At 43.7% G+C, this 544531-nt stretch overlaps 10 protein-coding genes across 22 annotated transcripts; 4 read left to right on the top strand and 6 right to left on the bottom strand.

Moving 5' to 3' along the window:
* Window positions 1–10825: 10825 nt before the first annotated feature.
* On the bottom strand, window positions 10826–34669 carry MGARP (mitochondria localized glutamic acid rich protein; the record flags this gene model as incomplete). Its single annotated transcript, XM_082315258.1, has 6 exons — window positions 34479–34669; window positions 32700–32803; window positions 31510–31612; window positions 26674–26907; window positions 11575–11751; window positions 10826–10875 (listed from the first exon to the last, which is right to left on the bottom strand). The coding sequence occupies exons 1-6, from the start codon at window positions 34561–34563 to the stop codon at window positions 10826–10828; spliced, it is 753 nt and encodes a 250-aa protein (XP_082171384.1). The 5' UTR covers window positions 34564–34669.
* Window positions 34670–36364: 1695 nt separating this feature from the next.
* Window positions 36365–39125, bottom strand: NDUFC1 (NADH:ubiquinone oxidoreductase subunit C1; the record flags this gene model as incomplete). 2 transcript variants are annotated; one of them, XM_082314804.1, is made up of 4 exons in its annotated part: window positions 39036–39125; window positions 38197–38300; window positions 37293–37375; window positions 36365–36520 (listed from the first exon to the last, which is right to left on the bottom strand). In XM_082314804.1, coding segments are annotated over exons 1-4 (249 nt in total). In that variant the 5' UTR covers window positions 39097–39125. The 2 variants fall into 2 exon arrangements, with proteins under 2 accessions (XP_082170930.1, XP_082170931.1); XM_082314805.1 differs by lacking the exon at window positions 36365–36520 and having other exon boundaries at window positions 37292–37375.
* A 293-nt stretch (window positions 39126–39418) lies between these two features.
* On the top strand, window positions 39419–83783 carry NAA15 (N-alpha-acetyltransferase 15, NatA auxiliary subunit). 3 transcript variants are annotated; one of them, XR_014228557.1, is made up of 22 exons: window positions 39419–39589; window positions 53341–53425; window positions 54276–54380; window positions 55101–55258; window positions 57859–57993; window positions 58164–58317; window positions 60695–60814; window positions 61501–61596; window positions 61733–61839; window positions 62259–62331; window positions 64175–64344; window positions 65023–65175; window positions 67348–67476; window positions 69094–69307; window positions 70485–70690; window positions 70983–71018; window positions 72836–72944; window positions 73524–73622; window positions 74375–74518; window positions 75473–75570; window positions 78430–81362; window positions 82022–83782. XR_014228557.1 is itself a non-coding variant. In XM_082315671.1 (21 exons), exons 1-21 carry the CDS (start codon window positions 39536–39538, stop codon window positions 78628–78630), a joined length of 2646 nt encoding a protein of 881 aa, XP_082171797.1. In that variant the 5' UTR covers window positions 39419–39535; the 3' UTR covers window positions 78631–83783. The 3 variants fall into 3 exon arrangements, 2 of the variants coding, with proteins under 2 accessions (XP_082171797.1, XP_082171798.1); XM_082315671.1 differs by having other exon boundaries at window positions 78430–83783; XM_082315672.1 differs by lacking the exon at window positions 70983–71018 and having other exon boundaries at window positions 39421–39589; window positions 70485–70678; window positions 78430–83782.
* Window positions 83784–95750: 11967 nt separating this feature from the next.
* RAB33B (RAB33B, member RAS oncogene family) lies at window positions 95751–104457 on the top strand. Its single transcript, XM_082315681.1, has 2 exons — window positions 95751–96147; window positions 101969–104457. Exons 1-2 carry the CDS (start codon window positions 95911–95913, stop codon window positions 102410–102412), a joined length of 681 nt encoding a protein of 226 aa, XP_082171807.1. The 5' UTR covers window positions 95751–95910; the 3' UTR covers window positions 102413–104457.
* An 11519-nt stretch (window positions 104458–115976) lies between these two features.
* On the bottom strand, window positions 115977–121362 carry LOC309592340 (uncharacterized protein). Its single transcript, XM_082315601.1, has 7 exons — window positions 121290–121362; window positions 120424–120659; window positions 119448–119507; window positions 118640–118771; window positions 117393–117539; window positions 116514–116574; window positions 115977–116330 (listed from the first exon to the last, which is right to left on the bottom strand). Exons 2-7 carry the CDS (start codon window positions 120586–120588, stop codon window positions 116227–116229), a joined length of 669 nt encoding a protein of 222 aa, XP_082171727.1. The 5' UTR covers window positions 120589–120659; window positions 121290–121362; the 3' UTR covers window positions 115977–116226.
* Window positions 121363–122673: 1311 nt separating this feature from the next.
* Window positions 122674–145968, bottom strand: SETD7 (SET domain containing 7, histone lysine methyltransferase). 8 transcript variants are annotated; one of them, XR_014228609.1, is made up of 9 exons: window positions 145864–145968; window positions 140614–140743; window positions 135581–135782; window positions 133515–133704; window positions 131763–131844; window positions 130385–130502; window positions 129935–130092; window positions 124225–128936; window positions 122674–123817 (listed from the first exon to the last, which is right to left on the bottom strand). XR_014228609.1 is itself a non-coding variant. In XM_082316014.1 (8 exons), the coding sequence occupies exons 1-8, from the start codon at window positions 145901–145903 to the stop codon at window positions 128756–128758; spliced, it is 1101 nt and encodes a 366-aa protein (XP_082172140.1). In that variant the 5' UTR covers window positions 145904–145968; the 3' UTR covers window positions 123828–128755. The 8 variants fall into 8 exon arrangements, 2 of the variants coding, with proteins under 2 accessions (XP_082172140.1, XP_082172141.1); XR_014228610.1 differs by lacking the exon at window positions 122674–123817 and having other exon boundaries at window positions 123828–124376; window positions 125364–128936; XR_014228611.1 differs by lacking the exon at window positions 122674–123817 and having other exon boundaries at window positions 123828–124711; window positions 125364–128936.
* Window positions 145969–170708: 24740 nt separating this feature from the next.
* MGST2 (microsomal glutathione S-transferase 2) lies at window positions 170709–182073 on the top strand (the record flags this gene model as incomplete). The annotated part of the gene is made up of 5 exons (XM_082316548.1): window positions 170709–170766; window positions 175772–175871; window positions 177076–177146; window positions 179062–179143; window positions 181941–182073. The coding sequence occupies 5 exons, from the start codon at window positions 170709–170711 to the stop codon at window positions 182071–182073; spliced, it is 444 nt and encodes a 147-aa protein (XP_082172674.1).
* Window positions 182074–187134: 5061 nt separating this feature from the next.
* On the bottom strand, window positions 187135–433918 carry MAML3 (mastermind like transcriptional coactivator 3). 2 transcript variants are annotated; one of them, XM_082315075.1, is made up of 5 exons: window positions 433463–433918; window positions 277809–279296; window positions 194887–195126; window positions 192630–192714; window positions 187135–189276 (listed from the first exon to the last, which is right to left on the bottom strand). In XM_082315075.1, exons 1-5 carry the CDS (start codon window positions 433898–433900, stop codon window positions 188285–188287), a joined length of 3243 nt encoding a protein of 1080 aa, XP_082171201.1. In that variant the 5' UTR covers window positions 433901–433918; the 3' UTR covers window positions 187135–188284. The 2 variants fall into 2 exon arrangements, with proteins under 2 accessions (XP_082171201.1, XP_082171200.1); XM_082315074.1 differs by having other exon boundaries at window positions 192630–192717.
* A 69498-nt stretch (window positions 433919–503416) lies between these two features.
* SCOC (short coiled-coil protein) lies at window positions 503417–507348 on the top strand. 2 transcript variants are annotated; one of them, XM_082315235.1, is made up of 4 exons: window positions 503417–503499; window positions 504157–504228; window positions 504332–504415; window positions 504984–507348. In XM_082315235.1, the coding sequence occupies exons 2-4, from the start codon at window positions 504207–504209 to the stop codon at window positions 505124–505126; spliced, it is 249 nt and encodes an 82-aa protein (XP_082171361.1). In that variant the 5' UTR covers window positions 503417–503499; window positions 504157–504206; the 3' UTR covers window positions 505127–507348. The 2 variants fall into 2 exon arrangements, with proteins under 2 accessions (XP_082171361.1, XP_082171362.1); XM_082315236.1 differs by having other exon boundaries at window positions 503445–503499; window positions 504154–504228.
* A 2079-nt stretch (window positions 507349–509427) lies between these two features.
* On the bottom strand, window positions 509428–537802 carry CLGN (calmegin). Its single transcript, XM_082315233.1, has 16 exons — window positions 537766–537802; window positions 535534–535712; window positions 534532–534602; window positions 531335–531393; window positions 528161–528302; window positions 527252–527333; window positions 523905–524097; window positions 521833–522022; window positions 521096–521209; window positions 520331–520487; window positions 518849–519064; window positions 517156–517275; window positions 516830–516974; window positions 514806–514883; window positions 512080–512192; window positions 509428–510350 (listed from the first exon to the last, which is right to left on the bottom strand). Exons 2-16 carry the CDS (start codon window positions 535693–535695, stop codon window positions 510270–510272), a joined length of 1923 nt encoding a protein of 640 aa, XP_082171359.1. The 5' UTR covers window positions 535696–535712; window positions 537766–537802; the 3' UTR covers window positions 509428–510269.
* Window positions 537803–544531: the final 6729 nt, after the last annotated feature.

Raw genomic sequence — 544531 nt, forward strand, 5'->3', positions numbered from 1 at the left:
GACCCAGAAGTATGACCCAGAAGAAATGACCAAGAAATGACCCAGAAGAAATACGGGAGTGAAGGTCCCACGACCCTTCTGTCAGTCAGTCCATTCTGTAAATCGTTATTAATGAAGTAGCAGTAACTCTACAGGTGTAATTAGGGGTTTTTTCCTTCCTAGGATAAACTTGCAGAGCATAGTCTGTTTTTTGAAAACTCTAGAGATAGAGCCACAGTGAAAACTATTGATAATTTCTAAAATAAAAAAAAAGTCAATAATTTGGGGGGTTTTGCTTGGATTTTTTTTTTTTTTCATTTTTACATGAACTTTTGATAGACTCCATATTGTGCTTAGAGAGTCATAGAAAAGCATCCCATTTTTGCCATGCAGTATTCCAACATCACTAAACTAAGCTACATTTTAGCCTAAGGAAACAAGCTTTATTGAGACCTAGCTACCCATGCGTCCATCCATCTCTCTATCATTCCTTTCCCTTTGACATTATTTGCCAATTTCAGCTCGATTTTATGAAAGGGTAGAGATCTCAAAGATTAAGTTCCTACAGATTTCAAGAATGCAAGTATCGGAGCAGGGGAGACCGACACCAGTGTCTGTCCCCACCAGAAAGCAGCTGGTTTTTGTGCTGACCCACAGCAGCCAGTTGGTGTATCAACACACACATGGCTGTGTGCCGGCTACAGCAATGCTATTTCTTAGCTGACTTGCGTTCTCCCCCGCTAAAAAAGAAGGCGTTTGAGGTATATGGAGATGCAGTGGAAAACTGGTGGCACTATGGGATTAGAAGACATGAGGGAGGCCTGATGGGGCAGCAGCAAAAGGATCGCACGGACCGCAGAGGATACAGCGGGGATTGCAGAGATAAAGACGACAAGGGAACTTCCATATAGACCACAAATCCATGGTGAACCAAGCGTTACAGTGGAGCTTGCTTTGTATACACCTATGGGAAAAGGCATCCTAATGGAAGGCCTGCTTTGTCTCAGGTACATACCGTGTTACCCTTTAATTGTAAACCTATAAACTCAGAACTTTCAAGGAAGCTCTAAGCATAAAATTATCCAAATTAAAGATAGTCTGTAGAAATCAAACCCAAAACCCTATGCTTGCGAAAACTAACAGTTGGATTCTAGGATACGCATGTGTCAGCCTGCTACAAGGGATGTAACTGGCTGCTGCTTTACACATTACTGAAGCTGTCTCTGCCAGCAGGAAGGAAATTCCTGATGGGCTGTTTGGGATGGATATTTTGTTGTATGTATTTGTCCCAAAAGCGATCGCTTCACTAGCACAGCTCCAAAACATTCGAATGGTCTTGCTTTCATGTAAGATGATGTCTAAGACCCTACTGAGCCCTCACAGGAAAAAAAAGTATTACATTGCGAGCTGAGAGCTCAAAGATTATTGCTGGTGGAAAAATGTCACTCAGAACGGTGAGAAGCGGGAGCGGTCTGGACAGCATCCTATCCTTGAGTCGCTGTACCCCAGTGCAGAGCAGACACAAAAGTCAGGAGACCAGTTCCTCATCTATCCCGCCAATGGAGTTTCATGCGGTGGACCAAGTTGGACAGCTCCAAAATGGAGAAGTTCTGTTTTGACACGCTACTGATAACTGGAACGGATCTTTAGTACCAGTCCCAGGCAACTGCAGGTAGCGACACCGCAAATGCTGAGTCCAGAAAGGGTCACTGGGTATCTATTTCATATATGACAAAGTGACAAATGTTTCCCCAAGTCCTATAATACTCTGTGCAAAAGGCACACAAAAATGACAGACAAGTAGTGGAGGATAGCAGCAGTGCTTTAAATCCCTGCCGCTGCAAGGTGCTGGTCCGATGACCAGTCGATCCTAGAAAGCAAATTGGTGTCCACGCTTTACAGCGGCAGGCATCCCACCTCCCACAGCCACTCCTGCCTGCAGGGCAGCGGGGAATACGCCTTCCTGACCCCAGCCCGGGGATCAGGTTGGCTTGGCATGCACAAGCAAGGCTCAGCAGCTTTTGGAGTTATTTTTGCAGGGATATGGAACCTAATTTGAGGTCTGTAGATCTGATGATTCACATATTTCTATTGCCAAGCATAAATACCAGATAAATAAAGGTTCTACCTGTGAAGAATTCCAGATCTGACAGCTTTAAGGCAAGGTTTCAGACTTCTTGTTGCCCGCGAATGCAAGGTTTCTGTGCTATGAAGACACACGGCTAGCGTCAGCTTAACTCAAACTTACTTAAACTTCCTATCTACCCCTTGATTTTGTTCATGCTCTAGGCTACTAAAGCAGCTTATATTTTACAGTAAAGCCTTTAAATTGCATGTAATCCTAATCTTTTCTGAATCATTCTGTCTCCTGTATAATTGTCCTTAATGGCATACAAGTTCAAAGAAAATAAAATAAAACCTCAAACCAAAAGCCAAACACACACCCTCCTTTCCTTACAACTGCAATGCTACTTTGCTTGTAAAGTAGGTAGGCACAAGAAGCTTCTGATCCTCAGCATTGCAGGGGCTGTAATGCCACTAATTACGGGGGAGTTATGCGATTAGAGCAGGGGAGCAACGCAATGCTGAAACAAGCCTGTCAGGGGCAGGATTTTACCCTTGAATAAATTTGTGTTGCTTTTAAGAAAGAAGGAATTACACGGATATAAAGGAGGAAAGTCTATAGCAGTTTGGTGCTGTATGTTAGATATATTTTAAAATGTAGCAGTTGCAATATTTTAGGCAAAAGAATCTAAGTTACAGTAAGTGTGAAAGAGGACTTTACCTCATTTTCACTCAAAAAATACATGGAACGTACATGGCATGTTGATTTTCTTCATTTAGACATAGCAGAAAGCAGAACGCTCACACAGGACCCTTCTGATACAGGAAAACCCTTTGGAAACTGTCGTGTTTTGCGAGAAGAAATTTCTTACGGAGACTACCCAGTTTGTTTTCAACTGTTTTGCTTTAAAGAAAAAAAAAACAATTGTCCTTAAAGACAAATTTATCTTTCATAGCATATTATTTCAGCACTGGAAACTCCTTTTCATTTAGGAATACCCAAGCTCTGCAATTAGTAAATGTTTTCATGTGGACGGTGCCGCAGTGAGGATCTCAGAACTGGTACAGAAGACAAGATTCTGAGCAGATATATGCTGAAAGCAAACGGGCAGGGCGTGGAAATCAAGCCATTAAGGTTTTTCTCATAAAGTAACAACTTCAAACACTTCAAAGTCTTTCTCTCTTTGTTTATAACCAGGACTGAATACTTAGTGTAACCTCCTTCTACTGCTGATGCTTGTAATAAGTGAAAAGGGGCAAGACCACAGTGATTTTGATTTTATAGAACGTCATTCATCATTTAAATGGAAACAAAGACATTCACATCCAGCCTCATTGTGTTCCCATTGGCAAGAACTGTCAAGCCTTGAACAGTTACTCCAGGTTTGGCTCCTCCCGTATTATAACAGCCTCGGCACCAAATACTTTGCATTGGAAATTAGACACTTACTACAACAGTGGAATGAAAAGGATCTGTATGATTTGGATTTTCTCCAAACCACAATTAAACTTCAAAAAAAAAATCAAGCCAATTTTCTCCGGGGGGGGGGAGCATACATTATTCATTTCTTCCCGTATTGTTTAGCTCCAGGTTTTGTGGATGGGGGATTCTTTCTCTGTTCTAGGTTTTAGCAATCATACTGCTTTTGATTTAGTGCCCTCTTCTGCTTGATAATGTGAGTGCACGTTGCCCAATGGTCAATTATTCTCAATTAGCCCTCACTGGAGAATAACATTTCCCAGTAACTACTGAGGAAGAAAATAGCCTCATGCAGGAAGAAAGAAGCCAGAAAAAAAAAAAAATCACATTATGGGAAGGTGATCAATGAATCTCCACAGACCTCAGTAATTTAATTTAATTACAGAGAGGGAAAGGGAAAGCGGAAATATGATCTTGGTACATATTACTGTCTCTCCTCTTTCACTTATTCTCTATATTTTCCCCTTTAATTTAATAGGTTTGCATACTGCCGTCAATGCAAAACTGAGAAGACAAAGTACGGGCAGCTGAACTTCCTGAGATGAAACATGGAAACTATAGCAATGTATAACACTTTTCCTAGGGCACAAGCAGAGCTCACACATATATCTTTTGAAGGATCATTAAGTCATGAAGGCTTAAAATAAGGAAAATGATTTATCACTAAACAAACAAGATTTTTAGGTAATTAAGAGACACTGAATCTGCACATGAAGCTGATAGAAATAATTAACAGACCACATGAAGAAGAGTATTCTGTTCCACAGAAGCTTCCCATTTGTTTGTTATACAGGAGCAGTTGAACATCAATTGCAAACAGCCTTTCAGAGCTTGCTAAAGCCATCATTTGAGTTTGATAACATGTCAAGAGGACGCGGAGAACATTTGCAGATAGCTAAACCACTAAGCAAATCATGCCATTTCAACAACCCGTTTAATTACCTGTAGTTCACGCAAATGGCAGGAACAACTCCAGCACAGAAACCTCCAGGTTTAGCCCTTCTTCCCATCCCAATAAAGCTGGAGGAGGCAACATCTCCCGCCGCAGCCCAAACAAAGGAGTAAAGACCAGAATGCAGGATAATCCAGTTTCCCACGACGACGTTTGACACCTGTTGCTCCGGGATAGACTTTATTTCCACCAGCCTGCACGCCTTCCATCTTCTGCAGCAGGTTTGCAGGGCAAGAGCAAAACATACAACCAAGAAATACCTTTCCTAAGAGCAGAACTGTCTGCGTGGCAACGGGGACAGCACGCTGTAGAAATGAGCTAATCCATGGGCAGCAGACCAAGGGACACTAGCTCCTATGTCCTTTCGCACAAAACGCCTTCTGTCCCTGCCTGTCTCCCCCCACCCCATCCGTGCCTGTGCCCTCTGAGCTCTCCTCCTGCAGCGCTGCTGGCTCGGTCTTTCACCCCCTAACCACCAGCAGAGAGGAAACAGCGTCTGCAGAAGCTGATTATGGCCACCAAAGTGCTGCTCAGCTGCATCATATATGTGCATTTGCTCATCTGCTGGTAAACACAACAAAATAAGCTACCGATCTCCTCAGTCATCACTCAGCTGCTAGGACCTTTATGTCCTTCCCACCTTTCTGGTAAAACAGAAGTTGGGGTTGGTTCAAAATTTATGAGGGAGAGGCAAGGAGAGAGACCAACAGGTGGAAAAAAAAGCACAGCCTCAGTTCTTGGCTTGGTTTGGGTTTGTTGGGGTTTTGTGGGTTGTTTTTCTTCCAGAAAAACAGATAAAAAACAGTATTTAATTACATCATCTAAGCTTGCTTCACAGGCAAAAGAAATCTTGGTTAAAGTATTTCACTCTCAGATTTTCCACATTTTGAGTACCAACTCGCAGCTTGAATGATCTTTTTAAGTAACTGTCTTATGTTTTTAAGAAGCAAATGAAAATAAAAATTGAAATTCTACGTTGACAACACGGGCAAAGAGTAAAACTGAAACTGTTAAATGGACTTCATCTGTCTCCAGCCTTTCAGCTAGATGAATTGCTGCTAGCAGCACCAGGCTGTCATCCTTCACGTGAACTAGGGCCAGAGGGAGGCGAAACGCTTTGCCAGCTGGTGTCACAGATACTTGCTGGCTGCAGAGGTGCAAGTTGCAGTTTGGACAAATTTGTGAATCTCAGGTTTTGCTCTGAGCTTTGAAGTATATTGTCAAGAACAAACCCTTTCGCCCCCTTCTCCTTTAGTCTTGTGTTATGTCTGCTCTCTGCTGTGATCTTGTTCCCCTCGATGAGCAAATACTCTTTCACCATTTTCTACGGTTCATCACAGCTTTTGTGTAGCAACTCAAAAATTCACTTTTCTGGAGGTGAAGGACAGAAAGATATTCAGCTGTGTGGTAATTAGGCTCCATACTAACATGACTGATACAAGTGATCGATGATGGCTAGGGACCACCCAAACCAGTGAGACAAAGAATTTCTGACGAAGCAACAAGGCATTCTGCATGCGGTTATTGGCTGTTTATTTTGAAGAGCAGCCCTCTGCGAATTGCCAAATATCTCTGTTGTTAATCTAGGATAACCAAGTGCTGAAGCAGACCACGCTGTGCTACATGTCATCATGGCTAGAGTTTATAATATATTCCTAGTTCCTTTGGCTTTCAGGAGTAGTGTCTTTTTTTTTTTTTTTTTAAAAAGGGATCTCTGACATGAAGCATATGTACAGGCTATTCTGGGGCTCTTACATTTTTTGAAATCAGAAAGATTAAAAGCTTTGGAAAGCACACCATAGGTTGTGCTTCAATTCTTCGGGCACCTGTTCCAAAGGACGAGTATATTTTGCCATGCACCAGAGCAGTTCCAGAGATAAAGGGACATTCTGCAAAGCCTACAATTTCAGAAACCCTACTGCCAGCTGCAGAAATTAGAAACAGTTTATTTCACTGGGAATTAGTGAAAATGATAAAATGGAACATTTAAGAGTGTGCATCCATCATAGGATGTTTAATCTAGCAGATAAATAAAGATAGACTCTCATCCAACAAAATATCAGTCTAAGACTTTTATTCCAGTAGCTTTGTCTACAAAAATTGCTTTTAATCACAGTGGCTTTATCCTTTAAGCAGAAGACTGTGGTATGGCTTCTTGAAGCTCGGGAGCCTGATTTTGCCTCTGCCTTATTCCAGTTATTCCTAAGCAGGTACAGGGGCAGTAGGCTGTATTTTTGTTGGAATGCCATTATAATTTGCTTTACGATGGGGGAAGGAGCATGTGTGGCTTTGTGCCATGGGCAGGAATGTCATAATGCTGTAATTTCCCTTTCAACATTTTTCCAAAGTTCTGCTTGAAGAGAAAGCAGCCAGATACACCTTATGATTCATACTTTCTATGTAAATTCTGTGTAATATACCTTATTTGGGTCTGATTTAGAATTACTGCCATTCTGTGATCGCTGTGATGCTTTTTAACTGGTGGGGGTCCCAGTAAAAGTTTTGTAGTAGATGTACACTCATGCACACGCACATAGCGCCATGGAGGGTTAGGAGAACAGCATCATGCAGACCCATTATTCATTATAGATTTTTTCATTATTAAGATAATACTAACATGACAAGGTTATCCAGCTTACTGTTCTTTATTAGTCCTTAAGAATCCTTGTCCATTTGAACACCTGTGGCATAGCCTTCCATGGGAATTTTGCTGGCCATCTGCGAGTGCTCGGGACAGGCGCTTTACCATAGCCTAAATTGCTCGTGATTTGTACTAGTGTTCTCTCAAACCTCCGTGTTGTTATGCCACCGCTGCACGTCACTGCTAAGACAGAACAACACAGAAAGACACAGCAAGCTGAATAAGGTTTGGTAGAAAGGCGGCCCAGCACCCCCAAGGTAGGAGCCACCACTTCAATCAATGATGATAACTTCAACTGGTGTTACTTTGATTTTCATGCTGTAAAGTACCTATTCCTACTACTTGCAAATGGGTTTTGTTCTGAAAGCAGGAGCCTTAAAAAGGTTTACTCCTGGATATTATTGTGCAAGGAAGGGTAGCATCTAAAATATTTATGCAGGGGGAATATTAGGTCTTGTACAGCCAAATGTCCTATGCTTACAATTGCAAATCCAAACTTGGGAGCAAACAAGGTTGTTATTTTCCCCGTGACCCAATTTAAAAATACTACCCGGTAATTTTTATAAGATTTTTAACTTGGTTAAAACCTTTTACTTACATTTTAGCATGGAATGTTACAACGGTATTATTACGCACCACAGTTTGGACCAGAAGTAAGAAATCAATGTACGTAACAAGACAACAAAGACCGAGAACGAGTTCACCTGACGTGGTTTCAGTTAAGTCTACTGCTTCTTTTAGCACGTGCATTTATTACATGCTGGGTGGTGCTTTGACAGCTATTACTGGGTGCTACTTTCTAAAGCAGAGATGTTAATCACAGAAGCGTCTCTCTAACCAACTTAAATCGTATTAGGTTGTCTGTTGCAGCAATGACTACTGGTCCTAACGAGCAGCGTGTGGTATCGCAAACTGCACAATGTCTTTTATGTCTCCAAGGAAGAGTATGAGGTTTCACACAGGAATCAGCGGGTTGATTGCCACAAATATTTCCATTAAACTTTTCAAAGGCTTCAGCACTGCTTACTGGCAAAAAGAAAAAAGAATCTGGTTTAGGAGGAAGCAACAATACATGATGTTTAGCAACAGACTTGATTCATCAGGTCTTTTTCTTTGCAAACGTTCAAAGCACGCTGTAAATTTGACTGCAGGTTATCAGTTAAGTGAATTACAGCATGTAAACGCTATTGCTGCGTAAATCATGCTTATCTGATGGCTTGTGAAAACTTGCTCTGCTACCACCAACAAAGCCCGATTTCAAGGAATCCCTCCTCTTCAGCCGTGTTGCTCAGGTATAAATGAATTCCCCTGCATGCTGGACGCGTTCCACTAAGCCTTACTTCTACAAATTGTTACTTGCTGAAATGTAAGCATGAGGTAAACCAATTGTGTTTGCTGAGATTACTGATATAAGAAGCTTCATAGCAGTGTGAATTTGGGGCCAACAGCCACAGACAGAAGAATTGCTGTGCTCTGGAAAGAAAGGGGAATAACAGTATATTCTTACTCAGGCATGCTCTCAGCATCAATTCGAGGCTTCATCTGGGGATTTCATCCATTCTATCCCTTCACCGAATAATCAGTATTTTTTAAAAAAGTGAACCAGATACTAATTTGATTCTCACATCAACATTCTTTTGATTTTTTTTTTTTTTTTGCTTTGAATTCCCCCAAAAGTATGATTTGTTTTAATGCAAACTGAAAGTTAAGGTCCATACCCTAAAGTGCTTACAATCAAAGCATACACTAAAAAAAGAATTAGTTGTTTCCTAACTGAGAATGCATTGTGGCTCTGGACTTGTAAATTGGAAAACATCAGCCTGGCTTTCAATCCAGTGGCAATCTTCCAGCTCTAAGTAGTAAAAAGTTTGATAAACATTTGGTTTTGGGGTGTTTTTTTTGGTTTTTTGGTTTTGTTTCCCCCCCCCCCCCCCCCCCCCAAGAAGACTGGATCGGAATGTACTAAGAGACCTTTTTTTTTTTTTGTAACCTTGTGATGCTATATTCATAAAAAGACTTTTTTTTTTTTTTTTTTTTTGTCCAAAAGAGCCCAAGCAGTTTAAGCAGAATTCCGTGGATGCATATTCTGGTAGCAGATTCATCTGTTTTTCACCTATTTTCAATTTGTTCATCATCAAAGGTGTTTCCTGCAGCTTGCCTTCCCTCCCACTCCCCCCCCTTCAGTTACTGTCATTAATGGCCTTCATTAATTGAGTTGGATGTATTGGGCATTTGTTGTCTAAATCAAAATCTGGAATAACAATGCAACAATTTTTAGGGTTGCAAGATGTTTACAGGGAAAAAGAGAGATTCCTAACTCTATTGCTTTCTCTGTATCACTGCATCTACGTGTCCCCGAGCGGAGAGAATTTCTTGGTAACTTATTTTTCTGATGTGATATTCTCAGATGCCCTTAGCTTTCACTTTGAGCAAAAATAACAGCTCGGAGAGGCACACGCTTGCAACTCTTCTGCACGTCTCACCCACGTTCATTAAATAGCTGTTCCCTTCACACCATTACTCCCAGTAAAACACAAAAATTCTATTTGGTAGAGGAATATATCTTAACACTAGCATTTTGTAAACTATTTTATAATTGTGGGATTGGCTTTGCTTTAATTTTTTTTCTTAGTTTCAAATGCTAAAACAACACGGAAAAAGACCATGCAGTTTAAGAACAATGTTTACCTTTTATGACAAGAAGATAAGAGGCATTATCTTATTTTATATTGCAGTGGATGATGGAATAAGCAAATGTGCATTTGCAAAGGACTCAGAACATAATGATAAGGTTGGATAAGCGTATTTAGAACATACGTTTTGAGGATACAATGAAAAATAACTTTCTTTGCTCTGTTTCCTTCTCCTCTTGCACTGCTGCTCCAAGAATTAGTGTATGAACTGTTAACTAGCAGCAAATAATTTTGAGAATTCCTGACCTGGGAGGTTTATTTGCTTAACTTTCAGTTTTTTCAATTCTAGTTAATATCTCTTCTCCCAAGATTCGTGTTCATATTGCAACCAAACTTTTTTTTCCCTCAGCTTTCTATCACCATCCTACAGTCCATTTTGGAAAGGGGAGTCACAGGAATAGCAAAATAGTAAGAATATTGTGGGCAACTTTTTTAATACTATAAAATAATAAAGCCAACTGAGCAAGATACTAGCAAAATTGTAAGAATACTATATTCAATATTTTTCATCAGCACAAACTAAAAGTGCAGAGAGATTAATCGTGAAAAAATGTCTTTAAAAAAAACAGTCCAGAAGGTTACAACTTCACCATGTTTACACTGAGGGTAACAAGAGAAGAGTTCGCCTGTGTAGGGCAATAATCCAGAAGTCCAGTATCTATATGATTTAAATCAATGTCCAAAGAACACTTTTTGCCTAGAAGAAAGCTACAACTCTTGGGTCTTCATCCAGTTTGCACGGGGCTAAGATAAAGCCATAAATAAATACCCAGCATGACAATTGATGTAGAAAAGCTTTGCTCCCTAGCCTCTAAAAGATGCCCACAACGGTTCCCAAACAAGAAGAAAAACTTCAGTTAGGTTCTTTTTTTGCAGTGTACTTGTTGGGAGCAGAAATACAAGTTCACCATCAGAGCGCACGTGCAGGCTTACCACATGCTGCAATTGCCACTAACTGAGAAAAAAAAGGAAGGAGAGGAGCGGGAAACCACGTGCTGCCGTCGTACTGTGTACCTTTAGGGTTCCTTAGCAACTTCTTCAGGTGTTGTCTTCTCCTCCACAGAAACTGAAAACGGAGACAAAACACCAATGAGAAACATTGGAAACAACTTATTCGATGACAAATAGTCAAGTAAGTTGTTTCCTTTAGTCCAAAGGATCCTTTGGACTCAAGGGACACACTTTACAAAGTCGTATTAGGTATACAGACATTTTTCCTTTTAGCTTTTTAATTCTAATTGTAAAAGAGTTTAGAGGCCAAACTTCCAAACTCCTTTGAAAATCTCCGCAGTGATAATTTTAACGCACATTTTTCTTTGCATTTAATTCTATCGTTCAACTTCAATAGCAATATAAGATCACTTACAGCTTCATTGAAACACCGTAAGGTTTATAAATATCACATGCTCTATATTTTTCTTTACAGCAACATAATTTAAGAAAATCAATCTTTCAAGTTAGGTCAGATGTTAAAAAAACTGTGTTACATCACGTGCAGCACAAGGGAGAATTTCTTGTTCTTAATGAACTTTACATCTAGCCACTTAGCAGGGCCCTGAGCTCAAAACACCCCCGCAATCCAATTTAGTAATACCTATTTCTACTGCACAGCATATCATTTCAAAATTAAATTTTCTGCTAACACTACGATGCCAAACACAGTCATCGCTAGCAGCCACATTGCGTCACTTGAGTTCTGCATGCTCTTGCACCTAGTTCAGTGCAAACAGCTACTCCTGCTTTTCAGAGACAAAACATTTCAGACGCAGCTGTACTCTTGCACCTTCTGAAGTTTGCCCCGACTCCTCAGCATCAGCGTCCTGGCTCCTTGAGGATGTGTCGGTAATCTCTTGAGCTGCTGAGGCTACTCCTTCCTTGCCACTGTCTAAGTTTTCCTCGTGGGCAGAAGAAGCTGCAACATCCAAGACTTCACTCACCGTTTCTATGAATCAAATTAGAGAGATAATTGTCTTGTCTTTCCATTCACCGGCACAAATGAGGGCGAGCAGTCAAGGCTCGCAAAGCATGAGGTACCTGCCTAACGTACACGTTTGAAGTAACTGAAGACAACAGGATCTATCAGATGAATAAATTTTATCATGCAAATAAAAGTTTGCAAGTGGAATTCCAGGGAAAGTCTGGCTCTTCCCAACCCTGGGGCAGAAAACTATAAACATGAGCTATTTTTCATGTCTTTAGACAAAGGTGAGTATTCTCTAACATGTATTTTCCCTTGCAGATACCCTAATTTTATTTTCTGATTTCTGTCAAACCATTAACGATGGGCAAGATACTAATGGTAAAGTTTCTATGGAAATAATCCTAGTCTGATCCACACCGTAGGACATTACGCATGCACTCCACATAACCTTGCAAAGACGTCATGGGTAGTTTTAATGCAGAAATATCCTAACATCAGGCTGAAGATTCAGGCTGTGATTCCCATGTAGCATGATTGCCAACTAGCCGTTTTTCAATACTCCTTGAGGATAAAGCAATCTATCTGTATAAAAAGTCTGTAATAGGCAATACATTTATATATAGATACACTCTGCAGGGATACTGAACACATCATCCAGTTACACGTTAAATTTTACTTGAGTAAATTCTCTCTTACCGTGTTCTTCTAACCTTCCTGCTGGAGGTCTCCATCATCACACACCATAACTGCTCGGCAGGACAAGGTTTGCAGGGACTTTGTTGTTACAAATTGTGTCCTATACTAAGCTACACGTGTGTGAAATACAGCTAACTAAACAACTTCATTAGAAGTTCAATAAATGCAGTAAATAGGAGTTTTATAGAGCTAGCATCCCATGCCTTTTTCCAAATGTCAGCTTGCAGCTATTTAAATACAGCATATTCTGAACGTCAACTATTTCACTTTATTTTGCAGAATACTGACTGAATTTAAGAAGCAACAGAAAAAAAAAATCAGGAACTGCTACCTTTGTCTTTATAGGGAACAGCTATGCAATAAAAATAGTACATTTGAAATTCAGAACATTAGTTATTTTATAGCTAGCATCACTTGATATAATACAATATATTTGCTGTGGTGACAAGCTGCTGTTTTTGAGTTTGTAACATCAAACATTCAGCTTATATTACCAAAAACTGGCTCTCTGGCTTATAGTAGTTCATCTTGCTAATTTTTGTTTATTTCTTGTGATGTTTCAGTGTTTTAATTTCTTTGCACTAAGAAGAGTAGATCAGTCAGCAAGTTGAGGGAGCAACATGGACTTTCCTGCTTCTCGATAAAACCTTATTTCCTTTGAATGGGAATTGTGTTTATTTGTCACCTACAGGAATACCTCCCTTGAAAACAACCGTTAACACTTATACCACTTGTACTGAACGATTCGTCTCTGGTCTGAAGTATTCTTTATGGCTATCAGAAAGGCAATCTACTGCAACAAAATATGGATTCCTCCCAATGCGTCCAGCCAGGTCTCTGCGGAGTAGCTGTGACTCCCTAAAATACAAAGGGCTTTGTTGCGACAGGCATCGCGCTTTTGAAAAGCTATGTCTGTACCTGCGAGTAATCGCCCTCGGTTACTGCAGAAAGCTCCAGCTGGTACTTTATTTCAAGTGGCTTTCACATTCGTTCCTTGAGCGCACATGGTTAGAGTTTCACAGGAGCCGTCCCCCGGTGAAGTGCTCTTTTCCAGGAGAGAAAGCCGGCAGGAGCCGGGGGTCCAAGCGCGCTTGCTCATGGCAGCTTGCAGCGGGTCATTATCCGTGCCCGAAGGCATTCTCTCCAGCAAAGATTCAGGCTGGCCCACGAAGATCATTTTGGCATCCTTTCTTTGGCCTGTTGCAACTACAGCAAGCTATCTAAGTGTCTTTTGGTGCTTCGAGCATCATGGAAATAAGAACCAGTCTATAACCATGAAAGCTATTTTGAGCATTAATCTGACATACCGAAACAAATCTCGGTGTATTTTTTGGTGGTTTGCGCACAGCTCGGTCTTGGAAGAAATGCTCTGTATCCCGCTCAGAAGGTCAACACGTTTTTCTCTGTCCTCGGGAACGGCTGTGATCCCAGGGCAGCGCCAGCCGAACGACGGCCGGGCACGCGGAGAACGCGCCCCCCGCCTCCGTCAGAACGGGGGCGGCCGCACGGCCCCTTCTCTGCGGGGAGCAGCAGGCACGCTGCCGAGTCCCTCGCACCCTCTCCTCCCGATCGGCTGGTAGCACAAAGCAGTACACAGTGTAGGAGCTTCTCCTTTTTGTTTCCCTGGATGTTAAAGTTAACCTCAGTGCTATTTTTTCTCCACTTTTTTTTTTTCCAATGCGTATGCTTTTAGTATTTTTTCAGTCCAGCTTAATCTCTTGCAGTTATTCTATGTAAAATCCTGCAGTAACACCCTGTTTCATAAAAGACATTTTAATCTGTGCCTGGTACAATGATGACTCATCTTCCATAATCCCTGGAAGAAGGATTTTACTTTTCTGTCTGTTCAATTATTGCAAAGTTGTTAATAAGCCTGTTGTGAAACTCTATGGCAATTAATAGATGTAATTGAAATCACTTCTAACTTTTGTTAGTTCAAATACTAAAACATTTAAGCTGCTTTATTTTTTCAAAACAGAGCGGTAGAGGAGTCACAGCATCTTAATTGGTTCTGTGTTGTTTTCTCAGTGATGATCAGTTTGAAATTCTGAAGTGCCCGTCTTTCCTTCTGCCGTGATGACTAGGACCCATTTTGTCTATTCATGCCAGCTTGCTTACAATTTCTACAGGCTTTAACTGAACAAAATAATCTGCATTGTGCAACTGCTTCTCTGCAATGAAGACACATGGTATTTAAGTGCTTTTCGTATTATGTTTTCCACTGAATGCCCAGCTGCTTTATTATCGATATTACACAATACTACTTCAGCTCCTTCACATCTTTAACAAAACACCCCTCTTGCAGCACTCCAGTCAAACTGGTCGCAGCCAAATGATGATTCACCCTGACCCATACAATTTAAAATCTGCCAAAAATGAGAATGTTCTTGATTTTTTTTTAGTTTCTTCTTATATTCACAAAAGTGGGGTTGGTTGGTTTTTTTCTTAATTCTGTAGGAGGGAAAACAACCCCCACATCATTCATCAATAGCACTGGAGTTAAATGGTTTCATAATTTTACTGTTTCATGGAGTGTTTGGTGTGTCGTGTCCCCTCCTAATCTTAGTAGGATATATTACTCTGCAGAAGCTATACACTTCACAGTTTCATACAAGGTATTATACTGGTTAGCAAAATCTCAGCCTTTGTGTATAGTATTAGCTATTTTTTTCTGAAAAATTGATATTTATTTTTCCTTATGCTTCTTCACCAGGCATTTGCCAATTTTAAATTTTCCCCTGGGATAAGTAGCTAAGTCCCAGTATCAGTGGCTACAGTTTTCTTCCATTTGCTAGGCATTGGTATATACTATTGCACTTACAGATCTGAATTAGGAGCTTAACTTTCTTGCGATTTCAACAAAAAATAATATAAAAGAACGTCAAGCCTCAGAGAAATCAAACTAATCACGTTCACTACCTGTAGGCAAGGGGTTAGGCTTTGCGTGTTGCATCAACCGCTGTTCTGAAAGCATTCAAAGGGATTGTAACATACCGAGGATTTTGAGGACAAACGGCCTCAGGCCAGTTAGACCCCTGACATATTTCCACTATGCAACCATCAGTACATAAGTCAACATCTTTGTAATATCCGCTGCTTACGTGTAACACTGAGCCCTAACAAAAATATCGCCTCCTTCTGCCCAGGATAGCTTTATGCACGCTCATAAAGCGTCTTTCGCTCCTCTGCTTTAGGAGGTAACCATTTTGAGCAGAAATACGTCCTTCCCAACTGCACACGCAGGAACAGAACATGACAGGGGAAGCACCAGCAGCACATTGCATATGCACCAAACACAATACCAAACCATTTATGTTACGAAAACGCATCTGTTTTGAGTTGAGTAAATACAGAAAAGGAAATTGATTTTACAGACAAAAGGAAATTAGGTTTTTGGTTTTAAATTTTTTTTTAAATAAGGCAGCAGCATTAGGAAGCTCCAGTAACTTATTAGCACGATACCCAACATCAAGTTCCACCTAGAAATACAATTTTTAGGAAACTATCCCTATAATTTCAGTGAATGAAAAAAAAAAAAAGCTGCTTCCTGTATAAAGTAATTATTCCTGCAGTCTTTAAAGGCACAATTTTTACTCTTACAAGGGCTAAAGCTGCAGCTCTGAGAGCGCAGAACTCTACAATTCTGTGCATTCACAGTAGAATGGAAAACAAATCCAGGGCGCTTCTGAATCCTCATGATCGCCAACTGAATTGTCGGAATTTAGCGAGCTCAGCATTCCCCCAGCGAACAGGGAAGCACGATAAGCAGGGACTTGCTGTGTGACTGACTCATCTTTGCTCCAGCTAATAACAAAAAAATAAATAAAACCATACACAGATTGACTTTCTCCTGCTCATAATAAAAACGCGCAACACAAAACCCCACACACGGGGACTGACTTTCAGAACCCAGATCCTACTGCTTGAATGGCCTCTTCCCCCAAAGCTTTCAAGCACTTAAAACAAGCTTTCCAACTTTCCTGAGGGATTTTTTTTATGCAGAATCAGCCTGGATTTTTGTCTGGGATGCAAAGCTCTAGTCTGAAATTAAACAGGCGCACGCTGGCAGTCATGTCCTACCACCTGGGAAACAACACGCTATAGGATGATCTTGAAGCAGGCAAGTGAGAGGGAGGTATGGAGCGAATTGAGTTGGCACTGATCATGATAAGCGGAATCTGAAATCTGCCAAGAACTTGGTTCTTGCAAGAATTTTTGTCGAAGATACTGTTTCTGATAGTATTTCTACAGGGCATATATTGTCAGGCTTTAGGGGTCAGCGTTCACAAAGCTGGATTTTCCAAGCTGCGTTTCATACCACGTACCGCGCGCGAGAGCTAACAAAGCAAACCACCAAGTGTCCAGTACGTATGCATTATTGCATGTGTCAGGTGTCATTGACCACAATTCCTGAAGAAAGCAATAGGATAGATGGGATCAAGAAGAAGAAACACATAGTTGACTTTACTCATTCCACACATCTCAGTAATGTCAGCATTGCCAAGAGGGGTAAGCAGATGAGTTGGGAGTGAGAAGTTCTGCTCCTCCATCTAAGCAAGCTTGGACTACTCTGGGAGCAAGGTACACCTTCCTCTGTTACACCACCGAGGTTTCTTTAGTGCTAATTTAAACCACTGCTTTTAAAGCTTAGAGCAGCCCTTCAAAAAAATCAGCCACTTTAAAGTGAGGGTTAGGTCTTCACACTTCCACTGAAGTAGCAGCTACTTAGCAACTAATTGTTAAGAAAACAAACAAAACTTATTTTACATACAGAAATAAATTATTCTAAAAAAGAAAGAGCTGCTTTCCTCCTTCCTCCTGCAGGTGAAGCACTTCACCTTGTGAAAGAAATGCATCTTTCTCTTAACATGTAAAAACAGAGGAAGCTGTCTCTCACAGAGCAGCATTAAACGAAGGAAAAGTCCACATTTTTTAAAAAAGCATGGGGGCACTCAGAATGCAGAATTTCACTCCTACAGCAAAAGTTTTACCACCTTTGGCAAGTCAGCTGAGCACTGCTGCAAATGCTCTCCTGCTTCGGAGTGCTTTTGTGTTGAAACTTTTTTATTACTTTTAATATCCATTGACACCAATTCATACATGACTGATACAAATTGCCTGCAGGCATAATTAAACTAACTTGTATGTTATATTTTTAAATCTTACTGGACTTTAATCTTTTACCTTGTATTTTTAAGTGGCTTTGTAAGTATGTTTTCCTTATTTACAATACATAAGGAGAAGATAGCTGTTCCAGATTTTAAAACGAAAGCTATATTCAATTTTTTCCTTGCTCAGGGAGAGGTGGGGACTTTTTCCCCCCCACAATGGAAGTTTCACAACAAGACCATACAAGATAGTCACAGCCTTTCTCAGGAGTACAGCCTATATTTTTTCCCCCAGTTTTGCATTTCCCTACTAATATATTTTAAATGATCATATTTTGCTTCTAATCCTAATCCTTTGATTAATTTTAAAAGTGATAGTTCCAGTTAGAAACAACAACAACAAAAAAATCTGAACAGGCACTCATTTCCTGCAATTTTTAAAGATATTTAAAAGTACACTTTTCTGAGCGAAGCATTTCACTTAAAGCCGTTCATATCATGAATTTTTTTTTTTTTAAGCAGTCAGGATGAGGCTGGTATCTGTAATGCAGAATGTCAGGTTCAATTACTTTTAAAAATATTCTTTGCAGAAGAATTTGGCTTTATAGAACTAAAATAATACAAGTTAGCCAGCATAATACAAATGGAATCTGCCTGGAGCGCACGAACCAAAGCTGGAGTACAAAAAAAGGCTTTGATATTTCAAGCTCCCTATCACATAACCAATGTCACACACTAATTCCAAGGGGGGGGGGGGGGGGGGGCAAGAGTCAAATTTAATTGTGAAAACAATTTCACTCAGTCTTTTAGAGAACTACTCATACTAGGATGTGATGCTTCCATTTACACAAAGCTTCTCCTCAGTAAGGTCCACTGAGGGTCTCGGGGTGTCCCCTGAAATGTTAGGGTAGGCAGAGCAAAAAACTCCCCATTCCTTTCCATAGTTTAAAGACCCGCTAACAGAAAGCTGACAGTGGAGTAGAATTCACTTTTAAAAAGTTAAATTCTGCCATGTTTGAAAAGAATTCACGCAGGACTACTTGAAATGCTCTCTCTCTGCTCACTGGCCTTTTGTTCAGTGACCGTTTAACATTATAATCAGCTACAGTAAGTTATCCATCTCTTCGGAAAGGGAAAACACCCAACACTTAAACATTTGGCTTAAAAAGGAAAAAAAAAAAAAAATCTGCTGGACAGTTAACCACAGACCAATGCCTCTCTCCGACACCGAATTCAGCAGTTGAGCTTCCGACAGGAAAAAATAAACTTCACAGCTCTACGTGCTAAACCGAATCAGGGAACTACCAATTATTTAGAAAAGCACTGATTATTTTCCAGTCTGACCAGTTCCTTGAATGCACAGGAGAGGAACCAGTGGCTGGCGACTGCCGAAGCCCACATTGCTCCCAAGAAATTGTTTGCGGAACTGCCCTGGCGCGACCACCCTGCTGTCTGGGCACGGCGCAAAGGCAGCCCCAGCCTTCCCGACCTAGCGATACCTCGCGACAGCCCACGGGCATCAGGAGTTTTCTCCCTTTGGCATCTCAGCTATTCCATAAGTTAAACTCCAACCAGAGGCTCAGAGCCCAAGGTCTTTGAGAAACTGATGAACAAAGGAAGGCTGGGATTCCTAATAATCCTGCCACTACAATATGATATCATATGACCGCTTTTTCTTTTTGCAAGCCATCCATAAGTAACCCAGATAAAAACCCATGAGGTCCAGCTGAAAGCCTAAACCACGGCGTTATGAAGCACATTTTTAAGAAAAAAAATTTTTTCTTCACTCCATACAGCAAGAAAAGAAACAACTTCATTCAACCAAATATTTCACAGGCTGGCTGCAGCTAACGTACATCACTAGCTCCTAAGTAAACCCTCATTAGTTCATACTAATGACCAGAAGACTCAGTTCAAGAGAGATTATTCTACAACGTATGGTTAAAAAAAAGATTCAGAGATGCCTGTAATGGTCAGAATAAAAGCACAACAGTGCATATCACATTAATCCAGAATAGTTTATAATACCTCATATAATTTCAAGTATATAATTTTATATTCTGTAACAAGGATTTGTAGCAATGAGAAGCAATGTACATTGTGTTTGGTTGGTTGTTTTAAACATCTAGCCACTGACTGGAATGGATCATGAGGAAAACTAGTGCAAGTTAACATAAACAGCATATATGAAAATGCACTAATTGCTTCGTGTGTGAAATCCTTCAGAAGTTCTAAAAAAGCTTTTAATTAAAAAGCTAGGCATTTTCTTTAACACTCTTCATACAAAGTCATGCACCAAGTTCTACCCACTTGCATTGTTTTCAAAGGAGCAACGAAAGTTCAGCATGCTGGTTTTTAAAAAGGATGTTTCTCTCTGCAGTGAGAAACGCTGCCCAAAAATTAATATAAAAATCCCCATCGTTATCATTCTGGTTTGAACTGCCGCCACAGGAGAACAGATAGGAGTCCCTGTTGCCATTTTCTCTAAAGCAGGAAACTAATAGTACTACTCCTCATCCTGTATTTACAGGAGATTTTCGCAGGTAATACTACCTAAGGTAAAGTAAATGCTAACAGGTTTTGTTGAACAAAGTGAGTTCTTGATTTCCAATTTAGAGAAACAAAGTTATTTTAGGATTTTTTTTTTTTTTTTAAGTCTTGACAATGAGCTATAAATATTTTATTAGTAAAAAGCAGTAAGTCAATTTTCTCCTTAGCGGTGACAATGATTTAGGCATTATTCACTTTATGTCCTTTTACTAGCTTTCATCTTTTTTTAAGAAGCAACTTGTGCCCTTGTTCTACAATAGACAAATGGGAAGACAGTTATTTTATGTCATTCTCCCCCACTGACTTGTTTGCACTTGTAGCTGGGAAGTTCTGGGTTTTTTTCCAAGTTACTGGAATCTTCCCCCCCAGCCCAGTGCATGCTGTAAAACTCTTTTCAGCTAGGGTGTTGAAAACCAAACAGTCTCCCCATTTACCAACTTGTGTCTTCAGATGCTCACAACTTCTACAGAAGTCTTTTCTAAATATTGTTCACATTCTTCCTACAGAGGCTTTCCATTTACGCTATGACGACTCACCTACAAGCTCAGTTTCATGAAGGAAAAACATGAGGAAGAGAGAAGAGACTAGCAGCCACTGTATGGCAATCACAGAGAGAAATGCAGCAGCCCAAGGGACAGAAGAAAGTGATAACTGTGAAGCAGAAATACTGAACAGACATTCCACAGATATGGATGCTTCCCCAGTAGGACAATATTCACCTAATTCAACTTTCTAGAGCCTAATTTAGCTATCAGTCCACTATAATCAATGAAGGGAAAATAATCCTCTAAAAGGAGATTCAGAATAGAAAGCCTTTATTACAGCTGGTAATTAAGCAGAGATTTTGTCAGATGATATGAATACTTTCCCTGATTCTGTCTTCTGTTACACCAATCCACACCCAGGGACTCATTTCACGCAATGACGTTATACATATGAAAATGGCAGATAGTAGGCCTCTTATGAGATGTTTCTGATCTACACAAGCGAGGTTGAGAAGAGAAAAAAAAAAAGTGTAGTTATTTTCATGAAGTCCAACTGTGAACAAGTGGCATAATCATAAGGGATGAGGTCGGTCCAGCCCTACGCACGCTGCATCTTACCCCAACGCCTAAGGCTGTGAACAGCCGCAGGTTGCGCCGCTTATCCTCCTTCCTCCATCTCCATGTATTTGTTTTACTGAGCAACGTCGTTCTGAAAGCCTCTGAATAAGTGTGAGCAATTGCAAATTACTTTGAGGACTTTTCAGCAATCTTCAAAATACTCCCAGCGTCAGAGCATTTGAATACGCATCCAGAGTTTGGTAACTTACCAAGGAAAACCGCTGTACCCTGATCACGTCGGGTGTTTCTGTCTGCTTGGCATCATTGCGCGATCGCGTCAGCAAAAGTCCTGTCCAGAAAGCAGTAACTCCTGTCCAGTGCCGCCTGCGTTTGTTTCTCTAGGCTGCAGACAACTGGCATTGTAATGCCGTTCGAAGCTTACCGTGGAAAACACTGGCACATTCACATGCTAATCCTCCCCAAACCTAGTTCCTCACTCCAACAACATTTGAAATAACAGAGAAGAGACCACATCCTTCAATACTTACAAAATTAGAAAAGAACCTATGCTACAGAAGTCTGGAGTCCAAGAAAGCACAGTTTTAGGCTAATTGCTTTTGCTGTTCCAGTTGATAATGCCAAAACCTCAAGCCTCAATACTAGAGTTGGAAAAAAGTTTATAGCGGCAATCCAAGAACTAAGTCACAGATGCAATAACACTGCCTAATCCAAATAGCAGCTTGCCAATTTGTGCATTTTATATCATTTGTTCTATCTAAAGAAAAATTGATCTTAATTTATGGTGCTCGGACACAGAGCACACTAGAAGGAGAACAGCAGGAAACTTTGCAGTATCAGGCAGTAACCAAGAGTGAGAGCACAACAGCTTGAGTAATAAAAAGGTACAGAAAACTGGAATTTAGAGGAAGCGAAAACCTTGGGAACAGAGTTACATGGCACAGTACTGTTTTTGGCAACAGTATTTCACAGAATTCCAGATACCAGTAATGGGTTGTAAATTGCTTACATTGAGGCAAGGAGAAAATTCCAGCCAGGTACAACTGTAATTCACTTTCTGAAATTGAAATTATCCTGATTAAGTACCTACCTCCAAGGTTCGGATTTTTTTGTTTGTTTGGGGTTTTTTTGCACATCCACGTATAATCGCACATCCACGTTATCTGTATACATACATACGTATGTATACTGGAGCTGGAGACAAACGTCCATTGGCACCTTGCACTTCCAAACACATTACAGAAAGCCTTATAGATTAAGAGAAACAATTGCATTTGAAAAAACAGAGGTTTACTGGTAATGATAAAAATACTTGCACCTTCATCTGCAGAAGTAACATCAAGCTACCAACAAAACTAATAAAAGTTATTTAAATAAGTATTCTTTTTTCAAACTAAGCTTGCATTTCCCTTGGCAGTTCTGAAAGAAAGAATTCTCTACCTCAGTAAAAGCATAGAGACAATTTTTTTTTCCTCTAAATGGAGACAACACAAACGATGAAGATGGTTAAATACAAAACTGAAGGGTATTTCCAGAAGGATTTTAATTATAAAATTATTTTTTTAAACACACAAATAGCTGTTGACTGCAGGTAAACACTGAACAAAGTGGTGCATGGAGAGCAGAGAACTTTTGACTCAAAATACCATCTTCTTCTATTTTAAGCATTATGCCAATGGAAACTAGCTTGCACGTAGCGTGAAGGAAAGGGCTGAGGTGACCTGGCGGCAGGAGCCTCTGCAGCCTCCCAGGGCAGGACTCCGGTTACAGGGCAGTCACAGGGGGACAGCCCCAGCGGGGGAACCTCGCGTGAACTGCCTCCGAGATCCACAGGGCCCACCCTTGACTTTGGCACGCCCGTTACAAACAGTTATTTATAATAGTCTTCACTGGTGACCAGTGGCATGAGAGAACTGTGCTCAGAAGCAAGTTTTAACATCGCAGAAACATCAAAGAGATCAGGCAACACTACACCAGGCAGAACACTCCCTTGCTTTAGAAACTAGTAATTACCGAGGGAAAGTACATCTGCTGCTGCTTGATATGAAATGCTTTAGCTAATACGCGATATCCTGATTAGAGGTTGGACGGAAGATGGCTGAAACAACATGCAGAAGTTTCTCAACAATTTTATGTCCCACAGGTTCGTTTCTGCCAGCTTTACCACACAGCAAATAACCACTGCAGCAAGATTTGACAAAGGACACCTGAAACGACCCTCAGAATCCCTTATATCAAGGTAACAGAAGCGTTGTTCTAGTGCTGTTTTCTTTGGTATGCTGCCAGAGAAAACAGATCTAAGAAAGCAGTCATTTCTAAACAGCACATCCACTTCCAGTCAACACCAGCAGTAACTAACAGTGACAAGTCATATTTCCTCTTACAAAACAGTGACCACTAACTACATGAAGTCACCACATCTAGAATTAGATCCTCAGACTTAATCCACTTATGGACAAGGTTTTTCAGGGAAGATCCTAGCTGCTTCCTCTTCAATAGAGTGGCAGGAGTATTTACTATACAGAAGATCCTACCCTATCCAACAATTAACAAATATTCCTAGACAAGCATTGTGAAAGGAATATCCAACCACTTCTAGACACAAGCAAGTGCCCACTCCTTAAAGTGAAATTTTGCAATTGCTCTGTAGAGCAACAGAGGTAAACACTGCAAGACATTTTAAAACATCTTACATCTCTTAACAGCTCTAATTCACTAACTTTAACATATACCAGACTACTTCCTTTCTTAATGAAATGGTCTAAATATTCATAGAATCATACAATGGTTTGGGTTGGACCTTAAAGATCGTCTGGTTCCAACCCCCCGCCATGGGCAGGGACACCTTCCACTAGGCCAGGTTGCTCAAAGCCCCGTCCAACCTGGCCCTGAACGCTTCCAGGGATGGGGCATCCACAGCTCCTCTGGGCAACCTGTGCCAGGGCCTCACCACCCTCACAGTGAAGAGTTTCTTCCTTATATCTAGTCTCAATCTGCCCTCTTTCAGTTTCAAGCCATTCCCCCTTGTCCTATCACTACCTGCCCTTGTAAAAAGTCCCTCTCCAGCTTTCTTGCAGGGCCCCTTCAGGTACTGGAAGGCTGCTGTAAGGTCTCCCCGGAGCCTTCTCTTCTCCAGGCTGAGCAACCCCGGCTCTCCCAGCCTGTCCTCATAGCAGAGGTGCTCCAGCCCTCTGATCATCTTCGTGGCCCTCCTCTGGACTCGCTCCAACAGGTCCATGTCCTTCTTATGTTGGGGGCCCCAGAGCTGAACGCAGCACTCCAGGTGGGACCTCACGAGAGCGGAGTAGAGAAGGAGAATCACCTCCCTGGACCTGCTGGCCACGCTTCTTTTGATGCAGCCCAGGTTGGCTTTCTGGGCTGCGAGCGTGCACTGCCAGGTCACGCTGAGCTTCTCATCAACCAACACCCCCAAGCCTTTCTCCTCAGGGCTGCTCTCAATCCATTCTTCGCCCAGCCTGTATTTGTGCTTGGGATTGCCCCAACCCATGTGCAGGACCTTGCACCTGGCTTTGTTGAACTTCACGAGGTTCGCACGGGCCCACCACCTCTCCAGCCTGTCAAGGTCCCTCTGGATGGCATCTCTTCCCTCCAGCGTGTCGACTGTGCCACACAGATTGGTGTCGTCGGCAAACTTGCTGAGGGTGCGCTCAGTCCCACTGTCCATGTCACCGACAAACACATTAAACAGTGCCGGTCCCAATACCGACGCCACTCGTCACTGGTCTCCACTTGGACATTGAGCTGCTGACTGCAACTCTTGGAGTGCGACGATCCAGCCAATTCCTTATCCACCAAGTGGTCCATCTGTCAAATCCATGTCTCTCCAATTTAGAGACAAGGATGTCGTGTGGGACAGCGTCAAATGCTTTGCACAAGTCCAGGTAGATGGCGTCAGTTGCTCTTCCCTTATCCACCAACACTGTAACCCCGTCGTAGAAGGCCACCACATTTGTCATAGAAATGGAAATTTTTAAGGCTCTAGGTATTTTAACTACTGCCTTATAAATATCTTTATATGTAAACAGTAATAGTCACTACAAATACACGTACTTATTAGCTGTATTACTTTAACAGATTGGACCAAGTATTGTTTTACAATGTTATTTGTAATGGATCGTTTTGCAGACAAGCGCAGGAGCTATTCACACATGAATTAAAATCCCATTCATACCTAGACCTTTCACAAAAGTCAGCCATTTGAAGTGCTGCACCATTTCTCAAGTTCCTTTGTTAAAAAGGCAACTAAGATGCACCCATTTCTTACTGGAGTCACCAAGGAAAAAGGCAAAAACAATTCTGGAATCTGCTAATACCTTTCAAGGTACTATGATAACCTCCCATGGACTAGCAGTCAAAACATTTTTAATCTCAGTTTGACCTGTGTTTTAGATATAACCTCTCAAGTAGATGCTTGTTTTCTCAAAGTAAGTCAAACAGGTGTGCAGTGAAGATTCCACGTTTAAATGAAGCTGAAAACTGCTTCAGTGGTTTTCATACTTGCTACAGCCACGCTGAAGTCTTCCCTTCCAAAGCAAGAATTAGAATGAAGTTTCTCTTTCGTGATAGGCTGGCAAGTTTTCTGTTGATGTTGCTGTTGGTTGGTTTGTTTTTTTAAATGAAGACACCAGATGCAAATGTTTGCTGCTTTCCTATCCACGGAGAAACTGCAATTGCTTTATGTGTGTCCCTTCCCATTTCAGCTGAACAAATCAAGAGGTATGAAGATAAGCCATCCCTCTATCCTTACAGGTTAGCAATAAAAAAAAAAAAATAATAAAAAAAAAAATTGCTAAAAAAAATCATGTTAAATTATAATCCTGTATTTTGTGCAACTTATGGATAGGTTTGCATTTGCATTATTGCCATTTTTTTTAAATTACAGTAAACCAAAATATTTCAAACAACCTGACAGTTCAAAATACTGAGTATGTAGCCACTAATTGATTTAAGTGTTTACTACCAATTGGATGTTTTATTGAATTCTGAGATTTTTAGCCTAGTATATCCTTAACGCTGAGATCATGACGTTTTGGTTGCTATGCAAGATTCTGTTCAAGTTACATTGACAGAACAGCTATAATTATTGAGCGTGACTATCTTAGGAATGGCCAGCGAAATAAAGTGTTTATATTCCTTCACAAATCCTTAAGAACCAGGTCACTGAAACAACTGCTTAACCGATCATATTACACGCTCACTTTAATGTAAGATCTGAAAGAAGAGAAATAGAACGGGGCAGTAAAATAAACTTTTCATTCTACTAGTTTTAGAATGAAAAGGGTTTTAGAACTCCAGTGCCACAGGCAGCATGCTTTTAGAGACACTGATTTAATAAACTTAATTACCTTATGCTCATGATATGTCAAGGTAACACCTGAATTAGTTTCCACTGCAGGACAAACTCCATTAGGAATACTGATGCTTGCTCTTAATGTTCTGTAGTAAGAGGCAGAGTTTTAGAACCCACAACACACACACACACCCCAAAACCGCATTCATAAGTTAACCTTGCACTGCAGCAGCTTCTGAATTAGCAGCAACTTCCAAATTAGCAGCAGCTTCCTGCTGGGCTTCCTCCACAGCAGGGGATGCCTCTGGAGCCGGTAAGTCATTCTCCCCTCCAGTGCCTAGGGATACCCCAGCACTCTCATCCTGTGCTGCAGGTCCGGCAGCAGCTGCTGCACCAGCCTCTTCCGTGGCTGTCTCTGCTTCAGGGACTTCAGCTGTCTCTTCTTCACCACCTTTTAAGGATTTATTTAATACAATAAAGAGAGTAAAGCGCATGCATGCAACACAAATTCACCAACTACTTTTTACCATCATCCTCATTTAAATTTAAAATGGGAAGCTAAGCTTTGGGATCCGAATTTACAAAGTCAAGAAATCGATAATTAATCCCCCCATGTTGTCTTATCTGGCACTAAAAGAGATGTTTACAAGATGAGGAAACCATATTCTTAATTACCGAGTTTCATAACTGCTTCAGTGTAATACAAAAAGAAACTGTGGCTTCAAGCAAGTGACTGCAAGAGGTGAGAGTGCAGGGAAGGATAAAAAAAGGACGCTACCAAGTGTTGCTTCAAACCCGCTCTGCTGAAAGGGCCAGTGATAATGCACTCATGGGCGTCACAGGGAACAGGATTCTTCTCCCATTCACACCCAGCAGTGGAGTTACCACACTGGGAATAAGACATTTGCTACCATACTTAGAAGCTCTTAAGGAGTTTATTATCCATCAGGCTCACAGCTTAGAAGCACTGCAACCCACGGTGTGGCTTCAGTTTGCACAGGGCTGTTTTCAAGGTGGCTAATTTGGCTGGCGATAGCTACGATAACGCCAAGCCCAACAAGTGAGCAGTTCTCAGATGGGTTTTGTGCCACCTCTTAGCTCTACGCTGCCACAGGTACTCTGCTATCCCTACTTACGCTGCTTTCTTTAAAGCCATACTGAATGCACTGTGACGGCTGCAAGAGCCCTAGCACTCAAGTAAGAAAGGTAAGGTCTGCAGGGCAGAATAAAACGGGGACCCTTACTGAAACTAGGTGTATATAAGTAAGAAAATAACTTGCTAATTTTAAGTGGTCAGACTCACTTCACTGAAGATATGACCACTTATGACTGACCATTTTTGTTTTACAAGTCCCAGCTGTCTTTTAAAGACTTGTCTACACTGCTGTGGGTCGGACTCTTCAGAATCTGAAAAACCCAGTGTTTCCCAACCGTGCGTTACTCCAAATTCAGCTGAGATGAGTCATTAAAAACTAACAGCACAAAGTAACAAAGATGCACAATCAGCATGCAAACATGCACTAAGATCAAGTTAACAAAAGAAAGTTATATACCAAGTGTTCATTCCAAGTTTACCACTAGAACCAACTCACCATGTGAAAAAATACAACTGGAAATAAAGTTTGTAATACAGTGTAAACTAAGTGAGAATAGAAAGGAAAGAGCTTAAAGAGACATAGTCAGAATTTATTTTATTCTTTTATATCTATTTAAAATGTAAACAGATCAATTTTCATTCTTGGTTTTTCTTATGCTAGTGCAAGCCTATCTTTTTTTGTTCAGGTTTAAACACAAGTCTACGCATTGCTCAGTAAAAATCAAAGCTTTGTATTATGCACCCTGACCATGTCCCTTTAAGAGAATGCTATATTTCAAAAAAGCCTAAATTGATGACACAAAGAACAGACTAACAGCCAAGCTCAGCATTCAGTACACTTTATTGGACAGTCAAATATAGAGTGCATTCATTCAGAACAGCCAGCTTCTCAATCTCAGAACTGCCTTCTACAAAGCAGATTCAGTAATAAGCTCAATATGGTTTGGCCTTGCAAACATAGGTAGTTCTCTTAAAGTCTCACAAGTATGGAGTTTTACAATAGAAGGTATAAAGTCATCCCAAGGTAGGCTGCAAGGTACGCAATGGTGAACGACTGTCCTTTGTTTGTATTTAACTTCCTCGGGTTTGGAAAGAGATTTCCCTTGTATTTTAGTCTGGAAAGTGCAAAAGCAGAGTATAGATTAGAAAGGTTGAATCAGCTTGCATCAAGTTAAAAAGAAAAGTCATTGCTAAAAAAGAAGGAAATCAGGAACAAGTTTAAAGGAGACACATGCAAATGGAAGACAAAACTCAGTATTTGCTAAATAAGCAAGTAGAATGTTCTGCAAGGTAAGCATCATTTTACAGTTCAAATGATGTCCCAGATTTCCTACTGCTACTTTGAGTCAGGCCTCTGCCAGGGGCTTTTTTAAATCCCTCCCTAAATTTGAGAGTAGCTTTCAGTTAAGAAGAGCTACAGAAAACTTGCTACTAGATCTTTTTTAAAAGCTCTGAGATTGTTAATTAAAATACCGTTAAGTATCATTTCAACCCTCTAATAAACAAACAAGCATAGAATAGCATTTGATTGTTTCTCTTGTTTTGACAGCCTCGTTTGCTACATGCAGGTCTTTATAACAGACATTTTGGGTTTGGGCACAAGGGGAGAATTGTCCTCAGGGTGAGAAACCATGAAAATAATTTGTATCATCAGGAGAGTCTCTCTCTGATCAGCTGCTCCCTAGTACTAAGTTCTTCTCTTGCCATAGGACATGTAGCATATACGCCATGAATGTGCTATTAGGCACGCTGCTTTTCTATCCACCACTTCATATTGTTATCAGCGCTGTTTTATAGCATATTTTAAGCTTGATTTTATGTGACCCTAAAAAATATTAGATTACTTTGAGAACAGAGTTTTTTAATCGCTTTTATCAGCAATGCTTACTGTGAAAAGGTGTAAGGACTAACTGAATCTAAAGAATGCATGGGGAAAGAAGCTGCAGTGGCACTTCTGGGAAAAGCAGTACTATGGTAACACTCTGTGACAAGATACACACAAAAATATCACTACACAGGGAACAGGAAAAAAAAAAAGGAGAGGAAGAGAGACATTTAATTCTTTTGAGAAAGCACACAGAGGATTCCATAGGAAAAGTAAGAGCAGAAACCTCTTTTGGGAGGATACAGTTGGAACGAAGAAGGATTTACAAAAGAGCTGATTCAACAGTAATTTTGTATTGTGAATTGGAATTAGCTACTCAAAAGTCCAATTAAAATCTCTGGGTTGAGCATTTATTCAGAAGTCCAATATAGAAAATAATACAGGAAACAAGTTTCAACTGTGTTCACTGTACGGCCTCAGAAATGTTTTGGACTTCTTAGTATCGAAAATAAGGCAGGCAGCAATCATCTGCCATTGGTTGTGACACTCATGTAAATTACTAAGCAGCGCCAAGGCATCGGATTATGGGATGCCTGGAGAGTACCCACAGTCAGAATTAAGTAAATTACAGAGCACCGAGTACTCTTACCCCAGTCTCAGGCCACACAGGTATAGCCTTCAGTGGGTCAATAGCACCACTGGCTCTGCGGGTATCCCACTCAAACATTTTGGTGGACTAGGGTTAAAACTCAGTACCTTGCAGAAATGAACCTTCAGAGAAAAGAGGGAATATACTGACATCGTTTTGAGTGCCCTGGAAGGTTTGCTTAATGCTTTCACACCTACCATGTTCTTCTGACTATGTTAGTCAGAACGCAACACGTGTAACCCCTGTTTCGTCGCTGAACAGCAGACGACTAGGTCACTAGGAAAAAACATCTCCTTTGGTCCTGGTTAGATTTTTTATTTTAGGGACAAGGAAGGATTGCATTAAAATTGCAGCCGAATTCTCAGCACTTAAAGAATCAAGTTTAAAAATTGTATTGCTTCCAGCTGCTTAAGAGAAAGGAAATTAAGATGTTTTACCATTTTAAGTCTTCAAATCTGTAATTTTAAAGTTCTAAAACTAAAGGATGTGCTGTGGAACTTCAAAACTGACAACTTCAAATAAACAATTTTAGAGGCAGACAATTCAAAGCATGTTCTCACATTGAAAACAAAATTTAAACTCGGCATACTTCAAATCTATTCTTTCTGTGCATGCAAATATATTAAATCAATTCTCTAGATGTCAGCATCAGAAAAAATAAGTAACAGCTTCAAGTGTTACGGCTTCATTAATTTCTTTCTTTTTTTAAATAACAACTAAATAAAAACATAAAGATCCTAAGAAGTCATTTTTTCTAATTGCTTTTCCTAGCAAGGCCATGCTTGCCAAAGTTCTGTCTTTTATACTAATGCCACCATAACACTAATTGATGTAGACAGAGACAACATTCCATTACAAGTATTTGAACTAACATGGTCTAATTATTTAAGCATGAAGAGCTAAGTAAGGATTTGCCATACATTTAGGTGGTGTCTGCTTTTCATTTAATCTTAAATTAAAACGGACAAAATCAAAGTTGTGGGACAAGAAATTAGTCCGATTTACAATATTTTTTTAAAAAGTAAGTTTTTTTTCCCCTATTGAACTGTGTTCCCTGATGACATGTGGCCTGGAGCCAAACTGTTGACTGAGAAAAAGATATTATCTCTTTCCCCCCCAACAAACAAAATAATAAAACTGATTTTGACAGCATTATGCATTTAGTCAAGTTTCATTAAGCTTCCAGTAAATCAAATGCAAATACCCAATATGCAATTAATGGTTCACCCATCAACTCTTTCCACCCAAAGAGACTCCTGCAGGTTGATCACAGGCCAGATTCACTGCCTAAACATTAAATCCATTCCCAAAATCTGTGCAGAAGTAGCTTTGTAACAGAACACTGCACAACCACCTTTGCCTTTACTCCCAGTCACAGAGCTCAGACAAGGACTTGGACAGGGTTAAGGCCTGATTAGACAATCTAGAAATCTGTTCCAGATCCTCGCGTAGCCGGGGAACAAGAGAGAAGAGCTCAACTCACCCTTGCTTGACCAAGGCTTGTTTTTCCGCCCCTCAGCTCTCTCATGAAGAATATTCATATGTTCAATATACCTGCTGCGAGATGAACTGACTACTCTGTAGGCCTGAAAGGAAATTATACCCGAACTTACTGCTACGTCCGTACAAAGTTACCAAAGAATAAGAGGGGAGAGGGAGAGAAGGGTTTTTAAGCAAGTGCTACCGCTCATCTTAAAAGGCATATCAAATTAGGATAAGCAAGGTTAAAAAAAAAATTTGAAAATCTATTTTGCTATACTAACTTTTTCATACATTTCATATTTCTCCACCGTTAGAAAGCAAATACAATATACCATGCTTTCAAAGTGCCGCAGTGTTTCAGGAACTGGACACAGTATTTTAAAAGACAATTACAGTCAGACTGGTTTTTTTTTAAAAAAAAAAAAAAAAAAACAACAACAAACACCTATGGTAAAAAGGTGACAGCAAAAGAATTTATTACTCCTCCAGATAAGCAATCACACAAGTTTAATATTTTGAACAAGTAGAAGTTACTTACCATTCAAGAGGATTATTGTGTACCTCTCTGGCCTGTGCTAGTCACTATCTCACTATCTGAAATCTTGCGGGGGTGGAAGGAAGCTACGAAATGCAGGCTTTAGGGATGTAAAGCACAGAGTCTGACATATTTAGATGCAGGGAAGAGAATGATTACCAAAAAGCTTGACAAAATTAGGTGTTTACAAAACTTTAACATGCTTTTTCTAAGTAATTAATATTCTTATCTTTCTTTGTGTCCCAATTAACAAGGTTCATGATCTTCCCTTTGTGGCTTCAGACAGCTTACTTCACATCTGTCTTGCCCGCTTTGATATATTCTTAATGTTTGTGGCTGACAAGAAGAGGCAAGGGGTTAGAGGCAGGTGCCTTACTCCGTCTTCGGACACATTCATTTTACATAGTTTTAAAGATGTTTTCCACTGAGAATGACAACAGCACTAGGTATCGAAGTAACAGTAAAACAGGCAAGCAGCAGCCATTCAGTTCCCTAGCTCTCTTGAACTGATTTTTAAGTTAGACTGTATTCAATTCTATGCTACAACAGCCACATTCTATTGATGGTTTGCATCTCGACCATATTCTTTAACCCAGAACACACCTTATACCACACCAACTCAGAAAGCACAAACGGCTCCATTCCCAAACACTTACATAAAATAAACCACCAAAAGCAGCAACACCAGCAAGGAGGTAGTAAATCATGTTCTCTCCAGAAGAGCCAGGAACACTCCCAGACGACATCTGGCGAAGGGGTGCTATAAAAACCATTATTGAAATTGATGTAAAGCGCTGCCAAAATATGATCACAAAATAGAATGACAGAATCTGAACTTCGTATGGGAAAGGATGATTTTAAAAGATGTAACAAAACAGAGAGGTACAGCTTAGCCATGTTTATTACGACTGAGTAACACAGGGCACGGTGCCTGACTGAACGAGGTACATGGCTGAGCTCTTCCTAAGAGTATAAGGTTTTCTATGAACTACGCTGTCTGCCTATCAGCTTCCAAGTACTGGATGCATTCTATATAGACTAAGGAACTACCTAAGGAATGGGGGGGGGGGGGGGGGGAAGGAATGTAAAAAGAGTTCCTGCCTAAGGTACGTAAAAGAATTAATCTGTCCTTATTCAGTCTTGCTGCAGTCACGATCAGCAGAGGTAACAAATCCTCTTCAGATTAATAACAGAGCGCTTTAAGAAAAAGCCTTTTCCTTTGAATTCACATTCTTTCATTCTCAAATAGACTGCAAAAACATTTAGATACATGCCCATAACCCATAACCTCAAGTACTGGCCAACAGGGCAGACAGGCAGGGTTACACAATTTTATCCCTGATCGAGTACATATTCACTATAATAGCAGTGTTAGCCATTTGTTTTTGTTCACCGTTTCTGTAGTTTTGATGCTTGCTATAGCCTTGGATTCTTCGGTACGTTTCAAAAAGAGACCCACGAAAAACACGCGTAATTCTGTTCGCCAACAAAGCTTTCAGCTGAATTTCGTGACTTCATCTCAGATGAGTAGCGCAGATGAGAAAGGGTGCTCATCAAACACAAAATGGCTCTGAGCATTGCAATCGGTAGCTGCAAAAATAGTCTCAACCTCAAAATATTGCCATCGTGCGCCAGATTATGTTTAGCATCATCTGTCTCATGACACACTTTTCAGACTCCTCTTCAATCGTCAGGCATCCTAATGGGTCTTCTTACATTTACACATACGGTCTGTGGTAGTTTCTCATGAGTACCTTCTTCTTAAAGGCTGCACGTTATAGGCAGGAGAGCCCTCTGTGAGCCTGCCATCATCCAACACGGCCGGAAGATTTTTTTGCTACCGGTTACACAATTCCTGATGCACCAAAAGCCATGGCTGCAACACACCAGGCTGATTTCACGCTCCCTCCCACTGCTAACAGACCGCTGAGGAAACCATTGCTTGGACGACCCACCTGAGGGGCTTTTTATATTTTCTGTTGCGGGGTGGAAGTGCAGGCTCGCTGCGGGAGGGGGGTTACACCTGCCCGCCACCCAGTCTGCTTCCACGGAGCGGGGCGGGAGGGGAGGCACGGCCCCGCCGCAGCCGCCTCTCCCAAGGGCGAGCCGCCCCGGGGAGCACGGTCCGGCTCCGCGGCGGCAGGGGCTCCCCGCCGGAGGTTCGGAGGCAGCCGGCTCCCGCTCCGCGGCGGCGGGGGTGACCGAGCAGCCGTACCCGGCTCCCGCCCGCCCCCTCACACCGCGGACGAACGCTGTAACGGACCGCGCCAACGGCCGCGCCGCGCGCCCGCCGCCGCACCCCTCGGCCCGCGACCTTCGCGCGTCCCCGCCGCCTCGCCCTCGCCCTCCCCGGCCCGGCCCGCCCCGCGCGTCCCCCGCCGTCCCCGTGACCTCTACCCGGCCCCGGGTCGAGCTCCGCGGCGGCCCCCGCGTACCACGCTGCTTGAGGCGGCTCGCAGCAGAGGGAGCCCTGCTGAGGCGAGAGGCCAGCGCCTGCGAGGCGGCCCTGCAGAGATACATGGCGGCGGCGGGAGCCGGGGAGCGGAGCGGGCGCGGCGGGCGGGCTGCCGGACAGCGCGGGGCTGCGGCCGCGGCGGAGGACACCGATGCTCCCCGCGTCCCCTGCGCGGCGGGGCGGGGCCACCGCGGGGAGGGCGGGGCCGGCGCCAGCCCCGCCCCCGACCACGTGCCGGCGCACCTGGCGCCCGCCCGCCGGCGGCGTCCCGGGAAGCGCAGCCCCGGGCGCGGAGGAGGGAGGGCGCTTCCTTCCTTCCCGGACCGCGACGGCAGGGGCGGCCGAAAACGGAAAAGCGCCAGGATACGAGCAGAGATACCAGGGACTGCGTTTGCCGAGGAGCGGGGGGAAAGGTGGTGAGGAGCACGTTACTGCTCCGCTAAAAGAGAGCTCTCCAAGCGCGCTCCTTTGCCGACAGTTCCTGGAGGGAGATCTGCAGACACCAACTGACTTTACGGCAAAGGGCACTCGGGTTGAGCACTAGGGCAAAGGAGCTGCAGGGCCGTAGTGAAACGCCTGAGGGAGCAAACGGCCGCTGCGGGATCGCGTCCTCTCTCTCGGGGCGTCGCAGGGTCGGAGCCGTGCAGCTGTCCTCCCCCGTCCTCACACCGTCGCCCCGTTACGCCTCCCTTCTCTACACACAGCTTTGATGCTCCCTCCGTGATTATTTAATGCCACGTTCCGCCGATTGTCGTGATCCCACTTTTCTGTCCTTCGTCCTTGACCGACCTTGACGCACGAAGGGAAGGCGAAGGCGTAGGCGCTGAGCAGGCAGCCGACGCCGGCTGCGCGGTCTCACCACCGAGGCTGGGGGCTCGTGTCGGGCAGCGAGCGATTCCAAAAACGCAGGCGGGGAAGGCCAGCCTCTCCGCCAGGACACGTGCGGGAGCCGTGGGTAAGGCACGGCACGCACTCCTCCTCTGCTGCCCTGAACAAACCCCGCAGAACCGGCACCATCCCCTCAGCTGCCCGCAGGGAATAGATCCTTGGGGAATAGATCCTTGGGGAATAGCAGGGCGTGGCCCCATCCATGGCAAGCCTCCAAGAGCTGTAAGACAGAAAAGCCGTGCCTGACAGAACCAATGTCATGGCCGCTGAGGAAGGGGCAGACCAACGAGCTGCAGGTCAGTTAAAGGGTCTCCAAGATTGAAGACCGACCTTTCGTCCTCGCTTTCTGAAAATCCAGAATACGTTTCCACGTCGCATGCAGTAGCAAAAGCAAAGCAAACTTCCTGGCAAGGATAAAGACCCACACAGAATTTAAAGGTTGGCGACCTCTGATTTTTGTCATCTCTGACTAAGCTTCATTTCTGCTAGGGCGAAGAAAAACAAACAAACAAAAAAAACCAGTCCAGACCACAAAGGACTGAAGAACAACAGCACTCAAGGAACTAGATCAAGCTTGCCAACAGATGTGTAACTTTAATTATGGCATCTCTGAGTAACTATGTCAAACTTTGAAAGTCTACCCGGTCAAGACTGAGTTGAAAGCTGCTTCTTTGATGTGTGAAGTAGCAAACGCACATTTTGGCATTTGTACAGATTCCTTTTATTAGGTTTCCCATAAATCCCATTCTTATATTTGCTTATCGCTTATTTTATAAATTTAGCAATGAAAATGATGGCAGGGCAAGAGCACACTTCTGGAATATTTGCTGAACTTTCCCTGAACCAATGTCTAATTTTATAATATACCTTCTGAATAAAGAGAGTTTTGAAAATAACGTTGATAAACTATGAAACAGAAATGCCACATAAAACAAATTTCAAGACTAGTAGAATGAAATATAAAGAGCAAGAAAAGTCTTTGTAAGTTTGTTCCAGACTTCATAATTTATTTCATAATTCTGCACAGGAAATGTATGAACATTTAAGTTTTTAGACACTGTGTACTTCTGCTATACTCATTTATTTGCAGGTCAACTGGTGATCATGTTACTTCTTACTGAGTATATCGTCAACCTAAGGAAGAGGAAAAAAAAAGTCTCAGCAACAAGGAAAACAGATACAACGAATACGATTAGAAACATCTCACAACATTCTGTATTTTTAGCTGGAGAGGAATATTTATCGGAAAAATAATCACAGCACTACAAGTTTTTCTATACCTAGTTTAAGCAATTCTTTCATGTGGCACACTAATTGCTCTGAGGCCAAAATCCCCAATAGCATTTTTAGCTGGCAGAAACACATTTATGTGTTTTACATTAAAAAGGACACCTACCACATACAATTTGCACTATAATGCAAGTGTACAGGCATTGACTTTATATCATTCTTATGTGTAATATACAAGTGAAACTTAGAAAAATGTTTCCCACTGTAGGCCTATTAAAATAAAAAAAAAAAAAAAAAAAAAAGAGACAAAAGATAAGCTATTTTTAGTGACCTTGATCTCCTTGCCACTAAAGGACTTGTAAGGTATTCTCTTTGCAACCTAAACTTATTACAGACACTATAACAGATGTGTTATTTTCCAAAAGTTTGCATGTCCAAGGCAGAAAGCTGGCAGTGAATATGCACACAAATGAATATATGAAAATATAAATCAGTCACCTTATCACTTCAAAACTGGGAATGAGTTAGAAGAATAGCAAAAGCCAAGATGTAAAGTTTTAAGGAAAATAAGGGAAGAAGATAAGTCAGTCCAATATCTTGATTGCTAACAGAAGTTAGCAGATCTGCAGAATTTGCGTTCAGCTAAGTCAAAAAGCACCTGTATGTACATACTTACTATGAACATCCTGTACACTTATGTTGTCTCTCTTCTTTTCTTCTTTCATATTCCATTACATCTTCATTATGCTGCTTGAAAAGCTACAAAATAGCAGTATATGATAAACCGCTATACAATGTGCAGCTGGAACCAGAGAACAAAAAGATTTCTACAGAATATAAAATTCCTATTATCGGAACGCAAACCAATACATAACTGGGACAATACAGAGTAAATTATCTGTAAATTATCAATTGTCCAGCAAGGCATTTTTTCCACACCTTTCTCAAACATTTTCTGCTGGCTGACTGAGGGGGGGAGGTTCCTACTGTCAATCAATCCACCACCACCCCAAAAATGGTGAAAACCCTAAAGGGAATCCACCCCAGCCTGAAAAGTGTTGTCATCATGGGAGTGCTGTTTATCCTGCACATTTCTTCATGAGAGGTACTACACCCTGCTTGCTTTATCAACATCAAGCCTGTGAGTTCTCTGAAATAGGGAACATCTTACATCTGTGTTTTGCTCAGGAAAAGGGGGTCTTAATTGCCTACAGCTGAAAAATGAGAACACATTAGTAGTCTGACAAACACAACATTATTTAGGCACATCTCTAGGCCTTTCATTTTTTTTTTTTTTTAAGATCCATTGGGGAAAATAATGTTAAAGCTTTAAACCAACAGGCTTGAAGAATTAATTCATCTGTTGCGGCTGTTTTAAGTTTGCAACAGTGAGAAGCTTACTAAGTTGTTCATTTTTATAAAGAAAAGCACAACACAGATTTGGGAAAACATAACTAATCAATGTATCGTGCTTCAGTCTTGACACCTGCTATAACCATCCATTACCCCAATCAACTGAGTAGGTTGTAGTCATGGTTTGAGAACAGTTAAGTTCAACAAAATCAAATGAAAACACTTACGAGAACCCACAAGGCAGCACTGGTGCTAAAAGCCAAGCCAACTCCAAGCCAATTCGGTTGGTCATAATTACGTTTTTTTGCAACAAATGCAGAACGAGTAAAAGCTAAAAAGGCAGAAAATTACAAATGTGTTAACGTTTCTCAGGTTGAGACTACCACGTCAATTACTGACATTCATACAATCGGGGGAAAAACCCCAAAGAAACCAACAACAACAAACCCAAACAAATCCAATGATCGTGTATAAGTGGTCCCCGTAGCATTGCTCTAGCTCACCTATTTGTACATAGACTGCAGCATGCGTTCCCTGATCCGAGGGAGAGGAGAGAGGGGATGGGGCGCTGCCAACAGTGCAAAGCAGGGCCTTTTCCCCCTTTCCTCTGGCCACAAAAAACATCTTTTGCTTGCCCTACCGCCTCTGACCGTCCCCTGCAGAAAGCCCCCGTCCCCAGGCTCTCCCCGCCGGCCCACCCCCGCCCCACCGAGGCCACCCCCCGGCACAGCCTTCCTCAGGGGGGCGGGAACGGCGGGTCCTCCCCCCGGCCTGCAAGCAGCACCAACTTAGCATCGAAAAATAATAATACATGGCCAATTGGTTTGGATTTAAAAAATGAAAAGAGGAAAATTGTCACCGCGGCTTGCTTTAATTGCGAGGAGCGCTCCAGCCAACGGGGACGCCGCCGCCCCCCCCCGGCGCTCGGTCAGCGGGCAGGCCCGGGGACACCGCCGCAGCCCGCGAACGCCCGACGCCCCCGGGGCGGAGGACGCCATGCTCGCCTAAACCAAAGCGGCCTCCCCCAAGTCACGGCGAGCCAAGCCCCGCCGCCGCTGCCGCTCACCGAGGCTGGGCGCTGCCGCCACCAGCCGCAAGCCCTTCGTCCCCCTCAGGGCGGCCGCCATCTTGTCGGCGCAGCCGGTGGGGGCGAGGGCGGGACGGCGGCGGCGCGGGGTCGCGGCGCATGCGCGCAGGCCGCCGTGACCCGGCTGGGGAAGCCCTCGGCGGTGGCCATTTTGGCGGCGCCTCTCTCCGGCCTGCTCAGTTACCACGTGAGCCGCCGCCCGGGGCTCGGCGCGGCGCGGGGCGGCCCGGCGGCGCAGACGGCGGCCGGCCGGGAGCGGGGCGGGGGCCGGGCCCGCGGCCGGCGAGAGCGCGGCGGTTTGAGGGAGGGCGGGCGGGGGGTGGGGAGGCGGCGGCGGCAGCAGGCAGGCTCCGGCGGGGAGGGCTCCCGGTAGCGGCGACCGAGCAGCGGGGACGGGACGCGGCCCGCCCGCCCACCCCCCTCCCCGGAGCCCCTCGGCGGCGCCGGAGCCAGCGGCGGGAGCGGGAGCGGCGGGGAGGATGCCGTCGGTCAGCCTGCCGCCCAAGGAGAACGCGCTCTTCAAGCGCATCCTGGTGAGTGGCGGGGCGGGAGGCCCGGGCTGGGCCGCGGAGCGGGGAGGGGGGGGGAAGGCGGCGGCGGCGGCCGCTGTCCCGGTTCGTTCCCCGGGCTGGCGGGGAGCGGAGCTCCGGTGCCGCCCCGCGGGCCCGGCGCCACCGCCCCGGCCCTTGCGGCGCCCCGGCCGCCGGCTCCTTCCTGCCGGGGCAGGCCGGGCCGAGGGGCGCCTGTCACCCGCGCCCTGTCCCGCCCGGGCGCGGCCCCGCGGCCGGAGCAGCGCCGGGGGCAGCCCCGTCTCCCCGCTCGCCCACCCGAGCCCGTCCCCGCTGCCGGGCAGGGCCGTGGCCGGGCCCGAAGGGGCTGCCCCGCGTCCCGGAGAGGCTCTCCGGCGGCTCCGTGAAAACACCGCCCTGGCCGCTTCCTTCACCGGCTTGCTCTCCGCAGCCGCTCTGCTGAATCGTCCTCCCTTCCCTTCCTTTTCCCTTTCCTTTTCCTTTTTTTTAATAACTCAGGTTTTTGCCGTAGAGAGTAACCAGATTTGTTGGTCGGTGGGGAAGATGGCTTTCAAAGGAGGAAGTGGAGAAAGATGAAGGTGTTGAAGTCTTTCCGAAGTTTAACTTACAGCTAACTCTTGTTAAAGTTTGACGGTCAAATTTTCTGGGCGGCAACTGGCATATGGATGAAAGAAACTGCAGGGGAATTTAGGCAATAGACCTGCTTTTTAGAATGAGTTTAAGATAGCGTGCAGACCGAATACCACCAAAGTGTGCACAATTCAATTACGTCTTCAGGAACTTGTTTCACCTTTGGTGCGGTGTTGCAGGAACCTTGTGCTTCTGAGGACTTGGGATGAATTGAAAATGACAGAATTATGTTAATGAGCAACTTCAGTGGATTTATTTAGAAGATTCTGTTATCTGGGTCAAGCACTATGTTTTTTTTTTTTTCTCTCAAAAGGGTCAGTTTTGTCTAAAAATCTTCTGTCTTCTTTCAAAGAGCCTTAGACTACTATTTTGGATCCTTCCAGAGGTCAAGTAAGATGAGTACTGTAGTCCTCTTGGACTAACAGCACTCTTACAGTTCTGTAAACTTCTTCTACTTAAGGGGGGGGAGGGAGATGTGTGTAATCTTCTGTCATTTCTTTTCTTAAAATATTTTGTGAAAATGAAATAAATCTAGAACTAGAAATCCCTATATACAGGCATCTCATCGTGAGACATGCAGCTTCAGTTAGGGTTAAAAAGTAGATACAGTGAACTGTAAAGCTTATTTCTACTTGGAAAGATTCTGTCCTGCTTGGGAGTTCATGTGGCCTTGTTCTCGGTATGTAATTTTTGTTGTGTTATGAGCTGGGAAAGTAGTAGCCTTGTTGCTTGCTCACCCGTCTTCCTTCGCATTGAGGATGGCTTGTATGGTTACAAGACAAACTGAATCAAGGAGCCTGTCTGTGTTTAAAACTAACTGGTTTTTGGTTTTGTTTTGTTGTTTGTTTGTTTGTTTGTTTTTTGGGGCTTGATGCATGGCTGTCTGTGTATTTGTGTGGAGGGCAGGAACAAGGGAAGAGTAAGTTTCTTTGGAGAAAATGCTGGCTCAGCGCATGTGAGTTGGATAAAGCTTTGCAACTTGGTTCAGGTCAGAAAAGAGAAAGATGTACTCCAGTCCAAGCAGATTTCTGTAGACTGAAGTAATTTTAATTTTGTCTTTTTTTTAAATGAAAATCTGTAATAAAAATACAAGAGTTTCAGGTACTGCGTAGGCTAAAAATTATTCTGGCATTTTGATGTCTTCCTGTATCTTGCAGGGATGAGCCTGTGATGTGTAGTCTAGTATTAAGACTGCCCTGTGATTAGTTGTCTTTGTAACACATGGTGAATAGAAAAAGCTTGAAGGTGGTTTTTATCACACTAAAAATTTGGCTAATGAGCTACTTGTCTTCCTCGTTACGGATAATGACCCTACTTTGTGAAGTTTTGATTATGTCTTTGACTTGAATTAGTGAGACGTCTTTTAGAAAGTCCCATTTATCAATGCAAGTCCAAAGAAACATTACTTCCCTGCTCCTTTGCCTTCACTCGAGCTCTCTTCCTGCAGCCTCTCCTTGGTCTACGGCTCCTTTTCAGGAGACTGTAACCCTTCATTATGCCGTATCCTCTGCCGCCTCTTCCTTTGGCCTATGGGTGGCTGAACAGCAGGTCACTGGAGCAGGCTCCCCAGGGGAGTGGTCATGGCACCAAGCCTGTCAGAGTTCAAGGAGTGTCTGGACAACACTCTTAGTCATATGGTTTAGTTTTAGGTAGCCCTGTGAGGAGCAGGGAGTTGGACTTGATGATCCTTACGGGTCCCTTCCAACTTGAGATATTCTGTGGTTGTAAGAGGAGCTTGAGTCTGCCTGGGCAGCGGGCTCCCCGACGGGACCTCCGAGCCCCCAGCCAGCTAACAAGGACGTCTGATTGTCCGTCTGTGGGTCGGCACATGCTGTCTCCTGGCCCGGGCAGACTACGGAGTTGTTCTGTTGAGCATGCCTGGATGAGACTTTTTTTCAGCAGATGCTTTGGGAACCAGCCCAAGTGGTACTGAAAGGATGCATTACCCTTCAAATAGATAATTACTGGTACACAAGCTGTTTACAGAAAAATAAAATCATTCACATTCTGATTTTCACGGAGGTAGTAAACACAGGAGTTAAGTAGGTAACAGCCTTGTATTTTTGTAAGTGAAGCATAAAATGAAGAAAAGCAAACTGATTTTGTGTGTGTTTTAGGTTCCTGAGGCCTCATTTCTTTGCCATTTTTAAGAAGTATGCTTGTAACACAAACATTAGATGTTAAGGTCTTGTGGAAAACTACACTAAGCCACCCAGCTTTCCCTAGGGAAAGGCAATAATTAGCTTTCAGAGTTTGGGGGTTTTTGTTTCTTTTGCAGTAAACAGCTTACATGATAAGTAAATTTCTTTTGTGTATGGATTTGCTTGCAAGCCAGCATTTCCACCTAACTGACAAATTCTGAGTTCAGAAGCATGTGCACTTTGCCTTTGCATGTTGCAACACACTAACTAGACTAACCTCTTCTAGTCACTTTACAGGTATGTGGAGGTTCTAATGAAACATTTTTCCATTTGAAAGGCGTTTTACAGTTTAGTATTTCTGTAGTACAAAGGGAAAGGAATCTGCATGATTAGTTTGAATAAAAAAACACCCACAGGATTATCGATCACCATTCCACTTAAACTTGCGCTTCCATTAGAAAGAAAGTTTCTAGCTCATATTGTTCTTATAGCTTTAACTATTTGCTGTTAAGGCTGCAGGTGGATATTCCTGTTCTTCTGCTCAAAGGTTCTGTGGAATTTAGAAGAAAAGTGGATATCCACATTTTTCTCTATTCATTTTTGATCCATTCAAACATTTAAAATGAATTGAGTATGTATCAGTCTTTTGGACGCACATAATCTCTGAGCAGCCCAGAGATTACTTAAGAAGAATTCAGGTGGAGACAGAGGAAAGGGTAGTATAACAAACAGGAGTTGAAGGAATGGAGAAGTTGACTCTTCGGCACCCAGAAGGCTGGATGCACTGTGAAGTAATGGAAAAAGCAGTTTACTCAATTGCCACCCCCCCCCTCACTAGCAAGTATAAAACTAGTATTTGTAGGAAGTAGGATTGACTGATTTTTTTTTTTTTTTAATATAACTAATGAACGTTCCTGGCATTTTGCCAGCTTGTTCAGCCACTGTATCTGGTCAGGTACGAGTCATCAAATATGTTCAGTTTTATTTCACAAATCCCAAAGACAATATTCAAATAACTTTTGTATGTAGAAGTTAAATAAATTGAAAATACATTGAAGAAATATTAAATACGAAGCTGTTAGAGGTGCCATATATTACGTGTAAGAGTTTTTCAGTTCCTGTAAGCAGCAGAGGATAAAGTTCTTGGAGTCATGATGTTCTGGCAGAGTAAGATGGTGCAAATACTTCTGACCAAAACTAGTCTAGGCGTCTTAGCCTCTAGCTGAATATGGTTTGATCAGGGAGAAAAAAGTCCAAGTATTTAAGAAGTGAAACATCATTGTATTTTATGATGCAAACAAACAATTCAAGTGAGGAACTAAGTGCGTTCAGGCCTTGTTTAAATAGTTTTACTGATTTATAACTCTAGTACATACTGTAGAAGTAGCATACTGAAGAAGCAAGGTGCCGTGCTGGTCTGGGCTTGTGTATGTTGCATTGTATGCAGATCAGAGTTTCTCAGTTTGTTCAGGACTGATGATTATCTGTGGTCTTCATGATGTCTGGAGAGCCACACATCTTCCATCTCTGCATCAGTTACCTTATGTGCTAGGCAGGCTTGGTTAGGCATGGCCAGAACCTGTGTCCCCCAGCAGGGCGTTACAATAACCAAGGTGTCTGCTGCAAGAGAGGGGGATTTGAATTTCGCCTTCAGTTTGTCATTTCTACGGTAACACTGCTGTGCCTGAGGGTATTTAACTTTGAGCTGGTCTCCTTCCTTTCCATGCTGGCTTTGACAAGTGTTCTACTAAAAGATATAGGAACTTCCTAATGATAAACAAGCCTGTTGAACAGTGTCTCTTCAATGGCTCTGCTGTAAATATGCCAAGTCCCTCCTGCTGGGCCATCTTCCTGTTTCTTCATTCCAGAATCTGCTCCCTGTCCCTCCACTTTCAAACTAGACAGACCTGTGCTGCTCCTTTACTAATACTTGCACCAGCACCAGTCCTTTAAAAATAATATTCTGTCTCGTAGAAGTTCAGGTGCTGGCTTTAAGGTTGCTGAGGTGGCAGACTTGGAAATGTCCTCTTAAGTGATCTTGATTCAGGATTGAAGACTGATTTCCAGAATTTCTTTTTTATCAGTAACCAAATAAATTAGCACATTTTGTATGCAATTATTGTTGCATTTGCATGACTGTACAGTAATCAAGCATGCTCACCACTGGAGTTTCGCCACATACTATCTCATCTGAAACATGGAATTGCTAACAAGGCTTTTCCAATATCTTGGCTGTTGAGAGGTCAGTCGCTTGTTTGTCTTTTGCCAAAAGGAATACCCTGCTTGGCTTTGCCAGAAGTAGTAGGAAAAATTGTGTCTTGGTTGAAACGTTGGAATGGAAGTGAAGAACAGACCTGCTGCTTAAAGCAGTGTCATTGTTCTTGTTTTTCAGCAATATTTCTCAAACTTGCTGAAGAAATTAATTGCTGTTTGAGACTCTAGGATACCATTAAAGAATCACTTGAGTAATACTGCTGTTAGTAAAGCCTGTTTACCAAATTAGGCCATTTGTTGTCATTGGGGCTGTCAGAAATTGTAGAAACAGGAGTCCCTGCTGTAAATTTCTGAGGAGCAGCATAGTTTTGTTCCTTACCCGTTTCAGTTATGAAAATAAAAGGCTTTATTAATAGAAGGGCATCCTAATTTCTTCACGGTTGTAAGATCATAGCCAGTCTTCTGTTGTTGTCGCTATAGATACTCTTAGCTGAACCCAAAGTGGTTTTTGTAATGATCTGAAACTAATCTTACTTGGGGCAATGGACTTGATCCAGCTTATATGGTACTGCCCTTTATTTTGGTTAGAATTTGATCAAGTTGTGTTTATTCCTGTTCTTCAAAGGTTTTCTTAATGAATTTTGGCTCATTGCACTTTCTGGGCATCTCGCGTTTAAATCTCTTGTCCACAGCGGCACTGTGTCAATGTAGCAAGAGTGGTGATAAGGAGTTACGTCTTTTCTGATTTTGCCAATAGGGGACTTAGAGAAAATGAACAATTATTCATTGCCACCCTTAAAACTGAGGTCAGTGAGATTTGTTACAAGGATTTCTGTTTGCTTCTATGGTACAACACAATCAAGTTAGCAAACTTTGTAATGTTGAAGAACAACCTTTCTTATCTTACTAACCACATATAACTATTTCGTAATGGCTGAATGCTACAAGACAACATCTCGCATACCTCAAGAGCTAAGGGTGAAGAGTACTCTGGACATGGGTAGACAACGTCAGTAGCCTCATCCCGTGTCTTGGGCTATGTTGTGAGATACAGCTGAGTTAAAATGTCCATTTAAGTCCAGAACAACCTATTGTGTGGGCTCCTTTAGCCCTTTTCATGCCATATTTTGGAATTTTAATTGATCTACTTAGTTGTTTCAGATGATCGTTAACACCAAATATATCCTATCCATACTGGATCTTTTGGGAGGTACAGTCAGTTTCATGCTAAATTCAGAGGTGAAGCCTGAATATAGGAGTTCTGGGGTAATGGACAGAAGTCAGCTGATCTTGGTTGACATGGGCAAATTCATGGTAATTCTCCTCAAGAAGAAGAGATTAAAGTAAGCAAGTAGTGGCCAACAGAACAGATGTTGAATAATGGATTTTTCAGCAAGAGTCTTGCTTCTGTGAGTGAGGATTTCTAGTTTTACTTCTAGAAGAGCTGTAACTATTTGTCAGCAGCTGTTTCCAGCCAAATTTTGTCAAACACAGGAATGAGGCCAATTCAAAAGCATAGACATAGCATAGATCCCCCCCCTCGGTATTAAATAAAAAGGTACACCTACTTCTTTTCTTCCTAACTAATTTCAGTTTCAACTTGTTCTGTTCCTATGGTTATACTCTAGCAAGCAAGGCTAGTTATGAAGGTGTGGGTCACTTCCAAAAAGTAAGGCAAGCTGTGCAGGAGGAGGATTTCTTAGTCCCTTAAATTAGGCAATTGCTGAAGCTGTTTCTTATATGGAACAGTTTCGTTCATTAACACCACAGAGCAATGGAAAAGGATGATTGGTTTCAATCTGACAGCAAAAAATTATGCAAGTTTGCCCCAGAGTTTTTCAGCATTGACGTATCTGTAAGGTTTGTGTTGGTTTTTTTCAGTCCTTGGGTTTATACATCTTGTATTTGTCATGAAACTGAGTCAGTGTGGTGGAAGCTTTTGCCTGGAGCTGTTGAGCTGTTTGATATGGTTAGTGCTCAAAAGACCCACTAATTTATGGTGAGTGGTTGCTCCTAATGCTTCCAACTTTCAGAATCTTCTTTACTACATTTAGCTTGAATTAGTGCACCTTAGTGACTTGACCTGATCTAGTCTAGCTGTAGAGAGAGTAACTGTGCTGGAAAACAGCCTTGAGCTGCACAGCGCCTGGACTTGCTATCTTTTAAGTTGCTGCGTCTGAACTGTGCTGGAAGAAACAGATAGCATCGGAGTGGCAGACATGCATATCATGCATTGTAAGTGCACACCTTAGCTTATGCTAAGGCCAAGTATGCTAACACTTTCTGCTGCCAAAGGTGTTACGGCATTGTAGTTGCCAGCATTGCTATGTGATGCCGCAAGTGGTGTTCATGGCTGCCACTGGGAGAAACTGCGGAGTCCCCTAAGGAGCGCATTGCTGTAGTTGAAAGGAATTGTCCACCTTTGTTCTGCTCAAGCCTCACAAACCCTCAGGGAAGAGGATAGCAGAGTGTTGAATCCCTGAATTGTTCTGTCAGAGCAGCCTGTTCTCCATTGCACTTTCTCCTGGGGACTTCCCAACAGAAGTAAAAAATTTACCTATGCCCATGTGCAGATTGGTTGTCCTATCTGGTAACTCTCGTATATGATGGGGAATAGTCTGCAATATATTGCCTCTTATGATGACACGGGCTGTGCCACTTGCTGAGGAGGAGAAGCTAAGTACAGTGGACTAGTGATGAGAGGTTAAGGTTGCATCTCCAGGGCCTCTTGGGGCAGAATCCAGTTTTGGTACTCATTCGGTGAAGAAAGTCATATTCTTTGGTTAGTCCATCATAGCATTGACTAAATTAGGATGCTTGCTTTAACAGAGTTGCTGTCAGTGAGAAGTGATTTCCTGTGGGGTTTTTGGTGGTATTTTTGGGTTTTGTTTGTTTGTGTTTTTAAGTATTGGAGTCTGCATTTCTTTTAATTCAATTAATTTGCAGATACTGGACTTTAAAAAATTGGTGTTAAGTTGGAGTTAGAAGTATGACCTGGCAAAATACGTAATCTTAGAAGAGAAAACAGCTAAAAGTTCTTCATACTGTTGTTTTGTTTGTTTGTTTGTTTGCAAAATTCTGTCTTTTTAATAGAAATTGCACACTGTTTTTACTGTTACCGCTCAAAGGGCATGCGATCCCATCCCACACACTTGGGTCTGCTATATCCTTTTTACTCTCACCCTACTCTTTCTTATGACCAGCTGTGCTGGTCCAAGTAAGAATAAAAAGAAAGCAGTCAGTAACACCCCAGTGCTCCTGTTTGTGAGTGCGGGGAGCAAATGGTACCTTCTTTGCTTTGGTGCTTATTCTTGAGGAAAAACTTCTGGTTTTGCATGCTTCCAGCTAAGAAGACAAAAGGCAGCTTCTCCTTTATGTTGTTCTCCTATGACTATCTTCAGCTTGCTCATGAGACATATCTTCAGCTTGCTCATGAGGCACTTTTGGGTCTGCTTCTCACCTGTTTAATCAGCTGCAAAATCCAGCCTGGATGGGCTCTTGTGAGACTTTTTTTTTTTCCTACTGCAAAGTGGTTTTTAAATGCTCTTGAATCAGCTAGATTGGACATACCCATCTTCTTAAATGTCCCTGCTAGAAAGGTGGTTTTCTGCTTTCTGTGTTTTGATCTAGGTGATTCTTTGCTTAGGTTCATACCTGGTGGCAGTAGATTCACTGTGCTATGAAGCTTCTAGTAAGACCCATGGTAACTCCTGGCATTATACTGAGTTAGAGCTGTTGTTAACTATTGATGTTACTGAACATACAGGACACTAATCTGCGGTGTAGTGATTATCAGATGTCTTACAAATAGCAAATTTAAGTTGGGATGGCTATTAAATTATTTACTTTAGTTATTAAATGCTTGCAAGGCATGAAGACTGCTTTGTGATAAAGAGGATTCGCACTCCTGGAAGTGAATATGTGCAAAATATTTGATGCGTAATGGCAGAATCTGGTCTACCATGTGCTGTGTATTTGATGCTGAGATGCATACCCGCATGTCAAAATGCTGCACTTGACTATTATCCTTGCTTTTTAGTTGGAAACATAAGTACTTGACCATTAAAATGTCTATTTTGAGAGGGAAGGAATATGTCAGAGGTATAATGTACTGCCTGCTTACAGGTAGCAAACAATTAGAGAGCCGACTTGTGTACATTTCAAACTTACAGCTGTAAAAGTTCTAAAGTGCGCTTGTGAAAATGTATTTGTTTATACAATATATAAAGAAAACAATGCTGAATTAAGTTTGGATGAAAGTCATCTCTCTGCTCTTGTCAGCAGCTCTTAGGCTAAGTGCAACTATAATCAGTAGCACGGCCCTTGTATATACCCTTGTGGGTAAGCGGAGTAGTTGCTTAAGAATCCAAGTCAGTCTTATTTGCTAGCCATAGGTTTGATAACAAGGTTTAGAAGGTAGATGCACAAGAGAGGGAAGATTCAAAACTGGAAAACTGGGGTGAGAGGGAAACAAACTCCATCTGACAGCTGTCTACATGTAGGTAAGCTGTAAATAGTGAAGTCTTTTCACCTTTCTTTATGGCAGCCATCAAGGAAGAAACGCGGAGGAATTCATTCACACTTGGCATGCTGAGCCTGTGTATGTGTAAGACACCTGCTGATCGAAGACTGATTCTGCACAGATGCCCTGATACAGTTTAGGGATCTGGGCACCAGAACATGAGCCTTCGTTGCACCTCAGACTCAGGATTCTAGAGAATATGGGCTAGCTCTGTTCCTTATAATTTCACTGCCAGTCTCTGTCTACTAATCGCCGTGCATTCAAATCCACTGAATAAATACTTGGTGGGGGGGGAGCAGTGCAAATGCAAATTCTCTCCTACCTGCTAATGTCTTGCATGATTTTGAAGGAGTCGTACTCTGTCTGCCTCATCTTACTAACTCTTTGTAGAATCATATTAAAGCAGGTGCTATTTCCTTGCTATAAATATAGAAAATTAGTTAAAGGGTGTAAAAAGAATCTTGGTGTGTTTGGAGTAGGCTGTAGTTCTGGCCACAGCATGTATAGAAAAGCTTTTTAGATATCTTAAAACATCTGGTAACTTATTAAAGGAAAGGCTTTGAAGGGCAGCAAATGCGTAATAGAGATTCAATGCTGATGGAGACTCAGATTCTTTTCTTTTAAAGCCCTAGCCTTAACCTTACTTTTTAGAAGTTTAGCTTTTATGTTTTCTCTTTGCATGATGTCACAAGCCAAAGCTGGAGCGGTTGTCTGTCAAGCATCACAAGCAGGCTTTGACTGCTGGCTTTGGAAGCATATATGCGCAGGAGTTTAGCTTAGAAGAGGCAACTGTGCTCTTTCAGCGGTCTCTGGAACAGAGAATTATGTTACTTCTGCAGACCAGCTGTCCCAAAGTAAGGGTCGGAGGCCTGGGGATGACTACTACAAGCTATTCATCTGGGAGGAAACAAACTACCCAGAAGATGAACATTTCTGCTTCCAGCAAGCCTATGTCTTTATGTCCTAAGAATACTTGAGATGTCACCATTCCTGCTTCTGTGTTATTCTTTTTTTTTAATTATTTGTTTTTATTACTCGTTCTGGTTCTTTATTCTCTTCTTACTCAGAAACTACTGGCTCCCTTAAGGATTGTCTCTCCCAGGCTGTGTGTTACTCATGCTCATCTTTCCTTGTGTTATTCTTTTTCTTCTTCCTTTCCCCTTTTCAATTTTTACTGTCTCCTTTTTCTTAAAATATTTTTCTTTCATGTTTCTGTTCCTTGAAGCCACAGATTCACCAAGGTTTGTACCAGCCGTGGTGGCATAAGCTGCATTCCTGACTTCCTTCTCTCTCATTCACAACTTTATTTAAGCTTGTTAGTCCGTAACCTCTTCAGAGAGGGAGACAAGTATATGCATGGCTTCAAGTAGTGGAATCTCAGTGATGCTGTTGGACCCACTTTGATGAAACAGTCTCCTTTTGTGAAGAAGGACAAAACGTGACCTCGATTTCATTTGTTCCCTTCCTTCCACTGTTGAAAACATACAATGTGTACATAGAATACATACATAGAATAAGGAAACTCATAAAATGACACAATTTGGAATGTTTCCATTAACAGAATGAAATAGGCTCGAAGTATTAACCTGGAAGGTTGGAGAAATTGTATATAGGAAATCACTCAAACTTGTCTTGATGTAGAAACACCTGAAAATGGAGACCTATGATACTTCGCTGAGGGATATATGCAGCTATGGCTAGTTCTTCATTTGGTACTTCGGGTGATACAAGTACATGATCAGTTCCTGATAATTTATTGGTCCTACCCAATGTTCTCTGGGTTGATGGGAACCTTTCAGTAGATGTAAGTGGATATAAACTTGTAAATTTTTCCTCCTTGCAGCCTAAAGGGAGAATTTGTTACAATTCTCAGTGAGTTTACTCTGTTATAAAGTACCTTGCATCGTAAATTCTGTATTACTCTGAGAAGAATCTATGTGCAAATATTTCCTGTCTCTAGCCTATATACCATCTTGGCTGACTTTCCTTCGACTTCAAGGTGAAAGACTGGTTGTTAGAGTATGTAAAATGGAACTGTTTAGAGATAAGATTTCATGTTCATAGCCAGCATCTGAGCAGCTGCACTTAAAGGCAAATTGCGAAACCTGAAAGTACCCCTTCTGCTTGTGACAGTGCCTTAGTTACACTGGAGATGTTCTTAAGTTCCTGTGGCTGCAGCACTTTTGTGACAGGTTTTGCTGCTTTCACGCCTACCTAGGTGGGAGCAAATGGTGGTTCAGCTTTCAGGGAGGAGGCCTGGGCGGTAACTTTTATGACTGATGATTTCAATTTTTAAAAAAAAAAAGGGGGGGGGCTTGATCCTGTTGTGTTGTCACCTGTAAGCTCTGTGTCAGCTCTGACCAGTGGCTGATTAAAGTGACTCAGCCAGCTACTTGAAAGCAGGTAATGACTAAAAGGTGTAAATAATAACCAGTCAAATTTAAAAAGAAAAAAAAAAGACACCTATACAGTTTTCCTCTTACCTAACCCTTAATCTTCCTTTGCTAGGTGGTTGCTGTGCTAACTTTTCCTGTCCTTGGTGACAGAGGGAGTTGGCTTTTGGAAGTGTTCAAAGTCAAGGTTGGACAGGGCTTTGAGCAGCCTGATGTAGTCAGAGATGTCCCTGCCCATGGAAGGGGCATTGTACTAGATGATCTTTGAAGGTCCCTTCCAATACAAACCACTCTATTACTCTTTTGTTGATACATTCCTCTTTGAGTCCATCTTGCTTTGGATGCTCTCTCTTCCTTCTCCTCCTCCTCTTTCCGTTCCCACGATTCCCTGTCTCCAAAGGGTGGTGACAGGATAGGGGGAGCAAGATCCTTGGTTTGTGATGCCTCTTGGTCTTCAGCCTTGATATTTCAGCTTTAGTCCCTATAAAATAATACATCCACTTAGTGGTATACCAGGTTTTTTACACCTTTGAAGTTTCTTGTCGGTGTTTTCATCTGCTTTGGAAGAGAAAACTGCACACTAAACAGCACCTTTCATGATGCAAAAGCAACGTAAAGCAGAGGAGTTGAGGTAGATATGCCATTTTCTTTTTTAAGCATTTCCATAACATTCATGTAACTTTTTAAAGCTTTATTTTTAGAACTTTCTGCTTGATGGAAAAAACGGTTTGTTGGGTCTGCCTCTCCTAACTTTTTTTTGATGAGAGTGCTTAGAGGACAAACGGTGTCCATACATAGTTAATTTGGAGCAGATGGAGGAAAGGTGGAATTCTGAACAACAACTTATTTAGGATGACTTGAAAACTGTCGGCTCTTACCCGGTTGTACACTCCCGTCAGCCATCCTGCCACCAGAACTGGTCAACGAGAGTCAGTGAGATCCTGTTCTGAATGACTTCCTAGTTACCATAGGATTTGGGAGTAAAGAAACGTGTGTTTCTTTACTCTTATACTCAAGTCAGGGCATTGGCATTACAGTAAAATGAAACCTAAGATATTCTTCGCATTTGCTTAAGTGACTTAAAGTGTATGAATTGGTGTTTACAACGTTACTTCTTCCTCCTTTGGCTTCTATTTAAAGATTAGCACAGGGAGTGGATTGACAGAAGTAAAATACTAAAACCGGTTTTAAAAGTTCGTGCTGTGTGCCATTTCGAATTGCAGTTGCCTTGCATAATGAAATGAGATTCATACACAAGCAAATTGTTAAGAGTTGGATTTAATAAAACTGTAGAGGAATGTTTTAATTTGCAGTATGGAAAGATACTGTTAGTGTATACTAATTTTGAAAGTTTGTACGTATACGATATATGTGGCATTCAAATTGATCAGAAGAGGTTGCTTTTAGAGATAGTTTAAGCCAAGTTCCAATTATTTCATTTTCTTTCCTGCCTGTATGGTTGTTGGAGGTTGTCTTGTGGTGTTTCTGTGAAAGATAATTGAGCCAAAGTGAGCTGCATGCTTACTAAGATACGTTATGACATAAGGTTTGCTTTTATTTTAAAGGAAAGTCGAATCTCTGTAGGCACTTACGCTTCCTGTGGTATCTTATCTGAGAAATTGCTGTATGATAATGTGTCTTCAGTTATACATTTAAATTTGTGTTCTTACTAACATATACTATTTTTTTCTGCTGATGGAAAGAATTTTTAATCACAGGAAGCTCATTAAAGACAGTTCATTAAAATATTAGTGCATTTTCTAAAAGCCCTAGCACTGATGCTTAATTTTGGGGGTGCAGAAAGACTTTCACTCTAAATTTTTTAAATAAATGTACTCTGTTCTTCTTCAACAGAGGTGTTACGAACATAAGCAGTATAGAAATGGGCTGAAGTTCTGTAAACAGATCCTTTCTAACCCAAAGTTTGCAGAACATGGAGGTAAGTTTTCAAATGGCATGTACTCTCTTTTTTCCCTATAGTTTAGGACAGAGTAAAAATTTGTAAGTTTTATAAATATTTATAGCACTTTATTGTTAACCTTTTGCCCATAAAGCAGTAAGAGAATCCAGAAACCTGCACCATGTTAAGCAGTTATTGTTGGTTAAGATTTGTAATTTTAAAGACTGGTCTTACCAGTAGTTAGTAGTCATAGCTTGCCATTCTTTATCTTTGTGCTGCAAGTCTAATATTCATTATAGCATGGTGCAAGTTTCTTAATACAAGCATACATTGCTTAAATCAGTTTTCAGGGGAAATTGTTATTCACTGATGTAGAAGTGCAAGACAAAATGAAGAGATCGAACATTGTTCAGCACTGTGTGTCTCTCAGCTCTGTGGTCTGCTACTTTTTCTGAAAGAATAGTCTTATTGTAAAAGAAGTAGTAGTCCCTTGCCATATTTTCGATTGGTTATTACTACTGAGTTGAGAGTTTCTTTCCACTGTCCAGAAATGCTTTTTTTTTTTTTTCTTTGCCAACTAGTTTGGCATGGGTCGATGTGTGGAAGTCTGTGTTGTAAATAAATACTTGAGTAGCTATAATGCTTCTTTACAGTAAAAAAAATACTTATCTTCAAAATGTTTGTAGAGCAGACAGGTTTTAGTGCCTTTAAAATAAAATGCTGCTTCACTTTTTGGTGAATAATCTGCCAGTATAGTTTTCAGTGTAAAAAAAGAATGCAAAATCTTGATGCCGCTGAGTCTAAATTTGCCTTTATACTATATTTAGAGTTGCTATACTAAGCTTAAAAATCTATGAAAATGAATAACTGATACTTTTTTTTTTTTTAGAAACCTTGGCAATGAAAGGACTAACATTAAATTGTCTAGGGAAGAAAGAAGAAGCTTATGAACTTGTGCGTAGAGGCCTAAGGAATGACTTGAAGAGTCATGTCTGTATCCTTTTTGAAATAGGGCTTTCGCTTATGAATGGAAATGTTTGTTTCTACAACTACTTAATTTATAGAATTGCAACAAAAGCAGTACCATTTGGCTTCAGACTGGAAGTTCAGAATTTTAAATTTTGTTTCCAATACATAAGAATATTTTGTCTAAGCTATCCAAAGGGCGGATGCTTTGCAGCTATCCTTGCAGTCACGGTTAGCTCAAATATTATTCTGGCTTGCATGGTATTTTTTTTAATCTTTAAGCTGCAACTCAACTTGTGGTGGGCTGAACTAGGCATTTAAGCATGTGGTTTGCTTTAAACACATTAGTAGTTGCCATTACATTGATAAGGACTTGTCATATACTTAAATGCAGGAAGTGTAAGCACTTCAGTTGTCTAATATAAACCCTTACTCAAAAATGTGTTTGAGTAAGCCTGATAGTCTTTTCAGAGATCCTGTTACTTGATTTCCTCCCCCAATATGCAAAAAGTACAGTTTACAGCATATTATATGCACCCTATACGTGTAACTGGCAAACAGTTCTCTGTCTTCAGTTTGCAAGCAGTTTCTTTGCACAGCTGAGGAAAAGAACTGTAAGGATTGTAATAATGTTACTGTCCGTTTATAAAATGGCTTAAGAGCTTTTTACCAGCTGTTCTGTCACTGACATGTTGGGTCTGTTTTCTCCCTGCTCAAATTCAGTAGAATCCTTGACAGAGTTTTCTAGGTTGGCATGTGTATGGCCTTCTTCAGAGGTCAGACAAGAAGTATGACGAAGCTATCAAATGCTATAGAAATGCACTGAAATGGGACAAAGACAATCTTCAAATCTTGAGAGATCTTTCTCTGCTACAGATTCAAATGAGGGATCTTGAAGGTTACAGGGTAAGTATACATACTGCTTCTAGGGAACTGCAGCAAAGGTGTGAAATCAGTGGTAAATGACACTTAAAAAATATACAGAGTTATATCCAGAGTGTTAAAACTGTGTGCTACTCAATACTCATGAAAGTAAAAGCAGATGTGCTACTGAGGAATTTCTATAATGTATACAGATTGAATGGCATATTAAATGATTCTTTTTCAGCTCAGTGCAGAATTGTTTGCTCTTATTTTTTTTAATGCTGTATAATCCAGCTGTAGACAATCCCCAGTCTTTTTATTATTTTCTTGGAAGGATTCCTGCAGGTAAAAGGCAATGTGTTCAGAACATGACTGTTATTCAGGTAAAGGGGTTTCTATTTTTTAATAACTTTTTACCATATATACCTCCTTTAAATCTGGTCACCAGTTTTCTCTTGACAGTGGGTAACAATACAAAGCAAGCAGTATGCTGCATGAAACATCCTATTTTGCTTCCCAGCCAACCTGGGCTTTAGTGACAGCTCCTTGAGTCCAAATATTTCCTTACATTTCCTGTGAGCTGTAAGATTGTAGATCAGAACTCTTGAATATTCCTCCTCTTTCTTGATTTAATACTCAAAATGTTTAGATTACTATCTTGTTTTCTTCTCTTTATTTTGTAGTAAAGCTGAACGCAGTTTGGTAACTTAAATTGGAACCATCTTTCTGCCCGTTACTGCAGCACCCAGTTATTTGCTGCCTGGCATCAGGTGTCTATATTTGCCATGTGAGATGTTTCATGCTAACTAACCATTACGAGAGGTGGTAGCGTCTCAGCTGTGATACTTCTGTAAAGAGGAATACAAACTTTCTATTGTCTTCTCTACAAATGCTACTCCTAATGTAGTTGGATTTTTTTTCCTGCCTTCTTGAATTGCGAGCTGATGTCTAGCTTGCCAATACCTTCATTTCTTAAAAAGTAGCAGCTTCTGTTTAGTATGTGTATTGCAGAGATGTTTGTGTGGTTCAGCTTAAGTCGTAGTTGCTGCCCATGATCAATGTATGGCTCACTTAGGGTTAGACAGAACAATGACTATAGAAGATTTGTTTGTTTCTTACTGTGCCATCCAGGGAAAGATGTCAATAGTTACCCGAAGTATTTATAATTCAAACATTAATTAATTGGAAAAAATGGCTTAATTCCTCCTGAATTACATTTTTGTGCCTGGAAACTTGTCTGTTTTTCAGCTGATGTAGACTGGTGTAATAAGGTATTCCTTGTCTGTACAAAAAAAAAACCAACCAAACAAACAAAAAAACAAAAACAAAACAAAAAAAAACACAAACCAAAAAACCTTTTAGATTTTTACCTGAGAGACTTTGGATAATATTTTATGTCAGGTTTTCATCTTTTCAGGTTTTCCTTGCACCTTTTAAGTTGTGGTTGTTAAAACACATTATTTGGTCTCTTCATAGATTATTTCCTTTTCAAATTAGGGTAATGTTAGTATGCTAAGAACAAGTTTTGTTCTCAGAGCCGTGTGGAACCATCAGCTAACATAGGTCCTCAGTGAACTTATTTCCGAGTTAGAACACTTCTTAATCACTGGGGTTTTTTTAATATTAGTGATTTAGAAATTTGACTCCTCTGTTGCTAAGACAAGATAACCAAAAGTTCGCATAGTGCCAAAATTCATTGCAAATGTACGTTCTCTTGGCCTCTGGATAAATGTGAATACAAATGCATAATTGCTAAATGTACAAGGAACACGTGGTTATAGAATGCATTAAGGATTAAATGTTAATGTGTGTAGAAGCCAGGAATTCATGATTGATCGTATGCTAGTTTCTGAAGAATGTGAATTTACTCTCAAAACCAGATATAAGGTTGGGGAGGGTGTTTTTTTTTCTTCTTTGCTTTGACTTCCACCCTCTCCTACTTTATAATATTTTGAGTGATCTTCATTCTAATCAAACTGCTGTAACTAGTTTTAGTTCTTTGTTAACCCCTGCTTCTGACTGGGCTTTTTTCATAGGCAGTAACTTTTTTCCTTTATTTTAAATTACTTGAAGATGCCTTTCAGGAGTCTGTAATAAAACAAGTAATAACTTTTCCCTCAGATTAAAACAGCGTGATACCAAGCAAATCTGTTGCATCTTCCAACTGTAATTATCTTCTTGCCAAAGAATAGGGATGCACTTGCATGACCTATTTTGCCTAACAACACTTGTAATAATTTAATACTTATGTACTTCCAAGGTGAATTGGAAACACCAGTGTATAGTAAATGTTCCTGCATCTCAAAGCAAAGTGTCCTTAATTGCATTCCGTTCATAAGCGGTAAGACAGGAAAAGCACGTCTGTCATATATTAACAAAGTTAGTCTGACTCATCAGTATTCAATTGGACGTGATGTGTTATTTTGTGTGTGGTGGTTTTTGGTTTTTTTATTCAGTCAAGACCATCATAGTGTTTTAAAGTTTATTCTTTCTTTTGGTTCAAAAAAAGTACATTTGCATACAGAAAACTAATTTTTAGTGACATTCCTTAAATATTAGAATACTGAAGACAGAGTATTGCATAATGGATTCTACAGAGCATCAGAATAAAGTCAGGAAAATTAGTAGCTACTTTTTTGCAGGAAACAAGATACCAGTTGCTTCAGCTCCGACCTGCACAGCGAGCATCATGGATTGGTTATGCTATTGCTTACCATCTGTTGGAAGACTATGAAATGGCAGCAAAAATTTTAGAGGAATTTAGGAAGACACAGCAGGTAAGAGGAAAACATGAAATTCCTGTGTGGATTGCTGCTTAAGCAAAAAATAAAACACTGCTTCCTTTCATGATGTGAAAACTTTATGCAGTTTCTTTAGTCAGATGAATTAAATCCCAAATGCATTCTGGCAGGCTAAATTTCCTCATGTGTCTTGCTTTCCTATGTAGACATCACCTGATAAAGTAGACTATGAGTACAGCGAACTGCTGCTGTATCAAAATCAAGTACTTCGGGAGGCAGGACTATATAAAGAAGCCTTGGAGCATCTTTGTACCTACGAAAAGCAGATCTGTGATAAACTGGCTGTTGAAGAAACGAAAGGTAATTACTTTTTTGAAGGTACATTTAAACACATAATATACAATGGAATGCCTGTGTTGTTAGCTTTTCCCATCTTTTGGAACTTCGTCTTTGATTTGGTTTTAGATTAATTTATTTAATTCTGCTGTGGTAAAGGACTGCTGGTCTTGCAGCTGTTCGGTGCCTATCATACTCTTCTCCCAGGTTGATAAGACATCAATAGAGTACAGACATACTGTTCTGAAATGTTTGAGCTGATGGGCGTTTCAGACGGATGATCCTGAGTTGATGTCCTGAAATCCTCTTTGGGTAGTATACCCAGACCCATGCTGTTATAGCTTTGATAGTGGTCCTGACAGGGCGACCACTTGCTGAAAGGGCAGAATCATCTTTGGCAAAGTAGGCGGCTTTTAATTATACTCGGTCACTCTCGCAGTATATGGAAACAGGCCCTTTAGCTGAGCAACCCAACGTAGGCTTCTGTTATTGTATTATTATAATCCTAGTGTATAATATTATAACAGAGCAATATAATACTGTATCTTATATTCCATAGCTGGAATTGCAGAGTGATAGAAGTTCATTCTTACAGCTCTACTAACTGTTGCACTTTTTCAAAGCATGCTTTGTTCCTCTTCTGCTTGATGCTTGTACAGTCCTTCTGTGAAACTTCCAATCCTTTGAAGGTGCTGTTTGTTCACGGCCCACACTGGAATCTATTTGGACGATTGCTTGAAGCAAAGAGAAGAAATCTTTTTACTCTATAATATTATTCATGTAGATGATGTAGCTAGCCCTATTCCTGCTAACGGTAATCTCACTGTCTTGCAAAAAGAACTTAGGAATTGAGTAGTGACGATATTATGGAAGATTATGGATCTTCCTCAAGGAAGATGATTGCAAGTGACTTTCCACTGTTGCTGAATATGTTACTTGGTTTACATATAAGTAGAAATGGATGTAGGGGATTACACTATCACAGACTATTTTTCAGACGTAGTAGCAGGAGTTTTGCTTTTGCGGGTGGGGGTGGTTTTTTATGACTTATTTTTTATCTGAAAGATCTTTTGACATACTACGTGTTCTTAAGATTTTGATGAAGGTCCAAGGCTGGTACTGAAATAGGATTTTCAAACAGGACTTCACCAAAAAACCCCAACCAAAACCAAACAAACTCAAAACACAAAACGTGTTAGCAAGTTACCAGAAAAAAGGACAGAAATACTCTTTGCAGTCTGTGTGCTTTCAACAGGGTACAACTGATTAATTTTTTTGGGCACAGCTCCTGTTGTGTTGTTAGATCTAGCTTAGCTGCTGTGCATACTACAGAAAAGCCTGGTAATAAATGAGTTTGTCTACGAATTTTAGGTGCGTGAGCAAAAGCCATTGTGGATGAAGTACAACTGAGAAGCACTGAAAATAGTATTGGCATTTGCCACCGTTAGATAAAAATTACAACTTTCACCTCAGAGAAAGAATTTAGGTTTATTTTCCAGATTCTGTCATTCTCAGTGAGGGAACTATTGATGTTTTCCCTGGCATTAGATACTTCATGTATGTAGTCTTCAGGTTATCCTATCTGTGGGAAGTGGCATCTCTTGACAAAATTACATGTCAGTTGCATGATGTAGGGAAGAAGAGAGGTAACGCTGACTCGCATTTTTGTCTTGAAACCGGATGAGAAAATCTTAGCTTAATATAGAATTACACTGTATCACCTCTGGTGTGTAATGTTTTAGTGCCTAACATTTGCCAATAGCAAAGCTTTGTAAAATATGGTTTCCCATTGTGAAACGGGAACAACTCCAGCATCAGCAAAGATGCTCTATACAGTTGTTAGATCTAGACTTTACTTTTAACAGTTGTATCTTGTAATGAAGTATCATTAAAAGGAAACTTGCTTGCAGAATCTTGAATTCATTAATCAGATCAATAGCTTGATATAAAACATTGAAGTTAGTTTTATGAAATACTGGACTGAAGAACCATTCTTTTATTTGCAGCTCTGCAATTTCAATTTGGTATTCAAGATGCTCTATACATGAAATACCGTGTACTGCTTTTAATTGCCTTCTGTAGTAAAAACTGCGCTTAAAGTAACCAGTCACTTCAGTAAGTGAGGAAAAAAAAAAAACACGTGCATCTTGCTTTTAACATTAAATTTTCAAGTAAGTTTCAAGAGTTACTGGCTGACTTGTAGAATCTTATTGTAATTGCACCTATTGTCAAAGTAAAAGCATATCTGTCAGCTAGTTTGTGATGCCACTGTGATAATTTTTTCTAAGAAATTAGAATCTACATGGAGTTAAGTCATCTAATCTTTTACTGTAGAGTGATTAATATTTCCCTGCTTCAGTACCTTGTTACCTTAATTTAAAACTTCTTGGATTTCACACAGGAGAACTCCTGCTTCAGCTTGGCAGACTTGAAGAAGCGGTTGAAGTCTACAAAGGCCTGCAAGAAAGAAATCCGGAAAACTGGGCCTACTACAAAGGCCTAGAAAAGGCGCTTAAACCAGGTAATGATTTGATATGTTGTAGTAAATCAGCTGTTCCTGCACATTTGGAATTTATATATTTATCAAAAACTTTTATTGCTTTAAATAATAAAACTATTATTTAAAAACATCCCCATTTAAGTTTTGCTTTTTAGTCATAGTGTGTACATACTGTCATAATGTTTTGGTTTGGTTGTTTTTTTAAGAAGGGCTGGAAGTATTTCTTGTATTGTTGTTTCCATGTCTTATTTAAAACCAAAGCAACAAAAAAATGCAGTAGTCTTTGTGCATGGTTGAAAGAAGAAAGTTATTTATTAGAAGACAATTTTGATTTAGAATTTTTCTTTTACTGTCTCTGTTAGCGTAATCTTATGCTGTAGGTAATACAGGTTTGGGAAAAAAAGGCATGATTCTCCTGAGTGGTTTCTTTTTTCAACTTTTTAGTGGGAACCCTTTTTTAAGATGAGAGATAAGCAGTTAGTTTTACACTGCTGGAAGAGGAATTTACAGATACTGAATACCTGAAATCATTTAGCATGGCAGTTTTAAAAAGAATAAAACGGCAATTAGTGTTCTTTAGGAAGTATATAGCCATTAGTTGCTATATATTCTGATGCTTTTTTTAACCAGATATAAATCACTCCCCACCCCCTCTTCCCTTCTTGTCAAAAGGGAAGGAAAAAGTAAACTGTAAAATTCTGTTCCAGCTAACATGATGGAGAGGCTAAAGATCTATGAAGAGGCCTGGACTAAATACCCAAGGGGACTAGTTCCAAGAAGATTACCATTAAACTTTTTGTCAGGTAGGTGCGTTTTTGCTGAGCAGGTAGTGATCAACACTCATGTTTCTTAGATACTAATGTTTTAACAGCATAAACAGTTTGCAATTGACGAGTAATGCGTGGTAAAACAAAATCAACAGGTCTTTTTCCTCTCAAGGTGAAAAGTTTAAGGAATGTCTGGACAAGTTTCTAAGGATGAACTTCAGCAAAGGTTGCCCACCAGTCTTCAATACTTTGAGGTCATTATATAAAGACAAGGAGAAGGTAGGTTTTCCCCCCACTTTTTACATGATCTACCTCATAGCTGTGATGCGTTAAAGAGACAAAGAAAAAGTTTTTTCTTCAGTGCTCACTCCATCAGCACTGTTGTATATTATGGCCTAGTATATCTAGAAAAAGTCAAGTACAAGCATACATAGCCTTGTGCCAAGTTGGTAAATGTAGAAAGCTAAGATTTACTTAATTATAAGCTGCATAAGTATTAACCAAGGGAGGCTTGGTCTTAATTTGTTAAAAAGAGAGGTGAGATTGAGTGCATTCCCATGTGTATTGTAATTCAGGATATCGCAGAGTTCTCTTACCAAAAATAACTAGTTTGGGTAGCACCAAGTAGTTCAAGTTGAAATGAAATACCATCTTGCCCACAGATTTTTTTTTTTTCCTGTCTTGTCTTGCATGTGTAGGTGGCAATCATAGAAGAGCTCGTGATAGGTTATGAAACCTCTCTAAGAAGCTGCAGGTTATTTAACCCAAATGGTGAGTGCTAATACTGGCGTACTTCATGGAAGTAGTGCCTGGTGTGACCATTCAGAGGCAGGGAATCAGTGGGGACTAAAGAAAATGAGATGATGGGGCTTTTTCTTGCCCACACACCCCCAGAACTGAACCATAGCTATCCTTAGAATGGATTTAAGCTGTCAAATATAAAGTCTGTACTCAAAATCTAGTCACTTGTTCTAAAAGTTTTGCTGGATCCACAAATTTGATCATCTCTCTGCGGTTTTGAGTTCAAGTACTCAGTTTTCAAGGCTTGAGTTTATCATTGTCCAGGAAACTGAAATTTGAAAGCTATGTTAAATCTTTAATTGCAGAAATGTCAAACAAAAAGAAATTGATGCTGATAGCACAGTCTTCAGGGGTAAGGGATTTTGGAGCTTTTGGTGGGGTCTGGGTTTTGTGTTCTTGGGGGTTTTGTTTGAGAGTTAAAAAACATTTTCCAGGTTTTGACTGACTACTGTTTTGTTGTGAGGTATGGTTCTACATGTATTGAATCCAGCCTTCGTAGTTTCCTCTCTGGTAGCTTTATGATGTTTTTTCAGTCGTCTGCCCAACCACTTTGTAACAGAAAGTCTCTAAGAAAAACTTTTCTGCATAGAACATCAAGAGAGGATAGTCTTGACATTCTGGTAGATGGATTATAATGGTGTAATAATCAAGATAGCATGAAAGACAATATACGTTAAAACTTTACAGGATAATCCTAAGTATTAAAGACACTTTTACTGAAGTCATAACCAGTTATTTTGCTGCTTTGCAGAAACATTAATGCAATACTTCATTATGAAATTCTCATCTAAGTTGCCTGTTATACTTTTCCCTTGAACTTAATGCTATAGGCTACAATATAGCCACTCAATACCTGCTTGAATTTGTCCAAGCCTTTCAAGCACATTTGTGCTTTTCTGGTTTAAGGAAAATGGCTTACTGTTATTTCAGCTCAATTCAGTATTTGCTTTGATATCGAATTTCATTCAAATAAACAATTTTCTGCTACCTTAAAGTGATCAAATGCATATAATTGCAAGGTTAAGTTATACCATAAACTGAAGAACCAGAACCTTTTGGCAGGACTAGAACCCCCACACCCTTTTTTTCCCCTGCAAGGTGCTATGCTTCATAGTCAAAAATGAGCTGTTAAGACTTCAGTAGTATCTTGGATTTCAACCAGAGCTCTCAAAACTCTTTCAAACAGAGCTCTCAAACTTTCAGGCTTTCAAAACTGACTTGTGTATAGGAATGTTTTCTAGGATACGTTTAGGCCAACAGTTATGATAAATGTATCAAAGGTAGAAACAGAAAAACTTTTTAAAGTTAGGGTTTGGAACAGACAGCCTGTTTTGTTTAAAAATATTCAAGTCTATGGGTTGAAAACACGTAAATGCTGAATGTGCTGAAATCCTTCATGTTGTTAATGTGCAACACTTGTGTTTAGCAGGACTCTTTGCTATACCCTGCATCTAAAACAGTTTTAAATAAGAACTCTACATCATGCGCTAAGCTGCATTAAGGGACGAGTTGGAACAAAATGGAACTCCCTTTGGACCTGCTAACTCACATTTCCTTTCCCTTAAAACCACAGTATTAGAAGAATTAGAACCACAGAGAAGAGAACAGTATATGCTCAGGTCTTGTCAAAACATAGACTTAAAAGTTAACGGACTTACCTACACCCACGTGTTTGAAAACACTCCCATGTCTGTTGTGACAGCCTGATACAGAGTCAGAATTAACTTCAGTGGCTATATTTATAGCATTCTGCTTCTGGCATGTTGTTGTAATAAACCTAACAAAACAACTCCCTCCATTTTTCTCTCTCCAGATGACGGTAAAGAAGAACCTCCAACCACTTTACTCTGGGTCCAATATTATTTGGCTCAACATTATGATAAAATTGGACAGCCATCCCTGGCTCTAGAATATATAAATGCTGCTATAGAAAGTACTCCCACTTTGATAGAACTCTTCCTTGTGAAAGCAAAAATCTATAAGGTAGGTTTGGCTTGTTCTTAGTGACCAGAGGTTATTCATTAGTTATGATGGAAGACTTTTACATATGCTTATACTTTCCTGTAATGTTTTTGATGTGAACAGTGAAGTGTTAAGCTTGTATTAAGCAAGACACATGAATAATCGGTGGAAAATTACTTGGTGATTTTTAGTGAGTTTCTAGATAAAGGTGTCATTTGGCTACTTGGGTTTTTTAGTGCACGTGAATAAGCCCCTGTGAAGATTTTAAGTTAATAAAGAACAAGTATACTGCAAAATGCGAATTCTCAGTTGACAATTACATTTTATATTAAAAATCACACTAATAAATTTAGTTGATGTTTTAAATGTTTTCCACCTGTTTGTATCCCGCCCCCCACTTTTTTTTAACTACTTGGAAACAATTTCTCAACTACACTATGGTATTGGTATCGGAATGGGATTATCCAAAGTGTCCTTCAAGCGTTTTCAGGAAGAACGTCTAGTGCCGAAAGACCTGTAATTCCATAATGAGGGAAAGTAACTTTTCAGCTTTTTTTTCTTTAAGGGTCTGTTGCTTCCCTGAAGAAAGCTATTTATTAAAAAATGTCTAGAAAATAACTAACTATATTAAACAGCGAGTAGGTAAAATATGCATGGTGTATAATTACTGAATCTAACTTGAATTTCTATCTCTTTAAGCATGCTGGAAATATTAAAGAAGCTGCAAGGTGGATGGATGAGGCTCAAGCTTTGGACACAGCAGACAGATTTATCAACTCCAAATGTGCAAAATATATGTTGAAAGCAAACTCTATTAAAGAAGCAGAAGAAATGTGTTCTAAGTTTACGAGGGTTTGTTGCATTTAACTATAGCTCTTTTGAATAATGTGGGTCTAATCCCTTGTGGAATAACTTTTTGTGTTAACTTTCCGCTCACCTTTACTATAATCTTTAAGTTCTGTTTCAGGGCAACTATGATTGCTTGCTTCACTAATGGTAGTCAGTACGGGGGTTTGAATTAATCTTGGATAAGCATGATTCCATAGTATTAAGTGAAAACTCTAAAGCTTGGATTTGATAATTTTTGCCAGGTAGGAAAAACACAGCGTGCCTGTTTTAGAGATAATTACTTTGAAAAAAAAAGTTCTGAGAAGTCTTTGGGTTTAACGTTGATTCTGTAGGATCCTTAAAGCTGCCCATGTCTCTCTTCCCCCCACTTTCTTTCTTCTCCCTAATGGTAGTAAGTTAGAGAATTCAGACTTTCCTTTAATACAATTTCTGTGTGGCTACTGGGTGAGAGTCTTTGAGATGTCTTCCTTTTGTGAACAAGCTTTCATCCCTAAGGCCATGTTTAACAGTAACGAAGGAAAGCTGCATATTATGTCTTTTTTTTTTTTTTTTTGGTGGCTGCTTACCCATGACCAATTAGCTGGAATAAAAAGTTTGCATTTTGCCGATTGCTTAATTTCATGCATGAGTTTTTGTCCCTGCAGTAACCTATTCTGATAAGTTTGATGATCTCACAGGTTAGTTACTTTTTAAATTGACTTCTCTTGCTGTGATTCTTTTATAACTGAAAGTCAAAACAGCTCAATGCAGTCTTTCCAGAATATTTGGCAAATGATAGTTTTAGAGTACTGGCAATATCATTTATGTGTTGTCAGTGGGAGGCAGGCAACAAGCTATTGGGACCTACCTGCAGAAGTAATCCATTTTTGTTTGTTGTCCCATTTTTCTCTTCTCTCTTGAAGAGCAGGAAAAACCTGCAGTAAGGTAGGTTGAACAGGGATGTATTTATAGGGCAAAAGCTGAAGGATTTTTGTGAAATGGAGGCTATGTGCAGACAAACACGGAGGGAGGGGGAGTTCTGTTTTATGTAAGCTCAATAGCTTTGTGTGGAGTTTTTGATGCAAAACTGCTATCAGTCTAGGTTAATTGACCTCTCTCAATGCTTTAAGCAGCTTTAAGACGATGTCAAAAAAGCAAGCATACCAGTTGCCCAAAACTGAACTCTAAAAATATAATTTGATCATGTTCTGTGTAATCTTTTTTCATCTCCTTTTGATCTTATGTCTAGTGCTCAAATACAAGCTTCTTAATTAAGAAACAATAATTAAAGAAGACCTAAATTAAGCATAGTGAAAATGGAACTAACAATATTTCTGATTTTTAGCTGCCTAAATCAGACTGGTTTGAAGACTGCCTTTGCCTCTCATTTGGGGCATTGTCCTTACCCTTCCATTTGAATATTATCTGTCATTTTCCCAGCTTTGGCTCTTGGCTGATTCTTGAATAGCCTGGTTTTTGCAAGATCGGTGTAAAGTCAGAATGACTGCATCCACCCCAAGTAGCTGACTTTGACATTAAGCTTGAAAGGTGTATAAGTTCTACAGATCTACGCAAGTATATATAAATACCAGATTTGAAACACAGCTGTAATCGCTTTTTCTGAATCAGAAGGTGTCAAAGCTACCAGTATTCCTTTGCTTTGCTACTGCTTTCTAGCACTGATCACCTAAGAAATAACCTATTACTTCTGTCAGTTACTACACTTAGCTCAATCAGCAGGTCCGTGGAAGACACGGATGGCAGTTTTAGTTTAAAAAAAAAAAAATCCTGCAGGTGTCAGTGTCATGCCACATGCTAGAACTTTTCTGCCATTTTTCTTCATGCTGCAATGTGCTATTTGTGCACACAATATTAAAAACACTGAATTAATGTCTCTCCTATGCCAAAGATGAGGAACTGTCACAGTTAAATGGTCACTACCTGGATATTCATTGCATATTTTTGACTCTTCCGATAAGTGGAACATAGAGGAATTTTTTTTTTTTTTTTTTTAATTAATGAACAAAGCAAGTCCATCTTAACTGTGGCATTTCTGACTTTCAGGACTCCAGTTTTGACATTTAGCATCCTTTTGATAGCCTCTTTATTTGTGCTTTTAATTAGAACAAGGTAAAAGAAATGGCAGTTAACAAATTGAATGAGGCTTTTTTTTTATAATGCTGTTTTTCCTTTTAGGAAGGAACCTCGGCAGTAGAGAACTTGAATGAAATGCAGTGCATGTGGTTTCAGACAGAATGTGCGCAAGCTTATAAAGCAATGAACAAATTTGGAGAAGCACTTAAGAAATGCCACGAAATTGAGAGAGTATGTATCTAGTTAAACTGCCTAGGTTGGAAAACACTACTTAAGTTTACTGTGCTAATATGTTTCCTTTCTGAGCAGTAAGAGTATGCTTCATGTAGCTTCAGGAGAGATTTTGTTTCATGTTGGCTACTGGCGAGTTGATTAAATCACATTTTCTCCTAAAAATGCCATTGTAAACTGTGTATTGTAAATAGATTCTACAAACTCATTTGAACATCCAGGAAAGTACAGAAAACTCTCAGAAATAATCTTATTTTTGGCAGGGTACATAAAAATAGGTATTTGGGTACAAACCAAACGTATGCGTGCTTTTAAGTCCAAAAAGAACATGACTGAGCTGACAAGCCCAGCCTTAAAGTAAAGGAAAGGTGTCACCTTGGTTATTGTTAAGCCACTGTATTTTAGAGGGAGAGAATAAATGTAAAAAAAGATCAAAAATATTTATTGTCTTCTCCTTTAAAAAAAAATACTAAGCTGCAGTTTAAAAGAAGCTATTAGAAATATAAAGACAGAGTAGGAGCAAATAATCTGCTTTTAAAAGAAAAGGAGTTTATTGTGGAGATTACTAAGGCAGCTCTCTAGGGTCTCTGTTGTTTGATATATCAATAAATGATCACAGAAAGGGAGTGAACAGTGCAAGGACAACACTTGCACTGTCTCAGTACTAAATGATAAAATGGCACATGAAACATAATGTTCAAGAGTGTAGTTGGTGAAGGAGGGACAAGAAGAATTCTTTGCCTATGCATAACTAGTAAAAGGTCTTACATGAGTTATTGCTGCTCAGGAAAGAAATCCTGGAACCGTTATAGACACTGCTGCAAAAACTTCTGTGTTGGTGTGGAGCAGCAGTCAGAAGGACAGTGTTGGGAATTAAGTGACGAGAGAAGTAGTACTTTTCTTCCATTATATAAATCTGTTGTACTGTTTACCTCTGAGTATCGCATCTCCTTAAAAATATGCTAGTAAGATACGTGTCATGGAGTAACTTCGACATGAAGAGATTGCAATTAGCTTGTCATGCTTACTATTTTATCCTCAGCTTTGACAAGCAACAACTGAGTTTAGGATGAAGTTGTATGAGATCATAAGTACATGGAGAAGTTGAAGAGGGGAATGACTTTTCACTGCTTCTCAAACAAAAACAAGGGGACATCAGGTGACAATAAGGAAAGCAGATCTTGAACAAAAGGAAGTACTTTCTCACACCACATGTGATTTAAGTGTGGAATTCATTGCCACAGTGTTTAATGGAAGTCAAAATTACACTCTTGCCTGAAAAAGAGGAGTTCATAGAAGAAAAATTCTTCAAGTGCTGTTTAAATACAACGAATGTAGGACCTTTGTCCCTTAAGCTGCAAATTGTCAGAGAGTAGTTACTGTTAAGAGATTGTGAAACGAGTGAATTTTCGTTCTGACTTAAGATGCCTTCTGTTCTTTTCACAATGACTTTGTTTTTGGAGGGTTTTGTTAACTCAAATTTCTAAAAGTTAGGGTGTATTTGTTAAACAGCAGGCTTTTACTAAATTATTCCTTTGGGGAGAGTGTATTAAAAAAGTCAAAGTCAGTATCCGATTGTTAATACTTGCTAAATAGTGTTATGTTATGTTGTGTTAGCATTTTGTAGAAATCACGGATGACCAGTTTGACTTTCACACTTACTGTATGAGGAAGATTACCCTTAGGTCTTATGTGGACTTGTTAAAACTAGAAGATGTACTTCGACAACATCCGTTCTACTTCAAAGCAGCACGAATTGCCATAGAGATATATTTGAAACTTCATGATAATCCCTTAACAGATGAAAATAAAGAACACGAGGCTGATACAGGTATTCAACCCTCAGGATTTATTAAATATGTAGTTTCACTAGTTAGTGGATATTTTATGAATATTCAGCATTCTTATGGTTGTCAACTGTAGTAGCCAAAAATGAGTTTTGTCACAACTCAAAGTAGGCAAATCGTAACTTGGCCTGTGTGTAAAAGTAGATGTTCTACTGAAAGTTAAACTAATGCATGTTTTTATTTTGTTTGTTATAAAACAATGATGGTTTTTGTAGTGACAGTTGTAATTCTTAAGTGAAAACATGTTTGTGTTATGAAATGGCTGAGAAAACATGGAATTCACATGGGTGTTGGTCCATGAAATAACAGATTGAAGCAGGTGTGCTTCTTTCTGAGCATTTTATCAGTATGCAAAAATTTGACTAGATAGCAACTTCAATTTTATCATCTCTTGCTTCTGATGTAAAAATAATGTTCAAATCCATCAACTTTTTTTTTTCCCCCCTCTAATCTCTGATTGGAGAGCAATTTAAGTGATTATGGCATGGGGCACCTCAAATGGTATGAATAGAGGCTATTGAATCCTTCAAGGGCAATTTGTCAAGTTGTAATATTTCTCATCTCCATTGATTTGGGTGGCTTCAGGTTCCAATTAAGACAAGTAGAAGTGTAATAGAATTTCTTGTAGCCACTTTCTGGTATGTTTTTAATTAATTCTCCAAGCTTTAATTGGAGGGAGGAGAGGATCTGAATATGAATCAAATGTAAGATGTTTGTAGGGCATTAAAAGCAAAGCTGGAATTGTCTGGGCCAAAGTGCGACTATTTCACCTTATTTTTGTTAAACTGTTTAATTACTACATTAAACATAACTTGAGCTTTGTAATGCCTAAGGAATACATCAATGTGTATCGGTGTGCACTTTTACTCCTGGCACTGGATTTGTGGAGTCATGCAGTAATTACTTTGTCCCGCCTTCAGCACGTTATACTATTGTTCTAATTTCTGTTGCCCTGATTTCACAAAGGAATTCGTGAATTATGAAGCAGCAGCATAGACTGTAAAATAATCTATCAATAGTAAATAGGCTTTTACAAATGTAATGGCAGCATTACTAGTTAGTAGATATGGTTTAAAAAAGATGATGGTATCTGACAACTGATTGAGACTGTTTAATATTAGACATCAACATTGTCTGGTTTTGCCCTTTGCGTGTGTACAGCGAATATGTCTGACAAGGAGCTAAAGAAGCTACGAAATAAGCAGAGAAGAGCGCAAAAGAAAGCACAGCTGGAGGAGGAGAAGAAGAATGCTGAGAAAGAGAAGCAACAGAGGAATCAGAAAAAGAAGAAAGATGATGATGATGAAGAAATCGGAGGACCGAAAGAAGAACTTATCCCTGAGAAATTGGCAAAGGTGCTTACTAATGTAATAATAAAGTCATAGAAATTTCTAGAAAAGTTACAGTGAGCACACGTGCAATTTGAAAGCCATCCAGATAACTTGTTTATTTTTTGTATGGCTTCTCTTCACAGGCGGCATTTTAAAGAGAATTATTTTCTAAGAATAGTTTGTTGGATATACTGTCAGTAATGTGATGAAATCACAGCTTTTCTGCCTAGTTCTCAAAGGCAGCAATTGAAGTTGTAGACGTTTGCTACAGGTGGAATTATCTTCATGTGTGTATTGCACTAACTTGTTGATTATACCCTATTTCTAGTTGATCGGATGGAAGTCTTTCTATTCTGTATGTAAGGTGATTATCATTCACTCTTTATGTCCCATAATATTTTTTATTTGTTAAGCATAGACAACCTATGAAAGAGGAGACATTGAAACACTGAATGCTTTAACAGCATTTGTTTGCATTTGTTTTGAATGGGGGGGGGAGGGAAGATAAAGAAGCTGTTTGGAAATAGTAATAGACTAGACTGAGATGGATTTTGAGATCTGGATTAAGAACTGTAGAGAGATATATAGGGGAGGTGACCCAGAAGACTATTCTTGTGCTAAAAGTTGTACCTGTAAGGAGCAGGAAAACACTTGAAAAATGTAGGGAAAGATAATGAAAAACTATATATGTATGACTGGAAAAATTAATTTGTAGTAATAGTAGTATAGTATCCAAGTACTGATAGATGCGGTATTCGGTATTTTCCCATTACATGTATAATGAATATTACTGGCTCTTGAAGAGGATATTTGAAAGCTGAGACAGTGAACTTCACTCTGTAGCCAGGAAGCAAGTGACTTAAAAAACTTGACTAGGTATTTAAGAATATTGTTGGTATTCCCATTGTTTAGTTCACTGGTTGCAAGAAGCAGCACTCTAATTGCAGTGCTAGTTAAGAATGAAATAGTCGCAATGGCATGTATTGAATTTGAGTTCTGGGGTAGAGGGATGTCATAGGATATCCCAGGAAAATCTAGACAGTTCCCAAGATTATAGGGAATAGTTGCAGCTGTATAATGCATTCCTTTGGCAAATCTTCCCTAATTATTTTCCAGATTTAATATCAGAATCATGATATAGACACTTCCAAATTCAGTTGGTTCCTCGTACCAGAAGACCATTTCTGACATAGTTGGTCACTTGCAAACAGTTTTCCTGAAACAGTTGACCCTAGACTTCTTTGCATATGTAGCTTTGGCATTAAAGGCATAGCTTTGAAATCTGCTTTATTATGGGTTCCAAATAGTTCAAGTGTGAAGTTGTGACTGATGTATGCAAACTCATAGCAGCACATAAAATGATACAATTTTTAAATGAAAATTGGTGTAGTATATGGTTAGCAGGAATTCCATAAGTGTCCATCATTGTCTTCAACTCTGTTATTTGCAATGAAGTGTACTGATTCAACATTACTAAATTATGATTGACAGGCAACAATTAAATTTTGTCTGGTTCTTAGAGAGTAGCTTACGCTCATAAAAACATAAATATGAAGGACAAGAGAGAGTTCTTGTTTGAATTATCCCTAACCTCTAGATGCAAGAGACCTGTCTGTAAAGAATCCTTGCATGGAATTAATTTGTATTAAAGCTGTCCATTTACTGGATTATGCTAAGACCAGGAGACCGTGATCAATATCTAGTTACTTCAAGCCTGCTGTTAGTATCTTGGCTGGGAATGTCACCATGACCTGGCAGCTTTCAGGAACCTGTCTGAAGCTCACATGAACAGACTCTGTCATGGGCATAAAATAGTTGTTTATCAGTATCTCAGGCCCATGCGTGTAGGTTGGCATGGGGAGCCATACTGCGCATTACAATGCAGGTTCAGCTGCAGCTGTGTTTACTACTGATATATGACAGCAGGCAAAGACTTGGATCTCTATAGGAAAACGTGATTTGTAACCATCACATAGCAATTTTTTAGACTTGACAGTCATGTTTAGACACTAATATTGAGTGAAAGATGCAAAATTTGTATCAGAAGAGGTTCTAAGCATCTTATGTATTGCCTTATGAAAGTAACTCTTTGATATAACTCAAATAGCCAATTCTGTTGTTGTAGAGTTACTAGGTTTAAACTTTGTGACTTAGTTGTGTGTCACTTCCTTGAATCTGTAGGTTGAAGCACCTTTGGAAGAAGCCATTAAATTTTTAACACCCCTGAAGAATTTAGTGAAGAACAAAATAGAGACACATCTTTTTGCCTTCGAGATTTATTTTCGAAAAGGTAGGTGAGAAAACTAATGAAAGAACAATTTGCAATGTATATTAGAATGTAAGCAAAAATTATTGATGAGGTAGGAGGAGATGGTCCCTATTGAGACACACAACTTTTCATTGGACCGACACCCCAGCCATGAGCAGTCTGTGAAAAAACAAGTTTGAACATTTGAAAATTATCCACTTTCTTTGCTGTATTTAAATCTGTAAGCAATGAGCCTGTAGTTAATTCTCCCAGCTTGCATTTGGCCTAGTTATTTGTTTGTATCTATAGTTCCCAGAACTACACACTAAAGAAGAGGTATACAGTTGCTAATGAGAACTGGTCTTTTGAAACACTTCGCTTTTGAATTCTTGTATCAGTTAAATATTATGCTTTAAGAACTTATGTTCAAATTTACTTCCTAGTTTAACAGGCTTGATTCACTGGTTAAATAAATGCATGTTAGAAAAAATGGCTATTGCAGTACACTCAGCTTTAATTTCTTCTGATCATTCTAATTTCAAACACTAAATACTCCTGCAACATAATGCAGTGAGTTCCAGCCACAGGTTTCTGACCATTTGCCAACACTTTCTTTTCCAGAGAAGTTCCTTCTGATGCTTCAGTCTGTGAAGAGAGCCTTTGCTATTGATTCGAGTCATCCTTGGCTTCATGAGTGTATGATTCATCTCTTCAGCAGTGGTATGTATCTGTTTGATATGACTTCACTGTACATGCTTCCAGGTGATGCCTAACCTGCATACAGTCCTTGGTTTTTTTGTTGTTGTTGTTTATAGACTGTTAGCACAATTAATTAAAAATATTTAATACACATATTAGAAAGATTTTTAAACAACTGATTCATGCAAAAATTGAGTATGTTTATTATGACTGCAGCTGGATTTAGTAGTTATTCCGACAAGTATTAGTAAGTCTTTTTAAGACTAAGTAGTATGGTGAACCCCTGAAAGAGGGAGTGAGTGAAGAAATGGAAACTGCAGAGTGAGGAATCTGGCTTTTCTGCAGGCAGCCTGTGTCGGCGTGCGAGGAGAAGGCTTGGAATTATGTCCTTTTTGTTAGAAGGTTGGAAGGATTCTCTCTCGTCCCTTGCCCCAGAGGTCACCCTTCCTGTTGAAGGCTACAGACTGGATATGTTTAAGAACAGAGTTCTATGATCTCAGTCTTTGAGCCTAATAGATTTTAATCAGTAAGGGGGAGAGTGTATTGGAGTAAAAAGGCTTTGGCTTTTTCTAAGCACCAGAAAACTGTCACAGTTAAGCTTTTTCCAACCAGATCCACTTATTTACCTTTTTGAATTTCATGCATCTTCCTTTGAGATTTTTTTCAATTATATTAATAATGTAAACATGACAAATATTAAAATAAATGCATAAAGTAGATGTTACTGTGGTTACCTGTACTCACCTCTGTTAACGTCTTTTCCAATTCAATAGTATCTGAAAGTAAGGATCTGCCTGATGCAGTTAGAACAGTGTTAAACCAAGAAATGAATCGGCTTTTTGGAGCAACTAATCCAAAGAACTTCAATGAAGCTTTCCTTAAAAAGAACTATGACTCACTACCACATAGGTTATCAGGTATTTTGCCTTTATCCTTTTTCTGCCCTGCTTCTGTATTTTCTGTCCTTATCTAGCAGTGGCATCTCAGTATCAGCACCAGTGATGTAAAAATCACTCTTTCCATCGGGAATGCTTTTTTCCACTCGGTTTGTGTTTTTGTGACAACATGACCACCAGGTTGTCTGTGTTTTTCTTTAATTTTTTCTTTACGCTGCTAAAATACAAATTTTTGGCCCTCTCTGCCCCGTTTTCGTTTCTGATGCATGCTGAATGTATCATAAGACTGTAACTGTAATGCATCTATGCAATAGTTCGTATGAGCTATGGTACGTGAAGTAGTATTTACGAGTTGCAAAGTTTTTTTTGATACATGTATTTGAAGAGGCTGGCTGCCAAGAGAAACGTGCTGAGTGCTCAGCAAGCCAGGTAACACGCAGAGCTATTGGTATGCCTAACAAGAGGTGCTTAGATGGTGCTGGTTACCTGTTAGGAAGGGCTGTCTGTCTGTAGTGACCATGTTGCAGAGGGTGCCACATGGGAGGCGGGGTGTAAACCGCCCAGGGGAGCGGCATTACTGTTGTGGCTCAGTCTGGGCTCAGACCTGGCCACAAAAAGCAGTGAGTTTGCTCTCACATCTTTTCTGGCATCAAGTCCCTTCAACTACATCTGTACCATGGGACTTGGAACTGTCCTGGTTGTGTCCTGACACCATATTATAACAAGAGCTCTGTGTTGTGCCACAGTTTCTGCGTGAAGGAGATGCGAGCAGTGGTGCTGGAGGGAACTGCGGTGTATTGCAGCAGGTCTGATTTGTTACCTTCACTGCCTGGGATTCCACGGCACACTGCAAAATGTTCCTACCCTGCAGTATAGACAGTGCCTGTTTGTTCTAATGCTTTGTCTAGCTTATGTTTGTATGTAAGATGTCTTTGGTCATCCACTGAGTGATGAAGCTTATTTTTCCTCCTGTAGCTGCCAAAATGATGTACTATTTAGATCCTTCCAGTCAGAAAAGGGCAGTGGAGCTGGCAATGACCCTGGATGAATCCCTCATTAACAGAAATCTTCAGGTAACAGATATTTCTAAATCGTAAACAACTTCTGGTATATCTATGGAAGCTTTATGCAAATTATGGAGGTAAGAGGGAGCTGAAACGGTTGCTGTGCCTTATGGTAAGGGGGTTGTGTTGTCACGTGAGAGAAAGGGGTATCAGGTTCATCCGGACTGAAGTGTTTAATGTCCTTTTTGCACATTTAGATTAATTTAGTTTTGTCATAATATGAAAATAGCTAGCTAGCAGCAGAAACTGTTATTGCTGCAGGTAATGGGAAAGCTTATTAAACACAAGAGAATTCACATGGCAAAAGATGCTACAGCTCCCCAATAAGACAAGACTGTGGTCTGTCCGAGCTTTACCTGTTACACAGGCGACTGTTCACAAGAAAAAGATTGATTTAGTGGCTCAGACTCCATGAAAGTTTTCCATATTCCTCCCCCTGCAAGCTGTGTGAATTATCTTGGTTTTATAAAAGGTGCATATGTGTATTTTGGCCTTAGTACGTAGTTAAGTAAAAAGCTTACCAAATTTTGAAATTGTGCTCTATTTTGGTGGTCATGGAATAATCTCCCTGTGCCACCGCTACCATTCCCCTTTCCTCGCTCCCCCACCTTCATCTGGGAAGGCTATCAGTTCTGACTTGCAATTCAAAGTATTCAAGAGAAGGTAATTGTTTTTTAGTATCTTCAAATGTTACTTACAAAGAATTAATAAGCATTTTTTTTTTTCTTCCGATGACCGCACACAACCTTACCTGACAAAGCGGAGTAGGAATAAAATGTCCTTTCTTTTTTCTAGTCTTTTCTAAACTATTTCTGTATCCCAGTCAAACCGTTTCCTTTGGCACCACTGTGAGAGTGTCTAGCACATTTAATTAAGTATTAGAGAGATTCCTTGGCAAGCTGTGCAAACTTTAGGACATTTTGTTTCTCTCGGTTCCCCTGGCACTTTATTTCTTAATTGTGCTCTTTATCTATCTGGGGACTCGAGAATTTTTTAGATCTATTTCAAGTAAAATTGGTGAACTTCCTAGTAAAATTATTCTTTTGTGAGCAAAAATCAACATTTTCCAAAAAACATCCCTTTGGAAATATACTGGGTTCAATGGAACTTTTAATGGGAAGGATTTTAAGTTCACAATAGAACTTTTGGACAAAACGGGGGGGGGGGGAAGAGACAAGAAAAGACAATTTGCCATGGTTTATAAACTTGCGTAGGATGTTAAAGATTCAGAACCTTTCTCTAGCTGATCTGGTTATGGGACACAAACTCATGTCTCTTATATCCTAAGTACATATTTAGCAGTTTTCATAAACTGTTTTCTTGTTTGTTTGGTTGGTTTTTGTGTGTGTTATGTTTGAGTAATCTCAAAGAGTTTAAAATAGATTATCAATAGATTTAGAAAACAAAAATTGAATTGCTTTCAACAGCATTCTTTTTGCCTTGTAGCTGTGTTTTTTGCCTGAGAGTGGGATTCTGGGAATTGGACTAGGGAAAGATTCAAATGTAACCAAAAATGCTTGGTTGTTTTAGAGGTGTTACCTTGGTAGGACTACAAGAAGCATTTACTGACTCAGCAGTGTATAAAGATGATATATGCAGCATTGTGATAAAACTGAAAAAGCTCAATTTAAGCATTCTTGGTGCCAACATAAAGTAAGAGTTGGAGTTCTGCTGAACTTTTAGATGGGAAATTGAAAGTGCCCTCAAAAAAAAAAAAAAGAGGATCTGAAGGAGTGTAGGCATTTGTTGAAAGGCATTCTCGTGTGCAAAGAGATCAAATTTATTACATTTCATTTTAGTAAAGACCAGATGTCTCAGGGCACGTTGCAGGCATAAATCTAGATATATTTGACCTTCTGTGGATGCCAGTGTCACAAAGAGCAAATGTGAGGAACAGGGGTTGTTGAAGAGAACTTCATAACCCCGTAGCAGGAGGACAGAGCAGTTAATCTCAATACACAGAACAAATAACAGCTCTAGTAAATGTCAGAGGAGTGGAAAAAGACTAGCATACGCGACATGGACGGATGTTAAATGCTGGTGGGCTTTAGTGAAGCTCACTAGGTCTGTTTCTCATGTTTGGAATGCAAGTTGAAAAAACCAGGAAATCTCCTTTTGCTCTTCTAAACCATGAACGCAAATGGATATGAAACTGCAGATATATCTGAAGGATGGGATAATATCTGAGTAATTTGGGTCCGTTCACTAGTTACAGGCACGCTTCAGTAAGTCACATATCCTTAAATGTAAAAATGTTCGGTTGTTTTTTTTTTTTTTTCCCCTACCAGAAATGTTTTCACATCTAATTATGGTTATTCAGCTGATGCTATTTTTACATTTTAATTATATTCCACAACTCTTCCAATTCTATCTGAAAGCATGTTCACAAAAGTCATTATTAGGAAATTATAGTATATATTCTGGATTTCTTGTTTTTATTTGCGAATGCTAAAATTCAAATGCATGTTGTGTATTGCTGAAATGTTCAGTGTATCCCAAGATTGTGGGGGCGGGAACCACAAACCCAAGAAACACAGTTGCAAGTAAGCCTGGTTCTTGGTTTCCAACTAGTAAGAATCAATTTTTTTTTTTAGGAAAGTAAGGAACAGGTGACAAATGAGTATTTTCATTTTCAGTCGAGATTTCTAGCTGGTTTTAAAATCCCTTTTTAAACTGCATTATTTCGAATCAGACTACACTGGTATTTCATGCTGTGTCTAGTTAAAAAAATGTCCATTTGATACTGATAGAAACCTGAAAACAATACTTGGGAGTTTGTTTTCTTTGTGGTATTGTATTTCTGGTTTGTGAGTGTTCAGATGAATGTTGAAGAAACCGTAACACTTCTTTATTTTTCTCTTTAATTAGACTTGTATGGAGGTATTAGAAGCTTTATGTGACGGTAGCCTTGGAGACTGTAAAGAAGCATCTGAAACTTACAGAGCAAATTGTCATAAGCTTTTCCCTTATGCTTTGGCTTTCATGCCCCCTGGATATGAAGAGGATATGAAGATCACAGTTAATGGAGATAGTTCTGCAGAACCTGAAGAACTGGCCAATGAAATATGAACAACTTTATTGGAAAAAAATGACATTGGACCATATCTGGTGTATAATATTTTTGTCACGCACCTGCTGAATTGTTCTAACTTACACAGAGAACAGAAGGAAAAAAAAATGTTGCCTTCAAATAGTTTTACTTTTTTTTTATCCTGCTGACAAAGTATATATATAAAATATCTAACATATTACTGGATATAGGTTGTTCGGTTTCTTAAAAATTAAAAGCTGCTAAAATTGAAGAAAAAAAACCCCTTCTCCGTACCTACCCATGTTTTTAAACTAATTTATATGAAATCTGGAGGCGTATAGCCCTCAGAGCAGGTGTGTGGCAGAAATATTACTTTAAATTTGTCTTGTGAGATTACTGTTATCTCAGACAGCAAAAATGCTGTTTTAGCACTGGATTCTTTCACTGAGCACAAAGAGTTGTTGGGGCTTTAGCATCTGACTGATTTTGATACGGGGATGATTCTGTCCATAGGAATGCAATGTGAATCAGAATATACAGAGAAACCTGCAACATACGTGTTATGTTGTGGATGCTGGGACATACGGATATCGAGCAGAATTAAGAAACATAGTGTGTTCAATACGCTTGTTGTGTCTCTGAAATTCACTGTACACGATCAGTTTGGTGTTCTTGCACCACAGTTTTTAAACTGAAGGAACCAGTTAAAACTCTCTCTCTCTTTGAATTAAACTTGGGGGGTGGGGTGGGGAGAATCAACTTTGCTGTTCTTGAGATGAACCTATCAGCATAGGTTGGCCAAACTTTTTAAAACTGTAATGCAAGAACCAAATAAAATTATGCACTGTGATGTGGCACCAACTAATTAGAAAGATAGCATGCATTTTCACGTAGAGTGAAAACAAAATGAGAACATACTATGGCTTGAAGTTGCAAAGAGGAGAACTCCTGACTACCATTTTGACTGATCAAGAGACTAATAGTTTAAAACCTCAGCAGGCCTTGTTCACGTTATGCAGAAAAAAAAAAAAAGTGCTGCAGTTTAGATACCTCTGGAACTTTTCCACAGTGTCACAGGTTTGTAATACTTGAAGCCCTACATTTCTAAGAATATATTTCTTGCTCAGTTGTTTCAGGCAAGCCCAAGACTTTGTAACTTTTAAGGGGCCCAAGATTTTTTTTCAATAACAGACCAGCTTCTTATTCCTGCAGTTACAGATGTAATTTCCTTTGTCAAACATGAGGTACCAAATATAATGCAATAAAACGTTTTGAAAAACAATTGTGTGAATATTTAAACCAATCTCTGTTGTACTTTGAAAATGAATGGGGTTCACTAGAGTGCAGCTCAGGGTTGGCTTACTGTGCTGTCCAGTTACGCTAATAATGTCACTGCTGATGGGTGGTTGTTGAGTATAAAGTGCAAATGCATTATATGTAAATACTGAATGTCTGGGAAGTCCTATAACACAGAATGCTTTACTACTTGGCTTTTAAGTTCCACCAGTGTTACGTCGAATTTTATTTTCCAAGTCGAGCTTTAGTCTACAAGTCTACTGTGTTAATATAGATAAGTGCTCAAATGTTTTTTTTTATAGGCTCTTCATATAAAACAGAGCAGAAAATAAACTACAGCTTATAAAGTGAGTGCCTTCTTTGCTGCAGGAGTTCAGTTACAGAGTATCTGTCGTGTGGATACACAGCCTTCCTCTTCCACATCATGGAATTCAGTGATTGACACGTACAGTTAAGAAATCCAGGAAGACTTAATGGGTTTGTAGTTTTCTAACAGTCAGAAGAACAGTGTTTTGTTTCTTGTATATTCAGCACCACTTTCTTTTCATGGTTAGACTATCCTTGTGTATGTTTGCAGTGTAGTTCATGTCGGAAATGTAAGTTGTATTGCTATATCTGTATATTTAATCTGCTGGGCTTTTAGGGACTAGAATACCTGTAGAGCCTTTAATTGACTCTGGTATTTATGTCTAGATCTCAGTCTTTTCTGCAGCCTGAGATACTTGGACTGCATGTCTTCTGCAACTACTGAAGATGGTTCAATCTTGCCTACACAAGCTATGAGCTTTTGGCCTTGCCTCAGAGTATTGCTGCCGTTTTCTTGGCTTCTGATGCTTAGCTGGAGGCAGATGAGTGCTCACTCTTTTTAACAGATTGTGAATTGCATCAAGCAATGTTTTGTTTTGTTTTTTTTTTCTTCAAATTCTGTTTTTTGGGTGCTGCCTATAAATGGGATTATTTCCTTTACGTTTTCACTGCCTGTTTTTGTGTTGAAATAGATGAACTAAAAGCAAGAAGTTACTTGTTCTCTTTCATTATGCAAGTGGGAAAGGATATTTCTGTGGGCCTTCCAGAAGCCTCCATCTACACATCTATTGTGATTTCCCCAAAGGCACTTCTTCGTAACCTTGCCAAAAGGCATCCGTAGCGCTTCAGAGGTGATGCTTTTGGATTAAAGAGGTTCCTTGTCCCCTTCCAGAAGACTGCAGTCCCAGGACATGAAACTAAGTCGAGAGTTTACCTGAAGAAGAAGGTTCTTTATTTGGCAAAGGAATTGCTAATCCATCTTCGCATCTCTCCTGTTAGATGCAATGCTAACTTCTGAGGAAGAGTTTTTAAGAGCTGGAAACAAAGTTACAATCCGATGCCATGAGTCTTGCGGAGTAGTAGCACAGAGTGCCATGCTACAGTGAAAACTTTCCTTTGCATGCCAAGATCCAAAATTGTGATCGTTGGTGCTTGGCTGCCAAAGCAGGTGAGCAGGGATTGCAGTCATGGGCAGAGTGACCTAGAATGTTGGCTTACTAATGACATGATTTGGTTCGATTCTTCATGATTTTCACTGGAGAAAGATGTTTTCACCATCAGTGAGCCACTGGTGATGACATACATATGCCATGGATATCTTTCCTGGGGGGAAAAAAGTGAAACAACAAAATATCCCTAGATAGAGACCGTAGATGGTGCAAATGCACATTGCATGAAGCAATGCCAGAGTCGGAAGTGGACTTAAATTGTAAGTAACTGAAAGTGGTTTTTTGCCCCAAGATGATAGGTGAGGTACTCACTCCTTCCATTTGGAGACCAGAGCACTCAGAAGTGGTATGTGTGAACTAACAGGTAAAATAGTCTCAAAATGATCTATTCAGTAACTTATTTCTTTGCATCTTAAATGCCTTAAAAGCCTCTATATTCTTCTACAGTTATGACTTTTTTCAGTAGAGGTCTTAATATTTCCATGTTCACAGGGGAGGAGTCGTGTTCTGAATACAGAAGGAAGTTTGTCGCTCAGTTTTTCTCCTAGCGTAGGGAGAAAATTCCAAGTTTCCCAGGGAGCTCTTTAGGGCTAGATGAGGTACGTATAATTAGCCTATTAAGTCTTTCTTTAGCGTTTGCTTTGGTTTGTTTTTCCAGGTCTGGAGGTGCTCCAGCTGTACAGTAGACCCTGGAAGGTCTTGGTGTAGCACCTTACTCTTCAGCCAGATTGAATTGTCAGTGTCTTCATAGGAAGGAAACACCGATGAGCGTAGGGTGAAATCAGGCCTGAGAAACCAGAGGTGCAAATACAATTTCAGTATCACGTGAGCAAGTTCCAATAAGAAAGCTTACGATCTTTGTCTAACGTGATGCCTTTGAGGGTTCGAGCAATGGTGCCACCGTTCCTGCAGTGCTAGCATCCCCTATGCCACAGTTGTGCTTTGAACGTGTGCCACTAACGCGAACGAAAGCACTTGATACAATAATCCAGTTCAATATACCTGAATTAAAATGATTTTATTTTTCCCTTTTCACGATTGCTTTAAATGTTTTTGCAAGTGTTTTGTACTGGGTAGCTAGCTGGCTTTGAAATCTTTCCCCTGTCTTTTCCCCCTAAGAAAGTTTGCTCTAAAAATGCAGTTTGTACCTAAGTGGTAATGTAAAATAGCTCAAACTATGTGGAAGTAAAAGTCATGCTTGTCTGATAACATACTGCTTTGGGATTCTGTGGAGGAAAATGATGCAAACGTAGTGTAATAAGGCAGTCATATCAGTAAGGAATTGAGCGGTCTATAAGCTCGTTAATGAAAGTTAAAGTTCTAGGTGGAGGAAAATGGTTGCTGAGCTTGGGGAAAGACTCTCGCTTCCAGGAGTGTTCCAGATGTGAACTGCTCTTGGGTGTGGCGAGGAGCAAAGGGCGTACACTTTTACGAATCTCATGGTCATGTTGTCATGATTATATTTCCTAGAAATTAAAGCTGCAGTCTACAAACACCAGTTCTAATGCCTGTTTCAGGCAGAGACTCTTCCCAAGAGCATACAGCCCGCAGTGAGAATGGCAAGGAGCAACTGATAGAGCAGCTCGGCAAAAAGAGACTGAAGTGAGTTATAAGGAGGTGGCATAATAGAAATTCCATTTTAGATTAAATATAAAATAGCTTTTTTTAATTACTAGAAGGATTACTGAAGCTGTAAATACTATAAATGCAGTCTTCCCATGCCAGGGAAGCTGTCAACGTGTATTACTTTGAGTGGTACAAGCAAATAGTAGTACGTTCACAAAGATTCTAGCTTTGTATGTTGGTCTTCAAGTAAATCATGGTAGAAAACTCGCAGGACAAAGATTGTCCAGTTTACAAGGGACCATATCAAAGGGTTTGTAAGAATATTGCGAGAGAAATATTACTAGAAAATGCAAAGCATCTTGGAATAGCTTTCCTAAGATGTTGTTTTAATTGAAAATGTTACATCTGCTAACTGTTCGTGACAAAAGACAAAAAAGTACTTTTACAAAATATTTCTGCCTGGCACTGCCCATTCAATATCTACCTCTACTAGTCCTAGTCTAGTTCAGCTACTGCATAATTTTAGCCATTTAGCATATAACATGAAAAAGTGTCATTTACCTGGTTGGTGAACAAATGTATGATGATGGATAACGTTTAGTTTTAAACTGTAATGCAATAAAACCACAAACTTAGTGAAAGTCCTGTTGTTGGTTCAGTGCAGCAGCATATTTATTGCTTCATTGCTGATCCGTTCAAAAAGATCTTAATTATGAACTCCACCAAGTTACTTGCAATTGTACTGGGATTTGCTTTCCCTTCCAGCCTTCCTAACTGGTTAACAATGTTGTACTGTGTTTTTACGCTCTTCTCTGGTGGTAGCAAATATCAAAACTGGCAGGAAGTCAATCAATGAATAAAAATGCTGAGTTCTGTTTGTAAATGAGTACTAGTGTTTCCTTGTAGGGGTCAGCATCCTCCTCAGATGCCTACCAGCTTTGTAATGAACAATCCCTTTGCTCTTCCGGGCTACAAAGAGCCAATATGGGGATTTGGGAACCGCTCTTCCTGAATAAAGGGGTTTGAGAGGCAAGCTGAATGAAGAAGCATTTGCTATTTTCCTCTGTTTTCCTCAGATCTGGTTGGGGGGCGGGGGGGGGGTGAATAATAAATCTCAGTAGCCTTCTCTTCCCCACCCATAAGCCCACAAAGCTTTCCTGACCCAGCATCCCCGGATGTCTCGTGGTTTTAAGCAGTCAGCAGAAAAAATAATATGGTAATGCTGACAAATTGGAGCAAAAGTAACTAGCTAGCAGCTGACATAGCGTTATAATAACCTAGAGTGTGTTGTGAGCTTGACAGTTAGGATTACCTGGAAAAAATTGTTTGTTAACTCCTGTACGTAATGAATAACAGTTCTGATTAACACTGTCAGCAGTGAGCCCAAAGGGCTCCAGCAGCTTGCAGGTTCTGTATTTTGTGGGTGGGGGGTGAGATACTGAAGTGATTACAGCGCTATCCTCACATTCACCCCTTTGGATGTCAAAGGGGGGCTTGTTGCAGTAAGGGTTGCTTTGCACAGATCGTACCCTACCAAAAAGCAGCATCCCCTAAAAAAAGAGCATCCCTTCCTTATCAATGTCCTCAGCAATTTGATTTTTCTGTTGTGAGAGGGGAGGGGCACTGATGCTGGGTAACTGCCTGCCCTGAACTTTTCATGCTTTCAAACTTCACCCTTCCATTTCTGGGAACAGCACCTCGTGATTTGCCTACAAGAGGACTTAAAGCGCAGATGATTTATGAGGAGCCAAGGCAGTCTGGCAGTTCATACGTTATTTTATCTGCATAAATCTGTCAGGACTGACTTTTCATCAGTACCCCTCCATTCCATCAGGCATAAAGGATCTTCCTACCTTGTCATTACGCTTCTGGGAACTGTTCTGGAGGTCCCACGCGCAGCAGCAGAAAGACAACACCTCTCTGCGGTCACTCTGTCCCTCAGAACGCTGGAGGGATGCATGCTCGTTGCCTAGCGAGTCCCCTTCCTGCAGCTACCAAACCTCACCAGATGCTACTGGAGGTAAATACTGTTCTAAAAACAAAGAAAAACCAGCTGATCAACTCATTGTACAGTTGGCAAAGCAATGTCAGGGTTCTGCTCTCTTTATTTTAATTCTATTTTTTAAATACTATGTACAAAAGTAATGTTCTCATTCGGATTGCGTGACTTCTGCAACGCCTGAACTGTTGGGAAGCAGGAGAAGGAAGAACCCCGCTTGGTCTACAGCTGTGCCGCAGATGAAGCAGCCAGTGGTACTCCAAAACTGGACTCGGCTGCTACTTTATTCACATCTTGCCTTCGTGCGGGTAACCCAAGGGATGTGTAAATGCCCTTTGTTTAGGGGAAAGTAAAGGGTGCATAAAGATGGGGCTGTTGAGTGGGTCATGCAGTACGACTGGCGCTTCCATGGTAAGTAAGTGCAAGTCCTGGGTTTGTGAGGGCTTTTTCAGGACTTGGCAGCGCTTGGCATTTTTCTCCTGACCTTCTCAAAACCAAGAGCCATCGCTCCATTCTTCTCAGAGCCCCGCAGAGATGTCCTCTCAGCCCCTGAGAGCAGGAACAGCTGTTTCACTGGATATACTTTGTGCGATTTTATCAAAAAAAAAACATAAAACCAGACACTCTTCATAATGTATTAAACTGCTTTTATTATTTATAGGCTAATTTTTCTTGCAGTTGTCCTTCTCATCTAGAAGCATTTTTATAAAGTTTTAGGGAAATGTTGGCTTCTGGCTGTTTACATCATGCATTTCAAGCATTTTTTTTTTTTTTTTCTCATAGGAATCACCTATAATAATTCATAATTCTGCATCTCACTTCACTTACAATATCAATAAATGTCTTCATGAAATGTAACTGGAAAATATTTTTTTATGCATTTGAGCTGGGAAAACAATCTTTGCTTTATTGCAGAGTTGACTTGTTTGTGCTTTTGGATTCCTATGTTGTCCCTGGATGAGCATCTTTCCCCCACGTGCCCTTTACCTTCTGTTTAACATCCCAGGACCCTGAGGGTGGGGGATGGTTACCCCTTTCAATTAGATTTTGATACTGTTTGGCAAAACTGGGCTGAGACTTCTTTATCCTGCCGTACGTTATGTACAGCAGCATCAGGGGCTGTCCTGAGCCACCTCGCCTCCCGCCAACCCTCCCCATGCAACAGTTCAAATGCAGCAGGCCTGGCCCCTACCCTACCACCTCTTTCCCAAATTCCCTGATGCTCCAAACTAAAATACAGAAAGCAAATGGGGAGAGAGAAAATACGATTTTTAGCTGCTGTCACTCTCAGTCAAAAAAGTTCCCTTTTTCACGCAATCTGGCTTTGCTTAGCTTTCTTCCCCCGGCTAGGTGAGCCTGAAGCACTTTCAAACTGGGTAAACCCACTGCCTCTCCTTCTGCCTTTTGTGCCAGCCCCAGTGCGTGACCATGTCTCAAAAGCCCGCGCCAGCTGGCGAGGCTACCGTGAATCGCGGGGAGAGCGAGTCTTGTTCAGCGCCCTGATTGCCACTGTCTTTTCACATAGTTTTATTCTGTGTTTTCCACTGCAATCAAAGCCACGGAGGGAGAGGGAGCTGGGAATAGCGTGCAGACCGGAGAAGAGTTTAGGCGACAAGGGCGCAGCTGACTCTCATCCCTCCAGCTCCCTCTGCCGCCGGGGTTGCTGGAGATCTGCCTCCCGGGGGGATGATGCCCTTGGAATCGCTGCAGGATGCAGTATGTGTGGGTACGGGAAAATCTCCACCAGCAGAGAGCACAAAAGGATGTGCGAGGCACCGCTTTTCAGACAAAAATATGAATGAACAACTTGAGAGCGCACCAAATCTTCTGGCTTGGTTGCATTGAAAAGGACAACCGAGAGTGAAGCCGCTCTGCCTTTTACACGTTATTGACAGGTATGTAAAAATGCATACCTGCTACGTGAATAACGTATGGGGACCTAAATTTACCCTTCCATAAAACCCTGAAAGAGAAGGGAATGATGGAAAAGCCTGGCGCCGCAGCTAGGTTAAAACTGAGGCAGCAAAGTGATCTGAGAGCGGGGCTGAGAGTCCTACGTCTGCAGGCACGGGCTGTTGCTGAGTGTTAAGAAAGGGCAGAAGAAAGACTGATGCCACTGGAATAAATACAAGTAGAAACTCTGAATACAGTAAGAAACTTAAAAATCTGATAGCAGAAGGGACATCTTAGCAAAACACTGGGAAAACACACTTTTTGCCTCGTACCTGTGTTAACAATATTATCAGATGCATGGGCTCCATCTGTTTTGGAGGTTTTTTTGCTTTTTCTATACACATAAATTATCCTTCCTCGTGAGATCATAGTATTTTCAATAGCACAAGTTCATTACAGTATCTGCTTTCTAATATCCTTTCATCTGTAGCCCTCTTAAAAAGCAGATTTGTGTGGCTGACACCTTGAAGACTGATGTTCTTTGAGAGGAGATGTCCTTGCGGCAGCATTTCAGCGCAGCTGTGGAACCACGGTACTGGTGAAGAACCAGGTTAGTCATCACAGCCCGCTGGGAATTTCCAGCCGCTGCACGGAAACCAATGATTGATGCTAGTTGCAATGTTTTGGGTTTTTGGGGGGCAGGAGGAGAGCAGAGGAAGGGTTTGCTGTTTATAAAGGTCATGCTGATTTTATTGGAACCCCCAATCTTATTCTTGCTGAAAACAAAACGGATGTTGCTGATGTAAGTGGGATTTTGCCAAAAGGGACCGAAGTGGGGACACTTCCCAGTTTCGTTCATAGGTGGGATTTTTTTATTCAATGTTTTCATTAAAACGGGAGTAGGACTATGTCCTTGATAACAAATGAGAGCCTGGGAAAAGAAAGAAGAAAGCTTATTCTTGTAGAAATAAGTAACAAAACCACCCTCTGATATGATACTATTTAAAGAAAAACCTGTTGCCGGAAAATAAAATGCATAATATATCCTTGCACCAAACAAAGCCTTGAGGCTCAAGGTCTTCGATCTGGAGCTTACACATGTGGGCAAATCGTTGGCAGAGCACAGTACAACTGGATTTATTTGCTGCCCCAGAATGATTTATCAGAGGCTGTGGTGCAGACAGGTAAATATAGAAGCTTCGTGACATTTGATGAACCTTTCTGCAGCGCTGCTTTGGGACACGCAGAAGGCCCTTGAGCACAGCATGTACAATTGCAGGGAGGGAAAGCAGGGACATGGCTTTTTGTTGAACACACACTTGGCGGATCAGATCGCTTCAGAACAGCTTCGCTGTCCGCTGGCGCTGTCTGCACCCCTGCTGTCGGGATGCTCCCTGTTAGGTTTTCTGGTCCTCCGGGGGTGAGTCAGCCCAACGAGGCGGAGGGCTCGTTGTCTTGATGTCTCGGCAGCGTTGGTACAGGTTTGGGATGTGCGGAGAGCCCGTGTTTCAGTGATAAGCTCTTGACGCGGAAGCGATTCGGTTATCACCTCAGCTACCCAGATAGGCCAAATGGCTCGTTATGTCAGTCACTGTCATCCCAGAGCTGCACGACGTTACGTTTCCGTACAGCCCAAATGGCCGAGCAGCGTTGCAAGCACTGCAGGCGCAGTCCCGCAGCCGTTCCAGCTCCTGTGAGCAGGGACGTCAAGCGGCTGCTCCTGTAAAGCTATCGCTCATAAAGCGGCGGGTGCTGCCTTTAGCACTCAGGGTCCAGTTTTTCTCTGCCCGCGTTTGGCAGGGGATTCTCACGGCAGGGGATGTGAGGTTCCTGTCACACACAGACTGATGTTATGTCCAGTGGAGGAGGCCTATTGTTATCATCCAGACAGCCTAAAACATACACTGATCTGCACGTTAAAGCCACAACCTCTCATCAGGTACGCAATGAGAATAAAATCCAAGCACAAGCCAGAAATGGAAAATTTTAATTTCCTTAAAGCTTTTAGTTTTATAGTTTTGACAAGAACAAGGGTGCAGAAGTGAATGAGAAAGTCACATTCCAGTAACTGGCAGTAAAAGCAGCTGCATCAAAACTTTATTTCAATGCAAAGATAGATGAGACGTTTGGCTTTGTGATTTCAACAGGGTGTGTTTAATACTTGCTTGTTCAGTCTGCTTTAAGAACCTGACATACAGGGTCCTTAAATCCTGTCTCCTAAAAAGCTGTCCTTTGTTGCTGCAACATCTCTGCCATCTGTATTTTATCATAAAGAAACACGTTAATGGGAGGTCAAGCTCTTCTTAGACTTGCAGAGTCAGGTCTTGCAATAGCAGAACTTTTCCTCACAAAAAACCACAGGACTTTTCCCTGCAAAAAAGGAGGACGCGAGGCCTCGCACAAAAGGACAAAGCCCCCAGAGGAATTCAGAAGTCAGAGGTACAGTATCTCTGCAGAAACATTGAAAGCATTTTTAAACTGCCTGTCATTAAACTACCAGGATCAAAAGGACACGTACCTGGAAACTTTTTGATCCCTTCAGAAAATAACAAGCAACATGAGACAGTCTTAGACTTACACTTTTTTCCTAATTTGCTCCTTAACTTAGAACCCAGGAGATGTAATTTTTAGATATTGAACAGTGTGCATTTTCATGGGATTGACAAGTTAAAATATGTCTTCAAGGGAAGACAGAAATAACTATTCTTGAAATGCTGAGCAAGTCCAGAGACTTGCAACTATTTTCAGAATCCCTTTCCTTAGAAACTTCTACATCTGCTAAATAAAAATAACTGTGAACTCAGGCTCTTGTACATTCATTCACTGAACACATCCAAAGAGCATATTAAAAGTACTTGTCCTTGCAAAAGACGAAAAACAAAAGCTTTTTTCAAATGCTTATATAGCAAGAAGCTTTTTTAGTTTATTCTGTTACTATAAATAAATTCAACTATATTTGCTGGTCTCCAAATATATTAGAAAGGAACATCCAGAAATAGTCAGTGCTGGATGAAATGTAATGATTTAATCAACATCTTTATCCCTACGTATATCAGAAGTGATGAAATTTCCAGTATTACACTGAAACAGCTCATATAAATGTGACTTAAGCCAAGATTCTCCTGAGATCTCCCTGCATGGGAGTTACTCCCTTAGCCATCATTTTTTAACCTAATTAAGAAGATGTGGCCTTGTAGCCTACCGTTTCACGGCTGAGGACCTCCAAGGAATTGTATGATCCTCCTTCTCTTTAAGAGAATTTGCAAAGCAATACTGCACCTCCAGCTTTCTCTGACCGCAGCCCTGCATTTGCCAGAGCGAGGAGCACCTTGGCCGACGGGGATTTCCAGGAGTGCAGTTCCACCCGCTGCAGTGCTAACCCAGCGGCTGCACCCGCAGATGGGGCGCACTGGGAAACAGGAGAGCGATTGGGAAGATGTTAACTGACCTTTTTCCTCTAGCATTGAAAACATCTCTCAAAATTTTGGAAAGTGCTGTTCTGGCTCGTATTTGGAAAACACTGTAACCTAGCACATTTTATTCAGGACTGGCTTTCTCTGCTGAAAAAGGGCTGTGTACTTCACCTCAGGGCAAGCAAGTGGCATAAAATATCCCGAGGTAGAAAAAGACAGTGAAAAGAGAATACCTCAGTTACAGTGGATCAGAGTTGCTGAGGCATCGGTTATTTACCTTGCTGTAGCATTAAAAGACAGGGCTTTATTGATGATTTTTTTTTTTTTTTTACTTCAGAATAACTCCCGTGCACGTGTTCCTCTAAGATAAGCACCTTTCACAGTGAGAAGCCATTACAGAAGATGCATGAATCCCATCCAAATACCAGTGTGAATGTTCCCTACAAAGAAAGCTGGAAAGAAATTTTACGAAGTACCGACAATTTTCACTGTTTATTGACTTTTCACTCTTCTTTGGAGTTCAGTGTCACATGAGTTAATTTTTTTTCTTTGTTACACTTAAAAAGCAAGAGTGACCTAGTTCAGTGTACTTCTGACTTAACCATAGTGAGAATTTCTGTGTAAGAGCTGCATGGATTGATGCAGCTATTAAAAATCCTATAAAAATCCTTCAAGCTATTAAGTGGATTTGTAAGCTGCTCTTATGTACGCACTGCAAAATAATCATCCTTCAAAAAGAGAACTCTATACATACTTTAAGTTCAAAAGGTGCTTTAAAAACAAATAGATTTTCTACTTGACAGCTGTTGGTAGAGCACTTTAAATCAGTTAGAGGATCAACTTTAGAATAAGTTTTAAGATAATTTTTAATTTACAGGTGAAGCGTGTGAGGAATATTTGTTCTCATACAAAGGCAGACTTTCAACAGAACAGTTTTGATGCGATTTCTGTTTGTGAAATCCCTCACCGTGGATCAGCAGAAGTCATGAGGGTGTAAAACCAGGCTCTCTTTGCCCCTTGTTCTTGTAGTCTTCCCTGATGCTTCCTCTTCCCACAGCAGGCAGGAGAGCAGACTAGCTGGATTTTTGCTCCAGCCAAGCTGCAACAGTTATAACTGTCATACCAAAACAACGCTGCATCAGTTTTGCATGGGTTTATGTACCCGAAAGTCAGCAGGCCACAAACTTAAAGCAGTCGTTTACATTGAGTCTCTTCATATGTAATCTAGTTTCACACTGCTCAGGCTATACCTGACAGAAACATAGCTTGTCCTCCTGTTGAGCGACTGCCAGATGGGCTCAATGACGTGTACTGAAGGCCGTTGGGCTGGAGAATGGAAAGTTTTGACCTTCACCGTTAGCGGATGTGTAGCCCACCCAGCATACATGCAGTTTCTGTTATCCTTCAGCTGAAAGGTGTGGCTAGCAATTAATTCTTGACCACTGCGGGACAGGTGTCTCTCAGCCTCGACTGGATTTGAAAACGGTGCGTGTTCTGCCTGCTGTTCTGTCGGACGGGACCTTGGGATTTCTGGTCCAGCTGGCAGAGCGCGCAGGATAGAGCAGCTCCGTGAGGAGACAGAGGGAGGTCCGCACTAACTGCCAGCCGCCCTGCTTGGGGCATTTACCCGGTATGTGAGACCCTGCGTCAAGTCCCCATGACGGGACTGAAAACTGAAATTAGCTTTTCCGGATCTGATGCACGTCAGCCATCGCGTATTCCTGCTTTCCTGCTCTGGGTCTGACCAGCCGTGCCATTTTGAATCACAGAACACTCTCCTGGGAAAATTTTAGTCACTGAAAATACACTCCCATGAAAAAATTCAATTTTGGCAAACTGGAATTTTGTCCTGTATGCAACTTAGAGATCTAAGCAATTCCTACACAGCTTAGGAATTCTGGCTGAAACTGTGAAGTTTGCACATGTCTGCCCATGTAAATCACGGACCTTTCCATCTCCATCTTACCACAGTTCAGAAGGGCAGTGGCATCTGGCCACCGAGTGCAGAACAGAGGCAGTGACTGCTGTCCTCTCGATGGGAAGCCACCTTCTCCCAAAACTCTTGCTCTGGAGGGACAGCTTTACTGGAGAAAGGAGGAACGGGTGGGATGGGTGAAGTCGCCTCATGTCAAATCTCTGATTTTTTTACTGATTTGTTAAGGCTGATCAGGAAGTCTCATGACTGGAGTAATAGGGAAGTTCAAAAAGGACAGTTAACACCCCCACATGTGCTGTTACTAGCTCAAGCTAAAGCAAGCCGCTGCAAGAAAAGCAGGCAAATACTGACCACCACCAAGAAACCTTAAGCAAATGAGGAGCTTCATTAACTGCACTCAGGATTTTATTTTGACCCCTGGAAGAACTGTGTATTCTTTTAAGTAAAGCGTACTTTACTCTTTGAGTAAAGAGTACTTTCTGTACTCAGAAACCCTGAGCAAAATCTTTACATGTTGTCCGTATCTGGGACAACATTTAAACTCTGCCCAGCCCACGCTAGTGAAGGGTTTTCAGAAGCTGGATTCCCCTAGGATAGTCACTCTCCAACGGGAAGCGTTGGCAGACGATGACTCTCAGAAGGTATTTACTCCAAGTCCGTTCTTTCAGGGGCCAGCTGTGTTCCAGAGCATCCCCATGAAGGTGGTTCTGCCTGTCTTAAGGGTTGACAAAACAGAAACTAGGGTGGCTGTTGACAGTATTGAGGGGCAAATTCACGGGCTAGGTGTTGGGGGTGTCAGTGTAAAACTAGCAGAGCACAAAAATTGAACGACTAAGAATGCCTTCTGCCACTAGATGGTGTATCGATTCTGCCATTTAAAGAGTCTTAGCTGTTGAAACAAAAGATGTTCAGAGCTGTTGAAGAGCTCAGATCTAATTATAACTCACTTTGGCCCTCTTGGCATAACCCAGATCAAACTCGGTTAAATAAGCTGTTGGCAGACCCTACCAAACAGCTGTTTAAACTCTCCTTTTAGCATGCTAGCCAGAGCCCAAACCAGAGCATCCCCCACTAGAATCAGGATTTCTCTACTTCTTTAACCATCAGGCTACAGAGATATGCTTGCTCGTGCTCCCCTTCCTCAGCCAAACATATTTTGCATTCTGGCTGCAAAAGGGAGCAATTCTGCAGAAGGGACAGCAAGGACTCAAGGGTGGCACAACCTCCTCGCTTTCCTTTAATCTTACTTTCACAGCAGAACAAAATTACTCCTCTTCTTTGGCAGAATAAATTATTTGACAGCATAAATGAAGGCATCTTGTCCCAGAAGAGGACTACAGGGTGGAGGCACTTCTCTACAGTCTTCCATTTGGTTGGTCCAAGGGAAGGGGAAAGGGGAATAACAAGAACTAAGATCTAAACACTCTCCAGACTGCTGAAATTGACTGTACTAAGCCGCTCCTTCTCGGTGCACAAGGTTTCCATATGGTCTCTCTTTTTTTTACATTACACTGAGGTGAGCACTATAACTAAAGTTGCTCTGAACTCAGGGCATTTTTTTTTTTTACTCTAGCCTATTGTTTTTGTATATAAGCAATGACAGGCTGCTCAAAGCACTATCCTTAACGACATGACAGTTGCTCTACAGGGAGCAATGATCCAAGGACCATTTCTTATTTGTGCAGGCAGAAGCCCCAAAGGGTCGGAAGCACGTGTAACGGGATAAAGAGGAGGACTCTCAATTGCTATTATTAGGTATCTGATCCAAACCTTAGGAATCCTGGCTCAGCTATCAGCTTGCAGGCCAGAGCCACCTAGGGTAACAGTTCTCTCAATTACTGCAATCTACATTTGCTTTTCAGTGTAGGGGTTAAACTCTTTAAAAAAACTTTTGCTGGTGGGCATTGCTCAAACTTGATGTCTACGTGCTACCTCTCTCCTAGGTTGGTGCCCTTGGTGAGTTTATTAACAGATTCTTAAGGCAATGCCGTACTTCCCTTCTTACTGTGAGATATGTCAGTCGCCTTCGGTCCAAGTGGCTCTCTGTCAGGGATGAACTTGCTGCCGCTTCGTTACTGTAAATGATAGCAGAGCGGTCAGGCTGGAGCACAGCAATGGCGCAGGGGTTGGCCAAGACCCGCTGCCCCCTCTCTGCCCCGCAGCACACACGCAGCCTCAACAAGCTGCCCGCCAAGCACACAGGCAGGCTGCCCCGCAGCAACCTTGGGCCTGGGGAACCGTGAGGTCCAGCAGCGCCCGAGCGGCCTGGGCTGCCCGCATCACACCATGTGCCACGAGCCGACGCACAAAATGATCACACAAAGTTTCCCCCACGGTTAAAACCGAACCCCTCGTGACCTCAGCCTTCCTCTTCTTCGGGTAGGAAGCGCAACGCTACAGGCTTGGGGAGGAGAGGCTGGAGAGCTGCCCGACGGAAAAGGACCTGGGGGTGCTGGTCGACAGCATGAGTGTGCTCAGGTGGCCAAGGCGGCCAATGGCATCCTGGCTTGTATCAGGAGTAGTGTGGCCAGCAGGACCAGGGAGGTGATAGTGCCCCTGTACTCGGCACTGGTGAGGCTGCACCTCGAATCCTGTGTTCAGTTTTGGGCCGCTTGCTACAAGAAGGACATGGAGGTGCTGGAGCGTGGCCAGAGGAGGGCAACGAAGCTGGTGAAGGGTCTGGAGCACAAGTCTTATGATGAGGAGCGGCTGAGGGATCTGGGGTTGTTCAGCCTGGAGAAGAGGAGGCTGAGGGGAGACCTTATCCCTCTCTACAACTACCTGAAAGGAAGCTGTAGCGAGGTGGGGGTCGGTCTCTTCTCCCCAGTAACAAGCGATAGGACGAGAGAAAATGGCCTCAAGCTGCGCCAGGGGAGGTTTAGGTTGGATATTGGGAAAAACTTCTTCACCGACAGGGCAGTCAGGCACTGGCACAGGCTGCCCAGGGAAGTGGTTGTGTCCCCATCCCTGGAGGTATTTAAAAGACGGGCAGATGTGGTGCTTAGGGACACGGTTTAGTGCCGGACTCGGCAGCGCTGGGTTAACGGTTGACTCGATGATCTTAAGGGTCTTTTCCAACCTAAACGATTCCATGGTTGTTATTTCGGGCACTCCAGTTAGGCCTCTCGTCCGTCTGTATTCGTCATCAACGCGAACACTTCACACGCCCCCCGGCGGAGACGCTCCCCGGGCACCGGAGGGAAGGGCAGGCCGCTCCCGCTTCCCCCACGGGCGGCCGGCCGGGTGTGCGGGGCCGCCCCGCGTCCCACGCCCGGTGGGTGCCCGAGCCACCGCCACGGAAGAGCCGCCCCCGCTCGCCCGCCGCCCCGAGCAGCGCGGCCCCGCTTCCCGCCCGCCGCCTCAGGGACCGAGCCCCGGCGCGCGGCTCCCCCCGGCGGCCGCCGCCGCCGCCGCTCGCGCCCGCCGACCCCGCGCGGGCCCGGGGATTGGCGGAGAGGGGCGGGCAGCGCCGCGCTCTCGCGAGATCTCCCCGCGCGGCCGCTCCCACCCGGTGGGCGGGACCAGCCGGGGCGGGCCGGGCCGTGACGTGTCGGGGCGCCGCGCTACCGGCGGCGCGCGCTGTGGGCAGTCGTTTCTCCCCCGGGGCGGCGGTTAACGGACGGCGGGGCGCGCGCCCGTCCGCCGCGCGGGAGGGAGGAGCAGGAGGAGGAGGAGGAGAGCGGGGCGGTCGCGGTCGCGTCCCCGGCCCCGAGGCGGTCCGCCCCGGGCCCCCCGGAGCGATGATGGCCGCGGCGGCCGACCTGGAGTCCTCGCTGGAGCTGAGCCTGACGGGCAGCGGCGGGCTGCCCCCCGCCCGCTCCCGCATCTTCAAGATCATCGTCATCGGGGACTCCAACGTGGGGAAGACGTGCCTCACCTACCGCTTCTGCGCCGGCCGCTTCCCCCAGCGCACCGAGGCCACCATCGGCGTGGACTTCCGCGAGCGCGCCGTCACCATCGACGGCGAGCGCATCAAGGTACCGCCGGCGCCGGGACGGGGGCTCGCCGCCCTCCCCGCCCCGCCGCGCTCGGCCCTGCGAGCCCCCGGGCAAGGCCGCCGGCGCTGGGAGCGCTGCCCGCCGCGGCCTGGTGCGGGCCTCCCTCCGCCCTGAGGGCCGCCGCCGGCGGCCCGGCCGCTCTGGGCCTTGCCCGGCCCGGGGGGCAGCCGCCGGGCCCCGACCCAGCTGCTGACAGGAGGGAGCGGCCGGGGCCTGGTGCAGGGCTCCGGCATGGCAGGTGTGGTGCTGCACGGTAGGGTTCCTGGGCTCTCCTGTCACCCTTCCGCACCCCAGCAGTTCCACTGTGTCACATTGCCGGTAGCCTCGGCTGTATCTGCTCCGCAACTTTGTTTAAAACTATTTTGCCTTGCTCCTGTTGGAAATTTAATTACTCTGTAGGTTTCTGTGATGATGAAAAATTCCTACCGTAGGCCAAACCTTTGCGCAGCTTTTGGCAGGTGTTAATCAATAATTTCTCCTTAAAGTGGACTTCTAGGTAGATCTCTTACGTACCAGGCTTTTAGTGTTGGCTGTGCCTGTTACCAGCAGCTTGTTGCCTCCCAGAAATTCTGCTTCTGTGTTTATCAAGGATCACGCTTAATTGGCGTAACCTTCGAGTCCCCAAAGCTATACTTTAAAAATGTCCCGTTAAGAAACTGAGCATTGTTCAGGAGTGAACTGCTGCATCAGCGATAGCAACGATGTGTTACAACTTTCACTTTTTTTTTTTTTTTTTTTTTTTTTAGGATTCTGTTAAGATTGCTGCATGTTTAGGCAAATGTGGTACAGAACTGGACAGTGACAGGTTGGATACCGAGCTTACATTTAACTGTTGTTTTTTACTCTGATGATAGGTTTAGCTAAAGCTTAGTCTTACAAAACTAAATTTGGCAAAAAATTGGATGGGAGGAGAAAAATGCTCTTTTGCCTTCTTTGTACCGTAAAGCAAATTTTAAAAGTATATTAAAAATACCTCATCTGCCCGGTAGATACATAAATGCTAGTGGTGATCCTAACAGTCATTTGCAGATTAGACTACTGGCTGCTTACAAATGCAGTTTGTTTACTAGGAGTAACATGGTTTTAAACGGAATCCTACAGTTTGTTTCTATGAGCAAAGTTTAATAATATGTAGAAAAAGGGAGTAACAGTAGTCTTGGAATTGTACTTTTGCATTTATTATCACCAGGCTTTGTAATTACAGCTTACAGTCATGTAGCTGAAAGCTGTGGTTTTTCCTTGCTTACTTACTGATTAAAGAAATTGCAGAGGGAATATAAGTCCATTTGCTTTCCTTCTCTTGGTTTTTTTTCAACTCATATCCTTCTGTTTAACTGAAAAAGAAAAATGAGTAGGAGTCTTTGTTACTCTTTTTCTTTATAAAACCACTGAACAGCACTGCTTTGGCTGATAGCTGAGATTCTGTACTCTCTGGTCTGTTGCTGTCCATGACAGAGGAGAGAACCCACTGAGGGATATCTTCTTGCCAGCACCATCTTATTGACTGGCATTTTCACCACTTCTGGATTATGCCCAGCCTTTGTTGGAGAGAAGTGAAGCAGAATATAGCCTAATCCACAGTTCTGAGATGCTTCACATATAGGTTATTGTGGCATTTTGTTATATATGTTGTGGTAGGTTGTTTTGCTGCGTTCTTGAGAATATTACCTGTTGAATATATCAGTTCTGGTTGAGGGAGGCGGAGAACTGAAGGAGGCTCTTCTGAGACACGTTGTTTTCTGGGAAGTTCTGTTTCAGCTTTAAAAGGAATAAACTTTATCATTATGGGCAGGACTCTAGCTCTTAGGGGGATGCTCCGTGTCGTCAAGTATGCACTGATTTTTGGGTTTTGCCACCTCCTCTCACTCCTCTTCACCTTTCTTGCTTGTAGCAGTGAGCTCCAGCAGTGCCTGTTGAACCAGGAAAGAGAGAAGCTCAGATGAACCAGGACTCACTTCTGTTCTTGCTGTGCCTTGAAGGGCTTGCTGAGCAGAGGAGTTTTTCCTCTTGCGTTGAAGGAGATTATGAAGTAGTGTCTTCTTTTTCTCTCTTCTCCCTTCCCCCAGCCAGCTGGATGGTCATTCTTGTGCTGCTACAGTACTGAGCATTTCCCTCGCAGCTGGAAAAATGCTGTGTCACTGGCAGGAACACAAGCACAGTTCTTCTTGCCGGGGGTCTCCCACAGAGGAATTGTGTAGAATTCCAAGAGACAAGTGTATTCCTTTATAGCGTGTACAGTAGGCTAACAGCTTCATATGAAACACCGATGCCTAGATGTGATGAATAAATTAAAATTTTCAACAAAGGAATTTTTTGCATTCTAAATTTTCCTCTTCCTAAATTGATCCAAGCATTGAAAATCGAAGAAAACAATGATGATGTCACTCTTTACTGACCTACATTAAAAGAGCAAAGGATGCAAATGAAATTCAAAGAAGTCCAAACATCATGTTCTGTACCTTTGAGCTCTTCAGGTTTTTTTCCCACATCTTGTAAAAGGAGACATAGTTTACCATTTTATCTTTATTAAAGGCCAGTTATGTTTTTACCAGTGTGTTATAAACCATGCATGCTAAGGGAGTCCTTGTTTAGAAAACAACCTTTCTGGATCCACAGAAAGGAGTCAGAAAGTGGGAGGTGATAGCTGAGTCAATTTATTTAAGTACCATTTGTCTTTCCTAGGGAGTCTGACAAAGTGATTCTGTCCAGTTTTATTAGCTGAATTATGCTGTTAAACCAAGTTTTCAAATCACACATTTTAAAGGGCTGTTATAAAAAAATGTGCTCCCTTGAAGATGGATGGTATTGAACTAATAATGAAACAGTAATCTTAATGTTAATTCATCAATGCACATCTACTAAAGAGAACATTTTCAGTGTTGTTTTTCAGTAGAGCAAATATTGGGGGGGGGGGGGGGGCGCAGAAGTGGGATGGTCTCGTCAAGTTTACCTGGTAAGAGGAAAAAACAAACTTCTAAAGTGTGACATTTTCAATCTTGGTGAAGGATTTGCCTCTCAGTGCAAATGATTCCATGCCAAGAATATTAACATTTTAAATTTGAGATAATACCCTTCAAGCTTGAAAGCTGCATGTAAATAAAATTTAGGAGGAACTGTAATTTAACCTTAACTTGGAAGATACGTAAACCTTTGATTTAATTTTCCCTTCTCTACCCAAGGCTGGCAGTACACTTGCGGATCTGTGCTTGACTGAAGCATGACTGATTTCTGCTCTGTGAATGAGGTGGGGAGAGAAGTATAAGCTCACGGCTGCCTGTGAAAATGAGCTCTCTCTTTAAGTTAATTTGATATAGATTCCAAGATTATCTGTAGTGATTCCTTACCATGTTGTCTGAACATAAGGATTACTTCAGTCTGTGCTTCTCTCTTCTCTCTTTAATTTGTCAAATTCCAAATTAATGAAAATTTCCCATGAGTCTCCTGACTTCATAATGTTTTATCAGTACATAGAACTAGAAGTATCTCTCATCTGGGTAGGTGAATGATTCTTACCCAAACTTAGGTGCCTATATTTAATCTGATTGTCTAGGCTCCCTTAACAGACCACGGAGATGCAGTCAATTGTGTTTAGAGCATAATACCACTGGCAAAAAGCGGGTATTTGCTCTAAACTGAGATGGATTGCAACTGACTACTGTTTTCTGCGATCAGAGGCTAGGGTGACTTGCCTTGCTTTTCTTAATAATCTTAATGACCCTTTTAGAAGCAGCACATGGATCTTTGTAAGTCTGTGGATCAGAAGCTGCAGATAACTGGACTAGACTACAGAAGCCAAGCTGTTCTGATCTTCTCATGTAAATTCTCAGTTCCCTGATGAAACCGGTAACTGCCATTTCCACCTGCTCCAAACCGAGTTTTTCTCGAGGATGAGTAACCCGGGTTGAACATAACATTGCAGAAAAAGTCACACCATCCTGAAATATCACTAACTCTTTTTCCTTCACTCTATCACACTAGCGATTCATAACATCCTGTGATTGACTCGTGTATCTGGATCGTCATCTGTTTTAATAATTTCCAAACTGATGAATCCTGCGCTTATAGGAAAAGTCTTTATTATTAGTCACTGTTATCACGACTTTGCATTTGCTTCTGTTCAGTTTCACCCTATTTCTACTGTTCCAGCATTCAAAAACAAAATGTATGTGATACTGTAATCCTCCTCTCTCAGTGATGCATCTTAGCTTCTTGCCATCAGCAAATTTCCCTGGCACTTGGCTTTCCTTTTTTTCATATCAAAGTCATTGGTAAAAATGGTAAACAAGGCAACTTTCAAGACACTTGCAATTTCTAAATAAGTTTTACTGAAACGTTTGGATCAAAGGAATGCATAACTATGGTAATGGGAGAACAATTTCATCAAGGGAAGATATCGGCTGTACCTTTCATGGGAACAGATTGAATTTTAAATTTGCCTTCCTTGTTTACAGAACATTTAATATTCCTTGAATTCTGACTCTGAAGAAAAACTCCCCTTTCATTTCCAGAGAGGAAACGTTTCTTTCTGACATTTCCTGCTCAGAAGTTAAAAGCTGAAGTACTAGTCAGACTGCCTCAGCCGTCAGGGATCAGCTGTACAGGACAGACAGGAACCTAGGACTCAGCTTTGACCCAAGAAATCGAATGTTGTCTTTCCGTGTTAACACCCTCAGGAAGGTGTGTGTGATAGAGCCGCACACTGGTTTATTTCTTACAGCATGCAGTTAACCTAGCATTGTAGGTGAACGGGCTCTGACTGCTATATATCGCAGTCCCACGTCTCCTGGAGAGCAAGTTTGTTAAAAATATCAGTGTGTCCAATAAGTGCACAATTCCGTAGCGTACTCTACGCATCTGAGGGCTCCATGCTTCCATTATACCAGTATGAGAGATGCATTTAAAATTTTTATTAGTTGTTGCTTAAATCTGCTTGTGCTTCAAGGCTTGTTTTCTCTCATTTTAATCTGGACCTGAGAAGTTTGAAAGCATTTCAGTTCTTCTGAATGTTTTTTTATCTGTTACACTGACTAGGCTTCAAACAAATATATTCAGTCTATTTGGGATAGAATGATGCGTACCTGGAAACAATAGTAGCGTGTTAAACTAACAAGAGGTTTATGCTTGTGTTTGTGGGGGTTTTTTTGGTTTTTATTTTTTTGTTCCTTTTATGCATGCTTTGATACTACAAACCACAGTGTGGTCCTAGCTTAGTCATTAAATAAGCTTAAGTTAGAGGTTTGTCACAGGAGGGTTTGATTCCAATAGATAAACTGCAGGGAAAGGTTTCTTTGTCCTGTTTTTGGTGGCGGTGTTATTTGCACATGGTTTGATTTCTTCCTACTTTCATATAGTACCACAATAGGCAGTTAACTTCATGCTAAGAACAAAACTTTGGGGAAGATAACGTTATTATTTTTGGCAATAAAAAACCCATGTCAGCCAAGACTTGTGCTGTGAAATACATGTTGGTCTTTTGAAATAACAGTGCTATTGCCAGGACTTCAGGATTTTTTTTTCAAATCTTACAGAATGCATCCTCCAATAAACTTTCAGAAATTCATATTTGTGCTCAAGTTGCATCATCATTTCTTCCTGGCTTCAATTGTGAGCAGCTTTGAAAGCAAAAGTTTCTGAAACTGTGTAAAAGCAACAGTTTTCTTCAGCACAAACTTTTCAGTATGATTAATTCAGAAGAGTGGATTTCAGTGATCGTGTGACTTCCTTAGCTACAGGTAATTTGTATTAGTTTCCAACATGAGTAATAAAACATTTTTTTCTCTCACTGTCTTTCTCTTTTCAGATCCAGCTATGGGATACGGCAGGCCAAGAGCGCTTCAGAAAGAGCATGGTGCAGCATTATTACCGGAATGTACATGCTGTTGTGTTTGTATACGATATGACAAACATTGCCAGTTTTCACAGTCTGCCATCATGGATAGAGGAATGCAAACAACACCTTCTTGCCAATGATATACCACGGATTCTTGTTGGAAATAAGTGTGACCTGAGGAGTGCTATTCAGGTACCTACGGACTTGGCCCAGAAGTTTGCTGATACTCACAGTATGCCATTATTTGAAACCTCTGCCAAAAACCCCAATGACAATGACCATGTGGAGGCCATATTTATGACACTGGCTCACAAGCTTAAAAGTCACAAGCCACTAATGCTTAGTCAACCCCCAGATCGCAATGAAATACATATAAAGCCTGAACCAAAACCTGCCATGTCCTGCTGGTGTTAAATCATACTATTATCAGCTGTCGCCTTGTCTTGTTTGCAAATGCTTCAAAATTATGATCTTGGCAAAGTTCCAGGTTTTGGTAGCAATTTTAGGGAATCTCTTTGGCACTTTAATGTGGGTTATTTGTTGTTTTTTTTTTTCTGGTGTAGATGTGCCCATCTCATGTTCTTGCACTTTGTAATTGTACTTTCTGAATTACTGAAGTTTCACTATAAATACACGGGAAAGTGAACTTTCAAGTGAAGTTTTGACAAAGCAATTCTACTTGAGCTCTTGCTGCCTGAGGTTGTTTTCATCGCTTGTGGTAAGGTTATACATAGTAAGCCAGTTTACTAACATTTTTGGTTGCTACTTGCATTGGAGTAATGTAGGAGAAAAAGTGTTTTGTGACAGCCAGACAGCTTGATTTTTGGGTCAGTGAGTGGGGAGGTTTTTGGTATATGAAGGAATATTTGGTGATTGCTAGCAAATTGCTAAGCACGTACCTTTTTATTTTAAAAAGAAAAACCAGGGCTGTCAGATAAAGTTTGGGCTGTCAGTGTAGGTGCAAACTGCTAGCTTTTGGCCTGTCATTCCACTGTAAACTTCATCTGTTTCTTCATGGCAATGGTAAGAGAATTGACAAACTTGTCCCTACCTCTAGACAATTATTTGCTACTTAAAACTTCATTGATTTTTCATAATTAGCATGTAAAACTAAACTATGCATTCCTTCTTATGGAAAGTACTGTAGCACAGGATTTGGGGTAAATTTGGGACTATAACTGGTCATAACTTCTCTGACTTTACTGAAACTTCAGTGAGGACTTATTTCTAAAGATGCTGTATTTGAGTTCAGTGTCCCAGGGTAAGTAAAAACACTTAAGTACATAAAAGATTGAGTGAAGTTGGCAAAAGCGTACTGGTTTTCAGAGATAGGGGTTTCGGAGGTTTAGTGATGATGAATGCTTTTTGAAAAAGCTTTTTACAACCAACTTGATATTTTACGGATGGAAATGCTTAGGACACAGTGTTAGGAATATGGGACTTCCTTAAAATACTTATGAATACAAAAAAAATTAGATCTTGAAATATGGAGAAAATCTGCCAAATGCATCATCATCTCTTACAGATTTTTGAGCTAAAATCTGCTTGTGTAACGTCATGGCTGTATGCGGGGCATCCTTGGCATTGCTAATGTGAGTTAGTGGTGGGTCAGATGAGGGAAATTACTCCTCTAGAACCATCTTCTTTTGTGCTCTCATAACGGCAACCATGTTATTTCAGTTCTGTCTGAAGGTCAAGTTTCATAATAAAAATGGTGCTAGGTTGCACGTAATTACATAAAGTGAAATGTAAGCCACAGAATGCAATCTATGACTTCATTCATATGCCATGTCAAACAATGTTTTGTGACTTAGTTTTTAAAGGAATTGAAGTAAAAATGAAGGGTTTTTTTGATTTGTAATGTGTGATGCTGACTGGAAACTAAACGGAAGGGCCAGTTCAGAAGCTGCCACCCTAGTGATCACATTAGAAACAAATTATTGAAACAAGATAACTAATATTATTTAAACTATTACAATTAATAAGATGTAATTCTGTTGCAAGTTATACTGACAAAAGAAAAATGCATTGAGTTTTTTCTGGATTTAGAAAGAGCATTCCATTTGGTCTAATATGATTAAGATGTTTAAAAAGAATCTAAACAAAAGGTAAGACTTTTCCTGTATAAAGCTGCTACAACTGTGACAGTAATTTTGTTTAGGAAACATTTGTAGAAGGGAACTTTCGTATTCGCTCTGAACCTTACATAACTAGAATTTGGTTTACAGTCCTTTCAGAAACAATCAGCTTTTTAACACTAGTGTCCTTAATTATTTTTTAAGAAAAGGATTGATCTTAAATTTATGTGTATACTATTGTAAATAAATACGGTTTACAGTCCTCTTGGACGATTTGTTTTTCACTCATGTCCTTAATCCTTTTTCTCAAAAAGATCCATCTTAACTATTCATATAATAAGTATGTCAGCAAACATTCTTTTTTTTTTTTTTTTTTTTTTTTTTTAATAAAAAAGACAGAATGAAGAGTTCCAAAGTCAGTCAGGTTGGGGGTTGAGGTAAGGAAATTATGTAGCTACAATGTTACTGTTAAATTTGATATCAGACATCTGCCAATCTGTTAAGCTTTATTTGAGTTATTCACAACCTGTAAATAAGGGCCCTCATGTCATTAAAATTGTGTGGAAACAGTGTCTTAAGTATGTAATTTAATCTTCAGCACAAAGCATGTTTTAATGGTTCTGCCCTAAAGGTAACGTGGTCATTAACGCAGGATTCAGTGTGCTTCCTGGCTTTCGGTGGTAATGTTCTGCCCACAAAATTGATGTCAAAAGTACTGAACACTTCGTATATGTATTTTCACTTTACCAAATTGTAAAGTTGGGTTATTTTGTATGTGTTGGGGGGAGGGCAAGACACAATCCCAGAAACCTAATAAACTGGCTTTGCCACAAACTGTTATCAGTTGTTCTCAATAATTATACTAGGCATGATGATATAATTTCTTATGGTAAAATCCATAAAAAAAAACTGTAAGGGAGAAAAAGAGTTTCTAGTTTCTCTATGTGTGGGTGACAATTTTGTGAAAGACTGTCACAATACTTGGACTACTGTCAGTGCTTTCTTGTGATGGCTCTGCGTTGTTTTGGAGCATCTGAAGCACCCACCTGATGATTCAGAGGCATGTTCAGGATTTATTTTAGATTCCAGAAGAATGGGAAGTGATGCAACAGTTATAAAATGAGGAATTACTGACCCTTGAATACATGTCAAGGAGGAGTCTTCTCCGTTACTCTTCTCTTAGTCTCACCTCATGTTCAGAAATAAAAGCTCCTAACCTCACGTCCAGGTGGGACGACATTGTTATCTCAAAAGGCCGTCTTGCATGTTTCCACAGGTGTACACATGCAGATGTGTGCACTCACACGCACACGGAGCAAGGCTTCAATTCCAATTAAGCTGGCTTTTTGGTAAGTATCATAGCCCTTTCCCCACAAAGGAACTCTCAAATCATTTGTGTTATAGACAGTTTCACTACTGTCCTATTTATGCTCCTCTTCTAGTTCCATACTCACTAGCGTATTAAAAACAAAAAGGTAAAACACCTTCTAGAGATTATTAGCATCTTTAAGTGTGATTGCAGTCATCAGTGCTCACACAGGCGGTTAATGCTACTGAACGATGAGAAGAACGTGTCTGTTGACTGTGTATACCTTCTGCTCTTGGACCCTGGGAAGGACCAGAAGGGACCTTGGTAGGCCATCAACAGTGCGATGCAGCTGTGAGCCCTTGTCCTAGATTGACACCAGCTGTTTCATCAAACTGCTTAGGAACGAAGCAACTTTCAACTCAGGAAGGCAAGAGGCTGACAAACTCTAGATGTGTCCTGGTATTCACACATATACTTGCTGCGCATTCGGGTTTTCTTGTTGGGTGGGTTTTTGTTTTTTTTATGTCTCATCTCGTGCCTTCACCATGACACTATAGCTAAGAAGCATCAAAATACATGGGGGTTTTTATGTGTGCTGTAATCTCCTCAAAGCAAAAAATTATGATCCCGTAAAGGGTCTAAAGTACATAGTCATTAAAGAATTTGAAAGCCAGAATAGCTCCAACCATTTTTTTCCAGCTTTATAAACCAATAATTTTAAAAGACAGCTTTCCAGATGCAGTGAGAATAGATGAGGACCCCTAATGAAAGTAATATCTGTCACTTTAATCTTATTTCATCTCTAAAACATGGCTTAATGGTCTAAAAATCAGTTAAACTCCGACTGTGATGAGGAGGAGTCATGTGGGAGTCCATACACGAGCGGAGGGGGAGGCAGCCCTGCCTCCTGCTCCCTCGCTGACCTTTACCGCCTTCATCTCTGACTCACGGAGGGCTTCCCCACCTGGAACCGGCAAAACGGGACAGCAGAAAAAACATCAGTAACTGTGTTCCCTCAAACACCGCCGCGCTGCATCATAAAGACAAAACTGATCAGTGTAACGCTTGCCTGTGGCTTTGATCACTCGCGGGCCAAAAATTGCTGGTTTTGTCTTTGTCGCCCGTAGCACTCGATCATGCGCTGGGAGGGCAGCGCCTCCATTTTGCAGCTGGTCATAGAGCCTTGTTACCTGATTCATCCTGTCTGACGCAGCGTAGTTGTCATTTAAATTGAATCCTGCACTAATATTTTCCCTGACTGATCATCTACTAACTTGCCGCTTTTATAAAATTCATTGGAAAACATATGCCCAGTTCCCTCTTGGTGAATATTTTCACTTCCACCAGACTATATACTTCTAATGGTCTTTTTTTTTGTCAGAGTCCTGCTTTCAAGGCCATTGACCAATGTTCCGTAACGTCTCGATTCCCAGATAAAAAGTAGATCCACACATCTTTTTAAAGCAATAGCAATGTTACTTTTAAAACGTCAGTCTGGTTTTACATGCAAATCAACACAAAACCTACATATAATCTTAAATCTAAAGTTGCAGATAACATTAGAAATGGGCATTATTGTAGGACTCACAAAAACACGCTGTTTTGAGTCCGAGGAGGGTTTTTTTTCTCCCCCCCCATCTGCTGACGCTGGACGCCCGCAGGAGGCCTCTCGCTCCTCCGGCTGCAGGGCGCCGTCAGCCCGGGCCGCGAGGCGACATTGAGCGGGAAAGAACGGCTGCTGCTTTCCAGCGGCGGCCTGGGCCTGGCTGGGCTCGGCACGGCCTCCCCGCTGCAAAACCGGCCTCGCGGAGGCCGACACCTATTGAAGCACTCGCTGAAGGCAGCTCCTTGTAGTTCAGGGCGGTATTTCCAGAGCCCAAAGGAAGGCACGTAAAAGCTGCTAGCCAGCCAGGGACGCTGACTGAGGTGCGTGATCCTGCGCCATATTACCTACATGTACTGTTTTCTGCCATTGCTGAATCACCTCTGGTTAATGAGAACCTTGAATGACAGAATACTTAGCTTATCATTTAAAATGAATGAAAAGCAAATTTCCCAGCAATACCAATGATCATTTCGAGAAACTCATACTCCTCTCCCCGTCCCGCCCTTCTCACCCCTGAAAAACAACCTGGAATTGATGCAATGTGAGCGAGGCCTGGGGACTGATGCATAGTGGTGACCATTGACCAGAGATGTGGCAACTAAGAGCCAGAACGTCACCTAGAGTCTCAGGGTAAGGAGGCTGCGTATCGTACGCGCTGTTTGAGTCTACCTTAGTACCAGCAGAAGCGGTGCAGGCTTGGGCCGCGCTCACCGCCGTGGAAAAGGCTGTTCAGCGCCTCCAGCTATGGCAGCGATAGCAGCTCGGCCTGCCCTCAGCTCGGAAAGCGGCCCAGCAGACAGGCACCCGGCATTTAACAACTGGCATGCTGCACTCCCCCTCTCCCCACCCCTTTTTTTTGTTGTTTTTTTTTGGGTAGCAGAAATTGCAACTCACTTTACTATATCAGGTGTATGCGAGCTGGTATTGCCAGTATCAAACATTCAAAAAGAAGTCGCCTGTTCTCTCTTCCCCAGAATTAATTATAATAAGAAAGGCTTTGAAATAAATGGGCCATTGGGGGGGGTGGGGGGGGGAGAAGGCAAGGGGGTGCCTGTTTTGGATTCCTGTCTGCTTGTATCTTATTTTGAAAGCTGTAGGGTGCACTTGGGTCTTACGGTCTGTGTTGCCATCAAAAGATGGAGTTCAAAACCAGACTTTGCTTACACAGTTAAAAGCAACAACCACCACCCTACCAGAATCTTCAGGCAGTTACTAGCTCCCAGAGAATCAAGGCAAAGCAACTATCTTTGACAACACTGAAGAGCTCAAGGGGCTTCTCTCTTCTTTTATCTGCCCATCATAATCCAGCTTTCTGTACAGTCAATTCACGTCAGGGCCTGGTTTAAAACAACTAACACTCTTTCTTTAGAGCGCTGCAAAGAGCCTGCAGTGCGAGCTGAAAGCAGCAGCCCTGTCTCTGAGAGTAAAAGCAGTACATTAGATAGTCAGATCTTCATTTTGGAAGATAATGGTGGGGTTTTTTCATTCTACTAATACTAATATTTTTCAGTAGGAGGTATACAGAGTGTCAATTTAAAAAAAAAAAAAGATAAGCATTGTAGTTCTAACAGCTTATAAGCTCCTTTTTAAATAGGCTTTCTGTTTCAGATGCCGTCAAACCCCTGAAAAAAACGGAGAAGTGTTGCATAGATATGCCCATAAGCACACAAAATCACAATGACAAAATCACAACAACGTGGAGCCTACGGAGCCTGTGTGATTAGAGCCTGTATTTTTTTCATACACACGTGCACACACACACACACACACACACACAGAGGTATTAAATAAAAGGAAAGAGGCAACTAGTGTGAATGTGAGCATATGAAAAGTAAGAGTCATAAGACCATGATCTTAGCTCAGTACTTCCTTTTTTTGATTATTTTTTACTGTTTGCATTGCCTCTTTGAGAAGGTCACAGGCAGAAAAAAGGCTCTGTTATGAGGCAATGTGGTAAACTCCCTCTTAATGACTATTTTTAGTTATTTATTTTTAAAAACATCATACTGTGCTTCTAAATCACGCGTCGTAAAGCAGAGGCTGTGTTTGAAGACCATTTTTCCTCTCCCGTGGCCAGGTGGGAGGTCTGAGTCTCGGCCGTCACTTTGAGTGCAGACCCCTGGAGCTGGAGAGGCTTTCCTTCAGCTCCCTTGTGTTCCCCCCCCCTGTGTGGCAGCAGGCTAATGTCGGGACATCGGTAATGTGCAGGCTGCTCAATGCACTTTAAACCCCTATCTTCAGCCTTCATTGACGGGGGGGGAAATCAACCAAAGCTTAGTCCTGCCAAGTGAAGCTGGCAGAAGACCTTGCCCTTACGCTCATTCCTATGCATTTGTTTGGGTGGGGTTTTTTTTTTGCTTTTGGCCAGTAAAGCGTGGCTGGCTGTGCTCTCCAGCCCCTGCCCACCCTGGGGACACCCCTAAGCTGATGCCCTCCCCGAGGCTGGGGCAGGCCGGCTCGGCTCCTGGGCCGTTGTAGAAAGGTGGAGGTGCGGGCTGACGTTCTTGACTGCTCGTAAGTAAAAGCCTGGTCACCCCCACGCTCCTCACACCCACCCCTGTGCAGGAAAACAAACGGCTCAGGGGTGCTGCTGTTCTTGTCCTTTGCAGTCCCCCGTCCCCCGGTGCCTTGCTTAGTCCAGGAAGGGCACACAATGAGAAAAAGATTAAACTGACCCTAAAATACATGCAACAGCTTTCCAATTTACTTCAAGATATTTTTAACCCACTCATAAATCAGAGGCAATGAAGGGCTCCTGGCTTCAGCAACTAAAGATTCAGCTGCAGATAAAAAAACATTTGCTAATCAGAGGGGGCTTTCAAGTTCCTGTATGTGATTATTCATCCTCATTACTACCATGAAGTACTAACTTCAATACCGAGCTAATATCTGAGTCACTGTGCTGCTGCTGTTAAAAAGCACAACGTTGGCAGCCCTTGTGATGGGCTTCTAAGGCTTGCAGTAGTTGTGCTTTTCTCAAATTGCGTCTGAAGTGAAATAACTCATTTCAAAAGTATCAGCTTTCATTAAATAGGTATATTTCATTTTATGCATGGTGATAGATAATGATATATAAATATATATAAGATATACATTCTATAGATATAAAATGATGACCCAAAAATATGTATAGTCACCTTTTTTTTTTTTTTTTTTTTTTTTTTGCATCATAAGCATGCATACTCTGGCAACGTAATGCGACACTTTGTGGGGGCCGCGTTGTACACAATTACAAATTTTTGTTATGGCAGTGAGGTGACTGCGTGGTACATGACACTCGTGGGAGTCCAGCGCTAGCAGCTGCTTTAAAGCTCCAGCTCTCGGGCTTTATGGGCAAAGGGCTGTTTGACTTCACCATCCCTGGAAGTATTTAAAAGATGGGTAGATGTGACACTTAGGGACACGGTTTAGTGGTGGACTTGGCAGTGCTGGGTTAACAGTTGGACTTGATGATCTTAAAGGTCTTTTCCAACCTAGACCATTCTGTGATTCCATGTAGCACAGACTTTGGTCAATTAGAGTTGCTAGGCTGTCTACCCAAGGCAAAATAAGAGACACAGAAGAGACTCCTTTGAGATAAGGTTAGGGCAAAGAACTTGGCAAATCCTAAATCAGGCTCATGGTTAGTGGGTGGGGGGAAAGGGCTTAACAATATTTGCATGTCCTGTTTCAGTATAAACACTATATATACAGCAACTAATAATGATTTAAAAAAACGTGATGAGTGTATTTAAAAACATGCAGTGGATGGAAGTCAGAAGATGAAACATGAAATATAAACCAAAGTAATTTTTTTTTTAATTAAGACGACATATAAATGTCATGGCAATTAAAGAGAACGTACATATTTCTGGTAGTACTGAAGCTACAACTATAGTTACAGCTTTAACTAACAAAAAAAAAAAGGCATTACTGCAACAGCTCTGAAGGTGCAGGTGAAGCTATGTAGTTTTATAGTGTGTTTCAGTTAGATTGACCTGAAGAGGTGCAGGACACAGCAGTTGCTGTCTTTACAGAAAAGCTGCTAGGGAAGGCTGGGAAATGCTGTTTGCTTTGCTGGGCTTTCCCTCCTCAAGTTAACAGTTAAGTCCAAGGACTTTCCCCCATACTTACATGATGGAGAATCACAGAATCATAGAAAATATCAAGTAGGAAGGGACCCATAAGGATCAAGAAATCACGCAGACTGGCTCCAAAAAGTATATGCCATGCTCCAGTTATATTAGGTGTGTTTTCTGCTGACTATAAAAAAAAAGAAAAGAAAACCTTTCTCCTTTCAGCTGCAGGCCAATACCCCTTTCTGTTTTCAGAACATATCTGTATTTTGATCAATTACTACTCCTCCTGTCCTTTCCCAGCTCTTTGAAGGCTCTTCAGTATCCTGCTTTTACCTAGCGGCTGGCAGTACGCTTCCGTGGATCGCAGGTTGCTGGATGAAAAGGAAGCAGCCAGGGAGCCTGATGCAAGAAACTGTGGCACCAGAGCCACGGAGACTGAGCAAAGGCTTTGGGGAGAAACTCTTGATTTATCAAGCCAGGTAATTTTTCTGCTGTAACTAGTACCCTTGTGGAGTAAATGGCTTATATATTTTCTTTAATGAGCAGGAACTATGTATTCTTGGAGTCACTCCCCACACAAAATATTTTAGGCCAGTTCATCTACCTATAGTTAAGTTTGACTTAAATTTCTAAGTACTTCATGCTAGAACAGGCAGGGCTACAGAGCACGCAGAGCTGTGATTTTTATCCCCGGGCTTCTCGCTGCCTTTTGTTAGCAAAGGGGAAAGAGATTTGTGCCCAGCAAAGATGACTGCTTGCTGCTGCCCTGGCCCCGAGCAGCCCAGCAGCACAGGGGAGGAACTGCACCAACCGTATCTACCTGGAGCTTGCAAACTGCCTTAGAGATGGGGAGTGGTGGGGCTAAACCAGCGTGTTGGTAGCAAACAGCGTCCAGCGCACACCACATCGTTCTGAAACCATTAATATTACTCAATGAGGCTGAGAAAAAAGCAAAATGGTCCTGTCAGAGAATGCGATATAAGCGTTGGATTACAAGACTGGAAGCGAAGTTACAAAAAAAAAAAAAAAATATCCCAAGCAAGCTAGTTGTCAAAAACATACCTGAAATGGTTCTCTGATCCTCACCATGATGAAGACCCCTCCTCTTCCCCTCCTCCCTAGCACCTTCTAGCCCTTTCTGTGGCAGAAACGGCTTCAGCAAATACTTTGCCCTTAGTTAAACATTAACTCACAGAACCTGTTTCCCTGATTAACCTGATTATGCCCTGTGATTAACTCTGGCCACTGCTAATGGAGAGGCTGGCAGCCTTCGGTTTTATAGCCCGGGGATTTTGTGCACCTTGTTCTGTGCGTCGGGGAATAGGGTAACATTTGGCTAAGCTTACCCAAGATAGAAAAATGTTTTTGGACGTAAATGCCTCATCTTTGACTTAATACAAATAATGCTAACACAAGGTGAGCACAAAGTGCTTGGTGTCTGTGTAATTTTGTTGTGCGGGTCCACATAACCAGGGTCCGTAACCCACATCAAAAGCAAGGTGCTGGTGTCCTGCCTGCTGGCTGCTCAGGTTAGATCGACAATTTCCAACACACCCAAGAAAAGAGCTGGATGTTTGGCCTCAAGGAGATCTGAGGCATGTTTGCATCTATCATTCCTCTTCAAAATGACAAGATATTTCCATTTCTTAGTGCTGAAGCATAAGGGGTGTGTGTGAGTAAGGTGCAGCACCCGTGTGCAGGGTGTTTTGGTGCAGAACAAGCTCTGGGCTCAGGTGGAACCTGGAATGTCTGTTTTTTCCCTTGGGCTTCGCTTGCTTTATTCCGCCGGCACGGTGCTGAGGTGTACCCGCTGCTACAACCACCCCTCGACACAGACTGCCATGGGCCTTTGGCCACCCCGAAGGGGAAATCTTGCAGTGCTGGGAAGGAACAGGGAAGTCGGCTCAGTTCCTGGGATCTTGCCAAGGAGGAAAAGTCTGTGGGGAACAAATGACGAGGCTGTTTCTATTGGAGGTGCTATGGATGTGTGTTTGCATAAGAAATAAAAATCCGTCTGACTTCCATCAGCGAAAGCTGGGGGGTGACGCAAACCATGAAATGTCCCTGGAGATACGGGCAGGCTCTGGGAAGGCACCGTAACTAGCATGTGGAACGGGCTACTAAATATAGCACTGGAAGCTGCAATCAGGAATATATCTTCTGCAATGCTAACCAATTAGAGGGAGTGACATTAAACTGGTATACAGTTTCCACCAATTTCCATATTGCAGCTGTTTCTTTTCCAGAAACTCTCCTTTTGTAGAAAGAACTGTTGAAATTGTGTGTCTATATGTGATCTTAGGTGCAGGTATTGCGATAGCGGTGCTGCGATTGCACCACTGGAACGACTGCAAAAAGAAACATGGCCACCAAGGGCTTTATAGCTGCTGCTGAATCAATTACATACATTTTTATTTAGAAATAGCATAGACCATACTCCTCTTTTACACACTCATTTCACAGCCAAAGGAGTACCTGCCACACTGGCAGAGGTCTGCCTGTCACTAAGTGCCGCTGATCGACCGCTTTCAAAGCTGGCCGGGAGGAATGGACTGGGCCCTCGGAAACAGCGCTGCATTCGAACAAGGAGTAGTGATGTGTATCCTCCACGTGCTCGCGATAAAATCGAATTGCTCTGTTCGACCAGCAGTCGAATGCTGTTGAATTACACTCAGTATGTACCATCTCATACTGTAATGACTAGTTACAGAAGAGTATTTCTGGATGGGACCGTAGCTCCCACCCAGAAACGATGCAGTGGCTGAGCAGTGTATTTTAGCAACAAACTGCTTCTAGCAAGTTTCTCCTTTCAAAGGCACAATCTGGTTTAGACTAAAGGAGAATGAAAGCCACACCGCTTTTAGCTATTAGCAATCACAATAACCTCTCAGGGAGTCTTATTTTCTTTTAATGTATGAGAACTGCAGTTTATGTTAATCAAGGAGAAAACCCCCAACATTTCATTGCAGACTGTGTGGAGTTATGCCAGAAGCACCTGAGGATGGGGAAAGCAGTCACGCTCGGTGCTTTGATGCTTGCTGACAGGTACTATATCAGAGAAAAAGGCACAGCATCACTTTTTGAATTACAATGTTTGAGTTAGTTACTTTAATACAGTAATGCAAACATTAATACCTTCAAATGGACATCTGCAATGACACTGGCTGTGTTTTGGTTGGCATATGCAAACACATGAAGGTATTTAGAGCCAAAGCCAGAAAGAATTTGGCTACTGTGGCATGTAGTCAAACCTGCAGTTGCCAGAACAGGACCTGCAGCCCTGAGTTAAGCCGCTGGCCTGAGCACCGAGGGATGGGGGCAGCTCCCCCGGCCGACGCCGGGCAGCAGAGGAAGCGATGTGTGACCAGAGGAGGGCTGCGGAGGGAGGCCGGTGGTTAGGGCTGCTCTCTTGGTCCGAGTACCTTTCTTTATAAGCCCAGCCATTAGTAATCTTAATGGTTCAAGTCAGTAACGGAGACATTTGGTAAGCACCTTACGTACAAAGGGGTGCCAGAGTCCCCTAGGACTTCCTCAATATGCAGCTTAGGGTATTTTTCTGTCCGAGATTACAACAAAAGGTGTAAAACATCTTCATATATGAACTCTTCAAAATTTGAAGATGTTTAGTCCTAGGAAATTTACAAATAATTCAATAAAAACTAGCTGTCCATCTCTGCACCTCACCAACCCCAAGAAACTACAAAATTGGACAGGATTTGCTAACTTGCATATGCCAGGATTAACTGCATACCGTAATGCTAATTTTTGATGATGTAGTTGTGGCAAGCTGTTCTGGAACCAAGGGCATTTTATGTGCATGTGTGGTAAGCACAGACTCAGAAGACTGCTTGGCATTTTGTCTGTACAGTGCTTTCATCAGGTGAAGGTCTTCATTTAGGTGTCAGAGTCCCTTTACTAGTGTTATGAAAAAGACTTCAGTTTCTAGGAAAAAAAAAATCAAGAACAATTTAATTCCCTCTTCTCCTGGGAAGAGGAAAGGCACATTATATGCTGCAATAAGAAAAATCTTATCTGAGATCATTCCTGGAGTTACATGCCTGATGGTGGGCATGACTTATCCTACTACTCACACCACTTTCTCAAGATGGGAACTTACTTTCCAAGCCCTGTTCAAATGATCGTGCTGTGTTGATTGACACAGTGGGATAAGTAATCTACCACTTCATGCTCAAGGCCTGCAGGCAGGACATTCACTTGACAGGCACCTCAAAGCCTACCTGCAAGTGAATCGTAAAGTAGATATGGGAATTTTATGCAGCTCAGGAGATGATGGAAGCTGACTAGAAGCTGTAGTTCCTTGGTCTAGAGGACCAAGAGGTCCTCTAGAGAATCTCCAACAGAGGACCTCAGTCTAATTCTGTAATAAATTTTAGCAGAATGGGCCCCAAAATAAGCATTTTTTAAAACTTTCAGTCTCCGAAGTTGAAATAGAAAAACCTGAACTGAATTCAGAGTATCTAAGTTACTCTGTAAGGGGAGCCACCGCAACTCCAGTTCCTACTGCACTCTAGCATTACACTTCAGCACTAAAACTAATTGTACCGACATATGTACACCCCACAGAATCCACATTTTGACAGAGGTACCTGAATGGCATTGGCAGGGCTTCATACCATAGACTTCACCTGCCCCCATCCCTGCCAAGAAGAAAAGGAAAAGCACTCTGAAGCTCAGTAATGAAGTGGGTCCTTCATTATCCTTCACCCACTATCATATCATCCACATAATTCATTGGGCAAGGGGGAGAAATCGAGACAGCAGTTGGAGGGCGGAAATACTCCACAACCAGTTTCTTTTAAAAATGAATTGTATTTAGTATTTGACTGCCTAAGGCTAGCACTGCTAGACAAATTGCATAATGAATTCTAGTGGAATAAAACACGATTTAAGTACAAAAGCTGGAGAAAAAAATGCTTGCGCTTTCCAGAGGCAATGAGGTATTTTAACTATACAAAATCTGAAGGTCCAAAAAGTTCTGTAGATCCTCCCCTTTGCACTGTCATCTTTGCTGAACGTTGGGCATTCAATAGTTCTTTCTGTGTGTGTTTTTCAAAAGGCCAAGGAAAAGTGCATGACCATCTTTGAAGATGAAGAACTTCTTACATCTGTCTTGCCACCTTTTCAGACTAGGAGCTTTAAAATGTTCAACCACTTTTTCAAGCCATTCTAATATATGGTGGAGGTTTGGATGCGTCTTCCTCTGCATCCAAGTCCTGGGCTGGAAACCGATCTGGGAAGTTAAAAATTCTGTCCCCAGGGCCTGTGTGGAAACAGAGAGGAAACAATTAAACCTGGTCTAGACACTTGCACAAAATCCCAAGTTCCTTTTGGCTGGCAGTATTTTGGTTATCAGGCTTCTGGCCTGGGATGTAAAGCTTATTCATGATGTTCCTTCCCCATCCCTGGCGAATATCCAAATACACGGAGGGAAAGAGTTACTCACTTTGTACGGCGCAAACCATCTCCACAGCCTGATTTTGGTCCTCACTAGGTTGCAACCATTCCTATGAATGAAACAACGCCATCAAAAACCTCATCTGTGAGTTTGTTCAAGGAGATATACCTGAACTCATTTTAAAAGTCTGTGTAGTCCACTCCTCCTAACAAGTTTTAGTTTGCAAGTTTAAAGCAGCCTCACATTACACACTCAGTATCTTTAGTCAAGAACAGCTGCCTTGTAACCTGTACCCATTAATTCCTTACCAAATGAGACGGTCGGATGTACACATTTAATACAGCATCAGAATTACTTTAGTGGAGAAGTAGCTGATATTTACCGAGCTCACTTAGCAGAGACACGTGGCGTGTGCCCCACCACTTGAGGCAGAGTCTTCATAAATTAGCAGTAAAATGTGGTGCGTCGTCTCCCGTACACTTCACACTTGGTATGGGGGTATTTTTATTATTGAATTTGTAGTTCTAGGGATAAGGCATCCTGGTGTGTAAGCACCAGGAAGTCTCTGAAATGCTGTACCAGGGGCAATCGTTGGTTTAAGGGTGAGAGAAGAAGGAGCAGTTGTTGAGGAGAGCAGGAATTCGTAGGAAATAGGACAACAGTAGCTTGACCACTAATGGTTTGGAAAATAGAGATAACTTACGCTATGTCTTAGACAAGACTGTAAATAAGAGGGAGGTAGTAAAAGGAAAAATACAAAAAGTATAAAACCCTTCTAACATCCACTTAATTTCTTAGAATTAGCCCTGATGACTGAGGTAGAGCTGAGGTTAGGTTTACAGAAGAAAAACACATCTTCTTCCCAGTTTCTCCCCCTCCTACCCACACTCAGTACAAATAAATGGGTGCCCTGGGCTCCTCACTCACCATCCCAGTCACGCTATCGTAGCACGAGCAACGTGGAAGACTCCGGCATCCCAAGTAAGCCATCACCAGCACAACAAAAGCACTGCAGAGAGATGCAGCTAGCATGGCTACGTTAGCACCCTTGACTACTTTATTAAGTACGAACTTCTGCAAGCAGAAAAAGAAATGTTAAAGCCATATTCAAAAAGTGAAGCTCTCCACCAAAACATATTGTAATGACTGCAAGAATGCTGCGATTGCATCGTAGGAGATAGACTGATTCAGAGTCAGTGTTATTTAACACTTTTCTTCCTGTGCTCTGAAAAACAAGCCAAGTGTGAACCTCAAATAGGAAAAGAGCAAGCAGTAAAATAAGGTTTCTGATTAAATATAAGATGCTATGCAGCAGCATCAGGTTTGGAAGTAGCTTTAACAACGAGCAGAAACCCAAGGAATGGCTGCTTCTCTTCACACTGAATATGAGAAATATCTTCTTCCTGTACTGCACCTTAGCAGCCTGACATTTCAATTTGTCCTGTAATAAACTAATGGAACAGCTTCATCTACCTGGAATGTCTTCATCCCCACAGGGAGCCATTGCTTGTACTGGGTTTGAGGTACAAAAGGGCTAACTCATTCCTTCTTTTCAGCTTTACTCTGGAGGGTACACTTGAAATAATACCCAGTTTTAACCAGCTGACCTGTAACTGCTGTAACTTTATTACCGGAGGTGCATGCTGGAAAGGATTCAAGCCTAGCAATTGCTGCCTCAGACCAGGCCAGGGATACAGCCAGCACCTACCCCTTTTCCTGAGCAGCACCATGATTTTTCCCTGGCGCAACCCAAACCCTTTTGCACTCAGCAGCAGCAGAAAACCCAACTGTGTTGTGTTTAGGTGTATAAGCAGCGTGCACGCCTCCGGGGACGAGCTGTTACTCTCAAGCAGCTGCTTCTCAACGGGCATCCAGGCGAGCCGAGCGTTAGTTTACATAGCCACCGATAACTAGGCATGCTGCAGCAGCAGCGAATGGCAGGAGCTAGCTATAAAATGTCTAAATGTCTATCTAGCCCTGCATGGGTTTTGTGGTTTTCAGCACCTAACTGTAGACTTACACAAATTTTTGTAAACAAGTGCCCTGCTGCCTGCGCCATTTCAAACTAATTTAGGCACCCTGGAAGTCTGGTTTTGTTTACCAGTCGTGCCTAGTAATGTTTGCAGATTAAGACAGTCATGTTCCCTAGTAATAAGCATAATATCAATACTTACAGTATGGATAACATGGACTGGGGCAGAACTCAGGTCCTCCTCTTCACCATAGTTCAGTGTGAGGGAGCTATAAATGATTACGATGAGGATAGCAACATAAGAGATTATGGAGGCAACTATCAGCACATTCACCTAGACAGAGACATTAAAGGAGAAAAAGAAGGGGAGCAGGAATTAAAACTATCCTCTGTCAAATCCACGCAATTAATATAGACAAAATGTACTAGCAAGCATTGTAGGTACTAGCCTTTGACCTCCCGTAATGCTAAAAAGTACCCGGTAGCAACAGTCACTTGGAAGCCAAACACAGACCAGTAAAGGTTTCCACAATACCAAACTTCTGAGCTAAAACTGCGTCCCAAATCTTAGCCACAGGTGCTACCTGGACCCAAAGACTCTGTTCTTAGAGATCTCTTACTTATAAACAGTATCTCCCCTTCGAGTTTACTCGAAGAAGGCTGGAGAGACCTGCCCAGGAAATGCAAGTCAATTAGCTTGTTTCTTATTTTGGTGTACACAATTTTTAATAACAGGAAGGAACACCAAAAGAAACGCGGTCAAAAGCAAGCATTTTTACAGATTTTTGCTTGTTATTATTAGAGCCAGAGCTTGTCTGCTGCAGCAGAAAGCAAGGTAACGCTGCATCCTCCTTTTGCCTAGGAATGGAGCAGCTTTTATGAAGATAACTCAAGGAAATAAGCTTTCAATCCTGCAGTAAGACAGCCAGCCCATTCCCTACCAAAACCGCTTTTCATTGCCCCGACAATATTTTGCCCCCACCCCAGACACACACCCACCCCAGGCTTACGAGAACTGGATTCTTCCTCTGAGAGGAAAACAAAGCCAGGATGCCTGGGACTCCCATCACCTGCAGAGCACAAAAGGAGTTGGTAACTGGGAGACAAGTATCAGATTCGGCAGATAAACTGCTACAGAGCAGATGAAAAGCCCTCATTTTCAAGGTTTAGATCAGAGTAACTGTTGGGTCAGAAATGGAAAGAGAATAGCTGATTTCTTCTGTTTTCCCCTGCAGCATCTCCTGCGGGCAGGACACGGTGTGAAATGCATCTTGCCCACTCGCTACCCCCACGGCAGCAGGCAGCAATCCTCCGACTGGCTTTACGGCTCTGGCCAAATAATAAAACTGCTTCAATAAGTCGGCTTAAAGTGCTTAAAATGCACGCTGCTTTCCCAAGTCCTTATGCATCTTGTAGATAGAAGAAAGATACTACTGAAAGGAGACGGGCAGCCTCTGGATGGAAGAGAGCGCTTCAGTCCAGCTGCCTTGCGGCACGGCTCGCCGGGGTACGAACAGTAACGTCAGGGTACTGAAGGCCAGGGAGCGAGGATGCCCGCCGCCCGCTCCTCATTGCAGGACAGAGAATTGGCGGCACCGTGCTGGGGGACACAGATCATCACCCAGATGTTCATCTACCTGACGTGAGGATGAAGGGTTCCCCTCCTCATCTTCGGTGGCCTCTCTGTGGTCACTACGCTTCTGCAAAAAACCCCGTCAATTGCCACTATGCCCCATTTTCTACATTATCCAGTGGAAATGTATTTTATTTAGCTTCTTCAGAGGGAAGTCTGCTTGCACTCTCCTGCCTACACCACGATAAGGAAACTTTTATTATCTGGGTTCAAAGCAGGAAACCAGGGAAGAGCTGGCAAGAAGTCCTGGCCTCCCTCCCACCCCCAAGCTGAGTACTAGCAGGTAGCCATGGGGAAAAAAAACAAAAAAACAAACCAGAAAACAAAGCATAGAAAATATAGTGCAACTTTACCATCCCAGCCCAAACGGGAGCTCTGGTTTTGCCCAGCTGAGACTCCGTTCTGAAGACGCCGTCTATGAAGCCGCTGACGACGCACACGGTGCTGAAGGCTATCTGGAACAGCCCCAGCACGACCATGTTCCTCTGGTCAAAGATGAAATAGCGATAGCGATCCATTCTGCTTTGATTCACACATCAATCCCCCACAGGCGCAGACTGGACAGCTGCGAAGGGGAGGACAGCTCGTCCTAGGCAGAGGAGAGAAGGGACAGGAGCATCGGCGCTCAGGGACCTGTGGCACGGCAGGACCACACGTCCACCAGGAGTACAGAGTTCATCTCCTTCGTGACCGGCAGCAGCGAAAGCGAGCAAAGGTGAGCCGTCTTCGGAGAAATCCCTCAGTGCTGCTAGGCAGGTGCCCGGGACGCCTTTTCTGATGTCTCTGCACAGAGATGTGGCATCTCCGCCGCAGACCCCACTGCTAACCCTTTTCCTTCGGGCCTTCTGCTGCCTCGAAAAGGCGCGGGGGTCTGCCTGGGTTGCGCCCCTCTGAGCAGACAAGCTCTGCACCCGGCCGGGCCGCAGCCGATGCCCCCGCGGCAAGGCAGGCCGGCCGGCCGGCCGCCGGGAGCCCCGCGGGCGGGCCGCAGCCGGCAGGGCCGGCGCCTCCGACCGGCCTGCCGGCCCCTCCGACCCGCCTGCCCGCCTGGCTGCCGCCCTTCGCCGGGCGCCCCGGGGGCCGCTCCCGCCCGCCCGCCGCAGCCACCGAGGCGACCGGCCCGGCTCCCACCGCCCGGGACCCGGCCCGCCCCGCCGCCCGCTCCCCCCCGCCGCCGCCGCCAGGAAGGGCCGCGCCCGGACCCCCGCCGCCCCCTCACCTGCGGCGGGCGGCCCGGCGGCACCCGGCCCGGCCGGCACTCACCGGCGCTGCTCCGCCGCGGCGGCCCCGGGCGCCCCGCCCGGCCGAGCCGGGCAGGTACGGGGAAAGCTCCGGCTCCGCCTCCGGGGGGGGGAAAAGTTCCTCCGGCTGCCCCGGGCCCGCCCGGCGAAGGGCTTCGGGCCCCGCGGCACGGCGGCCCCCGCAGAGCTGCCGGGAACGGGGCGGTGCCACCCCTTTTCTACAGAATTTTACCTTTTTTTTGCTGCCGCCTTAAGCGCCGCTTCACGTCACAGCTGTGCACGATACCTGAAGCGGGGGAAGCCCTCTCTGTGCTGTTGGGGACCGGTTCGGTCAGGGGGATAGGCAAGGGCCCCTCCGGCACACGGGTGCCCTCTCTCCCTTGGAAAGCAAGCACAAGAACCCACCCAAGCGCCTCCAGCCAAATCCAGCCCCAACAAGCACTGCACTAAAGCGTGCCTACCCTTCAAAGGTTTTTAAGGAATCAATTAATAGGTTAGCTATCTTTAAATAAACCCACAGCACCTCCCTGGTGCGAGCAAAGGATTGTAACACCAGCCCAGGACTGGCACGCAGCCAGGCTGGGCGAAGCCAGCCCACCGCAGCATCCCCAAACCGAGCGTCGTCTTCCACACGGCTTGATTTGAAGTCAATGCAAATACATAGCAAGCACTCCTCCTTTCACACTTAGGACTGTGAAGGTTCAATGGGCAACGCCAGCCCTGTAGAGAGAGGAGAGCACAGCTTTCGCACGCCTACGCCCAGCACACGGGCACCAGAGGCTGGGAGTCACCCCGGCAATGGCAGAGAGCACAGAGGCACCCAAGGGCTGAGGAAGGCAGGGCAGGCACCGAAGGGCTGCCCCTCTCCTCGCCGCTCGCCCAGTGGGATGCGTACAGCGAGCTAGGAGACAGAGCAAAAGGTTACCTGCCCAGAAGGCCCCGCTGCTGCTTGCTGCCATGCCTTCCTCCTGCCTCGGCATAGGCAACGGCAAGAGAAAAACATACCAGTGCACATTCACAGGTTTTAAAGTACAACTGTTAAGGATGCTTTGGCACACACAGGCCGGATGTTCTTCCACACCACACCACACCTAAAGCCCGTGTTAAGTGCATTGAAAAGAGAGAAGCGAATAACAAAACCGGCAGAGATGCCAGGAAAAGAAAAAGGCAGCAGCGTCAGGAGTGTTCTGCTATTAATATCATGTGGCCTAGAAGTCTGTTAACTCTGTTAACAGCCTAGAAGTCTGTTAACAGATCCTGCTCCCGTGCATCAGCAACCATGCAGTACACAAGCAAGGGGGAGAGATCAGAGGATGCCCAAAACCGTGACACACAAATAACAAGGAGAGACGACAGTTCTGTTGAATATTTTAATATCTGCATTGCCTTCATAGCGCAATTAAAGCAATCTTTAAAATTCACTTATTACAAATGTTTGTCAAGTCTATTTTTCCCCAGAAACATTTTTCTTGCTTCCTTGCACATACACCCAAACACACTATAAAAACCTCATTCATAACATCAAAGGAAGGGCAATCATCCTTCATGTAAACATCTTTCTTAGAGTTATCCATTTTTTAAAAGTCATGAATAAACCTACAGATGTTCAGTAAGGCTCATAGTTCGAGTACAAATGTCATAAAACACCTATCAAGTACTGTATACAAGGTAAATACTCCGGGGTTAACTGTTAGCACACGTATAAGCTTACCCCAAGGATTATTCTTTAGCACTTAGTTCTTCAGAACAGAGACACCCAGTAATTATGGGCTGAAGAGTATTAAAATAGCAGAAGGCCCAGCAGAAACTGTTAAGTAATACACAATTTTAGTCTGGATCTTAGCTCAAGAGTTAAATTCAGTACAGTTACAGTAGGAAAAGTTTTCTAGGAGGAAATCTGCAGAAAGGAGGGATGGGTCCGTTTGTACAATATCATGGAGGGACAAGCTGAGAGGTATGTCCTGAAGATGTGACTGGCCTTGCTATTGCAATTATTTATGACAGCTGTGTGTAATGCTGCATAAATACTTTCCCAAATAGCAGAAACGACCATTTGTAATTGTAAAGATCATTTGTTGCATCTCCCCTTTAAAAAAAAAAATTATCTACTTATTGGTAACCAATTACACTTGCATCTTACAAAAAGACATCCTTTTAAATTTGGTTTAGATCTTACTGGAACTTTTTTTCTTAAATATTCATTCTACCATGAAAATATTTCATACAAACATCATTTTACATACAAATATGTTAAAACTTGTGAAGGGGGTCTTCCCACACTCATGATTTTATGGCTTGAACATTTAATTGCTTAGAATTTTTGTATATATATATTTCTTCTGGAAAAAAAAACAGTAGTTACAGTAGAACTGGTAGAGAAAGAGGGCAGGAGCTTCAATTGCCTGAAGACAGAAGAGCGCCAAGAGGAGGGTCCATTCAACAGATAGTGACCTTAGTGTTCAAAACCTTTGATCTGGGGCAAGTAAACATGCACTCAATCTTGCACCTTTTTTAAAAAAAAAAAAAAAAAAAAATAGTCCCGTATAAGACTGCTTAGAAATGCTTTGTCCAAAAATATAGTTCTCATGTTTCCAGCACAGAAAGCAAAAGGAACAAGTCCTCCTCGGGGCGCAGGGGGGCCTGAAGCCCGCTCACACCCACAGGTGAAGCTGCTCCCACGCCTGCGCTCCTCGCCCAAACGCTCTCGGCGTATGACAGTGCGGTACGTGAGGAAGAGGCGTCTAATGCAGCACCCCAGCATATAAGGAGACACTTCAGCAACATTGTTTTCAAAGCAACTGGGGTTTTTTTAAGTGCTTGGAGGTGAATTCCTCAGGCACCCGCAGCTCCAGCAATTCTGCTGTGCCAGAGGAAAACAAAGCAGCAGATAACCGGCTCTGTACAACTCCTTACCTCATCGCGACGACAGCATTTTCCAAAAAGACTATCAAATTGAGTGAAGGATAGAAGTCACAGGGGTCTCTGGGACAGGAGCGACACCGCACAGTTCCTGGCACAACCAAAGTGGTGAGCACTGGTTTCGACTGAAGGACAAGGGCAGCCAACTGGGAAGGAAACAGGAAAGTGGCGATTTCCACCACTTCTCAGTTTCTCGTACCAGATGGGATACGTTGGCTACTCTGCTCCTCCAGTGCCTGGCAGAGGGTGAGAAATCCCCAACGGCGCTCTCGCTTCCACACCAGCAACGTACTACAACAGCCCCGGGAAAGAAACCACAACCGCGGCCAACCGCGTGCAAGACTGCAAGCTCCGCAGCCGAAAAGGCTGAACTAAGGAGAAGGCTCCCTAGTCGCTCCCGAAACACGCAGCCTCACAAGGCCGAGCAACTGGCCTCCCAAAGGTCTCGAAACCTGCGCGAGTCGCCCAGGAGCTGCAGCATCTGGGAAAAATCACGGGCCATCCTAGTGGGTAGTGTTGCAACTGTGGAAAAAGTCAAAAAGCTATCACAGCTCTCACTGTGATTGCTGAAGAGTCATATCCATGTATTTCCTTTGACTTTTTCAACAGTTAAGACTTACATGTATTTATGTAGGTTAAGGGTTTTTTAATTACTACCAAAAAAAAAAAGGAAAAAAGCCTTTTCAGATTTGTGAAGGAAAAATCAGGTATTTTAGTAGATCCCAAAAAGTCAAATTATAGGACAAGACTCAACTTGAGACATACCCCCCCCCCCAGGCCTGAGCCCTTTTCCCTCTTATCCAGAGGAGTGACCCAGCAGCAGGTAGCTCTCAGCTGTAACTTCTCATGCTCTCTTGTAACCAAGATTAACTGCTTCTCCAGAAAATTAAGCTTCTGTATTCTTGGTGACAAAACATAGTGCTGCTGTAGCAGGAAGATCCATTTAAGGGGGGTTTTTTGGGGGGTTGTTTTTTTTTTTTTTTTCTTTTTTTAAAGAGACACAATCAGCAGCCTCTAATACAGGCTGATACAGGCTCCTTCTCATAAAGGAGCTCGGGTAACAACCCTACCATCACAGAGGAGCCACATGCAGCACTGCAGACCAAAGGCAGATGTTGGGAACTGATCTGTACCTGAAAAAAAAACAGGAATTCCAGGTTCTCTTATACCATTCTTTAGTCACAGCGGGTACTCCGAGAGCCAACTGCTCACCCAGGCCCAGCTGACAGGCACCAGCTCTTCTTCCAGTTTCTGTGCCGGCAGGACAGGTCTTTGGCCAGACTCTGAGAAGTGGAGCTTCTTTACTTATTGCACATTCACCAATAGTCAGCTGCATTCAACAGACTCAAACGGATCGCTTTGCAAAATGACTGCTTCCTTTGCTCCAAATTAAAACCACGTTTTGGTGTGGGTCTCGTGTTACTACTGATAAATAGTTTTGCTAAGCTGGTCTCGCTGTCTAGTGAGCCCCAGAAGCTGAGCTGCAATACGTTGACCATGTTAAGGCATTATTTGGAGTTCTGTAACTAACCTGTGTTTGAACCTGTGGTTGCCAACGCACACCTCTCAAAAACCTCTGAAGGACACACTGAGCCCTGAGCCCTTTTGCTACTCAGTGGTAACCATCCCAACCATCTCCACTCTAACACACCACAAAGAAAAAGAAAACAAAGAATTAAAAGGCTTGGTCCTGAATCAAGCCAAAGCAGCTTTATAATCACAACTTTTATAGAAGGTCGGTCACTGAAGAAGGGATCTATAGGAGGACCAATAGATTTTAACAGAGCAGAGAGGAAAAGGACAGTAGAGCTAACAGAGACGATAGCCACAGTTGTGGCATACTACCAGGCTACAAGCATACACAAGAGCAAGAGAATCTGCTTGGCTGTCATCAAATTAACAGCTTTTGAGAACACACAGAGGATACCTCCATGCCTTTTTTTCCCTAGAATTTTCCTATTTCAGGATGCAACCTTCAAACCTGATGTGCAAAGAGCACCTATCTTGTACTTATCTCAAAAATCAGGCAACATGAAGACTGACAAATCCATTAAAACATAAGCAACTCCACACAAAGAGGAGATAGCAGAGGAATCGAAGACTGATCAGGAATAAAGCCAAAGGAGCTCTAGAGATCAGAACATTTTACGCACGATTCTCTAGCGGGCACAAAGAGGCCAGCAGTCCAAAGCAGGTTATCAAGACCGTGGAAGGAGTTACCGTCCATTCACAGCAGGGTTCAGTCACATTATCTTCCCTCTCCTCTTCCCTGCACTTAAACACAAGCCTCAACTTTGCGAACTTCATGGTCCTGGCAGAATAACCCACAAGATGCACACAACAGCTTCCTACCAGAGAGGCACGCTTTTCTGCAAACAGCTGAAACAGCAGTGATCTAAAATAATGACCTGTGGGCAGGTACGGAAAGATCAAGACATGCATATTTTCTTTTTGAGGTTCATTTGCTGAAGCTCTGCTGCCAATCGGCCTTTGACAGCTCTCCCTCACCTGCGAGGCTCTGTTCTGTCTCTGCACACTCAGCTGAGTCCCTGAGCTGTCACCTCTGCCAGCCACCTGCCTTGGACGAGAAGCGGAGCTGCGGCCTGAGTCTCCAGCGCGAGGAGATGGATGGTGTCAAAGCTCACATTCAGATCGCTGCTGGAAGAGTGTCAAAAAGCCCTGAGCCTACTTGCCCCCCCCCCTCCCCAGCACATGCACAGAGTAGCTTTTGTGCAAGCTGAAATGGTGAGGTGCTGAAAAAGGTTTGTGATCAGTCGCAGGGAGTAAACAGAGCCCCAAGTTAGAGAGGTTCTTATTAATAATTCCTAACTTTGCACAGGTACCAAAGCAAGGATTCTCAGACTGCACAAAGCAGCAACCTCGTCCTTCTACTTGCAGGTACCAACCCAACACATTCTCCATGTCTGGCTCTCCAGACAGCCAGACACCTCCAACCGTTCAAGCAACCAACCAAAACGTGTTGCAATAGAAAGGTAGGTCTGATTTCCCAATCGTTTATGTTACATATATACAAACTTTTTTTAAAACTACAAATATTTAAAGAAAGTGTTGCAAATGCATTTGAGTTTTTCCTAAGCTGCTAAACCCTAAAGAGAGCATCGGGGTCCCAGAAGGGCTCCAGTATCCAGGCCGAGATGATACATTATTTCTCTCTTATACAGCATTAGGCAAGACCAGTACAGTATCTGAAAAAATGCACAACAAATTTCCCTATCCCTGAAAAACCCCAGAACACAGCCCTGCCGATGAATATTCACAAGCCCTCGCTGTTGGCTGCAACAAAGCTATGGATTGACTGCTGTTTCTAAATATGAGCGGTGAGTGATGTTTTTACATTCATTGTTTGTCTTTCAAAAAACAATCTTTTCACATTATTTTTTTAATCTTATTTTGATATCTCATACTATATTAATTTACTGTGTCTTAAACCAGTACTACTAAAAGACGGCTACAAGGCTATATCCTCTGTCAACTGAACACATACAAAAGATACAGCTCTCCTTACCCAAGTACTACAGCCTGCCCTCAAATACATACACCTCCTTTAAGGGAATTCACCCGAGGTGCAAGCACCTCGTTGCTAGAATTTCTGCCTTGAGAACTGGCCGCTTTAACAGGTGAAATACGCAAACCAACTCATGGACACTAATGCAAGTAATGTGCTTGCCTTCCAGAACCTGTACTTTTGAAAGTCCTTCCAAAAGTGAATCCGTTTTCTCCTTTCAGAAAATCTTCATGCAAAGAACAGTTTCATTTGCGTGTCATAATCATAAATTAAATAAAATAAGCCAGCCGTAAAGGCTAGATAAATATTAGGTTTGGACATGTTGCTATACTATTTAGAGAGCCACAGAGACCAACACACAGCACTCTCACATACACACACAAGCCTTTCCACTAGTTAGAAAGGATTTTCTCCTGCAAAAGAGGATTTGTAGAAAGAACAACGTTCAGACAAGAGGAAAGGGGAGTTAAAACCCAGCCTCCTATATGCTAATAAATAAACTGCTCTATTGCAAGATTCAGATCAAAGGTTTAAAAAGGCAAAATTATGCTACTATTAGAGAATATCAAAATATTACTGTTATCATCACAAGTGGCATATATGCAAAATGCAGTTGCACAATAATGCCTAGGCAGATAGAGAGCAACACTAAGTCTGCCGACTAAAAGTGAACGATATACCCATTTTAGTTTTCTGTCTAGTCTTTTGGCATCTTTGCATATGGTGCAAAAGCAGAAGCTACCAAAGAATATCACGTCTCGTATAGAATATTAAATAATTTCTCCAGATAAGACTGGTGCAACGCTAGCTAATTTTAAATCTGCTATGAGTAACACAGTCAAACCTAGTTAGTATGCAAGAAACTTATCTCTTAACACAGAATGCAAAGTTATGATGCAACAGCATGAACAATCCCTGGTTGTCCAGTTTTCAGTATAAAGGTAGTGCATAGATCCAAGTTTCTATTTCAGTTTGCTGAACGGAGAAGGAGCTCCCATTTCACTTTTGCTGGGCAGCCTGGAAAGCTTTCAGTTCCAGCTGGTACCACTCCGGTGCTTCTGGCCCGTTTTGCCCAACGGGGTTGTGATCGTATCCGTAAGCCACTGTTAATTCTTCATCCTTCTCCACAGCCCTGATGGTACGGATACACTTGATAGGCCCAAAACGAGGATGAACAAACCTAGACAAAGAATAAACACCTTTGCTAGGCTTAGCTGTCAATTCACAGACTCTGTTAGCCCCTTTTATCGTTTCAGAAGTCACTCGCAGTTCAGAGTAATCTCACATAATCTGATCTCAGATGAGTAGATTGCTTTGAGTCAATCTGATGAAGACTTAAGTTATAAGGGCAAAAACATCGACATGTTAAAACAGCTTTGTGTAGCTCTATTACTTGAAATTTTTCAACAGTCCTGCAACATTGCTCATTTGTAATAAATAAATAAATAAATAAAACAAAGTTAATCACTGCCACATGCCTTGGGCTTGCAGAGGTAAACATGTGCACAACAGGAAAACAGTAGAGATTATGAGAGACTGGAGAGCATGGGAAATTGCTCATCTTAATGTCCTCAGTACAGGTTACCTACCAAAAAAATCATAACGCACTTCTGTACATCCTTTTCCAGGGTTCCACAGTAAAGGGAACTGCCTTATTTAATGAAGGAAAACTATTTCCTACATATGTATCTCCACAGTTCTGTTTATTTGTACATTGGTATGAAAATATTTATACCCTCGAGCATACAAAGTTTTAGTGCTCTGCACCAACTGCAGAGCAGCAAGATGCTTATTTTTTGAGTTTCAGAAATGACAGCACATTTGATGGTGCTGGTCAAGCATCTGTAGTTCAGCAAATATGGTGCAGTCCTAGCCAAGCTAGGATTTAGAGAGCTGTGCTGATGCATTTTAGAATCAAGAGGCAGCTCCTCAAGCTCATGACAAAATTAACACACATTGTAAACTTCAAGATACTCCATGGTGTAAGTCTCGAGGAACATCAAGCACCCACAATGCCAGCCAGTTTCCAACTCAGCCCAGGTGAGCAGGAACTCCTTCAGTGCCTGGCCCATTACTCCCAGCCCTACCGGCTGCTCCTCATTCGGCTGCCCAAAAACACCCGGTGAGCCCAGACTGCCGGGCTGCAGCTCCCACTCCGAAACACGGGCCTCTACTTACGGGTCATAGATGCAGTTAGGAGTGAAAGAATGGTTGGCCTTATGCCCCAGCGAGGCACAGTACTTGGCGGCGTGGTTGTAGGGCTCTGGCACGTCTATGACTGTTTCGTCGTCCAGGGATATTGTATTTCCATTGAGGGCCCAGTCTCTGCTGTCTACCTAGTTTGCAAGGCAAAAATCCAGTGTGTGTGTGGAGGGGTCAACACTGACAGCAGTTTGAAAGCAAACATTCAAATATATGCAACTAAAGCTTTTCCTGTAAGTCATTAAGAAGAAAACCAAAACCAACCACCACTTTTTTTAATGTATACATAGGTGAACATGCACTTTCTTCAATTAAACTCCATCATATTAAATCTTAAGGGTGGGAAGGAGGGGGTGTAAAATCCTACTGTAAGAAGATTTCAGAAGGAGCAATGAAAATTCAGACTGACTTTTTTCTCTCCTTTACCTCCTGGTGTGTAATTCGCACTCCGTTGTAAAAGGACATAACTGTACTGGCTTCTGCTGCTATTTTCGAAAATAATCCTTCTCCAGCACTGGAAATGAGAGAGACATCAACATACACCCTACAAGGGAAAAGGGCATGGAATTAGTGATCGGCTACAGTTTTCATTTTCAAGAAGTATTATCACAACACTACTGGCATAAAGACCAATAGCTCAATATAATAACAACACTAATAACAACACTAATAATAATAATAATAATAATAATAATAATAATAATAATAATAATAATAATAATAATAATAACAACAATAACAATAATAATAATAATAATTCAAAACCTCCAAATGCACCCGCTTCTCCTTCCTCTCCTCCATATGTTCTCTCTATTTTGGCAAAATACAGATTTGGTGGGAAGTGGGGGCTGACTTTTGATCTATTGATCTATTATTGATCTACTAGTTTGAATTTTTTTTTTTTTTTTTTTTAAAGTGCCAACCTACTATTACTCCTCAATGATGGCTTTGACTCAGGAACACCCTCAATAATATACCAGAATCCCAGAGGTCCCCACTAAGCTGAGGTTGCTGGTGTATACATGCACAGATTATTACTTCACTGAGCAAGAGTTTTCAAAGTGAAGCTCTAGATCTTCAAGCACTTAATGCAAATTAATGCCAGCATTTTACTAATCACTTTTTTAGACATTTGGAAGTATCAGAAAAGGACTACAATCAAGATATCTACAGAGCAAGGCCTCTTAAAAGTCTAGGTAAAAAGTGTAATTGTGGAATAGCCACGGAAGAGATATCACTGACTGACTATGGTAAGACAATTGCTGAGGAACGTGTTTTGACATTACAGGGTTGTCACAAACAGTATCTCACTTTCCTCCAGCTTGATGATTTACTCTTGCCACTTTGCTACATCCGTAGGGAGAGGAGAAGACTTTGTACAACGCGTGCATCCAGCGAGACACACTGAATGCAGCACACTACAAACTGAAGCTAGTTACACATCTAGAAAATAGGGAACAGCGTACTTTTTCACTCAGAATACTGTAGATGTGGGCTATTAGTAGAGTTCAGGACTTGAGCGAACACGTCTTTGAAATGCTAAGAAATTATCCCAGTTTAATCTCTTTAAAAAAGTATTGCTATGTTCTAACCACTAGAGTGCAATTTTATCATGCGAATCAGAAAGAAATTCAATCAAGTCAAACACTGACTGATGTACAGTAATGGGTTCCATTTCACAAACCCTTACACGCTATTCTTTTTAAATTTTAAATGAGAAAAGGTTTGCAAAATTAGGCCCTAAGTATGTAACAGCAAAGAAATATGGACAATATTGAAAGAGGGGAGAAGAAAAACAGCTTACCTCTCTGACTCATAAGGATCAGGAAGAAGTGCATTTGTAGAAATGCAGGATGAAGTAGATTTGTCAAAACTGTATACTGGGCCTAAAAAAACCAGAAATCAACAAAGGAAATAAACTAATTGGCAGTACTGAAAGCATGCAACCTTTAACTTAATCAAGACATTCAAAAATTAAATTTTAATGACTGCAAGAAATGAATGTTATGCTTCCAAAAAAAGGAATTAAACAGAACTGCACCTGTAAAAGGTCTTCTGTGAGATACTGTTTCTTGATTATTTTTTCCCCTCAACATACTCGAGCAGCAGTATTACCACAAAAAGATGATATATATGTTCTTCAAACTACCAACTTTTAAAGGAGGACTGGACAGTCTTTCAAAACTTACCCTCCCAGAGTCTCTAATTAAAATTACGAAGTAAAGCAAAATTTAAAAGTGTATATTCAATAACACATTAATTATAAAAAATCTTGGACTATTTCAAATAGGAAATGTTTTCTAGCCCAAATGCTGAAGAGACTTCAGCCAGAAGATAATGTTCAGTAATCACACTTGCTACAGTCATTTATTTCCTGCCATTAATAAGCAACTCAGCGGTACAGCTCTAATTATATTCTTACATCCCTGTACAATCAACTGCCAGAGGACTATCTGGGAGATAGGTTAAGATGCAGGTGGAAACGAGATAGGAAAAAAAACCCAAAAGGCAATATTACAAAATCTGATAAAAGGCCATTGCCCCTGGTGTCCAAGATCTGTTCTGGCTGAAGGCAGCTTCCTCCAGAGCGTAACTGAATCCTATTTACAAAGCACAACTGTACCCTCTCAGAAGATATGTTTTAAGTTAAATTTTGATTTGCTATCACAACTGAGAGATTTAAGAAAATGAAAAGTCACGTGCATTTGCTTCTCAACCCCTTTTCACTGAGTTTTATGTTCTTATTTCATATTGAGTGAGACAATCTTTGCTGGCAAAACAGTAAATGTGTTAGCATAGTCCCTGCTTATTACTCATAGCCCTGTCCGCAACTTAACCCACCCGCCTCCGAAACACCACATACACCTTAGAGCAACAAAACCACTCCAGAACTACAGGCCCAAGCCACCACGGCCCTGGAGAAGCAGCACGGCTACACGGGTCGAGGACACCACCCTGACCCTAACCATTTCATAGCCACTTTCTAGCCGCAGGACTAGGCGGGCTGAAGGGTGCTGGTGAATCAGACTGTTATACAACAACTGAATCTAGTTCACCGATTCCAACCCCTGTGTCCTCTCAGCCCCGTGACGCAAGTGCCAGAATATTCAGTGCTCACATTCGCTTGCAGAAACCCAACTGACAGAGCTACAACCAAACCACAGCCTCCCTCTCCGCTCTTTGTGATTTCACTAACAAAACAAAGCCTGTAACTGCACCAGCATTAACACCGTTAAGCAGGTTTTCATGCTGGCACAGGTGGCAATGGCGTGCGTGACAAGCAGGGCTGTGCCCGTGAGCATGGGAGAGAAGGGCTGTGACATGCAGTTCAGCCGCACCGCCGCATGGGTCGCTTCCCATTTGTGCCCAGAGCAAAGGGATCGCTCCACCTGCCTTTCTGTCCAACTTTATAATTTAGAAAAAGGTCTTCTCGCTAACAGACATTCTTATCGCAGTCAGCCTTTAGAGTCTCCAATGGGGAACATTACAGAAACCGAGCTGTCTGCAACGAAGGGCTGGTAGCGAGAATACAAGTTTCTGTGTTAGCTGAACTTACTGCCTGGTACTACTTCAAACTGAGGTTTCCCATCCTCTACAGATGTCAGAGTTGCCAGTTTTGCTTCTATCATTTCTCCATCTATGAACCTTCCAGAATATGCAGTCTTTCCATCAGGGTAGACATAGGCTATTTTCTCTCCGGTCATCTCCCCTTCTTCATTCACTTCTCCCACAAGGCTGCCTCCATCCTGAAAGCACGGGCAAGAAAGAACAGGCAGAGCATTCAGTCACACTTTACCATCTTCAGTAAATGAAAAAGATTTTTACCAACTTTTTAAAGAAGCAACCTAAGCTACAGTAAGTTTGGATGCGAGTTCATGAAAATGAGCGAGAAACAGACACATGAAGAAGCTGGGTGAAGTCATTCCAGTCAGGATAAAACTAATAAAAGAAATGAACGGGGTTTTCTACGTTGTTTGAAATAGGCAAAACCCAAGGTCTTTCCTTCCACGTGACACAGATACCGAGTTTCAATTAGCAAAATTTTTATGTGAACAGTCTGTGAACCAGGGCCCAAAGCCATACACAAACTTTGTCTGAATTTTCTCAGTATGATACTGTGCTGGAGGAAAGAAAAACTTAAAACGCAACCCTGCTCACTGCTAATTCATAGTACGTCAAAAAACTTGAGCCTAATAAGAAAAAAAAAAGATAAAGATTTGCTGGACAACTGGAGAGTTTCTCTGTCCCAGCATCCCCCTATGATGTTGGGTGGTATTTGACAAGAACAACTGTTTGCTGAAAGCCATCATCACCAACACGCTTCCTCTCTAAGCATCACACATTTTAGCCCTGGGCTTTGCCATCTGTGATTTGCCTGCAAGTCCGGTTAGGTCTATTTATGGAATTGCAGAATGAGATGCATAGATTAGCACAGGTCTAACGACTTCAGGTGTTTATTTCAAAAAGGACAAGGAGACATCTTCAAGTAATGCCCTGGAGTACAAACAGCAGACGTGATGTGGAAACAGGCTGATTTAGATCAAGATCACTGTGCACAGACTCTATTTCAGAGTGGCGCCATTTTGCTCAACTCCAAGGATAAAAGAGCTTCATACCGTAGCAAGGAACAGTGAACCTTAAGTGTGGGTAAAAATTTGTGCACATAGCATCATGCAGAGAACCATGCATAAACGATTGCTTCCGTGGCAAAGGTTTTTTTGAAACACCTTGCATCCTTTAGTCTGGCAAGATGATAATGATAAACAGCCTCTAAACAGCCACATTTCCAGGAGGTACTGCAACACTTTGTCAGCTGGAAGATGAAACAGGAGACATGTGATCTGAAGGGTCAGCTGTGTGTATTTTATACTGAAAAACTGCTACTTGTTTGGCTACCTACACCAAGCATTTGTTGATTCTAACACACATGCTTAATGGCAAGAGTGAAAACCAGTAAATAAAATGAACAGCCAACGGCGAGCATTTGAAATCAATCTGCAACTGAAGTATGTGCAATACGTAGCACAGAAATAGACTGGGTTTTGACCAGCAGTTTAATTACATGCAGGTGTTTCCTCCACCTCAGTACAAGGTAAAGACTGAAAGGTTCAAGTCTAGAGTGTTGTGTAAGAATAGGAATTAAAATTTTAAAAAAGTTACATCCGATTTGTTGGGGGAAGCCAGACTACACAACATACTCTGCAGAAGTGGACAAAGTCTCCCCTCCTAGTTAAATAAGAGCAGCAGGTTGCAACAGCTTGCACGGCTCCGATGCTCCCCACCTGCAGTCAGCACTACAAAGCGGCAAGATCACCAGCCCAGCCTTCCCAAGGCGACACATATAAATGCACTTCCAAGGGGCTGGGTTCCCTGGAAGATTAAAATAGTGGAGGCATCTCACAGCCTTGCTGAATCCTGTCTACTGGGCAAACATTCAACACTGAAAAAGTTTAACTGTACGTTGGATTATCCAAAATGAGAATGCACAGAACTTCCACCCTGATTTGTGTGTGTTGACTTTTGGATAGCTGGGTCACAGTGGATATTTGTTTCAGCTGGGGAGAACAGAAAGATACATAATGCTGCTATTCTGCAATAGAGAGAGCAGGTGGTGAGGCTTACCGGGTAATAAATCCAACAAACTCCATGTCGAATGTTGTCTTTATACTGCCCTTTGAATATCAGCCGCCCATCGCTGTCGTACTCCTGTGCTGGTCCGTTCAGCTCTCCATCCACGTATGTGCCATGAAGGACCACTCCATCCTCGTAAGTGTAGATTCCCTGGCCTTGCAGGGCATCATCAACATAGTACCCTTCCAGGGTGCTGGTAAAGAGAGAAAGAAAACAGCAGTGGAAGACTATTCACCTCTCCAAGAGGTGAGCCCAAAGCCTCGACACAAGGCACGGCACAAGCCTGCTCCTCTCTTCATCGTTCTACATATTACTGAGGCTGAGGGGAAACCTTCAAGAAAGTCAGGTCCTAGGAGGAGGTAACTGGCAACACCTGGTTTGCTATTACTGAGTACCCTACAACCCTCCCCAAAACATACACCACCACTGCAACAATCACAGCTTTTCTGCATTTTTTCGGTGGCCTCGCTCCAAGAGCTCAGGCTGTCACAGGGCAGAGCTATGCGCAGGCGGACCGAAAGGCATGTCGAAAGGCTCGCCGGCGGCTGCCGGGGCTCTCTGGCTGGGACACCGCTTCCAGCATCTCTCCTCCATCCCCCGCCAGGCATCACTATCCCCCACTCTGATGTGTTTGCTAGTTTCAACCAAATTTGAAGGGGGCAAGGGGAAGGGGAGTACAAAAGTAAACCTGACTTCTCTGGAAAGCCAAGATGAAAAGCAGAAACTTTTTTCCACAGGCCTCCAAAGGCAGAGAACAACTTACACCGTCCTTTCACCAGGGTGCGCTGCATGGGCACAGCATTATTCATCTAAATTACATTGCTGAGCTTTTTTTATAGGCTGGGGTAGCAAATTACAGCAGGAAATGGATGCTCGTGGTCAGAGAAGAAATTATTGCTCAAGCAGGCTACTCTCACATTAGGATTTTCTACCTCCTACGTTTGGGTCTTTACTGACATCTCTCTGGTGAGAAAAAATTGAACCGCCATACAGGTGGACCGCAAAAGGGCACAAACTGCAACCTGCTACCAGTTCAGTGTGAGCTCTCTAGCGATACACTTAGCAGCAATCTGTACTGGATTTGCCAAAAGCACTGTCATTTTTCATGTATTTCTATTAAAATGGAACAGAGCTTGTCAAACAGAACTAGTGCTGTGCTTGGATTTGAACAAAGAAACATTTCACTTCAGTTTTGTCTCACAAACCCTTTAGAAGGTGAGCAATAATATCTTGCAATCTGCTTCGCATCCTCTCCTAGAAAAGGCTCCCGAGAGAAACTACAAAGAATGAAAGCATAACGGTAAAAGAGGACCTACTCAGCTATTTCTTTCTCAGGTTAGAACTAGCACAAGGAAAGATGAACTGTTTAGCTTTTACCCCAGCATATTTAGCAAACAGCCAGGTGTAGTACATATACTTTGACTGCATAATTCTTTTTCTGATGCAGACATCTAAGGTATCAGCCCAAACAGCGCCTGGGAGCACGTGACTCTACATGTTTTACAAAGCGTTACAGAACGGATTTTTAAGAGTTGCAGAAGGAATGTTTTCTCAGAATTAACTTTCTGGTTTCTAAAGCTTCACTTTCTGTTTTTAGTTAACTTTGACAAGCTGGCTGAGGTTTCCATGGGAAAATACACTACAGTAAAAGCCTCAACGCAAACCAGATGCAGAGCAGGAAGGGGTAGGAAAGCTGGTTTACTTTTAAATCGGATGAATTTCTTGATCCAGGTTACTACAGAGCTGCACAGACAGCTACAGCACAGGGAAGGAGCAGAGCAGATGAGGGAACCACCAGAAATCTGTGCGCTAACTCGGCTACAAACGACACCGCTTTCTCCCCTAGTTTATCACAGGTCACCAGATTTGAATTTCATTGTAGCTGACAACACACACAGAGTCCACACGTAGGATTACTCTTTAAAAGAGGGAGCCACCCCCAGTTTATGTAATGAAACAGACCAAAAAACCTTCTTGCTACCTTTAATGGTATTAGTTGAAGTTAACAAGTTGCTAAATTACAACAGTGCTTTAGCACTGGAAAAAATATATTTTCTTTTACTGTAACTCAAATCTCTACGTTTTCTTTCATTGTCTTAAGCTCCAAAGCTTAAGCTCCATCTTTTTCCATGCTTGTATCATCTAAGGAAATCAAAAAGACAGACATGGAGTGAGTTCTTCAGGTATCTTTCAACCTTGCCTAAAAAGTCAGGTTCTCTAAAACTTTTATATTTTTCACAGTTTTTGAGTTATTTCCACCCCGCTCCCCCTTCTCTCTTTCTCTTTTTAAACTGTATGGTGTCTGCAGCCAGACACGATAGTTGCAACTAAGACCTCACCTGAGGAATAAATAGCTTGTGTCTTGCATAAACAAGATCTTGTTAATACGAACCCTGAGCTAGCCTGCATTTCTCCAGTTTGCTTCTCAGATTATCATATTTGTGACAATGTAAAGTTTTACTAAAGTCAAGATTTATCAGATGTACTGTCTTCCCATTATCCACCAGGCCTAGAGAGGATCTAGGATATCCACTACCTAAAAAATAAACCAGTGATAACAGTTGGGGTGTGTGTGTGAAATACTGACTGCAATATCCTTTCAGGTATTAAGTTGTATCGACAGACCCCGATCCATTCATCCCTCCCTCTCTGATCTCCCACCTTTCCCTCTATATGGGAACATTGGAAAGTTTTTCTTAAAAATAATACTGTTCTCTACTGTGTTCTGGGAGATGTCAGGTTAGAAGAGTTTCTAGTTAAGGGAGAAGAGCAGCTGCAGCTCTGTGCCAAGCACGGCTCTCATGCTCGCAGTTATTGCGTAAAGTGTTTTGCAAAGTGCACTCCAGCAAACGTTAGCACCAGCGAAAGCTCAAGTACACGATCCAAAATGGGGAGTGTGCCAGAGGTGAGACTTCTCTCTGAAAGAATAGGTTGGGGTTTGTTGCATTTTTGAAGGGGGAGGAAAAAACAACTGATATTTCATTCCAGGTTTCTACTCCCTTAAATAATCAACAGGAAGGAGGCGGCTGTTCCAGTAAAGGGAAAAGTTTTCACTGAGGCAAACAAGGCAGCCCGGCAGCCAATCCTATTTCCCAACACTCAAAAAACGAGAACGCTTACACTGCTGCCAGTCCAGTGCCTGAGAGGACTCAGCGACTCCCAAACGACAGACCTGCAGCAGTTTAGCTGTCAGCCCTTACCAGCAGCCCGTGAGGGAAACGGATCCAGGAACGCTGAAACCAGCGTAAATTAACTGCACTGCCGCACACAATGCTGCAAGGGGAGAGGTGTTCTGAGACATTTTGGGGATTCATTTCTCTTCATAAACACTCCGCCTTGCCCACGGCACAGTTAAAGGAAACCGCGTGTCCTGGTTTATGCCAGGTCGTTCTTCCTGCAACACGTCACGACACCTGAACCATCCACTTCAGACGGCAACTTACTGGTGCCAGCTGGGCATAGCTAGGTAAATTGCAACATCTTTACTAACTAGTCCCTGCTCGGTTTAGGCTGCTTTAGCTGAATGAAAATCAGCTTAGGGCAGTTCATAAAAATATCCCATTTTCCAAAACCACATTACAGGCTATTTTTGTCTATTTTCGTTTTGCTAGTTCCTGAAGTCATACAGTAGCCAACTGTTCCATTTTTTTAAGGGTTATGAAAATTAAAAAAAAAAAAAAAAAAAAAGGAATTGGCAACACTGAAGTGGTACAGAAAAGACTCAGCAGCAGCCTGAGTTTTCCCACAGAGCACTGCCTGTACCCTGGATTACTTGGAGGAGCCGCCCTACAAACAAAATAGTGGGTCAGTTTCTCTGACTGTACAACCAGCAACTGCTCTGCTGAGATCATCGGCAAGCACAGAAGCGTTATGTACGTGTGTCCATAGAGACGCTGTCTGCCAACTTAAAAAAAAAGGCTATTTTAGAGAGGTCAGCTGCTGGGCAGTACTGATTTTCAGTTACTCATACAAGATTTAATAAGCCCATTACCAACAACACTGGGGATTTTTCTTCATCCAGGCTTGGAGGCCTGATCAGTTTCTGCGTAACTGAATAAATATATTATCTTTCTCATGAAAAAAACCCCACAATCCCCAGTACGAAGCAATTGCAAAGGCAAGTACAGACAAGGAGCTGACTCACTGAGGCAGCACAATACCTCCGCTCCTGCTCAGAAGTTCGCTGAGCAGGAGGAGAGTAGACCCGGCACGACTGTCAGTTTAACGGCTGCTATTCATAGTGCCACTGACAGCTGCAAAACCGTGAAGAATCGTGTCATTTTATACATCTGCTGCTCCTTTGGAGGAAGTTCTGAGCAACTGCAGTGAGAAATGCTGCAGTTGGGGGAAGACATACGAGGTGTTCATAATGAAGACCTGAGAAGAAAACACATGCATAGGCACAGACTAGCCCAATTCCCAGTGGAGAGGGGAAATTATAAGGGCTTTTCTGAAAATAAATCAGGCCACAAGCAACTTGCAGATTAGGTACAGTTGGGAACAAAACCATATCTAACTCGGTCCTTTAACCACTAAACAATTTCCAAGACCAAGCAGAGGGTGAGCCCCTCTGCCAAGGTCCTATGCCTGTGCACAAGGTCTGGCAAAGGGAGCTCCCAGTCCAGCTGCAGCCTCTGTATAGGGCTATAACACAAAGAATTCCACCTGCAGTTATGAACTTGAACTTTGTAGTCCAAGTCGTCGTCAGCATGGTTTCCGATACCTCTGGACCACCTCCCCGTTCTCACAGTCTCCAATTAGTTCATGACTTCACAGTGCTAAAAGAGCTCACACCGCGGCATTCTCCCACCAGGAAACAACTCCAGGCGTCACGTTACATACAAAGCCCCCAAGCCCACAAAGGTACGGCTACAGCAGCAGTACAGAAAACTTTCCAGCTACAGTTTTTAACGAGAAACTTCACCCAGAAACTCAGCAGCATACAATCAATGCAGCTTAGTTTTATACCACTGCAAGCAGGAGGCAGAATATAGAAGAAAAAAAATCAAAGAGTCAGTGTCTACCTTCCATCAAAAAAGAAGAACTTGCCACGGCCATTCTTTTCTCCATGCACAAAGTTTCCTTCAAATCTGTCTGTCGACGAATAGGTGACTGTACAGAATCCATGTGGCAACCCATCATCATCTAGATGCCCTGAAATAAAATCCAGACAAAGAGCAAAAGAACACATTAAACATTATACAAAAATTGCGAACCTGTTCTGATTATGTAGACGCTTGAAATGCAGTAGCTCCTAGTAGAAAACAGTAAGCTGCATCAAAACATTTCTGTCAGGAACAGCGATCAGAGATTCAGTACAACTGAAGTCTGTACTTGTGTAACATACTTCGCTTAAAATAAAAAATGAAGAGGGTCAGGATAAAAGAAAAGGGATGATGAGAAACAGGAGAGAGAAGAATAAGCAAAAAGACAAGTTTCTAAAAGAAACAAGGTTCGTACTATTCTAACTCGTGTTAATACACGCCTTCAAAAATATAGTAATTCTTTATCTAAAATATGTATTTCCTGGTGAGAACGGAATAGATTTCAATCCACTGAGTAAGAAAAGGTTTGGGTTTTTCTTTTGATAAATACATGTCTTGCAACAATGTGGGTGTGCCACCTCGTAGCTGTATCCACAGAAATTTAAAGAAATAAAACCGTGTAATATCTATAATACTATGCCCTTGCAATATGTCAGTCAACTTGCTATTTCGTATTTTAAATGCTGCTCTCCAGTGCTTTTCTGATGTGTTCGCATTACATCCCCCCATCCCATTCCCTTTCCTAGCCGTATCAGTTTTCATCATTACAGCTGTTACACATGGGGAAAGCCAAGGGGCAACACGCTTGGATCCTCACCTGCAGGGGTCTGTATTTTACAGAATACAACTGGCCAACTCTGGTTAAGTTAAAGCATAATAAGGCTCCTATGGTACCTCTATCTGCCTCTTCAAAGCCAAAAGAAAATGGAAGAAGTGTGTTTTAAACAATTGTTATTGTCGAGTTTACCTATGTGAACTGGGAGTCCTTAGCACTGCGCTAGAAGAACATTGCTCCGACTGCAGAATGAAGATGCTCAAGCTCAGCAGGGCTGCTTTCAGCACAGAGATACACCAGCTGCGGGTGTAACAAGCTCCTGTCGTGACATTTTAGCAGGTATAAATTTTGCATGAAAACTGACGAATAAATAAAAGCTAGCGTATATTTATGTTCTTCCACCTTTCTAAATAAAAACATGCCTCTGGTCCCCCCAGTTTCTTGGTGAGGCATACAAAGCCTATTAGAGATGAGAGACAGCACACGCATCCACTTCTACGGGCTTTGGGTCAAGCTCTTCCCTGACCAAATTTGCCCTAAACCAAAAAGGTTCAACACACACATGGAAAGGCAGAAACAAACTCCAGCATGAGGGGGGGGCAATTACAGCCCAGGCTGACGCAGGCAACAAGAGGCACTTCAGTATTCCCAAACCTCGAGTCCTATGCCCAGAGAGAAAACAAGCTGTGCAGACAGCAGCGGGAAAAGCCAGCCACCCGTGTGGCTTCAGAAGTCCTCTCCTAGAGGCACATGACCTGCCCTAGCCTTTTAATACCAGAATTATTGACAGAAGAATGCCATCCAGCACAGGATACTTTGTCAGGATATATTTCCAAACTTTCGTCTATCTCAAAGTAAATTTCATTAAAAAAAAAAAAAAAAAAGAGAGGCAAAGATAGAAGAAGGAAAAAAAAGAGCTCAAAGTAACCAAGTAAGGCTGCGCAGGTTTATTACCTATCTCCTGCACTTGTCACATTGGGTATGGAAATGCACCTAGAAAGAAGGTGTACAGGAGAACATACCGGTGAGACATCTGAACTCATCCAAGAGCCAAGATTCCCTCCTTCACCCTCCCCACGTGTGCTCCCCCAAGTCTCTCTCGCACCTGCTCTGGCACCTGCCTGGCACCCTCCGCCAGCAGCGCAACTCATGAAGTTGGCAGAAAATTCCTCCCTTCCTTGCGTTGCTGCTGGTTCGGGCGGCTGAGCCCGCACCCCGCCACCACGGCAGGGCTGGGAGCCCACCTGCCCCTCTCAGGGGCAGCAACCCACCTTGCTTCCAGTTCAGCCACCTCACAAAACTTAAAAATTAAAGTTCCCGGTCCAAGCTAGATTGAAAACAGTTTAAAAAGTTAATAAAACCCATCAGACACTGCTTACTGTCCAAGCTGAGAGAAGTAACAGAGTAAAAAGAGAGCAAAAGTAGGGGGGTAAAAAAGCTACATCACTAAAGGCTTCTAATAACTTTGAAGAGGAACCCTTTAAAACAGAAAGGGCAGCGTGCTGCTCTTTCCAAACAGAAGAAAGGCTTTTTTTTCCTCCCATTCAGTCACGACACCCCTTTTTGTAGAAAGGAAAAGTTTTAGCAGTTACATCAATTTAACTAAAAGGTCAGTGAAATTTCTGATGTGAACACCTCTTTTGGAACAAAACCAACTATGTCAACATTTATGGTGTTAATTAAAGGCTTCAGTTTTATCAATATTGGAAGGGTATACTGGTGTAAGTTAACAAACCCTAAACGCTACACTACCAGTTTTCCCCTCACTATAGGAGCAAAACTTTTATAAAACACTTGGATTAAAAAAAAATATATTGACAGTATTGGTACATTATACTATTTAAAAAAAAAAAAGGCACACAAACAAAACGTTGCTACTTTGTTCTCTGTGACTATTCAGTTTTGTCAAAATTTTGCTGGAATGCAAAGCCCAACACAAAAGCTGCCATGCTTACACACAGCACGCACGTCAGGACTTTTGCACGGTAGGATACAGACTATCCCAGAGATTTAAATGGTCAGCTTTGATCCGATGGCCTCTATAGAGAGTCTTAATCTCAGCCACAGTACAAAGAATCCAATTCTTCTAATATGCTAGAGATTTTCCCCTACTGGAAAAAAAAAAAATATCCCCCACCCCAACAGAACAAGAGACATTCAGTCTCTCTTAGTCAATAGGGGATAAAAAGCAATTTCAAGTTTAATTACATAGATGAAACTTTTCCTGTATGGCTGAGGCCTGAGGCTCTAATTCTGTTTCAGATGAAGTCAATGGAAAAAATCCTCATTATTTCAGTGAGAGCAAAGCACGGTGTGTTCCACTTCCCTTTCTCACCTCTCTCCTCCATTTGTGAAAACAACCCCAAAATGCCTAAACATACTTTTAAATTATCGTAAAACCTCACTTTTGTTACTTCTTTAAGGGTCTCTCAAGATCTCCTCTTAAGCTCAGACCACGAACTTTTCAAGAAAAGGACTTACACTAATAGGGGCTAGTTCACAACGCAGCATGATGGGGCCACTTACCAAAAACGGTGATGTATACAAACCGAAGATAAAAGCCCTTTACTGTCAGTATTACTATTACTTAACAGAAGACACGCAGTGTGCATCATCAATAAAAGATTCTGGCCACCAAGATGCCAGATGGATGTTTTAGGAATAACAACAATAAACCAACACCACCACGACCACCCCCCAAAAAAGTGCTGTTTTCTGTCGTATTTCTAACTTCCTTTGGGTAAGTGCAACAACACCCAGCCATCCTATTCACCCCCAAACAGCACCCTGCTTCCGTGTCACTCAGAAAAACACATACTTTCATATACGCTGCTGAATAACATATGCTTTAAAGAATTGTTTCCTTAGCCCACAGAAACGCTAAGCAAATCCACGATACGGCAAGAACGCGTTACCCGTGACATGAGGACCAAAACTACGGCTCTCTGCCAAAGACACAGTTGTAATCCATAGATCTGAGGAGCGGGGAGGAGAGGAAGGGGAAGAGACACATCTATTGGGGCACAGGGCGCACCCCACCCACAGCACCCTGCGGCTGAAGGCTCTCGCTCCCCTCACAACCACGTTTTACACAACAAGGCTTCTCTTTGGCTGTGTTCCCACATACCTAGACAATAAATCCAGATCCTAGCAGCAGCTGCTTAGCTCGCATCTGTCGTTAAACTAAGCTGCCGCGCTCGATGCCTTCTCCGGAGAGACGTGCTGCGAGGCCTAATCCTCCGGCCGCGAGACACAAACAGCCCGCCACCGAACGACGGGAATTACCGGCATCTCCTCACGGGCGGCTCCTCACTCTGTGCGCTTCATCCCAACAGCTGAAAAATCCAGGATTGCCCTTTCTGGCAGGGCCGTGCCCGGCCAGGAGCCCCGGGGAGGAGGCGCCTTGGCGTCCCGCGGGCACGCCTGGCCCCGGAGCGGCGGAGGCAAACCCGCACCGCGCCCCGGGGCGCCCGGCGGGACGACGGCGTGCTGCTGAGCCGCCTCGCTGCCCGCCGAGGTTTCCATGAGCAATGCCCTCCGGAGGCGTCTGCCTCGGTTTTAAAACTCTTTTAAGGGGGTTAGTTCTGCACTCAGACAAGGGTAGCGAAGGAGAGGGTGCGCGTTGCCTGTGGGACGGGCCTTCCCGCTGCAACGCGGGCGGCGCGGCTCCAGCTCGGCTGCCCACATGCGCGACCGCAGTTTCTTCCTCCGGTTGCCGCTGCCTTTTCCCTGTTCCACTGGCACTGAGGCGACTGCCGCCTCAGGAGCGGCTGCCCCTCGCTCCCTTACCGAGGGCAGGCGCACCCTGACGGACCGGCCGTCCCCGACGGAGCCGGCCAGGCGCCGGGGGGAAGCGCTGCTCCTCCGCAAGCCTCGCCGCCGCGCTGACGGGCACGGCCTCCCGGGGCAGCCGGTCTGCAGCCTGCAGGGCGCCGCGGGGGGGACGGGGCCGCGGGAGAGGCGCGCCGCGGGGCGGCGGCCCGCCGTGCGAGCCGCGGGCGGCACCGGCTGCCCGGGGCGGAGGGCGCGGGCTGGGGGCCGCCGGGGGCCGCGGCGGCAGCGGCAACGCGCGGTGACGCTGCGGCAGCCGAGGTGCGCCGACGGCGCGGGGCCGCTGCCGGCTGCCCGTAGCCAACCCCCGCCCGGCCCCGCCGCGCTGCCGCAGCCGAAGCGGCGGCCCCGGACCGGCGCCAGGCCCGGCCCCGCGACACGGCGCTGCCCGCCGCTACCGGCGGCACACACCCCCCCGCCGGCCGCACACCGCCACGTGCGCAGCGGCGGCGCGGCCGTTGCATAAGCCCGCTGATGTCATGCGCTGCCGCCGGCCCCGGCCGCCCCGCTCGGGCCGCCGCCGGCCCGCGCCCCCCGCTCCTCCTCCCCGGCACCGCCCGGCGCCCGCGGGGCCGCCTTCCCCCCGCGTCCCGCCGGCGCCCCCCCGGCCCCGGGGCAGGTACCTTCCACGGTCTCCTCCAGCGTCTCCTCGTCGCTGTCCATGGCGGCGGCGGCGGCGGCGGCGGGCGGGGCGCAGCCGCGGTAACACGGGCGGGCGCGCGCGCGCCGCCCCGCCTCTCCCCCCGCCCCGAGGGAGGGCTCGCGCCGTGGCCCCGCCCCTCCCCGAGCCGGGAGGGGCGGGGCCGCGGGCGGGGCCGCGGAGCGGCGCTCCCGGGGGAGGGGTCAAGGCGGAGACGCCCCGCCCCGCTACAAAATGGCGGCCGGGGAGGGGGGCGGCGGGGAGAGCGGGGGGAAATCGCTCAATTTCTGGTGGGGAAAGTTCCTAACGTGGCACAAAGCGGCACAGCCGGCAGGGACATCCCAGCCCATCCGGCGCTGGGCCCCCGGAGAACTCCGTCTTGTGCAGGGCGAGCACAGCACCCCCGGACGGCTGCTCCAAATCCGCCTGTCTACAGTTCACCTCAGAAAGTACACCTCCCTGTGGACCCCTCACAGGCACCATGGCACCCCTTCTCCCTCCCCACACCGAGAACCACCCTTGTCTGCTGCTCTTGACGTGGAGGGATTTAACTGCCGAAACACACGGGCTCTTGGATTTCAGTTTTGCAGGAAGGGTGACCACCCCAAGCAGGGGGTGCAATCTGTGGGCTCTTACCCGGCGGCCGTGAGGACGGTGCTCTATCGCCACACGCCTCAGCGTACGGCAGGGACCTCAGGCTCCGCCGCAGCTCGGCAATACGCAGGAATCACCTTAAAGGAAAGTCAGAGTGTTTCTAGGTCTTCCAGCCGGCTGTCTTGGGACCGCAGGAGGTATCTCCTTCATCCTACCGGAGACGAGACGGTCGGGGGCTGCGGCATGTGCTCTGCGAGGGCAGGCTGAGGGAACGGGCCTTCTTCAGTCGGGAGAGGAGACCCAGCAGCGCTTACAGCAGCGCTACCGAGAAAACAGGCCCTTCACAGTGGTGGGAGGACAAGAGACGTACTGAAAACAAGAGAGGTTCAGACATGACATAAGGAGGTGCTTGCTCCCCGTCGGGACAGCCGCGCAGCGCAGCAGGCTGCCCGGAGAGGCTGTGCGGTCTCCATCCTCGGGGACGTTTAAAAACTGACGAGATACAAGCCCCGAGCAGCCTGGTCTGACCTCTGAGCTGACTCTGCCGTGAGCAGCAGGTTGGAGTGGCGACCTCCCGAGGTCCCTTCCCACCTGAAGGACTTGGTGAGTCTACGCTGCGTCAGCCACGTGCTGCCGGGCAGCGCTGCTGATGTCAGGGACGACATCATGCCAGGAAAACAGGACAGCTACAGCTTAGCGAAACCAAGTAATTAGATATGTCTGCAGAAAGAGAGTTTGGAAATCTTTAAACAGGAGAATAATGAGGTTAGTATTTGACCTAATTGACATGAGAACTTACAAAATATTCATCTCAAGAGCTTTGGAGAGGATTTGAGTAATACAGAAAGCTTGAGCAGAGCAGAAGGGCTTCCTTCTGTATCATAGGTGGTTACCTTAACTAAAGGACAGTCAGTTTTGCTGTTTAGGAGAGAGGATTTGTGATTTAAAGCCCATATACTTAAAACAATTCTGATCTCAACGCACCGAAAAGGAAACTGAGGCATGAGAACAAGGCATAGCCATTATTTTCCTTAGATCTGCAGGTTTACTGTGCTCAAGCACGGTATCTCCGTGCTTGAGCACAATAGGAACCCCTATACAATAGATGTGTTTTGTTTCACTAACTGTGAGTCCCCAAACAGATTAACTGATACTCAGCGCGTACGTAGTGTTGGGGTTATCAAAGGTGATGTGCTTCAGCTACGAACATATCTGGTGAGCAGAAAGGAGACGAGGCTATGGGCTGGGAGCTGGAACATGTGGTAGGTACCCTTTTCACTAAGAGATAAGAAGTGTTCAGAAAGTACAACAGAAAGCAAGGAAACGGGCACTGCTGTGACCTACACACACAAATAAAAAAGCGCAGATCAACAGTACCTTTAAAGATGGTAGTGTGGTGGGTGCTCACCTGCAGAAGCTCATCAGGATGTGGGATAGCAGCATTCATACTAAAAGCACACCCTCTTCCCCTACATTTTGCCAAAAAAATCACACAGTAAAAATGCTGCGGTTACAAGTTCTCCAAATAAAAGAAATACCCCTCCAAGTGCGATGTGCCCTGCTCTATATAGAAGCTATTCTCCTGCCTTTAACTACATAACCACAGACTCTTTTTTTCCAGCGGGCCCGTGCCCTGCTGTATAATTACGGTGCTGCTGTTTGCCCTGTTCATTCCACATACAGCCTCAGGCCTTGCTTATTCTATTTACTATCTTCCACTGCATACAAGGGTAACACTTATGAGAGCTTCTGCTCTTCTCCCTCCATGGTACCCAGCGTCGTCACACATTAATCAATTTATTTTTGCAGCATAGCAATGGCACTACGCATGTTATCACTTCTACAGTAGGAGAACTAAGAGACTCAGGCTAAAACTATTAAAGTGTCTGGTAAATATCAAGTACTGGATTGTTGTCAAGAGTTCTTAGCATTACACAGCATTTCACATGTTCAAAGCATAATTTCCATTAACTTCAAGTACAGCTATAAGAACAGCATAGCAATGCTAAATGAAAATGATGGTAAACACACTGTTCTGGCATTTCCTGGTGGATATTAAGAAGTGGGGAAAAATTTGACATCAAACTAGAAAAAAACTCAACTAGCACCATTACCCAGAGCCAGGCTGCTGCATGAGAGCTCAGCCATCTGCCAAGCTATTCCCAAGTGTCCCTTGTGCAGCAGAAAACAAGCGGTGATCAGCTGCGAACAGTTTGGTTCAGCCAACGTGCCCACCACAGGAGCAATCCCAAGCAAATGCTCAGTAGGCTGCGGCGTTTAGGGGTCTCATCAGTTTAGACTTCATCGCTTGTTTTGCCAGACTGCGGAGGCACCTCTAGGCTGGTGTTCAGCTTTCTTAACTGTCTAAACAGACAAGCAGACATGTTGGGACGCACAGTACGTCTTCACATCATTAAGCATTGCTCAAGTTTGTTCCAGCTGCTAGGAGCTGGTTGCCGCTTTTATTTTCTTCTGAGCATGGGCCTGATGCTGCCTTGCCATCCTTAAATGTTAGCTCTGCATCCAACAGTCTAATCTTATTATTGTTTATGCAATCCCTTGCCTTACCTATTAATTAATGCCAACCTCTGCGAGGAAAAAAAAGCCTAAATCTCCTTGCACTACTCTGACTGTGGTAAGGATCCTTTGGAAACAAGCACGTGATCATATCGTGAAAGAGAGCAGCAAAACACACAGAATAAGGTGATGAGGTTGGACTTGCAATCTTTGTTCCTTTACTTCTTTTGTGTTTCAGTTTGGAAGAGCAGTAACATTCTCTTTTAACATAAGTTCATAAGACTCCTAATTAAAACAACAAAAAGTATCACAGCGACTCCTAACTCTGTTCCTAAGGTGACGGAATTAAGGTAGGAGCTGGTAGCATCAGGACATTGTCACGCATGGGGAGGAGATGGTGGGGCGAGGAGGAGTGACTGTTTTGCAAAGGGGCCTTGGAGCTGTTTGCTGAGATTTGGGCTCTCTAAGGAGATTTTTGGAAGGAAGGGGTTTTTGTTGATTTAAAGTCTCTGCTCATCCCCTATGGTCTGCCCTGCTGCCCCTTCCTTACAGCTTTCCCCCTCTTTCTCTTCTTCTGGTTCTTTTCCCTTCCCTCGGTACCGAGCCCTGCCTGCATGCCCTTCTCGGCTGCCCCTTTTGCCTCATGCAGCCTAAGCAGAGCTCAGGTGCAGCCTACCACCTTGTAACAAATGGGTTTTGTCATCTCTAAGTAGGACAAGCTTTATTAAGATAGAAAAGGGAATGACCGCTTCCTAAAACTACTTGAAATGCTGAAATAAGAAATAACCCTTTCAGCACTCCAGGCTATTGCTTACTTAATCTGCAATGCTATGTCTTTACGAGATACTCTTGTTTTTTTGAAGGACAGTACTTGAAGGCTTAAATCGAGGCACAGTGGGTTGTTCTTTGGTGATTCCTGAACTGTGAACAATGTTCCTTCAGACATTTGTAACACAGCAATGGCTTCTCTAACACATGAAAAATCTGCCTCTCTATAACAAAGCAGCAATATAATTCATTAATCCAATTTACATTCAAAACACTCTCATTTTATTCTTACTGCTGAAGTTGGTTATCACTGCTCCTTTGTCAGACGAGACAAAGCAGCTGTGGCTGATATTTCTGGCCAGGGCTGTAACAGCTTGGGTATCTGCTGAGGGGCTCTAGCATTATGAATCTGCTAAAGTTGCAATGTCAGCACATGTAGAGGCAACCATTTGTGTCCAGTTTTTGTAGGAGGCTCCCAAATTCGAGGCTGCTGTGGATGGTCAGGCCCTCGGGGCTGTCTGGGTGCGAACACCTTGGGACGACGGGTTTTCCTGGATGGCTGGACAGTTTTCTCCAGTCTCTCTGCAGTGGGAGAGTCGGAGTTACCCCAAATAAGGCCATAAAAAACTGGGCTTTTAAAACCCCAGAGCCTGGATAGGTCGGGAAGTATCTTATCAAACCCAGGGACACCCAAGGCTCCCACTGGGATGAAAGCACACCTGATTTTTTTTGGTGTAGCTGATCTAGCTCAAGCCAGGCCTTACTGACGTAGGGAAGACTGACTGGTTCAAACTGCAAGCTGTGGACTCTGCCCACAGGACACTGACTGAGAAGCTGGGCAGCAAAAAGCATGTGTACAGCCTGGGATCATGTCCAGCCTCATTGTCAAGTCACAGGGGACTTGCAAGTGGATTTCTTTCAATTTCTACTCCCAAGACTTCCCTTTTGTATACAAGGGGGGGAAAGAATCACTGAGCCTAAGGAAAAGTAAAAGATTCGCTCTGCAGCCTAGCAATACTGAGACACACTCAGATCTGGAAGAGACAAGTTTGTGTTCAAGTTGTTTATCCTGAATGAATATTGAATTATTTCCTTGGGAGTGTTTCACTTGATAGGAGAGACTGGCAAAGCATCATCCTGAATGCCCATTTTTCAAGACACTTCTTTACAGCTAGGTTAATGGTGGTTGGGCTGCTTATTCATGAAACTGAGGCTCTCTGGGGATAATTTACAACAACTCTTGCCTCCCCCATGTCTTACTGGCTACTGTAGGTAGTTTATGGGGTTCAGTGAATGCCATTTGCAGGTCCGAACTGTATGAGCAGCCTGAGCTCACTAACTTGAAGAATTTATGTGGGTGATTCCCTGTCAATAGGTTGTATTGCTTCCCATCGATGGAGAAATCCAGAGAATGGATGCTAGGGGAAGAAATATATATATACATTCTCAAATTCTTTCATCATAATATCATAGCATGCACAAGCTATGCTCAAGGCTCGGACTGTATAGATGAATACCCTGCAGGGTAGAGAATTTGTGCCTCATACTGCGTATAGAGCCAAATAGCATTCTTCCTGGCTGCTCATCAGTATGAACAGAAGACTTCCCTCTGTAATTGAGTGCTCTACAAAAGATTACTGTGTTTAAGTGACACTCCTGAGCAGGTGGCCTGTGGTTCCTAGTACCAACAGTATGCCTCTTTTCTCTATGGTTTCTTACTGAATGCATCAAATAATAAATTCATCTGAGATGGTTACGGAGGGTATCAGAATTTTTCTCTTCTGTATTTCAGTTCTCTCTTTCCTTGGAGATGGTGGAGGAATAAGGCAGATAAATCTCACATTACTACAAAAACCTGAGTTGCTCTTGAGATTCTTCTTTCCTTGAGTTTCTTTCCAACAAAAAGTGCCTGCATCTTGCTATATCCCAGCCATTTGCCTGCCTGTAACAAAACCTCTAAACTCAGTATTGGAAACACAGAGAAGTGTTCACATTAAGTAATGGAGTAAATGGTGAGGAAAGTTTCCAGTGCAAAGCTGCGTTTGAACTTTTAGACCATAAATTGTCATGATGGCTCATCAGTAGAGGAAGTCTTGTGTAACAGATAAGGTTTCCTTGGTGTGTGCATTTCTTACTGTCCCCTTCCCTAACATTTGAAATTACCTCTCATGCCTAAGATTGGAGACATTTATCATATTTCCCAGGCTTTTGAATATACTCATTACCTAGAAGCCATTCTGTTTTCTAAATCAAATTCTATCCTAATCTAGTGGCTGAAGAGGCTCTGCATCCGCCAGATGATGTAAACAAACCACAGCATGTTGTCAGTAATGACATTCAAGCTATACTCTGTTCTTTTGTTCAGTCTGGGAAACTTGCGGTAAGTTTTCACAGGCTACAAGAGTTTAGATGGGAGCAAAACAAGGAATAAGGTAGATGGAAGTGCAGGAAACCTGGTGGAGAGTTCTCTCCCAAAGACAAGGAACGGATGTGTCTTTCTCTCTCCACAGCATCACTTTACTAAGTTCACCGATGGGTTCATGCATCTGATTTACATTGCAGCAAATTGTCCCATGTCTAGGCTTTTGAGAGAGGTAAAGCAAAAGGCAATGGGGGAGCACATGCACCTGAAATTTTGGTAACAACCTTGTTTGAATCCAGTCTCCTCATCAGCCAAATAATTAGTGGCTGGCTCCACATAGTGGTTTCTCATGTAATTCCACTGTGTAGGGGGTTGGTATTTGGTATTTTCTCTCCCAAAATAGCATTGCATTACTTTTCCAGTGAGGTGCCATTTGCAAGCCTGAACAGTCTCACAGCCTTTGCAAGCCTCTGAACAGTACAACAGTGAAAGCTGGCTGGAGTCCTTCTGGCCACTGCCAGTCCCACTTGTGGCTGGAGAGATGAGGGATTAGAAAGATGGTTGTGTTCTCATGCACATCGCTGAGTGTGATACCAGGTGTCTGCAGAGATAGGGATAGCATATCAGTGGGTGAGTTTGCCCTCTATTACCTTAAGGGTGCGCTGAGATTTCTTAAAAAAAAATTAGCAGAGATGTATGAAAATATTATACCAACCCAAGTAAGTGTCTGTCACTTAAAAAGTAACCACGCACATCCCACAACCTTGGCTTAGAGGCTTTATGGCAGACAAGTTTTTGACATATGGTTATAGAAAAGTACTCTGCCAGTCAGAACTCTTACTTCATTTCCCCCTCTGCAGCCTTCTTCCTGGTAGGAAAAAATCTCACAAAAGTTTAAAAACCTTTTTTCTGATGAAGCTGTCTTATTTTCCTCAACTCTCAGCTATTTATCAGTGGTCTGAGACATACAAACTTATCCCTCATGCTCCTTCAGTCCTGCAAGCATGACTGATTATATCGAGCATTTCTCTGTGTGTCAAAGAGAGCGTACATGCTGATGAGATGTAGCCGTTTACCTGGCCTTTTAGGGTGCCACAATGCCAAAGACACTCCGGTGAAACATCTTTCAGAGGCCAACCTACCTATCCCCTCATTCAACTCATCTTTAAAAAATGAGCCATTTTTAAAGCAGAGGACTAAAAGGAGAAGGAAAAGGCACATGCCCGTTTTTATTCCCAGCTTCTAGCTTTGCAGGTGACCCTTTTTCTGCACAGCACCTGCCTGTTGCTCAGCCAAAGCCTGAGTTGCTGAAAGGGCTGCAGTGCAGCTCCATACACAGCTGGCTAGAGTTGGATCCCAGAGCTTCAGAAGAATCCTCTGGCAAAGCAAAAAGGCCAAAGGGACTCTCAGATCTTGCTGTTTGATTGATTGTTTGTTTTTTACAAAGTCCTTGCCAATATTTATTTGCCCATCTGAAAGTAAGGATTAATTTTCAGCACTGAGTGAGGATTTTTAAAGCTATGACAAGTCTGCTAAAAGTATCTCATTTCAGAAGAAGTGGTGGTGAACGAGATGTTTTACTGTGAAGCCCTTGTTAGCGTGTGTGCTGTGCACAGCTGTGTGATTTTGTATCACTTTGTTAAGCGATGACCCCCCGTGCTACTCAGCGGCTTTGATTTCAGTTGCGTAAGCGTCTGTGTCAGCCTGAGAGGAAGCCAAGCTGATCCACACAAATAATGCTGGACTTGTGTACTGTAAAAAGCATGACTAAACTCTAATCAGAAACTTTCTGACACTTGTTAACAACAAGATGGGTTCCCGTCTGCTTCCAATTTTGCAATCTGTTCTCTCTGCAGGATGTGTGGGGTTAACGTATAGCTTTCCATTAAAACATGATTCAATAACTGGTACCAATCATTGTTTCTGGGAACCATATGTGCTTCTGGGACCAGCCAGTGAGAATGGGGACTCTGATGCTCCTTTGAAGGTGCCAGCACATCCAACTCCAGCTGCTGAGTCTTCAGCTTACGGCACTGACAAACTCTCTTCTTGCACTGAATGTCCTGCTGTTTCTAGTAAGCTCTGTCTCACGATGCAGTGCCCGCAAGTCTGTAGATGCAGTGAGTAGGCTCTTCCTTGGCCTGTCTCTGCATGGACCAGTTGTAAAAATAAACAAGGTGATGCACAGGTGTTTAAGAGGGCAGTGGGGGAAAAGAGAGAAGAGTGAGAAAAAAAGACTCCTCCTTCCTGAGGATATATATATATATATAATGTATAAAGGCAAACTCAGTAAAGATCTGATGGGGTAGGACAAAATCTTGTCTGACTACATCGTGTTAACACTTGCCCTCTTGAGACCCAGGTGACGGTTTGGTTGGCACAGCAAGACCACGGTACGGACACAACCACTGTGTACGCACGTGGCCACGGAGCGGGACCTCGGGGTCTGAGACGTGAGGAATCGTAGCTGCCAACAGATAATGCAGCAAGCAACAGAATGGCAACCTGATGTCACACAGGATGAATAACGGACATGGTTAATGTGTACATGTGCACATGCATCTGGCTACTACTCTTTTAAGCTCTTATCGCTACCACAGTGATTTTTGATAATCTGCCTCAGTTGAGAAGCAGATGGGGATGCTTAGCACTTGCATTTTCTATTGATAGAAGTAACATGCCCTAAGTGTGTGCATGAAACATCCCAAACATCTATTCCTACAGCAAACCAGGTTTTTATAACCCCATCTTTTTAAAGACGGCTAACGTTAAAGGTTGTATACTCAGTTGCGCCACTATTTAATTCCGTCCAAGTTTCATAGAATGCAGGTTTGCAGTCTTAAGCTTTCTATCTCTACATATGTCCCTCACTTTTCACTGATTTTCAACAGGACCACTCTTACCAGAAACTAGTCTGACTTGCTAACAAACGAGAAAGAAAGACGAGGTTCAGTATAGTGCAACATTCACTCTCTAATCGCATCTTTTCAATTCATTGAAACAGAGGCTATGCAGACCTCAACAAACCAAAAATAATTTCTTCCAGATATTTCTATAGGCATGGCTAGCATTTAGAATGGTATTGCCAGAGGAAGCTAAGAACATGTATGTTTTTATTTAATCTTTGGTCTACAAATCTATGTTAAAATGCACAAGAAAGTCTAATGTATACATACATAAGTACTGCGATAGGTGTGTTGGCAAAATGCAGCCGTGAATCCGCATGGTCGTCAGCTGCAGCTGGGTACACCGAGTTCGTGTGAAAAGCTGGATTTGTTCTAGTCACCAGGAGGCTGGTTATGTGGGATACCGCTTTGTGGTAACTTAAACTCTCCACGCTGTTGTTGAAAACGTGCCTCAACAACACACAACCTATTTGGCATCGTATGTTAGTCGGCACTGGTATTGCCCTCCTATTGCTCATGCTCCTAGGCAGGTAAGGTCTTTGAGCCAACTCCTTCACACCAACCGGCCTTGGGCAGAGTTTTCCCTGGCAGTTTTTTCCTTCAGTATACACAAGCCTTCTTTTGAAATTCTCAGGGCTGTTCTGACATTGAGCGAACCCACAGTTAATGTTAGATCAGCTATCCCCTGCAATGGCAGAAAATTAAAGCCACTGCTGTGGAACAGCTGTGCACACTACTTGCTTTCAAACATGGCTGAGAGCACTTGCTACTTTTTTCTTAATAGCGATGCCTCCAAATGTATGCTGCCAATGTAGTAGTGAATGTTTTGTGCACCCATCTAGTGCTGACAGAAGGGCTGCATTCTGAGCAGTTTGCACAGGGAGACATGCAATTCTGTCAGTACAGCCATCAAAATAAGCAAGTCCTCTGTTCAGAGTGCCCATATCTTGTTAGCAAGGACATCCACACATCCACCTGCACAGAGACAGTGCTCCAAATAACTCAAAATTTGGGTCAACTCTCAATTAAAAATGTAGATGTTGAATCTCTTTCTTCCTCTGAAATGCCAGGTTGGCGATATCACTGGACCTGAGGGCAGACAAAATGCTCCTTTGACAAAGGATTTATTCTTGGCTGTGTGACAGACACCCTAGGGAGCCTGCTACAAGTCATTTCAGGCAACGCTTTCCATAACATTTTGCCCTGGCTCAGGTCTAGTTACTGTCATTGACTTCCGCCTGAGCAGGAGTAGACCACTTCTAGTTACTTCTGAAAAGCCTGCGCTTAATCCCCTTGCAAGCCTGACTGAAGCCTTGAGCTTCATGTGCTTCTCACTGACTGTAAAGCTACTCTCCCTCTCTTTCTCTCCATACCTCACACGTGCCATAGATGTGAAGATGTGGGATCCCATCCACATACCTGCTTTGAAGCGAAATTAACGTTTGTAAAGCATTAAGATCCTCAGTTATATAAATCTGAAGTATTGCTAGTAGCTTGGAGCTTCTGTGGCTGCAGACCTATCAAAAGAGCGCAGAACGATGGGGTGGGCAGGTGCACGCTCAGGGAGATGCCTGCCTCTGCTGAGTTTTCACCCGCTGCCTCTTTTATCTTGGTCAGTCCCGTTCCATTAGCTGCCCGTTACCGTGCGCTAAGCCAAGTGCCACGCTGATATATACCCTACCATTCAGAAAGCTTAGGGCCAGCCTTGGTAATTCTGTTGGCCAGTGCTTCGGGGAAAACTGGCAGTATAACTCATCAAATGAACTGAGTCATTCTCCATGCACTTCCTAGAAGGATTATGACCGATGGTAATTGCTTGTAATGAACAGGCGCCCATCTTTTCCAAAAGATTAACTTCCATTACATGGGGGTGAGGTAATCCGCACAGGTTTATGTCATACTCCCTGCTTATGCCCAGCTCAATTTTAAGATGGATCTCCTTCCTCAAAAAAGCTCATAAAATGCCTAGCTCTTGTCTTTATTTCTAAAGCCCCAGTGGTTTTGTTAGACAGATGCATGGCTACAGCAAAAGGTTATTTCATGTACAAAATGCAAAGCAACAGGCTTGATAGCCCTCGGAGCAGGGAGAGGGCTCTGTTGGCAAGGAAGGAAGCTGCTCTGGGGAGCGGAGGCAAGAGGCCTCTGTGCCATTACAAAGGCCACTGCACAAATATGGGGGAATTGCAAACCCTGATCGTGCATGAGGGATAAATTAATGCACAGCCTAGCTTGTTCTGGCTATCCTTCCTCCTGAGCACTGCCCTGATACACGCAAGGACAAATGTTCTTTGATGCACCCATCTTGGGTCGGATCTGCTAACATAAACCAGGAAGGCTGGCGTAACTCCTGAAGCTCCTGATCACCTTATTCGGATGCTGAAAGCCGGCAGCTACCGCACATTCACATACTCACTGCCATCTCTCCTGCAGTGTCCCACAGAGTGGAGGCTGGAGCACAACTCTTGGCTTGCTTTTGCAATCCTATATGGCATTCCCAGCAGAGGAAAGGGCAGGAATAAGAAGCAACCAGCGCTGGCCACAGGCGCAGAGAGGCTGTAGATGTAGTGCGCGGATGTTCAGTGCCGCTGGAGGCAGTTACTAACGGCTGCAGACCTGCATGCCCAAGCAGCTTATCAAATTATACTTGGGCCTACATCCCCCTCAGTAATCAAGGCTCTGCTGGTGGTTCCAATTACAAACTCTCTTTATCACAGGTTAATAACTAAGCTGTAAGCGCTCAGTCTATGGCAGCACACTGTGGCAGCAAAGTCTTGGAGCGTGTTGTTCTTAAAGCATGTGTTATTTCTATGGTTTTTTTTTTGAAGAACAGAGACTGAAAATAGTAAGGGAAACAATTAAAAAACACAATAGTACGCTCAGAAGCTCACTAGGCTCATAAGATGGAAATCTGACCTGCTTTATGGAAGTTATTTCAGTAATTTTGCATTTTTAATTTCAAAATGTTATTTATCATTCACCAACCCGTTGCTGTGTATTTCAGTGTTGTTATATGCTTCCCTGTTATCATGATGTAAAGTCCGACGAAGAACAAAAGTGGATAAGCTGTCACATGTTGCCATTTCTATTGAGTCGAGATTTGAAAAGCATCTACGTGTTTATCAGGCAGACTGGCTTTCAAATACCAAGTAAGGTGACCCATCTTGCCCCCCAGCCTCCCTCTCGCTTCCCGGCTGGTTTGTGCCTTCACTCACACGAGCCCTGGCAGGCAGAGGACAGAAGTTGCGCGCCAGCATATGCAAGTGGTTGTGATTATTTCAGCAACCTGTTTTCCTAACAGGCGTTCGGGGCCATCGCTTTTCCATCCCGAGAGATTAAGCGTGGAAGGTGACACAAGGCATTTCTGCAGCCACGCAGACACACACAGGCACACAAGTGTAATTCTCGGCCGTAAGGATGAGGACTAAAGTATTTAAAGGATCAACCTAATAAGCTTTGGAGATTCCCTAAGTTATAGTGTCTCTACAACATGCTTATTTTTCCACTCCTAGGAAGTGGTGTAGCAATTACAGAGAGAGGTTTGTATTCAAAGTAGTGAACACAGACTTCAGTTTGTGCTAAATCTCAGTAATTGCCTAAAATATTTAATAGGAATAAAATAACATTAGTGTTTTGCAGCTGGATTCAATAATAGCAGTGGCATCTAATTAGTTCCCGTCACCAGAGGGCATTGGAGGACAAGCTGATTTTTAGAAAGCACCGGCCCTATCCCTTCAGTTAAACCAGTGAATATTAATGATGCCAGTGAGCCTGAGACCTCCCTCTTGTTGGTACAGAACGAGCAACTCTGGCACAAGCAAACAGGGAGCGGGGCCCTGGGTTTTCCCCATGCAGAGCCGCAGGCTAAGGGCCATCTCCTCACTTGTTCCCCTGCAGCTGTGCACCCATCTGAGGACAAGCTTGAGCACAAATCAGGAACCTGACTAAATGGTGCTTCAGAGATCGCCATGCAGCCAAGTCACAAGTGTGTTGGGATGGCTCTTGAGGTACCAACCACTCACCAACAAAAAAATGCCAATATTGGCAATCAGCCTCTTGGGTCCCCAAGTACGGTGCAGTGGGTTATTTCAGAAGACAAGAGTGCAAGAGAGGCAAACAAAGCGCCCGGTGACCTTCCTCCTGGAAGGAGCTGAGCAAGGGGTTGGGGGGCAAATTTGAACTATCAGTCCGTGGCTCCCCAGCCCAGGCCAGCTGTCTTGTAACACACCTACAGCGTACATGGAGGTTACAAGGTCCTTCTAGGCTCCAGCAGTTTCCTTCTAATTCCTAGTCTAATTAATGAAATTAATTTCTATGTTAAATACAGGCTCAGAGGTTTACAGCAGGAGAGGATTTTCTTACACTGCCTCACTTGACTGAAGGGTACCTCTTCAGATTAGCAAGGGAATAAAATCAATCTGAGCCTGGAAACAGCATGACAAGTACTCACTTTGTCTGGTGCCAAAAAGGCAAATATATTTCAGTTAGCAGAAAGAGATATCATCCATTAGAATCAAACAACGAGGCTTTCTATGTGTTAGGAACACTTTGCTTTTAAATGGGAGGGAGCAGGCCAAGTGGCCCTGGTCTCTTATCACCGTAAAATAGCGATGCTCATTTATAAACTACGACTGTGGCAAATTTATGCCCCGTGTCAGATCCCCAAGGCTATGAGATCATTGACTTCAATTAGAGAGTGAATTCTGCTGTGTAACAGTCAAAGGCCTTTAAGTCTAAGGCAGGGGTTCTTGTGCTTTTCAAGCAGGGTCAGCAAAACACCCTAATAATAATGTTCCAGGTTATATCAGGCAATGGTTTAATCTGGATCATATTCTACTACTTTGTTTTTCCTTTAGATGTGTATTTTTTTTATTCCAGTTCTCACTTCACTTCATTCTTGCAATGTGCTAGGCAACTGCAACAGTCAAGTGAAAGAGGGAAAGCAATGGGATGTATTAATTTATTTGCTGGTTTAGATGTAAAGCCTTGTCAACTATACAAAATACAATAATCAATGTATGGACCTTTCCAGCTCATCACATATTCCAAAGGTAGCATGTATACATTGCCAAAAATGCCAAAACTCATTCATTTCTCTTTAAAAGCCAGGTGGTCTCCAAAAAATGAGTACCTAAAGTTGTCACATTGACATTGTTGTGGATCACAGGAAAGAAAAGGAACTGCCTTAAAGCCCTTATAGAGAATGCTTCCAAGTTCTCCATGAAGTTTAAAATAAAGAGGATCTGACATGAATTCATGACTTGGGTTGATACTGGCACGTGCCTCAAAATAAAATGCATCCCATTCTCTGTCCTCTATAAATTGCTCTATTCTTCTCAAAGCTTATAATCTGGAAAGACACAATGTCTCATGAGCACTACAACCTTAAATTTTTTATACAATCAATAGAACAGACTCAAAATTATAAAAAGCAGGGATTAAACAAAGCAATGTATCTGTTGGGTTACCTGTTTTTTGCACTGATCTGAACACTTTCACTAGTGTGCTTTTAGCAGGAAAAGTATTTCAAGAAAGGCCAGATTTTAATTTATTTTGAAACTTAATTTTTGCATTTTAAGCCAAGTTAAAATAAATTTCTTCTCTGAGTAGAAGTAGTATTTTAATTTCAAAATAGAAAAATGCTTGGAATATTAATCTTTTTTGCCCATTAAAGAGTTGACCTTCTGCTCCCCTTTGGGGAAATGTGGGATTTAAAGCGACAGGTAAAACCAGAACCAAAATCTTAAAATAATACTAAGTTAGCAAATGCCAAAAATGAAATTTTGATTAAGAAATAAAACCACAATAATGCCCATAGGAAATTAAAAAGGGATAAACTTCCAAAATTACCTAAAATGCTTTTGCTTACTTTTGAATTAGCATAAATCATGAATACTACTGAAACAACACAACTTGAAGTATATTCCAATATTCTCTGCCCGTGGTCATGCTGTGCTTATTTCAGGCTATGAGTATTTTATAAGAGAACACTGCTTATACAGTCGTGCCCACGTATGGTAATGCACACATAGCTCTATCCACCAGGGAAACTAAGTGCAATTTATATGTTGATGCTCTTGAAAGTTAAGCTAGTGGAAATGCTACTTCCCTACCTGTAACTCCAGATTTTGGCAGGTAGGCATTCCCCAACCATTTTATTTATCGCTCTATTTATTTTCTCCAGTCATTTTTCTTTTAGAGTACCCGAGCAAGGCTTCCTAAAGGAACAGTACCAGTCAGAGAAAATGGACCAAAACTTGCCTTTGGGTCCTCCTCTAGGGCAACGCTGCCTGCTTCCCTCAGCTCCTCAGCGCTTACAAAATACACCTGCACTAACTCCTGTGTGCTGATGCTTTCCCACAGCTTCAGCAAAGGACCCGCATCCTCTCATCTCCTCTTTGCTCCCTTTTCATTTTGAGATGCAGGTGAGGGAAATTCCAACATTCTCCTTGCAAGCAGCAAGGAAAACCTCTGTGCACTTCCATTGTCTCCGTGGGCGCTTCAATAACTTGTGGAAGCAGTAAACCAGTCTTGTGAGATGGGTCAGCTTGACCACTTGGGCTCTTCCTGGTCAGAAATAGCAGCTAATGCATGGAGCACTTGTGCGCAGCTCCCACGCGTCCTCACAGGAGATACCTTTCTTCTGGCAAGTGGGGCAGGCGGGATCGTAGAGGAGAATGTTATCAAACAGACTGGGGGCTTACAAGTCTGTCTGGGGGTGGTGACAAATTTTGAGAGCAGGAAGCAAATTTGCCATTGACAGACTTTTGATTCCTTCTTGCTTGGTCCTTTCTATAACACATGCTGACAACGTGTTGTCGCTCCAAAGTTGTCACAGTGCCTGCGTCATGGGCAAGGACTGCATTGCATAAGGCACCGGTAAGCAAAGGAGAGCAAGGACAGGAGCAGTTTGCACATGCTATTAGTTACACAAAGAAGAACCAGGCTGCTGAAATCCGAGGAAGTGAAGTATATTACGCTGATTAGGAATAGGCAGAAATGGGACATGTTATATTTCATATCGACACAACACATCATGTGCAGTTTCCCACAAGCATCCTCTTCCTCATCAGGAAAATAACTAATGGATTTTAGGAGCTGAGGGGGCTTTTTCTGTCAGAGGGATGTGAGAGTGCTTGGAATGGAAGGAAATACGATTGCCATGTGCAGCAGGGAGAAGTGTTACACACTCATGTCAGAGGCCCCGGATCTCAATGGAAGATATTTATAACTCTGCCTCTGAAGAAGATTAAAGTAGTTCTTATGCTGAGAAAGGGAACAAAAAGCGTTACCTAAAAATAAACGTCCCAAGTCAATGCCACCTATTTCTACATTCCCTGTTTCAGAGCTGGCTAAATGAACTATATCGAGAAACATGTGGGTTGTTCAAAGAGTAACAAGGCCATTCTGGAATGGGAATGGCCTTTACTCTCAAACTCTGCTAATTTATCAGCAGTTTTCCGTACGCTACAATATCACCTCTCACTGAGTTGAGAAAGGCAATTCAGTCAGCACAAGGATGTTAGCTGATGCAGACAGTGACCAGGGTAAGGTGACTGAGGAAAGTACGCATTAATTGCACTCCCACATTACTCGGTTTAACTCCTGCTAGCCTCCATGTGAGCATTACCAGGTTATGCTTTGAGCTGACACTCCTTCCCCACTTCTGTTTCCACCAGAAAACCCAGAGGGGTTTTCAAGCTGAAGACGACTGAAAACTACCTCTGACTGGGCTATGCTCATTCAAGAATTTCAAAGCACTCTCCAAATGACTTTGCAGAGTCCCACAAAACTCCTGATTTGTAAACTGTGGCACCCACCTGGGGTGCAGAGCCACCGTTGAGTAGGTGGGAGCCACCGTTGAGTAGGTGGAGCCGGGCAGCGCTCTCAGATCTCTGTCTGACTATGGAGCAGTCTGTGCTTAGAAGGGGTGCAAAGTAAAAGAAACAAACAAAAAAGCATGAACAATATACTTTATTCCCCATCACTGTAGATTCAGGAAGGAAATGGCTGACAGTGGGTCATTACTGCAGATCACTTCTCTCCTGGTTTGGTTTCAGAGAACTCCCTCCTAAGCAAGCAGCCCATCTAGGCACAGTGAGCCTGATTTGGAGCTCGTTTTCTTTCTCTGAGGAACAGCTGGGCCGTAGCATCCTCATCCTTCTCTACTGGTGCAATCCCACAGAAATGCAAGCTGCCCCCTCCTTGCAGGTATACCTCTCTTTTGTAGCACCTTAGCACTCGGCCTTCATTTCTATAAAGGTCTTCGTTTCAAGTCTTCATTCTATAAAGCCCTTTCAAAAAGGCTGTCCTTAATAACCCCTGCTGTGGGAAAACTGGATTTTGAAGTGGATTCAGAGTCTCCATCTAAGAGCTTTTAGACCAAGACTTTCATTTGTCTCTACTCAGCACGAAGGTAAGGAGCAGACGTAGAGCAGGCGATATGCCTTAGAGCTGCGGTCAGAAACCATCTCTGCATTCAATTCCAACAGATCAGAAATATACAAACAATAACGAAATATGCAATCTAAATAGTATAGTGGCAAACTAGCGAACCAACCCTGTATGCACGCATCCACTGTAATGTCAGCTCAGTCGGTCAGTCCAAAGAAGAGCTGCATGAGAAAAAAATTTACAACCCCATCTTTTTTAACTCTGCTGTACGTTGGAGATGGCTTTTGTGCTCCTGCGCAGCTTGGGCCCTGGTGAGGTGGACATTCCTGTTCTGGGTCAGCTCCTGTTGCTGCTTGTTGCGCTGACGCTGTGTGACAAGCACCTGCTGAACCAAACCGTCTCTCTTGTTTGCCAGCTAGCTACGTGCAGGCAGCCTTAGCTCCCAAAGAGGTAATTTCTTCAAGTAAAGGAGAGGCTTCTACTCGGGAAATTAAAAGGGTTCCTCCGGCTGAGATAGCAGAGGGCACACACCGGTAGTTCTGGCATACCCCAGCAGAGGGCAATGGCAGATGTACATATGCATCTGTCACTGCAGAGCACCCCTAAGATACAAAACAAAGTTCTCCCCTGATCTTGTCACAAGCTAGGGAGTCAGACCCGACTAACGAATGGAATAAAACCTATCTAGGGCTGAATCAAGGCCCAGCAGAAGATCCGGCAGCACATAACTAGCCAGCAGCACAAACCAAGCTTTCCAGATCTGGCCTGAGTGACAAAAGTCTATCAAGTAAGGAAAGGCCTCAGCAGGATTTTCATTGTAAGATCAGAAAACACATGTGCTCTGGCTTTCTTGCTGTGATCTTTTAGAGAAAACAGATAAGTGAAGCTATATTGCTTCTTTGGCACATCCACAAATGCAAACTGGAAAGACTAAGCTGGAAGTGGTTAGTGTGGAGGAGGAAAGGGCAAACAGATAAAGCGGAGACTCAGACATCAGCAAAAACCCTGGCTGCTTTATCTCTGTTCATGGAAATGTTTTCATTTTGAAATATTAGTGTTAGCCGTAATGTCCTTTTGAAAGGGGCAGAAAGCAATTCAGAGCAGAATTTGTTAAACGTACGCATACCTAAAAATGAGAGCCACAATTTGAGGCAGTTAAGCTGGACTGTCTTACATTGGATTTTTGCACTTCTGAGTATAAAACCTTGGACATCTCAGTTTGGGGCTGAAAGACAGAAACGTCCAGAACCAGCAGCCACTTCAGAAAACACCAATAAGATTGTATGTCACGTGCACTGAAATGCCGTGACCATTCATTAATTATGCAGGTGTGCCACAAAAGCATGTAAGAATATCTATTTTGACCAAGGAAGGATGTGAAGAAATGTTTACAAATCCTTTCACGGCAATAGCCATAAATAACAAGTAAACAGCGATGGGAGCAACTGCTGCTGTAATATTGCTGTCATTTGTTGTGCGTGCATCAGCAGGCCCTGCGAGGGGAAATGACTGTCGGAGGAGAGAGAAATATGTTGCCAAGCAACACGAGACCCCAGCCGGTGGACCCCCTCCCCTGCCCGGGACCAGACAAAGCTTCCCGGGCCTCCTGGCTTTAATGTACAACCAGTCCGAAAGCTAAGCCAGCATCCGTCGGGAAGAGTGGACATGGGTGGAGTGAGGGAGCACGAGAAGGGATGAGAGCAGAGCCTCTAACTGGTGAGGAGAGGCTGTGGAGACCAAGAGAAGAAATGGCAATCACACCGGAGAGGGATACAGAAAGGAGCTGAGCTGAGACAGAAGCCAAGCCAGGATGGAGTGGCCGACCTGGGAGTGCGGCTGATCCGACAGTGCTTGGATCAAACCCCACTCCAGCATGGAAGGGCTGGACCTGACTGGGGCTGCCCTGGCTGGAGAGTTGGAGAAGCACGGTAGAAGGAAGATACTCTTCAGGGTTTTCTTTTCTTTTCAAAACATGCCCGTGTAAATATGGCAGTCACAATATCAGCTGCTTACATTATTTTTCTTCTACGTCCCTGCACGCTCTACGACCTGCCAGAGGGGAGGAGGGTGCAGAGTCTGGAATTCAAAGGTGGCAGCCAGGTACCTGCTCTGGTTCCTGTCTCTGCCATTAACCCCCTCTGCTAGCACGGCCAAGTCACACAAGACTTTCAAGTGAATCTCAGGGAATCGGGCATCCCACCTGATAGAAATTTGGGAGCAGCTGAATGCGTAACTGCAGCAGGCAACTTGGAAAACTGTCAGTTTTTCAATTATGACAATGACTGGGGCTGCTACATTCCCCTGGTAGCTGGGGTCAAGCAAGCATCACTCTGACATCGAGAGCCAACATTTACCAATAGCGTCTCTGAAAAGTTGAAGATGCAGGCAATAAATAATGGCACACAGTTGTGACTGTCTGTAACGCAAGTCGCGCTGCAGAGCTGGCCAGGCTGCAGGGCCGGGCTCACCAGCTACCTGAGCAAATGCTAAGATCTGCCTTATCACCTAAAGGCATTGGATAAGGCTGAACATGAGCACAATTTACCTCCTGCTTCCTAAACATAGCTGATTTCCACAAAGATGAAATTAAACTTCCTTCTGTATGGATGAAAAGACTCCCTCGAGCTGAAGTGGTTCACTAATTAAAATAGCTCTTTGTCCAAGGTTAGCAAGTTAAAAAATAGTTGCCACAAATCTACTAGGCGTTGTGAAGGGTGACAAGAGACGTACAACCAACACGTCTTCAAATCTCTTGCTGAATCTCCATTAATCCCCTGCCTTCCAGGTATCAGAGCAGTCATGCTGGCCTGGGGATCTGCCTCCAGTTGGTCAATAGCAACAGGAAAATCTTTAAACCTCCTTTTGATCCAGACCTAAGTCATGCAGGATCTGCATCTCGCAGACCAGCCCTCGGTTCTCCCAAGACTACCTGCTGCAAACCGGCGATACCGTACGCAGAGCCAGTGGGACTGCGTGATGCAGGAAGTATTCTAACGTCTGGAAGCACCGCTGCCTCCCAGCTCCCATCACTTATTAATGAGTTGTTATTCATTGCTGAAATGCTGCCAATTTGTATCAGACAGGCAGTCAGGCAAGATGATCACATTGGTCCACAGCAGCTTTAGCCTGTGAGTGAGGCAGGGAGCGTGAGCCACGCTGATTTCCACGGGGTGAAGAATCTGGGAGAGCTGCTTCTAATCTTCAGGCGTAATCACATGCACTGACAAAAGAAAAGTGACTTTCCCTAACTCTCTCCTCAGACACTGTGTGACTGCAAAGCCCACCACATCCCGTCTCCAGGCTGGTAGCTTTTGCTGCACACATTAAACCTCTCACAAGGAAAGTCAAAGGAAAGAATGGGAAATAGCTTTGTATACCACATTTCCTCCTCCTCCTCTGCTGAATGGGAGAGGCAGGGTTTGCAGAATTCCCTTCTTGTGTTAGGCTGTACCTCTTCTCTGGAGATTTACCGCTTGTTCCAGAAACATTCAGGTTAGGAGGAGGAGGAGGAGGTCTGAGACATGGGAGGTGAGGAATATTCAGCCTCTACCCGCTTGTATGCCCCAGGTATTCCCTGATCCCCATACACACACACCTTTTTTGCATGGCAGTGCAGATGTGCTTGTATGTGCACCATTTTCCTGAACGGGTTCTGATAATCTCTCCCAAGCCATTGTACTTCTGAGCTCCTCATAGCTGAGAGCAGGTGAAGATATTTTAAGAAAAAAGAATACGTTTTTTAACAGAAAAAGACTGTTTTAACAAAAAACAACCACACACTGTAATTACATGAAGGTACTTCTTGTAATAATCTAGAGTCCTCTTTTTGCTGTTACTTTGAAAGCCTGCCATGATTACAATGGAATATTATGCAAGACTGGCACAGTTTATGTTTCATAAACATATGTAAAAATATATTATGCTCTATCCAATCCAGAATTGCATCCCAGATATGTTCTTGCAATGTCCAAATTAAAAAAAAAAGTAATGATACCCAAAGGCCATAAGGAAATCCAAGAGGCCTGTGGGCATGCAGGAATTTATGTGCATATAGCAACTCACATTAACACTGATGGGAGTTAAAGCACATCAATCTTTTGTACACCCAAATGAGAACACCATGAACCAATTCTTTCCTGACTTATATCCAGTATTGATGGAGGTGACATAAGGCTGCAGAAGGTGCAGATCGAGGAAGAATCCAAACCTCTGGCTACTACTGTATTTAATCCTTTTAAATCTGCTCTGCCACCACCATCAAAAATAGTCTGATCTCATGCCACCAGTGTCCAGAGGATGGGGATGGAAAACGAGGATCTGTTTTATCATTTGGTAACACTACCACAAAGCAGGGGACTCTGAACAACCAGACCTTAAAATGAACTGGATAAAATGGAGTGTTCATCCTTCCTCTGAGGCCCCACACAAAGTATATATGAAACAACAGCAGACATGGGTTACAACTGCTATTTAGGGCGTAGAAATAGGAACATTTGGAGGAATAAACGTATTTTCTTCCTCTTTCACCTGTTTCATAGTTCTGATAAATTTAAAGCCTGAGTATGACCCAGTCCAACAGAGGCCCGTGTTCTTTGTAATATATTGTTGAAAAGCAGAGTAAATTAATAAACCGCAGAGCTCACTACTGTTACTGCTGTAGCTAAACTGCTTTTGATACATGAGCTAGCCTCATACATTGTAATAGTCATGATTTACCCTATAAACGTTTCCAGTGAAATATATGAGAGTTCAGATATGTTTTCCCTTCCAGCCAGAGGAGCCTCTCTGTTCTTCAGAGCCTGTCTCCTAGAAGGTGTTTAAAAATAAAAGATGCTGCATTGCCGCTTGTGACTGGCCTTTAAGAAGTTACACCCCTGCATAGACCGAACACTGCCCTTTGCAGCTCTTCCAGAGACAAAAACTGAGCAGCTTTGACAGTGTAACTCCATTAAAAGAGCTTATTTGATCAGTCTGGCTTCATGCTTAAACTGCTTTTGGTCTCACTACCCCCACCATCTGCTTTCTCGTGACAGCAGTTCTGCCACCCTGCTGGGATTTGCCTTCACTGCTGGTCAACAGGAGCTTCTCTACAGAGAGAAGAGCCAGCCTCTTTGGGAAGGCCTGCCAGGGACGCACAGGTCAGCCAGATGCAGGACCACTAATTTGCCTTAAATTCTGGGGCTACGCAGACTCCCAGCTCTGATATACAGCTGCTGCCTGAAACTAGCAACTCCTGTCCCTACCCAATGCCTCAGTTTCCCCTGCTGTAAATTACAGTTAGAGAAACTTGTTTTCCCTGTAGAGCACACATACAACATACGGTGCAGGAATAAAATACCACTGCTTCCAAATGGGAAGGACCTAAGTCTGGTAAGATACCACCAGTATCTCTGACTTCACATTACATTTCACTGCGCAGAGCCTCTGCTCTTGCTTTGGAGACAGCTGCAGAAAACACATGCATTTACAACAGCAGAGATAAGGAAAGCACATATGAAATACATGCAAGTGAAGGAAATCCAAAATCAAATTACATTCATTGGGAGCAAGCTGAGAAGTCAGCCACAGACAAGCTGTCAAAATGTCCTGACATAAGTGGAGAAACCTCTTGGTTGATCCTGCTGTCTATTTATGTATTGGGGCTCATACAAATCAGGAAAGCTCTGTGCATCTGAGGTACTACTGTATTTCCACAATCATAAATAAACCCAACCTTGTTTTGTATATGATCTGAATTCCTGTTCTGGGTTACACAGGGAGGAAGCGTAACGCTAGATCAAGTTGCCTGTGGACTATGTATGGCCAAAAGCATTATAAATCTATAGGCAACTACAAACTCTCTGCTACCAGTGGAAAGCGAACAGAGTTTTAAGCAGACTCTAGCTCAGGCATAGTGGACATGTAACTTCTAATATTTCTGTAGATTTAGCCCCCTGCCCTAGATTGTATTCCTGCCTACTTTTAAGTCAATCTTTGTTGGATTTTGCTTGTCCATTGCCGTTTCGAAATTCACATCCTTTGAATGAAGTCAGAAAAAAAAACATGACTTCAATGTCAGCTGGCCTTAAAACGTTTAGCCCATGTGGTTTTAATTTCTCAAATGACCAGCTCTGTCAGAGTTTTCCTTCCCTTCCCTGTATCAGCAGGGTGACAATGTTTTGAACACTTCTGAGCCAGCCCCTAAAAGCATAGACAAATGATGTGGTCTGAAAGCCAACCCATACTACAAGAACCGCAATTAAAGTGCATAAATCAGCAATTAAAGAGTTACTAAGCACAAACATCCAACCACTCTTTTTACAGTATATCTACTCTTCCAATCTTTAGAAAGAACAATATACTGAATTAACGCCCAAGAAATAACCTTTTAAAATTTGGCAAGGTTAAATAACTGATTTAAAGTCCTTTTTATATTAGCCTTTAAAATTAGCAAATTTGACTATAGTCAATGAAATACCCCACTTTAACATCAGCTGGGGACAAAGTGGATAGATAATCCTGGCATTGCAACAAACATTACACTGGTTTTCTTCCAGTGGTCTTATGGGATCATAAAGGCTAACGACATTAAGCTTCCCGTTAGTTAGGGCTAGCTGATGAAAAAATGTTCCTTGAGAGAATCTCTCCCAGTTTTAGGACTAGGCATAAGCTCTAGGAAGTGTACTCCAGGCAGGGAAATGAGGGGAGATCTTTCTTTCTTTCTCGGTTGTTTTACCCTTTGAACTATCCTGAACAATTCCTTTCTGCATGCTGACCGCTTGTGAAGTGGCTGTCATGTCATCCGTCAGAGCCGAAGCTGGACATGTTCCGCAAAACCCGCGAACCAAGCGTAGGGACAGTACAAAGCTCCGCTCTCCCCTCGCATCGCCTGCACCTGCTGCTTTCGAGGGGTGCTGCTAGTGATGGATGCAGACCTCGCCACGCTAGACCCTGTACAAGCACAGAATAAAAAGTCTTCGCCCCCAAAGAGATTGCAACTAAAATCTAAGACCTAAAAGAACAGCTGAATCCCCAGAGGCGGGAAAGGCTGGGTTTTGTTCTCTCTGCGCTTTCACACAGGCAAGAGGCAGGCAGGGCTGGCTGACTGTAGTTGAACATTTTCAGGAATGAAAAATGGCCATAATTTTGCACTCTTCTTTTAAAAAGTTAGGCTGCTTTATTTCCAGGGCAGACCTTTGTTGCAATGCTGAAAAGCACTATAATTCTCCCACCTGTTGTTTTTCCCTATTGCTCGCTCAAGCTCGCTCTCCTGTACGCACATCCTGCTCGCACACGGAAGCTGCTGGGAACATGGCCGGTGATTTAATTCTGCTTGCGGCTGTCTCTCTTCTTTCCGCCTTCCAGCAATGTAAGATCTGTGGGGTTGCGTGGCTGGGGCTTGGGGAGGTTGCCACCGGTTCTGAAGTACTGGAAATTATTTTATGATAAACTGGCTGCTCTGTAACTTCAACTTCTGAGACCTCCTAAGAGTTTTCTCACCGGAGCACTGTTTACCCTCTCTGCAGTCTGAGAGGGAGTTGGCTCAGTGGGACAGATTACTTTTCCCTGTGGGAGAAAGTAGTTTGTTTTCAATTCTATTTTGTTTGCTGACTTTTTGGAATCATACTATTGTGAGAGCTTGTAACTAGCTGTAAAGTTACCCCAAAGCCACATCATGTCTTGGTTTTGATTCTTATTTAGGCACACATACAAGCGAAAACCTCAGAAGTGAGAGTAAATTTGTGAAATCAAATACACTAATGCTGGACTGAAAGCGCTGTAAAAACTGTTTCCTGAAACAGATATATATACTAAGTATTTGAAATGAAAGAAGAAAGCAAACCTTTACACCAGGCAGCAATAATATGAGATATTCCATATTATGTCCTCATCATTACATTTCTTTAAGATCTAAATGGATTTATGTTATCTCCTGCTGATATGCCTCTGAGATTCAAGGACTAGGGAAAGAAGTGGGTACGTCTGAGATGCTCTTTTTGCTGTGTATCAGTCTAAAACTGCAGTAGCATTTTTAATGCTTGTCATTATTTTCTCTGAAATATGTTGATTCATATAGCTGTGCTTACACCAGGAAACAAGATACATTTTGAAGGCATTTGTGCTATACTAGTATGAGATTAAGAGCAAGTGAAAAATAATCACTCTGCCTTTTTTTTCAAGTATCTATAGCACTGCCAACTTATCTAGCAACCTATCTATGTGGCTTGATTGTTTGTTTATTTGTTCTTAAAGCCTCAACTACTGAAATAACATTTGTACCCAGCAGAAAAAAAGCTTGAGAATGTGACCCTTCCAGGTTAAAAAAAGCCCAACACAACAGAAGGCAAATAAAAAGCACCTAAAATTTACATTCTCTCTTTCTGTCATCAGACAGCTACAACATACTCTTGTGATCTTCACAGACCATTTCTATCTGGTGGCAATATTTACCATCAACTTCTGTGAAAGTTCAACTTGCCTGCCTTGATTTTTAATGTAAAAGTGTGAAGAATTAAAAACAAACAAACAAACATACAGTACCCGCAAAAGTACTGCAGTTTGAAATCTCAAGAAATTGTACAGGTACTGAAACTGGAAAGGGAGGGGGAACATACCTATGTTCTTCCTTGTGATGGTTAGTCCATATTAGTTAATCTTAGTTAAAATCACAGAAAAGACCAGATAACCTGGGTTTTAATTTACACTGGCAGTCTGACATTAAGCCCAAAGAGAAACCTGCATAAGAATCTGATCTGCTGATCCGATTTAAATCAGCACAGCTTGGTTTACTTTCAGCATGCTTTCTAGCATGGGTAAACCAACTCAGATTAATGTATGGGAGTTCAAATAAGCGTTGTGAAACGGGCACCATAAGCATGTGTTACAGCCAGTTCACGCAAGGGGAGTCACCCAGCGTGTGACCGCTTGCTGTGAACAAAATACACACAACATACACATCTGTTCTGTTTATTCTGCTGAGCCTCTGGTCCTGAGTTAGGAAGGTGCTAATGGGCAATAGGACCTCCCTGAAGAGGTGCAGGATGTCAGGTTTCACTTAGCAATCCATCAGAGGTACAAGATTTAGTGCCTCAGAACTGTAAGTTATTCAAGGAATCAGGTCAGTCAAAGATTAAGCTGTGCAAGAAATGCTCTAGGGTAGAAAGAAAGAGCAGAAACAATGCAGAAAGTGGTTTCCAGTCATGAATCCAGTTTTAAGCAGGTGAGATTTGCTTGAGACATTAGTGTCTTGTAGACTGATGGGAAAACAAGGGAATCCAATGAAAGGACAGAGGGAATCCCAGTCATTGATCTAGGAGAGAACAGGAAGACAGGAGTCCCACTGCTCCTCTATTTTGAATTATCTCTCTGAACTAGCACCTTTTAAAATCACTCTTAGTAATTCCAGGACCCGGCAAGACATTATTAAAAAGATTTGATTTTTTTTTTAAATGTTGTTAGGCCAGGCCATGCAAATTAACATGCACTATCATACACTGCAATACAAGTAACAGCTTCTTTACAGGCTTTTTAACAGAGTAATGTCCCTTGAAAGCCTGCTTCATCCCATATTTTCAGAGTAAAGATATTAACTCAGTAACCATAAATGCCACCTGAAGATGAAAGCAAAAAAAGGCAAACAAAGGCAAGTCAAGCGTACTTTTTAACTACCTCAGTCATGTAATTTAGCCTGTGAGAATTGCACAACTTGATACAGGGGGAAGAAAAGGCTACGAAAATCTTTACTTACTCCTGCTGCAATGCTTTCTGGAGTCCTCACGACAGCACCTCCAGTGGGTGGGGCAGAAGAGCTCTCCCATTGCTTTAGTATTTACTTTAGCCCTTGTTAAACCATAATCACAAAACTTAAATCTGGAGTTACATTGCTACTTTCCATTCACCAGAAAGGAACTAAAAGGCAAGTCCTATGCAGTTAACAAAAAATACAGTAATTATTCCTCTCCTGAGCTCTTTTCAAGTCCCTGGTTGGTACCTGTCTTGTTCTGCACACCGGGCTCACCTTTTCTTTTAAGGTGACAGACATGACTCTAGTTCTGTTACGCAGTGCCACAGCTTGGTTTTCATTGGCATATATAAGCCCACTTGTCCCTAATTGAAGCAAAGTTCCCATCAATCACAGTGGAAGCCACTAAAGAAGTGGATTTCATGATGGTCGGCCCTATTATCGTATGATCACAACCTGTTTCTGCGTTCGGTTAACCAGAGTCACCCATGTGCAAATCTTTGCCCCTCAAACTAGAGCCTTGCTGACCAAGCAATATCAAGGGCAAACTGCGTTACAGTTGAGGCCAGGATTATACCATGGCCTTGGCGATTTGCTTTGGTTAATTGTACTGAACAAACAAGAACGATTTGGCCCCTACGGTGCCTTAATCTTCTTATTTCCCCCAGTAAGTTTACTTTGTCCAGCATCCATTCAAGGCTTTTTTTTTTTTTCAACTGATTTGGATGCAATGAGCTGCCTTGGCTTGCATTAATTCTTCAGCAGAAAAAAAAAACTGGTCCCAGACTGGTTGTAGGCATCGAATGGGTCGGTGCGGCCAGAAAATGAGGAACGCATTGCTGCCTAAAAACGCCATAGCACAAAACACTGTGGCTCAGCTACCACTTTGACTGATAAGCCAGGCAGGATTTGCCAGCACATAGCATTTGTCATAAAAAATAGATAACTGTGAGGGCGACAGAAGTTAAAAAGCAACTTTTCAGTTAAGTTTTCCAGGAAAATATTTCTCAGAGGTAATCCTTGCACTTCCACAAGTTTCAGTCTCCCTGAAGCATGTTCCCTAAACCCTCCCCGCTACCATTCTTCCCTTCTGAAAGGGCTGCAAGGTGGCAAATAACAGATGAATCACCAGGCATGACACGAGCTGCGTGGGTGGGAGTGGAGGCGGTCTTGCTGGATGCAAATACAATGAAAGGTCCTGTAAACCTGCCTTACGGAGAGGTAGCTGAGATGCTCTGACTAGTCTCTGGAGAGAAAGGTTAAGATGCCGCCCGTAATTACTTATACGGGGAGAAGACAGATGGGAAAACACTTTTTTTGGGAAAAGGCTTTGGCCACAAGGCTAAGGTATAAGGGGTGCACAGGGCAGCACCACTCATATCTCTAGCTGTATTTTAATGCCACTGCTCCCAGAAGGGAGGACGGGAGGTATGCTCTAGGCTTGCCCCTTAGACAAGTCTTGTTAGTGAGCTCAGGTGGGTGCCTGGTTTCTGGATCCAGGTGAAGTTTGGGTACAAGGTAGATAGCGAGCTTCTCGTACAGGGTGGCTATGACAGCCAGAAAAATAATTCCAGGTACCCAGAGAGTTTTAAAGTCAAACAGGGTGATGCCCAATAGCTCTGCTGCATACAGAAAATTGCTGTCTGTGTATTGCCTTTTGTCCTTGAGAGCTTCTGTTCAACTGTTAGGGAGAGACTTCTGCAATGAGGAGATCAGTAAAATGAGGTATACATATACACGTCAGAAGTGATCCTAGAAATGGAGGTCAGAAGCGCAGAGATAGCGTTCGATTGGTTTGGGGTTTTTTGGTAAGCAACTGATGTTTAGTCACTGTACAGTAAGTAACCTCTCTTTTTCGTGGCACTGCATCAGTTCTAAAAAATGCCTTTTACAAGACAGGTAAGTGCTATCAGCTCCAGTTCAGTGGAGGTGGGAACAGGATAGGTCCTCCAACAGATAGCTCTCAGAGCTCTCCAGCAGATGAGGTGGAGAGCAGCGAACAGGCTACAGCCTCCGCAGTTGCAGCTCTCCGCTCTTTCCAACTTACTGAATTCTGAGAGTCCGAGACAATAACAAAAGATGGAAAAGCATGCGCTATAAGAGATGGGTAAATAACTTTAAAAAGGTGGCTACCAGATTTTCATTTCCAAAGACTGTAATGCTGCCCCACACTCCAAAGCATCGTAGCTCTTAGCGTCACTAAACCAAAATGACCGCGTGCTATTCAAGCAAGTAGGGAAGTGGCCTCCCTCAGGGCAGTTTGGTCACTGAGGTGCTGCTAAGGCAGCGCGCTGCCACTGTGGTGTGGCTAGACCGCTCCTAGGCTGTGCAGGTCTAGGATTCAGGTGAGGCGGAGGGATATTTAAGTCATAGCTAGTGTAGCAAATGCAAAAAGAGGATGAATGTATTTCTGAAATGGCAATTTTTCCTCTTCCTCATGCGTAAGTCACTCTTGAAGATAAGATCTAAACTCTTGTAGGGAAAAACTAGTTTATCTAATATTGGTCTCTTTCTGTCAAACGAAATGGAAAGAGCTGAAGAACAATTATGTCTCTTTAAAAAATTACTGACGTGTTAGGGATGCAACTGAGCTGAGGAACTGTAATTCGTGAGCCCTTATTTTTGCTTACAGGTTATTTTGCTCGGCTGGTGGGGAAATCAAGAATGAAGCACAAAGTCATGCCCCCAGCAGTCACTGGAGCTCCAGAATTTGACAGAACATTCCGTGCACAGTAAGTCCGGAGATCATTAAGATGGTGGCAATGAATAACAATTCAGTCCAGAAGAGAAGCAAAAACATTATCTTAAAGCGCTATCTTTTCTTTGCATTCTTTGCTCAAAAAAAAAAAAGAAAAATAATGAACAACTCGCTCTTCAAATGGTTCAGCTATTATTTTAATGATAATGAGGTAAGTTCAGCTCACTTAAAACAGTCACTGCTCAAATTCTGATCAAACTAGGCAATCAGATTACCCAAACCTAAGTCAGGGCTGAGAGCTAATTGACTGTAACTTAGAGAATTCAGATGTTCTGGATCTAGCAAGTTGTGCTGTCAGTTCTCGGACTATGGCTAACACCAAACACGTGGAACACACGAGCACAGAAACTCTCTGTCGGCACAGCGGATAATGGTGGAATAGCCTGTCTAAAAAGACAGCATTTTCCTAAAGGGCTTCAGTTTGTGATTAGCTAATGACCCTATGCAAAAGTATTCATATTTATTTCAAACAATCCCATCTGCTGTAACTGTAATTGTAGTGGATAACAATAACGAGACATAGCATACATTAGACAACATATTAGATAACAGAATATGTTAGCTATAGAAGAATGCCTGATTCATTAAAAAGAAATTCGTTCAGAACAACCAAGAAAAGATATCCAAAGAAAATATTGGTGGGAAAACTGATGACATCCACAAATAAAGATGTTATGGTCCTCACCATAAGATCTATCGTGTGCTGTCTGTGCCTGACAGCACTTCATAAAGGCAGTTGGCCTCAGCAGGGCAATCCAAGCTGCCTACGCACAGCTCTCTGCTTCCTCTTGCAGTCCCAGGAACGCTGACCCACAAAACTTGCATACCGAGCATGGAGATAAGTGATTAACATCACATCCATGTGCTGGCGTTCCTGCCTCTCTCTGCTGCACAGGCACTTGATTTAGGATTATTTGTCCTATTTATTTCCATGTAGTTGGGATCCAGATCCTTGTCTAAGTTTAAATACCAGGCAAATATTTGAAATAGTTTGTATTTGGGATTACAAAGAAGAGAATTTTTAAGAGCGCCTAATGCTGGCTTGACTGTGCTCCCACTGAATTCGACAGCATTAACTTTAGTGGCAACTAAATGAGGCCAAAGCCGATTCCCCTTGAAAACCCCACCCATAGTTCTTTTCCTTTCCAGACTAATGTTCTTTCAAATTTATTCTGCAGACAAAACTGTGTGGAGTTTTACCCAATATTCCTGACTGTCCTCTGGACTGCGGGATGGTTTTTTAACCAAGGTAAACACTTTTCATTTTTATTTTGGACTGAGAAGTTTTACATAACTTTTTAAAACACTTTAGTTTTATCAGGAGGTGACTGTAGACATCTTTTTCCTTTCTTTTAATTGCATTACCTTAGCATAGCCTTCCTAGAAGAACGCTCAGTGACACTGAAATCCCCACTTAGTCATGGCATTTCACTAGCCCCACCAGCTTTCACCTCTCTCTGCAAACCAAGGAGCCAGTACATGGCATATTTATCATACATTCAGTAGATTTGCAGGGTGAATCATTCAGAAAAGCCGCTCCCAGGTGCTTCCCACTAACAATTATTTGCACATTACGGGACAATTCTCACAGGACATCAAGCGTAGCTATCATCCCTGGGGAGGAGGCAGCCTGAAAAGACTCAGGTCAGAGCACTCATACCTGTGGCTGGACCCCTGGCTGATGGAGATGGAGCTGGAGCTCAAGCAGCAAACCTTTGGGCTTTTACATCCCAGACGGGCGAGACCGCCACTGGGCTACGACTTGTTTGTTCTGGGACATAGCACTGAGCACTGAAGCACAGTCATAACTGCGGTGTCTCCAGCCAGTATTGTAGATATTGTACTTCAGGTATGCAGCGGGGACTCGGGAAAATCTATTATGTTTTCTCAGCCACCTAGCAGGGGGGCATTTTTTGGCCACATGTTCTGAACTCAGACGCCACAGAGCTTTCATACCTCTCGCTCTGTTGGACTTTCCAAGGTGGGTGTGATGTCTCCTAACAGTGATGGGGTGGACTCTCATAGAACTAGAACTTGTGACAGAGCCTAATTTTTGCATTCTGCTTTTTTAGCCCTTCCCCAGCTGATGTTTTAGAAGCATGAATTCTGTGGGCTGGAGAAAGGATAACTAACTCATGCCCACTATACCTCTTCTTCCTGAACAACTAGCTTTCTTCTCCATTTTCTGTTTGCTCCAAACCAGTAATTTTGCTTTGGGGCTCTCTTAGAGCCAGAGTCCCATCTCTACTGCAAATCCAATGTAAACCCAAAGTAGCACCACATCACAAAGTAGCACCACAGTCAACACATTGGATACGAGATAGTACACGTGCTTATAGACAGACACTTGAACTGAGGAAAATCACAGTTGCTAACCAGCAACACAGACATGTGCTGCCATATGTAAGAAAAGAAGGATTATGCTAACCTTTTCGTTAAGTCACTTTTTCAGCTGAGCATCTCCCATAGGTATGTTTACACGAGTTAATCCAGAACGCAGCAAAAGCCGTCCTCTGTAATGCTCACTTGCACAGTTTGAAAGAACACAAAATTATCCAGCTTAGTCCTGGATAATACAACTGACCTACGCACCCTGCTCCATCTATCAAATGGAGGTGACTTTATACTCTTCCCAGAGGGAGGTCAGAAAGCTAACTTCACTACAGCTTTCTCTCATGTCCTTGGATAAAAGCTGCTATATAAATGCAAAGCAGGTTATTAACAACATAAATAAGATTCTCTTTCCAAAACAAACACTCCCCTTTAGCATGAACTGCCATAACAATACAAAATGACAGCGCTGGGTCAAGCCACAGTGCTCCAACCCACTACCCCGTCTCTGGGATAACCACCAAACTGGGGGAGCTACAGATTCCTGTCCGTTCTTGAGATCTCCTTTTCAGGGAATGCTTTTAGATTTTTTTGGACAGTCCTATGCCCACCCCTATCTGTAAACCCATATCAAGAGCCTCCTGTAGTGCATGTTTAAGAATACATATATCTCTTTTGAATGATTCTTTCCCAAGATAACTTCCCAGGGTGTGGGTAGCTATGAAAATCCCCAGAGCTATACAACCAGAAAACGTAACTAAAGCGTCTGTCTACGATCCTCATTTTTCAGTTTTCTAACTGTTTTTCCCCCCCATTAATCTTTTCTTTCTTAGAATTAGCTTCCTTTCTGGGTGTGTTGTACATGTTTGCCCGCTACAAGTACTTCCATGGTTACGTGCAGTCTGTGAAAGGAAGGTAAGGAGTTACCAGCTGAATGCAGGTTGAACGCTGCAGGCTGTGGTCTGAAGCTGGGCTGAGAGCCAAGGACTGGCAGTGAAAAGTGACTATAATTGAATGCAACATGTGTAAAGTGTCAGCAAGAGGCCTGAGGCGGAAACCCGCAGGGAAGGGGGCTGGCTGTTACAGCAGAAGCCTAGGTTAACCTGTGCACGTGCTACAGGTCACGAGAGAGAAAAGGTTTGATGCTCACCTGGTGGGTGCCTGCTTTGAGCTGAGCATATTGGCAACCAGACTCGGAGAGGCCTGAGAACAGCAGCACAGTTTTGCAGCTCAGGACTGCTGTAGGATGGGAGACTGCTCAGGCAGGGCTTGCACAGTGCCTGCCTGCCTGCTGTTTGCATTTTTGCTCCGTTTGCCACATTATGACCTTTACTCTAGCCATACAAAATGTGCTAAAGGAAGCAAGCAAATCTAGCCTTGTAGGCTGATGAACTTTCACCACACAGATAAGAGAACACGGCTTCAGATAAGCATGCGTTAATGAATGTTAAGTGCAGAGCATCTTGTAACATGAATTCTGCTTCAACAAACATGCACGCTTGCAAAACACCCCTCCACTATAAACACTCAAACACACAGTTTATTTCTTGTTTCACTGAAGCCACTGTACTATCTTCTGTGTCCTGACCTAAGGCTCCTCTCCCAGCACACACATCAGTCATAAAACGAAAATAGCATGATATATGCTTGTCATAAAATTAGAAGACTCGGGATGTATATTTCTAGAGGAACATACAGAACAACCAGGTTATTTTGTAGTGAATAATCCTGCAGCAGCAAAAGACTGTACTACAGGGCTATTTTTCATAGCTTGTATACTGATATTACCATTCTCCTTCACACTACAGTCTCCACTAGTCCTTTACCCTCTTTGGAAGAGCTGTTGCTTAAGAGAAGGGAGAGGCTATGTATTCCAGAGCAAATATATGGAGATAATTTTATATTTTCCAATAAGGGATGCAATAATTCAAATGATGCAATGAACACCAACCAAAAGACTAGCAACTATTAGGGAAGTTTGGGGAGCAAAACCATGTAAATAAATGAACAAGCAGAGCATAACAGACTTTAATCAACAAACTAAAAAGTCCTTTGTTCAAGAAATGTGTCCCTTGCTTTACTTCAGTACTCTGAGACCAATAGATTCAGCTTCTCGAGGAAGCCTAAGAACAGTGGCTGGCTTTAAAGTTAGACAGAGCTTTATACTCTGGTGAGACTCCAATTTCTTTGCGTTGAACAGAGGGCGCCAAGAGTCAGCCTGGCAGCCCTAGAGAACGGCTTTGCTCACAAGCCCTGCCTCCGCAGGCCTGGCTGGTGCGAACCTCCAGTGCCCGCTTCAGCTAGCGACAGGGCAGCACACGTCAGGCGTGCGGAACCCGGCCCCAAAATGTACAACAAGCCTCCAGCAGGCCTAGTAGCGAGAAGGTAATTAATCTTCGCACTGATTCTCAACCGTAATCACCGACTACAGCCGTGCTAGTTATAAAGACAAACCTGGTCCACGTGCTCGAAGGGCTAGTTACGACATATACTCGTACACTACATGAATTGCAGTTCAGATTCACCAAGGCTGGATTTTCTTAAGAACACAACAGGAACATGCACCTTCTACTTCGTTTCTGTGCTGGAGAGGCCTTTGCAAGAGAGCTGTATCCCTCACCTTTCCCTCCAGCTGGCTCTGACAGATACTTAAAGGCTAAGCTAAAGACTTCTCATGCTCTCCTGAAATTGAGGAAATCTCATACTTCACCATTTCGAAATCTGCATCTAGACGTGGAACGCCCAGAAAGGCTACTTATCTGAAGTCTTTAGGCACCAGTGAGATCCTCAGGCTCCCCACACCCCCAGCGGTGCCCGAGAACCTAACCTCTTCAGCTTCTGTGGGTATAGGGATAGGTAGCTATAAATCAAAGGCTGACAAGCTCCTCAGAAGGCCGCTCTCCAATGCTAACACGATGGGATTCTCCAAAGAGACCTTTTGTTGCTCGCTTTGCTGGCAGGGGCCAACCCAGCAGCAGCTCCCAGAATACGCCTGTCAGACCAGAGTCTGCACCAAGGCAGCTCAGAACAGTCCCAGGAGAGCGTGCATGGAGGGGAAGCTCCCTCCTCACATGTGCCCAAAAAGCGAGCTCTGTGTTTCAGAGCTGAAGGGCTCTCCCAGCCTTTTCTGTGGGGAGCTTTCCATTTTCCACAAATAAAATAACCTAACCCTTTCCCATTCCCAGCAAGTGCCCTAATCGCTGATTTTTCAAGATTGACGCTCTTCCTTTCCGGTCCAAAAATCCATCTCGAGTCAAAGTGATAACCAGCAGCAGCCCGCCCAGCCCAGCGCAGAGTACCTGGCCAACAGTGCGGATGGAAGAGACATGCACGCCTCTCCCTCGGCCCCCAAGGCTTCTCTCCCACACTCCTACACCCAGAGTTGCAGTGAGGTGCTCAGGCTTGTCTGAGGCTTTACCTACAGGTCTTCGTGTCACGGGATGAGGTAGCTTCATCCTGGAGCAAGTTCCTAACTTCCATGTGAATATTTAGAAACACTGGGGGAGAGTTTTCCCATGGAGAGGATATTAGGAATCTCTCTTCTCCCTAGCAAAAGTCACGTGCGGGAATGGTTTATTACCAAAACGCCCCAAGGTAGCGTTGCAGCAGAGATCCTTTCCGATTCCACTTCTTAACTGGTGTGGACAAGCAGTTTCACTATAAACACACCGTGTACAGCTCATAACAGTATTTTTCTGCTTTCCACTTCTAGGTTAACAGGTTTTTATTTGAATGTGATAATTCTGATTTGCTTGATAACCCTGGGTGCAGCTGGGATTGTGAACAGCTTTCTGGATGAATACCTGGACTTCAGCATTATGAAGAAACTACATAAATTATTCTGAAGACTGGGTTGTTTTTTTTAAATAAATAAATAACATGGACGCTTTCCCTGAACACCAAAAAGATTGTAAGCTGCATGTGAATAAAGCATCAGAGCTCTTTCCTAACAGCCCGTTGCAATGTAAAATGCATGTTTTTCCTGAGCTGTTTACGCTTTCTCCTGTCCCTACGCTCTTGAAAAAGAGTCAGTAGGACAGAATGTGATGTCACATCTGCATTTGCAATTAAATGTTCTGTTGTCCCGTACAGTATTGTAAACCCTAAACAAATTACATCAAACTAAAACCATTAATTCACTAAGTAATTTAGTTGCAGCTGGCACTGCAAGCGTCAGCCCATCTTACCCAATGTCCTTCAGCTTTGCCAACGCCTCTGTAGTCTTCTTCACTCCTCTCCATTTCCCCCAGCAGCGCCATCCGTTCTGCACCCAGGTAAAAACACGCTTCAACGCAATACGCTGCTGCGAGGTCCCAGTTTTCCAAGTACATGCAATCCCGCTGCAGGAGGCTGTTTAAGCATCTATGGAAACACTGCTTTCTTCAGGAAAACACTGAAAGCTGCACTTGACCCTACGTTTCTGTGAAGGCCTTTTGATTTTCTACGCGTGTTTACAGTTCAACACCCGCTGAAACGCTCTTCTTGTAGAAGCGGGGCCCTCCTGTAGGCAGATCCCGGTCCTCACACAAAGCTCTCAAAGACAGGCTGTACCCACAGCGCGGCACTTGCGAGAGGGAGAGCCGGCCCGGACAAAAAGGCGGCGCAGATGCTCGTCTAACAATTGGGTCCCCTGCATTGTCTCCCGCCAAGGCACAGATGGCCGGGCTGTGGGAAAGACGAGACAAACGTCCCAGCATGGCCACAGCTCTGGGAATCATAAAATGCCAATGAAAAGCAAACTAGGAAAACAGTTTTCTGCTAAAAGGGGGGAAAAGTCACGGCTTAGCACCATCAGCTCAAAGTATGCCGATGCTCAGTTTAAACTACGTAGGAGAACAGCGAAGCAAGGCCATGCCTGACTATTTTGGTAGCTCCTGATAATTCAAATTATTTAAGACAATGCTGAATACACTCACGCTAGCTAGGGCCAGCAGGCAGAAATTTTCCTTGTCATGCCCCTGAAGACAAGATTTGGCCAAAAATACTGCACGTTTATATAATGAACATGCTTACGGTCTTTCTAAGAGTGTACTGAGGTTGATAACCTGAGCACAAAATAATTGAGTGTTGGATCAGGTTCGTAATAAACTTTCATATGAAAAAGGTGGACGCATTGCGTGTGCAGAAGTTAGCTTGTGATTAAAAGGCACAACTTAGCGCCTGCAGGTGGCAAAGGCTGAAACGGCATTTGAAACAATAAAATGAAACAAGCGCAAAGGTGCAAGAGTCGGGTCCGAGGGGACCGAGGGGAAAAGGCTGCTGAGGGGAAAAGGACAGATCGTGATGGTGAACAGGCTGGAGCTGACGCAGCTGCGGAAAGGGCAACTCCCTGGCACTTGCCTCCAGGGAGAGAGTGCAACGGGGCCGGATTTAACAACTACAGAAACCACCGGGAACTCTTCCACTCACTTTTCCTTCTGTGGGCTGGCAGGCAGAAAATCCACCTGCCCACCTGCCAGCGATGCCTTCAGACCGCCGGGGGCAGCAGGAAGTGCTGCCAGCAGACAAAAACCAAGACAAAGGTCCAAACCACGTAACAAGCTTGACATACACACTAGAGGAGGCCCAAAGGTTGCTAACTGTGTTCAAAAACAGGTCTTTGCCTCTGAAGTTACTCCATTCCAAGCTTACCTGTTGTAGCGGTCTGTCTGGCACGCGTATAGATAGCTTCCCATACGGCGTTGACTCCACAGAAAGGGATAAACTGCTGTCGCATGGGGACAATTTCACATGCCAAAAAATGCGGGTGTGAGGCTGCAGAGCATCACCCAGCAGCAGAGCGCTAGGGGATAAACACGAACCGAACATTTTAGGAGCTGCACCAGCTAACGACAGGGCAGAAGTAGGCCTAGAGCTGAGGACGCCACCGGTGTTCTGCGTCACTGCTTTTTCCCCAGTTAGCCAGGACAGAATGTCTGTGATTGAAAAGCGTTAAGGACTGACTCATCTATCATTAAAAACAAAATACACCTGTAACAGATGGATGCTGTCAGTGTCAGTATTTAGTTTAACTGTAGTGAGACCCGCGCCACCTCCTGCCTGCTGATGGAGGAGTCAGCACCAGGCTGCATGCTCAGCATCCACTGCGAGCTGATGCAAACGCTCATCTGTCGGTCACGATCAGAAACGACGATGGTCCCCGCGGCAGCTTCAAAGCCAGTCAGTACCTAGGGGCCTCTTGCTGAAAGCATCTTTTCTCAGCAAGCCCTCTGCCAGCACGTGCGGAGGAGTAACTCTGGCCAGCTGCTCCGAGCTGGGCCAGTCTCCTTCCCTGTGCCCCGTTATCCACATTTGGAACGGTAAAGGGCTGACATCACGGAGAGAAGGGGAAACTCACCTTAAAGGCTGTATGTGGAGCCAAGCCACACCGACGTCCCCAGCAGCAAGCTGTGCAAACAGGTCCGATGTCCGATCCCCCACGACTCCCCAGTAGGCTGGAAGCACGGAGAAATCGGTGTCAAGCCTCGAAGGCTACGTGGCGTGCGTATCTTGAACAGGTCGTATAAATTCAACGAGTCTACATGTACTTTCCAAAAGGCTTCTGACAACACAACTCTCATGCTGTAGGAGTAGTAGTAGGTGACAGGGAATTACTCCAAGCGTGCCTCTTCACGCTTCCCCAGTTTCCCCATCTCTTCTTTCCAACTTCTACAACCAACCCCACATCTCCCTTCTTCCACCCCACCTCGCCTCCCCAGATCTCAGCCACAGCACCCCTACATCCCGGGCTCTCCATCTTGTGTCCCCCCCGAAAGCCCTTCCCTACTCCCTACTTTTGCTCCCGACACAGAATAAACACAAAAGTTTGGAGCTGTAACACCCCGACTCCGGCCGGGCCATGCAGAAATCCGCGGGCCGAAACCAGGCCTGAAGCCGGCTTCCCTCCTCCCGCTGGAAGATCACCCACCGAGGCGCGGGAGTGGGGCGAGAGATGATCCTATAAACCAGCCCGGTATATGACTCAGATAACCATCTTTTATTTGTTTTTTGTTTTTGTTTTGTTTTGTTTTCTTTAAAAGTGGTATGTTAACATCAGGTCTTTTTCTACATTTTCAGAGCTCTGTACAGGTCTTAAAAGGAAATAAGCAATGCTTAATGTACAAAGTAAAAACAGAAAACTAGAAAAATCTGAATAAAATGGAGCAAGTTGCTGTCAGGGATACAGTACCAATTAGTAAATAGACGTCATCTGAAGTGCAATACCACTGCAGTAAGGATGAGTTAAGGAATGAAATAAAAATACTCTATTTTAAACAAACAGTATATATATATATTTTTATATGTATATATTTTACAGATAGTAGACCCAGTGATATCTGTAGAATTGTAAAAACATATTTACAAATAACTTTTTTTTTTAACATTACATATACATCAGCACCATAGTAAGAAAGAAAAAAACCAACCCCAAATCTATTAAAATCTACCTCTCTAGTACTTGGTCCCAGTACGGAGTATTTGGAGGAAGCTTTACAAAGACAACAGAGACTCGGTCTTCATCACCATTTATTCACCAAAGCCCGCATCTCCCTCACGCGCACGGACTGGCACGTGGCCGCCGCGTGGTGGCTGCATGTTTCTGAACCCTCATTGCCCAGCTCTGCGTTGGCAGGCGACCCCCCCGGTCCCTCGCACCCCAGAAAGGGACGCTGTGCCGTCCCCCGCGCCCCGGCGCGGCTCTGTCCTGCGGGGCAGGACGGGTACGTGCCACACCAGCTCCTCGCTCCCTCGCCCTCGCGCAGAGGCACACGTGTGCGCGACGCCCTCCTCCCTTCAGGGTACCGTTTCTCTCCTTGTTTGCCTGTCCCTTCCATTCAGGCTAGTCCGACCAAGAGCCGCTTACCCGCAAGACGGACCGAAAACTTCGGCTGGTGCTCTCTTTCACTGAATTAGGGCCCAACCCGGCTCCTGCTGAAGCAGCGGACGGGCAAACCCCTATCGTCTTCAGTAGGAACTGGAATAGGTCCTTGCGCTGTATTTTAAAAAGGGGTTAGGCTAAAAGAGATGTAACTAAAGCATCTTTTAAAAAATTAGCAGTCAGGGCAAGCTGGATTGATAGCTCGCCTTAACCAGCTAGTCCATGTTAAAAACGCAGCTTGTCCTGCCTATGTGATACCATTTAAAAGTGATACGCCCCCTCGTCTAGGTAGGCCCTGCGAGGGAACCGTAACGGGGTGCTGAGATGGTGCCAGGCCCATTTTGCTCCCACTGCTTAATGTGATGCATATCTGTGCTCCATAGGGAAAGGCGAGACTTAAAAATGCAAGGTACCGAGCTCCTCAGCTCCTGTGGATTTCAGCGCTGAGCACCTCGCATCGCCGGGCCCAAGGAGAGCAGCGCAGGAGGAGGTAATTGGTGGCTGCGTAGCTGGTACTGGTAGTTGTTTGTACACTAGAGACACTTCTGCTACAGAGCACCTCTTACGGCTCACAGAGGCCAGCATTCGGCCAGAAGTTCCCAAACTTTTTGGACTGTGGCTCATGTTAACATTTTTTATGCACCACTATATACCCTGACAAGCAGCTCTCAGCTGGAAACACTAAAAAGGTGACAGGTTTTGGAGAGCAGCTTACCTCAGCCTCCAACTGCAGCTTGGGAACCGCTGCTTTAGACATTCAGAACAGCTGGCATCTCAATATTGTGCAAGACACATCACAACTTCATTACAGCGCAGCTCAGGGCTGGTCCACGCAGTAGAGAGAGTGATACGGCGCTATTACCTAAAAGCTTATTTGGGCAGACCCCAGGTTTGTAATAACTACATCAATTATTTTACCCATTCATGAATGATCTTTACAGTAGTCCTTCATTGGTTCCCGTTCTTCAAATACTGCCGTGAATTTTATTCCAGCAAACCAGAGAGATTAGACCAAACATCTGTTTAAAACTGAAGACCAGGTTGCATATAACATCACATCGAGAGCCCAGACGCTCCAGGGTAATACTATCTGCCCACCTTGCACTTTTCAAGAGGAGAGGAGAAACTCACTCTGCGTGCCAAACCCTCCCTGGACGTTTTCTCACGCCTGTTTTCTCTCCCCTGCCTGCCGCTTTGTGGCGGTTGTTGCTCACCTGAAAAAAAGTGCAGCCAGCTCACCTTGCTTTGCCCTGAAGGACAGGAGGGGAAGGAAGTGACCTGAAAACCTACTGGGGAGGAAGGAGAGAGAAGGACCCGCTTAGGACCTCTGCTGATGTCTCTTGGTACCTCTTAGCCCTTTGACACCGTTCGGAGCTGCTGTTCTGCACCCCCGGGCAGCAGATACGTGCCAAAGTGCTCCGACAGGGACGTCCCAAGGGGACTAAAGAGCTCAGTAAGTTAACCCACGCAACTGAGCCGTCCCCAGCAGCAGTCCCATAATCAAACTGTCCTCACCGCACTGCCAAATTTATGGTCCCCTACACTTTTATTGGACTTTTATCACTCACGCGGTGAAAATGGTGACCTCCCTGTGACTGTTTAGGTTTGTCACGCGTGTCCTGCACGTTCCCTTGCGACAGCCTGCAGCCGGCCCTGCAGGCCTGGCCGTGGCTCACTGAGACCTTGCTTACCCTCGGGGTTGAGCCCGTTTCTGACCAGGGCCTGTGCAATCGCCCGCAGACGTCTCTAGGCTTTGCTCCCGGCTGTTTTCATCTGCTCCCCTGAAAGCTGCAGTGTTGACAGTTAGGTGAGGTGGGAGATATCGGGACCACCCCACACCACTGTGCAATGAAGCCTCGTTTCAGTGGGGAAAGACCAAATTTTCCCAACCAGAGGCATCACCTGGCTTTTCCAGTTTCCCCATCCTGCCCCACACAGACACACAGTGGGTGCTGCCACACAACGGAGATTGCTTGGTGGAAGTCTTGGGATGCCGATGTTTTCATCGTCCCCCAAATCTTCCAAAGTTGGCTACAGATCAGCTCAGTTTGCACGATTAAAAACAAAAGGAAACAAAATAACCCCAAACCAAACCAATTCAAACAAAAACCCAACAATCCAAGGATGGGGAGAACATCCAACCCTCTCTTTTCTTTTTTCAAACGTAACAACCAAAGCTCCAGACTACACAAGCCCGTTCACTGGGGGTTTCCAAACAACTCATCAAGTTCTTGTATCCACTCATCCCCTGGTCCGCTCTTAATGATGGAGTCCACAAGGTCGGCGCCCTCTGCTAAACTGGAGAATGACCCCCCTGCTCCTTCATTACTGTAGTTGTAAGACATGTCCTGAGTGGGATTCCTCTCGTAGGCCTGGCCTTGGCTGCTCTGAGCAAAGTTGCCACCTGGCATTTGCTGCGTCGGAGGCTGACTAAAGCCAGACATCGTGGGGACCCCTTGGCTTATTGCAGGCATTACCATCGGCCTGGCCTGGCTGGCTCCTTGTTGCCCAGGTAGCGGCTGCATCAACTGCCTCCCCATCGCTGGGTTCAGGGCTCTTACTGTTCCACTCGTGTCCACAACCGTCTGATTAAGCCCCTGTGGGAAATGTTGCTTGGACAGCCGCGGCTGCCCAGACTGCATGGGGTACGTTGTGCCGTTGTTGAAGGGCCCCATTTCACTGCTAGTCCTTCCAGGTATACCTTGTAAGCCTCGCTGCGGCCAGCTTTGCGTTCCTTGAGGGACAGTCCCCATCAGGTTTTGAAGTCGTGGCGCTTGTGGCCTGGGTAAGACCTGGCCCACAGGTCCTTTCATCTGCTGCTGATGCTGGGGAAGAGCAGAGTTTACCAGCATGTTCTGACCAAAACTGCCAACCATTCCCACCGCTTGTCCAGAGGCAGGCTGCCTCGTTCCCTGGCCTGCGTTATGTGCCATGTTCATGCCACTTTGGTTTGGGTGCTGCAACATTTGGCTCATCCCTGTGCTCATACTGTACATTCCCGGCTGGCTGGAAGAGGCGTTGCTGTAAGGAGCCATGCCCATGTCTGACTGGCCTGCGGTCGTGGGCAGCGTGCTCGGGTTCTGGGAGGGACCCATTGCCATCATGCTCGCATTCTGGGCCATCATCCGGGATGTCCTCATGCTCTGGAGTGCTGCTTGGTTTCTCACAGCTGCTATATCCTGGGGAGAACCTACACCGAAAAGGGAGGAAGGTAAGAAAAAGCCACAAACCTGTAAATCTTAATTAACACGTCTTTGCATAAGAGAGAATCTGTAGGAGCCTTCTGCATCACAGTAGGATTTCAGATTGCTGTGCTTTCTGAGTGAATAAATTACGGTTTCAGGTGAAGGTGAGCAGAGAGCTCGAAGGTTATCCACCCTTGGCAGATGCGCTTGCTGCCTAACGTTAGTTGCGGTTCAGAGATGACGCGTTCCCCACCTCGCTCTGGCTGCAGCCTCTGTCCTGACCTGCCAAGGCCCCTCTCCTTGAAGGTGAGAGTCAACACAGCTCACGTGCTACCCTAAACAGGAATCGCCGATCGTGCGATGCATTCAATTTGCGAAGCGGGACACCGTTCAGCAGAGAATACCATCGATGCAGATGAGCAGCCTGATTTCCCTTAAGGCCTAAAACGAGGCTGGCAAGGTTGAAAGGCCAATGATTTACTCACTAAGTAATTCTCAATTATGACAATTTTGGGATGCGTACCCAAAGGGATTCATGGCTTCAGGTTCTTGAAGAATCGAGGCAACACGCTTGCATGCGTGATGCATGATTACAGCCGTGGTTGCCTCCCTGACAATAACCTACTCGGGTACCTAAGCTAGACAGCCACAGGAGCTGCAGGGCTAAAACAGGCCTGCCTTTCTCCTACTTTGCTAGGACCAGAGATGAAATTTTTCAGAAGTGACCTGGGAGTCAAAGTCCCCTTTCAAAAGTAAACGTGAGTCTTTCTTTTTGTGTGTATTTTTTTCCCCAGGACCAGTGACAATGTGCACCCTCCTCCATGAAAAAAAATAGTCCCCAAGACTTCAAAGTTGCACAGGCACTGTGATTCAGTAGCACTTTTCTTCTTCAGATAAGCTAATGCAGCTTCTAGCAAGCAAATGCGAAAGCTTCCACTGGTCTTCTGCAATGGCAGCAAAGCAGCTGAACTTGTTTACCATTTGAAGCTCTCTTTTAAATACCTCCATTGTCTTTCAAAAGTAAGCCTTGAAAATGGAAATGTCAGGCTCAGAAGGCCAATCAATTTTTTAATAGCTCAGGAGGCATAAATGAATGGATTTTCTATATCATTGTTACTGATTAAGTCTATGGAAAGAAGAAAAACTGTTTTTTGTGGACATTTAAAGCAGGGAGAGTGTATTAGTGAATCAATATTATAAGCACATTTTACTCCACCTTAGGCCAGTGATGGGAAACCAGAAAATCCTAACCTTGTTAAATTCCACACCGTGGCAGATAACCGAACCATGCTTTTGTCTTCCTCTCAGGGCTGGGGGAAGCTATCGATTTCTGGGAAGCCAATATGCTTCTGAATTTACTATTTTTATTTAAAAACAATTACCGGAGCTCTGATTATGCCATGGCTTCATTGTGGTTTTGAGTCACTACCATACCGAACTAAACACAGTACTCGGCAGGTGAAGCTCCGAAAGTATGAGGCACACAACTACTCCCGGCTCAAACACTATTATATGCAAGATGTAAATATAAAACGGTTGCTTTAGGAGTCGAGAACTGTACAACAAAATCTGAATGTTCCTAAATCAGCCCCTAGCTGTTGTCCCTCAGCGGCAGACAACATACCTGGACATCCGTGGAGAACGGAGAATACTGGGCCCTGTTACTCACGTTGGCTTGGTTTCCCGAAGAAATGGGGATGAATAAAGGCAGTGCCATTTCTATAGCTTTGCACGTAGCGCAGAGGAGGGCTACATCTCCTTTTTGCTGCAGCAGGACAAGCCTCTGGAGGATGCTTTTAGCTCCAACATATAGATAAATGAAATGTTTTGTAGCATGAAGAGAGACCATCTGGATCTCACTTAAACAGGGCAAATATAGTGGCAGCGTTTACTTTATCCATGCTATCAAACCCTTTTCTTAATGATCGGCACTGGGGTCCCCTTGATTTTTCTTAATTTAGATCACCTCCTTCCACGATTAGAAGCAGTCTTTTTTTACAATGACTCCAGCAAGTGCTTAAGATACAGATAATCTTAAAAATTTACTTAATGCATCTTTAGCTATTTTTTAATTGAAAATAGCAGTTGAAAACCTCCAAAGGGGTCACTGCCAGCAAGTGGTTCACATACTACTTTTGTTAACTACCATGCTTAGCATAAGAGACAGGAGAGCAGACAAGGAGTAGTTAAAAGAGAGATACAACAGGTTTTAAGATTTTGGGCCACCTTCTGGTCTCATTTACGCATAACCCACTGCACTGGATTACATTCTTGTGACTAAATAGGAAAAATGGTGAAATATTTATATTTAAATTAGCTCATTTATGAAAATTAATTCCTTGCTCTGTCAGATTAGCCTAAACTCTCTTCTCCATTTCTTTTAAATAATACATACGAAGGCAAGGTTTCAAAGAAGCATTAACGCAGAAAGACTTTGCGTGTGCATCTCAATGCATGGCAGTGCGCACACATACCTTTTGATTTTGCACATGAATTATTGGGGGAACAAAATCATTTCATACAGAATTTATGCTGCCAAGGATAAAAATGAGAAGGCGATTAGAAGGAGCCACCCTGATATATACCAGCAGATCTGGCTGCCTGTTCCCTTCCTGGCTATGAGCACTGCAATATGCTTGCCTCCCTTGCTTTCTGCTGCAGTTATGTGACGCTGTCATGAATATACAGCGCAAGTGCACGTTCGGTTCATGTCTATTTAGAATCCATGGTTAGCGAAGACATTCAGCTGATGCTTTGCGCCTAAAAAAGCTCAGAATTAACTTCTTTTCCTAAGCCAAAATGATTGTACTTGCATTCTTCAGTTATCTGCGAGCACATCGAAATAATACTTGCTTTTTTTGAGATCATTAAAAAATCTCCATTTACGTCTCAGATATTTCACTGTGTTTCCCACACCTGACATTTATCAGTCACTTCTCCAGATAAGGATGACCTCTCTGAAATTCTCTGCTCATCAAATTAGATAAAGTGGGGAATAAAGAGGAGTAAACCCAAGATACAGTGAGAGACACTAGCTGAGAAAAAAAAGCATAATGAGAGTGGAGGCAAACAAGATAAATCCATAGAATCCAGATGTCAAAGAGGCAAAACAAATGTCAAATAAAAAAATGCAGCTTTCGCTGAGGGGAGCAGAAAGGAAATTAGAAACTTAACTAAACACACAAATCTGGGCATTCCCCTTTGGTAAAACATGCGGTATGGGCAAGCGTGCAACAGCCCGTCTTCCTCTTCTGGCACACTGCTTAAACTCTGGCCTTCATGAAACGCATGAACTTTCACGTGCCCGCTACAGGGGCATACGTTGACTCCAATATAGGAAAAAGAATTTGACATTTACCTTGGAACTGATTGACCTGTTGCACTGGATACGGGCTCCGCTGTTGCTGCAGATGCTGCCGAGGCAAATGTGACTGCTGCTGCAACTGCTGAAAATGAACGAGGGAAAGAAAGCAGAAGAGAAAAAGGTGATTAATTAATTAGCGAGCTGAGACAGGGGCTGGCGGCAAAAGTACTGCAGCAGAACTGCAGCGTTTCTTATCTAGCCAGCTGTTCTGGAGAGACAAGTCATCTGAAGAGTCCTCCTGAGAGCACTTGGGCTACTCAGCACATGGACTCCTTTTGGTTCAAAAAGGAATACGCACTGAGGCTAACATCGTTTCTCCTTACTTAGAACCACTTCATCTTGACCTCTACAGTGTGAACTTAACTCTCTTCTGACAGCTGAAAGGAGAGGGAGGGATGCGAAATCACTTTGCTCATCTAAGCCTAAAGGCAACTGCAGCCACGCACTCTTTCCTTCCCCCAGCCCTGCCGAGGTCTAGGGGTTTGTGTTCCTGGTACAAGACTTTCCTCCACCTCTGCACTCAAAACACTCAGCTGCATCCTGAGCTGATCACTGCGGCCTAGGGCCATTCCCGAGCCAAAACAGAAACGGCTACTGAGGCACAGTTCCTCTTGTGCTTCAGGGAATGATATCTGGGGAGCAGGTGACTGCAAAATGCCTCCCTCCCTTGACCCAGCCCACACTGCTCCTCTGTGGTCATTTTTTTATGAACACTCATGCACCTAAACCAGAATCAAGGGCTGATGATAAAAACAAAGGGTGTGTTTACCAGAGCTTTCAAAGCCTAGGGTATGCTCGACTAAGCGCTTACTGAAAGGACGTGTCTTGGTGCTTCATCTGCAGCTGTACAAACACTCTGCCCAAAAACATGATGCGTAACAAAGGCATGAGAACAGCAAAGATGGGAAAGAAGCAAGTACTAATCCCTGTGTTCATAAATACGCGTTACAAACTATCAAAAAGATAAAGGGAACCTCGTTAGGGACAAACCACCCAAAAGCTAGGAGCCTGAGGACTGTGACTTTGTCACTTCTCATCTATGCCAGCACACTTGACAGCCTCAGCCTTGTGGTTTTGCAACCCTTTTAGGCTTGCCTTCAGCAGCCAGGTCAGTGAGTGGCTCTTGGGTTTACACACTTGAATTAGCCTAATCCACGACGGGGGAACATTCCTGCATCCTCGCTCTTCCTCACTTGTTCACCCCTGAACCAATTTACGCATCTTTGTCCTGAATGTTTCCAGGAGCATCCTTCCTCTTCGTTGGGGGTGAATTTTTCTCTTTCTCAGAAGGACCATGAGAAGAGGGGAAGGCTATCAGTATTTCTGTGGTTATACTACATGCACGAGTTCTAACACAAATTAAAGCAGACCCCAGGTCTTAAACTGTATTTCCCCAGCCAGAGAGGTGAAGCCAAGCTTAAAGCAACTACTGACCTATCAGAACGTTATTTAGGTAACGTTAAGGGGGTGCAAGTTTAAACTTGGGTATGAGCTTATAGGAACTGAACAGTGTGACTTTCCACCGACTTTCCCCTAGGTTGCTTTTAAACTACAGCTAAGTTAAACACGCATAAGACGTCACCATTCAGACTGGGTAATTTAACATCCGTATCGCAAAGCCCGAGAGCTCCAGAAGCCAGGTGACAGGCTCCAACGCAGCAGTTCCACACTGCCACTGCGAGAGGTGGTTTTACTCTTCTCCCACTTCAGCGTCTGGTTCCCGCCTTGATGCTGCCTCTCCCTTGTGCCAACGTACTTGCTCGTACTGGTACGTGATAAACCAGGTTAAGGGATTGATCTGGGCAAATGCTAACTTTTTTTCTTTGCTAGGTTACTGCTAACCCACGTCAGTTCTTTGTCCCAGATCACTGCACGGCTGTACGTAGCTTTTGCCAGTGCAAGACCATAGCCAGAGGTAGGGGAGAGCACCAGCAACTGTAACTGTAGCAGAGCCTGCTTCTGCCAGCACAAATGCACCACGAGATACCAGGTTAAGAGCTAACTTTTCCAGTGTCTAAAATCCCATGCGACTGGCAAGCCCACCGCTGGGAACGTGGGTAATATTTGCCAAGCTAATGGTAAGACTGAGGCAGATGCCTCTTCTTTGATAACCGTTGCTGAAACATCACGATAGGAACCACAGAGAGGGAATTATCAAATATAAAAGGAAGGGCTGGCGTTGCACTGCCTCTAGCGCTCATGCTCTCGTACCAGCGCGCACTGCAGTGCCTGAGACAAACGGATACTGTACCTGCTCTGCTAGGATCTGCTGCTGCTGCTGCCTTTGCTCTCTTAGAAACTGCTTCTGCTGCTCTATCACGTGGAGCTGGGCTCTCTGCTCGATCAGCATCTGCTTCATGATGGCCGCCTGAGGTTGGTTTCCTAGGAAGGGACCCCCGGAGCTTGTGCCTGTGACCACGCTGCTGGAGCCCGGTGGGACAGAAGGCTGCATAGGCCCCGTGGTCCGAGACAATCCCACCTGATGCTGCTCCTGTGCAAAGAGAGAGAGAGGGCCTCGTTACTCGGGGTGCTGCATGGGCAAGGACCATCGTGGATCATTAACAAGAAGCGTTGAGTCTGCGGGTGAAGAGTGGAGCTTGAAGAAAGTACGAGTCCTTGGAAAGATGCTTGTGGCTTGTGACCAAGCCATGGGCTGTTCCCCACGGGCAGCAGGCAGCAGGTTCCTCTTTTCTCCTGGAGTTCAAAGCCCCCTCAGATAAAGCGAGAGCACTTTACAAATCATTAGTAATAAAATAACAAAGTTGCATACTAGGTTTATTTTTATTTGGGATACGTAACTTTGGAGTCGTGTTTTTCCAAACTTTCCCTCCCTCATTGTGGAGATGAGAAATATATTTTCTCTCCATTTCCCTTTCTCCACGGCGGCAGTTTCACACAGTCCTCTGGACTGAGGAGGCGAGGTTTTCGGCGCACACAAGGAATAGCGGGAGCCGGCAGCATTCACTGCAGCAGAATCTCAGGATTTAGTCACATCGTGTGTTTATTTAAGATTTCCGTCCCGCAGCAAGAGAGCAAAAGCATGCAGCTGAAAGGACGCGGGGCACGCGACGCCACCGACGCCTTTCCCTAAACCCACCCCGCTTTCTCCTTCTGTCTGTAACCCAGCCTGCTGCCCTGCAGTGCTGGGGAAACCCAGCGACAGAAGGCCCGGGGGGGCGACTCTCAAAGCTCCCCTCTCCGCCGGCCCTGCCCCAGGCGCAGCCGCTGGCCCGGGCCCTGACCTCGGCGGCTGCCGCCCTGCGCGGGAGGCGGCGGCCACCGGCGCCGGCGCCGCCGCCGCCCGCCGGCAGGTGTCGCTGCCCGCCCGCCGCCCGGCCCGCACGGCGCGGGCACGGCGCTGCCGGCGGAGCGGGACGCGCGGCCCCGGGCGGGACGGGAGCGCGGCCGCGCTGCCGGGGCCGGAGGCGCAGCGCCGAGCTGCCCTGGGCCGGGCTCGGCCGGCGCGGGGGAGCCGCGGCCCCGGGGGACAGCCCGCCCTCGCCCGCCGCACCCGGCTCTCCCGGCCGCCGGAGCGGTGAGCAACGCCGTGGTTATGGCTCCGGCTGGCCGGGGTGAGCGCGGCGGGGGGCTGCTGGCTTGGCAGCACCGGCCTCAACCTTTGCTCCTTAGAACCTCTGCAGTTGTTTTACAGAGACGGGTGCTCATTCAGAAACACTAACTGGAGGGAAAGGACCTACATCCCTTTAGGATCCCTTGCGCAAAGCATGCCGGGGCGAGATCTAGGTTCATCTGCTTCCTTGACGGTTCGAGTTATGTCAATGACGGTATGATCGGGAACGTATAGAAAAGTAATCTTACGACACCCACCTCAACCCAGTCAATGAAAGGGTTAAGATCAATGCTGGAGTGTAGCTTGGGAAATTAGGATCAGCCTTTCTGCACGAAGGTCAGGTTTTCAAGGACCCTTCTGAGGAAATAACAAGAAAACACCATTTGTCCGCACCTCTGTTTTGCACAGATATTCCCTGAAGGGCTCTCTGCTGAAAGGCAGCGCTCCGATATTTAGGTTCTTTCTCTTTTTAACATCTGTCCTGGTTTCAAAGTTCCCTCCCCGCTCCCGCCTCACGCTGCCCTTCACGACCTGGTCAAGCGCGGTCCCTGCAGGGCGAGGGCTGTGGCAGCTGCCGAGGCTTCCCGCAGCCCGGGTCGGGAAACCCACCCGCCCCGATCCCTCGCTGCCCTCGCACCGAGCCCCTTCGCCCACCCCTGTCCGTGAGCCCCCGCTTTCTCTGCTTGGGGGGGACACAGGCACCAGCTGTCTCCAGCAGAGCTGACGGTAAAGGCTTTTTCCTACCACCCCCTGGCCCTCCCCCTACTTCTGATGAAGTCATCAAGCTACAGATTGCATAACTGATGCACAGGACTATCTTGTGTTATACTGGGAGATGGGCCAACTGCTTCCATTTATAGACAAAAGCAACGCCGCACTGCCAAATAATGGAGCCTTTGCTGCAGCCGCTATGGGGGAAAAGAAAAGGGGGGGAAACCCGGGAGCCAAAGGGCACGCCGTGAGTGACGCCACTGGGAGCCTCCTCCGCCCGGCCCCAGCGCGCGCCTGCCTTTGGGGCTGCAGCCCCAGTCCTCGCTCGGCCGCCTTCGAAACAATCTCATACAGAGCTACTGTCCTGGCTCTTTGGCGCACACGGGCAGGGCCAAGGGACGCGTTGTTCACCCATCGGCAGTGCCGCGGACGGCACTCTGCTCTGTATCGTGTTACGTTATGAGTTAATTCCAGAGTCTGAAAAGGAAGAAAGCTTTGAAAGGAGCCCCGCCAGCTGAGATGAGCCCCCTGCGCTGCGCAGCAGCTGGAGGAAATACAAAGATTAGCACCAAGGTGTTACTTCCAGCGTTGTGTGTTCTGCTGGTTTTGGCTGGGGTAGAGTTAATTTTCTTCATAGTAGCTAGTATGGGGCTGTGTGTTGGATTTGTGCTGGAAACAGTGCTGATAACACAGGGGTGATTTAGTTCCTGCTGAGCAGTGCTTACACAGAGTCAAGGCCTTCTCTGCCTCTCACCCCACCCCAGCAGCGAGCAGGCTGGGGGTGCGCAAGGAGTTGGGAGGGGACACGGCTGGGACAGCTGACCCCAACTGACCAAAGGGCTATTCCGTACCATATGGTGTCATGCCCAGCATAGAAAGCTGGGGGAAGAAGGAGGAAGGGGGGTACATTTGGAATGATGGCGTTTGTGTTCCCAAGTAACCGTTACGTGTGATGGAGCCCTGCCTTCCTGGAGCTGGCTGCACACCTGCCTGCCCATGGGAAGTGGTGAATGAATTCCTCGTTTTGCTTTGCTTGCGTGCGTGGCTTTTGCTTTCCCTATGAAACTGTCTTTACCTCAACCCACGAGTTTTCTCACTTTTACTCTTCCGATTCTCTCCCCCACCCACCGGGGGGGAGCGAGCGAGCAGCTGTGTAGGGCTTAGTTGCCGGCTGGGGTTAAACCACGACATGTGTTTAGTCATTTTGAGGTACAAGAATTTACCTACTCATAGTGAAAACTTTCTGTTTCCAGTATTAATAACAGGTTTAAAGCCAGGCCTTCTTCATCAAGCCAGAACACCACCCTCCCCCCAGAATATTTCTTCTCCTTTCCAATTTTTTTGGCGAAAGCTCTTTGCAACCAATGATGAAAGGCCCCGCTGACATCACCAGGAGCAGCCCTGGGTTGCGTGTCCCAAAAACAGGAGCATAGCCCAGGCAAAAGGTCTCTGCAGGCAGGAAAACGCTCCCTAGCACCTGGGAGCAGGGCTCTGTACCAGGAGCACCCCTGCAGCCTGGCACTGCTGCTGTTAACCTCCGAGGAGGGGTTGTACGGCCCTGCCCAGTCCTGGCAGCGACACGGGGCCCCGTGGGCTTCTGGCCACGGGTGTGCACACCCACCCTCCTTCCCGTGTTCCCTCTGGAGGTGCGGCACGGAGGTGAAGCCTGGAAGTGGGCTGGGGGGTACACGCGTGTGGCAGGGAACTGCTGATGAAAGAAGCAACGCTGGGCTCTACGTGGCTGCCTCTTACAAACCATGCCTGCTCCAGGCCCAGATGCAGTCTCACCACAGGAGCCGAACACCAAGTCGAGCGACTCAGGCTAAGTGCAGCGCTTGCACAGTTACAGAGCTTCAAAACCAAACTAATCCAAGCTTCACTGACAATGCTCTTTGCTCCCATGCTGCCTCCCAGCTCCCTCATCCCCCTACTGCACCCTGAGCCTTCCTCTGCTCCTAGACCTCCCGCTCCTCCTCCTCATTCCCTGCCATCCCTTTCTCCTTCCTACACCCTCTGCCCTGCCTCTGCCTTTTCCTTTCCCCGCCAACCGGTACTGCTGCTTCTTCACTCTCCAGACACCCTCATCAGCACCCCAGCTAACCGGCTGCACGTCACCTCCACAGCTGACAGCGCCCATGCCCACAGCCTGACTCACCGGGTGACTCAGGCTGCCACCGCTCCGGCGGGATCCCCCGGGGATCCGCAGCAGCAAGGGGACAACCCAGCTCCTTCCCCCAGGGCCCTGTGCGCGTGTGGGGGTGCCCTGTACGGGTGTAGGCATGTAGTCCTTGAAAGAGTGACAAGATGTCCTGGAATGGGAAACACGAGCTCTATTCTCAGCCTGTCTCTCATCAGCCTGTTACATCTGGGAAGATGGTACTGTGTGACTTCTGAGTTTCACTCTGGCTATTTTCAACACCACCCAAAGCCACCGTGTGCTACGCGCAGGCTGCAAACAGCTCGCCCCTGATAACGGCGGCTCGTGCAGAGTTACACGCGCTCCAGCCGGGAACAGGGAAGCTGCAGCTCTGCCGCGAGGTCCCCACCGAGGGGCCGGTTACGCCAGGGCAAACGGTGCCGAGGCCTCTTCCCCTGACTCGGCCGTGCCGCAGAGCGGGCTCAAACGCGTGTGCGGGCCCTGGCTAAGCCTCCCAGGGACCCTGCCGGGACCCCTCCTCTCTCTGCATCCTCAGCCACCCGCTTTTAAAGCGGCCCAGGGACAGAATCGAGTGCTCAGCCCCTGGGAGCAAAACGAGGTATTGGAAGAGCCAAGCTGCCATTCAGTGGAGCCAAAAAAGAGGTGCAATTTCCAAAAGGTCAGCATAACACGTCTGGGCAGGTTTTTATAGGTGCAGAGCACTCAGTAAGATGAACTTCTGTAGGGATCTGGCTGCTTAGTTAACACCTACTTGGGAGTTGCCATCTGTTGATAATCTGATCCTTAGTTAAGCAATAGGAGCATAAATCCTGTGTCCTCCCAGTGTATTTCCAGGGATCTACCAGAGTGAGGGGATCCTCCGCAGGAGTTCAGGGGTGATGTGTATGCATATATGTACAGTTATGCACATTAAACATAAGTGACTTCAAAAAGAGAACGAAGGGGAGCGGAAAAGGTATTTTCCTCTTTGTCTCAAATCTTGTATGCGTCTTCCTTATCATGCAGTGAATTATTCCTTCCGCATGCCATTCAATCTCCCAACTACAGCTAAAAGCCATCACACCATTTTCTTTCAGAACAAGCAGAACGACCACCAGCTGATGCCCCGAGAGCGGGGCAGCTGGGTGCGGGTAAGCACAGGCAGGGACCGGCCAAGCCTACTCATCTGCCCTCCCTGCACAGCCTGATGATCAGAGCCCACGGACAGGGTGAGCTGGCTCTGCTCCTGCTGAAGGCCAGGGCGGCAGAGCGGGACCCCAGGGAAAAGGGGGCTGATCCAGGCAACAATCGACGGAGGACGGGTATTCCACATCTGGGAACAAAGCGTTTCCCAAAAAGCTGAGGGAAGCAGAGACTTGAAAGCAGGGTCTTAATGTGCCAAACGGACAATCAGACGTGAGCTGGCTGTGCCGTTCTGTGGGATGTGAACTAATGCAATCCCTGAATATACAAAGAGCGGAAGAGCAAACAGAAGCCAGGAGGTGGCTTATCCTGCATACTGCATTAGAAGAACGATACTAGAAAAATGTATACAATCAGACATCTACATTTTAGAGTCAGAGCAGAAAAGGAAGCCACAAAAATGATTTGAGGCAGAAAGCGCCTGTCAGTGAGTGACTTAAAGAGCTCAATCCATTTAGCTTACCACAAAGAAAACTGAGAGGTGCTTTGACCATAGCGTATAAAAATACCTTCACGAGGGAAGGAATCCTTTAAAGAGTTCTTTTATCCAGTGAAGAAGGCAAAACCAGATACAAGGGCTGGAAGCTGAAGACAGATTCACATCAGAAAGAAGAATCAAATTTTACACTAGGATTTTCATTACCCATCAGAAATGGCAGATCTCCACGTTTCGATGCCTTCAAGGATGACAGCCTTTCTGGACAAACACAACTTAGCGGTGCGATTGAATGGCCTGTGATAGAACAGCTCTGCCCGCCCTTACCTCTGCACGGCTCTGAGCCGCGGCTCCCGGGCACCGGCAGAGGTGACCGGCCCTCCCGCGCCAGGCTGACAGGCACCGCTCCTTTAGCGGGGGGCTCTTAGGTACGCGGGTGTGTACCTATAGATGTTAAAAAAGGGGTCTCCAACCTATTACTGGGATCAAAAATATTACTCCATTTGCATATGCTATGTCACAGTAAAACATCATCTCTACCCAGTGTTGTCAGAGCAGCCTGAAAGCACGTTCCTGTATTCCCCCAGAAATATTTCTATACAATTCCTTGTAATGTTGTTACTTATTGTGTCTGGCAGGGATCTTAATCCCTCTCTCTAAATCAGGCTGCCCAAACCAAAGCCACCTTTTGCAGAATGGTACCATCTGACAGACTACGGGAATTACAAACCCATTCATTTCGGACTTTTTTTTTTTTTTTGCCTTGACAGAGCCAGCGTCCAGGACGAAGGGACGGAACATGCCGGTGTACGGCTCCGACTCCGGCAGCAGGCTCTGCGGAGCAGATTGCTTCACCTATTTCCTCTGTCACCTAGCCTCAGGGAGGGGCTACGAACCTCTCCTCTCTCCCCGGCCCCGGTTGCCATGGTCTTTCATAGAGCATCTGAGCGAACAAGATCCCTCTGACGTTTGACACCAGACCTCTGCGTGCAGCCAATTTGTTTTCCTTTCACCTCCCTTCGCCTGCATCTCTCCTCCCTGTGTTTTCGATACAGTTTATTCTTTCCACAGAACAAACAGGATCTGTCAGACTATTCTGTGTATTTTTGTTTGTTCATCACAGGGACTAATTCCTTCATTTCTGGTGACGAAGTAGGTAACAAAGGGTTCTAAAATGAGCAACTGTTTTTCTAATACCATTTAAGAGCTAAAAACCCATCAGAAGTCCATCTCAAATACTGCGAGGCAGAAGGGGTCGTCGTTTTACCGGGTGGCACCAGAAGCCCTGCCACCCCATGCACCCACCGCTGCTTCGGCACAGCGGTTTGACTCCGCGCATCCCGAGCGGTGCTGGTGGGATTCAGAAACGCAGCGTTTCAACAGAATGCTACTGAACTTCAACCAGCACGATTAAAACAGGCTCATTGCCTCTTTTGCAAATAACAACTCCGGCGTTTTCTCCCCTCCCCCAAGAAAGAAACCTTTGCAGGGGAAATCACTCCTGCTTTTCAGTTTCGTTTCTCCGCAGTTTCACCAGCTAGTTCCAAGGTACGGAGCAGAACGATATAATGGTGGGGTTTGTGCGCTGAGGAAGAACCGTTCCTTTATCTCAAATAACCAGTTTCCTTGTAATTGCCATTTTTTATTGGTCTTATTATTTTTAGGAGAAAAAAATGGATCAACCCAAATTAAACCCAAAATAGCTTTTTTACATAGATCTCTTAAAGAAAGGGACAAATAAGTATACAAATATAAAAATATTTGTTAAGTGTAAAATTAAGATGAGCTCTTCTTATTTGCTCTAATGAGTTATAAGTCCTGGCTCAAGCAGAGCCTCTGGCAAGGCTATGGTTAGCCCCTAGTACCCGCTTGGTCACCTATGGGACATGAACCTCACAGCCCAGGGCAAGTCCCCGTGGGCATGCCCATACAGGCTGTGTACGGCAGGGGCTAGTGACTGTGCTACCAGCTGGCCCAGAGGAGCTGAGACCTGAGCAGGCACAGAGCCCTTGCAACTCTCACGCTCCCACGCAGCCCTGGCCAGGGGAATGAATCCGCCCGCTCTGCAGTCTCACCTGCTCTTGAGCCGTTTGCACCAGTGTTCATGCTCCAGTGAAACGGTATTTTACATAATTTTCTTGCAGGAGTGAACTAATGGGGTTAATCAAGCCATTAATTTGACCCGCAGAGGGAACGGCTGCACAGACAAGTTTCTGTGCGGCAAGCCCGGGTGTGGTTTTACAGCGCATCGGTTACTCAGAGGTTACTCCCACGTACAGCTCCCGCCCTGCAGGAACCTGGAGCAGCCCTCCGTTCCCTGAGGAGCAGCCACCTGGCATTAGTGGCTCGGGGCAAGAGGCCTGAGGGGGCTGCCGACGTGCCGCAAAGCCAGCCCCTAGCTGGCCTCTTGGCACCGTCCCCGCAGCCGTGTTCTCCAACACCTTCCCGCAGCACCGATTTCTGAGCTCCAGCCCCTGAGCAGGGAAGGAGGGCGAGGATTTGAAGAAACACCAAGTGCCCAACCTTATATTTTATGCATATTATGAAGGCTGTAATTACTCCCCTCAAAGACTGCTGCGTGAAGCTGTGCCATCATGGCATTTCACAGCGCGCCCTACCACTCTGAAAGCAAGCAGCAACCTTCGGGGAGCAAAAGGCGGGAGGAGAGAGTTGAAAAGCCAGCCCACACGTTAGCTTTTCCACACCCTGTCCTCGCTGCCTTCTACCACAGGCATGGCTGAGGACTTTCCAAGGTACAAATCAGGCCACCCCGGAGGGGCTGCGACCGCCCTCTCGGTGCCAGCTTGGCCCCGTCTTGTCAAATTTCCCGGGGCTTTGGAAGCTGGTCTGGGAGCAAAGCGGAGCGAGAACCGAGCTCACGGAGGCGGCTGGACCCCCAAGCCGGTGCCTGTTAGAAACTCTCCTGCTAAAGGTTTTAGCTTTCATCAATGCGCCGTTCGAGTCCATCCTGGAGCAGGAGGGAGGAAAGCTAATGTGAAGCGTAAGGATAATCACGGCTAGAGAGCCCCCGGGAAGGGGGAGAGAAGAAAAATGGAAGATGAAAGCAGGCAAATGGTTTAAACAAACAGTCGCACAGGGCCACTGAAAAGGGGGAACAGAGGGAAAATGACACAATAAAAATAAATGCTATAAGAGAAAGAAAAGCTTCTAGCACACACAGGGAAAAATGTGGGGCCTGGAAAAAGCAAAAGTATGAGGAAAAGATGCTCTAATGGAGCTCTCTAGCAGCAAACACTAACCCATTACCAGGCAGCCCCTTTCCTTCTAATGGCCTGAGCCTGTACCACATTATCACCTTGTACCCCATGGAGTTCGCCGGTTGTTGAGGTATTTCACGGAGCCTGGCTCTAGCTCACGCCTGGCAGAAGCTGCCTGAAGTCTCCTGCAGACAATTGCAGAGTATTTTTTTTTTACTCTAGGTGAAATTTTGTTAAATTTCCCCTTGGTTGTTTTGTTTGAGCATAAACAAAAGGTATTTTTCACACTTAAGGGCGTTTTTCAGATCCTTTTTTCTGTGCTGTGATAAATGAAATCCCTTTCATTTTTAGAAATTCAAACTTGGCACTTGTGTTGCTCCTCAGCAAGCAGCATGTAATTTGCCAAGCCTGAAAGAATCCTGGCTGAGAAATAAACACAGTGGGCCATATGCTCTCCTTCCCATATGCAGAAGGCACCTTACCTCAAAAACTGGGATGAGGCTACAATTGCCCCATGCCGTTGCTTCTGCCAAGGCAAAAAAATAATCCACAGAAAAATTTAGAGCAAAGGTTTGGGGCTCTCCACAAAGTAGCCCTCTTTCCGCATGCCCCCAGGGACCTCCCCTGCACTGTCACCGGCTACATCGCTGGCTTCTGGCCCGGCAGAGATGCGGCGAGGGCTCGGGGAGCGCGTATGCCATGTCTCTGGTGCTCACAGTAAAGCTGCATTATCTTTATTGGTATTTCCTGGCCAGACTTGCTTTGCAAGTGAACAATCTGCAGAGCACAACTGTTCCTTTAATACTCCTCTTCTCTAGCTCGTTCACATCGTGCCCTCGTGGGAGGGAGGTCATACTCCAGAAGGACCCGGGTGAAGCGAGGACTTCTTTCTGCTCCGTGCCCATAAAAAACGCAGAGGGAGAGCGTGCCACGTACATGCGGTACCTCCGTTTTCTGCTGGGCTCTGGCAGAAAATGAGCGTGACTGATAAAAGCACCAAAGCAGACGTATTGGTGCGTATGAGGAATGGTCATCTGTACAAATTCATGCATTTATTCCATGATCTTCCCCTGTCTGACACCGACTTCAAAGAGTTGGAGTAACTCCCTCATCTTTGGTTACAGGCGCTTGTCTATGCAGCCTCTCTGCAGGTGGTATTTCAGTCTAAAATTGAGAGCCAAGTGTTTCCAAAAGGTAGGCGGCAAGACCAAGGGAAGTGGTCTTCCGCTGCAGCTGCCCACCAAAGCACATTATCTTTGCTGTGGTTTCAAATAACTAGCCGATGGTAAGCGGAGGTGGCTGGGATGGCACACCAGGTCCATGATTTCACGAGCTAGTTCTTTTAACATCCTTGAATCCAGGCTACCCAGATCACCTGCTCCCAGTACTTGAAACTCTTTTGATTTTTCTTCCACCTTGGACATGGTCTTTGTGTTTCCATGAGCCACCTGGCCTTTGTTTTGACATTCAATCTCACCAGCCCTAGTGAAAACTGAGACAAGGTATTTTGATTTGGGCTATGCCTAGGTTGTCTTTAACCTTGCCGTGCTCTTCACTGCATGGTTCCTCCCCGCTCTCTGAGGTTTCCTTCATTTATATGGCTAAGGAAAACTCTACTATTGAATTAATTTATTTTGCAAGGCCTAACTCAGCTCAGCCTTTGGCAGTACAGACTTTATCCCCAGACTTCCAGGTCTCTAAGGCATAGCTTCCTTTGCTGATCAAGCCCTTATTCCTGCCTTCTGAGGCTTTCTGGATATCATTGGTACCTCTTCTGAGACAATTACTTCTCTCTTAAACTTTAAACTTCCTTTTTTTGGTTTTTTTTTTTTTTTTTTTTTAACTTCCTCCACACCACGAATGCTTTTTTGCCTCCTTCTGTTTTGCCATCTTGCTAATGCACACTCATGTTCGCCAGCTTAACTATCCCTCACAGCTGCAATCCCAGCTGCCTTTTTGCAGCCTTGGACTGACTCCTCAAGCCCTGCCTTCTCCCGCCTTCACTGGAGATGGGTCTTCGCACAGGATTGTGTCGATCTCTCCCATGAGAGACTTAACAGAGCAAGACGCAATCTCCCTCTCCCCCCGCTTGCTTTCCTTCGCGTCCTGCCCGGCTCTCCCCTCCTGGCCACAGCGGCAGTGGCCTCATCAGTGGTCCCCTGCCCTTCTGCTTGTCCCGGCAACCTCGCTGCGTCCCGTCTTCTCATCTCTTTTGCCCCCATCTGCCTCCTTCTTCTTTGTATCTCGCTCTCCTCTCGCTCCCTCCCCTCACAGCACAAGCATGCTTTATCTTCATGCTTTTTAAAAAAAAAATCCAAACAACCCTTGACTCCAAGTGACTCTCCAGCTCTCACCCTATCTCTCTTCTCACTGTCATCTCTAAGCTTATCGAGTGTGCTGCCTATGATTTATATGATTTTAGTCTCCATCTCCAACATAGATGATTTTCCAAACAGGCTTTCACTTCTCGCCTGTCGCAGAAACCAATATCACAGAGTCTCTAATATCCTTTGTCTGGCTGCAGCTCTGCGCTATTACGCCAGGCTCGCTGCCACAGCCTGTCAGCTCCTTCGGCGCCGCTGACCACACTCCGCTGGAAATCTGGTCCTCCTTTCCCACTGCTCCTACTTGACTCCAGCACCCTCAGTTGCTTGCTCAGTGTTACTCGGACTAGTTCGTCGCCACTCACCCTCCCCACTTGCTGCCGTTCTGTGGGTCTGCATCCTCGTCCCTCATCTCCTTTCCCTCTCACTCAGATCTCTGAGCAAGCTGACTCTCCGTACACATTCAAGGACCTTCTCTACACCAGCAACTCACAGACCTACCTCTGTCCCTGGCCAGTTACCGTCTGGTCCGACTAAATTCATGCCCTGCCTCTGGGATCATCTTGTGGATATCTGTCAGCTCAAGCTCAAAGCAGGCTCGCATCCTACTCCCTAGGTCTCCTCTCCTTTCTGTTTCTTCAGTCCCCGTGGACACCACCATCACTTGGCTGTCACTCAGCCCATAACCTGGTTGTCATCTTTCCCTCAACCCTCCCTGCAGAGTCCCACAGCCAGGCTCTCATCGCCTTGCACCCTGACGGTTGCAATCTTACCCTGCTTGCAGATAGCCAGAGCACTGCTGCCCGGGCCGTTTTCTTTGCCTGTCATCTCGGCTGTGCCATCTCTCTCTTTGCAACCCTCTCTTGGCTTCCCCTTCTTTTGGATTTCAGCCCCCTCCCTTGCTCTCAAATCCAGCTGCAGCATATGCCACCTCACGTATCATCTCTCATTCATCGCTGAGACTTCCCATCACGACCCACTCTTTTCCACATATTGCATTTTAGCTGGAAGTGCCTTCACGCTTTTCTCCCTGCTGGATTTCATTTCGGGGAGGAGATTCTCAAAATCATACCAAGCTGACCCTGAACTCTGCCCCCAGTATAGTTACATTTGCAGAAATTCCTGTCTCCATGATGTCCAGCAGTCTCTTCTGTTTCCTTGTACTCCCTGGTGTGTTTGTCTCCCTGTGTTATCTCTTAGCTTACACTTAGGTTGGAAGTATTTAGGGGGAAGGAAATATATTTACATCCTGCATCTGCAGGGAGCCTAGCACCATGGCACTCCTAAACTGTGACTACGACTCAGAGGTGCTACCCACCATAGCGCAAGCAGTTACAAATACAACTTAAATCTGCGTACAGCTAAATATGCTATTTTATATTCTGTAGGTGCGAGAACACCAACATTTCCATGTGCCCTTGCTCCACTTCTTCTAAAGGACACAATATTAGGATGAGATACCGTATGCTGAAAAAGTCAGGAAATGCTAAGTTACAGTTCCCACGGCAATTGTAACTCAGCCTCATACGGTAAGGCACAAAGGTTATCACCGTATACAATAACAGAGGATGCTGAACACATGCAAAGTGACCAAATTACTGTCATGGCAGATAACCGGGTCTTTGAACTTCTGTGCAGGTAAAATCTTAGACATTTACTGGGCTTTTAGCACTTCATTCTAGAAATGTGGAGTCCCACACCCTATAAATAAAAGTCAAAATTATGTTGTATAGCAAGCAACCGGTCCCAGCAGTAGCTTGTAGCCCTCTTTGCAGAAACCCAGCTAATGGCAACAAGAAATATTTCCATTACTTTATGAGCTCTGGTAGCTGTCAACTGAGAGAGGGATCTGCCGATCAGAGAAATCTGGGAAGACATCAGTGTGTCAGAACAAGTGAAAAGACTTGACACAGAGGGCACATTTTTGTTGAGCAATTTGCATTAGCACTTCTGGACAAATTCTACATTTCACATGCAATTCACAAACCAACAGCAGCACTGCTAATTGGTGCAGTTGCCACTCAGCTGCGGTGCCTTGTTTGAGCTATCGCTAACGTGAAGGAAGACTACAGATTTCTTTTTGAAAAAATGCAGCAATTATTTTGCAGACTTTGAGTTGGGTCCCCCCTACCCCCACTTTCATCCTTATAATTTCATTATCTCAATATGTTAAAAAGAACCTGGAATAGAAAAATGCAAACCTCAGAAAAGCCCCCTTGAAGTTATTAAGAAAAAAAGACCTGTTTGCAAAGAATGACGCCCTTCATTAATATAACCGTTAGCCCTACTGTCACCGTGAATTTGACCGTGTCCCAGAGTGCCAATGCAAAGCTACATGTTGATCTGAAAAAATAACAGTAAGTGGCAGAGTACGGGTGACTCTGAAAATCCCAGCCACCAAACCAAGGCTGTGCTCTGCACGTATCTGCAATGCTGATGGGGATGACAGAATCTCTCTGTTTCCTCTTAGGTGGTATTAGAAGTTATTTAACTGAAAACAGGGCAGGTCTCTCATCCATCATTCTTCATCCTTTGTAAAACCGAGTCTCCTGAGGAAAGGAAAGAGCTCCCATACTGCAGCTTTCTATTACCGCTGCTCAAAATGCTCAGGCAGCTGCGGCTCGGCTGAAGGAAGGTTTGGCTGACTCCTTTTCATAAAGTTGGACGGCTATTTTTAGGCCATATTTCCTTTAGGCCCATACAGTGCAAAATCCAAAGGAGCTAATGGGATTGGCAGGTGCATAGATTATTGGTGACCTCCTCTAGCCCAGTGTTCACATTTCCTTACTGCATTTTTTTCATAATGTACAGTGAAAAAGGGAAAACCTGACAATTAAAGATCTTCCTAGCTAGCCTCGATACCTTTTATATTCAAATGCTCAATGAGAGACCAATGCACAATAGCTAAAGACGGAACGGCATGAGAAAAACTGTACAGATGCACCTAGATCTAAATAAATCTAAATCTGAAGAACTGAATTTTTAACACAGTATTTTGGTTTCATCTCTACAGACAAATACGTATCTGTAAAGTACTTCCATTCTGACCCTAATCTTTCTGCAGCTGCAAGAATCCCATCCCCTTTCTTGCTTCCCTTAAGATCTCCTTGGCCCCCTCCTACTAAGGGTCCAACCTCGCTGTTGTAGAAGTCACTAGCAGAAGCCGCATCTTATCCACGGCTCCCAGCTGTGCTCTCCTCGCAAAGAACAAGAGAAACTACAGTTAAGCTAGTGTAACTCCCAGTCCTGATCACGAGTGGGTCTGATCCTGGATACGGATGTCATTTCATTTGCTGCAGCGAAGCACAAACCAGACTGTTGGCCAAACTCCTGTAACACCTCTTGGTGGTGTAAATAACTCAGCTTGGGCTTCCCTCTGCCACACCCTGGGTTATAGGCACAGCAGTCACATTTCAGGGACTAAATCCTGATTTGCAGGCCCAGTTATTTTGAGCACGACTGCATAGTCTTCTTGGAAATTGGTGCTACGTACGCCCCCCGCTCCCCAGGCTGATTCAGTGGTATTCAGGGTACCAGGGGCTGGCTGGTAGCTGTGTGTGCCCCCTGTCCCGAATACGGGGCGCCCAGCACGGCCTCTGCAGGGCTGCTCCAGAGGGCACTTCCAGGGGCTCTCCTGTCTTGGCCGCCCTCTGAGCATCCCTCCACTATTCACCTGGTGAGGCATGAAAAAAGAGAGCCCCTGAAATCTCCAGGGATATGGGTTGCCTCCTTCCTTCCAGCTACTTTATCCTCTGCCTGTATTCAAAAAACAGAGCGCTAATACCCTCAAACCCTTCACAAAGAAAAGCAAATGGGGCTTCTGTGAAACCACAGGCTGTACTTCCCAACAGTAGAGCAGGGCTCCAATTTACCAACACACGGTGTGGCCGTCAGCTGTGATTCTACGAAAACTGCAGAAGATATCTTTGGACCTCTTAATATCTTATTTCTGACATATGGAGGGACTGGGGAGTTTGTAGCTTCCCACCAGCTTAAATATAATTCAGTACAAAACATCAAACAGATGCATTCAGCCCTTTGTAGACATATCATTACCTTATGTGTTCATGTAACGCACATCTGTAGCACATTGGCAGTACACCTAGTTAATGTGTGGGAGACTCCTAGGTTCAAAGCCTCCAGTGTTTCTTTTGTTCTCTAATGAATCCTTCTTTTGTTTAGCTCCCCCTCCCCTTACGTTGTAGCTGTAACTCTGTCATTAGCATCTTAAACATCTTTTCCTCCAAAACTAGCTACAACACTGCAATAAGCTGGGAACATACTAGGAAGCACCTAAATGAATCATGATTCTTTCTTAAGACGGGTTTAACAGGTCTGGGTCACTGTTTTCAGCAGCACTGTTGCTTAGTTAGCAAACTCGGTAATCAAATATTCCCTTAAAAACCAGGTGAGGTGAGATTCCTGTGCTATATTCCAGCTGGTAAGCTAGGTTCATAATGTTTCAAAAAAAAAGATGCATTCATGCCTACTAGGAGCATCACAATTTTTGTGAGCCTTTGCAGACCCACGTCTGCTTCTGTGTCCAAAAATCAAAGCATTCAGGCACCTCCATGGCAGCCCACTGAGAATGCTGAGCTGTTTCCTTTGTGTGGAAACATTTTGTTGAATTTTCACTGGGCTTCAACCTCATCACCCCAAACCTGATTTCCTAGATATTATGCATGGAAACGCACATGTAACACCGAGATATCATCTGCAACAGACTGGCAACTGTGGCGTCCACTAGATTCACTGTCCCTGCCAGTGCTGGCATCTTACTGGGCTTCACCAAAAGGGACCAGCTACCAACAAGTTCTGGGAAACGGGTAGCAGAAGATGCTGATAAGGAAAGGTTATCACAGCTAGGCACAAAGACAGAAAGACTTTACTCATGTTCCGACTGCCATTTGCCTGTGAATGAAATCACAGAATCATGGAATGCTTTGGGATGGAAGGGACCTTTAAAGGTCATCTAGTCCAACCCCCCTGCAATGGGCAGGTACACCTACAACTAGAGCAGGTTGCTCAGAGCCCCGTCCAACCTGGCCTTGAATGTTTCCAGGGATGGGGCATCTACCACCTCTCCAGGCAACCTGTTCCAGTGTTTCGCCGCCCTCATTGTAAAAAATTTCTTCCTTATATCTAGTCTAAATCTACCCTCTTTTAGTTTAAAACCATTACCCCTTGTCCTATTGCAACAGGCCCTGCTAAAATTTTGTCCCTATCTTTCTTCTAAGCCCCCTTTAAGTACTAAAAGGCTGCAATAAGGTCCCCCCGGAGTCTTCTCTTCTCTTCTCCAGGGTGAACAGCCCCAGCTCTCTCAGCCTTTCCTCATAGCAGAGGTGCTCCAGCCCTCTGATCATTTTTGTGGCCTCCTCTGGACCCGCTCCAAGTGCAGTGGGGGTTTTGCCTTGAGAAAAATGCCAGGCTAATATTCACTGAGTTACGGTGCTTTCAGTGGGCTGACTCCAGTTCTTTCCAAAGTTGTCACACCTCTTCTCCAAGACAGCTTAGGGACCGCTAGAGATGGCCAACGGTCAGGGTGTGATCTGGGGATCTGTGATCCTCTGTGAGAAACCCAGCGGCCAGGGAGGCAGGTCACACCACTGGCAGAGGCATCAGGACGTGCTTACACCTCACAGACATCTCCAGCGACCAAACCGCAGTGCTCACGCTTCCATGTACTGTCATCTGAATACTGTGCCACCTAGTACGACAGTTCAGCTTTATAAAAAGGTCTGTGATTCTTAGCCAGCACGGTGATATGTGCCTAACTTTGTCAGACAACTCCGAACTGGAACAGAATTGGCAGATTTCAGCATTCAGTTTGTCACTGCAAAAAAATCAGCTCCTTAACAAGCACAACACATTAGCAATGTGTATTGTTGCCCTATACTCATCAATTAGCTTTATTATCTTTATTTAACTGTAAGTGGCATGTTTTCTTTGCTGGCTTCTTTCCAAAATCATCTGTTACTCTGAGCTGAGGTAGTAGCATGTGTTCTCACTGCTTATGATGAGACATTTCTCTCTTAAAAAGCATAAACACACCACCACCTGAAGAATGGTGTAGTGATGATGCCCAGGAAAAAGACAACCATAAATAAAACTCATTCTTCCTCTCCCTGACTTTTCAGAAACAATTCCACAGCAAACTCCGGCTCCTTTGGCTAGCCACTAAAGTCAGCAAAGATGTGAGCCAAGGCAGAGCCTCAAGCCTTCAAAAGCTGCTGGGGGAAGTGGGGTAGGGAGCTCCTGGAGTGCCCCTGCCTGTCCGTGGTTCCTCCTCACAGCAGAGTGGGAACCTCTGTCCCGTAGCTCTCTGCAGTGACCGTCAGTGCCGCGACAGCCTCGGTTACAGATCACCTGGTGGCAACCTTCCTCTGCAAACCAAACAGCAAGCTCACACGGATCGACAGCCAGCTGCAGCTGCAGAAGAGGAAGGCCTGCTGCATCTTCAGCAGCTGCTGGACACAAGCACGTCTGCTTACGAGAGGAAATGACTGAAGATTTACAACAGCGAAAGCCAGGTATACAACCTGAAAGACTTCCCTGCCCTCAAAACATTTTCTTATGGCCTAAAAATACATCCTGTGTCTTATGCAAAATGAAGAGGAGCATGTTGACTGTTAACAGCCACATCCTAATAAAATCACCTCTAAGAATTCAGGAAGCAAAGATATTCCCGTTCCCAGGCTTGTACTCAGAAGAATCACTCCAGGCATGTGGCACCAGTTTGGCACTGGCACTAGGGAGAGAAACAAGCCAGTGTTGTGTGTCTCATTTACATGTTTTTACTGTTATTTTCCCTTAGACTGCTTAAAAATTAATTTTCTCTTCTTTCTTAAAGGCTGTGGCCATGCTTACTAGTACAAGTGAAAAGCTACAACATTTTTCTGAAGCCAAAGTCATCGCCCACGGGATGAAAACCTTCATCTGCAACGGACTCGGTAGTCAAAGCTGAGTGCAGAGCGCAGTGCTGCAACATAGGTCGTATGGTCTTTTCTACGGAAATACAAACAAGATTAGCGCAGAAAGAGGCCCAAAGATTATTTAAATGCCAAAACAAACTTAATTGCCTCATTAATTGAACTAGGCCCCACCTCCTTCAGAATAACTCGACCCGTTCAGCACTGGAAAAAACTCATGTTGACGCTGCCCTTGTTTGTTTGGCTGTGTGTCAGCCCGAGAGGGTATATTTAGCTTTAGCGCGCTTGCAGGATTGCATTTTGCAGCTCAACAGGAAATCTCTGGAGTCAAAGCTAAAGATATCACTGCACGCTCGGAAATTTACGGCCAGCTGTAAAAGTGGAGCTGTGGTGGTCAGAGTGCTCAACAGCCTTCTTTTAAATGAGCGAGGAGGCTGAATTAAACACTTCACTGTACTGAGTTCATGGCAGGCAGGGTGCACCCGCCGAGCTAAAAATAGCAATAGAGGAGGCTCTTCTCTTGCTGGGATAATACTGAATTGATACACGCCGTTCCCATTCCCAAGCTTGTGCTCACGAGTAGGTGGGAGGGGGAGAAATCTGAGGAGGGAGAGCTGGGGACCACAGGCACGTGAAGGGTTGCTGAAGGAGCACGGAGATCTCCTCCTCCTCTGAAGCTTTCAGAAATTTTAACAGTTGTCAGGTCCATTTCAAAAGAGAGAAATCGTAAAAGAGAACACATATCCAACACAGGTTTTTCTTCTCCATTAAAAAAATGTAGACACACGTTGTGGCACCGATTCCAGGGCAAGCGAAGAGACAGGGAATCCTTTTCTTTCAGTCTTGCCTGTCCTCAATGTTTCCAAGTGCCATTTTGCCTGATGCTCTCATGGCTCCTGAGCACGCCTCGCCAGCGCTGGGCGAGCAAGGCGCACCTCGGCTGCAGCCTCACCCAACGCCTCAGTCTCAGAGAAATATGTTACTCGGGGAAGAATTTACCGAGGTGACTTTTGTGCTAAAAGTTGAAACGGTTAAAAATTAACCTGAGTATGTAAACTCACACCTCCAAGGTCTCTCTCACAAAGTCAGTGGTGATATCCTGGTGGATGGCCCATGGTGCCAGCACACCGGGCGAGCACCTGAAGGGGCCTGTGGTACTGCGAGATGATGCCATCCGTGTGCCCGGACAAGTCATGCCGCCTTGCTTGCTTCGGTCACCCAGCAGGTGGCAAAAAGCAATCACCACCACAGAGACCCGGGGAAGACAAGGCCTCAGAGCAAACCGTGACTCGTGGGGAGCTGCTCTGCATCGTCTTGTTTGCATGGCCTAATCGTGCAAGCTTCATTTGTAAAGCATTTTTGTAAGGCATTTTGTGAAGCACTGGACCGTATTAACTCAGCGAAGTTCCGTGGTACACTGAAGGATCAGACCCTTCTACTTCACCACGGTTAAGGCATGAATATGACCCAGGACCATTCTCTACTGAGATAATGAAAAGGCAGGATGTAAAAACAGCTCTTGTTTTCTGTTAATAAGTGCTTTCTTTCTCTATCTTACCATTTTCTCTCAAGTGATGGCTAGCTGACTGTTTGCATTCCATCTCAGCTTTGGGAATGCTTTGTACAGTCCAAGTAATCCAAGTAAGCTGGAGCACCCCTCGCTTTGCGCAGTAACAGGACAGCTACTTATGTTTATGAAGCAAAATCAAAAAGGAGTAAATTAAACAAGCCGTCCCTCTTTGAAGAGCTCCTCGGGACACAAAGTGTTCTGTCAATAGCTGTGTAAGGAAGTACCGCAGCCTGAGTCTTGCATGCTGTTGATACCAAAAAAAGCAACTTTGTTAATCTAAATAAGATTAATCTGTTTTCTTTCAAGCAAAAAGCCGCAGGTGCCACCCTGCCTACAGCTGACTGCTCTCACCATAACAGACTAATTTCTTTGCCACCAGACGGGTCATTAACTGGTGGAGAGGGAGTAGGTAGGTGGATATAGTCTTAGGAAGCGTGCAGAATTTGTTTTTATTAACCCTACCCGGGAGAGGGCTAGTTGTAAGGCTGAGGTCTGGCAGCCTGATGCATTCACAATCCAGAGTTTGGACAAATCAGTCCCCTGCCTCATGCCTCAGCATCCCCACCCGTACAGCCAGAACGACGACGGTTCCTCTGATTTCACGAGACTGCCCTGACCCCAGCAAGGCAGCCGGGATCCAGGGAGCTACAGTGCCAGCATGCTCTAGTTACACCCTCAGAGAATACATTTTCTCCAAAAAAGCCCAGAATTGCATTCCTTGTCTGCATGCACCGAAACAAACCAACAGGCAAAAATCTAACTCAGAACAGAGCAAGGAAGGAAGGAAATTTCTCTATCCTATTTGAGTCCTGCTTCCTTTGAGCAAGGTTACTAAAAACACAGGTTAAGGAGCAGGCAGGAGAAGAGCAGGCTTCTTGGCTAAAAACGAGGGATTTGCTGTGGCTCAGGCAGTGCCAGCTCCTCTGGATCCTGAGACAAGCCTCTCCTTATTTCCAGAGCTGGGTGAGACGGAGCAGCAGCGCCCCGTGAATCTGTCATGGCTGTCGGGAGCTGACAGCTGTGCGCTCCCCCTTCAGCAAGCTGCTTCCTCTCCGTCAGGTGTAATTGGAGTGCTACACACCACCAGGCACACATTCGGCCCCTTCTACAGCGCCTTTGCGGTGCCAGAGCAAGGCTCGGTCGCTGTCGGAAGATTTAAGGGATGACGCTGAGACGGGGGCCGAGGCTGGCCGTGGCCGGCTGCTTTTGGCTGCTCCCGCAGCAGCGCTGCTTGCCGGAGGAGGCGCAGCGCTTCTCGAGCTGCGCCGGCGTGTTACACTACCAGCACTAGCCTTATTGCCGAATCCACTAAAGGAAGCAAAGTTCAGCAGTAAACAGGAGACTCCTCGGCAGGGAGAAACCCTGCAGATTTCCCACAAGTGGAAGAACTCGAGGAGGTGTGGAGCCCTTCTGGGCCGAGGCGCTGGTCCAGCCGCCTGAGCGCACGCTGGGGTAAAAGGCTGCTCAGCAGCGGGGTGGCTCTGCAGGATGGTGACAGCTCCGCAGAGCAACGCGCCGCGATCCCATAAACTTGCCGTGCCAAGTCACGACCTGACTGGCAGATGATGGGAGTCAAGGCACGGTCCCCCGAGTACACCCCAGATGCTTAGACTGCAAAACCGCTGCTTTGGTTAAGCTGTCTACTCTTTCTATTATGCGGTGTACTCTGAGCTAAAAGGCTCTTCTTGGATAATCCCGGCGTTTTAGAGCTTTACCGCCAGCAGTGCTCTCTAAGGGCACTGTTTAGAGAAGTGTCATGTACGAACGACAGAATCACAGAAGGCAGAGATGGAGAAGATCACCTAGCTTGCCTCTCAGCCTGTCCGGGGTTGCTCCCAGGAGGACTTTTTAGTCCAACACACAGGAATTACTGTAACGAGAGAATCTCACAGCACATCAATACTCCTTAACGAACAATGAAAAGCCTGGGAAGAGGAGGTGATCAAGAAGTTTGTGATATATGCCCGTCAGCAGACAGGTCCTTCTAGAGACGGCCTGGAGAGCGTTCTTGTTAAAAGCCAATTGGATGAGTGACATTTAAAAAAAAAAAAAAAAAAAAAAAGATACGTGTGTCACTTTTCACCAGCTTCCCCCTGGCTCAGTTCAGACAATTACAGCTTAACTACCAGGGTTAAGTTGAACCCTTCCACAATGTCAGAATATAAGACAGAGAGGGACACTGTCAACTTCTTCGGGTACTGAAATCTCATTTACGAGAAGGGAAGGCATTCTCTGTCAGCTCTTTCTTTCACATCTGAAAGAAGTAAGTCAAAGGAGTTACAAAGGAAAAATGTAGTGGGTGTTTTTCACAGTAGCCTTTACCTGTGGTCTTTCATTCTCATGGCTGCTGTGAGAGGAGCCTACTCAGAGGCTCTCTGGGGTAAAACTGTTTTGCCATTTGACAAAAGGGGAACAGTGCCTTCCCCACAAGCTGATAAGCTCCATTAGAAGTTTCCCAAGTGAGTTTCCAGCAGAGCCGCCCCCACACCACTCACAAGCCTGCCAGCTCCGTGCCCAAGGACAACACCTGCCCGTCGGTACAGACTGAACTGGCAGTGCCACCACCCTTGAAATCACATCCTTGCCCACGCAGCAAGGTGCTGCTTTACCACCCTCCCTGAAGCTGCCTCTTGGCACTAAGAGAGGGGAACTGAGAGCTTACCTTTAACCAAAAGGTGCCTACTCACAGGCACGAGATGCCTCTGAGTTTCATTGAGCTCTAAAGTGCTGTTGAGGTATGGCAAATGCCTCTCAATGGGAAGGTGAAAGATAGGTAAGAAAGTGGTCTGAAAGCTTCTGCAGCCTGGGAGTGAGATGCCCTTCTCACACTACTGAAGAGGCTAAGAAAGTAGTCAGGCTTCTGGTAACTTGTAACGTACCAACCAACACCAAGCTATAGGTACCGCTGGAAGATACAGCACCGTGGTGATCACTGCTTCTGCAAGAAGCTCTTGAAAGGACAGGATGCTCCTGGTTTCTGGAGTGCTGCAAATCTCAGTGCCGCAGCTCTCTCATATTTCAAAATCAAGAGCTGGTGTCTCCTTCCTCCACCAGACAGTTAAGGAGATAAAATAACACACCTGCAGTTGGTTTTGCTCCAGACTTAAAACTTTACATCTGCGGAGTACAGAAACTTCCTTAAAAATACAAGAGCTGAGGCGAGATGTTCAATCACCTGACTCCAGGAATCAAAGTCGTGGGACAAAAATCAACAGATAAAATCCCAAGGTGTGACAACGTTACCGCTCTGCTTATACATGGCCAGGTTCAGCAAGGGATAAACAGAACAGACACCGTTTTCTGTGAAGAAGCCTAGGAAGGCAGAACTTAAAGCAAAATGATGTAGAAAGCTATTAAATTTATTTCTAGCGTTGCCAACATAACTAAATGTTATGATGGCATTTAGTTATGTTTAGAAATGGAAGATAGGTTTTGTTGTTTGTTTAATACCATTTCTTAAGACTTTTTTCCCCGATGTTTCGGTAGTTATCTGGAGCACTAGAAGTCAAGAAATCCAAGATGCAGCCCTTCACTTGCCCAGAATCCACTATGGGATCCTGAACACATCTATACAATGGGGATAACGTTTCCAGTGTGTTGAGACACATGTGCAAAGTACTATTGCTGCTTCCTCATACATGTCATCACTTTCAGAACAAAGTTTGTTCTTGGACGCTTGCACAAAGACCATGCCAAAAGGAATGGACGTGCACGTACGCTTTCAAAAAACAGGCTTTGGCTTCCTGAAGGGAAAGTTTTTGTTGTTGTTTGGTTTTCAGCAAAGGCCTCTTTCCAAGGGCACAGGGAACCACCCTTCTGCAAAACAACAAATTACAAGTGTTTCCCTCAACCACACACGCGCTATGTGGAAACTTAAGAGGATTCATTTCGGAAAGCAGGGAGGGACTGCACCAAGCTCTGGGAGGAAGGTTTTATTTCTTTTGCTCATGTTTCTCATTGTTAAATGATCTGGCTCCCCTCTAGGCCGCGGTACACATAGCACAGCTTTAGCTTTAATTGCTGTCCACATGCATCTCTGCTTGCGAGGTTCACGTGGCTACCTCATTTCACGAAGCAAATCCCAGACTTCTCAGGCTGGTGTGAGACCCTAGAGGATGCGGCAGTCAGCAGTAGCCCTCCACGAAGAAATGGCGCTTGTGAGGAGTTTTACTGCTGTGTCCACTTCCGATGCAAAGAAAGGGAAGGGGCAGCCAGCTGAGGGAAGGGGGAAGAACAAATTTATACCTCCTGGGGCAGCAAAGCCACAGTAACCTTCTGTTCAAATCTTCTACAAGATGCTTCTTTATGCTGACTACTTTCCACCCACCCTCAACAGCTCCCTGTTTTAACACATGGCCCATCCTTGCCCTCTCCTACTTTCCGATATTAGCCTGCAGCAGCGCATAAAGTGCTCCGGGATTCTCAGCTGCAACACATTCCTTTTTTTTTTTTGAACAGAAACATCTGTTTTCAGGGCCTTAACATGTAGGCATGCACGTGGCCCTCTCCTTCACACCAGCTCTGCACTGGCATCTTGTCCACTGACCCGAATGAAATTTGTACTGTACAAACCAGTCTGGACAAAAGTCAACAATTTTAGGCACCAGAGATCTCAACCAGAATGAAGATGGCAAATGACCCAATAACACACAACTATTGCTGTCACCAAAAAGTCTTCACTTTCACCAAAAACACCTATCCCTTTTGATACACTGTGAAAATTGCTTAAGTAGGTTTCTGATGCTCAGCATTTTTAAATCTTCTGTACCAACAACTAACACCTTTTTCTGTAGCAAATGCAGTTTCCCAGAAGAGGCCATTTCAGAACTTGGGGTGCTGGGAGGGACAGGACAGCTCAAAGTCCTGTTGCAGTACTGGGGTCATCTCTGACCTGCCTGTTTTGAAATAAAAGTCTCACTCGTTATTCATGTTTGTGGACATCCTTAATCACTAGGTACAGTGTTAAGGCCTTTAAATAAGTACACGTCAGAAGACAGACCTGTGCAGCACTGTGGTCAGGCCGAGGTTACTGAAAGGTTCAGCAGCCAGAGTGGTTATGAAAAACAAGCACCAGCATTTATTTACAGATGCACATACCCACCGGTTTGATTTTATTTTCGTCCGCAGTGGGATCTTCCATCTAGATAGCCTTTGAAATATGAATCTGTAACTTTATTTTGGGGGACAGTCTTCAGAATCATTTGTTACCAAATGTCATGCTCTTGAGTTTATTTCAAGTACTGCTCCTTCACTGTGCTAAAATAATGAATAATAAATAATGGTGGCAGCAGCAGCAACAGCGGCAGCTGCAGAGAGACATCCAAACCCAATCCATACTACAAAAGGAAACAAGTCATATCTATTTCTCTCCTTCTCCTTTAATTTCTTTTCCCATTTTTTACCATGGATTCTGCTGTCATTATTGTCCACTTTATCTTTTGCTTCCCCTGCTTCTTTCTACCAAGGAGTGTGGAGGTCTCTAAGAGGCCGGAGGATTTCACATCAGCCCTCCGCTTATTTTAGGTACTGGCTGTTACTGGAATACGTAATTAAATCCTAACAACTGGGTAAGAAGAAGATGCCCCTACCCATCTTTGCTCTTGCTTTTCCATAGATCTTATGCCTTTTGGGCCCATCCTGGGTAGGGTAGATAAATGTCTCTTCAGATAAATGTTAGTCAGCATACCTACCCCACTGGACACCAATTTAGTTTATTATTCCTCCCTCTATCACCTCAGACACTGCTGAACTGGAAAGCACAAGTAAAACAGTGCCTGAAGGATGAACACACACGATGCCATCGGATTCCTCCTCCCGTGAGCCCTGGGTCTGTTCTTCAAAGTGCCCGGTCTGCTGACAAGTCGCTTTTCCTTGGCTAGTCACACAGGAAACCACCAAGGTTGCGTTGTGGTCTCTTCTGGCTGACTTATCCCTCACACCGCAATAGGACCAAATGGCTCCTACCAAGCTAATAAAAAACCCCGTCTACATGCACGTTAGAGCTCCGAGAAAGAATTACAGCCTGCGGAGGCAAGACAAAATACTTAATAGGTCTGAAGATGCTGGTGAAAAGAGCAAAGTAAAGTGTAAGAAAGATGTCTCCATCGGTGATCAGAGGCTGCTCCAGCCCTGAAAAACAGCCATCTATCTGCTTGCCCCCCTCCTCAAATTTCACTTAAAAAGTGAGTTTCAAGAGAATGGCTCAGCGGGGGCTTTTAGTGACCGAAATACTAAATCTGTGACTTTCATACAAGATGCAGGAACAGTCCTGTGTGATCTGTACGCTAGGCTGATTACCAGATCTTTGTTCCCTAAAACAGCCACGGTAAGGAGTGCTACAAAGCTCACATCTTGGAGGAAAATGGGAAATGATTCACTCTGACCACCTCCGACCACTAAACGGACACCGCTTGTGGCACCAAAAAGGCAATGTGCAATCTTGTTGGCTGGGAAAACAGTGACATTATTTCTAAACCGTGGCCTCACAAAGTGCTTTCACAGATGGGCAGAACTTGAACACAGAGTTTTACTTAAATACTGCGACTGGGTAAAAAGTTTCTTTTGAGACTTCTTTTCCCTGGAAAATTACCATTTCAACTGCAAAACATTCATCACAACAGGTTCCTGTTTTCAGGGGAAAAATTAATAACTTTTGCCAAATACTGGGGAAAAAAGTGCTTAGAAAAGAGAACACTTCAGACAAATCTTCCAATTTTCAGCAAAACACTTGCACATTTTTCAAGAAGAGTCACTGGTTTCTCCAGAAGAAAAAAACCTACACTCTATCCAGCAGTACACAATGCCAATTTTTGTCCAGTGACGCTCCCTTAAAGGCAACCTTCTGACCAGAGTCAGATGGATGGCTTTGTTGATGGCTCAGCATTTAACTTGATCACTGTATACAAAAACAAACAAACAAACAAACTACCCCTGCGCAAACTAAACAGCACATGCCGACCGCTTCTAGAAGGTACAGCTTCTTTGCAAAAGTTGATTCAATTTGCAACAGAAGTGGATCTGTTCTGTAACAATTTATGAATATTATAAGTTGACCTGATTATTGCAATGCTTACTATATGTATGTACTCATTTCATAAAGGCCACCAAAAAAAAGAAACCAGGAAGGAAACAAGTAGTCCTGACAAGCTATCCGTTCGTCATCCTGGGTCTGCTGAGAGAGAAAACTTGCACTATTAGCACTGAAGATCCTACCGCCTGCCTCTAGCCAGCTAAGAAACGGTTTGGAAAGGACTCCACACAAATCAGGTGAGAACAAGAAGAAAAACTAAGCAAGTTCAGAAAGGGACTCTACGAAAGAGAAAAGGACTTGCTGGGGGAAGAAGACTGGGGAGGACATCTGCTGGGATGTCCTGAAAAGTCTACCTAACGTACCATCTGCTGGGCAGGGAGATGTGCATGTACACCACTGATTTTAGATACTTTTTTATCTATAGGGTCTCTCCCTACTGTTAATTAACATAAGGGAAACTTTGCCACTGGCCACGTGCTCCTACGAGGAAGGACCAGATTTGTCCAAACTCAGCCCAGCCCAGATGACCACAAGACAGTATATAGCCTACAGCCCAGTGAAGACTAGGAGGGTGTCAGACATGAGTCTTGGGAAAGATAAAAGCTTGATGCTCAAGCCTTGCAAGACAGACTTGAGAGAGTCCAGGAGGGGAACAGAGGAGTTACTAGCTCTGTCGCTGCGCCAAGTCTCACTTGAGATTTGGACACTTCAAAGAGTTGAATTTCATGACAGTCTTCCACTTAATAAACGTACAGAATTAGTCTGAAGGACCTGGAGGAAGAGAGACACCAGATGCCTTCTGGGGCACATCAGGGGACCAGAGTCCTACCTTTGCCATTGCATGTGGCTTGCTTTGCACATTAGGACGGCTCATAGACATGGTTCCTTTTCTAGATACAGAACAGCATTATTTGTGAACTATATTTGTTACAATGACAGTAGTCTGGTATCTATGGTAAGTATTGATAATTTACCTTTTGAAGCCAACCAATGCAGACAATGAAAACACGTGTTATGCTACCCTTTGCTCTCCCACAAGCGCTTTTCTCTATAGACACATACACATGTGTGAAAATAAAGCAACAAAAATGCTCCTAAACTTGAATTTTTTAACAATTGAGCTAGGGGACTTGTCCAAGGGCACTGTATTTATCAGATCTAGGTTCCTGACAGGAAAATGCTGTAGCTGTTTGGTTTTTATTTAAAAAAAAAAAAAAAAAAAGTAACATGCCTGTGCAGTAGAAATTATAAAGACAGTCCTTCAGAGCAGACAGTGAGAGACCTGGCAGCTCTCTCTGGCTGTGTAGCTCAGTGTGACTAACACGACCAAATGTCAACACACGCTCCCTAAACCCTTGGCCGGACTAATCTAGCAGTAACTGTCCCTGGTGACGGGGAGTTTCTTAAATCAAAGTTCCAAGCAGCAACTTGATGGATGCGCTGCTCTAAGCGGTGTGGAGCACAGCCACGCTGGGCGAGCTGATAAACAGCCACGCGGCGCTGATTAGATCTGCCCGCTCCTCTCCCTCTCAGGACGCGGTGTCGCATTCAAGGTTCACATCCCAGGAACACGCTGCTGAGCCTAAGCCTGTACCGGCACCGGCTTCCTCCTGCCTGAAGCGAAGGGCTGTAAAAATCACTTTGCCTCCTCGTTTGCAGTCAGGCTCTGCTTTCCACTGCTGAACACCTACGTCCCTGCCTCCCGGCTTTCCACGGTGGGACATCCAAAATTGACAGGCATCTCTGCAAGCGGCGCAGAGGGGAGCAGCTCTCAGCTGCCACTAGCTACAATAGCCAGGGAGTGTTTGTCAGGGTGGCTGGTGGCAGACCTCTATATAACTGGAAGTGAATGGGGTTTCTGTGCGCCTTTCATGCCATTGTGTACAAGTGAAGTGCAGGACAATGAGAATGGAAACATTTTGCCTGTTGTTGACATCTAACTGCCTCCTGGAGGATACAGTCTCCACCAGACAGATGGCTAATTTCTTTACCCTAACCTCCTCCTACAGCACTCCAGTGTTAGTATGATGTTCTTCCCCTGGAGTGAAGCCCTAATTGCTGTCAAACGTTCAGAGACAAAAGTGGTGTCTACATATCATTCATGCAAGTGTTGTTACCAGGGTGTGAATTAAACAGCAGAAGCCACTTGTCAATTGACTCCAACGTCAGCCGTTTTGCTCAAACGCTGGCTCGCATTTTAAAGGATCAAGGTTGACAATTTTTATTTCAGCGCAGGCAGGGACCGCGTGCACCAGAAGACGCAGCATCTTTCACTGAAGGACCCTCAGCCGCTCTGCCTCCATCAGGCTTACAAAGGACGCAGGGTGCTCTTTCCCTGATCATTCAGAAATCCTCCCACTAAAGAAAAATGTTCATTTTCCTTTGTCCTCGCCAGCTAAAGCCAAGTGGCTGTTCAGCGTGAAATGGGCACTGAGCACAAAGCCAAGACATAGAGTTCCTCATTTGTCTCGTTCACACATAAGACATATTTTGGGACCGACGAACTTCTTGCTTGCTGGAGACGCGGCTGCCATTGAACAGACAGGTAATACTAATGGCCAGACGGTGACAGTCAGCTATTGGTAGGCTGATTGGATGCACATTCATCTTCAAATTATGTTGTGTGACAGCACAGGCTGCTGAACACCATTTTAACATGCAGAGTAACTCCTCAGGAGGCTCTTCATTATGCATTCAGTGGGCTATTTTCAGACTAAACAGCATGTCAGTGGCTGTGTTTATCCCTTTCCACCTGGGCAGAGGAAACAGTTCAATGTCCCTCCGGGGAATTAATATATATTACAACCCACACGTCGATTCTCCTCAACAGACAGAAATGGCCAGACATATTACATGTTTCCAGAAAATATTGAAGTCCTGACAATGAGGGATTGCTAGGGGAAAAAAATGCGTTCGAGCAGAGATCCTCCGTTAAAAGGAAGCCAAATTCCCAGGATCAGCACGAAACGCTCCCCGCCCGCACGGAGGTGTGCATGCACAAACATGCACACAGACACGCGCGGTCTCTCGCGCAACCGCTCCTGACAGCGCATCGCAAGAGGCGTGCTTTTCCTGTGTCTAAAATGGTGTTAGGAGGCATCGCGCCCGGATCCCCCGCAGCCGCGCGAGCTGCCCCGGCGAGCCGCGGGGCGAACCACATCAGTGTCCGCCCCGGGATGCTGCCGGCCGCTCCCGGGCTGAGCAGGCAGCATCTGCAATGAGGCTCAGGGGGGCCTTCCCTCTCTCTCTGTCTCCTTCCCAGCGTGATTTACTTCCACTTGCTGCGAATACTTCATCTTGTGCCCTTTAACAAATTCTGCTGGTGCCTTCCTGGGAATGGATTCATGCCCATGCCTGTAACTTCACAGCAGTGACTGAAGAATGTAAAAATCAGTATTCTTCCTCTTCTTTTTCTTCCCTTAACCCACATAGCTCTGACAAAAAATGTCACCTGCAAGAAGCTACTCTCCCCAAGCCTTGGGTAACACCTGGGACTGTTCCTGGACCTAGCAAGACGAACAAAGAGCAATAAAAATGTTAGGGGATGCCTGTGGTTTTCTTGCTAATAGAGCAGGGGTGGGGGGACCTGGCTGGAGATGGTGAGGGTGGGGACATCAGTGCCAGAGATAGGAGGGAGAAGGGTGGGAGGTGGCCCTCCACGAGGCCTTGTGGCAGGAGAGCGGTACCGGGGGCAGGCCTCCTTGGAGAGCTCATAGCCCAGCACAGACTTAGAGCTGCAGAGAGGTACCTGAGCCCCAAAGGCAAGACCTCAGGTCTCAGCCCACCTCAGTCCCACCAGGTCAGGCTCCTAGCAGGGATTCAAGCCAAGATGCTGACTCTGCCATTTATTTATTCCCAGACTTCAAAGTGGCTGCGCTACAGTACTGAGCCTTATCAAGTGTGGCGCAATCCAGGCTCAGAGCAGAGTGTGATCCAAACGGAGCCACTGCTAATTAAACACCTCTAATTAAACACAGAGACATGGCCGGTGGTTCTGGAAGTCCCTGAGCCGCAAACTGCCGAAAGCTCAGAGAGTCTCCTGGGGAAAAGCTCCACAGCCCTCTCCCTGCCCTCACGCTCCTCCCGAGGCATTGGCTCACACCCACGGTCCAGGACGGGATGCTGGGTCCATGGACTTGGGCTGGTCACCGTCGGGTCCTTAATGCCCCCCTCCCCATTTCCAGCAGCGCACGTGGGAGGGCAGTGAGGAGGGAAGTTACATGTGTTCAGCGAGCAGCCCTGACACAGGAGATCGCAAGGTCAGCAGCCCCCCCCCCCCCCCCCCCCCGCCGGAAAAACCTAAACCGAATTTGAAATGAAAGACTTGTTATTAAAATTGACATTTCTATGGTGCCTGCCCAGCTGATTAGAAGTAACAGCTGTGAAGCCAGCAGTGAAGAGGCCTGATATCCCAGAAGCTGCAAAAGCACTTTATATCCTGCTTCATTACTGATTTAACAGCCACAGAAAAAGATTTAGAGCCAAGTTTCTGCAGCCTGCGAGGGCCGCGCTGCTCTGTGTAACCACCTGCAGTGCCAGCTGCCGGGCCCCGGCCAAGGGTACATTTGTCACCCGTGTCCTGGGCCGGGGCAGATGCCGGGGATGCTCGTCCGAGCACCCGTGTGCACATGGTCCGGCAAGGGTCTGCTGGCAGCTGCAGAAGGTGGAGGCGATCCCCGGCTGCTCCGGGCTGGGCAGCAAAGGATGGAGGTGCTGCTGCTGGCGGCTCCTCGCAGGCAGGGGCAATCCTCCTCACAGTGATGGTAAAGCTCATTCAGGATGGCTTTCTGTGGCAGAGGAATATTGAATTCATTACACTGCAGGGAAAAACTGAGAGGTTAAAATAAAATGGCAGCAGGTGCATCTAATAAGATTACAAGGTCCCCCTGGGATGTGCTGGGAGAGCAGTTTCACTGTGTATTTTAAACCAGACTGTACTGTTGAAATCAACAGGATTTTAGTTGCAAAAGGCAAGCTAATTGGGAATTCAGTTCATGATTATTCAGGTATAAGGCATAACACAGCCAGAGATGTGCTCAAATAAAATCTGCTTGATCTAAACTAGGAAGAACAAAGTGGATGTACCTCATGAGTACAAATGTATGAGACCTGAGTATGGAGATACGGGTGGAAGTACACCTTACAGAGATTTCTGTACTGTCATTAAAAAGACATTCCTGTGAAAACAGAATGAAATATATTGTGCTAAAATACCATTTAGATTCTGAGGCTTTCTGCTTTAATACCTCACACAGCCTCAGAGGAGGGGCTAGAAGTGCCAGTATATCACCCTGAACTAACCAAGCTGTTCTCAGATCTGTAGCTTACAGATGACCTTATATAATGAACTGAAACAAACCTTAAACTTTATTTTACTATATCTGTAAAAAAATTAGAGACAAACTGTAATTCTGCCATGTTGCATCTAAACAGTACCTGTACAGCCACCTTTCAGACGTGCTCATAAGGCAGAACTGACAGCCTGAACGGAGGAGATGCTCCGAAGAACCTACACGACCCTTCAAATAAATCTCTGAATTCCTATTTGAGCCAATCAATCCAGCTCTCCAAGTGTCAGCTGGTAACACACACATCTGTCAGCATCCAAGTGCTGCAGTCACAGGGTAAGCTATATTCACAGCTGGAAACTTAGCTTAGCAATTGCTTACATTTAAGTAAAAGATAACCCTGGATTATGCATTTCACACAGCAGAGGTTAAAAACGAGACTGGGGCTTGGGTTAACGCCAGTACAATGTTTCTGCCTGACCCCCAGCACATGTGACATTGCCTGTAGTAATGTTTCCTCTCAGTTCCACATTCTGGGCTGTCCAGGAAAAATAATGGAGGGCCCCCACTGCAACTGGGACTCACCTGCACAGCCTGTAGATCCAAAAGGAGTCAGCTTTTACCATCAAAAATCCTATTCTATTCTCTGTGGGCAGCTTCCAGCTTCTGCCTGGGAGCATATGCTTGCTCACCTTTATATCATTACATTAGCTTGCATGTTGACAACTGCTATTAATGTCTACACAGGTATCTAGGCACCCTATGGGATCCTACCAGCACTTGGAAATCTTTACCTCTAGGGCTCAGGAACAGAAAGCATCTCAATTTCACCTGAAAAGATGGCAGTAAGGTAGACATTTCAGCTAGCGAAGTAGAAACAAATGTGTTTCTCAAACAAGCTCCAGCCGGGCCATTCCAAAATACCTGCAACATCAATAGCTGACTGGTAACAGACCTCTTGGTGGGTAATGGATAAGGAAGGCTATTCTCAACCTACTGAAGACCCAGCTTCCCAGGGGGCTTAAAGAGATGTGCCTGTTTCTGATCTGGCCCTAGAAATGGGCAAGGAGCTACTGAAATGCAACTGGCACCAGTGCAGGTTTTGCTCACTTCTGAGCGCGGGGCACACGTCCTGCCCTCTCTGCCAGCAAGCAGGCACCTGCCTCCAAATCCAGCTGCTCTGACTGAAAAGCACCCTCTCCCCCACGTGGTCCCTGCGCTGTTTCCCATTGCCTTCTAACGAGAAGTGACAACTCGCTCAACTCATCCAGTGCAGAAACTTGTGTAAGTGCTTTCTACTCCACTGCAGTCCAAATGAAAAGGGTTAAATAGTCCAAACGGCAAGCCTTTCCTAACCTGCTCCTTTTAGCTGAAGCAGGTCAGGGAATATTCACAAGAGCAGCGATGCCGGCACACTTGAGAGGAGCAATGAATTCTTCCAGTAACCGCAGCATAGTCATTGGCAGCCTGAGCTCCTACCTGTACCCTTCCCCGAAGTGGCAGGATTCAGCTAGACCAAACCATCTGAACCTCGATGTCTAGTTATGATGTGTAAGAAAGAGAGCTTAGCTTAATTTTAGATCTTGGGTAGAATAAGAGGAGTGGAAATGAGACAAATTTGCATATTTCTAAGTCTGGAGCATCTTTGACAGAGAAGAGAAACCACCACCACCTTCTTTTCTGAGTTACTTCTCAGGCATGAGCAGTTCTGGAAAACCTGCGAGGCTAGCCCTTGACTACACATGGTCCCTGGAAGTGATCAATGCCTGCTTCTCCTTCCCAAAAGAAACAAAAGCAGAAGGGGAATTATTTCTGGCACCTCAGAAATGGCACTGCTCACCCAAGACTATCCATCATAAGCGACGTGTGTACAACGTTGCATTAACCTCTTCAGTGCCACCCATCTATCACACCTACAATGCCTCTGTTATCTATTAATATTTTGTTGAAATCTCTCTACCCGTGCATTTCCTAGTGCATCCCTCACAGAAGTGTTGATGAGCACACTAGACCCCTAGTAAATTCTACAGGAAGATACGAAGAAGATTATTTTAAAATCAAGCAATTAATGAAACAACTTTATCATGATTCAGAAGCACTTCAAGGGGCTAGAAAGTTAACAGAAAGATAAGCACGTGTTTGACCGCAAAAAAGATGCAGATTCTTCTATACTTTCAACTGAGGTTTCCCAGAGCTGCGTTCACAAAGGACTACTGGTTTAGCTCCCTGGGAGGTACCAGGAGCACTGACCTGAGCAACCAGGGTCTCAAGCAGGAATCTGGTCCAATTTTCTGGACGGCCATCCTATGAAGCAGCTATCCCTGTATTCAGCAGATGTAGCAAATGAAGAAATAAACACCCAGCAGCTGGCCCTGGGGTTGCTGTTTGGAACCGCCAGGAGGAAGAGCTGGGCCCTTTCACCAGGCCATCTTCCGTTCTCCTCCGACTGGGGACTCCCGTGGTCCCTCACCCTCCGGCTTTCCCTCCAGTGAAATCAAAACCACCCCTGTGCCGTCAGTCAGAGCCGGAGAGGGATGCCGGTGACTACATGGCACAATATGGCACTCGGTGAGGCTCTTTGAGAGGCTGCATCAGGGAGCAGGGACAGCTCGCCTTCCCCTTCTTGCGCGGGGGCTGCTCACCCGTGCCAGCCCACAAGATCAATGAACCAGCTTGCAGTGTGGGAGCGCAGCTCTCGAGATGACGGCCCTCACTGAACAACACGAGGGCTTCATCACCTCCTCTGGCAAGTGCTTCAGTGCAGGAAATCATCCCTCCCCTATCACTCCACACGGGAACTGCCATTTTTTCCACCAAGTCTGAAGCTTCCTTAGAACTGAGACCCGCTGTGAAATAGGGTGCGGATGCAGATATTTTAATTCCATTTTATGATTCTTAACATCTTCACCTCAAAGGCAAGGTGCTTTTTAACTCTGGTTCATTTTTAAACAGCAGGAAATGTAGTTTAATATGTTTTTCAAAAGTGGTAAGAACAGAAAAGGAAAAAAATAGGCAATTGGGAGAATAAATGGAACAGGAAACTGAACGTTGTATCTGCAAAACAGTATGTACCTTTCATGCAGAGCCGATTAGCATGAGCCAAAGGGTTTAAGAAAGCAAGAAGTACGGCACTAGAGAGAGCAGGATGCCATTGCTAACACAAAGGTCTTTATCCCTAGCACTTCACGTCCCTTCTTCCTGACCCTTGGTCCTTTACATCTTTGTGTCCCAGTTTTCCTAAAAAGGAAACCACAACTGCTTCCTTCCTAATAATTAGGAGGACAACCCCCGGCACTGACTGGCACTGTTGGCACACCTACCGCTGACCGCAGCGGGGGATCGGGGCCAGAAGGGCTCCCCGAGCTTGGCCCTACCACGTAGGAAGCACGCTGAAATCCTTGTGCTTCCCTGCAGCATGCAAACTCACTCATCTTCAGTTTGACAGTCAGCTCTCAAACACTGATGGACGAAGCTGGGGCTGTGTCCATCCCACTGCACTTCCACAGCAGGCTACCTGTGTGGTAGGGAGAGCTTCGCTGCTGTAAAGCCTCTCTTGCACGGCTGCAGTCCATTAAGGCAAACTGCAATCTGTGCCAGTTCACCTTAATGTGCTGGGCTGTGAGCTATGGCAGCTCAGGAGCTGATTCAAAAATGATTAAGCTGCTCTCGCTGCAAGGGGAGCTACTTCAGGCCCAGGGGTGGATGACGGCTGGGCACAGCAACTTCCTCCGCTGCTGCACCATAACTCACAAACACCTGCGGGCCGAGGTCCTGAGAAGGAAGGAGGGTCACCGAGGGACTCCACGGGTCACGGTCTGTTTTAAGACAGACCCTGTCAGGTACATACGTGTGTATGGCACATGCATGTGCATGGCTGTGTGCCATCTCTTTGCGGTTTTGCTGCCATACGCCTTATCCCATTCCCACCCACATACAGGGCTTGTAGCCCATAAACTATTTTTTCCTCACTGTTGCAAATGCTTTTGTGTTCACCGCAACTTTTTAGAGAGAGGGAGGAAAGCTGTAGAGCATGGAAAGGGTAAACCGAAGAGGGAAGGGTGCTGCTGGCTCCGAGTGCCATACCCAGGGCCCGGCACTTTGGTACCTGGGAGCCAGCAGCCGGAGAGTACGCAGTGGGCACATGTTTATCCCCTCTTCTCAGCCCAGAGACTCTGCTGGAAACGGTGCAAGCAACTTGTCCGGGAGACTCCAGCTGCCAGTCAGCCACGCTGGCTGCACTCCTTTGTTTCTCGGTCTTTCTCTTTGGGCCCTGCACAGAGGGAGGCTGAAGCGTGTGCTCAGCAGCTGGGCTCCGTGCCCACAAAGAAAGAAGGGAAGGAGATGTCTGAAATACTGGAAGAGCAGCTTGGCTGCAGCAAGGAAACGAGATGTTGTCAGCTCTGGCGCCGCACTGGAAATGGAAGTGGGCTTCCCCTGTGGAGACCAGCGAAATAAGTGGGTGCCGCAGAATCAGATCGTGCAGGTTGTACTTCAAAACTAACAGGTATCGCTACTGAACAGCCCGTAACAGCAACACATGACTCACCAGCAAGGCAGCAGACAGGCTCACACAGAGAGCCAGCAGCACCCCTGTGAGATGCCAGCATGGGTCCCGCAGCAGCAGCTCTCCTGCCACCACGCAGCTCTGCTGCCCAGCTCACCTGTCCCCCCCGCACATAACCCAGGTTGTAGAGGCTGCTCTGGCCAGGCTCCGAGGGATGGTGGGCTCAGGAGAGAGGAGCCTGGCCCGCCGTGGCCCAGTGGCAGAGCAGGACACAAGCCAGACCTCCAGGCTGCCACTCTGGTCCTCTGTGCCCCTCGCCTTTAGCCCCCTTGTTCATACGTACTGGTTTTGCTTTATATATAATTTACATATTTATTCTTAGTTGCAGCTATGTCCCCAAAACTACTCAGACCACTGGGGTTCAATGAACGGTTAAGAAAAGATCATTTTGATAGCAGCAGTTACGGATATATATTAAATACAATAACAACTACACCCCACTGCTTCTATCATGAAAGCGAAGGGGTGAACTAAGAAGCGCCCTGTTCGTTTGGTTTGGGGCTGGTGGCTGCTCCTGTAGTGCTGCTTTGGAGCCCTGTTATTTTATTATCCCTGTCTTTATGACTGCCCAGGGAAAGAGCAATCGCAGCTTTGCGGCTTCCCGGAGCAGCTGTCCTCCTGCACCACTGCAGCCAGCAAGCTGACACCAGACCCCAGCACTATGCTTTTTATGGCCATTCCACTTCTAATTGGAGCGACAAGGAGCATGCAGAGTCATGCACCGACCCAAGGAGATATTAGCTAATTGAAATTGTGCCGCCAGTGCACTAAATGCGAGTCACTTAAATCAATCTCTTGCTTCTTCCTCTCACCTCCATCTCATTCTCTCCACCTTCCCCGTGCCTCCATCCTTCCCTCCCCCTCTCCTCCTCCTCATCCCCTCCTTTCCCCAAATCCCCCCTGTCTGACTCCTAATCCCTCCAGGGCGATTCAAGCAGGACCAACAACAAAGGGAAGGCGACAGGAAACCCTGTTATTTATCCTCTGCGGCACATTCTCCCCTTGGGCTTGCAGCACCCACCCCTGCTGCAGGTAGCTGCCCCCCAGGCCCGGGGGCGACGGTCCCTGCCAGCCAGGGTACCCGGGGTGCTGCGCAGTTGCAGCGGGCGCCTTCCCCCTCCCTGCACCGAAGAGGCACTCGTCTTTCTCAGAGCAATTACCACGAATGATTTATGTGGCCAGTCAAGAGGGCCTGCCAGGGTTCTTATTTCATCTCTGAAAAAAGGAACTCTGCTGGAATTTTATCAGGGAGCTTGGATTAAATTGACAGCTGCCTTTTGTTTTGTTTTTAAAGACCTTCCCTTCAGAGGCCGGCATTCTGCCTGGATCTGGGGGGAATCCAACACCACGCAAAGGGTACAAGCCCCTCCTGTAAGAGAAAAATCCATTTTCTTCTCTCCATATACATTTTAAGTGAGGCCGTTTTTAAGGAGCTGACATCTGAGAATGATCCCCACTCCCACCGACTCGAAACAGCATTTTATTTCACTTCACTGAAGCCACCAAGGCAACAGCTTTTCCTCCCCGGTACAAGTGTCTGTTAGGCTGACAGAGAGAAACGATGGAGTCTCCATCTCCACAAGAGCACAGTCACCGGATTCAGTTTAAAACGCTGCCAGCCCCACCACACACAAAGCCTCCCGCGTACCGTCCCGCGGCCAGGTGTGCAAACACACCGAGGCACACGGATGCACCAGGAGAGATGCGTGCAGGCAGGCAGGCGCGCTGGGAGACGCACATATTGAAAGCCGGGACTGCGCAGGGAGGCAGATGCCGGCACGTCGGCTGACTCGGAGAGACCCGCGCAGCCAGCAAGGCACATGCAGACATGCTGGGACACACCGGAGCAGAGCCCGTATGGAGCATGCAGGAAAACACAAGCTGAAGCAAGGCGCACACGCCAGAGACACGCCAACAGGCATGCAGCTACAGACAAAATCGGACAGCACAAAAACGCGCCGACAAAAGCAAACGCAAATGAAGAAGGCAGAGACAGACCCACAGACAGAGCTGATTAAAACTTCAGGCTCTGCCAACAGCGAGAGGTATTAATGAGTATTCAACAAAGTCAGCTGCCTCTTGCCTTCCTTTGCTTAGTGGCTGGTTCTTGCACACCCTTGGAATGTATTTGAAAACATTTGTTCTCTAGATAACACAATTTGGGCTTTGTATATATATTTGTGAGGCAAAGTCTAACACGAGGACGTAAAATTATTGAAGATGCCAGCGGAGATTACAGCATCAATGCTGAAAGGTCTAGATTTGCGTGTATTGCCTTAAAAACAATTCTGGTTTTGATACAAAGCAGCAGTCTTTCTCTGTACTGCAGGGTGGGAGGGGGGAGGAGAAGAGTATGTTAATTTTGTATAAAAAAATGTGAAAAAGATTACAAAATAGAGACGAGCAGTCCAATAACAACACTTAAAAGGTGACAGAAAGAGGATGCAGGGCGGTATAGTTCACACAAAGGAGAGGCGTGTCTCACTGCAAAGGACTCTGTCAACCTGAAAAATCCAGGCATTTCCCAGACACAAGTTTAAAGTATTTTCAACAAATTCACCTACCCAGATGCCTGCTCTAGCTTCTGGGTTTTTTTCTACTGACATTTTCATACTTTCAGATGATTCTCTGCCTGGCATCACTTCACAGAAAAGCTAAACATGCATTTGGGGGAACGAACCAACTACATAGAAAAACCACGGACAGCAACTACACGTGTGTGCTGCCAAGTGCATCAAGACATTAGACAGGAAAAAAAAGAAAAACCACTGTTTTCCCTTATACTTTCTCCTCTTGACACCTTAGGTTTTGCTATCAACAACAGTAACCCTAATCGATTTCAGAAGAAAAGACATTTTAAAGCCAGTGGGCATCCCTTTGAGATGCAAAACCTTTAAGATCCATTTGTTTCTTGCTACTCTGCCCACCCAAACGGCTGCGCACCCTCCGGGCACAGGCGCTAGAAGCGTGGCTCAGCAAGATAGGGCCAGACTCATCCAAGACCATCCTTCCTTTCAGAGACCTTTTTTGCTCTTCAGCTTCTACCAGAGATCCCCAGGCTGCTATAGCCACGTACTGCAATGCAAACTGTCTGCTGGGTCTACTTGCCTGGGTGCCTGCCTAGTTAGGGACACTCGGGAACACCCGGGCAAAACTGATTTTGTATTTCGATGCTCATAGAGCCAAGCATGTTAAACCCCCTGTGAATGCTCTTACGTGCAAAGAAAGTGGCCATGGAGCTGAAATTCTCCACGGTGGGCCCAGAATGAATCACAGCACTTAACGTTGAATCCAAAAAAGCTGCACTTTGTGTTGCTACTTCACATATTACAAAATGGCCATGTTTTCTTACTTACCTTCCTGCCTCCCATCACTACTTTTCCCCTAAGTGGGCATGTTTACAAAAGCTTAAGAGCTTCCAGCTCCTGTGCCTGGGCTTCACTCTCCAGCTACAGGCTTTCTGCCTGTCCCCGGGCAAACCTAGCGCTGGAGAAGCGATACGGAAAAAGGACGGAGAAAGCAAAAGAGAATACAGCCTCTCTGCAAAGTGGCAACACGCCTTTGTCAAGTCCCTGACTCAGCTGCGCCGGCTTCTCTAGCTTCCCAGTGGTATGGTAACAAACGGTGCAGCTACAGCTGTATGGTACGCTGGATGACGTGCAGATGCATCTTCTTCGGCTGTTGCTGGGGGGAAATAAAGGCCGACACAGGGAGGGCGTTCTTTGCGCTCGTAGAGGGAAGAGGAAAATAAAATCAATGTAAGAAGCCAGCGGAAGTTGACTGCTGTGGATCTGTCCCTTATCGCACTCTCAGTAAGTATGCTCGCCACACCAGGCCCTTTGGTCGGCCGCATGAGATGCTGGGAGCGCCGCTATCCCGGTCAAAGCAGCATACTCAGCAGTGGCACCTGAATCCTAGCCCTGCTCTCAAAGCTAACACAAGAGCAGTCGCATCTCAGAGCCTGTAATTAAGCACCTGAGGAAAAGTGGTGGATTTTTCTGAGCTCTCAGCATCTCTGAGTGATAAAGATATTGCTGCTCCCAGGACTCACATCCCTGACAAATCAGGCTACTTATAGAGAGCGAGCTATCTAACGTTGGAGACCTGTGTCTGAAAACACGGGTATCAGTCACCTGCTGCAGAACAGTTGCCACCGAAGCGTGCAGCTGGCAGGGGCATTCTGTTCTCCTCTTGAAGTCAGGGGTGAATGCTTCGGCATTCAAAGACCAAGCTAGCATCATCACCACCGATCTCTTAAAGATCTCACCAAGACCTGTCACTCCTCCCTGCCTCTGGTCACATCACTGGGATAAAAGGAGGAGAGCTGGATACTCCGTTAAACAAAGAGGGTTATGTTAATTTAATGCTAATTAGGTGCATCCATACAGCCCTGCTGTAGAATTACTTCCCTCTGCCCAGGCCTCCTCCATGCCGCAGGAAGGATGACAGGGGGAGGTGACAAGGGGAGCACAGCAAGGATGATGAGTATAATGCAGGGAGTCCAGCATCACCGAGAGAAAGAACGAACCCCTGTTACCTTCAGTGGGCTTTGCTCCGTTTGTGGCTCAGTCCCCTCCCAGTGCAAGCCTTTGCAAGGCTGCCAAGCTCTCAGCCCCAGAAATAGCATGTCAGGCAGCAGAAAAACCAGAGGGGAGGGGGAGATGCAGATAAAAATAGAGAGAAATGTTGATTGCATTGTTACTGCTTCAATTAAGCTCAGACACTTCAGCCTGATGAGTCAACAGCAATGACAAGAGGGCACAGAATACAAGAGCGACTGCAATGCAAAACCAGTTTACCAGTCCCATTAATGTGGAAGGCACTAAACTCCCAAACCAGCCACTTTGATAGGGAAAGGAGGAACAGCTCTGACATTGTCCCCTCCGCGCAAGTCTGACAACAGCAGCAGAAACAACAAAAAGGCACAGAGTTAATAATGACCGAGCAGCGAGAGCCGATGGCTCTGTAAAAGAGCGGCCCTCAACAGCCCAGCATGCAGCAGTGGGGCAGTAAAAGCGGGGCAGTAGAGGCCAGCTCGGCTTGTTCAAATGAAGCCATTGTATTCTCCAGGGGCTTAAATCACACTTGTGATGCTTTGTGTGTTTCTTCGGCGGCGGCGGCGGCAGGGAAGTAACAGATGGGTATAATTACAGGGACCAAGGCACAGTCCCCTCTCCACCACCCCGTGCGATGCACGTTTTCTCTACAGGAATAGACTGCCCTGTGCCCCCCAAGAGTGGGGGTGATCCTACCCCCTCCCCACACCATTGCTGCTGCTAGGAGCTGACAGAGCAGGGGTTTTGGTCAAGGCAGAGGTGCAAACGCAACATGTGCTGTGTGACGGGGAGGACCAGCAGCGCTACAGGAGGAGAGGTTTCCATGGGAGGGCACGGTGGTTGGGTGGGAGCAGCCGCCAGCTGCCCTGGTCGGTCCCTCTCTGTGGCTCCGAGCGGCAAAGGACAGGCATGGGGCTGAGGCAGGAGACAGCGGGCTGGAAGGCAGGCGAAAACTCTCAAATGACCTTTGGACTAAGAAATTACTGTTGTGGTTGTCTGTGTCACCCACTACGTAAAGTCATCTTCGAAAAGAAAAGAGGAGAAGCAGTTGGTCACGACTTCAAACAGTCTGCCTCTCGGCCTTGCCACACCACACCCTGGGAAATGTTCACCTCTCTCTGTGAAGTGGTTTACAGCACATATAACATCAGCATTTATTGCACTGTCTGCCAGCGCTCCTCCTTTGACCATCCCCATCAAAGGGATGCTGAGGAAGTCACGAATGGGACTGCTTACCACCAGCAGCAGTTCCATAAAGCTCTGCTCCGCAGCCTGGGCTGCCCAGGTTACCCCACCATGGCCCAACGCAGGCGTTCACCCCACGCTTGTCCTGTCAGCGTAATGTAATGGTCTTACATGTAAAGATTTTCTTAGCCCAGTATCCCCTGACAGCAGCCAGCCACGAATGCTTGGGGAAAGCGTAAAAGGAACAAGGACGAATATACAGAGAGCCTTCCCCTGGGATCCCTCCCAGCTTCCAGCAATCAGAGGATTAGGAGCATCCTGTGCTAGAGCCTGCGCCGATCTAACACACTCTTGTTCTCAACTGCAAACCTCTCCTTCGTGCATTTATCCAATTCCTTTTATATGCAGCCTTTGCAACAGCATGTGGCAGGGAATTCTGCACATTAAGTAGGTGCTGTGCAGAAAAGAAAAGAAAACAAAATGAAACAAAAACATCCTTTTGATTTAAACCTGCTGCCCACTCCTGTGCTGCTGGAGTGCTGCAGAGACACTACAAATCTTGTGCTCCTTTTCCTTGACAGTGGGGAGACCTCACATTTGGGGCAGTTCCCTGGGTACCTGGCTGCCTCCTGAAGTTCCACCTGTGTCCCCTTTGCTGAACTGCTGTTCAAGTGATTCCCGCCTGTCTGTAGCTGACCAGCTAGCCATCGATTGTGGCAGGGATATACAATTTTAAGATTATGCTTAGGTGAAAAAGGTCCCTTTTGAGCCTAGAAGGCCATTATTTTGCACGGTTCAGGCTTGCTGTGCCCACCAGCGTTTGAGAAAGCAAAGTGCCAAGCAGCACCTCCAGCTGCCTTTGGCTCCTTTGCCCAGGGGAGGAGATGCCCAGCCGACGTGGGCTTGATTGGGGTGGCGTTTGGCAGCAGTCTGGAAAGGGGCTCCCATGCCTAGCATGGCACAGCCTGTCCAGCACCAACCAGCCCCCCGCAAAACACACGCAGAGCTTGCCAGGCTTTATGAGCTGAAACGCTGGCAGTTTAACGCCATTTAGCTGAGCTGGGCTAGATGCTGGTGCAGGAGAAAGGAAAAGCCGACCGACTGCGAGCCTGGGCGCTCCACGAGCACACCTGGGAACTGTACTTACCTTCTCAACTGGGGCAGTGTCTGAGTGAAAGGGAGCTGCTGAAAGGAAAATTAGTACACCTGGAAACACGCGATAGCACCTCAGGTGCAAAACTGCATACCCCGCTGCACGGTGGGGATACAGTTATCCGCTTCTGAGAGATGAACCTGCCAGAGAGGAAAAAGGCTGGCACAGGATTAGAGCAAGTAAAGTTTGAAAGTCCTTAGATCCTGTGTTTGCACATGCACGGGGCCAGATCCAAGGTTCACAGTCTTTCTGGTAGCTATTCATCAAAACATTTGCATTGCCAATTTGGATAACATTCGTTAAAATCTATGTTTAGTTTGCAAGGCTCATGCCAGACTGTCCAAATAAATGACCCACCGAATTAATCTCTTTTCCTAATGTTATCTCCCGATATTTAGGATGACTTCATGCCAGATACCTTGCTAAAGAGAGGAGAGTTGGGCTGGGGGAGGAGCGGAGAGGGGGCTGCTCAGGGGAAGAGCCCAGCCAATATTCATTCCGTGTCACTCCCCTGTGAGTCCCTTTCCATCACACTACTGAACACAACACAATTAGTGAAAAGGGCCCATTTTTCCTCCAGGAACCAAGGTCCCAAAAAGGTACAGCTTCAACATCATTAGCAGTTCATCTTCTTAAACCTCCGGGCAGCCCCTAGGCAGATCCCCTCATGCAAACCCCACACCCCTCCCCCTTTTTGGTGTCTGCTTATCAAACTAATGAAGCACATCTAGACTGAAAGGTCTTGGGGTAGAAGACAGCAGCTTAACCATGATTCAGTACATGTCCTTTCCCCTCCTCCTCTTTATCAAATAAAGCAAGCAGAATTTCCTACACTTAAATGGAAGGGAGGAGGAAGGAAGGAGGTAAGGGGAGGGAGACAGTAATTCCCTGCAGAAGGAGATGTCTGTTTACTTTCTTTGACTGAGCACTTGCATATTAAAAAGGCTAGGCTCCTTAGCGGACAGGATTTATCAGTGCCACATTTTCTACTTGATAGGGCAGAGCTGGTGATGCCTGCTCCAGGTAGCCAGAGAATAAAACAACTTCTTGTGACCTTCCCCTCGCCCTTCTCCGAGTCTACTCCATGCAGGGGAGCCGGTGGAGGATGCAGGGGGAGCTGAAAGCCAAGAGCTGTGCGGTGGGGAAGGATGCTTCGCATGCTATAGTCCTAAAACAAGAACACCGCTGCAAAAGCAATGAAAGCACAACAAGGCTCCATTAGCTTTTTTCCATTCAGTGATATCCGGAACGGCAATTTCCAGCTTTAGGTAAAAACACATAAACATCTTTCATCATGTCACTGACCTAAATATAGATGATTACTTCAAGGCAAGTGAAAAAAAAAGAGGAGGAAAAAAGAACCCTATTCTTATACCTTCAAAAGCTATGAAGCCCTACAAGCAGACTGCAGTAAAGAGGAGCAATAGATAACCAGTCAGATGTGAAGAAAGAGAGAGAGAGAAATGCATGTTCTTGAATGACTGTCCTGATGGACCGTTATCCTGCGCCCAGCGTTCATCCGCCCAGCCGACACAAGCCTCCTCTGTGCCCGCCTGCGCTCAGCTGCCTCCTGGGCTGCCTCCTCCTGGCACCAGCACCCGCACCCTTCTCCTGCCAGTCCAGCCCAGTCCAGCCCAGCAGCAGGACCTTTGCTTTGGCATAAAGCCTCCAGAGTCACATTAACCCCATCTTAGCCAGGCCGCTCCACTGCCCTAAAGGGTCAGGCCACGTTCTTCAAAGGGACATAAAGCTGCCCTCGGACCTAAGGGCACACTTTTAAATGCGTCAAAGCTACACAGGAGCCCAAGTCCTGCCAGCCTTCAGTAGCACTTGAGCACCAAGCTAAGAGCACTTCAGCATGTTTTCTCCTGGGTCACCCTCACACCAAAGTGAGGTTGCACTCCTCTTGCCCAGGATAAGTGGTTTTGCTCCCAGTACCCGTGCAGCAGCAGTCCCTGACACGGCAATGCCAGGGACCCCACCGCTAACTACCAAGCTAGAGGGGCCCTGTATATAAACACACACACTGCCGACCTGGCAGCACGGGGACGTGCAGGCAAGCTCTTCCCACTAACACAACCCAAATATTAAGTATCAGTGGCAAGTCATGATCCTCCACATTTACTGCACGTCCTCCCATTCAGAACCACAGAATCACACTTCATGACCCTCACTGGTACGTGCGGGGGACAGAATTAGGTACTTAACTGCCCCCTGCCTCAGTGTACCCCTGTACCTAAATGGTACATCAGCAGCATATACAGAAAACCTACCATCTTGGGACGGTGTGTGAGCTAAGTCACAGGGATTTGCAAAGACATCCGTGAGTATTGGTGATAACCTGCTGTTCGTTTTAAATCAAGTAACATACACTTAAATGCTATGTGCTATGAGTCATAGCTGCTGTCACGGTTTCAAGTCAGTCTTCATTCTGCTGGGTCAGCGGGAGCTTTGCCTGAGAAAGGACTTTGGGAGCAAGAAAGCTATTGTTTACATAGTAAAAAATTATTCTTGTCAAATAAACTTGATATTCTTTTAAAAACAGTTTAGTAGGGATACCTCCTTGTCATCAGCACTTGCTGCTGTACAGGATCTTCCCAAGGGTTGTGCAATTGCCAGCTGCTGAGGGACTGATGAGCCACTTTGAGTTAGGCTGCCAGAGGCTGCCTTCATTTGGACCCAAACAGAAACTCCCCTCTTGCTCCCTAACGCTAGACCAACCTGCATTTGCAGCACTACGCTTGGTTCTTCTGAGACAAGGCAAAGGAAAAGCTCGATCGATCTATTGTACCTGCTTTGAAATCTTACTGTATTGGAAAGACTTAACAAACCTTAAGTTTTGTCTCTTGAAAGGCAGGGACCAGATGAAACCAGCCAAAAATACCACGCACGTATCAGCCTCATCACAGACCAACCATGCAGACTACAATGTCGACTGCAACCCAAGGAATCCCCAGGATCCTTTTTTAAATAAGTTTGAAAAATCGTAAGAAATGATAAATTTTTCTCTCCTATTAACATGGGTTAAGAGTAATTTCCATCAATGCAGGTGAGATCAACACATGGATTTGAGTGTCAAAAGGAAAAAAAACCCAAAACCCCAAAAAAGAAGCTGGGAGAGGATGGGTCAGGGAAGTCCTCCCTAGCGGACATGAGGTTTGCAGGGAACCAGGCCTGACACCACTTAATGGAAATCTGCCCACAGACATGAGCAGCTCCACCGGAGAGTGACACCCGCACGCTCAATCCTGTTTGCAGATCTTTGGGTCGGTCGGTTTAGCGAGGTCGCAGGCCTGGGCTGCACTCTCGTGCCTTCCTCTCTACTGTCTATTCGCTATGAAGAAGTAAGCAGTGACCAAAAATAGCAGCACAACAAAACCAACGTGGCGTCAGACAGCAAGTCACCCGTGGTAACTGCACAAATCTTTCTCCTCGGGAGACCGGTTCGAACGTGGGTTATGCCACAAGCGAAATTGAAGCCAATGCCTTATTCCGGTCTTGTTTCGTCCAAAGGACCCCAGAACTAGTCCCAGCTGGGACTGGCATCCTTCCCAGGGCCCCGGCCAAATGCATAGGTGTCTCCTGCCGGGCCCCCCAGGTTTGCTGGGATCCCAGAGCCGGAGAGAAAGAGAGCAGGAGGTGGTTTGCAGTTTAGCTGCCCAGAGCCATTCTTGTCCTCCACTTTCCTAAGCACTGTATACAAGAATGGAAACGTATTAAATGGTTTTGTGGAACTTCACAACATCACTACAGATGATAAAATACACTGCATTGTAAGTGCTGGGAAGTCCTAGGAACCACTGGGCCTCTTCCAGGGAGGACCCATGTTTTGTGAAGAGTCTCTCAACTACCATTTCTCTTTCTGACACTGCTTTCAACCACCATTTCAATTGAGAGATGAAGGCTACAAACAGTGTCAAAATTGACCCCTATTCTTTGTCTCACAAAATACCTACTGCTTAAACTGTCAGAGGAAACAAAAAGCCACGCTCTCAACTCCATAACAGGATTTGTTAATTTTTTTTTCCTCGGAAACGCACAGATATTCTTGCAGTACAGGCTACTTCTCACGCTTCGTAACGTGGTCTTTGACACAGAGGAATCCACGCAGTACCGTGTTTGTAAAATTTGCTGCCAGCCTGATATGCCTCAGAAGACTTCTCCAACACTGTCAATCCTGCACGCATACGCAGCTGACCTGAACGTAAAGGCACTCTGGTGCCCTCCATGACGGGTGTTTGCAAGGCTGGTAGGTTCTGTGCTACATGACTTTCAAGCCAGCGTGGGAGTTGCTCAGTGCACATGTCCCCGCAAGTGAGAAGAGGTTTACAAGCACATGATAGGGTAGAGAAACCCACTGCATGAGGGATTTGCTTCTGAGGGCTGGCACCAACTGGATTGCTATTTCCCTCTCATGTTTCACTATGACTCTTCTTTCTAAGAAGTACACATGAAGCTGCAGACCAACCCCAAATGCCTGTGTCCTTTGAAATCTTTAATCAACCACTCCATGGGTTGAAGAGAAGAGCCGAAGATGGCACCAGGCCAATGCCTTGTCCACAGTGTTAAACATTGCAGAGGATTATTCTGAGTTACAATACTGTTCTCTGAGATTTAACACATCCAGCGTATTTACATCCTGCTCTCCATTATCATGCTGCTTAGGCTCTTTATCATTTTAGCTCGAGGTAAAAACTTACTCCTCCCTACAGAAAAGACCTGCTTTTTTACCATCATTATTGAATGTATCTCACCACTGTTAACACTCAGAAGATGTGCAACCTGAAGTTAAGCTTGCTGGGTCAAAACCAGGGGAACTAATGGGAACCTTGTCATCAAAACTGCCCTGGGGAAGCAATGCAGCTCTTCAGGAAATTTGTGTGAAAATAAACCGTAACTGCACACAAGCGTACAAACGCGCACACACACAGAGGGACTGCATACACAATTTGACTATGAGTGCCCTGACACACAAACTTATTTGTACAATGAAAACACCCGGAGGCACCAAGAACACGAGCATGTCTTTTCTTTAAATATCTTCCCTGTTTGTGCCATCATTAGGTTTCTGCCACCAGCAGCTGGTGCCTAGTCATGGTCTTTAGCTCCTCCGTGGCCTGGCTGAGCTGTCAGAGGAGCCAAATTCAGCGTTGGAGGCCAAGAGCCAGCCTGCCCCAGCAGCTCCCTTTGCTCCCACCCAGGGTGCCCTCAGAAGCAGCTAAAGCAGCACAGCTGGAAGGCTGTGAGTGATAAGATGTACAGGATTCAGGAGCTGCATGGACACAATCAACTAAAGGAATGGAAAATCTGCATGGATATAGCCTGAAAACATGTCTCAAGAATATTAAGGGGGGGAAAAATCCCATGAATTAGAGTTATCCAGCTTCCATACCTGACAGAGACAAGCTTGCTCTACAAAATGAGAATCTTAAGTCAGGTCTTGTTTTTGCCCCTTTTAAGTTTGGATGGGTGTTTCGATTGCAGTTCCTAGCTGAGTCAGACAGACATCTTTCTGAGTGCCACGTTTGTTGTTAGCTTGTGTGGATTATCACATTGTAATCAGTCCAATAGCCCATCTCTTATCTAAAATGTAAATACTAATTTGAGGGCTCAGGGAGAACACAGCTATTTTACTTTCAGTTAAAATAAAAAAAAAAAAAAAAAAAAAAAAAGAAGGAGAGGAGGAGGCCTGGCATCATAACAGTAATTTATGATTTTACTGGTGTATTATCATCGGGTAACAAGAGCAACTTGAAACTGCCAATTATCTCATAAGAGGGGTATCACCTCTTCTATTTTTAATGACTCCATCGATAAATGCAGGTTCTGCTTGCTAACACTCCGTCACATAATCAGTGGCCTTCCAGCAGGAGAGAGGAGCGCATGAGAAAGAGAAAAACAAGCCCGCAAACACACAAACACTTGATATGAGCTAAGCCCTTGGCTCCGCAACAGAGCGCGGGGAGGGGGCCGAGGGGGCTGGGAGGAATCGCCCGGAGCAGTCGGCAGGTCACACACACAGAGTGTGCACCAGCAAACTCAGTTTACAAAGAGACATCTGTTCCATTACTTCGATGCATTGTGGCTAATTACATCCTGGCCCGTCTGTGAAATGACAGCCACTTATTCTCCAGTGAACCGTAAAATCTGTACATGTTCGATGTGGGCAGTGGGGAGTAAGAGGAGTGCAGGGGAGGAGGGGAAGGGGGAGGATGGAGAGGGGGGAATGGGAGAACGGCACAGGCGAAGCACCAGGAAAACCATACCGCGTCTCTCCTACCAGGTCGGTGTCGGTGTCGGAAAAGGGCAAGAGAAAGCAAGCCACTCCGGAAGAAAGGCCCTAACAAAGCACTGCCATTTTGATGCAGGGCTGCAATGCCTGCTCTAACCCAAAGCTCCTCACTCCCCATTTCTCCCGGCGGAGCGAGATGGTGCCAGCAGCAGAAATTACACCAGACCAGCCTCCGTGTGCTTTACTTGCAGAATTCTACAGCGTTTCTGCCATTGCTGTTTATATCTTCCTTACCTGCTGGTCTTACAGCTTTGTTAGAGGCTATTCTCCTATACACCAATTTAATTTTAGACTTAGATGAATTAAAACCAAGGACTTCTCATCTCCCACCACCTCCCACAGATTTTTAGAAATCTGAAGGAAGCTGCAAGAAAATGAATCTCGCCTCAACTTTTCTACATAAGAAAATGGGCCTTGCATTCAAGCGTGATTGCAAGCCACTGAGTCAGATAACCCAAGGCAAATCCTGCTTCCAGACCTGGAGTATATAAGCCAAGGTCTGGCATTCAGCACTGTACCAGCTAACAAGGGTTAAATCCTGATCCTAGTAGGTCTGTCAAAAAACCTGCAAACTTTTCAGTAAAGTTGGGTTAAACATCAAATGAGCCAAAGGCTGCAAAGGTTTGAAAGTAACTTTTGTTAAGGGAATAGTGGCTTTGCTTGATGCTAGCGTAGAGCGCTCACGGCAGCAGCTCTCCCAGCAGCTATCGGCTGGTGACTTCTGATCCCATGTCCAGCCACAATCCCTGCTGCACAGACTGCTGCAAAATTTCATGTTTCGGTGACTCTGGTGAACAGAGCGCTGGGGTGGTATAAGTGGCTGGTCAAACTGTTAAGGTGGCAATTAAAAAAAAATGGCTATGTGGTTAAGGGGGGGGGGGACAGACTAGAAACAAAGACTGGCTGCTCAATGACAACTGACCAGCTCTGTAACTGAGAGCACTGCTTTTGTTCCAGGATTTCTGGGTGAAAGCACCTCTTTTCCATTAATGCAATCACAGCTCATGGATTTGGGCAGAATTTGCTCAGTGCGATGAATTGCTCGCTCCCAAAATATAAGCAAAACTAAGTGCACAAGGAAGGAGGGTAAGGAGGATTGCTCATATCATCTACAACCCGAAGCTGTAGAAATCTGATGAAGTCTAAAAACAGTACTGCAACAGCCAAACTAAAGAAAGCTATGATGCTTTGGGATGGGATTTCTTCTTGCATTTGGCTATGGGCTAAAGGGACTATTAATCCATCTGAATCCCTGACTGTACCACATCCTGCAGGTGTTATGGCCATTCAAGATGGTCAGATCTAGAGGGGAAGAAAAATACCATTAATCTATGTTCACTTCTATGATACACGAACAGATGCAGAAAAAGGGAAGCGCCGTAGGCAGCTGGTTTATGTTCACGGCTTAAAGCAAAACCACCTGAGGCTGAAGCATCAGGGAAAGTAGTGTGAGCACGATGTTTTTGCTCCAACTTTAAAACTGGCCTTTGTAGCTGTTGGCAAACCAATATAACAGGGAAAAAAAGGATTGGGACCTAGTGTTCCTGCCAGGTTGGGAGTAAAAGTAACTGGAAAATTTAATGGATTTTTCATTAAAACGTTCACCACTTCCTCCAACTTTTGGTCTGCATTCTGGTTTCTGTTTTAATCCTCCTCTCCTGACAAAGGCTTCAACACTTCTTAAGGCCAGAATGAATATTTACAGTCACCTCACTTGTGAAACGCAGGTCACGGACTCTCTGGCAGGAACCTGTGCATGATGCTTGTAATGCCTGGTCGTGGTCAAGCAGGGATCCTCCTTGCAGAGAGCCCCGCGCTCTGCCTGGGGCAGCTCCAGCTGCAGGCCTGCTGCTGGGATGCGAGGATGCTGGAAGAGCAGTGTCTCCAGGCCAACCTCCCTCTCCTGCGTGAAGGCAGCAGCAGCACCATAGCTCTGCGTGGAGTAGAGAGATGTCTTTGTAATGAACAGGGTAACTGGTCAGGGTTTTGAAGGGTTTCTCCGTGGGTAGATGCCTACACCTTTGAGCTCTGTTACTGGTTGGCATATACCATAGTTTGCGAAACCTGGGGGTAAAGCACAGCTCTTCTGAAGCACCTGCTTTGACTGACAGATTTAAAGCAAGGGGCTCAGTATCACTGTACTTGACAAAACCTGAAAAGCTTTTGAAAGGCATCTGGGCAACTGAACGGTGTCAGTCTAACTCGGAATGGATGATACATCCATCTTACCAATTTCACTGCAGAACGGGCAGTCGGCGAAGGCAAACCAAGGGGAAGGATAGGGCTGAGTGAGCTGAATTCAATCTTGCAGTGGGTTCCTCTGCTGGAACAGCTGGTGCTTAGTCTATGGATAAATACAGGATTTCATTTTCCATGGACATCAGGCTGCCTTTCCTCACCAGCACTAAACTCTGCCTCACAAAAGAAAAGATTAACAGAAAAAGCAGCTCACAGCGTGTAACTCTACAAAGAGCTTACAGGAAGGATTTGTAGTAAATTAATATCACCAGCAACCATATAGTTCACAGAAGCTCACAACCTTTTGGTGTAAACTGTGATTTAGTTGGCTAACACATTAGGTGTTAAGATCCAGCAACCTCAATTAGACTCTTCATTCCCTGCCTGCGCAGAGGGAACCTCCTCCCCACACTGCCTTAACGATGAACTTAGTTTCAGCCATGTTTTTGTTGTACATATTGACCCATCACTTCTGATCATTTATCTGGGCACGATGGTCTGCACAGCGTCTTAGCCGGCTCTTGTGTCTGAAGCCTAAATGTTTTACAGTAGGTTATCACAAGTTCAACTTAATGAGAATCAAGAAAGCGTATCAGGTGCAGGCCCGGGGTTGATCCTGAGTTCATTCTGATCTGAAAAGATTAAAAGATATATTCCCCCTCCTCTATTTTATTTTTCACTTGCCTTTCACATTGTATATGGACACCCAAGGTGAGTTTCTTCTCTCTTCTCCAGCAAAAGCTATGACAACTGGAGAAGAGCAAATGGGTGACATCACAGGAGTCAAAAGTGAAAAATGAAGCAATGGGAGAAGGCAGGGTTTTTAATCATCCCATTTAAAATGCTGCTTCCCCCTGAGTTTGTGTGGTGTGAATTCTTGCTCATATCTATTTCAATAAGGAATGAAAAATTTGTAACAAAGGACATCTGTTCTGTAAATGCAAAGCTCCCAGCTCTTCAATAAAGATGAAAAAAATGTCTTTGAGACTTTCAGGAGTTTCTCTGTCAGAAAGCAGAGATATCCTTGAGGCCTATATGACAAAGTGAAATCTACCTGCTCTCTTTCAGAATCCATCCCTTCTCCCCCTACTGTTGCCTGATGCGAAAGCCTTTTTAAGCCATTTTCCCCAACTGTAAAATAAAGGTGACCAGCACAGGGTTTCAAAGCTATGGCTCTACGCTTCCTCTTAGGTAAATTCTTCAAAGGCAAGAGAGGTATGACTTTGCAAAAGCTGAAAGCATTCCCAATCAGCAGCTGGAAGAGCAAAGTGCTAAAATCCTCCCCTGAGAACCTTCCCTGTTCACAGAGAGATGCCACCGTTACAAGCCTCCCTAGTTATACCTCCCCCCCCAAGATTTCCTGAGCTGATGATGCTGATCCCTAAAGTAGGGCAGGTGCATGCACTGATTTTTCTTAGGGGAGAAGACAGCAAGCCAACTGCTACTTATTCCCCCATTACCTGGTTACAGTCTTGCTACCAAGGTGATTAGACAGCAGTGCATTAAGAAACCAGATGAAAAGAAGGAAACAATCATTTTGCCTTAAAGGAAAAGACTAGAGGGGGATATTTGACTCTAAAATTGAAAGTTGGCGCAAGCAGCATTTAAACTAGCTTTAAAATATTAGTCCCTCATCTATCAGAGTTACACTGGTAGAGAACTGGTTAGCTTGGGCCTTTGAAAGTTCAGTATAAAAGGGACAGAGAAGAAAACTTCAGGAATATCTATTAATTAACAAGCCAACAGGGGAAGAGTTTTAGGTAAATGAATGCCATGCTAACTAAGGAAAACAAAACCTGGAAGAGGCATTAAGAATATGTGTGCACATATGCAAAATATACAGGGCTGCTACACGCATAACTGCTTGGATCTCTGCAATCAAATGCTAGGTCTTCTGTGCACAAACGCTACCTGTAAGTAAATCTGAATAGGAGCTGCTTTTGAAAACGTAGAGCAAGGCAAATTACACGTACGTTACAGATGCATGCGAAAGTGACAAGTTCCAGAGGCTTCGGAAAAGCCATCCCAGGAAACAAATGAAATGCAGACACAAGCCACAGCAGAAACACCACTTCACATGTGAGCCTGTGTGTCCTGAGCAGGGGGAGGGGGGAGGAGGGAAGGAGAGGGGCTATATTTTGACAGAGGACAGGCTCAGCCTTCCTTTTCATATGTACCCATAAAACCAAACTGCAAATATAACACATGGCACGCATATCTGACTTGCGCCTGCAACCACATGGCACGAAGCGATGCCATGTACTTAGATTTATTTGGCCAGCGGCACGGCAGAGCAGGGGTGTTAAGCGATCTAACGGGAAGAGCTTACCCATTGGGAAGGTCAGTCCTCAGAAAGCATATTTCAAGGAATTCAGAGTGTTTAGCGTTATTCAAATAAACGTAGTGTGCCTGTGGTAGCTCGGAGGAAAGGGCTGTGCTGATGTCTGATGTGCACACTGGGAGGTGGTGGCACAGCTGGGCTGCCAGGGCTGTCTGAAGAAGCACGGGGAGGAAGAGACGGGAGCTCTGCCTCCCAGTCCTTGGCCACTGACCTTGGCGCTTAGGCTTCCAGAGCGTAACACTCAATTACTGAAACAGTCGCTGGCAGAATAAAAATCGTGAGTTTAAGCCCCTCCGTGAGGCTGGTTTACAGGAGCTGTGAGTGCCGGTTTCTGGAGATGGAGCAAATATACAGCTGGACCCTGAGCGTGCTGGGGCTGCTCACCACCTCGTGTGGCGAGTACGTGGGTCCCAGTACACCGGCCCTCCGGCTGGTCACAATTAGCGGCACTTGCTTGCAAGAGACCCAAGTCATTAGCTGGCATAGAAAGTTAATCACCTGTCTGCCATTACAAAAGGGATGGTCCCTTCAGGAGAAAGGTCGGTGGCTGGGACCACTCAGGGGACAATGTCTGTTCTCTAAATGGTGCCCTATGAATAAATCAATGTCCAAATCCCAGGGCTTCTAAACCTCTACAAACACAAACACTCAGAAAGTATATACATTAAAAATTATTTGGAATAAAAACGTCTCCCCCTGAGCCCCAGCTCTTGAATGCCATCTCTCTGGTTAACCCCTGCCTGCCCAGGCTATCCTATGCCTCGCAGAGTGTGTTTTGTTGTTCCCATAGTACATTATTTGTTGAAATAAATATGGAAATAAGGCTGAGCAAGACAGCCAAGACAGCCAGACTGAAATAAATTCATCACTCATGGGCTCTCAAGGGAAGAAAACCGCGCATTTTTTCTAAATGATTATTTCTGAAGCACTGAAGGAATGGCTATATCACTAATGAGGCCAGTGCTCCATGACTGCTGATTATAAATGACCTAAAAAGAGACAAGGGGATGGTGTATGTGTGTATAGGGGGATGGGAAAGAGATGAATTGTTCTTCCTTAGGATCTGGAATCGTCTCCCCAGGCTCCTCAAAAGTCTGAGAGCATTTGTGATTCACCACAAAGGCAGGCCTGGCATATTTACAGCCGCGCGAGGAAGTTTGGGCTGCACTGTTGGGCTATTCTAACAAGTAGGCACGCAATTCCTCTCCTCCCTTGATAGGTCACCATCTATTCACTGCAATAATAATTGAAAAGGAAAACGAGCTCTCTCAGTTGCCCCTGGGTCTAAATTATAGGTCCTGCAGGTTGATGCAGCCAAACTCAAGGCAAGAGGAGGCTAAAGCGAGGAATAAGATTCACTTATGTCTTCTCTCACTTGCTAATTCCCATGGAAACAAGCAACTCACGACAAATGACTCAAATACGCTTGCAAAAATCTTACTCATATGTTTTGCTGGCTACCTTCCCCCACACCTTCAGGTCGAACGATTACAGATGCATTACACACGCGGCAATCCTAGAGCAGGGCTGATTGTGGAACAGGACGGGATGGCCACATGTAAAGGTGGGCAGGATGCGAGCCACAACCAGCAAAATCAGCAGCGTGAATTCAGGGAATAATATACCAATTTGGCCATAAAAAGCTGCAGCTTTCAGATTCCTAGCAGTATTACTTATATCACATGATAGGTAGAAGTGACAGCATCCAGAAGTGAAAGAAAATCTAAGGGACAGCCCCTAATACATAACGTGACCTGTTACCCAAATCTGAGGGTACTGAGAAGACGCGATTTACTTATTTATTTAATGGGGGTTTGGTTTATACACAGAAATTACCCAGGGCACCTTGAAGAGCAGAGATCTGAAAACAAGCTTCTGCAGAAGCTCAGACAAAGGAGCCCTGACAGATATTAGATGGATTATAGTCATGCACCGCTGACGGAGGTTTGCTAACACTTTCTGAAGACTGTCCCTTTTTGCAGGCAGCAAAGTCCTCCTGCAAAAGCTGATGGGGCTTGGGAGATGCAGCTTGGCTTCCATCAAAACCGTTCGAACTTGCGCATGGACTTACGGTAGCAAATGGACACATTCTCAGCACAGAAACTCAGGCCAGGGCTCCTGCTATCACCTATAGTCTCTATTTCAGCTGGCTGGGGCAGCTCATCACGTAAGAGTTACTGCAGTCTCAGTGGGGAACTCCAAAAGATTTTCTCCCCCTTCACGGGAGAGACCCTTTCCGTGGAGCCTCGGATCACTCACCTGTCTCCTCACAGGTACCCATCTTTACAAAGACCGGGAGCACGCCTAGACTTAGCGCAGCTGCTAAATCTAGGGGTGGGGGCAGGGAAGAAAAGTTTCACTAAGTTTCCCTCCTTCTCCCAGGTCATTTGTCACAACCCTTTATAGCTAATAACCTCTCTGTAAAATTTATAAGCCAAGTTAGAGAATTACAGAATAGGGAAATAATTCACTAATAGCCTATATAAGGTGGTTTAGAAATCTTGTAGGAAAGAACTCAAATATATTAAATGCCAGAGGTTTCAGAAGTAAATGCTGTAGTTGCCACTCTTTTTAACCCTATCAAGTTCAGCAGGCCTAGATCTATGCAAGATCTGTTTGAGCCTAGCCACCGCTGCACCTCTTCTCTCGGAAACGTTCCTGCTGAGAGCTGGGGCCACCGGCCAGCTGCACGCAACCCGTGCTGGAGCCTGTTTCCTTCTCCTCCCTCAGGGGTTACAGGCGGGGTTCCCTTCCCTCTCCTCATGTAAGCACACCCACAGACAAATGAAGTACCTCATTTGCTTTTCCAAAAGCTTTGGACTACTTCACCACAGAAAGTAAACCCAATGAGCAAGTGAAGACCGTCCAACTGGGTTACACTGACTCCCTCCCTCTGGCTTGGAGCAGGGAGCATAAAGAAATCAGGCCAGATGCTGTATCGGTATCATTTCTGAAGTACTCTAATGAATCTGACCCCTGGCTGAAGCTTTAAAAGAGCGTAGTGGCGTGTCAACGTAAACAGCTAAAACTAGTGTCATGTCAAGTGGTAACAAGGCCACTGCTGTTTTTACAAGCATCGTGCACTTAGCAGATAAAAACGAGCATCCTATCAAAGCCCGCCACAAGCCGCCCTTATCGCCGGTGAGAAGAAACAATGCCCCCGCACGATTCCTGTTACTCGGTGCCACCGATAGCAAGTCCAATTTCTTACAAGCTGTCCATTAGTATGATGAAGAGACTAATAACCACCACACATGGGTTTTTATCTTTTCTTTTTCTCGTTGTTGGTCCGCTGGCAACTGCTAATAGCTTTCTGGGGCTCCTTTAAATAAACAGAACTAATTACTCCGCACAATGACACCATGGCTTACAGACAACTAATTATGTCATGGAGGGGTTTCTTAACATGCACATTTATTTGCAGAGGGCCACGTCTAACATGAAGCAAATTTATTCAGCCTTTATGCTATCAGCTGGTACCAAAATAACGCTGAATACACAGCAGATCCAGATTGCAGAACTTTAGCAGGCAAGCTCTCCCAGGAGGCTGAAAAACAACACATGGAGTACGCATATTACAGAACATGTGTAGCCGCGTCGCTGCTAGCCTCCTGCGCGTTTAATGTAGCGCCATGGCGCAGACTGAAACTGTTGTGTAAATAAAGCTCTGCTTTTCTTCGCTCGCATTTGCTATACGTCGAACAGGCAATCACCACTTGCTATGCCTTCTGCCCCGACTACATGCCTTGCTGGAGGAATAATGGAAATCCTTGTCCAAAAAAGCACAGAACTGAACAGATGGGCAACATAAAAGACAAGATACACTGGGAAACTGTTCTACCAGTAAGAGAAGAAGAAAGAGAGAAGTTAAGTGACTCACTGTATGTCATGCGGCCAGCTGTGTTAGAGGCTGGAAACAAACTTAGGGTTTCCTGACACCCCCTCCCTTTTTAGACAGGAGATGGTGTCAAACCAAAACCCATTTTTGAAAAATAGACTTTGCAGGCAGATAGCTAACTGACAAGACAGGTTCGTACCAAATTATTCAAAGTGGACGTGATTGAATGCTTTCTTGAGCTCCTGCAAATCTAAAAGGACTTTGTTCTTTAAAGAGAGATGCTGGGTGAGAGAATTTTTTAAGGTGTGCATCCCCCTTCCCCACCCCCCCCAAAAGCAAATGAAAGCATTTGATCTGCAAGCATTTCTGGACAGCGACATCGTACCAGCAGTAACTCCCTCTCCTCAGAGAGAACATCCTGAAAGGATGTAGCAAGGACACCTCTCCACACACACGCTAACGATCCTTAGCATTAACAAGAGTTATATGCATAAAAAGCAGCATATATCTTGCTAAGCATGTCTGAGTGGCAGATGAACTGATATAAGAGGGCAGAATATCTTATTTGGAGCTATTAGCTGACTGTCTGGTCAAAATATCCATGTAGAAATGTATGCCCAATTATACATGTATTCAACTCTCATTCACATATCAAGACCACCTACACCTCTACAAAGAACATGGGGCTTAACTTGCCATTTAAAGCATTCGAGTCAACAGCTTTCATAAGAAAATGGTAGCCTTTACAAAGGGGCTTCAAAAATCTCATTTCAGATGTGGACCACTGTTTTCTGCAATTCTCTAAGGCTCTACCTTCCCCCTCTAAACAAGAGGACGTTTTTTGCAGAAAGCAAACTGACTACAAAACTGTAGCAGAAACAGGAGACAGGTAGTTTTCTCAGGAACCAGGCTGCCCTTGACGAGCAATGTCAGGATAAAAGCTGGTCTCCCACTCTGATTTTGCAGAGGTGGGTCACTTCAGTTACGTCCCTCGCTGTAGAAACAGACAGCCCTAGCAGAAATGACATACTCTCAGTGGGCTCTCCCCCTTTACAAAAGGAACCATTAGAAGATGACAAGATACGCACAGAAAACTCCGACATGGAGGTCGGGGTAAAAAATGGCATGACTGAGACAAGAACAAGGGTGCATCATGTCCTCGGTCTCTCAGCACGTCCCTGGAGCACAGTGCCACGGAGAAGGGGACCTCCTGCTGCGGCTCATGTGAGCAAAGCGGAAACCTTGGGAGCAACGGCTGGGCAGCGCTGCAGCAGGTCTTGTATTTATTAACTAGGCAGAAGGTGGCCAAACTTGTTGAGAATCGTGTAATGTTAGGCATAAGGAGGTCATGTAAGGTCCTCATTAAGGGTATCATTGCCCACCTTGGTTTCGTACCGCCCAACTTTGGGTCAGTGCCAAGTGACAACAAAAAAGAAACAGAATCGGCACAAACGGTTCATTTCTCTTAAGAGTGGACAAACAACTTGATTAAAGCAAGGAAAAACATACCAATCCTGAAAAAGAGCTTCTGCTCAGAACCATCTCCTCTTCCTTTATGCCTCTGATTTTCAGATCAATTCAAGAGAAACTATACGTATCTCCACAGCAAGCATGACCTAGTTATCCTTTCCCATGGGAAACCCTGAGGTCTCTTATAGCATTTTTCTTGCTCTTATGCTAGGGAAATGTTGTGGTTTAACCCCAGTGGGCAACTGAGCACCACACAGCCACTCACTCACCCTCCCTGCCCCCCTGGTGGGATGGGGGAGAGAATCAGAAAAAAAAAAAAAAAAAGTAAAACCCATGGGTTGAGATAAAGACAGTTTAATAGGACAGCAAAGGAAGAGAAATTTAAAAAAAAAAAAAAAAAAAAAAAAGATAAAAGAATATACAAAGCAAGTGATGCACAATGCAATTGCTCACCACCCACCGACCGATGCCCAGCCCATCCCTGAGCAGCGATTGCTGCCCCCCAGCCAACTCCCCCAGTTCATATACTGGGCATGACGCCGTACGGGATGGCAGAGCCCTTGGGCCAGTCGGGGTCAGCTGTCCTGGCTGTGCCCCCTCCGAGCTTCTTGTGCACCGGGCAGAGCAGGGGAAGCTGAAAAGTCCTGGACTGGTGTGAGCACTGCTTAGCAACAGCTAAACCATCGGTGTGTTATCAACATCATTCTCATCCTAAATCCAAAATACAGCACTGTACCAGCTACTAGGAAGAAAATTAACTCTCTCCCAGCCAAAACCAGGGCAGGAGACTAAAAGACTATTACGGAGCAGCCAACCCTGAATGTTTAAAAATCAGGAAGCAACTCCCTAAAATCATGGCACTGGACTTCATATTTCTTCTTAGTATCATTAAGTTTTCTGCTTTTCTCCATTTGCCTGTTGTTGTAGGTACCAGGTTCAAGCTTTCCTTTGCCAGACAATGTGTTTTTCAAAACACAAAAACTAAGACTCTCACATAAGCTGGGGCTCCAGGACCTGAGGCTTTCCAAAGACGACACCAGATATCAACTCCATGCTAAAATATGAGCTAGAAAACATGGATTGTCCCCTGCAGCTCAAAGCACGGTGCTCACTCATCAGCCCTTCTGAGCCTCAGGAATAGGCAGAGGCCATGCGGGGGTTTTGCATCTGCGACTCTTCAAGTGAAACTGTGTTGCCCGAGTTCCCAAGGCCAATGGCCACACATGGAAAAAACAGAGGGGAATTAACAATTTCATACAGTCTGGTATTATACTCCTGCTCTTAGTTTTACTGTGTTGGTAGCAAGAAGGTATACACCCCTCCTAGCCTTTCCTGTTAAGGTTATTGGGGTAGCAATTCACGTAACATGTTGATTTTTAGTTATTTTAAGTGAATATAGGATTTATACATGCGTTTTTCCCTCCAAAAATGAAGGTGGAGAGGGCACAGCATGACACATTTTGTTCTGTCAAAGTGGTCTGTAACAGGAACACAAAACCTTTGCTTTCTGATACTACAGGCTGAAGCATGTTGCGGGCTGAAAGGAGGACAGGCTCTTGGTGCCTCCACACATGTAGGTGCCCCTGCGCGGGTGCAGAAATCCACAGCCTGATCACAAGGCAGCACTGAAGGGTGTAAAAACTGGCGAAGAACCCCATGCCTACAGACAAGCAGTGATCTCCCTCTGCCTTTAAGACTCGTATCTTCAAATTTATCGCTCAAATCGTCCAAAGATGGGCCACACACTAACATCTCCCTCTGGGAGGAGGAAAGCATTTGTTCCAATAGCCTGACTGTGAGCCACAGGTTGTCTCCTGTGTGCAGCTGCAGCAGGGAAACCAAGTTCCCCATAGGATGCAGTTCCACGCGGGTGATTGACATACATGGTGACTACTGACAGGCAGCCTGAAACTTTGGTGTTTGTTCCACATTTTAATTCCTCAAACTTCAGTACTGTAGGATTCAGACCTCAGAAGCCGTGAGTTCTGGGGACAGCATACAATTTATACCAGGGCTCTGCACCTTTCCTCTGCTCTCCCCCTTTTCTTCTGGGTATTTATACAGGGTTTTAAATTTTTTTTTTTCTTCTCTCCCCCCCCCCCCCCCCCAACTACTTGCAATTGATACAGGAGAAAGTAGAGGTCACAGGAAGACTAAAGGCACATAATCTAATTTTCATTTTGTCCATTAATCATGCACAATTTCAGCCAGCCATTTAACAAGGTGGAACTCTAAAGCGATCTCTCAGCTGATGGGGGAAAATTCATTCTAATTTCTGTTGCTGCTCCACTCTCCTGTTTGGGCTGAATAGAGCAGCCTCTCCTCCTTACAGAGAAAAATGGAATCCATGTGTCCAGGAAAACGTACACTCTCTTGGAAGTTTTCTCAAAAGCTTTTTGCTCAATTTAAAAGTGTCCAGCTGAAGCTGTTGGTGCTTTGTGGATGGCTGGTTTTTGGGGGTGTGTGGGGATCGATGCAAAGCCCAATAGGAAGCTCTGTATTTTAATCCAGTTTGATATGAAGTTGTCAGTAATGCTACACATTATCCTAGCTCATAAATAAGAAAGCTCAGAAGTTCCCTGTGTCTGTACTCCGTACATACTCTCTGTTACTTGCCAGTCTCCCAGCTAGTCAGGACCAAATCTCCTCTTTCCTCAAGTGAGACGATTCTGGAAATGAAAAAGATGTGCAGTTATCATGAGTAAGGTCAAGGAGACTGGAGGCATCAGGCCTTGGACATCCACAGATGAGGCAGGAAAAAGGCATCTTCTTTCTCAGCTGGGGTTTGATGAGTACTGCAGTATTCATCACCTTGGACGATGATGATGCCTGGTCCTCAGCTCATTTATCTATCTCATCTTTGTTTAATTCTTTGCAAAAATTACCTAGTGTGTGGAGGGGAAGAAATCTCTCTACGGTTTAAGAATGGTCAAAAGCAGCTGTATTGGGAGTGAGGGCTGAGGAAGCCAAGAGGGACTGTAGCAAGGCACACTTCTCAGTAATCCTCTGTCTGCTCAACATGGGGAAACGGACTCCCACTCTTCATCAGTGTGAGAACTGTGGAGAACCCAGCAACGCCGTATTCAAGGAAGCTTCAATATTTCATAAGGTTTCTACGTCAGCTGCGCACACCTCAGTCTCCCCTCCATTCACCGTGCTTTTGTCAGACAGAGGAACAGAGCAAAGGCTTATCCTGGGCTGAGAGGCAAGAGGCCCAAGGACATTCATACCTCCCTGACTAACCTTGAGGGGAGCAAAGGGGCCTTCCAAACCGAAAAGGCGATATGCCTGAGAAACGCTCGCTCTCTCTCACAAGGCGCTCAAGGGCATCATTCAGCAGAAAGTAACATTTAGCAGTAGGTTCCTTCACCCTTTCAAGGTTTCAAGGAAACAGTGGGATGTTTAAAGAAAGAGGAGTGCATACGCACAAAAGTAGGATAAGATTTGAGTATGTCAAAGACTGAGTTGCTGACAAACACTTGACCTATTTCGGAGGGATCCTGAGCAGTTCTGCTCTCTGACGGACAACGCATTTGCCAAGACAGCATTGCCGCTCAGAAGCCTTCTTTCTCTACTCTGATGGCTAATAAGTGCTCATCTGTTCTAGGGAAAAGACTGTGTTCTGCAGCTGGCCACCCATCTTCCTCTAAAGAATTACATCCTCATTTCCAAGAGTATCTAGGCTTCTCTAGTAAGACCACTGATTTAGGCAAAAGCGCTATGATTCCTGGGTCCAGTCTTTAACTACAGGGATTTCCCAGTATGCCAGTGCTACATCAGGTCCCGACACAGGCTATGGAGAGGTGGCGTGGGGAGCAAAAGACCCTTTAGCACAACCCTAATAGAAACAAGGTGACAAACGGGTGAAATTAAAGATTTTCATATTCTGAATTTGGGTCTGATATGTCAATACCAATGTCTCTGAAACCAGGAATATGGGAAGGGTAGCAAGGATTATATTTATCTGTCAGTGTTTCTGATGAGATTGACCAACTCTGGGAAGATACGTGGGCATTCTTGTCAGAGCAAAATAATAAAGATGCAGACAGAAATTTTTAAAAGAAGAAATGAGAATTAAGAGATCCAACCTGCACTCACTTTCTGAGGGATTTGGGGGCATCGCTGCCCTGTTGAAAACCTTACTTTGCACGTGAAGAACACAGCCATGTGAACCGAGACACCACACCTACAGTCAAGAGTATGGAACAAGAACAGACGTACGGGCTTAATGCTTATGACCCTATTAAATTCATTTTTAGCACTCCAAGCAGAAATACCATAAAGTTCAGGAAAGACCTTCTTTGACACGAACATGGATAAACAATTACATATAATAATTAAAAGAGTTTTCACAGTGCCATTACTGGGCAAGCCGTTCGTATTACAAACAACTTTATCGGGTACTGAGCCAAACCATATTTCACAAGGCAAAAACCTGATCAGAGACCACAGTTGCAAGGCAAATATTACGTAGTGTTTTCTGTTCACCTGCTTGATCTGAAAAAGTAGCAGCACAGAACTAAACTCTTGGCTGTTGGGCCTGATTTTTCCTACATGTATGTGTTTAGTAAATTACATATTGCAAGCAACCCCTGGGTGTGCAATCCCATCTCTGCTAATAGGCTTTTATGTTCTGACAGGGACGCTCAACAGCATGAAATAATCCTCTTCAATTTACAAAAGAAGTTCCCAGTCTCTGAGTTTTAAACTATTAGTGATCCATCATTTGCAACAAAAACCCATGTAGCTACTCTGTTAACAGACTGGATTTTAAATATGCACGGTGGCTGTTTGCCTGTGTGTGCAGGAATGACTAACTCGGCGCTCCAGCTTCCAGGGACACCGTCAAAAACAAGAGGGGATTGTTTAAGTGGACTATTTCCTAGTTAAGTATTTTAATAAGTTTCATCTTTTCCCCCATCATCCATTATTCTAAGGAAGAGAATGCAACTCTACTTGCAGGGAGGGAAAAAAAAAGCAGCAGATGATGTGACAGGAAAGCAGAGACAGATATGCACAGAGGCCAATTAAAAAAATATATTTTTTTAATAACACCACCATTTGAATGCCAAATTAAAAGAGAAACAATAAATACCCAGGCTTGTTTCTAAAAGAAGGAATAAACCCCAAATTCCTTCAAAAAGCTGGTATTAAAAAATCTGGTATGTGCCTTTTAAATAGATAAAGCAGTTCAGCTTTGGAGGGACTGAGATACTTTGTCATAATCCTAATTTTGTACTTGGATCCAGATACTACAATGACAAGCTCATTAGAAATCATTTGATTTGAAATAGGGAAAAAGTAGGACAGATCCCCATTCTTGACCAATAATCATCCAATACAAAACATGTGCATACGCTTTTACAACAACGACAACAAATTCTTCAAATTCTTGTCTACCTTCTGCAACTGAGCCAGGAGATTTCCTTCCAAAATAAGCCTGAAAACACCTTTTTAAAAGAATCATATGCTGCTTTTAGACCGAGATTTGTGCTTTTCTCTTGTACCTAAATTCTTCCTTTGTTGGAAAATAAAAGTAAATATAAAAAGAAATGTTATGAGTATGCTCAAAACGTCTCAGTGCTGATCATCTTTTTTGTTACCACTCATTATAACAGGATCATTTTGCCCTTTTAAAAATCAAGCCTAACTGAATGCTGCTAAGACATCCAAAACTGCACTAAGAAATGATGCTCCTACCCTATTAATTTCTGTTTCTGTTTTCCAAGAATTGCTATCGATAATGAGTATTGTGTATTAGAAGACACAGTCTACTTTCTTTCAGAAAATAACCATAAGGAAGATCTCATTGATAAATATATTTAAAACCCAGAAGAAAGAGGGGGAAATCACAAGCAGTAGGGCAGACAGAGGTGGGCTTGGGTGAGGCAAAGGCAGTTTGCTAGACAATGCAAAAATTCTTGGTTTTCATTACTGTGTGACCACAACTTTTTTTTTAACAAGGGCACAGCATTTATGTAACAAGGGATTCACTCATTCGATGCCAAGCCGTGCCTGCGTACCACTGGGAAGTGAAATAATTACATCACGTGTCCTCCCCTTTCTCTCTGGAAGAAAACCGTGCCATTGCACAGCGCTTGACCACCTGAAATCGCCCCACAAAACTCCTCAACGGCGTCGCGCTAGCGCGGGGGCCAGGAGCGCAGCTCAGGGCACCAGCCCCGCTGGCCGGAGGATCGCCTGCGCTGGGGCTCGCGGGAACTATGGCTCCACAAGAAGGCGTCAGGACTCGGGTGCCTCATTAAAGAAGGTTAAACTCCCGTGTACGGAGGCGGCTCTTGTACAAGCCTGAGGCTTAGTTTGCTGTAGGTAACTTCCTGGGGTCCCCATGTGAAAAAGCCCTGAAAACATCCCTTGGGTACCAACTGCTGCAACCTCTGCCCCAGTCATTTATTGTACTCTGCTCTGGGTATCAGCACTTATTCCCCAACTTCACACAGCTTTTAAGCAGCATATGACCAAGCCGCTTATGACCTCTTTCTGCAGCAGCAGACATTAACTTCTCTGAACTAATTATCAGAAACAGTATACACCTTCTCCACGAATCCATCTAAACACTGAAGCTTTACTAAACATACTCTGTTCCCTGGTCAAACTACGTGGGTCTGATTTTCCCGCACAGGATAAGGTAGGATCTTGCTGCTACCAAGGCTGCAAGCCCCAAATGCAACATGACTAAGGACTGAACTGCCCTGTTTCCAGAGCTAACGCAAGCTCCACAAGCTAATTCTCTGCTAAGCCAAAGCATGGGGCTTTGATTTCCTAACCTCAGGATGTTATCTGGCTCCAGTATAGGATTACCATTAGCTCTGTACGTCTGTCCTTACAGCAGGGTCACTGTCATGCCATATGCCACTTGGACAACCTTTATTCTTTCTAGATTTTTTTTTTTTTTTTTTAAATCACAGTGTTCATCTGGAAGAGCCTGGATTCCCTTGGCTTTCAAAATCTGCTTTGCATTGCTAATGCATGGGGCTGTAGGCAAAGTTGCATTAGAGAGACAGAGAAAGACAGAGAGCGAGCGATACTAAAAACCTGTTAAGATACAAAATGTCTTCAGGGTGCTCTTCTCTTAAATATTAACAAAAAACAGAGAAGGTTTACTCAATTTCCATTTACCAAACAAAAGACTTGGTTCTTTTCTAAAACGGCTTCTGCATAACTTCGTTAACTTCAATGAATATTCCTGACTTGCACCAGTGTAACCAGCGAGAGTCCAACCTAGAAAGCGCAGGTCAGGGTCCGCATGGAAGTCATAGCAGGGCGGGGAGTCACAGCATCAGTACGCACAAGGTATCCTGATCGTTTGATACAGCAGGAGAAACCTCCCGCAAAATTCACGGACAATTAGTTCTCCCTCTCCCCCCTCCGGTACTGTGGTAAGAGAAAGGGTCATCAGTCTCCAGATTGTCACTCTCTCAGTAGAACAACAACAGAAAGAAATCAGGGAATCTGGAGGGAGAATTGAAATGGCTGTTCCAAGATCGATGGCCGGCCTTCTGGGACATTAAGAGGATTTTATACTCATATAGTACCTTTCATCCCAAAGGAACTCAAACACCTTTCTAAATGATATACTGATCTCGCATGAAGACTACATCCATTGAAAGGAAGCAGAGAAAACCACGTTCATCGAGGTGACAGTGTGACAGCGAGGGACAGGCATAGTGCTGCAAGGAGCACAGAACAGCGCCTACAGGAGATTCGGGTCTCTCTCCCAGGGGTTTAACAAGCCTGGGCCCGACTGTGTAACCACAGACTTGTGAATCCCAGGAGAAGAGAGATGGGACATCATCTCTGTCATGGGGGACTGCTGAAGCAGTCAGGGAGGACTGATAGTGTTCCTCTCCACGCTTGGACAAGCAATCCAACCCAAGCAGCTCATCAGAGGCTGCTTGATCCCCACGTCGACGGCGCAGCGCTAGAGCCTGAAGCAGAACAGCATCTCCAGTGCTCTGTAACACTCCTCTCTGCATTCCCGTTTCCCCTTTCAGTAGACATACTGCCGAGAGAGCTTACTATGCTTTATAGGGAGAGGTGAACAAAGAGAAAGAGTCTTTTTGGTTGACAAAAAGGAAGAAAGGAAAAAACTGTGAAGGCAAGAGTGACAGGAGAATGGACAAAGATTGCAAGGGGGTGCAAGGAGGAAGGGGATGACTAAAACATAGGGAAGCAGCCAGAAAAGGAAAGAGAAAAGACAGTTATAGCTTGCTTCAGTGCGGAAGAACATCAAGTCAAACCACGTGTATAAGGAGCAAATGGAAATGCTCAACAGCCATTCAGAAGCATAAGCAAGAACAGCAGGATTGTATTGAAGTGTGAGTTTGGACTCAAGATGAAGACACCAAAGAAAAGCGCCCGTCTCTCATTGAAAACCACCATGGTTCTCTGCCTCACTTCCACACCTCATTGTCCGCTGCTTTGCCAATGAAAAAGTTCAGCACAGCCTGCGGATAAAAGAGCAGCACCGGCCGCATCCCTGCCAGGGTACCCAGCGGAATAAAGGTGCTCCCGCAGCTCTGACTCAAAGTGGTCAGCTCAAAAGCGTCATCGGAGAGCTCATGCAAACACGGTTTTCAAGCAAATTCAGTTACACTCAGAGGCAAAGATACAGCATGTATAATCCCGCTTAGGGTAAATCTTCAGCTAAGCATCAGATGCTTGAAACCAATCTTAACAGCTCATCTTCCTACGCCTCCTGTATTTCCCTATCCCCTCCCAGTCTGGGGCACCCGAGTATGGCTGTGAGCTTGTCCGTGCTGGGACAGTAAGATACAAATGACAGAGGAAGAGACTACAGGTTGACCTCATTGCCAGATAAAATCCATTATGCGTGATTAAAACTTAACAAAATGCAATCACATTAAAAATGACTATCATGAAGTGCACCATGATTTACTGACTAAATGAATGAGAAATTTATCTGAATAAAATAGTCCTAGCCCTACTGCATTGGCAATGCATGATAAATTGCTGATTGTGAGAAGATCATTGCTTGCTGTTGGATGACATACATACATTGATTTTTCCTAACAACACTAATTAGCATAATGGCATCGCCACATATATTACATAAAGTTTCCTCTTAGCAAGCAAAAATTATTTCAAGCCTTCAGGTCCCAAACTGCAAAGAATAAAGATGGAAAGGAAGGATTTACAAACTGCCTCCTTGTCCTTTATTATGCAGATCAAAGGTCCAACCCACTGGATCTTACTTAATCTTGAAGAGATGGGAACAACATTCAAGAAAGCGCAGGCATTGTGCAGTTAAGCTGTGATCACAGTGGGTTGTTTTTTGCATAGCGGTGATCTAATTTTGTGAGGCCAAAAAAAGCCTTTGAGAAAGAAGAACCTAATCCTAAACAACCAGGAAAAACCCCACATTTCTCCAATTTCATTAAGACGCACAGGGGGCAGACCGTGCAATCCTTACATAAGTGCTCCCATTGACTAGGGCTGTGTAGGTGAGAAAGCGCTCACAAGTTGAAAAGGCAAAGCACAGTCTATTAATAGGAAAAGTGGTGGAATAGGTAAGGAAAATGAAGGAGAGAGAGACCATGTGATTCTCAATTAATTGAAAATCAATCACAATAACCCACATTTTTTTTCTTTGAAAAATCTGAGAGGTGATAAAAGACCACCTTAAAAACAAAACAGTGCCCTGCCATTCAGAGTCCTCAGCAGTACATGGATTTCAGACTTACTCATAAGGATTTTCCAAAAGTCCATGCTTTTTCCAGAAGAACGTGCTTCTCAGGAGCATAAGTAAAACAGCTCATTTACCTACGTTAATGCTTTGGGGGTTTTTTGCATAGTATGCTGTACCTAGAGCAGAAGGCCTGAGCAGAAGCAGAGGAAAGCAGACAGCTAAGCTGCCTTTGGTGAAAGCAGCAATGCCAGAGTGCACCCAGGGGAGCACCCAGTCTGCGCTGGGCACCCCACAGCTGCTGTTCGCTATAGCAGTCGCCATGCCAGGAGCTCTGCTGAGGTTGCAGCCCTGTCATTTCCACTCTGCTTCGACCTACATTGCACAGGGCCAAAGCTCGCGAACCCTCTCGGACACGAACAAGGCTTTGCGGGGTGGCTGGGAGGCAGAGCGGGTAAGCAGGATGCTCGGGACAGGTGAGTGGATAATAAGCCATAAGAGGTTTGGGTTCTGCTGGTCTTTATTTGGCTTTCCCTGCCCAGCTGCAGTGGGAAACATCCCACTCGGAGCAACTTATACCCACACGCACACAGCGACAGGCAGAGAACAGAGAGCCAGGGGTGCAAGCAGTGCAGCTTTTACTCTAAGGCAGTAGAGCTTAGGGGCCCTGCTCTTTCCACAATCTCCTTTCTCCTGAAGGGCTGTACTGGTACCCTTGTGCCGGACGGCAGTTTTTAACCCTGCCAACCCCCAGTCACTGCCACCACTGTACTGTGACTAACTGGAGCCTTTGCCACTGCTTCGTTAGCATTAAAATCCTAGGCTGGCAGTGCACCTGGCCTGCCGGCCATCCCTAGCCAAAACAGCCTCCCTCAAGCTGTGAGCGCGTCTGCAGGTGACACCTGTGTCCCTTTCAGCAGGGCCCTTGGAAAACAGCCCGCCCTTTATGTAACCGGAGTCAAGGATTATTTTTTTTTGGTGGTGGTTTTCGCTCTTATCGGAAGGACTGAGGATGTAATCCCCGGGCTGTCTGCAAACCAGGTGCAGGAACCGGGCAAGTGCAAACGGAAACTTCTGCAGCAGCGCAGCCGGTGACTTTCCTTGTGTCATGGTGCAAAATCTCTGACATCTCCAACTGAAACTCAGAGCTTCATCTGCTTCAGATGCACAAGCTTTTTGGTACTGTCCCATACATTTTTCCCCACCGTGCTCTCTTTTACTGCATAAAGTAAGGTTGGTGGACATAAGCAGGCGCTTGGTGAAGCCACTGGTACCTCCCAGAAACACAGAAATGTTTCTTCTTGATCCTGGACTAGCAACCCCCATGTGGTATGATGAATGAGGTAAATACTCCCTCAGAGCGACCACATACATTAAATTTTACTATACATCTGTGTGCATTGTGCAGTTTGTGACGTATGTATTAACTATTCCAGAAATGTCTTAAAAGGCTTGAAATATTTTTGTTCTATGCATCTCCTTGTGGGAACAGTGAAGCTGTCTTCAAATGATGAGACCACCTTCACACGACATGAAGGGCAAGAGAAGGTATCATTAATACAGTTTAAAAGTCACCCAAAAAAAATCACTTTAAATTGCTTTTCCATCTCTAAGAATGCAAAGGCTTGTAAGACTAATTTACTGCCTTCTACTGCCAGAGACAAATCCTCAAGGTGTGGGAAACTACAGGTCACTGGCAATTTAACAGCAGAAAACTCCTACTTTTTTAGTTTTGTTTTAGGCATCTGTGATAAGGGTACACTACAAACAATCTTGATCCAGTGAAGCAGCTCCATAGTTCAGAACATTAAAGTCCTGGTTGAGATGGATTAGTGGGCAGACTGAAGGTGGAGCGGCCAAATTTATCACATGGATGGTGCCACCACGTTAGTGAGATTATAGCTGAGATCCCTCAGTCCTTCATCTGTCCCATGACTGGTTAAAAAAACATTTCATATGACAACAGATATTTCATACTATTTCCATCTGCCGGAGGTATACAGACCACAGAAAGCCGTGGTGTCTACAGTGATTTCCTGAATGCTGTGACAACACCAAAAACCAGTCCTCTGCTACTAAATGGATAAGAAGGGGAGGCAGAGAAATAAAAGCTGGATGAGGGGAAACAGAGGGTAAACTTGAGCAGAGAGCTTAGAGGGAGAGAAAGAAAAATGGCTCATGGAGTAGCAGGGGAGAGAAAAGGAACAGACAAATAATGTAGGACGGATTTTTAAAAGAATAAAAAACCTAACCTGCTGGACTCAGAGGGAAAGAAGTACACACTGGAAAAATAATTCCCTGGAAAGTGCATGTTGGGCAATCTCAGGAATTTTGCTTTCTCTAGGCAATAGTATGTACAAAAAAATAATTTAAAACGCAGATTCTTTTGAGGATGTTAACTCTCAAGCCTGTAAGGAACATCATGTCAGAAAAGGAGGAGTCATCTTCTCAGGGCAGACCTTAAACTCTTTCTAGGCTGACCCTTTCAAACTATTTTTCTTTTTGCTTTTTAAAGACATTGTCTTTCCCTCAGTTTCTCCAAATAGCATATGGAAACAAAAGACAACTTACAGGTATACCTCTGTTTTTCAAAAATGGAAATTTTAGCTAGCAGCAAGGAATGCAGCAGAACAGATTTTACAGAAGGATGCTAGCATCAGCAGCCAAAGACTGAGCTTCTGAAGTGAGGAATAGACTTTAATATTGCACAAGTGTGAAACAGAAGTGAAAAAGAGTCAGAGAAAACATTAAAACATTATTTTGTGACAGTGCTACCGGACTTGGGCTTGCTTTCTTATAAGATACTTGACCCTCTCTAGACAACTCCCACTCTTACTGTAAAGGAAGAACTGCTAACAAGCTCCCACTGGGTGTAAATGAGGAACCCACCTGTTTGGAAGACGTGTTGACACAGAATGGGTGGTTTCCTCACCCCGTGTAAGATACGCTTGTGGGCTAATGCATGGAAAACGTTCCTCACACACATGAAAAGAGGCTAAATAAGGGCAGGAGGACTCAAGAATACAAGTATGTGCACACTACATGAGAATGAAGGATGTAGGGACAAACAGACTGGTTTCTCTCCTTAGTAACAAAGTTGGCTATCTCAGACTTAATACTAAGCTGCTGAACAATAACATAAAAAGGGCAAGTTTCCCACTGCCCATGAGGAATGAAATCTTTGCTGAGAGAGCAGAAGCCACATTCTTTAGCAAATTAGATGCATCAGCTGGGATTTGGCAGAACCTCCTGAATGCAGGACTCCAAATCTCCACTTAACCACTTGCTGGGACAGTCTTTCAAGAGGTATAAGCGTTCCTACTATGGACACACGAACATCGCAGACATTAGGAAATCTTTCCGGAGGGAACACGCATGCCAATAGCATAAGGTTTCTAGGTAGCACTGGGCTTGAATATCCAAAAATGCTGTGGAAAGCACCAGAGTAAGGATCCAGGTATAGATAAAAGACAAAACAGGAATTCAGAAGCGCAAGGTACTGTTGAACTGGAACATCATAGCCAGCTGGGTAGCCTAGACTGCTCATCAAAGAGCCCTCCTTCACACAGACACAGATTAGGCAGAGACATGGAGAGCAGAAGTCAAGCTCAAGGCTTTGAACGCACACCGACACCAGTCCCAGCATTGCAGTGCTGCACTGCTCCCGGATCGGGTAGCCAAGCCCTCAGCTGATGGCTCAGAGGCAGGCTGTAAGTCACACTGCTTTAAAGAAGGGATGAAAAAGCTCCTGGTAATATACGTCTAAAAAAGGTATGTTTCCCATGAAGGAGTATATACACACAAATTTAAAAAACGCTGTTGGGCTCCACATGTAACTCCACAAAACACAGTGACGTCGTCTGCTCACAAGTTCAGGACGCTCCTAAGCTAAAAGCCACGTACTACAGTAAACAAAGGTGAGTGAAAATGAGCCACTAAAGATGGGACTCTTGCGTTCCTTCTGAAAATATGAGATCTTATTTGGCCCTAAGTCCCTAGTTGGAATGTTAATCGGTACTTACTGATGTTCTCCTTGAGCAGAAGAGCTGAGCTGTATTCATGCTCTTGGGATAAACAAGCAGCCTCTTTCAGTGTCAGTGAAATGCTGCTGAGTGGGGGAAGACGCTTAAGGAACACGGCGATTACGACAGAGCAGGGGATTTTTCTCTTTCTGGCAGTGCTCAGCCTCCCATAAGATATTTGTACACTTCAGCTTCTCTCCCTGGGTCCTTCTTTCTTTTCTGCCAGTTCTTGCACCTTGCAGAGTAGCACAGATAGTTGTGGACAACTTCAAATTGTGGCATTTCTGATTTTTTGAGCTCTTCACAGTGCTACCCGAAATGAAGCTGTCACCATGCGTAATCTTTAATTAGCTGCAAGATCTCTGAGGTGGGCACTACCTCTTCTGACACATGGCTCCCACACCTCGCGCGAGGGCCCAGACTGAGCACCGCCACGGCAGAAATACTAAGATTTTCTTCCCTTGCAACATTTTTTTTTCAGCTTGATCAGACGAACGTGACTGCCTTCAGAGCAGTTGGAAAGGACTGCTGCTTATTCCCCACCTCCCCTCCCACTCGCAAGGAACAGATTTCCCTGTTACACTGGTAACTCTGGTGATGGGTATGGCGGGAGAGGAACTGGGCGCTGTGCCCTGCTCCCCAGGCCGGCTCTTTACATACACCAAAGCTCAACCTCAGAAACGCGGCAGCCCTTCTGGCCTGCTCCCCCCAAAAAGCCAGTGCCTTTCCCAGTTAGCCTGCAAACAGGAAAGAGGAGCTGGTGCAGGAGACAGCAAAGGAGGATGCATACAGCATGGGGTGCTGCCCAGGCTCCCACCTCCCGGCAGACAGCCCTCCAGGGGGAAGGCAGGCCCCAGGCTGACTTTCCAGGATTTACCCCCCTGACGATGTCTCTTCTTCTGTTTACCTGAGTGTAGAGCTATGGGCAGGGAAGGAGCCACCTACATGTCACAGGAAAAAAAAAAGGAAGACTGACGGGAAAAAAGAGAACAAGATGGAGCTTGCTTTTAAAATAACCGCAATCTATAGTTCAAAACAGGCTTTATGGTTCAAAATAAGTTCAAAATAGGCTTTTTAATTACAGGATACCCTATAACCTTTACCCTTACTGATTGATTGTTTGATAAGCAGTTTTGCTTGCTGCAAGCTCCGTAACAGACAGAAATCAGAGCAGAGTGAGAGTGCAGGAAAGGAAGGGGGTCCGTGACAGAGCGGGCTGGGTGATCACCGTAGCCCGTGGTGGGAGCAGAAACTGCATGGAACGTACTTAACCGAGAGCAACAGTCATTGCACCCCTCCTGTGGTAAAGGGAGCACGGGGAAGGTACTGCTTATTCAAGAATAATTCTTGTTGCAAGAATATTTCTACATGCAAAGTGAATCTTTTCTTCAAATACTAATAAAAAAAAATTACAGTTTGCTTGGAATTAAACCTCAATTTGTATAAGCCCCTACTATGGGAGGGAGATGGAAAAAGATGGAAACAGAGTTAACTTTTAATCCAGTCTCCAGTTTTCTTTACAAAGGTTGGGAAAGACAACGAGAATGTACTTAAATTGGAGAATAAACTCCCAGACCACCTGGAAGAGGCTTTCCTAGCAAAGGGATTTACTAACAGTTTGTTCCCTGCAGAACAGAATAGTCAAAAGGCAATTTTAAATTTAACGTCGGCAGAGATACACAAAACGACACGCAGGCTTAGAAGCACTGCGAAGGGTGGAAATACAACCTGAAGGAGGCAGTCCGGTGCATCTCTTACAATCAGTACAGCAAGCGGTAAGGGTCCAGCTCTCATTAATCTAAAGCGCACTGTTATATGCCTGATGAAGACTAATCCCTTATTTATTTATAAACAGATCTTTAAAAACCAATAGGGATCTGTACTGTTAAATCTGGTCAGGAGCTGGTGATGATTTTATTACTGCTGTTAGCTGCAAGGTCTAGTAAACCTACTCCACGCAGAAAATGCACGCACAGCCTCCTTGTTTGTGGCAGATGAAGGAATTTCAGTACACACTGCACAATTACTTCACGCCTGTCCTCAGTACAGGCAGTAACTTTGAAACAATGTCATTTGTTTCTGTGAGGTGTTTTTTCTAAAAGGACTACATGACACATTAGAGATACAAATGCGACCAAAGAGAAGCTTGCAAGAAGGAGGTCTGGAGTTGCACCATAACCTTAATCGTCCAGCTGGGTATCACGAGAACAGATGACACTGACATGGGGGGTAAGGAAAATCCCCAGTATTACATTCTCTTATAATTTGACATGTTTTCCTTTAAGTTTTATTTTCTAGAGTCAAGAGGGTGAGGGAGAATCAAAGCTTTACTTTATAAAGTAAACTTCTGTCCCAGATGGATAAAGAAGAACTGGAAAACAAGAATCCTAGCGGTTCAGAAAACAGGAAGACAACTACTACCACCATCCCCAATATATATTATTTTTATGAGCTCATGATTTTAAAGCAATTTTAGAATTTCTGAATATTTACGACCAGCAGTGCTATGGGGCACGAGTTGACTTTTTTGAGACATTCAGAGTTACATATTAATGAACTTAAACATAGAAATATAGATTCCTCTAAAATTAAGGTCTAATAATTATTTCTGAGATGTTGCGAAGCAAACTGGCAAACTTGGGAATTATGGAAGGAAAATGAAAATACAGGGGCAAGAGGTACTCCAAATGTCTAAACTCCAGAAAAAGGTAAAGTTAAGGACAACCATGGTCTTAGAGAAATGACACAAGGACAAATTTAAAACTGCAAAATATTATCTAAATGCAAACTGTGATCAAATCTGCATCTTGGTTGGGCCATGCAAGATCACAGACTGGAGCGAAAGGGATCAGACCAAGTCACACCAAAGCGCTCAGACAAGCACTCTGCTGTGAGGCATAAAACGGTAACTAGACACAGTGCACTGCCAAGGATGGGAACCTTAGTCTTAGTCTTTGGATTAAGTTTTCTCTCAAAATAAAAACGGGGCATAACAGAATCCAACTCATGCGCTGAACCCACTGTCTACATCAAAACACGACAGGTACCGTTTTCAGATAAACACTTTTCCTGATCCACAAAGAGTAAAGGCATCAATGGACGACTGGGTTTACCCCTGTAGCTCTGCCGCAGCGCATACGCTGATTCTTGGCGGCGACCGCTGGGGTGGAGGAAGCAGGATAGGAAGGAGGGATTTTGATTTTCCAGAGAACACTAGAACACTGTTATGCGAAGAAAAGGCTACGTGGATCTTTCAGCCACCATCTAGCACTGAAAGCATCAGCCTTTTTGTGCTAAATTACTTATGCTGATGCTCAGAGGGCAGCAAACTAGCCTGCAGAAGAGCACGGTATTGGGGAGAGCATGGTATAAACATCCCAGTATGTTCAGTGGTGCTGTGTCGCCAGCTTATGACAGATCCAACCATAAAAGCGGGTGGAAAGAACACAGCTTTACACCATCTGTATATTAACATTAAGAGCATATACAATAAACAAGAAGAGTTAGAGAGGCTCATGAACAATAAGAAATGGATTATGGCTGGTATTGCTGAAAGCAGGTGGAATGGGTCATGAGACTGGAAAACTAAAATTGATGATGATACCTTGCACTTTAAGGAGAAAATGGCCAAAAAAATCCCGCGAAAGGGTAGCGCTTTATGTAAAAACATGCTGCTACTAGCTATAGACATTTCAAAATCACAGTGCTTTGCGATTGCAGTCGTAACTAATAAAACTAAAGGAGAGTTGGTTGGCACATGTTATATCATCAGACTAACAGGCCTCGCTAAATAACAGGACAAACTGCTCTTTACATAGCAATCTAGATCATGTAGGAAGAAAAAGCATGCTATCATGGTGACTTCAAAATAGGGAACATTTAATATACACTTTGTGCAGTCAGTAATACAAATTTTCTGCTTCTAAAAGTAATGTAGGACAATTTATTTACAGATGAGAATAACTCACGCTCTGAGTCTTCAAGAAACTAGACAAGAAGCAAACTGCACAACAATGTACTTTAACAAATCTTGGACAAGTGGAGAAGTTTCTAAGAACCAAAGATTTACCACTACAACTGCGATATTTGAAAAGGGGAAAAGACTGGTTATTCTGACACACTCTCCAGCAAAACAACCGAACAACTGGTTTCAGTTCTCTACCAGCAATGACTCAGAGGATAAAACAGGAATACCGGTCAGCATGGTTTCGGGAAAGTAGGTTTCACCGAAGACATCTATGGTTTTCTTATGATTAGTTCAGCTGGGGCATGGGAGCAGTGCTCTTATACTTTCATTTTGCAAGGCTTAGATTAGAGAAAAAACTTAGTATTGCAGAAAAACATTTACCATATGGAATGAACAAAGTATGTATTAGGTTAAAGAGTACACGCCCACAGGTCGCAAAATGAGGAAATACCAACAAGCCAAAATTCGGTTTTTAGGATTATGCCATGGAGATCTGATCTTAGCCGAGTGCTGTCCAATGTTTGTTTCTAGTGATTGATGCTAACATGACCTCCTTCCCAACAAAATGGGCAGAGGATAGCAGGAACGGTAAGAAGGCCAGGCTACTGTTTACAAATTGCCTGGCAAGATGGTCAGAATCCCCCCAAGTACATTTTGATTACCCGTCCGTCCCCAAGAGCCTACGGGAAACTGACTTCTGGGGAGCATGTTTTGGCATTTGTAAAAGGCAGGCACTGCATCTGAACTCCAGGGCAAACCTTTTGTGGAAAACAGTGGCTACGAGTCAAAGATAGCCTGGATGGGCGTTCACTACATCTCTATAGGCTGTTCAGCAAGTGATCCTCACAGTCTCAGTCATTATTTCCATTCCGGCTTGTCTCCCCTAAAATCTAGTAAGACAGTTGTGTTTCTGCCACATTTCATGCAGTGAATACAAATCTGTAGCCTTTCTTCTTTACTTTCAGGTAGGCTTTTAAAAAAGGCCAAATCCCAGAACATCAACAATCTCTTTTTCTCACTATCCCAAAGATAACCTTCAAAAAAGTATAAAATCTCTTTTACAATTCCAGTGAGGAACACACCTTTTCACTTAGAAAGGACAAATAAAATGACGTTTTGGAAATGTTTTCTGGACACAGATCTCCCTTTATCCTTCACATGCAAAACCAGACTCAGCAGATGACGCATCTTGAATTTATAAGATTAAAACAAAAGACAGAAAAGAGAAGTTGAAGATATTCTTCCAGTATGGTGTCATTTATCCTCTTCATTCACATCCCTCCAATTTCAAACAACGTAACTAGTGGTTTTAATAGGAACTATAATTGCAGCATCCTCACAGTCCCATGCAGGCAAAGAGCTGCAGACTAGTTTTATTTTTCTTACACCCATGGAGAATTCTGTTTTGTTGCGACCTCTCATTACTCTCCCGCACTCACTTGGCTCCAAACATCAAATTCTGCCTCAGCCATTCAACATCTATTCCGTTGGGCTGCTTTTTTCTTTTACCATTACGCATACATATTGAACAGCTGGAGCCAAGAAAAGGCACAATTAACGATTCTGAAATTTTCCAAAGAAAATGTTTTCACTTGTCCCCAGTTTGAAATTACTTTTTGGTTTCAAGAAGAAAAAAAAAAAAAAAAAAAAAAAAGAAAAGCAAAAAAGGGCCTCCCATAAAACCTTACATACACCTCAAAAACTAAATGGAACATTTTAGGTTAAACAAAGCTCTAATTTTTGAGACTGGAGGTTGGTTTAGGCTTGCTCGCTTTTATTTCTTAAATCACATAAAAAGCCTAAACAAAGCCCCTGTTGCATCTTGGTGTGAAACCAATTTCTTTTATTATCACAGGGAACCAGAATAGCAGAGGACCTCTAGCTCTCAAATACCCACCCAAGTTATCAGCCCCAGTGAAAATCTGTACCTGCTGTTCTAGACTAGCTGCAGATAAGCAAGAACCACCCAAGAAAAGCAAGAGGCTAAAGGGCAATACCTGCCATATGCTCACAAACTAACAACTGGTTTTAGGGCAGATCAGGGTACATGGGGCAAGGCAAAGAGCAGGGATTTCTAAGTATGAGTCTGACCAAGTGGAGAAGTCAGGCACGAGGGAACACTAGTAGCAGGACAGAGCCTTGCTGAAGGTAGATGGTCAGGATCTGACCGTGGTTTTTCCTGAATGTAGCTGGGTCAGGACCTGGCCATGGTTTTAATAGTCAATTCCACAAAAAGCAGTCTGAATTACCTTCAGGCTAGCCCCGGAAAAATCCCCAGCTCAAAAATCCAAACCAGTACCTGCTTTGTGGAAAAACAGACAAATCCCCCATCCAGTGCTCCTTTGAAGACAACAAGCTATAGTATAAAATAGAGGACATTGCGGTCCAGGGCGTACGGGTCGTTCAGCATTAGTGTGGTGGAGGTTACAACTACAGTGCCAGTACCAGTCCTGGATCTGCACAGCAAAGCAAAGGACTAACACGTCTGACAGGAAGAGTTCCAACACCGACAGTGTAGAAAGCCTTTAGAGAAATCCTGCTTTTGTTGGATGCTAGTTCTGCTAGCTAAGCTGCTAATTTAGCACTCTGCCTGTCCAACCACTCACACGGATATCGAGCCGCACAGCTTCCTCTCTCGCTGCTCACCTCTCTTTACAAGAGTACGCAGTGATGCTCAGCAAGCCCAGGACACGAGCCCAGAGCACCAGCGCTGACACGTTAATAGGACAGTCACGGGCAACTGACCTCCACAGAGCATTTGCAAGGTCTCAGCTGGACTGAAGAAATGGCGTCTCTCTAAAGTACGCTCAACGGCTGAAGCACTGAGTGCACGTAAAAATTCTGCTTCTTAACAACAGGAGTACCTGAGGCCCAAATGGACGTAGGTTTAATTAGCATACATAGTGCACGTACGCACACAACTAGCCATACCTGAATTTTACAGCAGTACACACAAAATAAGACCGGGCATTTTTGTACACGTCTCATGTTCCCTAAATCATCTTTTGGTTCTCAAATATGCCCTTGTAATAATCACCTGACAGAAATATATGGTCAATGCTAATCATGAGATGCAACAGCTAGAATTTTTTTGCCCCTTAAATGCCATTTGTTAGATCCTCGTGACTATTTAACACACACACACACACACACTCTTTTACAATTCTGTATCAAAGACCAAAACTACAATTAAAGTAGAAACTATAAACTGACTGAAAGATACATTCACTTTACATTCAGAAATGTGTTTCAAACCGAAGAGTGCAATCTCCTTATTTTCCATATATGATCTGGCAAGTCTGACCATCCGCATCATGCAGTAAGTAGCAGAATCAGATAATCTGCATCAGTCTGGATTTAACTCAACAATATCAACATATCGTTCTTACCACCTTTGCAAAAACAATCCGTTTCCACCAAGCACATCTCACAATAATAAGTTTTCCAATTTTCCACAGAAAAATGCTTTTCAGGGAAGCAGGAAGGGAAGGAATGAAGAAATACATAACAGTAAAAAATCTATTATTTCAACCTTCCTCACCAAAAAAAATCCCTTCAGTGCAGGCAAGTGGGCTTCACAAGTCGCGAAGGGACCTTTCTACTTCTGCACACAAACAAGAAGTCCCTCATCCTGACTGGGTCAATAAATGTGAATTGCACATATTATATAATAAAGTATGGCTTTACCTTAAGTTTCTTCTTTATAAGATATAGAAATGACTTAATATCTGGACTTGTTTTTGGAAGAATGTCTAGTTGTATCCAAATATCTAGCTTTTCCTACATTAAAAAAAAGGAACTGAATGAGATTAGATACATGAAATCTTGTCTTCCTGTTCACACTGGAGAACTGCAGTGAGATATTAACATGAATTTCTCAACTTATGAAACGGAAGAGATGACATTAACTCCTTCACATATGCAGTCCGTCCTCTCAACTGTTTGATGGGTCTTTGAGTTCAACAGATTTAACATAAACAAAGAAAAGAAACAATAAAGCATTAGACAGCCTGACCAAACATTCTCTGCCTCTCAGCTACAACCTGACAAATTCTGTAGCTCAGATTACAGTCTCAGTTTTATGTCATTATCGCAGTATTTCTCTAGATAAGTCTTCACAAAAGGAAGAGGCTTTAGACCAGCTATTTCTAATGCAACAGGCAAGCAGAATTAAAATAGAGGTACGAACCTTTGAGCTGTCACCATACATCCTGAACCAAAAACAGGAGGCAGATGAACATTTCTTTTTGTTTTGCAATTAATTTTAAATAATGTGATGGGCTCTGACCTGGTAAAGCTCCTACTCCTCCTGTTGGTAGATCCCCAAATTCCACAGGCTGAAGAAATGACAGATTTTGCTGTATTTCTACATGCATTACAGTGTGATTCACAGTTAAACCATGCTCAGAAGGAAGTACTCCTTGTAGGTGGTGTGGAAACAGCTAATTTGGTAAAAAGCTGTTACGCTAAATCTATCCACCAACAATTCTATTGTATCAGAATTCCTGACATGTTTTGGTGAACTGATAATTAACTTTACTTCTTTTTAAAACCCTTAAAACAACATCCAGAAAACTTATTCTCAAGCCTTTCCGTGACACCAGTGTGCAGATCTTTACAGGGGCTGCGCAACTAAGAGTACCCAGCTGACCTAGGAGGTGACAGGGCATTCCTACAACCATCATTCAAATCGATTATTAGTTCATTCCAAAGCATTCCCCAAGCCTGGCAGCTGCTGCTCCAGAGGTTAGCATGGAATACATGTGAGACAGTGATGCCAAGTCGCTAAGGCCAACATGGCTTTAGCCTCTTGCTGAAAGACTCCACAGATTCGTAACAATAAAGTACTTGAGGTTGCTAAAGACTGCTTGGAAGTCCTGGAATAAACCATCTCATTTCATGCATGGTTCAAGCACCACTACAAGCATTCAGTTGTGCTTACTTCTCCCAGTGGAAGTCAAAAGGCATTCAGCACCCAAAACGTCCCTCCTTTGTTCCCTGAGCCAAAATGCCAAATATGCTGTTTAAAGCTGGCTGGATCCCTGCCCCAAGAAGAAGGGGTCACCCACTCTGTCTTTTTGTTACAATGCTAACTACACTGTGGAAACTAAGCCATGCAGTAGTTTGGAATCCAAAAGCATCAGGTCCTACATTATGAAAAAAAGGAAGCAAACCCTCCAAGGAGGAGTGACTTCCGACCCAAAACTTCCCAGAGTGGCCCTAAGCACTCATCAGTAGATGCACAGGGAAAGAGCGCTAGTTCAGAAACACAGCCATTTAACATTTCTAAAGCATAATGCAACGTCATTTCTTAAAACAATCAAGCTCCAATACCACACAAAAAGTCCAAGAAGCGTCTGCAATGACGTTCCATGCTTTCCAGGAGAAAGAGACTGTACAGAGTTACTAAACCTTTGTATCAGCCTCTTTTTGGTTGCCCGCATATCGTGCACTTGCACTTACCTGACCAAGGGAAGGAAGTGTTGCATATGCCATGGGCTGATTCATCATTCCTTTCTGCTTCATGATGAGCATGCGTTTCTGTTCCTCGCTCAGGTGCGCCATCTGAGCTTGCATCTGCGGCTGCTGGGACTGCTGCTGCTGGATGTATGGCATCATGGGGTTCTTGCTGGGATTTGCCATTGGTGGGGTCATCCTCTGACTCAGCTCAGCATTGAAGTGGGTCAGAGGTTTGGTGTTGCCATAAGAAAGCATATTGGGCTGTTTGCTTAAGGAGTTTGTGCCCAGGTTATTTGGCTGCTGACTGATCATATTCATGTGATTTTGAGGGAGGTAGTTATTAATCGTGGTCTTCTGTGGATTGTTTGCCATAGGAGGCACTATTGGGTTTTGGTTGTTAAAGGCTTGGGGATACATCATTGGACTATTTGGTTTGTCTGCACTGAAGGGTCCTCCATATGGACTAGATGGAGGGCCCACAGGTGACCAGCTTGAGGGTTGATTTGGATGCTGCTGCTGCTTCTGCTGCATGAGCTTAGCTCTTTGCTGCTGCTGCGCTGCCATTTGCTTGAGCTGTTCAGCTGGAGACAAGTCAGCGCTTGGCATATTCACAGGCCCAGGCCCTGATCCTGCCACAGTTGCTGCTGCTGGATTCATGAGATAGCCATTTCCAGACCGCGTCTGCGTCTGCCCTGGAGTGTGGGCCTGGCTGGGAGTTTGAGGCGACTGAACAACACAGTTTGCTGGTGAGCCAGCAGGGATTGGGGCTGGCGGGGCGCTGGACACAGATGCTATGCTAGAGGCTGTGGAGACGTTTGAAAATGGAGGACCGGAAGAAGAAGGCCTCACTTGGGGAGACCCCAGCGGGACATGAGCAAATGGAGAATGAGATGGATCACTTTTCACGCTTGCACTCTCTTGAGTCTCTGTGGCAGGCCTGGGAAATTCCGGATCCTTCTTCTCTTCAAAGTCTTCGTTGAACAAATCTTGTATATCATCTTCTGGAACAGTGTTCGCTAGTTCGTCTATTAGCTCCTGCCACTCTTGGTCATTCAGGTTAATGTCCGAGAAGAGCTTGTTCTGATTTGAAAGAGATGTTTCAGAAGTGTCTATGCAGCTGGGGTCATCCAAAGGCTCTTGCTTTAGCTCCTTGTTCTGCAGGATGTTAAAACTATCGTCTAGCTCGTTGCAACCATTAACGGGAAGCTTTATCTCGGAAAGCCCACCGTTTTTACCCAAGTCTTCTAGACCACTACCATGAGTTCCACTGTTCTGCAGGGGCAGGGGAGCTTTCATGTCAAGCTGGTGAAGAGGAGAAACAGCGGGCAAAGGCAAATTATTGGGCAAGCTGTTGATTGCTTCAATGCCTGGTACATCCTTCCGTATCCTCTTGCTGGTTGGAGAAAAACTTCCATCACAAACTCCATTCTGCTGTTCTCCATTGAGAGGTGAACGTGCGCCTTCCAACTTCCTTTTGACCGTCTCTTGAAGCTTAAAGAAAAACAAGAGGGAAAAAAAAAATTAACCAGTTGCAGAGACAAAAAAAAAGTACTGATGAGCCTTGTGACAGATACTCCTCATCAAGCCTACTAGTGACAATAAAAGTTTTAAAAACTCTGATTAGGAAGTTTCTTTGATTTCATTCTTATGCCTTGATCAATTTTAGAAGATAGTTTAAAACATAAAACAAACAAAAACCAAAAACAACAACAAAAAAAACCCACCAAAAGAAACCTGCTCCTGAATAGGAGAGCAGAACTGTAAAATATGTCTGTGCTCTCCAAACTGCCAGAATTTTATGGAGCAAGCTGACTAATTCAACTTTTTGGTGCCTAACGGAGTGATGAGGCTTAAACAGTGCCCAACACAGTGAGGAGTCTTAAATTGGACCAAAAAAATTGAATCACTAAAATTTACTATTTACTCTGAAAATCTTTTTGTTGGAAGTTTCTAGAAGCTTCTTGAAAAATACTGGCAATACAACTGATTGACTACTTGTATTGAAACGTGTTGTTGACACTAACATTTTTTTAAGAAAATTCATTAACATGGTTTCATTTGATTAGCCCTCTGTTGTTGGCTACAAAACATATTGAGAATCAGTTTTAAGTGAGGAAAAAAAATACATCCACCCTAAAAAACAGAAGGCATTTTGCACGATGTTAATCAAATAATGAAAAAATGGAAATAATCTGTGTGCTAGGAGCTAACGTAAAAGATAAATAACTAACAGAAATAATAGCGAGACAAGTCTCCAGGAAAGCAATTAAATTAGAATATAAGAATGCTATTTAAAAAAAAAAAAAAGAGTGTATTAATATAAGCTTTAATTCAGGTTAAAAGCAGCATAGCAAAGCACTGTAACAACCTACAGCCCTCTCCTATCACACCAAACTTTAAGTCCTCCGCTTATGTACCAGGCTAAAAAAAGCATCCCTCTTCGGCTAAGGCAAAAAACAATAGTGGGGAGGGGAGGAAGCAAAGAGGTCACAGCTCTAGCGAACGCCTTCAGGACACGCTTGCATCCTTGATACTAGAACAATAGAAGACAAAATACTGAAAGATTTTATCAATTTTTAAAGTATTTTTACTGGTATGAAAATCCCAGACACGCAGCTCCCACCCCTTCCCTAACCTAGAGGTCCTCAACCTTCTTTCTTCCCACAATCCAGATCCCATTTATTTCTCCCATCCCAGAGGGCTAGTTCCCCTTTCATCCCATCTGTAAGACAAGCAAGCAAATCCATATCTCATTCTTGTTTTAGAGGGAGCGGTTCTGAGAAGGCTGAACCTTTCTCTCACCCTTCAGGCCTGCGTGGCCTCTTGAGCATGCAACGCAGAAGGACATGGCCAATGCACTCATTGCTGCAGTCCCAGCTGAACACGTGTGGGACACTAAGCTACGTACTGGTCCTCTGCAGAGATGTGACCTTTATATCGAAGCAGAAAGGCAAGTCTATGAGTTTTTAAGCAGACCATCAACTCCTTGATTTGTACTGGAGCAGAAGAGGTTTTTTATGTGGGAAAATGATTAACACGTGGCTAAGAGTCACCAGTGGGTCCCTGTTGGCATACATGCCCGAGACTTTGCTGCCTGTTCCCCCTGCACAATGCCAGCACGTGCCAAGCCTCCCACAGGCTGAAATTCCTTCTCCCCTTGCCTTCTGCGGTGCTGCACAGAGACCGGCTGCTCTGTGACCGCAGCCTCTGCCACGCGACTGCTTCTCGGCCGGGCTCCCGCTCCGGTGCAGGATCCCTGCGCAGCTCCACAGGAGCTGTCCTTACCCTGAGTCTTTCCCCTGCGGGTCAGGGAACAGCAAGGCCAGTGGTTTGCACCGAGAAGTTCCTCTCCCCGTGCTGCAGGCTGCAATGGAGAACCCACCTGCGGCAAAGGCGGGGGTCAGGAAGGCTGTGAGCATGTTTTGGGCCTCCCCACTGCCTGTGTGTAGTCCCCACCACTGGGCTCCCACTCCTCTCCCCTTGCCCGACCACAGCAGCTCTTGCCTCCATGAGCTCCGCAGATGCCCGGGGATGGGGTCCTGCACATGGCAGCAGATGCAGGTGGGAGCGCACGCTGTGCTGGCGCTCTCTTAGTTAAAGCCCTGCACAGTCACGTTAATCAGCCACGGTCTGCAGGAGCACACTGGGCTGCAGAGCACAGAGTCCCGCAGCAGAGGCATCACCTTTTCATCTCTCTGCGCCACGGCAGTGGCAAGCTCTAGCAAGAGGTACTTGCCCAGGGGTGGTAATTGCCTCATCTGTGCCAGTTAACAGCGATGTGGAAGGTAAGTCAACACCCTGGACTAGTGTGAAAGAGAAAAATCAGATCCCACAAGGAGGCTTATGATACGGCTCTCACCTCCGCTACTTCCCTCCCCTAAAAACCTATGTTAAGCTGAACACCGCCGTACGGCATTACAGCTCCCTGCTGCTTTTTGACCGGTGTAACTGGCGTGTGGCAGAAGACTACAGCTGAGCCACTGAGCTTGTTTCACTGATCTTTATAAAACCCTGGTCCAGACCCCAGAGATGAGGGAAGGATGATACAGATGTGGGAATGGCACCGCTTCACAAGCACGGGAGCACAGTTGCTTCCAAGTTTCCTTTCTTCAAAGCAGGAAAAGAAAGAGCACAATCTGGCCTGGAGTGCAGGTGGCCAGTAATAGTTGATATAACGGCTTAAAATAGCATATCTAAGTGTTGTCCCTAATGGGCCACTCGCACAATTTACAGCTGAAATCACCCATTTCAGCTCCTAAGCCGTCTCACTACAAAGTCACTATCCCTCTCTGCCTTCCACATCAGAAAAACAGTTACCGAACAGCAAGTGACTCAAGGCCAAGTTCGATGGGCACGCACACGCAAAAACAGGGTTCAAAGAAATGTCCAAACTTGCAACGGCCCTTTGCCCTGAGTTCGTATTGGCCAAATGCTGGGCTAAAGTAAGCGCAGTCATACCAAAGGACCTGGTGACAGGCTTCCAGTTGTGAAGAAAAGTTCGTATAAGGAAGAGATGGGAAAAAACTTAATGGCAAGTCAGAGATTAGCGAGAGCGATTTTCTCCTGAGAAACGCAAGAGAACTGACTCCATACATTTCACAACAGTTTGAAGGTATCCCTTACGAACATCGGTAAGAGTGATACACTTTCATGTTGTTTCACACTTTCAGGTTTCCCATCACCTTATTTGTACATGAATGTTTACCAAAAGAATCAAAACTATCTAGTGGCAAATAACCAGCCCTAAAAATATCAGCTCCGAAAGATTTCATCATGTGCTGAAACTTGGATGTCCCCCGTACAAATATACAGTGACTTTAGTGAAAGTAAAAGCAGGCCCAGTATATAAATATTAATAATCGTGTTTATTATGCATTACAACAAAAGACAGCTTTAACATGGAAACTATTTTCCATCAAATATCAAACATACAGGAATCGTGCCTGGTTGCAAATGAAAACAAAATGAAACCTATTCTAAGTTTGTAGCTCCACATTATTCTCCTTCAGAGGTTTTAGGATTTGGGGGGTTAACAGGCACTAGAAAAAACCTAATCTTTTAATTTTCTTTGTTTGCTCATTGAACAACTGTAGGTAGACAGAAACATAACATGAAAGGTTTATTTGAAGGCAACATGCTGGATACAGCCTTTGCAGGTGGGGAAGCACCTTGGCTCTGGCATTTTGGAGGGATTAGGAGCCCTAACAATAGATGCATCTCTTCTTTTTGGGGTACAACACAGAAATATTCTATGAAATTATTTCAATACAAATGTTCATTTTCACATCTTGATTTCATTCCCAATCACCACGTCAACTATTGGATGGCTTGAATATCATACACAGACCATATACTGCCAAACAGTTTATCACCAGCAGGACTCCACAGCATCTTAGACTAAAACCCCAGCGCTTCCCCTTACCTCTGTAAAAACAATGTCTGAAAATATTTCTCCTGTAAAGTGTCTTCCCTCTCCTTCTAAGAAGTAGTATATAGCTTGTGCATGTGATTTACAGTATGCATCATGAAGATATTAGCAGCAGCTTAGAGATTTATGTCTAGAAGACCCTTGATGCATAAAATAAAAATGAAAGGAAAATATTAAAATAAAAGAAAAAAATAAAATACAACCCTTGCCTGTTTCATGGGCCTCTAGCACAAAATATTTGGCCGATGGACCTGCATTTCACAGGTTTCTACTGCAAAGCAGAAGAGAGTGAAGCAGGACTCGCTATTCTTTATATGCCTTTGGAGAAACTCTACTTGCAGAGCAAAAGGTCAAACTTTGGCAGGTTGACTTTTTAAATTACCCTTGGTTGGGGGAGCGTTGGGGACAACAGAGGTTGTGCACGCAAACACATGCAGACCCAAATGGTCTAATCCAACTCCTCCTGAAATTTTCAGCAGAGCTGCTCGGACATGCCATGACAGACCCAATACATAAACAAGAGAGCGTTGAGGCTGTCAGCAGGGCTTTCATCTGCGGGGAGAAGCTGCTCCGCTTCATCCCACCAGCAGCAATTCATTTTTCAAAAGAAATGAGACTGAGGTGCTGTTGTTATAGCAACAGCCGAGCCACTCGCCGGCCCATCCTCCACCGTCGCGCTGCCTTCGGTGGGCGGCTGTTCCAGTCATCCACCAGGAGTGACCAGGGCTGTGGCAGCAGCCCAGTCCTTTCACTGCTCTTAAAAAAAAAAGAGGTGGGGGGAAGCCGAGAGGCTAAATTCTCTTTCTGCCTGTAGAGACTGAGCATGATTTGCAGTATCTAACACAGGTCCATTTCCACTCAGTGGCCAGGTGGTCTGTAAGCCCACAGACAAGGAGGCTGGGGTCACTTTTACAGATGCTTTCACGCACCAGCTACAGAGCGGACATGTTGCCGCTGACTTTCTCTTGTTAAGGCAGCATGGAGAGCTTCGTAGCTCTTCGTGGGAAAGCAGAGAAACCAGCCAAAGCCCAAAGTCCATCTTCCTCAGAGAAGATACATGTTTACACAAAACAAGGGTTATCATATTCTCCACACTGCTCTTCTGTGACTCCTTCTGTTAAAAATAAAAATTGATCTTTTCCATTCCTCACGTCAAATCATGGTCTGGCCCACCAGCCATCCACGTTCAAAACGGGCCTCAGTTCCCTTCCAGGGCAATGACTCAGTTTTGGCCCTTTCTGCAGGACTTCTACTCTCCCTCGATCAGTCTGTCTGGCTTAGCACGTCTCCTTCCAGGTGTTCCTGAGCTTGCCCCATCTGTCTTCTCCCTTCCTCTCCTTGAACTTCTCCAGATAGATCTCATCCCCGCCCCGCCTCTGACAGGGAGGGCTCACCAGGAGCTCTACCAAACAGCACCCCAATTCAGCCGTTTCCCGCCTGCACCCTGATGACCGAGTCAAGTTCACTCCTTAACTTCTTGTGCTGCACTCAACTACTACCAACAACTTAGCAAGTGTCCCAGGGGTTGCTGTGAAGTGACACTAAGCAATTTGATTTGATGTGACAGCTCTCCTAAGACAAGACGTAATGGCCATAACCACCTCTCATCTGAGATCAATAAGGAATAATGTCTTGCCATTTGCACATCAGCAATTCAGCTTCAACATCTGAAAGGATTCCCCGTTCCTTGCACATCCTTCCTTGCTGTGCCACTTCTGAGACTGCCATTAAAAAGCCAACAGTGCCAAAGGGTACCACTGCCCGAGGTACAACCACATCTTGTGTCCAGTGCCTGAAGTCCATCAGCTCCACAGTGGCCTCTTGCTGCAGGTGTCACACAGAGATGGTGGGACAGCCTTTCAAAAGCCGAGTTGGAGCTGAACTCAGACCAGGCAAAGCGGAGGTGGGTTACATACCGCTGCTTCCAACAAGCAGAAGTATTTCATGCATCAAACCACTCCCCGACTACTCGAATTTGTTCACACTGCTGAAAGCACTGCACCGATGCCTGCTAACTCACAGGATGAAGCCTGACGTAGCAAATTGATTTTGGATCGCAATTGCTCACTTAAAGCACATGCTGTGCTCTACCATGCTGGGCCTGCCTGCCCAGTTCTTGTTGGCCAGGGCAATGTTTCAAATACGCAGGAAATTCACATTGTGAAATCTGTTTGAAGTTGGTAAAATCTTGATCTGCCAACTTAGCCAGTAACCTTCTCAACCCTGCAGGCTCACGGAGTAACCTCTGCCTCATGAAGGAGGTCAAACCTTTGCCTGTTACCCAAGCTGCTAAGGGCTGCTGGGGACTCTGTCATCCGCCCTGTTTTTGCAAACAGCCATCAGAAGAACAAACTGACTCCCGTTAATGGTAAGAAGTGAAAGGTGCTCAGGGCACCAGTTAAACCTGAAAGAGCCAACAGTGAGGAAAATGATCCGATCCGCTTCCCTGCGCTTTAGCCAGGCCGGTCGGACAGGAAGGGCTGCTCTCTCAAGCAGCAGCGCGAGTACCGGCTGCCTGGATGCAAAGCAGGCAGCACAGGGGCCTCGCCGGAGCTGCCGGCCCCGGCCAGCTGTCGGGCTCCCAGCCACCAGCGGGAACTGGATCACGCTGGGAGGTCAAGCAGAGGACAGGGAAGAAGGGTAACAAAAAAGGCACTGGATAAGAGCAAAACAGCGCTGGCAAAGTCAAACCAGGCAAAGGCCGTGACTCTACCTGCCTTCAGTCAGCCAGGTAAGGATGCTGATGTGAGCTAAACGAGCTCGAGAAAAGCAAGAACTGGCATGAGCTTTCATCAGAGCTTTGAGAGAGGGACGAGAAGGGAAGGAGACACACATTTCGGTAGAGATGGAGAGAGAAAGAGAGGTAGCTTCTCCCATGGCTCGACTCTACCAGATCACATATATTTTCATCACAGGCTGAAGAAGTTTTGCTCAGGTTGTGTGATAAGAGGACTTCCAGCTCTGCGTTTATTAATTTCATCAAAATAAATAAGATAAGCATGTCTATCTTTACTGATGTTTACTGCAGTCTTTTAAACCACCCCATTGCATTGCTGCCAGAAAGACATTTTCTTCTGTATAAATGAACGCCGTGGAGAATGCTTAGCTAGCGAGGGATGCAGGAGTGAAGAAATCTGTACACAAATTAGTGGAGAAACATACACAAAAAATACCAACTATGCTGCTCAAACTGCATGTGTCTAGAATAGGCTGGGGAAAAAACTCTGATCCTTCTGAAGTATAAGTGCATATATCAATTCCAGTTTGCCTTTAAAATATTTTTCTTTCATAATTTCTGTCTCTCCTTCTACACAACAACCTAAATTTGAATGCAAAGACACTAAATGACACGCTTCTGAGGAGATTTGGCATGCAGGGTCCCTAGGGAAGCTGTTGAGTAAACCACAGGCAATGAATGCAATTAATTTTCTCAATACAAAATTATTGGCAAGTTTAACTGGACTTTAGAGGACAAATTATTTCATGGATGAAACGCTGTCATCATTGTCAAACAGCCTTCCTGCCTGAGCGTATGATCTACATGGCTTCCTCCTCTTCAGGTCCATCCGATTTAATCCCGCTTGAGCCCAACAGGGCAAACACTGGCAAAGCAGTAACCTCATCACCTGGCGAGTGCCAGCACTCCTCTGTTTGTGCAAAAGTCTTAATGAAGGTGCTAAGAGCCCGAGAGCTAAACTACTTAGCTGGCAGTGCCTACTCCTGTCTCTCACATGGAAAAGCTGAGCTACACTCTCCCTGCGACTGTCCTCGCAGACGGCAGGAGCCACATTTTCAAAGCGCGTTATGAGGATTTAGTCAGGCAGCCTCTAATTGATTTGTCTGGGAGTTGTGCTGATAAATCTTCACCCTTTGAAAACATTCCCAATCTGCTTTGTATCTGGACAGGAGAGGAAACTAATGATAAAAAGCAGGCGCTGCAAGATTATTAAAGCTGTACCTCCCGAGGAACTCCTGCAAATCAGGGGAGAAAAGAAATGCAGGAACCTCTTGTGTTTCAAACTAAGAAACAGCAAAGCAACATATCCAGTGTTGTGGCACATGCACCATAGCTACTATTTCACTACTCACTAGGCCTTTAAACTGCATATGCGACACTAGAAATGGTCTCCTGGGGAAAATCTTGCCCCGATTCGTCCTTGGATGGGCACGAGTCGTAGCAAGCCAGGGAAGTGCACTGGTGCCACCCTGCCTGCCTAGGGAAGGCGCATTTGGGACAGGAAAGCGTTCCCGTGCTCCGCAAAGGAGCAGCAACTCTCTGACACAGCCTCTGCTTTCCTTCGTCGTTAAGGCACCGGTAGGATATGAGCTCTGTTCAGCACTTCAGAACCGACAGACTAAAATCTTGTCTAACTGCTATAAGGGAAAAGCCCTTCCTATACTTAGAGCAAGCAAATTACCTTCCAGTTGCATGCAAAGTACTGCCATGGTGCAATCTACATGCATAATATAATACTCCAGAATATTCTTGGAGAAACTCCGAAGAAGGAGCTGGAAGAGACAGGGATGGTGGAGGCATGACAGCACTCCCCCAATCACACTGTTGGTTTCCATGGACTATGAGCTTCTATTCAACCTCTTTTATTCCCAAAGCCTGTCTAGTGTGTGATCTCTAGAAGACCGATAGCAAGCTGTCAGAAGGCTGAACTCGGAAATGGTATGGTTGTCTCCCACTCATTTCACTGGTGTTAGCTCCCAACAAATACCACCCCACGTCAATACAGCTACTTATTCCACAGTCGCATGAAGTAGCATCTTCCAGTTCCTCAAATCAATGTGGGGTAAGTAATTTCAGGGATTCTTCCACACGACTAAGTTCAAGTTCATGCTTTTTGAAGCAAAGTGCTTGATACAATCAGAAAAGGAAGGAAACGAGAGCCAGATAGTCTGTACGCTGTATCTGTTCAAACCCACACATTTTAGTCACCCTCTTGGAGTAACATCATCATAAATGAAACTTCCATTTGAAAATAATTTAAGATCAGAATTACCAGATTTCCACAACTAACACATATAAAAAGAAAAATCCTGTGAATCAACAACAGGACAAGTTATACTGTGCTGCAAACAAAACGGTGAATTTATCCCAGAGCTTGTCCCCGTGAGCCTGCCTTCTCTTCCCCAGCTGTCCCCTGTGCCTGACCATGCAGCTTGTCTGAGGACATAGGTGACCTGAGGATTTTTTTGCAAGGACAAATACTTTTAAAGGAGTGTAGGTTATCTAAGTACAGGTTAAACGATTAACAGCGCAATAGGCATTGCAAAGGAGACCCAAGCATGGGGGGGAAGGGGGAAGGAAATAGATCTTTTGCATGCTAATGAATTAATACTCATATTTTTCAAAGTCCTAGTTCTCATTATGCTCCTGAGCTGTGTCTTTTGGGGAAAGGAAAAAAAAAATAAACATGGGACAGATGAGTTTGGAAGTAGAATAGTGCTAGGCTATAGACCATTTAAAAAAAAAAAAAAAAATCAAGCAACTAACTGAAAATTCTAAAATAGAAAAGGTATCAGAAACATCTAAAACGGATCTGGCTTTTTCCTTCATCCCCACAGTTTCCTGATCAGCACAATCAGCTTGATCCATCTCTAGGAAAGAGCAGCAATGCTAGAATTGCTTGTTTGCCTTGCCTTTGCATATCTATTTAAAAGAATGCATGCAGCAGCAGTTTTGTAAGACTCCTGTACAAAACCCATAGCTCAATCATGAGAGGTGCTGAAGCCTTCAGCTCTCATTAAGTCCTCTGGGAGTCAGGGGTCCATTGATAAGATCACTTCTTCTGCACCAAAATTTCTTCTGAGACGAACACTAAGTCTGGTGGAACAACTCTTCTTTACATTCCTTTTTTGCTTTTAATACAAGTTATAGCCAGCACTGTGAAAAATACTGCAGGATCCTTGAAAATATGTGAAGACTGAAGAGTCAAAGGATTGTATAGGATGCCCCAGACATGTTCTGAATTATTCTGGGCACAGTTTGAGAGCTATTTGCCATGGGCTAAAGGCCAGACAGCACTGAATAGCAGTTTTGTCCTAAATGTGGCCAAGGAAACCATACAAACTTTACTTCTTAGTTGCCTCAGTACCTTCACCTGAAGCTGACCTTGGGTCCCACAAAGGCATGCAACAACAACTAGTGGAAAAGTACGTTGTCTGGTCTCCCAGATCGCAGCGATTATCAGTCACAGAGTCCCAAGGCTGGACCTGCTGTGTGGGGTGAACTGCGAATGTACTATTTAAGTCTACTGATGAAGTGTGAGGAAGAAGAAAACAGATTTTAAGCAAATCAAGGCTCTGATTCAGCAAAATATTTAAGCACATACCTTGAGTACCCTAAGCAACCTAAAATGTAAAGAATGATTTATGAAATGAACTTCATCAGACCGAGGCCTTTGCTCAGGTCTTATCTTCCTTATTTCATCTACAGCAGCTGCGTCCATCCCAGGATAAACCTCCTCCTCTCTCCCATCGCTAGCTTGAATATACATACACAGCGTGGTTGATTTGCATATGTGCCCTGGCTTCATGCTTCCCCAAAGGACAGATCCTGATCTGTCAGACAGATCTGTTGCAACCTGGTCAATCTCTTCACTCCCTGCACATAAGCGCAGCACCAAGGAAAGACAGGAGGCGTGGGAAACCTGCCCAGCCAATTCATACTGCTCGCTTGTGGCTTTCACGCCCTTCCAACGGGCAGTGCGGACCGTTTCTCCCAGTGTCCCCAGTACCTTCCACAACAGCGTGAATGCACATTTGCTCGTCGCATGGTAACGGTGCCCAGCATGGGCACAGATGCCAGTGTTGGGGAATAAGTCTGCGAGGCACCTAGAAAAGATGGCTGCCAGGAGCAAATGCCAGCAGTACGTATAATACCACCTGGCCTAGAGCCCTCCCAACTGTTGATGCTTGAGTGGCATCAAGAAAAAAGGTGCCGGCGCTCAATCTAAATGAACTACACTGACAGGCGGGGAAGGGCCCACCTCAGCAGTAACCACAGTCTTGTGAATAGACATCCCATGCTTGCCTGCTCTGCCCTCCTCCTAAAGCTGTTACGTGAAGTTTGCAGATACCTTATCACCAGACTACCTTATCAGTGAACGCTTTTGAAAAAATGTTAGCTACTGTTAGGGGGAACCGCATCTCTACTTTCTTAAGCCATTTACGTATAAAGGTGCTCAGTTCTAGTCAGAGCTTGTCCAAAGCAACACAGTGTCCCAGAGTACAGCAGCAGCAGCAGCCTGTCTGCAGGCAAATTCCCCAGGTTGCTAGCTGTTGGGTGGTTGAACTCATTGTAGCAATGGCAGGAAAAGTTTGCCAAAATCCCAGTGGTGTGTAAGGCTTCACGATGTCTCCATACAAACCGAAAAAATGACCAGGAGAAAGGTGGTCAGTGCTCTGCTAAACAGGTCAAATTCCCAGTTAGTCGTGGCCGCACAGCAGAATAGTATCAGGCACTTTTATCTATTTGTGTATTTTGAAAACAGCCCTCCGAGGGAAGGAACTGCAACTCACAATGCTACATATGTCTGTACGTGCCCATTGCGCACAACACAGGTTTTTTTACTTTTTCCTTTTGCTGGCAAAAATCTTCCCTACATTTTCCACACATGTGCACACATGCACTTGTAGTTGCTGCCCATGACACTCACATGGGTTTTCATCTCAGCAGTCTGTGCCTACTAAGCATATGTTAGCAGCTAATCCAAATTGAATTTAGACTTCAAGTCCCATTCACCACTGAGAGTTTGTGCCTTTAACAGTGTCAAATAAACACAAGACGACAAAAAAAGCATTTGCTATTGTTAGATGCTGTAGGTAAGATTGAGTCACTGAGAACACTACAGTTCTTTCCTAAACCCCTTGGAGGTATGAAGACATGATAGTTTGCTGTTAGATAACCCATAGAAATGCACCATAAGCCAGCTGTGCATTCATATAAAGGGCTTCCACTAATCTTATTTTCCTTCTTAAAAGACTTCTCATTCCCACCTTTTTCTCCTGTTCTAGGAGTGATGAGCCACCTAGTACTAAGGCACTTTTAATTTGTTAGTCTGGAGATAAAGTAGTCTTGGGCTACTACCAGAATTATGTGGATTTTGGTCTCAGAGAAAAACAGAGGTGGGCTGAATCCAAGAAGAAAAAAAAAAAACAAAACTATTTGTGTGTCAAAAAACTCCCACAAAGCATCACTTAGCACTTAAATGGCTGAGATGCAAACTTATATTAAACCTCTGAATTACACTTAAAGAAAACAGAGCTGGAAGCTTGCCTAAAGCTGTTATGAAGTCAGTGGCAGGGTTAGAATTGGATTCAAATCTCCCAAATCCTGTGCCCAACCAATGGGAATAAAAAAAATACCTTATATCTTCTCAGATCAATAGGTGCTTTTGCTTCTCTTTCTTTTCTTATTCAGGAAAAAAGGAGTGGGGAGCTATGAACAGGACAGAAAGAGCCTGGGAACTCCTGTAGGCACCGTAAGAAAGTTTCGATTCATTCTAGTCTTAAGGATGCAATTCATATCCCCTATACCAGCCTGAGATCGGAATGAGATAAATCATGCTCTAGAATTGTCTTTTTCTTTTCACTGACCTTAAAGAGAGCCTTGGTAACTAGCTCAAAGAGAGGCATCCACAGTCAGATGCCTGCATCTGGACCCTCCCCAAGCCACCAACATTATTTGCCCAGTCACAATTAGGGCACTAATTACACGCTACTGCTGTTGACATCTGTGTTTAATAAAGATTTCTGTCTGTGTGGGTCGGGTCTTTCCCCCAGTTTCATTTCCAGAGGCTTCAGTTTTGTCCCACTAAACTCTAAGAAAAAAGCTTGAAATCTTCATAGTTTGGCCTATAATTATATTACATTTGCTCTTGGAAAAAGTCTTACTTTCTTGTAGTGCCAAGGGAAAGAAGGTTGCGCAGCTCCAAGTTCTTGCTTAGTAACTTAAACGCTTAATCACTTCTGGATTATTTAAAAGAGGCAAGGATAAGGGGAGAGGTAGCAGGAGGGGCTGTGAGTTTAAATTCCAGATAAATAGTAGTGTTATAACCGTGATGGTCTAAGCAAAGTCTGTGGAGAGGAGAAAAAAAAAGTATTTTTAATTAGATGCACAGATAGCAGGGAAATACAGACAAGCTTTGGGGTAAGCAAGCACTTCTTCCTTCTTAAATAACAGTTGTAGTAACCTTAGTAACAACTTGAACAAAGAGCAAGCATGCTTAAGAACCGATGGAAAACCGTGTAGATATTGGGCATATAGGATCTGCTGTGTGATAAAGCTTCCCACAGTATGAAAGTTTGTTTTTAAAGGAAATTACATGGGCAGCAGGTTGAGGTTTTTCCTAGGGCTATTTACAATACTCCTTTATTTTTCCTCCTTTCTTCTAAGCTTTTCAAAACTGTCAAATGAAAACAAAAGCCTGGCAATTAGCATATTTCAGAATTACATTAAGAGCCCAGCTTTAAAACGCCCAGCTGCCCGAGACTGACTTTTTTTCAATGCCAGGTGGAAGACACCAGGCCAAGAACCAACCTTGAATATTGTGGGTCCTAATGGCTGTAGGATTTGCAGGAGACCGTGGTCTCAGTATGTCTGGGGGCATAAGTCACTAATTTTTTTTTTTTTTTTTTTTTTTTTTTGCCAAAACCAAAGCCGTCTGGTATTGCCAAACTCCAAATTCAGACCCACAATAATCATATTAGAAACATTCGACACTGCAAACATAGAGGATTTTCCTGACTCATCAGTAAAGTAGTGGCAGCCTTCTCCTCTCCCTGCTAATGAGAAAGGACTGCAATGCCTGAAACTAGAGCAGATATTTTTCCCCTCAAGTGTTCCCTATGTCTCTGTACAGCAGCATAAACTACCCAAGGATATTCTCTCTGTACAGGGCCTGGAAATGTAACCAGACAGCAAGCTACTAAATGGGTACTGGGTGAAAGACTCCCTAAGGAGCTGCGGGGAAAACACAGCAGGGCACAGCGCCCTTCTTGGGAACGCCGTCTCTCCACACAGCCACTGTCTAGCAGAGGTTCAAACCACAAGGATTCAGACTAAACCACAGAACCATACAGATTTGCCTCTCGGTCTCGGCACAGCAAGGCTGCAGACAGCCTGCGCGCTCTGGCATTCCTGGCTTATGCTTGATCTCTTAGTAAAGGCATGCAGGCAGGAGTCCCTGGGGATAAAGCTGCTCTCCTGCTGCTGCCCCGTGAGGGGTAAGCGCTACAACTGGTCCCTGCCTCCTCCGCTGTCCCATAGCTCTGCTGGACCCCTGAAGCTCTCACCTGGGTGGCAGCAGCCATCAGAGGAGGCTATGACAAATAAGTGGCAGCTCTATGCGGTGATGGCAGGCTTAGGGGAGCTGGGGTTGAAATGTGCATCAGGCAGGTGGGGAACATTTGCTCCCCCCTTGCATAGTCCCATCTTTTTTCCTCTCCTGTCACTGTTTCCCATATTTTCACAGTTCAGATCTCACAGCCTCAGACATAAGTTATGTGGCTGCAGAAGGCAAAGTGGCTCTAGAGCATTAGCCTTCCTTCTGACAGCTACAAGGCCTGTTCTTGCTCCCACCCTCCGTGCATACTCATATTCTGCGATCAGCCTCTGCCCATCTACCTGACTGCTTTCTTCCCAGCTCCGCCGGTGCTTACAGGTCTGGAAAAAGCCATGAGAAAAACTGACCTCATTAGCAGTTTCCTCAAAAAGTGATTTGGAGCTGGGTGTCCATCTCCTCCAGCAATTCTCAAACTCACATAGAAAACATGAAAGGAAACAATGCTTAGGGTTGCTCCAGGAATTCCAGCTACTGCCGATGAGAGGAATTTGCATAACTTGCCCCTATCTGCAGTGCAAGCAAGAACTTTCTGCGGCCACTGTTCCTTGGATTTCCTCATTTTCACCCCACCCTGCAAGAACAAGAAGAAACCTTCTGCACATATGCAGGGGGCTGCAAAAGCAAACTGCTTACAGATGGGCTCAGCAAGTGGTTCTTGCACCTGTGATGGCTGGAAGCTGGGAAGATACGCCAGGGAAGGCTGACTCTGTGCCGGCTCTGTTTCCTACACTCTGCTTACTGACTTCTGTTGCGGAGAGGACACTGGGCCAAATGCCCCTTTGAGATGAGCCAGTACAATTGTTCTTATACCCGCAGTGCCCGCAGAAGAAAAGCTACTTAGAAGCTTTTTACTGAAAGAAAACAAACAGAACCCTCTCTCTACCAGTTTTTGAATGTTCTAGTTCTGAAGCATTTTGATGATAATAGATGATTTTATAAAGCTGCAGCTATAGAACGCAAAGTGGTACAAACTCATTTCCAGTGACCCCTAAATAAAGAGGAGTCGGTGCAGGAATAACAACCTTAAGCACTTGCTTAACTGCTTTTTGAACATGGACTGAATGCCAGGCTGCGGTCATCCTATTAAAAGATAAACAAATGACCATACTTTCTCCTCTTCCCCTGGTCATCCCCTACGACCTCCCAAAACTCCCAGCTCCAACGTAACCATGACCTACCTATCTGATTTTGGGTTGCTAAAGACTATTATTGCAGTTCGGTATCTAAAAGGAAGAACCGTGATAACCGTCACATGAAACGTGAGGAGGCATAAGTAAGTGATTTTAGCTGTTAGTTTTTCTAGAGGATCTCACCATTCTTTATAAAGAGAACTCTTCTTACTAATATCCAGGGCATACAATATAAATAAAAGATATTATTTCATACACAGAGTGGGTATCACAGGCCATGGAAAGTGAAAGACACCGGTGGGAGCAGCAAACAAGGGAGCCTTGAGGCCAAACTCTTCAACCTGCTGAGGCCCCTGATACGAATGACAATATCGTGTACAAAAAATAGGCTTTGCTAGAGAACAGCACGGATGGAGTCACTTAAGGAAACGTGAATTGTCATGAAACCCAAAATGTATTTTCTCTGCTTCATATGCATCATGGGATCCTCTCAGAAAACGTAATCTAATTGAATAAACAATCAACTCATTAAATTCTTGAAAATATAGAAAAATAAATATATGGAGATCCTAGGTATACAAAGAGACTATTTATCCTTTTTCCTAGCTTTCCTTACTTTTCAGATATGATGCTGTGACTCCAATAAGCTCCGCATAAAAAGATCGCCAAATTAATTTTTTAATAGGGAAGGAAAAAAATCAACCTCCTTGGCAGAACTTGAACTCCATCCCTCAGAATGATTAGTTTGGCCACTGGAGGGCTCCAATATTGTTCCATAAAAGCAAAAGAAAGTTTACTAGGAAGGATAAACACATCACAAATAGCCTGGGCAATAAAGTTCAAACATAATACACAGTCTGAACCAAGATCTATGGGCTTGCAAGCATTTCATAAGAGTCAGAGCTAATTTAACCATTGTTTTGCTCTTGTAGCACAAAAGGAGTTGTAGAAGAATGATTTTCTTTCAGTTTGGCTATAAACGTCTCCTCAAATACAGCACCTATTAAAATGATTTTTGTATGCAATAGTAGAATGACTAGGTGTCTGCAGAAAAGCAAAATCCATAGGTTTCATTGGTACGTGTCAGTAAAACACTTCTGCACGAAAGCCCAGTGCTGCAGAGTACAACAGGAGTACATTCTCTGTCCCTCTCGTGACGCCAGCCTTCTGAATGAAAGTTTACCAAGATAAATCATGCAACTCGGCAACCGGGAGCACAAGGAAGAGAGCCTGCTACAGAAAGTCCTTGATTGTTTGTTCTTTTTTGAATAAGCCATTGTTAGGAGTTGCCTTTTATTTTCTAAGAGGATTTATATGTTCAGGTATAGAAAGTCAAGGGATAACTAGCCCTAAAACTAATGGGTATTTTCCCAGTAACATGGCAGCCAAGATTTTATCAGAAAAATGTATGTGGTCCTGCAGAAGCCAGTAGGGGCACTGATGTTAGCTGATAAGCTAATGACTGCAGCTTATCAGCTGATAAGCTAATGACTGCAATGCTCCAGTTAAGGATAAAACAAAAGCTATTTCAGTATTGGAGCATGAGAAAAAGTATTTCAGACATCATTCTATCTACAACTTACAGAAGGGAACAAAATGTCGAAGTACCCCCCCGCACTCCCCAATCCATCCGGGTGGGGGTGAGGGGAACTAATCCCGGGCTGAGGTCCTGAATGTTGGAAGTTTCACACTGAGCCAAATTTTACAGCTGAGTTAAGCACTCCTGAAAATAAAGGAGGTTTATTAGAAATACTGAAAGATGCTAGTGGGTACTATGATAAGCCCAACTGAGCACTGTTCTTGTTTGATGAAGTGTACTGTACTGGGCTGATGCACAAAACACCGTGGCTTGCTGGCACCTTGCCCTGCGCACACTATTTTTTCCGCTTCTTCAATGTAAAGGAAAAAAGAAAAAAAAAGAAAAAGAAAAAAAAAAAAAAACCAGCTTGCTTAAAATATCCCTGTCGCTCTCTTGTAGCCCCTTCCTCCAGCACATCACATGTTAATGCCAATCTGCTGGGAGACTGCAATTCGAACATAATGAGATATTAATGAGCTTTGCACATGTCCCCAGTCACAAGTTCCCCCCCCGCCCCCCCGGCTCATTTCTCACAAACCTACAGAGATGCTTTGCTTGTTTTCCTGACACTGCATTTGTGTCTCCCCCATCCTGCCCCCCCCAAGCAAGCCCTGCTGCACCGTTCCCCTTAAGCTGCCAGCTCTAAAGAGCACCAAATGGGCTGGCACTGTCTTGTTTCCTGGCCTAATGGATGCTTGTTTAAACACTGGAGCTGTTTGCATTGCTGCGGCTCACTGCATGTTAAACACAGTCCTCTGAAACCCTACGCCAATCCAATAAAGGTATCAGCAGTTCAGCGTGGGGAGGCAATTACTATAAAGTCCCAAGTGTGCCTTCTAAGCTCAAGGAAGGAAAATTTGATCGAACAACTAAAAGCAAAATCTGATTCGGTTCAGCATCACGTGGAGGACACAAGGTTTAACTGCAGCCAGGCCTACGGAGGGCAGGAGGAAATCAATGGAGGAGCTGGGGAGAGCAACTGCACGTTGTTCAGAGGGCTTCAAGCTGGCCTGTTAGCAATGCTCTCCTCTGCCTTCAGAGAGCCCCCTTCCTCCCCCTTCGTCTATCTGCCAAGGTGTGCTGTCTTTCCTTTTTTTTTTTTTTTTTTTAACGATATGCTGCCAATTTCTTTTCATCCTTCATCAATTCTTGAAACAATTCTTCTTCTGGTAAAGGTCCCTCCCCTGTACAAAGTCATCGTCATATCAAAGGGGAAGCGTTACACAGGAACAGCTATGATAGAGTGGTGATGGTAACCAAAAAAGATCTGTGCTTCATCGAGAGATGAAAAAAAATCCAAATCTCAGACTAATGATAGTCAATATTTCAATGGACCAGCTCTCTACCTGGCCGAGGGCAAAAAATCAAGGGAGGAAGAAGCTGTATTTCAATTCATTTAATCCATAGAAACAAAGCTGCTTTAAAATGTTCTACTTCCTTTACTTTTAAGTGAAAGACAAGGAGATGGTGGAGCGAAGGAATGTTTCCATTTTATACTTTTTTTTTTTTTTAATTTTTATTTTAAACAGAGTCTATAAGATGGCCTCACTCCGAGGGCAGCTTTGCAAATGATGTGGAAAGTTTTCCAAGCACTTGCCATGGCCACAGCTACCCTCAGGAACCTAGGAAAAGGAGATTTGCCACACCAGCTGAGGCCAGCGAGCCAGCAGGCTTGGCATTGCGCCCCTAGCTGTGTCCCATGCCTTGGGCTGCCGAGGGGGCTAAAACCCTCCTTCCCCCCTCCACGGTGGAGGGGAGCGATTGTGCGTACAGCCAGGAATTAGGGGAAATATCTTTGAGGGGGAACCTGCCCTCCTCAGAGCCCAGTCCCCAATCCTGTGGGCCGGGTTCATTCCGTGGAAGGACGCGGCCGGCAATGCACAACTGGCACCAGCCCGTGGCCCAGAGGTACCCACATTGCCCCAGCCAGGGCTGGCATCTGGCTAATGGGCTTAAGGATCAAGCTGTCCTTTCAAAGCAAAGTTATCACAGGTCAGAAATGGGCTGTGATCCTAAGAAGTGCAGGCTGAAAGGTAGAGAGCTGCGCCAATTAACTGATTACCGAAGGATAAATGTCACTGGGCTGCCGTCACTCCCATCTGCAGACGCTGCCGTTCGCAATGCTGAAACCAGGAGGGCAGGGAGAGGAAGCACTGTCTAGTTTAAAAAAGGGCTATCTGCAGGGGGAAATTGTTTCCTTATTTGTTTTTTACCATTTAAGAGAACAGCTTGTGGGGAGAGGATGGAGTTAATCCCAAGATCTCGCCTTTCCCGCTTGCTCCAGAGTTACTCTGGGAGCTGCAAACCCCCTGCGGACTCAAAACTCAGTGCAGGCAACAGGATGCCACTGGTGGCCTGAGTACAGCTAGTTAGAGAGTGACTGCCTGATGGGTGTTTTGACAGAAATTAGGGGCTTTCAACCGAGAACGAAAAACTGTTGAGAAACATCTGGTTTGTTAAAAAAAAAAAAAAAAAAAAAAAAAAAAAAGGCACAGTAACTTTCCTACTTTCAGTTTTATAGCAAAATGCAAACAAACAAACAAACAGCACTTGTTTTTGCTGGCATTCCTTGCCAGGGCTGAGGGGTGGGGAGAGGATGAGCTGGAGACATGATGTCTAGGTAAAGGGGGAATCCTTCCACATACTGCCCTTCAGTTAGGGCTTTGAATCTGGAGATTTAATTTCCACACCTTACAACAAGGATCCCTACCAAGACGACAGGGCAAAGAGCACCGTCCTCCTGGGTGGAGCAATGCAGCAGCCAGAGCTAACCAATACCAAAACAAACAAAAACCAGGCTGTCTTGAAAGCATCAGAGCCAGAGATCCCCGAGAGACTCTTGTCACATTATGACTCCTTTCCTCTATCGAAGCTGAGAATATGGCTTCTGTGAGGGCTTGAGAAACCCACTCACCTACTCACCAGTGGTAAGTGGAATGATTTCCTGATGAGACTGGGGAAGGATGTGGCTCTCGAAATCATCAGCTTCTGCAGAACCTAGCCTTTAATTTGAACAAAACAAAACAACAGCAACAAAAAAAATCCAGCCCTTGTGATTGCACAGATGACTTTCCAAATATGACCCACTGCCGTGCTGTGTTTCTGAGTCTGCAGACAGGCTTCTCCTGTTGTTCCAAAGAAGCTGCACAGTGAAATCAATAAGACTCATTAATGATAATCAGTACCCTATGGGCAGCAGCAAAACTGACAAGAATCCTGCCAGTTTTGTCCTTCTGCTATTACTTGGGGAAGCTCTGATTGACAGGAGAGGTAGATTTCCCACTTGCTTGCATTCAGTAGTGAGAAGAAGTTGCAGACAGGGTGCTGTGGGAGGGTCCTGCCACAGCATCCCACAAGGAATACCAGCATTTGCTCCAGTCAGAGAAGGGCTTTGCACTCTCACAATCACCTATACATGGGATGAGGCTCTTTTCTTTCTTCTTTTACATCCCGACACACTGCTCATCCCTGAATGCCGCAACAGGCTTTCCTGCCTCCTGGCCCCACCAAGCTGGTGGTCCGATAAGCTTCAAGTCCTGACACAAGCCATACCCTCAGCTTTGAGATGCATGGGGAGCTATATCATGAAAGATAGACTAGGCTTTTAAATAATGCCAAGTGTCCTCGATGTCATTTTCACTCTCTTAACTCTGACACAGTGACCAGAGGATCTGCCACCCATCATCTTACCATCTGTTGTTGGTGAACCACTAAGGAGACATTTTGGGACTCAAGGAAGGGACCCAATGGTCCCTTCAGCTTCATCAAGGTCTGCCACCCCCCAGCTCTCCTCCCGCTTCAGGGACTGCCAGTTTTTGCTTGTTCCCTTCAGACCAGAATCTCCTTGGGCACCAAGCCAGCCTTGGGCCCTGCCACACGTGCTCTCTGACATGGACCAGCACAGGCAACAAAACAGATACGTAGGCAGGGCCACTGAAGATGAACTCGCAGAGAGATTTTCATTTCAGGATGAAATTATTAGTAATTTTTAAGATTCAGTTACTTAAAGGCATACATTGTACGCTTGTTACTTGTTTAAAACATATTTCACTATTTGATTTCAAATGGTACCTCTGAAGGGACCGATTGGTTTCCATCTTTGAGATCTGACTCAATGAGATACGCAAAAAACACAGTAAGGTTTAAAGCAGCAAGAATGTCCTCCTTCCCATCTCCTTTGAATAAAATGCGCCATGATAGCATAGCTATACATTTACAGTTTGAGTGGATCATTCCTGAGAATAAAATAGCCTTTTCCAGAACCTAGGCCTACACAATGGAGATAGTTTCCTATTAATTAATATTGTGGAAGAAAAGTGTAATAAATTGATGTCTGTATGTCCAATGTCTGTAATCTGCTTAGATAAAAAACCTGAATGTTCTTATAATTCACACTTTCAAGGGAAATAAATGGAAGGATTGACAGAGCCTACATTTGTCAGGAGAAAAACCTGGTGATGGGGGGGGGAAATCTCCTAAGTGTTTCTCAAGCATAGTATCATCTCATCAGATGATGCACAGGGTGACGCTGAGGTAAAGGAAATGGAGAAAATGCCATTTCCTGCTTCATTTCCTCCAGGGAGAATCTGGAGCAAGGTTTCATCAGATTAGAAATCCAAACAACCACGTGTAGACTACATGTTTTGTTTGCAGTTCCAGGCCTCCAAGGGAAGCACCCGGCTCCAGGCGGGTTAGCTCTGCCTCCGTGAAGGAGCGGCAAAAAGGGGAAGAGGAGCAAGAGACACTGGTGATGTGAAGAGTAAGGAGTGGTGGTTGTCACCTCCAGTCTTCATTTCTAGGCCCTGAGCAGGGCAAGTACAGGCTCCACTACAGAAGGCAAGGTTACTGGCCTGGGGGGAATGTCAGGTTGTCAGTTACAGAAACAGGAGAGGAAAACAAAACCAAACCACCTATCTTTTCATTTCCAGAAGAGTTCAAATACTAAGGATGCCTCAATTGCACATATAAAGGAGCCAGGTTTTGAAAAATGCCAAGTATCAGATCTCTAAACATCAGACCTTTGCACATACAGGTACCCCAAAACTGACAGACGTTTTTGGAAACATCTTCTGTTCCTCCTAGTTCACATCAACAGTCACTGCCTTGAAATCAGCGACGTTAGACTGGCATTTACCATCACTAACCACACAAATCTACCATATAATGGTGCACCAAAACGGCAAAACAGTCATCAGCTGCACTTTATTTCAAAGAAGGTATCTAATGGGAATGCTGTTATACGCCCAAACATTAATAAACTTACATCAGAAGCTGCTGACTACATTTGGTTTTGGTTGGGCTCTTTAAGAGGCCTGAAGAATGGAGGCAAATTGGATGCTGTTCATATCGGAAAGCACTTTGCAGAACCATCCCGACAGCGGCCCAGAGGGCAGAATTTGGAAAGCACCCAAGGGATCGAGGGGCTTCGGGACACTGACATACAAGGGAGGCCAGTTCAGTTTCAAACAGCTGAAAACATCCCCACTTCTGGTCGTTGGCCTGTCCCACACTGGAACCTCAACCATCTCCTAAGATCCCCGCTACTTACAGTACAGCATCTACCACAAACTGAAAACTGTGCTAGGTTTACCTTAAAATTCCCCACTGAAATCTTACTGAAGTTAGCCTTGTCAGTCAGGCCCTGAAGCATCAGGTGCCTCTGGGGCAGCTCTGTCCGCCATTTTAAACCAAGAGGCCTTTCCTTCTTGAGCACAGTCCTCAGCCTCATTTCCAAAATGGATCCTGGTACTTCCCCAGATAAAGGGTGGGTGACGGAGCCAAAATGTTTCACTTGCAGCGGTGCGAAGGACTGGGGCCGGCCAGTCTGTGGTGTAAGGACTGGATCTGACCCGCAAGGTGGCTTTTCTTGGGGCCCACGTCAGCAGGGCAAACAAATTACTAGGTGTGCGGTATTTTCAGCATACTCCTGGTGCCCTGAGCACTGACAGCTGATTGAAAGGACTGGCAGTTATGAGAAGGATTGTGGTTGATCAGGGCACCAGGCATTTTTCTGCCAACTAAATGGAACAACTGTCCTCTTTGGCCTGAGACACCAGTATTTATCAATCCTACAATGTAGATTTAAGGGGATCTAGTAGCACATACTTTCTCTTCTCTCTATTGCATGTTTAGACGATCAGAGAAACAGTTATTAATGTTAAAACTTGGTATCAATAGTGCTGAACTGCTTGGAGTAATGCAATTCCAGTAGCTGACAGCGGTAACTTCTTCGGGATCAAAGGTTGGATGCCAACTGGAACTCAGATCGCAAAACCCATTTTTCAGAGGGCATGCTATTCACAGACAGCTAACGCTGTGCTCACAGGAGACCTCACCCAGCTTTGATACAGGCACCCAGGCCCCTCTAAGTCACTCAGGCCCCATGGCGGCCCAGAGAACCCCAGCTTAAAGTCACTCAGGCCCCATGGCGGCCCAGAGAACCCCAGCTTAAAGTCACTCAGGCCCCATGGTGGCCCAGAGAACCCCAGCTTATGCTTTCTCGGCCATGCTGCCGGGATGCTCTTTTTATATAGGAAACACCACCATATACCTCTTTGCTCGTAACCGCCTCCTCCCTCTCTCTTAGTGCACAGTGAAGCATATGGATGTGTGAGAAAGTTCACTACACATTTCAGATCTCGGCTAGTTATCTGATTTGCATCTGTTCAGCTGTACTATTGCCTTGCATCTGTTCTGCACAAGGAGATATTGTAGAAAGCTCCAAAAAAGAAAAAAATCCACACAAATATAATGCTCCTCTTGGCACTTCTATATTAGTAGCCAGGTTGATAGTTCTGCCTATGGAAATGACAAATTTTGCATTTTATGTACGCGTTGTGTTGTCTGCCATTCTCCTTTGGAAGCAAGCACACAGACTCCAGCAGCAGCAGTGTTGCACAGATTGAACGAAACAGTATAAATCTGTTCAAGGCCTTCCCTGGAAGCCCTTCCAATAAAAGTTGAAGGATTATTTTTTTGCAATTTGAACAAGTGATCACTCTGAACCAGAACTCCCAGAATTGAAATATTCCTGTGCTGAATATAATTCTAGATTCTGATCTACACTTCACATAAATCCCCTACCTGGGTAACAGCTGCAAATCAAAACCAAGATGGACATCATGGGTAGGCCAAGCAGGCGGCCTTTTGGGCTGCCTGACTTTGGCAACTAATTCCTACGGCAGCTCCTGCCTACCCACTCCTTGCTGGCCAGAACGACCTCAGGAAGCTGGCAGATTTTGGAAGTAGCACGCAGTGGTGAAGACTCAGATCCACCAGGAACCAGTTGTCTTGTGTCAGCCGTGACCACAACCCAGCTGTGAAAGCCACAAAATTAGAGAAAACTTGAGTTGTACTTTGTGGGTAGCCCCCCCGCCTCATTTTGATTACTTGGTCTTCCGGGACTTTATCTTCATTCTGGCTTACAAAGCATCCCCTGCTGGTGGGCTGACACAAAGAGAGCCAGTAGCAAAGGAGCCTGCTATTGTCTTAGTCAGAAAAGTCTCGTCAGAAGAATAAGTGACAGGAGTGACAGGAGGGAAGAGGAAACCCCGTGGAGCAAAAGTACACAAAGACTTTGCTGGTGCTAGCTCTGCTTCTCTAGCTCCTATTGATGTTTACTTCTGAAACGTGTCAGAAATAACAGAAACATCACCCAGCGCTGATTTTAAGAAGGGAGAGAAAGGAGAATGTCCTTTTCTTCTCTCCCCCATTTAGCTTGCGAGGCCAGCCCCCTGCCCAGCCTGGCTGCCCCCTTGCACGCTGGCTCTTCTGCAGCTGGGGCTCTGCCAAGGAGGCCGTGCCCCGGATCAGAGGAGTGAATGCCCTGCACTGTTGTGCTTGCCTTTGCTGGGCCTTTGGCCAGCTATTAGTGGTTTACCGTGTCATATATCATATACTCCGTCATGTTTACAGGCCGCGCAGCCTGTGCCTGCTAAATATTTACCTGATCTAATTTGCCCAATCAAACTTTGGGTCTGATAAATGTATTATAGCAACAGGCAGCTCTTGACCTTTCGTGCCTCTCTGCTTCCTGAGGTCCACCCTGGGTGTGTTGCAAAACCAGAGCCTTGCTGTTACTGCATTAGGGTCTGGGGAGAGAAGATGATAGAAGTGACTTTCAACTCGGACCTATCATGATTTTGGTCTCTAACAGAAAGACTTACACCCTAAACAGACTGAAGTTTCCAGCACTACCGCTTATAGGAGGAAGGAGACAGACGGATCATCTTTCTCTCCAGTGCTTCCCTGCTCCTCCTGTCCACCAACCTACACTTTTCCAGGGAGGTGGAGGACAGAAGGTCTCAAGCTGCCTATTTTCCACTTGGCCATTCCTGCCAGATCAGGCTCTGAGGTGCCAGCAGTAACCTTGCAATGAAGAAGCAATACATTAAAGAGGCAATTAATAGCATTAATACAGCTCTCCTTGAAGCGGCATACTGATACTGGGACTAGGAGTAAAGAGATTTTATTTCTTTGGGGGGGGTGGGGGGGTGTGTATAAAATCACAGCATTCTCACTTAAAACTACCTCTCATGCAGATATGCTACAGAAGCCTTTAAAGAGGAGAGATGGGATGGAGAGAGACCACCAGTAGGCATAAATGTTCTGTTTATGAAAACCTCTGCCCAGACTGCCTCAGTAAGTCAATATTTCTCAGCATCAACCAGCCCAATTCATAGAGGAAGTACCTTCATGCAAATAGAACAGCGTTTAACAAAGCAATTCTCTGCTTGGCCATTTACTTAATGTCCTGGGCAAGGTATTGGTCAAAACATTTGTTCTATGAAGGTATATCAAATCAGCCATTTCAGTCCTTTCTCATCCAAAAGCTTTGGTCCTCTGTGGAAGAGCTTTTCTCTACAGAAAGACAAGACAGACAGTCTCCTTTTTTCCTAGCCAAATATTCTATTAATCCTTACTAGTTTATTATTTTGACTCGTAACAATCAGATTGTTAGGTAATTCTTAATTGCAGCAAGAATTGTCTAGAGACTAATGCTTAGATCTCACTGACAGAAAGGGTTTTTTTAATGTCTTAGATTATGTTTAAAGGAACATAAACACACCAAAGTTGTTCTAGGCAAAATATTCATTATACTTTCCCAGATGATGCCACTTTTGTTCTGGCACACTGTCAATAAAGCAAAAACAGAATTATAAAGGTCTTGGCTATATTTTTACATTGTCTTAGAATAGGTAAGTGCAGAATCGGAAGGTCAATATTTGGCCCATAATTAATAAATTCAGCTCAACAAATTCTTCCCTTCACTGTAAGAAGTACTGTTTGAGCCAACAGTCCAAAATCCCAGGGAAAGCAGGGACAAGCGAGGTTTATTTGTTTGACTCTCAGATAGCAGCGCTACTCAAGCAAGTTTCTGGAAACAGGGGGACCTGCAGTGTTTCAGAAAGCGAGGGAGCTTTTCATCCTTCATGTAGGAAATGAGTGCCCTTCTCGGGGAGGGCTGCCATGATACTGTTAAAACAAAGCCAAGAAACACAGCACATCGGCAAAATACCACCTCATGATCTTAAATTATTTTGCCCACCCCCAGCCATCAGCGTTGTTTATTATTGTAGCAGTAATTTTCTAGTAAGATGCTGGAATGTCTTTGAGCATGGTCCTCTCTAAATTAAAAATGTTTTCAATTATTATTATTTCCAACTAGAGTCTCTCTCTTTTGGGACTTTGCAAATGCCACTTGTGTAGCTTTCTGCTCATCAGGTGAGCAGTCTCAATAGAATCCTTGCACTATGCTAATAGGAAAAATTTGTGCGAGTCCCATGGGGGTAGGAAAACAGTTTACCTTAGATACATGAATTTATATTGTTACATTATAAAAGCTTTGCAGAAAGGACAATTTCTACCAAGTGTCAAGCTTCTGCACTGCGTAATCTATCATCAAATCTCAAAGACATCTGGCCAATTATTTTATTTTCCTTTTAAAAACCAAGGGAGGAAATAAAAGCAAATTTAACATTTACATTACCATTTGCAAAAGTGAAAATGTTTCTTCCAGCAAGTTATGTCATATTTTCTTTTTAGCATAACATGTTGACAAAGTAAGTATTTTGCAGAAAACCACTCCACTACCATTTAAAAAAAATGTGGGTTTTTTTTCCCACTTTATGACAGCTCCAATCAATATTAAAGAAAAAAAAAAAAAAAAAAAGGGCAGATGCTGCTCACTTTGAATTACTTTGTTTCTTTAAGGAATCTTTTCCTGGGTGCAGACTGAATCTGGACTTTCAAATTCCTTTGTTTGACCGGACAGCAAAGCACACCCTGGCTCTGCTCTGCTTCTCCCAGCACAGATCCTCGCCCGATTCCCCGTGCAGCCGCACCTTTGCGCAGCAAAACGCTCCTTGCTGCCCACCCGCCCAGCACCCTCTGCCGCAGTACGCCCCGCCATACCGCCTGGGAATTCCCCTCTTACGGCCGCAAACGCCACCCCGGTGTGCTAGCAGGAGAAACGTGTGCACTGTTCTTTGGTTTCAAAGAAATCCCTCTGAAATCTGACCTTCCACGCACGGCCACGTGCCTCCCCACACCTGTGCTTCCACGAGGTTCACGTGCTTGGCTTCCGCGTGTCTGGCTGCTTCAGTATGAAATGATCCTTGAAATCAAGCGAGATGCTCTCAGGAGGTAACGCTTCCATCTTATGTACCTCTGTAGGTGCAACAGTGCTCTAGGCTTGAGGACTTCACAGACAGCTAACCACACAGAGGTACCAAGGGCTCAGGTCTTCAGGACTTAGTGACCAAGAGAAGCACCCAACATCTGCCTGGTGCAAAACACCGAAACCCTCACCCTCTCCTGCAGCAGAGTGTTTACAGCAATGCAGTTTTCTCAGACTGACTTCAATGGGAATTCATTTGGAAACTTTCTGAAAGGTGCCAGCTGTCCGTCACAGCTATGGATATAATTTAGACTGTAATCCTCACCCTCAGCAACATTCAGGATATGCAAGTTGTGCCACCTGAATAAAACACGTGTATCCCTCTACATGGCACAGTTTGGGGAGAGGGCAAGTTTTTTACTCTGCTTAAACTAAAACTCTGTCCCTACATGTGATTCCCACCATGAGTTACCTTGTATGCACACAGAGTGCAAGGAGACAGACAACAGCTCTGCTGAATGAGGGCAAGAGGCCTTAAGAAAAAACACGCACCACCCAGCCCTCACTCCCCCCAAATCTTCCATGTTTCCTGATTTCTAGACATTTCCCTCCGCAGCCTTAAGATCCTTTGCTGTTCAGGTACAACACACACATCACAAGCTCTCTACCACCATACCTCAGGTGCAACAGCTCTGCTATTCTCTGGAGCAGAGCGTGCCAGCCTCTGCAAACCACGTCCTGATTCCATGATAAGGACAAAAGCCTCCTTACAGCTTGGCAATTATTGTAAAGGAGCTAGCAGTTATCTCTTAAGGCATGGAGGCTGAATTATGTGTACTTTTTCATTGTTTTTGGATGTAAAACTTGCTAACTTACCAGTTTTATTTTTCTATTGCAGTCCTCTAGCAGGTACCAAATCAAAAACACAGCAGCAAAAGCAGCTTAATATTAAAATCTTAACAGATAATTTGGGGTATAATAGAAAAGTGAATTGCAAGTTACAGGAAAGAAAAGAAAGAAAGAAAAAAAAAAGAACAGCAGCCAGCTATGCCTTCCTCCTGACATTGATTCATTTCAGCTGGTGAGAAGTTATGAGCTGGGAACTGCACAACTACTATCACTGGTTTTGTCAGAGAATCCTTCTCAAGTTTCACCGAACCCATTTCAACTCCCGCTGCTGTTACAAAAGCATCATAAAAATAGCAGCAAAACTGTGCTTTTTGAAGCAAGCAGTGCAGAAAAATATCCTTCACAAAAGCAAAGTTTGCAGCATGCTGTAATTAAGCTCACATCCTGACAGTGGGAGCATGAAGTTTTATTCTAAATATAGCAGAAGTCTCTCCAATGTACAGCCCCCTTTTTAATGCAAGATTTACAAAATTAGTCATTATATCCCAGCACCCTCCTAGGAATTCTTTAAAAAATATTTTGGGTTCGAATGCAGGGAGCTTTACAGCAGGGATTCAATGTAATCTCCAGTGTCAAGAAACAAATAATTTGGGTTTGTTTACTTATTGCCTCCGCAGGGCTTGGAGCAGGGCAGGCACTACACGCAGGCAGGAAGATGCAGCCTCTGCCAGGCCCGATGGCTTCAGCAGGCAGCAGCACATACAGAACACAAAGGGTAGACAAATCCCTTGACTCTTCCCCTAACATCCATCTCTTTTCCCACGTTTCAGCACCTGTTTCTCATGGCATTTTACCTTGAGCTGGCAAGGCAGTGAAGACTCCACCAGCTTTGGGTTGTCTTTGTTTAATTCAGTCTAAAGCAGAGATTTAAGGCAGCTCAGGCTAGCTCATACTAAAATGCAGCTTGGCTGGCTGGCATGAACAAGACCACACCAAGTTTAAACCGAGTTTGGAAACCATGTTCTTAAATAGATATTCTTAAAATAGATCAGGTCCAAATCCTGATCCTAACTGCATCAGCTGGAGGCAGAATAATTAATAATTTCCACAAAGAAACTGTCCAGCAACGCCAGAGAAATGAGATTCTGGCCTGTGTTTTATCTTTGTGTTTCTGGTTCAGGTTGCAGGCCTCACCTGCATCCTGCACCATCCATCCACCTCTGCAGTGGTAAGGGAAGAAGAAGGAAGCCCCTGGGTCAGCCTCCATTGCAGTGCGCACCTTGCAGGACCTTCTCTTGGGTGGGGAAGTGGCCTGGCTCCTGGCAAGAGCCTCTGGAGAGGTGGCCTTGGCTCTGAGGTAGCATGACACCAGGGAGGACGAGCGTTTCCAACAAGGTGTGCACTACAACTGCTTTAGACAGCCACAACGGCTCCAAAGCAGCTGGGTAAACTCCTATAAAAATAGCAACAAGCTCCCAGCAAAATCCATTTTTGACCGAGTCCAGCCTACCCCCTCCCTGCCCTCTGTAAACTGAGCCCAGCCGCTGGCAACATGCAGCTCAAAGCTGGGCTCGGGGGTTCGTATCCAATTTCATTGACTGGTGCAGCACCTAGGCAAGTCTGGTAGAAGCAGAATCCAGCTCCTCAGCTCCACGCCTGCTGGCCAACCAGGCCACGCTGAACCTACAGGACAGCGGCAGGGACCTGGGGACACCCTGGTGATACTAGCAAGTGCTGATACACTCGGGTACTTACAGGAGAAGCCTTGTTCCCGAGTCTACACTGGCCCAGATGAGCCCAACACCGTACCTCTTTCTGCTCTCTCCTGCCCAGCATTTAATCTCCATAAAATGCAAGCCTGCTGCAGCGCACAGTATTTAATACTGATCAGCACACTGCAGTTTCTACATCATTCACCCTCCTGAAGATTGGCACGGCAATGACGACACAGCACATGGGACCTGTGAGTCCCTCTGATCCCCAGGCTGTCTCAGGGACGGCCAAGTTATCCGACTCAAAACCCAGGATCCTGCATGCCTATGGCTGCTGCTCTGCTTGGAAGTCTTAGTATTTCCCCTGTTCTGTACAGGATGATGCACAATGAACCTCTCTCCTACTGCACATATCAAAACTCACATGGAAAAGTGAGCAATGTCGTAGCCTCTATCAATTCCCCTTAACAACACAATTCCAAACCCTGTATTTTGTAAGAGGCTCCAGACTGTGCCTGGAAGCTGTGAACAGTGAGCAAATCCACCATTTACCCAAGGCTGTTTTCCTTGTGGGTTTTTTTCAGTAGCATGCATGCATGCCTTCGATGTTTACTGTCAGCAATTTTCAACGTGCTGACACAGCTAAAAGTGACCACAAAGCCAATGTGAGCAGGCAGAGAGAAGAAACAGAAATGTCAGGAGGTGCAGACTCAAACTTTGCACTTCTGCAGCAATAACTACCAAGGTAACCCGGCTATCACGGGAAAGAACGTGATTAGCACGACTTGGAGCAGCCTCACCTTTTTCCTCCTCTTTCATTAACCAATAGAGCTTTGTTCCCGATGTTGCTATTTTTGTGGCTGACGCATGCAAAGAGCGAAGGAGAGCGCCTTTCACACTACAAGTGTTATATTTCTTTCCCCGCTATTGGCTCACTCAGGGTGGCTGGGTTGTTTTTCCAGCAGCTTCATGGACTTCTCCTCCGCAGTTTAACTCCAAGAGCAATTTTTGGTCTGTATTTGCTTATTTCTGAGCAGCAATTGAAAGCCAGATGAACAATGCAGTGCCTGAAAACATCCTGGGAATGATTAATAGAGACTTTAGAAACATCACCACAAAGTTGAGGTCCCCAGCTTGCCATGCCTGTGAGGTACAGGAATGTAAACTAATACATGCAGATTTTAAACATCTATACCCGAATTTTTAAAATACTCTGTGCAAAAGCAAAGATATTAATGAACCAGGACAGGCATAAGAAGCACCTCTTAACCCGAGATTACTTAATAACAAGTTGCTCTGAGTTTTACAAGCAAAACTTGTCAAGCCCTCCTCTCTGGGCTGCCCTTCTGTCTAGAACAAGCAGCTGGAAGAAGCAGAACAAAGCCGCACAAGCCGTTGTTTCCTCTAACTCCCAAGCTGATACAGAGCCATGTTTTTAGAAAATGGAAAGAACCAAATGAAGATTTTCTTACCACTCCACTGGAAAAAGCCCATCTCTGTGGAAAAGCTTTACTATAGTAACTTGTAACAACACACGTGAAAAGCCGCCCATGTAGCCGAAGTTTCCATTTCTCCTTAAGTTTAGTATGTCTCCATTTTTACATTTCAGTTATAATACAGGTGACAAATGCTAAGTACCATAAATTCAAAGAAAACCTATGAAACAAGCTGTTGATTATACTTCGAAACCTTGCTCGGAATTAAATAAACTTCCCTGATTTTCCTTATTCGGGTGATATTTCCAGTGCTAATAGGCATATATACATTAGAACAAAAAGTCCTGGGGTCACCATATCTCAGATTAATGTACATACCACATAGCATCCAAATAACAAGCACCGGAAAAGCATCGGCACCCGAACGTGTCTCTAAAGAGCTGCAACCAATTACAGATTTAATCTATAAATAATGGCAACGAACACTTAAGTGTCAGCGTTTTTGCAGGAGAGATCCAGCCCTTTGCAGAAGAAAAGAGAGTGAGGAAGAGGACAAGGGAAGCACATTCCTCCATACACGGGTGCTTTCACAGAGAGCACTCAATCTCTCCTGTGTTTACGGACTGGGTTCTCCTCATCCAAAGTTCACCACTGCGTGTGCCTCCCTGTGCAGAGCTCTGAATAACACATCCAGCTATGATGAAGCATTTGATGTCACGGAGCTGCTGGATGCCTATGTTGCGATGGTCGTAACTTGTACAAGTGAGGAAAGAGCACAAACAGTATAGATCACACTGCCTCCCCGTCCTGCAAGGCTGTTTGTCGAGAATCAATACCTTCCCCGGCCAGGGTCTGACGTCCCAGCCTACAGGATCAATTCGGAGGCATGATTTGATAGTTATGCTGCTGTGAACTCCTTGTAAATCCCAGCGGTGATTTAAGAGCTGTGCTAAGAGCAGAGCCGTGAACTCTCCTGACTGGAGGCAAGATCTGAGTTTCCCGGAGTGACATTCAGCCCAAGTCTTTTCCTGGGCTGCGCACAACCACCACCACTTGCTTACAAATGCCAGACTCGGAGTGAAACGAGGCAAGTGCGACCACCCCACAAAGACTGGACTCCAGCAGCCGGGCTGCGTAAGCTCTCCCCCCGTCCAGTCTGGTTTTGGGCTGCTTCTCAGCCGGGACGGTGTGCCCCGGTGGGACCCCGCTCTGCGGCGGCTGCGCAGCTCCTTCCAGCTCTCCTCTGGATCAGCTTGTGGCCTCCTTGCCTCAGTCATACACACAGCTTCGGGTGAAACAACACAGACTAATTCCAGCACAGAATAAAGGCGGCAAGGGGAGGCCTTTAAAACGTACCCGGGACTTGATAAAATAGCCAGCAAAAAAACGTTTGGAGTGAGAAAATCCAAGATGGTTCTGTAGGCACTTTTCTCTTTGTAACCCAAATAAGATCCCCACTGTCCCCCGCAATATGAATTTCTGATTTCTTAAGAATTTCCTTACATGTCCAGTTGAATATATTAACAAGAGTCTTTTCTTAGTCTAATGCAGGAGTAATTCTCAGGGCCCGATGGATACTATCGGGCTTCAATGGCCCTGACCAGCCCCTGCCCCAGCGAGGGCACAGCGGGGCCGGCCTCCAGCTCCCCACAGCCCCGCCTGGCCACCCGCGGGCCCATGTCCCGGCCCATCCCCAGGGAGGTGCCCGACGCCCGGGGCTGACGTGGGCTCCCGGCTGGCACGGGCCCCGCTGCCCGGCCTTGCCCTGACAGACCCCCACGGGAGCCCCTGCTGCCCCCAGCCCCAGGAAACCCTTGGCCCATGCCGCACCCTGATATAAGTGCTGGAGGGTTAGAAACAACCTCCCATTAATTAATTTATTAAAATATGTTTTTCAAGGCCAGTAATTGCATGAAATTTATCAGGTTTAGATTTTTTTTTTTCCCCTTCACAGCTCTTTTCAGTCCAAGATACCAGAAAGGCAGCCATAAAAAGAACTGATCCTGCCCATTTCCCTTTGTCCAAATCCCAAGAATTGCAAATTTGGATCAGCTTCAATGCAAGTACATATCACAGCTGAAAATCATAATTTTTATTAATGTTCTCTGTAATTATGGAAGGTAGAATTATTTATGTAGCAAAATGTACCCACAAGGCCTAATAATATATATTGTGAATCTTTTTGTTTGCCATGGATGCAGATGTTTTTTGAAGAGAAAGGAAGATAAGAAATTACGTCTTCGCGATGAGCTCCCAACACCACTTAACTTTAGGCACTGGTGCGGCAAGGTGTAGTGAATATAGCTCCCTGTATAGTGGACGGGGATGGGCAAGCTCTCCAGAGAGCTACTCGGATCCTCTAACTTGGTTCCTGCTCCAAACGTGCCTCTGGAGGAACCGCTCCTCTTACCTTTGACACCTCAGACGCAGTGCAAATATCCACCTTTCTATACAGAACCTGAAATTTTGCCTCTGCCCAACAGGAGAGGCTTACGCTGGTCACCTTCATGGGAAATGAGCTCACCCCCATGAAGATAACGAGCTGGTAAAGCCGTAGCACAGGAATGGGGACAAGCTGGCACTTGCTTGACAGAGCTCCCGGCACCGGTCAGTGCAGGACAATACGGCACGTGCAAAGCACGTCAGGGACCCTGCAATCGGGGGGACGTTTTTACCTAGTCTGTCAGAAGTGGCTCATAATGCTAAACTCGAGGTCCTTTCGCTAGAGATCTAGGGAAGATAATGTCCTTTGCACATCTGCCAATGGCACGCATCAAAACAACCGGGATCTACCTGGTTTTGATTGATTAGCATAGCTAGAAAGTTACCTTCTTTACTGCTGCCGTTCCCATTGCAACTTGTAAAACCAAAAGCACGATCAAAAAGCCACATCAGCGGCCATGGTGAGACATTAACTAACTGTGGGTTGGTTTGTTGCTCAGCGTCTTTCATATCCCTTCCTAAACTGCAGTAAAAACATTCCCTCAAACTGAAGCCAGACGGGCCAACACAATTATGGTAAGAGTCGCAAAACACAATCATTTGCATATCCGTGACTGACACAGAAGATCATTAATTAGGCATTCTGAGTGTAAGTATATATGTATAAATTAGCATCTATTCATCATTTAAACTGTAATAGTTTTTTTTTATATCTGAATATTAACTACATAGGAAAATTACTAAGTTTCCTGTGGAAGGGCATCCAACAAGAAATTTTATCAGCAAAAATAAAATGAAAATTACAAAAATAATCAAAATACTAGAGCGAACAGTGAGGAATCTGACCTCAGTAGTGCCTATCGCTGCTCTGTCCCACATCACTTGTTGCCAGCTCTCTGCTCCCTCTCTCACCACCGATGCACGCACATCCCCAACAATTCTTTATGGTAGGAGCATTTCAGTAGTACTATCTTCAACTGAATTTAAAAGGCAATGTAAAAAACCTTCAGGATTTCACACATCTGCTACCCAAGCAATCCCTACTCCTCATTAATATTAAAGAAGACAGACTGAGAGCAGAACTTTTAACTACACCTCTACCTAGCAGAGCTCCCAAAGACACACACCTTGCACTAATTCTTACTGGGGAAAAGAGTTAGAGGGAAACAGGAGTTCTAAGTTTTTAAAAAAGCTGGGTGTAACCTCCTTGCCAGGAAGTACAAGACACTTCAAAACCTGTACTTTCGCAAATGAAAGAAATCTGGTGATTTTGGAAGTGTGAGATGACAACTTGGAAAATTACCAAAGCTCACAGCTCTTGAGCAGAAGTAAACAAGACGGGAATGCTGGAAAAATGATAGGCAAGACAGAAACTAATTAAGATATAATTACCAATAACGATATTAGCAAAGTTTGCTTGGAGCTACAAAATGCACGAAGGGTAGATAAAAAAAGATAAAAAGGGGATCCTCAGGTGGCGTAAGTGGAAGCAGCTGCTTTGCTATGCTGATTTACCCTTTGCAAGCATCTGGCCTGCACTTTTAAGAACACCCATGCCTACAGTCAACCAGTGAAATGGAGAACCAACAGAAAGAGCATCCTCCAAAGGGTAGTAGTTACCCAGTAGAGAATGAAGATGAACTTCATAACGTGGAAGTTCTTATCGGGCTACCTATACGTGACAGAACTAGTAAGACACAGAAAACGAAATGCACACTAGCAAAAGAACAAAGTGTAAAACCTCTGTTTTCCTCTGTTAGTTTTCCCCTCAAGAAACAGGGAACACTGACTGTTCCCTGTCCATCAAAGCGGTGGCTTCTACGTGTAATGGTTTGGCAGCTGCTCTCTCAGTATCTTCTGCATTGGTAGAGATGGAAGGTCCATAACCACAGTATGCAATTTCGTTCTCTGTGATATCACTGAGAGTAATACAACTGTGTGACTGATACCTAAGTTATTTCAGTCAGACAATAAAATCGAGTAGCTGGGAAAGGAGGGGAAAAAAAAAAAAAAAGAAATTCAAGGAAAATCTGATTAAGAAAGAAAAAGGTGCAGGTTCCTTTGTGATTCAAGTTTCCTGAATTCAGCTAAATTTAGATTCAGGGGTAGCAGGCACAGAGAATGCACTCTCATAAGCCCTCCTCATTCCTCCCACTCTTTGGCTTCATCAATATGCAAGCCCACTGACCTCGCCCAGCGCCTCTGCCTTACCCTATTATTACAATATCAGCTTATCTGTATCTTTAAAATATCCATGTATAGAACCCATTAAAAGACTGAAGTCATTGAAACATGTACACACGCATCCAAAAGAAGCAAAACCGAGTATTTATCGGTATCTGATACTGATATCTGATATCTGAAACTGAGTATCAGAGTATTTGGTGGTCTAGGTTTCTCCTCTTTGACTTAAAAAAAAAAAAAAATTGGAGGAAGAAAACTCTGGCTTAATTTTCTGCCTTTCTGCAAATGTAAATCTGTCTATCATACATCATCTCTGCATTTTGGGGTTGTTTTTAGCTCTCAGACTCCAGGTCTGATCTAGAGAGTTGTAGAGCGCTGACAGCTCCCACTAAACACACGCACGAATGACTCCAGCTTTGCCAGAACTAAGCAGGGGGCGGGTAAAACTTTCTAAAGGTCCTTCAGAACAAACAGAAAGAACTTGCGATTTTCTGCATGCCAGCTTTCCAGCTCATGCCTGCTGAGCACGATCCCTAAAATTACAGGGCTCGTGAGGGCAGGGAGAAGATAGGTCATCGCTCTGTCTTGGGGTCAAGCAAAGCTGCACCGAACAGTATGTGGATAAAGCTAAAAGGTAACAGTACACAGGCAAGCACAGGTCATTTCTCCTGATGTCAAGGCAAGAGTTATAACCACCAAAGCTAAGAAGATCAATTTAAAGTGAGGTAGAGTGCTAAGTGCCACGAACATCCATCCACCAATCCAGGCTAATGCCTGTCATGTAACATGCCATAGGAACCACACAAACAAAACAGAAAATTCAGATAGCAGCTAAATGAAAACTGATGAGGTGAATATGCATAACTTGGTACAGGTGGGTCTTTTCAAATGTCGTGATTAAACATGAACAGGACAGACTAGTGTCGTCCACAGGATCCAGTGCTCAAAGCAGCCTCAGAGAAGTGCAAGATTCCCATTTCCGTGGTTAATGAAAGAGCAAAGGCAAGTTCGGGTCATGGCCTTGCAGATTTTATCACAAGGACCTGTTCTTCTGTACCTAAGCAGCTGCTAATGATCTGGTTGAATGGGCGTGAATCCCTGAAGGAAGGATCCTTCAAAGATAGAGCAAAAATCTTTGATTGAGGCTTTGATGTAAATAAAGTGGCTTCAGATAGTTTGGGACAAATTCAGCTCTCAAAGCTGAATGTAATTCAAGGATTCATCCCAAACTCTTGTGACATCCACTGGCTATAGAAAGGGACTGATTTCTTGAAAAAGAATGTTCTGGCAAGAGGACGAGGGACAAAAGGAAAAAAAAAAGCTTAGTCATTTACCTGGAAGAAAAAGACTACCTTTGGTGTGCTAGGCCACAGCTTTTCTGCGAGGACAATTAGACTGCCTTGCGCTTGAGGCTCCTTCTGGAGCTTGGGATAGACGTTCCTCTGGGACAAAGCAGTTGTCCGGGTGGTCCACCACAGCCCTGGCCTCACTCACACCTTGGGCCTGGGGTGGACTGAGGGGAAGGGTTCACAGTAGAAAGCCTACAGTACATGGACTCTGCTGGAGGACATCATCCTGAGAAAGAAAACCGACTGAGAGAAAATAAAAGGGAACCACCTACAAGGGTCCAGTAGCATCAGAGGAGGAGAAGGTTACTCAAAGTCTAGGGGAAAAAAAAAAACCAAACAAAAAAACAACCCAGCTGTCAGTTTGCTTGCTAGCTCTTGCCAACGGGTACCCTTTCGTGAGCCTCAAAAATCTGAATTTACCAGAATTCTGCTCTAGCTAGAGCAACACTAGTTATACAACTTGATCTTAATTGAAATATTTGGTGCCTGCTGATATGTTCAAACAAATTCACCAGATCTTGATTATGCGCTGGCAATTAAAGCCATTAAGTCAGTAGACAGACAGCAGGTTATTTCATTGCTATTTGACAAAGCCAGCCGTCGTTCTTTCCCCCTGTCTATGTGACAGCACTGTAATTAGCAGTAATCAAATACTATTTGTGCTAGGTGTTGTGAGTTTGCTTCCTTAGCTAGCAAGATACCTCTGCCAATTGCAGAACACAGAAATCTACCTCTGGTCAGACGATACACAAGGTACAAAGAGGAGAAGAACACAATGCAACATGAGGAACGAGGGATAATTGCTCATTTCAGGCTGAAGGAGTTTGTTCTTGAAACCAAGATTCAAAATTAAGAACATTTTTTTATTTCCGCAAGTTATATATTAAAAAAAATTAAGCTAAATTACAAAAGCCTGATCAAGTAATATCGTGAAATACAATAATAATTACAATTATATTTAGCATTTATGTATTCCCTGCTTGAGAAATGCATGCAACCTCCATTAGCATTAATGGGTGTTCTACTCATGCATCAAGCAGAGACTAGAGCCTAATAGTGCATTACATCTCCAAAGTGCTGTACAAACATTAACTAATTAATCCTCATAACCACCCTGCGTGGTAGGTAAGTGATACATGAAATGTATATCTGAGCAAGCCCAAGAGCAAGACAGCACCACTCTGTGCCCTTCAACGCAGACCAGAAATTCATCACATTTATACTGCTGCCGAATTCCGATGTATTTTACAAGAGCAAGAGAGGGACCCATGGTGAGCCAAGTTCACTGAAGCCAGCAAGAAAAGTAAATTACCCCTCCCTCTCCCTTCCCTCCTCCCTGGGCTCTGAGGGGCTGCTCGCATCCTGACGAGCAGGAACTATTAATGCCCGCTGCTTCCCCTTTGGATTTCTCCTGGGGGGAGAGCGCGCTTGAGTCCTGGGAGGGAGAAAGGAAAAGATCCATGGGAGCCTCATCACTGCAGACTTCTCCTCCCTCAGTATCGTCCCCTTTGATCTCTTGATCTTCCCCCCTTTCGGCTACTATTCCTCCTGGCAGGCTTTCTGCCTTCAAACCCTTTTGACAAAGTCTGTATATCAAAGTTGCAACAGGACCCCAGGAGGAGGAACTCAGCCCACGTTTTGGGTATTCCAATTATAGCACCTGAGTGATTTCTCTTTAAATAGTAATCTAGCAATGAACATGTTTCATCTTTCCCTGATGAAAAGATACTGCATTCTGAACACCCATTTTGCAACAGGCCATAGGCAGGAACTTTGATGGTATACCTTTACAAGCAGCCAACTACTCTAATACCATGCAGAGAGGTCCCTGGACATATGTGCTCAGAGGGCATTTTAGAAAGATAACAAGACAACACTGTAGTACATCATGGCGGGGGGGGGGGGGGGGGTGCTCTTGGAGAAGAAAAGGGGGGAAAGGGGAGAAATATTAAATCAGAAGGGAAAAAGGAAAAGCAGTCCACGTACCTAATGAAAACATTATACTGCACCGTTTCCATCACTACTCTGCTTTCCAAAGCTCCCTCAGCCCGGCATATGCCACAGTGGAACGGTGAGGTAGCAGGTGCTCTGGCAAACACACACAAAGATATTAAAGGTGTGTAAGTTTTCCCCAAAGCCTCGGAAGCTCAGCACCGGAGTCAAGGACAGAGATGAAATCCATGCGTCTCTGACAAGCTGGTCTTCTCTATGGAGAGAGGCCAAGCTCAACCTTCCTCTCTGCACACATAGTCCTGAATTCGCCAGCAGCCACGGGCACTTTTCCATGGTTGCTACTTGCCTGCAAAGTGATGTGTGCCATTTACAAGCCCCAAAGCAGATGGGTGCGCAGGGAGAAGCATGAGCATGAACAAAACCGCACATTCGAGAGAGAAAGATGCTTTTAAAAGCATGCTTTACTACCTTCTGGTGTCATATCAAACACAAGAACAGCCGGTATGAAACGAGAGAAACGTTCTTTGAAGAATGCTTAGAGTTTTGCTTAAAAGTAGCCCACACAACATAAATTATACTTAATATGCCCAATCTTCAGCTAAAGGAGGTGCTCAAAACTGGTTCACCCCAACTACTTTAAGCATGCAGAGTTCGGGGCTTGGATGGCAACAGGAGCTGTAGATGGCTCAGCTGGTGTGTTTGGTCTTTAAAGATAGAAACACATTTGAAACATTCTGTTTTCGTTTGCCACAGACTGCCTAGAAAGTTTACAAACACATATCCTAAATACATATGTACTTACTTACTTCAATCCACAACATCAATGAAGTTTCAACAGGGCTATGTATAAATCTTCTTAGAAAATGACCTTTCATGTGCCTAGAGTTTCCTGGTCAATATTTCAACAAAATGTACCATGGTATAGAGAGGAAACAGCGGTCACAACTACGAAGCCCCTGATGCTTGGGAAGGAAAAAAGATCTGAATTTTGGCTAGAACAATTAAAAATGGAATTGAACTTTCTAGGTAGTGCTTTTCTGTTTGTAAAAATCAGGTCAAGGCTTTCAAACTTGCGTGTTCACAACTAGAGGCAACCAAACCCGAGGGGGGTTACAGTTCCCCTTCTCTTTATTTAGCGTGGTTCAAAAAGTCCACAGTAGCAGCAAATGCAGCCTTTGCCCCGGATGGGTGCCCCTGCACCGACCGTTTTTGTATCGAGTGATAGAGCAGTACCTCTCCTAACATAAGGCAAGCACACGTCTCCAGAAGGGAACAATATATTTTTTGCGCATTAGGACTAAACTTGTGTATTATTTTTACCTGCTTTCCTTTCAAGGAAGAAAAGGTTTTCCCAAAATCTTGTCTTGGTGAGAAATCAATCCATAAGCATGAGGAACACGAGGCAGCCTCCTAACCCTGGAAGCTTTCTTGCCCGCTGAAAAACCTGCTGCGAGCTCTGCCCTTACAGCTCTCACAACTTTGGGGACCAATGCGTGCCACCAGCTCCTCCGCCTTGCCCGCCCATCCCTGACCGGGTGCCCAGACCCACTTTCCTTTCCCCCCACAAATGGAAGCCCTGAAACAGGCCCTGCGCACAACTCCTGCAACACCAGCCTCACGCTGCCCCATCTTCCCAAAATGAAGAGGACTAAAGGAAATTTCTTTCATGCCTTCCCTAATCCTGTCACTTGATATGGAGAGAGAAAGAGAGAGAGAGAGAGAGAACAGCACAGAGAAATGAGATTGTGAGAAACTGGTCTCATTTCAAAGGAGCCCTCCCTCTCCACTAGTAAATATTCAGCAAATGTTGTGACCATTTAATTTCTATCCTCTCTCTCCCTCTCAGTCAATGACTATATAATTTCCAAAGATGTTGAGGAAATATTCCCTGATCAGCTGAAATTTAGTGCAGACAAATGCAAGGTAACGCACATAAAAAGCGGCAGTTTCCTCATACGCGCTGATGGATGTTATCTTAACTCCAACTGCTCTGGAAAATTCTTCAGCATCGCTGTAGGCAGTTGAGTGAAAGCACCTGCTCTGTACAGAAGGACAAAGGAGTGGCAAAGAAACAAGACAACAGGGTGGGAGAATGTGTTAATACAGGGAAAGGAAAAAAAAAGTAAAGCCATATGTAAAGCCCTCATGCACACTCAAGCTCAAGTACTTGCTGCCTCATTTCAAAAAGGATACAGGAGAACAAAACTTATTACAGCCATGGAGAAGTTCCCATCTGAGGAAGGATTTAAAAGATTATAACTATTAAGTTTAGGGAGAACTCAGGTCAGGACTGACATGATAAAAAGTATGTCAAATAACATGTGCTTTAAGGAAGGTCCCAGAAATGTGTGTATTTCCCTTTTTCTTATTTTTTTCTTAAACAGAAGAAATCAAGAACCCAGTCATTTAATGGAAAATTATTTAAGGGGAAAGATGTTTAAAACTAATGCTCAATGCCTTGTTGAGACAGAGGTCTCAAAGATTTCAAAAAATAATACATGTTCATAGCTAAAGAAATTTATAGCTTTGCTATGAGTTTGTATGGGTTATCAGTCCTCCTGCTTCAGCCAAAAGATAACTGTGATAACCAGGTAGGGGAAAAAAATTCCTCCTTGGAGACCTCGCTATATCATCTCTTGGGACTTCCAAAGCACCTATGCAAGCTGAGCACCCGGCTCCTTCTGAAATCCATGGGAGTTAGATGCCCGGATCCCACAGTGCTGTTGACCACCCCCTCTTCCCCCCTCAAAGACACAAACCTACCTCTTCAAACATCTACAACTACGCCTACATGGGGCAACAGGCAGGCAACACCTGAGCCTGGGGGGACCCGACTAGCTCTGGAAGTAGGAGATCCCACCTTGGCGTGGGCTCTGCGGACGGTGACGCTGGCTGTCAGGGCCTGCGGGCCAGTGCCTCTGTGTGGCGCGGTGGCAGGGCAGGAGGGACAGGTCTCTGCCCGGAGCCACTGTACAGTGCAGGCTTGCCTGGGTCACCTCGGCAAATCCTGTGCCCTGGTTCTGGCCGCTGCTGGGGTGGCTGGAAAACCAGGGGCCCCAGTCCAAGACTGAGGACAACTCCCTCCTTCGGTATGTCGCACGGCTTCTGTTCGGGATGAGTCTGAAACATCCACGTCTCCAGGTTCACAAGCAACGTGACAGGCTTCCAATTCAAAGCTGAGATTGAGTTGCATCAGATATGATTCTGGCTTGATTTTCAAACAGGCCTAATTCTGCTCTCACTTTGACTTTTTCGCTAATGCAAATGAATTAACTCCAGCTATATGCTAATGCAGCTAAGAATACAATTCAGAAATTACAGAAGGCTATTTTAGGGATTTTCTTTTATTTCATGAAAGACCCTTAACTCTCCTAGTCTTTCAAAGTAAGCCAAAGCATTCAGATGTTGCTGGTACAAACTGCATCACGCAAGACACAGAAATAAAGAGTAAAACAAGTGCCATAATTTAACATTCAGGCGAGGCGGCTCAGCACTGCAAAGCCCCTACGTATTGTTGCAAAGGAACAAAAGTTTAGAATTGACTCCTCTTTCCAGAGCAGTAAAGGAACCCCCCGCTGGCTTTTTGTTTTGTTTTTGTTTTTTAAATTACAGTCTCGTGGTTTGTGCAATTACAACAAGAACATATAAATGGAGCTGCTTGGCCTAAGGAATTTCTCATAACACAAAGCAATCCAAAACACTATGATACTTGCTTGTTTGTTTGCTTTTAATGTTACTGATCGCTTCCCACCACAAATCCTTTCTATCCTTTGCCCCATCACTCATTGCCATAGTTCACCCGTTCCCCTCTGCCTGACTTCAGCACTTTCAGGCCCGAGTCTATCACAGTAACGCAGGAGGGTCTCACCCTGCAAAGTGCCCAGCACGGCCAGAATCTGGGGTTCACAGCGACCATTCTCCAGCACTCAGGGCTGCTACGGCCAAGCCGAGCACGCTGCAGGCCTGCCCGCCTAGCCTGCGTTTTACAGCCAGCCAACACCCTCCCTTCATTTCATACAGGATTCCAGAAAGATGGCAGTCAAAATGCAAATCTCTGTGGAAAGAAGCCAACTTATCCTCCCTGTGGGCAGAAAGGCAACTAGCCCTGTGAAAAGGATAACAGACCTGGGCCCTCTGCTCTCAGTGCCCAGGCACGTACAAGGAAGGAAAACTCATCTCCTGGCCCCTGGTGTGACGTTAGCCTCATCACGAGCACCCAAGCTGCCGTAACTATAGTCCAAAGGGAGGTCTGAAAGGATTTGTGCAGGTTCTCTGAGGAGAAGCAGGGGCGATGCTGCCGACCGGCGCATCCCAAATTCCCTTTGAAACCCAAGTCCGCACTGTGGGGACAGAAGCTTCTGTTACTCTGGGCACAGGCGGTGGCACGACGCAGAAGCCCCGCTCCTCCAGCTCGACGATGTTCCGCCCTGCGTGACTGCAGTCGCTGTATTTTTCTCCCCTTTGTGCTGGGAGTGAGAGCAGACCACAGCGCTCATTGTTCTCAGGGATTTACACGCTGGAAAATTACGTGCGCCCTTCTCTTTCCCTCCCTCCCTCCCTCTCACTTGCATGTGCACGCACGGAGCAGCCACCCTCCCCTCCTTTACGTTTATCCCGGGCGGCCGCGCCGAGCTCCGGGAGCACATCTGCACCGCCAGCCACACCTGCTCATTACGCCAGGCTCCAGCGTGACTCACAGCAAAGAAAGTTGCCGTTCGAGGGGTGGGAGGTGAAGAGATGTGTGAAAAATATCCGGCAAAGTAATGGGATTAACACGAGCAATACTGTGTAAATCACGATATTGCAGGCGTCTTTTTGCTACTCACACCAGCTAAAAGCAATAAACCAAAGCATAAACAAGGTACCTCCCCCAGCACACGTTACATTAACACAGGAACTGACGGATGCTGGGGCTGCGTCGGGAATTGCATTACTTTAATGCAGAGTTGCAAAATTTTACTCATCCACTCAAGGCAAGTCATATTTTGATGGACAAGCGAAATAAATAGATTTTTCATTATAAGTGTCCTACTAAAAGGCTGACAAATAAATCTTCCTGCAGTGGTATTACCTTCCATAGTAGTTTTGGTGCTCTGAATGCCAGGAATATGTACCAGGTATTTAAATGCATTTGTTCATATCCATATAGAATTGCTGTTTTACATAACAATGAAAGTCCAAGTTTTTGTCTCAGCCATACTGGTATAATTCCCAACTAAAATCTACCAATGTTTCCTGTTTAGGAAGAGCAAGCTTATTCCAAGGACATGTAATGGGAGTATTAGTCGGCCCACTAACATTTCTTAGTACGCCCTGATTTTATCTGCTCTTCTGCTAGAAATAAAACGAAAAAAGAAAAAAGGGAACCACTATCAAAGAAAAACAAGAGGCTGTGTTCTCGCTTCTCCATTTTCTGGGTGCATTTGGAATTCACGGGGATCACTGCAGTTCAACAGGAACTTTAAAAGGTGAGCTCATGATTTACATCAACGAATTTGTCATTTCCAGCAAGATCTGTCTTAACGATGGAATTTGTTTCTTGATCATGCTGTAGAACAAAAACATTTCTGAAAGGTTCCTCAGCTTTCTGTGCCTTCCTGTTTATAGACAGATAAAACTCTTTCGGAGCTGAAGCACAGTAAATTGCTGCTTCAGAGACCCGTGACTTTCCTCTGCCCCCAGTTATGCACGTTAACATCAACTGTAACCCAGGTGTAGTCAAATTCCAAAGGCCTACATGCTTTTAGAATCTGAAACGCAGGTTTTCATTTAAAAAAGAAAATCCATCGGTTTAATTTAGGGATTTCTACACTCCTGACATCTGAGTACCTATCCTGCTACCTAAACAGAATTAGACAAAATAAAAATCCGCTTCAGTGGTTCACTACCATCAAAAGATGGTTTTATCCAGCTTCTTCAGAGAAGAAAGAACATAAAGAGGATTTAAGCACAAAACAAGCGTAGTCTCTCCGTTGCTAGTGGCACAGAAAAGAGAATGCAGACAGCGAAGCTACCGCCTAAACACGGTATGTAATAGATTCCCTATAACCAGATCTGCACGCTCACACAAAAGCATCTGCCAGCAGGGCTAGCGCCGGCACCAGCCAAGGACTATTTTAAAAGTGCAGCTTATGGAGCATTTCCTCAAACCAAGATGCAAACCTCGGAAAAGGGCTCGCTGGCCGGCACGACCACAAGCACGCTCCGGCTTCAACAGCGTCGCCCGCAGCGACGCCCCAGCCCGAAGCGAGGTGCCAGCGGGAGCGTGGCCTGCGTCCCTGCGAGGCCGCCGTTTCAGCTGGCCACGAACCCGCAGGTGCCGCCTTCCGCCCCAGCGCCGCTCGGCGAAGACGGCCCCGGCCGCTGGCGAGCCCTCCGCACCCCGGCTTTATTTGCAGCCAGTTCACTTGGCCAGCCCGCACGGCCAAATTTAACCTACATCTATTGCGTGCTTGGAAAAGGAGCAAAAAATAAGACAGGATTGCGCTGCCTCCGTTTCGAGAGCATGGTGTCAGACACTGAACTTCAGAAAAAGTCCCCCGGGACTGTTCAGACTAGGGAGAAAATGCTGTTTCCAGTGAACTGCCTTAACTCGATTGATTATCCCACTTTACTGCCAATATAGACGCACTTTAGCCCCTCTCACACAATACTAGCAGGCCAAGTAAATGTTACAGACTAACACGCCGTTGCCAACAGGGCTTTACTACGAGGGCCTTGAATGAGCCTGAGATAAAAGGAGCTCTATTTTGTTACTAGACTCAAGCCAAAAGCTATTTGTAGGCACATAAACTGTCTTTAATGTCACCATTTATTGCTCATTTACATGTATCGTACAAACATCCAGCCTCTTACGTGGGTGCTAAGATACAAATTTCAATGCTTAACTGCAGGCGTGTTAAAAACATGTTAAAAATGTCCTTCTCTTTCCTGTCCCATCTTCTCTTGGTTTAAAAGAAGGTGGAGGCTGCGAGGATTCAAACACATGCTGATAGACCATATTAATTTGGGTTATATGCCAAGACGTTCCATGCAAAAGTCTGCATTGCTTTAATTTCCTACGGTTTTAACTGTAACTACTTTGGACAAAGTCAACCAATATCACCTCTACCTTTATTGAACTGTTTTTTCTTGGAAGACCCCTGGTTTATTTGATGGATCCAGACACCTGACAACAGACACCTTTAGGGAAAAAAAAAAAAAAAAAAAAAAAATCAGCAGTCATAAACCCAAACTGAGCAGGCATTACTTCTGGGAAGGAAAACCCAAGTTAAAAACCTAAGTAAAAATGCTTTCAAAGCTACAGAGGCGCTCGGACACGGCTGAAGCACGAAGGCAGGCGCACAACCCCAGACGCCGGAGGAAGAGGAGGCGCAGGAGGAGCCAGGGCATGCTGGAGGTGCTGAAGAGGGCTGCAGACCTGGGAGCTGGTGGCCAAGTGCATGCAAAGCTGCGGGAGGGCTGTCCGTGGGCCCGCTGGGGTTGCTTCCACTAATGACAGGGCTCTGGGACTTTTCCCCAGCCAGTACTAGCTGCCTGCCCTGGCAGAGGAAGCAGCTCACCGAAAAGATAAACGACTAAAGATCTGCATCTCCATCTCTCCTCCCTCCCCCTCCTCCTGGCTGCAGTGCTCCCTTTTGAGGCAGCCTTCACACATCCACACCACACTAAGAAATGAAAACCCTGTGCGTTTATAAAGGTGCTCCCTGCACTAGTTTGCTCTGTCACTCTGACCTCTGTTCTCGTGAAGATCACAGCTGCAATATAAAATATATGATTTTTAACTGTTCAGCAGGATTATTTTGCCAGGGCTGGCAGCAAACAAATTAAAAGAGAGGTTGAACGAATGAAGGCAGGCCTTTGCTTCCTCAGAGCCCTGCAGGTGAAGCAAAGGAAGAAAAACTGCTTAAGGCTCCCTTCTCCCTCCTCTCTCCCCACATCTACCTTCCTTTCTCTACAGTTCACAAGACGTGATGTTTATGTTCCCGTAACGAAGGTCACACGCGTGCCTTCATAGCAAGCACTGGCCCAGGAACTGATATGGGCTTAAGTGACGTGCACCCACAACAGCCTTTTGAGCGATGAGCCTGCTTCTCATGAAAAATTTCAGCCAGTGAGGAAGCCATGCTCACGTAGTCACGCTGCTGCCGCTGCAAACCCTAAATCCGAGGCCATGGAAGGATTACGAACACACGGTCCCAAGCCAAAGGAAGTTAAACTGCAATTGGCCTCAATGCAGTAAGTCGGTACTAGGGCCTCTGAACCCTAGTAAAGTGTCATAACACAGAAGATTGAAAGAACTCTGCAAAAGTTACTCCAAAGTCCTATAAGACTGATAAAATTTCCATCAGGTGTCATGAACCGTCCTGCGGGACCCAATGGCCACATCAAGTCATTGACACCGGGCAAGAACTGAGATGTTGCAGTGGCTAGTGTCATCCAAAGTAGCTGTCGTTTTTAGTAAGTTCAGGAAACGATAGAAAAACTGTAGGCTTCTGCAAAACTGCTCATGACTTAAGAATATTCTGTATCTCTATTATATATTGACTGATATGTATGCCTGTGCATGCGAAATGTTTCAGAGAGACTTCACAGAAAGTTGCCTAGTATTGTTTGTTCAACAAAAGGCTCAACCTTCTGCAGAAAACAGAAATTATTCATTAAAACGCTTCTAAAGTGGAAAACTTCATTGCTGATAGGAAACTTTCCAAGATGACCGCTCTGTCTCTCTTGAGCATAAACGCCCCTGTGTCCCTACATCAACATACTAGACCTATTTCTCAGGTGAGGATTACCTGGCCGCTTTACGTGTGCTCTCCACTTCCCTCCCCCTGTCAGCAGTAACGTTCATGTCGTTGCACCATGGACTGCACCAGGGTGCTCCCCGATTTGAACTCGCTCTCCCCCAAGACAGCAACGTTTTCAGCTGAACCCCTCCGCAGCCGGCTCCCGCGAACGCCACTGCCGGCACACGATAAGCGGTGGGAACGCAGAGCGAAGGGCGAGAGACACGTAGAGCTGTCCGTCTTGCTTCACCAAAGCCTCATGCCGGACACAAGTGACTGGAATGACCTTGGCCTTAGGGTACTCTTTGCCCCAGTACTTGAAGTATTAAACACAACTAATTTCCACCATTAGCTTTATTTAGAAACCACACTGCCCACTGCTGAAAGAGGAACCTCATCATCATGCCCACACTGAGTTGTGTTCTGTGGTATTATTTAAAGACAAAATGTACAAACTGGCAGCTCAGCTGTATGTCAAATGACAAAACTGAGTTCCTGAAATCTTTTTTTTTTTTTTTTTTTTTTTTTAAATAGGCAGCAGGCATCCGCAGAGCCTCCCTGAGTGCACTGAAATGCATACAAGCGCCTCCCCAGCCAGGGCCAGTTTCTTTTCTTGCCTTCCTTTCACAAGCAGTCTCACTGGTGTCAGTCGAATTATTTATTCAACTGCAGAGAACACACTATGATAACAAATGTGTCCTTCAGCATCAAAAAAATCCCAAACTAAAATGCATGACTTGAAGGGCTGGTAGGAAATTCTCTCTCTCTCTCTCTCTCTCTCCTTACAAGGCTCTGGCACACAGCAGAAACACAGAGAATTGACACGAAGATGTCTGCTCCTGATTTGGGAGGCATTTTCCAAGGCTAACACTCCCCCAACTCCTGCGTGGACCAGAATCACTCCTGACTGAGGTTCTGGTTCAGGAGCACCTGATATGTTTCAGGTTCTTCCCTATTCAGGACAGCAAATTCACCACACGGTTAAACAAACACATGCACAGAGGCAGAGGACCGACCAGATACAGCAAAAGAGTTACTACATCCTCTCGTCTTTAAGAAATGACCTTGATCAAGGTCAAAAATATTGGAAACACAGAGAAAAAAAATGCACTGCCAATGCCCCTGTGGTGCCAGTTCTGTGAATAAAGGACTTCAGTGTTCACTGCTGTCATTTTTGTAGCTGTTATGAATGGAGAAAACCCCAACTTATAAATAAAAAGCCCAAAGACGCCATAACAAGCCTCGAGTCTCCAAACAGTTCCAACAATTAAATACTACCCTAACTTTAAAGGCTGTAATTGGCAACTAGTTATTTGAAATTAATCTTTAAGCACTGCTTTAACAAAAAATGGCTTTTCCTGTGAAAATCAAGAACTCCATCTGAGTCAAACACTTGTTAAGAGATCTTGCCACCCTCCACTGCAGTGCTGAAAAAAATGCATTAGCAGAGATATAGGTTGGCTTCCTCCCCCTTTTCTGCTCATTACCATCAGTTTTGAGAACTGATTAGCTGTGGTTGTTATTCATTAGTCACATCTCTAAAATCTGAATTATAAACACCTCTGTGAGGTCTTATTCTAATCAACCTATTTTGAGTCTTGCAATTAATACTAACACCAGAAAAATAATTGAACAGTGTACATTTAAAGACCACCCCCTCTTCCCACAAAAATCCAGGCTTAAGATTCGCATGAAAAGGAAGACTAAAATAAGATCTACAAAGTCTGCCATCCCTGCTATACATCCTTCTCCCACGCAGACTGCAGCCAGTTCAGGTGGTTAATACACGCGACATAATGGGTACACGGTAAATACGAAGCAGCCATCAATGATTTTCCTGATGGGGTCAGATGCTACACAGCTGATAGATCTCGGGAGGACAAGAACATGCAGGCATGACAGATTAAGTGACTGCCATTGGCTGTGTGCTTGCTCTGAATACTCAGCTATGGATAATAATCAATTACTCGGGGCTGCTAATGATACTGATCAAATGCACTTAGCACTCAGCAGCTTGAGGGCTACCATCCTGCCACTTGGAAAATACACAAGCTACCCACGGGCAGGATGAAATAGGAGGCCGGTACCAGCAAAATCCTCAAAGTCAACAAGAAAAACAGCTTGTGCTTTCTTTGCCCCCCCCCCCGCCTGAAATTATAAAAAGAAAATATTTGCTTAGGAGTAAGCACAATCTTTCCCATAAGACAATACAATTTAGAGATGCTACGGCCATCTGTGAAAGGTTGGGGCCAGCAGTTCACACGGAGGGACCTCACCACCGCTTGAAGAATGACTTGTAACGGGAAACAAAAAGTGTATTACCACCGTACGTATTGGCTTCCAGAGGCCTGTGTAACAGGCCGCCTGGCTCCTGACATGACTTCCCAGGCTTGACCTAAGATCCAGGGTGATTTGGCTTCCTCGTCGTCATCACCAGCTCAAGACGCTGATCTCTTCCCAGCTTTTACAACCAGGGAAAGTAAAACATTTTGCCACTGGTTTCAGAGAGTGCAAGATCAGGGCAAACATTTCTTAGTTGGTCTCTGGCATCCTAAACCGCAACTCCCTCTTTTAAGGGTTGGAATGGGGTGGTGGTTTGGTTTTTGTTTGTTTGTTTGTTTTTAAATAACTAAGGCCTTGTTCATACACAAAAAATTCTACTGCTTTAACCATACAGGTTATTTATTCCCTATTCCTATACAGAAAAAAGATTCATTGCAGAGTGATATAAGGCAGTGTTATACATAAGCGAGATTATAGCCTTCATTTTAGGGCATTATACCATTCCTTTAAGAGGTTAAGCAAAGTATTATTCTAACTGACAGAGGAAATCACTTCTCTAATTGATAAGAAAAGCATTAAGTTAGACAAGACCTAGTGTCCTGACTGGTTCTTTGCCCTCAAAACTGAGATTCTGGGCATCTGAAACCAACTTTTCATCCCTTGGGAGTCACCCTTCCTTCTGCTGTCCAGGAGACAGTCCAATAGCAACACTTCGACTGACCACAGGGATCATTCAGCAAGACGGAACGCACTCAGAAATATCTTTACAAGTACAGTGCATTGAATCACCACAAGAAAAATAAATTTTGAAGAAATTACCGAACAGAACTGCCTAAGGAGAATTTGTAACAGTTAGTCCTGCAGATAACCGTATGTTCCCTGGCAGCCCCTTCTCTGAATGCGGGAAATTAACTGCAGAAAATGTCTTACTTTTCAAATAATAATAAACCGGGAAATGAACATACTGCAGATCTGTACCACCAACTTGTTTTTGCAAACCCTGTGCCAAGAGTACTGCTCATCTGTTCTGTGGTTACCTCATCAGCACGCATCAGCCTAGGACATGAGGCAATGTATACCATACCTGCTTGCACAGCAGGGGGGGGTTTCAACAGGCAGAATGCAGTAACTATTTGGATTTTTTGCTCATTGTGTAGAATGAAAAGAAGAATCCTCGCCACAATGCACAGTGAGGATTCATTAAACTCTTAAGAAAGAAGCTTGTACTAAGAGCCCTGCTTAGTTAGTAATTATTCATTACTGAAAAGAGCTAGCTCTAAGTATGCCAGCAATGATGGTTAATCCCTTCTTTCCCTCATTTGTTCCTGCAGAATGTACCACAGGAATCCTTCACAACTGCTGGTTTTCAAAATCTCAGTTCTAGGGCTTAAGATACCCCAGAAGGACAACAGCTTCTCCTATCTCCAGATGTACCAGCCTTCCAGTAAGTGTCGACTGAGGCCGACAAGTTCATCACATAAAGCAAGGCCGCTGGGGGCAAATACAACTTGGTCTGCACAAAATGGCCTTGTGCAGCATCAGGTCCAACACAGAAACCCACAACTCAAACTGTTATATCCTCCCTCCCCATTACTGCCTAGAAGAATGACAGCCAACTGGGTTCGTTAAGCCCTAAAAATGCCTAAAAAAGGCAAAGGGGAGGTTTTCTTGCTGCCTTCGATGAATGGGAGGATGTAGCCAGTCTCTTAGTGGACCGCATAGTGGTAGATAGAGGGGGCAAGACACGAACTTCAACGCAGGAAACCACAATTACATACCAGGAAAAAGATTTTCAATGGGAGTGGAGTCAAACACTGGAGCAGGCTGCCCAGAGAAACTGTGGGTTCTCCATCCTGAGAGATATTCAAAGCCCAACCGAACATGGTCCTCAGCAACCTGATGCAGCTGACCCTGCTCTGAGCAGGGGCTGGGCTGGGTGACCTCCAGAGCTTCAACTACATTATCCTTATTCCGCAATGCTAGTTTTAGGAGAAGGACCTACATAGTTCTGGGGATTTCTTCTCCCCTCCTGCTGTTTAGCCCTGGAATACAGCAGAATAGAAGAGCACTGGAAGGTGAGAATGGAGAAACAGGCACTCTCATTATTGATATTCAATTAATTATTTCAGCTGTGAATACTGAAGGCACAAGGGTATCGTTTTCCTGCTATAGCTGTGCTGCCCAGGTGCGGATACCTTCAGCCATTACAGTGGATCCTGATATGTGGCTAGGGCTTGCCAGCGCTTCCACAACAAGCACTAGCTTGTTGCCAGCTTGAAGGATGTTAGTCAGGTGCTTTTTACTAGCACGGAATGCACTCTAACAGATGCTGTCAAACACAAATATTCAAGAAAAAAAAAAAAAAAGGCAAACAACCACCACCCTCTGCTCAATTAACGTACATTAAAAGGCAGAAAACAGGGAAGCAAATCCTCTCCTCCTTGTGAGCAGACGTTAAACCAACGAGGTTTGTATTCTGCAAGCTGGGATGATTTCCCAGCGAGCCTGTTGGCCACAAACTTCTGAGAACACACCAGAGAGGTCGCTACTTTAATGCAACTTGCTAATGCCATGCATTAAATTAGTCTTGTTCTTACCGTCTGTTCCATCTGAGGGCTGCTTTGAAGCAATTACTAGTAACTTGTTATTTCACTCCATTATACAATACAACTCTCAAAAAAATGCAATAAACTAATTCTTTCCTGTAACACACACAGACTACTCATTCTCCTGGCTACTCCACATATCCAGCTAAAATACAATATCAGAAACATCAGTGTTTTCTCCACAGCATTAGGCATCAGATACCTAAGATGCATACATAAGTGCTTGACATGCCACAAAGAGATTACCCATGATAAATTGGTATTTTGAGCAAACATTTCAGAAATAAAATAATTCCTATCATTTAAGTCCTCCAGAATATTTAATTCACTGTGTCATTCCAATTCTCCCTTCCCTCGTTCATCTGAATGCTCAAATGCTGCTCTCAGACACGTGCCTCTCTTACCTTTCTCTGGGACTAGAAAACTAGTTTTGCATAGTGAATCATTATTTATTTCCACGGATGTCTCTGGGTTCCTTTGACAGCTTTATCTTACTGATGAGGATAAATGTTCTTTCAAAAGCTACTGCCAGACGGCCCTCATTCTCAGATGTCAAAGGATGCGGTCGGCAGAATCTGTCAAAAATAACTCACATGGTCTGAGGGATCCGAAAATTACAATTGATAGTTTTGAAAATACAATTGATACGCAGTAGCTCTGGATAGGTCCACTTTACCACTAGCACCCAATCTCTTCTTGCCTTTTCATTTCTCCTGGTCGCCATGGGAATTATTCATTTGAAAAACAAATTAGAAAGAAGCAGTGATATGACTTCAGTATTTCTGAAAACGAGATTGCTTTTTTCTCTTAAGATTCTGCAGGTACTCACGTCTAGAAACTTTTTGAAGCATAAAGGAAACAAACTAAGGAAGTTAATTTAAACAGAAACCAGAATCCGGTAACGGTCTGGGGCTTCTATAGTGACTGCTTTTGCTGGCATCCAAATCTGACTCTGGAAGCTAATGTTCACTTTTCCAAGCTAAACACGGGACGTACTAGCTGAGAAGGATTAGCGGAGGCCACTAGATTGACCCCACAAGTGCCAATGGGTACAGCGTGCATCCCCCGAGCCAGCGAGGGCACAGGCAGCAGAAGGCCGGCTCTTCTCCCCTTCCCTCCACCTACCCTGTGGAGAGACAGCGATTGCGTTCAGAGGCCCCATACCCACACCAACCCTCTCCTCCCCATCAGCGGCTGGGCCAGCTGATTCACACACTCCCGCTGCCGGGAAGCTTTCAGAGCAGCACCTTGGCTTCAGACTCGCCTTCTCTGGGCTCCCAGTAGGACACAAGGGAGCAGGGGAGCTAACTGCTTCCAGACAACGATGATGGCGTCATGCTTTAACTTCAAAAGGGCTCTTACAGAAAGGAAGACGGTTCTTCTCAACCCAGGCTACTACAAATATCTGAGAGAAATAGCACAGCTTAGTAGCAAGCTCCCTAGAAAGATGTTCCTTCACTGATGTTCCAGACCTGAAGCGTATTGACCTTCATGGTTTACTGTCAGGCTTTCAACTGGGTGGCACGAGCTGATGGTGGTCAAGGAACGCAGTGGCAGGCAGCATACTGTACCTGGGTGTTCTGCCCAGGTGAGCACCGTCCGGTAAAAACGTAAGCCAATTTATGTAAAATTTTTACACCCATAAAAGGAGGATGGCACTTTGGGTCAGAGTTTATACAGATCAGTACAAGCTGTTTAGCTCTTACCAGCCACCAAACCCTGTGTGCATGCTCATGCACGCACACACGCAATGCAGAGTAGCTAAGCCTTGCTACAACATTTTATCTTCACAAGTGAGAAGATCAAGTGGCTACGGCACTTGAGAATTATCCAGTGCCTCCTTTCCAGCGAAGATAAATACAATGCTCGTATCAAACCTGAGCCATTGTGAACTGCATACTGACTGACAGCAGCACATTTAGCTTGTGGGTTCTCCCAAGACACTGTCTCACTGACCTTTTTTTAAAGGAATTAAACAAAATGATTCAAAATATCTTTTCTTAGGCTTTTTACAAGAAGTGCCCCATTATACTAGATCACAGATCCACTTAGCCTGGTATCCTTTCTTTGACAGTGCCCAGCAATGGGTGCTTAAAGACTGCATGAAGCAAGGCAAATACAGAGGATGCCTTCCCCTTGTACACCCTACCCAGCTTCCCACCATCAGCCAGTGCCTCAGGCACCCTTGGACCTGAAAAAGGCACCTAGACCATTATAGCTTGACATGGTCCTCCCTTCCAAGAATTTGCCCAGCTTCTCTTTTGATCCCATTTAGAATTCCGCCCAATGTTGCAGCCTGTGGTGAAGCTTCACAGCTTCATTACCTGCCCTGCTTCTCTCGTTTGCACCGACTGCCTAGGATTCCTGCAGTTTCTACATTTGCCTTTTGCACCCATTTGCGATTTTAGCGCAACTCTCTCACCTCTTCAGCTTACTCTTACCCAGGCTAAACAGGGTTCAGCTATTTGCAGTATTCCATCAATGGAAATCTTCAGGCAGCACTGTTTGCATCTCCGAGGTCCCCATCTTACATTTTAACTGTGATTTTACTGTATATTTGTACAAAGAGTAAAAGCGTTCATGGGAACACTTGTGAGCTGCTGCTTGCAATATACCTGCAGTTTCGGCACAACTGGGTGGCACATCTGAACTGAAGATGGAAGCTTCCTACATTTACAACTTACAGCCTTGGCTGAGGTTCATCTCAAATGGAGTAGTGTGCTACCTGCAGTGACGTACCCCCTGACAGAATACACAGCCTTCTCTCGTACCCAACAAGCAGAAACACCAAAGCAACCAAAAAGCTAAATTAAGAAGCTATTTCTCTTCTTACATGGCCAGGAGCGCTTTAAAGCATGTTTTAGATAAGGCCAGCATTCCTGAACCACACATTGCCCTGCACAGGCTGGTCTCTAGCTGTTCCAAGCCTCAGGAGCCCCACAGCAGCTAAGGCACAGATCAGGGCAGTCCTGTGCTGCCTGAATCCGTGCAGGTGGCCAAAATGGCCAGTTCATCAAGCAACATCTACATGTGCCATTAATAAGATGGGACCAGCCAAGATCCCAGGCCGTTCCAGGCTTGGTTCCTCTGAAGTGTTGCCCAAGTCACAGGTCTGACTGGATGCTTTGTCCACCTCCCTGCAGCAGGTCTAGCTAAGAGAGTGTAGGCAGCACACATACGGCTGTCTGCATTTCCCAAGGAATCTGTTGGAGAGATACTAAGCTGTCCTTGCAAATGAGCAATTACTGTTTGCTGCCGGTGATACCTTGAGACCTTTGTCTGCAGCAGGTTACTTGGCAAGGCTGCAACTTCAGAGGTATTTTTCAAGAGGCCATTTTGGGATGCAGCCAGATCTTTAGAAGGTCCTGTAGTTTCAATAATGAAATTAAAACCAGAATTTAGCACTTGTGGGACTGAAGGAAATGAAACATGTGGCTAAGTAATGCCTGCTCACATTTTTTTCTTTATGACATCTCTCAGTCTGCTAAATAAAAATCACACAATTCTTCACGAGCAAGAATGCAGATCACAAAGCCAGCTTCTCGATAAGACAGCAAGCATAAGGCTAGGAGGCTTAAAGGGATATGGCTAAAAAGAAAATATTACTTGTTCTGGAAAAATAATCTGAATGGATTGCTCGTCTTTGCATCTAGTTTCTGCTGTGCTTAGTGGATCTGAACTGGTGTATTTAAACGAGCTAGAATCCATAGAAAAAAATTTTAACAAAAATAGTAAAAATTAAAAAGCTGCTTAAATATTAGACAGAGAGAACATTTTGGTCCCAGACGGGACTAGGATCCTTTTGAGACATCTGGGAATACACACTGGTAAGGACCTCACTTCCACTGAAGGAAAAGAAAGGGAAAAAAAAAAAAAAAAAGAGGGAAGAAGGCCCCTCCTGCTTTATGTGCTTCGTCCCTTGAACAACATATAAATACATTCAGTGGAGACCACATCTTTAAAAGACAGCTTTTCATGCATGAAGTTTATATGGAGTGCAAATACTACATATGCCAATTCAGTGGCATGCACAGTCAAAGCCCTGAAAACTGAGGCTCGTAGGAAATCAGAATACATCTGGCCCCAACTCAGGTTTGCCATCAACCATAGTCCAAACATTAATGCAAAGAGTCAAAATTCCTTCTTAATTCCTAAATTCCTAATATGAATTTTAACTACCAATTTATAATCCCTTGTGTCCCTCCAATGAAAAGGAGTGAGGAATGAAAACCAAACCTGCAGCAGACCCTTATGTAGAAAAACCTGGAAATGGCTGCTGTGCAAACACAAATTATATTACTAATGTGATCTGGCAGTTTTACTTGAGTCCCATAGCTGCAGCTTAATCATATCTTTGACACAGCTAAATTGCTAGGATACAATGGGACCTGCAGCTAATAACATTGCTTCAAAAATAAACAAACTCCTGTTTTTCTAAAGTGATTATGAGGAACTCCCTTATATTTCACATGAACTGCATCTGCTTAACCGTCCTGTTCTGAGGCGACATCACAAGTAACTGGCCCATTTTGTGTCATTATGGCGGGAAGGGATCAGACAGTATTTCGCAATAGGCATTCTCGCTGCCGCCCTCAAATGCTCTCTCTTGGTTTACGCTGACATTTAACACAGCAGCGATGGAGAGTGGGAAGATTTTGTTATTATTTTTAACAAGAGAAAACAAGATAGTGTAGGTAGCAAAATCACAATTGATAGCGAGGACACAAGGCAGATAAAAAGGAGGAGGTTTAACCACTGGGCCTAGCTTCCAAACTGATGTGATGCCACAGAAACTCTCAACTTCAAACTTCATCGCTCAGTCCTGGAAAACACTGCATCTGACCACGGCCGAGCTCAGCACGGTACCAGCTGGCTGGCGTCCTCTCTGGCACCATCAGATCTGCAAACTACCCCTTGTTTGAGAGCTCCCTAACCTTTTTCAGTTAAAACCACTTGTGCTTAGTAAATACCAAACCCTTCGCTCAGTCAGCTGAAGCCAGCTGATTTTTGCCTGAAGTGGATACAGGAGCATTCGCATGAGCAGTGCCAACACAGATTGGAGGGGACACTCATCTCCTGCAAGGGTTAGCGAGAGCTGCGGGTTGAACTCTTTATAACTCATTACAACTCGCTGAAGATCCTACGCCTACCTTGAGCTTGCATATGCTGGCTCTGAGTATGGCTCAGAATTTCTTGCAGTTGGAAAGGCTGGAGGGAGAAGTCATTCTGCTACCACATGGATTGGAAAATGTTTGGGACTGGGATATTTTGGATAAAGATGACATGAACCATAAGCCAACCCTCTTCCTCTTTACCATGCTCAAATTTATACTAAAGACATCCAGAACTGTGTGCATGAAATAGAATAAAAACAGCCTGCTTGGTCCATCTCGGTATACCGCACACCCATGGCATAAGACAAGAGTGTTCTGAGTGTTTCTTCTGGAAATTTAAGCAGTTCCTTTTCAGGCCTTTGCTGATGCTTTACTCGTACAACAGCCTTGCCTCCACCACTAAGGCTATGCAATGTACCTGAAGTTGCAAGCACTATTTTAAGCATTTTCTAGATGGGTAGAGTGAAGTCTCACTTCATCTTCTTCACTTCTGGGTGGCACACAGATAAAAGGACCTTTTCTAACTACCCACTCTGCAAAATCATGCTAGACACTGAGGATGAACTCCTGGCACTAACGATGTCAAACCAGTACCACAACTAACTTAAGGTGGCATCAGGGTTTTCCCTTGAGTTTGATCAGTTTTTCTTTCTTTCTTACATTATGACCTGTACTAAAAGGCTTATTATGTCAAATTGGTATTTCAGTTACATCTATTATAGTGGCAATTCTTCTTAATTTCAGGTGACACTTCTTTTCTATTTGTGAATTTGTAATTAAAAATCCTTTTTCTTTATTAAAGGGAGTCAATCTGATCCAATCAAGGTCAGTATAAGCCTGGAACCTCCTCCCCATTTTTAGTGCCTATTCAGACAGGCATCAGACTTCACATGTGCGTCAAAAAGAGCTCATTTCAATGCATTTCAGACAACACAGGTACTTCATAATGGGTTTATGGTTGTGTTCTTTTCTTTATTAACCATAGCACGTAAAGTAAAAGCACAAAGGCAGTTCTCAAAGAGAGAAATCCCAGAATGCTTTGGGAAAAATATCTAAACAACTATTCTGCTGTTCTCTAATGTGTTACTAAAGACACCATCATCCCTCATCCCTCCAGAAGTGTTCTTAATTAAATAAGAATCTATTAAAAAATGCGGTGCCCCTCAGCGTAAACTCCCACCCCCACCCTTCTCTTTCAATTTTAGAAGTGATCTATCTTGCCTTCTCCCTGCCTAGGAGCTCATTAGAAACAGCCCCTTCTGCACATATGCATCACCTAACACAGATTTGGAGGGAGACAGACAGAAGAAAGGGAGAGAAAGAAATTAGAAAGTGAATGAAAATAGTAGGCCTGCGAGACAAGAAAGCAACTGCAGACAAAGAACACCCGGTACTCACAAGGGAACAATGAAGGCTGAGAGACGAACGCTGGTACCATGGGATTAAACCAGAAGCTATTGCTTAACTTTGGAGCAGAGATGCAGTGTTGCTCTAACTAAATTCAATTATCAACAATAACCAAGGCAAATCAGACAGCTCTATCGCATCGCTTTCTCTGGGTGGCAAAAGGCTGCCATTAAACACGCCTTAAACTTCAAAGGGAAGCGCCGAGCGCGGGCAGCGTTCCTGTCGCACGCGCGGCGGCCACCTGCCGACGGCTACGTAAAGCCCAAAGGATCCTTCCCTGCCACCCTCTTTCCTCAGCACCCACTTCCAAACGTTGCCAAGCTCACCTGTTGTCTGAAAAGTCTAAACTGGTCAAACCAAAAAGAACAATGACCAGATCCCTCTCCGAGAGCTACAGAGGTGACAAAACTGGCAACCCAGGAGCGGCCGATTTTTCCATCCATTTTCTCTAACCGAGCTTTACTTGAGGAATTAACTCCTAACAGTTCATCTTAAAATCACTTTTCCATCCTGCAAGAACTTTTCCCACCTTGAGCCAGATACCCCAAGGAGCAGTATGGCATTTGTTGACGGCAAGTGACCCAAACAAGAAGTTCCCTTTGCGCTTTACTCTATGGCAGGATAAATGATAAAGAACTGAGTATTTCCTCAACCTCCCTGACACCAGAAAGGATGAGGGAACAGGCATCACAGGAGTCCTGGGATAGAGAAATTCAAAATGCACTAAGTCTGCCTGCCTTAATGCTAGGAGGGGCTGAATTCACACCTAACCTTCAGCCATCGCTTAAAATATCTGCAAAGAACAATTTGAACCCCAGGCTTAACCGGGGCCTTTTACATAACTCCCCAGACACATCTGCCTAAAAGGTGGCTTTGCCCTCAAGATAGTCTCCGCTTGTCCTGCACTGATCTCTGAACATAAACATGCACCTCCTGATACTTGAGCTGTAAAATTACATGAGCCGCATGCCTTTATTGCCCTTTTTTTTTTTTTTTTTTTTAATAAAAAGTTGTTTCTGCAATGGATTTTAAGTAACTTCATACAGCTGCCTGGCAGCCCCTGCAGTACTGTGATGGAAGATCCTTCCGTCTCTGTCCCTTGGAAAGCTGTGCTAGAAGGGACTAGGAGAGGGGATCCAAAATGAGGCCCATCACTAAGCGTGACTGCAGGGTTTTCTGTTGTGGAATGTTTTGCTAGGTTTCCTCCTCCACACACGATGGATCTGTCCTTCACCTAAACTACGATGGAATTTGCTCCAACCCTAATTTTAATTAAATAAATACCAGGCATCCCTCTCCAAGACCAGTGCTTTCAGAAGTAGATGCAGTATTTCATTCAGGGAGACTCCTAGGAATTTCTTTGCTTGTGTACATAGAAACAAAGGGATGCAGCCTGACAAAATGTCTTACTGATCTGAAAAAAGAGTATCCAAAAAAGATTTTGTCTTCCCCCCCAAAATAAATTAAGATCGGTTCACCTTGTCCTTTTTCCTGAAGTTGCAGAGTCACCCCCTTGCTGAAACTCCAAGGCATTTTCATCTGATGGCTTTTTTCCAGTACGCTCTCCTGTGAGAGTTTTGTTCTTTATGATTGCTAAGCTCACACTTGTGAGAGAGGACAGATAGCAAAAGCTGTAAACCAGACTGAAGTAACCACAGCCACACTGAGTAGCAAGCTTGATTAGATTTTTAATAATGCCAACATATTAAGCAGAACTGTGACAAGAAGAACAGACTCGAAGGAACCAAGGAGGTAGCTACAGTTTTAATAAATCCTTTGCCGATCCGGGAAGTGGGAGGGCGAGAGAGCACTGATCTCAGCATGTAAAACTGAGGCAGTAGCTTAGAAATTAGACCTGGTATGTTACTGGACTACTGCTGGGAAACCACATGGAAAGACACAGCTTCATAGTCTAAAATTTAAGTAGTCAGCTTTTGGTTTCTAACATCTCTTCCGGAAAAGTATTTTAAAAAAAAATAGTAAAAAAAATATTTTTTTTTTTTAAATCTTATATAATTTTAGGAAGCAACCTCAAACTCTGCATTTAGATCTATAAGATCTAAGACTATAGAATACTCCGAGTTTTGCCACGCACACAATTGTTTCAAAACGGAGGTTATATACCAGAAGCTTACTGAAAGAAAGAATGTCAGAAAATATTAAGAGTCATTAGAAGCAACTGATGAGTACAATTTTGCCAATGCCCACCTCCAGGTCACAAGAAAAATACCATTTTATTTTATCAGCAGGTCAAAATGAAAGAGACACCATTTGCAATGATGAATCTTACCACTATCTTCAACAGGAAGGAGGATAAAAGAAAAAAGAAAAAAAGGCCTTTAAAGACAAGTTTTGTCCTTTAACATGCAGACCTGTTACTGCATTGATGGAATTTTGAGCTGAACAACACTTGCCTATGAATTGCAACAGGACCTTCAGGTCTCAGTGGATGCTCCAAGTGCCAGAGTCTGATTAAGAGATGTTGTTCATACTGTCTTTCATGCATATAAACCTTGCCTTTCATACGAAGAAAGGCATGTAACAGTTATTTGAGTAATTGCAGTTACTGCCCCAGGACAGAACTGCTCCTTCTCAGAAATACATCGGGGTGTTTGCATATATTTCAGAACGAAGATAACGGAAAGCATCTTGTCCAGGTACAGAACAATCCTGCTTCTAGCCTACCTGGTTTGTTAATGAACATCAGCAGTGACATCCTCCCCAGACATCCAAGGGGTGCACGGGGGTTACGGCTGGGAGTTGCAGGACAGGAAAACACAAAGGCAGGGCAGGGGCTGCACGTACCAGCCTCCCACCCACAGCAAAGGAAGAACGCTTAGGCACCGTCTGGGTGTGCGCTAAGTCGAATATTAATGCGCATGATAGTTACCGGAACCTTTACTATTTAAATTACTTGTTTTTATGTTATAGTGAAGGCCAACTGACAGAAATAAAACATTGCTTCTCTTGGTACGCTCTACTTAAATTGCGGCAGTAAATATTTTTAAGAGTAGTGTTGTCAAATCTCAAGTACAGGTTTATCCCTCCAGAATGTACATCATGCTAGCTTGTTATCTACCATTTCATTATGAGCTTCCATAAATAAACTGGGAGCTACCTCTCTCCTGGGCTGGCTATTTCCAGAATTTGTTTCAGTAAAAATTCCTGCCCTTCTAGTCTTCGCAGACAAGAAAACTCCTCTATTTCGGCTGCAAGCAAGCTAACTCTATATACCTGCCCTACCTGCCTGTGAGGATCTGCTCAGTAGCTAGAGAGATCCAACTTTCTTGCATTTCATGACTTTAAACAAAATGTAAAAGATTGTTTCTCACATACTTAGAGAAACGTGAATCTTTCATAACCCGCCTTTCAAATAAACTCCCATTGCCTTTCTTGAAAAGAGAAATAAAAGTAATGATAGATTGAAAACACAAATTTCTGACTTCTTAATTAAAGAAGAATGAAACCAAACTGATTTCCCACCATGTCTGAGAAAGGATGACAGAGCAATAACCAAAAGACGTGCTTTCCCTGACGTGCTAAGGCTGTGATTACCTAAGACGATTTCCCTTTCACAGCTCTCCATTCCTGTGAGTCACAAATGTCTTTGATAGTGGTTTGCTGACAGTCTCCCATATGCTGGTTGTCTCAAAAATGTGCACAGCTTGTCCAGTGAAGTGCTAAACCTCAGCATTTTGCAACCCCCAAGTTTATCTAGCAATTACATTTGCTACAAAAAAAGCTGCTGTTTGCTGAAACACATTTATAATCATTTCAGCTATTTCTGAGAGTGTACACAAGAACAGAATGCCCTGGCATATACAGTAACTAAAAGCGAGGGACATCTTTATTTTGTGGTTGTTTCATGTGCTGCTGACAAAGGAGATGCTGTTTGGTAACTAAATATATAAAAGATTGATATTGGCCTTTATTTCTGTTCCCTGATTTAACTTTTGTTTCAGAACATTACTGCTTTGGCTTACACACTTTGTCTTCCAGTAAATCACAGCATGCACTTACAAACACAGAGGGAGTCTCCAGCTTTTCCCAGGCACTCAAATGGTGATTAGAAAATCATCCTGTATCATAAACTGCAGGTCTGAACCTGACGAGTGACACACAGGCTGTAAAAAAAAGGCAGCTGAGGGTGAGAAAGGGAACTGTTCCATAGAGCGTAGGTAGATTTATTGTCTATTTAGTTACTTTTTGTGGTTTGCACTGGCAGAAGAGCCTTTAGCTGAAATTATTATAGGTTTTGAGTATGCAGGACTCCATAAACATGCAAATGTCCAAGCAGCGACACAAACTCAAATCGCATCACAGGGACTGACTAGTTTGTGAAGTTTTCCATTAGGTGTTGCCTGCTCACGGCACGAGGGCACAGGACCGCACAGATGCTAACCTGGCAGTGCTGCAGAACAGTTCAGCCCTCTACACCTCTGCTTCAGCGACAGAGGACAAAAATAGATGCAAGTTTTACAACTTGCAAACCCAGCTCCTCATTCCTGTCCTCCAAACCTCTTCCTACACCTTTAGATCTTTCTAGGATGTTTACCCATCTCCCCCACCCCCAAGACCTTGCCTGCCGCACAGCAGTGTATGAATTTGCCTGGCAACCTGACATAAATATCAACCAACCAGCAAATAAAGCCTGGCACCCTCTCAGCTACAGTGTTTCTGTGCACAGCCTTACAACAAATCAGAGCTGTCCACCAGATGAGGAATCAGCTCATTTTCTGTAGCTCAATTTATAATCTAAAGTTTGAGGGAAGAGGTGGACATTTGCCTGCTGTTATTTTACTTTGCTGTATGCAATGTTCAGAGCTCTGCTACAGACATCTCTCTCCATCTTTGTTCAGCAAATACAAAGCACTGTACCTCCTCTACTCATTTTTAAACTGCTTAGATAAATACCTCTACCAGGATGAGGTGAGATAAAGCGCAAGCAAAGGTGGGGTGTGAATGAGCAGAGATGCACTGGAAAACAGACAGAAACGAGCTGTGTTTGACTGACCCCGCCTGGGATCCTGCGGGTCACCAGCACCCCGGCTCTCTTCACCGAAACCCACCGCAAGACCTGAGCTGTGCCCGGGGCCGAGGGCCCCCCCCAAGGAACGGGACAGAGCTCTGGCGCCGAACGGGATCGTTTCAGAAGCAGCACATCACAAAAGGGATTGGCGTGGGGCAGGAACCTGTGCAAAACATCGCGGGCAACCTTCTTCGAGATTTCGGCTAACTTCACGGAGCCCTGAGCGGCCCCGGGGTACAGAGAGGACTACCTGCCCCGAGCGGCTCCTTGCATCCGAGCTAGTAGCCGGTGGCCTTTCGCAGCGGTTCCAGCAGATAGCAGGAGCTGCGCCAAGAGCAGCGCTGCGGCCAAGCGCTGCCAGCTTTGTCCATCCGTGCTCTGGGGACACGCGATGCGCAACGAGCCTTTCAGAGGTCAGCCTGTCCTCCGGACTTCAAAGCGGCAAACTCAAGATAAGTACATAGCAAGAAACCCCCATCGCATTTCTTTCAACTTATAAATGTGGGGAAGAATGAAAAAAAAAGAAAAAAAAAAAAAAAAGAGACCTGTATCCTACATCAGCTATGAGCAGAGCTGAAGGGAAGGTAAGACAGCGCCACATGAATAGTTTCACTGTAATTAAACTGTTACGTTCTATCCTGCCCCACAAAACAGATTACTTGAGACTGGCAAACAAAACACAGAACGAAGTCAAGTCAGAAACAAGGTTTCACTCCATCCTTATTCGCCGCTACGACCGCACCAGCTTGTGCAAAGGTCTGAGCCACTGTTGGGCACACGGGAGTCCATCCCGCTGCTGCCGCCCTTTACACGTGCGATAAAGAACCCAAGTCAGAGATCCTCTGTAAAAGAAGTAGACAAGGAAAGCTGACATGAAGCGCCACGCTTTGACACATCAGAGAAGTCCTTTTTACCCTTTGTTTAAGATAAAGCGTTGCTAATGCAAATAATTTTCAATAATAATGCAGTGTGATAATACTAGGACCTGGTTTGTGTGGGATGGAGGTAAATTTAAATGACATGCCTCGTAAAAAAGAACAAATGGAGATTAGCAGCCGACAGGCTGTTCCACATGTACTGTTCTGCATAGTGGCATGGCTGGAGTGAGAAATGAACAGAAAGCCTTAACCCCTAACGTGCTGTTCTTTCCCCAGCCCGCTTGCCAACCAAATGGTTAGCTAGAGTGCACATCAAGAGAGTAAGGTCAAGGGGGGGGACACACACACAACTCAAAAATAAAAATATTTCTCACAAGCGAGACCAGTGCAGATCCTGCAGACTTGGAAATCCAAAGAACCAAGGTAACTTTGCCTTCCCCTCACTACTCAGCTTTGACTAGCAGGGTCAGGCCCTTCCATTTGTGGCTGGTACCACCTAACACTTTTGGCTGGCTGGCTGCACCTGATCATTGCCGTGGCATACACTGCAGTGGGCCGAACACACACAAACCTTTCCAGCCCGCGGGGTTTGCCTACGTGCTCAGCTGGTGTCAAGGCAAATACTGCATCCTTTGGGTTCTCCCTCTGAGCTGATGTCCCTGCCTGCGTGGCACACACAGCTGCTGCCGCCGCCGCCGCCACAAGCAGGGCCAGGACTTCGCCAGCAAGGAACGAGTCGTTTCTCTTTCCCTTTCAAAGTCCCTGGATTACTTGACATGGCTCACTGGCTTAACGCAGAGGACAGGAGACAGCGCTAGGCCCACGAAGATATCACCATTATCACCCTCCATCCTCCCCAGAGCCAAGGGCAATGGGAAGCAAAGGCTTTCTTCTCTTGGGCTTCCACCTGGCTAAAAGCCTGGTCTGTCACGGGCACAGAGCATCACTTCTTCCTTGACTTTTTAAATTTATTTTTTCTGTGTCCATACAACTTCCCAGAGCAAAATCGTCTCAATTCTGATTACTTCTCAAACTAACTGACAGTACACTCCTTGGGTAAGTCTCTCAGATACTCAGCTTTGCCTATCTGAAAAAATGAGAGGAGGCTTGTTGGCCACATCAAATGCCTTCATGCTTTGTCTTTCCCCACAGGAAACAATAGGAGCAGAGTCAGGCTTCAGAAGAGCCGGTGAAGCTTCAACAAAGTAGAGCTAAGTAAAAGCAGAAACTCATCCACCACCCCCATGTCTAGAGGCAGATGCACGTAAACAGACAACAACTTTTACAGTAAGCCATCTTTCTCTGTCCTCAAAAGCTTCATTTTATACAGTATGGTGTTGTATACAATACGACTTCTACTACTTGTGACAGCACATGCTGAATATTTGGGAAAATCAGTCAGTGTACCAACTGACATTTGGATTCTTATTTTCATAACCAAAGGAATATAAAACTTCCTTTCCCGTTTTTATTTTACTTTCTAAAACAAAAGCTTACATTGAGAGAGATCCTGGAACACTCGGGAAAGGGGCTGGTGACACAGAACAGTCCCAAGGTACAAAAAGGGGGCAGCTTTATTTATTCTTCTAAGAAAAAGAGAGGAAAAACTAATCCAGACAAACCACATGCATTCTGCCTTGTTGGTCAGGTATGGAGAAATCACATTTGAAGAAGAATCCTATTTGTATCAAAGAGTAATGAGGACGACACAAATCGGGGACTGAAAAGAGCCCCCCCCACCTCCCAAGAAAGCAGGACTCTCCCAGACACCACCTATTTGAGATGCCAAACTGGAACGCCGAAACAAGACCCTTACTGATAGCAAATTGTGCAGACTCTCCAGCTCCTTCCTTCCAGTGGAATAATTAACAATGCTGGCAAGTACATTATCATAAACTTCAGCGTTAACACCCCCACTGCAAAGAACAAAGGCGGTTCACATCCCTCCCTGAGCTCCTGCTGCAGACTGGGTGCCGATTCTGACAAGTTGCTCTGCGCCAATTTAGATTCCGTTCACATTTGGAAGATTATGCTCATAACCGCGAGCTAGAGAACACTTTTTAAACGATGCCGGAAAGCACAGAAAACAGCTCTCTGAAAACCTGCAAGCCAGCCCAGATCACCTCCTGATTACACTGTTGATTTAGCTGTATTTATGCAGAACTCAAACAAACCATTTATAACAATCACGCATAGCATCCTTTACCTCAAAGGATCCTGGAGTGCTGCTAGACTGAGGCTGGATCTTGCACGCTTATTTACCAGGCACCGTCTCCCTTCATAGCCCTACAAGTTGGAAGAAGCCAGATACCTGCAAAGGTAGGTCCTAAACACTTACATGAAGAATTTTTTTCCACCTCTGATACGTAGTCAGCAGCTGACAACATACAGCAACATTTCAGCACTGGGCAAAACTTAAGTCCTGGTGAAAGCGAGGTGGCCGATACCCACTCTGCACTAGCTAGAGGCGACTGGTTATGGGCAGCCTGCATTAGCTGACCAACTGGAGCCTGTTCATCACTTCATTTGTTAGTAAAGTCTAAAATTTGAAAATCTAGTGAGGATCCGAGTTGTTTCGGAGGCTTATTTCAACACATAAGCAACAAGGGCACTTTCCTACTCATGTCTCATGGCTATATAGCTTTCATTTGGATACGCCGCCATCGATACCATCCATCTCCAGGCCATTTTGAGATTAATGAAACACACTCACAGCAAGATATGTCCTACACTACTCTCAAGACTGCAAATGCTGTGAGGCATTGCAGCTCAGAAAGGATACGCAAGCGGAGTCTCTGGTATTTCTGATCTATGGTTCTGAGAGCAGACTGCAGGTTACTACACTTTTTTAATTGATAAACTCCAACTGGTCTGAGAGCCACCCTAATACAAGCATCATACTTTTGCAGGCATCAAACTTCTACTCTATGAAGGTGGAGGTTTACAACAGAGGAATAATTTTGGTAAGGGGCCTTGGGGATGCGACTCTTGTTTTTCCTCTCACTGGTCTGCCCCGCAGCCAGGACAAAGCCTCTGGTTGCAGAGCTGGGGCTTAGTTTCTTTTGGGATGGTTAGGCATGGAAGGGGGAACAGCTGCTTTGTATTTTTAATGGATTTGACTGAGCGAGACTGCATTTCTAATGGAAAGCCAAGATACATAGAGCACCAGAGAGGTATGTTTTCCAATGTGCTGAAGCAAATAATAAAAAAAACCCAATCCAAGGTGCTTCGCTACAGATACTTTAAGTTTCTGTGGCTGTTAATTTATTCTGTGAAGTTCTCTTTCAAACAGCTGTCACAAACGCTGCAAGTGTGACAACAAAAGCTGACATTTCTAGGAGGCAAGTGATGTCAAAGTACAGCAACCTTCCCCACGAGGTAACAAAACGAAGGAGAAGATTATCATGCACTGGGAAAATAGATGGCCCGTAAAGACGCGGCCGCACTGTAAAAATAAACCAAAGATTCCAACCAAATCAAACCAGGCCATCCCTTCACCTCTTCTGACCCTTCCAAACACCTCTGGTTGCTAGCCTCCAGAACGAACCGTGGCACCGGGGGTTCTCACTTTAACCAGTAATTAGTACACACAGCCTCTCTGTTAGGCAGTTCGCTCTGCTTAGACAAAGCCAGCCCTCAGGAGTTTGGGAATCTGGCATTTCTGCATCTTTTACCGGGGGGGGATCCCTCTCACAGAGAGCAGACCTGTTTTTCACCTGACCTTTGTCAGCTAAGGATGCTGCACTACATTTGGACGTAAGTAGTAACAATGGCTATGACCTGCCTTGTTTACTCAACGTTAAGTATTAACAAGGGCTGTGCTATCTCAGCCGGGGCTACATTTCACCAGGCAAGATCTGCCTGCGTAAATGGCGTTATACAAACACCAGCCCAGCCTCTGGGAAGGATAACGCATCCCAGGAACAGGGAAAAAGAGGTCGAAGGTATTTTCATGCTGCTTAGAAGAACTGAGCGGTAAAATAAGGCCGGGGGGTGAGAGGCGGAGAGTCCGTGTTTGTAGAAAACTCAGCTGTTTGTCACTCACAGAATGCTTATTTCCATCTTCAAGAAATACAGAAGATTTCACCTTTGGAGGTGACTTCTGGATTTCTCTCACAAATAAATAATAACTACTTCTCAGTAGACAAAGAAACAATGGTCCTCAGACTCTAGTCTGTAGGGATTCATCTTTTCAGTTTCTTACACGCAGTGGAAATGTAAATTTTGTTATCTGCTGCTGTGGAGAGGGAAAGCCAGTGAAAGTTTATTGCAGCACATTCCCAGGATTCTAAACATACCGTATCACATACACACTGTAATGAGTTTTATTTTCACTGCTTTTGGAGATTGCTTTAGTGGACACTGAAATTGAATAACCAGCTCTGCTCACAGAATGAAAGAAACTATAACACTATACATAAAAGGTCTGTCATTATGTTACAGAGGGCCTTGCAAATAACCCAGGCAGGAGGGATGTGACGGACAGCTATTCTCCTTCTTGGGTGTTCAAAAAACAAACAAACAAAACCCAAAACCAAGCAAACCGAAAACCCCAACACACACACACACACACACATCACGGAGCCATCGTTTTCGTGCACACGTACTTCGTCAGGGGTACACAAAGGTGCCATGGTTACAAGCTGGCAAGTCACCTAGCAGCACTAAGGTAGCTTCCCCCCACAGCACTACAATATCCTCATGGGCAGACATTTGCCCCTGGAATTTACATTTTCAGTTTCCTCCCATTTTAAATGCTCTATTTTACCCTCCTTTCCCACCTATAACCTCTCATTGATAATTTTGGTCTGGGGAATTGATGCATTAGGAAAACTATTCAGCTTGCTCTGAAGCAAAGAGGAGCAAAAAGGAGATGTTCTTCACAGCCTGATGAAAGTAAGCCATACTTTCCACACTTACTGTACCCGATTACTTGGATCTCAAATGCTGACCTGTCTCCCAGCTTTATTTGTTCCACCCCACATAAATGAGCTATCCACCCATTAAGAAAACCTACAGTGACCTCTCTTTCCACCACCTCTTTTTTGCCACTGCTTTCAAAAGGCAATTCAGGTTCAATCACACTTTCAGCGACGCCAGTGGAAATTTTCTTTGCCATTTAGTTCAGTGAGAGCAGAAGGAGGTTGCACCAGAGGCCGGATCCTGGCTCGTCTACATACGGAGCTACTAAGCAGTAAGCCTGCAGGTGAAACCAATCCAAAAAAAGACATCACAGAAAACAACACAAATCTTATTGGCTCTAAGTTTTTCTTAGCAATTTTGTTATTAAGAAGAATAAATATTTTAGAACTTCCTTTTTCCCCCTCATAAGATCTACTGCATGTGAACACTACTTTTACTGACTGCCCGGAGCCTGCCTCGTTCTCTGAGTTAGTCCATGTTCAGTATTGCACTAACAGGCCTCTAAGCTAGTGCTTGACATCGGCAGGTCCAAAAGGTTACTAGTTTTGTAGTTCAAAGCAAAGCATCTAAGACACCGCCCATATTTGAAAACATTCCCCACCACCAATGGCAGGGAAGAGCAAAAGTCACATTAACAACTGCTTTCAACATCAAAAATGAAAATGCATTGTTGTTATGTTGCTTGTACTTTGTCCCTCCTTCTGAAAAAGATTTTTCGTTCTCCTTACAGGCGTAATGGGGGAAGCCATTGCTATGAAGAGCACATTGTCACACGCAGATTCCACCTGCAACCATTTCACTACTAGCAGGTGAAGACAAGTGTTAGTTTCCAGCCGTTACAAACTTGTTCAGCTCCATTCTGTCCTTCAGTTTAATATTTGGATGCTGTTTACATTTGTTCAGTTAACACAAAATCACATAACAACCACTCAGACCTTAACCTGCCTATGCACTAGAAAACAAAATGAAAGATGCTAGGGGGGAAAAGTTTTTGTAAGATAAAAGACCACTAAGTGGCAACACACTCCTCCATCGGAATTTGATGAGCGCAAAGAAACTTTTTTTTGGACAGAAGTCCCTAGAAATTTTTCAGGAATGTTTATGCAGTATCAATACTACAGCTTATGGCTACCTGACTACTGGTCATTGTCTGACAGATGTTAAAAGTAGCAGGAAGTCAGAAGCTAACAGCTTCCTTGGTAGATCTTAAAGCATATATTAAAAAAAAAAAAAAAAAAAAGACATCAGCTACCCCGAAACCATCAGGAAAACACTAACAAAATCTTCAGATGTTACAGGCCCAGACAGCCCTTTAGGCAATGCTGCGGACAGCCTACCAAACAGTCTTTTCCAGCAGCTCCCCAGCCCGTATCATGCCTTCTTCCTTCAGCTGGTCTCAATACACTCTTTCGGTGCATAGAGCTGGGAGGCCTGTATTCATCTACCCTCACTTTGCAAGCAGAAAACCTAGTGAACTTGGAGTTTGCCAACGTCTAGGGAGATCTGAGTGGCAGAACTTATACATGGAGAGTCATCTATCTGAAGAGGTTTGTTTGCAGGGGAGTACAGCACTGCTGTACCCATAGTTTCTCGTTCCTAGTTCCTCCTCCTTCCCTGGACTTCGTTAGTACTTAAGTGTACATAATGCACATTATCCTTTCATTCCTCATCTCTTGCACCATTTCTCACTACTTTCTTCACTATCGAGATCTGCTACACCGATCTTACTAATCCATGACACGCTACATTGCCTCCCCCACCCCTCTTTCTCCATGGCCTTCATCCCCTCCGGCCGGTTCACCACCAGCGAGGAGCCCCTCACCCAGCTGCACTCCCACCCACCCACCCACCCACTCGCCAGGCAGGCAGCGCACGTCCGCGCACGTCTTCCCCGGCCTGTTACAACTCCGTATTGTTTTGGTACATCTGCTCCATTGAGCCTCTGCGCGCTCGTGACACCCACCCAGCAGCAAGGGACCGTGCTCCCAGGGCATAAAACCATAAAAGTGGGGTAGAGCATACCCTGGGAATGCTCTTGGTCAGCAGCAGGGAAGGGTAAATGAGAAAAAAAAAAATGCTTCAGAAGCAAAAACATGTAGGAAAGGGAAAAACTGGAGAAAGAGAGAATGAGAGAACTGCTCATTAGCAAACCTAAACTATTTATAAGCACTACATCTATCTATCTATCACTTCAATTACATGTTTCTAAATGAGGCTGAAGCAAGATATCCATAATTATTACTGAAATGCCATTTTTACATTAGCCCAACATTTGTGCGCGTTCTTCACAAAATGCAATAAGCAAACCACCAATTTATTATTTTTTGTAAATTACAGATAAATCAATCTAAATACCTCTTTCGCAATAGATTTGATTTTTTAAACCAGAATTCCTATTTCCTTTGAACAGCACGGGCAGCAGAAAGCATCCATTTCCCTTCTATCTCCTCTTTTAGGGAGCTTTTTCCTCTCCCATTCTGTTTAGTCTAAGGATGCTCAGAGGGAGAAGTGACATTAAAAAGGCTTGTTTAACTTGCTTGATAAGACTGTGTTATTCTTTACTCCTCTTCCCCCCTTTTCTTCCATTTGTCATTTTGTGAAGCTCTTTCTTACAGCCCCTTAATGCTATCTGCTCCATTCTCCTCTCTCGTATCGCATCGCCCTTTGCCTCTCGCTTCCTCAGCTGTGAGGAGCACTGGAGGCAATATGTTAGCAGCCCAGGGATGCGCTTTCTTCATTTGGAGAGAGCAGGAATGGAGGCTGGCCAGCCCCTCCACCTCGCCAGCCCCGGAGCCGAACCTGGCCCTGCCGCGTGTTTGCAGGCTCACCCCGAGCCCGCGCGTGCCGTGGTCTGGGGACCACCTGCACTGTACTCTCGTGGCCCACCTATTCTCCCATCGGCGCATCCCTCACGCCCAAGGATTTCCTATCCTGCTCGTTCTTTCCCTCCCTTGCTGGTAAGACCAGCTTTCTTTGCAGGCCTCCTTTTCTCTGTCATCACTGCTAGAAACACTTTTCCGTTCCCATAAAAGCACCAGGGAGCTTTACAAACCACAGACTTTGTCTTCAGACTTCATGGAGAAGGAAACGGAGGCACGAAGAGGCGAGACACCTTTTCCAAAGTCAAGCAGGGCACGCTGAGCAGGCCCGAACACAGATCCTGAGAGGTGCTGATTTGCTACTGTATATTTTAGTTTGCTAGAGATGTAGCTGTGGTCTAAATATTCTCGCTCACCACATATAATTTCCCTGCCTGTGCTTTTAAAGGTTTAAGCCACATGCAAAGTATAATCTATTCTAGGACAAACTTTTTTTTTTTCCAAATTAAACTGTTACAGCAACAGAAGTGGTTTGAAATGGTTGTGCAGAAGCCCCCACAGACACTCCCCGCTATCAAACACTTCTTTTCCCTCACTTGCCACACAAAGAGCAGCAACAAATCCCTATATCAGATGATGACTTTTTACCAAAAACTGTATTAAAACTAGTTATAAAAGTTGAAGAAATTTTGATCAGCCAAAATAAAGTCACAGAGAAGTGAGGAAAAATGTGTGACTATCCCATGGTAAGGCTACTGCAAGCTTTCACCACTGCCCACAGTCTACTAGTAACTAGCAGCCTCCGGCTCGTTGCCAGCCTGTTAGCTTACCCAGCTCTTCTGCTGGAGGTGCCCTATCTGGAGACAAGAAAACAAAGATCAGCCTTCACGTTGGCTCCTCTCTCACAGCTTACTGCATCCCTCTCGAAAGGGCCACAAGGAGAAAGCGGCTCAAAGCAGCGAGCCCCAGACACTTTTTAATACGCTCAGAGGAGATGTGCTGCCCCTCTCGGGGCTGCTTCTCTTGCCTTCCCTCAGATCAGCTGGGAATCTCAGCTCCCCCATACCCCTCTACGACATGCTCAACCTTACAAAGCACCAGCAAGCCGCGTCCCAGCCACCACCTGAGCTTTTTGCTCTGCTGCAGTGGATTCGGCATGGCAAAGCACAGAGGCAAGGAGAGAGGAGTCCCACACTCGCGGCATCCTCCTGCTCAGTTAGCCAGGCTTCTGGCAGCAGCCTCCTGCTCAAATCCCCCTCGGGGGAGGATGGGGGATTTGAGCTCGCATTTAGTGATCACCAAATAATATTTCATTCTCAACACCACTCTGAAACAGAGAATTAACCAGTTCCCGATCCTGGGATTCCTCTAGAAGGGATGCACCCTGGCAACCAAATGTGGGCAACGTTCAAGGTAGGGTAGCTAGGTATTGAAAACTAAACATCTGAACACAAAAGTGAGAAACCTTCCACAACTGCCAAGAACAGGAGTTGTCTTCTACCAAAAAAATTATAATTTAATCCATCAACTGATAATAAATGCTCTACCTTCCCACCCCACAAAGTTGTATATTTGGTTACAGCATAAGTCCTGCCTTCCTTTCCACCTCCATCCCTTGCTGCCTTCTACTTCAAAAACAGTTCTGAAGATCTACGTGTGCTTTTTGTCCTATTGCCAAGATCGTGCTCAAATCCTTCTCGCCCTGACCTGACCCTTCAGGACCTTGTCTGGATTCTAAGGTTTGTTCCACTGCAACCACGAACACTTTTAACACCCCGCCTTGCACCCACTTTGAGCTGTAAATGTTGCACTGACTCTATTGAGCTACCAGGCCGGATTGCTAGAGGGATGCCTGTCCTACAACTCTGCCCTCATTTCATATTCACCTACTGCCATTTCTGCCTCTTCAATAAAACATCCTTCTTCAACTCATGACAGCACAACATTTCACTTGGTGTCTTACGACTGGAAAAGGCTTTGCAAGTTAAGATACCTGGTCGCCTTTTCCCTGCCTTTGAAGCCACGCTAATACTCTGCTTTCTTGATTAGTCTTCCACAGCTAGCCATTCTCTTCTCACCTCTTTCCTACAAGGAAATACATACTACAACTCAAAACAAGGTATTATTAAAGAGAAAGCAAAATAAGAATGTCCTGTGTTTACACAACTGTTACTACATATTTGCGTGGTCTTTGACTATATCCAATCACCCACAGTTTGTTACTGACTTTGTAACTCAGATCGCCAGCTTTCTGGGGAAGGGAACTTGCCATCTGGGGTTTACTTTGAGAATGCGATGCCAATCCTTGAATTACTATGAAGTTTTCAAAAGCAGAGACTAGGACCCAGATACAGATCGACGTTTTCACAGCGTACAGGTGCCATTACACCACCACTTTAACCCATCATAAGACCATGTCGTTCCAAGTATGGGAGGAGTCTGGACTTTGTTTTTACCAGTTTATTTTCTGCTGGATCAGCCCTACCAGCCAGCTTACGATGCAGCTGTAGGAAATTTGGTGCTGGCATGAGAAGGCAGCAGGAAAAGTGGGACCTCCACTGTTGGCAGCAGTGCAGATTTGTACTAGATGAAAATCAAACAGCAACTGCAGCCAAAAGCCCAAGGAACTTGCCTTGTAGTTAAGGACAGTGTTGTAAATTTGTACTGAAGAAGAGGACAGCAAAGTCTGACTGCAAACGTGAAGGGAGAAAAAAAATCTAATTCTAACATAAATATTTTGAAAGAGAGAATTATTTTGAAGTCATTTTCAGTGCTAGTATGTCTAGCTCTCTGCATGCCTGCTTCTGCTGGGTCTTTTTTCACCTGATTTGACTAAATAATCAAGGATGATATTTGCTCATTCTGAGATTACTGAAGACGTGAGCTGTGCATCCCGAGGACAGGCATTTTCACGTTATTCCAGGAACGTTCGGTACGTGGCAGGTGCCGAGAGCACAGAACCCCATCCTATGGCACTGGCAGGTCCTATAGACGTTCAGTTTACATAACTAAATCAAAAAATCAAGCCATCAACAAACTTATTTTAAAACCAAAACTTGATCCAGTACAAGCTGGACACAGTGAAATAAATGGCAGAGTTCATTGGTCTGAACCAGAGCCCCAGTGTCTCAAGAGGACATCGTTATCTGTTCCACTAATTACAATTTTTAACCAATTGTGACAGAAAATACACATAATTAACAATTACAATACACACACAAAGTGAAAACTATTATATTCACATTCGGGCGAGCAGAGAGTGCGTAGCGAAAGGTAACTCAGCCTCAGCATCACCCCTCCGACCGAATTCAGCTTGGTAACCATCAGGCCGCGGCTCTCTCCGTGCCCGGCAGGCGGGATGTTTGCTGGGATGCTGCAGCAGCGGCCTGGGGCTGCCCCACAGGCCAGAGCAGTGGGGCTGAAGAGGCATGCCATTTTGGCTGACGGGAGCATCACGCTGACATTTGGGCGGCTGGCACTTCAAGATCTCCCAGAAGATTTATGACATGAAACCTTGAATAATTCCTTCAGACGCAGCATAATCCTATCTACAATGAAGGGCTGCGTATGCTAGAATCAAGGCAGGCTGGACAGAAACTTACAATGAAACTTTGAAAATAAAATTAAAAATGGAGGAAGCAGTTGGGATGGCTCACACAGAACAATGAGAAACAGATGTTCACACTGAATAAAGCCCCACTTCGGCTGGCTACGGCCAGCATGTGGAAAATCGCACATTATTAGCAGGTGAAAGAAGCAAACGTATACTTCTTTGCTGGCTATAATTTCAGCCGTGGCCCAGACTGTCCTTTTCCTTACCCAGGAGTGCAATTATTGCATCTGGGATTGCATCTCTTAATAAAATACAGCTTTTAAGAGACAGCTCATTTCTTTACCTTTAGGGAATGCCTGGGAAGTCTTTTCATTAAAATGCTAATAGAACAATAAAGTTTAACACCGAATTTCCCCCATTTGAGTTTGAAAGCAAATGCTTTGGTCCAATTCCGATCAGAACAGTGTCTATTTTTTCATTGAAGTTTTATTCTGATGTATTTATTATTGAGGAGCCTATGAGGAGCTGCATTATATTCAAGAATGAACTGAAATGAACTTTGAAGCAAGAAACAAAGCCTGTCTATGCAAGGGAGCAAACTGTATAAGGAATTAAGAGATGAGGCTTACTGCATTTCTAAGCGGTTTGTCACTGTAATATAGCAGTATTTTGTTGTTCTTGGGGCCACTAACTGCACTTACCCCTTTTGTCCACTTTATTTGGTGTATTCATTTAAATAACAGAGCATCAACACTTCGCATGCACATTCGTGATGTTTCCTAGACTGGCTCTCGATTAATCTACATACTAATGCAAGAGGACACATTCTGCAAGACAAACAAGCCCTGTGTCACGTTGAGTTACATGTTCTCTGGCTTTTCCCAGCGTGTGGGAGGGTGCAGACTCTCTACAAAGCTACCGCTACCCAAAAAACGGGGCGAGAATGCTTCCAGCTTCCATCGCCCTTGTCAGTCAATAACAACCGAGGATGAAAGAAATGCTTAGCTTAAAACTTGTCTTTCTCAAAATAGCTGTAGATCAGCAGTGCCCAGTGCTTCTTTTACTTCACTACTGCAACGGCCCAAAGATATAATTTGTGGGCCAGCCATGCGGAGTCAAAGCACATGACGAGATTTAAAGAAGATTCAATGCTCCAACACATTTTCCCTTAGCTCCGCTCAACCTTCTTGGAGTGCTCTTTAAGAGCATTGGGTTATATGCTCTCAATAACTAAACACTTAAAGAAACTGCAATCCCCGCGCTTGCATGCACACGGCCACGTGATTTTCTCATGGTAACCCTCTCCTTCCTTTTCCTTTTCTCCTCATCCGTTCAGATTACAGACCCCGTGGGACAGAGCCCAAACTCTCTACCTGACATTCTCTGTGGTCCCCCCTATGAAGGAGCAAGAATATACAGCAAAGTTCAGAGAAAAAAGGGAATACAGCGTGCATGTGCTTTCCATTTTGTCTATGAAAAGGAATCCACATCCTCCTGTGTCACCTGCCCTTATTTGAGAAATTTCTTTTCTTCTGGTTCTCATTATAGTTTTAATGAAGCAAGGAAAGCTTATTTAAAATCATTCTGCTACAAATGAGCTGACTTTAAAAAAAAAAAAAGTAATGCATTATTAGACGTGAGCTTCCTAGCCAACTCTCTAAGAGCGTGTTTTTCCCAAATCCACGGGGAGCACGCTACCAGGGAGGCCGATCTCGGCCTCCAGGAGACACCCGAACGGCACAGAGGGCCTGACAGGACTGCCTGGCTTCTGCTGCGCTGGAGGAAGAGGAGGGCAGGCAGCTCTGCACGGTGCCACTCCGAGGGCTGGGCAAACAGTGCTAGGGCAGGAGAGGACAGCAGGAGGAGAGGAGAGTAGCCATGCACAGGGCTTCCTGGCACCTTCTGTCCTGGTCATTGATTCTTACCAGTCCTCATGTTCTCTTCAGCCTTCTTCATCAAAATTCCTACAGAGGTGCCCAAAATTCAAGTGCATGGCGCACCTCTCCCTTCTCTTACCAGTTCAGGACACTGTCATTAACACAAGGATCCCCAGACGAAGGGCTGAGCTGCTCTGGTGTGGCTCTGTCCGTGGCAGGCTGGTGGCCGGGCCACGCTGCGCTGCGTGGGGCGGCAGCAGCAGCGGCGCTGTACCACGGGCTCTGGGTGCTGAGGAGCACGGGGCAGAGAGAGAAGGAATTTCAACTTTGCCACTGATGCTGGAAAGACAGCGAACATTCCCAAAGTGCTAGAAACTAGGCCTGCGAGAGGATTGTACGCCATGCTCTCCCTTTCTCCAGAAAACTGCCTTTTCAGTTCAAGCAAAGATTTCAAAAATTAAAGCGCTAACTACAAAGAAAAAAACCCAAACCTTTCCATCTCAATTACTGCACAAACATTCCTTCAAAACTGTTAGAGCTACATGAAAGGAAAATAAGCACAAAAAGAATTTGAATAATGCCCGTGTCTAAGGGTTACTATCTAAATAGCACATACCCCAGCACTTATGAATCACAAGGCTCATTCAGGTATAAATCTCTCCAGAATACTGTCTGTTAACACCTCACGATGCCTCCATTTGTTTATAACCCTCCACACACACTTAAGGTCACTTAATGTCAAAGCACTAACACCACAACCCAAAATCAGTACAGGGGTTGCCTGACTTACAGAAGTTGCAAGGCGTTCTGAATTGTGCTTTTAACGAAGGAGGAAAAAAAAAAAGAAAAAAGGAAACGAAAAAAACCAACCCAAAAAACCCAACCACCAAACCTAAAACCATTTAACAGTTTAACAAAATCTCAGCTGGCACTGACTAGACATAATCTTATAAGGGTCTTTTGTCTCTGCCTGAACTCTTCGGGTATATAGCACTCTTTGCTGTGATAATTGGTTTGGCTGTCCATTCCACCCATCAGGTGATAGAAAACTATCAATCAGCCTAAATGCAATGTGAGAGAAGTCTCTTTAGCCAATTAGTTGGTAATGAGAACATTAGCCACAGTATCTTCTGCAGAGGGCACCTTAGCAATTCCAGCGGAGCCCACAAAGATGACAGTTCTATCTGTATGATTAATAGCGAGTGTATGACACTACAGGAATTCTACACAGTTGTGTAAAATCGGGGAGGAATGATCCACTTTATGCTGTTAAATATTTTAAAAGCCACAGATGATTTTATATTACATTCTAATACATACACTTATTTTGTGTCTTGAAATTAACTCTCCTGCACCAAGAATAGTTTTTAAAGCATTTGGAGTTCTCCAGACAAAAGGAATTGTATAAATTCAAGTAATCGGGAGCAGCAATTACAGAATGACAGATTCCTCTTTATACAGTGAGGGTTTGAACCTCAGCCACTCCTCGTAAGACTTGTGCTCCAGACCCTTCACCAGCTTCGTTGCCCTCCTCTGGCCACGCTCCAGCACCTCCATGTCCTTCTTGTGGTGAGGGGCCCAAAACTGAACCCAGTACTCGAGGTGCGGCCTCACCAGTGCTGAGTACAGGGGCACTGTCACCTCCCTGGTCCTGCTGGCCAGTTGCTTAGTCTGGGGAAGAGCAGGCTGAGGGGAGACCTCCTCGCTCTCTACAACTACCTGAAAGGAGGTTGTAGCAAGGTGGGGGTCGGTCTCTTCTCCCCAGTAACAAGCAACAGGACAAGAGAAAATGGCCTCAAGCTGCACCAGGGGAAGTTTCGGTTGGATATTAGGAAAAATTTCTTCACCGAAAGGGTGGTCAGCCACTGGCACAGGCTGCCCAGGGAAGTGGTTGAGTCTCCAATCCCTGGAGGTATTTAAGAGACGGGTAGGTGTGGTGCTTGAGAACATGGTTTAGTGGTGGGCTTGGCAGTGCTAGGTTAATGGTTGGACTCGATGATCTTAAGGGTCTTTTCCAACCTAAACGATTCTATGATTCTATGAATGCCAGGAGGGCAAAAGTAAGTCAGCCTGTTTCTCCACTTTCACCTTAAGTATATTCTTCTGACTCTATAGAAAGTGGCTTAACTTCCAAGTCTGGCAGGTCAGAAACAACCACCTGTGTAACGTGCAAGGCAAGGGGAAGTCAATATTTGTTTTTCCCAGAAAAGATTTTTGGGACAGAGAGTACTTTCTGAGTAACCACACATGCACACATGCAAAGGTGTATTCAAATGTGCTCTGATCTCAATGAGATCGCACCCCAAAAGTCCTCCCTATCAACCATAAAGCAAGGGGAACCGTGTACCCTCAGCTGGTCTGCGGCACCGGCGAGGAGGGGATTCGGGGACCACCGCACCCAGGACCGTACCACCAGCCACAGGCGCCGCTGACCTGCCAGGTGTCTTTAAAACACCGGGAGGGCGCTGCCGAATGCCAGCACCCTGAGCTGCCGGACCAAACAATCTGATGCCAAGTTTCAAACCCCACGTCACTATTGCTGCATTGCGCAACGGCTTATCTGCACTACAAAAAGAAAAAAAAAAAAAACAAACTATACCAGCACCTGAATTAGTTAGACCAGAAAAATCTTTAAATTGGCACACTGCAAGGCTATATTCCAGATTAGCCTAATTGGAGTTAATTGCCAAACCAACTTAAACAATTTGAGTTTCCTGTTGTGCCAGAAGGCTGCGTGTAAGAGAAGTCTACAATGGGGCGGCTATTGATACATCAATTTATTTACACTGCAGACTTGCCTAACACAAACAAAGCCTGAGCGAGCTGTGTTGGGGCAGCAAAAGAGGGGAAAGGCAGAAGAGATTAGCGACCGGTGCAGTTATGGGAAGTGACAGGGCAATCAATAAACTCCAGGTTCAGAGGGTAAGTTGAACTGACAAAAGTTGGCCTTAGTTTGCATACCAAAATTTCATTTATATAAATCCTCTGTGGAGAAGGAAGGAGTAATGTAACCAATAGGATGATCCGAACCTATTTTTCTTCTCTAACTACTCTTCCAAACTGTTATTTCTTCCTTAGTCCTTCCTCTTATTGCAGCTTTGTTAAGCTTGAAACACGCGGCAAATTTCAGATGGAATGCATTAAAAAGTGCTTAGATACCATGGTGATAGGCACATTGGGAACACCACACAACACGACAGCTGAGATAGACAAATGGGTTTGCACACAGTGAGTTTTGTACAAGAGAATTAAAATAAATCTGCAAAAGGGGGGAAAAAAAACAGCCTTCATGGGAATTTTACAAAGGCAGTAAAACATAACAGGCCTATCGTGCAAACTCACACCTTTGGTGAGCGAACAAGCCAAAGTAATATGAAATATTCTCATGCAGCGTTATACAGAGATCTCAATGACTACAGCAAGCAAAAATAACCTTTCAGAAGCGCATGGACTTTCCTGTGCAAGCCCTACATATATAGCGATGGTTGCTCTGGGGCAGGGGAATACTGAAGGTGCTCGGGGCAGGACAGCGACCGAGTTTCACCCAGAAGGGCAATGGGTGCCAGGTGCCTGCTCTGCACCAGCTCACCCAGCGCTGGCAGCAAGTAAGGGGCAGGAGCAGCCAGAGGAAGGACATGGCTGCAGGCAGCCCAGGCCCAGAAGAGCTCAGCACCGGTGGCCTTGCTGCCAAGCCACATGAGGGAAAAAGACTCCCTCCGTCAAACAAGGCTCCCCCAGCCTTGGCTACAGGCTCAGGTGCCTGTTACACCCTTCACTACTTGCTCAGGCTTTGCAAGAGGGAAGAAAGACACTTCTCATAGCAGAGTCTCTGAGCAGAGACACAAATGAGAATTTATGCCGAGCTGTTTTGTTCATTGTCTTGAAACCTGTGGATCAGAACTATTTTTTATCAAGTACACTTCCGTGCTTTTACGTAAATTATTTTTTTATGTAAGGGTAGTTAATCTGGTAATATTGCAAAGGGAGTTGTTCAAAACTGGAAATTAAAATTGGATTGACAATTGTGGATTGACAACGTGTCATCTGTTAATTAAAGGTAAGTGACAGCTGTAACATTATATTTCATTGCACAATGCAAAATTATTGACTGTGGCAAGCTCTTCGAAGTTTTATCACTCCTTTACAGTAGTCAGCAGGGTTAAAGAGGCAAGCGCGGTATTAGTTCTGCAAAGCACTAAACAAATTTGCCAGATACTTACTAACAGACAGTGTCTGTTGGCTTGAAAGGGCCAGTGTCACGTCCCTGCTCAGTGGCACAGCGGCAGCTGTGACATGTCAAGGCAAAAGACATGAGTGATTCACATGGTACCAAACTGTAGGCAGAGCAACCTTTGGTTTAAAGGAACGCCCAGTGAAGCATTGCTGACCCTATGTTAAACTATTGCATTACATGGATTCATTCAAATTTCACGCTTCTCTTCCTTTGCAGACAGGAGAACAATCTTTGCTCCCAAATCCTTGCTTTGACATTGACATCCTCACCAAACACCACCCTGCCTTCGGTTTCCCACTGCAGGCAGAGATGCTCAAGCAGAGCCACTCCAGCACCACGGGGAAAGCTCAACCCTCCTTCGGTCCAATCTACGTGTTTTATTATGTTACCTACCACCTGTAGGTTACATTATGCACTGTAATATATTGTGGACTTCACTGTTTGCTCATCGTCTTCTGGTGACAGCTAAAGAAGAGAGAGGTCTATGCTGATCCTTTTAGATTATCAGGAAACCCGTCACTGCTACTGCTCAGAGCCATCAATAAACTGTCTGTTAACGATCATGATGTGGCTTAAGTGGATCAACTGTCATTTATGGGTACAATCTTTGTAAAAAAACCTCATTTCTTTAATGGTATATTTGAGTTTCACAGGCTTACTCTGCTCATCAGGTCCAACCAAGAGTTCTGAGGGGCGATTCACCCCACCTAACCACTGTCCCTCTGCAGATATCTGTTATCCACCCACCATTGGTCTTGAGATGTGCAGCTGGGGAAACTTGGCGGCTGTGGCACCCAAACAATAACTGCAGAATATTCTCGTCTCGTTTACGCTTAATAAGAAGGTTACGTCTTTTCCTTCCGGATCCAGAACTAACTGCAGTCATCCACACTGCTGCTTAGAGGCGAGTGCTGTATTCCCCACATACAACAGCAGACTCAAGCCAGCCGTAGGGCAAACACAAGTACTTTACACTGGCACTTTGTCACTGGCACTGATGGTTTACAGATGAAATTTACTCACTTCTTTGCTGTGCCTAGAAAACTTTGATCAAGATGGAAACATATTTAAACAGGGAGAACTTCAAATAGAAGAAAAATAACCTACAAGAAGACTTCACAGTAGGTTAACACTGAACATTAAGCTAGCATGCTTTAGCTTATCACTTGAAGCGCAAAAATCCTGTGCTCTGTTTGTGAGAACTGAGCCATAATCTGTTTCTTTTTCCAAAATATGACTACAAGATGGCCAATTCCTATAGCTACTGACCACGTGGCTGTTCGCTTGTTGGGAGTGCAACAGTCACACAAGTGCCTGCAGCGTGCTGAGCAACGCCCCCTCCCCAAATACTCATGAAGGAGACCGGGGAAACAATAGTTGTGAGGTGATAAATGCGTCATAATTAGCGAGGGGAAGGCTGAAGCCCTGCTCAGTGTTTCTCTGGTTGAGGGAAAGATGAGCCTCACAATATATTCCAGTATCAGTGATTAGTAGAAGATTAACAGCTATGAAGACCACAGCAGAATGACTTCACAGTGTTAACTCATTTCCTAATCACAGCTTGGAGCTTACAGCACAAGGAAAAACATTTCTGCCTGCGTGTGCGTATAAATACAAAGGAGCATCATGTTCTCTTTCCTTCCCCAGGTATTACCGCGTTTATCTCCTGAACATGAATGGCTATTATGAATTATCTCCACCATCCTGTGTTCTCCCTCTCCCCTCCCCACTTCCCCGTGAAAGGGGGGTGGGAGGAGAGCAAAGAAAAGACAGCACCGTTGGATTCCCTTTCTTCAGCTTTTACCAGCCTCCGGAGGTCAGGATGCTATTGGCTCTGCTCTGTGTGTGAGCTAGAGCTGTTCACTTAGCAACAGAAAGCAGAAGCGGCAGACAGCAAAACTATCTAGCTACGTGTGCGCGCCTGTGGGAGAGGGGAGGAGAGAGAAAGACTGGTTGAGACGAGGTACTCCGCTGCTGCGTGCGGAGGGTCCCCCCGACAGAAGTGCTGTGCACCTCCAGGGACGGCAGCAACAGGTGCCGGTGCTCTGCATCCCACCCACAGAAAGCAGCTTGAGTGCTCAGCATATTGCATTTTTTAATATAGGAGCTTAATTAGAGCCTACTAACAACAACAACAGACAATCTCAATAAAGCCTGTATTTAAAGCAAGTCGTAAAGAGGGTCTTCTGTGCCTGAAACAATATGGATATAAAATGTGATGCGTTAGAAGGAAAAAGATGAGAAAGGAATGAAGGCAGAGCAGAAAGGACAAATGAGTTGTTTACTTTCATCTACCTTTTCTCCCACTGTCTGCTAAGCCAAAAAAAATCAAAACTTAACCAACTTTAGTGAGATGATGTCTGTAGTGCGATTCAATCTCCAGAAGGATGAGCTTGTATCCCAGCTACTTCTAAACAACAGTTTCTTAGTGAGAAGGGAAAGAAATAGCAGAGGAAGGTGTAAGACAGGAGAAATACGTATTTTGCAGATCTTCGTTCCTTTATAAAATGCAAGAGACTTGTGTTGAGAGATTACTGAGTAGAGAGATTATTTCATGCTGCCATTCAGAGTGACAGAGAAGATTTCATGCAGATCATTCCACAGGAATGGTACATTCCTGTAATGGTAAATGGTAAATACAGCCGGCAACCCTCCCATGCGACTGACATCAGATATTTTCCTTCCTGCCACTGCTATGGAAGAGCTCTGAGCTCACAGCAGGGAAAGCATCCTTTTCTTATACGCAAGGCATGTCTCCCTCCTCCCCACCCCATCCCCAAATAAATTAATTGTGGAGCCAATGTAACTGACCCTATTTTTTTTTCCCCAACTGCTCTACATTTCTGTTCAACTTTAATTTTAAAACTGAATGTAACTTCCTCTATGCGTGGAGCGTATCCCTGCTCGTCTTCCCAACTTTGAACACCTAACCTCTCAAATCCAAGAGAGGTTTGCAAACTGCCAAAGCCTACTGAAATACAGTAGCTGAACAACTACTTCAGTTCTTCACAGCTCTAAACAGATGGAATAAAAAAAAAAACAACAAGGATCCTCTTGCTATTTAGAATGGGGGGCTTAAAAGCAACCAAGTGTGTTGTTTTATCCTTTTCACCTCTTTTGTGCAACAATTCTATTATGTTTTCCTTATATTCAACAATACAATGGATATGCAATAAAGGAAAGGAAACAGTACTTCCTTAGATTCAATATATCCAAAATGTATATGTCATTGTTAAAGAGGAACCTATATTTCTCAAGGAACAGAACTACAACACAGATTGCAGGCCTCATTCTCCTATTATTTCCTCCATAGAAGGACTTCACCTCGCCAACAAAACCTACAGCTTGAGGGAACCGGGCAGAGGTGGAACAAGTTGGCCATCGAGAGTAGCCCATTGGTACTATGAGAAGCAGTCTGGTGTAAAGAAAAGGAAAGGAAAAGCAGAAGGGGGGGGGGGGGGAAGACAGACGACCGAGAGGTCTACCTGCCTGAGCAGGACCAAAGAGCACTGCAAAAAGCCAACAACTCAAAGAGGAAAAAGATTCCAAACAACGGGTTGGAATCACGGCTACACAACGTAGTGCCAAAACTGAAGTTTGCTGTCCTATAGTTTTAAGAGATGGAAAAAAAAAAAAAAAGTATTAGAGCTGGTCTCCAATGAAAATGAGTGCCTACGAATGTGACCTGAAAGATATCACCCCAAACCTCCACCTAGATGATCAGTAAGTGTGGGGCACACGCGGTACCTCTGGGGGCAAGCAGCAGCACCGGGGAGCACGGCCTCAACGCAGGGCAGCCCTGAGGAGACCCCTCAACATGGGGCACGGCTGCCGCTCCCCACACCGCAGAGCGGTCAACGCGGCAGGGCCTGGGAAATGCCCGCTTTCCTTTCTGCACCTCCTGTAAATGCGAGTGAGCAGCAAAATGGTCAATTTTCGGGATGCCCTGGCTAAAAACAGGAGAAGTCGTCCCCAAGGTGGGGCCTCCTTCGGCAGCCAAGGCGCCGGCTCAGTGCCCAGCAGGCATGGGGGCCTTCCCGCCCCGCTCCTCTCCTCCGCCACGGTCCGAGTTACGAAAGCAAGCCGTGTGGGAGGAAGCTGCCTACCTTGCTGCATAACCCGTTCCTGCACAGAGCAACCTCTGCAACCACAATTCACAGTTTCGTTTCTGTCAGTCTGGCAGAAAAGCAGAGTCACGGGCTGACGCCAGCCAGCGGGGCTCTGCCAGGCTTGGCGCTGCCAGCCTCACCCTGCTCCCGCGCCAGGGAGAGCGGGGACCTGGCCGACCTGCTGGGTCACCTGGGCTCTCTCCCATGGCTTCTCCGCACATACCTCCCTCGGTAAAAAGCATTTCCAATCGGGTTCACCAGCTGCTTGGTTTTTTGTTGTGGGCTTTTGCTTTTTCTCTTTTCAAAATCTCTTCACCTCCTCTTTCAATTCAGATGTATTTTTGCTCACTGCTTCTGCTTTATATTAGGGTTTTCTTCATTCCTGCCATTCTTTTGCTTTTTCACTGCATCTTGTTCTTGCACTAATGATGGTTTTTAACCTTTATTAGTTTTTGAATCATTGCTAATATACATGAATAAATTAAAGGCACTATAGGAAGAGGTATGAACATTTGTCCTGAAGATGCAAACATCAGCGATCCTCTCACACTTCGCTTCCTGTTGTTCCTAAAATTTACGCATTTGCTTACATTAGATCAATCCTTCTTTTCGAAGCTCTTTACGACTGAAAGAGCCTAACAGAAGTGAGGCCCTGGCGTGGTCAGCTTTCCTGTGCCTCAGTCAAACTCTTACCAAAGTCAGTGGCGATGTGAATGCTCCCTTACTGAAAATTGCTTAATTGTTTAGATTTTGTAATTTGAAGAAAAGAAATATTGATCTTCCTTCACCAGTAATACGAAAGGCTTAATGTAGAAGTCAGTCACATTAATGCTAACCCTGGACACAGACGACATACCGGAAAATACACAACACATCGCAAGTCGTTTGGATATTAACCAAAAGGTGCCCTACGCATCTAGAATTTGCGTTCTGCTGGCCTGCCATCACGTGGGTGCGATCCCCTGCATTCCAGGGCCACCAAGAGGCGTATCCCGTTTCCTCGAACTCTCCCGGGGCCTCAGTTCTGCAACATCACCCCCGGCTTGGGCTGCAGCCTGCCATCATCTCGCCAGCCACCGTGGGAGCCAGTGATTTCCCCAGGGGTTTGCCTGGCTTGCCCTCTGCAGAACTGCTCTGGGAATGCACAGATGTGCAGCACCAAGGGCAAAGCCGCCGAGCTCCAAGGAAAGGAGCAGGGATTTTAGGACCGCAAAACGTCTGTGTGGGAGTTAGATGGACTTTTTAGAAGGTGCCTTTTGACGCTTTTTGGCAGGGAGGTTACTTGAGACATTTGAATTCACAGTCATCTTCTACTAGTACCTAAAGAACAGACTGAAAGTGTGAACTTAGGTATTAGATGGCTTCGACGATTCCTAATGGGATATATTCATAACTTTAAATGAAGTCATGGTCATTGTTATCATCTCATGAATGTGAAATCTGTTCGGGCTATCAATACAGTTAGCTGAGATGAAAGTCCAGACCCAATAATACATCTAGGATTCCAACATCCCATTTTCACCTGTCTGCACATACTGCTTTAAGTGGAGAAGAAAGTAAAAAGAGCTGCGATACTGGGGCTCCAAGCTCAGCAGCACCAGGACCCTCTGCCCATCAGTGCGTCTGAGGCCTTCTCCTCATCTCCCATCTCTTTGCGGCAGCAAGGAGTTGGAAGTAACCGCTTCTGACAGAGACCCAGTGCCCACCTCACGTGGAGCGCCGAGGTCCCGGCAGCTCAGAGCCAACAGCAATGGCCCTGCGGGAGGCGAGGACCCGGTTCTGGGGAAGGCATCAGCTCCTATTTGTTGCCGAGCTCTGAACTGAGGAAGAGCTGGGAGCCAAGAGTAGCGTCCTGCCCTGCAAGACATAGCATCTCTCCAGGCAGCCTGCTGCACAGTGCTTTGCAGGAATTACAGCACCAAATGTATTTCAAATCTAGTGGGTCATTCTTTTTCACTGGCCTCTAGCCCCCTCCTCATCCCCTGACAGTGACAGCGCTCCAGTTTTCAAAGTAAAAAGTGTGTGGCCTAGTGTATCAAGGTGAATCACTGCATACTGAGGTATCTTCTGTTTTACCGCTCAACTTGCTTTTCCCAGCACAGAGCAAAGCCTGTGCTTCGCCTGCCCACAGGCGAAGCAACGCCAGAAGGACCGGACTACAACGTTCATCCATCTTGCTCACGCCGTGAGGAGTGGTTTCATTTGCCTGGTGCTTATGGCGAGCAGCACGACAACCCCCATCCTTCCTGTATTCCAACACCCTGAACGCACCGAGACGGTCTGGCTGAACAACCTGCAGATTTTGTCCTGTCTCCAGGACTTTCTGGACCTTGGGACGGCGCTAACGCAAGCCGGCACGGCTCCAAGCAGGGATGCAGCAGGCACCCTTCTCATCCATCGGCAAAGGAAGCTCCAGAGATACCGACGGTATCCCACGGTGTCTGCACAGGCTCAGGGCTGTCCCACGATTTCCACATTACACATACACAATTTAAAAGCTTGCACTTTAAGGATTGAGTTGCATGCCCAGCTCTGAATTGGCATGACCTGAGGAAGAACTGTGTCTGCTAACAGCCCACCTTTTAATTTGTACTTTAAGTTACCGGAATAAGCAGGGGGGAAGGGAGTCATTAAGCCTTTTTTTTTTTTTTTTTTTTTTTTTTTTTTTTTTTTTAAACAACAACAACAACAAAAAAAAAACCACACAAACATCACATTTCCTATATGCTTCAGCAATCTCACTGTAGGAGCCAAATCAATACTCTTCTCTTTGGAGTTAAAGATTCTCATTTGGTAAGGGAGAATAGGGGATTTGCCTTAACGAAAACAATATATATTTCTTTAGAAGAAAAAAAAAAAAAAAAAAAAAAAAAATCTTCCTTTTGTCTAGTTTCTGTTTTGTTGATAAAAACTAAGCACACCAGAGGGAAGGGTTTTTCTTTACAGACAAGATTTTCATAAACAAACTTGCTCCTTTCAACACATTGAAGGAAAAGCAGAAATGTATGCTGAGAACAAGAAAAAGCCTACAGGACAAGAACATTTTAGAAATGGCCTGGATTTCTGTCTCCAAACCCAGCTATCTTCTGTCCTTCCTGAGCAGCCATGGAGGAACAGCTCAGGCCAACAGGACACTAAAGCAACAACCAAAGTACACGTCCTCACTCTTTTTGCCTGTGATTTGTTTTCGGTTGTGTTTTGGGAGGGTTTTTTGGGGGGTGGAGGTATCACACTTCACCCAGTCCCTAGTCCTGGTCATGCCCATACCACGTTGCCAATACAGTCTTTCTGTCTGTGATGAACACGACGGCTAGCTCAAAGCTCCCACCTTTCCACGCCACTCATTTTAGCATAACTGTTTTTGTAAACTAAACAGAAAGGTTTACATAAAGGTTTTCTTAGCATAAATAATCTGGAATTCCTAGAGGCCAAAGGAACTCCCCATTGCTTCTGACACTGAGGTTTGCCTATATTTTATATAGGTTCTCTTTAAGCAACAGCCTGCCTTTAAAACGTCCATACTGGTTTTGATAACAGAAATTAAGCCACTCCACAGAATGATGGCATTTTGCTGACAGACAGACAGCTGGTAAGCAAGACATCACGATGTGATCTTGCTAACTGGCACACCCTATACACTATCACTGAGGACTTCTCAGTAAACACGACCTGGCACTAAACCACTGAGCTCTGGCTTCTTGCTTTTGTAATGGACTTTCTCACCTCTTCATGGGGGGCCTTTCCTCTGCCTCCCTTTATCAGAGCAACTCTATGGACATTGCAGTGGGGTCACACCCTTCTTTCACAGGGTGGATCGCCAGACTCTGTACAGCCCAAAGCATTTTACTGTTTGACCAACTCTCACAGCACATTTATGGCACATCTAGGGCAGAGGATCCAGAGGGATGCTCCCTTTGCTCCTACAGATGAGAACTGAGGCAGCTGACATAACTCTGCTAAATCAGACAACAATATGTAAATAGCAGCACGACAACGAAAAGCTCAACTAGTCAACTCCTGGCCTTAAACTTATTCTGATTACATCATTAATTACCTCTATTAAAAAAAAAAAAAAAAAGTCTTACAAAATGACCATAAAAATACATTTACAAGCAATTGCAAACCATTTGGTAAAACTGCTGCTTTATGTCACTCGCATCACTCGCAACAGAACGCCGGCTGAGAATCTCGCTGCTGGTGTCAAGCGGTTCCACCAAAAACCAGACTTCTTTTTCAAAGCCTCAGTGGAATGATGGCTCTTATCATGGAAAGAGAATTTCACAAGGCAGAAGAATAATGGCGAAATACTCTGTGACTGGCGGAGTGAAATCCAGTCTCGCAGACAGTCAGGAAGGCAGCAACAGTAGGTGGTTATCAAGACAGTTTCATCAGACAGTCGAAGGCCATGCAAAGCTTTATAAATCAGTATGAAGAGTTTACAACTGACACACCATTGAACAGAGAACACTAAAGACTTCCCCTGTTCTGAAAAGCTGATTTTTGGCATTAGCCTTCCTGCAGCTTTTAGATTTTGCTTACAAGAGTTAAAGAGAGGAAGCAGATAGAATCAAATAACCCAGTCTCAAACTCAAGAAAGCATGAATTAAAATCTGTCTCCCTGACTGAGGGAAATTATCTGTTGCTGATAATATTCCTCAGATAATAAAAGTCAGGATGTGAAACAGCCTAAGTACTGCAGGGGAACCAAAACAATAAATCAGGGCGTTAGGCAAGTGTGACGTCCTCTACTACCTGAAAAACAGTTTTGCCCACCTGAGGTTGGACCTCACTGCCAGGGTCCTACACCCCTGGTGAGAAAGCAAGGGGGAAGGTCTGCCCACGGATGCAGGTACCCCAGGCAGCCCTGCCTGGGATTCTGACACCCACAGTGGCCGCAAAGGATGCGCCCCCGAAATCAATTTCAAATGGAGCAAAATGACACCTGCAAACAACAGCTAAAAAATTTATGTCTTACAAGGAGACAAACGTGGTATCTTCCTGCAAGCCCAAAATGTGATTCTAGTGACAACTGCAACAATTCAATAGTCAACCTTCTAGGTTTGGAAAGGCAAGAATTGACAAGGGCACCCAAATAGCAATTACAATTACACATTTCACTAGTCTAACATTACTGAGCAGTAACTGAAACTGGAAAATCTAAACCAACTGATAGATGGCAAAGTATGCAGGAACAATCATATTCTATACTACAAAAAAAAACGAACTGAACTTTAATCACCTTGTCCCCCACTACCTAACAATATCATAGTCCCTGAAGACGAAAACTTCCTCTCCGCCATTTACTATCAAATGGAGATAACACAGAGGCACAAACAAGAAATCCACACAGAATAGGGACACAGGAATTAGCGATGGGCTCGAAGACCTCACGTATATATCGTTAGCTGAAAACTGTCTCAGGTATGAAGAGGGGAGGACTTCATTCCCCAGCAGAAATACAACGAAGCAAGAGGAACAACCATCCAGATAACACTCGTATATATCCATTTTAGCTATACAAGTAAAAACAACCGTTAATAAACCCCAAAGAGAAATTCACAGAATGTTTTTTCACCTTTAATTCAAAAACTATTCCTCTACTTCAAACAGTATACCAGATTTTTCATGCCCTGTGCAATTTTTTTCTAGGGGGAAAAAAAACAAGAGAAGAGAGAGAGTCAGTTCTCATTTTAATAACCTGACTCTTGGAAAGACTGACCCTCCAGAGAACATAATTAGCAGCCAGGCCAGTAATTCTCTTTAGCCACACAAGCACAGCTGTTAACCCTTTCTCTAGAACAAGGATAAACCACTGATATATAAAAGATAAGTACAACTGCAGCGTGGATCTTGTGTGTGACATTCCAACAGCCCAACATTTTCTTATCAAGCTTGACTGGTCCCGAGAACCTTCTGCATCAAGCAGATGACATGATCTAAGAGTTTAAGATGTCATCTACATGCAAGGAAGTCCAAATGAAGAAAATAACGCAGTAATTAAGGAAAAAAAGCCCATAAACTAAATAGAAGAAAGCTCGTAAAATGTTTGAAAGAAGGAATATAAAAAAGTTTCCCTGTATAACAAATCCTTAGGACAGTTTGGAAGTGAATCAGGACAGATATCCAACTTAACGTGCTAATCACATGACGCCAAGAAACAGAGACATCACAGTAGCAAATCTATGATCAAGCCATGAGAAATCTGAAAGAAAACCTGAAATGGGACTGAGAGGGCAATAAATGGCCAAAATTAAAAGAGGATTTACAGTGTCACAAGAAACAGTAACGTCTTCAAGAGAATTATTGTGAACTGAGTGCCAAATGGAACAATTTAAAGAACAGAGAAACGTAACAGAAGCATTACCATTGTACCTAAGAAGCAGAGATTTATGGGCAGCACAGCCATCAGTGGGAGTATGTTTTGGCTATTATAAATCACTCCCTCTTCACCATTTAAAAAGCATTCCGGATTTCACAGTGATCTGAAACACTCCTAGGGCCAGAGGGAGCTATGCTGATTTACATCTCTGAGGATAATGGCGTATGATGCTGATGAAGCGCGAGCAGTTTCTGCCAGCAAAGGGCATGCTCCAGTGACTTTGGAGGAGCTCTGTTAAGTCTAGGCCACTTGAGGGGCTCCCTCCCCTCTTAGTTTGCAGGTTTGGACCCTGGGATATCCTGAGCAGCTCAGTGTCCAGCCAGAGGCCGTACAGACAGACTACTTACTGGAACAAGAAAGTCAACAGACACTTCTTTTCATCCTCAAACTGATCTCCACCCTCCCTGCCTGGGTGGGTCCCCGTCAGGATCCAAATTTTGTCCAGTGAAACAAACACAGGCTTCCGGCAAGAAAAATCATTCCCATTAGACTTGAAAGAAACAACTTGTAAAACACTCCAACAAAAGTAGCAGTAACACGATGACATATGCTCTTACCCAATTTAACCCAAAGAACGGAGGAGACATGCTCCACAACACACAGGGCGTCCCCCCACAGCCCACCTTCACATCCAAGCTGAGGCTTTCAACCAGAAACAGCCATCGTAAGTTGTTCAGGAGTTAGTAATGTTTTGGTCCTACCTTTACTGACATAAGTTTCTGTGTTATGCAGCAGCTCGCATTAACGACAGGATGGTGGAACCATTTGTTATTATGTGTCTGCTTTAGACCCTGGCACTTGGTTAAACTTCAGCGACAATCATCTAAACTCATTCCACACACGGAGTTTTGTGGTTCGTTAACAAACCTTTTTATTTGAACCCCTTTGAGAGCTACATGTCCCTTCTAGTGCGGTTTTGCTAGCAAAGAGCATCTTGTCTAAATTGCTGGATCAAATCCAGAAAAAATGCATAGTAACTGAAAGCCATTACCATCTGGTGACTGTTCAACATCCTACGTGGACGCTAGCCTGCGCCCAGCACTGGGTGAACAGGTGTCCACATAATACCAGCCATCACAGTTGTCACTGGTTTGTAATCCCATTTGCAGACTGGACGCTCAGGCAGAATATTGAGGGCCTGTCATCCTTCAGCCGATCCCCCTGGCATGCTCGCGAGGAAACTTCCCCGCCGCTCCTCTGCCTCACGCTGTCCAGCGGCTGTTGGCGAATTCTGTGCCGGATTCCATTCGCTAATACTTCCATTCTTGTTCATTTGAAAAGAACAAGCAAACAGCACTAACAAAAAGAAGCGCCCTTGGAAATCCAGTGTTGTGCAAATACACGGGGACTAAGACCTCTCTCTTCACCATTCAGACTCCAGAAACACCAATACTCCCCACAAAACGGGACTCCGTAGTGTAAGCAGTAGTGAAACCAGCTATTATTTATGCCCAGTAGAAAAAGCATTTGCTATCTACAACTTTAGAGAAAAGAAAAATAACAGACTCCTTCCCTGGGTTCAGTGAGTATCTAAGAAAAAATAATCATTTTCTTTGAAAAAGGCTGACTCAACCATAAAGTCTTCTTACTAACCTAAAAAACATATACATTTGACTAACAGACAGATGTCAAATCAGTTAAAATTAAAGAGAAAAAGAAAAAAGAAAAAAAAAAAAGAGAGAGAGAGACACAGAATAAGACAGGCTGTGGATTTCACTAGTGTCTGCGAGTTCACAGAAGTAGCCAGCTTTACAAGCATAACAAATTACCAGGACTCAGATGAGCCACAGTAAGTAATTGTTTGTGCATTCCTAGATCATAGCAAATATGAGGTAAAGGCTCATTAACTTACACCTTTCCCACTGAGGTATAACCTAACACATTGTACCTGATATTTTCTAAGAGCTTGCACATAGTCCTTTCACTGTTCAGCTGAGGCCGGGTAGCTTGCGAAGCCATGGATTTCCCTCAGGTGCAGGACCCCTGAGCTGAGTGCTAATAACTAACCCCACGTTCGCAGGCAAAAGCACCCTCCATGTGGAAAATCCCTTATTGGTAGCCACCGCCGTGCAGCGTGGCATAGGAGCAAAGGCTGCCGGCACGGCTCCGTGCCAGCCAGCTTTCTTACGGTCATTTGAATCCCCCCGTCCCACCTAACAGAAGCACTCTGAACCTTTGACAGCCAAGCTGGTTGGAGCGGTCTTGAATAGCGACCGAGTTAATGCTACGGGGGGAATATCCTCCAATGATTTCGCAGAGGTGAATGTCCAGTTTCTGGCTGGTTTAGTTTGTTCCCTCAACAGTCTGCAGAGAACAAGAGCAACAGAAACTACGCTCCAAAAGCTGTGTGTAGAGCTCTTTACAACCAGCAAAACGAACTACAGGTACTAGTGTCTCCTGTGGGCTTAGATCATGAACCTGCGCCACAGTTAGCAAACTGGGAACATCCCTGGCGAGTTGCCGGAGAGCCGCCTCTGAGCAAAGGATGGGCATCCCAGATTCATGCTCTTTTTGACAAGTGATCCATACTATCTAAATATTTGCCAGCTGCCATGCCAATAACTCCCTCTTGCTCCTCAAGGCTAGCTACAGTCCTTTTCTACATAAACTTGACCAACGTTTCCGTGTCGAGAGAAGCATAGCCACTCTACACAATGATCAAAGCAAAGCTTTCTAATTCATCAAAAAGCACCGTGAAGCTTGCTGGAAAGATAGAATATGGTTACTTTCCAAACGCCAAGGGGAAACCAGCTTCAGAAACACTTTGGCAAGATCTAGAAAGCGAGATTCTTAAAGTGAACCTGGAACTACCAAACTTAGTAATTACAGATTTTACCACAGACTGTACATATCTAAATTGCCATGCTGTTGCTCCAGCCTTATAACAGAATTATTCCCTTCACATCATGAAAGTTAATTACGCCAACACTACAGAAATGGAGTAGAGAATCTGGATTGTTTTTTTTGTCCTATGCCTGTCTACATATGTTAATATATGTCTGTATGCACACATAGCCATGAATATTCACGTTACACTGAGATAAAACATGAACAGAACAATGAGGATTTTGTCATCTTTAATACAGTCCTGTTATATATAACCTTGCAGTTAAATATAAGTTTAAACCTGAATTTCTCACACGCATAAAGATATATACTTATTTATAGCTACAGCAATAGGGAGGCCGCTGAGAAAAGTAGAACATCTTTGGAAAAAGTGGGTGGTGATAATGCAAAACAGAATCTGCTTTTCGACTTTACTGGCATCTCTGGTCTATGAAAACTGTGAACTTGGATCCCCTTTTCCTGCCCAGTGGAATTCTTTGAATCCTCTAACATAACCCTATCTTCGGGATTTCTTATCTGACCTATCCCCTCGATTGCACTTCAGGAGTTTGGCTGCATTCTGGCCATCAGAAAATTGTAGGAGGAGGAATGGAAATGGAGTCCTTCACACTTTGTGTTCTCATACAAGCAAAAGAACAACAGAAAGCAGGCAGTGCTGGGCATGGTGTTCAAAGTTACCTTGCCTCACACCGAGTAAAGATCCCTGAACTCGGCTGTGACTGTTGAAAATACTGGGACACTGTCTCAGAACTGCGGGTGCCTTACAAAACACAGAACTGCCCAGCCTCCCCCCCCGTTTAATATCCGTGGCATAAATTTGGCTCTCATTTCATAATTCAGGGGAAGGGAACAAGTTCACTATTGGGAAAGCCAGTCACTTGAAAGACTAGTGACTCAAAAGTTTATTACTCACTGAAAGGGAAGTAAATGGTTGAGAACAGGTCATACGCTGCTGGGCTGTACTCAGGAGCGCTGTGTCGTGTGTACCAGCTCGGCAGTATCAGATAGAGCACAGGACATGGTCTGTCTGCAATAAAGGTACACTTGACTGGAACTGGGTAAAGCTCGATGGCAAACGCATTGCAGTTCGTGGCTTATTCAGCTCCATCTTCATCTCTGATTTTTTTTTCCCTCTAGCCTTTCATCTGTAAGGGTCTTCAGGGAAAAATCATGTGTTCTGCATTATAAGCTTTAGCAAAAAGTAATTTAAGATGTTTGTTATACATAGTTATGTAGTTTCTAATAGCTGGTAACCTGTGATAGGTTGTGGTTTAACGTGTAAATCATGTGTCTGTCATGGGTATTTTGCATGTTTACATATTTCTATATGCAACTGCACAGACTATTTCGAGGCTCTTTTCATGTATCCTCAACCCTCTGTTGTTCCTCTCAGCTCACAGTAACTGCAAGAAAAATAAAGCTGCATCTCTCTCCTCACAATGAAGGTGATGGGAAACAGGAAACAATGAAAGGTCCAGGCCTGACTCTCAACTTGCTAAACATTGCAGGTGAAATGGCGTTTCGCAGCCATCACCACGGGGCCTGCCACTTTCTTCAGCAGCACCAGAATTCACCTATGCGCGTATTGTCTTGGCTTCATCCAGGCACTTACATCATACCAGCCATGCTAGTTTTAACTACAGCTTTAAAATACTGCAAGCTAATTTCAATATTTAACACCACATTAGAAAGGTTCAGTGAATGTTATGAACACGGAACAGGCCTCCTGTGCCTGCCTTGTGTAGGCAGAGACTTTGTAAAGGCAGCTTATACTTGGGCAGGCTGTGCAAACTGTTCAGCTGTTACGAAATTTTGCTGACCTCTTGTTTAAGTTAACTGCAGACTTACAGGGAGATTTGTAAAACATCACTGCTTCTAATATGTTCAGTTTATAATCGAATAACTTGTTCATGGCTCACCCAAATCGGTCAGGCGTGAAATGTTTTCTGTGGATAAGGCGGATAAAACAGTTGTATTCACTCCTGTTCCCTGACCTTAGTTGGGCTGTTGGGATTTTGCACGGTGAGTCAGGCAGAGAGAGCGCTTGAAGAATGGGGTTAAAACTAAGTCAGCCTTTCTGTTCTCTCTCAATGATTTTCAATCGATTCCAACCTCTGCTATTGTCAGCTCAGCACAGATCCACTGTGAAGTTTGCTTTTCTCTACCTCTTACATTACAGCCACTACCAAGGACTTTGCAGTGCTAGAACCACCTGACAATTTTGTTCAGGCAAAAGAGACCCAGCGTTGCTGCTCCACCGACATAGTAATGCTAATAGGAGTAAAATATTGGTTCTGTCATTGAAATGAATAGCTACAACTCACTGGATGTGCTGGGAAAAGAGCTGCTGAAACAGGGAGTCGACTAGGTGGTTTCACCTTGGGAGCAGCTGTATTCCAGTCTGGAAACCTTTCATGTTGTACTGAGGCTCTGATGTACTCATCTGTGGGGCCTTGCACACGTACAGGAGAAGAAAAAGATCCTTAAACACAGAGATGGCACAACAAAGGCTGGCTTTCAACACAGCAAATATGGGAGGAGGTGTTCCCACATCCTCTGGAAGAAGCGGGAGGCCACACAGAAGCACGCTATGGGTCTAGTGCAACATGCAGATCGCCAGCTGAAATGTTTCATCTACAGTGGCAGACTGGCAGCATGACATATCATGTTATCATGACTGCGGTGATAAAAATATATCTGGGGGATATATGAGTTATGTCCTACTGTCTGAAATCTCTGCAGGCCCGGTAACTAAGCAACCTCTAAACCTTTGCATTCCTCATTAGAGTAATGCAAGCCCATTAACTTTGCTTGGACTGATAAGGGTCAGAATTTAACCCAGTATTTCCGAGTTGGCTTTCTTTTTCCAGTGCTGCCAAAAGTCACACGTGATGATCCCACAGGGTACCAACAGCCAAGCGAACACCCAAAGGTCCAATATTAAAGGAGACCCAGCTTTTCATGCCTCCCATCTATATGGGAACTAACACAGTTGTGATCTTTACTTTGTATGTAAAAAAAAAGAAGGCAGGAAACGCTGATTTTCATTCACGCCTCTGCCATTCCCCCGCAGAATGGCCGTGGGTACGTCACCTATGTCACCCTTTTGCTTCCTCTCTCTTCCCTCTGCCACCGGTGCTATGTCTGCATGCCTCCCTCCAACCCTGTCCAACCCGCTGCACAATAAAAATGGAATCAATTAAAACAAAGCAGAAGATGAAGTGAAACGGAAGCAGCAAAATGCTCGCCAGGCATCACCAGGTGTTTCACTAATACGCTCCATACCTTGCCTTCAGTTTTTGTATTTCAGCCCCATTCAACAAAGCAGCCTTATTAGGATACAATCCAAACAAGTACTTAAATGCCTACTGAAATGCTGTCGTTAATACAGATGGTTTAAATACTTTTCTGAATGAAACCCTTTAACTGTAAGCTCTTCAGGACAGAAAGAATGCTTTAGTTTTGGCTTAGACAGAATTGAAAAATCAGATAGAAGAATGCTCTTCATGGCTGCGTCGTGGCTTGCTGACAGCGCACACAAAGAAGGAAGCATCTTCTTGCTTCCTCTTAACTTTGTGCTTTGGATGTTAAAGAAGGAGCAGACAACAGAAAACACTTACAAATCTCATCAGACAGACCACTAAGCATATGCTCAGAGAAAATCCATGGAGCTGCCTTTTCTGGAACAGAATTACAATCATTCAACGTCAGAGTCTTCACTTGTACAACAGGAAAAGTGCTGCTCAATCCATCCCAAAAGACATTAATATGATTTGTTGCTTGCCCAGTGCTTCGAGATAGAGAGTCCTCTTTACGCCAATACTAAAATTACCAGGAGTAATTATTTTCCTGAGTCTCCAAGTTCAAGTTCACGGCCTCCTACTGTGGGTGGACTACTGCCTCTGGACAACAGCTGAGCGCAACTTCCACCAAAGCCCGTGAGCGGCACTCCTACAGAAGGCAAAGGGACCATCACAAAGCAACCACAGATGATCCAGAAGAGCTTCCCCGACCCTGCAGCGCTCCCGAGCCTCGCTGCCCTTAAAAGGGAGTGTGCTCAAGTCAGCATTTTTTGAGTCAGGAATTGCATTTTCCCTCCCTTTCCTTTCAATCATTTAATTAAACTTTTGGTAAAACAATAACAAACAACAAAACACCCCCGCCCTCCCATCTTCCAGCTCCATGGCAGAGAGTACGGCACAGAGTTTGATTAGGCAGCCTCCCTCCCAGCTGTGAACCGAGTGAACTGAAATTCATGAATGCGGCAAGGCCACGAAGAATATGTGCATACTGCACAGTCTTACGCACACGCAGGACTCTGATCGTGGTGGCATGTTTTGTGTCATTTTAATGACGCACAGCCCTGCTAGCTTCCCCCCCCCCCCCAAGTTTTATGTAGGAGGCATAATTATGTAATAAAATTCCTGTTTCTGCAGCATTCACCCCGTACCAACACAGAAATGCAGGCTTTATTATTCTTCCCAGCTGGTAGGCACTGAATTACTAGTGTTTTAACCCTCTTTGCACTAAACCTTCAGTTTGATTTCTGACTCGCAACAGCGGGAGAAACAGCCACTGATCCTTTCTGTTCTCTCCACTTGTGAGGTTGATTCTTGGCCTTTGAGATAATTTTTATCAGCTCATAAAACACCTGCTTGTTAAGGATCCAATCTATTTCCTGGGGAAACTTTTAGTCACTGTGGTTGAGTTGTTTCCAGGACTGGTATGCCTCAGCCTTGGGACAGAACTGCTTGACCCGGTTTTACGCTGTGACTGCACGGAGAAGGATGGCACGCACACTGCAAAAGGGCAAAGGTACAACCGAGCGGTACGGTAATGCCGCTCTGCTGACTACAAGGCCTCCGTAAAGGTGAGACCCTAGGTACGTGATTGATACTGAAAGGGTAGCTTCCTCGGTTTCCTTCCTTGAAAGAGCAGGGGCCATGGGCTCGCACGAGACATCTTCCCTTGCTGCGAGGAGCCTGGTTGCTAGGCAGTCTTTGTCACCGAATAGCAGGGCATGGGTTTGCTTTTCAGCACCCTGCTTGCTGTTACTCAGGGGTGCAGTCATTTTGGAAGAGCTGTTAAGAAAAACATGGACTGAAATCTCACTGACATAGGAGCTAGCGGCCAACACACCTTATTGGTGTCTTTTCGACCAAATGGAATACCCTCTGTATTGCAGAGGGGGCATTCACACCCAGACAGCAAGATGGCGATCACCCAGAAAGAGTTCTCTTACATTCCCAGATTTACGCTCTTTCAGCCAAAACATTAAAGTATCTGTATGATGAAGGTTTCTGAGCCAAATGATACCAAGCTTATGTCTGAATAGGCAAGCATTTACAGTTAATTACCAAGTAACCTCCTTGTGGTACTGGAACTCCCATGGATGATTTGGAAAGGGATCAGGTACCTGTGAACGTGCACACTACTGCAGCAGCCTCAAGCAAGATCACGTCTTGACGTCTCCCTCCAGCGCTTAGCACCAGAGACCAAAGCATGCCCCAGGACGGCTGGGCAAGGAGGTGCAGGGGTGCTCACCCAGCTCCTCTCCCCGTGCTGCAGAGCCCCAATAATGCTCTCCTGGAGCCCCGATTCTTCCACACCTGGGAGAGCGAACTGCCAGCTGAGCTACATATCACATCTGAGCCCCGTACTTCCAACTCTCCTCCCTACAGCGCAGCGACTCCCAGAGCCTTCCCTCTCCACCTTTCCTCATCGCAGCGATTCTGCCAGGTCTGCTAGCAAAAAGGGACAGGATTTGGTCCCTCAATGAGCTACTTGTTACAGAGAAAATTAGCCACCAGCAGGAGCACGCCTGGGAGCAGAACCTGAATTCTGCAAGCTTCAGAGCAGAATTATGCCCCAACGTTGTGCATCTGTATGTCATTTCTACAATTACGATTCACAGCAGCTTTCTTACTAGAGAACATGGCTGTCGCCACTTTAACAATACTCGTTCATCAACCCTGACTGACCTTCATTCGCAATCTCCCTGAGCAAGTATTTCCAGCTACCTGTCTGTGGTTGACTTGAAACACCCAGCAGCCTAATTCTGGGATACAGATACCTCTCTAGCCGTTTATTCACATGGAGCTGTGAACACGATACATAATCTTCCCAATAATCTGCATTGAGTAAGGCCTGCTGAGTCACTATCTGTGTTTTTCTGTAGGCATAAATTTCCACAGCCCACCACGAGCACAGTGTAAGCAGTTCCACAGCTGCACAGACCAAAAGAATAACCTTAACACGAAGGAAGGAGGGATGCTTTATCATCATAACCTGAATGCCTAAAAACAACGAGGAGTTGAGAACAAGGTCACGTTCCCCCCGACTGGTCTGGTCAGCCTTACTGCTTCCACCAGCCCTCCTCCAGGAGGGCTAATGGGGAAGATGATCCCTTGTTGGTTAGTGGTGTCCCAGGCCATTTGTGCTGCTAGTTAATGGAGCTGTCATCTGCTTATCCTGGATCGGGTGCTATAAATAGACTTTCGCTTTCATCAGCAACCTCAGTTAACAAAGTTCCTCACAGCATGGAACTCCAAAAAAATTCTGCATTCTTAAATAAAGTTATAGACAGGGTTGTAAAATCTTCAGCTCACCTCTCCTTTCATTCCTGTGACCATTGTTTTCGTTATGTAAAAATGTTTAATTGGGGGAGGAGAGAGAGGAAAGAAAACATTTTTAAAAATTAGGAAGACAAATTCTGCCCTTTCTCATTCCACAGCTTCCCCTATAAAGACGCGCTTAAAGAAAAGGTAGGGTTTTTTTTCCTGAGCCATGCCACAAGAGAGAGTGAGAGACTGGGGAACAGGCAACAGAAGAAAAGATGATCTGACCTTTGCCTATGAACAGCTTGGCAGGGGTGGGGAAGAGCTCAAGAAGGTTTTTCCTCCTGTGAAGCTTGAGGCAGCCACAGGAATGTATCTCTAGGAACAGGCTGGCTGCGTAAACTGGATAGAACAAGTTCAGAGCACTGTTGCAGCTTGCTCTGACGCCATGTCGGAGGGGGCGAGGGAGAGGGAGGGAGAGCTTCAGCTGCAGAGGCAAGCAGCTGCTGCGGGGCCGCCGCTCGCGCCCGCAGCAAGGCACGGCGCAAATTCCGGCGGTGGCGTCCGCAGCAGAAAGCGGGGACAGCGAGAGAGAGCAGAACAGCGGGCTTTTGCTTCTGTAGCTGCTGCATCTCGAATCCGTGCGCCGGAGCTGCGTCTGTTGCCAAGGCTTGGCTGTGGTCATGAAGAAGCTTGGGCAGGGCTGGGATCAGGCTGAGACATGAAGCTGTGTCCCTCAATAAGCAGGGCTGGGATAGCAACGTTTCCACTTTCTAATGATAAGTCTTACGAACTTTGTATAACAGGAAGATCAGTGCGTGGGTGTATTTATGTTGAAATTAACTTAAGTTTAATCACATACAGCAAATAGTTGGTTTTCTGTCTACTTTAACAGAGTCTGTTTCCTCCAACAAAAGTACGTGCCTGAACTTGAACATTAATTCAGATTAAGGCAGGATGTGAAACTGAAGCACAACTGTTGATCCCGAAGAACTGCAACTGTGGGTATCCCCCTGTGGAACAAGAATATCTTGATCCAGTTTGGTTTAGCTTAGCTAAACTGGGTGACAGTGAAAGTCTCACTTCTGAGAGGTCCCCGAAACCATCAATTCCTTGCATGGCTAAATTCTTATTAACAGATTAATTTCTATCAAGGACAGTTAATAAACTAGGATTTTTTTCTCTCTTTTGACATGGTAAAGAAAAAGGAGATTTGACCACTCTAACATTTTACTGAAGAAGTCCAGATTTACTTTGTTGGGTTGGTTTTTTTTTTTTTTGTGCGTGGCAGGGGGGGTTTGGCTGAAGAACTGCCCACACTTGCGAGTGCAGTTTGACCGGCTAAGAGGGCGCAGTCGTTGCCGAGTTTGGCCAGGGCTAGGACCACTGTGCAAGGGCAGCAGCTGACATCCACGGCTCTGCTCTGGGACGTCTAACCTCAGCGCTTGTTGGCCAGGCCAAAGCGAACGTACGTACTGCCAATAAGCAGTGTTTTATGGCACCGAGCTCCTAGTTTTATACTGCCATTACTTGACTAACTTCCACGGAGGTAACGTTGTTATGAAATAAAGTGCAAGGTGAATCAAATGCAGCAGTTCTTGGATGGAGCCCAGCGGAATGGTTTTTCCTCTCAGTTGCACTAGAGGAACTCCGGAGCATCCCTGTAAACAGGCCCCTGCAGATATGGACTTACACTAGTACTAATGACTGTCAACTTGGTCCAGATATTGAAAAACACCCTCCAGGAAGATAAATTTATATTCATTCTATAGATCCCATTGATGATACGACCTGATGCACCAAGAATCTGAATGACATGCCCAAGCCTATAAAAGCCAGTAGAGAGAAGGTAAGGAATACCGAGTCTCTTACAGAAGACAAGAGAAGTTATCCGAACTCTACACTGTCAGTTCTATGCATATTCCATACAAAAGCCAAACAAACCCACTAATTTATTGATATTATTTTAGTTCTTCCCAATCTGGAAAGCAAATCTAGTAATTCAAATATTTTTTTCTTTCAATTTACAAAAGATCTGATTAAATAGTATACATCTGCAGTTGTAAGCAATGCTTAGCTTTTTCATTAAACAGGACGATAATCCAAGTTTTTATATTGTAAGTATATTTGTGTGCAAATACATTTCTCCTGCAATGGTTAATCTGCAGGAAAGAAGAAGGGAACATGTGTAATTAGCACAAATGTAATCAGCATAAAATGATTGGAAGGGAAGACAAATGAAAATGCTTTAGAAAGGCTGTTGGTAATGGTGTGCTATTTCAGATAAAGATTTTTTCCATGCTTCCCTTCCAGGTTAGATTGCGATTTCTCTCTCAGTAAGTTTAGAAAGCCTGGGCCAAATTCTTCCTTGGTGTAATTCCACTTGGATTGATTATATCAGGATGAATTTAGCCTAGTGCTTCAAAAATCATGCTTCGTTTCTTTCCCAGGTAAATCTGAATATAAATCATGAAACTGAAGAATGAGATAGAGCTGAGCTAAGTAACTTGAAAAACAATGCATCTCATCTTTCTGGCTTTAATCAGGCAAAACGCCAACACGAGTTGTACCTAATTAGAGGTAGGGTTTTTCTTCCCTTTTTAAGACCCACATTAGCCATTTCTTTTCTCTGGTTCACACTTGCTATTCTTACAATTAACACTTAAAAGCACTATAATAGAAATACATTAAAGATGAAAAAAAATAAAAAAATCCTTTTCAGAATGCCTTTTCGGCTGTTTGTGAACTGCCAGCTTCACTGTGGTACTACAGTCAACTTCTGCTATAACTGCAGACTCATCGCACAGGAACAGCCAGCTACAACATCGTGACACTGCAGTTACAAGACGCTAACTGGCAGGCAAGTTGGGGCAAGTGCTGCCTCCAAAACACCTTTTACTACTTATTATTACTCTTCTTTCTTTTTCAAAATATAGTTCACAAGATTTCATGGCAACTACGTCCTCTTAAAGACCATGGTTCGCAGCTCGTTTGTCTTCTCCTGTTGTCTTATTTTACGTGCTTTGGCTTCACATTTTCTGTAATGACCCCTTAAGGTAGCTGGAGCTTACTATGTCACTAGAACTGCAAAAATTTAAAAAGGCTTTAAGCGTTAGAACTGAATTTTCTTCCCAGTTGTGTGAGGCTATCCTACTGACAGACGTGTTAAAAAAAACCAACACCACCAAACAAAACCAAAACAACCAAACAAAAGCAAAGGCAAAACAATAAAAACACTCATTAAAAATATTTATAGACTTCAAAAGAACTATTCAACTGAGAATCCAAAGGTGCCCCACCACCACTTTTAACTTTTTTTTTTTTTAAATTCTGGCTGATGTACAGCTAAATAAAGAACGAACTTGAAATACTTAAGATAATAGCTATTAAGTTTTTAAGGAATAATAGTGAAATAAAATCACTTCTGAAAACTTTTTTCCAAGTCATTTGAGTTTCTTTTCAGCACTATGTAATATTTTTCCTTCCACCATGAGAAAATATACGCATGTACAAACGTACACATGAAAAAGTGATCTCTATAGGAATCCATATGAAAACCAAGCCCGCAGGAGGTCAGGCAGTAACAGAGAGAGCACAGCAGAGCAACGTACTGGGCTAGTGATTGCCCTTCTGCTACGATCCAAACAGGTGGCTCCTCACTCTGAGGCCACCTTTGGGTATTTGGGCTGAAGCGGATAAAGCCGCACACGGATGCAAACTGGTGCCATTGCACAGGGGGGTGGCAGGGAGGAACGGGCTCCGCTCCGGTGCGCGTCCCCCGGGAGGGGAAAGCCACAGCGGGGCGGAGAGCGGGAAGGGGAGTAAGTCCATAACGCTTCTGCTTGGTAGAAGCACACACCAAATTCTGGCAGACCAGATTTCATCACTGCTCTAGTAAACAGGGCCTATATTTGCTATTTCACCTAGACAGAAGCCCAAAATACAGAAACTATATTCTGTAGTCCCAGAGACGGGCAGCGTGCGCCCTTCCCACCTTAATAAACAGGGCATATCATCAAAGGCCCTTCAGGAATGGGCCTGAAGTTGTTTAAACTATCGCTCCTTCGATCAGATTTACATTTCCCACACTAACCTTCCCCTAGTTTATTGCCAGGTGCCTTTCTGCAAAACGGGCAGTTTCGCTTTGAAGGCCCACTCTAAAAAATCTAGAGGGGCAGTAAAGTTAAAGCAGAAGCCATGGCAACAAAGGGATAAACTGAACTGACTGCTCCTATGGAGAGAAAAAAAAAAAAATAGCCTGAGAGTAGCTGTCCAATGAGGTTTGCTGTGTGAGCATAAGGAACAGGCTGGGAAGCTGCAGAATATAAAGAATTCCTGCTGTGTTTCCCCCAATGTGTCTCCTTTATATTCAAGAGTGTTCACTAAAACAGTTTCTGAATGCATTAGCTTCTCACATCTGGAGATGCGGGTTCAATCATGCATTAGCCTATACGTCTCCATTTCTTCCCTAAAGAAAAAAAAGCATATCCATAGATGAGCAGGCATCCAGAGGAATCCCACAGTAACAGTCAGGGAAAATAATGCGCCCTAACTTCCAAGCAGATAGAATCTTGCTGCAGGTTTTCAGCATCTCTCACGTTTTCTTGTGAACGGCACACAAGCTGTAAAAATCTTCTAGTTTTTGGAACAACTGTTTTGACTGTGAGAATGTACAACCATAGAGAAGTACGGATGAATATTTAGGAGATTTAAAGTCATGCTTAGGGCACGAAACCCCTTACCAGCTCACAGCTACTGAAAGCAGAGCTCCCATGTTCTCTTGCCATCTCCTGTCTCTCACTCCTCCCAGCCAGAGCTCATAAAGCTTACTCTGTGTTGCACTGATTCTTGTCAGATCTGCCAGTGAGCCATTTTAACTTGTTAAAAGGGTAGAAAGCTGCAGGGGGGAGGGCAGGAAAGCTACATAGATTTCCAGTGGTTTAGGGAGTTTAAAAGAAGAAAAAAAAAAACCATCTTCTGAGATGGCCTAACAATTGACAAAAAGGTGAGGAAGTAGAGACCAGGTAAAGCTGGTAATGGTGGGGAGAGAAACGCAGAAGTTTTTGTTTTCTTGCCAGGTTTTTCAGCAAGCCATCTTCAGGCCTTTCGGAGCTGCTTGCTGTGCAACTGCACAGCTGTGGGAAACTGGGCAATTATGGGTGCAGACCAAAACTAGGAACGGGCTCAACCAGGGATTAAACCAAGTTAATAGACTGTAGATCCATCAATTGTTTCTAAACAAGAAGGTCTTTGGTTGAGGAAATCCCTTGACCGCTGATTATCAGAAACTGGAAGGATATAAGGCAGGATATAAGGAGGATCACTCTCTGCCCCCGTGGGATCTACCAAAAATCAGAAGGCCAAATACAACTTGGCACAAAAGCACCCCAGAAGACACTGATTTTAACTAGTTGTGTCCCGCCCAGCAAGGCCAGCAGACCTGCACTAGCTAGCTGAAGCTGTTTCCAGAACAAGGCTATTTTCCAAGCATGGATCAGAGCTAGACATAACCACTGCTGACTTTTTCACGCAAAGGTGACTATTTCACCATTCAGCCTCTTGAAAAGGCTTTCACACGAGTACGCCACAAATACTCGAGCACATTGTCAAATATTTATTATATGCCTGGTTTTGCTTTATCTTTGGGCACCACTGTCAAAGTCCTTACGTTTCAGTGGATGCTTCCCCACGCTGAGGGTCCAGCCGGACTAAGCGCTTTGGAAACTCCTCTTGGAAGGTTTCCCAGTTTTTCTATACAGACTTGATTGACAAAACCAACGTTGTATCTCTGTTAAGGGTTGGTAATCAGGCTGCTTAGCCCCACTTCCAGATCATTAGTACTGTTATTGTTCAGTACAGTAGTATGACCCCCAAGGTGCTCCGCTGTTAACATTTTCCCAGGATGACAAACCAGCCTTTTCCCCTAGTAAGAATTTGCAATTTCTTTGCTTCCTATCTAAAATAGCTTTAAAACCTGTAGTACAACTATAATACTCCCCCCATGATTACTAGCTTTCCCTAATAGCCTCGCCTGAGACACTTTAACAAAAACCTTTTAGGAGTATAAGTAAGTTACCGTATATCTAACACTTCCCCCACTATTCACTATTTTAACTTTTTCTAAGAATTCTAATATATTAGACAAAGTTTACACTTACAGAAAGCTATGCTGGTTTGCACCTCAGGTACTTTATAATGACATTTGTAATGACTTTCTCAACAATTTTCTTAGGTACTTAAATGAGGGTCATGAGTTTATTATTCCCTGGATCACCCTTATCGTCTTGCCCACCTCAATAAGAACAACATTGGCAATCTTCCAGATTCTTCTTATTTTAGCTGTAATAAGAAATTAAATCACATTTATTTTGGGGTTGTTTTTTTCCTGGGAGGTAATTCAGCTAATACTAAAGAAATTAACTACTGACTTCATAGATTAATGTAGTCCAAATATTAAAAATATTAATACTCCCATGTTTACATACACATATCAGTCAATCTCAAACTGCTTTAAAAACAAAGCCAATATCTTTATCCCCATTTTGAAGAAAAGGAAGATGAAGCATAGACCAGGGCATTATGGGGCAAAGCTACAAGCAGAGTCCAAGTTTCATACTTGTATCATTGTCTGCTAAATCGTATGATTCAATGAGGTCTCATTAACAATAAAAGTATCTCTACTCCTGCCAACTCTTCACCTTTACCAAAAGTAATGTTAAGCTCAAGAGGTATCCCTCCCATATGGAAGACCAGCATAAAAAGTATTTTACATTCTAATTTTCTCCTCTTAATTGTCCCTTGAGCCTCCTGAGCTATTCAGGCTCATCAGCTCTCCAGTGGATTTCTAATATAATTCTGGAAGAAATGACTTTTTTTTTTTTTTAAGTATATTTGTCCTTTTAATTTCCTTTCATCCATCTTGGTCTCTAGCTTTCCTACAAAAGCATGTACTTCACTCTACTTGCATGACTCATGTTGAGTTTATTTCCCCCCTCGCCAAGCTATTGCCCTAGTCCGCATAAGTATTTGTCCCTTCTCATTTAAGCATATTTTTTAATTTTCTCTCCTTCTGCTCCTTTCTCTCCCATTTCACTATAAAGATAAGTGTCATCATTCTGTGTGACGCTTTTATTCATATAAACATCTAATCACATTCAGTAGCACCACGCTGATGGATGCAGAGAGACCCTGCAGCCATCAGAGTTCCATGGAGTAAGCAATTAGGTTCTTAATCTTTTTTTTTTTCTGGGATAGATCATCAAAATGGGCTAAAACAGAGCTGTTCGGCACAGCCAAAGACTAAGAGAAAAGCTGGTCTTCCTCGTATTAAGTCAATGGGTGACAATGGATTACTCCACCTTGTTTCAGGCTCTTTTCAATTAGTTTCCTAGGTCTTCTATTCTAGTAATGGCAACCTCATGTTCTTTAATTTGTCTTTCCTGAAAAAAACCTTGATGATAAGCATCACATTAATATTAATAACTTCAGTGTACATAGCATCTTCTATCTAGAAGGATCCCAAAGAGCTTTGGAAACTCTACACAGTTTCGTTCACTGAAGTGACTCACCCACGAACAGGAGGAGGATAAACAGCGCCTGTTTATCAGCACATGGAAACACGGTGCACAATAGGATGGGAGTTGCAAATTGACAATGGAGCGAGAAGTTAAGTGAATAAAATATAATTACTGCACCTGTAATTGGGTTGGACATTACTGTTAACACCCTTTTTCCAGGAAAAGGGTCATGGGATAGCTACTACTTATGACATTTTTCTAATTCTTGAGTAAGCATTTCATCCAAAATATACAAGGTGAAATTTCAGCTCTCGCTCCAGTGCTCGTGTACCAGGGGAAAAGGGAAGGGAAGCTCTCCTGTATGAAAGCTCCTATGACGTGGAAACAGTAAAAGCCAGCTCTGCAGCTCGCTTCATGGTCCTCCTCCTCTGAGTTTTCAAGCTCTGGTGTAAAACAAGCATCCCAAGAAATGCATTTCAGTGGGCCCCTACCTTACCGGATTGCAAACCTTCTAGTAGTGCTGTGGTCCTGTGGCCAATGCAAAGGATCCCAGGGCACACGCTCACTCATGAGCGTATGGTGGCTTACTTGGGACAGCTGATCAAGTGACTCGCTACATGGATGGCTGTGCGTCTCGTAGCCAATCCCGACTTGTAATAATAACCCCATTTTTAGGTAGGTAGACACCAGATTCAATAAACCTACAACATCAGGCCGTAAAACACAGATGCAAAAGCTACCGTGAGCAGCTCTGCAACCCATACAGCAGAAGTAGAGCAAATAGCTCAAGGTGATATCTTGGCCAGTTATCCTAATGTAAGTCATCTCTACTTATGTGTCAGACCACTAGGCTGCATAAATAATGTTGTAGTTGCTTCAAGCTGCAGATCAGCCCAAGATCAGGAGTATGCAGGAACAGTTTTATTCTGCTCCATCCTGTACCTTTCTTAAAAACAGACATTCCACATAAGCTATCCTTTTCCTTTATTCTTCATAATGCAGTTAACGCTACAACACCTGGACAAAGACTCAAGGCATTCAAGCTGCAGGTACCGAAGGGTTATGCTCTGTAAGAGCATCATGTTTTTCAGTAGAATTATCACTTTTCCCTCTCCCCCTACAATTAGCCATATTAGCCTCTCCCACCAAACAGTGACCTGCCCAGCCTAACAGTTTACAGATGAGATGAGACAGCATTTCACAGTACAGTGTAACCACATCCCTTTCTGCAGACAGCTACTGGAAGACATAAAACGAGCCATCAAAGCAGGCCAGCCATATTTATTTCTAGAATGAAATCTTGCGTTAAAACTCAAGACAGCCTGACTCTTGAATACTTCAGAAAACTAAATCCAACCCCATTCCAAAATGTTAATGTTTGGGGTCCTGACAGATTCCTTACCCACTCCGGCAAGCTATGTCCTGTATCATTTACAACCTGTTTACATTAGTAGGCAGATGGAGCCGTTATTGCCCTTCTGGCTAATTTTGCCGGCTCTTTAAACTCTCCTTGAGACGCTGCACTTGCTGTCACTGCTTTGATCCAGTGCCTGACAGCACACTACTTACTGCTGCAGCTTTACTGTCTGTCCTGGAATTCTTATCCCTGCCGTTTCTCCACTTTATAGTCCTTCACGCTGAAACACTCCTGCAAGGGAGCTTCTGCAATCTTTTATGCAATGCATTACTTTTCCACGGGTAACACCAACCTGCATTTTCTACAGAGTTTGTTATGTGCTGGTATTACAATGTTCATTGCCCACGCTGTCTCAGACGTGCCCGTCCAGCCTGTTCTGCGATAGCAGCAGAGTCTCTTGCTTCTGGATTCTCTTCTACTCAGTCTTTAAAAATCTAGTAAAGAAGGAAGTTTTGGCTGTCACTTATGAACACTACTGAATGAACCGTTTTCGCTTGTTTATACTGCAAGGCAGGGTGGAAACACACTGAGGAAGCCCAGTCAGAGCCTTCCATGCTATGACTAGTGTTGAATCTTGAGCTGTAAAAAATAATTTCCAAATTAAGGATAAATTATATCTGCGCTGAAAAATAAACTACTTAGTAAAATAAACACTTATCTCTTCTATCCGTTTAAGTTATTGCTGCCAGAGTTTTTCTTCAGATGTGAAGGAAATATGTCATCCCCTAAAACTGGTCAGTGTGAAATGTATGTTTTTAATTTGTAAGCATCGAGATCTACAGCTTATCGGGAATATTAAAATCTATTTCTAACTCGCAGCTAATACTACATCTACCTTATATTATTTCTCTCCTAACAGCTCCTACCTTAAAAAAAAAAAAAAAAGGCAGCTAGTCAATCTTAGGAGCCGACATGACAAATGACACACATTTCAGTAGGATTTAACAATAAACAGCCACCTCAACAAAGAGAAGCCTTCCCCCACCTCCCCACTAAAGCAGAATCAGACAAGAAACTAAGTGAGACATGTTAACAGCGAAGCACTCCAATTAACGTGTTACAGCTCCTTTAAAGCAGAGACCAAAGGGGGCTGCTGCTGAGGATGCTGGAGGATGCAGAGCAGTAATTGTCACTTAGGCACTTAACTCCCCGCCGCCCGGCTCCCTCGCAGCCCGGTTTATCTCTCGCCAATTACTGCCGTCATTTGCATTTCAATGTGTGCCACCAGGAGCCCGGGCAGAGGCACCAGCCGCGGGAAACACGGCAGGGCCAACCGGTTCCTGACGCCACGCCGCGTCCCCGGGGCTGGGAGGGGGCCCGGGGAGCGGCAGAGCGACCGCTGCCACCCCTGCGCCCTCCCCGGGGGCACAGACACCCCGGGCAGGGCGCGGAGCAAGAGGCCGCAGAGGAAGCTTCCAGGAGGAGTTCACAGATGAAAGACGCCTGCTGGGGACCAACTGCGCAAGTCGCCTTTCTGACGGTGATGGGTTCTGCGTTTTCTGCTCAAAAGCTGCGTGACGGGCAGGATTTGTGTACTTCGCTGCTATTACTCTTTAGTCCTCGTGCTCTCGTAGCACCCACCGGCTGCGCGTTAAGGCCCGGGATGCTAGGCGCTACGCAGAAGCGGGACACAAGCGGCCTGCGTTGCGCACCCTCCGTACCAGAACGACACGGGAGGTATACAGCCGAGAGTCAGAGAGCCCTCTCCAAAAGGGAGAGGGACAGGTTGGCTGCGCTGCTGTGCGAGCGATCCACCTCAGAGGATGGCAATGAAAGGTCCTTTCTTGAAAACCTAACAAGTGAGAAACGGAGCCCGCAATACGGGTCCAGGAGATGTAGGAGACAATCTTTAAGGAAAACGACAAGAAGGACAAGGCTGGGAAGGACCCTGGCCATAAAAGCAATTATTTTGTGCCTGATGCAAAGGGAGCAGCCAGGGAGGTTATTCAAACATGGGTCACGTTCAGAGAAACAGGATGAAATCTTCTATATTTTTATATCTATCTGTCTGTCTCCCTGCTGCTGCATTCTGCATGAGAAGAGGCAAAGGCAGGGAAAAGTATGCCATGATAATTTAGAAGTGCCATTATGAGAGCCTCAACAAGAGCTTGTTGAGATGTCCAGAAACAAAACTAGTATCTTCAGCAAGATGAAAGCCTATCAGCTCAGTTGTGTTAGAGGGGCAACTACAGGCTGTGGCCAAGCCATTTCCCATGAAAGACGCCAGAATTAAAGGCCAACATTTTAACTTGGAAGAAAAGGAGGCGGTGTATCACAAAGGAGCAGACATGAAGGTCATGTGCTACGGACAGTGCCTCAGATTTTTTTCCTGCACCTGTGATTGCCCTGATATAAGGTACTGACGGAGATAAAGGATGCCTGCACAGAAAGCTCGAGTGGAACAAAGAGGTTCCTCTAAAGCACAAATTCAAAAAAGCAATCACAGAGAGAGGAAGAACAAGGAGTGGACAGAGTCACGGGAGACAACGGAATCCCTACCAGGGAACAGAAAGCGTACTTGAGCAGGTTACAGGTACTGGCTTGGTCAAGGAGGAACGAGGATGGAACGAGGGTTCTCAGCTTCTCGGCTAGGGAACGGTCATGATAAGCACCGGTGGTGTGCTATTACTGGACTCCAAGAGCTGGGAGTGGATGCGAGTGGGTCTAGGATGAGACTGGGGAGGCTGGAAATCCAGAGGGCAGCTGCTGACTGCATGCTCGGTGGAGGAGAGATGAAAACACAGCACTTGCAACCATTCATACCTGTTGCTTTGCTTCCTAGACAGTGCAGCTTAAGACAGTATCACGTAAGTTCATCAATACTTAATGAATTCCCTTCCCCAAAGGCTGAAGCCTGCCTATTTGCAAAGTATCACAACTGAAATTTGCCACCCGGTTTTAGAGGGGTTTCAGCTCTTTAAACAATCCAGGTACTTAAAAGTATTTGGAGCTCAGGGATCAGTCTTCCTAGCTGACAGAAAAGTCAGCGCTGCCTCCATTTGTCAGCCGCTCTGTGACATCTCATCACCACACGAGGTGCAGCAGATCCCTCCGAGGAGAGGGAAGAACCGCTTGAGCTAGGTCTAATTCAACGTGGCCTCTGTAACTGAAATAGGATTTCGTCCGATTTCTGCAGCCAAAAAGAATCAGCTGTACAGAACCATCGGTTTTATTTGCTGACAAGATGCATTTCCATGGGTTTTCCCATGAGTGAGAGAATTAAAAAAAATTCTGTGGGCAACTCAGACTGTCCACCCACTGCACAAACGGAGTGGGATACAAATAGCCAGCAAGTGCAGAACAAATGCTACCTCCTACTTGAGAGCGTGTTAAGGAAAGGTTGTTTGTCACTGATGAGCTGCAATCATAGGGCTGTAAACTATCCATAGCATATCTGAGAAGCATTTTGCTCCATGCTAACCAAAGAAAATCAGACATAAAGTCAAACCAAAACAAAAATACACCGCATGTCTTTTCTTAACTAGCCACCAGAAAAGCAACAGAAGACGGAGATTTGCTGTGACACCTCGATTGCTGCTCCCAATTAAGAAAAGCACGTGCATGTAAAGCTCGCACACGCAGGGCTTATTTTCCCCTGCCATCAAGACCTCTCTCCTTGGAGAAAAAGGAAAGGATATTTAAATAAATAAGCCAAAGCAGCTTCTAAAAAGTAAGTAGCCAGAGCGTGAACTATGGGTAATTGAAGGCCAACACAAAAGTAATTTGCCTCTTCTTTTGTTTCTTTTTAAGTGTTTTTAAATGCCTTTTTTTTTTTTTTTGGCTGGCTGTATATTTTAAACCCTCTGTATTAATAAGCTGATCAGTTACTGGCTCCCTATCTGCTAAACTGAGCCAACAAACTGCTCTTTTCTCTTTTGTCTCCAAGCCAAAAGAAACTTTTATGGGGAATAAGTTCTCCCCCTCCCCCCGCACTGAGTCACAACACAATGGTGATTTGGAAACCTTCCATTTATCACCAGGAACAAAAATGCTAAGCCAGACAGCAAATAAGGGTTTGAAACAGGGTCTCTGGAACCAAAACTCCCACCGCCACAGTCTGCACAACTCCTGACTCAGGCATTCTGCCTCTGAACGCCACCGCTGCTCGCGTACTGCTGTCCTCCGGTTTCACTTCACATTGGCTTGGCTGACCTTGTGTTCTCCCGCAATTCTATATTATTAAAGTATGGTTTATTCTGCTACAAAATGTAATGCAGCCTTTTGTTTCTTGATTTACCAATCTGGTTCTGCCAAACTGAAAATGTGCATTTGCCAAGTACGCATTTTCCCTGTACTTTTAAAAGTGGAACAGTGGGGTCTGATCCAGGCATCAAATCTGTTAGGTGGAGAAGTTGTTCCACAGAGGGAATGTCTTAAGACAAGTTGAATGACAGCTGGGGAAGAAGAGCCTGCTGGAATCATCTGGGATGACTTCACTGACTGACATTGCTTCTCAAAGTGACACAGCAAGACAGTCTGGACAGTAGCTGAAGACCAAGGCTGGCTCCACGAGCCTCTGCCCAAGTGCTCCATTCCAGGCTTACCTCGCTAACCCTACCTTCAGCAACCAGTCCAGCCAGCCCTCAGCTAAAAGGTCTCAGCCATGGAGGGCTCAGCTTCCCATCAGCAGAGCAGCTGAATTAGTGCATATTTGTGGTAGCCTCTGTCACCTCTTATGGGGCTTTGACTAAAACCTGCTGCTGCTCCCTGTTTTGGTGTCCTTACATACAAACCGAGGGACGTATGTGCTCCCATCCTACCCAGAGACGACTGCTCCCTTAAGAACACACAGCATCTACCCTCCATGGACCAGCAGGCATGAAACACTCTCCACGTGTAGTTTTCTAGAAGGATGTTAGTTCTTCTCCGAATCAGACTAATTCATTGTTTTAGCATCCATCGCCACCATCTTCACATGCACAAAACCCCTTCATACTGAATTCTCAGAGAATTATGCTATCTGCACACCAGACAGCATGAACGACAGACAAAACAATAGCTTGACTGGTTAGGTTACAAGAGCTGTATATTGGGTCCTCCCAACTGAGATAGACTATGGCCTTGGCTGAGCGGCAGCAATTATCTGCATGTTAAATGATAAAAAGCAAGAAAATTTCCACTGAAATCCTGGGCCACTTTGAAGTAGGCTGCACAATACAGCCAGTTTCCTTTCTGCCTGCCCCACATCCCCAAACAAATACGAGTCAGCCAGTATGAAAAATCCAGCTCTTGGATTAATATTGCATGTAGTCTTCTAGAAGTCCGTAATAAGAAAAGCACAGGCAGAATTGCAACAAATAGCTACATATTTTTTTTAACCCACACAGGACAAAACACTGCTCTTTTGGGACTGTGATTTAGTGTTGCATCAGAGGTAGAGCTCCTTCTTGTGCATGCATGTGCACGTATCATCTGAAACAGCTGAGAATGTATACATTTCAGTTTCCCTCCCACTGGTCAGTCAATTTAATTAACAGCAATCATTAATTGCTACAGCAGGCAGAAGTAACCTGACTATAATTTACATCTTGACAGTAAGCAATCAGCCAGATTTCCAGAGGCAGACGGCACTCACCCATCTTGGAACTTAATTGAAGTTTGGGTGCTTGGCACCTACTGGGCTATATTTCAATTCCAGACTTGGCCTGTTTTCCAGGATTTCTGCCCCGCCCTCATTCTCTTATTTTGTGGGTCATCAGCTGCTTCTTCTGCTTGAAGTTCTCGTTCTCTCCCATCATTTTCTGCTCTTCTACATCTATGGTTCATTTCTCCCTTCCTACATCTGCTGTTGAAACCCTTACAGCTCATCTTCAATGTAGGGTAGCTCAAGCTGTAACTAATATAGCTTGATTGTATACAATCGATGTAGGGCTCTAGCTAGCTTGAGCTAAGTGTTGTCTTTAGCCAAACTATCTAGACCAAAGTCGCAGGCTAAAGCGTGTCTGTTACAAACGCTGACTGAACACGCTATGAAGATCTAGCTATTTACTCTAAACACATCAACTGACGAATAATATTTTACAGTGCAGCACTGACAAGAACTAGGCCGCCCTTGGAGGAGTTAGCAACTCAGAATATAGGTATTGTGACCTCCACTGCAGTGAAGACACAGTTTGAATATTGATCTCCGTAATTAAACCCTTCTTTCACACGTTATTCCAGTTCTGCAGAAACAGGATTAGATGGAGGTGGAAAATGTTGATGCTTATGGAGCACGCGGAGGGTGCGGAGGCAAAAGAGGCACTAAACGCAAGTCTCTGCAACATGCTTCAACTCCCTCACTGCCAATGTGTTCCGTTCAAGCAATACTTATTACACATAGTAGATGAAACATTTATTCACTCCCAATAGTTAATGCATACTCATAAATGAGGAAGAGATGCCTTAATAACTCCAAATCCCATAAGCAAAGAAGCACTACACTGTAAACTCTATTAAAAGAAAACTAAGGATGTAAAGTCAAACTCTGGGAAAGGCTCAATGTAATTTTTCGCCTGCATGTACAATACTTGGCTACTGAATCTGTGAAGTAGCAAGTGTACCAAGTACACCTTTTTAAAGCTTCTCTTTTTTTTTTTTTCTTCCCCCAAATGTACAGTTCAGCAGAGAATGCTCTTGCTTTTCATCTTCTAGTTCCCTGTCTCAAGGGAACTCAGGAAAATTATTTTTCCTAGCAAACAGAAGTCTATAAGAATTTCCAAGTCAACCATATATGGTACACCAACTTGCTTTTATTATGGAAGAACAATGCCAGCACTGATATTCTACTATAAAATGCGTCATTCTGTAATTTTCAAACCTGGGTGCCTGAAGTTTGGCTTCCAGAAGTTCCCAGAAGTCTACTTAGGCATATAAAAGTATTTGCCTGGAAAAAGTATCCTGCACTGTTGGAGCAGGGAGAGGCAACGAAGTTCAGCATTCTTTTCTCCTGCCTTAACAAACAGTCCAGCCTCACTACACCCATCCCAAATGCATTGCAAAGGGGTTGTATTGGGGTTTGTTCGGTTTTTTGTTTTTCCCCCCACTGCATCACAGATCACATTCACTCTTCTCAAGCACTCCCTTCTCTAGGAAACGCCTTCTCTTCGCATTCAAGGCTCTTTGTAGCCTCTCTCTTTCTCCCAAATCACATTTAGACTTTCACCACTGATCAGCCCATGGCAGACACTAACCCCTCTCCACTCGTTATACTGTCAAACAAATCTCTTCAAGCTCTTTCACGTGCTCTCCTTCATGCCTGTCAGAATCTCTCCATAAACTCTCGTAATTCCTCAAATTCCTTCAGTGCTGGGATGGAGAATGTACTGAGACCATCGCTATCATGTTGTTCAATATCCTGTCACTGCCACTTTGCTTTCTGCCCGCTATCCATCTGTTGTCTCTTTTTATACCTGGAACACAACTGTCTTTTTGTACAGCACCTACCATAAATGAGCCTTGGGCTTTGGCTAAGCTCTTCATACTCTGGTAATACAAAAAAGTTAAAAGCAGCAGTAACAAGGAAACTGCAGAAACATTTAATAGATTGACCACTTACAACACTGACCTGTGGGAGCACATACAAGTCCCATTACCTGTGCTGGCCTTCATCAAAAATAGTTGCACTAAAGCTTCAGAAATCATCACTATCATCATCACCTCCTCTACCACTTGGGCAGTGGCCTTTTTACCTTTCTTCCATTACTACGAGAAGGAATGGAAAAAAACTCTGCTGCTGGAATTCTTTACTCTGGTCCCTGAAGGCAGGTGTGTTTTTTTCCTCTTCTTCAGCATATTTATTATTTCTTCTACTGTGCAAGGGTATTTCCCAACAGCTAGAAAGGAAGAGTTGCTCTCCCTAGCAGATGATAATCCACAGGCACAGGGAGGACCCATCAAGCTAGCATGACAGTGATGGCCTACTAAAGCCCAAGCTTTGGTATGTGCTTCTGAAGAGCAGAGAAACTCTCAGAGACACAGAATGACTGTCAGTCCTGGGAATGGACTATGTAACTACTCCATCTTCATTGCAATTTTTACCCATGCTAGCTATATTAAAGCCAGGATAAATCATGCTAGCCTATACCACAACTACAGCTTCTTGTTAACACGTGAATAGTTTTGATTTTCCTCTGGCCGGTCCAGGGCACATGTTGACCAGTAGGATGATGCACATGTAAAAGCACACTCTGATCCCGTTTGTTTTGTGGCACAGCTGCACTCAAACTGACAGCGTGTCAATGTTGGCATCACTGGCAGAACAAAGGAGACAAAGGCTGACACAGGAGAAGGAGACTTTGTTGGGCTCCTGAAGCAGAAATGTTAAAAAAAAAAAAAAAAAATCAAACTTTAGGAAAGGATGCACCTGGACCAGGAATAATTTTTAAAGGAGGAGGCTCTGCCCATCTGGTACCTGTAAAATTGAAGGCTCACCATTCATAAAACCCAGTCTTTCCTTACAGTTTTGCGCAAGAGAGCATGGATTTGGTGAACAGAGACGGATCCAGTGGCTCATTTCCTATGGCACTACAGCCCTGGCAATGCATGTATTACCTTATCTCTTTGTAAACAAGCTAAACTAGGCTGGGCTAAGTGCACAGGAAAGTATACTAACCATGAGTGGATTTAAGGCTCTTGGCACTAGACACAGTCACTTGGTTTAAGTGGCACATGTCTTGGTATTCAGGCTCATGCTAAGCAGTTGCAAATGGATGTGGCAGGCAGACTACACTCGGCACAGAGTTTAATGCAGGAAATCGCGTATGCTGCAATACAGCAATGTACTACGTGATCTCAGAGGCTAAAAATGCATATTGGGGAATTAAATCTCTGATCTTTTTCCCCCCCATCCCCAACTCACGAGTGCCCCAAATGGCCTTTGTATAGCCTCATCTTCAAACACACCCTGATCTGCACTTACTTCCAGTGCTATCTAACATGCAAGGGGCATTTCCAGGGAGACAAAAGGCTGTATCTCCATCCCAAGCAGCTCACAAACTAAGGATATGCAGAGAGGACTGATGTGCCACTTCAGTCTCTCCCTTTGCACAGCATCAGAGCCAAAGCTTACTTCTACCCACCCAACTAAAAGTAGTATATTGCTGCATTTATTTGAGTGTTAGTACAGCAAGAGACATCATCAGCTGCACTGAAACCGTGCAAGTGGCTTTTGCAAATGCCATTGTTCTTAGACATAGGATTTCATTACATAAAGCCTGCCCACGCGGGGGGGGGGGGGGGGGGGCGGATAGGAAGGAGGAGAAGGGAGGCTTTAAACAGAGAGAGGGGAAAAGAAACCCTCAGAGATCCAAACGAAATGATCCTTGATTCACAGGGAGGCAGGAAATCCAGCTCACACCCAACCAGAGACACTCCTCCATGGCAGACGAGCATCCTGATGCTCGTTGGCTTTGTTGTTACGGCAGGAAACTCCCCCAGCCCGGGATTCTCCCAGGCAGCCACCGGTGCTTTGCTGCGCCGCTTCCCTGGCGGGAGCTATCGGCTAGTAGTTGCTGGAACACGCTGCAAAGCAGCTGAAATGAGAAACATCTCGGAAACGCAGCATCTTTCAACTCGCTCAACAAATATCTTCTTTAATCCAAAAGGACTGACAGCGAACAAGAGATTACCAAAAAAATATTTCCTGTGGGTTAACACAGCAAACAGTATCGTACAAAACTTATGATACGCCACCATATGGCTTCTGCATTTTTACTAATAACGTAAAACAACATGCAGTGTTGTTACTGCTACAACCGCAACACTGGTACAGCTTGTTTGTGCTGGGATTAATGTTAAAGTGGTCTTTTGTTAATTATTTAGGTCTAGCATTGTATCAAAATACCTGAGTATGGAATAATAGTATTTTTATTTCGTTATTTTTGACCTAGAGTATGATTAAACTGTTTGAGAGCCAGGAGTCCAATTTTTCAGAAAAACTGGGATGTGAAAACACTGCTTGCTTTCAAAACAGAAAGCACTACGTCGGCAACCTAACAAAATACCTTTTAAAAAGGCATGGGTTTATACCAAGCAATAGCTGCAGTCACTATCCTGAGCTGAAAAGATGAGACAGGACCAGAGAGATCTGTCCTGCTGCAATGAACTGCAAACTCAATCAGGATCCATATCGGTTTGAAATATGTAATCTGTAATGTCCATTTCCCTCCTCCTCTCTGCCTGCGCACAGATGGTCAAAACCTTACAGCTAACCCTGAGCAATGGATAATGAGGTAATAACTCTGCCCGGCCTACAGCCTCTGTGGTTCCTTCCAAATTAACATCCAAACTGCATTATCAGATTCACAACGCCAGAAACAAGAGTCTAGTTCGCCAGCCAGACCATCTTGTTAGTCAGGAAATGGCTATAGCAGCGACATTTCTGCCCCTAGTTTTGCTCTTTAAAGTTGCGTACGGCTACTGTAAACATACACATCAAACCACCTCTATGTTCCAGCTTCAAGAGAAAAAGAACAACAACAAACAACACTGAGAAAACAAAAACAACCCCCTCCTACCCAGACTTTTCCTGACTACTAAGGCTAAAACTATTACAAATGCTAATTTGGTACCAACAACCTATGATTAAAAAAACAATGAAGCACCTCAAGCACATGAATTAAGGCATCATCTTAAAATACGCTCTTTTCATCTTAAGCTAGAAAACCCTTGTATATACATCTGGGCCTTTTTTGGCTCTCAATGATCTCAACGCTATATTAAAGATGCAAGTCTTTATGTAAGATAATCTAATGCATTTTGGGTCTGAATGAAGCTAAAGATACCACAGTACTTTTGAAGAGGACCACAGATGAAGCCAAAAATCTCAGTTAAGATTTTTTTTTTTTTTCTCTATCAGTAAACACACACTGAAGGCAATCTCCTGGATTACTGGGGTGACTATTGAGTTACTCGAGTACCATTACCTAACATGGAGAACGTGGTAAAGAACATCGCTACTTTACATATGCAGTCTGTAAAGTACTTAAGCAGTGGCAAGGATGCACTTTCACAACACTTCCGAGGTAAGGATCTCAAAGTTTTAGTAACACTAATTCATCTTTACAGTTCTTGTTTTATCTCTGTTTTAAAGTATAGGAAACCAAAGCTCGAAGGGCCGATTTCATTCTCTGTGTTGCGCTGCTCACCAACGGCAAAGCTCGAAATAGAAACCCGAGTGCTCAATTCCTTTTCATGTGCTCAAACCATCAGACACTACTCCCTCAATACTATATCAAACTTTTTTATTCTAATCTTGTATTTGTGCATAATGTTTAACCTACCTAACGTCTTCCATCAATAGAGTGAAAAAGTAGGCAAAACCCCAAAAATTCTTGCAAACATACTGGCCATTAGAGAGAAGGAAGAACAGATTGCTTGCCCAGAGCCAACTGTTAAACTGCAGGACCTCCCTTTCCCACCCCATCCTTCACTTCTTTCTAAAACACCAAAATGTTTAGAACAGGGGCAAAGACCTAACCTTGGTCAAGTGTGGGGCAAAAAAATCAGTTACCAAAAAAAGAAAGAACCCAGAAGGTTCTCACCCAGATCAGAACTTCCCTTTATACAATGTGTCTTTGCCAGATCATTTTTGCTAATTCGTTATAAATATTAAATAACTCCCTACATCAATAGTATCCTTGATAGATTCATAAGTCAGTATTTGATTCTAGTTAAACCCTCCATGGGGACCTTTGGTGAAAAGATAAAAGCTCCTCCTACTATCAATAAAAACATTTCTATCATCTAAAAACCCAGAGATACATCAAACCAAAACATGTAATGCTGGGTTCTGGAGCGTGGAGAAGCCAGAAGGTCAGAAAGCACTAGGCTAGGGAGTTAAAAAATATATATTTTTTTTTTTCCCCATTTGAAAATTGTAGCCACATCAGATTGATCATACTTTCCAACTGATAAAACATTTACATTGCTTGGCTGATGTTTTCCAATTCACAATTCCATGCAATTAACAATTCCAAGCAATTCTGGCCTCACTGTTAACCGCTAGGCTTACACTAAAAATTGTTCTTCTTGATTACGCTTCATTTTTAGTGCTTTTCTGTTTATAATCTTGCAGAAGGTGCCGTGATTCCAAAGGTGATGCCACAAAAGCCTTTCAAATGCCTGCCTTACTTTCAACTCTACTTTTTCTAGCAGTTTTACTCTTCAATGCTCACAGTATCAGAGAGGTTTGGGATTTTTTTCCCCTCATAAATGCTTCCCATGCCTGCCTCTGCATTTGAAATAGTGAGACCTACCTTGCTGAGGCAGGATGAGTAGATGAGAGCGGGGCCTGTCAAATGTTGGCTACTGCTGTGAGATGAAGTCACTTTTCCCCCTCAGTGTGTTATGGGTTCCTGACTAGCAGTGTAACAGAACAAATGAAACGTAGGATAGAAAGTTGGAAACCAAACTATTCTGTGTGCGCTCTGAAGCAATGTTGATTTTTCTATGTACAGTTTAGCCGAAAGAGCACAGAGGACATGAATTTATGCTTTGGACAGACCACCAATGGCATATCTGAACTAATAAATAGCATATTTCAACAAACAACAGAAAGAAGTAGGCAAGTCTCCCATAAGGGAGGTAAGGAAGTCTCCCATAACTAAACAAAGTAGTATTTCCACTTCAGATTAGAGTTAACTACCAAGACCAAAATCATCCCAAAGCCACCCAACTAAGTTCCCATGGACAAAGTATTGCAGCATACAAATCCTTAACACTTGACTAGAATAAAAGTTTATTTTTTTTACCGTCATTTTCATTATTCTCTTTGCAAAGAGTTTGTCTCCATTAGAGAATGAAGGTAGGTCAACAGCTAGTACAAGGCAGTGATACTTAGCAAAATTACACAGAGTAACTAACTCTAGTGTCAGGAACCACTGTAAATCTCAGCAGTTTGAACGGTGCTGTCAGCTGGAAAGGGACGAGAGTCAGAATCTATTTGGAACTTCATGCAATATAGACTACAAACCCATTAGAAAGATAACTGCTCTGAAAAAGAAATTATTTGTAGCAAGTCTAACGGACATTTTCTATAAGACATCTTGACTTTAAGATGCTATGTCACAGTTTAAGTTTTGATATCCCTTTAACATCTCTACATCTAGTCAACTTTCTATTAGCAATTACATCCCAAGATACAGTGGTGAATACAACATATTTTCCTCAGTTAGTATTGGGGTTCTAGGGTCTGCTCCAGCTGTCAGCTAGAAGTATTTGCCTTTCTTCCCATTTCTTTTCCATTTCAGCCTAACGCCATCATCATCTTGACTTTGAGAAAGTGGCAAAGGCATAATAAAGACGTGTATTTGTATATATTTTCCCCTTTAAAACTGTTTTTGCTCATATGAAGGCATAAACGCTCTAAAGAACCATCCCCGAGCCATCTACAGCTCTCACAAAAAGCTGCTTTTAAAGCTGTCTAGCTCTCTTCCACCTGATCCTATAAACACTGCTGGCAATTTTTCCCCCATGCCTCTAACATATTTTCACTTAGCACCAGTTTGATGTATAAGATCTGACAGCCAGGCAGTTATAGGCCACCTGCATCACTGTCGCCATGACAACAGTGAAAGACAATCCATGATCCCATGCCCTGGTCACACGTTTCAATACAGCTTATCTGTCCAAAGCCACTGAGTCTAATGGAAGACAGTAATTACAATCTTCCACTCATTGTCAAAATTCTCACCATATAATGCTTTTCAAAATTATTTTATTCCTCTCACATGGCTGCTTTGCAAAAAAAAAAAAAAAACCACAAACCAAAAGCACCAACCAAAAAACCCCCACAAACAAACAAACAAACAAAAAAAACCCTGAAAGAAACCTTAAGTGGGTTTGGGAGGGAAAGAAAGAGAGAAAAGCAAGGCTGTGACTGATCCAAAAATGTAGCAGTGTGAGCAAACTGTCTCTTTGCAGTGTTAAAGGACTAATCAGAAGCAGGGGAATGTACCAACCACTAAGAGGGATAAATGAAAATTTCTCTTCTATTCGTAGAGCATCACTTAAGATCCTTTCGGCTTTGCACTGAAGGTGAAGAGAGGATATCAGCTGCCCTCTTTTCCCCTCCCCTTCCTGGGAAACTTCTTCCTATCAAAATGAACAAGCACCATGCTGCACCGTGCGGCAGCAACAGCCTCACCGAGCAGCATGGCTCTTCAGATGATCACGGCGCTATAAACAGAGAGGGAACCCTGTGCCCGAGACAGCCGAGCGACCGCTTCTCCTCTCCATTTCACCCTCTTTAAAAAAGTTCCACGCTCTCCCTTTGGTTTTCATTTTTAAAGCAGAGGTGCAGGGAACAGCTTCAGAATTGTATCCGTTCTGATCACCGTCCCTAAAGGATCGCTCTGCTCTCTCACTTTCCAGCAGAAAATCCCAAAATGTTATTCCTTTGTCTACGGTCACAGCCATAATTAGGATGGACTGATTGAGCGCTTTGCCCCAGCACAGGAGGCCAGGGGAAAATTAGACTCAGTTTGCACCTGTAAAACGGGGACACAACTTCCCTGCCTTATAGGCAACCAAGAGGACAGCCACACTAAAGAGCGGAATACAACGACGACAAAGACCAGCAGCATCTGTTTTGAACTACGGCAAATGGTGGGCAGCAAGTGCCCCGGACCCTCATCCTGCAGTAGATAAGAATACCATACCTTCTGGCACAGAATTTGGTGCTGGAGGATCAGGTCACAGCCATGATCAATGAGAGAAGGTTCGCTTTCTGCTCGATACTCCCTGTCCCAACCCTTCCTTCTCCTCCAAGCACCTTAATGCAAATCAGTCAGGATGTCAAAGCTCCAATTCATTAGGCATGTAATAGCTCTTGAATTAGTAAAATACGATAAATCAGAAACAGACAGATAAAAAGATACAGTAATTTATTAGAACATTTCATCCACCCATGTCCAAACCACACTAGTAAATAAAAATGTCAGATGACTGCCCATTTTAGAGACGTATTTTTAGTTGGATGCTTTAGGCCACAGCGTCAGCACCAGGAACTGAATGCTTCATTCACGGCACATTACTTGCATTTGCCATACACTGTGACCGTGGATCAGCTGACACACAGTAACGCGACTGTACGCTTGGGCCCAGAGTCCTAACTCTCAACTCCCAGACCACAAGGTAAATAAAAAGTCAGTCTTTTTCGGTCTGTACTTACAGGAACACAAAGAGGTCTGAGGACCCTCAGCCCTAGCGTAGTTCAAGCATGCATCTGAATACTTGTGTCACCTCCAGGATTCATGGCAAAATTACTTTAAAGAGAAGCGATGCTGTGATTTAATGAGTATCTTTTGACACATCAGCCAAATAAAATGTTATAACGAAGGTAACAGTATCTGTAAGCTTCTGTAGAGCTGCGCCTCCCTCCCAAAGCACGATACAAACTCAGGGCCTGTGCCCACGACGCTGCCCACCGCAGAAACGCGGCCATCTCTGTGGCCGAGCACCAGAGACAGCCAACGCTGCCTACCAAAGCCGTAGCGACGCTTCCAGAGGGGCGGCACGCGTGGCCTGGCACGGGGCTCAGCCTACGCGGCAGATCCCATAGAGGATGGGTCGTGGAATCTCTACTGATGACAAGTAGGCAAAAGCTCTGCTTTCACCTGGCGTTTTTAAGACGGACAGCTTTTTCAGCTGGGGTAAATCAGGCACCTCAGCGGACCCGTGCGGATTGACACCAGCCGAGCACCTGGCCCAGGGCTCCTCTCTGCAGAGTGCCCCCTACCCCTTCCTTCTGGCACTGGTTCAGCACCATCTCAAAGGGAAGGGTGCCACCTACAGCACTGCGAACAACGCTTCCTCCAGCACCATGGCTTTTCTTGGACGTCTCCCAGTGAAGAATTAATCAGGTCCAGCTGCCTGACATGGAAGCTTGGCGATTCTTCCATGACAGAGGTAGGCAATGTCCTCAAACTTTTTTCACTTTACGAACGCAGAGGTACAGTCTCTCGAATAGATTCCTTGCCTTTATTTCCTTGGTGTCTTACTGTTGCAGTGTAAGTATTTCCTCTTCGACTATACTTGCATGTCAGTACTACCAAAACCACTGCACTATCTTAAAAAAAGTAGAAAGTTATCTTAGAACGTCAAACATGCTTCACTTCAGAACTCCTTTGAAGAAGATTTGGTCTCTGCCCCTCACACTTAGGGCCTTTATTCCTTCTTCTCTCCCTTCCATGGGAAAGATGAAGTCAAATGACATATTTTCACTCTTGTATAAGCCACATCGTTTGGAGTTCCTGTGTACGCAACGTCTGACCTCTGAAAAGGTATTAGAGGTGAGGTGCCACTTCCTGTTTTTAATCTTACTAAACCACTATTAATTCATACAGAAGATGCATAACCAATAGGTAGAGTCTGAAAACCAATCCTCGCTCTTACGGAAGCATGCCGGCTCTATCCATCAATGCTAATCTGAGATAAATATCCTTGTGCAGGATACGTGACACACACACACTGTCCAGAAGGAAGACAAAGACGTTGAATTAGTCTGACAGAACCCACCTGCCATTGTTGATGAAATGGTCGGTAAATGAATAGGTATCCACAGCCACTGCAAAAGCTAAAAGCATAATCCAGTAAACCAGAACAACAGTTTAGCTATATACAAGGATCAGGTTCTCCTCTTTTCTTTACAGTCCAGTTTTTATTATGCAAGGATTTTTCTAATTATTACAAATTTGCAATGAAAAGCAAGCCCTGGTCAGTGTTGAGACCCTACAAAGTCAGAAAACAGAAAGAAAATTCAGAATTAACAACTGTTTAATAGCTCTAAAGGACAGACCATTTCATTCATAACTGCCCGAGTATTCTGTCTGCTTGGGGTGACTTTAGGAATGACCCCAGTGAGCCGAGGGCCACAACAGCATACTTCACTGAAGCTCGATGTGGTCAGAAAGCACCTTGTCTAGCAAATTCTGGATACCATAAGATGAAATCTGCTGCTGATGCACCAGGCAGCGCATCACCATGTCTGGAGTCCTGTGCTTGGGGACAGGTTAGAAAGCAGCCGCAGGGGCATAGCCTCAGACCACCACCACACAGGATCTTTGCCAGCACTGTGTACAACCAGTCTGGAGTGAAGAAAAAAAAGAAAAAAAAAAAAAAAAATCACACTGGATACAGGCCAGGGAAAGGTCACAAGTCTACCTTTGCACTAATCCAGCCATTTTGGTGCTCTGTGTGTCTGGTCCAGTTCAGCTACTGGGAGGAACAGCAGCTGGGAAGCTCCTTGGCCAGCTTTGCTGTCTTCCACATACCCACTGTCCAAACGCTGGGCTTCCACACAGCAATGGGTCTTTTGCTCCCCACGCCTCACTCACACCTACCGCTGCTGCAAGGATCTAACTCCTCATCAAGTGTGGCACGGGGTGGGAGGGGGAAGCAAGACAGCAGGACACACTGCTCTTGCTGGGATCTTGTGCATGCATAGGATCACTGAAGACTTTATACTGCGGCTTATCGGCAACGAGCCAGCTGGAAAGGACCAGCTGGAGAAGCAAGTCTGGTGGCCTGAGAGCAGAAACATGAGGGCAGAAAAACAAACGCCCAACATCAGAACTCCGCTGTTCTGCTCCTCTCCCACTGTTCCGAGGCATTTGGTTTGTTAATACTCTTATTCTTGTGGCTAAGAGCCATCAAAGACTTTAAACCTATGTGGAAACCACTATGACCTGATGAGCCTTCAGAAGAGCAAAATCCTACCACTGAAAGTGACATGGGTCAAAAAATCTTAGATAAGGTCTCATCTATCTGGATTTAGATATAATATTTATTTATAGCTATTTATATCTAAATGATGACTACTGGAAGCCAAAATGTGATGAGCACAGCAGGCAGGAGAAAAAAACCAAACATGAATCACACTCAAAAGTGAGGGGAAGCATCAGAGAAACACCAAAAACAGTGACCAGAGAGACATGCGTACCTACGCATCACACGTTTCTGCATCTATCATGCGTCTCCTCCGTAACTACTGGAGTCTTCAGCGGGCAGTTCAAAGCAGCTGAAGCTGCAGGCCAGTGCTGTAGCTGGCAGCATGCTGAAGAGGAGAGGTACAATACTCAATACTTGCTTTGTCAAATGAGGTGTTTTCAGACAGTAACACCAGATATGGATGTATCTGCACATTTAGTACTTCCGTACAGTGAGTGCTTCTATACTAATGAGCCACCATGTTCACAAACAGCAAGTCATATGTTCAACTGGACATTCATGTTCAACTGGACATGTCAGTTAGACATCTCCAGCTTCATTGCCACTGCACGTGTTAATAAGTACCTAACTGCATTTTTGCTCTGGTATTTATTTATTTATCCTCTCAGGCTTAATTTATTCAGATTTGTTTTCGTACAGATGCAGGATCCTGCGCTCATAACAATGCTTGTCTGGTAGGCTTTACATCACCAGACATGCCTAACTTGTGTTGTCTAAGAGCTATTGTTTAAAAGAAAAAACAACCAACCAAACAAACAAAAAACAAACCAGAAAAGAAGATCCTAACTAAGTTTAAACTCTTAACCTGCAGGTTGTTGTGTGTTTCAAAATCTCACCTGAAGTCCAGGGGTGGGGTGGGCTTGCCAGCTGGATGCAGTGTGTGGAACGGAACCTTTGCAGCAGCTGGGACTAACCCCCACCAATACTTTCCTCGTTTATTTCCCAACAAGCATGTGCTTTTCACAGTGCTGACCTCCTGCTGAAACCGAGAAACTTAGCTACTTCAATGAGAACTGTTGTAATACGGCTTCATTTGCAGTTGACTAGTAGATATGGACTTAGAGGAGTGAAATGCCCTTTCACTACTTCTTTCTCAAATGTGTAAGAAGGGTGGTTTTGCTAATAGCAAGAGAAAAAAAGCGTATTCATTAAACTACTGTTTTGCAGAACTAGTACTTGTACACAGTCTGGTGAGCATCCAACCCACGTAACTTTGAATCAGTGTTCAGTCTTTCCTCAGGAATAAACACAAGAAATCCCCTAACAGAGATCTTCACCTTCGTGAAAGGCAAGCCAGAGCATTCCTTCCCTAGCATCATTTCCCTATCTCCCTACAGCAGACATCAGGCTAATCCTAAAGAATATATGCAGCAGAGAAGGATTAATAAACACATTTACTTTTCTAAGATACAACAATTAACAGATCTGCCAGATGAAAACAGAAACTATGTCATGATCAGAAATTCTCAGCAGGCGCCATTCCCGTATATCAACAAGTAAACTAATATTAGTTGTAAAGAAAGCCACAAATCACAATCGACTGCGTCTTCTAAAGCAAAGCCTGACTAAAGGGAAACACCTACGATGTGAACCTGGATGCCTTTGCTAATGAGTAATGAGAGGTATTAAATTACAGGCTGGCACAGACACCTCCCCGAAAAAGCCCAGCTTTTAGAGAAGGTGAAGCCTTACGCAACAAACTACTAACTATGGAGAAACCCACAGAACCCTCTCTATCACTCAGTAATACTCCAAACTCATCTAGAAATGCACGCTGTATTTTTATTTACTTAGTGAGCCACAATTTGTAAAGCCATGACCATAAATTTTCATAAATAAATCTGTTTAATTTCTCTTTCCAGCCTGGCTTAATGAACAGTTAGACACTACTGACATCAGAGCCATTACCGCCTTCTTCTCCTTCCCTCCTCACAATACATTGCCCTCTTAGTCAGTTTTCATATTTCTCATTAACATTTATTATATTAAACCCTAAACCCGCCTGCAGGTGTGAGAGTACTGCATCTGATCTCTGCCTGGAATGCACTGCAGCTACCCATACAGTCTGTTCCAGCCCCTTGCTGGATCAGGTCCTCGGACCAGATTACCTGGGAGTTACTGTGCCTACCAGTATCTAGAGAAAATGTCATGGTTAACTCAAGTTTCAAACTGGAGGAAGAGTGTTCTCTAGCAAATATTGCAATAGTTTCTCACCAAGGGGGAAGGCGGGGGAATGGGGGCTTTTTTCCAGTACTGTTTCTCTGTTACAGCAATTAATTAAAAAATAATTAAGATTATAGATTATTTACTCCAGCATAACTGAGGGGGGCATGGGATGCGGTCTGAATTTCATAGAAAGGTAAGATCTTTGAAGCAATTGTGAACACCAGTCGGATTTGGGCTGAGCATTCCAGATATCATTAAATACAGAAATAAACTCTACAGGTATTTTTGTATTAACAACTGTGACGCATGGCAGGCCATTTCTACTCTTGTGCTACTCCGTTAGGTATCCATTTTTATTCCTACAAAATAACCAATGATAACTCATTTTTCGAGACTTCATTATATACAGAAGTTTCGTGTCATGTAGGTCTGCGAAGAAATGGCCTAGATGTATCTGTCTATCCTCTAACACAAACGTAACTGGGAAAAAGAGATCAAGCCACGTAAACGTTTCTACATTAATCTGTGGCATGTCATCCTTCTCCCATTTTTCCCACAGTCCAATTTTAGAAATTCTATTTTTAGTCTATCAGAATTTGATCTTTTTCCATGGTCAGAAAGGAAAGGTTGGTCACAGCTGAGATTTGCTAATGTTTTCCTAATCACAGAATCTGGGGGGAAAAAAAAAGTATGCAAATGTATTTTATTACTCCACACTTGATATCTAACTCCAAAGAGCAAAAGACAGAAGCGTTGTCTCTTACACACGTATCTACAAATTAAAAAGGATGATGATATGCGAGCAATCCCCAGCTAAGCACTTCCCAATAGGGTCCACCAGGTTACAGTTAGACTACACTTAAAATTATTCCCAAGATACAAATGTTGTCTTTTTCTACAGAAAGTAGCCTTTACCGCATTTGCTAGAAGATCTCTATAGACTGCTGAATTGGCAACAGTATCAATTATGTTTTCATTAGGTAAACATAGACTTACATTAGCATTTGTGGCAAAACTGCATGTCATGCTATATATTATTACCTCATCTTTAAACTAACTGTTCATTTCAGTCACTTCTAATAAACACAACCTCCAATTTTGTTTCTGGGCTTTGTCTCTGTGCATCTCCATGCACTGCGATGAAGCAAACTTCTTAATCGAAACCCCGGTGAACCACGCTTCTTATTCACTCTGAGCAGTGTTGCATCCCAGGTGTGCAAGGTATTTCCCAAACCCAGTCACAGGCTCCTTGTTCCAGGAATTACCGGGAAAGGTTAAAACCTCATCATTTCCCTTTTGTTTTCTACTGCAGCAAGATCTGTACAACCAGAAAAGTAAACCATCTGCCAAACAATTTCTTTCTTTTAAGTCCCCACATATACCCGTTTCCTCAAGGAATTTTACTGTCAAGCACCCTCATATTTCCCACCCGTGTCCTTCGAAGGATAAAGAGCTATCAGAATCAGGTCTCCAGCAAATCCAACACAGACTTCAAACTCGCTGGGGATGGAAACATGTCTCAGTCTGTCCTGACTTTATTGTAATCTGTACAACTAAATAAGGAGGAGGAGGAGACTAGATGAAAAGATGCATTCCAACAAGACAGGCTAACAGATACTGAAGAGCAGCTGAACAATATAACTTGGAAACTTGAACTCACCTCTACTAGTACTTTAAACTTTCCTGATTACATCTGATTTTCCCCCCTTTTAAGAACATGAAAACTAGCCATTTAACAGTCTACGCACTGAAACTGAGACTCTGGAGATGATATCAGCATTTCACAGCCCTCAAGCCCATCTGCTAATTAACTCTAAACTAAACATTGCGGAATGAAATCTGGGGCATTAGTCTTGAATTTGAACGCAAATATTTCTTTTGTCACAATGTCTGCATACATAGTTATTCAACAGGGGCGCGGGGGGGGGGGGGGGGGGGGGGAGAAAGTGCTTTTCAGAATCCTCCACCAAAGCAACTTTGCATTTCTAACACCTACTAAAATAGTGGGCCACCAGCTTACAATTCAATTCCTACAAAAACAACTTCTTGTTGTACTTAAACATTTTGTCTTTCTTCATTGTTTTTGACACTTAAAGTGATAAATTATTCTGAAATTGCAGTTGGCAAGTAAGAACACTTCCCATTATGATATCTTATAAAACACAGTCAATGTAGGTAAATAAAAGTAATCAATTTACCCTAGCTAGCAGAACAGCGCGTTCATTAGGTCTGTTTGCTCTGAAGACCGCAACGCACACCTTCACCACCTGGCAGCTGAGCACGGACAAAGCCCGTCTGATCTGGAAGCTGGAGTGGAAAAAAGCACCATTTTCTCCTATGATTTCAAGCTAAAGGGACAGGGAGGGCCAGAGCTTGATGTCCTTAGTTAAGGAGAAAAAAAAAAAAAATCTCATCAAGGTCTCACTAAATTTTAGCCCAGTAAAAGTGAAAAGAACTGAAAATGGTAAAAACTTAAAAGAAATTAACTGTATATAAACAAGTTTCATTATGATACAAAATATTTACTGGTCGTGAACATCTGTGGAAATTACACATTTGTGCTGCGTTATCACCTAAATTATACTGTTAAACTACTCAACCCCCTCCTTACTCTGATACAAGATTTATGTTCAAAAAACACAAAGGAAGATGTTTGAACTGATGAGCACAGCAAAGGAAGTGCAGATAGGTATCAGACAAACTGTGCAAACGACTTAAAATAGGAGGATGGAATAAGTGTAGTGCTAAATGGTAGAGGGTCTAAAGGCCCAGCCTGTTCCCACTTAGTTTGAAGGCAGAATGGCTGATATAAATCAAAGTGATTTAAATTGCTGATTTTAATCAGGATTTAAATTATCAGGCAGGAAACCCTGATCTGAATAAATCAGTTTGGGGGCATTTTTGTTTTCTGTAACTGTTTTTCTAGAGAAAGGTCAATTCTTACTGGTTGGTAACTATTAAAACGTGTTACTTGGCAACTCCATATGTCCTTTGCATTAAATCTGATACATTTTCTTGATACGTAGGACTATACCATTGTACGAAGGCTATATTTCTTGCAAGACAATTTCTTTCTCTTTTAAACTTTCTGTTTGTGATTGCTACAAAGCCACATTTAGATGCAAAGTAAAACTCTAATAAAGCACAGCACAACACTATTATTTGTAGTTAATTTTTAAAAATAGCTTCAGTGCACCTGTTATGTAAGAATAAAAGTTTATCAGCCTGGGTTTTCTCTGTATTTAAAAAGATTTAAAAATTAGTAGATACCTTGTCTTTTGCCCTATGGGAAGCAGAAACCTCCTCCTGCTCTCTCAACAAGCAGCTTTCAGCCTGAAGTGAACTAATTGAACTGAGTAAACTGATGAAGACACCACATCAGTAACAGCACAGAAGGCTCCTATTGTCTTGGTTAGAATTTTAGGACCCCCTTGTTCCAGACTATTTCCTAAATGTCAACATTTGCTGGTTCAGTTTCCTTTAAAACTTTGGTATAAATATGGTGCTCACTTGCTTTTTTATGGTTTGATTATTATTACAGTAAGGTTAGGCATAAGCTATCCTATTTTCACATCCAAATTGTGTTTAAAAAAATTAAGTTTACTAATTGAGCTCACAAATCTGAATTATTAAGAACTGGGTAAAACCAAGTGTTTCAGGTTAGTGATTTTTATCCACCCTCATTTGGGGGGCGGGGAGTATTAAAAAAAAAAAAAAAAAATTACACACCGAGCAAGGGCCTGAGCAGAGAAATGAACCCCTATGACAAACAACTCATGAAAGAATAACTGCAGCTGACATATGAAACAAAACCCCCTCATCCATCAGTTTATTCTGGTCAGTTTTGAATTATCTTTTGGAAACGCAGACTGCAAGTAAGCAGAGGGACAACAGCATAACCTCAAAAACTGGGGGAGGAGGAGTGCTTTATGGACCTGAGGAAAAGGAACATTAGGATAAGATATTCTAAACCTCAAGATCTTGTTTCAAGATTTTTTTTCTTATTATTCTAATTCTTCTAAGGAGGTGGGTTATATGAAAACGCAGACAGAAAGTACACGTGAGGGGTAGCGATGCTGCTATTAGTGTTTCTTCACTATGACAGGGACCATGCCACTGGAAATGTGAAAGACAACTTGGTAGTGATTAACAGATGTGGCTTAATTTTAGTCTCCCTGTATCCTTCTGCAGCTTGCAAGGAACAGGATCACTCATGCCTGCAGAAAAAGAAGGCAGTAGATTTTTCCTTTATCTAGGCTAATCTATTTTACTAAGTGCAGTAGCGGTTCTTTGGAAAAAGACACAGAGTAATTGCTACTATTACCAGCATAATCCACCTTGTGTTTCTTTCTTCTGTCTTAGTGAATTCTTCACTCGCTGCCTCTGTCCGTCTACTTTCTGGGGCAGAAGCTGAGTGAACAGGGCATAGTACATTGTGGTCAGTAATACATGCATATAAAAGTGATCAAAGGCTAAAGTATACAGTGAATGTGCAAACCTTTCGCACATATCAGTCCATGCCAAAACAGGGAAAACAAATGCAGAAATACTATGTTTGTTTTAAAGCTGCTGTCGACTCTTTCTCCCACTGCACAAAGTGAGCAAGACTGACCGCGCAAAGTGCATTGAAAGAAACCACTACAGAAAATTATTAAATGAAAAAATAAAATAAAATCAGAACATGCCAGGTGGAATATGAAAGGGACACACATTTCGTACAGTATCTTTCTTAAAGCATTTGCTCCCCCACCACAAAACAGTTCACTGGACAGTTGAATTTTAGCCCTGGAAGGAAATACTAGTACTTTAGCCATTACTTTGATTTAATAAATTACATTTTAACACCTGGAGCAGATCTCAGTTGGATAGTCACCAAGAGCACGTATTATTTTACAAAATAATAATTAAAAAAAAAAAAAAGAGACATATCAAATATTAACCCCCAGTAAAAAAAAAGTTATGCATTACCAACCATCTTGGAAAGGCCCTACAGAAACGCACAAAAGCAAGGCAATTTGAGTTAAAATCATGACACTCTTAGGGTGACGGTAAAGTTGGAAGCTGCTCGAGGGCCGAGCGCCAGCGGGGCCGTTGGGAGCACCGCTCCGGCACACCCCACGTGGGACAGAGCGGCTGCAGCCGGACTCCCCTCGCTGCGGCTCCCCTGACGCAACTGCATCAGCGGCAGCGACCGGGCCCGAAGGGAAGAAGTCCAGGCTAAAGCCAAAGAGATCTGCCCGGTGGCCATCAGAACGGGCGCTTACGTGACTGCGTGCACTCCGGCAGCTTCACGGGGCTCCCCGCAAGCTGGAAGGGAGCCAGAATGACCTCTCAGCTATTCTGTTTCCTTCAGCTTTCAGAGAAGTTTGTACTCTTTCTCTTGTCCGACTCAATTTCCAGCAGTGGGTAAAGACTAAATAAATATCCAAGGCAAAGAAAAAAAAAAAAAAAAAAGTCATATAAAACCTTCCTTCAAATTAAAATTACTTCCTTTTACGTAAAACCCATCTCTTGCTTGCGGGCTGCTGCCCAGCACATCAAGCATTGAATAACAAAGAGAGTGCACATCTCCTCCTGCCCCTAAGCCTCCGCGCAGCCCTGCCGTAGCCTGGACGGCTGGCTATTTTTATGTCCAGGATGGCATGCGAGCTCAGGGCTTATTACCAAGGTCTTTCCCTGCACAGAGTAGTAATCCCACGGATTTTTAAATTTTTTTAATTGTGGGACTGGGCTCCAGACATTATACAATATCTTACACTTTGTGAGAGATTTAAGTAACTTATTTACTTCCCTTAACTTGTATTTTAAGAACAGACTTAATTTCAGCATTTATAATAGTTTTGGTTAATTCTTTAAAGTACCTAATGTACTTGCTCATGTGAATGTATGGAACTAGTAAGTGCTTTTAATATTAAATATGGAAGAAACCAGCTTCTTGATGCTCTTACTTGTCCTCCAGAAAAAACAAAACCCTGAAATCACACAAGTGAGTGGATCAACCTAGAGTTCGGCACACGCTGATCAGGGACCGGTGGGATTCTGCCTCCCCACGTTACCCTTCTCCAGCTTGACCAGCAGACTGGAGTGCTCGGATGGACCTGACGGGACAACAGGGAACAACGGTACAGCCCTCTCATGCTTCACCTCGTGCTGCTGGTAGCATGAAGGGGCAGATTAATGCCCTTTTCCCAGCGCTTGCTCATTTGCTAGACTAACACAGACAGGTGTTACTGCTCAAAAAATACAGAGCTGGCAGCACCTTGCGAAAAGGCAGTCAAACGCAAAAGCCTGCTATTTTTGCCCATCGGGGCCTCCGCGCCATGACAGGCTGTACAGAATTAGCCCTTCCAAGTCAGCGGCTATTTGCTACAAAAATTCAAGACTTTTTTTTTTGTTGTTGTTGTCCTGAAGAAAACCTGCAGCCTTCATTACTGTGTGGGTCAGAATGTATTTCTCCTAACATCACACCAAATGAAAATAGCTTCACATACCACCACTGAGAAAAGAGATTGCCACTTCTCCACTCCCACACATTCTGCTCAATAAGATGACTAGATTACAATCCAGTTTTCACAAAAGCAATGGTCTACCTCACAAAAGTTTCAGCCAGAAAGAATAAAGCCAACACTAAACAAATTTTTAAATATAGCCCAGTTCTAAAACTTCATCTCCCGTATGTGACTGAGCCATTACTGAGATAAATCCATACGCCAGTAATAGCGGGTACTGAATTGAAGCAGCCAGTAAAACCCTGTTGCAGAAACAGAGTTGCGCTGTGGGTTTCCCACCCCCCCCTCTACTTCCTTTGGAGGAATTAAACTAACTTAGCAGTGCCAGGATGAGAGGCCTTTGCAGAAAAATGATTTTGGAGGAAATGAAGACTTTTTCCAATCACATAATTTTCTTGAAGTGTCAGAGCCCTCCAATTCTTCAAACTTCCACCTTACAAACGGAAATTAAAAAGTATGGTCCCAGTTGTCAAAACACACATTTACCATAAATAAATCCATTAGTCACTGCAAGGTTCTCTCTATATGAATTATACTGTCTTACGAGCAATTTCAGCACGAGGCTACTGAACTGTAAAGACTAGCTGTACGTCTCTTCCCCGACACTTAAAAAACTAACGCAACATCCTCTGCTACAAAGAATGATAGCCTTAGAGCAACGTGACGTATTTATTATTTATAAAGCACTTGTGAAAGTATGTTTTCTCAATAAAAACCAAACCATCAGTGGATATCATCTATGCTGAATGAAACCAATCATATAATGACTGCACATAAATATAAACACATATTTGAAACGTATGTACAGGTTTACTGTGAGGAATTAGAAATACAGTATTTACGTGCTTTTACGTCAGTTATACCACCCAGACAAATAACATGCACGCACAAGCACTGAGAATTCTGAAGATTTGGGTCTCTTCCCCTTGGGCACGGGCCCCTGCCACTGGAAGTAAAAGAAGTGGTCTGGTTTGCACTCACAAATCCTTTATCCTCTTTCTTTCAGTCAGAGCCCAGCCCACACACCTCAGCCATCATTTGAATCTAATCTCTGCTACACGTGCAATAATATCTTGCATTTGACGTGTGGCTTTTAACGTCTGTATTAGTTTTTAATAGCTTACAATTTGTGGATCCTTAGCTTTCAGGGAGGGTTTCCCAGCAGAGATGCAGATAACTTTCAGAAATTTCCCATACACAAACTGCTTTTCGTAACTGCTGTTCACAGAGTATTGCACGATGCCACAAGCGTGCAGACTGTATGTGAGAAATGACCGCTCTGGATTTCTAAATTCTGGAGTTTAGAAATAAAACTATGCATAGGGAGTATTGGAAAATAGAGCCAGGAAGTCCTGACATCTGACAGAAAAAAAGTTATGAATAAAATTTTCTTTATAAATGGCTCAACTATAAGCAATGAACCTGTTTTGTGTGTGTGTGTGCAGTTTGCCAAAACTCAGTTTATTACAAGAATTAGCATAGTTCTTTACGCAAGTATTGGGTTCTGCCTGTCAGTAGTAACTTTCCAAGATATCCCCCCCAATTTGTTCTAAATATTACCACAAAGCTTCCACTTCTGTCTCCACGGATATCTTTTACTTTGTTACTTTTCTTACATGTTCCGCATCTCAGAGATGAACTAAATGAAGTTAAACGTCCCCTTTAATACCTCATTATACAAACAATCTCTTCACAACATAACAAAGAATAAGAGATTGATTTATATTCATATTTACAGAAAAGGAACAGAAGCAATACATAAAAACACAGCTGTCAATAATAAGAGAGGAAAATAAGCACGCTATTACTTATATATTACCAAAATACATGAGACCTTCTGTTCACTTCTACAGTCCTAGGAGAAAGAAAAGGATCCCTCTCACGGTCTGGTGCATCCTACATCCTAGGTGTGAAACACGATGGATTTTCCCTTGCTCTCGCAACACTAAGTGTCCATATCATTCTTTGTCTTTGCCTCAAGGGCAAACTCAAACTTCTTGTGATGAAGGCAAGTAAATTATCTAAACCGAGTACAGATACTTCTCGGACAGGTAAAACATCATGCTGAAAATACAGTCAGCTATGTATGTCGTCCTGCCACCCCCCTCAGATGAAAGAGGACAGCTCTGTCACATATGGTCCCTTATTGAAATGCCAGCATTATGAAGGTTTACCAATTGAGGAATGTTGCCGTCTCAGTATTATGACTGAATCATGAAATACTGCAAGTAAAACTTAGTTCTATCAACCACCCAAACAATTTAAGTCTGCAAAAGGCATACTTTTGGATCATACAAATCCTATTACAAAGCACTCTGAAGAATTTTTAAGGCATTCTTATGGAAAAACTCAGTCTTTTGCCTGAGACAGTAATTGCCCAAGTTGTGCAGGTCCAGGTAGGTCCGATGAAACATGGCATTAATTTTCAAGCTCACCTGTTTAACAGTATGCAACTCAACCACTCCAACGATCTGAAGCGCTAACCACCTGCTTCACACGCTGTGGCACGGACAGGATTGCTCCGCCAACGAGAGGACACGATTATAACTATGGCTTATTGCATTATCGAGTCTGTAAATCTTTCTGAAAATCCTGGCTGTTTGGTGGTGTAGTTTGACCTCAGGGACAGAAGCTCATTCCCTCCCTTCCAAAAATATGAGACACTACCACCCAAGGGAAAGGAAATCTCTCACAGCTCTTTAGTAATACAAGGCCTGCGGTGCACTCCTCAGCATTTCTCTCTGTATCCATCAGAAAACAGGAATACAGCCAGCCACGAAACCACCGTACCTAACACACTTGTTCCACTGGTTTGAGAAATACGCATCGCTTTCTACCTGCCATAGCAATCAAGTTTGTAAACTGGTTTATATAGGCAGTGAATGTATACACAGAGGGGAAACAAAGTATCGAAATGTAGCTTGTTTTAGCAAAACAAAGCTAATCCATCAGGAGAAAAACCCACACCACTTACTTAACCAACTTTAGAAATGTGTAAATTGGATTTGGACGTAAAGGATTTAAAATACACGCATTTGTTACCAATGTGGAAGAGGTCACTGGGGCAGTGGTTTCCACTGCTGCGGTCTGTTGGTGGCTTCCAAGGAATATGCAACAGGTAACTAAGAAAAGCCAGCCTGCTGTCTGCAGGCTTACGTTTGCTGAACGATTGTCACATAAATTCATTACCTGTGCTGCTGGAAAGTGTTTAGAATTCCTCAAATCTGAACAAAACCAAAAAAAAAAGTCACCACCTAATTTAACAACAGTGCAGAAAATCAGATAGCATAACACACTGTAATGCTTTGATGGACACAAGATCTGGAAAAGCAAGAAAACCCAACTCCAAAACAACTGATTTGCATCCAACCATGAGTACGGCCTCGTTAAAAGCCCCAGCATCAAGCCGGCTACTCAAGCTAGCAAAAGCCGAGTTCATTACAAGCACCTGTATTCTCACTGACTAGCCGCGGCCAGCGCTTGGTGAAGCCTGAGTACACGGGCAGAAGCAAAGCTCCACTCTCCAGCCTGGTTCCACAAGTCCAACGCCTTCCTATGTATTTCTGCCCCTCTGTTACTGCCGACGTCTGCTTTGCTCCACCCCTGCCTACCCCGGCCTGGGTTCTGTCCATCTCCTGGCCCACGCTTTCTTCTTGTCCTCCCATCCACTGCCCCAGGTCTCTGCAGTTCCGACGCAGCGGCTTCTTGTTTCTCCTTCCAAACTGGAAGGAGAAACTGACAGTGCAGAGAAGGCAAACTTTCTTATCTACCACTCCTAGGATGAACGGGATAGCGGTCCCAGAAAGCTGGGAGGAGACGCTGGGGGAAAGACCTACCACGTTCCTGCTGGTGTTGGCGCAGATATGCTCTGGGCCTGCATGGGCACCTTCCAGTCGGTCTATCAGGGCTACAAGGAGGCAGACTAAGTCTTCAGCACATGTTAGCAAGCAAATATTAAGCACACTGAAAGTCTGGGGTTCCCCCCCCCCCAGGTCATAAAGTAGCTAATCTCCCTCTCCTCTCTATTCCCACTGCTGCTAGAAGGACCACAAATGGCAGACCACAATGCAGTTTCTCATTCTTGAAAAGAACTTCCTAAAAGAGCAGGGAAAACAGTGTATTTTCCCCTAATCTGCTTCTTAGATTAAAGAAGTAAACTGCTTTAGCCAAATTTCTCCCCGTTTCCAACTAAGAAAAAACAGCTTTGAAAATGTAAACAACTGAAAAGAGAATTTTAATTATTTTTTTTTTAAAGTACTACGTGCCCTTAGGAAGGCAGCCTTATCATGACCTACACGTGAGTGCAACAGCTGCAACACACTACCTCTGAGGGCAGTATCCAGAGAGTTAGTTACAAAACTCTGTGATAAACTGCAATAACATACACATTTGACTTTCTCATCTGCACTCAGGCTACGAATCCATCTCTACTAGGACAACAGTAGAGACAGCTATACTTGGAACTCTACCTTTTTAAGCAGAAACAGGCAGAAACAACCAACCAAAAAAACCCCAACAAGAACAACAACACCCCCCACCCCACAAAACTCCTAACCAATTAAACCAAGGGCAAAAGCAAGAAAAAGATCCTACCCAAAGTGAGTTCTTAACAGAATTTTTACGATGTGCATTATAAAATTATGGATCTTGTCTAGTTAAAAAAAAAATTATATTTGATATCGCACCGATAGAAGTTTTATACAACTGTAGGCATTTAGTTTCTTCCCTTCACTACAGGAAAGACATTTGATTCTCAGCTTAAATATTGAATCTTAAAACATGTAAGAATAGATATGAGTATATATATATAAAACATCTAAGAATGTATATGAGTTTGTTTATGCTACGTTCCTCTACAGAGCCCTGTGTATATGACCTAATCATTGTTTTTCACTTACTGGCCTCAGCTATCTTCCTACACTTACAAACATCGAAGTTTGTAGATGAAGAGCTCAGAAAAGCTTCTCTTACCTTAAAAAAAGCACATTCTAAAAACGGGAAAAAAAATATGAGGTTAAGTACTTCGGTTAAAATTTGTTACATATTCTACTGTTATTCAAGATGACCAGCACAATTCACTCCTGCCATTACCTTTATGGGCAAGCTAGCCAGTCCAAATGTGTTCTGATAAACTCTTTATGCGACTTTACGACCTACGTTCACCATGTGGTCACCATCCACAACAGATAAGTCACAGATATAGGAAGTAAATAATTTTGAAACCAGAAACAATGCCTTCTCAAGTAACCACTAGTGAAACTTGACCTATGGAACACACTGCATTAGAAATACCAATATTGCTAATACTGTTGTTTACCTGTTGTGCAAATAGGTTGGCTTCTAACAAGTGAGCTAATTCTGAAATAAAACATCTGAGAAAGGAGAAAAAAAAATAAACAAAAAAAACCCAAACAAAAAAACCCACCCAAACAAACAAAAAAAACTCAAACAAAAAAAACCCCCACCCCACTGAACATCCCATCACTAACTTATTTAAAAATTAATTAAATCACCTATGCTAATGAGCACTCAAAGTACAATTTCAGGAAAAATCTATTTAGAGAATTGTAATTTACATCATCTTTACTAATTCTCATATTACAAAGCAAAGTTGGTAGAAGTTGCTCCATCTGTGATTTTTTTCCTGGACTACTTGAATAAAAATCATCATCATATTGCCCAGAGTTGGATTCAGATAAAAGGAAAATAAAACCACATGCAAGTGTCTTTACCTTGGACACGGCAGCTCACTTGAGTATTACCTCAAAAGTCCCGTATGTAAGTCAAGGTATCACTTTCCATGGACAGTGATACCTTTTACATGGGCCTTTCATAATCATTTTACCTAGTTTATTATTCTACATGGAATTAAAATGAGCATAAACACAACTGAGTAGCCTGAAAAAAAAAAATGCTATTACCATACTGTAAAGATCAAGCAAAATCATATTTTTCCCTTTTTTATCAGAAAGACATAAACAAAGGTTATCAATTTTCAGAAGGAAATTAGGATACAAAAAAAAGATATGAACACAAGCACTTTTTTTTCCTCAGAAGAAGGACAGTGGTCACCTACCTGACACAAGCCCACACTGTGGCCAGCGTGATGTCTTCTTTAGACTAGACTGGGGTGAAAAGATATTCTTCTCAGCCTTCTTTACACTTTGGATCATCACCTCATCCTTACAAACAACCATGTCACTATTCCCAAAGACGCTTCCCATAACGCTCTGTCTGGTGTTCCATAAACCACCTAAGTATTTCACTCCCAAATTAACTACAGCGACGTGCCGCAACTGCCAGGCTTTCAACTGGGAGCTGACCAGAGAACTGGCAGAGGACAAGGGCATGGTCACAGGGGACAGGCAGAGCTTATTTCACAGCTTTGCTGACGCGGTGCCTTCTGCCTCCCCTTTCCTCTGTTCCCTCTTCCTCAGTGCCGCGCAGTTTTACCTTCCACCAAAAAATAAACACCGTTTTTCTCCTAGACAGGTAATTTTCCCTGCTAGCTTCGTACCACAGACGGGCCCGCCAGGCCAGCACCAGCACAGGTGTAGGACTGCAGCACAGAGGGAAGAGGAGGAGACAGCCCCATTTAAAGGCAGCAAATTGTTAATTTGCTTCAGCTGCCTCATCTAACTAACCTTAAGGCAGTAACACATGAAGAGACCACAGAGAGGTTAACTAGCTAGGTTTTCCAGAGACTGTGATGCTTTCAGGACCTGCATAATAAAGTTTTGTATCGTATGCAGTGTGCTGTGAGAACTCGGGTATTTCATTTGGATAAACTACTTAAAAGACACACAATGTGTTCTTACCACTGGCTTTAAGTAGCATGCAATTTTACAGTAAAAAGAGAGCAAGAGACAAGTTTGCCATTCCTGAGGAACTGCTTTTTCAAGATACTTGGTATTTTGACACAACACGAAAAACACAAAATACCATGTTTCTTGTATTCAAATATCCATAGCAACTATAAAGAAAGATGGTCTACGCCAGCTTCCCAGAACCCTTCTCTGGCTGTAACTAGACTGCCATACACTTTATCACAGTAATAGGTGAGGGAGAGGTGAGGCTTTTAATGCCACTAGTCAAAATCAATTTTGGTTTTGCTATTCTACATTCACAAATCTCCATTATCCCTACCCACTGCTGGCATTTCCCACAAGAAAAACGTTAGCGAGAAGGGCAGTAAACCCTAGTGAGAATACAAAGTTTTTTGGTTTGTTTTGTTGTAAATGAAACAGAGGAGAGAAAATAAATGGATTTTTGTTGTTGTTTTGCATGATGCAGAATACATATTAAAACGTGTTAGAAAAGGCCCAGTCAACTCCCTTGGGGTGAAAAAAATGTAAAGCCAAATTCTCTCAGGTGAATTTTCAAAACTGCAGCAATCCAGCCTTTAAATAATCTTTCAGCCTACAAACTCGTTAGCACAAATTTGTCATCCAATTAGGAAAAACAGATAGCACTGCAACCTCAGCATGGTATCTCCACTTTTACTGGAATGCAAAGACAGCAAGCTCAGCCCAGAAATGTGCTGCAATAGAAGGACCTACAGATTATTTTGAACCATTACTTCATATCCAGCCACGGATTACATGCCAGAACGCTTCAGCCAATTTGGAGCTCGAACAATGTGGCCGCCATTCAGTTACAGAAGTCTACAGTCTTCTGTACGAGTCCGCTGAAGTCTTCAAAGCTACATTACCTGCTTCAGTGACAACTAAAAATATGTATAATGAATAGAGGTACCACTTGCCAAAAGTGTCATTAAAAAATCGGTTATTTCGTGTCGGTAGCAGTTTTCCCTATGCTGCCTCAGTTATGCACTGGAATGCAATCCAGAGAAATCAGAACAACAGCCACCAGCTTCAGAGACAAAAATGAACAGCAGCAAAAATCACAGCTGAAATGTAACAATCTTTTTAGCAGTCTAAAGACAACTACTGCCAGCTAAGGCAGTCATATTTTAAAGTCATTTTCTCAAATACTAGAGACTCTGTAACCACAATATTCTGCATAAACAGAAGTGGTAGGAAATGCTGCAATTTCTCTTTTGGCTAAGTGCTGGTCTATCCTCCTTAATGTAAGGAAATATCTTAAACGATTAAAAAACTCCAATACTTTCCAGAACTCTTCCAGCATCTCATCTGCCATAACCACCTCCTTTCCTCCTTTAGATTAAACACAAGGAAGAGGTGCCAAAACATCACGGTGTATCAGATCTAAGCTAAAGGAAAGAGAAAGCGGCTGAAAATATAGAAAATGGGTGCATACCAGTGGTTCTTAAACTTACCGGAATCGTACATCCCCTTTCACTATCAAAACTGATCACTGATCATAAGTCCTTTCACTTTACCTTGCAGTTTACAAACCAGTGTATGTGTACGTGTGCTGGTTTACATAAACACACGTACGTAGGCATATTGGCTTCTTGTTGTGGTAACGCCCAGGGCCAGAGTAAGGTTAAGGACCAATTCTCTGCTCTTTACCTAGGTACACAATATCCAAGGACTTTCTGAACAGGCCTGAGATTTTCACAAGCAGCATAAAGACGATGCAGAAAAGCGACACCTTCACTGCAGCACTCAACAGCTGTTCAGCTGAACGTAAAGGCCAGAGGAAAATGAAGTTGAGTTGTTTTATTAAACCTGAAATGCTCCTGTATGGCACATAGCTAAAGCAATGTAGGGAGGAGACTGAAGTGTGAAGAAGGGAGGAGGGGAAGAGCCCCGCCTTCAATCAGTTAAAATGCAACTCCACCAAGCTTCAATAGTTGAGACCTGAGAACCCTATAGAACACGACAGAGCCCTATATGAAAACCCTACAGAAAGTGGCCTTGATAAAAAACCAGTACGGGAAAGAAAATCCTTGAGCTGTTGGTCTTTCTGTTTATTAGCTTAGTTATTCCAAAAGTCATCAGTTCAAACTTCTTTTCTACTCCATGAACGCTGTGGCTGTGCAGAACTGACAGCAAGCAAACAGCAATAGATCATCTACGCTACCAGCAGCACTGCAGCATTAGCCTTAGCAGTTACACATACAGAAAATACAAAGTTCCTATGGGCGGACACACTCCTCTCAGGTCAACTAAACATTAAAGGTTCTTATCTCCTTGCCAATTTTAACTGTATGTGGTGGCAAACAAAATCAATACGAAAGAGGGAAGTCTTGAAAGAAGGCAGCTCAGCCCCTTCCTGTAAGCGCAAAATTTCAGCAGCTGCTGTCCTATTAATTAACACAAGTTTAAAAAGACATTTTCTCTTAACTCCTATGAAGCTGGGTTTCAAGTATTCAAAAAGCAAACAGGAGCAGTCTATGATGACCTTTGAGCTACAAACGTTGTGAAACTGAAGTGTGTGAGGGGGAAGCAAAAGAGTAATCAAAGTTACATGATTTTGTGATTCAGCATCTTAGACAAACTAGGAAAATAAATACTTCAAGTTGCTAAGACTCCCGAATTCCCACCGCGTGTACAAGTACGTTGCTTATTGGAACAGACTGGAAAACTGATTACAGGTCCGTAATTTCAGCCTGAGATTGTACCTCACGTTTCACTTCACAAAACAACACACTTGAACGATTCCAGTCAGCAGTTCCTGGCTGTCAGACCTGTCCCTAAACCTCTGCTAATCCAAGCACATCTCTCACATGAATTATACATATTGGAGTAATATGCAACCAAATGTCATATACATGCAAGTGTTTAAGTAAAAACGAACTCTGACTCCTTTGCTACTTACAGCCTTTCCTGATTCAGTGCCTGTATTCAGGAACAGAATCCTGCCCCCTGACACCAGGTGTTACTTAGCTCAGGTAAAATGTGTGCTACCAGGTGAGCATGTTTTAACTAATAGGTCCCAGGTGTTTATCCTGGGATAAGGGTGAAGTTTCACAAGAGGATTAAGGTGTTGTAAGACGGTGCTGCCCACGGGAGGGACAGTCAAACAAATCATGGATCTGATCCAGCTAAAAACTAACCCAGAAAAAAAGGAAGAAACGCGTCTGCCCTCCCTCCCTGCCTGCTCGGTGAACCAGCTGGCAGCGGGGGTACGTGAGCAAGGGCTAGCATTAGCAAGGGGAGGCCACAAGAACATATGGCCACTGACAAGAGCATGAAAGATGAGACTTGCTCAGTGGCGGCAGCTCAGGTTTACACCAGCTTAAGCCACTTGCGAAGCCTTAAGCTTTAGGTCAAGTTACTGCAAGTTTAGGTTAACCTGAATGCAGCCAGTTGTCCTAACACAATCAGACGTTAATATTTTTGGCTTTGCGTTAGCAGAATGAGTTTTGGACGTGTCCCAGCCAAAGTTGTTCTTCCTGAACTTGACAATGCCTAGAACTTCACTGGAGGACTTTCAACACGTGCTATTTGGTCAAGCTGAAGCTTAGATTTCACCGTGACTGTCAACTGTACATCAAAATACAACTTGCCCTGCTCCAGCTATGGCTCATAATAACCCAACCCACTATCTCTTAAAGGGACACACTTTCTATCAGAGCATATAAAGGTCATCAGAGGCTAGTAGTGCTTGAAGTGTCTCTCTATTCCTTTCGGTTTGCTAAGCTGAAACCTACTGTGCTGACTAACTGCAAAAGGAGGTCAACACAAAAACTCCGTGTCCTAAAGGACGGTAATCACACAGGAGCATCAAGCGGGAGTCGGTATGAAAAGGAGAAGAAAAACGGGAGAGGCTGTGGAATAAGACAGACACAGAGATCCACCCTTATAGGAAGAGCGAAACAAAAAGGGTGACAGGATGACTCCTTCCATGATGCATATGAAAGAGAAGGAGCATTGTTGGCCTGGGATTTAATTCTGATATCATCCCAGTTTTGCATTTACTACTGACTTTACCCTGGTGTGAGCAAGATCAGATGTAGCTTATTAACTGAAGAGATGCTTAATCCTACTTAGTCATCAGGCACGAGTAAGGGCTGCAGTATTCAACCTCTTGTGGAAAATGAAAAGAAACATCTGAAAAATCATCTTTCTTTTTCATCTTTGCAATGCTAGAGAAACAGACGTTTCCTATAGCATAACTGATGAACTCCTGAGCACCTGGTCAAGTAAGTTAAACAGCAATATTACATGAGAAAGAACACAAGAAATGTGCACAGGTTTATGAACGTACGCACAGGTACACATTAAATACAGCAGGTGTAAGCTTTAAAAAACCACTCACAAGACTGACAGCATTCTTCGGCAACAAATTAAGAAGTTACACTTTTCACTTGGCATACCTTTTTCAACAAAAAGGAGAGATTGCGGGGGGAGAGGGGAAACTACTTTTCTGTGGTGGACTATCTGCCAACGAGGAAGAGAGATAACCAGATTTCTATAATTCTGACCATCTCATTCTGTCCCCACACAGAGCAAGCTGAAAGGATTGGCCTGCCCGCCTCCCTTCCCGCAGGTAGAAGGGCAACGTGATCATTAACTTCCACGAGGCAGCGCATTAGCCCAGAATGGGTAAAAAGCAGTATTGGAAAATACTCTATTTGCCAGCCGTGTTTTCTCTAACTTTAAAGTAACTCTGAATTGGCATAGTATGCTTTGGCAGGGGAACGGAAAAGATGACCTAATAGGTCATTTGACTTCCATCACTAATTTCTGTGATCTAAATAACATTTTATGTTTATGGTGTCTAAAACTCAGTTTCCTAAGGACTGGTTTTAGGGTTAGAAATGGTCAGTATGACAGTAGCTATCAAACCCATAATGATGCTAAATAAGAAAAGTCTTGAAGAGCTTTCAAAATAGGAAAACGTAGCTCCAGCCCCCCTTATACTTCACAGTAGAGCTCAGACGCAAATAAATGCGCATTAGAAGGTCAATATGGTAATTACAGATGTAGTGTTTCATTGGACAAAAGAATGACAAAAAATGCACAATAAGAACAGCAGTGTCAGGGATAAGAAACAGAGGCAATATAACTTGCAATATTTATATTTGGCTGTTTATTATATACTAAATATACATTATTTATTCTTTATTTTATATATAATGTGTGGATGTGTATACACACACAATATCTCTGAACCACACACAATAACATGGATGCAGAGCCAGAAGACTCTTGCACTTAAAGGAGGAAACAAGAAGGCAGATTAGCTCACGAAGAACCAAGGAACTGAAATAATGTGTTGATATTTCCTGGAACCAGTCCGAAGAGGAGCAGCAGAGTTTTGGATGGGCTGCAAATTTTCCCAATACTTCCTTTGAAACCCAAGCTGGTACAGCGTTCTAATAATCCAACTCAAAGGCACGGAAAACAACTTTGGCTTTTGCCAGGTTGAACTGGGTGGAAAAAGAAAAAAAAAGAAGGTCCTCCCAGACATTTATAAACAATTTTAATTTTTGTGCACGTCCCAATCAATGCCTGTATGGGACCAAACGAGTTCTGAAACCCACTGTTCTCCTCAAGTAGAAGAGGTTGAAACAGTTATAAATCCAGATACTTCAAAATTCAGCCAGTGCAAACTTGGTCTATAACAAGACACAAATTCAGAGTAGATTAGCAATTCATGAAATAAAGGCAAGCCCATGCTCCTACATCCCTTTTGGAAAAAAGGCTCCCATTGATAACTGCTCGTCAGTTGACATAGAGTCCTAAAGAGTGAAAACTGCATAATCCCTTTCATGAACTCAGGGAGCGAGGGTGTAAACTGTGGGGGTGGCGACAAGGAGCATTGTACAGACCGGATAGTTTGTACTCCATCAAATGAAGAAAACCAGAGGGGATGTCTTTAAATAATCGCCTTCTAAAGATGTTTTTTGCCCAGCTTGCTGCGGGGCACCTCAGCATGTGTGTCAGCACCAGCTTCTGGGAGGGTTTGTTGGGTGACCGGCTGCCCACCCAGCACACATCTCCCCTCCCTTCTCAGCGTCTCCCAATCTGGGGAGGGACACGCACGCACACTGACAATACTTTCCTTTGATTTGCCCTGATAAAAAAAGAATTAAACCCAGTATTTCTTGCTATCCTCAATGTTTCTGTTGTCATTTAATCCTGACTGCTTCATTTCCAAATTGCGCGGTTTAATAATCTGAGGGAAGAACTTAATAATGATTTTGTGCAAACAGTAAAGCAGTAGCAGATCCATACGGTTGTTCCGCTGTAAACCTCTCAGCTGGAGTTCACCAGAGAATAAAGAAAGGGAGATATCCCCAAAATGTAGTTTACTGTTTTCTCATGCCAAAAGAAAATGTTAAATAAAGTTGAACTGTTTTGGCAAATAAAAATCATGATGCACATAAACAGTGAAACTTAGCAAACTGTTATGATTGCTAGAAATGAAGAAGGTGGGGTTTTTTGTACTATAAAAAGCACAAATGTCTCAAAGAAAATACTTTTCAATTGCTTTAAAAGGAGCAATTTCTCAGGTTTTAAGCATTATTTTCATGTACGCAGGAATGTTCCCTAATGTTCCTAGATATTAGGCAAAAATGATAATTAACATTCTACAAGTGAAACAAAGCAGATAATGTTTCCAAATTTTTCGGCAACATTTGTGTACGCATTCTTAAAAAAAAACAAACAAACTGCATGATGGAAATAGGTCATATTTTTACAAAGTACTGGAATTTCTCTTTTTAAGATGAAAAGCATAGCGCACATCGAGTACATTTAAACAGCATGAAGACTGTAGCAGAAAAATTATTCTGTTACGATTAATTTCATCGCAAACTACCCTTTAATTAGGCTACTCCTAGCTCTTCAAGTGGCCCAACCTGAAAGAAATTAACACCAGCGAGAGCTGTAACTGCATTTCCTCCTTTTGTTACTTTGTTTCCACAACTTTCACATTACAGCACGGCTTTGCCCGGCTGTCCTGGCTCTTCCAGGGAAGAACACGCATTCCGCAAATGAGCGGCTTCACCGAAAACCCTGGCCCTTAATGCTTTAGCGTGGGGTTTGGGAAGGAGGGGGAAGGACAAGCCACCGCTAGCCAGGGCCCAGCAGCCCAGGAGCTGTTCTGGAGCCGGACGGGCGCACGGCGCACCGCAACGCTTCCCCGCAGCCAAGCGATTCTGAGGTCTCCTGAGCCTCCAGCCCCTTTCCTGTACTTGTGGAAGCGACACGGGACGTGAGAAGGGATTCGAGGACGGCCTGGCTGATGAGAGAGAGGCCCTGTTGATTAGAGGCTCAGTTACTGCCCTAGGAGCAGATGCAAGCCGAGGCAAAGCGCTGCGGCGCGGGCAGCACCGGGTTAAGAGTATATTTAAAGCCCTCCGTCCTGCGGAGAGGCGCCAGAAGGAAGGGAAACATGGTTGTGCCTCGCTGGTAGCACCAGGAAAGCAGCAAGATGTCAGTGAGGTTTTTCTGCTTCCTGTTTGCGAAGCAACCCCCCCCCCCCCCGCACCCCCCCGCCGCTTTGTGAGGCTCCTGCCGGCGCCGGCCCCGCTCCCGCCTCTCCCCGCCGCCCCGGGAAGGCGCCCGGTTCCCCCGCCGCGGGCCGGGCCGTGCGCCGGGCCGCCGGGGCCGCTCCCCGGCCGGGAGGAGGCAGCCGCGCTCCGCTCCCCGGCGGCGAGGCGGGCGCTTGCGCCGGGCGCCGGGCTTTTGTTTGCCGCTGGCGAAGCCATCCCTGCCGCCCGGGCCCCGCCGTGGGGAAGCGGGGCTGCGGGGCGGGCAAAGCGCGGGGCAGAGGCGAGGGGCGCTGCGCCCCGCCGGACCCAGCCGGCAGCGCGGCCCGGGATGAAGACGCCGCTGCTCCCTGCCGGTACAGGCGGGGAGGGGGCGAGGGGAAGAGCCGCCGGCGGGACGGCCGCCTCCCCGCCGCTTTGTCACCGAGACCCCCCCAGGCGGGGGCCGCCGGCAGCTGCCGCCCCGCTGGACCCTCCCGCCCCACGCAGCGGGGGAGGGCGAGAGGGAGGGACGTGCGAGGCTTGTAAACCACACGCTGCCATCGCACCTCCCCTCCCTCCCTCCCTCCCTCCCTCCTCCCCGCCGCCCATTGTGCGCCCGGCAGACGGCGAAGACCCGGCTGCCCCCTGCCCGCCCCCGGGCACCCCCGCCCCGCCGCGGCACGGCGCGGCACGGCGCGGCACGGCACGGCGGGACGCGCCGGGACACACAGGCGTTTCCCCCCGTGGCAGAATCCCCCCCGCCGGCCGCCACAAACCCGCCGCCCCCCCGCAGGAGGGCTGGCGGCCGCGACCCACTATAAATCAGGCTCAGCCGGAGCGCGGGGCCCGGCTCCCCCCGCACCTCCCTTTATTATTCATCACGGGTGCAGCCCGCGAGTGGGAAACTCCGCTTCCTACTTGCCGCTACGCTCCTGCCGGCTCAGCCCCCGCCCCTTCCCCCCCCCCGCTCCTCGCTGAGCTCCTTAAAACCCAAGGAAAGTTTAGGAAGCGATTCAGCTGGAGCTGCTGCTCGCCTGGGGAGCCGGGCTCCCGCACGCCGGGGCGGCCCAGGCCAGAAACCTGCCCAACTTCTTGCCTCCTGCCCTCGCCCCAGCCTGCGGAGCCAACTTCCACCTTCCTCCGCGGCGGGATTTCCAAAGGCAGCCAGCACAGGCGCACGGCCCCCCCGCGGAAAAGCCGTCGCCAACCACGCAGGCAGACACACAAAACCCTCCTCTGGCTTTCGGCAGCCCACGGCGCACGCCCGGCACCGCTCCTTCCCTCTCCCCCGCCCCGGGCAGCCCTTCCCTTTCGAGAGAGACGGGGGGAAAAAAGTTTGTCCGCTCCCCCCCGCCCCTGCCCGTCAGAAGTTGCGAAGCCGCCCGGTAGCCCCCCCCCCCCTCGCCCAGCTTGCCCGCGGCCCCGCCACCGCCAAAGTTGATCCGAGCCCCGTCCCCCCCGCCCCGGGAACACAAACGGGGGCGACCGCCAGCCCCTCCCGGCGAGAGCGACGGCGCGGACAGCGACCCCCCGGCCCCGCGTCCCCTTACCATGATCAGAGTGTGGTTCCTCTGCTCCGCCGCGGCGGGCTCGGCATCTTGCTGCTGTTTGCTCTGATGCTGCTGCTTGCTGCCGCCGCCGCCGCTACCCGTTTTTTTGGCCCTCTGCTCCAGGGTCCGCTGGTAGAGGCTCACCGTGTCCCTGCGCTCCAGCTCCAGCTGCTCCGCCTGGGCTTGCTGGTACCTGCTCTCGCAGTTGACATGGTGCCGCCGGCAGCCCTCGATGCGCTGCCTCAGCCGCTCCACCACCGTGCTGTGCTTGGGAACGCCGCCGCCGGTAGCGGTATTGTTACCGGGAGCCGCGGCGGGAGGACCGTGGGGAGTGCTGTTAACCCCGAGACCGGCCCCGCCGAGGCTGCTGTTCAGGTTATTGTTGATGCAGAGGCTGCTGCCATTCGCGGCGGCAGCGGGGGCTGCAAAATCCCCCATCCTCTTCCCCGGGCACACTATTTTGGAAGAACTTTTTTTATCCTACCCTTCACACACACACAGTCTCCTCCGGGGTCCTGATGGGATACTTTTTAGAGAACCGGGGGGGGGGGGGGGGGGGGGGGGGGAGGGGGCACCACCATGTATCAGGGAAACAGCGATCCCAAGCAAATGTTTCTCTTTCCCCCCAGCCAATCCCTCTCGAGAAGCTCCAAAACATTAAAAAGAGAGGCGGGGGGGGGGGGGGGGGGGGAAGGGAAATAAAGAGAGAAGGTGCTAAAAGGTTATCACCGGCACCACAACCAACCAACCGACACGCACACAAAAAAGAAGCACAACAAACTAAGCAGCAGCAATTCGGGTAGCAAACTCCAGGAGCTATCAGAGCAGTTCCTTTCCTCCCGTTTCTTTTTTATAATCCATTATTTCAAAATAGATTCCGTGAGCTTTCCGGAGGTTTTGCCAAAAGCCTTCTCTCCCCATGTAGAAAGAGAAACACGCGCGCCCCTCCACATGCACACACGCACACACACGCACACGCAGCCGCTCACACGCGCGTCCGCGCACACGCATCCGAGCACCGGCACACGCTGGGCACACACGGCACACTCACTCGCGCTCCCCGGCATCAAAAGACAGGCAAAGCCGCTTTCTTATTGTATTTTCCTTCTAGAAAAAAGTTTTGGTGTTTATGCCGCACCGTGTTCGCAAAGTACTTTGGCTGCTCGGTTGCATTTCAACAGGAACCTAAATAGCAAATCCTCGGGCTGGGGGAAGTAAACACATGAACAATCCGGGCCGAGCTGGAGGAAAAAAAAAAAAAAAAAAAAGAAAAAGAAAAAGTAGAGCTCTGAAGTCTTTGCAAAACGCCGAGCTGATACAGCCTAACGCTCTGCTCTGCTTTGCTTGCTGCTGCTCCTCCTGCCACCATCACAATGATCAAATGCTCTCCTCCTCCACCTCCTCCTCCTCCATGCCAGCGGAGTGATATCAGGACAGGAGCGCTCCGTAAACACCGCGGCGGCGGCGGCGGCGGCGGCGGCTCCCCCAGGCCGTCAGGCAGGCCCGGGGACAAGGTGCAAAACCCGGCACGGACGTCGCCCAGCGGGAGCGGACATGGCGCTCCCCCCCCCCCCCCCCGCCCTCCTCCGCGCTCAGGCCCGGAGCGGCGGCGGGCACGGCGGCGGCGGTGGGCACGGCACGGCGGGGCGGAGCGGAGCGGAGCGGAGCGGGGGCCGCCACCTGCCGCCGCCGCCGCCGCCGCGGCCTGCCTCCCGCTGCGCTCTGCCGGAGCTGGGCGCTGCGGCGGGCAGCGCCCGCGTCCGGAGCCCCGGCGCTCGGGGGGCAGCGGCGGGCCCGCAGCCGGCGCAGGGCGAGGGGGCCCGGGGGGAGGCCGCCTTTCCCTGCCGGGTCAACTGTTGCACGACGGAGGCGGAGGGAGCGGGGAGCCCGCTGCCTGCCGGGCACCGGGCTGAACTTTCTATTTTCAACAGCGGGGGAAACCGGAGACGCTGGGCAGGGACGTTTTCCCGAGGGAAGGGTGGCCGCCTGCCTGCGGAGCGCGGGGGATGAGTGCATCCAGAACAACCTCCCGGGAACCTAGTTTTAAAGCGTTTTGCGGACAAAGCTGTTGCACGCACAGTTCTCGCTGGTTGTTATTAGCTAACTCGCACTATGAGCTACGCGCTCCCGATTATAATTATTTTTTTTAATACACCTATATAAACCAGAATTACCTCAGAGAGACACCCTTCTTCTCTAACGTGCAGCTGGAAATAAAGAAAATTGGGAACTCATGCATTAGTCATGAGATCTGATTTAAACCATCTTCATTTCTGCCATTGCAGATTAGCATAGGACACTATTTCTAAGCTACTGACAGTGGTAAAGAGCTGTCTTTGTCTTCTTTAACTGCTCAGCAGTATGAAATTTGGGTTTAATTTCATTCCTTTTGCAGCAATTCCTGACCATGTTGGGATGGAAAATAATAGTGGAGAAATAAAATTAGTAATTAGCACCTTCCTGGCCTTGGGACTAACGAGCATGTCTCCCCCCCCCCCCCCCCCCCAAAAAAAAAACTTTTCTTTAGTATCAGTTTGAGAACCAAAGTGAAGCTACCGACTGCTCTTCGTGCTCACCGATTACTACTTTATCACAAAACAACACAGGGAAAAACTAAGGCTCTGCTCAGAAGCAGCCGAAGAGCGGGGGGAACCTGCAGACCCTGCCTCATTTACAAAAGATCGGGGTCTCTGTTAATTTGGAGCCGGGGGCTGCGTCGTAAGCGCCTCCGTAACTGTTCATCCGACTCCACAAGACAGCAGGACTGTTTGGTTGTACAGGAATAGAGATGGAAATTTGATTGTAAGGGGGGGGGGGGGGAAGCGGGGGGGGGGCTCTTGCTTGGGGTTTTTTTGGTAGGTAGGGTGCTGCCGCCGGCAGGCCGGGAGCGGCGGCCGCGGGCAGCCGGGCTCAGCGCCGCGCCAGCGCGGTCGGGCTCCTCGCAGCGCCCCCTGCAGGCCGCCGGCGGCAGGGCGCGGGGCAGGGCCGCCGCCCGCGGGGGGGGGCGCAGCCCCCGGCCGCCCCCAGCCGCCGGCAGACAGAAACCCTTCCCGGGCCCACAGGGGCAGAAACTCGGCGGCGGGGCTCTTTACGGACCGCTTTTGGGTGCCTTTTACAGGAGTCCTCTTCTTGTCCTACGACTTGGGTAAATACCACCTGTCAATGTTGTCGCACAAACATACCTTGACTTTCAGTTTATCGCTTCGGCGGCAAACGTGGTATTTTTCGAGCGCATGCTGGATTGCTATAGAATTAAATTCCAGCCTATTAACCATCTAGGAATTTTTTCTCTCTCAGCTACGTGCCTTGGTTCTGCCAGGCTGCACAGCCCAGGGGCGATGATTTGAGGAACAAAGTTTTGTAGTAACGGGTGCTCAGTCTTAGAAGTTTTGCAAACAGATCAATCACCAGTTTTGTGAAAAAAACATCTGAATGTGTTCTAAAAACAGTTGATTCTGAGCAAAAGATATTTTTTAATTGGCTGAGGTTAAACCAAAGCTGAGCGAATATGTATCCCCCTATTTGCCCACTCATTTTAACAGCAACAGCGGTGATACTTGCATTATTCTATAGTACAACCTTTTATAAGACAAAGCACTATCCCCTGTATCTAAAAACAATCAACAGAATCAGCATTTCACAAACAATGTCAGTCATGCTACGTTATTTTACAGCTGTCATCCAGCACCTAAAAGCTAACTAAAAATTTTCATCCGACAGGAGAGTTTTCTTTCAAAGCCAAGTACTGAATGGCAATTGTAAAATAGCATAAGAGAGAGACGATCTCACAGTCCATTTTTGCATCACTTATTTTAAGGATACTTACACAAACCATTACCAGCTTCTGAAAAACTAACACCAAAATGAGCTATTTAGGGAACTCTTTAAATTCAATTTTTGTGAAGGACAACACTTCTGCTAAGCCACTGAGTCTGAATAAATAAAAATGGAAAAAAACTCTCAGATTATAGCCTGGGCATTGCAAGAAATAGAGATCTCTCAGCATTGTTCTACTACTGATTATTGTCATTAAAACAGATGCTCCTCACAACCTTGACCAAACAACTCTGTTCTGTAAGCAGACACAAGCACAGCCTCACTTGTGATAGATGTGTGCACTAACATTTATAACCAGGGACTCACGCACGCTCACCTCTTACGCGGTAATTTACTTTGCGTGCACAAATGTGTGTATTTGCTCTACAACCCTTTTTTTTTTTCTTTTCCCCCTGCACATCAGCTTTAGAAAACTATCTTCACAACTGGAATTTCAAAAGAATCAAATATATCAGAATTCTAAGTGATGTAAGATGAACTTGCTGATGCCAGCAGTTGAACGCTAATGCCTACCGATATCAGCTGACAGGACACTAATTACTAGTTACAGGAGATGATTGCTTGGTAAAGGATCTATTCAGTGAGTTACGATTTTGAAAAATTACAAAGTACAGGCCTGATCTGTGAAAAGATACGCAGTATGAAAATACAGCATACGTTCTCAAGATGATTATCATGACAGAGATCTGTCTAATTAGGAAGAATCTATTTTAATGCTAAGATATGAAAGAGCCCAGCTGGGAGAGGAATTTAGAGGAAGACACAGAAACATGACTGTTAAGCTGACAGCAAGTGCAGGCTAAGCATGTTCCAATGACAGCTTCTAAAAAAAAATTTCATCTCAGCATTTAATCAATAGTGGTTTCAGAACGAGTACAGCCTTACAGATAATCTAGCTAGTCATATTAGTGGGAGGAGCTCCATAAATAATACAGAAAATATGCCTTTGCAGAGCAACACACTGAAACCACTTTCCTTTTGTCAGCTGAGCTGCGGGGCTATCCAGTAGACGGGCAACATTAAAAATACCACCATGAGGATAAACATGAATCCCACTCTATTAGAAACCACTCTTCAGTTCCTGGCGCTGCCAGTCAGGTTGGAAACTGCAGTCGTCGTGGCAGCAAGTTTCAAGCCATCTTGGGCAAGAGATTAACCTTCAGAGTGGCCGCCTGGGTAGAAACCTTTCTGAAAGCTCCTACTATAATTAAATGGTTTATGTCTAAATCGATGGATGACATGGTGACACAGGCATCTGCTGGAAGGCGAACCTAGAGTCAACCACGCAGTGTGTTCACTGAATATGTCTTTGAAAACCAGCTAACAGGCACTTTTTGGGTCTGCGAGAGGCAGCTTTCTTACGCAGCGAAAAGGGTTTCAGCAGATCGCTGCTGAAGGTTCTCTCGGATGCAGTGCTATCTAACTGAGCAAATCAGATGTACTTCAGTTACTACCGCAAGCTCTTTAAGTGCGTGTTGCCTAATACATCCATAGTCAAAAAAGAATAATAATGTCATTCGGAGAGTAGTAAAAGCAAAGCCATATAGTTGAGAGCTGACTGAAAACAAAAAGCCCCACAACCTCCATGAATGTATCTGTGAAATCCCACTACAGCATGGCAAAAATTCTCATGACAGCTGGGGTGGCCGCAAGCTACGGCTGTCAGAACATCCAGAGCTGTAGGAATTCTTCCAGGGATGAACCGAGTCTGGAGCAAAAGAAGTTGCTCTAAATAGTTAAGGAAAAAGTCATCAAGGCTGCAAAGAGACAGAAGGGCTAAACAATACAGGGAGGAAGGGGAAGCAACAAAGAAAATCAGAAAGCGAGTTAAAATTGCAAAAGTCAGAGCTTTCAGGCATTGCAGGAAGTGGAGTGATCACTATGTGTAAATACAAACAAAACCAAAACACCCTCAAAACTACACACTTTCCAGCCCATACATTTCACGTTGTAGAACATGGGGAATCCAAGTCAGAATTTTTACAAAGTCTTCCCAGTTGCGGACAACACTGACGGCTCCAATTCAGCAAGGTATTGCAGCAGGACCAGCACGTGGGTGGAGACACACACGTACCTAAGCACTCTGCTGAATCGGGGCTGGAAAAATATGGGGAAGGAATGCAAAATGTGTACTCGTTCTCTCCTGTCCTGGTTACAGATAGGTCACAACAAGAACATTTTAAAAAAAAAAAGCGAATGCCGTGAATTGGCATTGTTACCCACGCACTATCCTGTCAGATTAATGTTACTGAAATACATCCTAGTTTAGGAAGCAGAATTAAGATAATTAGTCCTGATATATCACAGTATGTCCTTCTGTCATTTTGAAAATCTGGTTCTGGAGCGAACATCTGTAGGAGATATCCACGGAGAGAGCTAGCAGCGAGCTTGAAGGGGGGAAAGGAAAATCGTTGCTCGGGCACAGGCCCCATCTAAGCCTTTGATCTGTCACACTGATCCCAAGAGAATAACGGGGTTGGAATGGAGGAGCCAGGGGGGTGGAGGAGCGGGGAGAGCGAGAGAATAAAGGACAGTAGGAAAAATCCCCGAGAGATGCTTCTGGGGGTTCCTTGCAGCTTACGCTAGAAATACACATGGAGGAACTTACATTTCTTTAGCCATTCTTACACTAAGTAGCCCACTGCTTCTCAGTAAAGACTGCCCCATTTCCATTTCGCTTGAATTAACAGAGCAACAAACAAAAAATCCCTCATCAGTAAAATCGAATGCTAACCTTGGTGAGGAGGAGGCAGTTGGGGGAAATTTTTTTTGTTTTCCTCTCCAAGGCAATTGCTGTTTAGATGCCAGCCATTTATAAGAATGTCAGAGTGAACATGATCACTTTGAATTTTCTGAGCCAGAAGAGAGACTGAACATGTTGAAAACTATCGTTCATCCTCCTTCTATGGGAGACTGATGGTTGTTCTGCGATCCTTGGCATAACCAAGCAAGTTTAATATTCAAACAAGAACATTTTTTATAAGTTCTTAAATTACAGGGAAACGGAAACAAAGGGTCGTTTTCCACAGTGGTAATTTTTTGTGAGATACATATAAGTTCAGTCTTCAAGACAGAGAAACACGGTATTTTCCTCCCCGTGCCGATGTGCTGACTGACAACACCATTGTTTCATTGAAACGGCTATAGTTTACAATCTACAAACATAAATGTATATCGCATACATTTTCAAACCTGCATTAAAAGTACATCACTGAGATTGCAGTCTTGCAGTCAATGAGTTTAAAACCACCAAAATCAAAGCGCTTGTGCAATCTTTATTTGGCTTCCTTGCGCAATCCACGGTATGATGAAGTCTTCAAATACCCCGTTACACACTATTTTTCCACAGGATGTTTGCTTCATTCTGTACACAGAATTGTCAGCGCTCACCAGTGAGCAGCTATTTAATACATTTTTTCCTTTTTGTCCCACATATCACCTCATGTCCATTTACTAATTCAGACCCTGTTCACAGGCGTTCGCTTCCTCAGAATGGCCACCACTACTGCTCCTGTTTCACATGTAGCAATACACTGATTTTAACATTTCATCGCAAGTGAGAGGACAGTGCTCCTACTCATGTTAGAGACTGGAAACCGAAACAAAGAAATGAAGCTTAAAAGGTTTTGCTAAAATGCCTCATTTGACCTGATTTTTTTAAAAAAGACTTAACTTAAAGTACACTGTGTTTTATAAGAGCAGCCCACGTTAACTTCAGTTGAATCTGTAGGTGCTTAGCACTTCTGCTAGGCAGAACCCCCTTCTCAAGTCAGGTACTTGGAAAACGAAGAACGCAATTAGTGATCATCCGCAAGAATCAGAGTTTACGTGAACTGAGTAGTATCACTTACGACAGCTCAAATGTTTCATCTCAAACACATATAGTTCAGTAAATTACAGGCAAAACCAGAAATTAGACCTTATAGGAAAGAAAGTACATATTACATGCTGGTTTTCAGTGATATTTTAAAAGAAACCTTTTTGTTCCCCTTTTTCTGTAGACACACCTTTCAGATAGCCTCTGCTGAAGCAAAGTCAAAACATGCTCCGTTTAGAAAGTACCACTAAGGGAAAGTTTACCTGAAGCCAGAAAATGCTAAAGAGATAAGACATTAAAGTAACATCAAAATCCCTAAAAGGATACAGAAAAGATCCCTGTTCATGCTTGATCATATTAACCAAAATACAAAACCCAGAAACTGCTAGCTACATTAAAAATCAAGCCTGCGTTCAGGCTATTTCCAGAGTCACTAAAGTTACTAGACAACATTCATCAGAAGTCTAGGACGTCTCCCATCTTAGCTCAGGCTTGCAGTTAACTAAATGGTTTACAGCAAACAACAGCTGATTAGATTCCAGTTAGGGAAAAAAAATCCTTCTCATAGTAGGAATAGTGAGCCTTTAAATAGATTACTTATGGAGGCTGTTGAGTCTCCATTATCGAAAGCTTTAGGAACAGGTTAGACAAATTGGTCAGGAAAAACACAAATGTAACTGATTTTGCCGTGGAACAGGGCGATGCATTAGGTGACTTCTTAAGGTTCCTTCTGGTCCTAACTTTTCATAACATTACCGTTATTCAGGGAGCTTGAAAGTCATAAATATATTTAAGCTGTTAATAACTTCATTTAGTTAATTCTGACTTTGGTGTACAATGAGAAGGTTACGTATGAACTTAGGCGTTGGTTCAGACCACAGGTCCATCTAGCACAGAGCTCAGTCTTCCACAGTAACCATGGGAGTGGACACTCAGGAAAAACAAGAACAGGGCAGGCACATTCTGCCTCCCAGCCTTCAAACATTTTCAAGTTAGGTTATGTGACTTATCTAGTTAGTAGACTCTGCAGCATCTCTTCCAAGGCTTTTTCCAGTCTCTCCTTGCATCTCTATAAACTCCTTGATCCAGAAAGTCATTTGAGAAGGAGTACCACAGGTCCACACAGGTTGTCTGAAGAACTGGTTCCTCTGGTTTGTTCTGAATGAAGCTCTTAATAGCTTCTTCCGATATCCCTCATGCTTGTATTAGAAGAGACAATGAAAAGCCAATCCCACTCCACTTCTCTCCAGACGTCTCAGTTTTGCAGACCTCTTCTTAAATTCCCCTTATGTCATGTTTTTTTCCAAATGAAGATTCTCGGCTATTCAATGGATGGAGTTCCTTGCATGTTGTAATGGAAGTCACGGTATACCTCTGATCATCCTTGTCATCTCTGAATACTTTTCAGTTGTAGTATGTCCTGTCCGAGATAAATGGACCAGAACTACATGCAGGATTCCAGTGTGCAAACCTTGGATTTTTACAGTAGTATATGGACTTCAACAGTAAGCATAATGATCCTTTCTGTTTTGTTCTCCATTTTCTTCTTAATCATTCCTAACCTATTATATATTTCTTTCCAACTACTACTAAGTGCTATTTTCATGGGGCTGTCTACCGTACCCCAAAGGTCTTGTTCCTGAAGACCTTTGGGCCAGCTTAGAAATGATCCAAGATGTGAAGATAAGATTATTCTTCCCCAAATGTATCATTCACAATTATCCACACTGAATTGCACCTGTCATTTTATTGTACAGTCAATCTTTCTGCAAGCTATGCAGTCTCCCTCATCCTTACTACCTTGCATAACCTCCTACCATCAGCAAAGCTTTGTCACCTCACTAATGACTTCCCTTCTCCAGGTCATTTCAGAATATATTGAACTGTACAGGCCCCAAGATAGACACCGTATGGAATTTCACTAGCGATCTCCCTCCTGTGCAAGAACTGACCATTTACTTCCATCCAGTGATGGTCTACCCCCTGTTCACACCTTTTAAATCATATTCTCACCCACTCCACCGCCTTCCTTCTTATGCCAGCGACATTCTTGTGTTGCTTGGTTTTCCTAAAACGCTTTGATAAAAAGTTCTGTCAAAAGTCTTCTGGAAATCCAAGTTGAGTGTATCGGTCAGATGATCCTCATCTACATGTCACTGAACCCTTCAAAGAACTCTGAGAGCTTTGTTAACTCTCACCGATTAGATAATATTTATTCAGGTAAATACTAATTCTCTCTCCTATTACAATATCTACTCATTCACCTGGAACAGATGTTGAATTTTAGTTTGCTGGATACACTTGGAACCTTTCTTAATGACTGACATCACATTTGACACCTTCTGATCTTTATGAACTGAGGAATATTGAAGAGGCAGGTTACATGCTGCTATTAGTAGATATTTCATCCCTGAGTTGTCTTAGAATTCTTGGGTGAATCCTTCAGATCCTGGAGATTCACCTGTATTCAGCTGCCTTTTGAACCATTACCTCTTCCAGATGCTTCTATTTCAGAGACATTCTCTGCCGAGTTCCCCGAATGCCCCAAAAGGGCTCTGGAAGGACAATTTCCCTGATTTCTTCCACAGTGAACAAGGATGCAAATGGTTCGGCTTCTCTCCAGTGACTTTGTCCTCCCGGAGAGTTCATTTTATACCCTTGTCATATTCAGACTCACTGACAGTTTTTTCCCTCCTGATGTGTTGGAAGAAGGATATTGAATTATTTTTGATTCTCTTAGCTAGTTAGGTCTCAGATTAATCTTTGGTCTGCCTAATAATAATTTTAATAGTATATCTGTCAGTGTTTATGATACTTATGTTTTGGGTTTTTTTCATTTGGATGTGTCTTTAGCTTTTGGAAGGACACCTTCTTCCAACAGCCTCTCTTTGCTGTTTGGCCATGACTGCTTCTCTTTACTTTCTCAGGCATGTCCAGTAAACCGTGTGCGTTGGCATTGTGCTTCCTCTTTGGTGTCCTTCTGTAGTCTTCATGCCCCCTTTACAGATGTACTTGTCTTGGGTGGCACTCTTCGTTTATTCTTGGTAAACGTTCTCATTTTTACATAGTTCCCCATGTTGAAATGAACATAACAGTGGTGGGCATTTTGGCCTTTATTGCTCCCCAAAGACATCGAATCCAAGACTGTTATGTCATTCTTAAAGAGCAGTCTTAATGTTCAGGAAGATGTATATGGAGATACATACATATGTGTGTGTGTGTGTATATGTAGTCATTATATATACTTGTGCAAATTGCAATATGGGGCAGATGTGGCTGGTAAACTGGGAAGCAACTGCGAAAGGACTTTTGGTTCTTCCTGGGTATAACCAGACATGAGGGAGGGTTCATTTGGACCTGATCTCATTTCTGAGCTTGCCTGAAATATACGCTGATAATAATTAGCATTTATTGCATGTAGCTCTCAAATCCTTCTAAGCGTCATTATTCCTCTTTGCAGAGCAATTATGAGCCACAGAACAGTGAAGTGACAAAAGACAGTGCCTATGATTCTTCATTTCACTCTGCTACCTTTACTGCCATCTCATTTATTTACTAGGAACCACTAACTTTGCGAACTATTGGGGGCATTACTTTCAAATCATGCTATTATAATTCTAGTTGATTTTATGTGGTAAACGTGCTCCAGATGAGGTGTTTACATGCTTATTTTCAGTCCCTCTTTTGTCTGCATTTAACAAATATTTGTGTTGTAACAATATAACATAGCATGATTTTCATGCAATAGACATTTTAAGGTAACTTGTTAGCTTCCTGATCTTGTTTTGCATTTCATAGCTCAACAAGGCATTCTGATTGAATAAGGTGCTACAGACACAAAGCCCATGCTGTTGGGGCTTTGAGCTCGTGGATGTTCCCATGATTCATGCGGTACACATTCTAGAGAAACCTAGCTCTACAGACCAAGAATACCAAAGCACCGTCTTTGCGTAAGTACACAGTCTATAAACAATACCCCATAAAACAGGAAATAACTAACAGCATTTTTAACTTTTCCATGGTGTAGCAGTGAAAGCTACGTGTATAGATTTTTTTTGCCTAATTCTTGTCTTGTGAGATGCACAGTCATTCCTTTTCCACTTCACCTTTCTGACTCCCATTTCTTCTATTAATCTGTGTTACTCATCCAGAACTCAGTTTAAAAAGTGTCTTAGTTTTGCATGTCTCACTCACAGGGAGATAACCTGTCAGCACAATAATTTTCCATATTGGTCTATACTGATTTAGGGTCTCCACCATTTTTTCACCGTAACTTGCATATTGGTATTTTAAGTTCTAGATCAGTACACTGGCCACGCTTTAATTTTGGGGGTAGAGTTATTTGCTTCACTAGCCAACCAATTTGTCTTGTCAAGACCTGCAAATGATAGAATATAGGAAGGTAGTACCTTTTCATGACAGGTTTGGTGGTTTTTTGTTTTTGTTTTTGGGTTTTTTTTATTATTTTTAAATATTTCCTTTCTGGAAAAGGATACACATGCTGCCTCAGCTAGTACAGCACCAGAAGCTTGAGGCTTTTTTCTCTGAATTGATTGCTATCAGCCATTGTTAATTACCAGTTAAAGCCGGGTCACAGACTTTACTTCCATAGAGAAGAAAAAGCTGAATTGTACACTACCCAGTGGATAATATTTATCAGCCCTGCCAGTACGCTCACACGCCAGATGTAGTTTTATTTAGTAATGCTTTGATGCTAAGTCACGCTCTGTGTCACATATCAGCTCAAGCTGGAATACCCAGAAGTTACTCCCTTTAGCCCCATTTTACCAGTTTTGTCCCAAGTGTAGCTACGCATGTTGCCAGCTGCAAAAAAAAAAAAAAAAAGGCTCTCTTTGGGGGAGTATCTTTGGTGTTTAATAGCGGGCTGCTTCTTCAATTTCTATGTTAGTGTCACACCATTCAGTTGCTGTACGGATTAGGTACCTTTATGTGCATAAGGGCATCTCATGATCCATGAAAATTAAACAAGTTGAATATTGTATTCATGAAAGCATGTAACTTCGTGCAGATAGGAAAAAAACCAAGAAGAGACCTGAAGAGTATAGAGTATCACTCCATAAATAGCAAAGATACTGAATTGGCAGAGTTGTTTATTCCTCAGCGGTCCACGTCATTTTGTTACTAAATGAGCAGTCCATTAGAATGTAAACTAGCTCTATAGACTTATTTATTTGTACATGGTTCTTCGATATAATTTTATAGCAGTGACACTGAGAAGCCAAAAACTGGATACACAGTTTCCCCATTTTTCTGTCTTGTGACTCAGAAAGAGGACCGTCATCTCTCCCACATTGCCTGGTACAGTAACTTGATTGGAATTTCATCTCCAAGACACAGTAACAATGGAAGTTTGGTACTCTACCAATATTTAAAATTCCCTTACAGTCATTGCCCATTTACTGATTCCTAGCTCTGCTGAATCAGCATCACTGAAAGCAATGTCTCCCCTTAAACACTGTCAGAAAGCTGGGCCTCTTCAAGGGCAGAGTCAACAAAGAACAGGATTAGGGTAGACTGACAGTAGCTGTATCAACTCCTATACAATTGTTTTAAAATTAACTAAAATCACTAACCTTTCACTTCTGGAGCATGAGGTTCAATTCTGCGTTTAGCCATGCATGAAAATGAGTTCAGCAATCTTGGTTTAGCCTTCACAGAATCATTCATGTAATTTGCCATGATTGGCAGATTTTGCTGTGGAGAAAGAGTGAATATGAATTAGAAAATAAAAGTGAGGTTTTGTCAGGTTGAAAAATCAAACATCAATAAATCTGAATGTCAGAATCACAGAGAGCAAATTCAGATCTGAAAGCCTGGACCTTTGTGCAACCCTCACATGGACAGAATAAAAAATGGAACAGAAGACAGGATCTACTGTAAGCACAATGTAGCAGTCATCATGGCACCAACGGAGCAGTGACTGAAACAGTACTGTGAGTAGGACGCTTGCACACCAATTGACTACTCCTGAACGCTACTCCTCAAAATGCACGGTGTCCTTTTATCCACTGGAGGTGCTCTCGGCACTGCCCACTCGAGTACAGCAGGCAGCTTTGCGTCTCAAATATGCCCTACATCTTGCGAAGGCAAGCAGCCCTGCTTCACCTGTCGCTGGGGTGCTCCCTAGAATCAAAAAGTTAACAGTCTGTTTCTAGACAGTGAGGAAGACCGCGACCCCCTCTTTTCCATGGAGGAGAACTTCCTGAACAATAAAGAAATACAAATTAAAACCTATAAATACACATGAAAGAGAAAAAATTAGAAAAGGGTAAAAATAAGAGTGAGAGAGAAGTGAGGAATGGCAGCCCCTCATCTGTCATAATCCTCTTCTCACTTGCTTTGGGTGACTAACTCTTAGACCCAAACCCGAGCCGGCCATAGGAAATGAACCCAGGTGACAATCACTGAACTACCTCAGTAAGGACAGCGGGTGGTCTTTTGACTCAGGCTGTACATACAACTGCTCTGTAATTAACTTTTTCACCTTACGTATAATTCCTTTTTTTCTTCCTTGACAAACACTAAGTTTTACATAGCTAGCATTCTTTGAAAGTAACCATACAATGATGCACTGTCATTTCGAAGTTTAAATGGAACTGAAAAAGACGGCATCTTTTCTCTTGTGACCCACATTAAGACACATGCCTGATGCAGATGGTTCTTACATTATACACACTTTCAAGAAGGAACAACGTCCTTATATTTGTTTACACAACATCTGCCACAAAAGGATAAGGATTGTGACTGGAGCCCTGTGCATTACTGTAGTATAGATACTGTACAACTCACCTATACTTTTCACTCACTGCTCCCTCTAAGAAAAAGAGCCAAGGTGAAGAAAAAGATAGAGAAATGCATGATTGGTTTAACATAAATATTAGCTGCAACTCTTTCTGTAAGATTTAACTGCTTTGCTTTAATAAAAGCAGTACCACCATGTGTACAGCAGACATTAACAAAGGGGACGTCTAAAGCACCCATCACCTCCACAGCGCTTCAGATTATATTTAGCGCTCCACAGTCATCGTGTTATGTGGGGAACCCTGCAAATAAAACTCTAGCAAATCTAACCGTCTTTCTTACTCAGCAAGGGAACTGCTTCTTTTTCCATCCAAAACCTTGCATGAAATCCTGTCAGATTCACAGCGTAAATCAATCTGTTGTGTACTAACTTTAACGTACAACAACTTCCTACCTTGCACAATGGTAGTCTAGATTTAAATCTCTAATAAAGACATTCTGAGCTGTGATTTGTTGTAGAAAATTCTTCAGTTGCAGAAATTTTTTAATTATTCTTTTCCCTCCTCTTGGATGTGTCTTCTGCATCCGAGACCATAGAGTTAGGCTGGTGCTAGTGTATTTTTTCCTCTCTGGGTTCTCTGACAACGCGGTCTGCTTTTGGGATGAGACAGCGCCGCTACCACCAGGAGTGAAATGCTCTGTCATACTTCTATGTTGTAACATAAAGACGGTCTTTTAGCCCACCTCTCATTTTCTCAATAATACTTCGAGAACTATCATTTAACAACAAAAAATAAACAAAGCAAAAGAATGACAGCAAAATCTAATTTAACCATCCTTTGGCTAAATCCACTAGGCACATTAGGACCTAATCTACTATAGTCTTACTTAAAAATGGGTGGTTGAAAGGTGCCGTAGGATTTATAAAAAGAAAACAGATTGTCTCAGAGGCTGATGCCAAATAACTCATTGCCTGAGTTATCACTCTTCAATCAAAAAAGTATATGAAGAAACTACATAAGTCATTTAGACAGCAATCACCATGGAGTTATGCTGGCCTCTCATGTCAGTGATGAAACAGCCAAATTCCCTGCCAGTGGTGAGTTATTCCTTTTATCACTGGCAGAGCTGCCAAAAGAATCATCAAGGCTACAGGCATGGAAAACACGAGGCCTCTCCCAATTCGAGTGACAAAAATACAATGTGTTTTATTACTTTACTTTAATCTTTATAATGTAAGTTTTGAAAAAATTGCAACAACGTCAACCATAGTTAGGCAACAAAGTCATTAATTTAAACTCAGTATTTAATTCCTGTAAGGAAGCTTTCTTCCAAACCATGATCTCTGGGATTCTGTTCCCACCTCCCTCTGCCTCCAATCTCTCTCAAAGCTAAACACGTATCTTTCAGCCCTGACAAAGCCAGTATAAAATATTGGGTGTTTTATTACAAATTGTAATTCAGTCACTTTGGAGGTGGATTTTCTTTCTCTAGTTATAGTAATGACTTAGTATAGGAAGTTGGTCATTTTTTGTTGCACTTGAACATTGCTAGAGAGGTCGCATACTGTAAGTGAGAGTATAGGTGTTCAAAAATATTTCTCTGCCTGGCCCGGTTGCCTTTAAAAATCCTAAAGAAAGTAAAAATATAGTCATTCTCTTGTATAGTTTTAAATACTTGTTTTAAAAACCTAACATGTACTGAAGAAAAGCAAGTTTTGTGGGCCTGATTTCAATTTGAGCAGAAGTTCGGTTAATAATGGTGCACACATAAACCCTCTTTTAACAGTCCATAATGTTAAACTGAAGACAGGATTGCTAAAGAACTTTGTTATTTTTTTCTCCCTATTAAATCAGCGTTACAGACTTTCAGCAGATGTCTTTAATAGACATTGTTATTAAAAAAAGTATTACATAAAATAAATTCAGACCATTTCTTCAGTATTACTTACTCCCACCATTAAGAACAGAATTTCTCCTGTATCTTCAAATTATTACATTTATGCCTAATGCAAACAAACAAAACCTCATCATCTCCAGACACTATAAACCTCTGTCAGCATCCATTCTATTCCTAGATTTAAAAAACTGTCACTGCTTCCATTTACAGTAACCCTCTATTTTTACAGGTTTCAAAGCTGGCCTTAAGAATGTGTGCTAGTAGAAAAGTTTCAGCCCATAAGCATTTTTTTTTTTAAGTTGGGAAAAACATCCATCTTCTTTTTACACTCTTGGGTGCCAAAGAGGTTTTGTAGTGTCAGGTATTTTTCTCAGCTTTCGTAACTCAAAAATAATGTCGGTTTTGAGTTAATTTCTTGCATTGTATCAGCTAATAAATATGTGCCTTTGCATTGTCACTGTTTGGGAAATGTTATTAAATATAACCATTTTTTCACGGCAAAAAACCCACCACAGGTGATGTCTCTGGGTCAAACTGTCAATAGTACTACATGCCTGAGATAAGTACATGAAGTCACACTCATGCTCCTGCCATAAAATAAGCCCTTGTTGCTCTGATGTGAACATACAGTTCTTTATCTCCAACAATTAGGCTATTTATTCACTTAAGTAAATACAGATTTATGAGCTACTGATCTCCTCTCTTTCCCTCCCATCTGCACAGGTAACCTGACTATATATAAACTGGGAGATGTCTGGGTACTCCTGAGTACCTAGGTCTTGACCAAATCTTCTCTTCATACTGACATCAGCCTTCTCCCTCTACAGTCTGCTTTCCACAGAAAGCTAATGCACAATCAGATGGGAACAGCGGCAAGTTCTTGGTCTGAATCAGTAGGAGATAGGATCTAGGACAACCTTAAGAAACATCTGGCGACACAATGGGCTTTGGAGTAAGGATTCTCTGGAGTAATTCTACTGAAAGCGGTGAAGTTATTCTTACTTTTTTATATATATATAAAAATATGTATTTTTAAACTGAGTAAATTAAAGTAGACTTTGGTCCATCAGCAGTACATAATACTCTTACATATTTATTGTATGAGAAAGAGAGATGGCATAATAATAACAATGGCATAATAGTTAGGCGCTACTTTGGTTAAATCCACCTCCCCATCACAGACCTCTAAATGCTCAACTCCCAACTCTACACTTGTCTCAACAAGAGACCTGTAAGGCTAAATGCATTAAACACTGAAGCATGCAATGGCTTTGAACTAGAAATACCACTGATGCATAGTTTTGTGTATTTCCTTGATGCTGGAATACAAAAAGACGCCTGAAAGCACACCCAGAAATTCTTAGTACTTTGCCTTAAAGGTCTGAAGACGCTTTCACTAGCTTTGAAGAGCATCACGGCTCTATGAATCTGATCTCGAGTGCTGCGTGAATTGCTCAGGTAATACAGGTGCTTTAAAAGGTTGGTCACTGCTTGCTTTGCAAATCTTTACAGAGGTGTTCACAATACCTTTAGCGTCATAACTTTTTCCAGCAGCGGGCTCTTTTATAGCCATTGAAGAGAACAGTTTAAGGCAATCATTAAGGGTTGTAGGATGAAACAGGCTTGGGGCATCGACCACCTCTCTACGAAGCCTGTAGAGCTGCAGGTACTTCCACACAAGCAGCACCTTAGCTTTGTGGTTGGAGGGTCACCAGCTCAGGGTCATAACTACACCACGATCCTTGGTTTTAGTCAAGTCACGAGATTTTCAGGCTTCAGAAAAACAGTCTTCATTCAACAGTAATCACTATTTACGTTAAAATTTCAAGTTCTTTAAAAACTGGCGAGAAATTTTCAAGAAAATGAAAGCTACTTTCTGTATCCTTCTAATTCTGCTTGGGGAAAATATCAGCGAGAATTTGTAAGTAAATTAGGGAATAAGAAATAAAAGCTACCCAAAAGCTATGATTGCCACTGAGGCATATTCTAATTCATACTATGAATTCTGGTACTCTTTCGTGGTGTTAGGTACTGTTGAATGAAGAAACCTCATCTTTTAAATGGGAAAGTGCATCTGAGAAGCTTTTCCAAATCATCCTAGTTTTAATGTCCTCTACTATCCTCTGGTAGTAAAGCAGCCGTAATAACCTTGAGTTGTCCCCGAGACTCAAGTCAGCTGTAGCTGCCTAGCTACATGTAGTATCCGCATACAGCACTGAAGTATGAGGTATGAAGCACAGAAATTGTTTGAAAGAACTGCTGATGTGATTAGGCAACACCTGAATTAATCAGACTCTTCATGACATAAGATAACTCATCTGGATGGCCCCAGGAAGTGTCTACATCTGAGAAACAGAGCAAAAGAAAAAAACAAACCCCACGCCCAAGTCACAGTTCTGCTGTACCCCCAAATATAACCCGGCACAGCAGATAATCTTGCCCACCTATACATCTTTTCTCTACTACGCACCTTGGCTGCTTCATCTGCTGAAGACATAAATCACAGTTGCCTGGAGGGGCCAAAATGTAGAAGGATGCAACCACAGGCCAGGGAGTTGATGACTGACTCTGACATCTGAGAATAGCTCTGAGTAAGCTGCTGCTTTTCTATCAAGAGCGGGATCATTTTTTTCCCCTCTAGGTATACACATTTCATAGCAACACGTTCTGTTGCTATTTAGGATTCACTGGCCACTTCCATTACAAATGTTCTTTTCCTGAGATTTATAACCAGAGCTTTGGTTACAATGTCCAGTGCCAGACAAAACTTGCCTCATTTGGGGTTTCATTGCAAAACCAGGACTATAGCCACCTTCACAGAAGTTTTTGCAATTCTTTTGGCGAGCTTGAGACAATTACTAGGTGATGTTAGAACAATACATAGCTTAAGGTCAAGAGTCAGCAAAAACTCTTCAAATTGATTTAGCTGTTTAAAAATCAAAAACAAGGAATCCTCTGTGTTCAAAGCAGAATCAGCATTGAGCGGAGGGCTGAATCCAATGATTGAAACCAAAGAAAATGTTTGTGTGAACCCCAGTGACAATCAAAATAGCTGCATTTTGCACTGCTCTATTTATAACTCTATAATTTTAAATGGTAAGACCAAAAATAGTCATTGCAATATGTCAGCTCAATGTAATTTTTCTTTCCAAGAGATGTAAATCAGTCTAACTTTTTTTTTGGTAGAGAGTAGTAAAATAAATAATAAATAGTTTTCCAGATAGTTTTAGAGGGTTTTTTGTTACTAAAGTCTTAGTCCTTTGTGGCAGGAGTTCCTGGCATCTGAATATGGCCTTTCCCTCATCTGACTTCGTTTAGGATATACATCTATCAAGGGACTTTCAGAAATATGTAATGATTCAACAAGGCAGCTAGTTCAAGTGGGGGATAACGAGGCTTTCACCCTCCCCTTCGCTCCGTGCCACTGTTTTTACTCTCTCCATCCCCATTGTATCCTTAAAAGCAGCAGATCTGCAGCCAAGCATTGCACGCTCCCCACAGCCAGCAACTTCCTCTGAAGCTGCAGCGCGTAATTACAACCAGCTGCCAAGGGCTGCCGAGAGCAGGACAAGCAGCACCTTCCTGCCCAGCCAGTAACCCCCAGGCTTTGCTATGCGGACACCCCCAAGGAGGCTCCCGCACTCTTGTAGTAAAAGTTAAGAGAGAGCAACGATCCTCCCCCGCTCCCTCTACCAACAGAGATACTAAAAGGACAGGGTGTTTCAGCCTCCCTCCCTCTCCTCTCCTTCCCCTAAATCCATTTGTTTAAAGGGAAGAAAGCCTCCTTCTGTGGCTCCTGCTGCTGCTCTGGGACCCACTACCGTGCTGCTCTGCGGCCGCCTGACACCCACGCCGCTCTTCCCCCCGGACGGCCAGGAGGCACCGCACACGCTGCAGCACGCTGCATTACGAAGCCGCGGGACCGACGGTGACAGCAAACGGTGATGAAGACTCTTTTTGAATTGTATTTGCTAGCTCCTGTCAGCCTCACATGCAGTGCAGGATTTTACCTTTTAAAAAGCAGAATCCTTGCTGCCAGTCATCAAAGTTCATGGTAAGCCTAAAGGGGATCCTGAGGTGTTTGAGACTCGGGGACATCAGGTACATACAGATGGTGCGAATTGCCAAACGATGTTTTGCAGTTACGTCACACTAAGATCACAGAACGCTTCTGTGCTGATGAACTCTATCTTTTCCCATCAAATTTATACCTAAGGAAAGCAATACCAGATGCATTGAACATTTTGCTCAAAACAACAGAAAAAATCTGTGACGGAGTGGGGACAACAAAATTTGCATTCTTACCCTTACATCATGTTAGGATTACAGAATTATAGCATTCAGAGAGTAAAACTGTATTATATACGGAACTGTAGACTCAACCAGTATAGACAGGCAGATACAGCTCATGTGAAAGAATCCTATGCCAAACGAAATCACCCTGGGTTTTCTCTTACAGGATGTTGAGCTTCACAGGGGTACAGGAGGGAGCTCTCATGAGGCTTCACAGACAGAAATTTCTGCAAAAGGAGGAGAATACAAAGTGCCCCATAAACCCATGGCATATACAATCAGGGCTCTTGGGTAGAGCGTCAGTATTGGCTGCATCTATGTGCAATGGCTAGTAACAGTAAATGAAAGTATCAGAAGTGCCCTAGTGATTTAGGAGCACAGCACATATTATCAGAATGGATTTTACGCTCTAGAAATACAAAAAATTGATAACAGGGTTTGGTGTTTATATCTCTTTTTCTTTTTTTCCTTCCTTCCTTCCTGCTTGGGTGGAGTAGCAAAGTCAGAACAGCAAATGAAATTGTGATTCCAAAGTCACGATGTTTTTTTGTGCCATAATACGTAGCTGTACGGGAATCCTGTCAGGTTCACTGTTTGCATGTTTCCCATGGGTGTAAACATGCCTCAAACACTCCAGCTTTCACGCCGCACTGTTCTTTTGCACTAGCATTGCCTGTACAGCACACACATTGGCCTTTCTCTGCCTCTTATTGCACCACCCGGGGGGCATCGCATCCTCCTCACTTCTCAGGCTACAGTTTTGCATTATATTGGCTTTGGCACTAAAATAGGCTTAAGAAATTGCCCTCCGCTGTTTGCCTTGCCCAGTGTTTATCCTGATTCATTTCACTGATCCCACTCCAGCTGATCCCATTAACACTGGCAAAAGAGGGAAGCAAGGGGTGGTAAATTGTGGTAAAAAGAGGGATGAATGAGCAATGAGCAGCTGGATGGAGAGGAAAGTGGTAAACATTAAACCATCTTTGCTGTTGGAGCATGTACAAGGAAAAAATGTTCTCAAAGAGCTTGGTTATTGGTAAATCAACTTTACTCCTTTGAATGCTTCTCTCTGTTACATACATTCCACTTTGCAGGATTTCAAAGTGGCAACCAGAACACTTGGAGGGGGATCTCAGAGCCTTAAACAAACTGCATAAGTTTCACTTTAAGCTAAGGCAACTGGGAGAGGAAAGAAGAACGGAGGCACGAGAAACGCACACCACAGCAGAGCACAAGGACAGGAGGGGCGCATATACGTTCTATAGCAATGGGAAAAAAAAAAGAATACAAACCCAAGTGGCTCGAGGTACACAAAGGTGTACGCACGGAAACGTACTTGGAAGAGAACTGGAGGAAGATGTGCTCTGCCCGACACGAGAGCCCAATGCTGACCGCTGTAAAGGTGGTTGTCATTGATGAAAGTCGCACAGGTAGCAGAGGGAAACGCGCACACGTGAACAATGCCACTTCGGTAGCATTTTGCACTCATCGTGACCTGGTGTCAATGACGAGTAAGTGAAGTGGCGAAGTAGCAGGAGAGGCCATATAGGCATCAACATACACAGCTGGACTGCCTACTTCTTTGTTCTGCCTTTTCAATTTCTGATAACCTTCTGAAACTCAATTCCTTATTAGTCTTTCTTAAGATTAATCCAAATTTCCATTTTTCCACCTTCAAGGATGGGCTCACACACCTCAAATAAAATTCTAATCTTGACTTTTCATTCTGAATGTTTTCTTGAGCAAGAGCAAGCTCAGCTGACATCCTCATCTTGGGCAATTTGCAGCTCCCAGTGACTTAGCTATAGGATTTGCTAAAGGAAAGTTTTTAGGCTCCTAACTGTGAACATGCTTAATACATGAACAAAAATGTTTAGGCTCTCATACACCTAAAGTTATAAAGCACTAACAACTGAGCGTGCAAACTCAGAGGATGTTGTCGTGTAATTACCACTCTGTTGGTGCCAGATCGGTACTTTTCCGATCAAATCACAGACTCACAGAACAGCTGAGGTCAGGACATACCTCTGGCGATTACCCACTCCAAGGCCCCGGCTCCAAGCCGGTGGCTCAGAGGTGTGTTCAGCTGGGTTTTGAATATCTCCAGAGATGGAGACTCCACAACCTTTCTGGGCAACCTGTGCCAGTGCTTGGTCACCCTCACAGTGAGGGTCACCCTCACACCTTTTTTTATGTTTAAATGGAATTTCTTGTATGCCAATTTGAGCCCATTGCCTCTCATCCTGTCACTGGATGCTACGGACAAGAGTCTGGCTCCATCTTCTTCACATCCTTCCATCAAATGTTTAGATAATTTATGTAGGAGAAACCATGGGGTAGGAAAAGGTCTACAAGCACAAGCCTAAAACACAAAAGGTCTTCACTTCAGTCTTGACACATAAAAATACGCCCCCCTCCCATCTTGCTATCAATACAATTAAAGTTGCAAATTCATCATCTAGCTGTTTCAGCGAGGATCCTGTTTATCTGCTTTATTTGTATATTCTCCATGTTCCTCTGCCGGGTCAGTAATCAGTGGGATTATTTGATAGCAACTAAATTCTTTTATGTTTACAAATATACCAACTCAGTTCCATTTAAAAACATCTCCTGTTTTGTTTGTGTGCGAGACAAGAGTCCAACTCTGACTAAAGCCAAGCTGCAAAACTCTGACCAGTTAGCAGCCTATCAGTCAGCGCACTATCTTTTCAGCACTTGGTGAAAGCAACAAAACCCTTTAATCTTATTTTCTTAAAGTGTGATACAAACCAGGGAGTTTCTCATTTTTAGCAAAGGAATAAAAGGTAAATTTCTACCAAGATTTATACATGTACCAGCAAGTCTTTCCAGACAGTCTAGCAAAAATTGTCAACAGTGTTGTCAGACTTCAGAAAAATAATGAGTATCTTATTTCAACAAACGCGATTTGATCACTAAATCCAACCTTCATGAAAGAGAAATGCAGTTGCAGGTTTGGGGCCTCTTACCCTTTCCCCCAAAAAGCTGACAGTTAAAAGCTTGTAAAAGCTGATGGAGTTTTAAAATCAAAAGTTAACAAATTTCAAAACAGCCCTCATCTCCAATATCCCCAACTTCCCTTCCCCCAAGTCATTTCTGGAGAAAATGTCCCAGTGGTGATCACGACAAGGCGTGATTTTCTTTGTTATGTTCAAATTCTACAGAACTGTTCACCATACATTCACGGAAAATTTGGTCTTGGCTAATTATTTTCCTCTGTTCGGTTTTGCTCTTAGCAAAGTAAAACAACTGTTGCAGTTTTGGCACAGCAGAGTAGGATTTTTTTTTTTTTTTACACTCCTTTTGCATTACGAGCAGTTATTAACTTGCCCTGAAATCAGAATCTATTAGTGTGGTGTGGGAGACAGTTTCTGGCTAAATTTGCAGGCCTGGTAATTAGAGATAATCTTTTATTTCTATCTGTACATCTTTGAAAGATAATAACCATAGTGCCCAATGACAGCATTTTTACAATTTTCCTTCAGAGAAAAACTGTAATTTCAGGCATGTTAATCATGAAAAAGTCACTCTCATAAAAGTCACTCTCAAGAAAATGAACATAAGATGGAAGTGCAACGAATATAGCAAAAATCCTTATTACCCTACAGGCTGAAGCAGAGGTGGAGTAAGACTGTAAAGACAGAGGCTAGGCATGGATAGCTGTTCTGATTAAGGGACAAAGCATTAAGAAAGAACACAGCTTGTTAGAGATGTCAATATCAAAGAGTGACTGGAATTACTTAGGATGGTTCAAGGTAATAAATCTTCAGCAAATGGAATGTACTTAAGAAAGGAGAAATTTAGGTCAAATCTCAGGAAAAGATTTCTAACGGTGAAGTACAGACGGTTATGGAATATTTGCCTGAAGGAAGAGACACAAGGCATATCCCTGGAGACTTTTAAAACTACACTGGAAAAAGCACTGAAGTATCTGGTACACAATAATCCTACACTAGGAAGGAGAAAGGCTAGATGATCTAACTGGGCTTTTCCATCTCTGCTTTGTGTGATTCAGTGGTAATTCCACTGGCCAGTTCTGGTTTCAAATACAAAAATCCAACATCAACTGTAAGCATCCCCTGTTGAAAGCAAGTGCTGTAGAATAACTTACCTCTTCACCCCAGCACAGAATGCAAATGCTCTTCAGAAATGAAAACAGATCCTATGTTTTAAGTTACTTTTATTTGAATACGTCTACATTATGATGAGAAGAAAACATTAAAAATGTGAGCAGTCATTGTGTTTGTACTTACAGTGGGGATCAGATGTGCTTAACCTGGGTATTCACATTAAAATTTCCAAATTTTGAATGGAAATTGTACAGATACCATTTAATTGAGGTAGATGCTGTAGGTACTGTTACAATGTTGCTCAGCATGAGGAAGAGCGATAGAATGAGATTCTGTGAACTTTCAAAGGCAGGCTTACACCTTTCTTACTTTCTGCTTTTTTTTTTTGAGCTGATGCTGAAGGAATAAAGAAAAAAAAAAAGAGATGGTATATTTTACATAGAGTCCTCTGAAAATCTTACTCTTTTCACTTAAAATAACCACTACCTGGTCTTGATCTCAGGTTTGGAAAGAGCTGCAGTTATCCACCCTTCTGAAATGCACAAAGACACACGCTGTTCTTCGAAAGCTCTTGTTCTATCACAGTTGATCACAGGGCCAGCAGTCCCTCTAAACTTGATGGAATAGGTGAATTACATAAATGGTACTAAAGGCAAGCAAGGGTGTAGGACTGGATGAAGACGTATTAACAAAAAACACGCACACAGCGCATCGCCATCACTATTTCAGTTTGTATGAGGAGTGTGCTCTTGAGGAGATTTCTCCCGATTGTTTCATCCTGGCTAGTTCATGCCATGGAGCAGTTTGAAGCTGGATTACTTTCAAATGAAGCTAAACTGGAAGATGTGTTCCAGCCATTACTGGACTTGCAGTCCACTGCTCCAGGCTAGATCTAGTACAAAGCAAAGCATAGTGCGGCCGGCAGCACTAGGACAGTGATCGTCCCCCTCAGCACTGGCAAGGCGACACCTCAAATCCTGTGTTCAGTTTTGGGCCCCTCACTACAAGGACATCGAGGTGCTGGAGCGTGTCCAGAGAAGGGCAACGAAGCTGGTGAAGGGTCTAGAGCACAAGTCTTATGAGGAGCGGCTGAGGGAGCTGGGGTTGTTCGGTCTGGAGAAAAGGAGGCTGAGGGGAGATCTTATTGCTCTCTACAGCTACCTGAAAGGAGGTTGTAGCGAGGTGGGGGTCGGTCTCTTCTCCCAAGTAACAAGCGATAGGACGAGAGGAGATGGCCTCAAGCTGCGCCAGGGGAGGTTTAGATTGGATATTAGGAAAAATTTCTTCACCGAAAGGGTGGTCAGGCATTGGACCAGGCTGCCCAGGGAAGTGGCTGAGTCCCCATCCCTGGAGGTATTTAAAAGACGGGCAGATGTGGTGCTTAGGGACACGGTTTAGTGGGACTTAGCAGTAAGTTTATGGTTGGACTTGATGATCTTAGAGGTCTTTTCCAACATAAATGATTCTATGATCCTGAAATGCATATAGCATGGTCCTCAGCACCAGCTAGATTCACTGTACAGATCCACTCCCACTGCATCACCCTACTTGCTAGTGCAGATGCAGTCCTAACCCCCCTAACAGCCCCCTTCCCGAAAATGATGGTCTGGCTGTTAAGAAATTAATGGAGAACCTGGAGCAATACCATGCACACTAGAAGCCCGGCTCATCAGTGACTTCTTCTTTTCTATCTCCTTCCTAAGTCAGGTTGATTATTTCAGCACTTGCCCTAACTAACTCAAGCGGAAACCCCGTGGGTGGCTTTACACCCAGCACACCTATCCGACGCGCGGGGGAAAGGAATACCGGCGCTCCCGGCCTTTTCACCCCCCGAGGGCCAGCGGGCCCCACTCGGCCCAAACACGCCGCCTGCACCGCGGCACCGGGGCCCGCTCCGGTCCCCCGCGCCGCTGCCGGGGCGGACCCGCGCGGCGGGACAGACGGACGGCGGGGCGGGACAGACGGCTGGCCGGGAGCAGGCCGCCCGCCGCCGCTTTCCGTACCCCCCCCCCCCCCCAACAGAAGAAGAAACAAAACTTGAGGAGCCGGGCGCACGCCCAGAGCCGCATCGAATCTGAGGAGTGGATCCCGCAGGACCGGGGCGCTGCCGGCGCCCGGCGGCTCGGCCGGCTGCGGGCCGCCTCCGGCCGGCGCCACGCCGCTTCACCCGGCGCCGCCACCGGCCCGCACCCGCACGGGGGTTTCCGAGAGAAGGGCGCCCGGGAAGGTGTCTGCATTCCACCTCCCAGCCCGGGAACTCGTAAGCTGATGCCTGGGTCCGTGAACTCCGCAGCTACAGCTGCAAGCTCAGGGTGGAAACTCCCGGTTCTACAGCGAGCTTTGAGGGGCGCTGCTGGCGCCTCACAGACACCGTCCCCGAGCGGGGAGCGGCGCGCCGGCAGCGTCCGCAGAGCCCCCGGCCCCGGGCTGCGTGCTGCCGGCGGGGCGGGGCAGGGCCGGGCCCGGCAGCTCAAGCACCAGGGCTGGACAACCCCCGCCTCGGGCTCCCTGCAGCTCCAGCCTGCGGCAGGTCGCAGGGCTTGAAACGGCGGCCTGGGTGGGAGCTGCGAAACGCTCCCGGCTTTCAATTCCTGCCCTCCCCGCCGGCCCCTGCCGCGGCGAGCAGCGGCTCTTCCCCTCCGCTCCCGTCAGCGGCCGCGCTCCCCCCTCGCCCCGCTGCCGGCCGCCCCCCCGCACGCAGCCCCGGCTCCCGCCCTGCCTGCGCCCGCCCGCCGCGGGAGGAGCGGGGCGGGCTCCCCGCGGAGGGCTGGTCCGCCGGCCACCGCCTCCTTCCCGGCCTGCTCCCCTCCTCCCCGGGCTGCGGCGGCGGGGAGGAGGCGGAGGGCAGGAGGCACCGCCTCCCGGCCGCCGCGGCCTGCGGCAGGCCCACCACCTAGGGGCCGGGCGGCCGCACTGCGCCCAGCCCGCCGCGCAGGGGAGGCCCGGGCCGGGCCCGGCCGGCGCCATCCCGCCTGCCTCCTGCCCCGGGGGAACCGGTGCGGCGGCCGGGGAGGAGCTGCCCCGGCAGCCCAGCGGGGAGCGACTCGGGCAGAGGGGCAGGGGGAGGGCAGGCCTAGCAGCCACCGCTGGAACAAACCTCTCCCGCTGAAACTGGCGTGGCGAGGCGGAGCGTAGCAGACTGTACATTAGGAGAGGGGTAGCTCTCATTTGAGTAAAATTTCATTAAAAATGTTTTGAAGGGAACAAATGGAAACGATAAGTAGAAAATCAAGTAAAATGCAGTACCTGTTTATCACCCGCCAGATGCCGCAGATTGTCCATTTGTCTTTCTTGCAGTCGTCCCAGTCCGGGAAAATAGAAGTCAAAGAGGCAATGGTGCCAGAGATGACCCTGACAGTCACAGCACTCGTCACAGGAAAGGAGATGGAAACGCCTTGGCGCACAGGGCCCAGCGGGCCCCTCGCTACGAGAAGGACATCGAGGTGCTGGAGCATGTCCAGAGAAGGGCAAGGAGGCTGGTGAAGGGCCTGGAGCACAGGGCTGATGAGGAGCGGCTGAGGGAGCCGGGGTTGTTTGGTCTGGAGAAAAGGAGGCTCAAGGGAGACCTTATTGCTCGCCTCAACTACCTAAAAGGAGATTGTAGCGAAGCGGGGGTCGGTCTCTTCTCCCCAGTAACAAGCGATAGGACAAGAGGAAACAGCCTTGAGTTGCGCCAGGGGAAGCTTAGGTTGGATATTAGGAAAAACTTCTTCACCGAAAGGGTGGTCAGGCACTGGCACAGGCTGCTCAGGGAAGTGGTTGAGTCCCCGTCCCTGGAGGTATTTAAAAGATGGGTAGGTGTGGTGCTTAGGGAAACGGTTTAGTGGTGGACTTGGCAGCGCTGGGTTAACAGTTGGACTTGATGATCTTAAGGGTCTTTTCCAACCTAAATGATTCTGTGATTCTATGAAAGAAAGAGAGGACAGGGCTGCTCTTTGCACAGGTATCAACACCACAGAGAACATTCTGCTATGAGAACAAGTGAATACAGTTAAACCGGACATAAGAGCAAATATTTGAACCACCCTCAGGTGGTGACTGAGGTCCTGGAATGATCTTCCAATCAACACAATGTAAGCAAGAAGAATAACTTATATCTGAAGAATTTATAAAAGTAGTTACTTCATGGTGTTGTCTGCAGTAGTAACGGCTTGGATCGCCTCTCAGTTTTACCTTTCTGTTACCTCTGTATATCCAGTCTAGAAAGGACAGGGCAGCCCAATTCTAAAACAGCAAACAAAATGTCTTTTGAGTGCTCTCTGCTGATGAAGAGGCACAATGCAAAAATAAGATGGGGAGAGCCCCTACTCACACGTATGCCAAGTGCAAGGTGGGCGTGCAGAGCCTCGGGCCTGGGGCCCGAGTGGTAAGGTAGCCTTTCTGCAGAAAAACAGACCTCCAACACAGTGACAGGCAGTATGAATCAGCAGGGTCATTCTGTGGGGGAAAAGGCAAACGTCACTTTTGGTGTGTAACAGGAAATTGCTCTGTGAGACGAGTGAAGTAATCCTTCTGCTTTGTTCGGTACTATTAAGGCATCAGCCACGAGTGCAGCGCCTTGGGTTTGGCACCACGTTCCAAGAACGATGTCGATAACTGGAGAGAGCAGCAGAGAGCAATGAGAATGATCAGAGGGTTAGAAAACACGACCTACAATGAAAGATCAAAAGAACTGTGATTGTTTAATCTCCAGACGGGCAGACTGAGGAGGAGTATGGTCACAGTTTTCAAAGGAAAGGAGTAATTTGTTCTCCATGCCCATCATGAACAAGAAGTAATAGATTTAAATTGCAGCAAGCTTTTTTAGTGATAAGCACAGTGAGACGTTGAAACATATTGCCTGGAGAGGTTGTGGTATATTTGTCACTAGAGGACAAGTTAAACAAACCTATTTCAAGACTGACATAAACACAGTTGAACTCTTAATGGGGATGCAGTTTACAACTGCCAGAGATCCCTTCCATTTTTTGCTATTATTTTACAAGAGAAAAAAAATGCTTTTTGCTTCAAACACAATTAGGGTTCAGATTTCCATTTTTTTTACTGGCTTACTGCATGAATTGAGAAACCGCAAGTATTTCTGTATCTCAGCTCCCCATCAATAAAACGGAGGTAGTAATACACAATTTATGAGGATACTGCGAGTCTGTAGTGCATTATTGTAACCTTGTGGGTGCTGCGAAAGGAGGTGGTATAGAAATGTAAAATATTTTCAGACCCTCAGTTTCTTTTTCATACTTGTACTGCTTTAAATACTGTAATTTGCGTTCCTTTCTTCTCAAAGAGTTTATAGGCTAAGCACACTGTGATCTCTACTAGTAACAGAAGTACAGCTCTTCCCAAAGAGGAACAAAACAGAGTTCCTGTAGTTTAATAGAACATTGAAGTTGAGAAATGCCTCTAGGTTAAAAAAACCACAACCCCTAACGATTACATTTCATACTACTACAAGTTTCTTTTATCATGTAAATTCCACCAGAAGAAATTTCTAATTCAGAAACAGTGATCCTTTCTGCTCACTTATGCATGTTGAAAAGTCTCCTGAAAAAAAACCTACCTCCCCACAACAATTAGCGAACACGTACAGCCAACACTAGCGGTGAAGGTTTAGAGGACCCGTCCAACTGAAGCAGAGCTGAAGTACCTCATTATTACTTCACTTCTAAAATGCAACAATGGCTTATATTCACTAGAACTTTAAAACATTATTTGTTGTTAATAAGGTTTATATTTAAAGAAAAACAATTCAGGTGAACATGGCATACTGTATAATCCTGAGAGGTAACTGCAGTTCAGATCCACTAAAAACGTTGATCCCAAATTAAAATAATTTCTAAAAGCCTTATTCAGACGCTTCTTTCTAATCACCTTATTACAAACACTTCCTTTCTGCAGATTTCTGCAACACTATCCAAAATAAACCCTGCCCCTTCTTGTCATGCCAGCGTCCTGCTCTCCTGTCAGCTTGGCAGCCGTTCCTCTCAGTAACCAGTACAGACTCCCAGAGCCCAACTTCTCGGTGGTACCAGGATGGTGGCTATGATAGTGTAGTGGCAGCATCCAGGACAGAAACTGTGCATGGGGAAAGCAAGAGGGACAGTGCTGGAGATGGAAATATGGCTATGGTGCACGTCAATGCAAGGCCTATCAAAAACGTTGGAAAGCCTTCCTTGATCCTCAGCAGGAACGTAATCCTCACTCCTGTTGTTTGCGCTATAAGACAGCATTTTCAAGTCCAGTTCTGACGTACATTTTTTCTGAGCGCACGTATACATGTATCTCGTACTAAAGTGACTGGGATTATTTACACATACCTTGTTTCTCATGTGTGCATCTACATTTAAATGTTTAAGAACACAATCTTGGAAAAGTAATTTGAAAAATAATTTCCTTTTAGCATACCAGCTGCTGAGATGATTAAGTCACTAATACTTTGTAAGTTCTCTAGCTCTCAAGAGACCTCTTGCATTTGGTAGTATTAGTAGAAGTGCAAAATCCCTAATTCCTTTCTAGCTTAAGTCAAAACCCATGGCAATCAACTCACTCTCTTAAAAAAGTTATTATTACAAAGACATCACATCAGAACTGCCACTACATTCTATTGCTCTTTTTTTACAGCACTGCTTTTAAACTGATTACTTCTCATTCATTAAAACTGAAGACAAGTATTACAAACTACATCTAAAAGCATATTTGTATTATTTTAACAACTAGAGTTCTAGACAGGAGTTGGATTACTTTGCTCTATACCAGTCTATTTGACAATGCAGGGAAGAGTTTTGCAAAGATGCGATCAGCAATCAAATGCTTATACCACACAGGAAATAAAGGAAAGTCAAACACTTAGCCCTCACTTGGGCTTGTCAAAAGCCTCCTCTGCAAGGTGTACTGTATATGGTCTTTGCTATTAAAAAAATACATAAAATCACAATGATGAGCAGAAGTTGAGAAGAGAGAGATGATCAAATATATTTTTAATGGGGCTGCTCAATATTTAGTACTATACATTATTTTCAATCTTTATTTTCTGCAACTCTCTAAGATTTCAAGTGGTAGCAGTATCACTGCCATCTCTCTTCTTTACCTGGGGAAATGCTTCAACATTCTTCAAAACCTTTCAGCAGGAAAGTTTGTGAGAGTCAGTTCTCCTTGACTTCTGTCACCTTACTGCTCAATAATATCCTTTTGGTGTGCAAACCCATTTGTATCGACAGTTTTTCACTGGTCACAGTCGGAGACTGTGATCCTTTCTGGCTAGCCGACACCACATAACAGTACAATTCAATGATAAAGCAAATTCATAAGTTCTGCCAAAACTTGTAAGTTGTACTTAATCAAAGTCCTCAAATTACAAACATAGGAACTGGAGTTAGTGTATATATATATAATACATATAACACAGTTTCTTGAATCAGCTACAGAGAGGTCAAGAGTAAGGCAAGAATGATGGCAGTTTTGAAAAAGGATCTTGTTTGGGGACAGAGTCAGTCTAGAAACTGGAGTAGGGAAGGAAACAGACAAGAACTATCCTGGACAAGGAGTGCAGGAGTATGACCCAAGGAGGGAAATTAAAGGTGAGCAAGGAACTGATTCATTAAGGTCACTGCAGTAGATGAAGAAACAGTGGACCCGCAAAAGAGAGGGCAGAGTTGAGCTTAAGCATGATGAGATGCTAGAATATCTGAGAGCTAGTCTGACGTACTAGGACCAAGAACTGATGGAAGGGGAGGGAGGAACGAAAATTGTACAAAATGTCTGAAGAAAGGAGATGGCATCCAAGAGCAGTAGGTATTAGGACGTGGGCAAAGGGTGGGTGTAGAATCGGTCACTGCGAAAAAGGCCAGAGAAGTGAGGAGTCAGGAAGATGGGAACTAGTATTGATTGGTCAAGGACTGGAATAGGGAGCCTGGAGGGGTTAAATAAGGAAGAAAAACCGAGTAGGTGAAGAGAAGCAGCATGGAACGAGGGCAGAGAAGAAAAGGAGGACTAGAAGGACAGGCAGGAGGAGACAGGGTATAAAGGGTCACAGCTGTCCTTTTGACAGCAGCTGTCATTGCAAAGCCTGGAGCAGCCCCTGCCGTGCCTGAATCCTGACTCTCTGTGGAGCTCACTGCCGAAGCCCTTTTGCAGCGTACGTGAAGAACATGCACCATAACAAATCCAAGTTTTTGCAAGAGATCTAAAGTTACACTTAAAAACAGGGCCCACATTTTAAGTGAGACTGTGGGATTTGAGCCAAGATACACATGTATCAATCCTGATTAAACTGAATTCCTCTTTTAGAAATGCTGCCTGTGCTTATGTTGCTACAAACATTCAGATCCAATGAAGTTAAAGAGAACTGATGGAAGCTACAGGATATCTAATGAACTAACAGAAGCCTTTGTTCCAATAGACCAAGCTATCATCATTTAAGAAAATTAATGCTGTCTTTTCATCTACTTGCTATAACTTAAAGAGTAGTATAAGGGATACTATTTATAGCATGCTATGAATAGCTTCTTTTCAAATTAGGATACAGGTTTTTTGATAAAATACATTAGACAGCTACAGAGAAGCTAACAAAAAGTCCACCCGGCCCAGTAGGCTGTACCTCCAACAGCAACCAACAGAGGCTGCATAGGAAGAGTATCGCCATATACTTGCCATGTTCCTGAACTGTTTGCAGCTCAGGGACTTCCTTCAACCGAAGTTAGAGGCTTAATAGTTCTCAGTCTTCTGTGCTTTGAAAATGCGTCCCGTCACTTTTATGCGAACACTAACCTTCCCGTCGTACTTTCTGAGGAATACAGCATAATAATGTAGAATAAATTGTGCATAGTTTCATGCCAAGTTTCGAGATTAGCTGTGATGCAGAACAGATGAACTTCTGAAGCAGGATTAGATAAGCTGCTTAATTAAGTGAGTTCAGATTCCTTAGGAAAGCTACTGGGGTTGTTTAAAACAGAGTAAAGAATTCTGCAGTAGTAGAAGCAGACATACACAGTGTCAAGTCAATGCTAGAATTAGAAGGAAAGGTGAAAAAGAATCTCTCTCTTATGATAACAGAAAAAGTCATCCAGAATTAGTAAATTATGAGTAATTTCAGCAAATGACGGAAAGGTCAATAGCTTTGGATAGAAAGCAGATTAAAAAAATGGCAAAATCAGCGCTCTCACTTCTGAGAAAGCTAAAGGCATCCAATGTAAATACAACTGCTGTAGTCCCTGCTGCTCACCCCAAGACAAATTACTGGTTTGAGACGAGACAAGGAGGTTTTTAGGATTCATGATTCTATAATGTCTGTGCAAAACCAGAAATGAGAACTATAGTTAATACATCAAGGGTATTGCCTACATTATGTAGTAGCATAGACTGATAGGAACATGCTTGTAAAATGAAAGATTTGGCACCAAGAATCTGACAGCTACCTTGTATGCATTTCAGAGCATTTTTACTTTGGAGTAGCTGTGTTGGGAGCCTCGTGGAAGGCATTATATTCAAGGAGTCAGTGATCTTGAGCAAACCACGTCTGCTCTTTTGGGCCTTGTACTTCAGGCTTCAGAAGCCTGTACATTAGCATGAGTAGCCTCAGTAACGATGGAGTGCCCCACGCCAGCCTGCGCTGTGCACTGGTGGGTGTTGTAACAGAGATAACATTCCAGCCTGTCAGGAGACGATACGTGAGTATGCTTGGTCCACAGCATAAAAGGCACCATGGCATGGGTGGGAAGAGGAACCTCTCCACAGACAGAATCTGTGCAGCGTGCCACGGGAAAAATCCATCCAGGGTCCCTCCAGATGCACAAATGCGGGGTTCCCAGCACCTGAAGGGCGTAAGATTTACTCACTCTCTATATCTTTTTATTCTTTTTATTAAAACAGCTATTTTATAAAGCCATTTGTTGTCAGGCCTTTCTTACTGAGATCCAGAAAGAATCCTCCACAGTCTCTGTCTCTCCCTGGCCTGCGCAGAGCACTAGCCCTGGTCAGTTCTGTAGCCTGAATGCCCGTGAGTGTTTGGAGTATGTTGAAGTGTGGTCCTGGTGCCCACCTGATCTAATTTCCTGCAAGAAGAAGTCAGCTTGTACACTCAGAGCAATCCATGATTTGAACAAAAATCCCAGCAAATGGGGGTGATCATTGCATTCATAATCTGACCGACACAAATGTAAGTGCACCCCCAATTTAAGATTATCATGGAAGTAGACTATACTGCGGACTAAGTTCTGAGGAAGAAATGGAAAACAGCATAGAGAATAGAGGAATGAAAGGGAAAAGGGGCTTAATTTTTTGAAGGACATGTTTCAGGATTAGGTTAGGTAGTTCATGAAAGGAAATAAATGCATGATAAATAAGAACTAGAAAGTAACTTTCTCAGAGAACACCAATTGTATTGTATCAAAGTTATATTACAAACCTATAGGACAAATTCTGTTTTAACTTACACCAACATATAACCATACACACGTGCAACTTCCCTGGAAACTTGTCTCCTCAATGTTCTCCAAGTAATTTTCTCCAGGGAAGTTAGCTCACAAAATTTGTGCTGCTTTTAGTTGCTGAAAATTTTGAGCATAGAATACTATTCTCTTGGTGATTAAATAATTCTGTAGGAATCCCATTGTTGCTGAATCTAAATTTCAGTTTGAATTTTAGATTATTTTAAGTTAAAGACATGTCATTATTCTAAGTTAAAGGACAACATGTGCACTACCCAGACATTTCAAGCCCTACTACTGCATTTGGGTTTTGGCTCTCTGAGGCAGATGCCACGGGCTCCAAAGAATGAGTGCTTTTGAACAAGGAGACACATACGAGTTTTATTATTCAGTTAATTGAGCTCCATGAATACACTTGGCTGTCCATAAAAGCAATGTGCTGTCGCAGCTCACGACTCCAAACTATTAACATTAAAAAAAGAGGGGATATCAGTTATTTAATTTGCATAACCTGTAATGTAAGTAGTTTACAGAATGGACCACATAGAGAACTTGAACAGCCGCCTGTAGTATAATATATTCAAAACAGGAGTCACTTCTAATTATAGTACTGTTTCTAGGAAATATCTGAAGTTACTTTCCTTATGTGCCCAGAAGGAAGGAAGCGTGTGGCCACAGGTAGCTCTGGGGTCAAGAAGGAGCAGGGAAGACAATAAAAAACAGCGGAATCTTTCAGACCAGGTTAAAGTTATCTTTTTGTGGAAAAAATCCTTGGTAAGCAGCTCTAACCCATCATGTAAGACAATGAAATCGAAAGAAAGGAAAGAAAAGACCGATTCCTCCAACAAGATGAAGCTCAGTTCAGCTAAATGAATTTATGGGCATGTAGTGAGGCAGAACAGTAACAAAAGCCACAGGCTGCAGTGAGTTGTCAAGGTCAGTCTTTGCAAAAAGACTTCCGTGATTTAATTCGATAAATAAAAAAGTGCGAGGGAAGGGAAGAAATTGCACATGAAGGAAGTTTAAAATGCCTGAAAGGTAGGAACAGGTATTGAGCTTGTTAACAAAAAAGAAAAAAAAGATTTAAAGAACTGTCAATAAAATAATTTCCATCCACTCAGTCATAACCCAAATGTTTTCTTCCTTAATCCAAATACTCATGGTCTTGAAAGAAATGTGAAAGAGCTCTGAGTAAGACAAAAGTGAAATAATCAACAATTAGAAAGTTGTCTTCATATACACAGCATTGCTTTAATTGTTAAAGGGTAATAAAACTGTAAAATAGACTTTTTTTTTTTAGCTCAAGCAACTCTGTAAAAATGATGTAAGAACAACTTAGGAATATGTTTTTGAAGGGAGATGTCCCATCTGGTTTTGACTTTCTATCTTGATCAAGGAGTTAAGTGGCGGAAAAATGGACAGTGCAGAAGAAGGGAATTCTTCATTATATAATAAATTGTTAACATGCATTTTGGTTATTTGTGAAGAGTGAAATGTCTGGGGAGACCTCCTTTTCACCCAAGAATTTTATAGACTGTCTTTAAAGTAAACTGATGTATAGACAGGAAAGAAGTTAGAAGGAACAGCCAAACATTATGATTGAATCTTTTAGCAATCCTGGGATAAATACTGAAAATATCTCACTCTCCAAGCTTATACCAGGTTGCACTTGTTAAGTGATGGCATTAGTAAAACAAATTCAAGACTACTGCAAATTCAGAAAAATAAACCAGAGGAAGCTGGTGGATTAAATGTATTTTGCCCCTTTACCCTGGGCCAAACCGCAATATATTGCTTCATAAGGCCACTGCAAGAGCAACAAGTTGAATATTTCTTTGGCGAGACAGATTTCTTTGCTACAAATACATATATAAAATTGTGATTCTCTGAATGTACTAGAAACAAAAAGCTATCGTTCAGAAATCCTAGCCTGCCTTTTAATCAATCCTGTGCTCTAACGAGCCGTCTCTCTTGCCTCTCAAAGAACCTACACTTCATTGGTTTTCTCACTTTCTGCTTCTGAAATAGTCACTCATATCTCTAGTTCAATGCCTTAGACTCTACATTAGCAATCAGCAACAGGGACATCTCTCATCTCCTGTGCTGGCTTTTCCACAGTTCTTTGCCATGCAGACTATGCTACCACAGGTAACAACTAGTATTTCAATTCTCTTACTGCTAAAAGGAACTAATTCCATAAGGCAAAGCAAAACATGGTTTTGCACGCCCAGTAATTTAATCTGTGACCGGCTGGGATATCAGACACACTCCCCGGCTGGGTCCCAAATGTCAGTTCTGAGAATGACTTAGCCCAGCAAGAAAAAAATTAAGGAATTCAACAACTGACTTAAGGAATGATTTACCTAATTTTTATCAGAACATTTTCATGACAAAAACCCAAATTGATTTTCCTCTTGTCCAAGTCACTCTAGAGCTTTTTTTTTTCCTTCTCTCCCAATTTTCTTTTAGCAAATCAGGAGAGGGTTTCTAGTTCATCCCTGATGCGGAGTGGCCGGACTAGAATATGAACATTTTGTTCTAATTCATTACTAGAAAATAAAATTGCAAATCATACATTATTCTAGTATCATGGAAGCTTTTAACTGCACTAGAGACTAATTCTGGTCTCTGTGTTCCTCCTTCCAGGGGACTAGGATATTTCCACTTCTGACAAGCAAGGAGGAAAAAATGACAACCATGCTTTTATCAGCAGCCACATTTTTCACTGAACAGCCAGTTCCCGGCTCTCCTGCGTGGAAAGATAACAAACCACTCGCAACTCTGTCTACAGACACCAGCAGGATTATTTTGCTTATACCTAGACTTAAGCGCAGCAGCAACGTCACAATACTAATTTTGCAGTCATGCGACAGCATGTCCTGAGAACTCCTGACTCCAAAGTCCCCATCGCAGCGATGCACTTCACCTCCTGCCTGCAAACTTTCCTTCGTACAGCTATTGGTGGAAAAGTTCTGCAGGTTTCATCACTGCTGTAAATTTCAGATAGCGCAAGTAATTTTTCCACGGAGAGTTTAGATCTCTCCTGTAGCAAGCTAGCAACATCATTTGTGTCCTGTGTCAGCCGGTAGGTTCTAAAAGCGGAGTCCAACATCAAAAGGACTCTGAAACATGGGCGAGCTGAAAGAGCCACAAACTCCCTTTTCAGTTCTGAAAAATGTTAAATCATGCTGTTGACTCCTGGAATGGTTTCCCTTTTTCATCCAGCCTATGCAGTGGTTTTGAAATATGGGTAAGCTTACAGATAAACCTTCTGTAATGGGAATGGAGCCCTTTAAAAATCTGCAGACCTGTGAGTTTTGGGGGAGTTAGATAGTTCTGCAGAGTTTCAACCCTCCAGTCCCGTCCCCGCCCCCCCCAAAGCAAATTCTTGTCTTGCTGGTTATGCCTAAGGTAGTTTCTCTCTTTACAGAATAACTGCCATTTCTTTTGCTTTAATTAGAGATTGGTAGCCTTCAGGTTATTCTAAATCATCTGGGAGAGTACTGATTCCTCTTCAGAGGTGTGGTAAGCACCAAGACATCTTCTAGGTGTAAAAATACTCCTTCCAAGCCTCTATGAAGCCATGAAGCATGTCCCAAGCAAAGAAACAAAACCCATTCATATTGCCGCAGGCCATATCCTGCTGTGAAAGACTCGATTTCCTCGTCTTTTAAAATGATTTGATTTTCAAATGGTCCACAGAGAATCTAATGCTGATAATTTTTCCCAAGTATGTGCAAGACCCAAGAAATGGCAGCAGTGCAGGTGGATGATTCTGACAGATTTCCCCAGTGATCTGAAAAGCTTCTGCCCTCTTTGAAACTGCTTCGTTAGCACACCCATTTTGTGCAAGACCAGTGTAATAGAACTTGTGTCTTGGTTATGTTGGGGAAAAACATTCCAATTCCTAAGCAGAAGGTCTCAGACCATTCTGTTCCACCTCACTTGAACATACAGCACAGGGCTGAAGTGCACTAAGCAGAAGCTTGACTATCCCCCCATGAGCGTTTTTCTATCAGCTGGCACTAGCTCTGCTAGCTCACACTTTGTGAAGTCAACCATTGCAGTTATTTCTTGCAGGGCAGGAATATGCAGCAACTGAACATGATCACATTGTTGTTCAGGCCGGCACAAACTTCAGCAGGTACAATGCCTTCAGGATTTTTCTTTTAAAATAAATCTTTCTCTTACTATGAAGTTAGTGTAACTTTTGAGCTTTAACGTGCCAGATCAGGTAAAAGCATCCCACCTTAGCAATGAAAATATCTACCATGGGCAACCCTGTATAATTAAGAATTCTCCTTCTCCCCTCCATCCTCTAATTATCAACATTTTTTTCTGCTTCACTGCATTTTTTCACATTACTGCCATTTCCCATTTTAAAGAACACATTTCCCTATATGCACGATTTTCAGAACTGCCATGAACGAGATTAAAACCTGCTTCCATCTTTCCCTGCAACCGTACTTACAGGGGTTACAGCAGCGTAATTCCATCTCCCACGGCAGCAGCTCCTGCCTCAGCTGGTTCCCGTCGGCGGTGAACCTGCCAGCCCCCCTGGAGTGGCACGGCCGTCCCGTCACTGACCTCAGCCACGGACAGCTCAGGCACTATGCCCTTCCAGCTGTGCTCAGCAAAGGAGACTTTAACTCCCACTCCCCTAAGTATGAGAAGATGTGCACTGAAAGAGATACACGAGCTTTGGACCTGATCCCAGGAGACACAGCACTGATCATGTAAATGCTTAGAGCCAAGGAGACTCTCAGTGCTTTGTTAAATTGGATCCAGAGTAGTAAAACATTTCATTCCAAGTGCATTTTCATACACAAATACATGCTGTACTCCTCTGCCCTTTTAGAGATGTCTCTAATATTGTGGTTTAGTTCTCATGTTCTTAAATACAGTCTTCCTTAATTTCGGTATGAAGATTCTAAGAATCCTTCTTCTGGCTTTAGAGAGGGTATTACATATTTTTTTTCAAATTTAAAGAACTACACTGTTCAGTAAATTTAGCTCTTCATATTCCAAAATTACAAGGATAAGTGAAGTTACATCATGTGAATTATGAAGTGATAATGTCTTTAGTTCTGCCCCAATCAGAAGTGTAACTGTTTAAGGCTTGTAATAATCATGTTCAAACGTATTCAGAGTATAATTACTTTTCTTCTGATAATGATAGCCCGTCTGATTGGATGATTACCTATTTGACTTTGATAAGTCTCGAAGGTCAAAGAAGATAATTACAGACATCTGTTTTCAAAGAAAAATAAACTCTTGGAAAATAATATTTAAAGTGACATCTGCAAATAAGCATTTTAGAAGCATGCTGCTCATGTGAAAGTCACAGGCAGGCAAATAAAATAACAAAAGCAAATTGTAAAGTGACCAAGTTATCACACTTCATTTCTAAGTGTGCAAGTTTTCTTTTGTTACTTACACAAGCATAAATAACTTCAGCCTGGTCAGAATATATTTGAGTAGACGTTAAGAATAAAAATAAATTAAAGTAATGCATGTTCCATATGCGTTTAAACCATTCTCGTAGGCATAATTTGTTTGAAAAAGAAAATTGTTAGTTTAATCAAAGAGGGTAGCAGATTATGTACCCCACCTGTCACTATTTCCAAGGAACCAAGAGGATTATTCAGAAAAAATAAGCCAAAGTATTTCAGTGTCCTAGCATACAGTAATCAGAACGAACTCACTTCTTTGATTTGAGCTGTCATGCTCTCCAGTGGCCAAAGGTGCACTGATCAACAGTTAGTACCAAGGCTAATGGACTACTGAAGCATTAATAATTGGTAAACAAACAAATTAGAGCTAAAGTCATATGCATTTGTCTCCGGAAGAAGAAGAGGCAGGAAAAAAGCGATAGGACCTAAGACAAATTTTCTATAAAGCAAATATTCTTTGCTCAGATGCTTTTCCTTTGCCTTGTACCCTCTACAGCAGGTTTCTCTTCAGGCAAGTCAGCACAAAAATGCTGTCAAACCAAAATTCTGTGCTCTAACTAACAATAACTTCTTCATTCCCAATCTTCACCCATTTCTTCTGCATCAACAAAATCCTGTAGTTTAAATAGCTTTTCTCCCCAGCAGGGACTCAAATAGACACTTTGACAGAAACTTCTGCACTGCTCTCCTTGCTCGTCTGCCTCTAGAGAATGTAGATTTTAATTTTTTTTTTTAAAGGTAAACAATTATACTTAAGAACTTTCTGGATGCTCCCCAGTGATGAAGACCTAATTTATGTAATTCAACAAAAAACAGAACTCACCATAACCTACTAAAGCCAACAGCTGACAAGAGACACATCCTCCTCCCGTTCTTTGTATTACCAAGCCATAATAAGATCAGCTTCAGTATAACTACTTTAAATATTCTGTTAGATTGGTACACACAATCATCCACTTATGTTAATCTGTAACCTTTCCAGTTTTGTGAAACTTCACTTTGAGGGAAAATTCCTAAATTCTTCTGCTTAGAATATGAACAGTGAAAAGAAATCAAGATACCACTACTTATCTTCCAAACTAGTCTCCAGAGGTAGGTTGAAATCAAGTTGGAATCACCACATCTTGAACAATGCAGCTAGCTGGGTTGCATGATTGCAAGGAGGTTAGGATCACGTAAAACAGAGAAACATCCATTCTAAAAGAGATCATACTGAGAAAAAAAAAAAAAAAAAAAAAGACTATACAACAGAATGAGGAAGAACACAAATTCTTGGATGGTGAAAACACGCTGATGAGCATTGTGTCTCACTCAGGAGGGAACGCAGAAAATAATTAGGAAGGTCATTGGCAACATTAGATTCAGAATTAGACACTAGAACATGGGCAGCTGGCCCACATCTTTGGAAAAGCAGCTAGATAGGCTTATACTTTGTACTGTGAAATACTAAATCAAAAGATCAGGGACCCGAAAATTTACAATCTATTCCCAAAAAGAATAACCACACAGTTCAATTCCATTTTAAAGCACCAAAAAAATGTCATAATTTAAACATAAGCAAATGAAAAGTATGGGCAAGTAGGTGGCTTTTTCTACATTTCTTGAAAATCTGAAGATCTGAAAATCTGACAGTCACACAATAATGGATAGATCCTCTTCAGGCAAATTCTTCTTTACAGTATTGTGCTATAGCCCTCAAAATTATAATAGACACCTGTCTGTTAAAACAAAGTCTGTTATCTATTGTCAAGGAAATGAGGTGCTGAAGAAAAGTGTACTCAAACTTTGTTAATATATGATAATCAAAACTTAAGATATTCTCTTGAAAATGTAAAGATTTTTTTTTAAAACAAATGCAAGTTGAGTATTTGGTAAGTACTGAAACAGGAAAAGCAACTGAACATTAAATGAGAACAGAGATGAGTAACTGGATAGATTAACTCCAACTAAAACTGGTATTGCACAAATATGCAATAACAAACAGTTATTCAGAGAAGGACTAACAGTCTAAACAAACAGACGAACCAGATAGATGATAGGAGAAAAGATAGTCTCAAATTAGAGAAAGGGAAAAGAGCACAAGACTCATTAATGACCTTGCCCAAACTTATACTGGACATTTTTATCAGGGATACAGTTTGAATTTGTCCTCTGACTTCCTAATCTCTCAGTCTCTAGGAAGTATTCCTCTTTTCCTGCTTCCACAGTAGCACAGATTAAAAGCAAAGAACCAAAAACATTTGCCACCGTCACTCTAATACAGCAAGACAACAAAGACCTGTAACGCAGTCAGCAGCAGGCTAACACTACAGTTTACACCAGCAGAGGTACTGCTGCTAAAATAGATACCAAACATCTTCACATGGAGTAGAACTTCTCGTTCTACCTGCCCATTTTCTGATCTCACCAGCTTTGATCTAACTAGATTATGACTTTGGAGTGGGTTTAAAAGAGCACCCAAGGGGCAGGCAGACCACAGACTGCGGGGGAAAAAATCTTGGGCTTATCTGCCAGGATGGAGGTGGGAAGAGAGCAGCAGACACTACTTTTCTCATTTGATGCTGGATCACAATCAGACTAAAGAACACCTGCTCATGCTTTGAACAGCTTGACAGCAAAGGAAATAATGCTGAGGCTTCAGGGTGTACTCTGTATTTTCTGGCACAAGTACTGCCCCTAAGTCAAGTGGGATAAAATTGAAAGGGGAGAAGAACTGAACCCTCAGGAAGTTTGCTACTTGCCCAGGATCCAAATCTTTCTTCTCTGTTCATTCATCTCCACTCAACAGCATGGTCTTCAAGCTCCTTTTATTCTGTTGCCTACATAAATCAAAGCATGAAATCTGAAGAGGAAGAAATAACTCCGCATACTGCTACGTGAACCAGAACTATTGTTAACAAGTGAACAGTCACCACCTGAGAGGAGAAGGGGCGCTGCTCCTGTCCCAAAACTTCTTTGCCACAGAAGGTGGGAGAGACTGGGTCACCTCACCAAATCCTTCTGAAATTAACAGAACTAACTGGAACTAACCTACTTAAAGGAGCCTTAAATACACAGACTTTGAAGGGAAGCATGGGATGTCCTAAGTGTTCCACCCCTGCCCCAAACAGATCTTAAAGGAAATAATTATATTTATTACATAATTAGCCTTATTACTGTTATGCCAAACAGAGCAAGATATAATTAAAAATAATTCATCTGGCATACTTATGTTTTGAGAAGGTTATCAGCTGTGACAATGTCCCCCTGAATGCAGGAACACTTAAAAAACTTAGGAAACATTTCAACGAACAAGCACACTGATGCTTTTGTTTCTGATTTGTACTAACTCTTAAGAACTTGAACATGCACTTTCCAGCCATGACACCGAACGAAGATGTATGTAACAAATCCAGATATCCATATTGTGTGTATCTGTTGAAAAGCTGCACCCAAATCATCGTTTTGTCAATATTAGTGTTACTCCATCTTATGATCAGTACTGGAAAGAACAAAACAGAACAACAACTGATGCACCTCTTTAATTTTTTTTTTTTTTAATCACAGGTCAATATTGACCATAAAAAAGTCATTTTTCAAGGGGCTAAATGTCATTCGGTGCAAGAGATTGTTCATCTTTGGAAACAGACTTTGAGCTGGCCTGTCATCTCCGAGAGGGGAAAGGAGTTATTTTGTAATCACACTGTGTTTTTAGAGCATAGACCAGGCAGTGGAAGGGAGACTCCTGAACCTGTTTTGACACTTCCTGGCAAAAGAAACCAATACTATAGACATGAGAAAGAATAATTCAGTTCAAACCGGATTTTCAGAAGGGCTCAACATTGGTCCAACCTATGTTTTGACACAGACCTTACTATATAGTCAGTAGCAACAATCACATTTTTGTACTATATTTCTGTAGGCAAATAATTGTCCTGTAACAATACACACTAAGTACTTTAACTGGCAGTAAACCAACAGATATTTACGATATATGTGTGGGAAAGTTTTGAATTTTTTTAGGTAAAAGAGGAACAGCTCTCTGGTAATGAATAGCAAATGGCAAATCCTTGTTCCTGAGCTAGATGCCTGTTGCAGCAACTTCACAAAGGGGAAGCTATAATTCAAGTACGTTCATAATTGCTATTCCCATTGAAATTTTTATTGAAATATGAGACCCAGGTATAAAATGACCCCAAGATAACCTAAGAGTTAAATGTTATTCAAGCCTCTCAAGTAGCATTGGAACTATGGGTGAAATTAATGTGCCGCTCAAGAAGCAATGGATTATATTAACCAAACAAACATTACTTCACCTGATGAATGTTTAATTTTTTTTTCTTCTATAAGCTACCTAGGCGAAGTATAGGATCCTGAGGTTCTTGAAGACAATTCAAAACAGCACATTCTTCTGCTGTAACACAACTGACAGGAAAGGAATTTTAATTTCTCTAACGATTGCGGAAAGACCTTGTCTGCCTTCTTGGATTGTGGAATCTTAACCAAATAGTGTTAACAGAAAAGAAGTATCATGTCATCTATAACCTTGCATGGCAGGTTAGATGATTTTTGAGCATCCTAAACAGAGAAAAAGTTATAAACTTTTAAGCAGGACACCATGTTATTGCAGCACATATGAATTTTGAAAGCCAAGAAGTGTTCTGCAGACAGTGACTGAGTAGGCCTTCCAGGGCAGAGTCTTTCCTCACATGAAATCACAGGGGTTATGGCTTTCCCTGACTGCCATGAACCACAGAAAAATTAACACGATGCAAAAGGCTGCTTGTCCCTACGGCTGTGGGAACAAGAGAATCAAATGCCATTCTTTTGCTCCATTTAGTCAGCCTGAATGACTCCCATCTGTCTCCTTTAAAAATTATCCATCTACATTTGGGGAGCAGTGTGTATATACAGGACTTCTCATAAGGGCAGCACAACAGTGAGTAAGTTTCATGAAGCACTCATGGGCATTTGTTAGGGTTAGTTTTCAAGATCTATACTCTTTAGTTCCCTAAGCTAATTTGTTTTAGCAACACATGCTACAAATGATAACAGTCAGAAAAATTGAACATGTCCTGGGAAAACTGGACATTTCCTATAAAAGGACACAGGACAAGTAGTCCCAGTGACAGGTCCAGGTGTCAAACTGTTTCCTGGAAAACGAACTGTAAGATGCCAGGTGCGATGCCAGCGTGCCGCAGAACTCAGAAGCAACGGCAGGTATCTCACTGCTAGGAAAACATTGTAGCTGAAAGACTGTGCTGAAGTGACTGACCCAGAGAGAAATAACTCACAGCAGAACACATCGCCACTATTTTCCACCCCTAATTCCTTCCTGTCTCACCGTGCAGCACTCTGTGTATTCCTTCCTCTCCTTCCATCACCGGGTGCTCCTCAGGAACAGAAGGAGCCACACATTTATTCAGAACCATAAGTCTTGCTTCCATGTGTAATAAGTCTGCTGCCTTTTTTTTTTTTTTTTGAGTTAAGTCACTCTACTCCCAGGTCTTAGCATTGCTCTCTTGTATTTCTAAAACGTCACTACACGCAACTGCAACTTTTGTGAATTAAGGATTTATAATCGGCACCCAACCAAGTAAAAGGAGTAGCTATCAAGAGATCCTCTTGTTTGGAGCAGCCAGCAGCCTTCCCTCACATTAACTCTCAATAAGATTTCATGGGGAAGTGTTCCAAGAAAGCTCTCTGAGCTACAAACTAGCTTTCACATGAACTAGTATTGTATTACATAGAAAAGATTGTCTGGGGAACATATGAGAAAGATCCCTGGAACAGAACATGGTACTGACTCAGCTAGGATTTAATTTTATCATCTGTGAGGTATAATACCGAGACAGAATTATGTATCTTTTTAACTATATAAATTAATTTACAATAAAGCTTTATTCCAGGGATTGAATGTCAGAAGAAGAAAAGGTCCAATTATCACCCTTAGAATTTCCAGAGTAGCAAATTCGGTGATCGCTTGTTTGCCAGATTCTGTCTGTAGTCTTAACTCTAACGAACAAAGTGGTTTACCTGTACATGAACTGGGAGAAAACTATGAACTGGATACTCCAGCCAATGGCATCTTTCAGTAAATAACACTTAAAGACCCAAACGTTATCAAGTAAGGAAGGAGAATCAAGTCAAACTTGACTAGTAAGTGGTTACTGTCAGCACAACACAGGGCTGGTGAAAACCCATAAATCAGTAAACAGGGCTTGGTTAATAATTTAAGCCCAGTCAGCTGCTCTGCTGGCGTTTGAGACAGTGGGGTATTTATTGAGTCCTGCGGGCCCTTATGTTTCAGTTTAGCTTATGAGAATCATCACCCCTAAGCGTGGACACACAATACTTGTGCAAGGTTACAGTACCAAGGCTGCTGATTTAAGAAGCACTGAAACAGTGATGAAAAAGACCAACTTTGACCTTATAATCAGATTTATGCAGACAGAATCTGGCTGCAGTATGCTGCCGTATGAAAGCAATGCTTTGAAAAACCTTGTTACAGTTTACTGCTTACCTCTTTCATCTGTCTTGCCACCCTTCCTCCCACTTCCTCTCAAATGAACAGTTTGATAACTGTTTCAATAAACACCTGCTTGAGACAGATGACCTGTACTTTCCATTGGAAGTTAATTTGTTCAGCACAAGCAGACTACCTGTGTATCTTGTTCATTCTTGCTGTACAACATATCTAAGCCATGACTTTCCTTATCCATCCACGCAGCTGAAACTCTGATTCTCATTTTGATTACCACTACACCCTTCTCTTTGGCCTTGACAGATGCAATCTTGTCTGTCTTATTTCATTCAAAATGCTACTGCAAAGATGATTTCTCTTAGCTTATTCTTTCGACCGGGCCATCTCTCTCCTTGTAGTTTTCAAATAGCAGCTCCTTCTCTGCTACGAACTCAGCTCACTCATTTTGATTCCTAAGGCTTCCCAGTTCTCTTCCTCCCTCATCTTCTTGTGCCCTACCGAGATGCTCCATTCTGATCCCACTGCGATGCAAGCTTGCATGCCTAATCCTTACGTTCCCGAGCTTTCTGCCATGTTTCCCCTGGTGATTAGGAGATCCCTAAAGATAGTTGCAACATATCAGCAATATTGCCCTATTATCTCTCTCCACAATTCCTTTCAGAACCCTCTTTCCCTTGGTGCCCTAAAGAAAAGCTTGGACAATAGTCAGACTGTCAGCGTGCTGAAAATACTGCCTGGCATATTGCCAAGATTATCCCACTGTTTCCTCATGTTTCCTTCTCTTCTTGGTTTGTCTTAATTGCAACTTCTTTGGAGCAGTTATCTTTTTGTTCTGTATTTGTACAGCAGCAAACAGTGAAATCCCCATCTGCGGCTAAGGTACGCAACATAAATATAAACAATAACGAAACTAAAGAGGTTCACAGCTTCTTTGAGGAAATACTGCAGGGCGAAGCCTGAGGAGCTGCCAGTAAGCTCGAGTCATATTTGTAAGGAGGACTACATTTATGTAACTTATGCTGGCACACTTTCTCATTTCTGAAGGACATCATAATATTTCTAGGTAGCATTTCTAGCAAAATGTTTTTAAAAATCTATTTTGGCAGAAACCAAAAATATTTTAGAGTTAAAAAATTAGGAAAAAGCATTTTGTCAGGGCTGTTGGCACATTTGTAAGCAAGAGCCTTACAAACTACTGCACTCTAGATTAAATCCAGAGGTAAGTTTTACTATGAAGGCAACTATGGTACAGGGAAACTCAGCATTACAAACCCAGTTTTCCTCCCCCGTGTCTCATGAGTTCAAGTATTTGAGGTAAGCATCTCACCTGTCCATCTGCAGACCTTTTCTTTATTCTTTGTTCCACATGAATGAATTTAATACATCCAGTTACGCAACCCAGTCCAGCTCTCCCCACAGACACATTCCCTATCATATTATCCAGCCTGGTTCTCAGAGTTTCTGGTGATGGAGCAGGTTTGCACACTTGTTATAACCTGACTACAGTTGTTCTGTAGTCAAAACAGCCTGATTTGGATTAGATTTTACCCCTTTAAATTTCATCCCTTTACTTCTAGCATACCACTCCATGTAACTCTCCTCCATCCTTGCTACTTACCTAGCCTAAATATCCAGAAGCATGTGGCTTTGCTAAGGTAAAGCCATAAAATTCCTCTAATATCTCCTCATAAATAATATTTCTTCTAAGGATGTGTTTCATAATGGATCTAGTACTGACTAGGACATGGGAAACTCACAATAAGTTCCCAGTTCTGCTGCCAGACTTCAGCTTAAGGAGGCATTCTCTATATCCCTTTCTGTTAAACAGGGATCACAGTATCAGCAAAGCACTCGTACAAAATGATGAAATCTGAATAAAACTGGTAGAGTTTGAGGTATGGGGATCATCAGTGATATCAATACAGCTTTTCTTTTTTGTGATTGTTAACTATCTAGTTTGGGCACATTTAGAAAAATATCAAAATAAAAGATATAGATAAAATGTCCAAACTTGTTTTTAAACATTCATACTGAATTTGCTTCTCATTATTATTTCCACAATTCCATTCAGAAGCTCACTCTGCAAAGAGTTCTATTGTACAAAGAGAATTAACGATTGTCTCTTGACTATTTATGCTCAAAAGAAAGCATGCTGAATGACTACACCTTCTTGCATGTTTCCAGTGTTGTTTAAAGTTTATGCAACTTTTTAATATTGCCAGTGTTCTCTATTCATGAATTTGATCTTTTGCTGCAGGAAGGAACCAGCCAGCTACTAAGCATATCCCTTTGTCCATGACTTCACATTTTATCTACTAAGGTGTATTAGTTCAGGAATCAATTCAAAGTCAACTGAAACATTTCTCAATAAGCTTTGGAAGACCTACAAATCAAATGTTTTCCATCACAGAAGTTGTTCCAAAGTTCTGTAAATCCACGAGTCCTTTTCAAATCCCTTGCTAACTTCAGCATTCTTCTTTCTTTTCTTATATGAAATGCTGTGTGGCTTTCCAAAACATATTGTGACCGTTCTCGTTACCTCTGACTAGTCTTCTCTTGCCACTGCTTATTCTCATGCAGCAGAGAACAAGAAGTATCCACTATTCTTCAGCATGCCTTTCTCTTACTGAGCTACTGTGCTGACTTAGAAAGGGTGGCTCTCTAACATAATCCATCATGATACTGAGCTCTGGTCTAAACACGCTCTTATCAGATATAATATTAACTTTATGATACTACTGCTTTTCCAGAAAAGGAAAAAAATTGTAAAAAGTACCCTTTTAATTAAACTGTCCAAAACGGCCTAAGACGCCAAATATCACCAAAATTATTTTTAAAAGATAAGTCCTATTGCCACATTACATGCAATACCTAGATAGCGAATCTCCATACAGTATAACTGTCAGCATATAGAGAAGAAACTGCATGCCCTCCTAAAAGAGGTCACAGGAAAACTATGTTAAAATCATGGCATTTAAGAGATTTGTACATTATTTATCCCCATACTTAACAAATGGCCACATGCTTGAGCTACTGGAAAATAACTGCAAGATTGCCTCAAGCCTGCACCAGAGTGCAGTCCTGTACGTAGCGATCTGGTCCGACAAAACCGTGAAGACCCATGTGCAACTCTAACAGTCTTACCATGAGTATGGATATCAAGACAATGAGTTGTTGGATGCTAAATGTTTTGCCTCGATATACACACAGAGACAGAAAGAGGGAGAAAGTGAGCGCGTGCATCTCCACTAAATTACCTCTTGTGAGTAATCCATGCTCTTGATGTGGCTCAGTGACACTAGGGCGCTACAGCAAGTAAACGATCATGGCTTTACACAGAAACTCGGCTTTTAGTGTCCTACCATCATTAGAGTAACACCTTCTTAGTTGCTATACTTATTGCTTAGCCACCAGAAGAGCTTGAATTCCTATTATTTATTCATCTATGCCAAGTCCTAGCTTTTCAAATCTGTGTGCACAGATGACAATCGCATTGCTTACTTGAGCCTCATCACACAAAACTGATTTAAATTGGGGATGTGTGCTATGGATATTAGATTCACAGCATAAAAGTGCTAAAATTAGGGGTGAACAACAAAAAGCAGAACCAGAAATGCTGAGGTCTGACTTCCTTGGTCTGTGTGTGTAAGAATTCGTTGCTGAGTTTTATTACGCTGGCACTCCTAGAATCAAGCAAACGTTCCCTCCTAAAGCAGGAGCTTTTATAGATTTGTTTAGTTCCACTTTCTATTCTAAGTAGAAATAAGTTCTGTAAAAAAAAAAAAAACAAACACAAAAACAACAACAACAACAAAAACTTACAAAACTTGACATAAATATTAGGTATATTTAGCAGAATGAAATGCAACTGAACTACCCTTGGACTTTCCAAACGAGTCTGTAGTAACTGATGAGAGATGCATTCCTAGTATGCCACAACTACGTCGCAGAATATGTTAGCGTAACTCACCTTTGTGAACTGCTCTGTGAGCATATGAAAACACTCATTGCCTCATCCATAATTTAAAATCAATGACACTATATCAGGGCAATCATTTAGTAAAATGTATTTCTCCATTAGCTACTGGTAATTGGAAGCTGACCATGCTCTCTGCTGACCCAAGCAACAACTGTCACAGAAACTTCAATTAAAGAAAAAAGTTGAAAAGTCTCTCAATCAGACTCCTTTTTCAAACAAACCGAAAGAAACGCTTCCCTTTAAAACAAAGAAAACACTGCCCTCCTTTGGATCAGACATCAACACTCTTCAGTTTAGAATATAGCAAGAAAATATCTTCTGGAGGAGTGAAGTCTGGTATTGCATCCTTTAGATGATTCCTATGCAAGGTCCGTCTTGGAAGAGACCTTGCAAACCACAGGCCACATTTTGTTCTAAAATACCAGAGTATAATTGTACTGTAGTTTACAGCAAAAAGTGAGAGAGCTTGCTGGTTTGCTTTTGTAAGAGACTGAGAACCATTTTAATAATTTTTACAAAGTTGTAGACATACCTGAAGAGAAAAGTAAGTGGCATTGCAAAACAGATTTTTTGCTTGCTATTTCTAGATGTAAATAAATACAGCTTATGTAAGGTCATTAAAAATCAGGTGAAAGATGGAAGCTAGATAAACCATAATTAACCAAATTAGAAATCAGAGCAACTATCAGTGATCAACCTTTAGCAAAAAAAAATAATCACGGTTTAAAAACTTATCTAAAAGATATGACCCTCAAGAATGACACATCTCGTGCCACGTTTGCTGTGGATCTGGAGATAGGAATATTTATTAAATTTAACACTTTATGCAGTAGTCCCTGGAACCAGCCCCAGTCTGAATGACAACCGCCACAATTCTAGACACGTATTTAGGGACATTACAAAATGGCTTGGCAATGTCTTCCCTGCTTTCAGTAGAGAGGATAATTTGCATACAAAGCAACGGATTTTAGGAAACACGTAGGTAGCACTCTCAGCTAATCAAACAAAATAGCTGTAGAGATCTGGTTTCCATACACATGCAAAGTATACAACACACAGAGCATGAATAATTAGCATTAATGAATGTCAAACTCATCACTGAAGACTGGCTGTTGATTCAGAACACTGCTGGAGTGTGGAACTACCACTCCACTGGGAACTAATGCAAGGAACGGGACTGAAGTTTGTTGGGAAAGTCAGAGATGAAGGGGACCTTCTGTGAAAAGACTATTAAGAAAAAACACATTTCTTCTTCCTTGTAAGGCAAATACACCCTCTGACAGTTTGATCTGACTAATGAGAAAAAAGTACTGTTAAAAGTCACATTCTGAGAGGTTGCTTAGGTGGGGTTTTTTGTTTGGTTGTTTGTTTTTTTTTTTTAACCACAATTCTTCTTCAGAGTTTGTCAAAGGAAAAACTGAGTAGGCATCTTAGGATCTGGCTCTTCATATACTAGCTGGATGTAGGGAACTAATAAGCCTTTTTTACAAAGAATCCGTGGGGCTTAGGAAAGGTGTTTATCCATTAATTTCTTGTACATGCAGACTCAACCGTCACTTTCTGTCTGAAATTGTTCCACTGGATGCCACCTCTGAAGTTACTGCATTTCATTCCCAAAGGACAAAAGTCATGATAATATAATTATAAAGCAATTCTTCACTTTCCACTGCGAAGGCATCATTTCATGTTAAGTTGTTCAGTATAATTTTCCGAAAAATAAGGCCACATTTCCCACCCATCCCTCCCCCCCTGGAGCAGGTATTAGACTCTTGCCTTATGTTTATGACCACAGAGTAGGGAGCTGAGAACCATAGCACAGAGGTGAGCTACTAGCCATCAAACAATAATTTGCTGCTGCGGAAGGCAGCCTACTGTACTGGGCCCGCCAGAACTCAGCAGGAGTCAGGACTTTCACTAAATGACTTATGACAGAAACAGGATCAAGTAAAGAGGGCTGAGAAGGCAAGAAAAGGTAAAGGTACACAGAAAGAGGGATTGGAGCGGGAGCAGGGTTGGGGAGGAAGCGTGAAGCTGGGATACTGAAGAGAAAAGTGTGCAGTAGAATGAGGCAAGGAGGGGAGAAACAGATGTCACAGCTTTGCTTTAGTCTACAGAAATATTCTTCCCTAAGACACACGAAACCAGGAGTGTTCAGGGCTGCCTTGTATTTGGGTAGGTACAAAGCTCTTCTGTGATTAACCCTGCAAAACGGCATTAAAGGTCAGGTTCCCCTCAGTGGCTAAAACTGCATCTCCTCAAGTGAAACAGAGGAGACCCGACACCCCAGGAAGCTAACAGATGTGCTACTGCCACTGTCCCTGGCTTTTCACTACGAGAGAACAGCTTTCAGGTCCATCCCACATTACACAGAGACTTCAACTGGGGCACAGACAGAGGAAGACTTCTTCCTGCTGCTTCACCTGGTCCTTCTTTTGGGCCATGCCAGACAATTCCATCACGAGGCTTGCAATGTCTGAGAGCAACTTTTCTGCTTCTTGGCTTTTGGTGAATTTTTTGATAACAGACATTCACATACAATATGTACTGTTACTGTTGCATGGGCCTTGCAGCTGGTTCTCACTAGATGAGATCTCTTGCAGTTTTATCCTGGACTGTGTTAACATAATGGTGTATTTCTTCCAGTCTTAGCTCTTGAACTTATGTACTTGCATAACATCTTAGCTTTGATGCTCTATTAAAAAAAAAAAAAAAAAAAAAAAAAGAAAAGAAAAAAAATATTTCCTTGGGCCTGAAGAGATGTTAGAATCATTAATGCTCATGGCTAAAGAATGCAAAGGCTAATAAAACAATCCCAATATTTATTATTTTTGAGGCTGAACCATTTACAGAGTAGCATTTTTGAATCTTTGGGTTTGGCATTACTGCCACAGCTTCATTCTTTCCTTCTTAAATAGTTTACTCGGCTTGGAAGTTGAGTTTGTTCACTACACATGTACTGTTTTCTCTTTTCCCCTTCTACTTTCAGCTTTCCCAAGTCAAAACTGGAAACCTTCACTCCAGTGTGATGTGATTCCACCCAGGAAAGTTGGCAAGGGAAGTCCCTCAAACACAAATGTAAGAGATAATACCTTGCAACAACCATTTCCACAGTCTCAAAATTTTTTTAAATGCCTAAATAAAAAAAAAACCACCTTGATAAAACATTTTTATGAAGTGAGATATGGGAACGAAGTAAGTCCTCCACCATTTAAGTGTTGTGACTCAAGGAACTGGATTTAACGTAATAGAATATTTCCTTAATACATTCAGATACTTCTCATTTGTCTTCAGCTTCTGCCAGGGTTCACAGGTATCATTCTTTTAAACTTTCATTCCTTATCACAAGTCTTGCATTTTAAAAATAAAGAGAAGAAAAAGATTCTCACATAATTTCAGGGTTTTTTTTTTAAGGAAACTCCAACCATTGTAAGACTTATGATAAAACTAAGATCTGGGCACAATTCTATTAAAATCACTGGGAAATAGCCCATTTTATATGGGCAAAAATGTGCCCAAAGATCTCTTCATCCTCCAGAAACTGTTTTTTCATACATGAGGTCTCTCTCAACTGAGATTTCTCTGCTATTGTATTATTATTATAAGCATTATTGATCATCAAGTCCATTAAAAGCATTAGTCACCTTAAATAATTCATCTCTCCAGACTAGCTTTGGCCATGGATGCCATCAGCAATAACCGTCCAGGAGACTTGTACTAAAGAAAAGCCACCATAGCTGCAGCTTAAATAGACAACGTCCAAGAATAAGCAAGACAAAAATGATTGCGCAAACATGTCACAGGATTACATTCCACTGGGGATTTCTGCGAGTAGCACGTAATAATTTCAGAGTTCCAGAAACCAGGTATGTGACAACAGGAAATGCGAGATCTTCAAATGGGGCATCCGTATGCAAACGTCAATTATATTTGTTAAAGTATGGGACTTTGAAAAAAATACAAATACATGTATAGACTTTATCCTTCTCATTGTCAGCCTTTTAGTATCTGACTGCTGACTGACTGACACCTTATTCTGCAGGGTGCTCCACTGGCAGCTCAGCAGGCAAAGCGCAACAGCCTGTGTATGCGCTTTGGCGAGTGTTTCAGATATGTGAGAGGCCATGCGGCAGGCAGCAGCAGAGAAACCGACAAATGCCAAATTTGTTTTAGCTAATAAATCGTTGGGGTTTTGGAATTCTGCCTGGTACTCTGGACCCAGTCCTTTTCACCAGTTGCACATTACTGAGCTATGAACAAGCCAAAATACCCTGTGAAAGAAAAACTCCTTTGGTGCACAAAGCATGCAAGACCAGCATATGCGGTTCCGCATGACCCTCTTTCAAAGCCTGCAGCCACAGCAGGCATCCCAGTCAGAGTACTTGCAGTGAAGCTGATCAAGCCCAAGGCAGGAAGAAATCAGGCCACGAAGAACTCACATTTGATTTTTCAAAAAACCTTTGAAATGGCAAAATACTTTAAAATATCTCCCCCATTTTTTCCCTGTTAAGTGCTAAGATTCAGGGAGAAGATACAGAAGAGTCGGTGGGCTGACACCCTGTTGGACTGCGAACCAGTATCCGCCTTGCCGCTGCAGCGTGGGGCTCATGAAAGCCAACCCGCTCTGCTCCTGAAGCTAGCAGCAATTCTGAAGCCAGCACTGAAATCTGTGTTGCTAGAGCCAGACTGCTTAAGCACTCAAACTAGCTATCTCGGCACATGAACTGTTGGACAAGAAATTTCTATGGCTGCATTGAGATCCACCTGCTTTTGAAATCCTCTTGCAAAATAAAATCTATTAGTATCATATGAATTTAATTGTTGGTTAATCAGCAAACTTTGATTGGATCAAATCTCCCCCATCCATTTAACAATGACAATTTTAATGATTACACATTTAAAATCCGAAATGATTTGCATTTAACTGCACCGTGGAACAGAAGAAACACACAGGTTAGCTGGTTATAGACCTGGAGGGCTCTAGGAAGGACCAAGAAGAAGGAAAAGTTCCTATGTTCTGACTGGTCACGCTCACTTTAGAAGGATGCTGGAGGTCAGACACGTTAGAGAACACTGTCAAAAGCAAAAGGAAGACATACCCTAGGACAGGGTTGCACTGCCGAACTCTCTGCATCTCTGTATTACAAAGAGGTGGAGGAAACATTTAGTATGACTATAAGAGTGATGAAAGAAAAAACAGTATCTTGTCAGTTTCTACACTGGTACTCTCCAGTGAGCTAACCAAAAATGTCCTAGTATCTTTAATGAAGACAATGAAAAATTATTAGAGATGTAGAAATTACTTGAGTCAACACTGTTCCTGAATTACTGCCACCTCTAGAATTATAGATCAATGGAGTGCAGCAGAATGGGCTTTCATTCAAAGGGAAAAGCAGATTGATCATTCCAGAGTCCCGTGAAGAGTCCTGTTCTGCTGCACGCTGCACATGCCAAGTCACCTAGTTAAGAATTATGAGAAGATTTATCAGATGAAAGAGAAAGGGGCAGGAAATGGAAGAGGACACACTAGTAAAATATGGAGAGGCTTACCCCTTGCCCACTCGCTGTCTGGTTTTACAGGAATCATAATAGAATTAAACTTTAAGGATTATTTGAAGTAGTCTGAAGCAGTAGATTTTTTTTTTTTAAATTTAGCGGGCAAATGTTCTCCAAGTCTAGACAGACGCATGACAGGAAATCTGAGAGTAGAATGGACAAGTGTGAAGGAAAGTGGGTCTATTTTAAGACACGCATACCAGATGTTATGAACAAGTCACTCATTTTCAGACAGCAGATCCAAATTTTTAAAAAATTACTCATGCAGAAAAGAACAACACGTATGCATTTATAAAAATTAAATGTAATAAGTGAGTGGATATGAATGCAAGTGGGCATTTGTTGTGGATGGTTTCCAGGTGGCCGATTTTGGATGCAGCTTCAGAAGCAGCATCTGCAAATAATGATGCTCATTTGCACAACATGTCCTCAAAGTGTATCTCAAAATTTGCAAGACTCTCTCAGCCACAACATGGCTTGTAGGTATCTTAAACCAGTAAGTGGTGAGTGAGGAGAGAAGCGGGGGTGGGGAGGAGAATATACACCTAGGAGACTTACTGACAAGTATAAATATACCTCAGTTTACAGGTTAAATCTGCAAATGACACATTTAATACACTTCTGTCACCACCTTAGTAAAGTGTTGTTCTGCAAGCAGGTTACTGTCATACAGTGTCAGTCAGAGTAGCTTTGAAGATCCTGTGAATTTACTAGTATGATTACTGCTTTATTAGCATGCACTAAACACGTGCCACAGTTCCTTTCTGTCAAAGTTCATTAAAACAAATGCACTGGCAGCTGTCATTTCCTAACAAGGCACATATTTTTAAAATGCTGTGTTTTATATACAGTGTGAAATGGATACATTGGATGCATTTTTATAATGTTTTGTGTATAAAGATAATTCCAAACACTTTATTGTATGCTAGAAAGTACCGGCAAATTTACACAAATGTATATTACCCAGTTGTACGGTCAGAGCTGGATTCTACTCTTTACTCAGAGCTTATTGTCTTACTTGAAACAAATAAAAATCAAAAGGAATAGGTTTGGTTCCTTTTTAAAATGTGCTGACTAAAAGGAGAAGGATACAATATCTCCCAAGAATGCAAAACATAGTTTTCCTATTTCAGAATCCTTTAGTGGCTTACTTAATATACTGTGTCACTTACATCATATATATCCACATTTACAAAACTTGTCTTCAAATTGGATTCTTGATCAAACCACTGCATAACCAAAGCAGATGAACGCATTGAGATTGTACAGCGCAACCTGATGGAAGATCAGCCATTACACCTGTGTTGCAACAACGACCTAACCTACCCAGAGTACTCTGACTCTGTCCCAGTATTCTCTGACATCAACAGAAACCTCCTTTTACTTGAGTGTTTTTCCGACTTTAAAAAAAAAAAAAAATCTTTTCTATTATCGATACTCAGAAAGTATCAGAGCAACAGCAGGCATCTCGATACAATTACACCTTTGGAACAAGGGGTCGGTGAGGTTTTGCCGGGTGGTGTAGAGAGCAACTGACTAACCTCCTGTCTCTGACCCCACTCTTCCCTTTTGCCTTTCCAAGTTAGAAAAATATTTGAAATAGAGCCACTGAAAAGTGTTTCCAAAAGGCACCGCAGCTGTGGACTCCCAGAGATAACAAATTAGCACTGTAACAGGAAACAAGGGAAGCAGGTGAAAAGGGCTGCTGAACGTTTTGATGTTGTAGCTCAGTTCATAAGTGCAAGGCTGAACCCTACAAAAAATGAGCGGTATTGAAGTCTGCCTCAACCACACTATAAGCACTGTTAGACTGGTAGTATAAATAGGAGTCACAGCACATGCTGTGGTTTAGCTAAAACGTTCCATACATCTGTACTGACTTCCTTTTCAGGTCATTATTAAATCATTTTAATTAGGAAATAGTTACATGGTACTTCCAGTAATAAAAATGTGAACCTACTACCAGGCAGGTTTAGCTATGGTGTTTTAAATCTAAGGATCTAAATCCTCCTGTAGTTGTGTACTTGACACAAAGTTGCCTGACCAGCTACAAAATCCTGAGCTTGGAGAATCATTTCCATACCAAACCTGAAGCTGTTCTTGGGTATTTATCTACTGTTTTCATGACTGTCATACCCAGACAGTGATCTGCTAATGTGCTTGTTACCAATACTCATCAAAACTGGGCTAGTGCACGGCTACATCAACTGATGCTATTGCTATAAAGTCAAACAAAAGGCTCACAGGAGCGGCTGTCCCCTTACTTCCCCCCTACCCTCAACCTCCTCTGACAGTTTATGCCACCTATTTTAAAAGGCAGCCAGACAGCTGCTAGGTACTCCAAAACCTCTGTTCAACTCGGTAATGAAACCATCAGAAAGATGAACTGATATTTTATAACCGAATTAACTTTTACATTAATGTCCATTACTCCAGTGAAAATAATTCACACATGGAAATAGCTAAACTCATTGTGCTCTGACAGTTAATTCCATTACACAGCTCTCTTCTAAGCCGGTCAGAGGGCCTCTGCCTGCTGCTGCTCCTTTATGTTCTTCCTTATAAAACAAACACGGTGACAGCAAGAAATGGGTACTTGTACTTTACATTTACATGGCATCTTCTATCCAAAGACCTTATTTCTCTAATAAAATACCAGGCCACCACCAAAGAAAATGTTTCTCACCACAGCACTCACAAAACCAAGCAAGCTACAGCTATAATTCTACAGTGCCTTTAAAATTATAGAACACAGGTGTATGTTTAAACAGGAAGAATCTTTTGGGCAACAAAAACACAAGATCACATCTGTAGAGTCCTCTTAGTTAAACCCCATCCCACCCTCTGTTGGTAAATGAGGCTCCATTTTCATGCACAAGCTGTGTAGGTCTCCCACAAACCTAACTGATTCCCAGGTCCTCATGAAAAGCAAAGGCCTTCTGTAAAACGGTGCAGCTCCTGAGTCCCACTTTGGTTTTTATATACACAGGCATACAACTAGATACAAGCACCCAAACACACGTATCTATACTTTCCGCTCTCTCCTTCTTCAGACGTAGAGGCACTGATTGAGGACAAAAAGCAAGCGATCTGTCCAAAAGCTTTTCTTTGAGAGGGAGCTTTAATGAGCTCTGAAACACTTGCTTATTTTTGAGCCTTGACTCTGTAGGGCAGGAAGAATAACTCCTCGGGTAACCTGCTCTTTGGTGCCATACGGAGTGGAACGCGCTTGGCACAAAGGCAAGCGCCTGACCCCCTAAGTTGCGGGGATCAGTACATCTCACAGGAGGCAGCCAAACTCCCCCGTGAATCATATTCTCCTTCACCCTGAGGAGTCTTTCTTACTGGCTCTTATTAAAATGCAGCTTTTACTCTGCATCACTTTTACTAATGGCTTTGATCTAGACATGAATAACAACTGCACAACATCCATATTCACTAGGCTACTCAGAGTCTGTCTAAAACCAGCTAATAATTTACATGGAAATTGTATCTACCAGAGGGAGCCCGTATGGCCAATATAATAGAACAATATTGACACAGGCAAGAAAAGGTAATTAAACCTTGGTGAGGGCTACACAGTTCAGAGAAGACGCAACCCTTAGTTCCACAGGTGTGTCATTTTACAAAATCCAGAGGTAACAGACTATATAATTGTTTATGTTTTTAGGATCTGCCCTTCCAAACTGAGTTGTTGAAATGCTTCTACTGTACATAACATGTCTGAGAACAATAAAAGACATCATAAAGACAACAAATCAAAATGTTTCCTACCTTTATTATCTCGTCATGAGAGCTTTGAAGCATGCTGATGCATCACTGAAAGAAGAAAAAAAACCCAACTGATCCAGATCCCCCTTGTGATACTCAAGGATTTGGAATGAAATGAGTAGGTCTCTTTACACAGACTACTCAAGACCAAGAAGGTGAATTTTGAACTGGTTCTGATCAATGTAAAGCAAAAATGAGTAACTCTTAACACAATCCTGAAAATGCAAGGTGTGCTTGGTTTTCAGTAATCTCTGAAGGCAGCTACCAGTAACTTCACTGACACCAACAGAAAAGGTTAAATAAAACTAAGCAGTTAAAGGCTCAGAAGAAAAAAACTAAATAGCAGCATTACATATATAATTTCTGTAAGCTGCACCAATTCCAATGCTTAGTGTCTTAGGCCCTTTGTCCTGCAAAGTTCTGTGCATTTACCTTTCTACATAGAGGCTGTCTCAGGAGTCCAAATCAAGATTATGTCTGAAAGTGTGAAAGGCAATCTGTAAATTCTGAGAACTATCTCATTCTATAGTTGGACAGTGCTTCACAAAACTAAGATTCAATTTTTAGTGAGACTTCAGAGAGGTTCCTAATTACAAGTAAGAAAAAATTATTTGTCAACATCCTAAACTTACAGCCTTTTTCTGAGTACAAATCAAAAAATTAAAAGAAGGGTAGATTCTGAACATGCAACCCCCTGAAAATGAAGTGGTTTCACTATTGGCTATACTGTCTTTAATCAAGACCAGGGCCATTCATACTTTTAAATTAATTGCAAGAAAGCATTCTACTCCAGGAGTACAAAAGAAAGCTATTTCTAAAGAGGTAAGTAGTTTGAGGTGAATTTCTAGTTTATATGTTCAAACATATGTCCAATTTTCTTTAAGAAGCAAAACGAGAAGACTAAAGTGGGGTTTTCTTTGAACTTGATTTCTCTTCCTTCCTCCCGTTTACTATCACAGAACATCACACGCTCACATATGTAACTTTGCTTGTTCACATTACCTGATTGGTTTTGATGCAACTGTTCACGTAAGTAAAATGACTCACATTCCTCAGTTTTGAAGATTACATTTTAAATTTGCCACTCCCAAATCTGTCCATTGCATTTGCTTGGACTATAAGTGACATTTTTTTTGAACGCTTTAAGTTACGTTCCCTCTTTTCTCTACCAAAAAAACCCTCCAACAAAAAAACATACACAGCCCTGGAGAAAATCAAGAACAACAACAATAAAAAAATCCAACTAGGGTGAATACACAGTTCTTTCACAGAAAGAGCCTGCAATAACAGTGTTTGCTCAGCATGTATCTGACAAAGCAGTTACAACTCAGAAACCTTCTAGCTTAACAATTTCCGGAAAGAGCTCAAGGTTCAGATGAGATACCACACAGAGTAAGACGTGTCTGGTTGCCACCAGTATGCGGTAACACCTGTGTGTTGGACTCATTAAAGATTTAACCAGAGAAGTCACGTGCACACTGAAAAATGGCTGACAACTGCCATGCTTAATGCACGTCTCCAAAACTTTGAAAAAAGGAAGCAAAATGGAGTTACCTTTGGATGAGGAGGATGGCACTTTCACCAACATTTCTTTGGCAGATGATTCAGGTAAGAAAATACAGTAATCTACTGATACAATACAAATTCCATAGGCTGAATAATTGTACTGGGTGAGCACAGAAACCTGTAGATCCTAATTACCAGGTACAACGTACTTTTAGCAAATGCCCTCAAGTAAACTTTTCTAGTTGTGTAGTTGAATAAGGTTTATGATTAGTTAAGAATTGAGATTTTGGGGGTATGGAGGCTACCGCAGTTTTCACATAATAGCACATGGTAATATACATTCCTCATCTGAGCACATACAGCCTTTCACTGTTTAGAAAGAAAAAGTTACAGAAATGTAAACTCAGTAGTTACTACTAGCAAAGAAAATACAGATAATGCTAGCCTTTCCTCTGAATATGCAACGATAATCTCTTTGACATACTCTAGTGAGAGCTCGCAAGAAGTGATGCAAATTAATTGCTAATGGAAATAAGCTGATCCATTTAAATCCCCACTATTAAGCATTTAATTGTTTTAAAAGAAAGTACAAAAGCAAAGACTGCCTCCTCCTTTCTCCCCCCAATCCCCTCCCCCTTCTAGCTTATGGAATAAAAATTATTTGGCATGGGAAGTAGGACAGTTCTACATACTGGAAAAAATTAAGTGAGTTAATATGAATTGATAATAAATTATTTAGAAAGGTGTGGCCAGAGTATCAACTTGATCATGTCAGCATGGCTGCCAGAGAGCTGTAGTAATTTACACTAGCTAGGAATCTGGATTGCTTATTAATGAATAATACAAGTCCTATTCCCCTCCACCCTTTTTTTGAGTAAAGAATGTTATTGTACATGCTATCTTTACCTCCTATATAAAAAAAAAAAAAACATGGAATTGATCTTATTTTCAGAAGACAGTTTTCTAGCAATTTCATATTATTGTGGTGGTGCCGAACTGGATGTTTGAATGCACTGTGTATATACAGCATACAGCCTAATGACATCAAGATGTGGTTGACCCGAACTATGTACAGTACGATAAATTGGCAGACCTTGGTCCAAGTTGTGCGGTAGTGAAGGGTTCTCCTGACAGTGACTCTCACTCTTTCCCTGTAGCAAGGTGTAGAACTGTACGGAAAAGATATCCTATGACACTGTTTCATGACTTGCTACACAGCTGATAACATGGCAAGAACAGATGAGGGGCAGCATACAGTGGCAAGATTGTCTGGTCTTTGCAAGACATCCCGAAGTAGCTGAGTTAGGGGTGACTCCACAATACTGGATGGGTGTGTTTGCCATACTGCTTGCTTAGTCTTTTGGAAGATGTCAAGTTGCTTTCTTTAGAAGGCAAACACCCACTAGACTCCTCTACTACTCTAACCTCAGCACCCTTGCAGCTTGCAAAATGTTAATACACATGAGAAAAGAGGCACAAAGTTAAAAACTCTCTCATTCAAGCACCGACACTAGATACCAAAGTGTACTCACCATTGCCAAGCCCTGACAGATGTCACTGATATAAAAGTAGCTGCTCAGCAACAGTGCAAATAAGACTCTACTGCAGCTCAGAAACTGAGCCCTTCAAACTTGCTAGACTCCTGACTGCAGTAACACACCCAAGGTCAGAGAAAGTGCATGTTCGCAACACAAAGAGGACCATAAACAAGGCTTCCTTATCCAAGATCTGCTACCAATATCAGAGCTTTTCCCCTAGCAGTGAAGAGGTGGGGACAGTCACTCAAAAACAGAGAGATAAATTCAGAGTAGCTGAAAGTAAGTGACATTTTCAGGCAAGCTTTTAGCATGAAGGCATAGAGGGAGAATACAGTAAGATTCATGGTGAATATGATAACCCTGGTCCATTTCTTCTGCCAGAGAGGAACGCCTGGAGGCTAGAGAGAAAGGTATAAGACAATTCCTAACCTATAATAGGAAGAGACTATCATATACGTTGTAGGAAACAGTTGAAGTTAAGCCTAATTCCAGTAACTCTGGAGCACAGAAGCTAACAAACAGAATGGGCTTTATATCTGTAACTGTAAGGCTGGAGAAGAACATAAATTCCAGAAGAGCAGGAAGGATAAAAGAAATGTTTTACACGATGAGAGAGAAAAAGATTCCTTAGGATGGACACCAGCAAGTTCAAACAAGGAATACAGAAACTGGACTTGCAATATGTAGATCATAAGTGGACTTTGCCTGAGGGTGACCTGATGTTTTAGAAGGAAGCGTTCCGTAATTAAATTTTAAGTAGGATCACAAAGGTGCGGTGGTTTTAATGAACTCTAGTACGTTTGTAATTGCATAAGGCTTTCCCCCCATTTCTTAAAATGTACTGGAAAAGATACTAAACAGACAAGTAGAACAACATGCTCTGTATGTACAATCTGAAGCATAATCAGAATACAGTCTTCATATCAAAGTTTCTTTAGTACAGTGAAAAGCCATTGTGGCAACGCAACAGGGGTTACTGAGCCTGATTAACTGAGTGCAATGCATGAATATTTAATAGTCATTGCTCTTTCAAAACAGCAGCGTTTCTCTATTTGTTAAGTACACAGGTATTAAAAATAAACCACTTCCACGATGAACACAAAATGGTAGCAAGATAGAAACTTCTCGATAAGTTAACAGCAATATCAAAAGCGCATGAAATCAAGGAAAGCGTTCATTAACAGCATTTCTGAAAATATTTTCACCTTTAATGAAAGAAATACCTTTTCATTTAGAAACTCATAGCACTGGATGAAGTTCCCTCAAAAAATGACCTACTCAAACAAAAGCACAGAGGAAATCAAATCAAAAATAAAACAAAACAGTGAGACAATGCCCAACAGCTACAAAAATTACTTTATTGTTCTTTTGATCGATGCTGTATAAGTAAATCAAGGCGCTCTTTCTTCATTGTAAAGAAAACTAGAAATTTTCTTACTCTTCTCAAATGCCCTTTACAGAAACCCAACATTAGGGACTACGTTTCTCATGTAAAAGCTTCCTTTTAAAAAGCAGATACAAACCCCTAAATGTTTAGGCCTAACTTACAGAAAGGCAAACAGTTTTTCATCTCATTAAGTTACCAGTAAAGCTTTATGGAACCTCGCTCAACGTCCTTCCACAAACCTACAGATGATGATTACAAGGAGGATCGAACTGTTAACAGGCCATCATTACGTCATACATGCTGGTACTCACAGCCTAAAGCTGCAAAGAGTTCAGTCGCTCAGTCTATTTAAAAACTGCATTTTTGTGGAGTCAGAGTAGAAATGAGAACATTTGCGCTCACGTACAATCTTGCAAAAGATAGGATGCGGTTACGTTAGAAGGCAGGCCTCTTCAGGGTTAAAGAGAAAACACGACTTTCCAAGGCTTGCTTTCTGTGGACTTCCTAAAGAGACTGGGTTTTTTTTCCCAACTGTATGCTCACAGGGTATGTAATCTGATGGGGTCCCATTCTCATTCATGACCTAAGGCACTACCAAACCACAGACAATAAGTAAGGACACAGTAAGGAAAAAAGTGCGGAAAAAGAATTAAGCTATTTGTATTCCTTTTCGCCTTTTTCTTTGTGGCAACAATTAGTTAAAGGAGAAAACAGTACAGTTCAAATAGCAAACTCATCTCAGAAATATGAACAATACCTTCTTCTGTTAATGAAAAGGAGAATACATTTCTATTCTAGTGGTGAACAGTAAAGCCTCTGTCATCAGTCAGCTTACGCGGGCGCCTGTAACGTTGCCAAAAAGGAAGTAAAAGGCTTGTTGGTTTGTACTGTGTACCATGGCAAAAACAGGATGTACACCAGAGTTTTAGAAATAAAACATCTGAAAGTGTTTGTCATTAGCAGCAATGACTGACAATCTGAGTCCAGAGCAATAAAATTCTCTCCTGTAGTTTTGTAACTGCACTTAGATATGCATTCAGGTTAACTATTAATGATGCCTCATATCCTGGGGAAATTGTTGCTATTTTAAGCAAAAAATACTCTTTCACTGAAACTGAATAAATTAATTCCTTTTGCCAGCAACATCAGTTAGTTTTAGGAAAGCTTAATTGGAACTTAACATACAAGTATAGATAATTGCATTTGTAAAGTAAAACTTGTTGTTCCTATAAATTTAATATAGATGACAACATTATGAACGCCTCCTCTGCTTTAACCAAATGCCTTAGAAAATATAAAATTAATTAGTAAGAAAGAAAGGGATTAGCACCTCTTCTTAGTTACATCCAAGTCAGCTTTGACTTCAGGAGCTCTGACACATTGCTAAAAATGGTGACCTCTCTTTATAACTCTTCGGTCAGAAAATCCACTTACCTGGAGTGATCTAGTGTGTAGTGTAAAAACAGTTTAATAAACCAAACAGTGGAACATTACTTAGGGCAGTGTTCAAGTATTTCGGGTAACAAAGAGAATCCTCTTATTTCTTCTTTTAAACTGCAGAGTGGATATTAGTATGCTGTTATGCTGCTCCACAGGAGAAAACAATTACTTTCCAGTATTTGTGAATATTATTTAATTTTCTTGATAAGGTGTATGTTCTCTAAAGTAGAGAGCAGTAAGTTTGTAAACAAGATTAAAAAAAAAAAAGCTCTGTGAACATGGGTTGTGCCCAGTCTCTCAGCCTTGTTCTGCATATTCCAAAGACTCCAAGTAAGCAGCCACATAGCAAAATTGACCAATTTGCTCACACTTACATATAATTAGTATTTACCCCATTAATTTTGCCCCTCCCAGTGAGTGGGGAAAACGGAGAAGCAAATGCTGCCAGATCCCTGTCAAACATAAGCCAGTCTTTAGAAAGATTGTTTCAGGTTCTCCTAGAACAGGCCCCAGACAACACTTGCCACGCTAACAACTTAAAGAACAAAGAAACGACACGTTCTAACACAAGAATTAACAAAATACTACAGGCTGATAAAAGCAATAATTGTTATACAAGGGCTTGAATTGGCCTCCTCCAGTCAAAAGGGAACAACAAGCACACCCCTAAAATGCAAGGCACTATTTGGTTGCTCTGCACACACGCATAGGTGTGCCTTCCCTGGGACACATTCTGCATTATAAAAGGAATCTTATTGTTTGGGATATACTCTAAATCCCTAAAGCTTCAAATTTTAAGTGCAGAACAAATTTCATTAATGATATATTACCCAATGCAAAACAGGTGAGGTAAGAAATTTGAAAAACAAATGGGTGATATGCTGAGCTTTTGTTGTTTTGGTTGATTTCTCATAAAAAATGCTTTGGGCTGTGGGCTTTTTTTCTGTGGTGTGTTGCGTTTGGGCTTTTTGTTTGTTTGTTTAAATCCAGTAAGGCATCAGGTATTTAGAATCCTGAAGAAGACGGGTTGACTTCTTTGTGCTGGAAAACAGAGGGAGGGTTAGGAAGGCAAACCTTTTTAAGGGAAAGCAAGATGAGCTAGGCGTTCTCTCTGTGGAATTTGCACCCAGCAGCATCAATCCAACAGTCTCGATCCCTGGACTGTGCAGACCAGGGCTGTGCACAGCAGGGTTGCTCCCTGTTGGCTCAGGACTTAGGTATACTTCCCTTGGAAACAGGGGATGAAGGACAGGGAAAGAAAAAAAGTAACATGCGTGGACCTTGCCATGGTAAGGAGCTGGGACATAGCCAGGTCACACAGAAACAGTTTCTGAATGTCGGGACCCAGGAGCACGAGCCAGCTGCACAATCTCAGATACTAGGGTAAAGGGATTCATATTAAGCACTTACAGTAGGAAGATGCATTGTGTGAGATCCAATGTGTATGCTGCGGTACAAACCTGAGGAATCTGTGCAACTGTTTAACATTAACCTAGTAACACACAGCGCTATGCAGACTAAAGACGTCATCTGTTCTCTGCTGACGGCCCCTCTGCAATGCTAACAGTGGAGGCTCAGATAAAGACAATTTTCCCTAAAGGGAAACCAAAAAAACTCTCACACAGGTTAACTTCTGAAAAGGAGTTTCAGCCTGCTGCTCAGGCTCAAACATCAGAGTTAAGAATCAAAAGAAAATACTACAGTCAGAAACCACAACCATGCAAAGCAGAACAAACCCTCAACAGCCTACCAACCAAAATGGAAACAGTAGGTAAACCAGCAACTCTTGGAATTACTACTCTGTTTTGGCTACAACAGCATAAGAGCCAATATATCTAGCTTCCATGCTATCCCATAATTTAATGTCAAGGATTTTCCCACTTTGCTCATTTTGGGACAGTTTAGGCGATAAACTGCAAATGTAATGCAGCAAGCGAAGTGGAATTTCTGCAGCAGAGATGTATTTCCCCAAGATTAGCCCTCAATCATTTTTTTCCCCCCTCTTATAGTATTAAGCACAGCAAGTTCTTCACCAGGTCAGCAAGCTCTCCATCCATCTGTATCCACCTGCAGACTCGGGCCATATTTTTTCCCCCTTAATCCAAGTGCTGGAGAGTGTCTTGCTGGAAAGAATTATGAGAACCTGTTGATTGCCAGGCTTGCCACATAGCAAGTGCAGCAAGCAAGGTCATAACAGGGTGAGAAGCACCTGTCATTAAAAAAACCAGCAGTCAAGGACAGTTACTAACAAGCTCCTAAAGCCCAGCCACCACCTGAGAGGACTGCTTGCAGGGGTTAAAAATGCCTTTTGTAGAGAAGGTGCTATATTTTTAAGTAAACCAGCTAATGAAACTCAAAATGACAGACTCATTCTCCAGTACAAACAGACTGCAGGACTCTAATTAAAATACGTTTTCATAACATGAACAGCGTTCAGTCAAACCTGAATTTATCTGATTGCGAGGTTAAAAAAATTATTAACACAATGTTAATAAAATTGTGGAGGCACCCAGAAGATGTAGATATTAGAAATAGGTACTTTCTGAAGTGTATTAAAAAAATGCAGTAGAGGGCAGACTTCCCAAATGCCTTTATCTTCACAGCATCAAATTATTTATGTATAACTGGATATATTCCAGCAGACATACGGATACGATACAGATCTATTTCACTGCAACATATGGTTCAAGCTACATAGTACCTATAAAGATACTACAGGTTATGCAGTGCAGTCACTTCAGCGAAGCCACTAAAACGAGCTCAGGTCCCGCACGTTGCCGTTGCCTTTACCTCACAGACCGTCCTCTGAGGTCCAAAGGGAGCACCCTGTGCAGCACGTTCTGCAATGGTTATTCCCTCCGGGGAACTAGGGAAAGATGACAGAAACAGCAGTGTTGGTTTGGAGCTACTGAGCTAGTAGATGAGAGCAACTATGCGAAGCTACTTCGGTTTCTGTGGGATGTGATCTCTAATGCTGTAAGACCCAGAAGCAAGGAGCTAAATCCCAGGTTTCTTAACCTGGACACTGCTGTGCAGGCGGCTTATCGATCTGCCAGACTAGAAGCAGTTTGGCCGGGTTTACACGGCGTTGAACCGGAGCAGGTAAACCCTGCTGGCCTCTGGCTGGGAGCCTCCTCTCCAAGAGCTCCTGAGAGTTAACTGCAACCACACAGACACTCGGTTTTCTCCAGCCTTCCTCAGGCTTTGCCAGCCTACCTAAACCTGAGGGAGTTACACGCTGGAGAACACCTGCCTTCCCTTAATTTCTCCTGAACACAACAGGGGGCGACCAACCGCTGGTTAGGGGCCACGGCTCTAGGCATCTGCACAAAACGAAGTTATCAGAAAAACCTTGATATTAATGCAATCGCGTACTTACTAGTTACTTCTGTTATTTTATCTGCAATTCAGTGGGATTTAACGGGAAAGGACCGCGTAGGATTAAAAAAAACCCGTGAGGGAGGCGGAGGCGTGACGAGCTCTCCCGGACGCGAGGGGGCTCCCTTGCTCCGCACCCCTCGGCCCCGCCTGGCCTGCACCGGCCCTGGGCGGGGTGTGGGAGGTGCGAGGCGCGGCCCTTGTGCGTGTGTGTGAGGGGAGCCTCCTCCCGCCGCGCCCCTGTCAGGGGGGACGACGGGCGGGGCTCTTCCCGCCCCTCAGCGAGGGGGCCGGGGCCCCGCCCCGCCGGCCCGCCCCGCCGCGCCCATTGGCTAGAGCGGGCGCAGGCGGGTGCGCGCGCAGGGGAGGCGGCGCAGGCGCAGCGGGGAGGCAGGGGCACAGCTGCGGCCGGGCCGGGGCGCGGGGCGCAGCCCGCAGGGAGGCGGCGGCAGGTGAGGAGCCGAGGCGGGGCGCGGCGGGGCGGCCGGGCCTTGGCGGCTGTGGGGAGGAGGCTGTAGGCCGCGGGGCTCCCGGGGGGGTCCAGCGCGGAAGCCCTCTGCAGCGCTGCCGCCCCCCCCCCACCGCCCAAACCGCGGCCGGTGCTTGCCGGCAGCGGGTCCGGCGCCCGAGCGCTGCCGTTAACCGTCCCGGTTGGAGGCGGAGCAGCTGTGAGGGGCCCGAAGCGAAGACGTCCTGCAGGCCTGAGGGCCGCGACGGGGCTGCCCGTGCTAACAGCGAAAGGGGGCGGACAATGAAGGGGGCCCCGTCTGCTTCCCCGTCCCTTTAACAGCCAATTCCAGAAAGATCGGTGCTGAGAGGGCGGCAGTTGCATCACTGAAACACATAACCGTTATTTTATGCGTTAGAGGGTAATCTAGAGCAGTTGGTTTTGTAAACGTAGCATAGTTACCTGAAGAATCGTATTTACATACCACATAAGGCTCTAGGAAAAATAAAGAACATTAAAAAAATGTTGTTCTGCCTTAGGCTTAAGTGGTGGCTTTCCAACACCAATTAGAAAAAACGCATCTAAAATCCAAATATAAAGACAGTTACATTAACGGTTGCCTCAGTGTTGTTGTTTGTTTTTTTTTTTTATCTTTAAGCAGAGCATCTCTCAGGAATACTCTCTTCAAAAGTGGAAAGAGCCCATTCTACAATGATGAACGCCGACATGGATGGTATAAGTTCTTAATGTTCTTGCTCTTCATTGTTATTTTTTCTACTTAATATAATTTCGAGCTGTTACAGAGGTTGCATTAAAACTTATATGATTTATTGCAGCTGTTGAGGCCGAGAATCAGGTGGAATTAGAAGAGAAAACACGGCTTATTAATCAAGTTTTGGAACTGCAGCACACACTTGAAGGTTAGCAGTTTGACACATCAGATTCTTTGCAAGCACACAGTAACAAGCAAAAGAGGAGAACCTTACTGTTCTGCCCTACCTTAGAGTGTCCAGAAGTATGGCTCTTATGCAGTTGAAGGTACATAAGCAAGGCCTCAGAACTACTTTTTTCCCTTTTTATCCAACATAATGTTTGCTTGACTCCCATAATACACATCAAGCAGAAGGGGCGATACGGTTAACTTTCCCAGGCTCATTAGTTGACATACATCTTTGAGTCTGCTCATCGGTCAACTTTTGTTTCCAAATAGTTCAGTTTGCAATAGCTTAATTCAAAAATTCAAGAAAAGAATAAAGATACAAACAGTAAGTTTGTGTAACAAGTTTGTCAAAGTACTGTACTACAAAATAATATAGGAAAAATGGGCTTCAGATAAAACTTGTGAGTGGCACAGTATTTTATAAGGTAATACCTTATGGCAATGTTTCCCACATTAAAAGCGTGAATAGTTTGATGTAGGCACATAGAACATATTCATTATTGTATGCAAGAGAGTCTAATATTTCTCTTATAATATCATCTTCGCAGATCTCTCGGCACGAGTAGATGCTGTTAAGGAAGAAAACTTGAAACTGAAATCAGAAAACCAAGTTCTTGGACAGTATATAGAAAATCTGATGTCAGCGTCTAGTGTTTTCCAAACAACTGACACAAAAAGCAAAAGGAAGTAAGGGTTGACTCACAGATGATGTCATTGTATTGCTGCTGTCTTTTTTGTTTTAATTGGCATAGGCTACATGAGCTAAAATACCTTAGTTTGTGGCTTTACTGGATACCTGAAGATTATAAGCTTTGGTGATAAACAGAATTAAGAACATTATGAACAGGAGACATAAGTTTGTGTATTGTTAAGATTAAGCAATGTGCAAATGTAGTGTAGAAACTTACTAAACTTTAGTATTTGTTTGAAAAATGAGCATATCCTGTTAAAAACTGATTCAGTTTGTCAGGTTAAACAAAAGGCTGTTGGCGCTCTTTGAGGGCTTAGGATAGTGTTCTTGACTAGCAAAATAATACAGTTATTGTGTTGAAATCTCATTGATAAAAATATTCAAAGTCTAATTGCATCACCTTTTTCACCTCAGATGTATTTAATTACTGTATAGAACTGTTCGTAGCTCTGCAAAGCAACTTTAAACAAAAACCTATAAACCAGTTAAGAATTTCTATGAAGTAATAACGGTATGACATTATTTGCAGGGCTTGCGTACAGAAAAACACTTAAGATTTTTTGGGAAGGAGAAGGGTAAGGGAAGAGGAACAAGGATAAGCAACTTACATTAGGGAAATACCAAATTGATGCAGTATTGGAGTGTTTGTCGTTCATAAGGTGAACACTTCAACCCATTTTCACCGTCCTGTTTCCTCAAAGAATGATCAGGCACGGCATCATGATGTGTGATCTTCCTGAATTTTTTCAGTTGTGTGATGAAGAGTTAAATAAGAACCTGAGTAATAAGCTCTACAGAAACAGAAAGTCAAGTGTTCCTCATGATCGTTGTGAACAATCTGCAGTGAGGAACTGAGAACAAGTCTCTCCTTGCTACCTTTCACCTTCCTCCTGAAGTGCCAAACTCGTCTTTGCTTCAGGCCTTAGAGCCACTGTTTTCCCGCCCCAGAGCCTGAGCTTGTGAAGTACCTCTTGAGGCACTCCACAAAAACATCTAAGGCAGAAGACTGTAGTGGAACAAAGGTGGCTTTTGCCTCTCAAATCCGTGCTGCTCTGAGTAATGCCTCATGTCAAGGTGCCCTGGTTTTTACTGGCTTGGCTGTTTGTTAGCAGGTTTTGTAAAGGAGCTCAGCCCAGATTGTGGGTCTGAGCACTTCCCATAGAGGCAGCATGTCTGGCATAATCAGTATTAAGGGAGAGCAGAAGCTGAAACACAGACAACGATGCAAGTTTTAGCAGTACTCAGTTGCATCTGTCTCATTGCAGACTTATTTATGGGTGTTAACTAGAACTGAGGTCTGTCCCTTCAGTAATGAAGACATTGTACTTTACCTTTTAACAAAATGACACCACTAGTTCAAGGATCTTTCAACCTTGTTGTGATGAATTCTGTAAAATAAAGCTGCAGGAACTGAATGAGTGGGTGTAATGGTAGAATAAATCCCTCTCAGACCCCAAGTTTCTCAGCAGCTAAGCACTGCTGTCTCTCGAGTGTAAGCTGACATTGTGAGGTTCCCCCCTCCCAAAGGAGAGGTCTCCCATTTCTCCCCATTTAAGACAGCTGTACAGCGCTCACTGGAGTGTCAGTGAAGTCAGGTCATTGCAAACAAAACACTAATAGTTCGGTCTCGAGGGCTGCTTACAAGTCTGAGTCAAGAAACCTGATGATGAAACAAGTTTTACCCACCAAGGCAGAAATGGCTGATACCATTTGTGTCATGGGGTCCTGTAAACACCCAAAATTATTTTTAATCTTCTATGGACTACTCTTTCACTTTACTGCCTATCTGGAACTCTAAATTCATCCAAGAATTGCTAGCAGGTAGAGTAGATCACATGGTTAGTCCACGGTTTGAGCATTAAAAAAAAAAAGAACAATCACACCAAGCACTTGACTTGTAAAGATTGCATTGCATTACAGTTATCCTAGCTTTAAAGCCATGTCACTGCACATCTCCATCTGCACTGTAGCAGATCAAGTGGTAACAGAGCATGCGCTTGTTAGACTTCAGCAATTTCCCCCAAGATCAAGTAATCTTAAAATCACGGTTTTGTATTGTAAGATTGGATAGTGATATTTTATCCATTGGTGTGTATATAGTAGTCATTTCATCTATATAGCATTTTACATCCCACTACTGTGGCCTTCATTTAACTTATGAACATTTTAAAGATGTTGTATTTCTGACTTTACACTAAATAAAAACTTTTGATTTGTCTCGACTAGTTTGGTTTAACATTTGTAAACCCTAAAACTTCTCATAACTATCTGTAGTCAAAAGGTGGAAAAATAGTAGGGTTTGCCGTCATCTTAATTGTGTCTACATAGCTGAAGCACCTAAAATACTAGATATAATTAGCAAGTATTAAGATTAAACCTGGGTTAATCAATCTATTTTCAGCAAGCTCCCAGTTCCTGACTCACTTGGTATTTTCACCCACTGAGTCTTAGATTTCTGTATACTTTTCTGTTCTGGCTGAAGTAAAGAGGAAAAGGATTGGTAGACTGCATCCGGTGTTGTCAAAGCTAAAACTTGCACCTCTCCACGCAGGAGAACTTTAAGCCAAGTTAATAGAAGAGATTTTACCTTTTCCTACACATGCAATGAGCTCTACAGTGGACAGAAACCAGAATTATTACTTCATCATACCTTCACGAAGGTGGAAGCTAACTGAGGAGTAGCTTCAGTTGTAATTAAATAAAAAGGCCTCAGTTGTACTTAGCCTTCTCTGAATACAGAAAATTGTCGGTCTGGGCTTTGGCGTCCTCAGTGAGACCACTTTTACTAAGCTACGATGTAGCCGGTGGGAGCGCAGGCTGTGAAGGTTCGATACTCATGGAGTTCCAACCATGACTGACAGTTTCAGTGGCGAGGCATCCTGGAACTGGATTATCATTAGTTTCTTAATTTCAAAGCACTTTCAAGCAGCCATGATAGCAAGATCAAGTATTTTTCCTGAAATAAATACCTGTTTGGATACAAATGGACTACACCCAGGAACTGCGGGTGAAATCTCAGTGTTACAAGTGTCAATGGAAAGGGGTTCCCCTTTTGCCTGGCTTTCTAGATCTAGAGCCTCAAATCCCCAAAGCCCTGATATTTCTCCCCTAACCACTCGCATAAGACTAGGTCCAAGTAGGCTGATGTGCAGAAGGATGTCTTCTATCTCCAGGTTCCAGGTAATGGAGGTCATTAAGTCAGTATTAAAATGAGATAAGCCTTACAGAGTCAGTATTCTTGCAAACAGCACCCTTGAGCCACAGCCTCACAAGACCATTTTACTCCTAACAAATGGCTCCTCGTTTACTGAAGCACAAGCAAAGATGTTGATGGGGCATTAACCAAGACTTTACAGGAACCTGAAGTTCGAAACCCTAAGGGAAGACTGGCATCCCCTGTGGGGTGACCAATCCCTGGAGTAACTATACCACACCAAACAAACAAACACACACTCAAAAAAAAAACCCAAACAAACAAAAACCAAACCCAAACGCTGTAACAATCCCAAAGGTCTTTTACCAGGCTCAGACAAGGTTCATTCAAAAGTAGCGCTGAAACGCTCCCTGACAGCTGACAGTAGCTGTTACTATCAGGATACCGCATTGGTAACAACTTCTGTCTACTGCTGAAAAGTCACAGGCAGGAAGAGGAATCTGGAGTCTCCACTTCTCTACCTTTTGCATGTAGACCCTAAATAAAGAGGAAGGAACTTGCATTTAACTTTAAAAAAAAAAAAAAAAAAAAAAAAACCAAAAAACCAGAAACAAAAAACCAAAAACCCCCAAAACCAAACAAAAAAGAGGCCTTTTCATGTAGTTCACACAAAATAGAGTCCAATGTAATTAACTTCTGAACACTTCAACACAAGCACTTGAAGACGCTTGGCTTCTTCATTAGGGTTAATTAAGCATTCATTTGTTAGAGGCTTCCACGAAATCTTTGCTGCCTCGATTTGCTGTGAAAATATTTCTTTACGTGAACTAGCTTCTTGCTAGGCACAAGGAAATCCGTTAGGTTCCTTATGCATTAATGTATTTCTACTTGTTTTTAAACGTATGACTGCTTTTGCTAGCATTTTACATCCTACTAATATTATAGGCAGCTGCCAAGCAGCAAGGTTTCTACTGACTGCAGTTTTATTGTTTGTTTTAATATACAGCTGAACTTTAACAAAACAAAGTTTCTTTTACAATATGCAGTTTATTTAAACTATATTATGAGAATGCCCAGTTACTCACATCTGTAAAAAACTTAATCCATCAAAAATTCTTATCTATATTAATAAATTTCATGTTAAGCAAGAATTATTAAATATTTTTAAAGAGGCAATGTACACTTAGCAGGTATTCTATAAACAGAGGTTATACCACTCTGGCTTGGAACATGAGAACTATAAAAGTTTGAAAAAATCATCTGTATATCACTTCTGCAGATGTGATATCTGCATTCAAAAGTAAAACAAGTCACATCAATTACCACTTGTTCTATGAGTATTCTATTTTAAAATATCTTTTAAAAATAAATTACTGTAACCAATCTCGAAAGTGAACAGGTGACCACCTATGTAACAAGATCAACTAAAATAAATAATTTACAATAAAAATTGTTGCTAGCACTAAATCATCATACAAAAACAATTATTGCATTTAGCTCTGCACAGAACAAAACCTTTTCTCATAGCAATGCGAACTGCTATAGATGCTACATCTATACCATCATCCTCTTTTAGCTGAAAAGTGTGAACAGCTGATTTTGTGCTAGAGCTGCAAAAACGTTACCATTTATTCATGTTTTTAAAAAATATTTAGAGTAAGTTTATCTCCAACTAATACTAATTTCTAGGAATCTTCAAATCTTAAGAATCTTCACCTTAAAATCAGTTGGCCAACTTGTAATTTCGCCTTTTTTTTTTTTAATTCAAAGCATCAGCTAACTCTTCACGCATAGTATTTCTCCTTAAAAAAGGGAATCAAGGAAGTTTGGGAAGGTTAAAAGAGGTTAGAGAATTAAAATCAGAGGTTAAGTACCAATGAGTCCCCCCTTTTCCTTCAAATCTCAGGAACTTGCATGCTGTCAGGCCCACTGAAGTGGCATACCAAAAGTTACTATTATCTAGACCTACAAATACTAGCTGGAAGTAACTCAGTCCTTTCGTACTCTTCTTTTACGCACTGATTTCAGTGGACCATCTCTAGAACCTGTGCTTTCATCAGCTTCTTTCATCTGAAAAAGAAAACAAACCAAAACAAAACCAGCATTACAATTTTAAACCAATTTTAATTTAATTATTGAAACCTGCATGTTACTTTATTCCTCCTCCCGACCGCCCCAATCATATTGTCACTAAATGCAACACTTAAGTGATAGGACTTTTTTTTCCTCCACAATACTAACCTAACGATAAGTAAAATGGGTAAAAGACTTTTCCTTTCTATGTTCAGAAGGAAGGGAATACTACATCTAAACTGATGTCAGAAATTTGGTTTTGCCCGTTTACTCATTGGTTTAAAAGCGGTGACTTTTTAAATGAATTTAGCAACTTCCGTAAGGTGCATTTTATGCTAATTTTAATTTCCACTTCTTAAGCAAGAAGCATTTAAAACATTCTAACTGTGGCTTTTGGAAAGCTACAAACAGAACAAACTGTTCTTAAATCAGATGTGTTCTTCTCAGCTTAAAAGCAATTAGCTTACAGAGGCGCACGAAAAGCCCTTCCAACATGAACTCCCTTCTCAGACAACACCTTGCTTCCTCATTTTCCTGCATCACCTAATGGCAAGCCCCTCATTCAGAAGGAACGGCTCACAGAATGTGGCACAACCCGAGCGAGGACATGGTGCGCACGACATCTCACAAGTAGGTCACTAGCTAACTCACGGCAGAAACTTGTACACCCCGAAAATACTCAGAGAAGAGCAAGCCGTAACCTCATTGTGATACTGCGTAATGGCACACACCCATTCAGATCTTGTTATTACTTTCACAGAGTCACATGCATCCTAATGGGGTTCGTCAGATACTGTATTCCTAGGTAAATGTACAAGGAAAAAAAAAAAAAAAAATCTTCTAATGGGAACAAGAGCAAGTCCTGAATAAGGGGTAATTAATGAAGAATTTCAGTGCTAAAACAATGCAACCTCATGCAAGGTACCATTTCCTAGAGGAGTTTTGTACGCAAAGGAGTTAACATTCCATTAAACAACTCCCCTAATCCGGGAAGGGACTCGTTTAGGGAGTGACAAGCACAAGATGATCAACAGAAATACTGTGGGTGGAGCTAAAGCATTTCAGACATACCAGAGTTTCTAAATGAAAGGATAATGAGTAGTTGACGAGCGAGAAAAGCACACACAAATTCTGTTCTACAATGTTATTTTCTGAAAACCATTTTATACATTATCTGGTGACTGGATTAATCTGCACAAGAAAATGAAACTGCAGGTGATGAATTCAAAACTAGTATGGTCATTTTGCTCAAAACCTTATTTTGGAATTAAAAAAAAAAAAAGATTACTGAAAGCTTAAGGTTTTTCTAGGTCTCACTGAAAGGCTATTTGGTTAGAAGCACATGTTCCATCAGTTAAGTAGCATGATAAAAAGAGATTGACATCCACTGCAGCATACAAATTTTCAAGACTTGCAATTCATTTAATAACCTGTTAAAAACTATACTCCTGTAGAAACGTTTCATGTTGAGACCTGCATGATCACTTCTGTACTATACCTGTACTTTACAATAAATATCACTTCCTAGCCAAAATTACACAGGAAGAGACATGTTTCACAAACCTATACAGAGCATTTGAGGTGTCAAATAAAAACACGTCCCCACCTCATGATTGATTTTATGGATTAAAAGAAGAAAAACTCTTGTTGTAGGTAACTGGGCTTAGTTAGAACTGCGATGTTGGACAAGGGCAAGGAGAAAATAGAGGAAAAACCCTAAACTTACCTCATCTTCTGAACCAGATTTATTTGACTTATCACCTTCTTCTGGACTTCCATCTGCAACTTCATTTTCTTCTTCTTCATCATCAATATCTTCACCACCTTGACCTTCTTCTTCTGCAGAAGAAATTAATTTTAGTTTGGAAACAGAACTATATTAAAAAAGCACTATATCCAGACACACTAGTAAGGAAAAGCAGCCAATTTCAGTTTTAGAATGAACTGCTTGTTTACAATAACCCATTAAAACATCTTTGTGAAAGCAGACTTCTCATGAATTAGTAGAAATTGATCACGGTCAGATTTAATAACCAATTTTAACAGCTTCAGCATAGCCTCTTTTCACAATAGCACATACTCTCTTCAGACTTGTAAGTGACCGACTAAAATGACGATCTTAAGTTGGTTTCCTTTAGGGAAGTCCTTAAATACAAGTATTGTACTAAATAGTTTTGAGACCGGAGTCCAAAATAGGACAACTCAGGCATCCCAAATCTGACTAAATTCTGACTTAGATAGCAAAGTCAATATTGCAGTTATCAGTCATCCACCATGGGGGACACCTACATCTTAAGGGAACTCCCCTTTTCAGCAGGGAATTCTTTCAGCATGCTGTTTTGGGTGAGGGGTAGGCAGCTCTGTGCTCACCCCCTTCTTATGCATTATTGCAGTGCAGAAACTAGTCAGGAAAGCACTGTACTCCCCTCAGCTCACTTGAAGTATGTCCAGCTTGCACTACTAGGATGAAACTAGTCACAAAAAGCAGTAAGCTTTCTATGAGACCTGGCATCAGTTAGACCTTTGAACTGACAGGGACTGGGGTGGGGGAGAAAAAGTAAAAAAACCAAAGTACCTTTTTACTCTCCAGGATCCCCTGGACAAACTATAGGCTAAGCAACACAGAGGCAGTTTCTCCTTTCTTACTGAGGCCATGTCACTGCATTAAAGAGCAGTGCATGCACCAAATATTGCAAATTCTAGGCACAACCTACATGGCTGCCCTTCTAGGGTAACCAACTCCTTATATACTGCATATTTTGTGAAGGAGGCCAGGCACCCAACTGTTTTGATTTCCACTTCGGGCTTCAGTACTTACGAGCTGGCACGCCTGTGCCTGCATTTTAGGTATCTATGCCCATTATAAGAACTAAACCTCAGCAACCACAGCATGATTCAAAGAAAAGTTACTGGCGTTTGGCAAGTCTCTTCCTTTTCTTCAAACTGAGCTCTTGAAGTGAGAATTTCTAGAAATTGACTACCTTTTGCAGTACTTTCTATCAAGAGTAAACAAGAAATCATACCTAAATATGACAGAAAGGATATAAGATGACATTTTACAACTTAACAGTCCACCAGTGGCTCAGTTAAAGAGAGTGATAAAGCAGTGCTCAATTCTATCCTTGTCAGGCCACGCCTACATCTCATAAACACTTCTTCAGTGTTAAAAAAACAAAACCAAAAAGCCAACACCCACTCCCCAATTCTTACTGTTTCAGCTCAGTAAAACTGAAACAAGAGTGACCATATAAATTCAGATGATAGTCACATATAAGATGTGACTCCCCTAATTCTTGGTGACTAAAATCTAGAAAACCCTAATTTATTAAAATATTTGAGACTTCTGTAGGAGTACCAAAAAACGTTGCCTACAGTATAGCTATAAATTGAGCCAAATAGCTCATAACAATTAGTGAAGCTCTAAGAAATTAGTTTTCCCATCTGTAAATATACCTGATACATGTCTACAATAATATGTCTCTGCTACTGTTATGAAAAGAAGAAATATGACAAAAAAATTGAGATCATAGTTTAAGATAGATGTAGACAAAGATTTCTGTTCTAAAAATAAGCCCTTACCAGAAGAGCTTGGCAAAAATTCACAAAGGCTTGGCTCATATTCTAATGAAGAGATTAGAAACTTTAAATGATGCAAATCCAGCACCTCCCGTAAGTACCAATTTCAACAGAGTGAAAAAAAATGAAATAAACCAAAAAACTTCAGACATCAGAATTAGTAAAAGCCAGAACTGGACAACTATACTATTTAAAATTATTGATTTTAATTTAGTCTAATATTAATTTAAACAGTATTTTATATAAATAAATGTATAACTTCACAAATAAGGTTCAGACTGTGCCCCTGAAATTCCATTTCTTGGCAACATTCTTTTACTTCCTGGAATATTTTTCTAGAGAGCAAGGAAAGCAAGGAGACAAAGCAGATAAGCAGACAAGTCACGAGCACATCATCCTTTAGCAGTGCCACAAAAATTAACATGGAACAAAATAAAACAGTAAATCCCATGGACAGTGCCCTTCAAGAAGCACTCTGCCAGCAACTCCTTTTCACTGGAGCCAAAGAAATCTACAAGTGTTTCTGAAATTTGCTATTGTGCCACGCTTTGTCTTTTTTCTTCTTTTAATGGCCCCATGATAAAACGTGGATCTAAAGTCATCCAGTATTCCACAGCTCAAACCCTGTTACCTTCAACTCCACAAAACAAAGAAGCAGATAATGACTAGTTATTAGGATTCAAAGAGACTAGTAGAAAATATTTATGACTACAGATACCATACTGAGAAATCTCAAAGGAAACTCACATCCATATCTGATGAAAGCTGGCATCCACCAGCTTGAAGTTCTACCATCAACAAGGAAGCAGTGGGAAAAAACCATAAAGGAGAGACCATTTTCAAATCCTGGCCCAAATTACTTCCCTTTCCCAGTACCTGAAGGAGAAGCCTCCCTTCCCATCTTCTTTGCATCCATTATAAGCTCTCTTTTTGTCTCCTCCATTTCTCTTCTCTCTGTAGCAAAAAGAATCAGCAGAAGGAGGCAGAAGACAAATTCTCTAATGCTTTCAGATATGAAAAGGCAGAAGAGTGACAGGAAAAAAGGGAAGATTTCAAGCTGCAAATGTAAAAGGTGGCAGGAAGCTAAGGGAAGTGAAGCAATTCTTATAAAAGAAAGAGAAACTGGGAAGTCATATGACAGCAAAGTGTAATCCTTCCCTCTGAAGCCTAGAATTTACTTGGAAACCTTGGAATTGTCATACAAAAGCTAGCTATGTTAGTTTTAGTCTGTGTTCAGTTCAGTAACTAAAAGTAAAGGTCTAAAATGGAACCTACTTTTGGAACATCATGAACCGCTGTTCCAAGTGGAATTCTTTAAAAAAAGTTGTGGGAGCTAAACAGTGTTCCTCTGCGATTGCTTGGGCGTTATTTCTAACATTCAAACACACACTTTAACATATTATTTATTAAGCGATGTGTTGTAGTTAACTAAATTAACTGGCTGACTTAACAGAACAATATTGGAAATCAGGTATCTCAGCCTTGCAACAGTAACATATTATGTACAAAAAGTATCTACGATCTGCATCAAGACCGGTAAAAGAAAAGAGATTCTAATTCAGAAGGAAAGAGCAGGTAGAGTAGAGTAAGATCAAAAGGAAAATGTAGGAAGATACAATGCTGAAATGCTGTACCTACAATTTATGCTAATGTAAAAAATATAGGCAGCATAACCAAAATAATTAAATGCCTAGGCAAGGCTCTCGAATGGTAAGGCAGATGGACTAAGTTTGGTGTGGTAAGGATTGTGCCAACAACGCACTCAATTCTGTAAGTACTGGCATGGGAACATCTGATGCTGAGTAAACTTTGAAGTCATACAGGCAGAAGCCATCACCACTCGTGGAACATAGTGCCAAGACAGGCAAAACCCACAAAGTTTCAGTCAGTAATAGAGAGTGATGTCAGTACTAAGAACAAAAAAAAAAAAAAAAAACCCACACAAAAAACACAAAAAAAACCCAAACCAAACCAAAAAAAAAAAACCAAACAAACATGAATGTCTGCTAGGTTTCTAACTTTCCATGCCAGTCACTTGTCACTTGCTTTGTTCTTACCAAGGAAAAGTGAAGTAAGAGGCAGAATCTTGCAGAGGTCTGAAGCTAAGGATTTTCACATGGAAGTCAAGATACTGCACTGTAAGTTAGGTGATTTGCTTTTTATTCATCACTATAGACTCAGGGAAATGCTAACAGAACATCAAAGCCATAGCAGAATAGTACCAATAATCTCCGAGACAGTAACACAAGATGATTTTATCCTTGGATGCCAAAGTATAGCTCAACCTACGGAATCATGGATTTCTCCCTTGGGGCAGCAGGACAGACCTCTGCAGGCACGCAATGCATTGCTAGAATGCAACACAAAGGAAGCAGCAGACTTCAGTATGTTCAAGTCTACTGTATTTTCAGGCTTTAACAAGAGTTACCTAAATTCAGTGACCAACAGAATAGTTCAAGGCACAACCCTCCCATAGAGGAGTAAGGAGAAAGGCTTATGTTAAAGACTGAAAGCTATTCCAGAACATTTTAAGGACAACGATGTGACTAACTACTTCAGGTACATATATCTGAACCATTCAGATGTGTTCAATACATGAAATACTTAGAAGGGAGAAAATATGCATCACTGTCTACAAACATAAAAAGACTGTCAGAAGCACGTTAATTTCTTGAAAGTGAAAAAATACTGAGGAGAGCCTTACTTTCTGCTTGTATTTATCAAATAGCTATTAGCCATGGAATGCCACTTGCTGGAGATTGTCAAAGGGAAAAGAAGACTTAGAGCAAGGCAGGTTCTGCATGTTCTAAGACAACTGGTTGTAATTACTGGCAATGCAATCCATGAGCTAGTCCTATTCATGTCTTTAATCAAACTGCAAGCTGGCTTGCTCATCTTACCATCTTCAGCAGTATCTTCATTTTCTTTTTCTTCTTCTAATTCTATTTCATCATCTTCTAACTCCTCTCTCTCTTGTTTTAGTTCTCCCTTTGTAATTGGCTTAGATATATCAGTTTTTTTGAAGTCAATATCTTCATCTGTTTTCTACAACAAATTAAAAATCAATTTACCTTTAAACTCAAATTAAGAATTAAACACAACAGCCACTGTAAGCTAAATAATATCAATGGCACATTAAAAGTACATATCGTTGCACAGATGCTAAGAGTTTTCAAATAAAGTATTAAGAATAAAACCAAATAAAAATACAGTAAATTTCTCTAACCTTTGCTGGCCAGCAGAACAACACACCTAGACCAACAGGGAGAGCTAACGTCAAGATGTAAAGAACCCAGAGCCATGGGTGGTCTTCTGCAGCAGTCACCAGTTGACTAAACATACCGGGCTATATTAAGAACAATTAAAAAAAAAAAAAAAAAAAAAAGATTTTGCATTTACATCCCTCTCAACACTTCAATAAGTTCATAAGTGTCCTGTATATATTTTAAGCTTTATATTGCCCAAAGAAAACCCTTCTTTACCTTTGCTTTTTAATGACTAAAACAATATTGGATTTCAATACTAGTAAAGTAACAACTTGACAGATTGCAGATAAATAGCAGGTGCTAAGTAAGAAGGAACAAACCTGGTATTCCAAACATATGAGACTGGCCACTACTCAATTTTGTAAAGCGACATTTGGAGTCTTGGCAACCTCACACTTTACACCCTTCCCAGCTACTCTATTTTTCCCCCCACGCTGTGCCAACTCAGCTGAAAGCTTCCAAAGCATCAAGAGCCTCAGAGCAGCAGCCAGCCTCCTGAAGAGCAATGTCTTGCTCCATCTGTACTACCACTGTTCTCTCCTTTGACAGCCAATTATTCAGGGAGTAAATTGTCCTGCCAACCCAGTTCTGACTTATACAGTAGAGGGAGGTAGGCAAGTGCCTGGTCCAGTCAGACCTCTGGAAAGGGTACATCGGCATCTAAGGTAGGAAGTTTGAGTGAGGGGACTCAAGGGAATATTTTTTGCTGTTGTGTGTACAGGTATAGATGCAGGTCCAGAAATAAAACCAAACATTTCAGAAAAGGGCAAGGTGATGGGATGAGGTGGCTTTCCTTATTGCATGGGCAGATATGCTGTTGCTACCTGCTCATCCTGTGACAAACAGCAGCTGTCAGGAATTGGCCACATTTGCCACCAACCCATCGTTTCATTCCCACAACTGCAGGCTTGCTCTTGCCACTCAAATCAAAGAAAATATAGGACTGTTAGAAAGAAACTGCAGTCAGTAAAGGCAGCCACTAGAGGGGCTCACGATCCCGTATGTCAGGACAAGTTCATCCCACCGCACAGGAAAGGGATCTAGGAAAAAACTCTTGGCGGCTGGCGAGTGCAGTATACAAACACAATGAGGGTGCCCACACAGAAACAGAAGAACAGATGCAGCTCCATAAACATACGTGCACTATTTTCAGAGCTGCATAATATTCATCTAAGCAGCCAAAGGCCTAAAGTTATTAAACAGAAAAAGCACATGGCTATTTATCCATTCCTCATGGGAGGGAAACATCTAAAGAACATATATAATGGAGTTAGCCACAAGTGAAAAGAAAAGGAGAAAAAGGCAAAAAAAGAGAGAGAGGTCTTTGGGTGTAGGTAACTCGGCTTCCATTTGGTGACAGGTACTGAATTTCTAGTATCACCACGAACAGCAGAAAACTCATTAACTATAATAAAGCCAATTTCTCACTAGGTGTTTAAGTAAAACGTTGTACCCTTTTAATTTCAAGGGGATATTGATCTGGGAAAGGTAAAAAGCCAAACTATAAGAAAAAAAACCCCTATCATACTTACTCAGCAAGATTATTAATTGCAGACAAATTAATATTCTGTCAGCATCAATTGACAGAAAATTCTTCCAACAGTACATCTCCCTCACTACTTTTGGCTATTAAGAACATAGTAAAGTTTATACCTCATTAGCACTTGCTACTAATTTCTTCAAGCCCCAGCCATCTGCTGCCCAACGGTCTGCTACTTCTTTTTCTGAACATATAATGAAGTTATCAAAGTAGATATCAGATGTCATAGACCAGAGTTCTAAACCAATAGCACTGACAGTGGTCATCTTGAACGGGTGAAGATCTTCAAAATAGTCTGGGTTCGGTATTTTCCGAGGGCTCCAGATTCCCTTTTAAGGAAAAAAATGTAATCACATTACCTACACCTCACTAAAAAATGAATTTTAAAATAATTAGAACTTCTTGACTATTTCAAGTGCATTATTTAAAAAGACAAGCAGTAGAGTTTAACCTACATAAAAACAGAATTGGATATAGCCGATAGGATTTTGGCAGATAGGTCTCAATTTTCTGGCTTAGAGCAGATGTCTTAAAAATAATTTTTTTTTTTTTTTTTTTGTCCATGCAGGGTTACAGTAATAACTGACTGTACAAAGTATCTCCGTTCTTCCTGGTACTGGTGATTCCAAGCACAGTCTTTGTAAACTTCCTAGAGTAAGTCTAGGAAACAAATTTCCTAATACTGCATGAAAACAGGACATCGGTATTACTTCTTCCTCTAGTCTCTCATTATGTGATATATAGTTTTGGCTTTTGTTCACGCATATGGCATATACATTTTTGGAAGGGCCTTATACATCATCTTGTGAGGTAAGCATCTATTGTCTGGTGGTCTAAGACTGTAGGGAAACTACATCCCATGATCCACACGGTCCCTTCCTATATATGTATCTATATATATCTCTCATATATATAAACTGACGGCTACTGTAACCAGAAGCGTTAGGGAAAATTTTAGGGAAGGAAAATTCAGCCTTATGATACCTGTGCACATTAGAGCCAACTTCTGTTCACAAATGTGCTTAGGATTTTAAGCTCAAAGAAATCAGATTCAAGTACTCCCCAGCCATAATTAATACAAAGTAACTCTCTTTAGTATCCAACTGATTACTTCTTATATCTGGAGGGGAGGAGGGGAATTTAATTATCCAAAATTGATGCCTCCACTAAAACTGAACTAGTAGGTCAATCTGCTTACTGTAAGGTTTCATTTTTTTAATAAAAAAAATTGTTCATTTAGAAGACCCACACTTAAAACCCCAACAAAAAAGAGAAATATTTCATTAAATGATAACAAAATTCAGAATACAATTCTACAGAGCATATTAAATAAGTGGTACCAGTGCAAATCGTTGCAAAAGCAACTTTTAACAGAGAAATTGTTTTAATACAGGAAGCATTTCTATTTTCCAGTACACTTATAGGGAAAAAAAAAAAAGCAAAACCAAAAAAGCTCAAAATGTTTAGTGAGGGTATTCAGACTCATTCTAAAATATAAATATACTGTAAAAAAGCCTAGATAAATATAGTACTTTGACTTGCCTGCTCTGTTAAACACCGTACCTTTTAACAACGACCTACAATATTGCTATTACCTGATAGTTAGGATTATCTATCATAGGTGCTTTCCATTTTCCTTTATAGTTTGGGTTATTCTTCATGGGACGCACCCAGTGTCCACAACCAGGTGCAGTCTCACACTTTGGATTAGGGATCTGAGGGGCTTCCCACTCCCCATCCATTTCTTCATCCCTACAGGGAAAAAAAAAAATAATTACAAACAACTGATTTGAGATCGGACTGGTCTGAACACTAGCAGTCAGTCTGAAGTTAGGGTCCATACACATTTTGCTCTAACAACCTCAGAATTTTGACCAGCTCACAGAACTTCACCCAACAGTATAAACACTTTTTTTTTTTTTTTTAAGGAAGGTCACATGTTCACAACTACCACAGCGTGACTGAATGCAATTATATTCCTGCATCCACAGACAGCTTGAAACTCTTCTCTAAGACGCTTAGAGATCCCTTTGAGACTATTATATCATGATTTCAAGTTATCAGCTTAAGCTGTTCCATGGTTTAACACTGTGGCAAATTCTTTCAAAGGGGTCCTTCATACTCTGTTTTTGTTTGTATATCTTCAGAAAACAAAAGGCAATTGGCATGTTCATGTTTTTTGAAAAGCAACCCCCCAAAACAACAAATATTTGACCATACCTTACACATTCCAACTTACTACCTCAAAAGACAATGAGATTTGGGTTGACTTCTGATCCACAACTCAATTTGCCACAGAGAACGGGCAGGCTTATCTACAAGACACGTTAACAACCTGCACTTATTGATCAAGTTCTTACCAGTCCTTTGGTTTTTTTGCATTAGGGTCTGGAACATACTGTGGTTCATCATCAAGCCATCCCTCAGGCTTAACTGCATCAGGATCTTCTATTTTGGAAGGCTCATCTTCATCCCTTCAATTACAGACTTAAGTTAGAAAATACAGCAGCCTGACATTGAACTAATGTTCTGTTCACAGGACTGTAACTGGCACAAAAGGGATGATTTTCAAAGGCACAACAGAATCAGAAACGCTGATCATGAGAATTAGACATCCAATTATCTCTTTGTATATATTTGAATTATATTTCCATTGTTTCAAAGTACTACTTAGCCCAGAAATTGCTGCCATCAACTGGCAGGTGTCAGTCACGTCTTTCCATTAAGTTTTTCCCTCTTCTTCGTGAGTTGCCGTATGAACAGTAGCTCACGCAGAAGGAAGTAGAAATCGTTGAATGTAAATTAAGACAATATGGTGGAAAAAAACCCAACCCTCTTCCTAATCTTTTAGGTATAGTAATCGGTTATTAATTGCAACCGTGGAGGGTACAAACCAGCAAAAAGCACTATTATTTCTTTCCTTAGAAGATGACCAGATCCTTGTACCCACCTCAAGTATGTTTTCAAACTTTAGTGCTTTTAGTAGTGAAACATATCCCAATTGTCATTAGCAAAAACCAAAATAAAACCAGTCAAATCTTTCAAATGAATAACCTGCATGTAAAAGGTATTGTACAAATAACAATGTTCTCCTTACCAGTCATCCGGTTTGACAGCATTTGGATCGGGTATTTTTGGTCTCTCATCCCAATCATCAGGCTTCTTATCACTAGGATCCTCTATTTCTTTGGGAGGGTTTACTGAAGGAACCATATCCTCGAGAAGACTTCCTTTACTGACAACTGATTGGTCGATTAGCATTTCGAAGGTATCATCTGGTTTTAGCACTAAATGGAAGAAATTTGTATTAAAGAAATAAAGGAAGCATTCATTTTACAAATGTCTTTAACCGAAACCTATATAATAGGCATAGTCTTGGACAAATAATGGCAAACAGGATCCTCACTAGCAGAGCAGGAGACAGACTCCCCACCCAGGTACCGGATCTGGACACAAAACATAGAAGTCGCTACTGTGGGGATCTATGACCGGTATCAGGCCCCCAAAAATGAAACCTCTAGCAAAATTCAACTGCTGAAACGCATCCAAGCACATTCTAAGAGATTTTCCCAAAACCTACCACTTGGCCAAAATTCTGCTTTATTTATCTATCTAAAAAACACAGACAATGAAAGATAAACCTCTGCCCCAAAAGGCATCTCTGCTACCAAATTACAATTTCACACCTGAAAGCATGGAAACACAAGAACTGCGTCAGTAACACAGCTGAAGGATCAAAGCGATATTTTCTCTGATTCAAATCTGACAGCCATTTCCCTCAAATGCCAGGCTGCCAATACAGAAAATTCTCTTCAAATGTTTGAGTATTTTAGCAAGCGTGAGTAACTGAGAAGCCACGGTCACAGAACTCATCCGTGCCAGACTCAGTAACAGATGTTGTATCCAGATCCATTTCTAATAACCAGTGAGCACATTTATAAGTGCTTAACAAGTATACTCAAATGCCCATTCAACACAACAAAGATTATTAATTCAAAGTAAATACTATTCCACTTTTATGACAGTTGTATAAAAATGGGTGATGAAAACCAGAGCAACCATCTTACAATTATGGTTTGATAATATCTAATGAAGCTCTTGCAGTTTTCAACAGTTTTAAAATATCCGTAAATGCAAATATGGATATTTTATCACTTTAGATACAATACAAAGAACTGATTTTTAAACTTCTGTTATCAGTCACATAATGCATTAGAATCACACACCTCTAGGGAGTCTATTTGAACAATTATAACAGAATAAATGCAATCTGAGTTTAAGTATCTTTAATCAGAATTTCTAATGAACAGCCCACATAAAGGAACACAGGCATTCCTTTACCGTAAGAACAGTGTTTTGTTTCCCTTATTCCTATTATCTAAAAGTGGAAGTTTGCTATGGCACGCTACGGTAATTTATTTTAAAGAACAGTAAGTCTGCCCATGGCGCAGCAGTTGAACATGCCTTCCATTATTATTCAATGGAATTTCAAAAGTGCAGTCAATTTTGCTGGATTTGCAGTACACCCCAGATTAGCCCGTTCTTCTCTGATTATTTATTCTTCCTCAGAAATTAGAAAAAGGGGGAAAAAAAGAACTAAGAAATAAAACTTTCATCTCTGCCATACTGTTCATTGGTACAGAAAGAGATGTCACACGAATTAAAACCAGCCCATATTCATTCATCTTCAGAGAATGCGGTAACATCTCTGTTCACGCACGCTGCTGCAGACGCCGGTGTTAATGAGAACTCTTAACATGTGGAGGGGAGTTGTCTGCGGCATACTGCAGATTTAACTGAATTCCTGTGAACTCTGATGCCTTCCTAGAATATTGGATGATTATGGGTTTCTTAATATCTTTCTTAACAAAAATATTATCATAGTAAGTACTGAAAGTATTAATCGATTCTTCACGCTAAAGGCTGGCCAGGGCTGGTATGTTTTTTCCTGTAATTGAATATTAAACAGCAGCATTTCAATGTCGCTTTTATGTCCTGCAGTTAAGCCCAGTCATTAAATCACTTAAGCCCAAATCGTTAAGCAACCACCCCTCAGAATTAACAGACTATTACAAACAAAAAAGCAGACTCTAATACAAAGCTTAAGTGGACAGAAACACATTCTTCATCTCTCCTTTCCAATTTAAACTTAGAAGAATTAAACAATACCAAGAGTATATAGATGCGTCTTCTTGTCCAAATAGAATTTCTTTAGGTCTACATCAGGACGTTTTGCATGTTTTTCATCATATTCTCCAGTTTTAGGATTCTTATGTCTGAAGATAAAGTGTAGTTTGTAATCTTCTCCGCATTTATCTGGTCCAAACATAATAGTATAAGGTGTTTTGTCAAAAAAGTATTCCTGTAGAAGCAAGAAAGCTGAGCATGTGTTATACTGTACATTTTTTGAAGTCATTTTGGGTACTTCTTTTCCTTGATGCTGTGGCGTACAGCATAGTTACCTTTTTCTAAAAGGTAACTGAAAACTGGTAGGGTAAATCACGAAAGGAATTGAACAGTCCTCTTGAGTTGCTGGGTGCTCTCCGTTCTCAGGGAACGGACTAACTGTAGATCGCTTAAGCCTCTTCAAGGGAAGATGAATATATTTATTTAGACCTTACCCTTATGTTAAGTGGAAGTGCCTGTCACAAATCAAAACACCCAAGTATCTATAATCTTCTACAAACATTACACTAAAAGATGGGAGCTAGTTACTGTTCTTCGTATCAATTTTTTTTTCAATAAAGGCAAAAACCAGGATATTATTATCCAGTATTTTATCAGTCTTCTGGTTCCACATTAAACAACAACAACAAACAACCCTAAAAATATCAGATATAGTTATTCTCCTTCAGAGTATGTTGCATTAAGCTGTTTAAATATGTCACTATTTTTCAACTATTTATGTGATTTTTGTATTTGGAATATGCAGTAACATGCTGCTTTATATTCTTAAGCAATTGCTTGAAGGAAGACCACCACTTGATTCCTGGAAGTTTTCTTCTTGAAAGATATATTCTGATATAAATGTGTTGTTTGAAATGAGTCTGTATTTTTAAATTTTTTGAATGCAAAGTAAAACATTTTCACTTTATGCACTACAGAAGTGCATGCATGTTAAGGTTGGTCCCTTTTACAACATTCAACAGTCTTAGGAAAATGTCACTGCTAAGAATTAACAATAATTAACTGACTATTCTAATAGCAATAAGCACATATACAGCATTGAGACATGTCCAATTTTAAAGTTAAAAAAACAAGAAAGAGAACATTGACTCTTTTAAGTTACCTCATCACATAGCCAGTGAAACTCCAAAACCAGTACAGGATGAATTATGAGCCAGGCCATAAACAGGCAAACTATGCATCTGCTGTCTTCTGGTTTACCTTCTGGTAAGGTGACAGATACTGGAGAATTACAGTTTCACGTGTAATTGAGCTGAATATCTTGGTCTCACACCTTCTTTTAAAATGTAAAACTTTTCAGTTTTACTATCATTTACACATCTTTCCATTATGAAAGATGTCATGCCTCTACTTGCTTTCCCGCAGTCTGTATTTTTAATACTTATCTGTTAGTACTCAAGTTACTTGAGCATAACACACACACGGGCATATAAATTTTAGGACAAAGGAGGAGCACCGGGAAGTTGCACTAAAGCTTTTATTAATACATGTTAGAAATGCTTACAAGCAACTTCTTATGCATGTTGCCATCTCCTAGACTCTTGCAGAGGTACATACTATCCCTTACATCTCATGAAGAGTCCCACTGTTAAGTGGCTCTTCCCAACCGCTGGTTTGCGGGTCAGGTCAAAGCAATGTCTTGAGCCTGTCCTGAGCAATCTCCTCTTCATTTTGCACATACATAGGGCATCACACTTCACTGCTGTTCTCCTCAGTACTTGAAAGTCAAGGTTATGGCCTCATAGGTTAAGGCGGCAGCAGTAGGCACAGGTGTCTCAGGGATAAAAAGCACAGATGAAAAAAACCTTACCCAGAGAGGAAACAATGAATTCTGCCCACACTCGTCTTACAAGTTTTTCCCAGACTATTCCCTATTGTTTTTTTCCATTAGCTTGCCTTTCTAGCTTACCAAATGGTACAGACTGATGCATCTCAAACCCAACAATTTCTATATCCTATACAGGTTATAACTGTGATTGCCTCGCAAACTTCTGTCGCTATGCTACTGAATGCTGCCTCGGCAACACCAATTAGCCACAAACCTGTAGCAGTTAGGGTAGTCAGCCTTTAAGTGGCCACAGCAACCTGCTTCAGGATTGGAAGTACCCTTACCACTTCATGTTTGTACTGCTGAGTCAACTCAAGTTCCTCCTAGCTCACGATGTAACATTTTGAATCCACACTGGTCATTCCAAGTCTGTCCAACTGCGTAATCCTATTCTGTAACTGCTGCTATGTACCAAAAGCGCCAGCTCCCATCAAAGCAGCTGCAGCAACTGTTGGATGTATCAGCCACCCCTACTCTGTCAACACAACATTTGCATTGCACAAGCTCCCAGGCCATAATTCATTGCCAGTTCTGAATGCAAAAAAAAAAAGTTACTAAAATATCCTCCATCACAGGCTAGACACCTTGTACCCCAGTGTAGTGGCAGAAATATTAAAAGCAGAAACAATCAGTTTGCATGTGGCGGAACTGAGACTCGGCTAGAACAGGCAGCATTTTAAGCGAGAAATACCCGATTGCATTAGCATAGTAATAAAGAGTTTTGCAGACAAGTTTGGAAAGGGCAGGCAAGTTCACATCAATATACTGATAAACAATCTACAAAATGGTCCAACATACTAAGGCACTTATTAATTTTTCACACCTGATTATTCAGACCTTTTCCTGGGAAAACAGATTGCCCGTCACTTTCAGTTTCTAAATCCAAGTTGTGGCCCTTGCTAAGATGCTATGCTGTGTGCCATGCAGTAAAAAAAATTGTTTCACAAGTCACAAATTGAGATTCTATGGCTTCTATTATTGTAGAAAGTCAGACTAAACAGATGCAAAAGTCCTTTGTCCTGGATATAAGACATCACTTGTACAGAACTAAGAGGAGTATGTTAATCACAGCAAACTATTCATTCTAACCTTCTGAAATTCACATTTTGAGATTTATTGTGTGAATATAGATCTTAAATAGCTTACTTTAAGTTTTATTTTAATGAAGCTTATAGGTAGTCTAAATGGAAATTATAACAAGAAAAACATTAGAAATGCACAACTCCAAAGGTTTTGTGTATATATAATAATTTATATGTATATTATTATCTTGCCTCATCTTCTGCTTAAACATTTGGGAAGCTTTTAAGAATTTAGCATGCATTAGGAATTAATTTCTTATTGACATTAATAATTTCTTATTAATTATTATTTATTAATTTATTATTTCTTAATTATTTATAATTATTATAATTAATAATTTCTTATTGACATTTCACAAGAACAACTATGCATTCCTCAAATGAACAACTGGTAGCAAATGTTAAGTAAGAGGACATACCAGATTCAAGTCATCACTACTGGAGAGAAGTTTAATATATGCACCACCACAGTCAATGCCTTCTTGAAAATTCACTTCGTATCTGGGCAAAGAGCAAGGTAAAAAAAAAATTGCAAGTATCAGACAAATACAAATAAACGTCCAATCTGCAGTTCTAACTATGAATACATTAAGATTGTGTATTTGTCACTACTGTCAAAACACTTCTACATGACCAAAAGATTTTAATTGCCACACGAGCTAACACCGCAGCAATGTCAGTCAAAAAACATCATGGTAGCAATTGCTACAGTTGGTATCACCAGTAAGAAAAGTTTCAAGGTGGTATCAACCGACACGCAAACGTCAAAGTGAAGTAGAAATGGGCAAGAGTTCTAGAAAGTTTGTGCCATCTTCGAAACGGCCCGTGTGATGCAGTGAATATAGTCAGAGGAGTTATGTGGATATGTCTGTAAGTACAACAAAGCAAGTCTGAATATCAGAAAAAAGTAGTCACATTGCCATAGCGTTCATCATCACTAATATCGCTATAATGCGTTCAAGATTCAAGTTGCTTTTACGGAACTACACAGAAGTATTCTGTAAGTGGAAAAACGCTGTACTCAAACTACATATGATTTAGATCTTTTAGAGTAAGAGTGAAAATCAATTAGCTTTTTCAGCAATCTTGTAAAGTGTTGGATTTCTGTCCAAAAATATTTTAAGAGAGTTTAAATATCACTTCTTAACACTTGTTAACTGTTAAATTGATTATTAAATCATTCATACTTACAGTTCTGATAGCTCTGGATATGGTAGGTCAATACTATATGGAAGTCAGTATTTTTCCACAGGGATTCACATTACTTTCTTGACTTCAAGATTTTAATAATAATAAATATTAAGTAAAAAATCTGAGGGATTACTTACTGAACAATCAGAGGCTTATTATCAAAAATAAATGCCTTTGTTAGCATAGCTGATATTGCATGATGCTTTGCCACCGATTTTAACACCAATCCTCTGTCTCCAGGCACTGTGTTTTCCTTCAGCTCTTCTACTTCCCATCTGCCTAAAACACACACACAATGTCTTTGAAAAAAACATAGGCTGAAGTAAAGAAATCACAGCCTTGCTGAAAGCAGAGTTAACAGCAAATAAAGACTAGTTGCCAAAGCAGGGAAGAAATCTTGACATCTGATGTCAAAGAAGTTAAACAATAATAATCCAGTTCATTACTGGTAATTCTACCATGGATACAAAAACATTACTAGAGTCCAGTTTACACTTCCCCAAACTAACTGCTCTACAGCACTCAAATACAAAAAAAAGCATTCATGGTACACAAATCTGCTGCTCACATCTATCAAATCAGTGACAGAATGTTTTAAACAGCACTTTTCAAGAATTAGAAACCACTAGAATTCCAGCTCCACAGTTAGATAATAAAATAAAACCTGTGTCATGCCAAAGATCCATCTAAACCAATGTTCTGGCTCAGACAGCAAGGAGGAAAGAAAGCTGAAGAAAAAAAAAAAAGTGCAACTAGTTGTTAACAACAAGAAGTGACAAGCTTTTTCTTTTTTCTTTCCCCAAGTAGCTGTTTCGACAGCAGTAAAAATCCCAGTTTTGGGAACTGCTATAGCCAAAGGAAAGAAAATTATCAAAATCTCAAGTTTTATGAGTATAACAGAATTTTCCAACTAAAAAGAAAAAAGGTAGCCATGGACTCCAAAGTAGGAAAGAACCACATCTTTACCGTAATACACCAGAAACAAATGAAATTGAATAGAAAAATGCACACATTTAACATAAAATGTTTTCACATCACAAAATTTAATGGAATTTATTGCAGAAACCTGTAGCATGTGTGAATATCCACTTGATCTCTGTTCAACTGCAATATTGTATGAAAGAATCAATACATTTCAGATATGTCAAGCCTAATCCTTGCATTGCTAATATAGATACTGTTTCAAAGCTCTAGTTCATACTTAATGAGTTTTGTTGTAAAAACCTATTCCAGCCTTAAGAAATTGGCAGATAATTAAAGAGATGCCTACACTTTGGGTATGCATAGCTCTACACAGAAAAGCCCGCTCTCCCATTTCACCAAAAAGGTATTAGTTCTAGTCAATTAAGATAATGCTAGCTTTCAACATTTTAAAGATGGCACATGTGAAAATATATGTTCCTTGCTCTTCTCAAATTTACAGAAATCTACAAGAAAACTTTAATATTGTTGATCTGTATCTTTAGACTGTGGTATCCCACAATGCCTAGAGGAACATAAAATATTTCTCCAGATTTCAGATTCATTCCTACCATTGTCACATAAAAAGCATTAACCACAAGGCACTGTGTAAGCTAGATACCTGCATGGTTCTTCCCCTCCTGCTTATATAGAATTAGAATCTTTCAGGTCAAATCTAATCCCATGGGAGATGAAGCTTCCCCCCGCCCAAGTCTTTCCAAGAATTATCAGATTTGATCTCAAAGACAAACAAGCCTACAGCTTTAAAAATAAAAGATCATGTAATTATAAATTCTCCAATTTTGGGAAAAATACAGTTGATTACACATGTGGGCAAGACTTCTAAAAGGGCAGTTATATTTTCCCAGAGATTAGCAGCACAAGATTCACTGATTTTTTTTTTTTTCCCCGGGAACGAACACAGCACAAAAGACAGACTACTTTTTACAATTCACTGTAATCTTGAAAAAAGCCTGTGTCAACATGAACAAAAGGAAGAAAATGTAATGAGTTCTTCAGCACGTGTTTTAGCGAAGATTCATAAACTGAAATCCAAACGAAACCGCTATTTACTTTTATTCAGTTGAACTGCGATTTGTGAAAGGTCATCAGGAAGGGCAGATGTGTACGTCAACAACAAATCCCTAGTTTCTTCTAGGCTGCTAAACAGGAGGGAGGAAAATTCCCTTCTCTTCAATAGTGTTCCTTCCTGGAAACTAAAGAGTAAGCAATAACGCCAGGCAAAACAACAAGATCAAAAAAAATTAAATTGGAAAATAGTTCAACAAAGTCTTTTCACCACAGACTTTGGTAATGTTGAATTGTCTGGGTGACTTTAAACAAATATGACTGTTGCGACATTGGAGACAATTTCTATCTAATATGAGGCCAAGTAACCAGAGACATCAGTTCTTACAAGCATCTCATCTGTATGGATATCTCCTCTGCAACTTCTTTATTCTTACCAGTTATTTCTGGTAACTGCTAAACCTCAAAACATCTGTTCTGTTTTGCACACCAAAATCCTACAAGTTACTTTTGCTTACCACTTCCTATTAACATTAATTGATTTCATTTGACATAAGAGCGGTAGCAAATACTTTTCTTTTGCAGCAGAAACTTCTGTTCTCCCCACTTTCTCTTGAATGAAATAAATTCACGTTGCAAAAGTATTGCCACAGATCGCACATCTGTAGTTTAAAATTACATTCAAGCAGGCAGTTCTAGCCTAGGAATTTTTAAGTCAGGTGCAAATCCACATGATAAAAACCATCAAAACAACTTTTTCATTATTACTTTCCAAATTTTTTTTTAGACTACTGTAAGAATAAACTGTACAAGAACCACTGGAGAACGCTACATTCAAGCACAGAGAATCTGAAAAAGTATTTTAATGAAAAACATCATTCGGTTTAACTTTTTTGCTTCAGAGGCTAGACTGGGAGACAACCAGTAGGATAGACGCAGCAACACAGAACATGCTGCTTTAGTAACATGTTTAACAACTGAAATTGAAGTTGTAAATCTCTCTGACACAATTTCAGAGAAGGTAGTTCTCAAGAAGCACTATTCATAAACAATCAATACTGAATATTCAGATGCCAGAGGGTATTCTAGTATCATTCATTACAATAGATCGTAGGGATGACAAAAAAATTTACCTTCACACTAAGTAACCCAATGAGCAACATTTCACATGCCAGTTTCAGGATAAAAGTCATTATACAAACACTTTCAACCTATGTCATCTAGGTTTTCAAAGATAAGTTCAGTGTAAGGGGCAGTTTTTTCTCAAAGAGCAAAAGAACATCAGAAACTACACAGTGGAAGTAAACATTAAAACCACTTACCATCATATTTAGCAATGTTATCATCCGTGTCTTCTTTCTTGGTTTTAGACAACACCCACCTAAAACAAAAAGTGTACTAGTCGTTATCTGTGCAAAGCTGTATTATTTAACAAGTACAGGTAAACCAGCTTTCACTTTTAAGCTGTGAACGTGTGATGATTTTGACAGTCGGCATCATGGAACTTTGTGTAGTTCAAAGAACATGAAAAATGGAAGTAGATTAGTCTAATACAGCATTTCAAAATACTCCCTAAGAATGTAAATGAATATACAATTATAACTCTAAAGCAATTTAGTTATTCTGAATAAACTTCAGTTTTATATACAAGCTGAGTTTGGCAGAACGTAAGAATATTACGTAAGCACGTAACGTCAAAAATACATGGAAAATAGCAAGGTTCAAGTGTAAAACCTTCCATATGATAAGGAAAGGAAAATAATCACCCAAAGAAACCTTAACACTATCTGACAGTAACAGTACACATGCATAGCAGAGGACGAAAGGAACAGGTAAAAGCGTCCAAATGACAAATGCAATTATGCACTGAATGGATTCCAAATACATTGCACACAGGGGATCCTAAGAGCGCAAACAAATTCCTGATCTCCTTGACACTATGAACAAGGCAAACTCAGCTTATCAAATTGAGGTTACCAAAAAGATACGCACATACACTATGCACACAGTGTTCATTTGGAGGGGGGAAGGGGGGGAAGGAAAAAAGGGCAGTCCACCCTCATCTGGTCATACAGTGGTTCTATCCTGAACCATGCACACGAATATCTTAAGTCAACAGTGTCCCTGAACTCTTCATTGTATCAGCTACAATACTACGTTCTCACGATTAATTCTGTAAAGAACTATTTTCATTCAATCTGAACTATCCTCTGCATCGACTATTTCAGGGATGAATATCTTTTCTGCTTGAATTTCAGTCAGACTTGTTCACTGTTAATAGAGATGCTGGAAAAGTGTCACAGTATAAATGGCAAACTAGATCCTTGGTCTACCAGGAGAAAGACCAATGAGGAAATGAAACCTCTCTACAAGTCATGCAGAAGATTTTCAAGGTCCATTCTCAAAATAGCTACTCTATTCTGGTGATTTACCTAGTCAATTTATATGTACTGTTTTCCCCAATTTTAGGGAAGAAAGGCAACACGCTGCTTACTTTCTCATACATCTTAGTCCCATACTTGTTATTCTTATGTAAATTATGTACAGCTAGACCAAAAACTCCAAGCATTGTAGCTAAAGTTTTGAATATTAGATTTAGTAGGAAGACAAACTAATCTTTGAACAGATCTCACAAAGCTAGAAACTGGGATGAATCATTCAAGTATCCCAGTTAAGTTTTTGCATTTGTTAATCAAGGTTTTCCATTGTTGGGTTTTTTGTGGGTTTTTTTTTGTTTGTTTGTTTGTTTTTCTTTTTTAACAACCATTATCACCTCTTCTATTTAATCATTTTTCCTGTCATCGTTGGTACTGCTTTTGTATTGCACTTCTTAACATTTAGAAGTGACATATCGTTAAGACAAGTGATACACTGAAGATGGGAGCTCGTTAACTTATTTTCCTTCTACATTTGGTCTAAATATGTAACAAGAATAAGAAAATATGAAAAAACATAATGTGAGTAATGACAGATTAATGTTCAGTGGCCTGATGTTCCCTGCACCTCTACAGAAGAGTTTGGAAGCAACTGGAAAAAGGGAGTAAGATTCAATCTTACAAAAGTTACTGGTCCCTGCTACCATGTTATTTTGTTTACAGTTTAAATCATGCATCTTCAACAGACATACATGTCTTATGACGGTATAACCGCACTCCTACAGCAGCTGGATCTCAGTCTTCTCACAGGAAGTAAAAAACAGGCAGCTTTAAGTTCTACCATAATGAATGTATCGTGTTGCATCTCCTTTCACCTCTCTTCCTGGCTCTTCACAGGAGATTTAGTTTTTGTTCCATCAATTTTAGTAACATATGAAAACACCTTGTTTCATGATTCTTCACAAATCAAGAGCTAGTTCTTTTGTTCAACAGCATCAAAGTGTACAGGAAAAAAATATACCAATAACAAGACCTGATTTGTCATTTAAAAACAGAGACTTATTTTCACATTTTAAAAGCCTTTCTCATAGCAAGAAAGCACTCTAACAACTCATCACACCAGCTCTTACTAAAGAGAGTTCTGCTGCATTCACAGATTCTACCTGGATGCACACTCACTTAACTTGAGCCAGTGACAGTATGCTAACCTGGCTTGATTAAAAAAAAAGAAAAAAGTCAGTGGTCATACAGACCACATTTACATGGTACTCATTTGGTTTTCCTTGATACTCTACACCCTTTACATCTGAGCTAGAAGGAGGACTGAAAGCCAAGTTGTTTTCCAACTAATAGTAGTAAGTCTATCCCAGAAACAGAAAGTAATATATTATATTAGCTCTTATTGACAGTGCATTGGTGGCAACCGATTGTAGCTCACAATACACAGCTTTTCATTGAGCAACACAAGTCACCCAGTAGCAATTCCACCTTACATTGCCATAGTGTTGGGGGGGGAAAAAAAAAAAACTTACAAGATACAAACAAGACAAAAATTTCTGGCTTAAGAATTGTTGCGATAAACCTGAAGATTTTTCCGAAATTTCAATGCAGTAAGGTCAAACTACCTAGGAACACTTCAGTAGTCTCATAAATATCCAATTCTTATTGAGTACAGGAAGCAGTACAATAAATCAGTAAAAAAACCTGCTAAAAAAAAAGTCTTCCCCAATACAGGTTTTATCTATAATGCTGAAGGCGCTGCCTTCTCACACATACCTAAGTGCACATGAAGAGGAAGAAAGAGTTTGCTACTGCAGTGTAATGGCTATGCACATCACCTTGCAGCTAGTTAAACTCAACTGGCTAAATCTTTAAATTATATTATTTTTCTTAATGTCCATAAACCCAGAGTTTATTCAAAGCTTCCTCAAAACACAAAAAATAGCAACATACCTGAAATGTTAACTGTCCGGCTTAACATTATGATGTATTTGGAGCAAGCATTACCAGCCTTCCCAATTCTAACCCCTGTAAAAATTAATTTTTATAAAGATACTAGCAGAAAAATGAATACAAAATAAGTCCTGCCACTATAAGTTAAACTGCTGAAAGTAAAAGTTTATAATTTTAAGGCATAAACTTACCCCGCCAATACTCCATCAAAGGTTTCTGTAAAATACACTTCCCCAGTTGGCTTTGGAGTCTGGTACACAACCTAAAAGACAAGTACAGATACACGCTCTAACATAAATCACAATTTTCCATTTGAAATACACTATCATACCTCCAGAAGTTGTCCACCCAGACAGACCACCAGATTTTGTTTGTTAGAAACATCTAGCAGCATGAAACACCTTTCCCTGTGCCCCCCCCCCCCCCCCCCGGCCCCACGCCTCTCTCATTTTTTACAGTTTGGGTGCATTTCTCTAGCAGTGAGCAATTTCACATCTGTGAATTTTAAAAATTGCTTCCTGTGTTCAAAGCTCTTAACTAAAGTACTGTTACACATCATATGTGTAACCAAAACCTAGAAAAATTACTGAACTTGCACCAGTTCTCTGCTTCCTCCCTATTTCTTTCTATACATGCTTTCGATTCTTCTGTTTGCCTATCTAGTTGGCACATTTCAGTTGGGCTACACAGTAAAAAGAAAAAGCTGAAAAAATAATTTATGCATATTGCCCACATGTATCATGAAGTACAGTATAACAAATGCAGGAAGATTTTCTGGGAATAAAGATAGTGTCAAAAGGCAACTGCGACTGATGAAATCAAGAAACCGGTCTAAAGTCAAAATCTCAGTAAGACCAAGATGCTTTCTGCTTCTTTCTCTAGAAACGGCATGTTAGGACTTACAACAAAAGGTTCCGTATTTAGATTGAAGCCCAGACTAGCAAAACGGTCTTCATAACTATCCACCAGAGGCAGGAGATCTGATTTTACACTTTGGCATAGTAGAATCATTCATTAAGCTTGTCGTACATGTCACATACAGCAACTGAAAAACTCAGACTGGTGACAATCAGTTGTCAACTGCGTGTTAACTTGCTCTTTTTTAAATGCATTTGTCCACCAATTTCTCTACTAGTTATAACTACGTATCTTATAATTAAACAAGCTTTAACTAAAGACTTCTGCAATCTTACCTCTAAGGGAGATTTATCTCTGTCAACATCAGCTTCTTCAGACTGCTTGTCAAAATCCTCCACTTCAACATCTGCATCCAGACTTTCTTCGTTTTCAATTTCTGCAGCCACTGAGCTAATTATCAGGACACCCAAGCACAGCCAGTCCCACTGGAAGTGCATCCTGGTTATCTGAAGAACTGAAAGTTTTAAATTTTAAATATTGTTGCAAGGATATTATCAATACTATTTCAGTTTTACCCCAGACTTCATCTACAAGAGAAAAAAAGACATTAAAATAATAAGAAATAAAGACCATAAAGTATTGTCACTATAGTGTTTTAGTAAAGTACTATGTCTTAATTTGAAAAATTCTTACTACACAGCCCTGACTCAGACCCTTTTTCCTTCGAAGTGCTGGTAGCCTGTTCCCTTATCTTGCCAGGCCACAAATCTAGCAAGAACCTGACCGCAGTATACATGCATATTTAAGAACTAAGTAAGACTGCTTTTATTTTTCTCATTCCTTAACAATCTGAACAAGTAATCCAATTGAATCAGTCTCTACAGTCTAGGAAAAAGTAACATCCCTTTCATTAGGGAAAATAAAATTGATATATTTAGGATGTGTTACTATCCACTGCCAGAATTCCTCATTTGTATTTGGCTCTTATTCCACTGTCTACGTTTAGATGAGTGCAGAGTTTGTACCAACTCCAGCTGTGTCAAAAGAAAGCATAAGATTGTTTCAGAAATTGTTTTCTGATTCAAAATTATCCAATAAGCACAAAAGTTTAAGCTTAAATGCAAATATCTTCCTAATTTCACGGAAATCTGAAAATCTTTAATCTGTATAAGTATGAATGTCAATAGCAAATAACTACCCCAGCCTCGCAATCTAATCTGCTGTGAAAAAGAAAAGAATTTTGCCCAGTATTTTTTGTTTCACATCTGTAACACACACAAATCCAGTTTTAGATTAGAGTATCCAGTGGTTTGGAGCAGTGTAGTATCACACACGTGCTTATGCAAGTTTTCTCAATGGTCTTGCCAAAAATGCTTCTTTCTGAAGTTGGAACAGAAGGAAGACAGATTCTAGATAACACTGCACAGGTATTTATCCTTTTTATTAATTTCTATCCACACTAAATTTAAAAAGAAAGACAAATACTAATATTTAGTTTGCTATTTTAAGACACTTTCAAAACCTTGCATTACTTTTAGCCACTACTAGTCATACTAAATATTCTGCTACTGAGGTGCTTTCTGCGCCTGAGAAAGCAGTCACCCTCTTAGTTATATTATTACTCTTTAGAGATTAAAATTGTTTACCACTACCACCCTAAACATCCCAGCAATTCAAGATACCACCTTATACTGGAAGTGTGAGTCTCTTTCTTTCTTTCTGGCTTTATCAGATTTGCTAAGCAATTCAAACATTAGAATTGCACCAATAATTATTTATCATTCAGTTTATAACATCTGCAACCTCACATCCCAGTATGACTGTACTACAAATGTCCAAAAAGAAAACTAATTATTTTTTTCCTTATTCTTTTTAAGATTTAGTAATTTAATATTGACTGCACTGATTATATTTAGAGCCAAAACCCAGAAGTATCATAAAGAAGTGTTTCACACACTGGTACTACGTCAATACTAGGAAATCATCAAAAGCCTCCCTTCTTGGGACAAACACCTATTTTCCACAAAACTACATTAATTATGTTACCATTCTTTTTTTCTCCCCCATTATTATCCACAATCCATGCCATTCTTTGCGAGACTTTTCTCCCTGCTGTGTATTTTACTTGAGGATGGCATGTCTGTGCTTCCCTCTTTTCTCAGTTATTAACACAGTGATCCATCTCAAAAGTTATCTGCAAATTTTACTAGGTTTGGGTTGTTTTTTTTTTTTTCTTTTTTTTTTTTTTAAATTTTAGTCAAGAACTACAGATATTGTTAATTCATAAACCTCCTTGGCCAATTCTAGAACTTAAAATAATCTTGCCCTGAAGATTTAAAGTCATTCAGTTTATCATACATGAACATTCAATCTTATGGTGTACTTTTGAACACCTTTGCCTGGAGGCTATCACGCTTAGCTTTCCCACCCCCATTTTCTTGTTCTTAATCATTGTATTAGAACAAACAGTTGAAGAATTTTGTATCAATACCTTCTGGAACTTCTTAGCTGAAGTGGCATATATTAATCAGGTATTAGACTTGCTTTTTAGCGTAAAACTTGCCTACCTTACTTTAGCTAGTTTGTCATGCAGGTGGTCTCCTCCTCTTCTCCTAAAGCAGATGAAGAGATACATCTTTCTTTGTCAATACATTTCAGGTGTATTTTGTGTACGATCCAAAATGCCTTTCACATACACAGCTGTAATTTTGCTGTAATTTTACTGTAATTAGCCCCATCCACTTTTGTTCCATACACAGCCTAGGAAGGGCATCCAAGAAATCAGACTAGTACTCACCCTTCCACACAGTTCCCTTCCAAAACTCCTGATGCTTCCACTTGATTTGTGCCGAGTCTTATCACTACTCCGTGATACTAGCCTAGGTCGTTCCTAATTCCATTCAGTCTTCAATTACATCTCTTACTTTTACAGTTACCACTCAATTGCCAGGCAAAGATGATTTTAAAGAAGACCATTACATCTTTTACTTTTGTGAACTCTGCCAGCACTAGTCTCAGAATGTAAAATAAATATTTCAACTAAGCTGAAGAGTTTCTGGTCTCAAAATAGAACTTCACACTACACATTTAATTGTCTTTAAAACCTACTGAACTTTCCTAATTAACACATGAAGACCTGTGAAAAACTTTTCTTATTCTTTCCTCAAGGTGACCACAAACAAGCCAAAAGGATCCCCACCGTTGACAGTTCCTCAGCAGAACAAAACGAGTTATCCCAGTCTACTGCACTCACACAAACACCGAATACGTTTACCAGCAGTACTAACAGTAACTTTGGCCTAAACACCAAAGACCAGTGACTTCCAAACCATCTTTCAGGGAGCTACAGCAAACAGGCAATTGCAAAACCATACATCCTGACAGCAGTTTCAATTAGGAATGTGATACCGCTACAGTATGGCCCACGAGAGAACTGGATAGCCGTTCTTCAGTTTGAAAAGCTGTAATCACAGAAGCTGAGTCACAGAAATTTATCCTATAATAATTACACCTCCAAAAGAGGATTCCTAATTGTTCCTTTTAGATGGGCAGCTTATATTCAGTTTTCTCTAGATAAACACATTGACAACTCTGCCAACATATATAACTTCAGACCTGTAATTTTAAACTTATTTTTTGCATAGCTTGGTCACACGTTACCACGGGAACATGGGCAACTACAGCACATTTACACATCAGAAGACATTTGAGCCAGCAGTACTATTGTAAAGCATGCTCTTGGGACCAGCAACAGTGCTGCAACATCAGCATAATATTGCACCTAGAGCTACCATTTCTGAGACACATACTAGTATTTAGGAAAGACAACAGGCATAAACTGAAAAAATATTCTGACTGGATATTAGAATTTTTTCTCCCATGAGGGCAAGCAAGCAGTGGTACAGGCTGCCTAGTCTCAGTCCTTTGGGTTTTCCAAGACCGACCATACAAAGCTCTGAGCAGCCTGATCCAACCTCAGAGCTGACCCTGCCGTGAGCAGCAGGCGGGAGTAGAGATCTCCTGCGGTCCCTTCCCACCTGAAGGATTTGATTTCTACAGGTGGCTGCACAGTGCAAGTATGTCAATCTTCAGACCTCTTTTGCATGTTCTACAAATCCCATTAAATTAATGGCATTGTTATTCCATCTGATGCAGAACTAAATAGAGATCAGGATCTTTTAGATTATTACTAACTTTTCCTCGGACTTTGAAGAGGGTCATGCCCTTTTCATGGAAGTCTCAGAGTTCTGCATTCTCAAGCAAAAAGGGAATAAGACTGTTTGTTAGAGGCCTACAGCTCCTGCATTCAGTACCAACACATGGGCTTTTCCTAAGGCCAAATACAAATTCCACCCAGGGCAACAGAAAGCAGTGGTTTCCCCACGCCCCTTCTTCCATCCATAACCATGTGCTGCCTTGTTCCTCCCCCATATAGCTGCATCGGCACCAACCTGACCAAGGAGAGCATCCAGCTGCTCCATGAAAAGCACCCAGGTGTTCTTACACAACTTTTTCTTTTTTCATTTATTTTGTGTGAAAATTGTACTTTCCTATCTTTTGCTGAAGTGTCAAAAACATTGTACTGAAATGAATGCTAAACGTGTAATTTAGCAACTAGTCAAGCCGCAATGCCGTACTCCTGCAGGTGCCTTTTCAAGCTCTTCTGTTGCTACAGTCAGCTTGAGTGAAACCTCGAGGAAGAGGTTACTTAAAAAAAACCAAGTTTGAGTCAAGCGGCCACTCGGGGTTCGGGCAGTGCCCAAAAAGCAGTGCCCGCTTCCCGCATTTTATAGGGAGACCGCTCTTCGGAAGACCACGAAGGGAGGCCGACCGCCACAGGAGCGACCCCGGCGGCCCCGCAGCCACGGGGGCCGCGCTCCTCCCGCCCGGCGGCTCCCCGCATGAGCGGGGCCGGGCCCCCAAGCCCACCCCCGCGGCGGCCCGCCCCCCGAGACCCACCCCGCCTCCCCGCCGCACACGGAGCGCCGGCGGAGGCCCAGCCTCGCACCTGCGGGGCGGCGGGGAGAGGACGGGGGCTGCAGGGGGCCCACAGGCGTCCTCCCGCCGCCGCCGCCGCCGCCGCGGGCCCGGGCAGCCGCCTCTGCCCGCCCCCCCCCCCCCCCGCCCGCCCTAGTTACCAAACACGGCAAGGCAGAGAGCATCCGCCCGGCGCCGAGGGCCAGCCCCACCGCAGCGGCAGGCCCCCTCCCCGCGGCGAGCGGATTACCGGCGGCGAGCTCCCCTCCGCGCCCCGTTAGCCGAGCCCGGCCGCTCTTCCCAGGGCATCACCGGCTGCGCATGCGCGCCGCCTCCCGCGGGGACGCGGCCGCCGAGGAGCAGGTGCCGCCGCTCCGCCCAAGCCAATCCAGGCGCGGCAGGCGCGGCCCTGCCCAATCCCCGCGCGGAGCGCGACAGCAACGCGCCGCCGCGGAGTGGACGGCGGGCGGGCGGCCGCAGCCAATCGAGGGCGCCCTCCCTCAGGCGTCCGCCAATCGCGGCCCGGCCCGCCGATGCCGGCCTCCCCGCACGTGGTGCCGGAGCCAATCGGCCGCCCGCCCCCGCCCGGGCCGCCCCCGCCCGCGCCGCCCCTCGGCCTCGCCGCGGCGACGCCACCCGGCGCCCGGGGCCGCCCCGGGGGAGGCGCTGCCGCTCCCCGGCCTTGGCGCCAAACGCGCTTGCACCCCTGTGAGGAGGCGTTGTGAGGGGGCGTTGTGAGGAGAGAGCGAGCAGGTTCGGCTCCGTTGGGTTTGCCGTGCACGGGTGCGTGCCCCAGCGGGGAGTTTCTTAGGTACGCGTTGCCGTCATGGCCGCGCTCGGTGCGACCTCACGTTTGCGCGCGGTATCGTCGCGCTCCGCACGCCTGCGGTCAGTGATCAGGACGGATAAAGACGTGGCGGCTTGTCCATTGCTAATTGGAGCAATTTAGCTCAAATTAACAAAGCCCTTTATTACAATTGGAGACCCAGTCTAGCGACTCAGCCTGCATTCGCAGGATCGCCAAGTTGAGCAGCCGTTGCATTAATTCCTGACTGATTTTTTCGACAGCCTCATCCAGGCCTGCGGAACACCGCAGGTCCGGGGTTACCGCCCGGAGGAGCCTTCTGGCGCTGCTGCAGTTGTATCTTTACGCTCCGGGCAGCGTGCCATTTATGAGCGTTTAAAACATTATCCACGGCACCGATGCTTGAAACATGCAGGAGAGGGCTGAGACAAAAGCGATTCCTGGAGGGATCATGAGGAGCGTAGCTGTTGTAGCTGCCCGGCTGCTGACGGACTGGGTCGGGGTTTGGTGCGCCTGCATGCGACGCTGCGTCACTTGACGACGTGCATCATCAAAGCCTTCCTCCTAGCCGAAGGCTGTAGGGGTTGCCGTCCTTATTTCGAGCTCAACACTCATTCTGGACACCAACCACCACGCCAATATTTGTGAGATGAACCATATAACTACAGCCGCTGCCTTTCATTCTTGCTGTTGAATCTCTTTGAAGGGTGCATCTGCAGCTCTACACGGAAGACTGCTTTTGAAAAACACGCTTCTGTGCAGCCAAGGGCATGTGTCATTGCAGCGTCAGCCACCCCCTCAAACGCAGGCAGATTTCACTGCCCAAGAAATCCTTATTAAGGCACATATGCAGAGCTTTTCTTTCTATTGCCTATGAAACGGTGGGTCTGTGAAAGAAAAGAAGGAAGGAAATACCAGAAATGTTGATAGCTGTAGAAAAAGTGGTACTTTTTTCTCATAACTAAGCCTCTCTCAGCTAGTGCTGAGGCCACAAGAATCTGGTTTATGTTATTTGATTCTTACCATCTTGAGGAAACTGTCTTTTGGATGTAACAATTATGGCCTATACACCATTAAGCTAAGATTCCCCCCTCCTAAAATAATTTATAACTTCAGATAATATTTATAGATTTCTCCGTTTGGTTTCTGTCTACCACATACTAGTTTGTTGACTCAGAACTGTTCGGAGTTATCATTAGAATGTGTAATATGAATTGTAAATCCAAATGCTCATTTATTTTTGTGATATTCTGCCTTTCAAGTGTTATAAGGTCATTGTAAACTAATGCACAAGCTTAAAACTTAAATTGATTATATTTCTCTTTTGATAGTGTCATCAAAACTTAAGGTTGCCATAGATTATTACAATTACAAGCTCCAAAAAGAAAGGTACACTTCACAACTTAAATGCAGTGCATATTTATGTCATAGAAAAGCGGCACAATTTCTTCGCTTGCTAAGGCTTAGCTAGAGATGTCTAAAGATTGAAGTTTCTGTAGGACCATTTCTCAAAAGTACATTTAATAAGGATTTGAATTAAGGCATAACAGATCTTTCTGATCAGCATTAGAATCATATGATTGAGAAATGGTACCACAGTCCTACAGAAATTCAATCCTTAAGACATCTCTAGCTAAAAAAATTAAGGAATGTTCTTGAGCCATCCATCATGAAACAAAGACAGATGAAAACTGTCCTTGTAGCTTGAAATACACATACATCCTTTTAGAAGCGATTGCAGAATTAAAGATTTCTGCTTACTGCAGAATTAATTGTTAATATTCCTGCTGTTCATTGTAAGGCATCTATGAAAGATTTGTCTGGAATCTTACATTTATGCAAATAAATTATAGTTTAAAAAAAACCCCACACAACCCAAAACACTCTGACAAGACAATTAGTTTGTGCAACCAGTAATACAGCTAACAAATGCGTGCCTTATGAGTTACAGAAAAAGTAACTGTTGGGGAAAATTGGGATCCTTGCGTATGGGACGCTCTCCACTGACTTCCTCAAACATGAGGGAGAGAAGATTTTCAATTCAATAAGCAAATACATCTCCAACTTTGGATCAAATATCTCCTAATTTTAATAGATACTCCTGTTAAGAGTATAGTCTTCGCACTGTACATTTAGCATCCATTAGCATTTACAGTAGATGTGTGCTTGCATTAAGCTGTGCAAAAAGTCATAGTGACACTGATGAGATTAGGGGCCCACGTGATTAATGGAAATAAAAACATTTTAAAAAATCGGTAAAGCCAAGTTCATAACTGCCTTTTGTATTGAAGACAAATGTTAGCATTCCCCTTTCAAAAGTCCCTCAAAAGATTGAAGACAAGAATGGAGACACAGCGTTCAGAGAAATTAATAACTGTGCTCCAGTGAAAATCAAAATAGGTTGAATAAACCGTCATTAATATTGAATTAGCTTGAAAAATGTGCTTTCTTCCCACACAGGCATTTAAGCTGATTAGGCACATGTACGATGAGCCTGAGGCAGTCAATATTTCTGAGACTATGTTTTAAACCACGTGAAAGTACTGAAGTAAAATTTCCTACTGAAGGAGCTTGGTGATCTGGTATGGAGTCTGAAACTCCTTTCATAGTTGTTTTTTGACTTAGGCTTACTGCCTTTGTTTTTCTAAGTTACAGTCACGATGCCTACGCTGCAAAAACCAGTCACCCGTAAAGGCAGAGGATGTTCCTCATCCCCTGGATCCGTTACCTGAACGGACGCTTCCCACGAGGAGGCCTCTTGGCAGCCTTTAAACTGGCCGCAGAGCCGCGGTGGGCGAAGGCGCGCGCGGGTTCAGCGCGTGGGATTATTAAATGGAAAACCACAGGTAGCAACCTGCTCGCAGGGTGGAAAGGGAGCCGCGCGTGTCCCGTAACCGCTCCTTGCCTAACAGAGCCTGTTAGGAACAAACCCGGCTGATTCGCTTGCCAGTGGTGGCTGTTGCTGTTAACACACAGAAGCATGGATGCGTACTTCCATTACGCTCCACTGTCTTAAACCTCCTGGGGCTGCAACGCTCGCTATTCAGCTATCACTTCTTCAGTGAAAATCCTGAGTTTCTCTCACGAGATTCCTTCGATTTTATAGCGGAGCCGTGGTTCTGCAGACTGCGCAAAACCTCTGCACTCCACAAAGCACAGGGGAGAATCGGGACTAAGCAAAGTTTTACTTAAACGGCGCACGTGCAAGCATTCCTTATTTACTATTTCAACATTTAAAACCTCGTGTACATCAAAGTGATGGGAAGTGTATTCTGCGATTGCAATAGTTATGTAAAATATGTAAAAATAGAATGAATGAAGGCCAAAGCTGGCAGCGCAGAAGGAAAAAATTATATTTCCAAAATATTTACAAAAAGTCCTGTCGCTTCCTAATATAATTTCAGTATTCTGATCAGCTTTTTGAAACTACGCTTCAACAGTTAGAGTGAAATCTCGTTTCACTCTGAAAATAAGAGGTCTTGCTAACAAAATCTATTATCTTAGTATTTTCTGTGTTTTCACTGATAATCACTCTGAAATTTCCTCCTTAC

This window comes from Platalea leucorodia (assembly GCF_965183815.1).
Source record: "Platalea leucorodia genome assembly, chromosome: 6".
In the NCBI taxonomy this organism is placed as follows: Eukaryota; Metazoa; Chordata; class Aves; order Pelecaniformes; family Threskiornithidae; genus Platalea; species Platalea leucorodia.

Bases quoted from the DNA above. Each gene is read 5' to 3' on its own strand.
- RAB33B (XM_082315681.1), top strand. From the start codon at position 95,911: ATGATGGCCGCGGCGGCCGACCTGGAGTCCTCGCTGGAGCTGAGCCTG. The intron at 96,148-101,968 runs GTACCGCCGGCG...TTCTCTTTTCAG, and splicing joins TCGACGGCGAGCGCATCAAG to ATCCAGCTATGGGATACGGC.
- SCOC (XM_082315235.1), top strand. From the start codon at position 504,207: ATGATGAACGCCGACATGGATG. The intron at 504,229-504,331 runs GTATAAGTTCTT...GATTTATTGCAG, and splicing joins GATGAACGCCGACATGGATG to CTGTTGAGGCCGAGAATCAG. The intron at 504,416-504,983 runs GTTAGCAGTTTG...TCATCTTCGCAG, and splicing joins ACTGCAGCACACACTTGAAG to ATCTCTCGGCACGAGTAGAT.
- SETD7 (XM_082316014.1), bottom strand. From the start codon at position 145,903: ATGGACAGCGACGAGGAGACGCTGGAGGAGACCGTGGAAG. The intron at 140,744-145,863 runs GTACCTGCCCCG...ATTTTATTTCAG, and splicing joins GCTGGAGGAGACCGTGGAAG to GGCATCTAGATGATGATGGG. The intron at 133,705-135,580 runs GTAAGCCTCACC...CCGTGCTTTCAG, and splicing joins TTTGTTGGATTTATTACCCG to GATGGAGGCAGCCTTGTGGG.
- NAA15 (XM_082315671.1), top strand. From the start codon at position 39,536: ATGCCGTCGGTCAGCCTGCCGCCCAAGGAGAACGCGCTCTTCAAGCGC. The intron at 74,519-75,472 runs GTATTTTGCCTT...TTCCTCCTGTAG, and splicing joins ACTACCACATAGGTTATCAG to CTGCCAAAATGATGTACTAT. The intron at 75,571-78,429 runs GTAACAGATATT...CTCTTTAATTAG, and splicing joins TCATTAACAGAAATCTTCAG to ACTTGTATGGAGGTATTAGA.
- CLGN (XM_082315233.1), bottom strand. From the start codon at position 535,695: ATGCACTTCCAGTGGGACTGGCTGTGCTTGGGTGTCCTGATAATTAGC. The intron at 519,065-520,330 runs GTAATAGCAATA...TTTCCTTAAAAG, and splicing joins TAGATAATCCTAACTATCAG to GGAATCTGGAGCCCTCGGAA. The intron at 514,884-516,829 runs GTAAGATGAGCA...TTTTTGCTACAG, and splicing joins TGAAGATACTGCTGAAGATG to AGAGAAGAGAAATGGAGGAG.
- LOC309592340 (XM_082315601.1), bottom strand. From the start codon at position 120,588: ATGGATCGCTATCGCTATTTCATCTTTGACCAGAGGAACATGGTCGTG. The intron at 117,540-118,639 runs GTAAGTATTGAT...TTCTGCTTGCAG, and splicing joins CAGTCCATGTTATCCATACT to AAGTTCGTACTTAATAAAGT. The intron at 116,331-116,513 runs GTGAGTAACTCT...GTTTCCACACAG, and splicing joins GATGGTTTGCGCCGTACAAA to GCCCTGGGGACAGAATTTTT.
- MAML3 (XM_082315074.1), bottom strand. From the start codon at position 433,900: ATGGGGGATTTTGCAGCCCCCGCTGCCGCCGCGAATGGCAGCAGCCTC. The intron at 192,718-194,886 runs GTACAGTATCCG...GTTCATTTTCAG, and splicing joins AGCAGATCCTAGCAGAGCAG to CAGTTGCAGCAGCAGTCACA. The intron at 189,277-192,629 runs GTAAATGTCAAA...TTTTCGGTGTAG, and splicing joins ACAGGTCAATCAGTTCCAAG to GTTCTCCCCAGGATATAGCA.